The sequence below is a fragment of the Erithacus rubecula genome (genome assembly GCF_903797595.1).
Source record: "Erithacus rubecula genome assembly, chromosome: 1".
Taxonomy (NCBI): domain Eukaryota; kingdom Metazoa; phylum Chordata; class Aves; order Passeriformes; family Muscicapidae; genus Erithacus; species Erithacus rubecula.
This window is the reverse complement of record NC_136658.1, coordinates 25,482,583-26,047,924: the sequence shown is the minus strand read 5'-3', so window position 1 is coordinate 26,047,924 and position 565,342 is coordinate 25,482,583. Positions and strand designations below refer to the sequence as shown.

The window sequence follows — 565,342 nt, the reverse complement described above, 5'->3', positions numbered from 1 at the left end:
AAGACAGCTTGAAAAGATGTTTCAGAAATCCCAGAACAAGCCAGACCTTATCTTCAAATTGCTTTTATTACTGTTTTTATTCCCTACACTGCATACTGGCTGTGTGCCTCCCACCACTAGATGTATCCCTACAACAAAACATGTATTTTGTACTACAAATGCCCTGAGCAATTTCAGCTGTGCCTGCTTTGAGCTTGGGAGGCACCCCCTGCCTTCCACTTCCCCCCTATTGCTGGAAGTTGAAACAGATTGTCCTCCAGAGGTCCTTCCAACCTAAATAATTGTACGGTTCCCTGACCTTGTGTTTTAGACGCTGATCTGTCATCCCAGGCATTTTTTCATTATCTTTGCCTCCCAGAGTTGTTCTTGCTCGGATTACACTTTGCATTCCCTGCTTGCCTTTCAGCCGCAGAGTCCTTGATCCTGTGACTGAGTGCAGCGAAAGCTTCGCATTTTGTGTGTTGCTTTTGAAGCCTTTCTTGCAAGCTGGTGTATTCTGCAGTGCCAACAGCTTCTCGGCAGAGGCCAGGCTGCCGCTGCGCTAATACTGCTGTACATTCTGCTGACCAAAACCGGCTCAGGGTTTCCTTATTGTCTCCCACATTTCCACTGTCTCTGCTCTTACATTCGGAGAGATCTTTGGGTATGAATCGTTATTTTTTTGCTTTTTTTGTTTGGTTTGCGCAGCACCTTGAGCAGCGAGATAGAGATGGGTGAGGGCTCCCAAGCAAAATAAGAAGAATTAGTGTAATATCACTGAAGAACCTGCTATGCTGGTGATTTTGTTTGAGGTTATCGGGAAGTCTGCATGTACTAAAGTCATCATAGCTATGAGTGCTTTTACCTGTTTCAGACAGTGACAGTGATAAGGCTTCCATGGTAGCTGTAAAACCTCCCAGTCCTGCATACGCTGTCCCCTAAAGCACGGGCAGCCAACCCCCCACTGGAACCCCTGAAATACAAAGGAACAAGGAAGAACTTTTCTCCTAAGGAGAGTAAGGGAAAGAGGGAGATGATCAAACTTTTCACCTCGAGGTGATGATAAAAGAGGTTTTCTAACTCCAAGCGAAATTAAAAAAAAATTTAAAAATTAAAAAATAAAAAGGGAGGGGTCGGGGGGCGGGGGAGAGGGAGGAGAGGGGGAAGGGAGGCGGTGCTGAGCCGGCCGGAGGAGGCTCCGCTCCCGCCCCGGTCCCCGCCCGCCCCGCGCTCTCCGCGGCCAACAGCGGCCCCCGGCGGCACTGGGCCGGAGCGGACCGACGGGACCCCGAAGGGGCTCCGGGCACACGGACCCCGCGGCACCGGGCCGGAGCGGACCGACGGGACCCCGAAGGGGCTCCAAGCACATGGACCCCGCGGCACCGGGCCGGACAGGGATGTCCGCTCCCTCAGCACCGAGCCCACCCCGAGATGCACGGGGGCAAAGCAGCTCCTTTCAGCTTTTGGAAGAAAAGCAATTTGTTAAGAAAAAAATATGTTAATAAAGGCAAGAAGCTGTAAAACAGAAGTAAGTAAATGTGTGAGTGCTTCTTCGCTAGGAGCAAGTGGAGAAAAGTTAATTTTGTTGTCCGGATAGGTAAGCCGTAAAGAACAGAACAGCAAAAGCATCTGGAAGTAATTTAGCCCGTGGCACGGGTCAGGGTCTTCCTGAGAGCTTTATCTGATCAGAACGTGGCAAACTCAGGTTGAGCTCAGACATTCAGGGAGCGCTTCGATAAATGAAAGCACATCCCCACAGGTGTCGCAGCCCTCCGCTTTGAGTCGAGAAATGCCGGACTTACTTTTCTCCTCGCGGACTCCTTGTGCATAGGTGCTGCGGTTGTCCCTCGTTAAGCAATGACAGATTGTTTTCCCCTCGAAGCCCCTTCTTTGTTCACCGTGTAGAAGAACATCGGTCAGAGAGAGGGGGGAAAATGGCGTTTTGCTTTTTTTCTGGTTTTTTAAGTTTTTTTTTCTATGCTGTATACAAATCCATCAGCTATGTACTACACATATGTGAACTCCATTCTGCAAACAGGGCTCCTGATCTTCTCCCACTTTTCTGTAGTATTTACTATCCCTGCATCCAATGGCTTCATAAATTTGAATTAACATCATTCTCAGGAGCCCGTTAGCTGATAAAGTATTATTATTATTTTATAGGCAGGAAACTTAATAGCTAAGATGTATGTTCTGAACTACTTCAGATGCACTTTCTGGAGTGCCATATAGCACATATCCATCGTGACACTCCTGTTGATTTAAGTAAAAAATACAAAACCTAAGCGATTCTGTGACTCAAAGATCAAAGCCTCATGATAAGGATTCCTTCCTCTATAGGAAGAACCAAAGGAGTGGTGGATTTGGGCACAGTTTGGTGCATGTGCTCATGCCCACTGTCACCTGGGGGTCCTGGGACAGAAGCAGGAGTTGTGAAGGTGGTGGCAAGGGGTTCACAAACACTGTGTTATGAGGGGATTTATTTTTGCAGATGCTTCTGTATCAGTGTGTGACATCTAGATAATGAGCAAGGGGAATTAGACATTCTCATTGATGAGCATGCATTTGATATAATTAGCATTACAAAAAACCCGGTAGGACGATTTGCATAATTTCAGAGTGCTTGAGTCCCCAGTTACAGCCTATTCAGAGGGGACAGGGAAGTTAAAAAAATAAAAAAATAAAAAAATAAAAAAAACCAGAAAAGAGAAGTGCTGGGGAAGCATGCTGCTACAGCTGAGGGACAGCAGTCCCTGCAGTACAGTGCATGAAAGCATCACTGTGTGCCCAGGATACAGAATCAGGGGGTGGCACACATGCTATGGGAGACCTGGAACTGGGAAACACGTGGGAGATATTTTACAGTAATGATGCCTCATTAGCACTTGCCAAAATTATTGCTGACAATTTGTAGGCAGGGAAAGGACCTGCAATGCCACAAGCCAGCTTGTTTGGGGTCATGTTGCAAAGGGTGGCAAGGCATTTGTTGTTGGCCTGGGAACTGGAGGCTGTCTTCTTGACCAGGTCACCTTATTTGCACATCTGGAATATAACCTGAACCAAGGAGCACGCTTGGTGCTCCAAAAGGACCTGCCTCCAGAGGAGGGAAGTGATATGGGGAATTATTCAGGAAGAAATGAGAGAAAAACATCTCTGGGTCTGGTGGTTGGTTACAAGAAGTTTATTACCTAGTCAAAGAGCCCACAGCTGTAACCAAGGGAAAAGTTGCCATCTTAGCCAGAGGTAATGTGAATGAGAAATTTAGAAAGTAAAAGGGTAAGACAGACAAAAAGTGACCTAGGCCATTCTGTCATTCTGCATTTTGTACTTTCTAATGGTTAGGGAAAGTTATGGCAATGGGTGAAACACCATGACTTACTGGACAAGGAAGAATTAAATATAGGAGAAGCAATAGGAAAATTCTCTGGCTACTTAATTTAGAAATGGTATTTATTGACTTTAGTTTCAGAGTAACTGCCAGTAGCAATATATCGTCAGTCTGGTAAGTGGATCATTGCCACAGGCAGGGTGACATCAGTGCTTCAAAGGGAAATGGTCAGGCTCATCACTTGAGCTATTTTTGAAGCTTTGGAGGGCCCTGTCATAGATATAACTCTCTGTTTCACTTTCTTTCAACCTGACCCTGTGTTCTCTGTTCCCTCCATGCTGTCCTTCCTCATGCCATTTTCTGGACATGCAATCTAAAAGTACTAAGAAAAATTACTCTTGCAAAAACCCAAGGGACTCTGCACCAAAAATGCAATTCAGCTGGGAAAGCAATTTCCCAAGGACATCAAAACATAGGATGAAGCTGAATGTGCCTGCCTTTTTCACCACTTTTAATTCTGTCCTTGGGTTGACTTCCATAGCCCTCTGTAGGGGGTAGCCTTTACCAACTTAAGAAAATAAAAAATAATTTAATAAAAAAGTGTTTCCTACCAGCTTTTGTTTAGCACAGGGCTGGTATTAGCGATCCTGAGAAATAACCTCCTCAGTGCTGATGGCTTGATCTGTCTGAGCTTTGTACTGCTTTTGCTGCTGGGCAGGGTGAGCAGGGTGGTGGGTGTAGATCTCAGAGTCTGACAGACAGCTCTTCCCCATGCCAAGATCCTGGAAGCAGCAGAGTGCTGCAAAGGGTACTTGTCCAGCTTTATGCTTCAAATTGCCAAGGCTGCCTGTGAGACGTCAGGCTGCAACAAAGCCTGAAAGAAACAGGAAGGGCCCTGAGACTCACTGGAGAAGATGCTTGTGCTCTTTACCAGAGGAGTAAAATCGACAGCACAGTGACCCTACCAAGAACACAGTATCTTCATAGCACAGGCTCTGTGCTTGGATGCCACGGAAAATGTCCAGAATGGCCTTTTGTCTCATCTCCTTGGATCCATGCCACAGTGATGGATGCTTTTGGAAGCTGATGGGGCCTTGCTTGTGTCTGAACCTGCAGCCATTTGGAGCTTACAGCTTGCTGATCTTGTGTAGCTCCTGAGTGCAGTTGATAATCCTTGTCCTGCACCAAGCCTGCATCAAATCCATCTCAAGTTCTTTTATCAGATAGATTAGGTAATTATTTCCAGGGTATAATTTTGAAGAGAAAGCTGGTCAAGGCAAGTCAGCATCTCTTATGTTTTGTTGCTCCCACAACTTCTCCAGGGGGAGAGAAGGTGGGGGAGAGGGGAGTGGCAGGGAAAGGGGAAGAAAAAAGCTTGAGGATCCATAAAAGGGGTCAGATTACATAAAGAGAAATTCCACTTGCCTGTACGTGCAACTGCAGCAGGGTAAACTGGAACTTTGTTGGTAAGGTGCAATGTCCTTGTTTTGGGTATCTAGTGGAGTATATTTGGCTGTTGATTAAAGAACTGTTTTTAAAAATATGGTAACACAGGGCTTGAAGATCAACAGCTGGCATTGTCCCTGTGTGCTGCTCTGGGAAGTTTCTCCATGCCATTCTTGTTTCTGCTTCAAGTCTAGGTGACTGCATCTGCCAGCAAACATACCAGGTGTTGTGGAGACAGACAAATGTCTAGGAATGGTACACCTCATAGGGCTCAGACACTCTCAGCCTGTCCCACTTCACCCTCTGTGGCTTCGCAGATTTTGAAAAAGATGGGTAAAGGAAAGAATCACACTGCCTTCAAGAAATTTTGGATGGACTACATCCAGATCTGGTGTTTCTGCCTCCTGCCCATCAGCAACTCTGGTGAAACCCCCTAGAGCCTGGGCAGCAAGCAAGTGTGAAGGGCAGGTGTGCAAACAGGTATGGAAGTGAGCAGAGCACATAGGAATTAGGAAGAGGTAGAGCACAGATACTGGGAGCACCTTATCCCTTTTATATATAAAGAGCTTTCTATCAGGTCTGCTTAATCAACCTCTCCAAAAAAGGAAAAAAAGAAAAAACAAACAAACAAAACCTCAAACAAACAAACAAACAGCAGGATTTGTTAGCCACAGACTTTAAAATAGATAGTCCTCATTCATTTGGTCCAGTCTCTGTGACATTACCAAGGAGCCTAGAAAGGGAGCAAATGAGGATGTTGGGACCACGGGGGATGCTCTGTTGTCCCTAAGAAGGTCTCAGGAGGTCATGTATGAGCTGGTGAAGCAATCAGATCTTTTTTAGGACTAACTGATTTGTGGGGGTTTTTCATGTGGAGAATTACAGCTTGGAAGCTGTTGTAGTCCCCTCCATCTTACTTTTTATTCTTTTTCTTTCTCTCCTTTAACATTTAAGAAAGAAGTGCCGCCAACCCCAGTCATGATTCCTGAATCATGACTCAACAATTATGAAATGAAGGAATCTAAAGGTTTGCTTGTACCCCTAGAACAAGACAGACACTGGAGCTTGCCTGGCCAGCTCCTTGCCCACCCCCTTGCCTCAAGTCTCTATGCTCGATTATCTGAATGCTCTTCCTGCTCTTTAATTCCTTAATGAGTCCAGCACAGCTTGTTCTTTCCTATCTCCACATCCAGTGCTGTTACACCCCTCCTTACCACTCTTAGCTCCTCTTTTGCTCCTCATTTCACTGGCCCAAACATTGCTGCTCTCTCCATAGCTCCCAGGACTAGCTGCTTGCTTTTTCAAATACACTTAAAGACTTTCCGTCTTTATCCTTACAACAGACTTAGTATCATAAAGCTCCTGGCCTCATCTATTCTCCATGATTCCCTTCCCCAAGGGACTTGTTCTCCTTTCACTCAGCTGCTCGTCCTTCCTCCCACCTGGCCCAGAGCAGCCACGGTGTTTGGTCCTTACAGAAGATGGCTGGCATTCACACAACCTTATCCTACCTTTGTCAGACTGTGTTAACAGCCGATCTTGGAAGAACTACATAAGGAAAACCTCAAATGTCCCTACATAGCATGTGTGAAATGGATATTTTTTTAAAGGCTTATCATTTATCAAAATTTGGCATGGATTTTTGTGGGGATAATGAGTAGTGTAGCTCTGACGCAAGGACAGCTCTCCTTCACAGGCTTCAGCTTCCTCCTCCAAAGCATTTGGGCAAAAGATTGTTCTTTTTAACATACACTTCAACACCCAAAACCAAAATGTTTTGCTCTGCCTTTTTTTTTTCTCTGAGTAGATTTAATGTACAAGCTAAAACCATATTTAAAAAGAAAACAAAAATTATTTTAAAAAATCAGATGTAGGCAGACAGTTAGAATGGAAAATTTCATCTCCAATCATAAAAATTACAAGCAACTGAATGGTTTACAGTGGGAATGCCCAGTCAGTCAAATTCTGTCTCTGCTGGTAAATTTCTCCTTGCAAAAACCTGTAGTTTGAACTTGCCACTCTAGGATCAATCACATTGCTGCCCCCAGCAGCTTTAAAATAAGGCAGGAATACAGGACTTGCTTTGCCATAGATCAGGGCTTCTCAGAAGCTTTGTCTGAATTGTGAGGCAGATGGGAAAATGAGGCCTGGTAGCTGGAAACAAATTCACACACAAAGCCTACAATATTTCTGTGGAAAGAGAGAAGGTCAAACTCAAAAGCTGGAGCTTTTCATAACGTGGTTGGTCTGTTAGCAATGTTACCAGTGTAAATCAATCCATTTAAAAACAGTCTTGTCACACCTCTATAAACAGCTAATGTGGACATGTTCAAAGCCTCACCTAAGACAGAACATTTTGAAGTGGTATAATTAAATCTGGTGTATTCTTAAAGGATGAGGCACCTGTTCACTGAGTGCAATCAAACTGATAGCCTGCAGGCTGGCATGGCTCACTGCCCAGGACGCTAATGTCGTTCCTGTGCCTGCTTGCAGCTCACAGACGCTGGGTGGCAACTCTCACTCCCGCAGAAATATGGCTCCTGCTCCCTGGGGCAGCAGCCTGGCTGCAGCAGTCACCCTGCTCGCCTGTGACGTGCAAGACAAGAAACGCTGCATGCTACAGGACCTAACATGGTGGCTGAGGAGAACAGGAGGAGAGGAGGAAATGGATGCTGGCAGGGCAGGCAGGCCCTGACAAGCAGGATGCTCCAGCAGGGTCTGTACACGGTCACTGCAGTCAGACAATCTCTTAGCTCAGCCCTCCTCCTGCAGCTGTTGTGCCATGAAAAGCTGGACTTCCCAATGAAGCAGGCACTGAGCAGGCACATCTGCTCTGTTGCCAGAGCCAAGAGAGGAGCAACATCTACCGCAGAGGTCAGTAGTAAACAGCCAGGGGACAGGAGCACCCAAACTATGACAGATTTCCACTAAGAAAGCGTGTGCCCAAACCACAGATTTATCCAATTAAAGCCAGACTTGGAGCAGTTTAAGTTCGCCCTCTGCATTAGGCATTTTTGATGTTTTACTAAACAGATGTAAAGTTGCTTTAAACACATCACATGCAAAGGTATGGTATGGGAATGGAATGGTCCATACATTGCAAACTAGTATTTAGCTCAAACTGGCACGATCTCACTTGGCCCTTCAGCTACTCTCTAGGTAAAAGAAGAAAAAGACAGGTATCTTCTCAAGGAGGCAGGCTGGAGACCAACTTAGTAGGTGCCTAAATGCACAGAAACCCTAAAAACAGCAAGTGGGAAGAATTGTCAGAAGGACTCAGGACTTCCATTCTCTGAGTCCAGAGCTCCCTCTCCAAGACAGGGGAGTGCTGAGTGTGTTTGCTTGCCTGTTTCTCACTGATGTCAGAGGATCATCTGCAAACAAAACGTATGACAGGCAGAATTAAACGGGCAGCAATTTGCAGACTCCATCCTTGATCGCCTCATGCTCCCCTGCAGACGCTTTCCCTGTAAAACAGATCTGCCACAGGGGAACTCCCTGTAAAACACAGAGTTTGCCAAGGGGACTCCTGCATTTGCTGCCGGGAAGCCAACAGACAAAGGGACCACACCTCACCAGTGCTGCCAGCGCCGTGGCCACTGCTGGGGCTGCCGGTGGGCAGACAGCTCCTGGCAGACCTCTCCTCTGGTTTCACCGGGGTGAGGCCCAATGGAGAGCCTTCCCCACCTGAAGTAGCAGCAGCCGTGGGTTTCTCACAGGGAAAAGAGAATGCTTCCCGCCTTTCCTTGCAGCAGTATCCAAACTTGCTGCTGCTGCTCTAAAACCTCATCCCTTTAAATGTTCTGCCAGGATCTGGCTGAACGGATGCAGGCATCTTTACTGCATCTCATCTAACAAAGAAACGCCTCACCCTCTTGTCGCTGTGCATTACTATTTCCCAGCCCACCTTTTAATCCACAAAGTCTACGGTTCTGAAGGTTCCGTTCAGATATAGGGAATTACAGTTTTTTGGTTCTTTTCTGCGTATCAGACTTTTACACGTCATTATTTCAGCTTCTGGGGCTTACACTTCCTATTCCTCTCTTAGCTATCAGGACACATTTGCTGGCTTTAACAAGAAGTAAATGTTGCAAGTGCTGAGCTGTACTTTTAACGGAAGGTAGTGAAAGAACCCAGGAAAACAACGGAGCAGCTCAGAAACACTCCCTGCAGCCTGTAACGCTAAATCCAGTTGGGGCACAAAAGCAAGGATGGGGATGAAAGTAAAACCCAAAGACAGTGGTAAAAACTGCCTTCAAAAGTAAAATAAATATGCTCAAGTGGATGACAAGATGTGGAGTTATCTTCCATACCAGATGCATGATAATGCGGATGTGAGTGGATAGTGAGCCGACCCCAAGGCGGCACAGTGGCCGTGGGCAAGGAGCGGGAGGTCTTTCCAATGGCAGCACAGCACCTGGCAAACTAGGTCACGGCTCAGTGGTCACAAAGGCCATGCCAGCGCAGCCCCGGGCACCCTGCAGCAGGGGCTCCGTCCGAAACAGACACGCACCCACGGCCTCATGGGTGCCATGGCACGGCACTCGCTCCAGCTTTGTGCTTTTCTGCTGACGATGGTGGCCGGGCAGTGCCTGGGCTGGGGGTGGACACTGAGGCTGAGCAGGGAAGGCACCAGGGCGAGGGGCCCAGCACGGGCTGGGGGCACCCAGGACTAGGCTCCAGGAAGGTGCGCGGTCACGGCGGCAGCTGGGGCAGCAGCGCAGCTGGGCTGCCAGGTGAGGGTGAAGCCGAAGCGAGCTGACGGCGAGGCTGGGGCGAGGCAGCCCGGTGGCGGCAGCGGGCGACACGCGAGGGGAGGTGCAGGGGCGCGGGGGGCCGGGCCGGGCCGAGCCGAGCCGAGCGGGGCCGGGAGGTCCGGCCCTCGGGTCAGGCCTCAGCCGCGGCGCTGTGGCATGGCGAGCGGCGAGTATTATGGGATGGCGAGCCCTTCTGCGGGGGGAAGGGCGAGCCGCGACTATTATGGGATGGCGAGGCCTCCCGCGACCGGAGGGGGGCAGGTGGGTGGCAGGGCATATTATGGGATGGCGGGCGCTCGTGCCGCTGGGGGGAGTATTATGGGATGAGAAGGATGCCCCACAAGGAGCGGGGGGGCGGGGGGTGGGGAAGCGGGCGGCTATTATGGGATGGCAGGGCCCGCCGCAGCCGGCTTGGGGGAAGCGTATTATGGGATGGCACCATTCCCAGCGCGGTGTGACCCGGCCACTATTATGGGATGGCTCTACCTTAGTGCGGGGCTGCCGCCCTGAGAAGTATTATGGGATGCAGCAGGAAGGAGGAGGGGGTGCTGCGGGATGCCGGGGGGAGGCTGCAGCCCCAGCCAGGTTTCCTGGCGGTGCCCGCCGGGACCCCCCCGCGGTGCCCCCGTCCGGCCCCGGCCCCCCCTTGCCCTCCTCAGTCGGGACCAATAAAGCCGGCAGGGTATTATGGGATGGCGCGGGGGTGGGGTGGGGGGGTGGTTGCCATGGTGTGTTTCCCGTGGGTGGCTATTATGGGATGGAGTCGCCTTTGTGAACTATTATGGGATGCGGGGTGGGGCCGCGCGGGCCCCGCCGCCCCCCGGGGCAGAGCGGCGGGAGGATGGGCACGGCGATGCGCCGGGCACGAGTCGGGGCGGGCTCCTGGCTGCACGTGGGCTCCAGAGGAACCCTCGGCCAGGTTCCCAGCATGGCGGGGCTACGGGGTCCTGCCTGCCATCGCAAGCAAATTCTGACCCCAGCGTAGCTGAGATAGGAAAAAAACCCGCAGCCGTTCAGACTGGGGCTGTGGGGCATCTCGGCATCTCACCTGTACATTAGTCCCAAGCGTATCGTTTTTAGGAATAAACCTGCCGTCTAAGTCCAAGTGTCTCAAAACTCTGACTTCTAAGTTCAAGAAGCATGCACAAGGATGGCACAAAGCAAGACATGTCCCTGCGGGGTCCATCCCAGAGCTGAGCCTGTTATGTGATCCTTGCTTTCTGCACCGGGGGCACAGCCCCAAAGTACCTGCTCTGGTTCTTGCCCGAGATGAGAGAAAACCTCCTCCAGACATGTGTGGCTGTGGCAGCTCTGCAAACCCCTGCCCGGACTGGAGCCCATGGTGACTTAGTAGGTATCACCATCGAGATTTGACTCTCCTTCTCTCCAGCCAACCCGAGTCCATCAGCCCTGCTCAGCAGCACTGGCGTTCTCACCCAGCCAAATGGGGAATGCAACCTCCAGGCTAATTAGCACTGTTCCCTGGAGCATAGTTGTTGCTGGGTGCAGCGCTGGAAACACCTCTCCCAGATCCAGCTGGAGGTAGGAGATGAAGGAGAGTTCTGTCCCAGCCTGTTTTTTCAGTATTTCTGCTAAATGAACTCAAGAGATGTGTGTCCGTGTTAGTGATTTTTGCCAGTATGCACCAGCTTTGATACCGGAGGTAAAAATAGGTATGGCAGAACTGCAGTCCAGGCAGCTCAAACCAGTGGGTTGTCGTTGCAGCCCCTTTGAGATCACTGGCTCCTTCTCTGGCTGGATCCAACTATTTGTTTCGTGAGGAGGGGAGGGGTTCAAGGCACCTCTAAGGAACTGTAGGGAAATGGGAACCTAAAAATGGTAACTAATGAGCATTCTTAACTTCCATGTATTGCTTGCAGCTTTTGTTACTCATTATATACATAATTCTATGTTAAAAGACTGGTGTCAAAGTCAAATTTTTATAATTGCAAAATAGCATTTGTTTTTTTACGCCTTACTAAGTGCCTCCATCTTCAGAAAAAAAAAGTGAAAATAAACATGGAAAATTCGAATCTGACTATCTGATGTCTGGCAAAGTTCTGAGTAACTGAAAACAGACTTGTGATGGAAAATATCGAGTAACCTTAGCTATAGGTGTCAGTACCAAGTATGTGATGTTTTTTAAAGCAAACAAACCAGCGAAGCACACAGAGATAGAGATCAGCCGTTCTAATTTCCAGGGGGCTGAGCAACCCCCAATCTTCTCTATCTCTCCCCCACCTCAGTTCTGTGCCGCCAGCACTGCCTTCTGCACCGTGCACGTCTGGCTGCCACGGTGCAGCTCCGGCTGCACGGCCACGCCGCTCTCCCTGCCCCCTCCTTCTCCTGCAAAACAGGAGACGAGGCTCATGACGAGTGCTGAGCGAAGTCTGAAATGCTCTTCCCCTAACGGGAAGTAGATGCAGAGTCACGCTGGCATATGGGCAGCCCTCACCTAGGTGGCTGTTAGAGAGAGACTCGATCCTCCATTGACAGGAGAATGTTCTCAAAAAAGAAGCACACGTGGTCTCGTGAGTGATTCTTGACCTTATTCTGGTTGTACGCTCCAAAATCCTCTGTGTGCAAGTCTCTTTCTGCCTCTTGTTCCAGTGGCATTTGTTTGCTGCAGGAGCAGCTCCTTGGACATGACAGGAAGGGTTCTTGTCTTTTCTTCATGAGACAGGGAGACTTTCCTGTGTAATTTTCTGCCATGTCTGACACCAAAGTAAAGATACTTCCATTGGACTAAACAAATAAGCTCATGTTTTTCTTTGAAAAAAACAAAGACAAAAAAAAGAAAAACAAACCCCACTCAAACTAAATAAGGAAAATAAGTAGAAGGGGATGCATGATGAAGAAAACAACAATGAAAACTGGCCATTTAGATTTTCTTAGCTTGCCATGGAGACTTTATAGAAAGCTGGGAGTGGTGTACCCTGGGCAGAGGAAAAAGCTCGATGGTGTTGAGGGAGACTTGCAGAATCCAGAACAGTTACTTTAGCTAGTGCTGGGGACATAGGATTCTCACAAGATAGTTTAAAATAGAGGCAGGGGGACTTGGGTGTTGAAGACAGTCAGACTCTGGGACAATAACCAGATATTGAGTGAAAGTTCGAACCATTTTCTTGCTAATTCCAAAGTAAATATTACCTATCTCAGAATTTGATACCCCCTCTCTGCTCAAAAGATGATCTAAGGTAAAATTCTCTGCTTTACCAAAGAAAAAACGAAAGGGCAGGGCTTCTCAGGAATCCTGGAATTTTCAGTGTTCCTTAGCAGAAGTGGTAAAACCTTAGTTCAGTCATGGCAAGCATCAGTACGATCTGGAGAGCCTACAGAGCTGCTGAATGGCAAACACGAGGAGTAAGTCCATCACATTAGTTACAAACTGTCAAAACCAGGTTAAAGGGAGAGGTAAAGCGTAGCTGCAGCCTTTGCAGAACAGCATCACGTTCAGGGATACATCAGGAGCTGCCAGTTTTAGGCAGATACTGAAAGATATTTTCCATGTTAAAAGTTGTATGTAACCTGACAGAACTAATATTACAGACTGGCTGGAGCAACCCTCAGTCCAGGAAACAGCAAAACTGGGGAGAACATGAGAAGTATGGCTGTGTCCCAGCACACAAATGAAGCAATACAGTGGCGGCATTGCAGTGCCCAGCGTCTAAACCCATCAGCCCCTTCTGTATCATTGCAGAATGCAAGAGAGCTGACAAAAAATAGCCTGAAAGACCATAACCCAATCTTTCAGATCACATTGTCTGCAGCACCACATGTCAAGCCTGTAGTCTGTTATCTATGCCCCACATATGAACGGTTCATGCTAGGCTGTAGAGTCTTCCCTCTTTCCAAAATGCTCTGGAGTTCCTTCCTCCCACCCTTGCCTTCCACACAGGGCAACGCTGAAACACACAGGACGGAGGCTCCCAGCCCTCGACCCTGAGGTCCAGGGTGAAACAATGTTAAAACAATGTTAAAAGATTTGTTCTTCTTGTTACCTTGGGGAAATATGTTTAAAAGTGAATATAAATTAAAAGTGAAAGTGAGAAAGGGCTGTGGGCCTGATAAAAGCCTGGACAGAGGCAGCTGCCCTCGAGGTGGCAGAAGATGGGGCAGGACTCTCCCGGGTCCCACGCAGGGACCCGAGCCCTGGCTAACTAAGACCACACACAGAACTACAGAAATTATTCAGAGGTCATCTCAGCTTGCAGAGCCTATTTCACCCGGTTGTTCCTGGAAGCTGAGCTGAGCAGGGGTGTGTGGAAGGTCCTCTGGCCAGTTTGGATTTCCCAAAACGGGCGCAGCACCAAAGCAAGATGTTGCAGGCATTTTCCCCATGGGTGCTGTGGGGTTGTTCATGGTGTTGACACCCATCAGCCAGGGTGAAGCAGGAGGGAAGACTGTATTACACAGATCTTGCTGTAATTGTTTCCAACCAGTGCTATAAACTCAAAAGATTCAATTAGACTGGATTAGTAATTGAACCACAATAAGGTACAGCATCTTCCAAGTTTAAAGCATCCAAATAACTGGAAATCTATCTCATGGAAATCTATCCTTTCCTCATCAAAGGAAAATATTTAGCTGCTTTTTTTAAAAATCCATTTAATCTACTTGGCCCTCACAAACAGTAAAAGCACCTTAATCATAATCATGTATGTAGTTTTTGTTTTGAGGGAAAACTAAGATTTCTGCTAAGAAGCATCAAGTTACAAAGGGAAAAATGAGATGGAACTGAGGTGGGGAATCTTGGGCACACTAGTGATAAAAAATGTATTCAGTTCTCATGCAGAGAAAAGTTTCTGGGAGGTGGTGGCTCATTGGGAAACTTTAGCATCGGAGGCACTGTGGCACACATTGCCTAACCAGTAGCAAACAGGCGTCTTCAGACCATAACCATGCTGACAGGAGTGTTGGGAATCTCCTGCAGAGAGAATCCCAGCACCTAATTCCTTTTCAGGATCTTCATCTGCATCTGCATTGCACCTCTCCCCGTGTGGCCAGGCCACTAGGGGAAAGAGGCAAACATGAAGTCGGCGGGCACTGGTTAGGGCTGGGCTGCTCAGCTCAGGAATTTGGTGTGGCTGTCTGCCTGGCTCCTCTTAAGAGGGGATTACAGCTGTCAGCACACAAAAGAAGGAATCCTGCAGAGGTCCATGTGAGTTTGGTGGTGGTGTCATCCACCACATGTTTCTGCATTGCTTTCCTACTACTTTTTCTGCATGGAGCTGAGATAAATGAGAGCATCAACATCGTGTGGACACACGATGTGGTGGTGGAACCTGGTGGTATCTCAGCAGAGGTGCGAGGAGGCAGTCGGAGCCAGCTTGCGCAGGTAAGGGAGAGCTTGCCAATAGCCAGAGCCACTTCGGCACACAGCCGAGGTGAGGGGATGGCATTATGGAACACCTGCGTGCCCGCTGAGCGCGTGGACATGTTTTTGGTGAGCTTTAGCAGACAGAGCCCGGCTTATGTTACAGGATCTGTAAACTACTTGCTGCAGTCTGTAAACAGCCAATCCCCCACCTGCGTTGTGGCGCGTTTCACTGTGGCGGGATGAAACGTGCACATGCGCCAGCAGGCATGGGACAGGGAGCGCAGCTGGTGACACCCACACATTTACTGGGAGAGACCGACAGGACTGCGCCTCTTTGTTGAGATTAATAGTGTTATGAAAATGCTCAACAGAGGATAAGGCAGCATTATGGGATGTGATTTTGTTTAATGGGAAATTAATGATACAGTTACATGTGCATAATTGGAGTATACTTATACCTATGGACCGTTCCCGTCTGTGTAAATCGATGTTGAGTTTCCTGGTGGAGGCTGCAGCAGGTGCTGGGTGACAGGGAGGAATGGACTACGTGGACACACAGAATCAGTTAGGTTGGAAAAGACCTCTGAGATCATCAAGTCCGACCTTTGACCAAGCACCACCATGGCAACTAGACCATGGCACCAAGTGCCACATCCAGCCTTTCCTTAAACAGCTCTGGGGATGGTGACTCCACCATTTCCCTGGCAGTCCATTCATGGAAAGGGTGTCTGATCACCCTTTCAGTGGAGAAACTCCTCCTGATGTCCAACCTAAGTCTCCCTTGGTACTGCTTGAGAATGTGTATCCTGGGGTAGGTAGTTCTGCAGGTACCAGCAGCCAGGAAGCCTCGAGGTGCAGGGGAGGCACCAAAGTCACTGCGGCTCCCCACGCACAGGCCGGCAGTGGCAGTGACCGCGGCGGGCGTGGGCAGCCTTGGAGGGGTCCTGCGGGCGGAGCGTGCGGGATGGGGCACGGCAGGACGGGCAGGGAAGCGAGCGGGGCGCTGAGCCCCGAGGTGGCGGGCGGTCGGCGATGGGAGGGCGGTGCCCGCAGCCTGTGCCCGGGGCCGGTGCCAGCGCGCAGGAGGGCGGGAGGTGCGCGGAGGCCGCGCGGTGCCCGGGGTCGGCCCCGTGCTCCGGGTCGGAGCGGGGCTGGGCCGGTGCGCGCCCCGCGCCCCCGGGCGGGGCGGGCGGGGGGCGGCGGCCAAACCCCGCGGGTGCGGGTGCGGGGCGGGCGGCCGCGAGTATTATGGGATGCCGGGCTGGCCGGTGGCTCCCGGCGACTATTATGGGATGCCTGCCTGGGCGCGGGGGGGGGGGGGGGGGGGGGGGGTGGGGAGGTGTGACTATTATGGGATGTGCGCGCTCGGGGTGTGACTATTATGGGATGTTCCGGGGGTCCTCACAGCGCGCGCTCCCCCCCCCACCGCGCTCTCCCCGAGGGAGGGGGACGGGCATATTATGGGATGGCAGCCCAGGGAGGCGCGGGGGGGCGCCCTGTCCCGGCGCGCGGGGTCCCGCGCGGGGCGCGAGGTGGGGGGGGGGCAGTATTATGGGATGTTTCTTGGTGGGGGTCAGTATTATGGGATGCCGGAGCGAAGGGTGCGAGCGTGAGGGAGTATTATGGGATGTTTCTCGGGGTGAAGGTGCGGGGGGGACAGTATTATGGGATGTTACCGGCGGGAGGGGTGGTTATTATTATGGGATGCCGGGCCGGGCAGTGAGTGGGAAGTTCTGAGGGGAGGGTGAGTATTATGGGATGCCGGGGGGGGGGTAAAGGGGGTGTGTGTTTGCCGGGGAGATGGGGGCGGGGCCTGTTGCCGGGGTCCTGGGGCATATTATGGGATGTAGGCGGGAGAGGGCGGGGCCTAGCCGGGTTTTTTTCCCCTTTAAGAGGCGGTGCCGCGGCCGGAGCCATTTTCCCTTCAGCGGCGGCAGCGGCGAGAGAGGAGCCGGGGTCCGGAGCCGGGTGAGGAGCCGGGAGGGAACGAGGGCGGGCAAGGCCATCTGCCGCCTACCCGGGGCGTCGGGGCCAGCAGAGGCGTCTCTCCGCCGGATGCCCCGTCGGCTCCGGCCGCAGCTCCTCCGGGGACGCGGCGTCCCCCTGCCCGGGCGGCCGCAGGACGGGTCCGGCCCCTCCTCCCCCGGCCCGCAACCGCCGCGCCCGTGCCCGCAGCCCGGGCCTGCCCCGGCCCCCGGGGAGCGGCGGCCCCTCACCGCCCGCCCGCCGGACTTCCCCGGCCCCGCCCCGCGCCCCCGCCCGGGAGACGGTGCCCCCCGCCCCCGCCCTGCGCCGCGCAGCCCCGCTCCGGGCGGGGGCGGCTGAGCGGGGCTGCCGAGCGCCCGGCCTTTTGTGTGCGGCCGGGCAGGGGCAGGGCCGGCGCTGCAGTGCCAGCCCGGGGCGGGCTGGGGCTGCTGGCCAGGGCACCTCGCTGACAGCCGCCCGCTGGCCCCAGGGCTCCCTTGGAGCCCGGCTGCCTCGCTTGCCCCACTGCCTTCTCCCGGCCCAAGGCAGAAATAACCGAGGGCACCTGGCTGCAGAGGACGAGAGAGTTTTCCTTTAGGACAGCTGTTTTGGCTTCCTCGGTAGAGATGAGTTGCTGACTCGGTTTAATATCTGGTGTCTTCAAAGGTTATTTTATCACAACTCTAAACTGATACTTGCTGCCAGTGTTTCTATTATCTAGAGGCTCCAAAGCCAGTAAAGTTGCTGTCTAAGCTTTCTCACAGATCCTCTTAGTAGCACTGTTGCTTGGGAGAACGAAGTTCAGGTTTTCTGTAACTTTCTCTTTTTCTTTTCAATGAAGTGCTGGCCAGACTGGCAAGAAGGCGACAAGCTGTGTAAGCCCAGGCCTCCCCCAGTGTGGAGGACATGGCTTCGGGCATTGGGTCTCCATCACCGTGCTCAGGGGGCAGTGATGATGATGAGATGGAGATCCTGTTGAACAACGCTATCCCCCAGCATCCAGGTATGCCGGGCCTGCAGGGCATGCATGTGGAGTGGGGATAATGTTGGTCTCAAGTTCAATATGTGAAATGCATGATGTGTTGAGGAATGTAATATTTATTTTTTCTATGTGCCGCAAGTCATGCGCATGTTTTTGATATCTGAGTCCCAGGGTTGCCTCGAAGTGAGAGGCTCACAGCTTTGTCAGGTGGAGCTGACTTTATTCCAAGCCACTGCAGGTTGTCAGGGCCTCTGCTTGGAGGAGGTGTAGAGGGTGAAGGCAGTGTCCAATTCTAACAGGATACCGAAATTGTGCGTTTCAATTTTCATGAAAATGAATGAATGGGGAAGGGGAAGAGGGGATAGTATGCAAAAGGACAGGTTGCTTGCTTTCATCTGGGAACTCAGACCGGCTGACGTCCAGAGAAAACTGCCCTGGGCTGTTGCGTGACCCACTTTCCTTCATCACCACACCCAATTATTGAGGTTTCTTGTGGTTCTTGCTCTGTGCTGCTTGCTCACCTTTGGTTTTTTTTTAGTCCTTGTATATTGCTTTTTGCCTTGTATTTGCATCCTCATCATCAACATGAGGCTTGAGTTAGAGCCCTGGTAATTCTTCTGGTGTGCCTTTTTTTTTTGTTGCTGCTGCTGTTCATGACCTGCTCCGTGGACATGCATCTGGATTCTTCACTTTCTTGTGAAAAAGGAGTGATGTATATAGTCAATTGTAGGACAAGTGCAGGATTTCCTATTAACTCGTGCTGGAGTGTTGTAGTGTCATATAGGAGAAATGTAACTGGAGAAGGGACGATGGTGTTGTGGTGTTTTGGATTTTCGTTTGTTTGGCATTTTTTTCTTAAGCCTTGTCTCTGGAGTTTTCTGGCACCTCTGAGATCTTGGGCAGAATGGGACTATCAGTAACCAAAATATTTATGAAAAAAAACCTGGTAAAATCACTGCAAAATGAAAAAGAGGTTTAGGTGATACCTTGAAATGGGTGGGTTATTAGAAACTCTAAATCAGAACTTCGGGGAGAAGATGCATGATCCTTGAAGGACCTGGTGTTGCAGAACCACAGGAGCAAAGAGACATCCATTGTTTTGGAACATGGCAGGGGCCAGGTGTGGGACTCCAGGTTCTGAGACCTCTGTCTCTGCTGTTTCAACCCCGGCTGCGGTAGCTCCTCTGACCTGTGGCTTCCTCCATCCTGCCCAGCTCGGGTGGTCAGGAGGCCATTTTCCCTTGGAGGGAGAAGGAGTGACTCTGTGCAGTGGGCGGGGCAGCAGGGGAGGGCGGGTGGCCGCGCTGCTCCTGCAGCCTGCCACAAAGAGAAGGAAGGGCTGTCTGGCTGCCCCTGCCCCTCGGGCCGAGGGCAGACAGGGAACCAGGGCACACTGATGGAAGTGTGCGCTGGGGAACCTCCTGTATGTTCTGGCCAGGCAGTCAGCTTGCTAGCTGCTGGGGCTGGGGGAAGGTTCTGTCTAATCTGGATCAGAATAGAGTTGCTGAGTAACAACTTTCCTATGGAGGTGGAAAAGTAGCAGCTTACTGGCCTGTAATTTGCATGCAGCTGTAGGGTGTTCTATACTGCTGATGTTTTTTTCCTGGAGATCCATGGACTGAAACAGTATCCTGCACAGGTTCTCAAAATGCATTCGCTGTTTTGCCCCCTTTAGGTGCAGCCATCTGTTCCATGCCCTTTCCTCTTGTTGGGTTATGGCAAACTTCTGGTCCCCAAGTTCTGAGTGCAATTCTGCTTGTAGAAGCAAGATTGTGGAAATTGGTGTTGGGAGGGGGTAAACCATGTTCTGTGGTGTCTGTTGTGAACAGTAAGAATTGTAACCACCTCTATTTGTAAGTGTGTAGCAAGAAGCAGACAAGTTGATCTCTGTGAAGGGGGGCTATACTGTTGTGCACAGATGGGGGTTGAATGAGACATGTCACCTCTTCACATCCAGAACCTGAAGAAGAGCCAGAAGAAGAGCTTCTCTCAGAGGCTGACACTCCCAAAATCAAGAAGAAGAAGAAGCCCAAGAAACTGAAGGAACCTAAAGTGCCCAAGCTCAGCAAGCGTCAGAAGAAGGAGGTAAGAAAAGGGATGCCTAAGGTCACACTCCAAAATATGGATATGTAGGATGAGAATACTTACTGTTGTTAATGGCTGATATCAGCAATCTTTTGAATGAATCCTGTAGAGGCTGGGGAGAGCACAGTGTTTATCCAGGGTAGTTTCTCATGCCTCATCTCTCCCTCTCTTCCCAGCTGGGGGACAGCTCTGGTGAAGGGAATGAGTTTGTGGAGGAAGAAGAAGAGGTTCTGCGCTCTGACAGTGAGGGCAGTGATTACACCCCTGGGAAGAAGAAAAAGAAGAAATTAGGACCCAAGAAGGAAAAGAAAAACAAAGCCAAGCGCAAGGAGGAGGAGGAAGAGGAGGAAGAAGATGATGACTCAAAGGTACCCTCCTGACTGCCTGCTTCTCATTCCCATGTATCTGATTTGAGGGGTCATTGTGCTCTCTCTTTGTGATTGCACAGGGAGTTGGGACAGTGTAGTCTCATCCCTCTTGACTTGCCCTCTCTACTACTTTAAGCACACATGCTATTTATACTGAATCCAAATACTTTTCCCATTTCTGCTGATCTGCTGTTGCAGCTGTGTCCTATGGTAGTGATAAATGGATGAGGGGAAAAAAATTCCCTGGGTTCTGCTCAGAGTTGCCATGATTGTCTTTTCATAGGAACCCAAGTCATCTGCTCAGCTTCTGGAAGATTGGGGCATGGAGGATATTGATCACATTTTCACAGAGGAGGATTACCGCACACTCACCAACTACAAGGCTTTCAGCCAGTTTGTCAGGTGAGCTGCAAGTCTACACTTTAAATTACTTGGAAACAAGAAAAGAGATTGGACAAAAACTAGGTTCCTTGATGGTGGCACCTCAATGTGCACTAGTGTAGTACCTGGAGTGAAAACTGAAGCAACAGTAAAATAATTGATTCCCAGCTTTTTTGTTTCCAGTCACTGAGATGACGCATGTTCTCCCTGTCTCATTTCTTTCCTGTTCTGCTAAATTCCATTTTTTTTCCAAGCCTCTGAATATTTCCATGTTTCACACAGAGTGAAGGATGAGAATGGGGATATTCATTGGCTGTTCAGATCAGAGATTAAAAAGGAATGCAGTTTGAGATAGAGGTGCTGATAGGGGTGGCAGTGGGGAGGAATAATCTAGATTTCAGCGTGGTTCAGTAACCTTTCCTTCCTTCCTTAACTGTGCACAGGCCACTTATCGCAGCCAAGAACCCTAAAATAGCAGTGTCGAAGATGATGATGGTACTGGGAGCCAAATGGAGGGAGTTTAGCACAAACAACCCCTTCAAGGGAAGTTCAGGTGCATCTGTGGCAGCTGCTGCAGCTGCAGCTGTTGCAGTAGTCGAGAGTATGGTGACAAACGTGGATGCTGTCCTGCCGCAGCCCCCCGTAGACGTGCCACTCAGGAAAGCCAAGACAAAGGAGGGCAAAGGTGAGATGAAGAGTCTGGCAGGAGGATAGAACATGAGTGGTGTCAAAGCAGTAGCCCTTCTGACTCTGCCTCCTGTGTTCCAGGACCCAATGCCAGGCGGAAGCCAAAGGCCAGTCCTCGTATCCCTGATATCAAGAAACCTAAAACAAAGAAGGTGGCACCACTGAAAATCAAACTGGGAGGGTTTGGTTCCAAGCGTAAAAGATCATCAGTAAGTGATGCTCCTTTCTTGACCTTGTGAGGAGGAGGTCATGATATGATAGTAATGCTGGGGTGTGTGTCTGCTGCTCAGCATGTGTTTGAGCCTTTTCTCTTACCTACCTCAGAGTGAAGATGATGATCTGGATGTGGAGTCAGACTTTGATGATGCCAGCATCAACAGCTACTCTGTTTCAGATGGATCTACAAGCCGTAGTAGCCGCAGTCGCAAAAAACTCAAGGCTGGGAAGAAGAAAAAGAAAGGTATAGATACTTGTCAGCTGCTGGAGACGAGCACAGCTAAGTGTGTAGAAAGATTAGAGGGATGTCTGTGTGGAGTTTTGATGTTTCACAGCATACTTGAGGGACAATTGATTGTGAAGGAAGAACCTGATATTATTTTGAGTAAGGAAAAGGTTCTCAGAAGTTCTTTCAGGAGTTCTTTGTTAGGGAAACAGGTGCAGTGCTGAGTTTTCCTGGCCTTAACTGTACCTTCTGTTTCATGGGTGGAAGGGGGCACAGAGGGACTTGTTTTGCTCCTGTTTCCAGGTCTTCCTTCTTGCCCTGTTTCCTGATGTAGAGTAAGAGTTTTGTGTTCTGGATCTCTGGATGGCTATGGAAGCTGTTGGGAGAATACCTTCCCTGGCTGACAGAAACCTGTATCTATGGCTTGTACTACAGTAACTCCTCATCACCCTGTGCAGGTGAGGAGGACTCCACAGTGGCTGTGGATGGCTATGAGACTGATCATCAGGACTACTGTGAGGTGTGCCAGCAGGGAGGAGAAATTATATTGTGTGATACCTGCCCTCGTGCCTACCACATGGTTTGCCTGGACCCAGATATGGAGAAAGCTCCAGAGGGCAAATGGAGCTGCCCACACTGTGTGAGTATTGGATTCCCCAAATGGTGCAAAAGATCATGTATGAGGGGTCATATCAAGTGACTTGGGGCTGTTTCTGTAGTAATGTAATAATCATTCTGTTTTTCTTTTATTCCTCTCCCATAGGAAAAAGAGGGCATTCAGTGGGAAGCAAAGGAGGATAACTCTGAAGGTGAGGAAATCCTGGAGGATGTAGTGGGGGATGCTGAGGAAGAGGATGACCACCATATGGAGTTCTGTAGAGTCTGCAAGGATGGAGGAGAGCTGCTGTGCTGTGATGCCTGTCCTTCATCCTATCACATCCACTGTCTGAACCCCCCACTGCCTGAGATTCCCAACGGAGAATGGCTGTGTCCTCGCTGCACTGTGAGTTTCTGCTAGTACCATTGTACTATTACTGCAAGAGGTGATTGATCTAATCCCTTTGGATCATCATATTTCTATGGAAGTACATGGTTCTTTGAAGACTGTCTCCTCATACACTTTTGTCATAAAGCTTAAAGGCCTGGCTTTTTGTGTCTGTATTGTGCCTTGATTGATTGGTTTCTCTGGACAGTGGGAAGCACCAGGCTACAGCCTTTGGGTCTTATGAGATTTGTCTACATACAGGATATTTGGGCAGTTTTTGGTCTAGCATGCCGAGGGGCACTTTTTTGGGTTCCTCTATGTAGGAGCAGGAGAACAAGTGCAAGCTAATTCAGTGCTTAAATTAATTTAAACTGATGCTGAGGTAAACTGATTTTGCACTGTTGTAAGCTTTGTAATGCTAAGACCTTTCATAGTAGATGGTTAGGAGAAATACCATGCTTTTCCAGAAAGTTCTTGAAATAGGTAGGATAAATGGTGTTAATTGCCTTCATTAGGTGATAAAAACCTAAAGGTGATGGACAAAAAAAAGCTGCTTATGTTGGACCCTTAATTCTACAGCAAAATATTTTTTGCACAAACTTTCAATGGAGTTGTAGTTGGGCAGACTACTGGGCTTGTCAAGCCTAGCTAATTCTGTCTGTGTAGTGAAACTATGAAAGTGACTGTTTCTGCTCTTCAGTACTTCTTGTTAAGAGTACATACACTGATGCATCAAGCTCTGTTTAACTTCCCAGTGCCCAGCTTTGAAAGGAAAGGTGCAGAAGATCTTGATCTGGAAATGGGGTCAGCCTCCAGTTGGGCCCACACCACCACGTCCACCTGATGCAGACCCTAATGCTCCACCCCCAAAGCCTCTGGAGGGTCGGCCTGAAAGGCAGTTCTTTGTCAAATGGCAGGGCATGTCCTACTGGCACTGCTCCTGGGTGTCAGAGTTGCAGGTGAGTTGAGGAACCTAACTATGGCATAAGGGTGGACAGTTGAGGCTAAAACACCTATTGACTGCTTGTGTCCTGACTGCAGCTGGAGTTGCACTGCCAGGTGATGTTTCGTAACTACCAACGCAAAAATGATATGGATGAGCCGCCCTCAGGAGACTTTGGAGGGGAAGAGGAGAAAAGCCGAAAGAGAAAAAACAAGGACCCCAAATATGCTGAGATGGAGGAGCGTTTCTATCGATATGGGATCAAGCCAGAGTGGATGATGATCCATAGGATCCTTAATCATAGGTAGGGGGTGTTACAAAGAGGATTTTCAACAAAGACCTTAAGCAGGGCTAAGGGAGAGGGGATGAGTTAAACTGCAGTATGACTGGGAGAAATAGTGGGAGTTCTTTGTTGGTATGACAGACATTGTTGTTCTGTTTCTGCTGCTTCACTGAGAGTCCTTCCCTTCCATTTGAATGGATTGGGGGAATACTGCTATCTCACTGTGCTTGAGGCTTACTGGTTTCTTCTGCAGTGTGGATAAGAAGGGGAATGTCCACTATTTGATTAAGTGGAGAGACCTACCCTATGACCAGGCATCCTGGGAAAGTGAAGATGTGGATATTCAAGATTATGACCTCTACAAGCAAGCCTACTGGAATCACAGGTAGGAGAAGTATATAGAGGTTGTTTGTACGTTCCCTCAGGAGAAAGTACTGCAGTATGTCAGTCTCTGGCATTGGCTGGATTAATACATGGAAATGGACAAGAGGCATCTTCTTGTTGCTGACTCCTTATGCCTTTGGGCAGGGACCTTGTGCCTCTCTAGCACTTCATGAAGGTTCCAGCTCTGTTTTCTTGAGTCTGAGTTGGGTAATTGCCCTCCTATCCTCTGCAATAGTTTTCTCTCGATGTGTTAATAAAGAGCCATTACACTGATGTACTTGGGACCATGTCTACATAGGGAGCTGATGCGAGGTGAAGAGGGCAGGCCTGGTAAGAAGTTAAAGAAAGTGAAGATGCGGAAACTGGAAAGACCGCCTGAGACTCCCACAGTAGACGTAAGTTACTTTTCTTTGTTTTGGAGCCATCTGATAGAGATGCTTATTTGGAGTGCCTGTAGGCAAATTGTAAACTGAAGAGTGACCAGTGTATGGTTTAGAGCTCCCTCATAGCCCAAGAATAAATGGCATTAGAGAGCCTTCAGACAAGGGTCCACCATGTCCATTGGGTCAGACTCCCTAGCTCTTGGTGAAAGGGTTTTACAAAAAAAAAAAAAAACCTTACTGTTCGATGCCTTTGGCTATTTGGAAATTGGGTTTGGTGCTAGTCTGGTTGTCATCTGTGAAGTCTTATCTGTGCTAGTGAATATAAGGGTGGCTAAGAAAGGACTCTTGTCAATTATCTAAGTGAGTAAAAGGATTCCAACTCTTCTTCCTTTCCACTGTAGCCAACAGTGAAGTATGACCGGCAACCAGAGTACCTTGATGTAACAGGGGGAACCTTGCACCCCTACCAACTGGAAGGGCTGAATTGGCTGCGCTTCTCTTGGGCCCAGGGCACAGATACAATCTTGGCTGATGAAATGGGTCTGGGAAAGACTGTGCAGACAGCAGTGTTTCTATATTCCTTATACAAAGAGGTGAGAGCTGGGAGGCAGCTGCCTGGGGAGGCTCTGCCTGTATTAGTGATTGCAGTCATCTGATGCTCTTACTGACTCTATTTGTAGGGCCACTCAAAGGGTCCCTTCTTGGTGAGTGCACCACTGTCCACAATCATCAACTGGGAACGAGAATTTGAGATGTGGGCCCCAGATATGTATGTAGTGACCTATGTTGGGGACAAGGACAGCCGGGCCATCATCCGTGAGAATGAGTTCACTTTTGAGGATAATGCCATACGTGGAGGCAAAAAAGCATCCAGAATGAAGGTACAGAACTCTGCTGTAACACAAGCCTGGGTTGTGATGCGCTCGACTGACTTCCGGCAGCTGAGATTCGGATACTCTGCTGTCCCTGGAAACTGATTATGCTTGTAGTTTCCAAGGGAAAATAAGTGCAAGTTGATGACAAGTGGGCGTTTAGACTCTTGCTGTAGACTGTTTAAATACTCCTGCTAATCTGAAGTGTTTCAGTACTGGAGAAAGATAGTTGACGAAGGTAAAACTTGACCCTAGGCGTGTCCCTCTGTCTTCCCAACTTAACCTGTGAAGCTGTGCATCTTTTCTAGAGATCTAAGTTGATGTCTCAATTGCCACTGTGTGTAAAAGACAAATATACAAAAAAAGTATGAACTTTTTTATCCTGAGGAATTGGCTGACAGGCTGTACCTAGACATGTGAGAAATTGCATTTTGTGCCTGGACAGGAAGGAAGATCCTGACTTAGGTGACAGCTTTTTGTAGAACATAAGTCTTCCTAGTAAAACCAAGATGGAAGCTAAAGCATTTTCAGTGGCAGAGACAGATTCATTTCCTTTCATTAAAATGGGACAGCCTTAAATACTAAGTAGTACTAGTAATTCAAAATTCCATGGTAAACTATTTATCTTTTGAAGTCTTAGCTTTCTGATGAGCCACTCTTCTCCAGATCTCAAAATCTCAATTCTCTAACATGGCTCTACTCATTACTTACTTGTTAAACTGTTAAAGTATTTGGCATCATGTCCAAAAGTAGCAGGCATTGAGGGGGTTGAGGAGACTTACATGTGTTGGGAGCAATAGGGAATTAAAAGGCTAAAATGGTTTGGGCAGCATTTCAAATCTTGTGACAGAAGAAAGTTTTTGATGTGCTGTTGACCAGGACTTATCCTGATAACTTGATGGAGGAACACTGCATCCTCTATCCCATTAAATGTTCATCTGTTTCCTTTGCAGAAGGAGGCTGCTGTCAAGTTCCATGTGCTTCTCACTTCCTATGAATTGATCACAATTGATATGGCCATACTAGGCTCTATTGACTGGGCCTGCCTCATTGTGGATGAAGCTCACAGACTGAAGAACAATCAATCTAAGGTACAGAGAAGCAAGCGTAGGTGGTTCATGGACATGGCATAGGTTGCAGGGGAGAGAGACAGCTCTTAGTCATTTGTTCAGTAGTAAATTTGATGTGTTATTAAAAAGAAAAATCAACAGTCTGCATTTGGAGATCAGTCATCACTGGAAACAACATATACAGATCACTGATACTGAAACAGCTTTCTTTCCAGGTTGCCTTGGTTTGAAAGACAGGTGTCTGCTAAGAAAGACAGGAGCCTCTCTTGAAATAGAAAATGTAAACACCCTCCCTCCAAATTATTACAGTTTTGAAATTAAGGGCCTCTGAGGCAAAGACCTAGAAATAGGATTAACAGTTCTTTACTAGGAAAAATTAAAATAAGTACAGTAATACAAAAGAAAACAAACCCAAAACACTGACAGTGTGGGAATACAGCCTGACCCTGTTAGCCAGGGTATTGTTAGCAGTCTCATTAAATGGTGGCTGCAGTCCTCCTGGAGTGACAGATGTGGTTCAGCTGAAGCAGTGCTCCTGTAGAAGGGTGTAGTTTTCCTCAGAAGGTCCAGTAATGATGTGGAAAGGTTTGGTTTTCCTCTGGAATCCAGTGGAAAAAGGCTGCTGTTATGTTCCAAATCTCTGTTTTTATGTAGGTAGTAAATGTTTGGCTCCTCCCCCTGGGTGGATCATCTCACAATGGGATGATGTAATTTTATAAGTCATGCTATCAGCAGGACTCAATGGCCCATTAACAGAAGATACCTCCCTGGAGGGAGAATTGGTTGTGGAAAACATAAAGAACACTGCCCCACCTGGTTTTAACAGAGATGGTGATGCCAAGACACAGGTGAATGGGCAGTTGGTGTAGACTGAAAAACAGAAAAACCTGGAAGTGGTTGTTGCTCTCAAATACAAAGTGACTTCTCTGAAAGCAGATCACACACCTGCACCACTGCCATTCTGAAAAGGTTTACCATGCTGAGCATAAAACATTCCCCATGAGCAGAATTACCCTGCTTCCAGAGTAGGCTTGCTCTCTGCGTTTGCCTGGTTTTGTAGCAGAACTAATAAGGTGTTCGAGAAATTGAAGGTGGTCAGAGGTGTTAAAAAATGCCTAGGTAGGTGCTGAAAGCCATATAGCTGCTTTAGTGTGAGACTGCACCTTAACTAAGCTTGTCTGAATTGAGTAGACTTGACTGTACTTTCTTAATCCAGCCCTTCCATAGATGTTGTGCCTTAATTCTGGTATTGATTTGTCTTCAGCTGGACTCTGTAGCTCAGTACACAAAAAACAATTATTATTGGAAAGCTGGTTTTAGAGGTTCTTGGAGACTGTAAGACAAAATTGCTGCTTGATTTCTTTTTCTATTTGTTTTGTTTAAATGGCTTTAGTGTTTTGGATCTTGGCATGAGGCATCTTCCTGAGGCATCACAGCTGTGCTTGCAGTTCAGTTTCTAGATCTTATTTTATTGTAGGCACTAAGACTGGATGCCATTCTATGCTTAGCACTGAAACCATTTGAAGTAGGAATGAATGCTTACTATTAATATTCATTAATTGAAAGAGGATGCAAAGGCTCAAGATTACACTATGACACTATGCAGAACCATTAAATCTTTTTCTATAGCAGTTTGCTATCCTGTAAGTACAGCTTTAGAGGTGCTTGGCTGCAAGATAGGTCAGATGCTTCTTAACAGATTTGGATTACTCCTAAAGTTTTGCAAATATAATTAGTAACTTCCACATTTGATTAAAAAAAAATATATTTTTAACTATAACTGTGTAGAAAGATAAATCCCTGTGGAGGCCACTAGAAGTACTCTTCTGCTGCAATAACCAGAACATAAGTGATTTGTTTTTTGTTTGCCATCTAGTACAACTGCTTTCAGTAAGTTTGACCTTGTATCATGCTAAGTGTAAGATAAGCAAAGAAATGGCCAAGATCATAAATTACTGCTTTACTGTCAATTTGTGCAGGTGAACATGTTATATTTGTGCTTTCCAGTGCAGTACTTTGAGTGCTCTGTACATCTGTCTGGAATTACTTCATTGTTTGAAAACCAGTGCAAATTACCTTAAAGACACATTGGCAAACCCTTAGCTCTTTTTCTCCTTGCTCATTCAGAGCTCTGGAACACTGCCAGGAGTGATATGAATAGGAAGAGTGACTTAGTTCTCAAGGCAGAATCGAAGGGATGTGGAACACTAATATAGCAAGAAAAAATACATAGTACAGCAGTCTAGAAATGATTTGTGGTCTGAAAGAGATTGTAACTTACAGGAGCAAAGGAAACCTACTAGCACCTGATGGCTCAGAGGATTTGCTGCAGTCATGGTGTAGCTATGCAGAACAATGATCGAAATAAGATCAGTATAGTAACCCTGATTGGAATGTGAACTACTTGGAACTCTTGTCCAAACAGCTGATGTGATCTAAATTGAACCCTGGATTACTGTTAACTTTTTATCTAGCATTTTTGTAAGCCTATGACTTAATAAGCCTTTGTTGTATCTGTTGTGTGTGTTTTGGTTTATTTTCCCATTTTCTTCCATGTGCTCTCCTTTCCAGTTCTTCCGTGTGCTGAATGGTTACTCCCTCCAGCACAAGCTGCTGCTTACAGGAACGCCCCTGCAGAACAACCTGGAAGAACTGTTCCACCTGCTGAACTTCCTGACGCCCGAGAGATTCCAGTATGTCTTGCAGTGCAAGTCAGCCTTGTCTGTCTTGTCATTCTTTTCCCCTCACTTGCTCTTTTGCTCTTTTTCCTTTGTGCCGTTTGCTGAGTGTCTGTTTCCCTGCAGTAACTTGGAGGGCTTCCTAGAAGAGTTTGCAGATATTGCCAAGGAAGATCAGATCAAGAAACTGCATGACATGCTGGGCCCACATATGCTGAGGCGTCTCAAGGCTGATGTTTTCAAGAATATGCCATCTAAGACTGAACTCATTGTCAGAGTGGAGCTCAGTCCCATGCAGAAGTGAGTGTGGGGATGAAGAGAGCACCTGCTGTTGAACTACTGTTGCTCTGCTCTGTAATTTCAAAGAGGCTGTGCTGCAACAGCCTTATCATTACTCTACAGGGTTTTCTATGGGCTTCACTAAAGCAGAGGAAGGACTAATCCTGTGCTATGGTTTAAGGGATAAAGAGATAGTGAATGCCACTGGCAGAGCCTAGGTAGCTGGCAGGTATGGCAGGAGCTGTGCACAGTTTAGCAAGAGAAGACTAGGTTAGTCATTCTCATGACAACTGTCTGAGTTGTTTAACTTTTTGGGTTTTTTTGTTTTCAGGAAATACTACAAATACATTTTGACAAGAAACTTTGAGGCACTGAATGCACGGGGTGGTGGTAACCAAGTCTCGTTGCTCAATGTTGTCATGGATCTGAAGAAGTGCTGTAACCACCCCTACCTCTTTCCTGTGGCTGCTATGGTATGTCCAGTCACTTACTCTATATAAGCAAATTCCCTGCTGGCTGTTATCACGAAGCCACTTAGTTTCCTAGGTGAGGCATGGAGGGGTTCCCATTTCTCTCTTTGGGCTTCTGTTCTTTTTTCATCCTGTCTTTATTTAGACCAAACATGCTGGAAGGCCATTTCTTTACCAGCACATTTATGTGACAGATAGGAACTATCTTTTGACTTATGTGGAGTGGTGAAAGCTGTAAGAGTAGGATCTAAATAAATAAGAAAAGAGGAGGGTATGTAGGAGTCACATTACAAGACAACAGGCACAGGGTAGCACTGATGTTTCATACAGGCAGTGTATGGAACAACCACAGCCTGTGGTTGTGCCAAGCAAAGCGACCAGGTATAAGCCAACATCATCTAGGGATTAAGAACAAGTTACATTCCTTCAAGCTGGTTTTGTCCCTTGCCCCTTATTCCCTCTCTCATTTTCTTTTTAGGAAGCTCCAAAAATGCCAAATGGCATGTATGATGGTAGTGCACTTATTCGAGCCTCTGGAAAGCTGTTGCTGCTGCAGAAGATGTTGAAGAACTTGAAGGAAGGAGGTCACAGAGTGCTCATATTCTCTCAGGTATATGGAGAAAAACCTTTAGGCCTGGAATACTTTTTCTGAGAAAGAAGTCTGTTGATCTGGTATCCACTTGTCCCTCACTCTTCTGTGGTGGTATTCCTCTGATATGCAGATGACCAAAATGTTGGACCTTCTGGAAGATTTTCTGGAACACGAAGGGTACAAATATGAGCGGATTGATGGAGGAATCACAGGGAACATGCGTCAGGAGGCTATTGATCGCTTCAATGGTATGTAGCCTCCTACTTTTCCTGTAAAATGAAAGCTTGCCTTGTGTGCTTAATGCTCATCATGGGATTGTTGTGTCCCATGCCTTCTATTGCTTTCCTGGAATCTTAAATTAGTAGCAGTTCCCTGTCAGGTGATGTGGGTCAGTTACAAATCCTTCTTTGAGTACAGCACACTCCCTTGATTATTTTTGTTTTTGTTTTTTTTTTTAATCTAAGCTCCTGGAGCTCAGCAATTCTGCTTTCTGCTTTCAACTCGAGCTGGGGGTCTTGGTATTAACTTGGCCACAGCAGATACTGTGATTATCTACGATTCAGACTGGAACCCCCACAATGATATCCAGGTGAGCCTGAATGAGATCACTCATTATGGAGTAATCCTGAGGAAGTGGAGAAATTATATCATCAGAAGGAGTGAAGGAGTGTAAGGCTTCCCTTCTAGAAATATGCAAAATCAGAGAAGTGTGGATGGGTAGAGATGGGAAGTGAAATAGTGAAGGGGCCTTCTAGGGCACAGCCTTCACTAATGCTAAGAGCCAACGTAAAGGCAGGTGGGAAGCTTGTGAGGTAGGTGAGGTATATCAGACTACTGCTTGAGCAGCTCTAGATTGTTCTGAGCACATCTCTTTTCTAGGCCTTCAGCCGTGCACACAGAATTGGACAGAACAAGAAAGTGATGATATACCGCTTTGTGACAAGGGCCTCAGTGGAGGAACGTATCACTCAGGTGGCCAAGAAGAAGATGATGCTAACTCATCTGGTAGTGAGGCCAGGTTTGGGGTCCAAGACAGGCTCCATGTCCAAACAAGAACTTGATGACATTCTCAAATTTGGCACTGAAGAGCTCTTCAAGGATGAGGCTACGGAGGGGGGTGAGTGCCTGAGAGTAGAACTGATGGGGGTGGGTATATCTGGCTCTTTATTTAGTGAGAGGCTGCAGACACAGTGCTGATTATAGCTCTAAAAGAGGGTCTAGAGTGGCATTCCCTTTTGTAGTCCATTGAGATCCATACAGCAATGGTTCCTGTACTCTTCCTTCAGGGGATAACAAAGAAGGTGAGGACAGTAGTGTCATCCACTATGATGACAAAGCAATTGAGCGTCTGTTGGATCGGAACCAGGATGAAACAGAAGATACAGAACTTCAGGGCATGAATGAATATCTCAGTTCCTTCAAGGTGGCCCAGTATGTGGTTCGTGAGGAGGAAATGGGGGTGAGTATGAGGTGGATATCAGCTAATATGTTCTCCTGAGTGATGGAGGATCAATTAAGTTAATTGAGCTCTGCAGCTTTTAAGGCCAAGTAAGCAGGCATATATCTGCTATGACAGGCTGGGACTTGGAGCATAGGGCCCTAAATTTGTTACTTTTCTGGCAGGAGGAAGAGGAGGTTGAACGGGAAATTATTAAGCAGGAGGAATCGGTGGATCCTGATTACTGGGAGAAACTGCTCCGTCACCATTATGAGCAACAACAGGAGGATCTGGCCAGGAATCTGGGCAAGGGCAAACGTATTCGCAAGCAAGTTAACTACAACGATGGCTCGCAGGAGGATAGAGGTACAAATCCACAGGACCCTGAGGGAAAAACGGGTGCAAGTATATGTTGCTGGGAAGTAATGGAGTAGCGTCTCAGGCTCACGTGCTGTTTTTCTTTCAGACTGGCAGGATGACCAGTCAGATAATCAGTCAGACTATTCAGTTGCTTCTGAAGAAGGAGATGAGGACTTTGATGAGAGGTCTGAAGGTAAGTTCTGCTGGAGCCAGAGTTCCTGTGTTACTTTGAGTGTGGAAAGAGTTGGAACTTGATTTGGGCAATTTATAGGTTTTGTGGTGCTCTCCTGCTGGGGCAATATTCGCTCAACAATATGCTTTACATTGTTTCTTTACTTAGCTGCATTTCTTTCTTCAGCAGCTCGTCGGCCTAGCCGCAAGGGCCTGAGAAATGATAAGGATAAGCCTCTGCCTCCCTTACTGGCCCGTGTGGGAGGGAACATTGAGGTAAGTTGTACCAGGGAGGGCATTTGCATCCCAGCTGCTTCTGTATTCCTTTTGCCATATCGGTCTGTTCCTTCGTTCTAGGTGTTGGGTTTCAACGCTCGCCAGCGGAAAGCCTTCCTCAATGCTATCATGCGCTATGGAATGCCGCCTCAGGATGCCTTCACCACTCAGTGGCTTGTTCGGGACCTCCGTGGCAAGTCAGAGAAGGAGTTCAAGTGAGTCTGCATTAGACAGGAATGGAAGACTTGACAGCAACTAGTCTTTGGGGGAAGAATGAAAGTTGGGCCTTTTCTTGGAGACTGTTAGGAAATTCTCCCTGGAAGGAGCCTGGATCCCCAAAACTTGTTACTATGGCATAAGAGTCTTGGGGTAATTTCCCTGATGTGCTGAAAGGGGTCTGACAATGCGTGTCTGCAGATAGTGCAATTTATGGCCTAATTTCTTGTCTCTCAATTGCTTCAGGGCCTATGTCTCACTCTTCATGCGCCATTTATGTGAACCTGGGGCTGATGGTGCAGAGACCTTTGCAGATGGGGTCCCACGGGAAGGTCTTTCTCGACAGCACGTCCTCACTCGCATTGGGGTCATGTCACTTATACGCAAAAAGGTAAGTGCCTAGCAGAGCAACGTGGCCTTTGCTGGCCATACAACTGTAGTCACTGGGGTCTTGAGTCAGAGTTAGCTCTCCTTTCACACCTACTTTTGTTGTGTGCTCAGCAGTCTGCCTCTACAGATCTATCATCTGTGAGGATGAGCATTGTATGACTCCTCCTGTGATATGTCTTTCTCTCCCTCTTCTGCAGGTGCAGGAATTTGAGCATGTGAACGGCCGTTGGAGTATGCCAGAACTGGCAGAGATAGAGGAGAACAAGAAACTTTCACAGCCCAGCTCACCCTCTCCCAAAACTCCAACTCCTTCAACACCAGGGGATACGCAGCCAAATACACCTGCCCCTGTTCCTGCACCTGGTGAGGGCTCCCCTCCTGTACAGCCTTGCGTCCTGACCTTACCCTGGCTGTTCCCCTCACCAGAACTGTGGTGGTGGGGTCTGGGGGTGGACGCAGATCAGCTTACTCTCATGTTAGGAGGGCTGCCAAAGACATGTGCAAGCCCTTAAAGGCAAGAGAGGACACTGGCTTTCCTGGGATGAACTGACATCAGTGAGAAGCCCAGCACTTGTAGTGGGCCGGAAAAGGAGGGTCAAGTTAGTTCCATTTTGATGGGCCTGATCTCTGGGAGTAAAGGAGAAGTGGGCTTGGTAACAGGGAAGACCTTACTGATTTGCTTCTCTTTTGTGTGCTCTGCTGCTCTGGCATGGGGAATACACAGAAGATGGAGTAAAAGTAGAAGAAGGAGCTAGTGCTAAGGAGCAAGGAGAGCCATCTGAACCAGAGAAGGAGCTCAGTGCCTCTGCTACAGAAACAGAGGCCCCTATGGAGGTCAGTTTTGGCTTTTTTGCCTTGTAATTTCTCTTGAGAATTCCTCTATTTCTGCCCCCTCTTTATTTAAGCTGAGGCAGAGATGAGTTTTGATACTTGAAGATAACTCTCTGGTCTTCAGAATTGGTGTCACAAAAAAGCTTTGTGTCTTTGCTTTTCAAATGACTATGACTGTGTTCTGTTGTCATGCACTGGTACTTTGTATCTCACTGATCGCTGTCCTCAGCAGTGTGCTCAACCTGTGGAGACACTGGCCCAGGAAGCAAAATCCCCAGTGAACGCCACAGAAGCAGATGAAAAAAAAGTAGAGGAAACTGAAGTGAAGGAAAGACCGGATGAACCAATGGAAGTAGAAAGCAAAGGTACAAAGCACTTCATCCTAAAGAATTAGGCTTGGATGTAGAAAATCGGTGGGAAGTTACAGAATAGTATTGGGTTTCACTGGTTGAAGAACAAAACTGTGGACTTGCTATGTTCCTGAGCATCTCATGTTCCCTTTCTTTCCTGCAGCTGATGTGGAGAAGGTGGAAGATAGAGCAGCTCCTGAAAATCCCTCTGACCCTCCTATAATCACTCTGGATGAGAAAGGTGAGGCATGATGACCTCCCTTCTTTTCCTTAACCCTTCTTCTGCAAGGATTCGTTGTGGGTCCAACTTGTTGTGGTATCTGCCATGTTTGTTTTAATAATTTCATGTGTGTACAGATGAGAAAAAGGACGATGATAAGAGAGATGTAGTGATGCTGCAGAACGGAGAGATGCTGAAGGAGTCAGCAGATGAAAGGCACAAGAAGGCAGTAAAGCAGCGCTTCATGTTCAACATAGCAGATGGTGGTTTCACTGGTATGAGATCTTTATCTGCTTGAACTTGTTTATAAGCTCCTGCTTATGTTTGTGAAATAACTTCCAACTGTTCTGGTGTCTCTTGCCTTTCCAGAACTACACTCCCTCTGGCAGAATGAAGAGCGGGCTGCGACTGTCACCAAGAAGACCTACGAGATCTGGCATCGGCGTCATGACTACTGGCTCCTAGCTGGGATTATCAAGTATCCTTGACATGACAGATGCATTCTCCCACCTTGTACATAATTTGTCACAGTGAAAGTGACCATTCTGGATCTGACTGGAGTAGGTTAAGTGAGCAAGTGCTGTATCTTCTCCACAAGAGTGAAAGTGATGGTGGGAGGGGGAGCTTCCTGCAGCATAGTTAAGACTTAGCAGAATATAGTTCTCATTCCTCTTCCTTGGCTCCTGTTTGTCCCCTCTCTGTACCTCCTTTCCACACTCCCTCTGGAGAACAGTACAGCCTGGGCTGTTTATTCCCTTGTTTTCACTGCCTTTGTTTGCCTGAGCTCATCCCATCTCAGTCATGGCTATGCCCGTTGGCAGGATATTCAGAATGATCCACGTTACGCCATCCTCAATGAACCCTTCAAGGGTGAGATGAACAGGGGTAACTTCCTCGAAATAAAGAATAAGTTCTTGGCAAGGAGATTTAAGGTAAGGATTTCTCTTTAGTCTGATAACTGCCTGGATCTCTTAAGAAAAAGTTCTTGCAGTTCTGAGTTTCCACCAACGAAGTGAAAGATTTCTGCAGTGCCTTTTGTTTTAGGGGTAATAAAAAAAAGGCAATATATGTCAGGATCATTCAGTTGCTCCATGATAGGAACTCCTTTTTTTTCTGGAAACAATATTGGGGAGCTTGGTTCAGTGCTGTCCAAATGTTTATTGAACAACTGAAAAGCAAGAGGCTTAAGGTTCAAGTGGCTGTTTTCGTCACAGCTTCTGCTTGGTCTGCTACAATGCACTCCATGTGCCTGAACAGAACTCTGGGTTGCTGAAAGTGCTGCCTCCAATCTCTATTTCATCCTCTCTGGGAGTAAACATACCTTAGTTGTGGGAGTGGTTTAAGATTAAGTAAAAGCCTTGTAGGTCTCAGTCTTGGGGCAAAACATTGAATGACTATAAGACTGAATGATCAGTTCTGCATTGACAGGATTCTCCAAATGCTTACAAGATTTTATGCTCTATCTATAAATAGGATGGAATACTTTTCCTTTGGGTTCAAAGAGTAATCTTTGTCCCATTTGTCTCATAAAGAATGTGTAAAAAGAATCAGGAGGAATGAAAATACTAGAAGAGTTGTAATAGTCTATCAAATGCAGTGTACCCTGGTTTTCTTGTGTATCTGACTTTGTTTCATGAAGCCCTAGCTGTTTTGGGCTACTCAGTAAAACCAGCTGCTGAAAGGAGATTCAGCTATGCAGTCTCACTTTTATGAGATGGTGGGGAATTGGATTAGGAGAGACTGGGTGTGCAAACAAGGCTCCTTCTCAGGCAGTTGCTGAAAGACTCATTCCTGCCCCACCTTGCAGCTCCTGGAGCAAGCGCTGGTGATAGAGGAACAGTTGCGGCGAGCTGCCTATCTGAACATGTCTGAAGACCCATCTCACCCATCCATGGCTCTGAACACACGTTTTGCAGAGGTGGAATGCCTGGCTGAGAGCCACCAGCACCTATCCAAGGAGTCAATGGCTGGGAATAAACCAGCCAATGCTGTGCTGCACAAAGGTAATGCGGTGTGTTAACCAAGGGTGGGATAGATGTTCAGCGGTGCTGTCCCCTCTGGGGTGTCCCTCTCCTCTCCGAACAGATGTCCCTTTCTCTTGTAGTTCTGAAGCAGCTGGAGGAGCTTTTGAGTGACATGAAGGCGGATGTGACTCGCCTGCCTGCCACAATTGCCCGCATCCCACCCGTGGCAGTGCGCCTTCAGATGTCGGAGCGCAACATCCTCAGCCGCCTGGCCAACCGCAGCAGTGAGCCCCCGCCGCCGCCCCCTCCCCAGCAAGTACGTACCCTCTCCGGTCAGTAAGGGAGTTCGGGGGGAGGGGGCCACCGTGGGCCAGCCTGGACTCTGGTGACCAGCCTGTGAGTCTCAGGTCCTCCTCTCTCGCCCTACAGGTGGCCCAGCAGCAGTGAATTCCTGGCCCAGTGCTGTTGACCTTTCGGCCAAGCTGAAGTGACCCCCCCTAGCTCACCCCTTCACACTTCTACCCCTCTGCCTGACATTCCTGACTGGGTGCTGTTTCCCTCCATGGAAGCTGCTGCTCAGGTCTCTGGAAGGAGAAGAAACTCCTTCCTCTGCAGCCAGCCCGTTGGAGCAAGGAGTGTGTTTAGGAGAGAGGGGGATGGATATATGATGGACTCTGTATATAGTGACTGGAGGCCCCAGCGCCATGTCTGTTACATGGAGAACCTGGCTGCATTGCTCATTGCCTCCGCCTGGAATTCCAGTTTTCGTTCTTAATTTTATTTTGAGTTTGTTTACTGAGACAAGTGCGCAGGCAAGACCAAGCAAAAGCCAGGACAGAGACAAAGCTACCTCCATCAAAATCCTTTTTAATACAAAAACTGACCGGACTTGTCAACTAATAAGCAGCTTGAAGACAAAAGCAAACAATGAAAAAATACAACAAAAAACAGAGCAAACGTTGATAAAAATGAAAAATAAAGTTTCCTTGTATTTTATTGTGTTGTCTCTATTATCATGAGTGTAGTGGGGTAAGTATGTGGTCTCAACAGTGCAAGAGGTATTCATGTCTTTTGCTGTGTCAGAGCAGCTTTTGGGGTATCCTACACCTCTGAGAAGAGCGGTAGATACCCCAACCCTGCAAGTGTTTAAGGCCTTGAGGAATGTGGTCTCAGGAGTGGTTTCCCTACCTCTGGCATAGATGTTGGACCAGGTGCTCTTTACCCCACCGTGACAGGCTCTTGATTCTGTAATTTCTTTCCCCCTTGCCTTGGCTTCGTGCCTTTCTCTGCTGCCTGCCTTGGGCTGTTTACCCCCTTGCCCGGCTCTTTAGCCCGCCTGTACCTGCGGCCGGAGCCCCGCTCCCGGTGCTGCCGGGGCCGAGGAGCGGCGGCCCCACGCGGCCCGGGGGCGGGCGACACGCGCCGCTGACGATGCCTACCGTCACTGGGCAGGACCAATCAGCGGTCACGGTTGGCGGCGCTGGCCCATGGGCGGCGCGAGGCGGGCTTGCGGTGCGGGGGCGGGCCCGCGGCGGGCGCGTGCGCGCGGCGGGAAGCGCGGCACGCGTGGCGGAGGCGCGCGGGGTCCCGCGGCGCGGCCATGGGGCGGAAGCTCGACCCCACCAGGAAGGAGAAGCGCGGCCCCGGGCGCAAGGCCCGCAAGCAGCGCGGCGCCGAGGTGGAGCTGGCCCGCTTCCTACCGCCAGGTAAGTGCGGCCTGCACCGGCCCGCGCCCGCCCCGCGGTGCCCGCGGCCGTCTGACCGCCGCGTGTCTTCCCGCAGAGCCCGAGACCGGCAGGAAGAAGCTCTCCAGTCACGGCAGGAAGAGGTGAGGGGGCGGTTCGGCGGGCCGGGGGGTGCGGGCCGTGCCGGGGCTGATCGCCGCTCCCCCTCCCGGTGCAGGGCTGCGAAGAGGCGGCTGGCGGCGAGCAGCGGCCCGGCGGGGAGGAGGCCGCTCGCAGGAAGAGGAGGAGGAGAGCGGGAGCCGACAGGTGAGTGGGTGCGAGTGGGTCCGAACCGGGCCGGCGGGCCCCGACCCGCTTCCTTCCCCCCGGGCCCTGCCGCCGCCGTCCTGCTCCGGCGCCGCTTTTAAAGGAGGGAACATTTCATTATTTTAACTCGCAGAATCCTGGGGTTTCCTGAGTTGGAAGGGATCCATGAGGGTAATTGAGTCCAGTTCCTGATCCCGTTCAGGACACCCCAAAGCCACACCATGTGCCTGGAGGTGTTATCCAAACACTTCTTGAACTCAGACGGACTTGGTGCTGCCACCACTTCCTTGGGCACTTGTGCCCAGCCACCCTCTGGGTGGAGAACCTTTTCCTGATGTCCAACCTAAACCTCCTCTAACAGAGTTTTGATTGCTGTTCCCTCAGATCCTGACGCTGGTCACCACAGAGAACAGAGCAGTGCCTGCCCCTCCTCTTCCCCTCAGGGGGAAACTGCAGCCTGCAGTGAGGTCTCCCCTCAGCCTCCTCTTCTCTAGAACAGACCCAGGTGTTCTCAGCTGCTTCTCACAAGACTTCCCCTCCAGACCCTTCATCATCTTGGTTCTCTTTTGGGGTCTCTCTAATAGATTATAACAATGAATTCTATCTGATTTCTGGTGGCTGTCATGCTGGGAGGCTATGTTGTCTGAAGAACTAGTCAAAGGTCTCTCTTCTACATGCTTAATCCATTTTTTAACTAGTCCTTCATTCACACAAGGTTATTGCAGGCTGTTTTTATAGCTGAAGCTTTTAAATCTTTATGTAGCCCCAGAAGCTCTTGAAGTGGAAGGAAGGATAGACAAAGATTTGGGACAGAGGGTATCCTAATATGTCAGAGCAAATACAGTAAGAATTTTGTTTTAATTTGATAATTCTGGTTAGATCTGAAAGGTCTGCTGGGGGAGAGGTGAGGATTATGGCCAGAACCTTATGAGATGTAGAGAGCAAACATTCCCTCCCTCTAGATAGGACTCAGGACTTGTACTAAGACCATTTTGTGGAAGAACTGGAAAAACAGAGTAGCTGATATTGGAAATAATGCCTTTTAACTACTTCTTCTGCCTCTAGTTGAAGGGCAGCTGTCCCCACAGAAGGAGAAACATGCTGTAAAGGCAACAGGACAAACTGCCCGTGGCCGGTCTGGCTTCAGTGATGGCAATTCCAAGTGGCTGACTCCAGCCAAAGCCAAGAAAACCCAGCCTAAAGGAAACCATGTGGAATTATCCAGTGATGGTGAGGTGGAAGAGGGCAGCTGGGAGATGGAGGAGGATGGGAGCAGTGAGGAGATGATGGATGATTATGGTGCCTCGTCATCAGAGGAAGAAGAGGTAGGAACTTCTTACTCTTAATTACACAAGTAATACTTGGTGCTGTTGGCTGAAAGGACCCCTTGGGCCTGGGGGGGAAGGATGGCTGTAATGATAGGGGGTGGTGAGATGGTGGAGAACTTTCCCTTTCCTTCACAAGAACAATTTCAAGTTTAGCAGCTGATTCCAGCATAACATTCAGTGTTTTTGTTTGTTGTCCCTTTTAAGTAGAGCAAGTAAATTTCAGATGATGGAAAATAAGGGGACAACTGTGGATGTTTTTTGATTAATTTTTTGTCTCTATTCAGCTGCTGCCTATTGAAAAAGCTGCCCTGAAGCAGAAGCCTGACAGGTGAGTGTGTAGAGCCTTTCCTGGGTAAGTGAGGAGCCTGTGTTCTTATTATGGTCATTTCTGACATTTAAGAAATGGCAGTTGAAAAGTATTTGTCTGCTCATGTTCTTTGTCCTTAGGGAATGCTTCAGTGAAGATGACAGCGAAGAGGAAGATGAGGAGGAAGAGGAAGATGAGGAGGCAAGCAAGCAGAAAATGGGACAGAAGGAAGAAGAGGGCACGGATCTGCAGCTCAACCTGGATATAGATGAACAATTTAAACTGCCAACTAATGAAGAGATTGAGAAGGAGGATATCCTTTTATCTGTGACATCCATAAACCATGTGCATGGTGCAGCACGGGGCCTGGATACAACCAAAGAGCTTTACTTGGACTTTATCATGCATTTGCTTAGCAAAAGTGTCTGTGCAAGGTATTTTTAGCTGAGCTGTCCTAATAGATAGTGTATAATGCTGTGCTTCTGTATAGCACAGTTAGGAAATCTGTGACACCCTGTATGTGGCTTGGAACCTGCCCTAATTTCCTTTCTAGTCCTAAATACATATGGATGCCTTATTATGTGGCTCCTTATTACACACCTGTTGGTTGTGGAAGCCATTCCCAGAGTTTCTGGTGACAGCAGTTCTAACATCCAAAGTGCTTGCTGCTGGACTTTGGTAGTTTTAATTTCCTGCCTCCCTTCTTACTTTCCTCTGTACTCCTTGGTTGCCCTTGGGGAACTTCTAGTCTCTTTTCTGCTGCAGGTAATGCTTTCAGTATTAAAACAACTTATTGGGGTTTTTTTCCCTATTTTTCTCTGTTTATCTAAAGTTAATCTTTTAAACACCTTCTAGTTCTGCCTTGTGAACATTTTTGTCCAGTTTCATTCTTTGAATCCTGCATCTGCTGAGCTCTGATGGAAGCAGTGTTCCAGCAGAGCCTTTCTGGCACAGGCACTGCTGTGAGTCCAGCACAGCTGATGGCACTGGTAGAGAGCCCCCTGTGCGAGTTCCTTGGCTGTTGGTGATTCCTTGACAGTGTTCCCACCTGCCGAGCCACCTGACCTGCACGTCATCCACCAGCGCATCCAGGGCAACATGGAGGTGCTGCAGGACTTTGGGGTGAAGCGGGAGGAGGGGCGCTCCCGGCAGGAATACCTGGCGCTGCTGCGCCGGGACATGGCCGCCTACTACTCCTACAGCGACTTCCTGCTCACCAAGCTCATGGACATCTTCCCGCTCCCTGAGGTGGGATCCTGCCCTGCCCGTAGCTGTGCAGACCCACGGGGGTCAGCTGCCTCCCTGAGAATTGGTTTTTATCTCTGTCCCTTCTTCCATCCAGCTGATAAACTTCCTGGAGGCTAACGAGGTTCCGCGCCCCGTCACCATTCGCACCAACACGCTGAAGACACGGCGGCGGGACCTGGCCCAGGTGAGCAGGAGGCAGTGGCTGTGTCCTGAGCTGCCTGTCTCACAGAGCAGTGTCTCAGTCCCTTCCCCTTGCCTTGCAGGCTCTGATCAACCGTGGTGTGAATCTTGATCCCCTGGGGAAGTGGTCAAAAACTGGACTTGTTATTTATGACTCCACTGTGCCCATTGGTGAGATCACCTTCACCCTACAGGGCTGAGCTCACCCGCTTCTGCTTCCCTTTCTTTCATATGTCACCTTCCTCTGTTCTGCCTTCCCTGCCCAGGTGCCACCCCAGAGTATCTGGCTGGACACTACATGCTGCAAGGAGCCTCCAGTCTTCTCCCTGTCATGGCGCTGGCTCCACAGGAGAATGAGCACATCCTGGATATGTGCTGTGCCCCAGGAGGCAAGACCAGCTACATAGGTACTACCCTGGAGCCTTGCGAGGGATGCTCTGTCAAGTGAGGAGTTTCCACTGGTCTGCACAGAAAAGGGGAATAGAGAGGAAACTTGAGGAAAGGAGGGGGTGGCGGTCACTGGAGACAAAGGCACAGGAGGTTCTCAACCCCTGGGTGGTGTGTTTTGCCCTCTGGCAGCTCAGCTTATGAAGAACACAGGAATGATCCTGGCTAATGACAGCAGTGCCGAGCGGCTGCGTAGCGTGGTAGGGAATTTGCACCGCCTGGGAGTTACCAATGCTGTCGTGAGCAACTGCGATGGACGCCAGTTCCCCAAGGTATGTTCCTGTTTACAGTGCTTACCCAGAGCTGCTGGGCTGTCCCTTTAGTGAAGCTGTGCTCTCCAAAGTCACCTGCCACAGGAGGATGAGCAGAGCTGCAGGGGAGTGTGTTTGTTACCTGAGGCAGGAAGGTGGACAGGGAAGAGGGAGAAGGAGTATTTCCTACCTTCCCAGTCTTCTGGTTCCCCTTCTAGTCTTGGCCTTGTTTTGACTCTCCTTCTGTGGGTGTAATTCCAAATCTGCCTGTAGGTTCTTGGAGGGTTCGACCGTGTCTTGCTTGATGCTCCTTGTAGTGGAACAGGCGTCATTTCCAAGGATCCTGCTGTCAAAACCAACAAGGTGGGTGACCAGTGCAGTCTTAAGGGTGAGTCACGAGAGGAAGGCCTTTGGGGCAGCTTCATTCTTGAGAGGTACCTACAATACATTTTGCCTCTTCTTTCTGTGTGTAGTGCTACAACTATTTTTTTGAGATTACTTTTGCAGAAGACTCCAGACTATTATATGTGCATTGCTGTCCTGTCATTCCCTCCTCCACAGCAGAGGACAGGGGTGCTTCCCTGTACCTGTGGCATCCTAACCTACCTTTCTCTCTCAGGATGAAAAGGATATCCTGCGTTGTGCCCACCTGCAGAAGGAGCTGCTTCTTAGTGCCATAGATTCAGTCAATGCTGCCTCAGAGACAGGGGGCTACATTGTCTACTGCACTTGCTCCATCATGGTAAGTGCCTTCTATCATCGTCTGCTGTGGTCACCTCCTCCTCAGGAGATGGTGAGTTTTGGATCCTAACGTTTAGTTTTTGGCAGGTGGAGGAGAACGAGTGGGTTGTGGATTACGCCCTGAAGAAGCGCAATGTCCGTTTGGTGGCCACAGGTCTGGACTTCGGCAAGGAAGGCTTCACCAGGTGCGTGCCCGGTCACAAAGCTGCACGTGTGACTGCTCCTCGGAGGCCAGGTTTGAGCAGAAGTGTTCTATCACTTCTTACCCCACTTCCTCCTTCAGGTTTAAGGACCGTCGCTTCCACCCGTCCCTCAAGTGTACGCGGCGTTTCTACCCCCACACGCACAATATGGATGGGTTCTTCATCGCCAAGCTCAAGAAGTTCTCCAATGCCATCCCGCAGACACAGAAGGGTAATGTGGTGCTGCAGCTCAGCTGAGCTGGCTGGGGCTGCCAGGCGGGTTCTTCTCACAGTGCCTTTGTTTCATTCCAGATGAAGAGCCCGCTGTGGAAGCAGCAGCTCCACCCACTGTCCCCGACACTATCGTCACGGAGCCTCTGCCAAAAAAGAAGAAACTTGAGGGATCAAAAGCTGATGAAGAGCAGAAGCTGCCCCAGCCTGCTTTGAAGAAGAAACGTTCATTGCAAGCACAGAGGAGACCCTTGAAGGCTCTCCGGCCTTCTTCCAAAATGATGCGGCCTAAAGTCCCTACCAGGAAGAAGAAGCATAGGGTGAAAGCGAATGGACAGTGAGAGGAACTGCTTTTCCACGTGTTGGTCCCTTGGAGAGCAAAGGCTGCTGCAGCTCTGTGTGTAAGCCCACTTTGCTGCTCTGTGCAGATAATCTCTGCAGCTCTGAGCACCTGGGACAATGACAGCCCCCTTTGCTCCTCTCCCTTTGCATCAAGGACTGATGCACTGACCCATTAAAAGTTTTATACTCTTGCTCAAGTCTTGTTCTTTATCCTTGGAACATGAAATACAGAATTCTGCCATGCCCTGTTATTTCTTTGCAGCAGAAACCCCTTTTACTTCCAGCTTATGCTCTGGCATTTCTGGTGCCTGTCTTTATTCCCTATAACAGGGATATTTGTGAAGAAGCAGTGGGAACTGAAATTCTTGCTGCCTGTATGAAGTCTGTATTGTGTGGAGCTGTCAGCTGAGTGCTTTGTCTGGGCAAAGCTGTAACCCAGTGGTTCCCTAGTTCCCTGTCGTCACTTAGTTCACACTTGTGACTTGTTCCCATTTCACCATTATTCTGTTCCCAGCAGTCTCTTGTTACAAGGGGTTGTTGGTTGGAGACAAAGGACAGAACTCTCTGAGATCCTTGTTACAAATGGCAACTGTTTATCATGGCAGCCTTCTTATATAGGGGGTTTAAAACTCCCGGGCTAGACAGCTGATTGGTCTGGTCTTAACACCGCCCCAGCTCCCTAGTGCTACGTCTGCGTTCTAGAACGAACATGACTGGATGAGGTCTCTGTTTAAGTTCAAATCTAACCTATGATTGCTCACCCAGGGGCTTGTTTTACTTTTCTAGAATGAGCCAGGCCAGCCAACTTGAGTTTTGTGTTACAGCTAGTTTTACCTTGTCCAGCTGCAGACCAGCTGTGCTGTGGCAGTCTCAGTTCTTGGCCTCCCAGACTTGAGCAGGGATTGCTTTTGGTTTGTGGAGCAATACAATGAAATTCTTTTTGCATTTATGTTCACCGAGATGCAGCTGCTTCTCCTTAAGACATAGCAAACAGTGGTCTGGGCTGTTTATATTTAAATGTCCTGGTCTGCTACATGTCAGGCTGTAGCTTTCCCACTCACTATTGATACCACCAGGCCCAGAGTGATCAGCAGAAACCGAGGGAGCCTGCTGTGATGGGTGCCCAGGGAAACACAAAACAGCACTTACAAAACATGAAGAAGGCCTAATCCTGTTCTTGTTCCCTGGCCCATCAGACCTGCACTACACTGGTGGACTGTCTGTGCACAATTTGGTGGATCACTGGCAGATCAGGCTGTGGTGGTCTGTCTGCTGCCTGGCTCTCAGACCTCCTTTCCTGCTTGCAGGCTAGCCCAGCTTGCAGTTAGCTAGCTGATGGACAGCTGTGTGCAAGCGTGCAGGGAAAACGGCTGGGATTAGCTTAATGTGAAGCCAGGACAGATGGTGGTAATTGGGAGCAGGGCTCAGCCACACAGGCACACTGACCAGCAGCCAGTCTCTGTGTGACTGGCTCCAGTTTTTCCTCTCTCCATTTCCTATGCTCAAGTCTCCCTGATTTAACTTGATGCCTCCCTTTTGCCTCATTCAATCTTTCCCCTCAACATCCTATAGTGAATTTTGCTCCCATAATCTTCCTTAAAACAGTGCATGATAAACTACATGGTTCTGCAGTTACCCTCAAACATCACAGATCTGCTCTTTCCCACGAAGCCCATGATAATGCTGATTTTTTTATCAGTTGTGAAGTTTCTGGCTGAAGCTCTTCAAGGTTGCACTTGAGTGGTTTCTGTAATGGTTCAGTGTCTCAGGAGTCCTGGTCTTTGTTACTGACCTTGTTATCTTCTGCTTTTTAGAGCTTATCTATCTGTGTGTTTTATTTACTATAACACTGTTTGCAGTAGGGGGGAGGAGGGGGGACTGACTTTATCATTTTGTGTTGGATAGCCATTAAACAAATATCTTCATAGTTGAAAATTAACGTTTTTTCCCATGCTTTCCCAGTGAATTAGGTCAGGGAGGAGCCTCTGAATGCAACTGTCTCTCTTTGGGCTTCTGTGATACAGAGGACCCAAGGGAAAATTTTCAGTGTCTTTCAAAATAATTAAATAAATGCTAGGTGCAATAGCACCCAGGGAACAGAATTAGTGCTTCAATACTGCATTTCTAGTACCCCCATCTGCACAAAGACTGTAAAACTGGGAAATGTGCAGAGAGGACCTAATGCATCCTAAATTTTGGTGAGAGAAGCAACAAGGGCCTCTGACAGGTCTGGGCCTGTCCTTTTGGAGCGATGCTGATGTGCCCTGTGTTGTTCCTGCTGCCTGCTGAGGTAACCATGTGAGTGTGCTGCCTCAGCCTGTGAACCAGTTTATCCTGATAACCCCAGCAGCAGGGATAGAATTTTCCTGGTTGGGATCCCAAGGTAACTGTCTGATTTCCAGCAATGTCCAAATTATGGAATTTCAGCCCTGAAATGCAGGAATACTGCTGCTTTAACTGTGTCAATCACACTTCTCTCTTACTGAGCATTGTTCCAATCTCGTGGCATGCCTGCGAACCTCTTGTTATGGCCGGGAAGAGATGGGATAAATTTTCATCTCTCTTTGGTGGTTTGATCTCCTGCTCTTGATTTCAGCCATTGCAGTTATCACTGCTCAAAGAGAGAATGTTGAGCATGACATTGAAATGCTGCCATCGAGCTTCAGAGGCAGTACTGGGCAGGCAGCAGCTGGGGACAAAGCTTGGTGGTTTCCTCTGCAGTCTGGTGCAAGGCTGTGGTCACATTTGGCTTGTGCTTGCAGCTGCCTTCTTACTCTTGGAATCTTTTGTTACCTGCAAGCTGAGATTTCTGGAAAATGTGACTGCTGGATCATCTTTCAGTACCTTCCTTTAATGTGTTTTAATATCTGAAAGCTGCTGATAGCGTGGCTTGCAAGAGCTGAGACAGAGCAAAGCAAGAACTGAGGCAGATCAAGGATTGAAAGCAGATCTGAGGGGTAAAAATGCTGACACAGATTAAAAGCTGGTTGAGAGAAGTCGTGATATCTGTTCCACTGTGCTGTGTGCAGTCCTTCTCCCCACACTGGAGCCTGCTGGAGCTGCCATATCAGGGCACAGTGAAGAAGCAGCTGGCAGCTCCCCCCTGCACCCCGGGAGGGAGGGGCAGGTCCTGACTGCTGCACCCTTCGGGTGCTGCAGGAAGGAAAATTAGGATTTCTGGGGACAAGAGTGCATAATGGAAAGGGCAGAGACTCCAGTGGCCACGGGGGCTGGTCACTGACTCCAGTGATGTCATGTGCTGTAATGTCTGTTCTGGGCCAGGTGTGCTGCCTCTGCTTGAATTGCCTCATGTCTGGCTGTATCCTGAGGAAAGGGCTGAAATCCTGCACAGCACATTTCAGAGACTTGAGTATGAAATTTGGATCTTCATGCACTGCACGAACCACCCAGAGATACAGACACTTTTGTAGGGGCTGAACCCACGAATGGCCCAAGTCCCACCAGTGGGTCTTGCTCCCCCAGGCTGTCCATCCCTGCTCGGGAGGCTGTGGACAGCTTCTGAGGAGGATGTCTGCAATCCCCACCTGCCTGAGGGAGGCAGTGGGGAACTGCTGAGAAGGTAAAGTCAGTTAGGTCCCAGACTCTAGTAGTGCCTAGAACGGCCTTCCCATGGAGACCTGGCTCCTAAACTCCCTCCTGGCCTGGTGTTTGTGTATTTTTAGAAGAAAATCCATTCCCTCCTTTGTTGTTAGACAGGAACATTTCTGGGTGTTGTTAAGTGTGGCAATCACCCAGCCACTGGTGCCAGCTGCTCCTCTGCACCAATTTCTCCTCATTTGCACCCAAATCCAGGCAGCTGACTGGGCTGATGACTTTGCTAGGACCAAAAGTTGTGCGTTTGTTGTAACACCTCCCTCTGCTTGTGGACAGAAGCAATTTCATGGGTCAGTTTGAGTGAGGAGTCTTGGAAGTTGGAAGACTTGGAGAGTTTACACAGAAATATTTCAGCAGTATTGTGCAAGGGAGAAGGTACTTGGAGAGAAAGGGGAGCAGGGAGATGGGGCACAAGTACACTGAGGAGACCTGTGCCTTACAAAAAGAGGCTCTGAGAAAGCTGTGGAGCTGAATTGGACAGGTTTCACCTATGAAGTACTTTTGCAAGAAGGATGTGTTAGCTACTGAGAGCTTCTGAGATCTGGGAGACAAGGAGCATCTCAGCCTTGTAATGGATATTACAACAGGGCAAATGCAAAGGAGACAGGTGACTTTAATAGGGCATTGCCAGCTGAGAACCTACCTTGATTTGCCCATGGAGGATAGTGGTAGAGGCTTAATCTCTTTTACTGTGAATTTGCACTGTCTGTTTTGCACAGGGTCAGAAAAAGCAGTGCTTCTTTCCTGGCCTTAAAATCTGTGGAAGTAAGATAAATACCACCATGTTTGCAAAGAAGTGTCTTTTTTCACACAGGTATGATTTACGAGCTGTAATGAGCAGCTCTGCATGTCAGCAGCTGCAGTCCAGCAATGCCACTGTTGACCCTGAGCTGATGAACCGGGGGCAGGAGCAGTCAGAGAAGTGCCAGGTGTTGGGTGAACCAAGAGGGGAAGATGAGGAGAAGGAGCTGTTGTGCTGCAGTGAGACTGAGGCCCAGAGCAGGAGTGCTGTGGTCCCCTGGGTAGCAGGATTGTCTCTAGTTTCTGGGTTTCTGCAGGAATAATGAGAATAAGTTGGCCCTTTGCCCCAGTCATCTTCTGTATCAATAGGAATCCTTTACCCCAGCAAGTATCCTAAGCAAGGGAAGTTAGAGAAAAAAGGAGGCTCCACATTGCCTCCTGTCCAGGAGGTGGGAAGAGGTGCTGGAAGAGGTCTGTAGCTCAGTCTTTGCTGTAAAGCAGGGCTGTCTCAGCACTAGGTCACATCACTGGATTTGCACAGCTGAGCCCCAAGAACCACCACGGATGGAGATCCCACCACCTGCTCCAGTGCTTTGCTGGCCTCCCGGTAAAAAAAGCTTTTCCTGATGGATGGCAATGCCTTCCTCCACTGGCATTCCATTAATCAGCTCCACTTGCTGGGCTTCCCCAACCAGACAGGAGCAGGTCAAGCAGAGCTTAGGAAAGCACTTGCTGCAGTTTGTGGCATTGCTCTTGCCTGTGCTCTCCACTGGCTGCATGCAGCAGCAGATGCCCCCAGTCTGACCTTGCTCGCCCAGGTGCAAGGGTGTGGAGGGGTACAACCAGGAGTATGTGAGTGGGGAGGATGCTGCAGAAAGCACAGGCTGCCAGGAACGCAGGAAGGCTGTGGCAGCAGGAAGGCGGTGGCTAAAGGTCACATGCTGGGAGGTTTCTGAGCTGGAGCTGTCACTGCTGCTTCAAAACAAGCTACTTGACTAGGATCCCTCTTGTCCATTTGTCCTTCCCTTTTCCCTGGCTGTTTATTTGGCAGCATTGCTGCTAGGCACATTGCTTCCTGCCAGCTGCTGTTGCAGCGCTAGCTTTTGGAAGATGGGGATCTCTTCTGCTGTCCATGAGGAAAGCCTTCCTGCCCTCCTCTCCCTGGACAACAGCACTGCTTGCCACTGCTCAGCCTCTCTAGTCAGAGGCAGAGCAAAGAAATATCTGCTTGAGAAGAGGAAAAGCGTTAAAAAGGAGGTGACAGAAGAGGAAAGTTCACTTCTTTCCCAACCTAATCCTATCTCAAAGGGACTGTAATCCAATTGAGTTCCAGGGGTCATGGGTGTCCCAGGGAGGATGCAGACGATTACTGGTGGGAGAGGAAGTATGACAAATGCAGTTGGGAGCTGCTATGGGGAGCCTTGAGTTATGGGCAGGACAGGGGAGATAGGCAGGCCACAGCACATAACTGGTGCTGGACACAGCAAGGCAGGAGAGGGGAACAAATTTGATTTGGCCTGCTCCCAGGCCAGGATGGCAGAAGACTAATGGACGGATGGAGGAGATCTGTAGCCTTGGAGGAGAAGCAGCAGGGAACATGCAATAGGCAGACTCTCAGTCAAGACTCACAAAGCTGGCCATCCTCAGTGGAGCCGGGAAGTTCCTGGCAATGTGGATCAAGCTCTATCTTTGATCCCAAGGGAAGGGCTGTAGCACACTGCCCAAGTGGAGCATGCCCAGCTCCTTCCACAGAGCACAGGGTAGTGTGGCGCTGGGCATCTCCTTAAATCCAAACCCACTGCTCGCTCACCCCTTGCTGGCGGCTCAGCTGAGACATCTGAGGCTGCTTTGCACAAGTGCCACACTCGGCTCAGCTCCCCAGTGGAAGTCCTGGGGGAACAGACCAGGAGCAAGACGGCAAGGGAACACAGGTGTCCACATCCATAAATATTTATGTAACGATCGATTTGTGCACAGTCTCCTCCCACCGGATAATGGGGAGAGGGGCGACGCCAGCCTTTTTGCAAAATTCACCTGGGGTCGGAGCCAGGGGATAAGAGGGAATGACCTAAAATAAGGGTCATGAAACAAGCCCCGAGGCTGCTTTGTGAACAAGGAAGGAGGAAGCCAGTTGCAAGCCGGGCACGGTATCTGAGAGGCTCCTCCACAGCCTCCTCTGCCCGCTGGCTCGCCATTGTCCAGCGGCAGCTCCCCGTGGGCGGCTGCAGGCACAGCAGGGGCAGGGCTGCCCTGGGGAGGCTCCAGAGAGAACGAGAGGCTTTGCGGTGCAGAGGCAAAATCATGCCCTCCTTAAGGGGGGAAGCTCTGGGAAAGCACTAAATTCTGTAAAAAAAAAAAAAAAAAAAAAAAAAAAAAAAAAAAAAAAAAAAAAAAAAGAATAAAATATTCAAAAGGAGGCAGAGGCACACTGTACTGCGGCTGGGTAGTTACGGAAATCGGTACTGGCGGGGCTTCAGCTAGCGGTGCCGGAGAGGGAGTTCTCTGCGGGGAATCCTGCCGGACCGCTCGCGTCCCTTCACCCCGGGGCGCCCCGAACCCTGTGGGGAGGCCGAGCCGCCCCTCGGCGGGGGGAGAGACGGGCCGGCAGAGGGAAGGGAGGCTCTGCCGCGTCCCGTCTGCCGCTCGCTCCGCCCGGGGCCGGGGGGGGAGCGGGGGCGGCTCTCGGAGCCCGCCGCCGCCGCCGCCGCATCCCCGCCGCAGCGGAAGCCGCGCCCCCGCCGCCGGGGCCGGCCGGGCGCATCCCCCCGCCGGCGCTCCCCGCCCCGTCCCGCTGCCGCCATGAACCCTCTCTTCGGCCCCAACCTCTTCCTCCTGCCGCAGGAGCAGCAGGGGCTGGTGGGCCCCGAGCTGCCGCCGCCGCCCGCCGCCGAGCCGCTGGCCGGGGAGCCGCCCGCCGGCCCCTTCCCCGCGCCTCCCGCCGCCATGGCCCTCCGCAACGACCTGGGCTCCAACATCAGCGTCCTCAAGACGCTCAACCTGCGGTTCCGCTGCTTCCTGGCCAAGGTCCACGAGCTCGAGCGGCGCAACCGGCAGCTGGAGAAGCAGCTGCAGCAGGCGCTGGAGGAGGGGGCGGGCGGCCGCGGCCGCGGGCCCCCGCGCCGGGACCAGGCGGTGCAGACCGGCTTCGTGGGTCCCATCCGCACCCTGGGGCTGGGGCTGGGCCCGGGACTGGGGCTGGGGCTGGGCCCGGCCCGGGCGCTGGGCTCCCCCGGCTCCCGCCCCGGCGGTCCCGGCCAGCCCTCCGCCTTCTCCGCCGGCTCCCGCTTCATGCCCGGCACCATCTGGTCCTTCTCGCAAGCCCGACGGCTCGGCCCGGGGCCCGAGACCACCCTGGTGCAGGGACCCGGCGTCTCCTGGGTCCATCCCGACGGCGTGGGCGTGCAGATCGACACCATCACCCCCGAGATCCGAGCCCTCTACAACGTGCTGGCCAAGGTGAAGAGGGAGCGCGATGAGTACAAGCGCAGGTGAGGAGGGGCGGCAGGAGCCACGGGCACCAGCGGCATTCCCGGGGGAGCGGAGCTGTCGCCGGGAGGCTGCAGGGCTCTGCCCGGTGGGCGCTGCGCGGGAGGAGCGGGAGGGAAGGCGACAGTCCTGGCCAGACTTCTCGGGAGCGCGGGCAGCATGAGGAACAACGCGGACCCCTGAAAGCATTTGTTTGTGCCTGGGTCTGCTCCCTTGCCGCCTGGTGTGTGAACCTTCTCGGGATGCTCATTGGGCCTTTTTACATCTTTTCAGCCTGGCATGAGTGACTAGAAATGCTTTTCTAAGCAGGGAAGGAATAACTCCAGGAATGGCTCCAGGAGCTGTGTTTTAAAGCCGGGGGGATCTGGAAATGCTCAGGAGGGAGGAACCGTATGAAAGTAGGTGAGGAAGGTGGGCATGCAGCAGGATTGGAGAGGGCTGGTGGGAAGAGTGCTCTGGATGTGTCGGAAGGTGTCGAGAAGCCCTCAGCAGAGTGACTGGCCTCTCCTGGGCCCTTTCCCTCGCCAGAGCTCTCCAGCTGGCCCCTCAGCAGCAGGGAGCCGAGGCAGGACACCCCACTCCTCGGGGGCTTTCCTGCCAATCCAAAATAGCTGTGGCTTGGCATGTGCATTGGAGAAGGGAGAAGCAGAATGCAAAGCTAATCTCTTGGCCAGTTCTTCCCCGTGCAGGGTGGCCGCTGCCCTCGCCTCTTGCCGGCCGTGCTTTTGTGCCAGGCCAGTTCCCGAGGCCGCTCCCGGCTCCGCACGTAGGATGAGATCAGGCTGGGTCAGAGTGCGGGGCGGGCGAGAGCGTCACACCACCCGAGCCACTGGTTTGGGGTTTTTGCAGAAGTCACATTTCGATGCTTTAGAAGCAGTTGGAAAGTTTGTGATTCCACACCCAACTCCCCACGGGAGCCGTGCGCTGGCCGGTTCTGCACGACCGTGGCCTCCATTGCCAAGATCAAGGCTGGGGTCCAAGATAACACCTTATGCTTTTGGCTTTATAAGGCTTAGGCTGAGCAAACTTGCCTGTCAGATGCTCCGAAGGCACTGAGCGGGGCACATGGAAAAGAGGAGTTGGCATCTTTTTTTTTCCTACCAACTGCTGCATGTACCTAAAGCCTTTTATTACTAAGCCAGTGGTCAGGCTCCTTCTCCAGAGGGGAGCAGCACTCCTTGCATTGCATTTTCAGATCAGAGAGTGGGAAGCTGGAGCCCGTTTTTTTTTTTTGCCAGGAGAGCTTGAGCCTCAAAGTGGGTCAGCCAGGGAGGACCAAGTTGGGTTTGTTGGTGCTGCTGAAACTTTGGGAGAATGGAGAGCTTTTCCGGGTTGTCCTGCTCTGGCAAGTGAGCTTCAGGGAAGGCTGCAGAGGGGGTGACAGAGGGACTGCTGAGGGTGAGATGGGGGGGGGGGCACCACAAACTGCTATGAGCCAGTGTTGTTGGTGGGATCTATTTTTGGAGTGTGTTACCAGGAGCTGGGGGAAAGCAGACCCCACCCCCAGACCCTATCTAGCACTGGGAATTTTCTGACGGCTACAGCCAGGTCCCAAACAGGGGAATGGGACAGAAGGATCCCATTTCCACACCCTTCTCCATGCTGGGGGCTGACACCAACATCCCTTGGGAGTTGAGAGTTCCCTGCCGTGGTGGGCTGTGGTCTGCTATGGGGACAGTGCAGCTAGTGTCATGCCTTTGCCACCTGCCTGCAGACAGATGGAAGAGGCCATAGTAACACAGGACTTCCCAGATCTCTTACCCATGGCTTGGGTGCTGGAACTTGTGCTTTTTTCAGGACAGCGTTGCTGCCGTGCGCCCCACAGCACTTGGAGCAGTACAGCAGAAGCTTCTTTTTGGATACACAGAGCCTGAAATTCAAGTCGTGGATCCAGGAGAGCTGTAGGGGCTGTAGGGAGGGATGAAAATAGTTGCAGCAGCAGGAGAGAGGCTCACAGGAGCTGCACTTGAGGAGCAGGCTGAAATTAGGTGGCCCAGATAGGGGCAAAGGGTGCCTGTGATTATGATATAGACCTGCTAAGTGCTGGGGATCTGGGAGTCTCATCAGGTTGTGCTGCCTGCTACGTCTACTACTTGAATTCACAAGTAGTTCTTACCTTAGATGTTGCAAGGACATGCTGTAGGTGTGGAGTGAGTAGCAGTACAACATGGTTTGTTAGGGTCACAGAATGGTTTGGGTTGGAAAAGACCTTTAGGGATTACCTAGTCCGGTCTTCCTGCTGTGAGGTTTCACTACGTCAGGTTGCTGACCTTGAACATTTCCAGTGATAGACCATCCACAGCTTCTCTGGGCAACCTGCTCCAGTGGCTCACCACCATCATAAAAAATTGTTCCAATCTAAACCCTTTGCCTCTTTGCCTGCCTTTTGCAGGCGAAAGGTCTGGTACAAAGTCTCTCCATCATTCTTATTAACCTCCTTGTATATTGAAATGCTTCAAGAAGGTCTTTTGTTGTTGTAATTGCCCTCTGAGGAGCTGTGCCAGGCTGCAGGGCCCTCCCCATTAAGGTAAGCTCAAACATAGTCCAGTTGTGGCAAGAGGGGGGATAAGTGGAGCTTCAGGTCCTGAGCAGCCCAAAGCCCCGGTGTGCATTGACCCCGCAGGATGCAGTAAAGCACCCCAGTGCCTGTTGCAGTGAGTAAGATTTTTAAAGATGGGGGCATTGTTGATTTTTCTAAGAGAATTTGTTGAAGGGACACACCTGGCAGGGACAGCACTGCATCTTTTCACATCCCTGGCTTTGGGAGAGCCATGGCTGGCAAGGAGATGGTCAGGTCTGCGTGCGGCTGGGACCCTCCTGCCCTCGCTGTCTGCCTTGGGGCAGGCTGTTGCTTTGCAGCAGTGCAGGAAGGACCTCCCCTCTCCCCTTGGCACACACCTTGGTGGCCCTGGGGCAGCCTTGCTTCCAGCTGGCAGCGACCTGGCAGCGGCCGCGCGGGGCTGCAGGCGCAGTGCTGCAGGCAGGTTATTATTAGGAGTGGTGCATTGCAGGAGGGAGCAGGGGAGAAGAAGCCAGGCAGGAGATGAGCAGAAGAGAGGTTTGCAATGGATGGGTGCATGGATTTGTCTCTAGAGGGGTGAATCGCTGTTTTCTTCTGCCTTCTAAGCCGGTGTGTGTGTGAGCTGCACTCGTCTTCCGTAGCATTGGTGTGAAATGAACTCTTACCAGGATTTGCAGCTATGCTTTATGTCCCCAGTGAGTCTGGGCTATATAGAGACCCAGAGGGAGGCGGGGACCAAAAAAGAGGCAGTGCCACATCGAGAAAGATGCTGAAATTTTTTTCTTATGGTAGAAGGCGTTTTTGTCCCTGGGGAGGGAGGCTTTGTTTGAGCAGTTCCCATATAAGGGCAATTCTACCTTTTAACTTTCTCTTTTCTTTTCCCTTCATATCTCTCTCTCCCCAAAGAGATGGGAACATTCTTTGATTCCCCTTCTGGAGCTGTGGTATGGATCGAACACCAACATGACGAATGCACACTTTTGTCCTTGTTTGAGTAAGGAGCAGCGTTGCTAGCTTTAGGAGCTTAGAAATTCACAAGCCAGGGCTCTCCCATGTCGTCAGATTGTCCAGATACTGGGAGATAACAAATGTAAGGGCTTTTCCTATGCTTTCTGGCCTCCTACACCTTAGGATTTATTGTTCAAACTTGGTGTGGGTAAGTGAGAGGAGAGATTTTTCACATCCTTGTTCAGAGTCGCAGTGTCTGTGTTGGTGCTTGCAGGCATTAAATAGAAAACAGACCTCAGAGCACCAGGAAGGGCCCAGCTCTGGTTGCTATCCCAGACTGATCTCGCTTTCTCAAAAAAATCTGGCTCTCCCAGAAGGGCCAGGAGCTGGGTAAGAATGCAGCAGCCCTGTCCCACGCCGCACCTCAGCACATGCCAACCTTCCTGCTCTATGGGATCGTCATTTAGCCAAGAACAGTATGGCTTGATGGCCTCTCAACAGACCATGGGCTGGGCCAACACTGCAGCGTGACCCAAGAGGTTGATGTCATGCAGTGAAATATAATATAATAATTGCTAGGGGATGTGTCTTTGCACAGCAAGGCTGGGCATCTTGCAGCTCTGCTTTTTGCAAAGCTGCAGAGCCTAATACCCAGTGGACAGCCTGGCATAAAGTAGCACAATCCATCCTGCTTCCTTGTGGGATGAAACAGGGTTCTTTAATCCAAGCTGTAATGCAGCAGTGGAGCTAAGGAATTTTATGCCCCTGCCCAGGACAGCTCTCTGCATTGGGACAGGCAGAAGAGCAGCCCTTCACACTCATCGTGGTCACTCACACTGTGAGGCGGTTTGGTCAGGGTCAGGGTTTGTGCTTCTGGACAGCCTGAACTGCAACACTGCAGACACACAAATGTGGTTGCAGGAATGATGGAGACGGGGGCAGCTCTACAGTTCATCTGCAGACCTGTTGCTGAGTGTTGGAGCTGCTGTAGCAGGGCTGTGGGGCTCGGGGGCAGATGGAGAGGCTGGTGGGCTGTGAGGGGCCACGGGCCAGCGCTGGTGTGCAGGGCACGCAGCCCAGCTGCCGTGCAGAGCCTGCGCCCCGTGTCCCCAGCTCCCCCCATCGCAGGGTAGGGCTTGTGGCCGGGGGGGCCCATGGGCTTGGCAGCTGCCATCGCCTGAAAACAAGAGGCCATGCATTCCTGGGCACGTTCTCCTTCCCGCCCTGGTGCTGTCATCCCCCCTCTCGGATAGCTTTGGGGTGAGCAGCTGCCACTCCATCCGCTCCCTTTGGCGGCCAGCAAGGCGAGGATGGGATCTGAGCAGCGTTTGTCTCCCTAGATGGGAAGAGGAGTACACGGTGCGTGTCCAGCTTCAGGACCGGGTGACTGAGCTGCAGGAGGTGAGCACTGCTGTTCCCCCTTCCCCTGCACCCTGGCTGTCCCACACTGGCGCTGATTTGCACATCTCTCTCTCCCTGGCGCAGGAAGCCCAGGAGGCTGAAGCTTGCCAGGAGGAGCTGGCCATGAAGGTGGAGCAGCTCAAGGCAGAGCTTGTTGTCTTCAAGGGACTGATGAGCAATGTGAGTTCCTAATCGCTCTCTAACCCCACAGCAGTGTCCTGCCCAAGTGGTGTGGCTGTGTAGAAAAGCAGTTCCTTGGTGGGGCCCATCCAGCACTGGCAGGGTTATCCTGGTCGCAGTAGGCAAAGCAGGGAAGTGGGAGCAGTGCCGCGTGGGGAGGGAAAGTGGGAGCACTGATTGCCATCTGTCTTGCCTAATATTCCTCCTTTGCCCCTTCCTGCGGTGCCGTGGGTTCAGAACATCACGGAGCTGGACACCAAGATCCAGGAGAAGGCCATGAAGGTGGACATGGACATCTGCCGTCGCATCGACATCACTGCCAAGCTGTGCGATGTGGCACAGCAGCGGAACTGCGAGGACATGATCAAGATGTTTCAGGTGAGAGGCGCCCGCTGCTGCTCCAGGCTCAGCCACCAGCTCTGGGGAGGAGAGATCCCAAAGGAGGTAGAGGAGACAACACTAGCCCCCTGCCAGGGGAGATGCTTGGTCCCCCTCGCCCTTGCTCCCTGTGGTCCCTCGCTTTCTGCCGCTCTTGGGAAGACCAGGCAAAAGGGCGCAGAGTGGAGGTGGAAAGCTCCAGATGTTGCTTTGGACATCAAGAGTCCCCTCAACCTCTTGCTGACCTGTTGTGTTGGGCCCGGGGACCCCACAGTGCTAGGGGAACAGCTGCAGGAGGGAGACAAGTTGCTTGAGCGTCTGTCTCTAACTCCATCTCTCTCCTTTCCCTTCCCCTCTCCGTCATCTTCTCTCTGTCTCTCTTCTCTGTCTCTGTCCCTTTTCTCTTTCTGGATGTTGCTGCATTTCTGTCTCGCTCTTTGTCCCTACAGAAGCAACTGGTTAGTTCCATTCAGTTGAGAAATTTTGCAAATTTTAAACTTTCTTTAAAAAAGGTCGGACTATAAATATTGACATATTTCACCTTTTTCAGACTGTCTCTTTTTTCCTGTTTCTGTCACGTTTTTCCCTGTCTTTGGACTGGGGTGGTGGGTGATTTGAGTTTTTCAGCAGTAAAACCACATTGTTTTTTTCTCATCAGATTCATAGATTTCATCTTTAGTTGCTTAGTTTTAATTTTAGAAAATGCTAAAACCACGTTTTATCCATTGCACCCATCTTTAACCTGATCATAATGAGCCCATCTCTCTCTCTCTCTCTCTCTCTCTCTCTCTTTCTTTTCTTCCTTTCTTTCTGCCTTTCTCTCTTTCCTTGCCTTTCTGTCCCTCCACCATTCCTCTCCCCTCCATCTCCCACCTGCCTGCTCCTGACCTCGGACCCGGCCTCGTTTCTGTAGTCTCTGCACTTGTCTCCCGTTAAGGTCCCAGCCTCGGTGGGGCGGAAGCGGGAGCGCAAGCAGGTGAGCGACGAGGACACCTCGCTGTCAGAGAGCGATGCCTCCCGGAAGCCTGATGAGGAGGAGGAGGATGAGACCACGGCCATGAGTATCAATGAGGAAATGCAGAGGATGCTGAACCAGCTGTGAGTGCAGCTGCTGTGCGCTTCTGCCCATGGTGTCGAGCCAGGCTCCCTGCTGGTCCTGGGATGGGGAGGGCAGAGGTGGTCTGTGGCTTCCCTCCCCAGGTCAGGGCAATATGACAGGTGCTGCTGTTCAGAAGATTCACCCTGTGCTCTGTGGCACAGTGGGACTGACCTCTTGGGAGACCTGAGCCCACCTGCACCAAGAGTGGGAGCTGGTCCAACTCCCCTCCTCTTGCCCCTCTTCCTGCCTTTTGAGAATCTGTTCCTGAAGTTGCTGGGGCTCCTGAGCATAAAGCCAGCCCCTTCCCCATCAGCTCTTGGGTTTGGACACACCTGAGATCACACCTGGCCAGAACCCCAAGGGGTGCAGCCCTGCCTGTGAGCGGTTGCAAGGCTTTGGCACCAGCACAGCCCCCTGCCTGCTGTGGCTCTCCTGCTGGGTGCTGACATGCTGTTCCCTTGTGCCCAGGAGGGAGTATGACTTTGAGGATGACTGTGACAGCCTCACATGGGAGGAGACAGAAGAAACGCTGCTGCTCTGGGAGGACTTCTCTGGATATGCCATTGCAGCCGCAGAGGTGCAGGGGGAGGTAACGGTGGTGTCAGGGCCCTGAGATCTCACTGGGTTGCGACACCTGGTCCTTCCTGAGCCTGGGGAGATGCTCTCTCAAAGAACCAGATTTCAGCCCTTTTCCCTTTGCAGGCTGGTATAAGATGCTTTCCTGCCTATTCTGTATGAATACATTACAGCATCCCTGTCGAGGTCTCCTTCAGAGACATGTCAGGGACCTGTAGCCTGAGGGCTGTGCACACATGGGGAGAGCCACAGCCCATCCAGAAGAGAAGTCTTCCTCTGCCTGGACTGGTCTCTGGTGATCCTTGTTCAAGTTCTCCCCCACCTACCCACTGTGCAGCAAAACTGCACAATGAAAGGCCTTGGTATCTGGCCAAAGCCCTTGTCATCCCATATCTTCTGCCCTTGGCAGTCCCCTGGCAATGTATCATGCTTGGGAACAGTCTGTGCTCACCAAATCTTCAGTGCAATTCTGTGCTTGTTTGGCTTGATGTGGTCACTGCCCAATGTGGCAAATCCTGAATCACTCAAGTCCATGTTGTCAGGACTGACTCCTGTCTTATTTGTACTACACTGTATATATTTCTTCCTTTTTTCCCAGTGTTGCCAGCTCTTTCTCTGATTTGTCTTTCTTTTGCCTTTGGTTCTTCATGTTGGACGCTTCCCTGCCTCTAAACCTGCTGTCTGCTCTCCTCAGCAGCAGGATGACAGCCTGGAAAAGGTGATCAAGGACACGGAGTCGCTGTTCAAGAGCCGTGAGAAGGAGTACCAGGAAACCATCGACCAAATAGAGGTGGGAGAAGGATGAAATGGGGAGGCCATGGCACAGAAGGGTGTGAAATGGGAGAGTGGGTCCCTGGGGGAGGGAGACAATGCTGGAGCAGGTCCCTGGTTATGTGGGTGACAGCCCTCAGTCTGGCCTTGCCCACTCAAAGGGCCTGCACCACATCCCATGGGATCATCTCTGCACTGTTTCCCTTGAGCAGCTGGAACTGGCAACAGCCAAGAACGACATGAACCGGCACCTGCACGAGTACATGGAAATGTGCAGCATGAAGCGAGGCTTGGACGTACAGATGGAGACTTGCCGGCGGCTCATCACCCAGTCTGGGGACAGGTGAGCTGCAGCAGGAGAGCTGGGACATCCGTGCTCTGGGTCTGAGGCCAGGGTGGTGAGAGGGAGCTGAAGGACTGGGTAATACTCCTGCCCTGCCCTCACGTGGTGTGGAGAGAGGGCAGGTCCCAAAGGCTATTGGACTCCTGGCTGGCCTCCACACAGATCAAGGTACCACCTCTGCAGAAGGTAGGAGACACACAGGAGGCACTTTTGACACATGAAGTCAGACCCCCCCGAATGGAGAGAGGAGCTGCCATTGTGCAGGGACATCGTGTAGGTCCCCAAAGGCCTGTGGAGCCAGGGTGGCTCCAGGCTGGGGACCCCTGTGGTCACAGACCCCTAGTCTTACATGCCTTGTCAGGGTCCTACTCTGGGCAGGCCCCTCTAGCATCTTCCCCAGCTCTGCTTCATGATCTTGATTGGTGTCCTCTGGAACACCCTCCTGGCACCCAGGGATTGCTGCAGACCCACACGTGCCCAAAGGGGCATTTCAGCTTCTCTCCTGCTTGCTCTGGTGACCCCTGCCCACACCAAACTGGGTCCTTTCCTTCTCCCTGGGCAATGCTAAGACTGCTGCCCTTTACTGTTCTCTGCAGAAAGTCTCCTGCCTTCACCCCGACCTCCAACAGCGAGTCAGCCCCAAATGAGGAGAGCGAGGAATCTGACCGTGATCCCCCCAGCGATGCTTCCATCAGATAATGAGGGGAGGCCCGGCTCCCTTGGACCCCCTTCCTGGCACGGGGTTGCCTGAATCACACCTGGGAGAGACTGTCAGGGACGTGGAACTGCTGGTAAACGTCTGTCACCCAGGCTCACTCCCGTTTTGGGGTGCTTGACAGATCCCACACACTCCCTCACCGGATACCTTGCAAATGGGAATAGCTAGATAGACCTGAGGGCCCTTGCCCGGGCTGCTCTGCCTTCAGCCCCTTCTCTATTCCCTTTCCCTGCTTTGGTTAAACTGTGGTTCGGCAGGGAGGCTCCAAATCTGCCATGGTGGCCTTCTGCAGGACCTGTTCCCAGGCGCCCCAGACCCACCTCCTCTGGCCTCCGTCCTGGTACACTTGACCTGCCCCTGCCATCCCTGCGCTGCACGGAGCTGAACGAGAGCCGTACCTCCCTGCAAACTGGACCTGACACTGGTGCCAACTGGACCGAGCCCGGGGCTCTCCCTGTCCTTGCTGCTGGCCGGGCGCCTGGCTGGTCCTCACGCCGTGCCAGGCACCCCGAGCCTCCCACGCCTTCTCCGGGCGGGGCCAAGTCCCACTCACTGTGCACTTTGCTTTGCCGCCCGTCGGCGATGCACTCACGTCTGTGTTACGGGGGCAAGGTCATTAAATGGGACAGTTCCCTTTTCTACAGCTTTGCTGGGTGTGGGCTCTCCCTGCGCTGCCGTGGGTGATGCCTGGCTTGAGGCAGCGCTGTCATCTGTCAGACTCCCAGCCCACATCAGTGGGTCTCCCCACAGGACAGTCCCATCCCTTGGGCTTGCCAGGTGAGACTGGCATATGGGACAGTGGTGAGGTCCGTGTTCTGAGAGCCACTGGCCCTCAGCAGGAATTGGTGCTGCATGGGCTGCCTTGTTTTTAACCTGGAGCATAATCAATGCAGAGGCTGAGGGATTGAAAATGAAACTGATCCTGGCTTGTGACTTATGAACCTTCCTCTCCCCATTTCCTGGTCTCCTCTGCCACGCCAGGGCATTCCAGTGCACCTTCCTTCCTGTCCTTAGTCCCATATCCCACCTCAGTGTAACTGCAGTAGGGGATCCCCTGTCCCACCATCTCTTGTAGCATTTTCCTAGCTAGCTGCAACACCTGCTCCTCCTCTGATGATGACAGGAGGCTGGGGCCTGGCTGGGTGTCAGGAGGGAGCAAGCAGCCTCCTGAGAGGCAGTATGATCACCAAGAAGTGGACACAGCCTGCACAGCCAAGGCTGTGAAGCTCTGGAGAAAAAATGCTTCCCACTTAAGGTACTGATGGGAAGAGAAAGTACGTGGCAGTAGAGTTTTTGGATCATCGCTAAGATTAGGTATTGAAGATAAAATCAAGGCTGAGGAGTGCAAGAGTTTCTCTCTGTAGACATGGCCTAGGTGGCTAATGCTGCTGGGTGCTTGAGCTGGGAGCACTGTGGCATCCATGCACCCCCACACAGTGTCTGTGTTTGGGCAGGGTGAGGTGCTCTGCCTGTGCCTGCACGATGTGTTAAGGCATGTGTTGGTATTTCAGCAGGGGCTGAGCTGGCAGGGAGGCAAGTCACTGGCAGAAGAATTGAGCTGGAAACAGGACATCAGGGCTCAGTGGAGCACTGCTGGTGCTGGGAAATGGCAGTTCTTCAGTCTGTCGGCTGAGGTTGGGCTGCTGCAGCTGGGCTGTGACTCCTGACTGCCCTCTTCACTTCTTGCAGGAGGTTGGGAAGGTGTTCCATGGGAGCAGCAGGGTGCTGAGAAGCAGCAGGAGCCCTGGCTGTGTAGATGTACAGGTAGATGGGAGGAGCGTGCCTCAGTGCCTGCCATGGCTCTCACCTCCATGCCACTTTGTTCAACTGTTTCCATTTCTTTCCCTTTTCCCTCTATTTTTCTACCTAAAAGAGCTAAAGTGAGAGGAAATATTTTACTATTTCAGTTTTCTCCTTTCAGTGATGATGCCTCACACAGTAGATCAGGAATCACTTCCTATCCTGCCTAGAGGCTTTCCTGTTTCATGCAAATCCCCTTTCCTGTAGGTGTCTTTGCAGTGTTTTCTGCTCTTTCTCTCCTGTGGAGAGTTCTGTGAGTGGCTGACAACTTGTGGCTTCCCCCGGGTGTGCATACCTTTGCCTTGATACTGCTTAAGAAACAAGACTGCAGAGTACATACCCAGAGAGATTTCAGGCATGAAGCACAGGAAGACTGACATCTCTGCCTTGAGCAGTCATTGCCCAGAGGAGCAGCAAGTGCTGCTAGACACCCATGTCCCAGGACACGTGGTGACCCTGGTCTCACACTGCCTGCCAGGACTCCATTTGCAGTGAAACTGAAATCTCTGCCACCCACATGTGCAAGATGCTGTTCACTGGTGAATTGTATCACCAGCAAGAGGCTTTGTTCCCCCCACAGTCTCACAGCCTCCAAGCTCTCTGACAGGATATGGGACATGGATCTTTTGCCACAGCAATTTCTCAGTGTGGGAAGCACAGGCCAAGGCCTTTGGTGTTAGCTGGGCTACCTACCTGTCCAGCAGTGGTGGCCTGACATCTTGGATGCTGAAATGAGATGTGGTCCCTTCATCTGTTGAGTTCTTCTCTCTGGGCTCCTTTTCATTCTTTGGGGCTTTTCTCCACCACACAAACTACTCAGTGCTGTGCTGTTTCTTGAGTCCCTAATGTCACCTCTTTTCCAGGATGTTCCTCAGCAGTGCCTGCTCAGGAAGCTCAAGTCCTGTCTGGCTCAGTGTCAGTGCATTAATGTGAATCTTTAATGCTCAAGAACAGTCACAGCACAGACTGAATGGTGTTCCATGGCAAGATGTATCTGGGCAGTCCCTCTGTCAGCATTCAGCTCAGGACTGTAGCTGCTGGGGGCTGACCTCTTGAACATTTGTCCAAGACCATCCTTTTAGGATTGTATCTCTGGTCTGGCAATGAGGTCTTCCCATTGAATATTTAGGCAGACTGGTTCATCAGCTTCTTACCCCTCAGAAGTCCATCTTGGCAGAGACTGACTTGGGCAATCTGGAAAGGTGCTGGTGATTGCTCTGCCTTCTCTCACCCAGATTTTGGGCTGTTGTGCCCAGATGAGGACAGGCACAACTTTTACTGTTAGCCACAGGAGTGGCACAAAACCCCTCCTTTGAGGCAAGAGCTGTCTCTGGGTTGGGACAGACCCCAGGGTGCTCCATGAGGCACTGGAGGACACGATCACCCTTTGAGCTGGGGCGAGACACGCAGGTCTCTGCTATGGCAGCTGCACTCCATGCTCCCCATGCTGAGATCAGCCTCTTGGGAAAGGACTTCAGCAGGCAGTGCCAGGCCTGTTCCAGAGGTGAGTCCTGGCTCCCCACTGAATGCATTTCTGATCCTGTGGCATGCAGTCAACTCTTCTACCCCTTCCCTGGTGATATTCCTTAGGATTCCTCTGAAGGGTGAGCTGTCATCCTCAGAGACCTGTCATCAACATGGCTTTGAGCTAACTTTAGCCTCTTCAGGGACCCCCTTGGAAGAATCCCATGGGAAGAGGTTCTGCAGGCAAGAGGATTCCAAGAGTCAGTATTCAAGCACCACTTCCTTCAGGCTCAAGAATGGTGGATCTCTATGAGCAAGAAATCAAGCAAAGTGGGCAGGACAATTCTGTGGGTCAAGGAGAACTCTGTGGATCAACAAGGAATAATACAAACACAAGCAGGAGATACACAGGAGATAGAATCCAGACTACTTGGAAAAAACACTGGGATTTTGTCAGAGTTAGGTCCATCTGGAATTCAGTCTGGCCGAGGAGATGTCAAGGACAGCAAGAAGGGGTCTTTCAAATGTATAAAAACAGAAGGAAAACTAAAGAAAATGTGGACCTGCTACTAAATAGAGCAGGGACCCTGGTGACAGAGGACACAAGAAAGGCACATGTACTTAATGCCTCCTTTGTCTCCACTGACAAGACCAGCCCTCAAGTATCTCTGATCCAGGAGATGAAGGAAAAGAATTGTTGGAAGGAAGATTCTCCTTTGGGCAGGGAGAATTGGGTTAGAGATCACCTAGGGAAATGGGGTATCCACAAATCCATGGTCCTTGCAGGGATGCATCCACAAGTGCTGAGGAGCTGGTGGACACCATAGTGATCATCTTTAAAAGGTCTGGTCATCAGGAGAGGGGCCTGTCACTAGTGGTGTTCCACAAAGTTCAGTACCAGGCCATCCTTGTTTAACTTACTCATCAGTCTTTGATGAAGTGTAGATGCTTCCTCATCAAATTCATTGATGACACTAAGCTGGGAGGAGTGGCCAGTACCCCAGAGGGCTGTGCAGCCCTTCAGAGGCACAGGTTGGAGGGCTGGGCAGAGGGGAGCCTTCTGAAATTCCCTAAAGGCAAATGCAGGGTTGTGCACTTGGGGAGGACTAAGTCCCATGCAGCAGCACAGGCTGTGGACTGACCCACTGGGAAGCAGCTCTTCAGAGAAGGACCTGGGGGTCCTGGTGGACAAGAAACTCCCCATGAGCCAGCAGTGTGTCCTGCTGGCCAAGGCAGTGCTGTCCTGAGGTGCATTAGGGAGAGCATTGCCAGCAGGGTGAGGGACATGAGGCTCCACTCAGTCCTGGGGAGGCAAATCTGCAGTGCTGTGTCCAGTTCTGGGCTCCTCCAAGAGAGACATGGAGCTCCTGGAAGAGGTCTAGCAAAGGGGGTAAAGATCAATCAGGTGAGGAAGTGCCTCATAAGGAAAGGCTGAGGGAGCTGAGCCTGTTCAGCCTTGAGGAGATGTCTGAGAGGGAGCTCATCAATGTCTCTAAGTATCTGCAGGCTGAGTGTCAGAGGAAGGAGCCAGGCTTTTCTTCTTGGTGCCAAGAAGACATGAGACAAGGGGCAAAAACTGGAGCACAGGACTTTCCACCTCAACAAAGGAAGAGCTTCTTTACTGTGCAGGTGTCTGAGCACTGGAACAGATTGCCCACAGAGGCTGTGGAGTCTCCCTCACTGCAGATATTCCAGAACCATCTGGAGGCAATTCTGTGCCGTGTGCTCTGGGATGGCCATGCTCGAGGACAGGGGTTGAGACCAGATTACTCCAGTAGTAGTGCCTTCCAACCCATTCTGGAATTCTGACCAGGCCCACTGAATTTCTTGATGAATACTAGCAGATACTAGCAGAGAGGGTGGGGAGCATCACTTTCCTTGCACCTGACCACAGGAGTGTGGGGTGGTGCTTACTTGCTTCAGAGGGTGAAGGAAACCTAACCACTAAGTAGCCCACGTGTTCTTCCTTGTGTTAAGTGAACCTTCACTCATTCCTGGATTCCATCTCTTTTAGATCATATCACCGAAAGAGGCTGACTTGTCTGTCGAGTCAGTCAAGGTCCTGTATTTTCCACCCAGCATCCTTCTGCTGGAGGCTCTTTGTCACTCATCCCACATGACTTGTGATTGTGTGAGTTAGATTTCCCCGTGTCAGGATTCCTTGGATGGACCTAAATGTGATGCTGACAGCCTTCACTAGAACACCTTTGGATTCCTGCTAACCTGTTTTAATATTTTATTTATCATGTTTCTTAGACAAGAGTTAGGAGAGGACAAAGCTGCATAGAAAGTTGTTCTTTTTACTGTGTGAGCTGGGAGCTTGGCTTTGCTAAACCCTTTACCTTTGGTCATACTCTTTATATGTTTATGGTTGTTGTGTCTCAGATACCTGTGACACATGGTGTCCCTGAACTCATACGTGATGATCAAGTAGGTCAAGTACTCTGGCTACAGGAAAGAAACCTCCTTTCAAGGGAAGAGGTCAGAATTAATGCAGAACACAGTGGCGTGCTGTCTTGTTGGAAATGCACCTGGATGATGCATGGACAGGCTCCTGAAAACACCTGGCAAGCTGCTGCACATGGTTAATCCTAGGAGTGATGGTGAAGCCATCATGATCAAGCTGGACACATGTCAGGACAGATGGGAGGAGGCAGCATTTTCAGCTTTGAGAGCAGACTGCATCTGGGCAAAGTGCAAGAGGAAATAGACATCATCAGGGTAGGAAGAAATGTAGTTAACTGATATTTTTAAGAGTCACCACAGCCATATGGTAAAACTGCTAGACCAGTCTAACCTGTTGTATAAAGGAATAGGTAAGAGCCATTGTGAATTTGGTTTACCAGCTATGTTAAAAGTCACGTTCACTCTAGAGCTGATAGCCAAACATGCTCTGACACACAGTTTCATCAAGGTATTGAAGGGTCTTTTATATATTCCTGAATCCCCCCAAAAAACACGTTGATTGATTTTGTATCTCCCTGCTCTGCTTGACAAGGAAAATTGTGTTGTCAGTGGAGACTTTGGCTTGGGATACCAAAGAATATGCTGTGCCAGGGGGAATTTCTCATCAATTTACAAGTGATGGCATGCCCAAGTAAGGCAATGATTTTAGATGTCCTTATGACAGATGAAGATTGGGTTAAGACTGATGGTCGCCTAAGGACAAGGGATCAATCGAGAAACAAATTGAAACATCAGCCAGGACAAAAAATCACAGCAGAGAGTGGTGTGGTGTTCTGTAGCTTTTCCTTAGAGTGAAATAAGTGAATGTGCAGATCATGGAAAGGAAATTTTTCCAATTTTTAAAAAAGCTGTGATTTAGTAACATAACTTTCAGTGAATGAACTTCCTTGAGTAAGAGGCCATGTGACAAAAGTACTTAGAAATAAGAATAACTAATAGAAATAATAATAAAGCTTGACATTTATTAATAAAAATAATCCTTGTAACAACTCCAGCAACTATGGTTAGGAGAAAAGGAATAGAGGGACAACAGGATAATTCAGCTGTATGAGTAAAGGTCTTCAGCTGCTTATATCACCTCTGAGAAAAATAACAATACTTGAATGTCTAAGGAACTAACATTCTGTTCTGGTTATATTTAAAGAAAAATCAATCCTAACAGCAATATTTTCATTTTATTGGCTGAAATTGGGAAAATAATCAAAACAAGGAAAAGAGAAGTACTCACCAGATAAGTCTGTTCTGTATATGGAAAATGCAGAAGGGAATGATGAAACACTCTCCAGACAATTAGCAATAAGGAGGATCCTTGACAGGATCTCCAGCTGAGCACTGTTGCAGTTCTAGGCACAGATGACCTTGATCACATAATGTATGGGGTGCTGTAGGGATGAACAAGCCTCCACACAAAGCCTGAGGCTGTCTGGGGAGTTGGAGTGAGCAGTGCTGAAAGTAAAGCACAGTGTTGTCACTGCATTCCTGCAAACGGTGTTTGGTGAAGCACAGTAACCTCCACACTGAGAAAAAGGCACTGGCTGCTGAAATCCATGGTTTGCTGAGGTCAGTTTTTAAAAGCAGCAGGGAAGACATTTAAAGAAAAGCCTGGGTGGATGGGCAAGCAAATGACGTCAGTGCTTAGTCTGACAGGGCATGGACAAAAGCCAATGAGAAACCAGTGGAGAGGGGAGGAGGGGAGAAGTCATGAAGGAATGGAAAAAATCTGCAGTTTAAATAATATTTATAGGACAAGGAATTGACAGACAGAACTGATTCCCATTTTTGATACGTAGAAATAATAGAGACTCTCAAAAGGGCTAAATGTCTCAGTCAAAAGTGCCAAGGCATTACAGAATATTTCTGAATAGGATAAAAAGAAAGGTTCTGTTGCTATATATATATATATATAGCCATGCATAGGTGCATTCAAGAGCAAGAAATAGTGACTGACCTTGCCTAGGAGAACAGAAAGGTAGGAAAGACCTATGGAGCAGGGTGCACATGCAATCATGTACAAGTTCTCAGCCAGACTCTGAACATTTCTTTAACCATCTTTTATCCACACGTGACATTGATGTCCTTTGTCCTGCTTTGCATCAGAAAGTGGAATAGATGGACCAAAGACTTCTAACCATGATTCCAGGCTGGATTTTTTTTTTTTTTTTTTTTTTTTTGGAAAGTGAGAAGTTTAGTTACTTTGCTCCTAGAAAGAAAGACAAGTGAGCATTTTTGCACAGTCACTTTATGATGTTGATCTAGGTGGCAGTTTAGTCAGGCTGATAAAGGCATATGAGGATTCTCTGAGGAGATGGAGAAGCTGGAGGCCATGTGAGATTTGCTACTTGGTGTCCAGCACCTGAATCAGCATCCAACCTGGCAGCTAAAGAACTGGAGATTGCAAAGGTTAAAAACCACCTTTTTTTTCCTCCCCCTTCTGTTGCAGGACTCAGCCCAAGGTCAACAAAAGTTTCTCACTTGTTAGAAGTTTGGGCAATGTCAAAAGAGGGCTTTGAGGCCTGCAATGTCAGAGCTGTGTCCCCTACTATATGTAGTATTTCTCACTTAGCAACCTTGAATTTAATCCAGCATTTTAATAACCCAGTTACTTGGTAACAAGATCCTTCCACACCTTTCCACAGGCTCATTCAGGGCTGAATGTTTTGGGTCATTTTGCATAATCAACACACCTTGGCATCCCATGCTCCAAATTGTTCTGAAGGTGTTGATTGGTGGGGCAGATGGCCTCAGATGATAGCCATTCACATCTCTCAGTTGCCACCAGCCTTGCCATGAGTTTTCAGCCTGGAGAGGGTGGTGTTCCCTATCCTCAGGCAGTTCTTTGAAAGGTTTTGCCAGCCTGTTTTTTCCTGAGTTCCACTGCTTTCCATCACGGGTGTGTCGAAGTGAGCGGTGAATAACTTGCAGGACAGTTACCTGTTCATCCATTTCATGCTGGAAACCAGCAGAGTCTTGCATGTGGTTTGCTGCCCTTCATGTCACAGACATGTTCTCAAGTCCTGCTGCTTCAATTTTAAGCAGCAGCTTCATCTCATTGCTGTCAAGGAAAATCTCCTGTCTGGCGACACCCCAAAGCTTCTCTGATGGCAAAACATCAATTTTACTTTTCATTCATGGACTTAAGCTTCCCTAATCACTCCCACGCCATCTTAGGGCTTTTTGGCAGCTTTCTTATCTCCAAGATGCATTTGTAAGAGGTTTTCAGCCTTTCTTTTCTATTTGTCACAAAAATCACCTTTTTTTTTTTTTTTTCCTTTCCCTTTAGGTTACTAAGTTTCATTTACTAGTATTTATGAGTTTCTTTTATTTTAATTTGACTACAGCTTCTGCTTTTTGACAGCTGACTTTTCAAATCTGCTGTGAAGCATAACCCAGCACTACTGTTCCTTCTAGGGAGCACTTAAGTTTAACTCCCTCAAGAAGATGATACTTCTGTAGTAAGGTAATATATGGAGGTAAGTCAGCTGTCCTAGAGTAAGAGATCACACTCAGTTCAGAAGAGTAAGTAACAAATTACTTGTTTTTTCAGCATGTATACATTGTGATTGCCCAAAAGCGGGCAGCTTGGTTTTGGTGAAATGTGAGCATTGCTGAGGCCTGCAGGAGTATTTGCATATCCTAAGTCATGAACCTGCATTTTGTGAATGGCATCAGTTATGAAGGAGGTTGAAGCATTATCCTTTAAGATGTTTGTGTTTTGTAACCGTGTTGTAAGTCTTTCAGAGACCTGTATCTCCTCTTCCTTGCCCTGGTCTTGTCAATTGCTTTGCTCAAAGACCGAGTTGGATGTTTTAAGTGTCCAAGACCTTTCTTCACTGTGCTTACACAGTCTGCATTTTGTTATGTTTAGTGATTTTTCAAGTGAACTTCATTATTTTCCACATCTGCTCAAGCTGGTTTTCACTACATGGCATCCTCCTTAATGCTGAAGTTTCATGCTGACCTCTCAACACGAAGGTGGTCTGAGGACCTTTCTTGGGGAAGTAATGCATGTGTAGTAGCCTGTGCAAATGCCAAGGAAGTATAAAATAACTTCTCTAACTGCTCAAAGCTACCATAAAACCAAATTTTTCTGTAACACCACTGCTAATTACCCTTAGCTGTCTTTGAAAAAGGAGAATAAAACATAGAGCTTACCACCCCTAGAAATGGTTGGCTGCCCATCAGAGAAGCTGTCTCTTGGGTCAGCCAGAGAGCTTTCCCAGGTGCCTCCCTCTCCTACAATGGCTCTGCACACTGAGTCCTGGTGCCTGGCCAGCCAAAAAAGGTGGAGTCTACCCTTTAGCCAGGAGTGTCTTTCTGTACCTTCCCCTTGCAAGGTGCTCATAAAGCAGGATGGATTCTGGCTTGTAGTGGCTGCTCTTATCCCAGCAAAGTGGCACAATCGCATTTCACTCACTTGCTGAACGAGAGGCTCTTTGTCTGCCTCGGCACCTGCCTTGCCTGACTAAGCATTTCTATCTGCTTTCCTTAGAAATGCTGTCAGAACAAACCTAGAGCTCCCCTACTTGGGGGAAAACTCCTCTCCAGAGACAGAAGCAGCTTCCACAGGAGATCTCCCATCTTTATCTCAATGCCATCCACAGTCATCTATGTCAATTTTGCAAACTGATGAAAAAAAATAATTACGTGGGGCTTTTTTAGGTCAGGGTTGCAGTTCTCAGACAGGCTGGCCCCTGAGCTAGTTTTTCCATCTGTCTAGAGGGGCCTTGCTGTGGTGCCATCTGCAGGCACAGTGTCTGGATGCAAAATAAGTATTCGGAAGAGCTGTGTGTTTTAGGGAGGTTATATTAGAGAGTAAACCAAGCCCTCCAGGCAGTCCAAAAGCTGCATGACTAGTTTGCCACACTCACTCTCTCCCTGTTTCCATACAGGGCCAACCATGTTTTCAAGGCCTGGCTTTCCTTGCCTCAGTACCATATAACTTTTTCTAGGAGAGATGAGATTGTAAAACAGTTGAAATAGCATTTTAAAGCAGAGTGGACCTTTATTTAAGACATTCTCAGCAGCTGTTGATCTGAGAGTACATATTCTTCCTCCACCCTGAGACTGTATGACTGTGCTCATTCCCAGAACAATTTGATCTCAGGTTAGATAGAGCTCACCCTCGTTAAATAACAAGATTTCTTTGCTCTACCAATTTTCAGGTAGCCTTATCTCACTTAGGAAACATAAGGCTTTTTAGGAGAAAAAACTGACTCGTAGAAATGTTCCAGCTTTTAACCAGTTCAAAGTATGTTTTACATAGGAAAACAGGACACCCATCATTTCCCCCCTCGAGGTGTTTCCATAGCCTCTGCACTTCCACATTATCAAGTGAGGTGCTGACTGGTGTGCTACACACTATGCAGGCAGCAGCACACAACACAGCCATTCAGAGCACCCAGGCACAGCAATTAAGGGCAGGATGGGACCAACCCAAAACTCATTTGTAATCTTGACAGGTCTCCAAGCCACACAGCTCCCCCCAGCAGAAACCCAGCTCCGTGAGAGGGCTGCTTCCAGCCAGCTCCAGCACCAGGCAGCTCCCACTTGGCGCCAGTTACCTAAAACTCCAATGATGGGGCTATTTGTGGTGTAATCCAAGTATTTCTGCTGTCCCAGGGCTAACAAGCTGCTCACAATCCCAGTTCCTACCCAGAGGCAGGTTATTCAACCTCCTCTTTGCAATATAACTGAGTCATTACCCTCTAGTCCAGCAAACATTTAATTCTTACGCAGCCCAACTGCTGCAGATAAGTGACTCTGGGAAACCATGTCCAGCATACCTTGATCCTGAGAGTTTAAATCCTCCAGTTTGTGTCCTTGCAGCATGCAGATCAGGATCTAAATGCAATTGGGGTCCAGACAACAGCTCCAACTGTGCCTGTCGGGGAAAGAACACATCAGCCATGAGATGCTAAATTAAGCTGCTAAAAATGGAGGGCCACGTGATTTTTTTGTGCAGTGCATCACTTATCTGTCCTAGCGCTCACAGGTCATGGAAGGTTCCGTCCCTGCCCAGCAGCATTCGTGCTTCCAGGACTAATGCAGGGAGGCAGAGGGCTGACACTCACCTTGCAGAGATTTGCTGCTCAGCAGCTTAACTGCAACTGCCCCTCCTTACGCACAGAATTAAGCCAGAATTAAGACTGGCCACCACCATGCTGGCGATGGCCTCTGACACGTCCCTAGGCAGCCATTTCCTCTGGGGCAAAGTCAATTCAGTTTAAAAGGTAAAAGCAAGTGAAATACCCTCCTTGTAACACCAGAAGTATCTTCCTTGTCCCTCACTGAGGCAAGGGAAAGAATTTGTTTCTTGTGTCCCTTTAGCAAACCAAATGCACGAGTCATCTCAGTGCTTTTATTCTGCATACGTCCATCAGACAAGCAAATCCAAAGTTAGGTGGATGGAGACACAGAGCTGCTTTCCATCCTACCACACAGGAGTCCTGCTGTGGACTGCACCACACTGTTTTGGCTCACAGGCTGAAGTCTGGGCTCTCCCATGTGGAACAAGCTCAGTAGGCTGGACTCCCCAGCTGCTCACTGCAGCTGGCAGAGACTGTGCCATAGGCACTTGCAGCTGCTCATTATATTGATGCACCCCATCTCCCCGACAGACACACAAGGCTTTTCAGATGGTGATCACTTTTATTGATGTAAGGTGGTACACAAACAGATCAGTTTCTATCAGCCTCTCCACCTCCCCCAGGTTCGGGGAGAAGTTGGAGGAGTGGGGGAGACAAGGGAACAGAACTGGCCTCTCACTGCAGGATGCAGAGCTAAGCGGTGGTGAACAAGGGCAGGGGCTCCAACAAAGGAGAGTCCTGCTTCCCTAGGCAGCAGGGGGGGCTGTGTGCTCAGCTTACTCCTTGGATGCCATGTGGACCATCAAGTCCACAACACGGTTGCTGTATCCATACTCATTATCATACCTGGGGACAGAAAACAAGTGCTGTCAGGGCTGACCCATTTCTTGCACCCTTCTTCCATGCTTCCTGCTCTTCTGCCCCATCCAATGCAACTGAACTCCCATCTACCCTCCAGGAGAAAGGAGGCAACTAAAGTAATTTTAGGCAAGAAACAATCTCACCCCACAGTTGAGACTGGAGGTCTGTGCATCCACCAGTGGTAACCAAGAGGACACCCAAGTCTGTAACCTGTCTGTGCCAACCCCCCGAGGCTCCCATGGCTGCACCTACCAGGAAACCAGCTTGACAAAATGGTCATTCAGTGCAATGCCAGCACCCGCATCAAAGGTGGAAGAATGGCTGTCACCATTGAAGTCACAGGAGACAACCTGAAACGCAAGAAATTGTAATGCATATGGCTGCTCACAGTCTGTACTCCAAGTACCCCAAACCAGGATCCTGGCAAAGCTGCTGCAAAGTCATTTAGAAAAATGAGGAAAGTGCCAATAACCACAGGCCAAGAGAGCCAGCATTCCCTTACCTGGTCCTCTGTGTATGCCAGGATGCCCTTCAGGGGACCATCAGCAGCAGCCTTCACTACCCTCTTGATGTCATCGTACTTGGCCTGTGGAGAGACACATCCAAGATGCTCAGATCCCAACTGACACAAAATGTCCACTAGGGACAACAGGAGAGGGAGACGACATACGGGAACACCCCAAGAGGAGCTCTTTTCACAAAGATCACATCTTCAGGGAAGGTAGATGCATAGAGGGCAATTCCAAGTGCAATACAGAGCTTAGAGCAAGCGGGGGACCACCTGGAAGCTGTTAGGACCTCATCCACAACACTTACTGGTTTTTCCAGACGGCAGGTCAGGTCCACAACAGAGACATTGGGGGTTGGCACACGGAAAGCCATTCCGGTAAGTTTCCTGGAAGAGATGTGAGTCAGCAAGGAACATCTGGCACTCCTCTGCCAGCCTAGGAATGTTCTGCCTCCTCCTGACACCTGAGAAGCGGCAATACTCACCCATTGAGCTCAGGAATGACTTTTCCCACAGCCTTAGCAGCTCCAGTAGACGCTGGGATAATGTTCTGAGCAGCACCTCTGCCATCTCTCCAGAGTTTCCCAGAGGGCCCATCCACTGTCTTCTGTGTGGCTGTGATGGCATGGACAGTGGTCTGAAGAAAGTGGACAGGAGTAAGAACACAGACAATACTCTCCAAAAAGAGCATCCCAGGTGACACAGGGAGTACAGATGCTTTCCCTCTCACACAAGGGGATCTGTGGTAGGTCACCCTTGCCAGCACCAAACTGCAGACCTACCATGAGACCCTCCACGATGCCGAAGTTGTCATGGATGACCTTGGCCAAGGGTGCCAGGCAGTTAGTAGTGCAGGAAGCATTGCTGGGGTAGAGAGATAAAGGTGCATCAGCCAGAGGCAACACTTCCACTGAGGCAAAGTGAGACCCCTGGCAGCTGGTGAGAGCTCCAGGCCAGAAAGCATGTTCCTCTCTCCTTACCTGACAATTTTCAGAGACTTGTCATACTTCTCATGGTTGACACCCATCACAAACATGGGAGCATCAGCAGAGGGGGCAGAGATGATCACACGCTTGGCACCACCCTTCAGGTGAGCCTGAAGAGAGAGGTAAGAGATTACATAACTTAGGATCCTTCCAAGCTTGCTTCTTCAGATCACCTTCACAGCCCTATTCATGGTGACATGCCCCGCAGGCAGAAGCGGGGCTCTCCCTTTCCTCCTATGCCTCTGTGGCATACTCACCCCAGCCTTCTCCATGGTGGTGAAGACACCAGTGGACTCCACAACATATTCAGCACCAGCATCTGCCCACTTGATGTTGCTGGGGTCACGCCTAAGGAGGGACAAAATTTTAAGAGCTGCTCCATGAGACAACTGCTTTCAATCTTCAGAGGGGCAATAAGGAAAAAGATACTTACTCCTGGAAGATGGTGATAGCATTCCCATTAATCACAAGTTTCCCATTCTCAGCCTTGACAGTGCCCCGGAAGTGGCCATGAGTAGAGTCATATTTGAACATGTAAACCTAATAAAGAGAGTGTAAGGTCAGGCAGGCACCCAGGCTGTCATCATCCTCCAACACCCTGGGAAGTTACTAGAACAGATCCAGAGGAGCCCTACTCAGAAAGGCCCAGAGGGGGCACTGCAAAGCAACTCACCATGTAGTTCAGATCAATGAAGGGATCGTTGATGGCCACCACTTGGACTTTGCCAGAAAGGACAGCAGCCCGGGTGACCAGGCGGCCGATGCGGCCAAATCTGGAGAGAGAAAGGCATGGGTGAGGAGGCACAAGAGGGAATCAGCCCAGCTGGGCATGGGAGGCAGTCCTTGGCAGCCTTCCCTCAGGATCATCCGCTGCTCCCTGCCCGGTGGGTGGGAGGGCGCCCTGCAGCTCGTCCAAAGGCCAAGGCACCGCGGTTAAAGATTAAGAGCGACCCCCGCCCCGGAAAGGTCAATCGCTAAATTTACTGAGAGCCCCAGGGATCCGGTTACTCCTCGGCCCCGCACGAGAAGGTCACATCCCCGGGACCGCCATCGACATACGATCCACCTGGAGACCTTTTGGTGGGGGGCTGCAGGGATCCCCGGGAATGGGGAGGGAAACCGGGGCAGCCGGGCAGCCCCTTCCGGAGTGAATCACCGCGAATCCGAAGAGAAATGAGTCAGCAGCACCGCTCTGCCCCGGGGCGCCGGCGGAGCGGGACCGGCGGGATTCAACCTCTCCCTCCCCCCAAATCTTCCCCCGCGCCCTTGAGGCGACCTTGTCCTCCCTTCCTCCCCCCAATCCCCACCGGACCCGCACTCACCCATTGACTCCGACTTTCACCATCTTTGCCGCTTCGGGATGTTCCTGCGGGCAGAAACCACCGGTAGGGGCATGAGGGGAACCGGCTACAACCGCCCCCGCCCCCGTTAACGTTTCCCCCACGCCGAGGGGGGGCGGGGGCGCGGAGATCGGGCGGGGGGGGGGGGGGGGGCGCACGGTCCAAGCTTGCCCCACCCTCCCCGGCGATCACTCCCCCGCCCCAGGCGACTAACCCGCCTCCCCCCCCCCGCGACAACTATCCGCCCCCTCCTCCTCCTCCGGCGACCATCTCTCCTCAGACCCCCATCCCTCCTCGCCTCACCGCCCCCGCCATTTTGCGGCGCGCCGCCTTTGTGCCCGTGGGCCCCGCCGCCACGCGGCCCCGCTCCGCCCGGGGGCTGCCGCACCCCCTGCCGGCGGGCGGTGTGCCTGTGTGGGGAGAGGGTTCTCATACGCCCACCGCCCGCCGCCTCTCTCTCCCCCGCACATCTCCCCCGCCCCGCCCGTTACCTGCTGCCTCCGAACCGCCCGGCGCGCAGTGAGAAGGTGGCGCAGCGCCTCTCCGCCGCCCTTTATAGCCGCGTGAGGGTAGGGCGGGGGCCCGCCCCGCCGCGTCGCCGTCGAATGGCAGCGCGGGGGCCGGACCGGGCTACGTGCGCCCGTGTTGCGGGTGCGGCAGACGAAGACCCCCCCTGTCTCCCCCGCCTCGCCGCCCCCCGTTAACAAAGGCCCCGCGCCGGGAACGGAGGGTCCGTAGCGATCCCCCTCCCGTCGAGCCACCCCAAGGGGGTTGGTGGTGCTGGTGGCGGTGGTGAAAGGTGCACCGGTCCTTGCGGGGAGGTGTCCCCAGGGCGGGGATGCGCGGCTGCGCCCCTGCCCGAGGAGGCGGGGAGGGGCCCCCGGGTGATAGCCGGTCAGGGGCTGCTCCCGCCGGCCTCGCTGCTTCTCCGTAGGATGGTGTGCGCTGCTTTCATCTGGTAACAAAGGGCAGGTGACCGCCCGCCCCGGCTGCAGCTTGTGTCCCTTTGAATGGAGTAGTATCCAGTATCCGAAGGGACCTACAGGGAAGCCGGAGAGAGACTCTTCGTCAGGAGCTATAGTGATGGGACAAGGCGTAATGGGTACAAATTGAAAGGGGGGAAATTTAGGATGGGTATTAGGAAGAAGCTCTTTACTGTGAGGGTGATTAGACACAGTGCACGTTGCCCAGGGAGGCTGTGGATGCCCCAGCCATGGCAGTGTTCCAAGCCAGCTGAATAAGGCCTTGAGCAACCTGCTCTAGTGGGAGGCCTCCGTGCACGTGGCAAGGGGGTTGGAACTGGATAATCTTTAAGGTCTATTCCAACACCTTAACATTCCACCATCCTAAGGCTGCAAGGGTAAAGGGGACTGCAGGGATGCTGGGGTCATCCCAAGGGAGCAGCGGGCCTCCAGGCGTCCCCCATTCCCCCGCACGGGAGGTACTAGCTGAGAGTAATCCCTCCGCCAGGCTGGGACCCCCCTCTGGGTGGGTTTACCCAGGCGTGCTCTGGACGGGGCCCCTGGCCGGGCCCTGCCCCGGCAGGCCGCGGGCGGCAGCGTGAGCACCATCTTAATGAGCATTGCGGCACTGCTGCCGCTGCCCGCGGGACGTGACGGCGGAAATCCTGCTCGTCTGCCGCCTCGGCCCGCCTTCCCTGGCTGCCTGCGAGGAGGAAGCGCTCCTGGCATGGCCGCTGCCCGGCTCCCCGCCCCCCATGCTCACCGAGCCCTGCCACCTCCATCCCCGGGCTCCGTGCGGGGCAGGTGCGGCGGGACAAACCCGCCTTAGGTACCACGCCCAGAGCACTGACAAATCCCAAATCTCCCATCCCCGAGGAAGGTGTGGGAACAGTGGGGATGCAAATCTGGACTGACAGAGCTGGTGGGGGTGGTGGGAGATGGAATGTCCCTCTGGCTATTCGGCTGAGCAGAGCTTTGAGGATAAGGGAGGGGTTGGGCAGGCTCGGGGAACCACACAGGTACTGGGATGGGGGACCAGAAAGGGGCATGCAGCTCAACCGTAACCCTACTCTCCTTATACCACTGCTATTCCCGGTGCTGCTGAGGGGCTGGTGGCTAAGTTTAGACCCAGCTGAGGTTACAACCTTTTCTTAAAGGCCAGGACATGGTGATGGCTCGCGGGGCACAGCAGCAGGGTTACGAACTCGTGCCGGGGTCGGTGGTGCCCCAGCCGCAGCCCACCGAGGCAGGCTCTCGGGGGAAGCTGCAGCGCAAACAGGAGGCCCCAGTGTTTGCTCTTGCGGGGGCAGAGTGCGGCCGGGGTGAGCCAGCGCGGCCCTTGTGCCCCGTGCCCGGTCGATACCTCACCCGTGTCCGCCCCCCCGGCCGCACCGCGCCGCAGCCGCGCGTGCCGCACGCCCCACGCGGAATGGCGGCGGCGGCGGCAGGGCCCGGCACGGCCCCGCGCGTGGGGCCGGGGGCGCCGGGCGGGCTCTGCCACCGCCTCCCGCCCGCCCCGCGGCCGAGGGCAGCCACCGCCGAGCGCGGACGCGGCAGACTAGTACAGATTGTTTAATGAGCGAGTCCTCATTACGGGCACGGGGAGCGCGGGGTGGGGGGGGGGGCTGCCGGCAGAGCGGGGCTTCAACGACTGCGGGGGCAGCTGCGGAGCCGGGCAGCTCTTCCTCGTACCGCCGCGCCGCTCCCTCGCTGCCGCAGGCTCCTTTTTCGGGGCGGGAGCCTCAGGTGCGCCGTGCTGGTTCCCGGCTCGGTGCCGGTCCCGAGCCGTGCAGGTTCCCGAGGCTGGGTGCCTCCGGCTGCGGAGAAGCGGGCCTGGTGAGCCGCCCAGCGGCGTCCCGCCCGCCTGCTCTCGGCCCGGCCCGGCCCCAGCACCGCGCTGGCAGCACGGGGCGTCCCCGGTGCCGGCCTTTGCCCCGGCGGCTGGCAGGCGGTGGCCCCGCAGCCTGCCGCGCTGCCCCATCCCCTCGCTGTCTGTGCGCTCAGCTCTGCCCTGAACTGCTTCCCTGCCCGCTTGCTCGAGCCCACAGTCTTGGCCCTCTCACCTCGGAGACCCTCCAAAGCTAACACCCCAAACCACTGAAGGTCCCGATTCGGTCCAGTTTCAGCCCGAAGCAACCCCTGGGCATGGCCTTCCAGGCCCAATCTCCAGGCAGTGCCCACTTGCGACTGGCGAGGTTCTTGCGCCAGAGGGATGGACGGACAGCTCTAGCCCCAGATGGGATGAAGGGGAGAGTGGAGGAGAACAGCTGAGGACCAAAGCTGGACCCTTCCTTCGTGTCCTCTTCAGTCAGCGTGGACTCGGGCTTCAGGGGCAGCAATCGTGAAAGGAGCATCTGAGATAAATGGAGGAGAGCGGCATGATGGCTGTACTTCTGGCAATAGCCTTGTACCCCACAGTATCTACTGCCCATTCCCTCCTGAGGGCTCAGGCAGGACATTAAAGTGCTCACAGCACTGTGCCTGTGACATTGCAGAGGGAAGGGCTCGACCAGCAGCTCCCACTGTCTGAAATGACTTTGCTGTCCAAAACAGCAGGCAGACAGCTGCTGTGAGCTCTGCCTGCAGGCAGATTTCCCTGCTCTTGTAAAACCATACACACATCCTGCCCTGCCCCAGATTTGGAAGGATGCTCTTCAGTCCTTGCTCCTTTTGTGGATGCTGAGCACTTTGCGTGCTCAGGCTGCTGTGTTCCTTTCATTTTTTTCTAGAGGGCTGCTGGGAAGGATGGTTCTGCCTCAAATACCTACTGAAAAGAATGAGGGAGAGGCAGGAGCAAAGCAGATGTGAGGAAGAGGTACTCCCTATCTCTTGGAAATCCTCCAGGCTAGCTGTAGTGACTGTAAGCCCTCAGCCCTGCTGGGAGACAAGGGTTGGGGGCTGTGTTAGGTGCAATGGAGGCATTGCTGCGCAGACAACACCCTGTGGGTGTTGTTCCACATCTGTCTCTCACATGGATGCTGAGCTAAGGCTGAGGATGCCTTTGTGCAGCTCTTTGTGGAAGCAAGTTAACTGAAGCGGACACAGCATCCTCAGCGAGGAGTGAAAGTGGTGAGTCATAGTAGGATCAGTCTTGTGATTTTAGTTCATGTCCTGACTGTTTCCCTGTGGCTTTTCCAGGGTGATGTAAAGGCAAGGTGCTGGGGCTTAGGTTAGGGTTTGGGTAAGAGGGATCTGGCTAGATTTGAAAGCAAAAAAATATTGCTGTAGTTGCTGAGGATAAAAGATTTACTCAGGCGAAGAAGCCCTTAGCTGGCATCCTGACAGGCCTCTTGGTCTTAAAGAGGGTCTTTAAGGGGGGTAGTACTGAGCTTAGGAGCAAAACTCCTGGCCTAATAAGATGCATCTTCCCTCTGAAACATCAGAACATAGGAGATGACTGTAATATCTGGTTCCTGCTGACACAGAGTGGGCTTAGGAAAGGCCAGGCTCTTCACTGTTAAAAGCTTTTGCAGAGCACTAAAGAGCTTTTGTCTGTTTCCTGACTTTAAATGCTGGTGCTCCTTAGGGGCTGGGTTATAACGCCACCCTAGAGCTGAGACTGTTGAAGGGGAGAGTGCAACAAGGACAGACAACAGCCTCCTTGTAGTTGGTATTGGAACCACCTCTCATTTAAGGTTCAAACACAATGTTCTGTCCTCCTCCCCTCCTGAAATCAACCTGAGCTTTCTCCCACTCCCTCCTACCTGTAGCCTCTGTCTTGGTAAGGACACAGTCTGAACGTTGGCAGAGAGCAGAACCAAGAAGAGGAGAAATGAGCAAGGCCATGACTGAAGCCCCAGCATCTTCTTTTAGTCCAGGGCTGGTGGAAGGCAAGGCAGGACTCACAGCATCCGTGTTGGATGTGGTCCCTAGCCCCTTTCTGCCTTTATAGCTTTCGTTCTGGCAGGCAACTGGCCCCAGCTCCCTGATGAACCACCCCCTAGAGCTCCCTAACCTTTCAGCCCTTTTGTCCAGGGTGATATATTTCAGGGTGAGCTCAGCAAGACCCCTTCCTCTAAAGAAAAAGGACACAAAGGTGTTTACTGAGTGTCTGGGAAGACATATGTGAGTTGAGCTGCTGCTGGCCAGGACCTGGAGGTATCTTTCAGGGTCAGGGATGGGGTGACACTTTGAAACTCATCCTAAAAGGAGGATATTGAAGGCTGCATTGTGTAGGAGTATTGAACATAGTCATCATAGGCAGACTGCTGTTAATGCTATTTCTCTAATCAGTGTGAGCATGAACTGCAGCTGTTAGAGGCAGGCACACTGCTGGCTGTGCAGAGCGGACACAAATTCAGCTCTGTGACAACACAGGCTTTTGTTTTTAATATTTATATCTTGGTGAGACAGTTGGGCTCTTCATTTGGGAATGAAGTGCTCCTGCTGCAGAAGATGGGTGAATTCCAGTACTAAACAAAATTTGTAGCAGCGACAGGAGCGTGGGTCTAATACTATTTGGCATATAATTTGCAGGTTGTCTGTCCCAAGTCACCATCTGGAGGACTGGGCTGAGTTTCCAGAGGAACCATCACAGAAAAGAGCTTGTCGAGACTCAGCTTGCACTTTCTCAAGCTCAGGCACACAATGGGAGCAGGATAGCAAGGAACAGATTCCTACCTCCTAAATCTTCTGGCCATTAGTTCCCCCCACTTTGTTTACCCCTTTCATTTTACTGTAGTTTCTCACCAGCTGAACAAGGCAATGAGGTCACTGTCTGGAGATCAGGGTGCAGAAGTCAGCCTGGGTGTGAAGACAGAAACTAATCTGCAAAGTTTGTCAGGGGAGAGTAATAGGGGAACTGTACTCCATACAGGATTAGCAGTGGGTGTGCTGGGAGAGTTTAACAACACCCTGAACTTCCCTTTGTTCACTACTGTTGCACAAAACAGTCGGGTCAGAACTTGACAGGATGTGTTCTGCTGCCTGCTTTTGTTTACTTTTTTTAAAAGAAAGAAGAAAATTAGGAAAAAGTCTTCTCCAGAGATAACAAAAATCACAGTTCAGATATTTGTTCTTTCTTTCCCTCCTTCCCTCCCTTTCTTCCTTCCAGGCATTTTGCACTTGCAGATGCAGGTTTGTGGGTCCATTTCTTCTCTGCCCAAAGAGATAGAAAGTTTTATGAGCATTTTGCATCCAGTCCTTGAGGAGTGAGTATGGCCCTTCAGTCTGGACCACTGATGCTGGAAGCAGTGCTTTACACAGCTGTGAGCATCCAGTTTTGTTGGGTTCAGCTGATGGCTGCAAACCATGGCTGGTGCTATGTCCAGAGCAATGTGATGCTCTAGTGATCCTGTCTGGCATTCCTGTCACCCTGTCGCCAGCACATGGAGGTGCTCCCAAGACCCCTCAGAGACATTTTGTGGGAAACATGATTATTTTCATACCAGCCTTGGAATCTACAAAGCACAGGGGATTGACAGCTGGACAGTCATGGGACACACACCCACGTGGGCATTCAGATGGGGTGGGCACAAACGCGGTATGGGATGTGTGCGCACAGCCAGCCCCTCCTTGTGCTGGATGCAGTAATGTAAAGAGCTGTGTGTTATGAAAGTTCCAGAGGGATGGAAAAGAAAGGAAGAACAGGAAGTAAGCACGTGTTCATGCTGCATGCAAGGTGTCCCAGAGGATGCTGTTCTGTACTCCCCAGTCACATGTGGCCATCCAGAAAGAGCTGAGTCAGTGTGCTCGAGCACTCCTGGTGCCGGCAGGAGCAGCTCCGCTGGAGCACAGCAGTTACACAAGTCAGAACCAGTCCTTTCCTGAATGAAAAGCAAGTGTGAAAGCAATGCTTTGCTTTTGATATGAAATGTAGCAGCTGTTTTGATCTGGCATCCCTTGAATGGGGTGGCCCCCATATTGCAAGAAAAATGCCAGAAATGTGTTTGCAACTGCTCCAAAATTCTAGTCCACTTGCATAAAGACTGAGCCCTGCAGGGATGGACAGGCTCTGAGAACTCAAATGACAAGTGCTCTCCTTGGGTTCAGCAAGAACTGGGACTGGCAAGAGGGAAACAGCCATCATTCTCCCATCAAGCAAGAAACTCCAGAGAAGGCAGAAAGTTTGCAAATTTTCTTGCAGATTCTTGTAAGTTCTTGCAAATCCTCCAAAGCCTGGATAAAATGCAGGTGCTCAGTGACTCAGGTGCCGTTTTTGTTTCTCTGCGTCCCAGATCCTTGCTGTGACTGCAGTAGAATTGAATAGTTACTGTGACATGTCCTGGCAATGACTGCAAAGTGAAAAGGCTTTGGCAGACAAGTCCTCGATTGCCCCAGTTTTCTCAGACTCAAATAGGTTATTGTCCTTTCTTTCCTCTCTCATGCTAACAAGTTTCCTTTATAAAAACCCTTCCCTCTTGGATGCTGAGGCACTGACTCTAGAGCTTGCAAGACCAGAAAAGTGGTCTCTTGCTGAATCATAATCAGCCTTCTACAAACAGTTGCTTATATAGGAAAGGGGCAGGACAACTGGAGACTGGGAAATCTGGGAACTGAGCAAAGTACCCTGAGGGAACACCCCTTGTCCCAAGGTGATAGAAAGGAATGATGGTTACTGCAGGCTCTAGAAAGTGTACAATATTGACATTATTCCATCGGTACCATTTGTAGGAGTTCAGAGCAACCATAGTCAGGAATCACTAGGGAATGGAGACACCATTGACCTTAGCACTGAGTAATCCCACTGCCTCAGGAGCAAGGGAGTGGGATTATTCCTTCAGCAGTGATTTATGATCATTGTGATAGCCACCAAATTGTTTGTGAGGAATAGAAGGGCATCAAGTATCTACTTAAGGTAGTAGCCACTGTGTAGCTGCCCAAACCCCTCTTGGGTTTTGCCTCATCTTTCTTCAGGACTTCTTTGTCCATGACACAGGGCTACTAATTCTTCCCCTATCAGGAGAGGACAGTGAGGAGGGTGCCCCACCTGAACAACCTGCAGAAAGGAACCAATCAGAGCTCCCATGCACTGACTTTTCACTCTCATTTGCCCAGGCAGTACAGTGTCTGAGACTGAGCAAAGAACTGACTGCAAAGCAGTAAAGGAGCCAGTGTGTCAATCCAGCCACTGATTGCCAAGCCCTCCTTCCAGAAAGGTGACTGTGTGGATCTCCTGAAAGAAAAAGTTCAACCACTTTTAGTGGAAAACTATGGCCGGAAGGTGAGCCAACACTTGAGTTTTATGGCCATCTCACTTCCTCTATCCACCCATTCATATCTCCCCTACTGCAGCACTGGCAACATATTATCTCACATCTACAAGATTTATTGCTTGTAAAACCTTGAGCCTGGGCAGACATCCATATATGCTGTCCTTTTCTTTTTTTATCCCATATGTGAGTGTCATACCCTGTGGGTGGTGACAGAATCACGCATGGTGTGCATGGCTCTGTTGTACTTACCATCAATGCTGTAGCTGCTACCTTTGCCTCCTGAATACTTTATCAGAAAGGGAGAGGGACAATATCGCTGCAGCTTTCTGATCTTTGTATTTCACCTGATTGTCCTGTGGCTACTGGCGTGCTCTGGAGTTGGAGCAGACCTATATTGGTATTTGGCAATTAGTCTGGTGGCAAGTGGGCAGGTATTTTCACTGAGTCATGGGACTCAAGTGAGCGTCTATAAATACACCTGACACCCCATCATTCCCCCCTCTACTTGTTTCTGGAAGCATTTAACACGATTATATCCATTCGGGTATCAGCATCAAAAACCATATGCTCAGGTTAGTGCAAAGCTATGCATTCCTTAATGACTATTTTTTTTAGTAGGGATCAAAATAAGCTACAGCAGCTACTTGTGCAGGCAGAGCAGAAGGGAACTGAGCAGCATGCTCTGCTTGCTGGGTGAACCCAGGTGACCACAACTGCAGGAAGGTGGTAGAGCCTCAGAGATTGCAGATCTGCAGGAACCAGTGGAGAGGACCACACTTCCCATTCCTGTTCAGCCAGTGACTAGTATGCTTTCTAGGCAGCTGACAAGGTAAGAGGAAATAATTCCATAGTAAGAGCTCTGGGACAAATGCCAGCTTCCCTCTAGACAGAAGGTTAAAGGTTATTTATGTAAATAGCACAAAATCTAATATAGGGCACTTCAAGTTCACAGGGCAATTTAAGGAGTGCCAGGACTGACTTGACAACTGATGTGGCATTTGTGAAAAGAAAAAACCTAAGTGACAATTTTACTTGAAACATAATTGGATTTGCAGCAAATGCATTCCAGAAAGCAGTAAGAAAATCAAGGGTATCAGTATACTTAGTAACTTATCAAATTAGCATTATTACAAGTCACTTCTAAAGTGTTAGTGGTGGATTGGTTTTGCTTTTTTAGCTTTTAAAATATGTATTTTTTCCTATGTATTGTTTATTGAAGTGCTCTAGTCTAAGTTAGCCTTTCTATCTCTCTTTCTCCACTTCACTCCCTGAACATGTCTTTGATGAGATATGCACAAGAAAAAGATGCAGGTACCTTCCCCTCAAAACCCTGCTTGGGTATACAGGACAAGAGCTTCAAAGAGGATGAAATATAAAAGGGCCTAAACCCAGCACAACTGCATTGGTCTTGTGTTAAAAGCTGAATAGTGTAGTGTAAAGCACATACAAAATGAGAAAGGGATGAGAGTTTTGTACCCTGTGGGTAGTTGGACTCTTAGAAAGACTTTCTTCCAAAGATGATTATTCTCATCTATAAAGCCAGGGCAAAATCAGTCCAAGTGGCAACTATGTTCATCATCACTGTCTTTCTTTGTGGAGATATCAGAAGAAAGGGTTGGAATTGCTTTAGCCTGGTGTTAACTTCCATTTTGCCCTCATTTAAAGCACTGTTGTATTATGGGGTAGTTCAGACAAGAAAAGGTGACTGTTGCATACAAGCAGTTTTATTTTTCATTAAACGTGTGGCAGATGGTTCCCTCAGCGCAGCCGTCGGGCTGAAGATCTGGTGATGGGAGTGGTTTTGGTAGGGGTTTCTTCCTCTCTTAATCCTGCTGATAGCTCTAAAGAGAGTAAAACGTGTCAATAATGAGCACTCCATGGCCTTGAGCAGAGAAAACTACAGGCAACCTCCACAGTGGTCTGAAACCCATGATCAAAGGGACATCTTTGTTGGGCCAAATCTGTAGTCCTTGCCCCCTCTGAGCACACATGTGCAGTGCCTTACCATCCTCAGAGTCGTTCTCCTCATCACTGGAGAAGGTAATGATGGCTTTTTTGCGTGGAAGGCGCTTTGGGGCGCGTTTCTGATTTCGAAGGGTGCGGGATGGGGGTGTGACAAAATCGTCATCTGTGTTGGCTGGGCTCAGGGGCTGGCGGCGTGAACCTGTCAGGAAAAAGGGAAAAAATAGAGAAAGGCAGCAAACTTCTGTCTGTAAGGGTGAGGACAAGTCCTTAGGTGTTTCTGCTGGACTGCGGGTTCAAAAGGCTGGAATCTCACAAAAAGGAACATACTTCTCATTGGTTTCTGCTTGGCTGGCCTTGGCATTGGAGTCTGACTGCCATCCTGGCATGTCTCTGTTGAATCCAGTCCTCGGTTATGGGAGGCAGACAGCTTCTGCTCCAGCTCTTCAGCTAGGGCCTGATGGAGATGTAAAACAGCAGTAGAGGGGGAAAAAAAATTAAGAAGGTGAGGGGAAATAAGTACTACCTCCATAGCAGAATTGCTATCAAGTTAAATAAAGAAATTGATAAATTGTTAGGGGTAAGGAATAATCTGCTTGAAATGAAAAACTGACTTTCCAGTCACTGTATGTAAAAAGCAAAAAAAGCAATTGTTTTTCTGGCCTGGACCCTCGTCCCATCCCCTTACTTTAGTCTCAGGTTTGATGCCTGCTCTGCGGAATCGAGCCAGCAGAGTTTGGAAACAATTGTAGACAACTGGATCTTGGAGCTTGTCTGCAAAGCAGTCATAGTTGTCCTGCAGCTTGTGAAGGCCCCGATCTGAGACTGGAAGCAGAGCAAGGCAGTGGGACAGATCCCGATACTGACGCTCAGTCCTGGCAAAGACAAAGATCACCATCAGCTCCTACAAAAAGGGGTGTGTGAGGATGAGCACATCTCACCCAGAACCAGCAGCATTTCCTGCAGGTGCTTCTGCCCTGCAGAAAATGAGACTCAGGTTGTTCAGTTACAGGTCAGTGGCAGGATGCTGTACCATACCACACATAACCACCATGTATTCCATGACACTGACTTAGTGCCTGTCAGAAAAACATGAAGCTTCCTATGCTAAAGAACACAGTCATTTGTTTGAAAAGTCTCAAAAGTTATTGCTGACTGGAGGAAAAGACTCAGTGAGGTCAGGACTCCTCTTGAAGGACCTTTTTTCAGCCACATTACAAATGCCCCCGGCTGTTCATTTTTGCATGCTTGAGATGATCTCAAGCAGAAGCTGTATTTGATGTTCTCTCTCCCTTTCCTGGTTAGTTACATAAAGAAGTTCATATTCATTAAGTTATAAAGTCAACAAATAACAAATGCTGTGTCAGAGAAGGACTACATTCAAATTCCAGCAAAAGTTACTGGAATAAAACCAAAGGGAAAGAAAAACAAAAGCACAAACTAACATCCCTGATGTAGATCACTGTGATAGAATGGGAGGGGAAAAAGCAAGGCCAAAGTCCCTATTTTTAATATACACAAATCAAGGGCCTCAAGTCTGTCCAGTATGTGCTGTCTCCAGATCCTCTGCTCAAACCCAGATAGATGGAGAATAAAGCTACAGCATGCAGGTGTTTCCACCTTTACAGCCTGAATGACACCTGGCAAGTTGGTATGTTTAGAACTCCAGAAAGGCTGAGGAAGGGTGATGGTGGCTGCAAAATCTTTTCTGAAAAATCTCCTTTTTTAGCCTGGAGTGAGAGTTGTGCTCTAGCAGTACCAATAGTGTGCACCAAGCTGATCACCTTTGTGGTACAGAAATATCAGGACATTCTACTGAAGGCCAGACACAACTTACACACAGATGGTTATTTACAAATGTGGTGTGATGAGCTCACCAGTGCTCCTGGGAGGCAACTTTGGAGAGAGGGACCACTATCCACTCTTGCTCAGGAAACAAAATCCAAATATTTTGGGAAATATGCAACTACCTAAGGCAGCTGAGCAGGTCACATGCCCAGGCACTGTACACAACTGGCCAAGATAAGCAGGCAGCTTAAATCTCAAGGGCAAAGCCACAACAATGGAGAAGGAAAACCATGGGAATGGAGGAAAGCAGGGTACACCAAATCCAGTGGAAGTTAAAATGAAGATATCTCACTGGAAGTACATGACAGTGAAGAAGATAAACTTCTATTATTCTTGGAAGGCAACAGAAAGTGTATGCCTGGATCAGTGTATGCCTGGATCAGCTTGCAGAGCAGGGGAAAAGCAGCAAAAAAACCCCCAAACCCAGAAAGCAAAATTATATAGCAGAATCACAGTATGGATCCTACATTCCATACTCTGTAATCAACAATGCAGAAGCAAAGCATGCAGGTCTTGGAGATGGAGATGAGCAAAAGACAAAGTTTTCAGTGGCACAAGCCCTTAGGTAAAATAATAATAATGATGATAATAATAATAATAATAAACCAAAACAGAGTCCCAGGCATAGACCTGGTACTGAGCAGCCCATGCACACAGAACAAGGACAGCCCTACATCAGCTTGATAGCTGAGATCACCACAGACATAACTGCTGGAAAGATCCCAACTTCTCAGCTGAACACACTAATTTCCCAGCTGAGCTGCAAGGGAATACCCCATGGATAAGGATCACAAAGGCAAGTAAAATCCACATGTGGGATGTCTCCTTGCTCAGCTATAATGCAGATCTACACTGTCACAAAACCATTCCCTAAAAAAAGGAAGGAAGAGGGGGTCAGTCACTGCATAATAAAACCAGAAACCTTCATTTATAAGTATTCATTTTTAGGAGAAGGTAAGTATAAAAAAAGGGTACCTAAACCAAGTTATATTGCATTTGTCACTTTGCTACATGAAGAATATAAGGGGAACCTTTTACCACCACCACTTACAAGCTCATTTCTTCTGAAAAACCCTGAGAAGCAGAAGTGCTTGGCAGGAACATTAAGATTACAACCCACCTGGCAGTCCGGAATCTCTGACAAAGTTTCTCCACCAAGCTCTCTGTTTGTTTGTCTTTTGTAATATATGAGAACAGATGTCTGCAAGGGGAAAAAAACCCCAAAAGATTAGAGCCCACAGAGGAATCCCCATTTCAGGTAGGAGGGGTGCTGAAAAAGCAGCAGTGCTGACTTCTTATCTGCTCCTTCCATCCAGTTTTAAGAGCATGCAGCACCTCCAGACAATCTTCTCACTTCACAAGTTGCACTGACTAGTTCATCTGACAAACAAACCCCCCCTCAAAACCATGCTTGTGTCTTTTTCACTACAAATTTGCTGAAAGTGTATTGTTGCATTTAGATCGATGCAAAAGTGAGCACTACTTTGCACTAAAATGGGAACAGAGCTTAACAGAACTTAAATGCTAACCTAATCAATTTTTCCTTAGCTTCTTGGGGAATAGACACCTGGACTTTAGCACAGTTAACTACTTGTGCATTTTGTACTATGTCCTCTTGGAAATCATTGAGTAACTTCTATTTATTAAGAAGGCTCTGCTGCTCTCTCTTTTACTTGTACCAACATTTCTTAACTGTAGCTCACTCAGGTTGCCACTGGCCTTGATATAATTGTTCTAAAGCACTCCCTTGTTCAGTCTTTGTTATGTCTACAACCACCACACCAAGCTGCTTTTCTAAGATACATAACAGAAACAGCATTCTCAAGAGTCCTCCCTTTGCATCAATTCCTCTTTAGCTATTAATTCCCTTCTTTTCTGTTTAAAGGATATGTGGTGTGTTAATTGATGATCAGGTCTTTAAAATGAATTTTTTTACACTAATTTGATACCTGTTTACATTGTTAAATCAATACTACCTCTTCTCTCATTTGCCAGACACCTCCAGTTCTCTCCATGTATGTTGCTGGAAGTCAAAAGTCCATCTTACACCTGTCTTAACCCCACCAATCACACTTCAGTGCAATTGCTACACTTACTCTATGTCTGTGGTAATACCTCCAGTTTGATATTAATTAAAAACAGTACTGAAAAATCCAAAATTATTTGGAATTTTCTACATGCTGCCTCTTGTCTCCCTGTGATGGTTTCCTTCACTTCAGACATTAATTTCCACTTCTACGTGTGCTGTCAGGAGCCACAAGCTATAATTCCCAGTATTTCACATTACCCTCCTTAATTAAAGCTGAAGCAAAATATTCATCTACTTTTGTCACCATCAATTAACTTTAGTCTCAATTACACCTTCACTAATGGACCTTCTCTGTGTCTTGCAATTCCTATCTGTCCAAAGTGCCATCCCTCTTCCTAAATGCACTGGATTCTCATAGATAGAAAGTTGAAAAATCACAGATTTTATTGTTCTTCTCTTCAGCAACAGCAGTACTTTTGTCTAACACCTCCCTTTATAATCCACAGGAATTCAAATTATTCAGAAAAACCCTTATGTAGTTATGTTTCAGAAATGAGAGGAAAATGCCTGTACTTTACCAATAAAGACATTATTAATGCTGTCTATGAGCAATCAATAACCTCAGATTGAAATATTCCAATATCTCTGTACCCCAGAGTCAGGCTTTCTTGAAAAAAAAACTGAAACCAAACAACAAACAAACAAACCAACCCCAAAAACCCCACACAAAACAAACCACCAGAAAACCACCCCAGACCCAAACCAGTTACTGTAACTGCAGCTTAACTAAAACTGCTTACAAAACTCCAGTAGCTACCAAAATGACAACAGCAGCAGTCTTTAAAACCTGTTGTGTTTTCCCAATGTGGAATATCCATGTTCCCATGCACAAAACCAACTATTTTCCTTTTCTAGAGGAAAAGTAATTTTGAGTTAGTGGTTACTCTTTGTAGAGTCTCTCCTCACCCCTAACTGTGTGGCTTTAAAATCAATTACCTTCTGCATGACTCCATTTCCAGTACAGACTGAAAAAGTCAGATCAAAAGAGAACAACTGAAAAAGCATTTTGTACATGTCAGTGTTGTTTTTCTTCCCTTGATATGGCACCCCCTTTGCATAAACACAGTCCTGGCAATTAGAGATTTATTTAACCTCAGAATACCTCATAATAGTGTGGAAGGATTCCTCCTCTATGCCACTGTTAGGATCCGAGAGATGACTGATGATGTCTGGAAGCAGGTTATAGACAGCATTACCCTGTGCAGAACACAAGTTTCTACATGAGATGTAAAGGATAATTTGAGTCAAGCCAAATAAGCTGCTTCCTTAAAACGACCTCCTTTCTCTCCATCCCAAATCTACTGATTGAAAGCATTGGCTTTTTTGAAACAAGCTGTACACAGCCAGCCAAAGCTATCCAACACTATTTGGCTGGGGGGGGAAACTCAGCCAACAAACAAGCTAAACACTGCACCTCAGCTCTGCTCTTTGGCAGACTTGGATGCAGTTTCTTTGCCTTCCAACCTTGCCACAACCCAACAAAAAAGCTTCCTGATAAAGGAAACAGCCCTTCAGTTCATGGAACTGCTTTCTGTCTTGCCTGAAAAAGTCCAATCCATATTGTCTTTCCCACTGCTTTGTTATACACGCTGCAGAAGCAGGAAGTCAGTGCAGTCAAGTGGCCAGCTCTGTTTTAACAAAGCAAACCAAGACAGAAAAGCCCCACTGTCACTGCAGCCTCTCAGGCAGTGAATCTCAAACTCTGAAGGAAGGGCCCATGTCAGGCTGCACACGGAATGAACTGGGGGTAATACTGCTCCTGTTCTTACTTGCTTGGTCAGAAACTGCTACAATTTAAGTATCTTAGTGTCCCACAGCCAAGAACAACTCCAGAAGATTTCAGAGAAGGTGCACTGCCTGAGCCATAAGGTCAGGGAACTCTTCTGTAAGGTCTAAAAGTGAGCTATAGAAAACTGCTCCTAACCCTGGGCTGGGCATACCCAAGAAAGCAAAAAAAAAGGCAGTGGTTTGGAGCCTGCCTTCCGGTGTGAATGGACGAGGTCAAATTCAGCAACATCAGGCAGTGATGAAGCAAAACTTGTATTGCAAAATTTCTTTTAACTACCCTTATTTCGTCCACAGAGAGACAGACCAATGGCTCTACACCATTAAAACAGCTTCTCCAGAACTCATGTAATTGATCCAGCCTCCAACAGCCCTTTCTCACGTTGGTGCAATAAGGTCCCTAAGCATACACTTGCCTTGTTGGCGAGTTCACCGAAGAAGTTCTGAGCCACTCCCACAATTGCCTCCTCTGGGTCTATGAGCAGAGTTGCCATTTCACTCACTTGCCCCTTCACCTTTACCATGTCTTTGAGGATGAGGTGAGTCATCACCAGTGCAGCTGTCTGCCTCACGCTTGGGCAGGGGTCCCGCAACCTGACAGGAGCAAACAGTTACTGCAGAAAGCAGCAAGGGAGCGTCTCTCAGTTATTAGCACTTGTGACAGCCCAAAGCTCTGGTCTCTCTACACAAATTTGCTTTCTTGGGTCATTCTCACCTTCCTGAGGCCCAGTGTTACCCTTCCACAGGGCTTTCATCACATGTACTCTCCCAGCAACGAGTGTAGCATTACCTGGCATAGAGATGTGATGTCCAAGGCTCCACCAGGTTGGGGAAGCGGATGGCTAGATCTCCTGCTGCAATAATGAGGTTGGATCTCACATCAGGTAGGGTGGACTTCTCCATCATTGTGAACAGCAGACGCAAGTGGGAGTCACAGAACTCAGAGCTAACAAGACAGGGTACAGGAAAGAAGGGATAGATAGCAAAATTCTGTCTCTCAGAGAGCAGAGAAAAAAAACAATTAAACCAAACAATTAAAAAACAAATAATAAAAAAAAAAGCCATCTGTGAACACTCTTCTGTGTTTGTTATTTCCTTGGGAAAGGAATTGCAACATTTGCTTTAGTACTAAGAAGGCTGGGAAAAGAACTCTGGCATGGCTCAGCAGTACCTGATCATGCAGAGTTTGCCAAGAGTGAGGGCTGCGGCAGCTGACAGCGCCGAGTCACTGTAGAGCCCAGGGTTGTTGCAGATCTTCAGCACCAGTGGAACAAAAGCAGAGAACAGGTGCTTCCCTAGAAAGTGGGGATAAAGACAGTGAGCATGAGAGCACTGTTCAGGAATTCTGCATTAAGAACAATTACTCCATTTATTCCAGAGCTGCTGCAAACTACAGTTACTGCTTGACTCACTTTCACACTGAACAACCACCTCCAGAAAGGCAGAGCCAAGAAACAGCCTACATGGAAACTGATACCACAGAAAATGACAGTGCTTCCTTCCAAAGGAAACAGCCTTCTGCCTTCAGAACCTATTCCCACTGTACCTGCTCTTTCACACAGCCAGTATTCCTTGGTGGCAGGCACACTTACCATCTAGGAGTTCTGTCTCACAAATGCTGCGGATGAGCTCGGCCTCGGTGTCATCAGCTGTAGCTCCCACAAGGCCCAGCTCCTCCTCCATAGTGCTCTCGTTCCCTGTGCTCTGTGCAGAGAGGAGACTTTAAGAAAGACATCAGGCAACAATAACCTCTTTCTTAACAGGGTTCTCTTCTCTGAGGTGTGAGGTATATGCATGTTACCAGCTGCACAACTAGAATGGAGAACAGACTGACACAGAGTGTAATAACCCACTTTCCCCCAAGAACTGAAGGAAGCTGTGAAGTGCAGTCTGGGATTTGCCAGTCTACATGCTATAGAACACCAATCACAGGATCACATAGTTAGGGTGGAAGGGACCACAGTGGGTCATCAGGTCCAGCATTCTTGCTCCAGCAGGGTTTTCATGTCTTTCTGGAAACCTTCCACATTGCACAGGATTGTGTCCAGATGGTTCTTGAGTACCTCAAGTGAGGGAGACTCTACAACCTCTCTGGGCAACCTGTTCTAGTGTTTGGTCACCCTCACAGTAAAGAAGTTCATCCTCATATTCAGGTGGAACTTGAACTGTGCATAATTTTCTGCCCATTGCCTCATGTTTCTAGTGCTTGGCACCAACAAGAGCAATCTGGCTCCATCCTCTTGGCACTCCTTCTTCAAATATTTACAGACATTGATGAGGTCCCCTTTCAGTCTTGAGGCATATAAGAGGCCCAGCTCCTTCAGCCTTTACTTCCAAGAGAGGTACTCCAGTCCCTTAATCATCTTTATTGCCCTCCACCGGATCTGCTCCAGGAGCTCCATGCCTCTCTTGTAATGAGGAGCCCAGAATATAAAGAAAGCCTGAACTACTAACACTACTAAGATAAAACAGACCTAGGAGACATCCAGCATCGGTGTGTGAGTCCTGCATAAATTAAGGGACATTCAAATAGTAAAAGCAAGAAACTTAAAGCAGCCTTTGAATTGCTGGTTTTGTGAGCAAGATTTTGGGAAGCCTTATAGCAAATAAAAAGCAACACAAGAGAAGAAAGGAGACATGGGCATTGCAATGGGGACCAAATCTGTATACAACTGCTACTTCTTTGAAAATCTCATAATAACCTCCTCTTGTGTGGAAAATGGTAGTGACACTGGAGTGGATGAGGAAATGAACTACAAAGTTCTCTACAGACTTATCAGTATAAGCATCTAATAGAGACTGGATACCTAGATGGACACATTTTTCTTTATTCCTACCCAGGGAAGTCAGCCTCATTAGAATCTGGAAAACATTCCAGGGTAGACCTAACCAAACAGGACATTTGTAGCATCCAAATCACATTAGAAAGACTACTGTTAAAACTTCATCATTACTACCTAACAGAGGATAGCAGTCCCAAATCTTCTGGACTGGGGTTCTAGGAAGCCTTTTCCGGTGCATAAATGGATGCTCTTCACCACTACTGCATCAGTTGCAAAAGACTGCACTAGTAAGAAAGAAGGTGATGAGTGAAAGGGGAATGTTTGCCTGAAGCACAAGAATAAACATGGCCAGGACATCATCCTTCACTACCTCCCCTCTCAAACCTCAAGACCAATGTGGGAGTTTCAGTGGACAGGGTCATTCAAGCACTTCAGCTCTCCCTGTAAATGTGTGTCTGTTTCTATTCCTGAAGTACACATTGCCCTGTACCTCATGCAACCTCAGGACTGCATTCTCCAGAAGTTTGCTATAGCTGGGACACTAGAAGAGCTGCTCATAGGAAAACCTTGGTTCTCACCTGGGGTCTCTGCTTCTTTGTGCTGGTGTCAGATTGCTTCTTGGTCTTCTCCTCTTTGAGGATGCGGCGTCTGCGTAGCTCTGCACTCACAGACACTTCCAAATATGCTACCTGCTGTAGTGCCACCTGTCCCACAAGGGACACCAGGTGCAGCAGCAGGAATGTTGGGAGACTGCCAGCAGCATCAGAGACTCTCTGTGGAGAATCCCCTGCATCTAAAGGGGCAAAATGACCACAGTTCAGTGTTGATCTACACCACTTCCCCATTAGTTAGTTAGTACCAAGTCTCACCATGTAACCCATCTCCAGTCCACAGATTCCTTCACAGCACTCACATCCTCCCATGCCAACACTTACACCAACCCCTCAGCTCTATTCTCCTACACTTACTCAAGGCCACCCAAAGCAGCACTGGAAACCATAGGTACAGGTTTCCTTTATTAGCTTTTTTCCTCACCAGCTTTCTGCTCATCAGCCTCCTGCAGTTTCTCCAGAGCTTGCTGACAGCATACATGCAGGATGTCAGCACAGATCTCCTCTGCCCCTTCTGCCAGCTGGTAGATGAGTGTTATAGCTGCCTCCATGAAGGGGATCCAGTGACTGCTTGGCTGGGCAAACCCTGATGAGAAGAGGGAGCAATGTACCCACACACACCAATGATAACACAGGTGGTCTTGCAGCCCAACCCCATCTCCTCCACACCTCCTGCTGACCTGGTCTCACCTTTACTCACAGTCTCACTCAGGCAACCAAAGAGCATGTGGCTCTGTAGCAGTCGAAAAGGGGCACTGTTCTTCTCCAGTGCTGGCTGCAGAGACAACAGGTGGGTTACTCCCATGGGAGCAGCACATCAGACTCCCCCATGTCCTTCCCAGTACTTAACCTTTCTGTGTGCACAATGTTAATCAAACCCATGCCAGGGACATCCAGTACTGCTCTGCAGCTAAACATGCAGCAGGGACATTACTGTCACTTGTGACAGCATGGAAACTACACTGGGTGGATTTAAAACTTGGCCAATTGATGATCCCAGGCCAATCCAGACAATTCCACCATCTCACCTTAAAACAACTCTTTTGAAATGTTAAAAGGATTCATTTAAAATCTGATATTATTTACTCATTCTCTGCAATGAATGAAGAGGGAAACCTCTGGATCTTAAGAGTCATCAACAGTAAGTCAGCTATCCTTGGGGTACCCCAGAAACTTTGTGTTTGTTTAAAAGCAAAATAACATCAGTGGAAACAACACAGGATATGGCTGGATCCAAGACCACCTCACAGTTAGGTTGTTGCATATATTCTGTATCAGTCACACTAGATTTTAGGTTGGGAGTAAGATAACCTAGAGAACTACTAAACCAAGTGTGACAATACCTGAGGTGTCGCAGCACACCTGTGTCTGCCTGATGAATATATGCTTGAACAAAAGAGAATTTACTTGAGGATTTACCAGCTTTCAGTAGCTTAAAACAAAAACTCCTGATTCACCACAATCCTGTCCTCTGTACTGAATTTCTGGTTGGGAGGATGGGTGGGTGAAGAAGAGCTACTGGCAGTCAGGCACTCAGTCAAACATTTTCAGTTCAGTTCCTTTTCACATACAAACTTAAGACAGAACTACAGACTTAAGTCAATCAAAAATTGAATTATAGCCATCTTTAGAACATTTAAGAATGTTGTGATACATGTTAACTCATGAAGTTCATGCAGCAACATCCCCAGTGGAAGGGGCTGTCACAGAATGATGCTGCTCTGTGAAGGAGGACTGCTTTTGTGATAGAACTCCTGAACCAAAATGCCCCAAATGACTGAGTCAAAAAAAACTGATTTTTTTTTCCAAGTGCATTAAAAAAAAAAGTGTAAATTTTTTCCCAGGGAAAGAAGCCATCAACCATCATGTTGTTCTAAGTACAACATGGACAGGTTTGAAAACCTTTTATGTTTTATATTCTGCTGTACAGCTGACAACTCCTGCATATCAATTAGTAGGGAGGGCAAAAGAATCACACCACCAGAAAATATCAGTAGAGGAAAGGGTTTCATGGTTGAGAAAACACAAATCAGTTTAGAATTGGGAATCTGAAGAAAAGAATTGAAAGGAAAACATATTTTCTTGTGCACTGAACTCTTTACTAATTGAATTCAGCCTGTTGCCTAATGAAAATTCTTTTATTACATGTTCACTGATGTGTGCTAAGCTTTCCAGACAGTGCTGCTGAATGGTCTCAACCTACTTAATTTCAAAATCTGTAAAAATTTAATTACCTCTCTCTCTTCTTCCATATAAACAATTTTCCCCCTTTCTTTGTTTCTGCATGACCTCAAGAACAAACCCCAAGCCTTACCTTGGGGTTACTGGCAAGCTTGGAAATAACATTGCATACTTCTTGAGGCAGCCTATAGTCTTCACATGCCTTCTCAGACAGCCCCATGGTCACCAAGATGTCCAGGTTGCTACCTATGATCTCTGGCTTTCCTCTGTGAATAGAGGGTATGGGGACATCACATGAGATGCTGCTGAAAGTTTACAGAAGCATGGATAACCAAGAGAAATACTCCTTGTGTCTTGTGGAAGAGAGTGGTTTGAATAAGAGGGGGAAAAATGAAACCCATCCAAACATCTCAAGATATAGCTAGAGGAGCAGCAAGCAATATTCCACAGAATCCAGTGTAATTCACTCTCCACTAGGAGATGAATTACTCCAAAGTGATCAACAGTGGGCATAGCCTCTTTGTTAAAGGAATATTCTTGACTGTTCTTTCCAATCAGAAAGGACCAAAACTTACAGAGGTAAGAAAAACAAAAATGTTGGAAAGTAGGAAAGAGTCCAGGAGCTCAGGACTTGTGACATATACCATTACTTCCCTTACTGTGGGAAACAAACCAAACCAAACCAAACCAACATTATCCAAAAAAAGCCAATTCCAAATCCATACTCACTTGTTCCCCTTTCTGCCTGTGAAAGAATTTTAGGATCATCATTATGCAGGCCTGTTTCTGACTAATGAAGGACTGAAGTAAGAACAGCAAGAAGAGCAGGTAAGTTGAATGCCAAAGGGTTACTGGACTGGGAAACTGAGAAAATTAAAATCTTTTAGTGCATTTGCTTTTTTTTTTTTTTCCCCATAAACTGAAACAGATGCATTTTTCTTCATGCTCAAGGCTCCAGACATCTCTACTCAGCAGCTTTTCACTGTTCTTATCCAAACACAGACAAAGCTGCAGAATTGTGACACTGTAAACTCTGGGAAGGGATGGACATTCACATAAGGAAAATAATCTCATCAAAATCATTCAAAGGCCATGCTGGTGGGATCCAGCACAACTATGTTCAGTTCCAGGCTTCATTACCCCATGATAGGGTTACTATTTTTGAAGCTAGAGCCAAAGAGTCAGCTGATGCAGAACCCAGAGTTCTTCAATAAAAATTGACTCCCTGTGCACCCTTCCAGCCCCAGGCTCACCGTGCCATCATCCCCAGCAGCATCACAGCAGCGCGGCGTTCCAGCGACGAGCACGGACATTTTTCCGTGAACCGCTCCCAAAGCAGCTGGGTCACAGCAGGCTTTATTTCATCTTTCTGCACAAACTCTGAGATCTGCAAAAGGAATGGAATGAAAAAATCAGAGAGAGGCAAAGGAGAATGAACTTCAAAGTAAAGATGTAATCTGCAATGACTACCATTTTAATAAAACAGATACACAGTCCAAACCCAGGCAAGGCAAATACTCACTATTTCCTCTAAGCACTGTATCGTTCCCAGTGATGCATCCACCATGATGAGAGAGAGAGAATGCACCAGGACCTGTGCTTTGGCCCTTTGAAAGGGAAAAGATAACAATAAAAAATTAAAAGGTAAAGAAAAAGCAACTGTCACAACTACTGCCCTACTGAAAGAGCTGAAAACATCTGTTGGATAACAGAGATGATTCACAAGATCAGGAAAACTCCCACAACAAACTAGAGTTCTCAAAGTCACCCAACTCAAGTGCCAATTACCATGATGTAGCCTTAAAAGTCCATTGCCTTGTGCACTGGTGCTCCTTCTGGTGCTCAATGATCCAATCAGAGGCACTAAGCAGCCATTTCCCAGTTTATTCTCAACCATAGGTCAAAGTACAATTCCCTAGAAACTGAAAATCTCTCTATGAACAAATGAGGACAGAGCACAAACTGTAGAAGTGCTGTCTCCAGGCAATATTATCAGGAAGGAATAAGAATCAGCAAGTGCTCATTATTGCCCTGATGGTACAAATGAGGATGAGTTATGGTGCATCTCACCAGGGATCACACTTATTGCACAGGAATCCAACAGGATTTACAAGTGGGTAAGCACTAAAAAAGGGCAAGTGCCACATCAGAGAGGAGACAGCTCTTCTCTAGAATGGAAGAAGCAGACTTGCAAGTGGCAGCAAGCTCCCACCACCAAATCCTCATGAAGGATAAGCAACAAAGACCCTTTGACATCCTCCCATCTAAGACATGTAGAAATTGTTAGAAAAAGATTTAAGATTGGTCTGACTGAAATACAAGCAGAATCACGTGTGAAAGCACCCAAATAAGAATTAACCTTGTAGAGTGTGAAGGATAAACAAATGGGGAATGTATTGTGTACATCAGAAGCAGAATGCCTACACGTGACCAAGGCTACAGCATGTATGACTTGTCAGCAAAAAAAACTGAGCTTTGCTAAGAGAAATATAGTTTCAACTTTAGACCACACTGTTCCTCTTATTATCCCAGCAGGATGAACAACTACAGTTATAAAAAACTCAAAATGGGACAACTGACATTGGCTAATAACTTTGACCACAGAGAGTGAAGTATGTAAGACTCCTGGACATGGGATGACTCCATATTGACAGTGGACTCTTAACACACTGAAATTCACTGTTGCCAGTCAAGAACCCTGCTGGCGAGAGAAACACTGATAATTAACACTTCTGTTCCCTATCAGATAGGGACCCTACCCAGACTATTTAGGCAATGCTTTGTATGAAAGTGAAATTTATGAGAACAATAAATATTAGTGCCTGACAACAGTTTAACTTCAAGTAATTCTCAGCATGTGCTTAGCAGGGTCCCACAGAGATTTGCTGCCTGAATTTCCTACATGTGAACTCTATGACAAACCAGGAACAGAAGCTCAGCAGTAGATCCTGCAGGAGGTCTGGGTTACCCAAGTAATAGCCTTATGTTTCAGCTCAGCACCAAGCATGGCAACTCTCAGTTCTCTTCCTGTCCATACACCATTCCCAAAGGCAGAAAGGGGATGGGGGGAGGAAAAGGAAAAAAAAAATCTGATTAGGAAGATCCATACCTCTCTGAATCCTCACTGGGGCTCAGATAGAGCTGTCTGTAGGCATTCAGCACGGCCTCCTTAATTGCAGGCTCCTTTGACCATATGAGGGGCAGCATCCTGCGGACTCCAAGCAGTGCCTGGGGCACACCAAACTGTGAGACTGTCACGAAGAACTCAATGGCTTCCTGCACCACTGCAGAGAGAACAGTTGTGATAATGCAGCTCTTTCCCAGTTCCCATTAGAGAGGCCATTAAAACAAATTCATAGGAGTACTGGTCTCACAGCAAGCTCTACAAGCATCTAGAGATCACTGCCACTGTCTGCAGAGGGCTTGAGTCAGAATGGGATCACTAGTACAAAAATGTAGATGTCCCAGAAAAGAAACACAAATTTACCATATTACAGCTAAATCAAATGTGATATGGTTAGGGAAAGAGCACAGAGACCATCTTTGAGAAAGATGTTGGGGGTTGAGTGCTTTTCTGTTACTGTGTCAATTGAAAGAATTTTTCCCATTATCATGCCAATGGAGCTGGCCGGGTTACACCCAGGGTCCCTGATGGGTCCAGACAAAGGGGGTGGGTGGGGACGGCCCCCGGAGGGGCCTCTGAGGCTTCCAGGAGGGCACTCGCGTTTCCGGCGAGCTGGGAGGAGGATGCCTGGGATCGTTCAGCCACGCAGCCGAGCACAGCAGAGCCAGACCCTCTGTGATCAACTGCCCTGCATCTGCCCCGTTTCCAGCCTCCTGCCTCTGCGGACACAGCTGATCCCCCGGACACACACGGTGAGTGAGGAGCCGCCGCCCTCGGTGAGGGTGAGCCCGTTCCCGCCCGAGACCGGCGTGGCCGCTGCTGCCCCTCCCCGCTCCCTCCTGCCTTCGTTCCCGTCTGCCCTCTGGCAAATCCGGGCTCTGGACTAAGTACAGAGACAGCGTGCTTGCATCTAAAGGGACTGACACCGAGTTATCTATTTCGTTCTGTTAGCAATTTTAACTGTTATTGTTTTCTGTTTGTATAGTTAGATATATTAGTAAAAGAGCTGTTATTCCCACCCCCTCTTATCTCTGCCTCAGAGTCCTTGATTCAAACAATCGTAATACTTGGGGGAGGGGAGTGGAACCAAAGTCTCTATTCCAAAAAGGGAAACTTCTGCCCCTACTGGCAGACACCTGTCCTTTCAAACCAGGACAGATTTTGGCGCCCAACGTGAGGCTCGAGGGCACTGAGTTGAGAGTTAAGACAGGAATAACAGGTCTCTTAACTGGCAATATGTTGTCTGGTTTAATCTGGTTTGTGTTCCATGTGGTCACAGCCATCTCCCTCCCATTTGTAAGCCCTTTTTTGAATTTGGGCCCCCTCACCAAGGTTGCTGTGGCTATTGTCCGATTGGTTTGGTGGATTGATTATGTCAGGAATTCATGGGTTTTTAATTTTTTCTGGGAAGCGGTTGCATGGATCCGGAGCTATCGTACTCTAACTGCGTGTTTCTGGGGCTATTTCAGTAATGGTAATTACTGTGAGATAACGAGTGCAAGGGAAATTTTCTTCCAACCCATCACCCAGTTTTTTGAGGCTACCCCACTGGTTCTCAAGGATTTCAGATCTGTTTTAATTGCCACTGTTATTATACAGTGGCTGGTGTTGCTGGTAGGCTTGTTCTACTTAGCATTCAGAATCAAGGGAATATTGGCTTGGACAACAACTCTGATACCTGCCCCAGGGACTAGGGATGCTGCCCCAGAACCTGCCTCTGCCCCAGGGACTAGGGATGCTGCCCCAGAACCTGCCTCTGCCGCAGGGACTAGGGATGTTGTCCCAGAACCTGCCTCTGCCCCAGAGACTAGGGAGGTTGCCCCAGAACCTGCCTCTGCCCCAGGGACTAGGGATGCTGCCCCAGAGCCTGATGCTGCCCCACAGCCCACTGCAGAAATGAGCCACCCAGAGTGGGTGGGGGCTCTAGTGAAGGATATAGGCCAAATGCTGAAAGAGCAGAATCAGATGTTGAAGGAGCATAGCCAGATGATGAAGGAGTATTTTTCTCCAGCTGGTGAGAAACCCTGCCCTAAAGAAGGAGAGTCAGATGGTGCTGCAGTGGAACCCGTAGATGTTGTATCTGTCCAGGTTCCAGCTGGATCACAGGAGCAGCCACAGCCAGCAGCAGTTGCTCCTGTGGAAACTAGGAAATCTAAGATTAAAACGAGGCACTTAGATAATGGGGATCAGCAAGAAGGGTCCTCACAACCAGCAAGGGAGCCAGAGGTTGAGATTGTCACCGAGTCCCTCTCATACGATAGTCTCCGTAACCTGCGTAAAGACATTGCTCGGCGGGGCCGTGAGCCTTTTACAACTTGGTTACTCCGGGTCTGGGACCTTACGGGAACAGGTGTTCAACTGGATGGAACTGAGGCCAGGAATTTGGGATCCTTGGCCCAGGATTCAGGTGTGGACCAGATATTCGTAAGGGAGCAAGGCCTCCTTTCCCTCTGGGACCGGCTTTTAATGAGTGTGAGAGAGAAGTTTGTCCACAGAGAGAGAATGCAGGAGCACCACCGTAGGATGCGCTGGAAGACCCTTGAGGAAGGGATCCAGCAGCTGAGAGAAGTAGCAGTATTAGAGGTATTCTTTGGGAGGGATGGACAGCATGACAATGACCCTGACAAGGTCAAGTGCACAAGGCAGATGTTATGGAATCTGGCAACCTTGGGTCCATCTCAATATACCACCTACATAGCAGTGATTAATGCCGATAACAGTCCAGAGACAGTGTGTTCTGTTGCCAACAAACTCAGAAATTTTGAGAGCATGATGAATGGCCCAATGCAGGCTAATGTCTCTGCCGTGGCCAGGGACCTCCAACAGGTCGAAGATAGGATGAGGGATATGAGGGAGGAGATGATGGAGGAGATGAGGGAGGTGAGGGAGGAGGTGAGGAAGATCAGCGTAGCAGCAGTACGAGTCACAGGCCCCCAAGTCAGAGCTTCACGTCCCCCAGCTAGGGAGAGAGGGTACACCTCACGAGCTGACCTGTGGTTTTTCCTGCGAGACCATGGGGAAGACATGGGAAAATGGGATGGGAAACCCACTTCTGTCCTGGCAGCACGGGTGCGTCAGCTCAGGGAGGGAAATGCTAACCGAGGGAGCCGCACTAAAATGAAGGTAGCCTCAACCTCCCACAAGCAAGGTGCAGGGTATTACAGCAAGGAGGATGTTCTGTCAGATCCCCTGGAAGGAACCTCCACTATGTATGCCCAGGAAAGAAATAATAACCAGGGCTAGAGGGGCCCTGCCTCTAGCCAGGGAGAGGCATGGGATGACAGGATCTATTGGATAGTGTGGGTGCGATGGCCTGGCACGTCAAAGCCACAGAAACATAAAGTGTTAGTTGATACTGGTTCACAATGCACCCTGATACCATCAGAACATGTGGGGAAGGTACCTGTTTCCATTGTTGGGATGACGGGGGGATCACAGGAATTCACTTTGCTGGAAGCTGAGATTAGCCTGACAGGGAAGGGGTGGCAGAAACATCCAATTGTAACTGGCCCAGGGGCACCGTGCATTCTAGGCATAGACTTCCTCAGGAACGGCTACTACAAAGACCCAAAGGGGTTCAAGTGGGCTTTTGGAATAGCTGCTGTAGAGACAGAGAGCATTAAGCAGTTGAACACCTTGCCTGGACTGTCAGAAAACCCCTCTGCAGTAGGACTCCTGAAAGTGACTGAACAACAGGTGCCAATTGCCACCATGACCGTGCACCGCCGGCAGTACCGGACAAATCGAGATGCTGTGATCCCCATCCACAAAATGATCCGTGATCTAGAGAGCCAAGGGGTGGTCAGCAAGAGCCACTCACCCTTCAACAGTCCTATCTGGCCTGTGCAGAAATCTGATGGAGAATGGAGACTGACTGTGGACTATCGGGCATTGAATGAAGTGACTCCACTGCTGAGCGCTGCCGTGCCGGACATGCTGGAACTCCAGTACGAGCTGGAGTCCAAGGCAGCAAGGTGGTATGCCACCATTGACATTGCAAATGCATTCTTCTCCATTCCTTTGGCAGCAGAGTGCAGGCCTCAGTTTGCTTTCACCTGGAGGGGCGTGCAGTACACCTGGAACCGACTGCCCCAGGGGTGGAAACAGCCCCACCATCTGCCACGGACTGATCCAGGCTGCACTGGAGAAGGGTGAGGCTCCAGAACATTTGCAGTACATCGATGACATCATTGTGTGGGGGAACACAGCAATGGAGGTGTTTGAGAAAGGAGAGAAGATCATCCAGATTTTACTGGGAGCTGGTTTCGCCATTAAAAAGAGCAAAGTCAAAGGACCTGCCCGAGAGATCCAGTTCCTGGGAGTGAAGTGGCAGGATGGACGGCGCCAGATCCCCACTGAAGTCATCAATAAGATCACTGCAATGTCCCCACCAACAAGCAAGAAGGAGACACAAGCTTTTCTAGGTGCTATCGGCTTTTGGAGAATGCACGTCCCTGAGTACAGCCAGATTGTGAGCCCTCTCTACCAGGTCACTCGCAAGAAGAACGATTTCCATTGGGGCCCTGAACAACAGCAAGCTTTTGCCCAGATCAAACAGGAAATCGCTCATGCAGTGGCCCTTGGCCCAGTCAGGACAGGACCAGAGGTAAAGAATGTGCTCTACTCTGCAGCTGGGAACCATGGTCTGTCCTGGAGCCTTTGGCAGAAGGTGCCTGGTGAGACCCGAGGCCGACCCCTGGGATTCTGGAGCAGAAGCTACAAAGGATCTGAAGCCAACTACACTCCCACAGAGAAGGAAATCTTGGCTGCCTATGAGGGAGTTCAAGCTGCCTCAGAGGTGATTGGCACAGAAGCACAACTTCTCCTGGCATCCCGACTGCCAGTGCTGGGGTGGATGTTCAAAGGAAAGGTTCCCTCTACTCACCACGCCACCGACACCACATGGAGCAAGTGGATTGCCCTCATCACGCAGCGCGCCCGTATTGGTAACCCAAATCGCCCTGGGATTTTGGAGATAATTACAAACTGGCCAGAAGGTAAAGATTTTGGTCTCGCTGATGAAGAGGAGCAGAAGCAAGTGACCCGGGCTGAAGAAGCTCCACCGTACAACCAGCTGCCAGCAGATGAAACATGCTACGCCCTTTTCACCGACAGTTCCTGCCGCATTGTGGGGATGAACCGGAAGTGGAAAGCTGCCGTATGGAGCCCCACACGACAGGTTGCACAAGCTACCGAAGGAGAAGGTGGATCGAGTCAACTTGCTGAACTCAAAGCTGTTCAGCTGGCCTTGGACATTGATGAGAGAGAGAAATGGCCAAAGCTCTACCTTTAAACTGATTCGTGGATGGTAGCCAATGCTCTGTGGGGTTGGCTGGAAAGGTGGAAAAAGGCTGACTGGCAACGTAGAGGAAAACCAATCTGGGCTGCTGATGAGTGGAAAGACATTGCCACTCGGGTAGAGAAGCTCCCCGTGAAAGTCCGTCATGTGGATGCCCATGTTCCCAAGAGTCGGGCTAATGAAGAACACAGGCACAACAAGCAGGTAGATCAGGCTGCACAGATAGAGGTCTCAAAGATAGACTTAGATTGGGAACACAAGGGAGAAGTGTTCCTGGCTTGATGGGCCCACGATGCCTCAGGCCATCAGGGCAGAGACGCCACCTATAAGTGGGCACGAGACCGAGGGGTGGATCTAACCATGGACAGCATCTCTCAGGTTATTCATGACTGTAACACGTGCGCTGCCATCAAACAGGCCAAGCGGGTGAAGCCCCTCTGGTATGGGGGGCGATGGTCCAAATATAAGTACGGAGAGGCCTGGCAGATTGACTATATCACACTGCCTCAGACCCGCCGGGGCAAGCGCTACGTGCTGACCATGGTGGAAGCCACCACCGGATGGTTGGAGACCTACGCTGTGCCCCACGCCACTGCTCGGAACACCATCCTGGGCCTGGAAAAACAAGTCCTCTGGAGGCATGGTACCCCTGAAAGAATTGAGTCAGACAATGGGACTCATTTCAAAAATAGCCTTATAAACACCTGGGCTAAAGAACATGGCATCGAGTGGGTGTACCATATTCCCTACCATGCACCAGCGGCTGGGAAAGTCGAACGGTGCAATGGTCTGCTTAAAACCACCTTAAAGGCACTTGGTGGGGGGACTTTCAAGAACTGGGAGATCAATCTACCAAAGGCCACATGGTTAGTGAATACCCGAGGTTCCACTAATCGAGCAGGCCCTGCCCAGTCAGAGCCCTTGGGAGCAGCAGATGGAGATAAGGTTCCAGTGGTACACCTGAGAGGCATGTTAGGGAAAACTGTCTGGGTGAACTCTGCTTCCAGCAAAGACAATCCTGTTCGTGGGGTGGTTTTCGCTCAAGGACCAGGTTGCACTTGGTGGGTGATGCAAAAGGATGGAGAGACCCGATGCATACCCCAAGGGGACCTTGTTCTAGGGTGAACTATATATGATACTGTGCCTGTAGCTACATCTATGTATATAATTTAAAGATTTCAATATGATGTAGCATGTAGCATGGAAAAAATTCGGGGTGGATAATGTTGGGGGTTGAGTGCTTTTCTGTTACTGTGTCAATCGTAAGAATTTTTCCCATTATCATGCCAATGGAGCTGGCCGGGCTACACCCAGGGTCCCTGATGGGTCCAGACAAAGGGGGTGGGTGGGGACGGCCCCCGGAGGGGCCTCTGAGGCTTCCAGGAGGGCACTCGCGTTTCCGGCGAGCTGGGAGGAGGATGCCTGGGATCGTTCAGCCACGCGGTCGAGCACAGCAGAGCCAGACCCTCTGCGATCACCTGCCCTGCATCTGCCCCGTTCCAGCCTCCTGCCTCTGCGGACACAGCTGATCCCCCGGACACACACGGTGAGCGAGGAGCCGCCGCCCTCGGTGAGGGTGAGCCCGTTCCCGCCCGAGACCGGCGTGGCCGCTGCTGCCCCTCCCCCCTCCCTCCTGCCTTCGTTCCCGTCTGCCCTCTGGCAAATCCGGGCTCTGGACTAAGCACAGAGACAGCGTGCTTGCATCTAAAGGGACTGACACCGAGTTATCTATTTCGTTCTGTTAGCAATTTTAACTGTTATTGTTTTCTGTTTGTATAGTTAGATATATTAGTAAAAGAGCTGTTATTCCCACCCCCTCTTATCTCTGCCTCAGAGTCCTTGATTCAAACAATCGTAATACTTGGGGGAGGGGAGTGGAACCAAAGTCTCTATTCCAAAAAGGGAAACTTCTGCCCCTACTGGCAGACACCTGTCCTTTCAAACCAGGACAAAAGAACAAAGTTCTCTTTTGGGAAACAAACTTTGGGAAAAAACATCTCTTAGTCACAGCAGACAGCTGAATATAAGCCCCAGTGCAATGATATAACTAGAGGAACTAAGCTATTTGATATACAAACGGGGTAAGGAATACTGTGTTTGGTTTCAGCTTGACTACTCCTGAAACAGACTGCACAGTGTTCTAATAAGACAAAAAAAAAAACCCAATAAAGTTAGACAGCATCACAAGATATCAACAGCAATGATCAGAGGAGCTGTATAACTAAAAATTCATAGTCTGATCTCTGGTTAAGTAAGAGTTTTTACCAGTGTAAACCCTTACAAATGAGAATTAACATCTAACAGGTGAGCTGGTGTGCTTTCCCTGCCCTCAGTCACACCACAATGCACAAATTTGCAACAGAAAAAAAAAATTAAATCTTCAAATATTAAATCTTTAATTAAAAAAGGCTAAATCTGAGCACAGACATCCCTTAGCATCAGTCCCTTACCCAGCAGCATACTCTCTCCAAACGGAGACAATATCTCAAAACACCCTCACTGTTCAGACATTGGATTTGCCTACCTTATACTACAGTGCAGGACAACAGGAAGATGAAAATGGTTATTAAAATTTGTGCATCCATTAAAAAACACCCCCACAATCGAACCCCAGGTGTTTCAGTACCAGGTAGGGCAATTTCTTGGCCCTGAGCTTCAAAGGTTCAATGTAAAACACAGAACCCAGGAGTTCATTTTCATGCATGCAAATAGCTAATGACACCCAACCTCATTGGGGAAGGCCACGTGCTTATAGCAATTAATGACCCCTCAACACAGATGAAGCCTCAGAAGTATTTGCAGCATCCACACCCATCCATATCCCAGATCTGTGCAAGTGGATGTGCTGGAGAGCATGGGAGAGGGAGTTGTGCCCCTCATCCCTTGGAAATGCCAATTTCTGACACACACTACAAAAAATCTAAGTGATTACATTAGTTCTAATATTAAATATGAACAGCTGAATTAACCCAAAGGCCTTCTGATCACCACCTTTCTCTACAGCACTGAAGAGAACCAGGCCACAGAACCTATTGATCAGGCTCATGTTTAACTAGAGAATAAAGGTTGAGGAAAGGTGAGACCAACTGCTTAGTTCCCCTCTTGTGGCCAGCATAACAGCTGAAGCTGTGTCAGGGCACTGAGCACATAACCAAATCCAGCTCTACTGGCCAGGCTTACTTTGGGAGAACCTCAGCTGAGATAATGAACACCCCTTCCTCCCCACAGGAGACAGGGTAGTTTCTGCAAGTGAACTCACTTTGGTCACCTGGCCAGTTTTTTTAACTTCAAAAAGTTTAAATACATTGTATTTCATATGTTTTTAAAAACATCTTTTAAACATATTAAATTAAACCTTTTCAACCTTGGTATTTAAAAAAATGGATTCCTAAAAAGCCTGCTCATACCCTATTCAACCTTTTTAATGATATTCATTTAGATGGTGCTTGCTTTTCCAATACCCTGGAAGTGTCTATCACATCTGCTCAATGAAAAGCAGCTCCTTCAATCTTTTCTCCTTCGCCTGGAGCTTTACTACTCCAACATCTTCTCTCAAGCAAGAAAAGATCTAGAAATGCTGAATGGGAAAAAAGGACTCCATGGTTATGTCACATACCTGAGACAGAGTTTTCATACATCATCTTGCTTATCAGGTTCAGAGCTTCTGTGATTTTCACTGAGAAGTTGTAAGCATCTTGCAGGTACTGCACCAACATCTCCTGTTTGACCAGCTCTGTTTGAGGCTGCTCTTCCTGCACAACTTCTTCAATCTCATCACTGCTGTTGTCATGTGGAGGATCCTCACTATTCTCACCTAGGCATGAACCTACACAGCACATTTGTTTGTGAGCAGTACTGAAGAGAGAAAACAGGCATGGTTCAGGGCATTTTAACCCTCCTCTCCCCACGCCACAGTGACACCTTCAGAGAGCCAGGATACAAAAATTCATATTCTGCCATCAGACCTAGCTACCAAATTTCAGCATGCTGTGGAGCACGTTCCCATACCACAGTGTGATGCTCCAGAGACATGCCAGCTTGGTACAAAGGCATTTGGGGTAAACTCCATTAAAATGCTGATGGGGGTTAATCTGAATTTGATAATTCCCCAAAGATAGATGAGGGCCCTAAAAGGGAACCAGGGAGAAGGCAAACACTACTACTCCCAAGCAAAGTTTGTGCAAGTGTGGAGAATTCACGAAGTTAAGACTTTTAGACAATAGACTTCCAACAGAAATATGCTCAACATGATTGGGTAAGCAACCTTATGTTGAAACAAACACCAAACATAAAGTATGTGAAGTCTTATAAGTACACCCAGAGGCTCAGGCCCCAAATAACCAAACTTTGCTTGAACCATATACTTGGTCAAGGCTGCTAAGGGTAAGCATTATGTGCCACCACCTGTTCAGGAAGCAGAATTCCTGACATATTCAGACAAGGATGAAGGGTGACAGTGGCAACATTGGCTTCATTCCCCTCAGATATTACATGATTTAAAGCACCAGAAATGCTTTTACTAAGACCATGGAACCGTTCCAACCAGAAATTAAGATCAATATGATCCAGCTAAAATGCCAATGTACTAGATGAACAAATAATGCAGAGATGCTGCAGCCCTGGGAGCTGCCAAGTACACACAGACTGAGCCCCACAGGTCAGAAAGAGAGACAGAGCATACCAGCAGGTTTTAGTCTGGCCCTGGCATTATCTTGAAGTTAGGGAACAGACAGAGGGATACAGTTACCTGTGTAAAGTCTCTTCAGAACACCCAGGATTGTTGCCTCCTCATTTTCCTCCCCAGGACTGATGAAAGGTTCCTTTCCCTGGAATTGACACAGGGCCTTCTGCGTAAGGCGGGCTGCGCTCCTGGACAATGACATTGCCCAAGAGAGTATCAGCAACACATCAGAGCAGAACATAAGGGGAAATATCCAGCTTTGCCCTGAACACCTGAGAAAGCAGCTCCTACCAGCATCTTGTGCTGGGTCCCCATGTCAATCCTTCCTACAGAGTAATGTTACTGGAAATCACCCTTTGGGATAAACAATGTCAAACTGCCGAGCTTTCTTACTTGTATCTCAGCTTCTTCAACAGCCCAGTGATTTGCTCTACTGTCCTCTCCACTGTTTCTTCCATTTCCAGCACCTCCTCTTCCCCTTCCTCCAGTGGCTGAAAGAGCTGCTGTGTGGCAGCCCTAACTTCTGGCAGCATTGCTTCCCACTCTTCCTCTGGGGCAACCACTGGAGCTACTTAAAAATCAGAGGGAATGAACAACACAGACTCAGTTGACACCTTTAACGGGAAGGAAAAACTCATCTGGAACTTAGCATTTCTACTTCTCCTACCCTCTCCCCAGACAAGCACTATTTCCATTGCTTATCCCACTCAGACTACAGTGAGAATAAGACAAAAACTTTGACTAAAAAAACCCAAACCACTGAGGAAAGAAAAAAAAGACAGGTAAGAAAACCATCGTTTCTTTAGCTTTGGACTTTGGTGCTGCCGACAAATCAAGTTTAAATAATATCTGACCAAAATCATGACTCAAGCAGTCCTTGAGTGGTAGAGAAGAGAAACCTGGGAGGGTGTTCATAGGCATTTTCAGTTTCTACCCTGAAAATAGAATATATAGCTATGAGGACTGTTGATTTAGACACGGATATTAATATGATCCTTTTATAACACCACCATAACGAAAATTGTTTTGAGTTTAATCCCAGTTGTCTGGTCTCACCATCTTACACAGGTAAGATCTGAGACAAAAGCTGTCACAACCTGGGAGCAATTTTAATATGAGGAAAAGTAAATTCTGGACTGTCCTAGAAAGTGGAAAGAAGAAGAAAGGTAATTACCTGCTATAGGTCTGCTACGAGCCCTCATTTCTTTCAGTTTCTGCACTTCTTTCTTCAGTGGCTCATCCAAGTCAGCAAAGCTTAGCTGAAGATGTCAGGAAGATAAGAAATATGTTAGTCATCCTCCTTTTCCTGAAATGCCAGAATTCTCTCTCTCTTCCATTCCCTGCTTTCGTTGTCAATCCCCATAGATAAACCCTGTTTTGGGAAATTGGAAGAGTAGACTCTGGCCTTAATCCTAGAATAGGAACTGGTCTAAGCTATCAGTCTAAGTAAGGCTCAGAAACTCAGGGAAGGTGCAGCTAAACACAAAGAGCTGCAGATCCATGAAGAGTATTCTAAAAAACTAATTTTGATTCCAAGGAGAGAAACCTTACAGTGGGCTCAAAACTGCTGCTCTTGACCTTCTGCATAGCTATGAATTTCACCAAGAGAGGGATGAGCCCAAGAAGTCAAAATCTGAACCTGGGAAGACCAGAAAGCTGCCACCCGCAGAGTCAAAGGCTACATTGTTCCTCCCACAAGACACAGAAACACTACTGCCCTGGCTATAGCACACTGCAGATACCTGTTTGCATGTTAGATATCTAACATATCCAGCATATTAATCACTAATACCTTGCTAGAGAAGGGATTGTTGGACAAAAACGCAGCCAGGAGCTGGATGGCATTTTTAACCACTATGACAGATTTGTCTTTGAGCCGCCCAACAGCCAGCGACACCACAGACTGAAACTGAGTCAAAGGCAGGGCCTAGAACACAAGAGCACAGATAAAGTTATCAAGAAGCCTCAGAGACTTCTCCCCCACCCCTGGGATCTTTGGTCTCTTGGAAGAAACTGCAGACACCACAGTACACAGGGATAGCACCTTCCTGTGTTAAAACTTCCATCTCTGCAAACAAAAACCAGGGTGGCAGCAATTCCCTCAGAACACACAAGATGGGAAGAGATGCCCAAAGCAGCACCACGTGCACAAACTTGCCTTGCACTGAACGATGCGGGTGAAGAGCTGCAGCACACGACTGCGAACGAAGCTATGGACGTCACACACGTGGGCCTGCAGAATATCCAGGAACTTGTCCCGAGTGCCACGGGCTGCCTCCTCCAGCTGGTCACCATTCAGCACCTGCACCAGCACTTCTGCCATAGCTGCCAGAACGGCATTTCGCATCATGTAATTCTGACAAGACAGCAGTTGTTTAACTCGGTGCAGACCAAAAGACATTTTTTGATATGCCCAGTTTGGGCCATTCAAATCCCAGGCTCCAGCCCTAAGTGAAATTTTTTCAGTATGGATATTATATTAAGCTTGGGTGAACGTAGCTGTGTCTGGAAGACAAAGTAACCTCTGCTATGAAGAAAGGATGAGAGCTGATCTTGTTTCAGCCTGCAGAAGAGAAGGCTTTGGGGAGGCACCTTCCAGTACCTAAAGGGGGCTATGAGAAAGCTGGAGAGGGACTTTTAACCAGGGCATTCAGTGATGGGGCAAGAGAGAATGGGGTCAAGGTGAAGGTAGGTTTAGATTAGATAGTAGGAAGAAATTATTTACTGTGAGTGTGGTGAGACACTTGAACAGGTTGCCCAGAGAAGCTGTGGATGCCCCATCCCTAGAACTGCTCAAGGCCAGGTTGGATAGGGCTTTGAGCAACCTGGTCTGTGCAGGGTGTCCCTAGCTGTTAAGGCCCTTCCAATCCAAACCTTGCTATCCAGGTAGGTTCATAGAAGCCAAGAACTGACATAAGAAACAATTACAGCAGGTAAAGAAAAGGTAACACAGCGACAAAGTCATTAAGTGCTGAAGAACAAGGGACAACAGCAGGGACCTCACACGAGTAGGCAGTATCCTGTTCTCTGACATCTGATAGTGACAACCAGACAGTGACAACCTGACAGGAAATGTCATGGTTTCTGTTACCTTTGCATCCTTTAGGTAAGGGCAGAACCTATTCCAATAGAGCAGGTTTTGGATACCTGAGCTTTGTGAAAGACATTCTGTTTCCAGACAGAAAAACTGGATAGCTACCATCTGACTTTTCTGGACAGGTGACTTTGCAGAAAACATACCTCCTCATCCAAGTGAGGCAGGAGAACACTCATGTTGGAGAGCACCAGAGCTGGAATCTGCTCAGCCAATTCACTTATAAAAGTAGCATAACCCTTGACTCCAGAAGCCTCACGAGCCAAATCCTGGGGACATTTCTGTCCAATTTCCCTGTACAGAAAGATGAAACAAGGAATGGGGTGCCTCAAGTTGCTTGGGATAGAAGGACAAGCTTCCAGGTATTTCTCTCACCTTAGCAGTTCACCCACCAGGCTTTTCAGACCATACTCTTTAGCCCAGAGGCTCACGGCCCGTGCAAACACTGGGGCTACATGTTCAAAGTGCTGCAGCATCTGTGTGATCTTCAGAGTGGCACCTTTCACATGTGAGAAGGAAGAAAAAGGTCAGGGAAAGTAACTGGCAATGGCTTCAGGAAGAAGGCAGAAGAGCAGGAACTCACTGAACATGTGGTTGCAGTGAACCAGAGCCACAGCAAGCAGATGTGTCACAGCCTCCCGCGTGACCCGGTACCTCTGAAGGCCGATACTTGGATTCTCCAGGATCCGGTAGCAGCTTCCTGTCATTAAGCTAAATCCAGAGAAGACAGACAGCAAACCTCACTATCACAACTTGCACAAACTTCTGTTTGAGAGATTCTCCAGCATTCTCTAAAAAACAGCAAACATTTGAAATTTTTGTGGCCGACTTGAGGAGAGGAAGTATTTCCTATACACATGGCTTTTGCCTTGAGTTGTTCCCAATGATCTGCACCCCACAGAGGGCTGTAATACAATCTCATTGGCAGATCTATCATTTAAGCTTTTAGCCCTCAGTACCAGTCACTCTTTCCACAAACATACCTGCTCCAACTCATACCTGGCAAACTCTTCTTCCACTTTTAAACCACCCCAAAGCTGACAGAGATCCAACTGCAGTAGCTGTGTAAGCAGACGTAGAAGTGGCTCCCTCTCTTCTTCCCACATGGATCCAGAAGTTTTGGCATGGTTCTTCTTGTTCTAGAAGAGATTAAACAGTGAGACACATCAGCAGTTTCACAACAGACAAAACCCCATCACTATCTTTCTTCCTTCAAAATATAAGAATTCTGTTAAATTCTACTGCATTAAGAAAGACACAGTGAGATGTGTGAGATCACAGGGGTTTTTTTTTCCCCCAATCCTTCTCTCTCAGCTCAGGCCAGCATCAATACCTCCTGTGGTTTAAGGATTATACCTGCATCCACTGTCCCATCTCTACCCACAGAAAAGAAATCTTGATAAAATACTGCGACTAAGTTCCAGCCAGAAATTGAAGAATGAAATAGAAAGGCCTGATCATCCAAGTTCCTGCTGATGTTTAGACATATGATTGTCCCATTGGCTGTTTTCCAGGCACAGTTTCAGAGAAGCAGCAGTGCTTCACATTATGCACTGCTGTTGTAGGCATCATGTTTATATAAATTCTGATATAAAATCTGATAGATACTTTGGAGTTCAACAAGCTTAAAATTTTATTTTGACTTTCGTCATCTTTCCCCCAGTCCCCTCACCTACCTTCCTACCAGGATCTACCTCCAAACAACTGTTTTTGCAGGTTTCCATTTCAAAGGCATCCATCAGGCCAGTTAGCAAATAGCAGTTCATCTTAAGAGCATTGAGATGAGCAGCTCGGTCTGCATGGCTCAGCCCAGAGTCACTCAAGATAGCAGGAAGTTCATTGGAATGATGGGTCACCACTGAGGAGAAGCAGAAAAGTCATGAGCACTCCTTGCCAGGTCCCTCAGCCATCCTCTCTTTGGGAGGCTTACAGCAGTCATCAGATTACCAAAGATGTGTGCTCACATCTCACCAGCTGTAACACGGGCTGCCCCCTGCAACCCAGACCTTGGGCATGCTGTCTTGTCCTATCCCAACAGCCCTCCATCAGCTCAGAGGAAAACTCACTCTGAGCTGATACATCCCACAGATGTATTTTCCAGGGACACGGGCAAGAGGATTTTCTGTCGGTCTGCCCTTACAGCGAACATGCACAGCTCAGCATCGTCCACCAAGATTACAGACCCGTATGACAGGAGTGGGCTGAGGGTGCAGCCCAGCTGGCCGAGTCACATTAGCCTTTGTATCATCATTGAGCTGCCAAGGGAAAACAACCTCTCCGTTAGTCCCGTGTCGGTGGGAAACAGCGAGTACCCACCGCGCACCATCAGCTCCAGGGCGTCCTCCTTGACAGCCACGCCCACGGCTCGGAAGTGGCTGCGGGACAAACACAGGGCGTAAAGAGGTGAACAAAGAGCGGCCGCCCCTCCGCCCGTCCCTGTCCCGTACTCACTGCAGCACGCTGTACACGCAGTCGAAGTGCTGCAGCACGGCCAGCGCGCCCCGCGCACGGAAGTCGGCCCGGAAAGCTGCGGCAAAACACGGAGAGGGGCGGGAGATGCACGGCCGTGAGCCGGCGGCAGCACCGTCCCAACAAGGAAGGGGGTGTGGAGACACCTTACCTGCGAGTGCGGGCGGCAGCTCGCGGGCGGACAGCACCTCCCGCACCACGTAGCGCCCGGGGCCGCCATCCCGCAGCAGGTCGGCGGGAGCGAGGGGCAGATGGAACTCCGAGACCGCCGCCATGGCCGTCACAGCCCCGTACGGCCCCGGGCGCTCGAAACAGCGCGCGCGGTCCACGCTCGCCCCGCCCCTTCCCGCCACGGGCCTATCAGCGCCCGGCGACTGCGCTGCGCGCCGGCCCCTCGCCCAATCGCCAGCTCCCCTGCCCTCCCGACCGTTAGCGCTACGTCACCCGCGCGCCCTTGAGCTCCGCGGCGGAAGGGGCGGCCCGGCGGCAGCGCCGCTCTTCCCGTCCCTTCCCGGCCCGTCCCCCGGGCACCGGGGGTCATCCCATGGCAGCGGCGGCGGCAGCGCTGCTGCTGCGAGCGGCGGGCCGGGCCCTGCTGGGCCGTGCCGCTCCCCTGCCCCGCGCCGAGCGGGGCATTAGCGACTGCGGAGGGGCGCTCTGGGCTCCCGTGCGGCCCGGCCTCCCCGTGCCGCTGTCCTCGCCCCTGGCAGGGCTCTCCCGGGCTATCCGCATCAAGGAGCCGCCCAAGCGCAAGCCGGTAGATCGGTGGACGAAGAAGCGGGCCTTGTTCGGGGTGTATGATAACGTGGGGATCCTGGGTAAGACACGCCCGGGCACCTCCCCTGCGCCGTGGCCCCGGGGCAGGAGGGGAGGGAGGCTGGACCCACCTGCGGGCTGGCGCCGCTGCCGGCAGCGAGGAGGGTGTGGGCCGGCCGCCCTGGGAATTGCCTTCTCCAGTGCCCCCTTCATCCGTCTCTGCTCTCCTGCTCTCAGGTGGCTTCCAGATCCACCCGAAGAATCTCATCATGGGGCCCACGTGGTTGCGAGGCTGGCGGGGGAACGAGCTGCAGAGGTGCATCCGCAAGAAGCAGATGGTGGGTGATCGGATGTTTGTAGAGGACTATCACAAACTCAACAAGAGGATTCGGTACTTGTACAAGCGCTTCAATCGCACCGGAAAGCACCGCTAAGGAACAGCAGCGGCTTCAGCTTTGTGAATGCCACAGTTTTGTAGCATTGCAGTCAGAATAAAGCCAGCTGTCACACAACTGAGTTCCATTGCTTTCTACAACCCTTGCTGCATATTTCTACCCTGGTCCCAAGGTCCTGCTTCTGCTACAAGCCTGAGCTCCTCTGTGCCTCCTCAGTCATTTCTGACATACTTCTTGCAGGCATCTGTTCCAATCTGCATCCCTGAACTTGACCCTCTGGTCCTCTGGTTTTTTTTGCCAGGCCTCTAGCATCCTTTCAGTCTCTGAGCCCTAGTTTCATACATCTAGCATGACAATTCCAGTATTCTTCATGGCCAAACTTTTCAAGTTAGTGCCACGAGGTCCTGCTAATACATCTTCCTGCTCATGGCTTTCCCCCTTGCCCTCACTCATCTCTGGTTAAGTGTGAATGATCCAAATGTTAGTTGAAATGCACCAAAACTTGTCTTTAAGAATAGGATTTGTCTCATTGCACACTCATGATGACTTGATCCCCTGCTAATGATACTGAATGACCAAATGGCCTTTTGTTTATAAATTAGGCATGATTTGCAAAAGTAATTCAGGCATTCAAATGTTTTTTGGTTTTTGTTTAAATTCTAGGTTCTAGTTTTCCATAACTATTGCCAGTTCCTTTGGAGGAGAAGTTATGGTGAGTCACAGCTGGTATCCCTCTAGTCCAACATCACACCATTAGATAAGCAGGCATTTGGGTACCAATTCTACCTTGGTCATTCATGCAGCTACTAAGTAACTGGGGAGTTATCTACTGACAGAATGTATCTTGCTACTCAGCACTGCTGCTCTGTCTCCGTAAGCATTTGGTTGGAAGCAGCAGGGAAGTAATGGAAAGAACATTCTTTTGGCCTAAGCCTGAGGAAAGTGAAGGCAAACTCTGTTTAAACAGCTGAAGTCCACATTCTCAGGAGCAGGGTGACAAACCTGTAGGACTTGACAAAAGGTGCTGTGGATTCAGGAAGCTTACACAGGTCCTATACTGAGCAGGTATAGCAAATCCTTGACTGAAAATATCTCGGAAGTTGGAAAAGTATCAGAGAAAGTATCTTGTCATCTTTGTCATCTCTTCATCGTTAAGCACCACCTGGCAAGGGCTCTGTGGCCACTAATTCCATAAGCTCAAACTTATTTTCAGTGGTTATTGGAACGGTCCTCACACTGCAGTGGAAAGGCTGCCAGGCTACAGAAGCTTCTTTCTCAAATTGTCCCTTCCATCTGAAAGCAGAGTGTAAAAATCTGGAGTTCTGAGGTCAGTGGTAGTCTGCAGCTATCTGCAAATCACCTGCCTCTAGTCACAATGCTACATTATTCTTTGCCTTGTAACCACGATCAAGTTACCATGCTGTAATCTGTAACATACCTGTCTTGTGAATCTAATCTGTGAGACCTGACACTAAAAACTGACATGAATCTGCATCACCTTATGGAAGGAAAAGGTGGTGTAGGTGTGAGCCCATGCTTGTCACTTGCTACTCACCACACAGAATTCTGTATGAAGAGTCTTCTTTTTCTAGTACACTCCTGCCCCTTTTTTTTTTTGTCCTGAATCGGAGAATCTCCCCTTCTGATTCAGCAAGCTTCTCCAGACATTTAAAGGGAAGAACGCCAAACACATTGCTGTTCTTGGGGCTGCTGTGGGAGCCTCATTGCTTCCAGCAGGCTGCAGAAGCTCGACTGGGACGTGTTCAGCTTTGCTTTCTGACTTGCCGTATAGTGAAAGCGGGCCAGCGACACCATCTCTTAATTGCAAGGACAGCGGCTTAGCCAGAGCCAACAGGCACACTGCGGAGGTGGGATTTCGGGAGCGCTCCGCAGCCCCCATCACAAGGGCGCCAGCCGGGCTGGGCTCCAAGAGGAACACGGAACGGGGCAGGTAACCACGATCAGGCACCGCGTCACCTACGCGGAGCGCGGCGGACCCGCTCAGGGCTGTCGGGCCGGCGGCTCCAGCGGTAGGCTGTGGATCGGGAGCGGGGCGGCGCAGGGAGCGCCGGGCAGCCGGCGCCTCCGCAGGACGGGGCGGGGCGAGACAGCAGAGCGCTGCTGCCATTGGACAACCGCAAGGCAGGGCGGGGCCAGACCGCGGAGGTCTGGGGGCGGGGCTAGCGTGATGGCCGTCTACGCGGGGCGGGGAGCGCTGATTGGCTGAGGAGGAACCCGGGGCGGTGCCGGGCTGCCGCTCCCGGCGATACAACTTTTGATTGGCTGCTGGTTCGGTGGGCGGGGCCCGCCTGTTATAACTGCGGGTCCCGGGGCTTGGGGGGCTGTTAGTCCGAAGCTCGGTAGCGGGTGTGTCGCGGTCCTGTCTGGCACGGCCATGTGAGTGTCCCCCGACCGGCCGTGGGCGCGCTGCGGTGGGCGCGGCGCGGAAGTGGTGGCTAGAGCGTGAGGGAGGGGGGTCAGTTCAGATCCCGCGTCCCGGCCGGCGGCGGTGGGGTCGGGTGGCGCATTGCAGCAGCCGCAGGCAGGGCTGCCCGCACCGCCCCCGGGCGGTCCTGCTCCCCCGCCGACTGCGTGGGTGAGTGGGTGCATGGGCCGTGCCCTGGTGACGGTGTGCAGGTCTCCAGCTGGGGACAACCTGCCTGTCGGCCCCCCACGGCGCCCAGCCCGGTGGCTGCCTGGTTCCCTCGCGGTGCCCCCGCGCTGCTTCCCGGTCCCTCTTCCCCACCTTCCTTCCTCGTCTCCTGGTCACGTCCGTGCGGCCGGGTCGCTATTCCCCCCAACCCCGGGAGGTCGCAGTGCTTGACGCGACCGCACCCGCCAGCGCCTTCGGCGAGGGTCTGGTTCCACTCCCGCTGCCCTCCTGGTTCCATTCCCCTGGGCTTGCCCCTGCTTTGGGCTCTCCCACGAGCCCGCCTGTTCCCGATACGGCGAGATCTAGCGAGGCTGCAGGCTCCCGAGGCTGCTGCCAGCACTGCTGCACCCTGGGGACACTGGGGTTCGTGTGGATTTGGGAGCGGGGTTCTCTCCTCAGCGGCCGAGTTTTCTCTTGGCTCATGTGCGTGTTACACCCCTTAGGTCTGACCCGGCGCAGCAGCCTGCTCCCGGCGCTCCCGAAGGAGGGGCTCCCGAAGGAGGAGCTCCCGAAGGGGCAGCCCCCGGCGGGGGTCCCCCCGGGGCTCCCCCCAACCTGACCAGTAATCGCCGCCTGCAGCAGACGCAGGCCCAAGTGCAGGAGGTCGGTAGCGCTGCCAGCCCTGGTGGGTGCCTGACTCTTCTCCCGCCGCTCTGCAGCAGCGATGTTCTTCGCCGGTGTCTGTCGCTGAGGGAGTGGCTCCTTCTGTCATGCCAAAGCCAGAATTAGTTAATGCTCAATACTCAAAAATAGGGTGGCAAACCTATTAAAGAGGCTGGAGGAGAGATTGCTTTATGTTTAAAGGCCACTTAATTCCAAATATTACTTCCAAGGAGCAGACTTGCTAGATTTTTTTTTGGTGCCTCCTTGTCGTACATCTCTTATGAAAATAAAGCTATACAGCATCCAGGACAGTTCGTAATCCCTGCGGGCTGCTTCAAGGGAGCCCTGTGTGCAGTGATGTGGGGAATCCTTGCCTGGCATCCCGGGATCGATGTCAGCATCTTGGCTGCTCACATGCAGTAGCGCCGTTGTGCCTCGCCGGGGCAGCAACGTGAAGCTCGCAAAGTAATTTTGCACTTCTTGGAGAGAGAGCTGAGCACGACTCCTCTCGTAAGGAGTGTGGCTTTGGCTTGCTGCTGGAACGTAGAGGTCTTAAAAACAGATGAGGGTGTGAGGCTGGTTGAAGTGTACTTGAACGGATATTTTAACAGTGAGTCTCGTTTTTGTTGGGTTTTTTTTTGGTTTTTTTGTTTGTTTTTGTTTAATTTTGTGGGGTTTTGTTTGTTTTGTTTTGTTTTTTTCATTTCAAAGTAGGCAGTGATTTGAAATTACTTCTTTCTTACCCTTATCATCCCCCTCCATGTGATTTTTATTTGTTAGTATTACAACATCAGTTATTGGCCAAGCTACTCCTCTTAACTTTTTCAGCTGTCTTTACCAATATAACTGCTCCTACTATTCTTCCTTCTGCAGGTGGTTGATATAATGTGTGTAAATGTAGACAAGGTGCTGCAACGAGACGAGAAGCTGTCCGAGCTGGATGACCGCGCAGATGCGCTTCAGGCTGGCGCCTCCGTGTTTGAAAGTAGCGCAGCAAAACTCAAAAGGAAGTACTGGTGGAAGAACTGCAAGGTGAGTTTCCTAGTGCCATGTTCTTCTTGGTCATGAGGGAGTTGGGTTACTCCTCTGCTGCAGGGCTTTGCAAGTATAGCTGGGGTTTCCTAGCAATTTCAGATGCTTAAGATTCTTTCAGTTGGCTGTCATGCCTTCAGAACCTGGCTTAGGTTCTCTGGCTGTCAGGAAGAATGGGAACTTGTCAATCTGTTCTGAATATTGCTCTTGGACAATCTTTTTCTTCAGATGATGATCATAATGGGAGTGATTGGTGCCCTTGTGGTGGTGGTGATTGCACGTGAGTATCAAAAACCTCAGGCTCAAAGGTGAGGAAGCGTCAGCTCTAGAGTACTTCAAACTTTTCCTTTTTGTTTTGAGATCTTGAGGGTCTTAGTTGTGTAAGTGTCAACTCCAGTCTTTAGGAAAGGGAGGTGGTAGTGCTGGAACTCCCTCTCTTGGTGTGAAAATGGTATGCTTCATCTAGTAATATGAGTAATGGGGGATCAGATAAACCTCCTAGTATGAGGAACATTTACCCTGGAGTGGGTGGGTTGGCAAGTCCTTCCCTGGTGGGTGATTGGGAGTTCTGAGGGACCTTTGGTGTAACTTGCCCTTTTGTTCTTTCCTTTTTTCTTTTTTCTATTGCTTTTTCTCAGTCTACTTTTTTACTTAAATGTAGCTCCTTCAGTCTGCAGCCTCCTGTCCCCTGTTATCTTGCCTGTCTCTTCTTGCCTCTGAATTTTCCCTTTCCTTCCCTTTCACCTAGCTTCTTCATTGATTTCTTTATTGGTTTAAATTTATCTCCTGTATAGGACTCTGAGCTGCTTACTAAACATAGGTAGACTTTTCAATAGCTGCTGCAGTTTTAGGGAGTATCCTCTAAGTTTAGAGGAAAGGAAAAGAGGAAGAGTGGGTAGCTATTTGCTCCTGCACTTATGCAGGGAACTTTTTGTGTTTATTTTTGGGTGTAAGCTTGTCAAATAGTGCCTGTGTGAACTCTAGCAAAATAAGAATGCCTTAACACAGTGCCTTTTGGGATGAAGGACTTCAGCACGTGAGAGTCTTTAGTGTTCTGCCTAAAAAGAGTGGCAGCATGACTTGAGCTTTTCATTGAGCTGCTGAAATAAAAGCTAGTTTTGTGTTGGCCAGTGGCTGAGCCATCTAAGCTGCACGTAGTGATGTAGATTTCTCTAGCCATGGAGAGGTGAGCACTTGAAGAACTGATTTATTCTGCCTGTCCTTATTTCCAAGTGACTTGCTGCCTGAACATGGCCATTTCAGGTTTTATAAAGGAGGGCCTACATGATTACCTCAGTCAAGTGCAACAGGCTAAACACAGTTAAGTGAAAGGAGCATTGCTACTGTCTAAAAGGCATGTGTGGGAGTCAAGTCTCTCTCCACAAGGAACAAATGAACAACAATTAGTCTGGTGGGGAGTGTCAAATATGCTTTTCATCTATGCACACCCAAGCCAGGACACTGTAGCTTCCTACTGTCTTGTACCTTTCCAGAAGGAAGACTTCAGAGTAGTGGCAGAATTGGTATTTTGCTTTTGTGTGACAGGGTTGAATGTCAAGGAGACTCACTGCCATAGCAGATAGAGGTGAAGGGCATTTGAGGTATTCCACATGAGACCAAATGAGCTGCACAGCTTTCTGATCAAGACCATCCACTCTGTTTCTGCTGCCACAAAACCCTAACTTTCAGCAGCAGCTACAAAACACTTGAAATGGTTAGCTGGGGATTCAAAGGGAAATGCTGCTCTGAGCATGGATATTGCAAAGTGACATGAGATGTCCCAGTTTGGCAACTTATGTCTGACAGATCTTGCTGATCAAACTGAATCCTACTACTTGCTATGGTTTCTTCTGAATTTAGGTCCAGGGTGATCTCTGGAAATAAATTTGTGGCAGTGGCTTTCTGTGAGCTATTCCCTTGTTCTTGTTCATTGAAGGTAACAAGAGCTGTGTTGTTTGAATGTGTTGTCAGACATGGGTTAAATGAGCTGCCCTGTTTCTGTAGTCTTCTGAGGAATGTGTATCTTGTCTTTTAACTTTTTTTTTAACAAACTGACCTGTAGCCTGTAATCTAGACTGGAAAGAGGGTACTCCTTTAATTTAGAAAGTTCTGCCTCTATTTTAGAATACATTGGGATCTCTTTAGGCTTAAGAGGAGGCAGGGATGACATCGCTGGAGTTCCCAGATAGGAGTGAAGTAGAAAAGATGGGAGGAGCAGACGTGTTTTGTTTCATTGGATGTGCTGGGGAAGTCCCTTCCTGCCTCCCAGGGAACCTGGCAAGGGGCTAAGTTTTGCATGCTCACTTCCATGCCCCAGCATTTCATTTGAGTTCATCTCCCTGCAATTCCATTCCTCTCCACCTCGGGGGAGGGCAGAGATGAAGATCTGGAGTGAAGCAGCCCTCGTCCCCTGAGCAATTCCCTAATTCCCTGTGGAGCTGAGATGGGATGGACGGTCAGAAGTGCATCTACTGAAGAGGAGCCAGGGCCTGCTTGTGCTACTTACTGCTCTCATTTTAGGGGGTAGGCTTACAAGCTTGAGGCCCCCAGACCAGCAACTGTCTTGAACTCTTCTAAACAAGCCTTTGGTGCCCCATTCCTCCTGCTGCTCTGGGAGCTGAGGTCCCCCAGGCTGTCTCTTTAATTTCGTTCTCTTAGATGTGTGTTGCCTCCTCCTGTGCTCCCTTTCCCTTCCTTTGTGTCTCTGTGCAAAACAAATCACCAAGGCCCTCTTAGTAAAAGCAAGGGATTATGCTGCCCATGGCATCACAGCCACCCATGCATGTGCAGTTTATTTACTTCCTCTATAAACACAACTGTAATCTCCTCTGGCATGTTCTGGAAATCAGCTCATGTACTTTTAATGGTCTCTAAGAAACACAGTTCACCACCTTACTGTGTCTGTCTGGTCTGTCAGTGAGTGGGAAGGGGTTGGGATGCCAGACTCTCAGATTTGTTGTTTTTTTTTTTTTTTGGTGTGACTTCCATAGCATACACATACCTGAAGTTCTGTCCCTCAAAGCAGTGGCTGGTTTCCATTGTAAAATGATAGTAGGTCCAGTTATGCTGGACTGACTCTGGTAAGTCTGTAACAAGATGTGAGAACCAGCAGCTCTGGGGGAAGAGGCTGCCCAAGCCAAAATCTACTTTCAGCCACCAAATTTCCAGCCAGTATCCTGTTCAGGGAACTGCCTTTTGTGCACTAGACTTTGATTTCAATAACCTCAGATCCTTAAACTCAGAGAGCAATTCTTCATTGGTGTTGGAATATAAGTTCAGGACCCAAATGAAGACCTCCAAGAGTAGGGTGCTGATCACAACATATCTTGGAGCATGACTGGAATAAAGGTAAGTGCCCCTTTATTTTGCTTCACTGTACATTTGAAACTCATTAAAGGAAATGACAGAGCTTTGTCCAGTGCAAACTTCTTTTAAAATTAGGTAATTTTGTCCTTATCTGCCCTTACTGCTACAAAAGCTAGGTTATGAGTCTTCCCTGTGGCTTCTGGTTCCCTATGATCAATCACTGTTTGGCCTTAAACATCACCAGAATCACACCAGAGCAGTGAACACACCAGAACAACTCTCAAGGGTGAATTTGGAGCAAGGTAGCTAGACTAATTCTTCAAAGATGGAAGCCCTCCTGGGAAAGGAGGGTGTTTGGACTGGCTGGTGGATTAAAGCAGCATGTACAGTGTAAAATTCCACACAGTTCAGGCCTGCACAACCTGAACGAACGAGTTGTGCTACAATTCCTGCCAAGTTTTGTGTTGCCTTCCTGTCAGTTCTCAGCCTCATTCATGTAGGGGGATAGGGAAGATGTTTTCTTAGGACAGATGAATCTTTAGACTGTTGATGATAGTGTCCAAGTCCCTAGCCAAAGCTGGGGATTAAATGCTCATTTTCCAAAGCTGACAGCTGCCCTGGAGCACAAAGCTGGAGGTGAACATACTGCTGAGAGTTGCCCCAGGGTTGAGCTCAGTTCATGAGTAATGTGGATGTTTGCAAAGACTTGCATGTCTAGCCATAAATCCTCTGGTTGGCATTGAAAATACCATGTTCTACTGGAAGCTCTTTTGAGGTGCCATCCTTTACTGCATCAGTGTTTCTGCTGTTCCTGCACTGTCTTATCCCAGACAAAACAGGGTTTAAAATGAGCTCCAAAAGCAAGGCCAAGGCTTTGGGAGAATAGTTCTCTATATGTCTAATTAAAAATTCAAGCTCTGCCTTCAAGCACTGAACTTTGAACTGGAACAGATTATCCAGAGAAGCTGTGGGTGCCCCATCTCTGCAAGTGTTCCAAGCCAGACTGGATGGGGCTTTGAGCAACCTGGCCTAGTGGTAGGTGTCTCCTGTCTGTGGCAGGGAGTTGGCTAATATGGGCTTTAAGGTCACTTCCAACCCAAATGGGTCTGTGCAACATGCAGCTCCCATATCAACTGCTTCATCCTGATGTCTTAAGATGTGGTGGAAGAAAATCCTCAACTGTACTGCTCCTAAATGGGTGTACCCTAAACCTTTCTATTTCTAGATGCCTGAGGCATTGCTCTGGCCTTTCCTGAGGTGTCTCTGCTGGTCAAAGCCAGGTGCAAGTTCTCATCAGTGGTGTGGTTTATTGTCTCAGCTGGAGAGTAACCAAATCATGGGGGGGAATACAGATTTTTTTTCTTCAGAGCTGGAATGCAGCATCAAGACTTTAATTAAGCTGGCTTCCTTAGGAAGTGACAGAGGTCCCTGCTCTGATGTATCCACAGGGGTTGGAAGCCTTAACTTGGTGAAGAGAAATAATAAAGAAGAGGTTTTATCTTTTTTCTGACCTCTAAACAAATGATTGCTCTCAGAGATGTAACAGATAAAGATACGGGTTTTACAAATAGGCAACTCAGCCATGTCTGTTGGATACCTGGGCCTCCATACTCCTGATAATCTTTCACCTATTTTTGGCCTGAGATGGAGTGCAACACTTACTCAGAACACCCTTACTTGATTCCCAGGTTTCAAATATGAACAGCCTCATCATCAGTCTACTGATTTCTGCAGAGGACAAAATGACATCTTTTTAAAATGTTCTTTCCTCAGAATCTTCTTTTTCAAAAGCCTTTGTACTATCTTATAAAACAAATTTTGCCATAAATTTATAAAAAAATAAATAAAGATTATATGCTCTTTTTAGTTTATTGCTTTTAAGCATGCACTTGGAAGTTGAAGGCACTTTGCCCTCTTGTGCTTACAAGCCCTCTTTTAATATTGTGTTTTTTTAAATACAAAGAGCTGTGACTGAATGGCTGTGCCTCTGGTATATTCCTGATCTCTGTGGTTCCCCTGTGTCCTTTCACCAGCAGCACTACTGTCCTTTTCATTTCTTGATGTAGCCTGTAACCTCTTAGATTTTTACTGAACCTTTCCCAAGAACTTGGTGACCCTTTCTTCAAATTCCTTCTTGGTTTGACCAGTCTGCAGCCAAACCTTGACCTATCTGTCCAGCTTCTCTTTAGCCCTCCAGCAAGGAGGGTTTAGTTCTTCTAAATATAATCTTTTCCAAAGTGATAGTTCTTTTTTTTTTTTTTTTCTAGCTTTCCTAGAGACTTATGTTGTACTTCTGTACCTTTCCTCTATTACCTTATTTCTTACAGAAAAACAATAGTTTTAACATCTGTTCTAGTTTAAAAAGATACAACCTTAAGCTGTTCCCTGCATGTTTTCCATGTCCTCAAAAAAAGTTAGCTATGCCTCTAACACACCTGTAACTACTGAACATTTACATCCCCTCAACTTTCCCCTCTTGTACAAATTCACCCCAGCTCAGACCTTTAATTTGCCTTTTGCTGACCTGCAGATCCCCATACATGCATGCTTTCTTCTCCTTTCTCCAATATTTCTCATTCTCAGTGAAATACTCCCATTTTTGTGTTCTTGCTCCAGCACTGCTGGCCTTGCCTCTTGTTTTCAGCCAGGCCAAACTCACTGTACATCTGCTGAGCTTGCTCATTTGTGGTATTGCCAGCCTACAAGAAATGTAGGGATTATTTCTGGAGCAAGCACCTGCTTACTCCCACGATGGCAATTCTTGCACTGATTCAAAGGACAGGGAGGGCAAACCTTTTTACCAACATGTGTAACTGCTGCTTCACATTTGTACAGGCTTTTAAATCTGAATTTACAGCTATCCTGAATGGTGCCATTACTTTCAGTTCATCAATCAAAGCCCTTTTTTTTTTTTTTTTTTGGCATTTTAACACTTCTGTGGAACAGATAGAATATGGTTCAAGCTTCCCCCAGGGAATACATCACCACCTTCTGCAGCTGTATTTCTTTATGATGAAGAGGACTTACTGTTTCAAGCCTCTGATTAAATCTTGCTTTAATCACCCACTTAACTATGCGTGATGCATCAGGTCTCATCAATTTTATGGTTATTCCAAGGTTATTTATGGTTCTGTGATGTGAAGAATCGTGTCTTAATCTCTGGATATTGAGGAAAGATCATGCTTACTGTATGAATCACTGTGTGTTTATGGTATACAAAAACTGTTTTAGGTGTTGCACCTGCTTTTTCTCCTTTCTTGATTTGAAGGTGGCTTTGTGAAGCAAACAGCTTTGTGTCCAGTGTCAGGTTTTTGCTCATTCATGTGCTAGAAAACCCCCAAGGCATCAGTCTGCAGTACTGAATTTGTGGCCAAGAACTGGGTGCAACATCCTAGCTCCTCTGTCTCCCTGTCCTTTGTATTTTAATTGTGGCAAAAGTTACTTTCAGCAACTAAACCTAGCTTTTAGCTCTGCCTCTTGGGCAGTGTTTTTACAGAACCTGAAAGTACCTTCACAGAAGCAATTTTGAGATTTCATTCATTGCTCGCTCTTTTTTACTTCATTTAAAATCACACAGAAAATGGATTTTTTCATGTTTGCAGAAGTTCTGATTTTTTTTTTTTTTTTTCTAATGGGGGCCCCCCAGGGAGGAATAAAGGTTCCTACACTCTTAAGTGCTTGTTGCAGGCCTCTCCCTCCTGCTGGGCTGCACCCTTGCTGAAGGACACCCTCTGAGTTACTTCTATTCCTAGCAGAGAGACATTACTTTCACTTTCAAACAAGAGTTATCAGCTGAGCACTGGGATAAATTTTTGTGCATATAAAATATTTGTGCAATAGAGAATGTAGCATTTGTATCTGTATTTGAAGAAGATTAAAATCACTCTCTGCTGGGAATTGAAAAGTGCATTTAGGTAATCAAGGCAAGAGAAGTACACCCAGTATGTGTTTAGCATCTCAAAAAGAAAAATTAGGCAACAGTTTAGATGCTGCAGTATAAACTCCTCCAACTTCCCAAGGATAGTGCATCTACCTTAATTTTTAAAACAGCTTCAGTTTTTTTTTTTTTGTTATGATTAACTAGTTTTTAAATTCAAAAGTGGCTGTTTGCAGTATGATTGGTTGCAGGCTTCCACAGGTCTTTGCCTAAACTGCTTAAATTTGGTATCTCTATTTGTCCTGTGAAGTGGATAATCCTGTTTTTTAAGGACATCACCCTTGCTGTCTTGATACCCCATAAAGTGCAGTGCAAACACCATTGCAGCAGAAGTCTGAGTATTTGTAAGAAAAGAGTATGGCAAGCTCACTGCAAGAAACACATTCTCTTATACAAAGATCCCCAAGTTAGTTCCTGAGAAGAGGACTATTTTTGCCCATGTGGTCCAAGGCTAAGGCTTTCTTTGGAAGCACTTTTGATTAAAGCCTGCAGTATTTCCTGTGCTTCCCTCAGGAAAAAGAGGCTCAGCAGAGTTTTTGTGGGTGGAATAGACGAGGGCTGGGAGGAGCGGAATAGGCACTGCATGACCTGTGCTGATCCAATCCTCTCTTGCAGGATCCCATGGTAGCAGAAGTACTGCTTGAGATTTTTGGAGGGTGTGCATAATCCTGCCAAACTCTCTTTGTTTCCCTCAGGAAGAAAGCAGGGAGGGTCAAGCAAATGTAGAGATCGATTTGTGCCAGAGCTGCTGGCAAACAATCAAATAGCTGGATGTACACATGTATGGTGTATCCCAAGGAAGGTGGGACACCCAAGATCTACCAATGCCACAAAGGCAGCTTGAAAAGGGAGCATTTACTTTGCCAGGGGTGTTTTGTCTCAGACCTGGGAGTGGCAGCAAGCTTTGAGCACCTCTCCAGAGCATTGTGCGTGACACAGATTGAGATTGTGCCAGTGGCTCTTGTGTCAAGTAGCCTCTCCTTGGGGGGAGGAGAGGGTGGGACACACTCTTGGGATCAGAGCTAGACATGAAGAATGAGGAAAGAGCAACCAGTTTAGGGAAAGCTTAACAAAGCTCATCCTGTTGAGAGCTCTGTACCCCATGTGAGACTCCATTCGTGTTCCTCGTCATACCACAGAGGAGGCCAGTCACACCTGCCAAACCTCTTTAATTAATTAATGACAGACCAGAGCTGTGGCAGCATCCTTGTTGGAGGGAAAAGAAAGCATGCATGCACATGTAGGTGTGCACTTGCACAGAGCATAAGGAAATGGAGAGGACATCTCCCCCATACATACACTAGATCAACTCTCATCCCTGGTGATCCCACAGCAATAGTATTTTATGAGACTGAAGAATTTGCCTACAGAAGTGAAAGCAATGAGCCCAGGCCAACCATGGAGCAGTCCTTTGCTATGGTCCATGTGCAGCACCCCAGAAAGAAGGAAATGCAGGCTCTGCAGACAAAATGTGCAGCCTTTGCTCCAGCTGCCACCCATCTGAAGAGTGGGAGACGTTGCTGCCTCACTCGTGCCCCATCTCACCATCCGTGCTCGGCCCACGTGGTTCCAGGCTGTTGTAGGATGGCAGTGTGGTCACTACAGCCTCCACAGTGAAGCGATGTGGAGCACTGAGGGCTGGTGCCTCATCCTGGAAAGCAGCATTATCCTGACTGTTCAGAGGGGGTCCTGGTGGAGACTGCTTCTGCCGAGCACGGAACCAGCGGAATGCCAGAATGATGGTGATGGCAAGGAAATCCAGAACCAGCTCTGCAAGCTCCATCACAGACAGCACAGAGGATCCAAACCAGAGACTCCACTGGTTCCCAAGCTGGGACAGCAGAGTCACTACCTGCAGGAAATGGAGAAAGACCAGTGACAACAGCCCACATCTGGGACTTTGCCTCCCTGCCTGTTCCCTCTTCCCTGTGGTACTGGGGGTGGGGGGGTTCCCCTCACCCTGCCCAAGGAAAAGAGACTCAGTATCCAGCAGTGCTGCTGGAACAAAACCTTGCCACAGTGGAGGTACATCGTGGGGAAATGGGTGGCCAGAGAATACAAGGTAGTAGAATGTACCGGGAAGGCTGGAGTCTCCCCATTGGTCTTGTAGTTCCACTCCTCAAAAAAGATATTCACTTTGGCAACTCCATTCCTGTGAATGAAAGATGATGCTCAGTAACCCCAACTCCTCAATCCTTGCATTTCTTCACCAAGCCTAATTGTCTCTGTCCCCTTCTGTCTCCAGTCCTCCTCCCACACACACCACCCAGAGGCTTCCTCCCATCCCTGCAGATCTCTCATTCTGCAATAAATACAGTCTTTGGTACTTAGAGTGCACTTCTGACACTGTACTGTAAAACCCACTATTTATGGCAAAAGCTCCTGCACAGCTCTCCTTCCTACTCTTCCATGAGCACTTACTGTGACTCCAGAAGACCTAGCAAGTGTTGGGGCTTACTATTTTCCTATCAGCATCTGACCCCTTTCAAAATTTTTCACTTGGGTCCCCAGCTTTGCTGAAGTCTCAGTATAGATCTACTCTGACTCAAATCCACTGCCCTTGTCCACAGGTCCCATGCCTGATCTCTTCCCATCAGTGATTTAATCTTAACTCTGACATTTCCAACACACACATTCCACTGGGATGGTTTCTGGTTTGGACATAGTCTCTGTTTAGGGGCACTCACCTCTTGGATGTGATATTGTATTTGTTCTGTTGTGAAAGCATGTAGAAAACCCAGTCCTGAAATGAAAGTGCACTCACTTGTGTTACATAATCACAGTCACTTCCTGTAGGTTTAGTACCAGTTCAGGAAGAACTAAATGGGAGGTGAGAGCAGTGCTGAGAAGCCAGGACACCCTCTCCTTACCTCTGAGACAGCAGAAGGCCAGCGGGAGTATCCAGCTGACAGCTGGTATTCTGTCATTCTGTAAGGCAGGAGGAGGCTGTGTGAGCTGTTGGAGCCACAGGGCCAGGTCTCCCCATCCCCAGGTACACCTGGAGATTCCCTCCCATGCTGAAGTTCTACCCACTTCCCACCATGTGGAATGTACAGTCCCTGGGAGTCACCCCTAAGCCAACCCTGATGTTCCTCAGCCATTTCAGCTTCCTGATGGGAGAAATGCCTTTTTAGGTTGGGGCTCAGCTATTGAGCCAAGCTTTTGCCCGGTCAGTGAATGCTTCCCAACACTTCCAGGAATACTTTCCAATCTTCCTGCCTGATCGATGGTCAACTTACTTGCAAGGTTTTCGACATTTGTGGAAACAGCCCAGCACGTCAGCTTTGAATTCAGCCAGGAGTTTGTAATAGCAGTAGCCTGAGCAGCAAAGAAAGTAAATCCAGGTAAGCTCACAGTACCTTTAGACACCACAGCGAGGGGAACCCAGAAGATGTTTCCTACCACAAGGGGCTAATCATCCAAGGCAAGACTGTCTTTTGGATGTCTCACACCAGGAAGCTCATTGAAGACAATGAGACATGCTGGGATGTGGGCTGGAGCAAACAGGTTCAGGTGGGCATGAGCCCTTCTGTCCCTGTTGTCCACTTACCCCAGGCTTTGTGCTTTGTGTAGTCACAGTACTCTGCTCCATCAGGCAATGGATAGAAGTAATATGCACAGCCACAGCGTTCTACCATGTTGAGCTGAAAGCAGGAGCGAATGCAGACCTGGGAGGCACGTAAGGTGGAAAAGGCTGATCAAGGGAACAACCCCACTGCTCCCTGTATTGCATCACACTATTAAGAGAGCTAAAGCAAAGGCATGGCCATTAGGGGGCTGAAGCACATCAGGAAAGTGGAGGAACAAGGTGGCCCAGGAGGGTGAGATACCTGCTCGGTGTAGCGGGATGAGTACAGGTTTTGCACTGGCACATCACTGCCATCCTCTGTGCAGTCACTGTAACTGCCCCCAAGGCGCACGGTCATCTCCTGCAACAGCAAACTCACTGCATAGAACAGCTCCACTTTGCTGTCCTCTTCCCACTCTCCCATGCCACACACTGCTCATCCATCAGTATCTGCTCTTTATGCTTTCCTTGGGATGCCAGCTCCCCCTGCTTGCCTCCATTTCATTGTTCACAGATGTAGCCAAATGCTTCTCATGTAGTCCAGCAAGCTGTTCCTCCTCTCCCTTCACTCCATGTGATTAGTTCCTCCCTTAAACACACACTGTAGGTCCAACCAAGTTAAACCTCCCATCCACAGCTCTCACCCCTTCTGCTTGCTCACCTTTCTCATGCTGATGGAGGTCTCGATGCCAGGACGAACATTGAAACCCCCATCATCCATGAAGGCTGGCTCATTCTGATCATGGACCATGACCCTGGCTCCTGTCACCGTGGACAGCAGAGGGATGAAATCATTCTGCTCAGTGCGCACCACCAGAGAGAGACCTGAGGGAATATCAGAGAGCGAGGGAGGTCATGGCCGGCTGTGGTGCAGCAGAGAAGTGAGAGCAGCATGGTTAGAAGGGAGTCTGAAAGAGAAAGGAAAGGACAGACATCAAACAGAGCTGCACCAAACCTTGGCAGCAATAGGGGGTGGCTGGAAGGAGGCCTCAGAAAAAGCTGCTCCAGAAGAGGCCAGAGAAAACTGGATTTCATCACTGTGGCTTAGAAAAAATAGAACTGGGAATTGAGGCAGATTCCATGAAGAAACTTGGAGCCAAATGGAAGAAAAACCTGAAGATTTGGTCTGAAGAAGTTTCAGGGGGTTTAGGAACACAAACAGGTCAGTTTCTTGAAAGAGGAAAATGGGGAAGGAGAAGGTGAAGACCAGGAGGAGCACAAGCACTATGACTCAGTAGAGGACTTCAGGAAGGGCCAGCACAAGTCCAGAGGGCAGAAAGAGAAAAAGGATCAGGCACTGATGAGGGAGAGAGAGAGTTCAGTAGGCAGTGGTGAGGAACAGTCATGTCCATGAGACAGCTGTCTCCAGATAGGTGAAAACAGCTTGGGCAAGACACAGCAGGGCTGCAATCTGCCACCAGTACTAAGCACAGCAGGATGCCCATGGCTCCTAGGAAAAGCAGAGCTAAGCTGTTCTCCTTACTCACCAAAGAGTGCCTCTCACCCACCATTATTGATCCCAGGCAGCGAGGATGTCCACACGCTGCTGCTGTTGTCATTAAAGGTATAGCAGTTCCCATACAAGGGATGGTGGAAGTGGGTATAGTTCCTGAGAGGGGAACAGAAACATTCAGGCAGTGAGAAGGGCTGTGAAACCAAGGGGAAGGCTTTCTGAAAGGAATAACTCTGTTTTCCATCAGCAGGGAGAGGGGCTTGCAGCAGATGGGCAGTATTTGTTATGTAAGCTCACATGAACAGGGAAAAGCAATTAAAATGTGCTGTAAAAAATGTCCTGGAGCTGAACAGGTTTTTACACAAGGCTTTTCATGCTGCTTTTCAGAGTCCAAATGGATTTTAGCAGTGCTAGCAATTACTGTATTATCTTTCTAATACTGGTGAAACTCTTAGCTTTTCCTACACCTTTTACTCCCTTGCAGATCATTTTCATTCCACTACCTTCTTGGGGCTTTTTGGCCATTAATGGCACGAGAAAAGTGGGATATGTTTTTACTGTCTTTCTGTGTCAACTTTCTCTTCTCTTCTTCCTTTATGTGGACTGATATGTAGCACTTTACCACTGTGGAGAGTAGAATAAAAATTACTTCTACGCTGTACATCTCTGCCCACTCTGGTGTTTGTATCATATAATTATTTCATTTGTGTGAAACCCAGCAAAAGGCAAAATCGTCCTTCGAGGTTCCTAGTTCCAGGCCACAGGACCTGGCACCCACAGGAAAGAATCAAGAAAGATCATTTAGTCTTTCAAATGGGACCTGAACAAGGAATGATCCCACCTTGGAAAAGCGGTTCTCTAATGTGGGCTCCTTGATTCCCCTCGAACCCAGGCACAAAATCTGTGTTTTCAGGGGTGTTGCCACTACTTACGCCTTGTCACACGTTGCCTCATTGAAGCGGCAAGCGTAGATGAAATTCTCAAAGTCAGACTCGTCCAGGTCTTTTGCATCAGGCACCTGTGCCAGGATATTGATGTAGTGAAAGCTGTACCATTCCCGCACCGCATCCACTCCCGAGGAGTACGCCTGGTGGAAACAGTCGTTGTTTTCACTGCACTGTGAAGAAGGAGAAAAGTCGTGTCAGAGAAGTCTTCTTGTCCGGGAAACAAGGCTCTGGATAAACTGTGCTCCCTCAGCACAGGCAGATGACCGAGGAAATGAAGAGTTCCACAGGACTCCTGTGTGTGACCAACAGGTGACCAGCAGGATATGGAAAGAACCCAGGGCAACTCCTCGGTGGAAGGGAAATGCCAGGTGAATAACCAAGGCTGAGTAAAACCTAGGAGGCAGCAAGGTGTGCAGGGTAATCTGCACATAAATTCTACCTGGTATAAAACCAGGACCTTTAAATTCTTGCGTGGGGAGCCCTTCCTTAAGGGTGTGTCCACAACGTTCGTGATCCCGTGGAAAATCCAGTTAACTGCTGAGCGATTAGTTTCAGTTCTCCAGTGCCTTTTAAAATGCAAACGCAGATACCCTAGGGCGAGGAAGCTGCTACCTAGGAGCAACTGCAACCATTATCACATTTCAGGTGGCCCAGGATCATCAAATACTTTCTCCTTTGCTGTTACTGAGCAAAGCAGCAGCTGATGCTGATAAACTGCTCTCAAAAGCAAGGCTGATGTACCCTCAGGAGGGGCAAGGTTCTCCTGCTCTTAGGAAGAGATGTGTACTGACATGGACATGTCCCCTGGGGCCTGCATGAACATGGACAGAATTTGGGGACCAGGACTGTATGGAGCAAAGGATTCAGCTACCTTTATCTGTCATTAGCAAAAGCCAGTGGAGATTAATCAGACTTCTACGTAATGAAAGGCATGGCCAAAGGTCTAACAAGACAAAAGCAGCTAGGCAGAGACTGGAGTGGGTAGGGCACGGGGTATCTAGGGATCTCACCAGAACAAAGCCAATTTTCCAGTCATTCTTGTCCACTGAGGGACTGTTCTCTGGCAAGTTGACCAAGTTATCCCGCTTCTGTCTCTGCAAAGGATGGCGCTGGACATGATGGAGCAGGCTCCTTGTGCTACGCCTTTGTGTGGACGATGTGGACCAATCTCTTTGTGGCAGAGACATGTTGTAGTCATAGAGGTCTAGCAGCGTCTGGTGAGTGATTTGGTCCAACTTATCCAGCTGCTTTCGGATGGCACTGTATCTGTACAGCGGGGAGAGAAGACTAGCAGGTTTAGGGCTGGATGCACACAAACAGCTCTGAAGAAGACATGCAGCAAAGTTTGCTGGGGTGATTCCGGGCATTTCTGCCACCAGATGTAAATCTAACCCCTTGCTGGAGGCTATCTTGCAGGACAGAAGTAAATCTGCTCTAGCCCTGTGGCAGTTTACATCGAAGGCTGCTAAATAACGCCACCAAGACGATCTGCCTAAGCTCACATGCCTCACTGTGAGTGCCCTGCAGCAACAAAGGCCTCTGAAAAGTGTTTTTTCCACCGGAACCGCTACAACAGCGGGCAGTCCAGGACCACGAGGAGAACCAGAGTATGTGCCTTTACGCTGCACCTATCAAAGTCAAGGCAGTCAACATCTCTGCAAGTCTACTTCTTACCTGTACGGATTGAGGGTGCACAGAGTCACGGCAGGGAAAGTCAGCCTGTCGGAGTTCAGGTTGAGGTTGAGGTTGACAGGGTAGCTGAAGTATTCCCTGTAGAGGATCCCGAACTGCCAGTACATTAAGCCGAAGGTGAGAAAGAAGAGAACGGACCAGAAGGCTGTTTTCATCTTATTCTTTTTGGAGCACACCAGGCGGATAGCCCCGTGGATGGTTGTGTTGCTGCAGAAGAACTGGAATAGCTCCTGGTAGGAACTGTAGAATTCGATGAGACCCTCCCGCTCCTCTTCTTTCTGCTGCTGCTGCTGCTCCTCTTCTTGTTTACATTGTCTCATTTTCTCCCCTTCTGGCATCTTCCCTGCCTTCACAGACCCACTCTACAGCACAAACGCAGAATTAGTCGCCCAGCAATTGTGGCTCCGGGAAGCCATGCCCGCTGCACAAACTCGCTCTGCATCACCCTCTTCCCCAAGCCCCGCTGCTTTCCCCGTCTCCTCCCTGACCCCACCCAGGCTGCAGGTTCCCCTGCGAGCCCTCCCGTCCCGCGTGGTGACACGGGTCCATCCTCCCCCCGCAGAGCCCCGTCCCTCCCGCCGGGGCCGCGGCACTGACGGGGGGCGCGGTGCCCATGGCGGGCGGCGGTGCTCGGGCCGGCTCCGGGGCCGGGACCGGGGCCGGTGTGCTCTGCCCAGCGCCGCCGGCTCTCCCGCAGCCTCCCCGGCTGGGCTGGGACCGGTTCCTTTCCAGTTGGAGCCAGCACCCCGCCCGGCTCCTGCCCTGCCAGACTCTCCCCGCCCCTCCCGCCTGTCCCCTCCTGCCTGCCCCCTCCTGCCCCTTCCCCTTCCCTCCGGCGCCGCTGCCGGGGAAGAAAAGCCTCTTTAGACGCTCGAGTGTCGGCGGCGGGAGGGCGGCGGGGGCCGGGGGTGCGGGATCACCGGGGCGGTGACCTTGGCGGGATCAAGGCGCTCCCGGGGCCCCCCGAGGGGAGCCCGGCCCCGGCCAGGTACGGCCGCCGAGCAGCTGAGCCTCCTCCTCCCAGCCCCTCCGGCGGGACGCGGCGTCCCGGCGAGCCCAGGCGATGCAGGAGCACGGCTGGCAGCGCTGGTCCCCGAGCAGTGCTGGTCCCCGAGCAGTGCTGGTCCCCGAGCAGCGCCGCCGCCCGCGAACCCCCGGGCCCGTCCCCCGGGACCTTGCCCCGCCACCGGCGGCGGTGAGCGCCTGGCTTTATCGCCCAACTCTGCTTTCCAAGGGCGAAGCCGCGAGTTTCGGGTGGGACCTGCCAGAGCGATGGAGCTGGGACAGAGGAGGCTAGGAGCGAGTCAGTGATACACACCTCAGTCACCGCATCGCCTTTGCTGGTGCCTTAACTAAAGAAATCTTTTGTGTCCACAGCTGCCTGGCCCAACCATGAGTGGGAACTTGTTTTGATGAGCTGTGTCTGGGAAATCAAGGCCTTCCGGCATTACCCAAAGCCTTCCAGTGTTTCCTTGGACCACGTAAATGAACACCCTTAGCAAAATGTGACTGAAACTCCCAAACACTCTCCTGACATTATAACCGTGAAAATCCTTTACCAATCTTTTCCCCCAATGATTTTCTTTCAAACTAGGTCTCACTGAAGTTTTCACTTATTTCTTCCCTTTCTGGTTACCTCCTTCAGATAAGTCCTTGTTCAGAGTCTTTGGTTACTGAATTTTGATCCTTGTTGAGTTAACTGTGGTTTGGTTAGTGACTCAAAATGCTCAGCCACTTTCACCTCTTCACATTGCAAAATCCCATGCTTGAAAATGGCAAGCAGTACACTTTTGAGGCCAGCAGTTAAGTGTCAGCATGCCAGGAACAGCCTTGTGACAGGTGCTTGTTACAAACCTACAGCCACGACATAGAGTGTTCTGCTAGCTCCATCCCCTGACAAAAAGTAGTGCAAAGCAAAAGCACCATTTCACCTGCAGTTCTAAACTTAATTTATCTCCAGTAAATTAGTTTTGAACGTTCATCAGAGATAAAAGTTGCAAAAAGTGGGTGGTATGAGGTGAATGGACTAATATTGTATCAAAAGCTTATTAAAATGCAGCTTCTTCAGAGCATTACTGGATCAGCTTCAGGGGCCCCCAGCTCAGGAAGGACATGGTCCTTTTGGATGGAGTCCAGAGACAGCCATGACTGTGATCAGAGGGCTGGAGCACCTCTCCTGTGAAGGTAGGCTGGAGGAGAGAGTTGGGGTTATTCAGCTTGGAGAAGCAAGGCCCACAGGGAAACCTTATTGCAGCCTTCCAGTATCAACAGGGCTACAAGAGACCTGGAAGGGACTGTTCATCAGGACATGTAGGGATACGACAAGGTTAAATGGCTTCAAACTGAAAGATATTAGGGAGAAGTTTTTCACAGTGGGATTGGTGAGGCACTGGAACAGGCTTCCCAGAGAAGCTGTAGATGCCACATGCCTGGAAGTGTTCAAGGCCAAGCTGGACAAGGCTTTGAGCAACCTGATCGAGTGGAAAGTGTCCCTGCATATGGCAAGGGGCTGGAACTAGATGACCTTTAAGGTCTCTCCCAACCCAAGCCATTCCATGATTAGAAATATCCTGGGTTGGGTCGACAGTCTGTGCAGCTCTGTACCCTGTCTTGGGCAGTGCCAGTAGGAAACGTCATAAAAAAAAGTTATTTTGCCAAATTTGGTAACCTGTAGGCATTCTCTGATTTCCACAGTATGTAAAAGAATTTTAAATTCTCTTCAACTGACCTTTGCAAATGATTTCACAAATATGGTCCTCTTTGTTGGTGTGAGACAAAGGTAACTTACATTTTTTGTTTTCTTTTGACTTGAGGAATAATTAAAACCTCAAACATCTGGACTGATTTGCTGTATCCAAATGACAATCTAAAGCAAATTTCTCAGCATTTTGTCATAGCTGACAATTTCCATCACCATGTTGTTTGGGAGAACTTTTGGCCTTTGACCAAGTTTGGACAAGAACAGCAGATAATGATAATACACATATATCTGTGTATCTCTCTCTCTACACATATACATCTAAATTTATTTTTCAGAAAACTTTATCCATGTGTTGTTTGGTTTTTTTTTTTTTAAAGAATTGGAAAGCCATTTACGGCCCTTTGATCATTTCCATTGGCTGTGGCAGCTGTGCTGTGAGCAATTCCCCTTTCCTCTTTCTGCCCCAGCGTGCTGCTCGGGCTGCCGTGCGTTATCTGCTGCTGTGGCACACCTCGGAGCACACAGCAGCCCTGGGGTGACTTCCAGCTGCTTCACTCATGCGAATATTACCTTTGGCCGTGGCTCTGTAAATGTGCCTATGTCCCCATGGTCACACAGATGGACTGCCAATGCACAAAGGAACCAAAAAATTGTTTTTAACATTGCTACGAACAAATACCACTTGATTCCTCAAATACTTTAGAGGCAATGCAAACAACAAGTCTCCTGCTGCCAGCTCAGCTGCCAGTCTCAACCTCCATCAGAAAAAGATCAGAATTTGCTAACTCTTCAGGGCTGGGTTTTTTGGTTTTTTTTTTGTTTTTTTTGTTTTTTTTTTAATAGTGTGTATATGAAGTAGATCACTGAAGTGACCATTTTCTGACCCACGTTGTCAGTCATAAATGATACCATTTTCCTTGGGCACACTGCACTGTAATAGAAAAGAGTGATAATGAGTTATGGGTGCAGTTTGCAAAAGCAGCACCTGTTGATCATTTAGGTGATTAGGTTCACTCCTCTCTCAAGCTTTCCTCACACAAGAGTCTTCTGTGCATTTTGCCCATCCACAGCTTTCTGGATATTTCCACTGAGGTATTGACCTATCAAGGTGAGTCACACCTGATGGAACTGGTTTTGACACTGATGGTTATTACCCTCATTGCCATTCAGGCTCAGCAATTATGGGATAATTTGTCTTCTGAAATCCCAAGTCTTGCAATAGAATGAAAGATCTTCCATCAAGCACTACAAATCCTCTTTGGAAGTTTTGGTTCATCTTATTTACTCCACCTCTAAAAACATTTTAAATCCTAGGAGCTTTATGCTGAAAAGATCCTTGTCACTAGTTCCTTCTCTTGTGAAATGGGAAGCACCCTGTTGTTCTGGGCAGTGCTTCTGTATATTACATCTTCACAAGCTCTGAATGCATGATTGCTTTTTATTGCTACTGAACAACTTTGAGTAAACATGAATCATTCTTTATGGCACCAAATTTGAAATGTTTCCTTACCAGCTACGTTGATTATCTGCCCAGGTAGGAATTTGATAATGATCTGTTGTATGCACAAGATTTTAAAATAGAACAAACTTCTTTTCTACACACTGCTACTGTCTCTACTGTCATGGGAAAAAAAAAAGAAAAAAATAAAGAAAAGAAAAATCTCTCCCTGTCTGGTATGGATTCCAAGTGTAAGAAATTATACATATTTTTTAACTACTTGTAAGACCTTTGCTCCATGTAGTTCTTTTGTATATCTGTAAATGCAATTGTACTTTCCTTCTGCTACAAAGCAAAAACCAGTGATTATTTTGGGATTATTTCTGGATTACCTGCAGCTGCTTGTATTTTTCTGCATTTAAACTAGTGACCTGAACAGTCCAGGAATAGCATCATGGATGTTGCTGTAAGAAGAAGCCCCAGCACAGTAGGTGGCAAAGATGGGTGGATGTGAGGCTGGACCTTGAATGGCTGCTGTCTTCAGCAGGGAGGTGTTTCCCCAGGGTGCAGGGCCTCCCTTCAGGCAGAGATGGTGATCTCCCAAGAGGGTCATTATTAAAAAGCCATCAGGGATTTGCAAACCAATGTACTGGGCTGTTGAATGCTTTCTCCCTTGCTACTGATGTAACTTGCCAGGCAGCAGGGGTGTCTGTCCCAAATAACCAGTGAAACCACAGCAGCAAGAGCATGTCCATGTACACATTTCCACTCCTTCGTGTCCCCAGGAGGCTGATTTTCAATGCATGTCTTCATTTGTACTTTTCAGGAGAAGAGTGGCTGCAGAGAGCCACCAGTGAAGCAAAAGGGAGCCCTGGGGGAAAATTGAAGCTGTGTCTGTTATCCATACCTTTCAGCATGAAAGATGGGAGACTACTGGGTAGAATAATGAAAATAAAATACTGTAGGACTGAGAATGTCCTGCTGGAGACTGGGTGGAGGGAACCAAGCCTCTCTTCCTAGGCGAGTGAAGTCAAGGTGAATGGACTCCAGAGGACTCATCTGGCAAACCTGAATTAGCTTCTGAAAAATGTAGTTGACTCCCATCCGTTGTCCATATTTCAGGATAAGGGATATTGCTTCCTGGAAATGGTGTATCAGACAGGGTACTGAAGAAGCCCAGTGACCCAGACCCTTTATCCACACTACTTTGTGTCCTGGCCAGCTGCCATCTTCATTACTTGTGACCCGCTGTCCTGCATGAGAGAATCAGAGCCACCAAGCTCTACCTCTGCTGTGCATTCCCTCATGGAGGATCACTCAGATCCACAGCTCCACAGACACTGATCTCATTCCAGTCCTGCTGCAATGGGACCAAGTGTGGAAATGGCCAGATGAAAATTCCCACCCATTGGCACAGCTAAGCTAACACACATCTGGAAGCTGGGTGGACAGTCCAGGCTGGAACAGCAGCCAGCAAACCTATGGGACTGGTTCTGCATCTGCTTTGTCCTGAGGGGCAATTAATAAGTGGGCAATCAAGATAGAGCCTCTTTGACGTCCCCCCACCCTCCCCTGCTCTCCCCAAGTGAAATCTTCAATTTCCTCATTCCAGCCCTAACAATATAACCATTATCACAGCCACCTGACTCCCTGGCTCTCTGTCTCCACCCCTTTACTGATCTCTCCTGCCTGTTGCTGGAGATTGGAGGCAGAAGCAGCCACCTCAGACCAGTTTCTCCTCCAGCAGCTGCTGCTCCCCAGCCAGCAGTGACGGCAGGGCTGGGCTGGTCCCCTGCGAGCCCAAGGCAGCACCTGCCTGGCACAGCTCAGTGGACACAGGTGCTCCCTGCAGCTTCACCAGAGCTCCTGACAGGACAGCCTTGCTTATGTTTAGTTTGATTTTTGGCACTGCCTCTTTGTGATACTCCAAATGGCCCCCCCCCCCCCACCCCCCAGGTACTCCCACCCCAGTGGTTTCATGTTGCTTCTGCTCCTTGGCTCTGCTCTGCTGATGGTGATCTCTCTTCCTCTACAAGCCAAAACCTATCCCCTTGAAAAAAGAATCCAAATGGAATTAAGCCTTTAAAATGAAAAGTTAATCTATAAATCCCAGTTCTTTTGTGGGCAAGGCTATATTTCATAGCCAAATGGCCCAAGGGAACACCTCCCACCACACCCTTCTCAAAAGGAGAAGCAGAAGACATCACCACCACTTTCCAGTCTCCCTTTTATTTGTTCAAAGCGTTCAATTCATTCTTCTGCTTGAGGGGTTTTATGTCTTTCCTCACAAGGTTTCAGGCTAACAGTCACACAGTGGTCTGGAAATGGCCTGAAAGCTCTGGAATGGTTCAGGAGGCAAATAACCTACATTTTTGTTCAAGCTTCATAAATTCAAGGGAAGCATTAGGTAAAAAGATACTCTTTGGTGATATCTTGGTTTTTATAATAAAATAATCTGTGGTTTGTCCTCTGTAGGATTCAGAATATTTGGATTCATATATTATTTTTTTGTTTCATCCTTTCTTTTAAGCAGAAAAGGTTGGCCAACAAAATGTGAGTCTTAGTTAAACCATGTGACTGCTTCTAGTGATAGTGAGAAGAGTGAGATTTCATTATTATAGTCATTGTCCCATTCTGTTATTTCTTCTTTTAATTCTATATCGATATTTCAGCTGCTTTAGATACATCTCATGTACCTAGAAACTTGTACTCCTGGGTGAAATTCGGGGTCAGGAAGGTGTTTTCATCAAGTGAGACACATAGGTTGTTTTTTTAGAAAAGAATCTTCCTCTCTACCTTGAAAAATGGTCCACTTCAGGGGATCTCGGGCCTCTTGTATCCCTTGCAATAAAGAATCTCAAAGTATTTGCTCCTGGTATGAGGATGTGCATATTTATCAGCTGAGGCAATTGATCTTTCATGCTAAAGACTTAATCAGATGTTGATGGTTTTTCATGGGACGACAGGTCTGTGAGGATGATTTAGGTAGGTACAGAAACATAAAAGAAGGGAAAACCAGCAGTTTGTAAAGAAACCAATACTAAACAAACATGGGATTCAGAACTTTTTTAAAAAGAGGGGAAAGAAAATGATAAAAAGTAGGGTTGGAAACAGGGGAAGGAGAGGGAGCTGAATGGAAAGAACAGTAGTGAACAAACTGAAAAAGAGAAGAAAATTGTGCCCTCCTTCTCCACAAGCTGCACCTGGACAAGTCAGAAGTCAGTGTTAGCACCCCACACAACCCACTGCCACTACCCTTCATTTGCCCCAACCCCTTTTGCCTGCTCTTGTCACCACATCACTGCACCTGCTTGGGCACTGTTGCTGCTCCCCCTTACTCCTCTCTCACCCTCTCTAGATGACATTCCAGTGCCCAGCACTGATGGCCTATAACAGCATCTGCCACAACTGTTTCCTGCTGTGTGTCCAAAGTGTCACCCCTTTCACATTTTCATCACCTGGATTCGTTCCTGTCACACTTTGCCATCCTTAGTGACTGGGCATGCTCATGGGCTGAAAAATGGGCAAACACCTTTCTTGTGGGCTACAGAAGTAATTGTCCAGTGGAGTAAGGGAAGTTCTAAAAAGCATCTGGAGCTGTCTACAACTGGAAAATTAGAGAAACTTTGTAATGCTGCATATAAAAAGGCAGCAAGTCAGGTCAAACAAGGAACAACTAGCAGAAGGAATCAAAACTAACTCTTGAACTGCATCAGGCACCTGCCAGATGCTCTGAAGGGTAGAGAAGTGATCAGGCTGTGCAGGGAGTGCACAGCAGAGATAAGGCCATCACAGACACCTCTGCAGCCTGTGTGAAGCACTGAGTGATGAGATCAGGGTGGCAGAACCCATTCTTCAGCAGGGTGGGGTTTGCCAGCGAACGTGTCTGAAACTGAAGTGGCTGTGGAAAAGGCTGTTCAACACACTGACAAAGCAAACAGTAACAAGTTGCTGGGAGCAATGGCATTTGTCCAAGAGTCTTAAAGGATCTCCGGAGTAAAATAGCTGAAACTGCTCTGATCAGTGTGTAACCCACTGGCTACCCTGGCGTGGTACCTTAGGGGGGGAGAGGGCTGAATGTGATGCCCCAGTTTGCCAGGGGCAGCTGGTGGAAGAGTTTCTGTTTGGGGACCTGCTTGGGCTTCAGATGAAGATAACATGAATAAAAAGATGAGAGATTAGTACAGCTAGAGACTAAGAGGGTCTGGAGCAGCCTGGCACACCTATCCATGGTGCCTGTGCCCCCAGCAGGACATCCATACTGTCCTCTGCTAACCTGGCAGTATGTGTGCTCTGACCCACCCCCTGAAGGTTTGGATGCATGCTTGGATGAATGCTGCCTGTGGTACTGGAGCCAGTCAGGACTTGAGGAGTGGTTGGCTCTTGCTGCAGAAGGGATGTGGTGGTCCAGGTGCTTTGACCCAGCTCCTGGTGAAGGGGACAGCAGCAGTGACAGAAGGATGTGTTTGTGTCCAGCAAACTGCTTCACTGCTGGCCTGACCCTCTCCTTTCTCCCTTCCTGATTTGGGAGGAGCTCCCAGTGCTGCAACCTACCTGGGGACATGCGTGGGGATGCTCCTCAATCCTCTGCTGTCTTCCCTTACCAGGGTCTGCTGCCAGCTGCTGCTGGTCCTGGAGCTTGAAATCAACCCTCTCCACTCCAGATGGGCTTTTTGAACTTCTCAGTTAATTTTTCATCTGGAGAGAATATCTGCCATTTTTCAGCACCTGTTCTCACTCATTGAAGGAAATGCAAGGGAACCCACCTGAGTGTGCTGGGAGAAGTGGAACTGACCTGGTAGGAGGAGCATGTTTTTGGAGTGGGTGGGAGCTGGACTGACTTAATGTTACACATCATGCTCTGGAGGGAAGCATGAGTCCCATGTTTTGTCTGGGACACAATTTAGGGGTGGTTGTAACAGAGCTGTAGATCTGGAGAAAATGAAGACCAATCCTTTTCCCTTCTCTTCTTTTTTTTTTTTTTTTTTTTTTTTTTGTTTTGTTTTTGTTTTTGTTTGTTTTTTTTTTTCTTTTTTCTTTTTTTTTTGTCTATGTGTGGTTTCTGTTTGTGGGTTTTTTGAGAGGTGTTACAGACACTTTGTTGTCCATTGGAGCTTATCCCTGCTCATGTTACTGAAGTCCAGGTGAAGGACACGTCAGAGAAAGTGCTGAAGGCAGAAGATTGGTGCCACTGGGAGAAGCAAACATGCAGCTAGTGAGGATGAGTCTTTGGTCAGCATTTTGTACTCCTCAGGGAGCTGTATCCTGGTAACCCTTCAGACCCAATAAAAGGTTCTTCACAGATCATGAGCTTGGCAATTACGTGTGACAGTGAGCACAGCCCTCAAGGGTTCTGACATTTTCAGAGATTCCACAGAGTCAGAGAAAGGTTTGGGTTGTCAGGGACCTTAAAGATCATCCAGTTCCAACCCATTGGGCAGGGACACCTTTTACTAGAGCAGGTTGCTCAGAGCTCCATCCAGGGTTCTCACATGTTCCTAGAGTGAATCTCTACAGCTTAAAAAGCAATCCTTGGTAAGCCGTGCCTTTCCTGTGGTGCACCTACACTGAATTCCAGTGTCACAGAGGTGGCAGGTGCTTGGCTGGTGGGGGCTCCTGCACTGACCTGGGGGTAGGGAGTGGCCTCTCCTGTTCTTGTGTCTGCCATGTTCCAGAAAAGAGCTTTGACCGAACATGATGCCTGCTCTGCCATACTGTGCTGGAGAAACAATACCCACGGTTGAGTTGGGAGCACTGCAGAATGTGTGATTGTGATAAAAAGTGAGGTTGAAACACACACAATTTATTTAAATGATTTACCTCTGGTTAGTGTTTGCTTTCTTGTAGGCAGCTGAACTTCAGCTTTGTTCATAAAGTGCTTCTGGACCAATGTAGTTAAACTGCTGAATCTATTTTGCTAACTTAAGTTGAATGAGCAGAGGCATAATCAAACAAGTGGAACCTATGGGAAAAAGATAATCTTGAGCTTTGCTTTATTATTTGAAAAATATCTGCTCTTTTAATACCACCTTAGACATTCTGGCTTGTCCATATCCACAAAACAATGCAGCCACAGCCTCCAAGTAATCTTTGTTGGCTCAAGTGCAAAGAACTTAATCTTTTATTTTGCAGGTTGACAAAACATGTATAAAATTTTGTATCTTATATCCAACAATTCTCCTAAAGAGTTAGTTTTAAACACCTAAATTTAGTGTTTATTTGCACCGACACAGTGTACCTTACAATGGGCTGGTGTGCCCAGCAGCTAATCAGATGATGACCAGATTCCTGCTCCTCCATCCACGTGGCCAGGCAGTGATGCCATGTGGCACTTGGCCACAGCACATTTGACCTTGAAGGCAGTGTGGCTGTCTCCCAGAGAAGCAGAATGACTAATATTATTTATCCCTGTCTCCTTAATGCAATCAAGTTTATATTTGATGCACTCTTAGTCTCAGTGACATTTTCTGTAATAAGTGTTTTATATTTAAAATTGAATGAATATTGCTCTTAAGCACAAGGTCACCTTGTTTATCAGTGAGTATTACTTTTTTCTGCTTCAGAGTATCTGCTTCACTTGTTCTTGTGGTTTAAACCCAGCTTGAGACCTTCAGGGACAGAGTAATTGCAGACTCTAGTGGGGAATATCAGAGAGCAGGTAGTCAAAATCAAATGCCATGGTATATTTCTCCTTATGATGAATGCAGGCATTCCTAATGAATTTCTTCCATACCTCCATTATTTTTCCTTCCTTCCAATCAGTTTATGGGCCAAAAAGGCAGACCAACCACCTGCTCTCATTTCTGGTGTAACACAGGCCTTGGAATTTTACCCAGTGTTTCTTTTCACTGGTGTAATTATATTTATTTTTCTTTTTTACTTTTTCTTTTCCCTTTATTTATTTTGAAAGGACAGCTTGAAAAAACTAACCTGACCTTTATTTGAATACCTTGAAAGACACTCTACCCCTTTTATTGACTAATAGCTAGGACAGTCATCGTCACAGGTGAGGATGTGATGGCTTATTCTGCTCAGACCATGCCTAAATATAACCTGCAGTGGTTGATTCTCTGCAGGTGATGGTGCCACCAATGCTGTGTTTTCCGTGGTGTGACTGAGAGACACTTATTTAGCGAGACTGGAGCAGTGGCTCAGTGTCCCCTATCAGGCGTTGTCTGACCTTCCTAATTGTTCCTGTCATTTTGCTCTGGACCCTCTCCAGGCTTTCAGGATGATTAAGAGCCATGTGGGTGGCTGCTCTGTGGGTGGGTGCTGCAGCTCCAGGCTCTGCTGGGCTTTCAGCTCCGCGCCAGCTTGTCACCCGTGATGGTGGCTCCTCCCGTGGCTGCCATGAGGCTCCTGCTCTTGGCAGCTCGTCCTTCCTCTCTGTCTGCACAGGAGCCAGTGTTCACACAGCCCCTGGGGCTGTCCAGGAGTGTCTGGGGCTGCCCATGAAGCTTCCGTGAGCCCTGAGCCAGAACAGCAGCAGCAAGTGAAGAGGAAAGGATATAAGGAAAAACTGCTTCCACCAGCCGTTAGTCACACCAGGCCACTCCTAGGTGTTCCCACACAATTCAGAGGGATTCAAGGATCAACAGCATTGAGGGAGCATGGTGGTCCAGGATGTGAGGAGACTCCACTAACACCATGGAGCATCCTATCTGGTTGAGGATGTTCACCTGGCCAGGTGACTCATGCTCATCTGAAGGACTCCCTCTCCTTTAGCTACTGACCTTGACATCTGCAAATTTTATCTACAATATTTTTTACAGTTGTAACTCCCGGTACAATTATAGCACAGTTCTTGTAGAGACACGCATTTTCAGCAGTGATTGGTGCTTCTTTTTGGACAACAAAGTTTTGGCTGTTAGCTGCTAATTAATCTATGCAATGCAAATTGTGATGTATACAGATGCTATTCTTTTTTCTTCGGAATTTACAAGTTTCTTGATTTGTTTTCACCAGTGTTTTAATCAAACAAATGTTTGTTTCTCACAATACTAAATTATCAAAATTATTGTAATTGTTGGAGCATCTCTTAGCTAACTTTGCAGTAATAACTTCACATTCTCTTACTTATGATTATTACTACAGAACCATCTAACAGTCAGGTGTCATCTTGGATCTCTTTGGATACTGGCACATATTTTTCCAAGACCTTGGGATTTATCTAGCACCAGAATTTTTAAATACCAGACTCCATTGGGCCAGGTACCTCCTCAGTCAATTTTTTGTATGATTCTGAGATGCAAATTTGCTTGGCTACTAATCTGAAAATACTTATGCTTAATAGGTGCTGTTAAAACTTTCCTTAGTTTGCAGGAAGATTAAGGAGTTTTTTACTATCCTCTTGTAGTGTGAATACACAAATCTATTTCCTTCTGTATGCAAACAGTTAACTAACTTTTCTGTATCTAGAAGCCTCCATCAAAAGTCTTCACTATCAACAGTTTTACCTATATCGACCCAGGAAGAGCCTAAGCTCTCACTGCTATTTCTTAGTTCTCAATGTATTTTGAAAAAAACTGCTTCCAAGTGCTGTTAGCACTTGCAGCAATCCAGTTTTTCCAGCTTATTTTGAACGCTCCTTATCACCTTGTAGGCTTCATAAATTCTCACTTTTATTGTGTGCCATATACCTCCTTTCTATACCCTTTCCCTTCTCCTTTTTTCTCCCCCCTGTTGGTTTTATACAAGAGTTCTAAGTGTTCACCTTCAAATTCCTTGTTAGGCCAGGAAAGTGTTGAATTTTGTCTGTCCTTTTTTCATGGAGACACATATCTTCTTCATCTTGTAAACTCCCAGCAGTGAAATGTCTATTAATAAAAATTTTATTGCAGCTTTCTCCTGCAGAGCCCAATTTTTCTGATTGCTTGATTTGCCATCAGTTTAACCCATTGCTTCCCCTGCTTGAGGATTTATATTTTGAAGTACTAATTTTTGCCTACATATACGCTCAGCTTCACACATAAAATACATAAATATCTTGCTTAATGCCTTGTAGGCATTGGCCAAGTGTACTTACATACATTTACATCTACACACGTGTTGTATATCACTTACAACATGTTCACATCCATGCACGTACCTGTATTTCAACATCACATATGTAGTTGTACAAACATACCTACATGCAATGTAATTTTCTCTGAAACCAGAGGTGAGGCATTTCTAAAAGTGTGTGCCTGTTGCCTCTAACACAGCAATGCAGCACAGAGCTGAGGCTGTCCAGGCTGCCCTCCCTGGAAGATGTTTTTTCCTGTGAGTCCATCCCTGAATGTTCACTCAGCTCCTCCACCAAGGCCAGCCCTCCCTCTCCCATACCAACCAAAAACTCTATTAATATTTGGACAGGGCTGGCTTTTCTGAGCAGGATGTGTCAAGGGACAGGAGACAAAGAACTGCAGGTGAGTGGCACAAAGGTGTCCTCTATTCTGAAGCCCTTCGAAGTTACGGAGGCTTTGGTTTATCTGAAAAGGAGAGAGAAACAAAAAAAGAAGTAAAATGCAGTAAGACCCAAGCAGTGCAAAATATCACCTCATGCTGCCTTCCACCAGAAATGAGTGTCCAGCTCATCCACTCCCCTCCTCTCCCTGCAGGATCCTGGGATATCCTGACCTGCATCTCTCTTAAACAGCAGTGCAGGGGAGAGGCAGATGCTCTTCTCTGCATCTCAACCACGAGGGATTTTAATCTCCCACCTGCTCTTCTCCTGAGCACAGTGAAGATGTCAGTGATGAAGATGATAGCAGCAATAACATCCCCCACCTGTCCTTGGGATCTCCCCTTGCTCTGCAGAGGAGGAGAAGGCTCAGTGATGTTGTGTTGCCTGGAGCAGTGGAGCAGCCGGCGAGTTGTCAGAGCTCAGTAACTGTGCTCCCCAGCGTGTGCGTGCTCTTGTCAGGCACACACTTGTGACAGGAAACAAGTGAGCCAAACCCACACAGACCCAGGGCCAGTTGTACTGGCTGCACTGATGTGTCACAACTCGTTAAACCACAGGTATGACTTGCTTTTCCCTGCTGGGTCAGACGGAGACAGGAGCAATCAGACATCAGCCAGGAGAGTGCAAACCCCAACAGCTCCAACAGGGGGAGGCAGTTTTTGCTATAGTTCTCTAGCATCAGCTCCAGCTGAACGTTGGGTCCAGCTGTCTGTCTAGCTCTGTGGGGCATGGTTGTCTTCTTGTCCCTGTCCACTGGGGTCCAGCCCACTTGCTACAGACTTTTGTTCTGTTGCTTCACCTTCAGTCATAAAATCTCTTTTTCCCTGAAGGAAATGAGATGGTTGCTCCCTCAGAACCTCAGGGAGTCAAATAAAAGCTGAAGAAGTGAATAGGTTTTGATCCCCATGGTGGGTAGAGGAGGTGTGAGGAGGTCAGGGCAGGTTAGGATGAAGAACTCGTCCCTCTGCCCCTGATGCCTACCTGGTACTTTGAGAAGGGCACTCACAGAGATGGGCTCTGCCAGGGCAGCTGTAGGTGGCTGTGCCTGCGTTGGGACTGAGCTGATGCTGAGGCAGGAGGTGATGCTGGAGGTGCTGTCTCAGCTTTGCCAGTGGCTGGAGAAATGTGTGTTTGGGATATTGTGGCAGATCAGACTTGTTATCACATATCTCTCAAATTATGCACTGCTGGAATGGCATGAACTCCTGGAAATTCTGGAGGAGGTAAGCAGGGAACTGATTTATTGATAGCATAGTTCAAAAGTCTGTCCACAAGGGAAAGAAAATGGATGAGCAGCCTGTGACAATGGGTGTTGGGAGCAGTGGTGTGAGGGTGCAGGGCCATTTCAGCCCCTGAGGACAAGGGACTCCTGTTGCCCCCAGACACTTCCTCACTGGCCAAACACAGCTGGGTGATTTCTGAGCCTGCTGCTGTGGATGGACACACAAACAAATGCTACATCTCTTGTCTTTCAAGCTCAGTCCTTGCAGCAAAGAGGTGGGTCCCCACTTCCTAGCAGCTTTGATACATCCACATGGACCTTTGGCCACCTGGTCAGCTGTAGTCAGCAATGTTCCCTCCTTGACTGCTGCAGAGGGTTTTTCTGAGCAGCAGGGCAATGCTGACCCTGCTGGAGAGTCACAGAGGGACCATGAGCCAGGACATAAGGCAAGGCCCTCACCAGCCTGCTGAAAGCTGTCTGTGGGAATCTGAGAGTCCACCTCCTTCCCATCCTAGACCATACACAGCAGGAATTCTGTGTGGGGGATGTACACTGGATCCCTCACTGTTTTCCTCTCTGGAAGAGCATTCACCTTAGGAGGACTCTATTTTCACTGGGTGACAGGGGCAGGAGTGCAGAAGAAGCTCCTCACTGGCTATCAGAGCTGCTTCACTTTCACTCTGACAAAGCTACAGGGAAAAAAAACCCCTCTGCATTTAAACCTATTAACTCTTCCCACACCAAGCTTGGGAGCCTAGATGCAGCAGAGAAATGAGGCTCAACCCCTGCAGTAAAGGAGCCCCTCCCAGCCTGCAGTGTTTGAAAGCAGTCACCTCTCTGCATATTTGCTTTTTATACTGTTTTATCTTTGTGAAAGACTTGGAGGCTGAAGTGTTTTTTTATTTTCTTTCTTTTTTTTTTTTTTTTTCCCTGCAAAATCTTCTTCAATCTGGAAAGATGGTTGCTCTGCAGTGGCAGGAGCCAGCTCCAGCTCCCCTTTAGCCCAGTGGGTGTGTAGTGCCATCAGCAGCTGCCAATTCAGCCCTGACTTTGCAGGAAGAAACTCAAACTGAGAAAATATAAATGGATGAGCTCTGATGGTGTTTAACTACTGCCTTTTCTCTGTCTTTCAAACACACAGAGAGAAGTTGGCTGCTTCTCTGCTGCTGTGTTTCCTCACAGTAACAGAACTCAGCCTTGCTGTGGCCAGCTAAAATCATGGATACACACCTGCAGGAAAGCATGATAAACTCAAGCCATAGCTCAGGGCTCTGGATACAGACTTACCCTTTGCATCCCAGTCCCATCCTCACTCACCAGTTCAGTCCTGTTTGGAAAAGCTTCACAGGGAATATTTACTCTTCCTGCAGAAGCTATACTTAGGAGCCATGAGCTGTCAGAAGAGGCCAGCTGCTCTGCCTGGTGCTCCCACTGCTTCTCCAGGGTAAGATCACACACCTACCAGCACATCTTGTGAGTCCCTGCCAGTCTGAGGTGCACTCACCTCTGCTCCCCTGGCCCTACAGGTTATTGTCCAGCATTATCCATATTCCAGCAAAGCACAGCTTTACCATGAAGGCATCGAGTTCTAGAGAGCCATTCAGTGGTGCTAGAGCTGCTGGGAGAGTGCTTTGTGTCTGTTTTCCTACTCAGGGAGACGAAAACCTGTTAAATCACTATGTGATGACAGCTAAGGAGGTATCAGTGAGCAGAGGCCTAGACATCAAGGGGAAAGGATACACTCATTGTGATGAGAGAAGCAGCAGCAGACAGCAGCAGTAACCCAGGGACCATCTAGTCCTGCTAGATGAGGGAAGCAGGTGAGGCAGGAGTGGCAGATGCTGGTGCACTGCAGGGAATCTCATGCAATGCTGTGGAATCAGAGAAATTATGCTATGAGGAGACCTCCAGAAGTCTCTGGTCCAACCTCTGACTCAGTCAGGTCACCATAATTTTGTCCAACCAAATCTGGAAACCCTCCAAGATACTGAGTACAGCTGAGTATGCTGCATGTCAGCATTTTCAGCTCTTACTCATGTTAAATCCTGCTTAAGAGGGAGTTACTGCCACCTTTCTGGGGACCTGTTCCAGTGCTGCATTTTTTAAAAAAGTAGTTCCTGAAGTTCAGTCTGAACCTACCAAGTTTCAGATTGTTGCCTCTGCTTCTTGTTACCTGCTACTCTTGAGAAGACCTTGGCTCCATTACCTTTGTAACCACCTTCTAGACATTGGTAGGAAGCTATATAGGATGTAAACTAGATATCAGGCAAGCACCAGAAACATGGTAGGGTAACAGTCAACCCAGGTATTAAAAATTCTGCTGTTCAGGACTGTAGAAATGAAAATAAAACAAGTTCATTAATATCACATGCATGATGTTGCAGATTGTTTAACTGGAGCTCAGAAAGCTAAAAGAGGCTTTTTTCTGATGCAGCTCAGTGTCAGCCATGAACTGCTTGAGTTCCTGCCAGGTTGTATAGGGAGAGAGCAAATATTAAAAGACATAAACCCCAGTAAGAACTCTGGTGCCATAGGGAAAATAACTTCAGACTTATGGACCAGTGAATCATCTCTCATCATCATAATGGGCCTCAGGCCTATAATTCTCAGCATGACATGACAAATTCCTTCACCAGATCATCACTGAACTTACAAAAGATTCATTAGTTGTAAATAGCAATTCAGTCATAGACCAGGTAGCCATCAAAAATAAATTTGGAGTGTGTGATCATGATTTCCTTACATATAAATTCGGTGGGAAGATAAATAAGAATAAGCCAGCACTGCATATGCATGTTTTGTTTCAAAAGAAATTAAACCCCAAGGAATTTGAGATTCGCTAGTGTGGACTACAGTGGTAAGGAAACTGTGTGAAAGATGCTCAGAATTTCTGAGAGAGATCTGGAAGAGAATTTCTGTGCAGTGTCTCTGGAACATGCAAAGCAAAGAAGCAAAAGCCCCTCTGTAGCTACCTGGATGAACAGCCACAAAAGAAAGGTAAGGAGAAAACTTTTCTGCATATGTTTGTACATATAATGTAGCATCAGTCTGGAAACTGGATTTTTAAAAGAAGAGATAGTTTTTCATTGAAGTAAATAACTGAACCAGGAAGGAAAAAGTGGCTGTGCAAAGAAGATGGGGTCAAACCTAAAAATATTTGTTAAAATGAAATAAATATAAAACATATATAAATAAAAGTCTTCAACCAGGAAAATTATAGTGGGGAGCAGAGCAGTGGACAGGAGCATAATGAATATGAGGGTACAGGAACTGCCACATCTGATTTGAAGGCAAAACATACATTAATGTGATGAAGCCAAAAAACAAGCTAAGACCTGAATTTGAATGGATCTTTTTATACCATAATAATTTTTATTCTTAAGAATGCAACAAGGAGTTACAGAGTTTCACAAAATAACAGGCACTGTTCAGATAAACTTGACCTTATCTGTGCTCACTCAGCTTTGAGAGTTGAAGGTCCATCAAAAAATTCCTTCCTTCAACCCAGACTTAAGATACATGTCAATAGGTCACTTGCCCTTTCACCATTTAAAAATTATTATCTGCCCTATGTTACTTATAGCACCAATTGGGAATTTCCAGAGGCTTTCTCAAGGAAATGCTTTTATCCAGAAAACCTCTGGTTTTGGCAGCACATCCCAAGTCCTCTCATTCCTGTGCCCTTTTACCTGTCTCCTTTTGCCTCTGCTCATACCACCTACAAAGAGGCAGGTCTCTCTATCCAAACCCATTACCTTTTCTGTTCCCTGTCTTCTCTTCTCAGGAGTTTTTTTACCTGCTCTGACTTTTCTGATTTCCACAATGCGTTCATTTCACTTCCAATTTTCCAGGGAGAAGAAACACAGCAAGACATGTCAACCTGGAGTGTGTGGAGTATTGCTCTTGCACTTCACAGGACTTGTGGACAACACAAACAAGATCAAAGTCATGAAGATCCAGAGTGTGAGGGCTGGACTGAGAGCAACCTCAATGCTCTGCTGGAATTGGATCCTCTTTTCCAGTTCAGACCCTGCCAAAGCAATAGACTATTTAAAAAAACACCAAGCAATCAGTTTCTTCTGATCAAATTCCTCAAGCTGAAATTTAGCTGAAGTTTTCTTGGCCAAATTACAAACTTAGACCAGGAGCTAAGGACTTACTGAACCCAAACCAAAGCCTCTCACCTTTTAAATAAGCCAGCATTGTGCTCCCCAAAACACACAGTGCAGGAAAATTTAGTTTCTTCCACCTCCTAAATATTCTGTTGACCCTGCTAACAAGCAGAACCATCAACTCTGAGCTAGCTTGGCATGACCTTTAGATTAATAAACCTGCATCTGACACCAGCCCAGAGCTCTCCACTCGTGATAAGGGTGGGATGAAGTGAGAAGCAGCTCCCTGCTGACATTGGCCAGGTGGGTATGCAGAAATGGAAGGGTGATCTCCTGTTCCCTGTACGGGTTTGTCTCTCCCTGATCTGGTTAACCAGCCTAACTTGAAGATTTTGACTGTGGATTTCCAGCTTTCACTGGATGTGTTGAAGGTTACTTAACCAAATTTACAGTTTGCAGAAGTATACCTGTACATTCACAGGAGCAAATATGTCTCTGTATGAATGAACACTCTGTGTCTCTCCAGCATGCCCTGTATGAATACCAGAAGGGAAATGATCTGATCTCCTGGATGTTCTATGCACACCCTGCCTGATCCCAAGAGGTAGAGGTTGCAATATTCCTAACTCTGACCTGCACCATCAACATCATATTTCCAAAGGCTGCATCCACCTGAAGTCTGACTCAGGCACCTAATGTGGAGGGAAGAAGTGGAATCTATTGTAGTAAGGCTGGAACTGAAATCATGCCATCTCCAGGGGCAGGGAGTGACAAGAACAAAATCCTCTGGAACTGACAGAAGGCAACCAGGAGCAGAATAGCAGTGGTGCTGGTGTCACTGGCACTAAAGATAAAATGAGCCAAATTCACACCTAACATAGGCCAAAATTTCAGGGCAGCCACAGCACTTTACAGCAGCTAAGTGACTGATCATGTGAGAGACTGTTCAGGCTGAAAATTTTCATGGTCTCCTACCAGCCTTGAACATCGACTTACTCTGAGACCTTATTTTTTAAACAACATTTTTTTTCCACCCTCCCCACATTATTCATAAAAGTATGGACCTAGCATAGAATCTGACACCCAATTTTTGGACATGCACTTGCAGATACCGTTTTCTGTAGCTAGAGTTGGGTGCTCAGCATCTTTCAAAACCAGATACATGGCAAGAGAAGAATGAGGCCCTGATATTCTAGGAATTCTAGGTCTCTTAGGAATTCCTAGAGACCTAGGAAGCCTAAGAATTCTGGCTGTATGCTTTCACATCTGTCAATTTTGCTGGGTAAAACAAGGAGACAATTTTGGGCAGATCATGTTATATGGAATATTTTGAGGGCAGGTGGTTTTTTGTAAGCAGCTTTAAAGGACGGACAGTTTGTTTTTGTGCAGTGGCTTAAGCCTCAGGATGAAAGATCAGAATATCTGATTCTAACTGCTCCTGGCCCAGCTTAGGTTCCCTGTGTTCATTTCCTTCAGTTTCCTCTTCATAAACCTGGGATGCTACTTGTGTTTTGGGGAGGATACCTGTGCAGAGAAATTTATTTTCATGTTAAAGCATTATGAGACTTCCCAGAAAGGCTCTCTAGGGGCAGAAAAAGTGCTTTTCCTGTTCCCTGGGACCATTCCACTACCCTCACAGCTCAGACTGTATGCTCCTGAGGGTGTGTGTCTGGAGATGAAAATCCTCCTCATACGGTTAAAAATCTCACAGGAACCACTTAAGTTGCAAGTGTAGAAAAGACTGAGCTGCATTTGGGGTGGTTTGGGTCACCACACAATTCACACCTTTGATTACCAAGCGCTGAGCTCAGGTTCATCAGCAACTTTTCTGGGTAAGAAAGGGCTCCTTCTTGCCAGGCCACCTCATCCCAGATCTGCACTGAGGCTGAGGATGGCCAGTGTGGCACATACCCATCTGCTAAGCCAGTTTGCACCAGGCCAGCCCAGGTGACAAGAGCAGTGGTCCAGGCCAGCAAATATCCTGGTTCCCAGCAGGGTTGTCCTGCCCCAGACAGAGAGATGGAAGCCAGACCTCAGTCCTGAGCTCGCACTTCTGGCTGTGAGCTTAAAAAAGAAAGGGGTGAGTCAGCACCCTGTGGCTGTGCAGTGGCTAGAAACTGTCCTAAGCTGACAAATAAATGTATGGCCATTTCAGAAGAATCTCACCCACCACCACATCCATGGCATTTCTGATCAGCACCACTGAAATGGGTTCAAACTGTGTAATGAGACAGACACTGCTGGTAACATGCCTGTTTTCTCTCATCTGTTGCCTCAGCAAGCCTGTTCTGGTTTAAGTTAGTGTATTTATTAAAAGATAAACCAAATCCTAATCACTTTTATGCTCTGTAAAAAGAGATCTTATGCTCCAGCCCATTTAACTGAAGCAAACATTATCCATTCTGCTACTGAATGGGTTACTGAATTACTTTTCTTTTATGGAAAAGAATATTATTTCTTTGACATTCTGTTTTCAGTTGCTTCCAACTAGAATTTGCAATTTACAACTGTGCAACTGAGTTGGTAAGGCATTTTAAAAATTACTTCAAATATTCTTTCATGGCTTTAATGAGTTATCAGATAAAACACAGAAAGTTGTTACCTTAACATATAAAAAGTCAATTGAATCTCTAAAATTGTTTGCTACTTGGTTACTTCTAACAAAGAGTAAGTTTGTTTGCTTTGGTTTGGTTTGAATGCTCCCACGGGTTTGCGCTCAACTAAGCGTGTCTGCTTTAGTCAGTGTCCTAAGTGATGGTCTGTGGTTGCAAATTCCCAAGTTCTCACTGGAGTCCTAATTAATTCACATAATTTTGGGGTGTTCTTTTCCTTTTCCCACCTCACAGAGCAGGTTAGCAGTCCCTAGGTCTGCCAGGCAGGACGGCATCTACTTGTGCTCCAAGAACTTGGCTTTCCAGATGAAACTAAAGTGTTTCAGATCTATTTGAGCCAAGTACATTACCGCTCCTTCTTCCCTCAGGCACATGGTACAAGACCAGCCTACCTTCAAGGATGTACAAATGCTGTTTTCAAATAAGATCCTCATTGCTTTCTTCAAGGTGCTGTATTAACAAGGAACAGAAACATAAACAGAAAGCATGTGATGTTAGCAAGCAGTGGTTTAAGTTTTAAATTAATGCAGGGGGAAAAAAAAAAGCTGAGGTTTCAAACGCAGCTGGGGAGAAGTCGATTTTGTATGTCCAAAGGAGAGTTGGAAGCAACAATCTTTACACGTGAATCCCCAAATCTTCATCTCAAGACCCCAGGAGGAAGCATGGCAGAGGGGAAGCAAGTTTTTCAGACTCTGTGCTTGAATGTAGAGACCAAAGTCTTCCGAGTCTGCTCCCGAGATTCACTCATGCCCGTCAGCAGCACGGGGTCCGTCCTGCGCTCTGCCTGGTAGAAGGGACAATCCCTCAGGTGCTCCGACATGCTCGGGACGTCGCTGCGCTGCCAGGTGTGAACTCTGGAGAACAGGCTGCTGAACTGCCAGATCTAATGCAAGAGAGGGGACAGGAATTGGGGAGAGGAAACGAGGATTTTGAATACCTGTCTGTGCTTACAATGGGCATACATTACTTTCTCTGGACACTCTAATGAACTTCTGATGGTGCAGGGCTGGCATAGCAAGCAAAAATGGGGTCTGTATTGTTATATACCTCATATTGGCTGGTTTTGTTGCTTTAGTTATCACTTGCCATATTTAATGGGGATGGTGATACATAAATACCAGGAATTCTTAGTTCTCAATGCCTAGAAATGGTGCACTTGCAAAAGGGTTACCCAAGATGAGCTTGGGTGGGGACTTTCAGCTAGTCAGAAAATGTCTAGTTACACCTTCATCATTTTGCTAGATGCACTGCACTCTGCAGCCCTGGTCCCTGACAATGAACCCCTGTGCAAATTCACAACCTCATGAACCTTCCCTGCATTTGCACATTTATATGCAGCTTTTTTTGTCATTTCCATGTTTTATCTGAAGAGAACTCATGACTCTTTTCCCCAGTATCACAGTCACTTGCCTTTTTGCGAGCTCTCCAAGAAGTACCACCATGGGAATATCTTTTTTTCTCCCAGACCAGCAGGACCATTCCCCTCTCTTGAAGAAGAGTGGCACAGATGTCTCTCATGAGCACTGACACTTGTGATAGCTGAGATAAACTGAAGCTGTCCAGGAATCCTGCAATGTACTTGAGCACTTCCACTGGGAGGCTGCTGAGCAAGTCCTTGCTTCTCCCTCGACTATCCACTGTGGAATTGCACTTGCCCGGTTCAGCAAGAAGGGTGTCCACCTCTGGCTTAATAGCAAATGTCTTGAGAGGCTTGCTGTAAATAACCTTGGCCTTAAGTCCCTCGGGGCGGAAGTGATTTTGGACAAAAGGACATCCCAAGTAGGCCAGTGGACAGCGATGCTGGAACCATCCATCCAGGCATGACTGGATATCAGCGTGCACATTCTTGAAGTGGGATGGGAACTCATCCCTCCTAAAGAAATGGCTGCAAGTGAACGTGAAAGCTGAACTGCTTTTGTTGTGTCTTCTGGTTACACATTCAGTGTAGAGCTCCATGTGCAGTTCTGGTGGGCTGTTTTCATCCAGAATATCTGCTAGAACTGCACTGGAGGAGAAAGGCTCCAAAGGAAAGTTGTATGTCTGTGTTGCAAAATCCACAAAGAGTCCATCAATACCTCTTGCTTCAGAGATCTCATGGCCTTTCAGCTCTTTTTCCAGAGCACACAGCAGTGTGGCTTCAACTATGTTTGTCTTAGGTAGTTCATCTACATTTATTCCCAGTTCTGAGGTATCCACTGACTTGTCTGAAGTTGGCATCTTGTGGCCCAGTGCATCTCCTAGTCGTGCTCTTTTGCCACAGTAACTAACTGGGACTTTGAAGGTATAGACAGTCTTCACCTCTTGGGCTTCCAAGTTCCCGTAGACAAAGTCTTTCTCTCTAGGCGTGCAAGCAGCCATCTGGCCAAAGCGGATGAGCATTCCTCCATGATGTACCAGATACATGTTGTAATCAGCTACACTGACTTCCTTCTTCAGCCTCTCCAGGACACCTTCTTGCCAGGGAGCCAGTCCATTCAGTACTCTACTTGGTGTAACTTCTTCAGACTTTTGGCTCTTTCCCTCTTCTGCACCCTCAGGTCCTTCCTTTGCCTTCCCTGTAGAGCTTGCAGCATGAGAGGCTGCTGCTCTTTTCTTGGAAGCCTCCTCCGTCTTTTGTCCTGTGCTGGTTGCTGAGCCTGTTACCTGGCAAGCCAGAAGCTCTTTGCTGAAAATGTTCTCCCAGGTTTTGTAACTCCCCAGGTCCAGTCCCTCTTTGTCCTTTGCCAAATCTTCCCGCTCACGCTGGCTGAGCTCAGACTGGTCATTGCCCTCTTGGGAACCACAGGCAGCTCCTCCCACAGCACCTGCTTCCCCACCCATGGCTTGATCCATTAGTTCTTCCAGTTCATCCTTTTTCCTCCACTCTGGAAATAATTCAGCTATTTTCAGTGTCCTGAAAAGTATCTTCTGGTCTCTGAGTGCCAAAGCTGTGTCCAGACATTCTTCATTCAAGGTTTCTTTCATAATATTCTTGTGCAGGGTTGTGTCTGAATCCACATTTGGCCAGCGGTTCCACTCCATTGAGCAGCAGACAACACTGGCTGGACAGACCTGGAGGTGCTTCCCCAGCTTAAAGCGGGCCATGGAGAAAGGGCAGCCATAGGCTGAGTTGAGGCAGGACACCTGCTCCAAGGGGCAAAGCAATTTGTGCTCCTCCTCCTTGCACATGTGGAAGGTGGCCCCGCAGTGGAGGTGGCAGCTGATCACCATGCAGGACACGGAGATCTCAATGGGCGCGCGGCAGTGCCGGCTGAAGCATCGCTCACAGTGCCTGTGTTGCCCAGGGGGAGCTTTCTGGGCCCGGTGCTGTGTGTGGTGAGGACAAGAAGGTAAGAGTTATTGTCTGAAGGAATGAGGATGGCCACAGACACTCCATGCCCACACTTGGTTTCCACACAGGAAGGGCTCACATGCACTTCTATTGGGAATGAGGCTGTGAGAAAGTGACTGCCAGCTCCATACAGTCACCTACAGAACTAGAGGCTGCTCAGTCAGACTTGGAACTACTTCCCTGGATACCTTCAACTGGTATAAGTAACTTGGACCAAAGAAGACCTGCTGCAAGTAGAAAACTCCCAACTTTTCAATTCCTGTACTTTACTCTTGGAGTGGCATTCCAGCCTGGTTCTGGAATCACTGTGAAACTTTGTGGAAAGAATAAAAGCTGACAATAAGGAGGAACTCGAGTTTTGTTTTCAAACAGGACCTAGGGTGCTTTTCTTTTTTATGTGAAAATAGGAAAACAATTCTGACAAATCTTCCCCCACACATTTCACACAGTAGGAACTATCATAGATCCAATATGCTATCACTTGGCTCTGAGAAAAGACAGATATTGCTAGTAAAATAATTTAGACTTTGTTTTATTTTTCCAGGGTTAAAGAAAACACGTGTTTACCTTAGATGTGTTTTCTTTTGCAAACCTAGAATTAAGTGACCTAGCCCTGAGGAATGGTGTGCTGCAGAGGAAGTGGGCTCAGGCTCTGGGGGAAGAGATTCTATGTGAAGAGCTTCCTTTCTCTTTCTTGAAGGTTTTCTCTTAACTTCGTGTCTTCACACCTTTATACCCTGGCAGTGGAAGTAATGAACAACACTGGAGAAGGAAAGATGTCTGGGAAAGGAAATGCTTGTGAGTCCCTGCACTAAATATCAGCACATACATTTGAAAATTTGATGTGCATTAATTGCACATTTGTTCCATCTTTTGCAATTTTCAATGCTGATCAATACCTGCCTTCACCTCCTAATGAATCAACCCCATTCCCTCTCAGCCCTGCATTGTAAAGGAACACACCCTTGGTGGTCCCTTTACTCAAACTCACACTCTCAAGTATAAGTCCCAGGTACCCACACCTTTGCAGGGAAAGAGCTCAAGACAGCAAGGCAGAAAATAAAATTTTGTGACTTCTCATTATAACATCCCTGCCTTGCCTTGGGAAGCACTGGCTTCTGCACAGAGGTGACACCAGGGTGCTGGCCAGGGTGGCCTCAGCCACACCAGGCCCTTAAATACATGTGGTTTGGGGTGGCACTGCCCTGCTTTAGGTGTTTAGTTACATGTACTTTTATGTAACTCAGAGAAGAAGGAGATACTGATGGATTTATTTCACATTGGCAGCATCCTTGCTGCTCTCATTCTTGTAGCATTTTGCTGCAAATATAATCTCTAAAAATAGTCCCAGCCATGACTTGCATAAGGTCAGAGGAAGGCTGGGTACATTACACTGCAATAAAAACATGACTGTGTGAACAATACTTTCCACTGCAAAAGTAACTCCTGGGGACAAATAGTTGATAAAAAACCCTCATACATTACAGGGATAGGCCTTATTGTTCTCCAAAACACAGACGGGACTGATGGCAAAGTTTCTGGAGAGAAACCTGCCTTCACATTGTCATATACTGAAATAAATCCCATCCAAATCATGCATAGAGAAAGAAAATACATGCTTTGTTTATGAAAAGTGACCATATCATAGCATTCAGATGCAGAACCAGTCTTCCTCATTATTCAAGCATATTTTAGTTTAGTTCACCTCATCTCTAACTCATATATGCTGTTCTTTTCAGACAAAAGATATCTATTCCTCTCCTCTCAATGTCAAATCTGTGAAAATAGAGGACAAGAAGTACAGACAGAGAATTTCTTTCTGATATTTATCAGAGTTTGAATGCTTCTTCTATTCTGACATGCCAGTAATCAGGAGCTCTGTATTTTAATTGATAACTTAGTTGGCCCTGTGGTTTAGTTGATGGTATTATTGCAAGTACAAAAACTACAAACTCAAAACACTCAGCAGAAAATTCATAAATTTTGCCCCAGTAAGTTTGATACATAACATCCAGAGACAGGTGACACACAGATAAATCAGGTGACAAAACATTTCTCTTAACTTGTACACTTCTTGACTCCCTGCAACTAGCAAAATTTCTCAAGGTCTGGGTTAGGAAACAGTAATAACAAAAAAACCAAACCAAAACAAAACAAAAAAAACCCCTTAAATGATTACTCGAATCATGTTTAAGCTACTGTGTAAAGAAAGAATGCACATTACAGTCCACAGTCTGTCCACTTCGGTAAATCTTTATTTTTAGACCATCATGACAGCAAATCAAGTAAGGTTTAAAAATATACAGCTGCTATTTTAACAGCAGTTTTGTCTGTGTCTGGAGTGGACCTGTTCAGTGATAATAACTTACAGTTTATAAACCAATTAAAATTTATTTACAGGAGACGTATATTTAATTAATTTGCAGTCAATGAGACAAAATAATACAAGTGTTTTCTCATTTGGGATGTCACTGACCATTTGACACACTAAGTTTATACATTAGAATCAAGGGACATCTCCCAATTAGAAGAAACTTCAAAAAGGGCCACCAGAAACCCAAATAATGACCCTAAAGAGTGCCTCTGAGATGTGATTACAAATGAACATAATATAATCTTTCTAAATTTTACAACATGATAACAAGCTCCTAAAAAAATCTTGTGAAAGTTCACATCCAAGTGCTGGAGCCAAGAATGCTGAAGTTATATATAATGTTACAACAGAAGGAATGTGAGTACTTTTGTTAAAGTGTATAGGGCAGATAGGCAATGTTCTTTAGTTCTTTAAACCCTTGTTGCCTAGTATATAATGTTTATCTCATCTTTATCATACTGAAATCTTGAGGGGAATACAGTTATTAATTTTCTTACAATATAAGAATTTTCATGTCAGTATATTTACTATCTTAGATCTGATTATGTTCACAATAATGAATTTATCTTTGCAGTATTAGAGGAGCACTTGAGATTGAAAAATATTATTGCTTCTATTTGACAGATGTAGAATTAAAGTTTAGAAATATGAAAATATATAAAATTAAATACGGTATTTTATAAAAATATGTAAATGCTAAGCAAAAATGTCAAGCATAGAGATGCTCAGGTTCTTATGTTTCACTTGCAGTTGCATGCCTACTGCACAAAAACCCTGGCAGAGCCACCTGTAGAATCAGTAAGTCTGATAGAACCAAGTAAGTCTTCTTTAACTAGTAGTTTTCTTTTCCTTTCATGCACTGCATTTCCTCAGTCACTACTTGCTTAACAACCTTGTCAAGAAACCAAGCTTGGGCCTCCTTTTGCTAAAACAGATACCTATTTCTTAGAGGTGAGTGCAAAATCACTATGCCATTGGAAACCACACTGTTCTGCATTTGTACATGAATCCCAGGAGCTCTTAAGTGCTCGCCTTAGACACAAAATAAAAAGCAAATCCAAGAATGCCACCACCTGGAATCATGGGGACCTCTAAACAAGTCAAACTCCACACCTCAACATCCACAGCAGGGACAGCTACAGCTTGAGTGACCCCCTTGGCACTCAGCACAGTGGGTCACTGTCCTATATAGCACTCCTGCTCTGCAGTTGCCACTCGGACTGACCTTGTGCACACAAGTTGACAGCTAAACTTTAAGTGAGGCAAGCAGTGAGCATGGTATGGCTTAAAGCAGGTGGAAAGAGAGAATTAAAGGTGTAGATGAAATCTTAATCAATAACACTAATAGTGAGCATAAGCAGGACCTACTTTTGAGGTGACCTTGAACAAGTTCGCATGGATTTTACAGGGGCACTTTGATTCCAGGGCAATCCTGGGGAATTTCAAACCCTTAGTATAAGACATGAGGAAGAGTAAGATTTTCTGTGAAACAACCAACTTGGATAAACCAAACAATGGAAGGATGAAGCTGTGACAATTAGGGAGCTACTGCCTGTATTTCCTACCTGTGGATCACCTGGATGAGGCTGTGGTGTTTCCTGGCAATAGCCAGTATTTCAGAGTTACTGAACAGGCTGGAATTGCTTTATACTTAAACAAAATAAATCCACAATACGGTGCAACAGTCAGGCAAAGACTCAATCCATGCTTCTTGCCTTTCTTCCGGAGCATGCCTGTCCTCAGGTACTCAGAACAGCACATCAGCTTCTCTTCAGCTCCCTACACCTGACATGCAGGACCAGGGAGATAAAGAGAAGCTGTTCCACCATCAAACCTCCCCCTTCACCGGAATATTTGTGCTGCACACAGGCAGTAAAGTGGCACCAAAATTTGCTTGTGCAATTTCTGTCTGGTGAAATGCACTAAAGGTGTTACAGGAGGAGCAGGGAGACTTCAGAGTAGTGAGGCACAGGTAACACAGGGCATTGCTGGTGGGAATCCTGCTCTGCACTTCCCACTAAAAGACCTGGATCAGCAATGTTTTTTGCTCCTCCCTACCTGGTGCAATGTAGCCACAGCTCATCTGAGAGAAACCCACCCAAAAATTCCAGGTGCTGAAATGGTCTCCTGGGCTGGTGGCATTGTGCAGGATAGCTTAGCATCAGCATCTTGTGCTGGGTATGTTGGGGAGTCCTGTGAGAGACAGGCAGATCAGCAGGCTGTGACACAGAGCTGCTCTGCTCACAGGTCAGGGGTCCCTGTGCTGTCCTTGGTAGACACAGTCAAGCGAACTTCCACTTTGCATTGATAACTAGGAAATGGGTTTGACCTTGGTTTGAGTTCAAAAAGTGCTTTGAAATAATAGGTCCAGTTTCATTGCAGTTTAAGGGAAGAAAAAAGGGGGGAGGGTAATGGTCCAAACTATGTTTTTTTCTCTGTGGGCTCAGGTTCTATTTTATGCCCTGGTAACAATCTCATTAACATACTTTTCTGAAAGGTGCCCAGTGTAAGGAAGCTCAGAACTATTGGTTAATATCTAAGTCATAGAATAAAAACATAAGATATTCATTAATGAAAATTGCTGAGCAGTCACAAGACTAAATGGTGCAGTAGTAGATTTAACTCTTGTAATTCTTACTTCATCATTCATTCAGTCTACATTGCCAACATAAAGTTTGCAGTCTCAATCTACAAAACTTATTTAAGTATAAGCACTTTTGCCATGAGATTGCTCTTGCCTCTTGTCTGACCCATACTATATCTCATTGTCTTCTCTGAGTTTCCTGAAAATAGGAGAAATGGAATTTTTCATTTATCATCTGATCTGCTGAAGCTCCCATCTTACAATCAGCATGTTAGTTTTTTAAAATCCTGCATAGAGTGTTGCAAACTACAGCTAATTCACTGAATATATTATGGAGGGTTTTTTTTAGAGTAGTATGTCACAGAAGTGCTCACAGTTACCAGCTGCGTCTGTTTTAGAGTGTCATTTAAGACATCTCATGATTATTCTATTTTATCTTAATTACTAAGGCTGTTTTGAAGATGTCTTGATTTTCACAGCTAGCTACAGTAACCATGACATTACATCAAGATTTGTCCAAAAAATACTCCAACTGTATTTACAAAGCCTTACCTTGATCATAGAGTCCCTGTGCACGTACCAAACACTTCTCTCCTGATTGTGCTCAGCTGGGCTGAACTGAGGTGGGTGAGGGAGAGCTGCAAGCAAAGAAAAGAGTAGAGAACAGAAGGACACAGAGCAAGCCCAGGCAGAAACATCAAGCAGTTTTGGGATGTTAAAAATAAAACCTGTGCATGTGACCATGTAGCTCAGCTTACAGAGCTGTCTCTTCCACTGTATTTGTTAACTCTGTCACTCCTGGAGTGATACTTCGCAGACAAGTGGAGAGACAGAACCAATAGTACTCTGTGCTCTCTCCATGAGAGGAAAAGATCAAACCCCTTTCCCAGCCCTCTATCAGCTCCCTGCTGATGGAGGATTGCCCTTTACAACTTAACTCACCTTGGTGTGCACACCACTTTGTGTTTTCTGCAGTTGGGATTCTTACCCAGTTCCCACTGTCACTGGATGCAGCAGTTGGCACAGACAGCAGTGGTGGTTTTTGTATCTCTCCAGGTGAGATGTACATAAGGAAAGTGGGAATGAACCAGACTTGAGCAGCTGGGCAAAGGTGCCTGCCCTACTCCTGGGGGCCCCAGGAGACTCCCAAACTTTAATCCCTCCACTGCACAATGAGCAGGTCCCACCAGCCACCAAGAGTAAGCCTGAGAATACAGCTCCCAGCACCTCAGCCAAACCTGGGGAAGCAAAGGAGCAAAGGAAAGCAGTGATGTTTTACTGCAGGCACGGACCCATTTAAGCATTTCACAGTGCCTTCCATGGTGAGCACTTCATACTGATGGTGAGTATGGACAGGTCCATGCCAGTGAGGTTCAGGGGTGCAGATGGGGCAGGCATTGCTTCTCCCTGGTGTGTGCTCACCCCATCTGGCTGCAGACATCCCTCATGACCCTGCTGCCACTTGCAGCCACCTCCTACTGCCTCAGAAACACAGCATAACCTTTTTGGCTGGGGTGGCTTTGAGATCCTAAATCATGATGAACTTGTTACTTTACCTTATCTTTCTCTTTCCCTATCTATGAGTCCCCAGTGGCTCTCATGGCTTGAAACAGTCCAGGCAACTGTTTTCATTTTTAGGGCTGAACAAAATGTCAGTGGGTGACAACCAAGGCTTGCTGGTGCCAATCACAATTTAGTCGAGCTAAATATGGTCAGCAGTCTGGCTCCATAGCCTTTTTTAGAAAGGGCTGCATTATCGTGATACCATTTTCTGGCATCCCATTGCACTGGGGAAAACAAGAGCCAGGGGTATTATGCAAAAACTCAAATTTACCCAATTAAGTGTGATGGGTGATCTGTTTACTCTGTCCACTTCCACTCTTCCTCCCACAGCTCAGGGTCATTCGTCAGCCTTCAATGTTATTGTCATCTTTTCAGGCTGTGTTTAAAAACATGCTGAGGATATGCTTCACTTTTGCATGAAGAAAAATTCTTCTTAAAATTGTGTATTGGTTTAAGAGTAAATTCCCTCCAGCTGAATTAACTCATATTACAAAAACGCTCAGGGCTTCAGAAGCTGTCAGAAATGAAGCTACCTTTTGTCCTAATTTTAACAGCACCTGATGCCAGCCTGGTCTCAGATATCTCTGCTTTCAGACACTTGGAACTCAGGTGGTGCTTTTTTGCTGTTTCCATGCCTTGCTCAGTGACCACACAGACCCAGACAGCTTGGACCTGCCTCTCTCTCTCTCTGGTATGCTGCCTCACAACCTCACCCCAAACAAGGCCCCAAGTTTTGCAAATCCTTGCCTGCAGGTGATGACTGTGATCCAAAAAGGTGTCATCTGTGGTAGCTGTTTAGGGCAGGTTATCACAAGACATACAGAATGAAGATAGTCTACCATGCCTGAAAATATGTACTTGGTGGGGAGAAGGGAGCAGAAGAGCAGAGAGACAGGAAACAGGAATTCATTCTTGTACCTACATTGCATTAGCTCAACTGCACCTGAAACTAGACTTTCATGAAAACCAGGGGAATCTGAAGATCTCTGCTGCCACCCATAACTGTGCTAATTTGATTCAAGGTATATCAGGAATGCCAACCAATACTGTAACCAGACCTCCTGCTGCATTACAGATGTGCTTACGTAGGGTGCAAGAAACATGAAATCCCTGAAAGAAAAACAGAACTGTTTTTTTTTTTTTTTTTTTTGGTGCAAATGTTTTGTGAGAAAGCTGTTGCCTGTCTGCTTTAATCTATCTTATCTCAATTCAATGGGTAGAAATGCCCATATGAAATATACCAATGCGAAATGAAATCATACGAAATACACCAACGCATATATATACACAAATATATGTATCTATTGATGTGGCAAATGTCTGAGAACTGGTAGCCTGAGAGAGGTGAGGCTGCTGCATCCTCATACTCGTGTCCAAGCAATAGCCAGGCAGAGTTTGCATTTCCAATAGGCACATGCACAAATTCACACATGCACCAATTAAGCAAATACACACGGACATGGATTACACATCCAGCCACACAGAGCACTCCCACCCAGCACTTGCAGCCTCATCCCACACCCTGCTCCAGCTGAGCAGGATGGAGGTGCACTAGTGAGTGTCTGTGTATATCTGTGTATTTACAGAAGTGTTTACACACATGTACAGTGTGTCTCCTTCCAGCAGCTGGGCTCAGGCAGTGCCCCTCAATCCCAACCTCTCCAGCCCCCAGTAGCCAGCTCCCTGTTGTGCTCTGGCCACAAGTTTCTCAGAAGGAGTTTAATAAGAAGACAGGACAGGCTGCACTGATCAGGTGCAGGACATGGACAAATCATCTCAAACCATTTACACGTGACTGCCCCTTTTTATTCCTGTATGCCATATTTGTTTCTCTATGTCCCCTAGATCACCCCTGGTTCCTGCCCTAATGAGCCCTGTGCAATCCCCAGACGCTCTCCCCCTGCATCCCATCCTGTGTCCCACATCCCTGAACACAGCTACACCCCCAATCCTAAAGGTGCTCTGGGGCTGAGGCTCCCCTGGGATGGGGCTGGACAGGGTGTTCATTTCTCTGAGTCCTTATTTTGGGTTCCCACCTGCCATTGTGCTCCTGTGCCCCTCAAAATGGTCTTTTAGTGGGCTGATGGCTCCTAGGATGGGCCTGGAGCAGCCTGAGGGGCACTGCTCGGGCTCCCCCTCCTGCCACCATCACCCTCTATCCTCTGTGGGTGTGCAGGCCCGCTTGTGCCACACAAACTAATGTACGTGTCTGTCGCATCCTGCGCCGTGGCTGACCAGCAGCTGTGGTGGCTTTTCGTGCCGACACTCCGGCCCGCGGCTGCCGCGGCCTCGCCCGTGGCACAGCGAAATGGCTCCGCTGCTCGCCGCACCCGCAGTGACGCGGTCGGCAGTGACACCGATCCATCGCTACGGAACCTGCATTAATTAAAGTCGACATATCAGCCCGCTGCGCTATCCTGGACCGTAACAGCCCCGGGAGCATCCCTGCCCCTTTCAGCGACTTCAGGCAGTCAGCTCCCTGGCGGAGGCGCTGGCGCGCTGGGGCCTAACACCGCCGTGACATTGGCGGCTATTGCGCCATCGCCGCCACCGCCTCCGTGTCCAGGCATGAGACTCCCCCGGCCGGCTGCCGCCTCCCCTCAGGCGGGGAAAGGACGCGGCACTTCCTCCCCGCTCCCCAAAACCTCCCGGGCGCGGCGCCGCCGCCCGCCGCACTACAACTCCCGGCGTGCGCCGTGGCGGGAGAGGAGAGCGAGCGCGGGGGCGCGCGCTGCATGCCGGGAGCCGTAGTCTTTCCTTCGGGGCCGCGGCGTCCTGAGGAGGGCGCCGCCGCCGCCGGCCGGTCTCGCCGGAAGGGCTCTCCCTCCCAGAGGGCGCCGCGACGTGCCGCGCGCGTGCGCAGTGCCGCCGCCAGCCAGCGCCGGGCAGGCAGGGAGGGAAGGAGGGAGGCAGGGAGGGAGCGGCGCTCGCGCGCCTCAGGCCCGAGAAGAGACAGCGGCGTGCCGCGCCGGGCCGGCAGCAGGTACGGGGACCTGGCGGGGAGCCCCTTTACCTCGTCCCCGGCGGAGCGAGCGTGACGGCAGCCGGCCGGTGCGCGGGGCCGCGTCCCCGCGGGAGGAGGGACGGGGTGGGGATCGGCTGCCGGTGGCTCGGGTTGTGGAGGGGGGAGGGGAGGGCCTGGGCCTGGGGTGCCGCGCGGCGGGAGCCCTCTCGTGAACCCCCGGCCCGTGCGCGCGCGCGCGCGCAACAGGCGCGCGGGGGCCGCGCGCGGGGCGGGGCGGGGCCGGGGCCGGGGCCGGCGCGGCGGGAGCAGCGCGCGCGTGGGCCGGGATCGGGACCGGGACCCGCAGCTCGAGGGGGAACTGGGGAGAGAAGGACCGGCCCGGCCCTGCCCAGGGAGAGGCTCCTTGTGGCTGGAGGGACTCACTTGGCTTGTGCCGGTGGCGGGGCCGCGCGCTGGCTCTGAAAGTCGCCGTGGTTGGCTGCGTGGAGTCGGACATCTCCGTACCACGGGGACGGGCTGTCCCGGTGCTGCTGCTCCCACGGCGGGACGGGGGGCGAGCAGGGGCAGGGCGTCAACTGGGCGGGAGGTTTAGCTTGGACATCAGGAGGAATTTCTTCACGAGAAGCGTGCTTAAGCATTGGAATGGGCTGCTCAAGGAGATGGTGGAGTCACCGTCCCTGGAGGTGTTTGAGGAAAGACTGGACATGGCAATCAGTGTCGTGGTCTATTTGACGTGGTGGTGTTGGGTCGCAGTTACACTTGGTGATCTGAGAGGTCTTTCCAACCTAAATGATTCTGTGGAGGGGAAGGGAGACTTTCTCCCGGATCTTCCAAGCTTTTTTTTTTTTACATTTTCTTTCCCTAGTGGTTAAAAAAGTTCTGCCATCTCCCTGCAAATATCACCCCGTAGCCTCCCGTTATTTCACAGCGTTATTTCTTTGACTGCCTGTATGCAGTGAAAGGTTTGTGCTGGGTAGCCGTTTCCCCTTTTCCAGAGACTTTATATGCAACCGAAACTTGTTCCATTCATAGTCTCTAAATCTGTGTTGCCCGTAGCGTGGTCCGTGTAACAATGATTTTAAGCTTTGCCTCTTGAGGGCGTTTCATGAAAATGAAACTCCGGGCTGAAAAGATACGTCATGAGCTGTGAAAATACCGGGCTGCTGTTTCTGCAGAATTCCCAAATGGTGCTGAATGGTGGTGTTTTATGGTCCCTTTATCCTTTATTCAAGCTGCTGTTCCTCTGGATTTTTTGTTTGCTGGCGTATTTTCTGCTCTGACTGCTTGATGTAATGAAAGACCTAACAAAGTTGGGATATGTCTGTGAGCTCTCAGGAAATGGGATAGCAACTTTATCTTTAGAAGCTCTTTATTTTAAATCTATTTTGTATGTATCTCTAAGAATTAGTAGTTAGAGTACAATAGTTAATGAAGTGCTGTGTAAATTAATAGGTTGTATCAAGCTGACCTTTTGTGTATTTGGCCTTGTTTTTATTGTAACTTCATTGTGTACTCCTTTCAGTGTTACCAGCTGCATTGACATGTGAACTAGCTCATTCAAAACGAGTTTTAAAGTTTCTAATTGAACTGTGGTTGCACCTTTTAATTACCCTTTAGACCTACCCATAGGCACAGGGGAAATGAATTGTAGCTTGAGGCACGGTAACTTAAGATGACACAAGAGGTTTTTCTCAGCATGGATTTTCCTTTCATGGTCTTTCAAACAGATTCAGTGAGCTTCCCTTCTGAGAGATGTGACTTTTGGGGACTTGGCATCCCCCCATCTGCCCCCCAACTTCAAAACAGAGTCTTTGTTACATCCCATCTCTCATTCTGATACTGCCCTAGGCTGTTCACCTTTGGTGTCAGTGTGCCATGTGTTGATTTTTTTCTGATGTTATATTCTCTGTGTTGATGGCTGCAGAGCTGGCATGCTCATGTGGCCCTGTATATTCAGCTGAGTGCTGGCCTGGAGAAGTCCCAGTTTAGTGCTTTTGGAAAGGGAAAGGCATGCTGCCCATGGCTGCAGCACTGGCCCAAGTCCCCATGAGAACTAAAAAGTCCTGCAGTCACTTGTAGCAGTTTCTGAAAGGTTCTTTATAGAAACTTCTAAGCATAAACGTTTATTTAAGCATGTTATATGGTAGTCCTATTTCAGCTTTGGTATTTCTATACAGTACTCTTTTCCTTTTTTATTTTTTGTTTAATTTTATTTTTTTCTGTTGAATAAGCTAAGGTTAATAGAATGGTGCATTTTGTTTTATGGTCCTGTTTCTGCAGGCTTGCTTCAAAATCTTTCTGTTTGTCCCTCCACAGGGTTATGAATTTTTTCTTCTGAAGTGTTTTACAAGTTCTTGAGGGAGCTTGACTTCTATCTTTAAGAACACAAAAGAAAAGTGCACCTTTAAAGTCCTTACGTTGCACAGTGTAACTTATGGCAAGAAGTTAATGAAAGAAGAACAGTGCCTCCCTGAAAAACTGAGATCGGGTTTTTCCAAAATACCATACAGCAGATAAAAAAACCACAATGTGATTTAGGCCTAGGGGCTTTAATGTTAATTTGAAACATAAGAGAAATAGAAGAGCAGCAGCAAATAGCTAAATTTATTTTATTTGTTTAAATACTTCTGAGTGCCAGAGGGAATGGTGAGTGAGCTTAGTAGGCTGTGAACAAGTCAAGAAAAATAAAAGACATTCAAGGAATTACTTCATGTAATATTCTGCGTGGCTGAAATATCTGCACAGGAGGTTCTGGAATGATGAAATGGACTAACAAGTTAGGAAGACCAGACCACTTTTTTTTCAGAAAAGAAGTGGAAGCTGAACTGATAGAAAAATTATTCAGCTTCATATTAAAACATAATGGATGTACTTGTTTAAATAATATAATAATACAAGTAAAGAAATGCTGATATATATTACAGAGAATAGCGCCTACATTATGATAGCATGTCAGCTTTTTTTCTGCTCTGAATAAAAAAACCCTCATCTGTTACAGTTTTTAAAGTCTCTTAAGCAAATAAGTGGATTAAACTGCTCGATGTTATTTCCAAGAATGAATGTGATGTTTTCAAGATACAAAATGCCAGCAGTAGAATGCAAGGCCTGTAGATATATCAGTACTTTGAAATTATTGTGGACAAGGTAAAGAGACTCTGGAAAAACAGAGGAGGTAATTTGAAGCTAAATACCCTGAAAATCTCTACTGAATATAAAATCTGTAGACCAGTAGGACTAGAAATTATATTATGCCACCTCGTGAATGTCTTGATTTGCATTAAACATTGCACAGACTTAATAATTTATTTTGAGGATAAAAAGTAGAGGCAGTCTAAGACAGGTGACAGTAAATTTCCTTCCACCAGAATTGATTTATAAAGGATGTTAGTAGCAGGAAGGTATGAAAAAGTGTTAGAAAGTAATAGTAGACCGAACATCACAGGATCACTTCTGCTGGTTTGTTCATGTTAGGCAGGAATAAATGGAGTTCAGTGACTTTCAGAAGAAATTTAGTTTGGAATAATGTGAGCACTTTCTTGAAACATAATTATTGCTTAGTGTCATGAGGAGACAGATGCTAAAACGCATTGGAACTGAAAGAAATGTGTCTGTTCCTCGATGTGTGTGGAGAGTTATGGACTCTGAGCTTGCAGAGTGTGACATAAAACTGCTGCTGACAGCATCCTTGTGATCCAGAATATTTATTTCCTCTTTTTTTCTGTTTTTATTTGGTTCAGAGTACTTGTCAGGCTTAGCAGGAGAATTCCTGTATGTTGTGTGAGATACCAACTGGTTTGGCCCACACAGATCTCTATTTTATTTTCTGTAAAGTTGAGATTATTTGTAAGTGATGTGCTGATTCTGTAATAATAAAATAAATACCATGTGACTGAACATCCTGAATGCATCTCCAAAGAAGGCTTTGTAAGCCTACCAAATTTAGTGCTAAGGTAGAAGGCCTTGGAAGCTTGGAACCAAGGTCACCTGTTGAATTATGAAAATGTTATTTTGGCAAACAAGCCACCCATTAATTGATCACAAACTGGATGTGTCTGTAAGTAAAGTCCAATCATAATGTTGTGATTAACATTACGTTATGTTTTTTGACTGAAGTAAAGTGAGATTGCCTCTTAAAAGACAATCTTTTAGAAATTCCACGAGCCTTTCTTCTACTACCTACCTTTTTTTTTTTTTTTACTATTGATAAGTTATCAGAAAAGAGAAGAGGTGTCTCTGTGAATGTGCTGTTTGTTTGATTCAGGAGCTTTTGGTAAGAGGGCTATTAGGTGTCAATGGGATGAGGGAGCAGAATGAACATAACCAAGCTTTAAATTTTCTCTGGGTTTTGGCTTGATGTGGCTGATTCATCAGTACTGTGTGACTCTTTCATTGCTGATGTCCAAAGCTAGGATGAAATCAGTAGAATTTTGACTTACTGCTGTTTTGTGGGTTTGCACACATATCTTCCACAGTGCTGAGTCACAGCAAATAATACAATTGTGGCAGGCAGATTTGCCATCATGGGAAGCATGAGGTTGCTTTGGTTTCAGTGCCTTCTGGTATTCCCAACCCTAACAAAAGCTGCTTGAAACTACAAAGTTAACTTAATTAATAATTTAGTTTATTTTTAACCTAATTTGTTTTAAACTGTCAGAGGTTTCTTCTTTTCATGGTATGAAATTCTGAAAGGTGCACTCTTGTTCACTCATAAAGAATGTTTAGGGCAGGTTAGGGTTTTGGAAATGCTGGGGTGATCTTTTTTTCTGACAGGTGACTGTCAGATGTGGTTTTTCAAGCAGTCCCTCTTTTAGTTATGACCTTAGAGAAAAAACAGTTGGCCAGCCCATTCTGTGAGTGCGGGGAGGATGTGCTGTAATCTTGATCAAAATAGGAATGTATCTCCTCTTTGAAAGAAAAACAGGTTGCATTTTCATTTGGCACACAGGAATAATCACTTCTATTGTTTCGTGTGGAAGGGCACATTAACATAAGGTTATTTTTTTTTAGTGTCAGTATAATCCTGTGTGACTGTGTAGTTTAATTCCCCATCACTTGCTGCTTTGTGTTATGACTTGTGGGACCTTTTGGCTTCACGTTGATTGGGAACTGTGGGGTTACAGAAATGAAGGTGAGGTTTTTTTTAATTTAACCAGATTTATTTCACTGTAGTGTCTTTGACTGCAGTAGAGGAATTTTGTGTTTTTGGCTCAAGTCAGAATGTCTCAGTTAACAAATTTGAAGGTGTTTGCATTTTAAATTGACCTGACTTTGACAGTCTGGGTTTTTTTTGCTTTCTCACTCAAGTTAAAAGCTTTCTGCAACTTTGAAAACTCTATATGCTGCCTGGTTAAGTCAAAATGGACCTTTAAAAAATGGAACTTGAAACATCTTGTAAATATTTTCGTGGTAGTAAATGTACAGTGAAGTGCTAGATACAATGGATATAATCTTTTAGAGTGCATTTCTTCTTGCTAAAACTGTTTCCCAATAAGCCTTGTAAATACATTACTTTTTAATCTGTTCAGCAGTGTTTCTTCAAAAAAGAGCAAAAGAAAAAAAAACCCAAAAGCCACACAATCCTCAAACTTATAAAATTAAGTGTCCTAGTGTCTGTGGCTGTCAGTGGGTTTAAATAGTAATGCAGGCTGAGGTACCAGGTCAGTTTCTGGGATAGCATCGATTCTCAGGTAATTCTGTTTCTGTTAGTGGTTGTTTTTTTTATGCATACAGAAACATGCTTCCTTGATTTTTTTTCCTTCTGTTTGGTTGTTGCAGCTTTCATAAACCACAGAAAATGAAATTCACAGTATTTTTTTTTGTTTCCTTGTTAACACTAGAGTTTGATACATCATCAGCAAAACTTACTTTACAGATCCTTACAAATACTGTAAAGTGATTGAAAGACATGTTTCCTAGTCCTCTTTTATAGCTAGAGAAACGTAAGCAGAAGTCTTGAAAATTTGCTGTACTTTGCTTGAATGATAGCTTTTTGTAGTTGGGATGATTAAATATCCTTTACTGTAGATGTCCTGAGTTTTACAAGAGCCAGAGGACTGAAAAAAAGTAATACCCCTGTGTCTCAGATGATGTGGATGCTTCTACTGATGGGCATTGCCACAAACCTCTATAAGCCAGTATGGTTTGTCAAATAATTTTGCAAAAGAAATAGGTACAATCTCATCAAAGTGTTTATCTGACAGAGCTGATTTTTGAAACAACAGGAGACAGCAGTGGAGAGAGAAGTCAATCTGTCAATTTCCTTTTTCTCTCAGGTAACACTGTCAACAGTATAGAGACTTGGTAGATGTGTTTTCATCTCTGTAGGATGGTGCCAGATGTAGGATTTTGCCCTAGAAGTTTTTCCAGGGAAATAGCATTATTCTCAGGTGATATTTTTATCATTTTAGGTCCTGTATTATTAATGAGGGGTTTTTGTTGTCTGTCCTCTCCAAGAAAGTTGACCATTTACTTCCATAAGAATTAAATACTCCTCTTAGCATCCTGACTTGTTGCCTGTGAATTACCAAAAAGCAAATTGGAAGGACTTTCCAAAATCTACACTTCATAAGGAAAAAAGCCAGACACATATGTGGCCAAAATGTTGGGTTTTTTTGAGAGTGTGTTGATGAGAGCTGTGTATGACCAAGTGCTGCTTTCAGGTTGGCTTTTTGAATTGGATAGGTTTTCTAGTCTCATGCTGAAGAGTGTCAGAAGGTGGTGTATCCTGTAATCAGAGCTCAGGGAATTGGTTAAATATCTGTCCAGGCTGTGCTGTAGGTATTTGGCTTGATGTCAAGAAATGTGATTGTGGGGAAACTTCTTCTCTAGGACGTCTAGAATCTAATGACAGAGCCACTAAACAAACTAAAATCTCCTTGGAAGTAAAGGTTTTGTGCATTTCTTCCCTTGAATGATTCCAGCTTTTCTCACTGCTTGGAGTTCTGTCTCGACAACGCCATTTCTGACATGAGTTGTCCCTTCAGGGCTGACGGTGCCTCTTGCATCCTTTCTGTGTCTCTGGCAGCAGTGTAAAGGAGAGACAGCAATGTGACAGCACAGCAGAGCTCCCAGGTCTGCCTCCAGTGATTCCTTTAATTCTAACAGCTGCCTCAGCTAGGAAATGTACTCTCATAGTATGGCAAATCATGGGTATTTTGATAATTTTTTATCACAGCGTTTCTTTTCAAACTCTTATTCTGCTATAATTTTCAAGTCTTCCCCTTCTGACCTATTTCCATTGTGAGGTATAATGTCCTGTATAGATCTACATTTTTGAAATGCATTTTTTTCCTTATTCTTGCTCCTATTTCCAAAGACAAAAAGTTTATCTCTAGTAGTCTTTAATATCAGGAGTGGATTTGGTAATCTTATTTTCATTATTCATGTGTGGTACTTATATGCTCTTACATGTGTAAAAATCATGGAGTGTGTATATATATGTATATAGTTATGCAGTTTTTGATTTGTAAGGGCCTTATTTTTACATCTCTGACATGTGGAGTATCCAAGAGTATTAGTCACATGGTATTTCTTCTGGCAAAGCCCTTAAGTCTAGTGACAGTGATAGCTGATTTAAGAAGGCAGGGAGTTCATTTTTGTTCTATTTAGATGATTGCTTGGGACAAGGTAGGTCATGGCAGTAAGTGTCTCTGTATTTCCCAGTGGTTCAGAGTTTCTTTGACTTGATGAGCAAGAAGAAATGCAGGACTTCTTATTTCCCCTGGAAACATCTGCTGAGAACACATCCACATTTGGTAGGGTTCATGTCTTAATCAGCAAAAGAATCTGGGATCATGTTTTTCTTATGGAAATACAGATATTCAGGAATAGTTATTGCGTTTAATTTTGCTGATTTTTTTTTTTTTTTTTTAATGGCAGACAAACTGAGAAGGAGCAAGTGTCATATGGGGCTTGAGTAGTGTTGCACAAAAGCCCAAGAAATACACCATGAAAATTCCTTACCTGTCTCCGGAGGTTTTTATCTGTAGCCAGGAGTATCAAAAAATGTGGACAATACTGTGCTATCTTTAGGAAAGAAAAGATGGGTAGAACATTTCCATGACAACCACCACAGATTTTCTCCAGAAGCAGTGTTAATTTTGACAATGCAGAGAAAATCCAGAGTTTGCTCTTTGCTGCAAGGTTGAACTTAAAGTGACCACTGAAAGATTTTCAACTAAGTCACATCAAAGCTGATGAAGACCAGAGAGACAATTTGAAGTTGTTTTGCTTTTGTGGTTTAGTCTGGGGAAGAAGCTACATCCTCGAGAATGGAGGAGGAGGTTTATAGCAAACAGTCCTTGGATGACTGTAACAACTAACATAGAGTTGTTACATTTTTAGTCCTAAAAAGCCATTGTGTGCTCACACTTTTGAATAGGTCCGAAGATGCTGTCAGTATGTGTGGGCTGGCTGGAATCCTTGATGCACTTGCTGAATTTTTCACCAGTAGTCAGGAAGCCAGCGAAAGAATGGTTAAGAAAGAATTAAGATACATGCAGGACATAAGAAGTACTTTTAGAAAATAACTATGGGTTTAAGTTATAGAGGTTGGACAGACAGATGTATAAAACAGGTACGTGGCTATATGCTGGGATTTTGTTTGTTTACTACCAGTGCTGGCCTACTATAAAGTAAGTTATTGAACCCATCTCTAGTTGGATTGGTAACTTCTCAGTGATGAAGGGAGTTTAATCTTTTCACTTTTAATTAAAAAAAAAAAAAAAATCTCTTTCCTGTCATTTGATGGTAGGTGTTTGTAATCCCAGTTAGAAGGCAATACACTGTTTTGAAAGGATTTTTAGTGTATGGTTTACTCATGAAATAGAGGAAGAGGTTAGTCAGCCAAGTGAGCTGTCTTGAAAGTCAGAAATGAGCATAGCTAAAACCTGCAGCTACAGCTTGGAGAGAGTGTAAGAAAGATGATACCTGTGAAGCTGTTGGGTAGAGGACTTGCAGTAAAGTCAGAGAAAGAATTCTAAGTAAATCCTGTATCTGTATTTTCAATAAATTAAAAAATGACTTAAGGTACAACAGGAATGGTTAAGAGAACTCTGAAAGGAAAATGGAAATCATTACCTTAAAGACATAAGCAAAAGGAATTGGAAGAAAATCAATATGCAGATTGGGAGATGGAGGGAAACTAGGTTAATAGGTATAGGTAAGGAAGAATACACTTAAGGAAACTTACTTATGATAAAATTGGTTGTGTCATTGATGCTTAGAAACATTGGAACATTATATGGGGGCTGCATAACAGAAATTAGAGATGAAATTCAGTATTAAGGGATGAAGATGTTCCCTGTCAAGAATTCAATTAAATTAAGAACTTGTAGGTATTGAAAGTGAAAGTGTGAAATGACCACAGGAGTTTATCAAAGGAGTAACCAAATCCTGAAATCCCAAATAAAGTCAAATGCAGTCTTATGAGTTGGAGAAGACAGACTTGGGACACAAATGGAGAATTATTAATCATTATGGAAGGCCTGAGATGTTGTCTGGGCTGTAGTGTATGCCTGTGTTTATTCATGGTCAGGGACAGAATGACCAGAGTGTTTGCAAAGCCATTTTTCTATTTAGGAGTGCCTTAGCTCATGGTTGTCCACCTGGTGTTTGAGTTCAACTTGCTTATTCTAAAGTATATAGAATACTTTGTTCAAAATATTTTAGGAATGGAAGAAATTTTGGGTGTTTACTGACTGAACTTCTTTTTGCAGTTAAAATCCCAGGCTTATTCAGATAATATCTGAGTTTAATATGCAGGTAGTAGTCACTTAAACTAAAAATGTGAAGAACTTAAAATTGCCAAGCATACTGTAAGGAACACAAGCACTTGAAACTCAAACATGTAAACACAGGAAGAGGTCTCAAAGCTGTTAAGAAAGATGTAGGGAACTTCTGGCACTTTGAGATTTATCTTTTTGTTGGCCATAAAGGCCATTTCAGGCGAACCTTTTCAGCAAAATAAGACTGCTGAATTGCTTACTTATATGCTTAGGTTGTTATGTTGCATTCAGTGCAATCTGTGACTGATTGACAATCAGTGTAGTAGTTCTGTGTCCCTGACCAGATGTCCAAAATGTTTTCTGTGAAAGTCAGTTTTCTGATAGTCAGAATTCTTATGAATGTTTGCCAGGTAGCAGCAACTTATAAAGGGACTCTAACAAGAAGTATATTTGAGGATTTTTTTTTTCAAAATTCTCTTACAACTCCCTGTGCTAACTGAAAGAAGAGTAGCTAGAGTAGACTTGATATACATAATTTGATGTATTTTAAGGAGGAAACCTAAGTGGTTCAGAATCTGTATAAACTCATGTTGCTCCATTTTAAAGTAAAACGTGTAGGAGATCATTTATCATCTGGTGATTCTGTGCTTATGGAATTTGAGGTAGGTAGCTTATTTAATACAACACATTAGAACTTTTGAAAGAGGTCTTTAAAAGTCCTGTAGAGTATTTTTTTTGTATAATGCAGCTTCCTAAATTTTATGTTATGGGATTTACAATATGTTGGAGACTCTGCATCTCTGTGAAGATGCATGGAAATACTGACATGTTGAGAACTTGATTCCCAGCCTCTTTTGGATTTAAAGGGGTGATGCAAGGAGAGAAGTAGGAGCAGAATGGAGCACTAAGAGTAGAGACCTGATCCACACCTGTTGCTTTCTGGGGGATGAGTTCTTGCCACACAGTTCTTCACCTACTGCTTTATGCTAAGTGACTCCAAAGTGTGCTAGTGTACATGTGCAAATCATCACAGGCAGCTGTAAATGCTGACCCACTAAGTTATGTAAGACAGATGGTACTTGGAAATCACAGACTGAAAAAAGGCCTTTGCATAAACAGTGGCAGGATTAGGGACTGGGAATGGGGAGGAGGGGAACAATAGCACTGCTTTCTTTGCAGGACTGAGCATTTTCAATGGTTAAACCATCTTCACCTAAAATTTTTCTTTTCATTTCAGTTTCCTTTTAGGCCTTGTCTGGATAGAAGGAACACAGGGTTTCTTAATGTTTTTTCAACAGGGTTGTGTTGAATTAACTTAAAACATTGGATATGAAGTGCAAAAAAAAAAAAAAAAAGGCCCTGTACTCACATGCAAAGTAAATTAAGCTAAAAAGCAGCTAAGACACCTTCATTTCTGAATAAAGACAGGAGTTTGTTAACAGAGAAATGTTAACATTTTTAGTGCAGCTTTCTTTTTAGCCCAGGGTATATTATATTCTCCCTTAAAGACCTTGGTTCTTAATAAAATCCCTTACTTACTCTCTGAAGCCTCAAAAAATAAAGTAAAAGTTTGTTGGACTAATGTAAAGAACTGATATACCAAAGTATCAATTCTGTGAAATTTTGCTTTCCACCTTCTAAATTTTATTGGAAGTTAGGTGATGGAATGTAGAGAACAGTGGCTGAAAGTTCATGGCTACAGAGTTTAAGGAATAGACACAGTATAAAATGATGTGTTGTTGAAGAATAATTTTATCTTCTTCTTTTTTAAATTGCATTGTGAAGGAATCATGACGACTTCAGGAAAAGAGAATTTCCGGCTGAAGAGCTACAAGAACAAATCTCTAAACCCTGACGAGATGCGTCGCAGGCGGGAGGAAGAGGGTCTTCAGCTACGGAAGCAAAAGAGAGAGGAGCAGGTAATGCACAGCAGTTATCTGTGGCCAGTCCTTAAACAGTCCTGTTTTGCAGTGTCTCTGCCTCTCTGCTTCTCCCAAGCCCCTTTTAGTTGTTCCTGCCCTCCAAATTCATACACAGTCAGTCTGAAATCAGAGTCACTTGCACACTTCACTGCCTCTTCTTCAGTCTCTACAACACAGAGTGCTCCTCATTCACTCAGGTGTAATGTTGGCCAGAGCAGATTGAGGGTTTGAACAAAATTGTCTGACCAGTAGCTGTATCCTCTCCAGCTCTTCTCATGACATCTTTAACTGGGTACCTTCTCTTAAGTCAAAGCAACCAAATGCTCATCCAAGTGTGATCATTCTCCAAAGTGCTCTTTGCCACTGTAACTCAACTGTCAGAGCCCCTGCAGGTGTTCTGTGAAGATGTGTAATACACAGGAATTTATCAGGTCTTTGAACCCCAGCATCCTCTGCAAGAAAGCAATGGTGTGGAAGCTAGACAGCTTGTAGCTGGAGGCAGATGGTGAGGAAAAGACGGGGACATTTTCAGAAATGTTAGGAACCTATATTTTAGCACATTGTTGTTTTCATTTACTCCATGGCTAAGCTTTCTCCATGTGCTGTCAGTTGAAGTCCTGTAACCAGTGTACTGCCTATTGCCTTCTCTCAGATGATAGCCTATGTAGTTTCTATAGCAGCCTAATGCAACATGCTGTGTATTTATGTTAAATATTTTCTCTCTTTAGTTGTTTAAACGCCGAAATGTTGCAACAGCTGAGGAAGAAGCAGAGGAGGAAGTGATGTCAGATGGGGGCTTCCATGAGGCTCAGATGAACAACATGGAGATGACTTCTGTAAGTGTTGAAAAAGGAATACAATATTGATTGAAACTGGGCAAGTCTGTCATGCAGTGATGTGATGGGAATGAAATTCCAGAGTGCTGTGAAGAATGCATTTGGAGATGGACAGCTCTGAAACACCTGTCTCAATGCACTGCCCTGAAACAGATTGTATGAGAGAAAAATGCTAGGGATATACAGCAAGTGGTTGTTCAGAGGATGTATGCTTAAGAAAATGAAATAAAATGTCATTGTCCTGGTAGGCTGATCACTTCCTGGATTTAGTGTTCGTTACAGGTGATTCTATCAACTGTTGCCCAGCGTTTTTTTTTTTATCTGAAATTCATACAACTTGAAGCATGAAAAGACAAATTAGGCAGTCTGTTGTTGCAATTTACAACATTGAAAAGTGGCTCAGTGGAAATCTTTTATAGCAGATTTTCAGGTGGCACCATTTTTAACCAAAGTGTTGGAAATGCTGCTGGACCTAGCTTAATTGTCTGCATGAAGCCTTGGAACTCCTTTCTGTGCTAGAATTTAAAAGGACAGAAGAACACTTCTTGTGGGAATTACACTTTTTTGCTTTCTTCTTGGAAAGAAAAATTGGTAGGGGTTTCAGTTCTATAACAGAAAAGTTTAAGCAAAGTGCAATTCTCACTTAAGTGTCATTAATCTTTACAGTGTCTGTGTTAAGAGTATACAAGTGATATTTCCATAGAAATAAGGCTGAGCTCTTGGTGCTTATATGAGCCTTGAAAATTACTGGGAAACAGAGAAATGCTTATAAACAGCATGGTAGGTCAATAATAGAATATATGATTTTACTCTTCAAGATAGTATTCAAATATCAGGCATGTCCTAAATACCATTAATCATTTGTGTGGAAGCTTATATTAAACAAATAGAGAGTAAAAAGGAAGGAAAGGATTCTGCCTAATTGATAGATAGTGTCAATACAGAGTTTGCTGTGTTAAATGCCATAAATGATCTTAACAGGTGGAGCTGTTGGCTGTTACAGACAATGCTTAAGTATTTTCAGCACTGTCATCTGTCTCCCTGTCTGTCTAAGGGTTGGGATCTGATGGATCTGAAGATTTAGATTAGAAGTGGAAGAAAAAAAAAATTGACTTTTCTTATGCTTCTTTACATGGGTATGTGTGTGGTGAACAGAATGTCAGATTTTACCTAGCATAAGAAAGGTTGCTGATTTAATGTAGTCATATTATTGGAATCCATCAGCATTATGGAAAATTTAATACCTCTACTTGATGTTGATAACAAGCATTAGGTTTATCAACTCTTCTAAAAATGACAGGTCCTGTACATTTTGGTGTAAAGACAGTAAGTCAAAATGTACATGTTAGGGAAATCTAAATGCTAATTACTTTTTGTTAAAGCTGACAATTTTACATTTATTTTGGAAGAAGGGAGAGAGCACCAGTGAAAAATTCTGAAGAGTAATTTTCTTGCCATTTCTTGAGGAAAATATGAATTTTGGCTTTCAGTAAAGCAAAGCTGCGCTTGAAAATGATGCTGCCTTATATAGATGTACATATATAATGATTCCGTTGTTGTCCATGATGGTTTTACCAAAGTTTTTATTCAATAAGAAATAAACTTCATACTGTTTTAGCAAATGTAACCTGTTTGTTGCTAATTCCAGGTTTTTTTCTCCTTTTGCTGTCTATCACCCTCATTCTGTTTCCCCACCTAAATGTTAGAGTGCAGTCATCACCGCTGATATGATTGAGATGATTTTCTCCAATAGTCCAGAACAGCAGCTCTCAGCCACCCAGAAGTTCCGAAAGTTGCTTTCTAAAGGTAAGGGCTGAAATTACTTAGAGAAAACTGTAGAAGCCTCCCTACCATGTGGTTTTACTTTGGCAGCAATAAAAATTGAGTTTCATGCTGAAATTTCTGGGTCAAACTCTGCTTGACACAGTGTCAGCTTGATGTATGTAATAGTTGCTTCTTTTCTTGAAATCTGTTCTGAGTATTGCAGATGTGAGATCTCATCTTGGATGCAGGTTTGAATGTTGTAGACAGTGTCTCTGTGTCCCAAACATGCTGATATATCAAAGTTCCTCTGCAGGCGTGCATGCCAGAGTGACTGCACAGAGCTGCTGCTCTGAAATCACTCGGCCTATACTACTGAGTGCATCAGTGCATTGAATCATGTTGTCTTATTGCCTCACACTCTGGAGTTTTCTTATCTTGGCAGATAGGAATCCGTTGCCTTTTAGTGAAGTGTTGTAGAAAAAGAGCAGACTCCAAGAAAAGAGCAGTCAGTATGTCACTGGATATTGTTTTAATGCACTTACTTGAGAATTTCCTTACAAAGAAATGAATTTATCTAATATAACTTCTTGTTTTAAACAGAACCAAATCCTCCAATAGATGAAGTCATAAGCACACAAGGAGTGGTGGCCAGGTTTGTGGAGTTCCTGAAGCGAAAAGAAAACTGTACATTACAGGTATGAAATATGAGTGTATCTGTCTTCCTAGTTCAGACAGACATTTGGTGATGCAAATAGATAGGAAAAAATCAGTGATTTTTCAGTTCAGCTATACTTCCTCTCTTTCTTCACTACATTGCAAAAGCTATTTTCTCATCAGAATTTCTGGCAAGACCTCTGGGTGCAGGACAGGAGAGAGAGGTGTCTGACATGCATTGGGTGATTGATAGGATAGGGTCTTCAGACTTCAATAAAAACAGAGCTTGAAATTTAGAACTCAACAGATAAAAAGCTATTGAACTTTAATGTTTGTCTTCTTTGTACTAACTGAAGACAGTTTAAAATCTTTAGAATTAGAATTTACATTGATTAAAGTAAAAAAAATATTTAGAATTAGAAATACAATCCATAATGATAAACACAGAAAGGTGGAAACCTTACTGTCATTTGAAAAAACTGCATTTTGTGTGCTACAATGATGGTTAATTTTTCTTGGACCTTTGTCTTATTTCCAGCTGTCTTGGCTAATACAAAGTGAAAGAAAAGGAATCATCTGGTTAAGGAAAAAATATGTTAACATGTAACTAATAAATACAACACCTCGATTAGAATCAGTGTTCTTTCAAAATGCATAAGGCAGCAGGTTTGTGAATGCCATGTGAAATCTAAATTTTGTTGACTAGAAATATACAAAAATTATAGAGTTTTTTTTTTGTCAGAACACTGAATACTCACTTCAGAGAAAGTAGAAGTACAGGAAAGCATTTTATGTTGGCCTCTGACATTGTTTTGCTTCTTATTCATTAATGATGAATCTTGCAGTTTTGACTTTGTGTGTTTCTACTTTATTTTGCAGCCCATACTCCTTGTGTTGCAGTGATATATTTTGGAATTGTTTATTCTGATCACATGTTACTAGAATGCTCAGTTAATCAGAAGGGCAGTATTAATTGTATTAAGTAATTGTATTTCCAAAACCAAAGTCTTTAATAACACTTACAAATGAAAAGCCTTAAAAGTCTGGGCTTAGTTCTTGAGTTCTTATTTCAGGCACATTTCAGAATTTGGTGCAACTCCTTAGCAGGAATTGTTTTTGTGATTAAATCCTAAATATAAGTCCTTGCTGCTCTTCAGAGACAGATAGTTTTTGAAGGTATGTCAGTATTTCCACTGGAATACTGCTAGATCAGCATCTTTTGGTAATGTCAAAATCAGTCATTTATAGACCACAAGTTTCCATTTATACTGTTTGTTTGTTTTTACTTTTCATTCATCTTTTAGCAGTCTTGTAATTCTACAGATTCTGAATGTACTTGATACAATGTAAATTTGCTAGTGTAGTGTAATAATCTTTGGGCTGAAAGCATGCAGAAACCTATTCAAATGTGGATTTCAAGAATCTGTATTTTGAGGCCTGGGGTCTCAGGTACAGTTAAATTTACATTTCATTTTAAAAAGTTAATGCTTTTGCAAGTTGAGATTAAAATAATAAATGACAAAAACAGTTAAAAGATGAAAAGTGTTCAGGATCTCACTTTTGCTTGAAGTCGTGAATAAAAGCATCATACACTAATAACATTTGGCATCAGTTGATCACCAGAGTTGGCAGAAATACTTTGAGTTGCTTTTTAGAAATCTGTTTTTGTTTGGTTGGTTTTTTTTAAAATTGCTTTCCGATCTCTCTTTACTTCATATCCATGAAGTTTTGCCAAACTATGTCTTCTCCTGCATCTTCAGCAATATCACTGGTGATTCAGTGAATGGTGAAAGGTGTCATATTGTGGGAAAGCACATTGTTTTGTGTGCCTGTTTTTAGCCAGTGAGAAAGGCAATGGTAACATAAATGCAAAGCAAGAAAAAAAATGTTTGGAAAGCCACAGCAAACCAAATATTCTCATAAGGAACTGCTGAAAATTTTTGTTTCTAGTGATAACTCATAAATACATGATTCTGGTTCTTTGCAAATTGTCTGTTAATTAGTAATATCTCATGTTTTTCCTATGCCAAATCTGCCAGATCTCTCTGGTTTTAAAAGACATTTAGTCTCCATGTTTGGTGTGGCATAGAAAGCTCTTAGTAAACTGACTTGTATTTTGTTTTCCAGTTTGAAGCTGCGTGGGTGCTGACAAATATTGCCTCGGGAAATTCCCTTCAGACTCGAATAGTGATCCAAGCTGGAGCTGTCCCCATCTTCATAGAGCTGCTTAGTTCAGAGTTTGAAGATGTTCAGGAACAGGTAAAGATTGAGAACAGCATTGAATTTTGTGTGTATATTAATTTGTGGAACTAGAGGCTTTTTTGTCTGACTTTTAGTTGTTTTGTTTGTTGGGTGTTTTGTTTGGGTTTTTTCTCCTTCTCTGGAAAGGAACAAGGCTATCCTGTAAGAAAGCCTTTAGAGAAAATGCAGTGTATGGCAATTTTGCACAACAGTTGCTTTGTGTTTAGTATGTGTTAAATTACCTAAGCAAGTATTGTGTTTTTCTCTTTCTGGAAATTATATATTTAACCATAACTAGTGGAGTAATTAATTTTGTTCTCTAGCATGTTAGTATGTTTCTGTTTATTGAGGAATTCAGGGAGCCTTTTTTGAATAGTTGCTTTAAATATGAAAACTTCATGCCTGTTTCTCCTGAAGATAAAGCATGAGTGGAAATTATGGTTTGTTCTCCAAGCTTCTTATAGCATAGATGAATATTCTTCAAGGCCCACAGGGATCACAGACCAAACATTTGATTCAGTAGTTTCCATTTGAGGTCTGTAACTTGTATTTGAACAAAGATGTACTTCAGATGTATAGTCTTGCTTTGAAGACTTAGGGTGTTGAAATTTTAATGATGTTAACAAATTTAGTTCCAGCCAATCTTAATCCTAACTTGAAAGTATGCACCTTTGCTATATACCTTGACTATCTTTGGGTCCAGGTATTGCTTTTGCTACGTTACTAATTAGTTCAGTGTTTTTTTCCTATAGTTATTTGTGGATCATGGTTTAGGCTTTACTTGAATAAATGAAATTAAGCACTGAATTCTCATTTTGAGAACATTTCTGTGGTGGTTGGTTTGTTTTTGGTGACCTTTTTCTGAACATTTCTTAGTTTCAGTATCTTTCTGTGGTGGTGAAATGACAGGCACTGGCTATCCTAGTAGCACTCTTTCAGCATTGTTTTTTGCAGAGACAGTACCTCATTTTCACTTCTACTTGATAGTTTGGTGTGTAAATATCCAGTGTCTTTGCGGATTCCTTGCCACAGAAGCTTCTGAGCTCAGGTTAAGCTGATTATCCAATATGATCCATTGTTCTTTTCAGAGTCACTGACTTCCAGGGTTCAGTTCTCCATCCTGTAAGTGTGACCTCTATTCTGTGTTCCTAGATGTCTGACCTTGCATTTGGCTGTATTGAGATGCATGATTGGAGGAGTCCCAACTCATAAACATTGGACTGCTTTGTGTATTTTGCCTTTCTTTCTTGTAGCTGGCTCAGAATGTACCACCTATACTTAAGGTTGCCTAACATTTTCCACAAGACAGATTTTTTTTTTTCTTAGTTGCTTATAGTTTTCAAGTACTCTATTTTTCAATGTTCTGTGTTAGACTGAATTATTATTGAGAAGGCATTTAAAGAGTGTTTGAAAAAGTATTAAAAAAAGTAAGGAGCATTTTTTTTCTATTGCTTTAGCTTTGAGGAGTTGAGTCTGCTGTTGTTGTAGAAATTAGAAATGTGACAGGGAACTTGCCAAAATGGCAAATAAATGTGAAAATCCGTCCAGGCTTATCTGTATGGAGCCTTTCAGATTCTGTATTTTGGGGTTGAACTTGGTAGCATTGCTTTCCAAATTCAGCCATCACTTGAAGAGTGCTGTTCTTGCAGAATGTTTGGTGCTCTGTATATAGTAAAGGCTGTTCTTTCTCTTTTTTTTCTCCTAATGATTGATATTCTTTGCAAGAGCTAACTTGTTTTTTTTTTTTTTTTTTTTTTGGGTTGTTATCATCCCTGCTGATGTTCAGAGAGCAGGTGTGAAGAGCGAACCTGTTTAGATTAACTTGTGCAGCCTTCAGTCTTATGATGGTGAATTAACAGAAGAGCTTAGGGGCCACAGTTAAGCAGTTTATCTGGCTCCTTCCCCCCTCACTCCCTCCTAATAAACTCCCTCCTGACTTATTCAGATTGCAGGCAGGCAGTGGCTTGGTTGTCATTACTGGAAAATACTTTTCCATGCAGTTCAGGTGCTGCAAAATTCAAAATGTCTCTTGCTGGTAATCTCAAAGTATCAGTTACAAATTGCTCCATAGTAAGCTGTGCTGAAGAAGGAAAATGTACTGTGGCAAAGGGTTACTCACACTGTTTCATAGTGGGTTTCTGTGCTGCAGCTCTGGAGATTGCAGCACTGCTCACAGCTGACATGGTGCCAACAAAGGAGTAATCCTGCTTTTTTCCAAACAGCTTTAAAGAGCCCCAAGCACTTCACCATAGTATCATCTGAAACAAAAATTAGAAGTGTATAAGCACTGAGAAGTTAGCTTGTGTACTTCTGTATTACAGGATAGCATAGTATTTTTCCAGATGACTCTTGTCTCATTCAGTATATGCACAGATTGTTGCCCTGGTAACAGATGAGTGGGTAGTAAAGGCAGCTTTTATTTGTCACATTGTGACCCTGTTTGTTAAAGTTGGAACAAATTACAATGCATGGAGGAGAATAGGGAAGAAATTCTTACAATTAAGCTGATTGTAGAGAAAAAGCCATTTGTGAGAAAAATGTTTCTACTGCTTAGTGTTTGATGCAGGACGGATGACTTCCTTCTCTCAGTTTTCAGTAAGTGGGTACTTGTTCTGGGGTTTTCTAATGCTCAAGGTGAAATAATTCTTTTCACCTTGTAGTTGAGGACAACTCAGCAGTGATTTTTGTAGTTAGCCCTGTGTTTTGAGCACATCTGGTGCTGGAGTTTTCAAGTTGGATTTCTGAAACTGGGTGATATTTAACTACAATTTTCTCCTAAAATGATCACCCTGGTTATATTTCACTGTAGTACTGTGAAGATTATTATTTGCAGGCAACTTCATTTGCAAAAAATTACAAAACCCAGGAAAATATAGAAGATATAACAATGTGTTTGGGGCAGAGAGGCCAGAAGCTAACCCTTTAATCATAAGAGTCAAAGATGAAGAGAGAAAGAAGTATTGAAGGCTGTGTTTAGGAAGTCTTTCTTTGTTCTGATTGGGATAGCAATTCTATAGAAGGAAATGTTAGGTGATAACATTATTTTGAATATGTAGCACAGACAAAAAATATGTATAATGTCTTACTTATTGGCTAGTCATTATCCACTATTTTTTAGTCAGTTTTAAAGACTTAACATGTTTACTTTGTCTTTTATTTCTAACTTCCCTTAGTAGTGGCTAAGGAACAGTTACCAGTGTACCTTATCTTCTGATCATAATGTTCTCAACATGTATTTTTCATTTTTATAAACCAGTATTAATTTTGCACTTTTTTCCTTTGCATATGCTAGTTTCCAAGTAGTGAAGATTCTAATTCAGCTGTTTCATTGAAGTCTGTGAATGAGTTTTTATAGCTATGTTTAATAAGCAATATGTATGTTAATGAAATAATACCTTACATCCTTCAACAAGATCTGTTTCCCAGTGAGCTGTGAAGGCCTCAATTAGCCTACCATCCTTTAACTCTTTCATTACTTGCATTGTGTGTCAGTCTTTCTCTGTGGTCAGTGGTCAAACCATTTAGCATACATTTTTCCCATCAGAGAAATGGAATTTATCACAGAGTCATAAAGAATTTATCACAGCTGCATTATTTATGAAAAACACTTTGGCTATGTCTCCCTACCTCTCCCCATTTCCTTTTTTGGTGTACTGATTTTTAGGTTTAGTCAGTGGCATATATCCTAGCCCTGATCATATTTTTTTTTCTTCCAAAAGACACCTAGAAATTTTGATCTGCCTGCCTGAAATTATTTATATTGAAAGACTCCATCAAAGCCCTTTAGATGTGCTTAAAGTTGATGTGGCTTCAGCAGTGTCTTAGCTGCAGTTCTTTCCTGACTTCCTCTGCTGTGATACTTAAAACCCAGATGTCAGCTTGGGTTTCCTTGATGAACAATGAATTTCCTTCAAATCCCATGCAAGGCATTGTGCTGCCTATTGAGATTGAGATAGTCTCAGTTACATATATGTGCCATTGTGCTCTGCTGGACAGCCTGTGGCATGAGCATCCCCAGCTGCCCTGTTCCCTTTTGGGAAAGCTTGCATTTAGAGCTGAGGCAGCCAGTATATTTCTCCGTCAGTATTTTTCCATTTCTAGTTGTATTGCTATTCCTTTTGGTAACTATAACTTGCTTGGCAGAGATGACCTGTGAATTTGATGTTCAGGCTCTGGCTTTTACATAAACAGTCTTACTAAAAAGCTCTTTGTAATCAAAATCAGGACAAACAGTCAAAGTGTGAGGATGAGCTACTTTCTCTGTTTGTCAGATGAGATATGAGAAGAAGGGCCACTGAAAGAAAGATGTTTTCTATGTTAGGACATAGTAGCAGTCATCATGTGTCCTTCTGGTATCCTTCCTTGTGTTCACTTGGCCAATCATACTTGTATGCAAGTTAATCTTCACCATCTTCATCTTAGCATTGGATCCTTTTCCCAAGTCATCATCCAAATGCTGAGAAATTGTTGATTGTTCATGATATTTCTGCTCCACTGAGAAGCAAACTCTGCACATTGTTGGTGATTGGGTTGATCACTTAATTTAAGTACCTAAAGAAATAATGGCTGAGAATCTTCAGAATGCAGGCGAAAGCGGGGAGTTGTCAATAAGCACATGGATTATTCACAGAAGGCACCATATAGTTCAACTGTACAAGACTTGTACTTTACTTTTACTGACCACTGAAGTTGTCCGGCACTGCAGGAAAAAATGCTGGAGTTGCTGAATAAAATAAATCAAAGATTTACAACAAACCATACTCCACTGCTAGCAATAAATGGAAATGTATACAAGTGCTGTCAATTAACAAGGCAACATTTGCACTTTCAGTTTCCACACAGCTTTCTACCTAAGATGTGGGTTAAAAAATCAGGCTACAATTGTTAAAATTCATGTCATCTTTAAGTTGGGATTTAGACTGTAGAAGGTACTGAAATGGATTTTTTTTTTTTAGTCAAGTATTTTTTTTGCTTGAGTAAGCTCTAAAATTTAATGGAATTAAATATGCTTGTACTTCTACAAGTATCCAGAAATAAAATGAAAATATTTGAGTTGTGTAGAATAAAGCCAAATACTAAATACTGTGGCAAGTATTTGCATCTTGAGGAGTGCACAAAAGAAGAAATGGAAATCATTGAACATTATGCAGACAAACAAACCCTGAAGAAAAATGTCATTTTTCATGTGTTGGTGGAAACTATGAAAGAGCTTTGTATTTATGGAAGTGTTTGATGAGTTTAAATGAGCTTAACTTGCATTCTTTACTTATCTGAAGAGCTGAAATAATTCCCTAAGGAAAGACATCTTCTTTATTGAATGAAAGATTTCATATTTTTCTGAAGGTATTTTCATTTATTGGCATCTTGTGTCCTATCAGTCATGAGCATTACAAGGATTTCTTGCGACATCTTCTCTTACCAGGTCCTGGGAAACAAGACTACTCAATTTCTACTACACTTTCTTTGCCATAAAAAAACCTGAATAATGGGAAAGCAGAGGTGCTATTTGACTTCTCTGGTCAGACTTTTTGATGTGAGATTTGCTGTTGCAAAACCAGTCAATCATTCAGGGTCAGAATGGGTTCTTGGATTAAGTGATTATCACTCTTGTCAACCTTAAAAATAGATATTGCTATAATGGCAGAAACAAAGACCACAGACAAATGAAATTCCTTGGTTTTTACCTCTGTAAGGGTATTCAGGCAAGGAGACTGTGTCTTCATACAAAATTACTCACATTTCAGTGAAAGAGAATTTTTCCAAATTCTAACTTTTTTCCTCCCAAAGTGTTTGCAGAAGATTCACAAGTTTATTTAGAGCTGTCTGAAATCTTTGGTTCATTCCTCAGACTTCTCTTTGCTGTAGCAATGCAAATATTGGGGTGAGTAACAGGTGTGGCTCCTTAAAGTTCTAACATGAGTTACATTTTGCAGGAGGTGGGATGTATTCTGTCTCTTAAGCTAAATTTTTTCTGGTAGCTGTCTTCTGTGCCTTGAGTCAAAGAGGCTGCCAGACCCAAAGTTACACTTTTTAGATAAACTCTTGTCACTACAGTTTTACTGTAGTAAAATAGAATAAGAATTAGAAGGAAAAATTATGATGAAGATCAGTTCTGGAAAACATTGCATAGTAATAGCACAGGTCAGTATAGTCTCGTGCCCTGCCTCTGACTGTGGCTGACAGCAGTACCCTGGAAAACAGTAGAAAACAAAACAAACTAATCCTTCCCCAGAACAGTCGCCTACTCTCTTCACAACTTGCAGTTGAATGGCTCTGATCTATGCTATTGTTGGTAGTACTGGTACAGAGGAGGAGTCTCTTTATTTTGTATCTGGCAAGCTGACATCTGTATCTACATTCTGTATATACTTGTGGTTTTATCTGTCTTCATTTTGCAGGGTTTTCTAGTGGATTTGGGCCTCTGGAGTGGTTGGAATCTTATTTTTTAAAGTAACATCTTTTTGCCACCGTTTGAAAACACGTTAGAGGAGAAACCTAATGCATTAAATTAATTGACACCATATTGAAAATGAACAAATACGTTTATTTCAGGTTATCCAAGAATTTCCTTTAGGTAAAAAGATTGGCAATTCTATCAGTTTTTTGAGGAGCATTTTATTTCAAATAGGTATAGAGGGAGGGAAGAAAATGTTTATTTTGTGTGAGGAACTTGCTTTGTTCAATTGGAGAAATAGTTATGGACTATAACTCATTTTACTGTGGCTAAATACATAGCCTTCAACGGAAGAGAAATTTGGGGAGGACATTCAGCTGCTATCCATGACAAATAGGATTGCTTTTGTCCTCTGTATGCAGAATTGGAAATACTTCCAGTGGTTGTGTAGATGTGTCTGTAAAGCCAAGAGCCAATAAACCAATCAAATAAGCAGATACATGTTATCTATTCGATATGATACTTAAAGTAAATAACTTGAAGTAAATAGTTATAGTAAATAGAACTTCATAACCTTTGTGTGACAAAATACTGCAATTTGAATGGAAAATAAAATTGCTTTTATACTTGACAGAGATTATTTCTACTTTTTAAAGTTATAACTCTCATACTAGTGGACAGTGATACAAAAACCACCACTTAGTAGCTCAAATGTATAAATCAATACCAATTAAATCTTTTATTCTCATCATATTACAGAAGATGGAGTTCATGCTGCTTTAATTCTGGTATATTTGATCTCAAAATGAAGTTAGGGGTAGTACTGATGTCCAAACCATAACATTTTGCCATGCATATTACTTAATCAGCAGCACTGGTGCTATCTCATGTAGTTTTATTTTAAAGAATATGTGTTCAAGCCTATCTGAACTCTTTGATTCTAAATATTGATTTATCTTGATCATCGATTCTCATTTTTAATCTATGACTGTGTAAAAAGTGCATGCTTTTATGGCTTTGTAGTAAATACTAATATGAGCTGTTCCACACAAACATTTATGGATAGATACAGACTTGCTTGACCTGTGCTACAGACGTCTGGTTTTAAATTAGCTGTGAAAAAGGAGTGTAGAATTAGAATGTTCCTAAGCCTGTGGAGGTGAGCTTATCTTTTATGTTGTGGACTGAGCAAGGGTATATCTGCCTGCACAGTCTTTGGAGACATACGTGTTTGCTGTTACAGTGTTCTTCTTAGATCTCAGTAAATATTCCTGAATCTTACAATGAGCTTGAGTGTATACATGTAACATGCAACCAGAATGCATTGCCCTTCTGTACGTTGTCCAGACCTAACAGTGAGAACAGATTATCTCCCAACCTTAATACATATGTTAAACTGGTGGAATTTTGAGAATAAAAGCAATTATTATTCTGTTTTTTATTACAGGCAGTATGGGCTCTTGGCAACATTGCTGGAGACAGCACTATGTGCAGAGATTATGTTTTGGACTGTAATATCTTACCCCCTTTATTGCAGTAAGTGTGTTTTAATATGTTTTCCAGAATTGCGCTTGAGTCTCTGATAAACTGAAAATTGAGTTTTGCCTTGAAGAATAATTATACTGCTTTCTTTTATTGTGGTCTAATCAGAGTTTTTACAGGGGAGTCCTGTACTATGTTTTTAATGGAGCTAAAATGGAAACATATTTTAGAAACAGCTAAGCTGGAACTATTTTATTCTACAGTGTGGGTGGATGTCTGGGCTTATTTTAGAGTCACAGAATAATTTAAGTTGAAAGGCACCTTTGGAGGTCATCTAACCAAAGCCTTTCTTCATAGCAGGTGAGATCAGATTAGATTGCTCAACTGCTTATCCAGTCAAATTTGGAACATCAAAAGTAGATTCCGTAACTACCTGGGGTAACCTGTTGTGGTATTTGACCATGACGTGGTGGAACACAGTGTTTTGATACCTAATCAGAATTTTCTGTGTTTTGCCTTGTGACGGTGCCTCTTTCCTGTCACTGTGCACCTTTGAAAAGGATCTGGTTTACTGTTTTCTGTATCCACCTCTTAAAGTGTTGTTGGCAGCAATTGTATCTTCTCTCTAACCATCTCCTTCTAAGGCTGAACAAATCCAGGTCACTGATGTCCTGTTACGTGTCATTTCTCTATCCTGCTGATTATCTTGATGGTTCTCTGCTTGAAGAGTATATTGTTGCTGAAACAATGACACCATCTTGTGTTGTCATGTCCAAGTTACCATTACTCAGTCTCTGTCCTTTGCAGACTCTGCAGCAGGGGAATTCTCCTCTCTCTCATAAAGACATTGATACAGTGAGAGGTGGCTGTGAGAAAAATAAAGTGAATTGTTACACTTGTGGGGAAAATTAGATCTTGCCTTTCTGCATTTTCCTAGGCCAGAGTGGGACTTATAGTCTGAGACTGACATAAAAATGCAGTGTGGCTATGAAAATCCTCTTCAAAACTACCTGCATGTCCTCCTCCTTTGAGTAATTTTGTCACAATCCCTACAGCTTTTTGACTGTTAATCTGCCACGCCATATCTAAGCATTTGAGTGAAATTTAGTGTAATGTTTACTGTTCTTGTTGGGATACTAGACTCCTGTATCTAGCATGTGTGCTAGTAGACATCAAGGATGATTTTCTTTAGAACCTATTTTTATATTAAAAAAACTATCATGTTTGGCCCTGGTGTGTATTAAAAAGAGTTTAACAGTTCACACAGTTAACGGGGTTGTCTGGCTTTGATTTTTTTTTTTTTTAAAAGCAAGGTTTTTAATTTTTTGGTTTTTTGTTGGTTTGTTTTAGATTGCTTTCAAAACAGAATCGTCTCACTATGACCCGAAATGCTGTATGGGCTCTGTCCAACCTCTGCAGAGGGAAAAATCCTCCTCCTGATTTTGCTAAGGTAAGAGATGCTTGAAAGAAAATATGCGAAGTGGTGATAGCCAAAATACTAGTTTAAGGTGGTGAAATTTAAACAGAAGGAATGTTTCAGAGAAATTCTGAAATATTTGATGGGCTTCTTACAGACAAAGTTTTTTGTTTAGTCCTTCAGGCAAACATTCACAACTGTTTTAACACAGCTGCCTTGTAACTTTTTGTTACTGTTCATGTACTGGAGATGACATTCCCATAGCAGAGCAAAACTCTGCACATCTTGGCTGCTGTAGAGCAGCATGTGGCACCTCTTAGTGGACAGGTCTGAGTTTCATTGGCAGATGTTGCTCTGTAGAGGTTGAAGACTTGCTGTGGTGCTTTTGTGGAGATGTGCTTTTCCATTCTTGTATAGCTACACTCCTGCCCGGAAGTGCTGGCTAGGTCTGAAATTTTCTGAGTATTGAATCTTAAGATGCCAGTGCCTAATCCAATAATGACATACAAAATTAGCAGATGTAATAATAGATCTTCCAGCCCTTTTAATTGTATGTATCTCCTCTTAATGTCTTACAGGTTTCACCTTGTCTTAGTGTGCTTTCCTGGCTGCTCTTTGTCAATGATACAGATGTATTAGCTGATGCCTGCTGGGCTTTGTCCTATTTGTCTGATGGCCCCAATGATAAAATCCAGGCTGTGATTGATGCAGGAGTCTGCAGAAGACTTGTGGAACTGCTGATGTAAGAAATCTGTTGCAAGCAAGCATCACTCTTTTCCCTAACATCAAGATTATAACAATAAGGAGTTTAATTAAATAGGTCTTGAAATGTTATGATTTCCAAAGACCAAGATTGAAGTTTTAATTTTACCTGTCTGTTCAGTGTTCTGTTTGTCATGAGTAACAAAAGCAATGGAACTTTTCTTGTACTAATTTTGCTGTTTCTTAGGAGATTTTTTTCTGCACCTAGGAACTACTTTTTTGTTAAATCCATAGTATACATTGTCATTGTATCATTGAAGTCCATATTGTAGTTAACTAACAAGGAGGTTACCTATAGGTTATCAAAGATAAAAATGTAAGAAATAGTTTTTTACTAATTTTCTAAAATTGACAGTATCAGGGACTTGAAATATAAATAATTTCTTCAACCCTTATTGTAGTAGAGTACATGCACACTTTGGTTAGTAAAGTGTATCTGTGAGAGTTGGGGCGTCACAGAAACTGGCCTTTTTCCTCCCAGAGATGCTTCTTTTAATACTTTATTTTTATGCTTCTGAATGACATCTAAAGGTCTAAATATTTAGAAACCCTAGAGAGGCTTACCATTAGTTTAAAGTCAGACTGTTTATTTAGATAGTGAAAGTCAGATTTATCAGGGAAGCTTTCCCCTGGCTGATAGATGGTCCTTTCTTTAGAATATGAAGCTGGAGATGCTTTGGGAAGGTTAATAGTTATATTTTTCTTTGGTGATTTTAGGCACAATGACTACAAAGTTGTATCTCCTGCCTTACGAGCTGTGGGAAACATCGTTACAGGAGATGATATCCAGACCCAGGTATGGATTAACTTTCTCTCCTGTTGTACTGCAGTTCATCTTTCTGTTAATTGTGGCAACCCGTTCACAAGCACCTCCTCTTGTTCCTTTTGAAGTTTGAAAGTGAAGGTTGTTAATACTAATTGCTTCAAAATGTGGTAGGTTTCAATTTTTCTGTTTGGTCTGGACTGGTGATGGTTATTAGGTAGCTGTGTCTGGGACTTGTGGGCTGTTGTGCAATACCCCTCAAGGGTGGGGTGGTTTTGGTTTATTTAAAGCAAGTCTGTCTCTTAGGCTATATTTTATGCTAAGTGATGTATGCTGGTAGTGCCATCAAAGCCCTGTCACATTCAGTGCTATTACCAATCTGTGATTAATCTATCATATATATGTGATGAAAATATGTCATATTTATGATTGAAAACAAGTGTCTGGTCACATTGGGTGTCTTGTCATAGCTTGGCAAAGCTGTGTCTTTTGTTTGGAGAAGTGTCGGTAGGAGGCAGAGTCTCACCACTGCATTGGAATTAAACTGGAAGGCAGGAAACCTGGTACCTCAGAGGCACTAGTTGTCACTGGGATGCTTCTGTAGTTCTGTGACTCTGAGACCAGAGTTGAAGATCAGTTAAGCACCAGGGCACTGTTTCAATATTGTATGCCTATCAGGAAGATAACGTCATTTTTTGATTGTTACATTATATTTTGTGTAGCTGAATTGAAGAGGCATTGTTGTATTTTTCTCAGTGGCATTTGTTTCACAGATCAGTCATAAAGAATGATTTGAGGTGTGAGTTCATAATTTCCTTAAAGATAAAACCACAAGGGATCACTAATTCACATGCAATGCAGGGTATTAAACACTGCATAAATCTTAGATTTTAATTAAAGCATAGTTTAAACTTTCTTGTTATGCATTATTTTTTCTGAGGAGCATACCATGAGCTTTCCTAAAATTCTAGAAAACTGTAGGATAGTTTGATAGTCCTACCTGCAGATTGTGCTGTATGCTAAAAAGAGATAAAGAATGAATGTAAAAATTAGTAATCAGAAGGAAGAGACCAGATTTGAGAGCTGATACGTTTCTGAACATGAATGCAACATACAAGACAGTTCTTGGAGAGCTTTCTGTAAAACCTTGTGGCACAAACTTTCTTTTGCTTTTTCTCTCATTTTCAGCTATTAACAATTGCCAGTACTTGAACATGGTGAAAACCATGCATGAAGAAAAAAAAAATGTCCCAGTAGATGCCTGATAAAACCCTGAACCATAATCTTTGTTTTTCGGTCTTAGTGGGGAGTACAAAGATTTTTAAGAATGTGGAGGGGGGGGATGCAAGTAAGGTAATTAAGTCCTCAAATTCCATGGTCAAAAGTCATGACCATGATTCAGCTTTTCTGGAGTATTTCTCCTAAAATTCTGTACTGCACTGTTCTTTGCAAGGTGTCTGCATTTGCCACACAAGGCAAAACTACTGTGCTTCTTGGTATACTCTCCCAACTTTTGCCTAAATTGTTAGAATTGAATTTTAAGATAAAAAAGAAAGTTCATTTTTCTTTTTCTGAATCTTCTTATGCCCTTCTAGAGGGTCAAAAGCTCCTTCACTATCACACATCACATCCTCAAGGGTGTTGTCTTGTAACACTCAAGTTCTGAGGCATTTTCTATTGTACTTTAGCCATTTAGGAAATGGAAATTTTGCTGGAATTTTTCTGCACTATAAAATTTGCAGGGTTTTTGCAATTTTTGTAATTTTTAAAATAAGAATTGTCCATTCATAATGTTGCTGGATACAACGCTGGTCACACTCTGCACCACAGTGCCAGCAGGTGTGGAAAACAGTAGTTAGCACTTAATTGTACAAAAATACCATAATTTTATTTTTCTTAGCTCATAATGTGCTTAGTATCTTGTTTTCAAATCACACTAAAATCATTATGAAAGTGTGATCTCTTTCCTGAAAGACTTGGTAATTTTGCACTTTATTTTTCCTGCTCTTTTATTTTCCTTCTTTATTTTTCCCTTATTTTTCTTAATTCTTGCTTTCTTGTGGTTTTTTTTTTTTTTTTTTTTTGGGGATGGGGGTTGTTTGTTTTTGGGTTTTTTTTTTTTTTGGTGGGGGGGTTTTTTGTGTATATTTGGTGGCTTAAAAAAAAGTCTCTGTGATCATCTAATGGGGTATGTTTTTTATATTTTCAGGACATTTTGCTCCTTATACCTGTGATTCTTTATCCTAAATTTCTTCTAAGGTGTGTTTTGTTTTGTTTTTCATGTTGTGTTCAGGTAATTCTGAATTGCTCAGCCCTGCAGAGTTTGCTGCACTTGCTAAGCAGCCCAAAAGAATCTATCAAAAAGGAAGCATGCTGGACAATATCTAATATAACAGCTGGAAACAAAGCCCAGATCCAGGTAACCTTTTCAGCTACGATCAGTAATCTTTGTCTTGCAGACTAGAAGGAGCACAGGTGGTTTTTTGTGTATAAAGTGCATATTTGTGTGTCTGTACCATCACAAATATATAATTACATACAAGAAGCATATTACTGTGTGTAATTAAAATATTTCAATGGCCCAGTCATCTCCAAATTCAAATAATTTAATTTCTAATACTCAATACATTATGGGGGTGAAGACAGTCATGGTTGAAAATTCCAAAATGTGGCTCAAGAAAATTTTGTCTTAAATAATTTACTTTGTGTTTTTGACAATCACTACGATACAGAAATTCCCAAGTATGAAAAGAACAGGCTACAAACTTTGAGAATCTAATAATTTTACATATTTATTGGTTTCACCATCAGACACAGACATACATTTGAAAGTACTGTATTTCTGTTTATATTTTCTTATAATTCCTTTTATAATTTCCATAAATGGGCCTTAGAATGCCCCATCCTAAGCATGTGTGCTTAGCCAAGTCTAAATCTGCTGTTTATAAAACAGAACAGTAATGGAGGCAATCTAACATGTCCTGGGATTTGCCCTTTCTGATTACACAAAATGTTGTAATCCCTTTATATTAAGTGATAGCACACAGAAGCAAATGAGTCCCACTCCCTTATATCACTCATTACAATTAGGCTCCAAAAGATCAAATCATTGTTCTGAGTCTGGACTGAGTGTCAGCCATCAGGAAGAATTCCCAGGAGGAATGAATGAGAGATGGAATATCTTTTGCCCAGAGAAAAATCTTTGGCTAGATGAAGAAGAAATAACTTAATATATTTTGTTTTCCCTGAATATGGAGTTTTGTTCAAGAACAGCTGTACTAGGGAATATTTTGCTTGTTTTTCAGGGATGTGGTTTGACCTGGTGGGGTGTCAGGTGTCCCCCAAAGCTGCTCTGTGACTCTTCTGAACTGGTCAGGGGAGAGAAAGTACAAGGGAAGTTTCATGAGTTGAGGTTAAGGGCAAGGAGAGGTTGCTCACAGATTACTGTCACAGGCAAAACCAGACTCGAGGAATTAATAGAATTTATTGCCAATCAACATCAGAGTGGCTTAATGAGAAGTAAAATTAATCTTAAAAGCACCTTTCCTCCACCCCTCCTTCCTTTCTGGACTTAACTTTTCCCTGATTCTTTTCCTCCTCTCCTTGGCAATGCAGAATACAGTTGTTCATCACAGGTTGTTTCTGCCATTTCTTCCTTCTCAGGGAGGAAAGTCCTTCACCTGCTCCAGCATGGGTTCCCTCCCATGAGACAGTCCTTCAGAAACAGGTTGCTTCAGCATGGGTCTCCTCTGGGGTCACCAGTCACACCAGCAAGCCTGCTCCAGTGTGGGCTTCTCTCTCCACAGGGCCACAAATCCTACCAGAACCCTGGCCCAGTGTGGGTTTCCTGTGGGGTCTCAGACTAGATCAGGGATCTCCCTGCTCTGATTTGGGCTCCTCCATGGGCTGCAGGAGAGTATCCTGCCTCACCATGATCTGCACCATGGGCTGCAGGGAATCTTGCTCTGGCACCTGGAGCACGTCCTGCCCTTCTTCTGCACTGACCTTGGTGTCTGTAGGGCTGATTCTCTCACATATTCTCACTTCTCTATTCTCTGGCTGAATAATTTTTTCACCTTCTTAAATGACTTATCACAGAGCTGCTAACACCATTGCTAATGGGCTCAGCCTTGGCTAGTTGTAGGTCCATGTTGGAGCCAGGTAGCTTTGGCTCTGTCAGATGTGGGTGAAGCTTCTGGTAGCTTCTCTCAGAAGTCAATCCTGTAGCTCCCTCCACTGCTGCCAAAACCTTGCCATGCAAACCCAATGCAAAGAACATTGCCTCCTAACTTCTCTTTTGCAGGAGTGTTGGAAAGAGACTGTAGTGGGTGATAGAATCATGAAGCTTGGCTTGGGAGAGACCTGGAAAGGTCATCTAATTCCTGCCCCCCTGCCATGGACAGGGATGCCATTCACTAGATCAAGTTGCTCATGGCCCCATTGAACCTGGCTCTGAAACCAGTCTTTATGTGATAAATGTCTTTCTATCGAGGCAGTTGAATAACAGTATCATTTAAATTAAGCTTAGTTCTGAAGTTGTATTTTTCAATTATTTTCTCCCTCACTGGATACATAAAGTGTTTTCAGAGGTTGCAGAGGATGCATGAAAGTCTGGCTGGAGACATTTATTCTTTTTTATCTGACCATAAATGTCAGAAATGTTAGACTCTTGAAATATTTCTCTTACTCATTAGTAACCTGGAAGAAGTAATGTTTACAGAGAAAGTGAACCAAGCCGCTTAATATATTGGTAAAAGTAGCCAAGGTGTACTTGTTGTTGCCTCTTTTTCTTGGAAGGCAGCCTGAATACTGCTCTTGTATTGATGAGTCTGGATTACTCATTCTGTATGGTCAGGATTAGCATGAAGTGGTTAAGCCTCTTCACCTATGGGGTGGAGTTATTTCTTTTTTTGCAGAAAGCTTGCACAAAACTATGAAAAGGCTGCATATTTTTCCTGAGGGATAAGTGTGTTACACACTTTGCAGGTGACACTTGGACTCTTTGGTTTACATTTTCCCTTACGAAGAACATTCAGCTGCTGAAGGGACAGCATAAAGCTTCATATACCTTCAATGAGGGCTTCATCTCAGAAAACATAGGAAATAAAGTTAAAACCTTTGTGAAAGATACTTCAGTCTTTGCTAAGATACCTGAAATTCCTGAAAATGAGAGCGAGTGCTCATGTAACATTCAGAGATCCTTCTGTTAGGCAAAACCCAAAAACTTAAGAAGGTGGAAAGCTCCGTAGGTCCTTCTTGTTTGATGTAAGGATGTGACTAAGATGAAAGTGGGACCACTTTGAGGATAGGAGCCCCCCTGCAGTGGTAATTGCTCTGGCTCTCTCAATCAGGATTTTATTTTTACTGCTGGAGGTCATATTTTTAATCAGATACAGAGGATGATATGGTTACTCGATCTAACCTTGGTAGAGCTCCAAGAATTTTGATTCTGCCTTTATTGTGGTTTGTGTGTTAATCTGTGGATTAGCTGAATTTCTAACAAAATATACTCTGTAAAATCAGCAACTATACCACTGCTTTTTTTCCCACATCAGCAAGTGCAATTGCTGTGCAAGTAGCAGTGCAGAGAAGGTAGTTACTGCTGCTTGTACCAAGGTTGAAATGTTTTTGCCTTTGTGTTTCTTGCAGTAAAGAATATTTTTTTGCTCTTTATCTCTTTAACAACCACTTTGGAAACACAGTATTTTCTCTCTAGAAGGGCATTTCTGCTTTTTCTGGAAAGTTTGAGTATTTTCTGAGGAACAGTCCAACCAAAGAGTTTGTCTTAAGTTTTTGTTTTTTCTCAAGTCTTTTGGAGGGTTGCTTCAGGATGTGTAATTGTATAGAGATGTTCCAAACTTAAGAGCTTTAGAAAGCTAAGTAGAAAGTCATTCCATAAAGACAAATCAGAAATCACAATGGAAAATGGTTTGTTGTTAGAGCACTTTTTCTAAACTTTGGGATCTCTATTTTCATATTCTTGATCTACTGAAGATACAGTTATGAAGAGTCCTAGAGGTAACTTGAGCTGTAGTGCACCAGAAGCTATTTCAGTAGATGTATTCACTTTTGTAACTTCTTCATAAGTATTCACTGTAACACATTGTTCTGTTTTTCAATGAAGGAGTAGGTGCCTGTCCTTGTTTGCACAGTACTCTCACATCTGGTATTCACTACTCAGGCACAAATGAAGCTTTACCTGAAGAATCTTATCTGTATCCCTGGTAATCCTTGGTCTTCTAAAGTGCTATCACGTCTTTATTTGAAAATGAGTAAGGATAAAATAGTCTCTCCTTTGTTAAAACAGAATTTGCCTAATCTACCTGAACAAAATCATTAGTCTGTGCATATATGTGTTTAGCAGTTTTTAAATGTTTTGGAGTATTTTATCACAGATCAGCTGCCTTTCTATTGAGAACAGATTAGAATTTAATGGTGACTTGAAAAGGAGGTTAGAAGGGAGAGGAAAATTAATATTATGAACCATTAGTATTGCATCTTCATTTCTAGCAGTGACTCTTTAAAAGAGCAAAAAAAGGCCTTTAACTCTGCATAGAAAAATACTTGTGATTATGTGCATAGAAACTCTCTTTCTCAGTAGTCTTGTATCAGGAAGAAAACAGTGTCAAACAAAGCACCAGAATACATGTGGATTTAAAAGAATCTATCTTAAAAGCAGCTGCCTTAGGATATGTCACAGACAAGATTGCAAGTGTGTTGATTTGTTATGCAAGTCCAGGGAAAAAGAATGTAAGAAGCTTCTTCTCAAAAGTGAAAGCTCTATTTCATTTAAGAGTCCCTCGGGCACCATTCAGAGTAATTGATCTGCCTTCAAACTCCAAGCACAGACTTGCTTTGTAGTGAAAAAATGACTGCCCTAAGTGCATACCCAATTTAATCTATACTGACAGTTACAAAAATTAAATTAAAAACTGATATTTCTGATTGTGGGTGGGATATAACTATCCTGGTAATGGTGACATACTGCAATCATGTCCATCATGAGGGCTTGATTTTTGGAACTGCAGAAAATGGCTCGTTAAAGTTGCGATGTAAAGCACAGTGGAGAATGCTTGCAACATGCTTGATTGGAGAGCTCAAAGTCAGTGTTTCTTGGAAATGAAATCAGTCGTTGCAGGTGTGATTGCAGTGATTGCCTTGTATTGAATGAAAAGTCTCATCACAGATGTGTAACAAGTTCCAGAAAGACCCTGATTCTTTAGTTTCTAGTCTTAACCTAGAGAATGTTGTGTGAGATACAAGGTGTGATGAAACTTCCTTTGATCATGAAACCTCTGGAGCTGATAAGTGTTCATTGCCTAGAAAATGCCTTTGAGATATTACTTCAGACAACTCCTGTTTAATGGCAAAATCATTGTAAACATTTGAGCTGAAAAGCACTTAAAAAAAAGGATTTCTGAAGTTGAAAAATGCTCTTTGGTAAAATGTTTCTTGAATACAGTCATATGCTAAAACGGAAAATAAAAATGTAGTCTGTTGTTAATCACTGTGATGATAAAGGATAATTCCCATCTGGGATGAATACTTGATTTAATTAAGTTCATGGGTGAACCTGTTTCATCTGTGAGTTGAGGTAGGTTTTTTTCTTTTGTTTCTCTACATTAATTTCACATTGTGGTGTATTAAAATGTTACTGCTTGGGAACTGTTCTTCCTTACAGAAGGAATTCTAAGATACTAGGTGCAGCTCTGAATTAAATTATTTATTTTCCTTTCTTCCCAGTCCCTCTGAATTGCTCAGTAGTTGCTACTAGAGGTCATAAACTGGAGCAGATCTGTTCTACTCTCTGTGATGTTTATTGGATTTTGAACATGCACAATCTTTAGCCAGAAATCAGACAAGAATTATTTCAGCACACAAATTTTTTCATGTCTGCCCGGCATTGTAACCCACATTTTTTGCAGGTTACCAGCTGATCTAACTAGTGGATTGTTGCTTCAGAGCAGTTGGGATGTTAAAATTCTATGAAACTTCAGATAGTGCTCAGGCCATAATCTACCAATCCCTTCTGCACACCAAGAAGACATTAAAATATTTTGATCAATCTCATAGGTATTTTACCTAACCAGTATTAACAGACAGAACTATATTTAGTGTTGTCTAAGATTGCATTGGGTTACACTCCCTCCATCCACCCACTGTAAGTATAGAAATATAAAGTCAGAGGGAAGGACTTTTATATTCATCTCCACTTTCATACTGCCTATGATGCTGTTTGGTGGCACACTCCAAAGGCTTTCACTGCCATTTCTAAAAGATAAGGCAGCAGCCTATCACTATTAGATTTGCACTCCAACACAATCAAGTTAACTCTTTCTAGTGTTAAGGCAATGTAAATTAACATGCATGAAAGGTGTGAAAGTGTGTGCTGAACTTTCTTTGGTGGCTCTTACTCTAAAGCACAGAAGGTTTGGGTATTTTTTCCCCACCAAAGGTGGAAGTGAAAGCCTTTCAGAGTGTGTTATCAACAGTGCCTAGGCAACAGAAAAGTGTGGTGGAACACAGCAGTCTTTCCCCTCTTTATTTCTGTGCTTTCAAGGTTTGGGGTGGATGTGTATATCCTGATGCAGTCGTTATTGTCACTAAGTATAGTTTTTGTTTGTTAATTTCCTAGTTTGTATACAGCTTTGCTGTACTTCAGTGGATAGCTTCCCCAGTCAGGGAGAAGGGGAACTACAACTTCCTGGGAGTCAGAAGGAGAACTGCACAACTGAAGCTTAATCCTGACTGTCGACCCTTCTGAAGGGTATGAAAGGCTATCACATACCTCAGAAAATGTTCTGTGTCTTAACTTCGCAACCTGTTGAAAAGCTATGGAGGGCAGTACATCAGACACAGTCTGCCATGTCTGACAGTGAAGACATCATAGGAATTCTCTGCTCTTGACAGGTTAAGAAACTTCTCACTTCTTTTCTAACATACCTCAAGAACATCTGGAAGTCTGAGTATGGACAGGCATGTTAGTAAGAGGATCTGTGCCATATTTTTCCTCATCTAGAGTTTCTTAACTTTGCAGAAGAGTAACATGGGCAAATGTAGCAAATGATATATTATGTGTCAGTTTGAAAAAATCTGGAATGAAGTGCGTTTTTTCAAAATGTTGTGGAAGTTACAAGCCCAGAGTTGTCAGAGGCTCTTCCCCGTAAGGACCACTGAGGACTACTCCAAAACTAGCGTTGGGGACATGGAGAAGGTATTACATGATTCACACAGAGCTGTGGTTTATACAGGCATCAAGTTACCTTAAATATAAAGTGTGTTTAGTTTATGTCATAGTTTGCCTAAGTAACCTAAGAATTTTAACATGGTGGTAATAGAACTTTAAAAAATATATCCATTAAGAGCAAAATACAGCATTGCTGACAAGGTCATATTAGTTTACAGACTAGTGAAAGTCAAAGATTAATCTCTCTCAGGTTTAACTTTGTGTTTTAAGTACAAAATCTGCTTTCAGGCTTTTCCATACCTTATACTACATTGAGGGCAGCAGAGCTAGAATACCTTTAATTTCTTTATTCTGGCTGAAAACCACAGCAGCCAGTGGTTTGTTACTGCCTTTGGGAAGTTGGTTAGTCTGTTTGGTTTTGGTTTTTTCTTTCTTTGTTTTGGTTTTTTTTGGAATTGACTAACCCTAAAAGCAAGAGAGATCTCAACAAGGTGTTGGTCATTATATACTGCAGGTTCTTTCTGATGGCAATAACAGCCTTGTGTAAACTGGCTAGAAGTTTGCTTTATACACAGTTTGGAGGGTATAGGCTTAAGTGTCTGTGTCAACAACATAAAGGTTCACTAAGACTGAGTTCTGAAGTGCTTCCTCTGGCTCTAGGAAGGCAGTGTTCTTTGTACCCATGCCATAGTGTGAAGTAGTTTCGGCTTGCAAATATTTGCTATGTTATTTATAAAGCAGTTGTAAATTGAATAAATAAACAAGGTAACTGGAAAAGAAGTCACTGAGAAGCCTCTGAGCTAAAATTTCCAGCCAGGAGGGGAAGATCATAGCAGTAGGGCTGTATTTGCAGCTGCCAATTGTATGGTGACTGTAATTTTGATTTGTTAAAGGTAATGAGAGAGCTCGCAGGAGCAGGGAAAAAGTTACAGTTTAAGATCTGTTTGCTTTCACATTTCTGTGATGAATGATTTGTAGACATGAGATGCCAGCACGTGCATACTAAATGTGTGCTTGGATATCACAAGTGATTTAGCTGTGGGAACCCAAAGAGGGAGAAACAAATTCTCGCAGGCTGTCGACCAGCTCAGAATATGAATTTAACGTACTATGGCTGAAAACCTCCCTAACAGCGTATTTAAATTAAACATCCATGCAGGTGTGATGATGCTTAGAAAATTCATATGTGTAACCTAGCTTCACTCTTTAAAAATCCAGTACTGTGAAGGGAAGAAGCTTGATTAGAATAAGACAAGGTAGCATGTTTACAACAGAAAGGCATCCTTCCTAGAGGACTACACCACAGGGATACCATCTTGTAAAAAAACCACCCCAAACTAAAACTACATGCACACCTCAAACCAAACATAGAAAAGTTGACTTTAGAAGTGGGGGCCAGATTTGCTGAAGTGCTGAGCATTCCAAATGAAATTTGAAAGTTCATATTTCAATTAAAATTCAATTTCAGTTAAAATTCAGTTTTGTTTTTCCAAAAGACTTGTAGTTACAGCGCAAGAAGGAGTTCAGTTCCAACAAATGCCAATGGATACAGTTGGGCAAAAACTTCACTGTTAGCTTAATGTTTTAAAGGATGGGCTTTGAATTACCTACTGTGCAAAAAAGAGATTTCTAATTTGTAGATGGCACCTCAGTGCCTAGTACTAGCAGCCTAAAACCTTTTTATTTCTTCCATGTTTTTCAAGTTCTTGTTGAACTGAAATCCCTTAACTCTGTTCCTTTTGTTTTAAAGCTATGCTTATCTTGAGGATTTTCTATGTACTACACTTCTTTATGCTTCTGCACAGTTCTTTCACATCAGGCACACACAGTATAGGAATGCTTAAAAAAGTAAAGTAAGTTGAATTAAACTGATCCAAATCCTTAGAAGTTTTAAGTGTCTCATCCTGCCACAGTTCTTTAGGGTTTTGCTCTGCCTGAGGCTTGCTTTTCCTCAAAAAAAAAAAAAAGGAAAAAAAAAAAAAGCAACCTACCCAAAAAACACAAGATCAAATTTTGTTTTAGCATTTACTGCTTTGTCACTTTAAAGAACTTTACCTGAAAGGGAAACATGACCTGTTTCCACAGTAACTGTTGTTCCCACGTAAAATACCGTAGTGATGGCAATCCTTAGGCATTCTAGTGTGCTTTCAAGAGTAACTGCTTTGGGCAGGCTACAAGTCACATGGTGTAAATAATAGATGCTGCCTAGCACTTAGTTTATATTGGTACTTTGTTTCCGCCCTTGCTGAGATTAACTCAATTTTTGAAATCTAGTGAAGATATTAAGGTTAAGGCAGACCATTTTCCTGACCTAGTTAATGTATTTTTTTTCTTAAACCTGTGCTCTGTGGGTTTCAACTGTTGAGAGAGTGCTAGTGGGAAAGCTTGGCTGCATTACCGAGGGACAGTGGAGAACCTTTCACTAAGACTCATGCTAGGGTGAGGTGGCAACTCTTACGTTCCCTGTCAGGCAGTAGAAAACATAAAAAATACACTGACTGGCAGTTACCTCTCTTGAGTCAGTCTCTTTCAGAGAAGTGCCTTATAAGAGGCTGTGATTTATTGTGGTGCTTTAACCTGTTCTGCTTGGGTAAAGATAGCCAATTTCATTGTAGAGCAGAAACAAAGCAAAGTCCCCACAGCCTTTTGTATAATAGAGAAAGCACTCGGCCAAGGGATGTGAGATCTGGATTGAGTTATTTTTGAGAAAGTTGAAGCGTGTATTTCTCCACTGTTGAGAAAAGTAATTTTACCCACAGAAAGTAAGCATCCAGGCACCTGAAAAGAGTTGAAAATTGATTGAAACGGAAGTTACAATCTTTAATTTCTCCCACTTAATTGCCCTTGTCTTGTTAGTTCCCTTTATTCTGGAATTGGCTTGGTATTTTACAAGTTTTAAGTTGAAACATTTTAAGATAACTTTTATTTTTAGTAGTAAGAAGACTCAAGTTTTATTTACTGCCTGTCAAATAAAGTGTGCTGATTTAATTGCACACTGTTACCTAAGGTGCTCTGATTTTAGTACTTTTTATAGAAGTTGGTTTTAAGAAGACACTTTCTAAGGAAATGAATCTCCTATAAAAGGATTGTTTTGGGGAGAGTATTTGAGAAGAGATAATGACATTATTTTTTTTTTTGCTTATTTTTTGCCACAATAGTAAAATCCTAATGCCCTCAAATGTCCCTATCCTAGATCCATATCAGGATCTTTCAGTAGGCAGTGATTGACATCCTATAACACATTGTTCTTCTGAGGGTTTCTGGCTCAACAACACCCTTGTATGGAATTCTCTGGACTCACATAAAGCAAAGTGTAGACTGACAAATCCTGTTTCTCCTCTTCATCTGAAGAGGGCTGAAGTTTGTTGGTGAAAACATTAATGCTCTCAGTCTCTAGGTGCACAGTCACAGTTATCTCAAGTACCAGTGTGGGCTCTCTGCTCAGCTGCTGTCCATGGCTGCAGCAGGAGCTCTCTTAACTCTCTGTGCTTGGGTTCTACTCATTGGCTGGTTCAGCTTGATTCTCACTGGCAAAGAGATGCACACATTTCTCTTGGGCATCTCCACACTTGCAGACCCACTGAATATCAGTACAAACCCTCTGTCTGTACCTAGATCCTGGGCCTCCCAGTTGCTGCCCAGACAGTTTGCTGGCAGTCTTAAGTACACTGTGATCTTCCATACCCACCACTGCTTTTGGGGATAGCATAAATTCCCCCATCACACACAGCAGGTACCCAGAAAAGTGGGTCCTGTGACCTGCAGTCCCATTGCAGCTGGAGTGCTGGGACCTTCATTAATCTTGGCTCCAGTCCCCCTAGTAGCTGGTGTCCAGGCACATGGGCCCTGTGTGCTGTGATACTGCCCCAGTGGTTGATGTTGAGACCTTTACCTGCTCGTTTGCAGGGGCCCTTTCATCCAAGGTCTGACCAGTTGCTGACCTCAAATTCATGTTTTATGGGGGCTTATAGATTTCATGCCTGTTTGAGCTGCTGAGACACCCACCCAATCTTGCTGCTGGCCCCAAGGAGACAAGGGGTCTGAAGTCTGGTCCAAAGTGAGTCGTGCTCAGTTGCTAGCACCTAATCCTTACAGTGCTCAGGTGGGATAGAAGGAGTGGTTACTTGGCAAAATAGTTAAGAAAAGATTCATTATTAAGTTTTGAACAATTGTACTTGTCCCTGTCATCAGTTACAAAGTCCAGGCTGGTTCTCTGCTTGTAGTTTCTTAACTATTAACTAATGACTGGAACCTTTTCTTCTTTGTGATTATTTCCTTATCCCTTGTCTCTCAGGTTTGTGTCACTGTTTCCTGTTACTTGTATCTGCTTTTGAGCTGGAAAGGTCCTTGATCTGATAATCTTAATGAAGTAGATGTGCTCTCATGTTCCACATACCCTTACAGTGATAATTGCACAAATTAATGTAGTTTTTTTTGGTGGTAAAGTATGTGAAGGGGTAAAATGCATCTCATTTTAAGATACTTTTCTGTTTTTCAGTTTTTAAAAATAGCTGGCTCCTGTTTATCCTCCTATCACTTTGAGCAGTCATGTTCTAAAATTTCAGTTAAGGATACTTTTTCAAATATTATTCAAATATTCTTGTACAAATGTGATACAACATGGCATGATGGAAGTAGTAGTTTTCCTTGAGGACCCCAGAATTGCTGATTCAGAAGTGTGGATTCTTTGGTATAGGACAGCATGTTTGTGTTGATACAGCTGATAGGCTGTATGGATTTACAAAGCTGATGCAGTGTGGATGCACAGACAAACAGGAAGGATAAAAGAAATATCAAACAGTAGTTCTATTTTTATCAGGTTAACCATTCACTGTATGAATTGACTGTAGCTTTTTGCTGTATGTAATCTGTTTTCTTCTACAGAGCTCTGTGAAAAGGATCTTTTTGGCTTACTTTGGATTTCCCTTTGTTACTTCTGTGATGATTTATACTTGTAAAGCAGTAGATTAGAAAAGTAATCCTAAGATCTTGTTTGTTTGAGTGATCCTTATCAAAGCGTTTCAAATCCTTGTCATAGGTGTGTAGGAAAACTGGCTTAATTTTTGTCCTATTGCAAGAGGCTGTTTTCAGGAGTTACCAGAAACCTAAAATTGCTGCCCAAATGCTCATTGGCTTGTGTTTCTTTGTTGACCTAAGCAGAGAACCCTACTGCCAAGTCATCAATGCTTTGTCTTTTGTGGTTGCTTGTTTTGAGCAGTTCTTACATTAACAGCTTTGCTCTGTTGTCTCACCTTTGGAAACATATTATGGCACACAGGCCTGTGAAGTTTGGGGGATCTTAATGACTTAATAGTTTACTGACTTAATAGCTGAGAGGTTTACTGCCTGGAAAAATGAGGGAAGTATGACATTCTTTTGCTGTCAGTATAATTAACTAACTCATTAGGTACGACAGTCACTTGAGTATGAATGTGTTTTGAATTAATTTGGAATAAGAACAGACCAATAACTAAGGTGTTGAATGTAAAGGTGGAAACTGATTCATCCATTTTGATGTTTGATAAAGTGACATTCCATGGTTTAATGTGTTATGCTGGGCATGGACATTAACTCAGGACAAAGAAGTTATTTCTAATTTTTATGAGGACCCTGTCATGTCATTTGTTTTTGCAGACAGTCATAGATGCCCATATCTTCCCAGCTCTTATAAATATTTTGCAAACGGCTGAGTTTCGGACGAGGAAGGAAGCTGCATGGGCAATCACAAATGCGACATCGGGAGGCTCTGCCGAACAGATCAAGTACGAAAGTGTTTAAAACTTTCAGTGCAATAGACTGAGTTAGTGTTTGTTCAAAAAAGCAAACTATCAGCCTAGAAACTGAGAAAGCTTTCAGTATGCTTTCAGTGCTGTATCCAGAGAGACTGTGTCCTTGTTATGAATGAGCCTTTCATTCCTTCAGGGAGAAATCATAAAAGTATTTCAGCTGTAATACTTACATAATTGAATCATTTGTCTTATGTGAAAAAAAACTAAATGCAGCTTTTAAACTGTGTGGTGTAGAGTATAACAGAGTGCAGTAACAGTCTGGAGAGAAGTACTCAGCCCCTCAGACAGTGGTGTCATGTGCATTGTTTCTCCTGTTTAGCTTATTCCAGTACATTATGATTATCTGCAGTTTTGTATAAAATAAAAAAAAGACTTTACATGCATGTTAAATTCATAGAATTGCTCTTTATAAAAAATATTTATGAGCTACCATTATATAAATACAGATTATGGCACAAAAAATTCAATATTTCATAGCTATATAGAGTGAGACATAGAAAGGATTTTAAAATTATTTTCATTGTTTCAGCAGAATTGACTAGACAGAAATAGATTTCTGCAATTTCTCTAATTTTCCAGTCAAGTTGATACTTATTTGATTATTTTGATTTGTTTGACCTTTGTACTAAGTGCTTAAATGGCTGCACCAATTATAATTTTGCAGGCAATTTACTGGATTCTGTGTGATGTTTTTCAGGTATTTAGTAGAACTGGGATGCATCAAACCACTCTGTGACCTCCTTACAGTAATGGACTCCAAGATTGTGCAAGTAGCACTGAATGGGCTGGAGAACATCCTGAGGCTTGGAGAGCAGGAATCCAAACGCAGCGACACTGGCATTAATCCTTACTGCGCTCTTATTGAAGAAGCGTATGGTATGAGCAAAACATCTGGGGAAGTCAGGGGGTACAGGAATGGTCACAAACCCATTGAAGTCTCAGTAGGCCCAGTTCTGTTAATTACCTTATCACTGTTACTGAAAATAACCTGTTCTTTGATAAGTCTTCAGAGTATTCCATCTTCTACATTGTCTTTGTCTGTGTATGGATTGGAGACAGAAAGTACAGTTCTTCTTTCTTGATTCATACACAGTTAAAGGTGTTAACAAGAAACCACTACAATTTCCAGTAGTAGAGATTTACTAGAATGGCTAACACTTGGATTTTATTATAGCATCATTCCTTGATGCATTACTTTTCTTTGTATCTGACTTCAAGGTTTGAGTCTGCCTATGTGCTTAATGTCTGCCCAAAAACTGGTTGCCTGAGTTTAACTGCATTGTATACATACATATTATACAGGTTAGGAAATGGAGTCTCCATCCTTGGAAGTTTGGAATACTTGTCCAGACACATCAGATCTAGTCTGTGTTGGTGTTGGTTAGTACTGCTGGGATGGATCCAGTCCAGGTTGGATTAGATGATTATCAGAAGTCTATTTCAGCTTACACATAGGTAATTCTGTAGTCACAGTCTTCATAAAGAAAGCACTGTGAACACACTTTTAGCAAACACAGTCCTAAAAGCCTCTTCAGAATAAGTGTTTGTATCCTTGTTCTTTACCCATTCAAGCTTGTTGATTTAGTTTTTGAGTGAAAGGGACAGAAAGCAAACAGAAGGCAGATGGAAAATACAAAACACATAACACAGAGATCTCTGTAGCTCAAACTGGCTTTCCTTGGTTCTGGAGAGTACAAGTTGGATACAGGTTTCTGTAGAGGGACCTCTCCCTGTTTCTGAAGGCGGGAGAGCATCGTGGAACAGACTGAAAATTATCATGGTCATATCCTTTGACTGAGCTGTAACTTTTTTGTACTGCTTTTCTCTGCAGGCCTGGACAAGATCGAATTCCTGCAGAGCCATGAGAATCAAGAGATTTATCAGAAAGCCTTTGATCTGATTGAGCACTACTTTGGAACAGAGGATGAAGACAGCAGCATTGCCCCACAAGTGGATATCAATCAGCAACAGTACATCTTCCAGCAGTGTGAGGCTCCCATGGAAGGCTTCCAGCTTTGAGGTGCCCCTGTGCTGTGTGCTCCTCTACCTAGCCAATCCTGTTGTCGAGCCACAAGCCACCCGTGGAGTGATTCTCTTAATGTTTTCCATAACCCTGTTTGCGCTCATTCGCTTGCCTTGTGCACATGCTCTTACATACGTCTGGAAAACTTTCGGCTCTTCATGGCAGGATGCCCCCTCCTTGGCGAGGGTCGCCAGAATCACCCTTCTCCTCTAGATTCTGAATCTCTCCACTGTCATCTTTGTGGAGTTGAGGCACCTCTCTATACTTTGAGATATTCCCTGTTCCTATTACAGGAAAGTAATCCCTCCTCCACTTGGCACTCCTGGCCTCCACCCCCACTCCTGGCATCCAAGAGAAAGTTGCATTTCTCTTGTACTTGGTGCAGAGTGTGCCTGCAGTCCAGGGAGACATTCAGCCTTTCTGAGAACGTAGCTGAATTCATCCCTCATGTTCTCCCCTGGATGCCTCTTTGGACGGCTGCAAGAAATGCATCAAACCTTCACATGCGACCTATCTACCTTGCTGTATGTGCCAGCTGGGGTTATTGGCATGAGGAACATGTTACACACAATGGAGTAAGTTCTCTATCCCCTGCAACAACAGGCTGTAATGGACATGTTTTGTGGTTCTTAGAAATACTGAACACATCTGGCCCCATCCCGTCTCAACGCTGAGCTCCCAAGTTGGATTGCAGACCACTGTGGAGATTTGTATACCTTCCCAGTTTTTCCTCTCCATACACAAAAACAGTGACCTGTGGATAGGTCACTCTTAACACCTCCCCAGAAATGACTTTCCAAAACAGCTTCTAGAATGGAGAAACTGGCCCCACTTCTGTTTGCCAGCACAGTTTGATCCAGCCGGGCCTTCCTTAAAGATCAAGCCCTTTCTGGCTCCATGCTCCAGAATCTGGTTCCTGGTATTTTAGTTATGGCTGAAAAGCTCCTGTCTGCCTCTTCACATTTTTACACAGTGTGACTTGAACAGATTTGTCTTCTGAAAAGTTAACTTCTGAATACAGAAATCTTAATTTGTAAAACTTGGCACAAGGAGTGTTAGATCTCCTTTTCATTTTCATGAGACAAGAGCTTCCTCTCCAGTTTATCTGATGGAATATAGTCCTCCTGGTCAAGGCCCTTATTTAACTAAAATGACACTACATTTGCAGGATAGTACTATTACATCTGGATCCACCTGGCCCTCTGATTTCACTTTTCCCTTTCACTGTTTATGAGACTTCAGGTGAATTAGCATGGAACGCATGGTTCCTCCAGGTGACATCTGTAAGGCATCGTTGACTGCATGGCAGCTGCTGCACGCAGCTGGAGACTGCCCTACTGCTAGCAGCATGTTCTTGGCTCTGCAACCTGCTTGGATCACAGACCTTTGATGCAAAGGCCAGCCACTACTCACTGAGTTCAGCTGACACTGACACCAAACTCTTCACACACAACTGGGGAGATGCTGCCTGATTGCAAGCGGCAGTTCCATTTCGGAGAATGCAATGGATTCCCTAGGCCGTCTGCTCTCCCCTGCATCGGGCTATGTTTTTTCGAGCCATTTTGGATGCTTGGAACACACATTTGTTCAGTGTAAACATTTCAAAATCGCCACTGGCAACTGCAGTGTCATGTACCTGTGGTAAATGTTCGTGGCAGAACTGTCTTCAAGATCCTCATAACTCCTCTCGGTGATAGCCACTGCAAAAGCAAAACCAGCCCATTGGATACAGCGTTATAAAAACACATAAGTCACATGTCATACTGCTGAAAGAAGCTAGGCAAAGGCCTGAACATCAGCTCTGTGTGACCATTATATTTAAATAAAGTCTTCTGTCTCTGCTTCAGGATGGAGACCCTGACCTGTGTGGCCACTGCAGAAGCCATCTGCTGCCTCCCTAGCTAAGCCAGTTGGCCTCCACTTCCCTCTCCCAGTTATTTTCTCTAGTGCTGCTTTGTGCTGAAGGAACATTTAGTTTACTGCACTTGATCTGTAAATGGACTTAAATTCTTTGTAATTTTAGGGGGTTAAATTTGGTGGTTAATTTAAAAAAAGCAAAAAAACCCCTCAATGTTGCCTTTACATCACATATAAATAACTGTGTTTCTCTTTTCTTGAAGGGTGATAGAAGCACTGATTAGTAGCAAAATCTTGTTTTAGCTTTTGGATTTTTTTGTGCTGGATTTTTTTACGTGTAAATTTCCAATAACATGTCATTTCTATAAGATTTGTTTAAAACCATGTACCTCTTATTGGATGGTATAAAAATGCTACATATTTTGTAAACAAATCTGAGCAAAGTGTGTGTGCATATATTCTGTATATTCATATATGTATATTCTGTGTATATATACACTAGCGTGTATATATACATGTATACACACACACATATATATACACACATGCATAAAGTGTGTGTATATATATACCAACCTATATATCTATATATATAAGTGTTTTCTCTTCCAGGCTAGTGAAAACAATGTGGTGCATTGGCGTTTCCCTCCCCTGCCCCCCAAGAAAGTAATGACAATTGCCTCTAAATGAGTGAATTAAAAAAGAGTCCATTTAAGCTGACTGGTGTGCCTTCCTGTGTAAGGAGCCTGGCCAGTATTTGTTACTTTTGCCGTGGATATGTGAATTCAGAGCAGATAAGTATAAATCCTTGAACTTGCTATGTTTGTTTGAAGTGACAGGCCTGGTTGATGCAGGTAATATTGTTGTCCTAAATACTTAGACTGTGTAAGGCATTTGACTGGTACTGCATAATATTTTGAGTGAAAACCACACCAATACAAGAATCAACCTGGCACACATTAAATTGTTTAAAATGTGGCTAACTCGTAGGTCTCAATGTAATTTTAAATGGTGCTTAATTGAGTGTATTTCCATCAGGATCTTCCAGCAACCAGTTCTTGGTGTTGCTTTACTTAGCCTTATTAATAGGTTGAAAAAAAACCAAAATCTACTTCTAACAAAGGCTGCAAATTAAGTGAGTACAGAAGGGAGATGAGACTTGTGAATTATAAAAGGAAAAGCTCACTGATACAGACTAATCAGAATTACTTGGTAGAGCCAAACATGTTAGTGAAATGTTACCCATCTAATAAATAACATTCAGGTCACAAACTAAGGACTCTGTTTTGGAGGAAAAGTGCCAGTGAAAGTGTAAGGATCATTATAACATACTGCTTGAACAGTGCTTCCTAACACGGTTCTGTGTGGCTGTGTCCCTTGCTGGAAGCACTGAAACCCATATTCTCTACTCTCCTGAAGGATGTGCTCAGACAGGGACCATCTCAGTGAACACTTCTAGCTGCCACTTTTGTGAAGGTCATTCTGTGTTTTGAATGATGTGTTGTTGGTTTGTGTCTAAGCAAGAGGCAGCATGGTCTCACGCAGAGGGTAGGTGAGGGAGCTGTTAGAATTCTTGTGTTCTTCTCTTAGCTCTGTCAGGCAGCATGTAATGCTAGAAAAGTATCTCATATTTTCTTTGAAATTGAAATACATGCATTGGTTTCTGTCTGCTTGTAGAGATCTGATCTAAGCATCTTCCAAAAGCTCCACAGGCTGGTAATGAGAATTTATTGAATTCTTATTGAGACATAAGGAATGAGGTGGAAGCACTCCATTGAGATTTTAACAATGTCTGTTTTAAACTGGTTATTAGAGAAAGGAAGATGCAGGACTGCCTGAAATTGCTATCTAGCAGTCCAGCATATGGATCTGTAATGCCAATAAAGTTGTGGTTTTGTTTGGGCAGCACACAGGAGCCATCATTTTTTCTGTTGGTAAAGTTCCCAGTGGAACATGTCAGACAAGGTCAGTGTCTTGGATTCAGAAGGATACAAAGGGTGATGGAGCAGGTTATTGAAAGCTCAGTAACTAAGCCAGGGCCAGCACTTGGGGCTCTTGGGAAGGTATCATAATAATTTGAGGGAACTGCTGCCTAGAGACTTCAGCCTCTTCCTAAATTCCTGTGTTTGTTCCTTGATGCCAACCAAATACAGGTGGTTGAAGACCCTTTGCCTAATGTTACAAGAAGAGAGGAAGGCAATGACCCTGGACCTATGTGTTCTTGGAACTGTCTTTCTTTTTTTTTTATTGTCAGCACCCAAGACTATTGAAGAACTAAATTGCAGCAGCCACATGGTCCTACATGTGACAGTACTCCTGGCAATATGCTTCTCTTCTTCTCTAGGGACTTACAGAACAGCTGCTTTACCTCTGTGCACTTGATATCAATACCAGCTTAAAGTAAATCCCCATCTCTTCCAATATGATTTTTTTTTTTTGCTTCTGGAAGTTGGCACAACACATCATTGGTACTCTCTCATGCCAATTTTAGACTTGAAGGTCTTTCTTCTTTAGTAGAAAAAGTTACTAAGACCTCTTTGTGTACTGCTGTGGCTCCTGCTCGTTCTGCTGAGGCAGTGTTGGAGTTGTCAGGTGATTGCTACATTAGGAAGTTTCAGTTGCCTCTGGACCAGGTACAGCAATAAGGTACATGGTATAGGATTGATAAACTAGACTCTTCTGGATAAATGGGAATGGTGTTACAGACCAAGCCAAAGGGGAGAAGGAAAATGAGGTACCTTTTAAGGTTTAATATGTTTCTTCCACTGTACACTGTTGAAAGGCTTTGGGCTGAAGCTGTGAGCTGGACTGGCTGCTTTGGCCAGAAACGTGTCCTGGTTTTGTAACGGCTGTCTGTGTTCAGAAGTGCTTCTTGGAAGCCATTACACCAGGAAAGAGGTGGTTACTTTCACTGCCTTACTGAGAAAGATTTACATCATTTTATAGTAGCCAGCTACTTGCAAAGAAAACAGTACAGTGGTTGGGAGCAAGCTGGAGACCACCCAAAGTTGATTGTCTTGGTATTTGGTTTGGGACTTGAGCCTATGCAGAAGCTGAAAGAAAACAAAATTGGGCAGTGATGCAGAGTCTTTATGGCAGATTCTGAAATGGTGGAAATACCAGGATGACAGAAGGATGCGTGGAGCTTTTGTCAAACCACTGGGCCAGACTTCAGTTTTTGAGTAAATGGCATAAAGCTTACAGGAATTTAAAATAAAAGACTGGTGACTGTTGCTGCTCTGAAGTATTGCTTTTGAAGTGGTGTTTTGAATATTTTTATTTGAAATATTTACCAGCTGGATGGGTCAAAATAGTTTCATTTCCAAAACTAGGAGAGGTACCTGCCAGTTCTGTTTACAGAGTGCACTCTGTGTGTACTGAAAGGATGATATTTTTGAGATGCACAATTTTAAGCTTAGGCATCACCAAGCATAAATCACAAGTTTTTCTTCACAGAAACCTGAAATGCTGTCTGAAATGCACATTCTCTTTTTTGGTGTCGTTTAGTACACATGACCACAGGCATGTAATGGAGTGAGATTTTGTTTTGGTTCCCACCTGTGTGCCACTGGTGTGGCAAAGAACTAGAATTGTCATGGAAAATCTGTTCACGTACCTGCAGTGAAATTAAACATGGCTTGCATTCAGTGGTAATTAAGTGGACAAATGTGTGCAATCCAGCTCTGCTTGATTGACAGTGTACTTATGATGATTTTCATCCAGAGAATCCGATGACAGGTCACTGTATCACCTGAAGGTTGTGACTTCTCTGGTGGAATTGGTGACACAGCTCGAGTGATGGGTTACATCTACTGTGGTACTCGGAAACGAATTCAGAGATGAACTGCAGCACCTAGTAAAGATTTACCCTGCATTTTTGTAAGGCTCTGGATTTTTCAGCAATACTGCTAATTTTTAGGAGTACAATAAAAATAATCTCCCTCTGAGAAGATGATATGACTCTTGTTTGGGAGTCTCCAGGGCCAGTCAGCAGGGCAATAACATAGTTTTGAGCAGACTTGACACTTGCAATCTACATTTCTTTCCAAATGAACTGAAAGGAGGAAGGAAAATACTTCCCCTGGTTGCTGCAGGCTCTTCGATGTCAATAGTGTGTGACTGAGCTCAATGCCAGAAATAGCACTCTTGAGGCAGGTGATCTCTAGGTGGGCCTAGGATGATGAAAGCACAGACAACAATTTAAAAGAGCAGAATATGTATAAATCTAAATGAGATTCATGAAGACAGAAAATTCATAGTAGCAGAGAGCAGGAATACTCATGTGTCTCTCGTAAATCTTACAGTATAGGTTGAAGCTGTTGCTCAGTACTCATCTGTTCCCTCAGCTTGGATGTTCTCTCATCTCACTGCCAGCTCTGCTGCTGTCAGCTGAAACACCATGGTTCTCTGGAATGCTATTTCACCTCTTCATCTCCTTCCCAGTTTCTTGAAGGCAGGCAGTTCTTCACAGGAAGTTACCCCTCACTTAAACACAGACAGAATTACAGGACCTTTCATTTTGCTTATGTTTGTGCAGATCAGACAGTAACTTTTGGCTCAAGGGTGCCCTTAATAATTGTCCTGTCTTGCACAGAGGAACATGTGGATTATTTGAAGTAGCCAGTACCAATACAGAATAAATACTGTTCCGTTCTTGCTGAGGAAACCTGAAATAGTCAGTGATAGTGGATGACTGGCTAGTGAAGGTATTTTGCTTGTAGAAGCATGGATGTGCAAGTGGAAACCAAATGGACCATTCTTTTGTGTTACAGTTACCTTCCAGTAATTGGTAAGTAAGAATATGAGACTTCATGCAGAGGATTAGTACCAAGAATGCAGATACAGGTTCTGCAGTACTTTAAAAAGATGCTTAGTCTGGTGCACAGCACATGGGAAGCAATTACATTGCTTATCCACTGTGCTCATGTGTCCTGTCCCACTAACTGTGAAGAAAAGAGTTTGGAAGAAAGGGGCTGTTATTAGGAAAAGAAAATAGCTATTTTTGGTTTTATTGATTATAGGGCAACTTATTTATTCTTTCTTGAACAGTGTACAGAACTTGTATGAGTGTACAGTACTAACATACAGGAAAGATATGATGGTATCTTGCTGTCAGTGCTGAAATTCTACCCCAGTCATTGATCCCTTAATTTCCTCCTCTACGGTTTAGCAGATGCACCTTCAGCTCTCCACTGGGCTTTCTTCTCCAGGTTTATGCTTGTAAGAGATTCATGTCTTTTCATGGCCTACAATGTAATAAGATCATCAGTTACCACTTGAAGCAATTGAAGCTTGAATCAATAACTTACAAAGTACTTGACCTATCCTTACCAAGTTCTGTCAGCTTTAATGCCAGGAAGCCAAGAGGGTTAAAATAAAATATTGAGAGATTATTTTGGCTGAAAGTAATTACTTTTCTGGGAATAAATTAAACCCTTTTTTCAAGGCACTAGCAGATTCATTCTGTGCTTCTGATCAGTATTTAATTCTGATCTGATTTTCATGAGACAGAGATACTAGAAACAAATCAAAAGTTAATATCAGAGACTCTTAGAATATTTTGATATGGAAGGGACCACATGGATCATCAATTTCAGCTTTTCAGTGAGTGGCCCACTGGGGGATCAAACTTGCAACCTTGGCATTATTAGCACCATTCTCTGGCCAACTGAGCTCATCTCAGGAAACATAAATCATTCCAGCTGCTTTGAAAACAAGGATTCCAAAGTAGCTGTCCTCTCTTTCTGGTATTTGCATTCATACTAGTCCAGTACAGAGGAAAATGTTCTGGGAATCATCAGATCTCTACTGTTAAAACCAGGAAAAATCCTTCCACTGTTTCATTTTGGAGTGCTGCATCCTTTTCATTTTAATTGACAAATCCTGACAGAAATGTCAGGTGACACTCAGTAGCTCACAGTGCTGGGGTTAAGACTGTCACTACTTTTAAGGTTTCTCTAGAACCCAGTAGTCCATAGAAACCAGACCTGAACATTGTCATCAGAAGAAAGGCAGCATAACAAATAAGGTTCTTCTGCCACACAGTTGACGTAATCTTGGAGGTTTTTGTTTGTTTTTAAAGGAAGCATCTTAACAGTGACATCATCCTTTTCTGATGGGAATTAGTCAACAAGGGTCACTTCTGGGGAACCAGGAGGACTTGTTAAAATTTTATTCAGTGATAAAATGACAAAAACTCCCAAAACAAACAAAATACCAAACCCCCAGAGCAAAAATCCATACAGAACTAAGAAGTTTAAATTAAGATTTATTTGCCCTCATCTGTGCTTACCTCCTTCCCTCTGACCACCATGGCAATGCATCCCACTATCGTCAAGGCAATCATGAAATAGCTGAACTTCACACGCAGGGTGGTCTTAGCTGCTCTCACTGTTTCAAGCCTCAAGAAAGAAAAAAAGAACAGACTCAGAGACCCAAATAATTCGCTTGGCTAATTATTTAATTTCTCCTAGTGTGCTGTCTTGGTAGTTTTGAGTAATGCTAACAGCGCTTGACTATTTGCACAGTTTTACAAGAACAGGAAAGGCTGATTTCCTTAAGTACCTTGGTAACAGAGGCATTCCTCTCAAAGCTGGAAACAAACCCACCTTTTTAAACTTTGCTTACTCAATTGTTAAAATGCAGCTTTTGCAGACCACTTGCCGGCAATGCAAAGAAGGAAGGCCGCAAGATTTAAGTATATATGTTCATTATGGAAAGAACAGGAAAAAGAGAGGAATGGTATAACCAATACAACACTTTTCTTACTGTCAGCTCCCTCTGTGCTCACTACCATCTTCAAGTATCTGCAAAGTCAGGGAGAACTCACCTGTATTATAATTGTGATTATTAATTCACCCATATTATAATTGTGTTTTACTATTAACATAGTAAAGCATGCATTTTTCTCTCAACAGCAGAAGTCTGGTAAAACCCAAAATACAGTTTTAGCAGCTGAGAGTTTCTTGGGCAGAGGGAAGCATTAGCACAGCTTTGCAACTTCTTCTGCCTGAACTTCTAAATGGTTTCATTTATGATGCAGTCTTTTTTTCCCAGCAAGGTGCTTCCTCTGCTGCAGGACTTGAAAGGGCAATAAGTGACACACAGGCTGCTGAATGCAACACTCAGAAATTCTGACTTGGTAAAAGACCAGTGGTCCCCACCCTTGCTGGAATAAATAGTCTTAAAGTAAGCTGCTTTCCTGAGAAACAAAGGAGGTGTGGAGGATCATAAGCATTCCAACATCAGCTTTGGACAGAGGAACTCTTTATTTTATTTTTTTTTTTTTTTAATTCTAGGGGGCTTAGCTAGCCACACCAATAGCTATAGCACCCTTTTGGGAAACCTGTTGCTTACTCTGCTGTTATCTTTTAAAAAACCAGAAGTCTTCCACCAGAAGAGTAGCAGTTATTAACACCTTCCAGCTGTACATGTGAGGAGTAAAAACAAAAGATCATTTATTTTGAGTTAGACTCTGGAGATCATTCTACCCAAATGGCATCTTGGTTACAGCAAGTTTTAAGTCTGTGTTAGAGAGAACAATGCAAGAAGGGCCAGTGAAGCATTAATGCTTTTTAGAAGTGCTTTCCACAATAACCAAAGACCTACACCTTGGATATTTAACTCTCCTTGCAGAATTTAGGGCAGATAACTCCCTTCTCAAGGAGGGCTGATATTCTCACTGATGAGATTTGGCACATGACAGAATACCAGAAGACTGGAAAAACACCAACATTGTGTGATAAAAAGAACAAATGCATCAAACTAGGTTAATTATACCCTGAAACTAACATGGAGAAGGATTGAATCAAACTGGAAAATGATTACTGTATATAAATACAAGTGAATATGGAATCTTGACCCTTACATTTGGAAGAAAAAAAAAAAAATACTTAAGGATCCGTTCAGCGTGGTAAATAACACAGGACCTGAGAGCTGAGAAGTTCTGTTCTTGTTTTTGTCAGAGCATTGATTTGAGTACAAGATTTCTGATCATAGGGAACAAACACATCCATTTACAATGAAACTAATGCTTAATTTTAGCATCCAGATTATTTGCTTCTGCTAATAATCTGCAGTGAAAGCCTTGAGTGCAGGCTGCAATTAAGCTGAAATGTACAGTAGTAGGATTTTAAAAAGTTTGCTAGGTAATTTTGGAAATATCTTAGAAGTGTTAAGCATTTACAAGAGCAAAAGGTAGATACCTAAACACAACTCACATTTTAAATCAGTTCAGTGGCTAAGTTTAACATTTGTTTAATAAATAGGTTGCTTCACCACATTTTACAAGATTACCGAGTTATATCTCAAGCTCTTACAATCCACAGTTAATCTCAGATTAATTAATTAATCTCAGAACAGGAAAACAAGTTTTTGTGCTTTTATAGTTCTCAGTTGTCTTCTTGGATTTGGCTGAATTATTTGTCTAAATAAAAATAATTCCCTATGCACTTGCAAAAATGGTCAGCTTTTATCAGAAGTTGGTTTGTCCTTTCAATAAACTACTGAAATCCATCACTCTGTTAACTCTTGTTTTCTTAAAACTCATAACAAATGTTTGGTATGCAAAAATATATGAAGTGATAGTAAGTTTTAATAATATACTTCTCTAGTTTCAAGAAAAATGATTCAATACAAAATGGAAGGATTTCACTTTTAACAAAATTTATTCATTGTGATACATTTAAATACAGGAGTCAATCTTGAATTCCCACACAGTGCATCCAAACCATAGAGAAAATATTTAAGAGGGCAGCTACATCTTAGTGCAAGATTTACTGTTCCTTTTTAATTTAAATATTGTATTTAAAAGCATTATTAGCATGTTTTAAAAGATAATTATTCTACCACTAGGAGTGTTTTTTAAACTAATATTTGCCTATTGTTGATAAGTTTGATCTTTATTTTGGTGTGCAAACCAGAACATCCAGTTTTATTTTCTACTTCACACTGGACAAAGCTTTGACATTTTGACTCGGCAGCAACAGGGAAATTTTGACTATATATAGTTAGAGAGCCTTGAAACTCTTAGTTTAAATTCCAACAGTAAAGGAAGTTGGCCTATGGCCTTTAGATAATCATTAATAAATATTTTATGTGGGTTTCATTTATTTTATAGCTGCATATGAAAGTTTCCCACAGCAAAAGACTGACATATAATGAAAAACACTAGAAAAAGTTCACACTAATGTTTGAAAAAAGCTTTCTAATTGTGAGAGAAGAATAAAAATGAACTGATCTGACATGGTATTTTAGTGAAACAACTGACAAATGCTGGTCAACCCTTTGCAAAAAAGAAGAAAAAAAAATCAAGAGGGATACATTATTTTAGCACAAGAGAATTGCTGAGGCCATTTCATCTACAAGGATGATACACCAAACCCAGCAGGGTAAGATTTTTCAGCTGTGCAAGCTGTCCATTCCTTTTAAGAAAAGTTACCTTGGAGTTGCATTCAAGTACCTTATTTCTGCATAGACAAAGTCTCTTTTACAGCTTTAAAAGTGACACTTACGAGACAGTCTCTGGTATATCCTCTGCCTTTTTGAAATGGCCTGCCCACACCAAAAACCTTTTCTCCCAGTCTGTAGGCTTGTATCCAGGCACCCCTGAAGCAGATCGGCTTGAAAAAACTCCAACAAAACGCACTAAGACAAAAAACAAAACACCCCCAAAATAACAGTCAGAGAGCCTGGATGGGCAGAGCTGTAACAAAACCAGTTAGGGTGAGCTATGCAGAACTCTAAATATGATTGCTAGAGGTGGTTAGAAAATGAAGTGTATCACAGATTAACAAACATGCAAATATGGATTAAACTGAAGTCATGTAAGGAAAGCCAAATCTTTCCCAGAAACCTCTATATCTGCAGGTCTAAATAAGCAGAAGCTGCTCCACCAGGTAAGCTTCCTAAGGTTAAAAAAAAAGAAATCAAATGGAACAGCTATAGAAAAGCCAACATGCTGCACAGTAACAATAAAAGCCTATATAATATCACAGAATAATAACTTCTTCAGGCAGTGTAAGATTTTCTCTTACCTGAAGGTATAAATAAACAGATACAGGTAAAGATTGGACATGTAATTTTCAGGTCAGTTTTTCAAACTCCATTCATATTGTAACGGGAAGCTTTTAATATATAATATACCACACAATCTAAGAAACAAAGTGCAGAAATAGACAGCTTTTTCCTTTTTTCTTTCAAACAACAGGCAGTATCCTGTATGGCCGTGTTCTCCCTCACGGATTCATGCATTATCTCAGAAGTGGGATGGATACAGTTTGCTGACATCATCAGGTTATTCAAAAACATAAAGAAGAGGGCTGATCCCAAAACACCACAAGGCTTCAGAACCCAGAGTCAATGAACTGGCCTGGGAACGCCCTTGTCCACAAACAGGAAGCAATTCCAGTTCACACATGAATGACAGACTCTACCCTCACTTATTAATCATTACATAGACCTGAGCAAAGCCTTGGGCTTCCACAGTGGTTTTGGCAAGTAACATAAAGGAAAACTGTGTAAGTGATCAGGAACTCAGACAAACACAACAGCACTACTGTGCCTCTGTGTAAAACCCTGACTCCAGCTTTTTCAAAAGCATGGGAAATACTTGAGGGAGCTGAAATAGAATGAGCACAGAAAACACTGGGAAGGACAGCCACAGATATGGAATGGTTGCCATGTAAGAAACTGTGCCACAGACTGAGACCCTTTGGTCTGGAAGAGCAGTGACTGAAGCTCTCTTCAGCCCAGCAGAGCTCTGTAAAAGACCCTGGGAGTGTGGGTTATAATGAGGTCTTGGTTTGGAGAGGGTATTGAATAAAGGAAAGTCAGATTATAAAAAAGTGCGCATCAGGTTCAAAAACAAACACAAGACTGTAGCTGAAGAATTTCTTCTTAGAGAAGAAATTGTTAGGGAATTTTAGCATCTACATTCTTAGAGAATGTGGATGCTAAAATATATCCAGCTTCAAGAAACTAGGTAAACTTCTGGGGAAAAAAAAATTCAGTGAAGACTATTAAACACCAAGATGTCTCCTCCTTAGGTTCTTGTGGTAGAACACCATTCCCACTTCACAAAAACATAAGGGACTTCCATTATTGGCCCCTGCTGGAGACATCACACTTTTAAGGAGACCTTTTGTCCTACCCAGTGCAGCTGATTCATGTTTTTAACACACAGTCATGCCAAATGCTTCACATCAGTGTGCTCCTTTTCCCCTGCATGGATGGGCCATAAGGAATCTGTGATAGAGGGGGCACAGAACTGTCCCATATATAGTGAAAAAGTGTTTCATAGCCTGAGCTTTTCCTGACCAGCTCCACCCTTAAACATTAACAATTCAGACACTTCCCTGCAGGGCACGTTCAGTTTTTGGAACAGCTGGAGCTGGCTGCACTCTGGAAAACTGCAAAAGTCTTTTAGCTCACACAACATTCCTAAACATGAATAGTTTACAGTGGGCTGAACAGGCAGTTCCACAGCAGAGCTGAGAAGTCTCAGTGTAGGAGTGTGCACTAGATAAGGCTCTGGTGATCTGCTACAAAGTGAATGCTGTGTGACCCTCACAAGGGGAAATACTCACCCCTGGCTTGTTGTTAGAAAACAAGACTTTACCAAGCTTAATGCTCCATTTTTCAGTCTAGAGACCAGAACTCTCACAAAACCAGATTCCTGTTCAGATAACTGCAGCACGGATATGCAGGTATTCCATGGCATGAAACATTCCACAACTCTATCAAAGACTCTTACTCTTTGACTGAAGGTCTTGCTGGGGTTTAATGCACAGCCTTCTGCTTATCTTCAGGTCCACTCCCTCAGTCATCCTCAGAACTGAGGGAATATTTCTTCCCAGCAGTTTAACAGCCATATCTGGAAGAAAAAGTACAGAAAGCAAAGAGGCCAAATTTAGCTCAGAGCAATAGAAAGTGGGAACCAGCTTTTCAATGGAAGCATTTGAGGGGGGATTTTTAACGCAAGAGGGAAAAAAAGAAATAGGTACAAATGAAGGCAAGAAGTACCAGATTTGATTGTAACAGCCTACCAAAGAAATTAAAACTTGTTTATAAGGTACACCTTGAGCTTGCTCAGTAATCTTACACAGAAAAATGTGAATACAATTAAATTAATTTAGGGGGAAAAAAAAAAAAAGCAAGATAACATCCTACCAGCAATTTCTAGAACACATTACGCATCGCAGTTTCCAGAAACTCATCTATGCTTCAGATACACTTTGGATGGTGTTATTTCAAGGTCTGCACACCAGAATTCTACCAATCTTGTCACATCCCAGAAGTATTGGCAGAGTCAGCTCAAAAAGCAGAATCTTTAGTACTGAGAGGTAACTATAGTGCATTAGAAAAGTCCGAGGCACCTTATACACAAACACATAAAGGGCACCTTTAAAGAAGGCGCTTCTAACGCATTCATTAATACAATGAAAGTTTTGGGGAAAAAATCCCAACCAAACTAACTCAGAAAGGCAAAAAGGGCTCTTTAAAAAAATAAAAAATATAAAATGAGGGGTTTTTTTTCCTTCGTTATTCTGACCGAAGGTGCGTCTCCTAAGGCCCTTTACTTTCGAGGTATACTACACTCCCGCTCCGAAAAATAAGTAATGTACATTTACAAGCGACACCCCCAAGGAAACCTGACCCTTTTCAAGCTCTTTGGAGAAAGCGAGGCACAGACCCACTCCTATCTCTGTTTGAAGCCAGTCCATCCGACAGGGCCCCTCACGCTTGGCTTCGCCCCCGCCACAGCCGCGGCCGCGGCGCTGCGGGCCCGCCCCTCGGGGCCCGGGGAACGGGGCGAACCGGCGGCGGCCCCGGCCCGGCCCTGGGGCTCGGCCCCTCCCCGCTACCCCCTCACTCACCGGCGCGGCCCCACATGGCGCTGCCTCGGGCCGGCTGGGCGCTGCTCAATGTCACCGCTGGGCCCCGCCCCGGGCCCACGATTGGAGGGAGCGGCGCCGCGGGACGCCCGGGCCGCCGGGGGCCGGCACCGCCTCCGCTGGGGGCGGCCGGAGCTCTCCCAAAGGCTGGAGGAGGCGAAGGGGCCGCGGGGCCGCTGCCGGGAGAGATGCCCGGCCGGGGGCCGCTGTGCCGGGGGCCGCGCTCTGGCGGGTCCCGCCCCGCTCCGCCCCGCGCGTCATCCCGGCTCCCCGCCGGATTGGGCGCCGCCGCGCCCTCGGCCGATCCAGGATGGCGGCGCCCAGCGGAGCCGCGAGCTGCGAGGACTTCGCCGAGTTCCAGGTAACCCGCGCGGGGCGGGCAGGGCCGGGCCGGGCGCTGCCGCCGCCGCCGCCGCCTCCTCCCGTGCCCGCGCCCCGCGCGCTCCCGCCGCCTCCCGGCGAGCGGCCCCGCGGGAGCGCGCGCTCCGTGCGCGAGGTCACCCCGCTGCTGGCGGCCGGCGGGATGCGGCGGGACGGAGCGGGATCCGGCCTTCCCCTTCCCTTCCCGCATCCCTCCGGCGGGAGGGGGCCCGGCACCTCTCCTTGCCCGCAGCTCCCTTTCCCGGGACGGAGCGCTCGCGGCGCGGGAGCCGCGCGGGCGGCGGGAGCTCCGCGGGTGCCTCCGCGGCGTTAAGGGAGCGTGAGGTGCCGCCCGTGCCCTCGGCGGCGGGAGCAGGGCCCAGGCCGGCGGGGCCGTGCGAACCGGCCTGCTCCGAGAACACGCAACCCCAGAACATGCTGAGGAGCTGGGGACCCTCAGGAATCACCGAGTCCAGCTCCTGGCCCCGCACAGGAACCCCAGGGGTCACGCCGTGTGCCTGAGAGCGTTGGCCGCACACATCCTGAGCTCTGTCGGGCTTGGTGCTGTGACCCCTGCCCTGAGGAGCCTATTCCAGTGCCCACCTCTCTCTGAGTGTAGAACTTTTTCCTGGGATCTAACCTAAAAACCTTCCCCAGCTCAGCTTCCTGCGGGGTTTTATCCAAAGTTTGCCGTTTTGGTGCAGGTTGCCCCCAGTTTCCTGGGGACTGGGACTTGAGCACAGGCTCTTCAGCCTGTTCATGCTGCTTGCAGGGCCAGAGGACTTCAGGGGACATCAGTTACTCACCCTGCTCTGGCCTTTGCTGCCGAGGAGATTCCATGGTTTGCAGCATATACTTCTGCACGTGGGATTGTTCCTTTGGTGTGCTTCTAACTCTTTGTAAGAAATCCTATTTAATTTTTATTAAAACACTTAACTATGCAATTTTTTTTGTAGTAGGCTTTTCTGTGAAACATAACCAAGTATCTCTCCTTTTTAATACAGGAGCTGCTCAGGGTGATGAGGACAATCGATGATAGAATTGTTCATGAGCTAAATACGACGATTCCAACAGCTTCCTTTGTGGGGAAAGTTGATCCTGGCCAGACGTGCAAAGAGCTGTACGAATCTGTGAGTGTACACGCCTTCCACTTTCAGCTCCCTTCCTTGCTCTGTCATGTGCAATGGTCAGTGAAGCATCCTCAGTGTCTGAGGAAAGCACTGCCTTTGTAGATCCTGCTTTGTATGTTCCTAACTGTCCTGCTTAACATCTCCACACACTGCCCCACTTCAAAACCACGCAGGGAAGTTTGTTTTTTTTTCTGCAATATTGACCCTTTGACGACCTTTTAAAAAGGGTACATGCTTTTCCTCCCGCTCTACAAGACTCCTTGTGTTTACCTTTGACTTTTGATCAGCTTGGAAAGAGCAAGAACGACAGGATAGTCTGAGTTGAAAGCAGCTGCTGCTTAAAGCAGTATTGTTTCCCACATGTGGTTTATGAATTCAGAGGGATTTCTGTAGGAACAGCAATACCATGACTTTAGAAAGTGTCTCTTTAAACTTATAACTAAGTTTGTATTCTCTAATGAATCACTGTGACTTTCTTTCTCTCCCCACTTAGTTGATGGATGCTCACACCAAGAGAGAAAGAATAATCAAAAACTGCATCTCTCAGACTTCTGCTGTAGTGAAAACTCTCAAAGAAGAGAGGGAAAAGGCCCCTGAAGATGCACTATTATTAAAGCAACTCAGGAAAGAGCAGACAAAGGTGAGTGGTGGAGCCTTCTAGAGATCACTTATGGAGGAGGAGGTGGGTGTCTTTCCCAAACAGAAAGATCAGTGTGTGATAGAAGGAACCTGAGGTGGATCCTGAGTCAAGCAGTCTTTTCCAAGATTCTTGTTAGCTCTTGTTGGGTCTTGTGAGAATTATTTTCCCAAGGCCTTAAGGCAGAGAGCTGCTTTTGTCCTCCAAGTGGAGCATTTCCTGAGATTCTTTTACACAAATGCTGTAGAAGAACACACATTCTTTACCATGGTGGATTCCAACCTTCACTGACTGACACCACTGAGTCACAGCTTTTCCTGTTCTCTACAAGATGCTTCCAGGCAACCTTGAATTCCACTTACACAACGTTTTTGCTGTTTGGTGTTTTTTGGATTATTATTTGGAGTACCTTGTGATGGTGGGAGAGAGACTTCCAGGTTTGCATATGGAATTCTAATGTGCAAATGCCCTCTCAACCTTCTGGCCTCTGGGTGGAAAGTGCACTTTACCAGAGGTGACCGTAGGGGATTTAGTATCAGAAGTGGAGAAAGGAATCCCACTGAAGTTCTCATCCCACTTCCAGGGCCCCTTTTGGATAAGGAAAAGGATACTGAGAGAACCATGTGGTAGATGAGCAGTTTTATTCTTAAAGCCTCACTTACTGGACTGCTAACAAGCATGGATATTAGTTAGAAAAACTAGAGTGGTAGCTTAGTATTTTCTGCGAATTTTGTTAACAGAGCCAGTTCTTAGTTGCTGAGCCTGAAATCTCTCAGTGAAAACACTGGGAGGATCACAATGATAATGTTTAATTATTAGAGGTGCTTCAAATGTTAAAAGCAATCCATGATTTAGAAACATCTCAGAAATTTTTTATGAGATCATCCCTGCACTTTTTAGTTTTAAGAGTAGGAATTTCAACTATCTCTTGCTTGCAATACACATTTCTTCTCCCTTGTTATTTGTGTTTCTCTCATTCTGCTAGGTGTACAACTTGGAAGACTTCATGCAAAATTATTATTTCTGGGTCACTGAATGAGAAAACTTGGAGTAATAGTTTCTTTAAAGTGCTAAAGATCCTCTGAGTGTTTATTTTATAGAGACTTATCCTGGTTGTCCAGTCACTCTGGATGCTGGATTGTTATTTCAAACAGATTGAAGTCTTGTTGAGCTGGGGAAAATGCATCCAATGACTGTTAGCAACTCTGTGTCCCTGGATATCTTACTTGGCAAGTTTTTTGTGAGATCGCTGTCTTGGCTTGCACCTGTTCACTAGTCCTCTAATTGGAACCATGTATTGAAAATGGATAGACTCTGACTCAATCTGTTGTGTTAAAGACTCTAACAAGAATGCATCCTAAATTTGGGCAAAAATAGCTGATGGTTCCTAAATCTACTATTGCTTCAGGACCAAATTATCTGAGGTAATTTGCCCTCAGGGTTTCTAATAGGTGTGAAACAAAGAAACTCTTATCCTTATCATGGGTCAAGTGAGTGTTCAAGAACTGTGTATTGGTGGTAGTTCTTGCCAGAGCTTTTGCATCTCTGTAGAGCTGATTTCTCCTTCAGTGATGACATAAAATATTAACTGGTTCAGACAGCATGAACAACACGTGATCAGACTGCAGACCCTTTTTGGTCACTAAGTAGATAGCAAATGAAGCAGAGAGCATCTGTTCATAACCTTAGTTTAAAATCCATGATCCTAGCTGGATTCCTAGCTTCACCAGCTTCATATCTGAGTCTAATAATGCAGGAGTGGCAACTCAGGGCTGCAGAGCTAACCCCAGCCCTGGCATTCCCTGTGCTGAGTGCTTGAATTAGGTGCAGTTATTTGTGCCTATGAAGCCATCAATGTTAATTAGTTAATTATTAGCAAATCTTGATGGGCATTATTTAGGAATAGAGCATGAGTAATCAGGATCTACTGCCAGGCTTGCTTCGTGAATCTGCCTTCACTGTGCCCTTGCAGATTTATGTGTGCCCTGAGCATTGGCTGACTGGAAAGGCCAGGCTCTTGGACTTTGGTTTGCACCATCAGAGCAGGTGTGCACCTGCTGCTGGGACTGGATAGTTGCAATGGTAGTAAATACTGAAGGCTGCAAGGAGACTGTTTGACAATAACCTTTTTATCTGTTATTTTCTGCAGTTGAAATTGATGCAGTCGGAGCTCAATGTTGAAGAAGTGGTAAACGACAGAAGCTGGAAGGTACTCAGTCATTTAATAGTGATGATGTTCTGTCCCAACAGACAGTCCTGCACTGGAGGTGTGGGACTGGTGCCTTATGAAGCAGATTAACTAGAAATAGATGAGGGCAGTGCTGGGGAAATGCTTCAAGTCAGTCATTTTCCCAGTTCTGAATGCAGAGCTCAAAGATTTCAGTTACAATGCCAAGGGAAGAAAAGCATTTGATTTAGTGGTGAGAAAAGACTGTGGATTATTCCGTTTCCCTTTCTCCCACTTGCCAGTGGCCAAGCACTTTGTAGGCTTTTCTGTGGTGACTTCTCTGCAAAGCTTTGCACAACCTCTAACAATGTCAGAGAGATGAATCCTTCACATTTACCTGTATCTGGTGCTGATCACAGCTCTGAGCAGAGCCCAGGGGAGGGTGAAGCTGTAGAAGTTGAACCTTTTCCTGGTGGAGTTTTCTCTGGCCTGTACTCTGGCACTCCTTGGTGCAAAGGGCAGCCTTGCCATTGCACTCCTGTGTCAGCAGAGGGTGCAGATCACCCTCTAGATTGGTGGCCCCAAAGTCTATCTGGTGATTTTAACACTGATATTAAATTCTGAAATGGCTGTGTTGTATCACTGGAGCTTTTCACATCTGGCATCCTTTTCTGGTTTGATGTAGCTTTTCAGAGCTCTCAATACTGCAGAGAGAACCTCTTTCCCTCTCTAAATGTAAAAAGAATTTGTGCAAATAGCTAGTACTAGCTGCACCTTCCTTTTTAATCCCTACTTCTTGATTTTAGTCCCCTAGCTTGCACCAGTGTAAAAGCAATACAGCTTTATGTCTTGGGTGTCTGTCAGTAACCTCAATGCAGGCTGATGAAATGACCATTTACACAGTTTTCTGCATGTTTGGCTATCAGTATATCTCTGTACTGTCCTAGAAAGCTAAGCATGTACCTCAGTTTAGTTTTAAACCCACTCAGATCTGACTAAGCAATGCCACAGCCTTAATAACAACATGCTGCAGGTCACCAGGGACAAATATTTTATGGCAACTCTGCTGTAGGGACAGCCCAGACCCTAATCATCATTTTGAAGCACCAAATTTAGTAATGATCCCAGAGTTTTGTTGTAGCTGCATTAAGTTTTTAGTGGTGACAGAAATGTCTAACTTTTCCCTGAGGATGGAGAGTTTATAAACAGTGAGGTATGCATAGTGCAGGGGTCACCTGCTAGTGTATTGCTTAGCCAGTGTTCAAACTGGGGCTTAAAGAGATAAATATTTATTGGTTTTGTCTTCAGCACTGCTAAACTATGCCCTGAATATACAGATAAATGGCTCCTTTAGCTGCCCATAAAAATGTCACGGATGGAATTAGAACCAGTCATAGTTGCAGACCAAATGCAATTTGTTACATGGAAGTGATTATTGGTGTGCAGGCTGCTGTTTACTGTTGAGGACTTGTGGTTGGGAAGTACACTTGTGTTTTTCCATTAATCCTAAGCAACTGAAACTAATTGGAAAAATGTGATTAGGAGACTTTTTTTTAAAAATATTGGCTGGCTGTGGCAATAGTAGCATACAGAAGGATGCTACTTTAGAGAAATTTATGCAGTAGAATTTGGATGATACCAAACCAGGAATTGACTTTCATACAAGACACTTGCATTAGTCTCTGTCCAGCACCTCCACGTTGGAGTTTATGGTTGGAGTGGTTTATACAAATACATAAAAACCAGCAAAATCAAACTTTTGCATAGTAACATGAATTTTAAGGTTTCTCAGCCATTGATTTTCCTGAAAAATGAGAATAGCACTTCATAGGTACACCAGTGGATTTAAGTGACCTAAGTAACACACTGAGATCTGTGAGCCAATAACCCTAAAAGTAGGAGACACTGTTAGTAAGACTGCAGTGTTGATCTTCCTGCCACAAGTTTTGGAGTTACTGTTGAAGATAGTTAGCTTAAAAGTTAGTATGATAGTAAGCAAACTGGTGTGTTGTTTGCAGTGCTTTAGAGAGTATTTCCAGCACCCTTTTAGACATATCTGCCATTAAAATGTCATTAACAGAAAATGGACAAAAAATGGTGTGATTTATTTAGTAATAAAATGTTTCTGAATTGGACCTGCTGTTGCTCTTAATTTTTACAGTTCCTCTTATCATTGATTTCAAACCTTTACCTCGTCTGAACTCTTCCAGAAGTGTCTATTCCATGTGATAACATAATCTCTGCATGCTTCTATGTGTGAAAGGACCTATATCACAACTTTTGTTTTCTGCAGTATGAAACAGTTGGTAATACATGTCTATTTCTGAAAATAAATAAAATTTGAAAGGTGGTTGAAAATTACTCCAAAATTATTGAGAAGCAATGCTGTAACTAATGTTTGCTCCAGGCTTCACTTTTGGTGAAGTTGCCATAGGTTGTGAACTGTGAATACGAATATCAGCTGTAGAAGATTCTAGGAAGATAGAGCTTGAAAGAATGTATTTATAGGAAGTGTTGGAAATTACAAGTTCACTCATTTGCACATAATGCCAGTGGGAGAGTCCATGAAACTTCGTATCCTGATGATCACAGGCACTTGGGTCTGCCAAATCCCTGGACAGCTTGGCAAAATATGTTCTTGTGGGAATGCTGGTGGGATAACCAACACCTTCCAGAGCCTCAGCTTGGTGTCAGGTGATGCTCGTGTTTCTTTCACGATTTGTGATGGATAAGTTTAGATGAAAACTGATAAATAACTAAATTGCTTGTGAAGAGCACCTGCAGTCTTGGTAGGAGCCTGCATGTTTTGCTTTGTATTCAGACTGCCTTACCTTAAATAGTCACGTTTATTGGCTCTCTTTGGGCAGGCCAGCAGCAGTTCAAGCTAAATATACATGATCCTCAGTATCCAGTTCTGGAGACTGAATTTTACCTAGAGAAGGTGCCAGAGGTGAGTGAGGCAGGAGTGCTGTGCCCTTTGCATTGGCACAGGCAGGCAGATCACTGGAAGTGTGCATGTGGCTTCCAGGGGCCCTTGCCCCTCTTCTTGGCTGTCATGCCAATGTAAAATGTGCCTGCTCAGGAAAGACAGGAATACAGCACCCAAGTTTGAATGCCAGAGTGAACCTGACAGAACACAACTGCTCAGGAGCCTTCCAACGATTCTTTCCCTCCCTTTTAAAAACAACAAGGCATCAGCATTTTTTATGAGAGCAGCCTGCCAGGATTAAGAGTCTGCATTATCTGAGGGAGAACACTTAATGCTGTGCAATCTCCCAACATCAGACAGCAAACTTTGGATTTACTAAAGCCAGGAGAGAAGGTGAATGGAGATGGATGTCTTGGTAAGTGCCATTTATTGATACCTCAGAGCTGGGCAGCTTGAGATGGGTGCTACATGAAGAGGTAGTTGCCTGAACTGTCTGTGAAATTCTGCTCATTTCCTGGATGGGGCTGATTCACTTTTGCTCTTCTGTTTTGTGTCTCAGGTATTTAACGAGAGGTGCCGAATTCACTACAAGCCTCCGAAGAGTCAATGATGATGTGTGGTGTTTTCCATCAAGGTGGTCCATAACTGTGAGAGCCAAACTGGAAAGAGACCTTGGGTGAGCTGAACTGGGACCCTCCAGAACCAGTAGAACCCAGTCTTGTTATGTTTTGGACCTACTTAGCTGAATTCTCAAGCTTGAAATGATTCTCCTGTAATTAAGAGAAAACAACTCATCTTTTGTACAAAATATGTGAACAAATGAGTTTTATAGTATTAAACCAATTTTCAAATGGAATGCAAAACTGGCATCTTTCTTGAACTTCACAGCTTCAGTGATCCCAGAAGGGAAGAAACAATAAAACTCATCCTGAGCAGGGAGGACAAGGCTCTCCCTGAGCTGGTGCTTGCTAAAATATCACTGAACGTGTTTTTTTGTGGAAATAATCTGCTGAAGTCTGAAAGAAAATAAAAATTACAGACTGATCCGCAAGTGTAGTAGGTTCAACATCTCTGAAAGTCAGGAGTTACCAGCCTTGTTCTGAACTGCTCAACATGAGCAGCAGTGGCTCAGTTGTGTGTGGATACAGGTTTGCCATTGCTCCTGCAGTGCTGACAGGCAGCATCTGTTGCTTACTGACCTTCTGTGTTACCAGCTTCTGGAGTTTACATTTATATAGGAAATGTGGCATTGGTTAAAACCACTTTGGGTTGGAGCTGAAGATGTGTCTCATTTGGGAATGAGACTGTTCAGGGACCCTTTTTTGTCCCTCCTTCTGAACCTTTAAGATTAGTTCTCAAGGTGAATTGTGTTTGAGTTGAGGAAATAGTTGTGCATACCTGATCCTGTTAATCCTTTCCCTGGTGTTGTGTTTAGAAAGCTTTAATGCAGCACCCCTGCAGTAACACAGCATTTAAAGGCAGATGAGTAGGAGGAAAGCTGAATTGCTGCAATTACACCTGTATATTTTACTTTATACTTTTTATTTTGTATTTATCTCAGATAGGCTGACAGTCAAGTGACAAGGTCTGTGTGATTGCCAGCTGATATGATCTTAAGAACCACTGAACTTAAACAGAGTCCTAAAAATACAGGCCCTGTCTTGCAAACACTTTGGAATTCAGCAACAACAATGAAATTACTGGATATACTCTCATCCCTAAAGCTTTGCATATATAGGGAGTGGGAAATAAATGAAGGAATGTACCTGTGTTACTGAGAGCTGGCAAAGATCAGTGCAGCAGCATCTGTTTTATAGTTGTGCTGTAGAGACTCAAGCTGCTTAGAGGCCGTTTAATTTTAGGCACCAGGGTCATTTTGTCTCACCTGTTTTTTGAGAATGAGGTAGAAATATATTTTAAGTCTTTGAGGATGCAAATCCTAATGTTCAAACTTCTATTTTTCTCTCTTTTATCCTCAAGGTACTGCAGCTGCTTTATGCAGAACTCATTCTTGAAGATTTCTCATTGTTTTTCTGCAAATCTGAAAGCAGAAAATGTGTTAAATTCTTATAACTGTTTTATCATCAAAGTGTAAATCAAATACTTCACTTTGGGCTGAATTGGCACTAATGAAATTTCAACAGGAGATGATGGTCAATTAATGAGATGATGAGGACAGTAAGTTTAGATTTCAGAGTTGGTGCTTTAATATTGACCTGTACTATAGGTGCCTAAAATATTTGTTCTCTCTGGGGCCTGGATCAACTGCAAAGACAAATTCTCCTTTTAAGCCAATTGTACAATCGAAACTTCTACGAGTGTGTATAGACTTGGATCAATAGTCTTGAAATATATTTTTTTTATTTCTGCATAAACTAGAGACTGTAATGAGAATTAATCATTGTCTTCCTTTATCCATCCAGATGTTTGCTCAGCTGTTCTGGAAAGCTTCTTCATTTAAGCAGATGTTGTGATAAATGACCTGTGAAACGGATGTGATACACACAGTTGGTTTTCTTTTTAATTTTTTTTTTTTTTTTTTTTTTTTGCGTTTGTTATGAGGAAACTATGTTAAAGAACCCCAAAACCCACAATCCCAAAAAATCAGCCCAACATGGAATTATTTTCAGTTTGGATATAAGGCCAAGCAAGTAGTCCTATACAAATCTGAGTATGAAATACCATGAGAAGACTCCCAAATCCCCAACATCCCTTTTTGGGGTGTTTCAGCTTGCATACAGAGGGTTGCACTAAGAAGTTGAATTGCTTTTAGTTTGCTGTGAGCACAGAGGGCTGTCTCTTACAGTAGTCCATGGCAAATCCTGGCTGAGGGGCTGTTTCGTGTGGCTGTTGAGCTGGATGGAAGCCGAAGGTGAGTAAATGGAATTGCATGCCTCACTGCGGGAGCTCTGCGCCTTCCCCGGTGCCTCAGAGCTGTGTGTGGAGTGGGATGTTTTGGCATGTGTGTAAATGGCATCTGTGGGAGCTGAGTGCCACACTGAACAGGCAGGTAAATTTTGTGTCCAGGGTCTCCTGAGGATTCCAGTATCCTGTTTAGTCAGGGATTGAACCTTGCCTCAGTGCTGCCATTGAGGTAGTTACAAAATTACGGGGCTGTTTGCTGTAAGACATATGGGGGTCAAATAGTGGACCCTACAAACAGCAGAATTTCATCCTTTTCCTGGTTTTTACTTCTATTTCTGCAAGTAAAGGCATTTGAGCACAGCTGATGGCTGTGTCCAGAGTCCTGTGGGTGCCTTGCCTCCTCTGCTGGGGCTTTCCCACTGCTTGCAAGTGGTGAATAGAGGTGGGCAGATCGCGCTTGCTTGCAAAGTCCTCTCAAGTTTGCACATCTTTCCTTCTGTGAAGTAGAAAGAGGTGGCATTCTTTTTCTAGCATTCAGTGCTGTTGTCTTCAGCAGCCTGTAGGCATGAAAACTGATGAAACAGGTAATTTCTTTAGAGAATATTTTTAACAGTAGATTTCAGTTGTCTTGAAGCAGACTGAGTGGAAGAGGCTCAGCGTAGGCTGGGCTGTCATAATTTTGTGCTGCTGAAGGTCAGGTTTCAGTGGATCCTTATTCGTATGATGTCAGAAATCTTTCAAAATCAGGATGGGTAGTAGGAGGGGAAATCCTTTTTTGCAGACCAGCGTGTTGAAAATCAAGGCTGTTGTTCCTGTGATGATGAAAACAGATCTTCAGCTGATACAGGGAGGGCTGATTTCTTCTAGAAGCTCTTCTTTCAGACCATGTGTCACGTCCAGTCACAATTACGTGTCTTGTCACTGTGAAACCAGAAGACTGACCTTACTAACTTGGCTTTCACAATCATTTCTACAGAGCTGACTTAATTCCTGGTTTGAAAATGACTTGTAAATACATAACCCTGGGGTTTGGATTTTGGTGGAGGTTTTTTTATATTTTGTTTTGTTTGTTTTGTACTGGTGTTTTTATCAACAATATCTTGTACCTCTTAAAATTGCTTAAACAGGACCAGGGAGTAGTGGCCTGCAAGTGGTAAAGATCTGTTTCTTTTGTGTTGGAATAGTACATGGTGCAAGATGTTACTCAGCTTCAAAAGCTGTACAGAATGTCAGTGGTGGTGTCCCAGCAGAGATTCTCCAAGATAACAGCAGCAACAGTGACGTGAGGGGAAGCTGCCAGCTGTGCTGATGGAAAGTGTAGGCTGGCCTACACTAGATGTGATACCAGCCACATCTCAAACACTGCAGTGGGCAGTCACCTTTGTTGTGCAAGAGATGGCGTGGGGGTGACTGTGCTTTTCATGGCAGTGTTCCAAATCCTGGTTCATTACATCCAAAACTTAGTGTAGAGAGGGGTGGGTGGAAGTGGGGTTGCCAAAGATAAGGCTGATAATTGCCTCTGATCATCTTTGATCACATGTCTGTAAAACATCAGCACTTCAAAGTGGTTCCATGGAATACTTGTGCAGGAGTACTGCATCCCAGTCTTAGAAATATCACTGGATTTTGGAACAGCCATTAGCACTGCTGTGGAATGGAAACAGTCTGATTTGCCTCTGTAAACTTCAGCATCAACTTGTTGACAATATATCTTGATTTTTTTTTTTCCCCTTCTGCACAACTACGCATTCTGGGGAAGAAAACAAAAGTTGTTCCGCTTTAAAGTAAAAAACCAGCAAACCCAGAAATATGGACTCCAGTGAATGATTTCCACACAACGTTAACATCTTTAGTTTCACACCTAGAGTCCTTCCAAGATATAAATGAACCCTCCTAGGCTTTGTAGGCAGTGTATTTGTTGCTAGACAGAATCAAGAGTTCTCCAGGAGTGTACTACTGCCCTGGGGATCTTAACATCATTTCCAAGAAGTCAGCAGGATCTGTATCCTGGTGAGTGGGCAGATTTATAAAATATCCTGTTTTAGCGCTAGTGCTGTGCAGTTGTTGGACACATTCTCTGATTTCTGGCCTCAGTAAGGTGAGCTGGTTCTTCCAGTTCATTATCTGTCCTGCTGTGTAAATAAGGCACAAGTGGTGGAACATGATCAGCATTTGAGTGAATCAGCAGGGTCTTATGCAAAAGGTTTGAGCTGTCATCAGCTCCATGAATAGGGCTCTAAGGAACTTCTCATTTGGAGAGAAGTTGGTGAAAGTGGCAGAATTCCAGTTTTAACAGCTGCCACTCCCTTTATTCCTGAGAATTGGAAGGATTTCTCTCTCTGTTCACAAAAATGTCTCAGAGGGATTTTTCCTCAAATGCTTTTTGTCCACTGCTGCTCAAGTTTGGAAAATTCTGCAATATTTTTTCAGTAACATGCTGTAATACTCATCAATACTGTTGAGTGTATTGTGTACTGTTGGGGCCTGTACAGCCCCAGTTTGTCAGTCTCAGGGACTTTGTACCAAAACCAGGCCTTGAAGTCAGATCTGAAGTACTTTTTACTGTGTCTTGCAGCATCACTTGTTATCTGTGAGGAGGAGGAGGGTCAGTAGTATGGGTAAGACAGATAAGTTTGTTGCTGTGGCTATAAACCCACCTGTTCCTAGCAAATTCCCTAATGCTGATCCCAGCAGAAATGCCCACTGCCTGTGTGCACCACATATTCTCATTTCACATGCTCCCATGTACTTGCCCCTACAGACTAAAAAGTGTCTGATCTATTGCTGTTTCTTTGGTCCTTGTTCTGGAACAATGTTCCTCTTATTTGCTGGTGAGGGGGATGGCAGGAATATTGACAGGGAGTATTTTTTCTGTGGTCTTGAAGTGTTAGTTCTCCCTTACCAGGGAGGACTGCTAGCAGTTCTTAACCTTCCCTCCAGTAGGTTTTGAGCTTTGTACATTCACATTTGTGAATGTGACTGTAACTGCAGAATGAATTCTTCTGACTATGTGTTCTCATGTTATGTGTTTCAGCAGTGTACATTTAAATTGGGACAGCTTTTGTGTTTTTTGATTGTACTTTGTCTTCCAGGAAATTGGCACTAGAGTTAAAAAGCAGATTTTATTGCACATTCAGTTGCTATTGTGATTGCCTGAATGCAGCTCTTGATTTGATGGGAAAGAAACAGAAATGCCTTATTTGCAGTACTTGCCTGAATCTTGGATTGGATTATTTTCTACTTCTGGTGCTGGTGTTTGCCTTGGCCCCTTTTTGGTCAGGCAGAGAGAAGTCAAGTCACTGAACGTAAGATGCCATCTGCTCCTGTTTCCCCACTTCGAAGGATATTGAAAGAATAAAATTTCAAGTTGAGCGGGACCTCTGCTAAGGAAAATGCTGCATCCTTTCCTCTGATCAGGAAAGGTGTTGGAAATAATGGGTGTGTCTTTGATTTGTTTCCCAAGAGCTCAGCCTAGTCATCTGCACATGAGTGGAGAGGCAAGAGTTTCCAGCTGCAGCCCAAACCAACTCTCTTTAAGGTGTGGGTGACTGCAGGCTGATGTTTGCTTTTCTTTTTGATGTGAATACTGTAAACACTTCTTCAAGTGCTTCTTACATTTATTAATAATATTGCCAGTGCTTTACATTTTACAAACCCCCTTTTCCCTGTTTGTCTCCTTCTCCAGTTCAGTAATGGTAGGCTCCTTGTGTTGCAGGTCACATGATTCCATGACACATGTGTGTGTATATATGTGAGGTGTCTGGGGACTTTGCTCAGACTGCTGAACTTCCCTCTTCAGAGCCACTCATCATTTCAGAGAAGTCACTTGCCACCATGATGCCTGGGGGCTTATCTGACACCAAGCCAGCTACTCCAGAAGTTCAGCAGCTTGTTAACCAGGTGAGTTGCACCCTGTCTCTAGATTAAGTTACTTGTGTGCCATTCCTGAAGCTTGTGTAAAGCCTAGGAGACTAAGCTAAGTTTTAAACTGAAGAAGCTCATTCTAAAAGTAGGAATTCTCTTGACTGGCAGTGTTTTCTCAGCATTCTACATAGGAAGTGCCTTGGTATGACTGAGACAAACCACTTCTCTGTTACTCTCCGTTAATGTCTGTGTCAAGTTCCAAGCCCAGCTCTGCTGTGCCAGCAACAAGTGAGGTCACTTGTTTGAAATGAGAGGTGGCATGTTGGAAGGGAAAAGGTTGTGCCTGATAGAATTCATTCCTCAGTGAAGGACTGCATAGGACAAACCACATGCTAGTAGGCAGTAAAGAATTATATATGCAGGACAAAGCTATTTTTAAATTGTGTGTTCCCTGCTGGCTTTAAGTGTTTTCTAGAGTCACAGCTGTGATACAGGGTCTGCTGGTGGGGCGAGGTAAGCTTGGCACAAGGCAGGCCAGTGAGTGTGCCCAGCTGCCAGGTGGTTGGTTACAGGCAGTGATCCTGTCCTGGAGCAGCTGTGTGAGCAGCACCTCTGCAGATCCTCCAATGCCCTGCAGTGCAGCGGCTCTTCTTAAAGAAAGTGTAAAAAGCATCCTGAGTGAGGGCTGTGTGCTCCCGTGTTATTACGTTCTGTGGGGATTCTTTCTTACTCCAAATGAGGCAGAGAGATGGGACTTCTGATTGCTTAGAAAGTGCAGTTTATTTCTCTTATCTTCTACAGAAACTGTGAGTTTTTGTTACAGGTGTTGAGAGCATGATCAGAAGTCACAAGACTTATGGTTACAAGATCTTTTAATGGTTTATTAACCAATAAAACAAGGATATTTATGTTCCTAGTCCAATACTCAGAAAATTCGTCTAATTACAGTATGACCTTTTTCAGCCAATCCTGCTCTAACACAGATTTATTCTTAAGGCTATTCTGTCACCTTTATACCTACTTTATTCTTTCTCTACCTTAAACTTTATAGCTAAGCTTTTTTCTACTTAACATGTCCTGCTTTAAATCTACATTGTTACTTTTAGCACCTAAACTTGGAAGCTTTTCCCAAGGCCTCAGCTCAAATCCTGTCTTCTTTTTCAGGCTTTGATTTACAGGCCCAATGTTTTGAGAATTTCTTGCATTCTGAATTCCAACATCTCCCCCTTCTCCTTGCACCAAAAACACTCCTTTGATGGCTTTGTCAATCATTCTTTGCATGCATTGAAGCAGGCAAGGCACTGTTACAAGTGTAATTATGATGACAGTTAATATATATGTGCCTATTTTAAAAATCTTTCCACCATGGTGGAAGGCTCAATTTATCAAGTAGATCATCCAGCCATGTTCCATTATTAACTTTGATCTTAGCTACACTTTCCTTTCGTTGTATACCTTTATGAATGGATTTTGAATTATATTACATAGGCTTATGCAACACATTCTGTCAAAGTCTTTACATCCATGTTCATGTTTTGTTTAGGCTTAAAAATGCAGACTTTGATGCAAAAATCCACTTTTACAGAACTAATTATTTCCAATTCTTGGGGCTGAACAACACATAATGGAAAACTCCCATCTTATGTTCCCACCCACCCAATCATCTTCCCCCTTCTGACTCTAAAAGATGAGCTCTTGAGATGAGCAGAGTGATACAAAGATACTGGTAACTTGATACACATCTAAGTTACTCTTAGCAAAATGTAGCCACTGCAATACCTGTTCCCTGAGGATATCAGCCTGTTCTCCCAATCTGTACAGTGCCCTGTGTCATGATACTGGGCATCCTCTAACTGGGAAGGGTGATGTAGGTTGAAGTCAGCTCTAGCCAGCAGTTTGCTTCAAAATTCTTTTGTCCAACCGTTTAGTTTTTATACTGAAGATTTGGCAGAGCCAAATCTCCCCTCGTGCTAGTCTGGCTAACTCAAGGGTGTGTTCACTTTCTTCTACTGAACTCGGAGAGTTACACTGCCACATGATCCCCTCCACTGACAGAGCTATTTTTGATAAATCAAAAAGGTTGACCCTGTGGTCAATCTTTGTGTTGAAAGAAAGTCAGCTTATTTGCAAAAGTTGTGGTCAGCCACACCCTGTATTATTCCCTGAGTTTCATGGGTGGCATGTCACCCTCCCCAGCTCCTCTGAGCCTTCCCATTGTAGGGCTTTAGAGGTTTGTCACAGCTGGGGTCACCAGAGCTTGGGAGATGTACATGAGGGAGGGCTGGAATTTGGGTAACAGGTTAGTCAGAGATGATCTACTGCAGAGCAGAAAGAAAAATGGATGATCTACTATTATTTGGGGGGCACTGACTGAATTACTTGAGAGCAGTTATCACTGTTCCTTTTATGCTGGCAGGAATGTTTGAAGGAGCAGCACTTGTAGAGATGAGAAATTCCCTTTTACCTGGAGGGGAGGTAGGGGACTAGGGGGGGTAGGGGAGCTCCCCCCCAGCAAGGGATTTGTAACACTTTTGTGGATTTGCCATTCTTATTTCCTCACATTTAAGATGGGGCCAGCTGAGGACTGTGAAATTTGATTAATGAGTGTGAAATGCCTCAAGCACCATGCCAGATACTGAGCTTCGTTTTCAATGCTGGGCCGTGTTATTTATGGGTCATTGGAAGTCTTGCAGTGTGTTCTGGAGATGAAACCACAGGTCTTGGGTGTCCATGAGCAAACAGGCACTTGAAAATGTGAATGATGGTTTCAGGCAGTACTAATGCTCCCAGAGTACAGGGCACTACAAAATGTGAAGTGTGGAGAGTACAAAGTTTCTGTTTGATTCCAGAGAAGGACTGATCCTAATTTTAGTGTTCTTTTGTTCTCCGTAGCTTCAGGAAAATGAAAACAGATTGTTCTTTACTTTTTATTTTCTGCAGGGTGAAATTTCTGCCCTGTGCTGAGAGCAGGGAGAGAGAACACTTCCTGGTCTTTTCCACCCTTGCATAGGCTTTGGTAATTTTCTTTAAGGAAAATATTCTTATGGAAACCTTATGTTGAGGAAATCCTGCTATTTTATGAAGCAATTCTGTGGGCTTTTATGCTCTGCTGAGCAGAGAAGCAATTCCTATGATTTCAGCAAAGTTGTGAAAAGCATCTGCAGAGCTTGAGATGCTCAAGGTCTGTTTGCTCATGGGATCACATAATTATTTACTTTCACCCATGCCTTGTCTCCAGCCATCATTAGTGAGCTGAGGAATATTATTTATTTGGTTTCCTTGTTTTACAGCTGTTCCCCAAACTGAGGAATACTTTGTATTTAGGATACTGTTAGATAAGAGCTTAGGAATGTTATATTTTTTGACCCAAGGATTAAGAAGCTGGTTGCCTGCTTGATTTTACTTAAGGCTCAGTCTGTAAATAACAAATGGGGGATATAGTGGCCAGAGGAGTGAGAGCAAAACTGGAGAGAAGTGGCTTTGTTTTGTTTTGTTCTGAGAGAGGAATATGATGCACCAAAAGCTGCCACTTAGGAGCATTCTAGGAGGCCCCTGCCCCAGTCAGCTGGAAGGGTGTTGGGAATTAAAATTTCACTGGTTTGCCAGAGTTAGCAGTTCCTCAGCTGAAAGTATAGTTGTTGGTTCCTGGGGATAGAAACCCTTTGGAAGCTGCTCAGCAGAAGAGCAGTGTAGGAGATCATGAGGAAGCTGAATAGGATGATAATTTCTGGCTCTATGGAAACGATCTGGATGTTCCTTGAAGTGCTTTCTGTGGCCTTCCTGCTAGGAAGGAATGTCATGGGAGTGGCAAATTAATTCAGTGCATTCCTGTGAAACAGGTGGGTGGTGAGAAGCACTGAGATGCTGCTGGCCCCACCCAGGGAAGCCTGAGCAGGCTGATGCTGACACTGTTCCTCTGCCCAAACTCAGGAATGCATCCGGTCATCAGTGTGGGTGTCAGGTGCAGAGGGGCACCAAGTCACCCAGCCTAGGAAGGCTCTGCTTTCTGTGTGGTGGTCATGCAGTGATCATGAAATAGGAGAGTTTTTAATTCTTGGAGAAGTAAGGAAGGGCAACGGCAAAACCATTGCTTTGGACTTCTGGAGGGAAGACTTTGGCCTGTTTGGCAGATGGTGGAAAGAGTCCCTTGGAAGGCAGTCCTGAAGGGCAAAGAGATCCAGGAAGGCTGGGCATTCTTCAAGAAGGAAATCCTAAATGTGCAAGAGCAGAGTCTCCCCATGTGCCAAAAGACAAGCTGGTGGGGCGGAAGACTGGACTGGCTGAACAGAGAGTTTTGGCTGAAACCCAGGGTAAAAAAATCAAGTTTATAAGCTTTGGAAGATGGGGCAGGCAATTCAGGAGGATTACAAAGGTGTTGTGAGGTTATGCAGAAAGTCAGGTAAAACCCTTATTAGAACTTAACTCTGGCCACCGTTAAAAGCAGTGACAAAAAGTATTCTTATGAATACATCAGCAATAAAAAGAGGGCTAAGGAGAATCTCCATCATTTGCTGGATATTGGGGAAAGCATTGCCACAAAAAATAAAGAAAAGGCTAAGGTACTTAGAGTCTTCTTAAACTCAATCATTAATAGTCAGACCAGTTGTCCTAAGGGTACAGCTCCGTGAGCTGGAAGACTGAGACAAGGAACATAGTGAAACTCCCACAATCCAGGAGGAAACAGTGACCTGCTTCTCCACTTAAACATGTGTAAATCTATGGGGCTGGATGGATTCCACCTGAGGGTACTGACAGAGCTCATGGAAGAGCTCTCCAAGCCACTGTCCATGATTTACCAGTGGTCCTGGTGAACCAGGGAGGTCTCACACAACTGGAGTTTGGCTAAAAGAAAATCTACAAAAATGGCAGGAAAGAGGATCCAGGGAACTACAGACTGTCAGGCTGACCTCTGTGCCAGGGAAGGTCAAGGAACAGCTCATCCTCAGTGCCATCACACAGCAGGTGCAGGGCAACCAGGGATTCAAGCCCAGCCAGGATGGGTTCATGCAAGGCAAGTTCTGCTTGACCAACCTGATCTCTTTCCATGACCTGCCAAGTGGATGAGGGAAAGGCTGTGGATGTTGTCTCCCTGGACCTTAGTAAAACCTCTGACACCAATTCCTGCAGCATTCTACTGAAGAAACCTGGATAGGTGCACTGCTTACTGGGCAAAAAAAACAGCTGGATGGGTGGGCCCAGGGAGAGGTGGTGAGTGAAGTTACATCTGGATGGTCAGAGGGCTCAGTGTGTTGGGGCAGTCCTGTTTAATATCTTTACTGATGATTTGGAGAAGGGGTTTGAGGGCACCCTCAGTCACTTTTTGGAGTTTCATTAACGGACTATATTTGAAAAGATGAAAATTGGACTGGTATATATGAAAGAAATACCTAAATATCAACCTGCCAATCATTTTTCCCTTTCTTTTTACAGGTGAAGCCACAGTTTGAAAGCCGGGCAAACATGAACTGTGTTGTCTTTACAGCCATAGTATATAAGACTCAAGTGGTTGCTGGGATAATGTACTTCATTAAGGTTTGTATATTTTGTAGGAGGGAATATTTTGGAACTAAATGATGCAGGTGACTTGCACATGTCTGCTGGCTAGTTTTGCATGCAAGCAGGTGTGTTTTGTTTTGGTTCTATGTCAGGTGCTGCAGAGGTACAGCCTGCCTGATGGTTCTTTCTGTATTTGCAAAACCCCCTCTCTGTTGCAGAGGAAAAATGGGTAATGCTTAACTTGGAGCCCTCTGATAGCACCATTCCTCCTGACCGATGGATGTGAGCAGCTTTTTGTGAATTAGCACAGAAGAAATGGCTGGGTATATTTTTCACCTGAAGGCCAGCAAGCACTGCTGAGAAGCAGGCTGGCCTTTTGGAGCACAGCAGGCATGGCCTGTGACTGCTGAAACCCCGTGTGTGTGGACATGTGCCTGGCAAAGTATGCTCCATTGACAAGGGAACTGGAAGAATTCTTTCATTACAGAAATTGGCCTGTAATATTTGGGAGAGAGTAATTCTGCAGAGAGACGCTGTGAGCATTAGCTCCACTCTTCTCATGCTTAGTTGATCCCAAGAAGGACAGATGCTGCCAAATATTCTTCTTTCCCAGGTGCTTCCTTAAAAGAACTCTTAACTCAGAAACAAAGATTGATGTACTACTGAACTTGGAAATCAATTTGTAATGCTGAAAATTGATGATTTGTTTCTTCTTACCCAATTGTACCACTGATGGAAAACAGTTTCTCCTTTTAGCATTAACTGGAACAAACTCTGCCACAAGGTTCATTGTTTTATATTTCTGAATCTTCCACCTTACTGACATTTTACCAGCTGACTTACAGCTGAGAATCAACCTAGCCCAAGCACAGTGCCACACTGCAGCCACCAGAAAGCATGTAAAAACCTCTTGGAGCCTAAGGCATTCAAGTTTCCGTGTCCCTCACCAAGGGACGGTTTAGCACCTGTTGTGCTTGGCTCAGTAAGAATGAAATTTTACAGCTTCCTACCAAGTCTTTATGTGAGGACTTTCTAGGGGAAAAGGTGAATTTCTCTGGAAGAGTATTTATTCCAGGCACTCCCGTGCACTCCTAAAAGCACCAGGATGTGTCAGGGTTCCCTGTTCAGGCCCTGATGTGTTTGGAGTAACTCTACGGACCAGGGATCCTGGCTTTTAGGTTGTCATTGCTTCTCAGGACCATGTGCTGGTCTTTCAGTATGAGATCTTTCTGTATCCTCTGGGAGCTGACATGGTGCCTGCACCGTGTCCCACCCCCAAGTCATGGAGGTTTTCTCATTGTCTCTTGTCTCCTATGAGTGTGCCAGGAAGCTGTGAGCAATTGTGCTGGCATCTTGGTGACTGAAATAGGGCACCATCAAAACCTTTCTCCTGTTGCACTTTCTGGTGCTTCCACACACAAGAAGTTTTGCTCATTTTCCCTTCATCTGAGTTGGAAGGTTTTTAATACAATTTTCTACAGGTGTAGACAGTTTCTGCCACCAGTAACTATCACCAGTTACTATCCAGACTTGGATAAGACCTGTTGAAGTTAAAATGAAGGTCATCTAAAAATAAGATCCTGAGCAAGGATGTTCTTTCAAGAATGTAAAGAACAGCCTTTTGTTTGAACCTGCTTTGAGCCCAGGATCCTCACTTCCCTGCTCTTTTGGTTTCTAGGTCCAAGTTTCTGATGCTGATTATGTCCACTTAAAGGTGTTTCAGAGTCTTCCCTATGAGAACCAAGGTCCCAGCCTTGTAAGTTTTCAGACTGGCAAAACCAGAGATGACCCTCTGACCTACTTCTAAGACATGATGATGTACAGTGCCTCACTCTGCAAATCCTGTGGGGGTTGTCCCCTCTACAATAAATAAAATAAGTTTGGAAAGCTATTGTCCATATTTTCCTTTTGCTGCTGATGTACTTGCATAGGTCTTTCTCGTTATCTTTCATGTCTGTCACAAAATTAAAATAAAATATTTCTAATTAAGACATAGAATAAATATAAGGTTATCTAGAATATAAAAAATAATCAGTAGTGAAAACCAGTGATAAGAACACTAAAGCACCAGTCACAGATGCCATCTCAAGTCAAAAGAAATGTTTATTGTTATAAATGCAGAAATGCTTGTCCAGCTTAAGTTCCTTTCCAGGACTTTTCCATAGGACTGAGAACAAAAGCAGGCTAGTTTGTATTTTAAACTCACACACCCTCTATGGGACATTACATGCTACTGCTGCAAAAGGAAGAGCATGATTACCAAGGGAATGTTTGTTTCAAACTACTGTAAGTAGTTTCTCTTCCTTGCAAAATTGCTTCAGCTCGAGTCTCTCATCAGGTTTTTGCCCATAAAATACAAAGTACAATTTAAATCCACATATATTCACAGTTGCAAAACTGCACAGAAAAGACCGAGGCTTTCCTCTTGTTCCTTGCTGCAAATATATGAGTCCTGGTGTCATTCCCTTTCCAATTTCCAGATCCAGGAAGTCCATAAACAGGACTAAGTTTAAATTGCACTAAAGCCTAAGTTAAGTTGCAACAGAAGCAGGGTTTACATTAGTGCAGGTAATAGGAGAGCCCTATGACTCAGTTTTGGAGATTGCACAGGAAGGGAATGGCATAGAAGAAATTTATTTTTTCCACCATGATGTTAAAAAAAAGACATTTTCTTCCACCTTTGTTGGCACAGGAATCAACATTTTGCAGCCTGTAGAAAATGGACATAAGAACCAGCTAGGGAAACACAGCAGAGATGGTTGTTAGAAATAAGCCAGTTCATCCTTCTTTGTCTTGCTGCCCTGGTAACTGTGGAGGCTTAGCTGCTCATTCTCGTGGGGGAGGCTCTTGAACACCCGCAGGTGCATGAACTCCTCATTCCCAACATGGACCTGCAAAGCATGAAACCCAGTGAGATCCCTGCAGGGGCAGGAGCCTGCAGCAAGAGGGGTGGCAGAGGCTGGGCTGGTTTGAGGATGGAGCAGTAGACAAGCAGTAACAAAACCCACTGGCTTGTTTTAAGCCAGACTAGGAGCCATGACTGTGCAGAAATACCACCTAATCTTACCATGAAAATAGAGAAAAGAGGATCTCTCTATTTAACAGATAGAGAAAGGGGCTGGGAGGTGAATATTTACTTTTTTTAATGCACAATTTTTTTTTCTTATTAAGGTCAAATCGTAAGCATTCTCTTCTATTTAAGAAAGAACCCCACCATTCCAAATACACATTAATATAAAAGAAACAATCCAGTGTCCTCTACCTTGATGAAGTAGTTTGTTCCAGCAACCAACTGAGTTTTAAACTCCACTGCAGTGAAGACATCAAAGGTTTTCCCTTCTTTTTCTTCCAGCTGAGCTTTTACCTTGAGGAAACAATAGGATCTTTAAGACGGATGCAAGCAAGATTCAAGTATTTAGGACTTAAGGCTTACAGTTCACTGCTGCTGAATTCCCAGACAAAGTTTCCGTATTTCCAAAACACTAAAAGATCAAAATGAGTCATGTTAAGTTTTGTGTGAAAGCAGGACCAGCAATCTAGGGAGGTAGCAAAGCTGAGACTGAGGTGGGAGTCAGTCACTACTGACACCTAGTCTAGACAACACTTAACAGTTCTTTCAGGATGTGTGCTGGAATCTGTGTTTTCAAACTGCAAAACAGTGCTCAAGAAGTCAAAATAACTTGTCCAATATCCTAGAGGGAGCCATGAACTCCTGAGATGCAGCTCTTCTCTCCTGCACTGGGCCCTTTAGCATATTGTGCTATATGGAAAATTCTTGGTCAGGAAAGCAGAAGATTTCAGCCTTTGTTTTGCACAGCAAGATTATTTAGTCTTGGGGTCCTTGCTTGCAAGTCCTTGCCTGCTCCAGGCTGCACCTCCTGTACTGCATCATTGCATAGTCCTCCCTTCACTCCCAGGGCAGTAGTACCAGCAGCAGATCCTCCAGCCATATAGTATACTTCTTCCTAAATTCAAGAATAGATACATCTGCACTCCTGCCTAAATCCCGCATGCTTCCTTGGGGAAAAAAGAGTGCCAATTTGCCATTGTTCTGGTGCTGTAGGTGAAGCAGGAACAGAAAATTCCTGCAACAGGGTATGTTCTCCCACCTCTCCAACTCCCAGAAGTCTGATGCCTTTCCAGTGCCCATCCTATCCCTGCAAGCTGTGCCATGCTTTTTATCTTCTCTCAGAGGCCACACCTCTACACTTCCTCCAGGTTATGATCAGTATGCTACAAGCAAGATAATGTTTAGACACTCTGGTTTTTATGCCATATTGAAATCCAAGCTGCATTGTAAGATGCACTGAAGGGCAACAGCCCCAGAAAGCACCATGATTCAGTCCTGCCTCCTCCCCTTCTCCTGAGTCAGAGGTTGGAGCAAGGGATTTCAGTTTTCATCACTTCTACAGATTTTAAGCAGCAGGGCAGACAAGTCTCCCGCTGACCCTACACTGTCCTGTGCTCCTTTAGCAATCCTAGGCACTGTGCAGCTTTGAGGTCTCTAGATCACTCCAGCTCAGCACATTTTTTTATTTCCGCCAGCAAGCTGAACACTGGGCCCTGGGTGCAGACAGCTGAGAGTCCTGCAGCTGCAAGCTTGTCAGGGTGTTACCACTTGTGGCAGTGAGTCACCACAGCATGTGACAAAAGAGCATCCTGAGTCAGTATGGAGAGGGAGATCCCAGACAGAAATACTCTCCCAAAGACCTGGCTCTTGATCTCAGTCTGGATTTGGAGTTCTGGAGGACAGGAGCCAGCACTGTGTCCTGGTGGTACCAAAGTTAATGGCATACTAGGCTGCATCAGCAAGAGCCTAGCCAGAGGACAGGCAAGTGATTATTGCCCTTTCCTCGGCCCTTGTTAGAAAATGTGGAATCCTGTGTCCAGTTCTAGGCCCCCAGTACAAGCCAGACACCAATAAATGAGCTCAGTGAAGGGTCACCAGGAATACTCCACAGGCACACCAGGATGGCTGGAGCACTTACGCTGTGAGGAGAGGAAGAAAATGAGCTAGCTCAGCCCAGGGAAGAGAAGGCTTGGAAGAAAATTTTCCAGTAGCTACAAGAAAACAGGCTCTTTTCAGGAATGAAACTTTCCAGATGGCAGAAAAATGAGACACAATGTTCACAGACTGAAACTGGAGATTCAGACTCGATATAAGGAGAAACATTTCCCCTGAAGACATTCCTGCAGTACAGCAGGAGTGTTCAGAGAAGCTAGGATAAAGCTTTGAGCAGCCCCAGGATGCTGACCCTATGCTCAGGCAGGAGATACAGTCCATTCCCACCCAAACAATCCATGATTCAGTCACAGGGCTGGATCGTGTCCTGAAGGCTCTCCACTGCCCTGCACAGCCTGTTTGCCATGCACTCCCAGGACAGTTAACTAAAAAGCAGATGGTTCAGAATCCCTGAATAAGCTCTGCCACAGTCACCAGTGGGAAGCCAAAGCTGAGCAGGCCTGGGTGGAAATCTGGAAATCCTTGCTGTAAGGAGGCTGTTCCCATGGTGTTCCTAAGCCAGACACTACCAAAGGAAGCCTTCCTGCCCTGTGTGACACTACACCTGCTCTGGGTCACAAAACTCGAGTTTCCATGACAAAAAGAATAACATGTGCTTTGAAAGAATTGCACACTGGCATTTTTAGAGTAAAAGCATGTGCTCCAATAACATGAGTAATCTAAGGTACTGTAAATAGTATCAGGATTTGGAGCTGACTTGGTGCAGCTGAATTCTGTGCTGGGGAAAAGCAGAAGCAGCGAAGCTTTCTTGCTTATCCCACGTTTCATCCCCTCAAAAAAACCAAACAATCCCCCCTTCCCCACGCATCAACTAAAAATCAACCCCCAAACGTACGCACAAGGTTCATATTTTGTAAGAAGCCCTGGAGCGGGTTCCCCGAGCTCACGGCAGTGGCTCTGTCGGGTTTCCCCGCGCACCCAGCGCTGCCCACGGTCCCTCTGGAGTCAACAGGGCCGAGCACAGGGAAGGAGAGCTCCGGCAGCCGGCGATCGCTCCGCGCACTCCCCATTCCTCCCCCCTTTTACACCGGGGGCGGTGTCTCGGCGCTGGGCCGCGCTTGGCCGAGCTCCCCCGGGCCCGGCAGGCCCCGCACGGGCCCTTCCCCGCCTGCGGGGCCCTGCCGGCGCCCCTCACCTGCTCCGCGATCCGCTGCGTCTCGTCGGTGGCGGGCCGGGCCGCCGAGGCACCCCCGCACAGCATGGTGGCAGCTCTGCGGGCCTCCCGCTCCGCTCGGGGCCGGTCCTGCCCCTCGGGCGGTGCCGGGGCGGTGCGGGCCGGGGCTGGCACCGCCCAGCGGGGCGGCCTCAGCGCGGCCCGGGGGCAGCGCGGCCCGGCGGCTGGTGGAAGAGAGAAACAGCCCAAAGCGACACTCGCAGTGAAAGCTGCCGGTAGAATTTATTCCGCGCCTGGACAGAAGGGCTGCCTCCGTGACAGCCCCGCCGGCGGACAGGGCTGCCCTGCCCTCGGCCTCTGTGTTTTCCCTTCCCGTGTGGCGCCTTTCCCAGCAGCGGCACGTTCGCTTCAGCCGCCTGGAACGCCCATCTCCGGACCCCCTCCTTTACCGTGTTCATCGTTCCCTCTCCCAGACTGATTTTGCCGCTCCTCAGCCAGCAAGCTGAAGGCAGTGGTGAATTATCCAGCCTCTCGGAAATGCCTGGGGAGATTTCAGTCTGAATGTTCAGATCTTTACCTAAATTTCCCCACAATTTAAACATCCAGACTCTAGCAAAACCAACAACAAACACCTACCTTCCTCCTCCTGCTTTGCAGCACCGCTTGGTAAAGTTGGTCAATATAAACCTGAATTTAACAATACTAGGTATTGCAAACTGAACAGGGTTCACGGACTTACGAGGAGAACATGGTGAGAAGAATGAAATATAAATGGGGAAGGTTTTCTTTCCTCTGGTATCATTTATAAATAAATTTTCTGCTGGGGCTTTGGGTAGGCAGAACTCTGCCAGGTTTGTGAGGAGACAGGGGGTGAAGAGTTGGGCTCTTCACTGGGATGATTCCCAAGTTTTCCAGTGGAAATCCCACCAGAGAGCTGATACACTGTTGTTGCTTCACTACTGGACAGTTCAGGAAACCTCACACTTGGGCAAACTTTCCAGTGGAATTTTGACCATGGTGGATGGGATGAGGCAGCCATTTAAGTGGGCATCTTCTGGGAGCAAATGTCAGTGGAGGTGCTCAGGCTTGTGCTCTCAGCAGGAGAATGTTCCCAAGTGTGTCTTCATCAGTGTTGTCATGTATAATGCACTGACAGGCTCTTGGACAGTTGCCTGACCAAGCCTTCTCCTCTCCTAGACTTGTCAGGGTGAGAACATATGCCCCTCTCTGTGCATGGGAAAGGGGGTTTGGTTATAGGGCACCTTCCCAAAGGGATCCTTTTTTACTGAACTTCCCTTGTGTCCAGCATGTGTGCCACTGCTGTCAGCTGCAGCAGCAGCTCTCACACAGCATTGGAACTGGAGGCTTAGGGCTCCAGTATGAGAGGGAGAGGGTAGAAGGGGCTTTCCCAGCAAATACAGCACAGTTAGCCATGCTAAAAAATGATTGCAAGCTCTTGGAGACTCATTGCGTTCCAGGGTATAAATTCATTTTAAATAAAGAATGAAAAGCACCCAGATGTCAATATCATCTACTGCATACACAGCTAGTGAATATTGCTGTCCAAACAAGGGAGCTGATGGCGACTTTCTGCTTCTCACATTAGGTGTTCATACACAATCTTTGGTTTGTAAATTGTGTTGTTTTCATTTCACTCACTTAACTCTTACATATTTCAGTGATGTCAGCTTTACTTCAAGGGCTACTGAGCTAGGTTTGCTCCAATAGGAATGATTCACTAGCACTGAAACTACTCGGCTCTTCGAATTTTTGGAAGTGCAGGCCATAACCAAAATGCTTTTTTTTAGCCCTTTCTGCCATCTAGTGCTTATCCCTGCTCATGCAGTTAGACTCAGGAGACCTCGGGGCTCAATTCTGTACCCTAAACTGAGCCCATGGGCCACGGTCAGCAGCCTGGGGAAAAGATCTGGGTTTCAGAAGCAGTAAGCAACTCTTGCTAGGTCCAGGGGTAGAATGTGATTTCCAAAATTTGGCTAGAAGGATTTGTGTTTTCAAACTCACTTTTTTTTTTTACCCCCAACCATCTGAGCCATAATTTTAATCAAATAGTGTCATTTGCAAGCCTTACAATTATGATTGGCTTGGTTCTTATGTGGTGCAGTTAAAATTTGAGCCCATTCCAAGAAAGATGTAACAGATCAACAAAAGGGTTAAAATAACTTGTCTGAATAGTCTGCTTCTTGGGGTTCTGGACTTCTACTTTGCTCCTGTAAGTCAAAACTCTTCTTTCTTGTCAACAAGTGGAGGTGGCAAAACAAAGTTTTTATACAGTAATGTCACCTGTAAGTTTTATTTGCCTGCCCTGGCAGAAGAACAACAAAGCAAAAACAGTAACAAGAGAATTGCAGTGTTTTCCCCAATGCATTCAAACACAATCCTTTTGTCTCTGCTCACACTGAGCTGCAGGCCATCTACCTTTCTATAAGAGGTCTAGACTACCTTTATGCTTAATGAGGGGGGGTACTGACATCTTCCTGACAAATGCTTGTTCTTCCACAGGGAATCTGGGAAGAGGGAATTAAATTCTGCAATGTAACCTGGCCCCTCCTGCCAGGCTGTCCAGGGGTGGTTTTTCTCTCATCAGGCTGCAACAAATCTCTCTGCTAATGACTCTCTTAAAATTTTCCAGCATGAACCAAAAAGAACCAGGCATGTCTTGAAAAACCAAGAGCACTTATGTCTGCTTTAGGAAGAGTAAGTCAAGAGTAATCAGGTTCTGCTATGCTCTCTGCTGAAGTCCTTACTGTTTTTCTTTAGGTACAGTCCACCATACTTGTCCTAGGTGTTCTCTCTTCAAAATGGGAAATAAACTAGTAGGTGGCCTTTAGGAGCAAACAGTATCCAGTTCATCCATTTGCCTCTATGTGTGTCCAAGATCCCAGGCCTGAATGTCTTTCTCACCCAGTCATCTACCAGCAATCACTTTAGATATTCACGCACCCCAGTGACCCTCTTACCTAGGGCTCCTCCTCCATCCCTAACTCCTCCAGGACTGGCACAATGCTCCGTGTAGGTGTGAGGCAGATTAATATGGCAAAGCACAACACTGACTATGTGTGAAAGGGTTAGCCATGTATGCCTTGTGGGATAGTACAGCAGCAACACGTGGTTAAGCACACAACTACTAGCAATGTAATCAGTCAGGGTTACATCTCATTGTGCTTTTGCAGCGTTCTCTGGGAGGGATTTACAAGCTGTTCTCCCCCTCCACCAAAGCAGGCAGGCTGGAGGTAAAGCTATTCCAGCTGGAGGAAACCAGTAGGAACCTAAGTAGCTTGGTCTAGTGCAATGGAGTCTACAGAGAGTATTGTCCAATATTTCCTGTTGGGCAGAAAGGAGTGACTGGGACATTACTAAATATAAATAGCAGGGCGCTCTGTCACATTAAATACTTTACATGTTCACACCCTTGTCTGTACACAGCATGCAGGATGTTGGGGGCTTTTTTATTTTCCCCAAGACTGTGCTTTCCTGAAGTGAAACCGTATACCTTGCTTTTGTAGAGCTGAGAGTCCTGATGCACATGGTTACAGATCACATATACTGGATAAAGAGGGAATATTATACATAGTGGGAAAGAGGAATATTATACATAAATGTAAAAGTGGGATATAGTGGAATTGCCCAGTGCCTCCCATAGTCAGCTGAGTTGCAGTCTGGCAGGAAAAGCTTTTGGAGGCAAGGCAGCATGCAGACTTCTGCTTAAGCCCCACCAGAGGCAATCTTCACTTGTCCTTCTGAGATGTTCTGGTTTCAATAAAGCAAATGCAAATTCAATCCAAGGCTCCCCAGACACAGTCCTTCCTCTGGAGGCGCATGTGTTACCCTGCTGGCGTTAACATTAAGTGGTGTGGCTGTGTCACAGCGGTGTGTCTTTGTTGCCTTTCCCATTCAGAAGCAAGAGGTGAGCAAGTTCCTCTTGGGGGCTGGTGTACTTTTCACAATCTTCTTTTGTTAGGAATGTACCGTGTTCTCTGTGACAGAGCCACCTCCAGTGCCTATAAAATTTCGGGAGTTAACCGATGGCAGGGAAGGCTCTGCTTCAGGGCTTGGTACCTCTTCTTTGTTGTCTCCCACCACCGACTCCTGCGAGCTGGTCTCCGGGCTGGAAGCTGCCTGGAAGCTGGGCTCAGCCCCGAGGGGCTCGTTGATCTGCAGGGGAAGCAGAGCCCGGTGCCGCATCAGGCTGTCGTCGCTGTTCTGGGCCTCCAGCGAGCTGCGGCGCTTGGCGTTCCTGGTGGCCATGGCGTTCTTCTGCGGCTCCTCGAAGCTCAGTGACAGTGTCACCGTCCCACTCCCAAAGCTGACTTTCTGCTTGCACCCGCGCTGCTGCTGGCGCTGCCGCTCGGCGCAGGCCGGTAGAGGGAAAGGGTCCTCGTGGTTGCTCTTGCTGCTGATGGAGGAGGAAGGGGTGGAGCCAGTGGAGCCCCCCAGGCTGTTGGAGCGCTTGCGGGACACGTTGCTCCGTCTCAGTGTGGCCCTGGCTGCCACTTTGAAAGCGTGGGCGGCTGTGCTGCAGCGCACCTCCTCGATTGTGTTGCGGGAGGGCTTGAAGAGGATGATGTAGACTTTGTTGAAGAAGATGCAGGCCAGAAGCCCAAAGCTGGCGGCCAGTATTGCAATCACCTCCACAGCAGACACAAACTTGCCATACGTGCTGGCATAAGCAGGGATGAAGGAGATCCACACAATGAAGAATATCAGCATGCTGAAGGTGATGAACTTGGCCTCGTTAAAATTCTCAGGCAGCTTTCGAGACTTGAAGGCGAAGAAGAAACAGATGGCTGCCAGTAGGCAGGTGTAGCCAATGAGGAAGCCAAGTGCCATCAGGGAGCCTTCGTGGCAGGTGATGAAGATGATCTCATCCTCCAGTTCATGGTTTCGGTAACTGGATGGTGGGGCCGTATAGAGCCAAATCACACAGATAACAATCTGAACAAATGTGCACAAGAAGACCAGGAGAAACTGAAGGTTGAGGCCCCACCACTTTCGGTGGAGGCTCGTGGGGATCTTTGCCTCAAACACAAGAAGGACACGGTTGGTTTTCACCAGGATGCAGGAGATGCAGAGGACAAAGCTGATGCCAAAAGCTGGCTGCCGCAGACGGCAAGTCCAATTCTGGGGCTCACCAATGAAGAACAATGAGCTGGAGAAGCAGCACAGCAAGGAAAAGAGGAGGAGGTAGGATAGCTCCCGGTTTGTGGCCTTGACAATGGGTGTGTTGCGAAATTTGGTGAAGACTCCCAGAACAAAAGAAGTCAGGAAAATTCCAAGCACAGCAAAGAGAGTCAGAGCAATCCCAAAGGGCTCAGTCCAGGCCAGAAACTCTATCTGCTTGGGGATGCAGGACGTGTGGTTCTCATTGGACCAGTAATCCTCGGGGCACTTGTCACAGGCACTTGCATCTGAAAAAGAAGGGATAAGGAGAGGGGAGGTTTGTCAGAATGAGAGGCTGAAGTCTGAGATGACATATATGGCAGCTACACACTGGCCTTGATCTTCAGCACACGGAGTCTTCTGCTCCTGTGTGCAGATCCACAGAGTCATATATTGATGTCTCAGAGTTTCTTACACTGAAACAACCAACCTCTCATGGGCTATATAGCAAAACACAAAGCATGCTTGGTTCTGGCTTAAAAAACAGTCCTGCCTCTGCGCTCATGTTTTTTGTAATCCATTTCTTGGCAAAACTTTGTAAACTTTGATTGCTATCAGCTCCTACACAGGCTCTGTTTTTTCCTCTTCCTTGTTCCTTCACTTTTATCTTCTAATTCTGTCTGTCTTCATACCTCTCACATTTTTATCATAATTTGAATATCCTGCCTTTTTCTATTACAAAGAAAATTAAAATTGTGCCTACCTCCTTAAATGCTTTGAGACCCTATTTCATATTCCATGGAGGCAAGTCTTAGTGTTTAAATTGCTCTTCCCTGAAGGCAGGCAATGCCCTTGACATCTAGCACATTCTCATTTCATGTTGGAATGGCAGGGAAAGATGTGTCTTAACGATATCACTCTACCCAGCAAATGTGCCACAAATACTTGCAAAGGGAAAATTGCTGCCTCCATCTCCTTCGTGAAAGTAGTTGTGCCTGCTGTGATGGCATGCCTATGCCAATGGCTTACATTATCAAAAACCAAGGGCCTGCTGCTTCTGCTCTTCTTCTGTGACTCAAATGGGTCTTGTCCTCTATCAGGGCAGATCACAACTCTTTTGATGGCAGTCGAAAGGGATTGAGAGCAGGGAGTTGGAGGTCTCGACTTACCTCTGCTTTTGGGATCCCAGCAGGATAGCAAGGGGCTGCAGTGAGTCCACCAACTCCTTTAAGAGCAAGCACCCTCTGAGTTTTGCACCTGGGCACAGACACAGGCTCTGACCTTCCAGAGCAGAGATTGATGCTAATGAGAAAGTCAGGAATGCCCAGCTAATGAGGCCAAAGGTTTTCAAACCCTCTTGTTCTTGAGGTGTGGTTGGAGAGACCACCCATGACCTGATATGACACTGCTTTCCTAAGGACTTCTTGCCTCACCTAAAGTGTTGATTTGGAAATCTGGCACTAGATGTGAAAGCTCAGACAGAAGCTGTCATCACCAGGTCATTTTGTTTACATCCATTCAGCCAATAATTCTTATTTTTCCTTTTACCTGGAAGCTCGTTACAAACTGCAAGCTGCAGACATAGCAAAGTTAATTTTGACTGGCAGGGAATCCAGAAGCCTCTGCCAGAGACAGGGGCAGCTATTTAGCATCACACACTCATGACACACTTTCACTGTTGTCTTGTGGTGGCTTAGAGACCGTGCTGCCACTGAAGAGAGTAAACCAGGTGTTCCTGTGTCCCTCCTCCTGCAAGGCTACTCATTCTTTCCCCCTCCCTTGTGCTGTTAACACTAGAGGGCATTCTCATTCTAGTTGGAAACACGCTCCCAAGAGTTTGTTTTTAAGGAAGGCCTGAATCCAACTCACTCCATGGTCACACAAGTACCAGCACTGCTCCCAGACAAAGTGTGGGAGCAAACAGTTGGGAAAGGACAGATTGTTCCCACCAGTAGCATCGCGGTCTCAGCTGGATAAAACTGGTTGTAAAATTGCTTTCTATGCCTATAAAACTGGCAAGCACAAGACATAAAGACTACCACTGTCAGCTGAAATTGCAGCAAAAAAGAAGACAGTCACCACCACCTCAGTACATCTGCACCACAGCCAGCTCCCAAAATTATGTGAAAAACACCAGAAGACCCCTATTACACATGACCAGAATTGCTTCTATTCAATCTGAAAATGCTGCTTCCAAGCATCCTGTAGTACTATATGGTCATGCTAAAAAAATATCATTCCTGTCTGATAGGACACAAATTAGATTCTCCCAAAGGACATTTGTTCAGTTTTGCAAGCAGTTTACTGAATCGCACATCTCCGGCAAAATCCAGCAAGGTCTGCAGTGTTTGCTGGGACCAGTGCACTGGAGAGGGTCTGAGGAGGTCCCGACTGCCTTACAGTGTGGAGAGAACTGATATCCTGAAAGAATTTACTTGTCTTTGTTACCCTGGGCATGCCCAACTGAGGAAGCACTAGTGGTATTGGAAATTCGTAATTTTTCAACCATTTCTAAGCCTGAGTTTACCTTTTCTGTCTCCTCTAGAACCTGAGTGGTTTGATCCAAACTCCCAATGAAACAAACAAAAAAACATATTCATGGGTGCTCAGTAGGATCCAGATTCTGATCTTTTGCAGTGCCAGTGATCAACAGTACCTGTAGCTGGTGAATCCATAAAGGGAAATATTCCTCTCTGCTTGTGAAATCTGGGATGTAATGGATTTTATTTCTTTGTAAAGCATGTAATAAAACCCCAGCATTTTGAGGAAAAGACAGATCACTACAGAATTTAGGATGGGGAATCTCTCTTTCCTCCAGGTTTTTGGAGGAAGAAAAGCTACTGGTACAATGCAATAGAGTTTGCTTGTGGCTGCCTGAGAGGATTTCTATATGGAAGTTGTTTTTCAAGTTCTCCGCCTTAATTTTCTTAATGCAGAGCAGAAGGGACGAGCAGGCTTAGCAGTAGACAAGACTCCTGAGGACCACAGGACTGTAAGCTTTTCAGAAGTCCCTCAGACTTTCTGTGAAGCCTTCTGTCATGGCAGGCACGAGCCCAGCTCTGCAGGGAAGTGATTTCAGCACAGGGCCCGGAGTGGCTCTGCGGGCGTTACCTGTCTCGTCGCTGTACTCCCCGTCGGGGCAGTCCACGCACTCAAAGCAGCAGGTGGGCTCCCCCTCGATGATGCCCTTCCTCGTGCCAGGCAGGCAGTCCCTGCTGCAGTTAGAGAAAGGCACCTGCAAGAAAAGAGCCAGAGAAAGTTAATGGTGCCAGTGCCTCACTATAGCAAGACCTTGGCTTCCTCCAAAGGTATTAATGCTTGGTTGGCGTGCTGGATGAAGAGTCTCAAATGTTCACCTCTTCCTTCCACATTTTGCACAATTGTCCTTCCTCAACCCACTGCTGTGAGATTTCTTTGGAGGAATTCATCAAGGGAGAGTAAGGAAGAGCAGGAGATCTTTGTAATCTCCACTGTGTTGTGGGCATCACAAACTGGAATGTGACCATGATATACATACCCCAAAACAGTCATTTGATGATTAGAAGAAAAGACAATCAATCTCTACTGGCAGGAATTTGAGTCAGCCTTGGAGATGATGGGTCCTGATGTCTGATCCCCAATCTGATATATTGCATATTGTCTGCTAATAATTTATGGGAATTAAAATGGTTTTCTGAAAACTCACTTCTTCTTTAAGAAAACTGAACAGCTAAAAATGCAAATCAGTAGTGCTTTACAGATCCAAAGGTTTCCAGACCTCTGCTGCTGTAAATGGTATCACCTGCTAGCTGTGCATTTACACTGTGCCTGAGCTCACCTGAGCACTGTCGTGTCCCAGAAGCAAGTGGTTGCACGGGCACACTCACTGCATGCCTGAAGTACTGACACAAAGACTTCAGCATGATAAATGGAAGCCTGGGCCTTTGTAACACAGAGTCATGACCTGAGGCTGAGGCTGAAATTTAATTTCCCCAACTAAATTAAGGAAAAAGAGTTGACAGAGAACATAGCTTTCTCATCTCAGGACAGTTAAACCTACACGGCTAAATTTCCACTGCTAGCAAAGTACCATAATCCATACATAGTTAATGGCTGTTCTATTTGGAAGGCTTCATTCACCTTTTTGGAAGTTTGATGCTAGTTTACCCAAGTGCTGCCAACCTGCTGACCTCCAGGAACCTCCTGTGTTGATGCACTTATGCAATGAGCCCTAGCTATGGTTTGGAAGTTGTCTGTGTGCAGCCATCAACCTTAGCCACAGGGGAAGCAAGGTCATCACTAATGACAATTGCTGTGCAGAGCTGACCACTCTGTGGCTCAGGTGAGCACAGTCTCTTTTGCCTGAAGTGCAGCTGAAGCAGTTTGGGAATGCTGGTCCTAAGGTGTTCATCAAGATTACATCATTGATGGGACAGACATTCCCAGCTTGAAGCACTCTCTGCTGTTAGTGCCTATTGCTATAAACACAGTGCTGCTTATTCCTTGGGACAGTCTTTGAGCAGGCAGTGCATCCATCAAGAGGACTTCATCAGTCTAGGCTGTCTTTCCCTAGGCTTCCACCAGTGATTTTGAACAGAGCTGAATCAAAGGCCTGGCTGAAGTCACACACTTCTTCCCCATTATCTACTAAGTTGACTGAGTTTCCAGAGAGGCAAATTAAATTGGTTTGGCATGATTTTATCTTGACAAATACATGTTGGCTTGTTCTTTTAAGTTTATTATCCTCTAAGTGTTTATAAACTGTTTAATTTTTTTATCAAGTCTTTTAAGTTACTGAAGCTCAACTCAATTTTGTGTAATTCCCTTGGTTCTTTTATAACTGCTTTAAAAACAGGTATTACGATTGCTCTCTGATCCTTTGAGACTTCATGCGTCCTCCACATTTCTCAAAGATGAATTGCTAGTACTTTTGTGATTGCTTTGGCTGAATTCTTAAGTATTCTGTGGGGAATTTCATCAAGTTCTGCCAAAATGAATCTATCTATCTTTCCTACTCTTTAACTCAGTCTTTTGCAAGTCTGCCCAATGCCGAAGTTCCTGAATGTTAAAATTTAAACCTACATTTAAACTTTTGTTAGGCATGACAAGAGGCACAGTGAGTGAAGTACTGGCTACTCCTTTTGAACAGGGTCTTTCATCTCAAAGAAATTGGAAGTCTATATACTGGAAAAAAAAAGGCTGCAGCAGACACAGAGATTGCAAACCCCTCCACTGCACAAAATTTACATGCCCTGGCATTACACTCAGCAACATCCTGTCACATTTTTAACAACATCCATAGTTTAGGACAGAGAATGAAGTTAAATATTGCACTGCTGTAAAGATTTAGACCAAAAGAACACAATTACTCAGTTTAAGTAAAAACCAATAAATCATAACTGTTGGGAAAAGTGCATTTAAGTTCCACTTGTAGCTTGTGCTTAGAGACTCCAAGTGGGCTTAGAAAAGCTCTGAGCTCGATATTTCTCTGGTAGTATGCTCTGTGCAATTCATGCCTCCTTCAGAGTGCTCTGGACTTGAACCAGAAGTGAAGTTGGAGTAAAGGCTGAACTCATGCTGTGACTGTTTTGGGTAAGTAGCTAAGGCAGAAGCATTACCTGATCTGTCAGCCAATGTGAATAATCACCTGGATGTGAGTTGCCTTGTTCATTAATCAGATGCTGGTTTAAGACATTGAAACATCGCAGCAGGGCCTGGCAGTGACATTTCTGAGCTAATACTCTACTCTGTGTGTCAATTTGCAGACCAGAAACCACATGCCTGCTCAGTATTCCCTCTGGGTGACAGAGTTTCTGCCTAGCTGGCTGCAGCCAGCTATGACAGCAGCTCATCTGGCTCTGGTCTGGAGATGTCTGCATTAGGTTTCCATCATGTGAGTCAGACACAGCCTGGCTGCTAGTGACAACAATTATGCTGAAAAGATTTCACATTTGCAAGAGAGTAGAGAAGGACTTAGGCCTGACTGAAGTCAATTGATACATCTTGAGGTCACTACTTCTGAGGCTGCAGAAGCATTCTCATGGAGTATACAAAAAAAAAGGTAGCTAGCATCTTCCACTATTTGAGCACCATGTCCAAGTTAACCCAGGCAGATTGACAGGGCTTGTTCTGTTTTCAAGGCAAGGGTGTAAGGAAGTGGGTAAAGCCAGCAGAAAGAGTTGTAAATATAACTAAGAGCAAGAAGAGACACTTCTTGATACAGAAATAATGGGAGTGAAAGAGATGGCTCTTTTCAGCAATGAAACTACTGAGCTCAGGAAAATTTGATTTAGTCAACAACCAGACTTGGGTAATGAACTTCTCATCCCTTTTGAAACACTGCTATAAAATTCTACTCTATCTGCTTGGGCCAGGAAAAAAAAAGACATAATTTAAAACATTAATACCTAGGGTCAAGAAATGTACAGAAGGGGAGGAGACATTGTCTCTTATTTCAGTGTATAAGAAGGGTGTAAAAGACTATGGTGGAGCCTGTGTATACAGAAGGTGAATGGATCCTTTAATGAGACATGAAGCCATAATATGAGGAGTGTGCAGGGCTAGTTCAAGTTTCAGCTTATGGATCTGCAAAACATTGCTGTGAGGATTTAAGCACTTACCTCCTTAGAAAATCCACCCCATAGGATCTTGTTTTCATTGATAAAAAGCCTCTCCCCCTTCTTGGCATAAACGTTGTAGTGCCCAACCTCTTCAAAGACGACTGAGCCATCCTCCGGAGAGAGATGCCAATTGATTATTGAGTAATTTCCTACCAGGTCCCCAAACTCATCAAAATCCACTTGCTCCCCCATGTTATTGGTGAAATTTAAGTGTCGCAGATGCTTGAGAACCTAGAGAGAGACAGAGAAACACTATGAATGCCTGTGTGTTACAACCCTATCACAGCACACATCAGCTATGGAGACAGAGAAGGATCACTTCAATACAGACCTTAATCTCTTCAAATGTTTTAGTCGCAGCAGTAGGAGGTTTTCTATGACACGAACACACAGAGCCTTGTAGACAACACAAGGTATTGTGGCCCTCTGGGTGGCTGGCAACCCATCTGTAACATTTACTGGTGCTATCCCGTCATCCATTTAGCATTCCTCTTTGGTCCTCTGAGTCACCTCTGCAAGCCCAGAGCTCTTCGTTAGGGCCAGGGAAGTGACAGCAGCCTCTCATGTGTTTCAGTCACCCATGCACCACTCTCACCCTGCTCTTGCAACCACTGCATGAATGCTCTCAACTGGTGTCTCTGCTCTCTGAATGACTGATCACTCAGAAGCAGGAATGCTTGAGAACCAACTCACTTTTGACTCTGATTGAAAAAAACCCAAGCCCTGTACTTTAGTAAGAAAACCCCAACAAATCAAGCTTATTTGCCATATTGCAAAACTGGAGATTTCTTACCATATTTTTTTGCTTCTGTCTCATGGTTGCATAGTTGAAAGTAACATGTTCTACCTGTTCCCAGGAGTTGTTTCCTGTAATTTTCACCTCATGCCTTAAAGTGTCATATAGAATTATAAAATCATTAAGGCTAAAAAATACCTCCAAGATCATCAAGTCCAACCATTAACCCAGCACTGCTCTATTCAAAGATATATATGATATATAAATAGAGCACTGCTCTATTCAAACCATGTCCCCAGGTGCCATCATCATGTTTTTTGAACACTTCCAGGAATGGTGATTTCACCACTTTCCTTGACAGCCTATTCTAAAGCCTGACTACCCTTTCAGTGAAGGAATTTTTCCTAATATTCAGTCTAAACCTTCTCAGGCACAACTTAAGGCCATTTCCTCTCATCATGTCATTTGTTACCTCTGAGAAAAGAGTAACCTCCTCCTTGCCACAAGGGAGGAGATATATAAAGAGTGATAAAGGCCCCCTAAACCTCCTTTTCTCCAGCTAAACAGGCCCCTCTTTTCCTCAGCCACTCCTCATCAGACTTCTTTTCCAGACCCTTCACTTGCTGTGTTGCCCTTCTCTGGATGTGCTCCAGCCCCTCCATGTCTTTCTTGCAGTGAGGGGCCCAGAACTGGACACAGCACTCGAGGTGTGGCTCAGCAGGGCCCTACATGGGGGACAATCACTGCCCTGATCTTGCTGGCCACAGCATTGCTGATACAGGCCAGGTGCCAATGGCCTTCTTGGCTACCTGGGCACAGCTGGCTCATGTTCAGCTGGCTCTCAGCCAGTATGCTGTGTGTCTCTAATCCCAGGGACAACTGTGGTTTTAAAGTTCATGATCTAGATAGCCTGACAAGTAGACCTAAGAATCTTCAGCATGAAAGAAAGCCTTTGCTGGCAACTATGATACAATTCATCCACATTGTAGTTCTGTTCAAAAAATAATTGCTGGTTTATGCACTTACCAGATTTCTCCCTAAGTTTACTTATGGAAAGATGAGGTGACTCTGAGGGCACCTGGCTGTCAGCTGCCCTTAGACCCCAGCATCATAGTTGCTGCTGTGGTTCTACTGCCTGTGACAGCTTGTAAGCCCAGTCTCCCTCTCTCTGCATCTCTCTCACCTGTGAGTGCCCAAATGTACAACTCTGAATGGCAAAATGTAAGAGAAACCAAAACTAGATCAATTTGTCTAGGCAGGCAGAGCCCTTTTCACCTCACAGACAGAACAGACAATGTTGTTTTGATGAATTCTTTTCACCTGGAAACACAGGGACAGGGGAACAGAATCACTTCATTAATTCCTGTCAGTTTTGCTAAATTGTCTCATTTTTCTCTGTTTCCTTTTGGGATCCTCCTATCTCAAGCTAAAATCCCCAGAGCCACAGATATCCTCCTCCCACTGCCTGTTTCAATGCCAGCCTGATAGAGTCTGGAAAAATCATTGTAGTACTACAGATGATGTGGCCAACAATACCTTTGCAGCTTGTATGATGTTGATGGAAGGATGTCAAAATATTGCCACAGTATTCAGTCTTTGAATAACAGGTGAGACAGAGAAGACAGGATTTTTTCTGTCTTTCTCATCCCTGTTGCCCTTTTCTGGAGACCAGCTCACCCATAAGGTGTGCAGATGGAATGATCTCACCAAAGAACCACAACCTGTCCCTGGAAGGTCTCACCCTCTGATGGACACAGAGAAAGAACATGCTCTGTGCTGGCACTTTGCTGAGGTGAGCTGGGGCATTGCCTGCTGTGGGTAAGGAAACAGAGACTTCTGCCCTCTCATTCCTCTTATTCCTGAGGGGTACTACTTGCCCAGCTCCATCAGGGGACGGTGAGAACAGAGCAGGAGCAGCTCTGAGGTCAGAATGGGTGACGAGGTCTGCAGACACACAGTGGTGTGCTGTACTGCTTAACCTCACTTTGGCCTCATCTGCACAGGGGCTTTAATCTTGGTCTGCTTGTTACCAGAAACTTTGTCTGTCAGCAGCGCAGGTGCTCAACAGGGCAGCTTGCATTCCTTTGCAGGCTCTGGCACCTACCACAGAGTGACAGCTGCAGCTTTGATGGCCAAATCAGGTTTGTCATTATGCTGAGCCTAATGCCATGTTTCTCCTCACTCCAACTCAGTATAGCACTCTTATGCAGCACTACTGAATGACACCAGGATATCCTGACTGAGTATCACTGCTGGGTTGACTGTTACCTGTACAGATGTGAGACCTTGCCCTTGTTTGGTCTGCAGTTGCTACACACACCAGGAGATAATCTTGCAAAAGCCATATTGAATATTCTTCAGTTCAAGTCCTGCCTCTCTGGGTCAGCTGCAGCAGCAGGAGGCTCACTGGTCTTAAGGTCAGCAAGATGAATGGTGGAGAAACTTCTGGATCCTCTGAATGCAATTTTTTGTTTGTTTAATTTAGTAACATTCATATCAATTCATCTGTTCCTTTGCCTTCCCTCCTGTCATCAGGTTTCTTAAAAAATAATACACACCCCTGGCTTTTAGTGGGATTTTGCAGGATTAATTTGACAGGATCTATCCCTTGGTCATACACACACACTACACCTGAGGATGGCCTGATATGTCCATCTCACAGTTAATTTACATAAAAGCGCTGATCTGCAATTAATGCTGTCTTTCCCCAGGCAGAGTATAACAGTCTCAGCTCTGCAACTGTAGCTAGCAGGTACAAAATGTGTATCAGTTCACTCACAAAAGGCACATGACCCGATTAAAATCCCAAATGAGAGGCAACTGGAACAACAGAAATAACAGAGTCTGGGGTTGGTTTTTTTTTTTTTTTTTTTGTTTTTTTTTTTTTTTTTTTTTTTTTTTTTTTTTTTGTTTTTGTTTTTGTTTTTTTTTAAAAAAAAAAAAACACGAAGTTTTTCTTCAAATCTAAATTTCTGAGGGGTAGCTTGTAAAATGAACTACCAGAACATGTTCCCTTTTTTCAAAAGCAAGAAAGTCCCGGGATCATATCTCTGTATCTCACAAGTTCTGCTCTCTACAGTGTAAAAATACAATTCAAACAGACAAAGAATATATAAGAACTAAACTTTGAAAGAGGAAGTTGTAGACTCTGAATAACCACAGCACTATTTTATAGGCACCAGTTTATCAATGATTAGCTAAAGATTTTACAGTTAAAAATGTGTCAATATGTTTTGTAACTTAGGATAGAAACATGCATAACTCAATCCACAAAGACCTAAAAGACTGTCCTGGTTTGAATGACAGGTGTCTGCCAATAAAGGCAGGAGCTTCTCTTTGAAATGGAGAATGTAAACTCCTTCCCTACCAATTATTATAATTTTAAAATAAGGGGCTTCAGGCAAAGATATGAGAATTAGGAATAACAGTTCTTTACTAGGAAAATTATAATAGAAATACAGTATTACAGAACAGTCCCAAAACACTGACAGAGTCAGAATACAGCCTGACACCCTGTCAGTCAGGGTGTTGGTATCAGTCCCATTAAATGGTGGCTGCAGTCCTCCTGCAGTGGCAGATGTGGTTCAGTTGAAGCCATGGCCCTGTAGAAGGTGCAGCTTTCTTCTGAAGGTCCAAGGATGATTTGGAAAGGTCCAGCTTTCCTCTGGAATCCAGTTGAAAGAAGGTACCTTGGTGTCCAAAATCTCAGTTTTTATCTAGGTAGGAAAGGTTTGGTTCCTCCCCCTGGCTGGAGCATCTCCCAATGGGATGATGTAATTTTATCAGTCATACAATGAGACTTAATGTAGCAGATGATATCTTCCTGGAGAGAGGATGGGTTGTGGAAAAGATACAGATGACTGCCCCATCTGGTTTTAAAGATGGCCCATTAGCAGATGGTATGTGCCATGGAGGTAAGGATCACTGGCCCATCTGGCTTCAACAGATGGTGACAGAATACACATTTCTGATCACATCCTGTATTGTAACCCAAGACAAAGACCCTGCTTCAGCCAGGCCAACAGCATGTGTATCATATCCTGCAACCAGAGTTTTTGAAAGAAGTGCTGACCTTGTGGCTTGGATACACTCTCATCACCTGGTGGAAGCCTGTGGGGAGAGCATTGTGCAAGGTGCTGTCTTCAGATAATTCTGTAATTTTTTCTTTTCTTTTCTCTCTGTCACAGACTTCATGTTGAATTGCACTGGCTTTTAATTAAAACACCTATTATTGCAAAGGACTTGCAACCTGCCCTCAAGTTCACTCTCCCATTATTCCTGGTAAGGCCATTCCTAGCCATGAAGCATCCCATACTTTATCCAGGATAGATATTCTGAGTCATGTGCTTTTATGGAGGGATCATAAAGCTGTGATATAAATACAGTTGTATTATACCAGGCTGGCAGCTTACCTGCCCAGGACCCTGTTGTACTGTGCCAACAGCAAATACCTACAATAGGAGCACAGGGGCTGTGATACTTATGAACACTCTCACCCATTTTGCAGTTCAGTGACTTCCTTGGGCTGGAGGTTTTGTACCCAATAACCTGCCATGACGTTGCACATTTGTGTTCTGCACCTGTGCAAACTTTTCACATCCACAGCCTCCTACAGTACAGAAACCCACATTTTATGAGACAAGCACCTCTTCATCTCTCTTGGAACAGAGCAGCTACGAATCTCTTTTGATGACCTTCATGTTTATATTGGCAAAGAACTGTCATTTGCTGGTCATCTTTTCCATGCCTCTCAGGACTTTATAACCACCTCTCTTCAGACACCTCTTTCTCAGGCTGCTGAGCCCTATCTGATGTTGCTACATCTTCTACAGAAGCTGTTTCACTGACTCTTCTCCAAATATTCCCAGTCTTCTTCATCAATTCTGAGCCTTGCACATGATACTGAAGTGAGATGCACCAAAGGGCTGAGAAAGTGGCCCCAGGACACTCTGTTAATCTCTCAGTCCCTTTTCCACTGTGACTATTCTTAGAAGTGCATTTGCTTTTTTTGACTACTATTCAGACAGACCTGAGAAGTCCACCCATAGATTTGATCAACTTCATTTGTGCTGTCAGGTCTCATAATTTATTTTTATCCTCTGCTGACTCTTTTTCAACCAATACACATGTAAGTTCTGAATTTGCTGACAGACCACCAGAAAATGCCTTCAAGAAGCCTGAGCATACTCTATGAATAGAAGTTCCCTTATCCATACACATCCCAAACCCTTCAAAGCACTTCAGGAGGTTTGTGAGGTAGGGCTTCTCTTTAGAGAAGTCATGGTCTTTCTTCCTCAGTATATTCTATTTTTCCTTCCTATTTTTTGTTAAACCCAATTTCTAATAATGGGCTCAATCAGGCTCTGTTAGTTCCTTGGATCTCCTCCAGAACCTTTTCAGAAAATTCAGTTACTTCATCTGTGAGCTCTGGCAGATCCCTTGGGTAAATATTGTTCGCTTGCCCTGAAGTATCAAGGTTCATTTTTCTCCTGTGTTCCACAGTTTCTTCTATAGTAAGTTCAATTATACAGATCCTCTAAAAGTTCTACATAAATAACTAAACCTTCTAAAGTTTGTCCATGAGGAGCACACTTTTCTTCTGTCATGGCTTTACCTTGTCTTCTGCAGTGATAATCTATGGCTCAACAGACAATCCGACTCCTGAAGTGTTTAAAAGACTATTTATGATCTTTTACCCCATTTCAGGATATTGCACATTCACTTTTCTGGCCTGCCTTATTTTATTTTTACATTTAATCTGCCAGAGTTTATGAATTTTCCAATTTTACTCACTGGACATAACTCAGTTATCTGAAGGATGCTGTGTCCCTTTTGACAAACACCACCTAATATCTTTGTTTTGCCTTGCAAGCTTCCTTCCTCCCCCTTTTCTTGATCTGCAGTATACACTCACTTTCTGTCACTAGTACTGAGGCTGGTGGCAGGCAAAAAAATCCATTTTAAATTTTGGATGGTGTCAGATAGCAGAGAATTTTGTGTGTACATACATGCCCAAAGCTGAACTTTGAGCTGTCCTCTAAAGCACAAGCCAAAGACTAGTTGTACATTTTGATAGTAGCTGGACTAAACAATACTGGCATGACCTAAATACTCCAATCAGTAGCAAGATAGGAGACAGATCCACCATCCAGGAGGCAACCAAAACCTAGGGGTCAGGGCTAGAAACAAGAAGGTGAAGATCATGTTTAGATGAAAAACACTGGAAGTAGGGCAAGATCCTGGAGATGAAGGAGATGTGTGGAGACAAATGTTGGGGACTGCTCAATAACCTTGGCCAGTAATGCTTGAGAAAGGCAACTGAGAGGGGCTGCACAGTACAAACTGAGAACTTTCACCTTGACAGATCTCCACCATGTTCCTACCAGGAAGGGGAGACCTGGTGATGTAACACTGAGGGGAAAGAAGAGTGTGTGAAATACCAAGCAGTTAAAAGCTGTACAAGTTGTAGTCCTGTTAATTCTTAAATAAATGTAAATAAATGTCCATATCCAGGCATGCTATGAGCTAACCTTTACTCTGTCTGAACTGTGACAGGTCCTTAACTAGTCTCCATACTGTCAAAGGATTAATGTCCTTGGCTTCTTTCTGAAGTTCCTTTCTGATGTGTTTCTTCCCTAGGTCAAATGGTCCTGCAATGGAAGAGAACCTGGGCACATTATAGGTGTCTGTCACCATAGAAGACAAACAAATACCCCTCCTAACACACAGTTGCTAGCAATCCTGTCTGACAATTAACATACATTTTCCCACACTTAAGTTTTAATCTCTGTCTACCTATTTCTCTTCAGGCCTATAAAACACTTCTGGACTGATAGGTATCAAATATTTTTCTCTTTGGTTTAGTAGAGTGCCCATGCTGAGAGCAGCCAACACTACCACATCGTGGCTCAGTGTGAATGAAGATGAAAAGCTGGCAACTGTCCTCTAAATGGCAAGCCCTGACTTTCACTTTGAATTGCAGAGGGCCCAATCTCCTCTCTTGTTTCAGGTCTCTCATCAAGCACATGGAGAAGATGCCTCCATAATCCTGTAACAGGCAGAAGGACTTGAGAAACCAGCTATGGCATTAGGCCAGGAGTCATGGTGCTCAGGACCTGCATTTTGCCAGTGGTCAAGTATCATGAGGAAATATGCCCAGGACAGTTCTGGAAGAGCCACTCATAAAATACTTTAGGAGAAATGTTCTCTGAAGTAATAGTTTTTTGGTGTTCTTCCTTTTATCGTTTCACTTTCAATTACCTATGTGATAATCTTTGTTTACAGGCCAGCAAAACACAAGTTTTTACTCTCTGTGCAGGAATGAAAGACTTCTGAACGACAAATCAATCTGATTAATGCAGAAGACACTTTATTGTGTACCTTATACCTTATACATTCTAAAACTACTCTTCACATGATCATGCATTTTTTGATTGGTGCCTTTATTTTGTCTACAAGCTCTGCATGCACTTTGCAGGAAGTATGATTGGTTACAGTCCAGTTCTTCACCACTCACCTTTATCTTGGTTCTGCTAATCTTGGTATTCTGCTTTTCAGCTTCTTTTTTCTTAATTTAGCATAATTTATGTTTCAGTAGCTTTGACAAATTCAAGTGCATTTGACAAAAAGACTGAAAACCAGCTAAAAATGGCTCGGCTGGTACACCTGGTATAGGTTATAGCCTAAACTATTAAAATACATTGGTATCAAATCCTCAATTCCTCCTGCATTCTCTAATTTGAAATATCTTGTTCTGCCTATTTTTTCTGTAGAGCCATCTCTTGGGCTCTCTGGAAGGAAATGCTGTCATCACAGCATCAAGCAGTACTGGCACATAGTAACTGAGCAGGCAGGAGGGTGCTGGCCCTGGCCCCTTGTGTCAGTAATACCTGTTTCCAGAAGCCTGAGGCAGGACAAGATGAATTTCGCCCTTCTGTCCAAAGCATTCTTCTTGCCAGCTGGAGCTGAACTTTTCTTCTCTATAACCTCTCCTCCCTCTCTGCTGCCCTTTGCAGGCCAAGAGGGAGAGCATGTAGTGCTGATGCTGTTTTTAAAACCAAGATGACAGAATATGCCAACACCATTAATCACACCTTTTCCCAAAGGCCATCCAGAAGATAATGGAATTCTTCAGCCAGTGAAGGAAGTGATTCATTGCCTCACACCACTTGCTACATTCACAGAATCATAGAACGTTCTGTGTTGGAAGGGACCCATAAGGAAGGCACTCATCAAGTCCACACCATGTGCCTGAGAGCCTTGTCCAAACACTTCTTGAGCTCTGTCAGGCTTGGTGCTATGACCACTGCCCTGTGGAGCCTGTTCCAGTGCCCAACGACCCTCTGGGTGAAAAACCTTTTCTTAATATCTAATCTGAACCTCCCCTGTCACAGCTTCAGGCCATTCCCTTAGGTCCTAGTTCTGGTGATCAGATTCCACCTAAGCTGCCTGGTTTGTATTGGTTTACTGCTCTGAAGAAGTGACTGTTAATACTGTTTATCACTATAAGGGTAACTTTGGTGGAGAAGCTGAAAGGTACCCAGGAAGAGAGCTGTGATTCTCACTGTAAATACCTCACAGAAAAGTGGATGTCTTCCTGTTACATACATCCAGCTTCATGCACAAGGAGTGCCTGGTGTGTAGTTGGGATACTGAGCACTTCATGCCAAAATAATGAAAACCAGTCAGCACCTACTGTGCAAGGCCTGGGCAGTAGTCCAGGATTGAAACTGTCAGGTTGGTAACAGGGCAGATGAACAAAAGGAGATAGACTCTGCAAGGAAGGCTGGTGTTGAAGAGAATTGATGGTCAGCCAGAGGTACACAGAAAATATTCCTAGGGAAATTTGGCAAGATGGGATGGACATCCCAGCTCTGGTGAAATGCTACATTGAAATTGAATTAAAAATTCAAAAATTCTAAATTGAAAAAAAAAAAGGAAAGCCAGAATTCATTCAATACTCAAGAATAGCTGTGCAAAGCCTGAGAATAACTCCAGAATATTCAATGTTGTTATGGTTTGATAAGAACCAAATTACTTCCTTGTAAAGCTAGGAAGGTCATTGGGTAACACAATTGAATGTGTATGACAGAAAATATGTGCCATATGATAAAAGTAATAATTTAAGGTATTCATAATCTTTACTGAAGAAAATTAACTAACCACTCAAGACAAAGACCTGTTCATTATTGTAGGCAGCTCAGTAAAAACACTCCATGTGCTATACAGCAGAAAGAGCAAACAAAATATTAGGATATGAAAGTAAGAAAGAAAATGATACTGAAAATATAGCATCAATAGTGTAAGTCTCCTCTGGAAAAACCTGTTTGTTCTAGTCATTTGATCAAAAAAGAAGAATGAAATTAAATGAAGATCAGAGAGGTTCAGAAGTGGTGATAATAACTCTTGGGCATTAGTCTTCCATTTCAAGGGAAATGAAAGTATGGACTTATTTAATTGTTTACAGCACACATAGGGATTTGTGGGAAAGAGGTGATACATCCTCCCAAAACCAGAGACCCCTGACCCTGCAAAGCCAGCTGACCTTATTCAGGTCTCCAGAGAAATACAGGACATCCAGCTGACATGCCAAGATGTGCTGATTGCCATATTGTAACTGATAATTGGTTCTGTTTTGCTTCTGCCCAGGATATGATCCCTAGGCAGATGGAGGCTGGATCCCTCTCTGCCCCTTCCATTGACCAGTGCCCTGTCCTTGAGCAGAGGGGCAGCACTGGTGCTGACATGGGGACTCATGCATATATTATGTCCTTTCTTTGTGAGAGTGAACTCTTGGTATTTACAGGTGGTTGAATATGCCTCAATTCCTTTGCAAACCTGATTCTGAAATGTTTCTGAAAGACCTGTCTGATGAGTCACAGGGGTTCCCAAAGGAATCAAGAAATAATCTTGCAACGTCTTGGCATTGCATGGCTGCTTTTCCAGACTGATTTAACCATCATTTAGGAGGTTGTAGGACGCAGTAATGATGGAACCAAGATATTTTGTTTTCCTAAGGTTCTCCACAGCTCCTGCTGGCCTTGTGCATACCTACAGTTCTAAATGCAATTGTCCACAGAGCATCAGTCCTGAGCGTGTGCTTTGTAATGCTTAGTTGATAGTAAACAGCACCTCACATAGGTGTGCAATGGAAAAAAATAATGATTTTGTCCAGTGTAACCGAAGATTTACAAGGAAACATGTGAAATCCTGTCAAGTGAAATTTTTTTAAAGTCAAATTCAAAAGTGTGACCTTCAAATGACAGTTCTTTTTTAAACTGCAATTACCTTTTTTTAGTGGGAAAAGGGGAAACGATTCATTTTGAGTCTGTCAAAATGCTGGTTTGGGCAGTGATGTTTCCATTAACTGCAATTAGTGAATTTGACTAGCTCTAGAGTAGAAAAAAGATGACAGAATACTTTTTAACCTCTATAATTTTCACTTTTTCTGTTTTAAATTAAGTTCTAGCTGTATGACGGTACCCAAACACATTTATATGGCCCAAAGCATGATAGTGTAGTATTAGTACCCTGGAGTCCAAAAAAATCCTTCCTACAAACAACATCAGGACTTAGGGCATCTGGAGTAGCCAGATTCAGTGCCATCTCAAACAGAATTAATCTGATCTACTGAGTCCAGTAGGTTTCTTCTGGGGAGAAATGGCTGAAGGGACAGCATCTCTCCCCTCCTTAAATTCTGTGAGCATTAATTCAGTTCCTAGGAATCAGGACAAAAATCATGGTAGCAAAATGAAAAAACAATGTTTATGGAAAACCCCTAGAGGTAGGATATAATGCTATATAAAATCAAGGAGTCTTCTGACTAGTCTCTGCTCCAGTGGTGTACAAACATAGAAGAGTGATGATGGAGGGTCTCTGAACTCCACAGAATGGAAAAAATCCATGGGCAAGCTAGAGGAAAGGATTGACTGTACCATAGGTATGATAAAGCCATTTGAAATTTGCCTGTGCTCATTAAAATAAAAGCTCATTAATTAGAGAGTAATGATATGTTGCCATCCTCATCATACAAATACAGCTCAAATAGCAGTATTCATTATGGTGGGCTCTAAAAGCACTAATCCAACACAGAATATCCAAACAAGACTGAAAACCACAGGTGTTGTATTGACAGAAAGCAGAACACAAAAAATCCTGGAGAGCAAAGAAGAAAAAATCACTGGGCAATGTATAAAAAGTTCCTTGAACATATTAAAATTGAAAGGTGTCGTGTATGCCAGATCCTCATGACATTAAGGCTGTAAGAGACAGCTAAAGAGGATGGAATGCTAAAGAGAGAGTTAAGGAGGAAAAGGAAAGCTACATGAATGATGTGTTATTACCCTTGCTATCAGAAAAAAATCATAGACATTCTTATCTCAAGGGCACTTGTTTTGGAGCCATAATGTGACATTAACTGAGGTGGAAAGTCCTTAAAGAGAGATTGGAGGGCAGCCTGAGCAATTTAAATTGGATTTTAAAGGCTGACAGAACCAGACAGTTCATCACAGCAGTCCATGAGCAATAAAAAGAGCACTAATACAGTAGGTTTATGATATACACATAAAAATGCCACTGGCTTTGAATGTCAAAGTCAATATGCTATCTAATCTTATTCCACAGCAACCCTAATCCACCTTTCTGCTACACCTGCAAGTGTAATGTATTCCCAACACTGTGTCCAAAGTTCTGCTCAGTGTCAGCCTCTGGTGGGCTGCAACAGCTGCCAAGAAAAGACAATACTGTAAAAGGCAGAAAGAGGTCCTCTGAAGCCAAAGACTGCTTAGCCTGACAGGAATCACAGGAAAAACAATGAAAAACAAGAGTTTAGGGCTGAGAGTAATTAATACAAAACTACAGGACTAAAACATAATTGCTGCATAGCAATTACCTAGTAACATTTGAGGAATACAGATCTTCTTAAATTCAAGTTGGGTTGACTGACATATCCCTTCAGAAGTGAAATAACTGAGCTTTATACTTCACATAACATGGATCAAGAATTGCCCAACAGATATCAATAGAGACAGATCATCAATTCATGGGGAATTCCTCCAGCCCCAGTAAACCACTCACTGTTTTCCAATATGTTCATCAGTACCCTGGCAGCAGCTACAAACACACTGGTGAGAATATCTGCAGAAAATTCACGGATTAAGATAATGATAAATAGTACTCAAGAAAAAGCATTTCCCCTCAGATTGCTTTCAAACATCTGTGTTTAACACAGAGAAACTCAGACTTGTGCATCAAGGCGTAAGGAATTCACGCCAGGCACAGAAAGGGCACCACCTGCTGCAAAGTATTACTGGCAACTAAATGTGACCTTTCCATTGCATGTGGTGGCATGGAAGGCTCAGGTTCCTTGTGCTCCTACAAATGAGGAAATAATAGGAGCATGCAAATGTGGGATTTTTTTTTCACTGTCTGGCTGTGCTGAGTGTGTTGAAGGAATACTGAATACATGCCAAAAAGAGGGATAAGTGAATGGACAACGTACAGAACTAAAGCAGAAAACATACCTTATGAGTCCACTCTATTCAAATTATCAAGCTAAGACTGAGGAATAATTTGACCAACGTGCATAAATATTATATGGAGAAAAATGATGCATACTTCATCTGGACTTTTAAATCTAATAAAGTAAGCCTAAGTATGGACCAATGAAACTAAAGGTCAGTAAATCCCAGCTGGAAATCAGACATGATCTGTGACAAGAGATGTGGCCTGCCATGGATCATACTAATTTAAAAAAAAAAGGTCTACTAGTCAGCATGTCTTTGGGGAAAATAAATCTTGCTAAACACAAGTTTGGCTGTCAGACACAGCCCTTCAGAAGTGAAATACCTAGGCTTTACATATGATGTGAAGCAGCCTTTAGCTGGATCAAGATTACTTACTTTCCTGAACGTGGCATAATTTTACATAATTAATTATACAAAGTATTTCAAGCCACATGATCATCTGTAAAGTGCATTTAGACTCCATTTAAACATGTTTTAGGTTTCTGCTGAGGTTTTGTGGAGAGAGATGGTCTCTGGACAGAAGAAGGCAATTGTACAGGTGCAATGAAACCTAATTGTCAGTGCTGCTAGATGGTATTTTGTACTCCTCTCTTAAACTACAGCCATGGCATGAAAAAAATCAGAGCCACTTAGTCTAGACTTGATGCCATAATTGCTTTGGTTTTCACTTGCAGCAAATATAATATGGAGAAATCCATTGGATACAATAGCCCAGGTTGCTGTGTACTAAGGGTGAAGGATCTACTGGCAGGAGTCCTAGCTGAGTAAATGATGCTTTAATGCCCTTGGGACATCACCATACTGGATAATAACTGTTATGGTGAAGTATCTAACAGCTTAAGATAAGGCTCTTCTTATTAATTAAAGTTTAATATTAATATAAATATTAAAAATAGTCCTATTGTAAATGTACTATTGTTGAAGGATACAAAGGTTCAAATGCTCAGTATAAATCAAGTAGTATAAATCACATATGTTGTCTTGTGTAAACAAAGTCTGACTGAAATGTTTTGTTTTTTTTCCTGGGAGGTGTTTAATGCCATCCCTACCCAGCTGTGCAGAAAACAATTGTGTAGATGTGTCCCTTTCCAGCCCTTTGCTGTTGTTTTCTTCAAACAGCCCTTTATGGATCAGTCTCTGCAAAGCCCCAGTGAGGTCTGAAACTGCATCCTGCACAGTGCACTGCTGAGACTGCTTTGAAGAACTATGCTGCTCTCCAGACCAGAAGAAAGTCACAGCTTTCACTGTAGATTTGTTTCTATTCGGAGCTACAGGATGAATTACTTAATGCTTGGGTAAGCTCTTTGTTAGAATGAGAACCAACAGATACTCCACTCTAGGTGTCATTTCTTTTAACAAAACCATGGTAATTCATGAAATGTGAGTTCAACACTTATTTATAATCTATTCAAGAAGTACTATCCATGGGAAAATAAAAATAGTCACAAAGTTTCCTATAGTCACAGTCTGTTAACTGAACTCATGCAAGTGTTTCAGGCATTCAGAGTGGGCAAGCACAGCCATAGGTCCCATCAATGGTCAACTAATGTTTGAGGGGATTCAGTTACTGTATCTGGGCACATGTTCCACTTGGCTACTGGCATGAATCTGTTTTTTCCATTTCCACTATCAATGTAAGTCTTGCACAACACAGAAATCTCATGTCAAGACTTTGATTTCTTCAGTCGTTCATGTCATTCTTCTTACAGACACTGGTAAAAATCCTGTCAGAGTGAAGTATTGCTTCTAGTCCAGTTGGAAGATCACTCTTATAATTCTACAAGGCAAAAGGGTCATCATAAAAAGTAATTTGTTCTCATTCCTCCTAACTTCTGTGTGGAGCAACAGCCATCCTTCATAGTGGATGAAAGTTCACTTTGGGGATAAAACTCTGTGACTGGTTAGTAAAGTGTTTGTGAAGATAGTTGACTTCACAGAAAGAAATGAAATAATAAACTATGCAATGATTATCATGCCTTTGAAATTAGCTTCAACCCTACCTTGGGATAAATGGACTTTTTTTATATATCCACTTGTTTCCTCATCCCACTTTGTGAGTGCCTTTAGGAAGGTCTCAAGGTGCCTTTTGTCACAAGGTCCACTTGTGAGTAGTATCAGGAAAGGTCAGTCCTGGAAGAAATTTTGCATCCTTTTGTGCAACAAAGACACATTGTGTCTTTGTAACAGATACTGGTGACATCTTGGTGATTCAAGGGATAATTTTTATCTGAAGTTGCTACAGAGAGACATTATGTGAGCATTTCATGAAGCCTTCCCTAAAATTCCCACTATAGGCTGAAAAACTGACTTTTCCCCAGCCGCCAGAAATACTTCACAAATGAGCTTCATAAATATAAAAAACTTATTTTCAAATACAGCCTTTTTTATAAAGCAGCACATAAATGACTATATTAAAAGTGACTTTTATGAAAAATTCAATGTGTTTGTGGGCAGACAAGAATACCGTGGGTTTGGTTATCAGGCAATGTGCACTACCCCAATTCAGAAGAATCTCAGCCATTCTTTACTTAGTAATTAATAATTACTAGTAATTAGTAATTAATTTGTTGTATTTGCTGCATGTAGTTCATTCACCCTTCTTCTAGTAGTGTTGTCAAGGCAATCATTTCGCAGCACATTTTCCACTGGTGAGTCCAGTTAAGTCTTCTTCCTTTTAGCTGTAGAGACATCTAAATAATACTCCATCTATTGTCTGCTAAGGTAATGCTCACAGCTGATGGCAAGTTGTTATCTTCAAACTGATGAATAAGCAATTGTCTGTTAGTGCCCTGGTGGGTAAATATCTGTGTTTGCTCTATTGACCCCCATATTTCTGTGTGTGGCTCAAGCTATGTCCCTCTCAATTCTGTCTCCCACAACACAGGCACACTTCTTGCCTTCTGTTCACAACAAATATATCTCCAGTGCATTTGTAATGCAGAGTAGGCAACATTTTGCAGTTGCCTGACATTCAACAGTTTCCTCTGTTTTCCTTGTGATTCTTCCCAGGTGACTAATTTTTCCACCAGTCATAGCAAATAGCTGTTCTGATACTGTTTAATTCTGTATTCCACAAAGCAGCTGGTTTTGAATGTTCAGACAGGCCTCTAGTTTAATACACACAAAAATTGATTAGATAAGTCATTAGGCTCAAAGGTCTATGTCATCTAAGGCATTATTTACTTCTTTAAATCCTTGCCCAATCAATTTCCAGCCAGGCACACAGGGCTAAATGCAAAGCTGGAGAAGGCACCAATCCATTTTTACCTCTTCACAATGCCTATCACCGGCACTGAGGAAGGAACTGTTAGCTGGGAGGTGCACAAGTGCAATGAAAGACTTTAGGTGTTGCTAGGTGAAGCCAATTTGTATTTGTTTTTATTTTGGGGAGCAGCATATGGCAGCTTTTCACTGAGTCTGAGGTCAGTCATATTTCCAGGCACAGAATGACACACACAAGCATGTCTCTAACCTGTGACTCATTTCTCAGCCCTTGCACTGTGCTTTGCCTTGGCGACTAGAGGAACTTTTATTTTCCACTCATGCCAAAGTTCAAAGCCTCCAGTGTAACAGCAACCTGCAAATTGTCTGGGAGTCAAAGATGCTCTGCTCAATGACCCTGTGACTGCACACCTTTGCCTCCTCAGATCCTTGGGAGCCTGTCTTCCCCATTTAATCACAATGCTTTTACTGTAAGACACAAAGAGAGGTCCAGCAGCTGCTCATCAAGAATCCAAATGAATGGGCAGAAACTGAGTGACCTCAGTCCAAAGTAAAAGATGGGTCTTTCATCTTCTCACACAGTAATAATACGAAGCAGGAAATATTTGGTCTGAAGGACAGACTAGGATTCCCTGTTAGCTTTCTCCCTATTTTTTTGCAGGGCCACATAGTGTTTGTAGTGAGACACCAGAGAGGCTCCTGCAAATGCTCAGAGGGAACCTGAAAAAAGAACAGATGGACTTTTTCCTAGAAGTGACCACAGAAATAGCCTCATGAGCTATTTGACTAAGAAAATGAAAGAACTTGAGGGACTTGAGAAATCTTATTAGAAAATATATTAAGAAAAAAGGGCTTCAAAACCAGTTATGGAGAAACAGGCCAAAAATGAGGGGAATTTTGACAGAGGAAGAACCAATACAGCAGTTCTCAGCCTGTATCCCGTCTCTTGCCATAACTTCCTTTTTTTTCCCTATAATTTCCATTCTGTAGCCTATGGAAGAGACTGTTTTTGGGGTAGGCAAGTACACAAACCAATCAACACACAGAATTAGCTCTACTTGATAGGATCTCCTAAAAAGTCACAACCCCACAGCAGAAGAGCATGGTCTTCTGACAACCAGAGGTATTGGAAACCTTTAGGAGGATTTTTTCTGTTGCTCTGTTTGCACCCATGCACTTTAATTCTTAATTTTTGTAAAATTTTGCCTTGCCCCAAAGTGACAGAATTTATACATTTTGTTTGGGAGTGCCCTGCACCTTTTTGACACCTGAACAGAACAGTGCAAAAAGAAGTAATTGAACTGATCTTGTTCAATATTGTGCAGGACACAACAATGGCACATGCAGACAATACTGTCTGCCCTTTGCAGGCATCTTGCAAAGGTGTGCACCTAGATTATCTTCTGCCTTGCAGCAGTGTAGATTCTTAAAACAAGACAGCTCAGATCACTCAGAATAAGGGCAGCACAGACATCCTAATAAAATCTGCTTTTTCTGTAGAGTTCTGAAGCGCCAGCTGCCCCATTTTTAGATAAAAGATTCTGAATTCCCTGGCCAGCTCTATATGTGGAATGAGTGGCACAGGTTCCTCTGGACACAGCCTGGATGCTGTCCTGCCTGCTTGCCAGATCTGCCTGTGCCTGAATCGCTGCCCATGCTGGACAGCCAGTCCCAGCTCCACTTGGGAATGCACAGAGCCAGCTTCAGAGGCACTGGTAAAACAAAAGGAAGCAAGACTGGATTTGATCTGTCACAGATTACTGACCCAGGTGGAGAAAATGAGAAATGGTTTCTTAAACAAGGAGCTGTAAAAAAGTAAATATGAAAGTTGGTAGTATTTGATATTTCACCTTAGAAGAAAAAAATCTTGCACTCCCCATGCTGAAGCACACCTAGAGCCTTTTCTAAACTATAGATGTAAATTCTTAATAGGAGAACTTCATTCAGTTTAACCAACTCACAGTGATTTGTGCTAGGCTGTCCATTTCAAATGAACTGATCACTGAGGTAAAAATACTGAGTTTATATATGGATCTGCACAAGCACCCTCCACAAATGATACAGAACATCCCCCCAAACTATTTGTGTTATAAGTACATAACATTAGCAATTATCAAATAGCAATAAAAACTCATACGTGTTAATAGGATAATGCCATTGAAAGGAAACAAAATTAAATGGCACATAATTAAATTGTGGAATGAGTGGTTTTTGCTCTCCAGCAAAAACCTGCTGGCAAGGGTGCTCTGGACAGGAGCTCAGGCTAATGGAGCCACAAGTTCAGCAGGTTCACCTTATCTGTACCACACAGCACCTAGCCAGTAATTGCACACTGTGAGCAGCTGCCCTCCACTCACAGGTATGGGAGCCTCCTAACACTGTCCTTGCTCTCTTGGGTCACTTCCCATCAAGAAAACACTGACCTGACTGTGAGAAAGGGAGCAGGCAGTGAACACTGGCAGAAGTACCACTGCAAATGAGATTGACTTTGCTAGAAAGATTTTCTTCTGTGTGGTTGTCAGAAAACCACTCCGGAAATGCTGGAGGCTGCATGTTTGTGAGGTGAACTCATTACTCCCAGGGTTGAGGAAAGCTTCCTGAAGGTAATGAGCCGCAATGCCTGGTATGAAGTAGGTGTGCACACAAATTTGGCATTTACCTGCTATTCATGGGTTTGATTTTGAAACAAAGTAGGCTTGAAAGCCACCATATGATAGTGGCCATTATAAGTATAACCTGTTCCTTTGTAGCAATTTTTGTCCAATGGGCTTATTCTCTACATACTCCTTCTTGATGCTGATTCCCTTCTGTTGGGCAGGTATGTATAACCAAAAGCCTAGATCAGCAAGATGCGTTAAATTTTGATGTGTATATCCTTCAGAACCCGACAAGCAATGCAGAAATGAGAGGTCATTCTTCCCAACCACAGAATCTTTAACAAACACATTATTTTACATAGCAATGACATGAATATCCAGCTTTACTTTCCAAGCTGACAAGGCATAAAGTAATGAATTAACCTACATTTATTCTGGATAATTTTTACTGACAACAGTGAAAACTAAATCTGTCTGTAACTTGCCCATTTCTGCCAGTATTTTCCTGAAAAGTGGAATAGCTTTGAAAGACAGAAACTTTGGAGATAGCCAGCAATTGCAGGATTTCTTTAAATCAGGGTCAAACTTTGCACTCATCAGCTCCTAGTAAAGTGGTTTTGATATACCTATTCAGGCACCTAGAGCAGTGCAAGTGTCTCATAAGAGCCAAGACAAAGCCTTTTACTTTGATCTGATTGATGTTTTTCAATTAACTGAGACTAGACAGGAGCCAAACTGCAGTATCCATGTAAATGTGACCTGACAACTGCAGTTTGTGGCAAGGACAGCCTTTGTTTTGGTAAGACTGCACCAAAGAGAAGAAAATACTCATGCAAATGGGGAGGTGATCCTCCATTTATTCACCTGTGTAGTTCTAATTTCAGGCATGTTTTGGCTCAAGCATTTTGTGACAACCAGAATGAGGCAGACAGGATTTTCTATGTATTTGACATATCATTATTTGATAGTCCATGCTGGTTGTGTTAAGAATGCAGTAGATATTAAAACCACAAAGTGAATACCATACTGGATAGCATGATTAAACATATAGTAAGGTAGAGAGTATTCATGAAGGAGCAGAAAAAAAATGCCAGAATGTGATCCACATGCCAATGGGCAGAATGCATTGAATGAATGGGTAATGGGACTTAGTAATTTGTACAATTTCATCAGTTCACAAATAACACTGCCAAATCAAAGCAGCTATCTATTTTCTGCCCAAGAGCCACACATTATTTTTTCTTCATTACTCAATCTTCTTTAGTTTGATCCTATATAAGCTTAAAACCGTGAGGGAAAAAATACAGCCTGCATGGAAAATTGCTGTGGGATTGCAAAAGATATAAAACTTGCCAAAGAAAATGAACTCTAAAAACTGTTTTCTTTGTTTATGTGTTCTCCCCAGGCCCTCTTGTTTATGAAAGGTTTAATATATGATCAAGTTACCTTGCGTCAGCCAGGCTGTGGTAATTGTCTGTGTGTGCACTTTTGGCCTGCAGCAAATGCAAGAAAATGTAACCTGGTTTAAAGCCCTTTCACTGCAGGCCTAGCCCAACTTACCTTACATTTCCTGTGGGATGAGAGCATGCACCTACCTCAGACACAGTCACACACTGCATTCCAGGAGCCCTATGCTGTGTCTGAGACCAAGGATTATGAAAGGCACCCTAAAGGGCATTTGGGACAGCTTGTTTTTCCTTCTGCAGGTATATTGCACAGGCACACAAATGAAGGGCTTACCTGCCATGCCTCCACCTTCTTTATGTCTGCACAGGACCCATTGGTGAAGAGTCCCTTCCCAGGGGTACAGGTATAAATATCCTGCAAGGCATGTGCGATGGAATACACTGCCAAGTACACGTTGTAGGATATCCGCAAGTGCGTGTAGTCCAGGTACGGCGTCTCCACGCTAGTGATGTTCTCATCCCCTGTGCATGGAGGTCGGAAGGCAGACGTTCCATTTCCAGCTCCCAGCCCCTCTTCATGCCCCTTGTGGAAGGAAGTTGAAGCAGGAGAATTTTTTGACCCATCAGGGAGATAGCAGTTAAATGTTTCCTCCCAAAATTCCTTGGCAAAGCCGTTGTTGGGGGACTTCTTGGGATGCACCTTCTGCAGGAACTCACGAAAGCCTGGGATCTGTCCTGCCTTCAGTGCAAACCCAATGGTGCTGCCGATGACACGGAAGAACTCTGGCATGGCTATTAGGGAAGAGCTGGCCCAGGCCTCACTTGCCAGCCAGATCTTGCCAGTGATGTTTCTCCTGACGATCTCTTTGATGAGAGGCTCCAGATCTGGGCCACTGGAAAAAACAACAATTACTCTTGCTGTGGAGTTCTGGATGACCTCTACCACCTGCTGGATCTCCTCTTCATCTGAATACTGGGAGATGAGCTCACTAAAATCAATGCAGATGTCTCTCTCCTCTGCTTCTTCCCGAAATTTTTCAATCCCTGGTCGGCCATAGTCATCGTCAGCCGCGATTGTTCCCACCCAGTTCCAGCGAAAGTACTCGATGATGTCTGCCATGGCCGTGGCCTGGTGCTCATCGTTGGGGATGGTGCGCAGGAAGGACTTGAACTGGTTCTTATTGCTCAGGAGACGACTGGATGAGGCATAGCTGACCTGTCAGAGCACAGCAAACAAGCAAAAGACACCATAAAGTGAAATGCCTGAAATAAATTGCCTTCATTTAGCATCACTGTCAGCCTGGGAGCCTTATTTTCTTAGCCTGTGTCTGCAGGCGATCCACTCTAAGGGCTTGCACATTCTTCTAGCTGTGCCTGTCCTACAGAGGCACTCACACAGGAGCAGCTGCTCATACCTTAGAGGCTGGAGCCAGCCTGTGCCCACCTGCAAGGTGAAGGATCTGAGGGAGAGAAAAATGGACACTAGATTGGAGGAATGACAAAGATTTCTTCCAAATCCAGAAATAAAAAGAATGTGCCATCTAGATAAATGAGGACAATGCACTGAATTAAGACAAAACACATGATTTCTCTGTCCTGAACCAGACACGAGAGAGCAGGATGATATTGCCATTCCAAAGCTACTCTGTCTTTCTCTCCTTGCCTTTGAATCCATCCCCATCCTTAAACATGATCCATCAGGCACCATGTGCCTTTTATATACAACCCCTGTCAATTCACATAAGAAGAATGTATATCAGTTTCTGTGATCCTGCAGAGTGTTATAGTAACGCTACTTTAGCAGTGTTTCCTGATTGCTGGCCAGAATCAGCAAAGAAACCAGTGGGCAGTCCATCTTCATAAGCCACCATGTTTTATGGTTAAAATTGGATTTTATTTCCTTTGCTAAAACTATCAAGAACTAGTTAATTTTCCTAATCATAATAAGTGACATATGCTCTTAAGATATAATCTGAACTACCTACAAGTAAGAAGAAAACCATAAATCCCAGATAATAACAGTTTAAAGATCTGGAGAACTTCTAAAACACATTTTGAGATTGTTATCTGAATTCTTTATGACTGACTCCCATTTGAAAAAGTCTTCTACAAACAGTTCATTATGTACAAAGTGGAAATTTTCAGAAAACCTTATCTTCTCTTTAAACTCTGTTGTTTAATGTTTCTGCAAGAAGGAAATAAAGTAGGTCTCATAATGCAGTTTCAAGGGCCTCAGAAGTAAATCGTCCTGTCCCAGAGCTGCACTGTCTCCTGGACAGGCTCATGCCCAGTGCTACTCACACTGCATCAAACTTTTGCCAGGAGGAACATGCAATGTGTCCCACTGCCACACATGCTGTAAGGGGACACAGAGGTGAGGTGCTGAGAAACAGAACAGAAGTTGTAACATTTTCAGTGTTTACGTCAACAGAATGAGTAATGAGCTGTACACTAATTGTAAAATACACCTCCAACTCCTGCTGAAATGCAGGGCCTAATAAACCTGGATTTGCTAATGGCCTTGGTATAAATGGCTATGACAATTCCACCCAACATCTACCAGTCTAAAAGCCTGCTTTCAGTTGTCATGCTTCAACTACCTGGCTGAGATTTCGTTCCAGAACTGAACCTCCTGACATCTACCCTTTTCTGCAGCCTCTAGATAAGGCTACTGCCTCACAGGACAAATGTCATTCTCTATTTAAAGAGGAAGTCTGAGAACTGCAAACATCTCTTACATTCAGTTGAACTCACCCACCCTGCTCTGCTGCCCTTGTTCACCTGGTAATGTGATGTGCAAATCAACAGTGCCCCTTAAGATGTCATCAGGGTATTTATTACATGCCAGCTTCCAGTGCCACTCTTGTCACTTCAGAATTAGCTTATTAATTAATTGCCTGATCAATACCCACATAGCATATTAATTAAACCATTCTTGCCATGCTCAGAGATCAAATGTACAGTTTTTCAGACTCCTGCAAAGGAGTCTGACTGAAAAGACAGAACAAACAAGATATATTACTGTGCACAGGGCAATCAAGAATCCTTCCTTCTTCATTCATGGTGCAGATGGGAATTGGAGCCCTGGCTGAAGCAAAGATACATTTCTCAGGACAAATTGAGAGCACATTCTGACACAATCTTGTTATAGGGGCTCTTGTGAGCTCTGGCACCTCTATTAATTTTGGAAGAGGAATGGGAAACATTAGACTGTACAAGGTAACACTTAAATGGTTAAGGCCAAACACTTTTTCCAAAGCTGACTTCAGTGCAGAAATCTCAAACCAAAAGCAACAACATTAAGCCAGCCTTATCCTTTGCTTAAGGTCTTGGCAGATCAACAAGCCCCTTAAATGAAAGGATGGGACCATGGATGATGGTACTGACTCCAGGAGAGTCAGAATGCAGATTGAAAGATGCTGCAACACAGGAATTGGCACAACAACAACACCACACAGGTGACCTCAGGACAAGGGCATATCCACATGATTTCACAAATGTCATTTTGGATGCCCTAGGCAAAAAGAAAGGCAGGTTACCTCAGAAGAAACCTCCACAGCATCTGATCAGCAAAAGCAGCAACTTTACAGGTCACCTACTTGAATGATCAGAGATGCTGAGAGACCTTAAGAGCAGCTGGTGATGATGCTCTGCCTTCAGTGGGCTCTGTGGGAGCTGGACCAGACTAGAGTCCCTACTGTGAAGTAACGACACAACTAAGGTGTCAGAGCTGGCTACTGTCATTGACTGACCTGAAATACCTGTATTCACAGACTAAACCAGTCTAGAGGACTCCAGTCCTCCTAGACTATGCTGTTGTTGACCAAATGTTGTTAAGGCTGCTCAGTAACCTTTGTATTTGGGAACTGCAAAGTGCTAACAAGACACATTTCTATCATAACAATGACACTCATTCCCCTCCCACCTCCCCATTTTATTGTTTCTCTCCTTAAAGTTCTATTGAAAATGGCAAAGATTAAGCAATCTCTGCTTAATCTCTGCAGAACAGAGAAGCAGGCCCCTTCTGTAACCTAAACAAGTGAGGTAGAAGCATACCTGAGGTATGTAGAAGAGTCCCAGCAGATTGGCCACAGCAGTGGAGATGCCAGACCCAGTTGCTCCCACGACGGCAATGGTGGAAGGGATATGTTCTGAGCAGTTACAGAATTCATCCAGGTTCAGTGAGTCTATCTTGTTCTGGGCCACAAAACTCAGTGTGGCCTCCAGGGCTTTTGAGACTGTATTGCAAGTGTCAAATATCCTGTATCCCAGGGTCATGTTGGGAAGCAGAGTTGGGCTACTGTTTATTTCTTCTATGGCAAAGATCATAGCCTGGAGCCAGCGGAAGCCTCGGAAATTATACCTGGGGGAGCAAAAATAAAAACAAAATAGAGTGAGAAGGAGGAAAACAGAGGAGAGGAGACCAGGAACAAGGCAAAGACAGAATAAAAAATTCCAGATACAAAGGCAAAAGCAACTTGTGCTATTTCTTGCATCCCACTAAATTTGGAAAGTTTTGCTTTTGTCTCTGCTGGCTACATAAGAGGCATGTTTATGCTATGAGGTTTACTTCTGGCTTCCAACTTTTCAGTTTGGGTGCTCACTCCAGAGGTGAACTTTTCTAAGTCCCCTGAAATCTGAGAAAGTTGAAAGACAGCATGCCTGGAGTGATGACTCTGGCCTGTCCCTTGTGCTCAGGACCTAAACCTGATCTCATGATCCCTGAGGAAATCAGTGTTGTGATCCTTTGACTGAAAGCTACATCTACCAGGTTTGCTTCCAGGCTCCTCTGACATGTTTCTGAATGCAGATGGCAGTGTCTGCTAAGCCTGTGCTGATGCTGCCCGGGACTTAGGCTCGGGGATACTCCCGGAGTGTGTCAGCTCCTGCTGGCTTTGGGCAGGCAGAGCAGGCTGAGACACAGCACTGGCATGCTGCTGGATGCAGAGGTGCCCAGGAGCTCAGCTCAGGGAAATTCGGCCTCACATGACACCCCTCACTTTGTGAGAGAGAGCACAGTCAGACTGCTCATACCAGAGAACAGAGACATGCTATACATATAAGTCCCATGCAAACTGGTAACTTGTTAATTAGATGCTTCAGTGCCTTCACTGAAGGAACAACTTTTCTCATTATTATGATTCTCTCTTACATTTGCTTTAGACAAGAACTCAGAAGCTGGCCTGTGAAACTGAAACCATTTTTTGAAGCCTCTTTTCTAAGATGGAGAAGCTGAGCCTTCTGATTATCTTGTACCTGTGCATGGAGCTACAGCAGAGCTGCAGGCTGGTGGCAACTGTCCTGCAGGAGCTGGGAGTACCTGTTTGTGGCATCAGTAGCCTGGCAGTGAAATAGCTGAGGCAGAGAAAAAGGAGAGAAACTTCTTCGTGGAAAGCAGCAGCAAGAAAGTGCCTTTGATATTATATTATACTGAAGTTTTACTGTGTTTTCTCCTATGAAGTTGCCCTGGCAACCAGCTGTGTGCCTGTGAGGCTGGCGTGTTTTAGGGCAATGCAGCTGGAATGGCAGAATCTTTCATCAGCTAAAACCTGCCCTTCCTTGGAATGCACTATGGGTCAGGATACCAGTCAGTTTGCAGTTTTGTGCACAGGAAAGTGTCAATGCTGTTATGCTTGAGACCCACTGGGAAAAGTGATGGGCCCCAAAACTGGAAAATCCTGGGGAAACAGCCTGCCCAAGAACAGATGGTATATGAAAGGGTAAACTGTAGGTTTCACATGAGTTACATTTTGAAATGCTTAGAGAAATATTTCCAGTACTAAGCTGAAGATTTCTAAAGACAAGCTTCATGAAATCACAGCCTTTCAGTCTCTGAGATATATGACCTAAACATTTTTAATTACTGGATTAAATTAATTGCTTCCAAAGTTGATGTTAGCTATGTCTGACTTTTTCAAAGCTGAATGAACAAAGCCACATTACTTCCAATCCAGGAGTTTTATCTAATTCATCTGGGGTCAGAATTTCTAAAGATATCATATCTAAGGTTTATCTTGAAGTCTTAAAAACTTCATTTTTTCAACTTGACTTCACCTCTCCAGACATCTTTGGCCAAATTCCAAATGAGCTTCAGCTCTGAGGTTATATCTTGAAACTCAGACGGCACAATTTCAGTGCAGATCTTTTCAGGTCAAAAAGTTTGAGTCCTTAGTTATAACTTATTACCAAAGGGGTAGTTAGCTTTATTAAGCTCAGTCTTTAGAAGCTCGGGAATATGAATTACTGATGGAAGTAATTTGGTAATTTTTTGGTAGAATATTTTTTTGCTCTAGTTCCAAACCATTAAGGAATGAGATGCAACAAGAGAGCTCTGAAATAAAAGGGCAAGGCTCAGAGGGATCGAGTCAGTGAGCACTGTGCACAGGAAGATGATGTGTTGGGCACACCATGTTGCATCATGAGGTCAGTAATGCACACTGGGATAAATGGAAACAAGGAAGGGTTTTGTGACACTTCTTTTTAAAAAGCTACGAGTGTTTACAGATATTTTTAATATCTGTATTAATTTGAAGCAAGGAGCCATATTCAGGCTCCTCATGTAAGAGAAAAAAATCTGATCATATTTTCTATCTTTATTTAAATGGAAGCCTGCTGAGAACCTGGGAAGTTCAAAGATACCACTATGCTACTGGGAAAAGGCTTCACACATTTGAGTATATGCAAAAGCAAATTTAAGCCTGCTCACTTTAAATTATACAGGTGAAGTATGACCTAAAATTGTTTTGCCTGCATGAAAGGAATTTGGCTTTAATTTTTTAAAATGCCACAAGGTGGTATCTTCAGACGGTATCTTCAAAAGCAGTGAACTGGATCATCTTACCCTTCAAAGAAATATTTAGCATTTAATTCAGTAAATGCAGACTAAAGTCTACAATACACAGTTGCATTTGTTTTCCTTTCTGACATATGCTTCTGATTAGTGTATATTTACAGTAAAAGGCCTCTAGTTCAGGTACTTGCATTTGGAATAATTTTATTTTGGAGGGAAAGGAGAGTAGGATTTGTTTTCTGGGAGCTAGACCCCAAAATACTTCAAAATGCTTTCAACAATTCATCTTAAATGAACCTAGGCAAGAGACCTGCAGCTCTCTTCACTTGCACCTTTGCTGACAGCAGCACTGGAAGCTCAGGAGGAGAGCATCAGATGGGATAAAGACAGCACTCTTCACTCTGTCTTCTCTAACACCTGACAGACCTTCAGACAAGCTGACATTTTGTCATCTGAGGCAGTGTTGTATCAGTTCTGTAACACAGATACAGTCAGACAAAGGCAGTGCTGCTACACTGCGCTAAATGAAGCAAGATCCAATTTCTACGAATGGATATTTTGTGGACAATTTCTCTCTCACTGTACTGCAAGATCCCAGCAAGGGACTGCAGATAGGCTCCTCCTGTGTACTTGAGAGACTGCTAAGAGCAGCCTTTGAAGCTGGCAGTAGGTCCCACTGATGCAGCTGACCTTCTGTGCTATGCTGCTGCTGTGATTAATACGATCAGTCACTGGAATGCTCTGTCAACCATGCAGAAATTTGACTGATAATTTCCATAAAGAAACTGTACAGTATTTGCTATCAGAGGCAAGCTTTCATTAGATTTCCAGAATATTTAAATAGCCACTGGTGTTTTCTTGATGGAAAAGAAGCAGCCTCCAAAACTCATTTTCTGCCGTATTACTTTACAGGTATGTTCACACAGTCTTGCATTTTGTGAGATGTGGTGCTATGAAAAGTGGCCATTAAGCTCTAAATGAGAGTTTAATGTAAACAATTCAGAGCCCACAGGTGTAGAGGGGAATTTTTATTTACACTCCTTCCTTATAGGTTTCCCTTCTGATACTTGTTCTCCCACCTCTCAGAGTATTCAACCCACTGATCTTTCTATTCCCAGGGAGAAGAGAGAAATCAGAAACAATATCTGGCTGTAACTGTCACCTCTGCAGAGAACAGCTGTGCAGCAGACCAGTTTGCTGGAAACTAAACATGTCTGTCAAACATTGCTCAGGATGGCTTAAATGTCCCAGTCAGTGTTTCAAAGCAAGGCAATGCAAATTAAGGGACACAAGCTGTCTGCATGGCTTAAGCTCCCCATAGCTCCATCCTGTTTGTTTGTATGGTTTGGTTTGAACAGCTCGTACTGTCTAGATCCAGCAGGGAAATTGGTCCTGATCTTTGCTAGTCTCCATAAAGAAGTAATTCACAGCCTCACGTGTATTCATGACCTTCATTTATCACACTTGGAAGGTACTAAGCAATGGAATATGAAGCATAAAAAGGAGAAAGTGATGTGAAAGTTCTGAATACAGCTTTCACTTACCCTCCCATATCTGATAGGTACTCATACTCAGAAATGGTGACAAAGCCTGCATATACCTTTTGATCACACCAGCACTCCTCTTTCTCTAGTGGTTGCATGCACATACTAATTTCTCTGTCCTCTCTAGATTTTCAGTACATTAATTACATGTTATTGCTGCTAGTACCACTGTTATTTCCAAGGGGGATGACTTTCAGTCATTTTTTGGGTTCCTGCAGTCATAAGTATAATGAGTTGCTTATCATTCTTACAAGCAAGGACTGTGGGTGAGGGGAATGCTGCAGAACAAAGAAAATAAAAAAATTAAAAATTGCAATTCAGAAGGTGAATGGAAGAAAGAGAAAATTATATAATTACATGTTGTGGAAGAGATTCCAAATATCTTGTTATACATTCAGGTCTGCAATGGAATTAGCAAATACATCTGCAAGGACTAGAATTAAAATTCTGTTCTCTCAGATGGACAGAGAAACTCAGTGGGCTGAAGAGTCCTGGAGCCATGCTCTACAAAGTCTTGTGCCATGACATGGGGACAATGTCTCACCACAGTTCCACAGCTTGAAAGCTTTATGTCACAGTGTGGGAGCTCGGCTAGACATGATCAGAATACAGGAAAACTGCTAATCTCCCTGAAATCAGGAAGGGAGAGAGAAATCAGGTTATGAATAGACCTCTGGGGGTGCTGACAGGGACTGAAATGGGGGTCAGGGCTTGCTTGTGCTGTGCTCAGTCTCTGCCTCCACTGCACACATCAGATATGCATCAGCAAATGTTGTAAGGAAAGTTTCTGCAGCAGCACCTGAGGCATACAAAGACAGGAAGTGCATTTATTTCAGATGCAGGATCCTTGACTGCTGAAACAACAAACAGGAAACAAAACTGCTCTCTTTGTGTGTTCCTATCTAACATTTAGTGTGGCAAAATCATGGGTACGTTTTCACTTCAAACTCTACAATTCAGTGTTTAGAGCACAAGGATGCATTTTCAGTATCAACAGCACAAAAAGAATGTGGAACAGATTGTCACTGTTCCCTTTTCCTTTCACTGCTGAGTTATGTAAATAGTTTCTAAATAATCATGTGCCAGGCATGCACAGTAGGTTCAGGCCAGTATGTCTGCTGGGCTAGATAGAAAGATGCTGAGACACAAGAGCATGAAGAACATAAAAACTGAGAAAGTGGAGAGAAAACTGTCCTACTCATTTTAAGAAGCTCGAACTGTCCTGTCCCAGGAAAGCCCAGTTTGGGAGCATAGGTATGGCACTGAACATAGCTAAATGTCCAAGCAGCACTGATCAGGCTGAACAGAAAAGAGAGGAAAACCACATTATCTTAAGTTGTTTGATTCTGAATTCTAAAACAGACCACCTACAGGGTTTCAGTGGGACCCTTAGGTCTTATCATGGAGCTTTTCATATGGTCTGATGACTTGCTGCTACAAAAGAGCGTGAGGAGAGAGAGAGGATACTCATCAACCCAGAGCGACCTGGGTCTAATTTTCTTATGTGGTATGAGACACATTATCCTACGTAGTAAAGAGATTAAAAACTGTATGCCGCCATCTGAAAAGTGGGCAGGCATAAAATTTATTAGCCTCAGCTTTGATAAGATACAGCAGTGCTGAAGAAGGCTCAGAGAAGGGTAAGGCAGGTAAAGGTATGGGACAGATTTAGCACCTTTGGTTTGACCATGTACAGTCACATTTGTGCTTCCCTATGGATTTCTATCTAATTTCCTAACCTATGGATTTCCTGCCCTACAGAAGATTTTTACACAAGACTGGGGAGATTACTTTGTGAAGAAACTAGACCCTAATTTTTTTTCTGCCCCTAAAGATATAAGTGTGATAATTTCAGACCAGTCAGTTGCCTGGAACTTAGGAAACTCACATCCGATAATATAAGATTTTAGCAAACAACTTGAAGAATGTATTGGACTCCTAGAGTCAGCATGCACAACCCTGCCACAGGCTAATGCCTGATCACAGGGTCCAAAACCAAAACTAACCACCATGATTGTGTTGAGAGACTTCTGTACAACTCCAGCAGGAGGTATTTTCTGACTTCGAAATTGCTTAAAACTGAAAATCCTTCCAGGAAAAATATCTGCTCTCAATATGACCGGTACCAATAATCAGGAATACACAAACACATTCCCAGGTATTTATTACCTCTGTCATTAAATTCTGATGACCAATCTCAAAAAGTCTTCTCAATCCAACCTCTTTTGAATTAAACATTTCCTGCAAATGGATATTTTTTGGTAAAGATGTGTGCAATGAACAAATTCCAGTTATTTCAGATCCAATCATCCCCTTGCTCCTTTTGTAGTTCCTACTGTCTCTGCAGCTAGATTTCTGACCTTCATTCTTTCTCCACTTGGATTACACTATCAACTCACAATTTATCCAACTCCCTGAAGGATATGTGCCACAAATCCACAAATGCCTGTCTCTGCAGACACCTTTTTTCTCTTTTGCACTTATATCTCCTTGGTGCAAGGTTAAGAAGAACAGGGATTTTATCCAGGCAAATTTCAGCTGGAGGATACCTTTCAGCAGACTGAATCCCACCATTCTGTCCTTAAAACAGGATTTGCCTGTTGTTGGCAGAGGTACCTCATTAACATGCCTTTTGGCAACCACACACTTGTAGTACTTGTGGTGGAACATTTTCCAGCCATCTCTTCCAACAATATGACCATGTCAAGACAGTCACTGAGGCTGACCCAGAGTCAACAGAAATGAAAGATGTTTAGTTTGCAAATATCTGCATTAGCCTGCCTGCTAGCTGGAGCAGGAGGAGAAGACAATAGTGCTGAAAACATCCACTGCTTTCCAGCATTCCACTTCTATAATGATGCATTTGGAGAGAAAAAAAAAACTGCTGAGAAGCTGGCAGAGATTCTTGCTCCATGAAACAGACATTGCACATACATTTAGTTCAGGACTTTCCTGTGCACACACAGAACAAGCCAAAATAATCTGCTTATTGACACTTGTGTGTGCTCCCTGCTACAGGTACTGGGGATGATCTCATGACCTAGATGGGTGTGTCTTGCTCAGTGCCTCAGTGGGAAACCACATCTGAAATCTGTGAGTGTAACATGAATGCTCTTGGCCACCTTCACTGCCATCTGCAACAAAACCGTACTGGATCTCCAGCTTAGGACAAGAGGTCCAAATAATTCCAGATACATAATTCTTTACATATGATAACAGAAGAAGTCCTGTAGCACTGAGGTATTTTCCCATGCATTGTCATGACAGAAATCCACATGAATTTCTTATATTTTTTTAATATAATGTTCCAGTTGCAATCAGTTTCTGACACACTTTCCACTTGTTCTGTGTATCATGTGCAGGCTTGTAATGTTAAAAATTCCTCACGTTTCATGATAAAAATGTCTACTCTTTAATAATATGAGAAATTGTTTTCATCTGCATTTCTCACTCCAAGGTTAACTCCCAAACACTTAAGACAAAACACAGATGTGTTGTTTACACAAAAGAGAAGAACTCTGGGTGAGAAAAACCTGGGCTCAAGTTTGTGACTTTTACAAAGTCCTAAAGAGACATTTATATGTCATTCACTGGGATTCACTGGGATTTTTCAAAAGCTGTAACCTCTCTTGGTCACGTATCACCTATTTACTTGCTTAGGCAACTTAACAGTTTGTAAAGTCTTGGAAGATGGAAGGCAGAACTGGAATAAAAAAATTGATTTCTAAACTATTTGACCATGCATTACTTAAATCGAATTAACTAAAGGACACTATTGGTAATTTTCTGTCCTGCTAAGGAAGCTAGTTTTCAGATATTATTCAAATGTTCCCTGTGAATGGCCAGATAGATCAGTATATTAATATTTTGGCAGCTTCAGGTTGTACAAAGATTGCTCTCTTTTAGTGTCCAAACAGTATTTATTTTACTGTTTAACATTCAGATTTGTTTTTTCCATTATTTACTTCATACCTTCCAATTGCAAGCATCAGATTACAGATTATATTTACACAATTTAAGTCAAGAAACATGAAGACTTCCCCACCAAAACTTTTTATTTTCCCTTTTACCAGCTTACCTTATACACTCCACTGATTCTGGCCTTGATTTTAGATCCTGGTCTTTAGCAGCCACTCCGAAATGAATGGGGAACAACCCTCCAAGAATAATGTCTCCCTTCTTCTGTGCCCGTTGGTTTGGCCCATAGGCAGCAGTGCTCCAGGTAAACAGCAAAAGAATCAAGTAGCAGCTATATGAAGTCATTGTTCCTCTTTTCACCAGGGAGTTATAGGAAGTAAAATTGGAAAAGATGGTGTAAGAAAGCAGATGTCAAAGCTTTTCCTTTCCTTAATACAGCACAGAGAGGGTTTGGGGCACATGTTGGCAAGGAGATAAGGAACAAGGTGGGAGCCACAGTGCTGGTGTTTCTCCCTCTATCTTCTCCATTGCAAGAAAACAATTCAGCTGCCCTTCTTCCTTCATAACTGAAGTATTATGGCGAGCCCATCTTTGAGAACTGTAAGAGAAAGATTTGAAAAGTGATTCCAGCTATACACCAGGGCCCCACATGGCCATGATAGTTCTACTTCATCAAGCCAAGCCCTCAATATGCCCCTGAAGCTGCACCCACTCAACAACCCACCTGGGACATATCACAAAGTCATCCAGGCACTCTGGTGACACAGCCACACCTCCTCAAACAATGTCAGATGTCTGATTCTCTGCCACATACCTAAGGTGGGTTGCTTAATCCTCATATAGTTCTGTGACTCTGATGCTAGCAGATGCTGTAAAACCTATGATCTGATCAATGCCCATGAAGACAGCACACTGTGAGACCTTGGTGGGCAAGTGGGGAATTAGGAAGCATCAAATGCAGTAAGAATCCAGCCTTTCTCTTAAGCAAATAACCATAGTAATCTTTTGGTGTTGGTCCATCATCTCCTGTCCATGGATCATTCTTAACCCTCTATCTTCGAACTTGCTAAAAACAAAACAAGGTCATCAGAAAAAGTTCTTTTGCATTAAAAGAGAGAACGAATTCCAGGGAAGCATTTGAAACCAAGATACTTTTCCATAATGAGTCATGAAGGCTTGAAAGGTTTGGCAATTATGCCATTGAAAACTTAGCTATAGCAGCCTTTGAAGCCTGTTTCCTGGGGATGAAAAATACTGCAGCTTCTCCATGCTCAATACATTTTCCCTGCAGCATGTCTATAGTCCTCCCAAATGAAGAAGTAACTTAATTTTGAAAATGGCTATGGCTACAGGAGAGGAGATAGCACAGAAAATTCACAATGAACATCTCTGCAGCCTATTCAAAACAGGGACCATTAGTAAGAATCTGAAGTTAGTAAAATTTAGAGTAGAAGCAAGGCATACATTGCTAATCCTGAGGACAATTAATTTCTGAAACAAGTCATCAAGAGTTTTTAATTGCTGAGAACCTTTTATATGAGGCTGACTTACTATCACTAAATGCAGCTATATGGATTTGATTTTCACCTAGGTCAAAAGAAGAGCTGCTGCAGGGAAAAACAGATCATGAGGATTCTTCTGTTAGCCAGTCTGGATAATCATGCATGCTGTACAACCACCAAGCGTGGGGAACTATTTAATACATTTTCAATGAAGGTTTGGGTGCAGCAGTCAATGAGAGGGGAGGGACAAACCTCATGCTGTTCTCATGCCTCTGCGTGCACTGCTCTTAGCTGGGCAGACACTGCAACTCCCTGTGCGGATCCACTCTAAACTATTCTTTGGCCCTGGCTTGAACAAATGCATTTTTATTGGCAAGGCCAATCAAATCTTTGGCTAGATATCAAGGTATGTCTAGCTATTGGCATGTGGTCCTTTGACAGCTGGATGGTAGAATTTTTACCAGAAACCAGGATTAGGAGGGGACAGAGCAATGCAATAAGTGAGTGTCATGAAGTGTTTGGGTTTTGATCTTTTCTGGCAGATGGATGGAGGTTTCAGCTTCTTCAGTGCCCAACAGAATAAATAACAAAACACTTTTCCATATTTCAGTTAGAGAAATGTCATCTTCCTCCCATCACATGTGAATTTAGGAAAGATACAAACACTAGTGGAGTGCTGATGCAGTGTGCTGAGGTGAGAACCAGCACAGGCAGGGCCAGTACTTAGAGGTGAGATGTTTGAGACAGGGCGAGTTATTTCTGAGGAGACATTGCAAAGACATGGGATGCTCTTACTAATGCTCTTTAGCTCAGCTTACACCCTCCCTCAGCTCCCTTAGGATGGCAGGGACCCGGGGGACTGCATGCTCTGATAGATGCAGGGACAGCTCCCCAGAGCAAGGGCAAGGAACCATGTGTGGGACTCATCCAAGGTGGGATGAGTCAGTGACTTCTCCATCTGCTGTGGGACCACAGCCTGCTGATTTACTACTCAATTTTTATGCTTTTACTTTAATAAGTCTTTCTTTTGCCTTTGGGGTTATTGACTTATGAAAAAGGAAACTGTTTCCATCAGCAGCAGACAGACAATATAATTTAGTTTGCTAGGTTGCTGTGGAGGGGTTTGGGCTGATGCTACTGAGTATTTAGGAGCTTTTCACAAGACAATACATGGCTGAAGCATGAAATGTAGAAAAAGTAAATTCTCATTTTTATTTTTCTTTTCTCAAAGTCGACAAAGTCAAAACACCCAAACTGGTCAAATACAGTAAATTTTAAAACAGCATTTACAGGACTTAGTCCAAGTTGTCATTCAAGAGCATGACAATGAGAAAAAAATTATTCATTCATGGTATAGGGCATTAGTTGATATCCCCCTGAATAATCTGGAACTAGCAGTTCTCAGGGACAGGACACAGAACTGAAGTAACATCAGAGGTGCTGTCTGGGAACAAGATGGGCTGTGTATATATAAAGTACACCCCTGTGGCAGCAAACTGAAGGATAAATGTCCAAAGATGAGCTGGCACAGAAAAGCAAAACTAAGTGTATGCTCAGCTCCTCATAAATCTCAGTGTCCAAATTTACAACTCTCCATAACTAAATTTCAGATATGGCTGGAAAACCAAACTCATTTAATGGGAGACAGAGGACTCACAGCTGCTTTCAAGTGCCCTGCATACCTGAAAATGAAAATATTTGAAGATACCAGTTTCCCAATGAACATTCGTGAGCTTGCTGCCAGTGCCCCAGATAATATCCTCTAGTATCAACTTCTGTTGTGGCAAATTTTCCTTCAGTTCTCTTTTCTTTAATTAGATTAAGATTATGAGCCTCTTCCTTATTAAATGAAAGCATTACAGAGCCAATGATTTAATCACCTGATATATGCTTCCAGATATAAAACTTAGCTTACTACAGGTGGAAATTGTACTACTAATAGAACAAATTAATTTTGTCCAGCAGTTTTCAGCTAATAAATAAAAAAAGATTAAATTAACAAACAACTGAATTAAGATGGAAACCATTGCTATTATTTTCCTTTGCAAATGTTTTTACATGTAAAACATTATTTTATATTAGCTCATAAATTCTTTGATTATGAGCTCTTTGATGCAGAACACCTTTTCCATATACATGTACTCAGCCACTAAAATTCCATGATTACTTTTGCAAGAAAAATATTTAAAAAAATTACAAATTTTCTCTCTCTCCTTTTATTTATTTTATTTTTTTTTTTTTTTTTAAGACATGTCCCGATTTTTAATTCCCCTCCTGTTTTAAAAATAATTCTCAATACTTTTCCAATCTGTGTCATTAACTATCAGACATTTTGTTTCTGAACTGTCCTGGAAGAGAGCTTCCATGGAGAAATTTGAACTGGTTCCAGGAATAGAATGAGCTATCAGGCAACCATTGACATGACAGGAACAGTAGCTGAGGTGGGGAGGGATGGTACCCAGGTACAGCTGTAGATATTTGAAAAGCTTGCAGCAATCCATACCATTTAGTCAGTTGAATGAAAGTTTTAGTTGACAGACTAAATCAGGCAGAAAAGCCAGAAATGTTCAATAAATCTTTGTTTTTTGGGATGAAAGGAAGCTGAATGGCACACTCATGGCACGCATTACTTATGAAATAAATATTAATCATACAGTAACTAACCACAATTCTCAACAGCAGCTGCTCAGGTACATCTAAGAGCTGGGAAGCTGCCCCTTAGCCAAAGAGCTCAGCAACAGTAGTGCAGTTCCTGGCATATTTGCTCTAAAACCTTGTCAGGAAGAAAACCAATCAGACACTCAGGGCAGCTTCCTTCAAGGCTTCTCTGCTCTTACCAAAGAAAATGTTTTCTCACATCTAACTTTAGTGTTTTTTGTTACAGCTTAAGCCAGTCTTCTCCCATCTACCACATGAAGGCCAGTGCCTTCCTGCTCATAATCATCTTATTTAGGATTTGATTTACCTCCCCTTTTGCTTTTTTTTTACAACAAGCACCTGAGCTCAGATTATTCTTGTTCCATTCCTCTGGCCTCTGTCCAGCATGTCTCCACATTTAGTGTAGACCAGTGCCCAGAAATGGACACAGTGTCCTTATCTGGCCCTTACAATCACTGAGCAAAGTAGTAGAATTACTTTGTGTGTCTTGCAGGCTACTGCCCTGTTTGTGCATCTCAGCATGGCATTTGTCTTCTTTGGAACAGCATGATATTGTTAACTTATGGTAACTTATCAGCTAAACACAAAGCAAAGTTCATCGTGTTTATATTCATAAGGCCATAAAACTTCACAAGAAACTATCATCTTCCAAAAGCTTTTCCTTCATGCTCAGTTCAAAGGTAGAACCTGCTAAATTCCACGTGATCATCCTGGACACCAATAAGGAACCAGCACGGACAAGTTCAATTAAGTCTCCTGGGCTTTCAGGATCTTTTCACAGCAGAGAGTTGGGGAAAATTCCTGCTTACAGCTGTGGAAAAAGGGCTGTCCCAGACCCAAGAAGACCCTGGCCTCCCACACAGCAGGTTTGTTCTACTTCTGAGAGGTCTGGATACCCCAATGAAGCTAAAGAATGACACTTCAGTAGACAATGGACACAACATAAATCTTCATACTCCTAAAGACCAAAACAGCCTTCCAGTACTTAGGTATCACAACAATAAAATTTAAATTGTTTACATTTGTCACCAGAGCAAGCATTAACTCAACCTTCCTGCACCTTCTGGGTCAAAATGAGGGACTAGTGCATCAAAGATGCAATCAAAACCAGAGTGTTGGGGGCTCAAATGGAGGAGCTGTGCTTGCATTTTGTGGAATTAAAGCTGTTCCATATTTACAAAAGGCAAGTGTTAACTGAAAATTTGCTACAAAGAACTTTTTGCCTATGCAGAAAAATACAATTCTTACACAACACACTGCCTAAAATAAGGAGATTTTTAGCCTGGACAAATAGCATGATTGAGAGATGGAATCTCAGCCTTGGAAAAAATCTGGAGTATTCATTTGAGTGTAGACAAAAATCTAGATCTAGATTAATGATCCTGTTCTAAAAACATTACCCACACACTTGGTTTTGAACTAAATACAGAACATGTAATGAAAAGATTTTGCAAAATTATCAAGACCATCAGGGTCACCAGGACAGTATTTCTATGCCTTGCTATTAGCTTAAGGGCATGTTATCTGTTATATTTTTCTGGCAGAAATCAAGATGGTAATAAACTATTATACTACAGCAAATGCATGTTAAAAGTGATATATTGCACCTGGCACTCACCTGGCATTGCAAATGCTAAGAGGAGGCCAAAACCATGGCACACAAATCAGTCAAAGCTGCTGAAGCTCATACATAATAAGACTTAACCAGTTCAAATGAAGAAAGCCATATACTTAGCACTGGGAGGAAGAGACTGAGGGAGGAAATGCAGGTCTAAAAATCTAGTCTGGTGGAAAATCTGACCACTTGTTCTAGAGTAGCATTCTCAATTCTCCAGGATAAACTAAACATTAAAAACAATACAGTAAAACAGACAACTGTAACATCTAATTCTGCTATGCCTGATATACCCAACATCATCAAGTTTATCTGAAAGTTACCATTTAGGTTTCCAGAGTTTTTGTATTTATTACATTATTTTTATGTAGCGGCCAGATCTTTAGCTTTCCTTTACTCATAAAATGTCCAAATAATGCAGAACCCAGGATAAAAGTGTGGAGTCCCACCCTGATCTGTTTAGCACTACAAAATACCAGAGTGACAAAAATATGCCTAGGATATCACTGCTGATACTCTGCTCAACACAGACATTTGAGATCAAGAAAGCCTAAAATGTTAGAGGCTAATGTCCCAGCCTCTTGGGAACTGCAGATATGGAGAATGGAACTGGGAATAAGCAGAACACTTTGTTTCACAGAGTCTCAAACAAATCTGGTTCTAGCAACAGCAGTTAAAAGAGCATCAGCTCCTGACTGTTGCATAGCCAGGTAAAAATCCAAACCTGTCCACAGGCAGCATTTACCATGTGTGGATTTAACATGGAATTACAAGGCCTCTGATCTCCCTCCCATGCAGCACAGGCTTGCAAAGTGCACACAATTCCACGCCAAGCCATGTAGCTGTGATTGCACAGCTTTGTAGCAACCACCTTTCCATCAGGACTGTACCTGGCTTTGGGATTACATAACATTTCTTAAGTAACTTGCATCAGCATCATGTTCAATATCCCTGATCAGTGCGATTCGGGATGCAATATCCCTTTACGGAAATAATTCTGTTTGCTGATGGCAGGAAGCAAAGCACCAGAAGCAGCAATAGAAAATACCTTAGAGGCACTGGATGCACTCAGCGAACACCATTAGCAAACACATAGCTGTAAGTGCTTTTTGAGTGCTGAGTGCTTGGTGGAAGTGGTGGAAATCCATGTGGAGGGTGACTTATGTCCTTGGAGTAATGTCTTCACAGGTGTGGCTGTAAGTCAGGCTGAGAAGCAGCTCCAGGGACCTCACAGGAATGATTGGTTTTTCTCCTCTGAAGAGTTTGTTTTCTGCAATAAGAGCTAAGGCTCATTTCAACAAACCATATCACAAACCTCTGAAACAAATACTGGAAGGGAGTAATACAATTCTACAACTCCTCTTCATTCCACTCCTGTGCCTTCTTCAGCACAAGTGTGAAAAGTGCATGTGTTTACACATCCAAGGGAACATTGGGATGCGTGAGTTTATCAAGGCATCTTGGACGAGAAACAACCTGTGACAAATTCATTAGAGCTGCTAAGACATGTTAAAGAGCTACAGCACCAAAGAGGATCCATGCAGAACAGATGGGCTTGGAGGAATTTCCAAGTCCTAGGGAGTTCCAGAGCCACAGCAGTCCATCTGCAGCCTTTAGGAAAATTGCCATAAACCCACCAGTTATTTATTAGTCTAATTTATGGTGGGAGCTGCATTGCACCCTTGAGCAATCTTAGTTTAGAGACTACAGCTATCCATCTTGCCTACATCTTAAAGGTGTCCTGTTTTGCCTCTGTGTTCAGATTCTGACCTGTTGCTGTGTCATGGTTTGCTAAATTGGTTGTTTCCTACCTCACCAGTTAAAAAGCACATCACTTTATCAATTGTTTAAAATTGATGAAAACATGCCTTTGATATTATACCAATCTAAAGACTTCCTGATAGTTTAAATAATTTCTGCCTTATATAGGGAGGAGATTAAGGGAGACTCACAAGAGCTGCAATAAAATAGGAAGTGAAATACTTTCCTAAGAGAACATTTTTTATTAAATTGATTTCTCTGACTTTTCTTGCTCCTAAAGAGAGTCTCAACCATTCTAATTATGCTAATGAGTATACCTTTTAGTCAGAGATACTTTACCCCATCCTATATTTTTGGGATGTGACTAGACCCTCCTAAACAGATGGAGAAAGAATGCCTGGGGGATCTGGAGAATGAAGACAATCTACATCCTTGTGGCATTGTCCATATGGAACTGGGATGTGGTTTGTGAAATTTGAGTTGTTCAGACTTTTGCCTGCAGGTGAAACAGCCATGCAGTCACCCTGTGTGCCTTTCAGGGCACCTTACATTCCTGCACATCATCCATACATTCCTGCATCTCACGCAAACCTTTCCTGGACATCCAATGCAGGAGCTTTGCCAGCAAGTGTCACCCATCTGAATTGCTCTTAGCTCCTGATTTGCAGAATTTATATTTTCTGTGTGTCTGGCCTTAGGAAATACAGAAGTGTTAACAGGTGCTGCATTCACAACCCACAGAAGTGAAGTCCACTGCTGCAAAATGACCTTTCCCAGTTTTTAATCTATCTTCTTTATCTCTTACAAGAAACATCTCTGGGCCTGGCAAAAGGACTGAATCCCCCTAGCAAAATCCTTTTTTCTTGCTCACCATGCCCATAAAACAACATGATATGCTCTTTTCAGAAATCCACTTTTTTTAAGATGAACTTTTCTATCAGAAAATGTAGAGTCTTCAGCTCAGTTCCTTAATATAAAAAAATGCCAGTCACAGAACACAGCTTATGAAACTGTGTTGCTGTGGTCTTTCTGGAAAGAATAAGGAGGAACTACCATTGTTATCAACTTCTGGATGCTCTATACCTTACATTTATCTCTAACTTTTGTCTCTCTTCTCTTTAGAAAATAATAGGTTAAAAGGACTGGTCACTAGGATAGGACATCTTCAATGCCTTTTTTTTTCTGTTCTACATTGTGAGGCAGAAAAGAACAGAGAAGGAGTCAGGAGGTGCCAAAGTAGTCAGTCATTTGTAAGTGGTTAGAGTCAAAATTACACAATTTAGTGGAATGTTATTCAAGAGATGTCGCACTTTTTGATTGGCCAGCTGGTTAGCAGACCTTTGTTAGCAAAGTGAAAGGTCAGGGAAGATGAAATAACAGAAAAAGAATATTCAAATAAGGCAATGCTTAATTATCTTTCTGTATTTCGCTCAATTAATCAACCAATTTTTGATCATTCCTCTACAAAACAGCAAGAGCTAATAAGCTCAGATTATGTAAATAAACATGAGAAGAATCTCATTTGTATCAGCAAAATTCTCATTTCCAAAACCTTCTATGATCAATTAGGATTAAGTGCAAGTCCCTAGAAAAGTCAATCTGAAACTGCCCCTGTTAAGTGCAGCTTTTAAATAAACTGGGATAACATGTTTCTGATTACAGTTTGCTATGGGTTTGAGGGTGCTCTCTTACAGGTAGTATGGGGAAGGACCCTTGACATTATACCTGCTTCTTTATCCTCACTGGCTGGGCAGCCATATGTCAATTATTTTGTCTGAGACTTCATTTCTCAACTTGTGATAATGTCCAGAAATAATTTTAGAAATATATTGCAATTATGCTTCGTCCACGTCAACAGACATCAAACTGAGTATCAGCTGAATCAAGACTGATTCAGGCTTTTCTCTAGCAAAAAAATACAGATCTGAGAGCCAACACATTTTCAAGCCCAGCTTTGTCAAATTACTTAAGAGGGGAAAATATTCCTTTTAATTTTACATTATTTTGTTTTTTAAAAACATCTGCGCTTGAAGTAAAATGCCTTACTTGATCAATTTTTTTCCCTCCAGAATCCTCAGTGAACCAAACAATAAGGACAACTGTAATTCTGAGCCAGTTTCAACATAAATGCAATTCAGAAAAAACACTTAAGTATGTGCTCAACTTTCGTGAGACCTGTCTTTAAAGAAATTCATTAGATTCTAAAAGCTTAGCATGTACTTTAGTCGTTTGATGAATAAGAAACTAAAGTAGCTTCTGGCTTGTTGCACCTTTCTCATTTATACTATTATTAAAAACAAATAAACACTTTCTTTGTGTTGGATATTTTTTTCTTGTACTGAGTCCAGCATGATTTATTAATAAATTCTTATGGATTTTTGTGGCCTTTGTTTCCTAATCCCTTTTTTATATTTCTAGTTCTCCACTGTCACAGGCTGCCTTTTCTTTTTCTTCTTTTCTTTTTTAAACATTTGTCCATTGCTTATTTTCTCTTCATTATGATTTTCTGAACAGAATAATTATTGCTCCTTCTCCAGATTTCTTCTCTCTCCTCCTTTTTTTTTAATATGAAAACATTATTTTTTATTTTTGTACTTCTTTTGCCTGTACACGATGTGTAACTTCTTCCTGTTAGGGAAGGCAGGAGTGAATAGGGTCCTCAAGAGAAGAAAACAGATTCAATGTAAAGGGAATATTGGAAAAATCATCAGAAATATTGAACTCCAGTGAGGACAGAAATTCTGCTAAACCCATAAAATCATTAAAATAGATGAGTGAAAGTCAGAGAAGAAATTCAAGAGTAGAACTGCAAGAGTGAGGGAAGGTGAGTTATGGGCACAGACAGGCATATGTCCCACTCTAGTCCTATAGTGAGAGAAAGCAAGTTTTACTGAGTTTTCTTTGCAGAGCTGGCTTGTGCTAGCATGTCCCAAGGAATGGGGCACAGGGACGAATACAATACTGTACACTATACACTGACCCCAGGAATAGCAGCAGTGACCCTCATCTGCCTATGCAACATGCTGAAAGATCAATGTGATACGTAAGAACAAGTTTATCAGTTATGATTATTTACTTTATTCACCCAAGAAATGCTGGCTGGGCCTGTGGGGCTGCACTTTGTGGCTGCAGATATCAGTAAGATGATACCACAGACCCATGACATGCAGCCAGTACCAGCAAGTAGCAACACCAATGCAAGCAGCCAGCACTGCCTTCCCCTATTGCACCACCTGCCTTCTTCAGGGATACATCACTTTATTTACAGGTTTGTAGGAAGCAAACCTTCCACAATGATTTGTAAAAGCTGGAGCGGACAAGCATAAATGCTTTTCTCAATTTTTTACAGAATTCATCTTGAACCCTGCAGATGCATATTATCTGCCCTATAGCATAAGAGGATGCTGGAAATCGCCATCCAGTTTCAAATCACAGTCCATGTACCAGCCTTCAGCAGAATCCAGCGATGCCTGCTTCAAAAATGTTGTGCAAGACAATTATATAGGGCTAGTGTCTAACAAAGGGCATGTCTGGCTCCACTAGCTAGCAATTGATTAATGCCCTAAGAAAAAAGGACAAAATTACATGAAAACCAACCTTAATTTTGTGAAAGGGAAGAAAAGGAAAAATCAAATACTCCCCTGAACAAGATATTCCCCTACTGGAATTTCCATGTCACTCTCCTCAGCTGATACAATCACCAAAGATATCACAACGTCACTGTGATTTTTTATTGCATCACTATTGGAGGTCATCAGGAGCTCCAAAGAGTCATTAAAATAGATCTTGAACCCACACCTTAGCTTTCTCCTGCAATTTCTGGCAGTTCAGGTTAAGCTGCTGTGATGACACAATTAACCAAATCAGCTGGATTTGGCACTGCAGAAGACCAGGAGCATGACACTTGCTGGGGAGACTGCCCAGGTGAAGAGCATGCTCTGTTTAGACTAGCACCTCAAATAACTAAATCCAAAGGAACATGTTTAATAATGATCAAATGTGGGCTTCTTTTGACTACATCTATCTCAAGAGGTCCACTATCAGGCTGTTAAATCAGAAAAAGGCTAGGAATTTTATCTTTAGATACTTCTAGATTTATTTAGTTGGTGAATTTAGTATTACTACTACCACATTCTTCAGGAATTTTCATATGGTTTTAGCTGGTAACTAAGGTTTTGCTCAGTGAGCGTAAAGACAGAAGAACTCTAGTGAAGGTAGGGATAAGCAAAGATCTTTAGCTTCCGAAAGAATCAGTGTTCACAGCAAAGGACTTAATCCATTATCCTCACTGTACAAAAATCAAATTCATAGGAGTGCATGTGTTACTTTTGTATCAGCAGACAACACCTTATGTTCTTGAAACAGCATATGATGGAAAATTATTATATTTTCTGGCAAGGCTTCTCTCTGATACAAAGCAGGGGATCCCAGGCTTTAACAAACTGAACTGTCAGGCTTTTTGTCATCTGCCTTTCTAAACAGGGTCTATTCCCATTGTGTTAGATATCAAAACATGTTTTCTTCAAGTTCATAATTTAAGCATGATTGGTGAGGAATACCAGGACTTCAGGGAAGGAGATACGACCTCCTCCTTTGCATCATTTCCATATCAAACACAGAGCTCACAGCAGCTTGGGAATAGAAGTAAATACAGGGTTTGAGCCACCGAAAGAATGGAAAAGCAGCCTGCTTTATTGCACAAACTGGCATGATAAGAATGATTGAAGGTTCTTAGCTGGAAAGAGAGCCTGGATGCTGGAACATCAGCTGTGTGTCAGGAAAGTGGAATTGCTCACTACAGATCTAAGGGCAGGGAGGGAGTTCTTGACCAGCAAGCAAAACACTAATACCAGAACTACTGGAAGATATGTGAAAGCTTTCATGGTCTTCATGGCCTGTTCTGCCACATGGTCCAGAAATCAGAAGATACCTTGGCCACACCTTCCTCTGTGCATCCCTGAGAAACAAACATGTTAATTGACCACAGTGTGGCCACTTCTCCTTAACACAGCACTTTCAATAATAATATTCTTTTATTGACTTCCCCCCCTCCTTTTTGAAGGTGATCTTTCAGGAGCAGCAAAACACCTGGGGTCACACTCTGGTGAGCCCCAGCCACCTTGCTGCCTACCAGCTCTGCAGCTCTATGCGCTTCATCTCCAGGACGACGGTGTGACTTTTGGAGGCTCTATGCCTCATTTAGCCCTAGTAATGGCCTAATTGGGTTAGCAAAATGCAGAGGCAGGACCAGGGGCATGATAAAGAAACAGCTCTGCTGTGCTTATTTCAGCAGGTGGAAAAAAAGAGAAGGGAGAAGGGAGGAGGGAGAAGGGAGAAGGGAGAAGGGAGAAGGGAAGGGGCAATGGAAAGGCTAATATACCAAACTTATATTTTCTACCTTGACTAGATATTTATGTGTGTAGTTTTATTTATAATGGGGCATTATGCTGACTATTTCTGCTGGTGACAGGATTGATGTGTCAAATGAAAGAGTACCAGACGAGGGCCAGATTTGGATAAGCATTTCCACTTCCAGTAATTTTCTACAATAGTTGGCCCCCTACCCACAGGGCTTCACTCCTTCCCCACTTAGTAAGGGCTGAGATAATGGGTGCTCTCCTTATCTAAATGGGAGGGAAAAGGTGAGTGGGAGAAACGGTGAGAGGAAAGGAAGATGACAAAAATGACTATTTCAGGAACAGCAAAGGAAGCAGCTCGTACCACTAGTCAAATTGCCATTCACCATTCCTCAGCCATAGTTTCTCTCCTGGGAGGAATCTTGCTACCTACCCAAAAAAAACCATCCTACCCTCTTCTGAATTATTCCAATTTTATTTCCTGGCATCCCATAAACCACTCAAAGAATGAAATGCTACCCCTTGCCTCAGAAAATCTCAGAAAAAGAGAAAGAAACAGAGATCCTTTTATAAGTTTCAAAAGGTGAAGAACCTGTTCCTTTAGCGATCTGTTCTTCAGCAACAAGAAGACCAAAAGACCAGGAAATAAACCAGATTCCCCTTCACCTAATGTGACAAACCAAAAAATTTACTTCACAGTGGGAAGGACAGCCTTCCTTCTGAATGGTCTTTTTTTTATGAGCTCTCATCATCCCCAACAAGATCCCAGCTATTTACCTGACTTTGTTGCCTCCCTTTCCTCTCTGAGTGGGAGTCTTATATCATCTCAGATTAGTCTCCTTAAGCTGGAACCAAAATTAGTCATGCAGCATTGAAGTCACAGAAGCACTCTATGCTTGCCACTGTGGAAAGGACACCTATATCTATTTTAGCTCTCTGCCTTCGGGACTGGTACAAAATATGTGCTTTATTCATGTCTCATATTAAAACTTTCAAGAATATATATTTGGCTGATAAAAGTTTCAGAGAGTCCTGCTGTAAATCAGAACACATCCTCACTAGTAACATTTAAAAAATCTGATTGAGTCTTGGTGATCTTATTTACAGCACATTTCCAGCAACACAACAGCAGGGTCAGCAAACAGCATGGAGCAAGTATGAGTAGGCAGTGGAAGGAAAAAAAAACGAAGGATTTTCAACCTCTCATACTTCCTCTGGGAAACTCACTGGAATTGCTCCTAACAACCTTTTACTCACATTTCCTGCCTGCTTTTTATTACAATTTCCTTGCTAACTTGGAAAACGTGTTGAGGGGGAATTGCTGTACCCGACAAGTGGCCAGCAACAAGATGATTTTTAAGTTTCCTGGGGCTCTAGTGGTAACATAAAGATTTCCCTGTGGGAGCTCAATCAGCTCAGCCACAAAATTGTTTTTGATGGACTAGAAATTTTTAGTGCTTGCCTTCATCTGATAATTGCCTGAGTACCAATACTAGTGATGTGGTTACAATTACAATATTCAAGAAGAATGTGGTTTCAGCCAATATGAGGTGGCAGGTTCCAACCTGCCTTTTTAGAGCTTTAAACAGGACAAACTTTAAAGATAATCATTCCCACTGAATGCTAGTGTAAAATCCAATGGGAAGTGTAAATGAAAGTGTTAAGCTTATCCAATTATGGACCAAAAATGCACTTCCAGGCACAAAAATATTTACACTAAACCAGAAGCTGTCTGAAAAAAAAAAAAGTTGGCAATAAAGATGCTAAAAACCAGTTATTGTAGCAGTGAAGGAAGGGGAAAATAAAAACCATTAATAAATCCAGAGATTCTAAATATGCAGAGCATTTATGAGGGAGGTTTATAAGATCAAGGAAATACTAAATAGTTAACAGAGGTAAAGAAGCAAAAATGATATTTTTATAAATAAAAAATGTGCCTGAGACTGGCCATGAGCCCATTGCTAGATGCGGGTGATAAAACCGTAAATGACAATCCAAAAAAGGCGGAAATATTGAATAAACATTTTGTCCTTCGCACATTGTTTTGTCCTTGGAATGAAGCTGTAGAAAGTATCATCCCATATTACGTCAGCCCAACAAAATTCACCGTAGGTAATAAAAGGAGATGTGAGACGAGATCTGCTAAAATTAAATGTTTTCAAATCAACAGGCCTGGAGTGTAACATAAACTAAATATGGAGTTCTCCGAATCACTAGTGTTGATACTGAACAACTCATGGAAAAATGGGAAAATTTCAAAGGGTCAGAGAACTGCAAGTGTATGCAGTTATTAAATAACTACTAAAGAAGGAAGGCCCAGGGAATTATAGGCACCATACACCAATACCAGTCTGGGTACAATAAAGAAATGAGTTAAATCAGCAATCTTTCTAAAAATCAATGAGGATAAAATATTATTAATTTTAACCTTATTTTAAAAAAATCCCCACAGTTCTTTTTATGAAATCATGAACTAGATAAAGACAACTATATAGAGTACAACATGGACATGTCCAAGGCACACGACTGACCAGATTAAAAGTTCCAATTAATAGATTTAAAGCTAGTTTATGGATAGATCTTAAAGCTTTCATTTAAGGGATGGTATCAAGGAGAGACGTATTTTCTAAAGTCACCACTCAGAGATCAACCTCATTCTGAACCTATTCCATATTTTTAAATCAGATTGTAAAATGAAGCCACGTTTGTTAAAAGCTGATACTAACACAAAAGCTAGCAATGAAGAAGACAGTTTTAATGTATGATTGATCACTAATGTTGGTATGTATAAAACTAAACTCTCCCCTGGGCACCAGTGATTTTCTGTGCTGTGCTCGACATACTCATCTTCCTCGTGGCTCTGCATTGAAATAACTCCACAACTCAATCTCATGTTTCAAGGCTTCTGTGGACAGCCTGCAGGAGGGAGAGGACTGCTCTTTTTTCTGATGCCCAATTTACCCGCACGCTCTAGGATGTTTGAAGGAAGACAAAGCTTCACTGATTGGCAGCAGCTAGACTGAGACCCTGAAAAAGTTGCACCAGTGTCCTGCTAGGACACAAAGGATCTATTTTTTCTTAAGTGCGTATGTTGGTCTAACTTGCTCACACGCTGAGGGTCAAATTTAAAGTCAGATATGGAATTAGGAAGGAATTTTCCATCCCACAAAGACTGGCGAGAATCCCAACTGCAACTAACTCACTATTTTCTCTTCTTATCTCCCTAGACTTTTACAGGGAGATGCAAATAACTTAAACCCAGAGATTTAACAGACTTATAAGATATTAAAATAAAAAAGGGACATTTTTTTGGGGGGGATGCAATCACTACATGACTCAGAGGCTTGATTCTCCTGAGTCAATGTGGGGCAGAAGGCACGCACAGTGTTTTGGTAAGGGAAGGATATATGAGATGTATGTTCCACAACAGCTGTATTGAGAGCTCCTCAGGACACAACACAAGCCTCAAGGCATAAGGAGAAACAGTGTGTATAGATGATGCTGTAGATGTGCCACTGTCATAAAATGAGAACAATGTGATACTGAATTCTGCTGCAGATCATCTAAACTTTGGTTGTTGAGGAATTACTCCACTTAGACGCTTCAGCTGTTTATGGCAATCCTCCTAGAGTCCATCTAATCAAAATGACCAGAAAATCAGCTAAAAAGTAGCCACTGGTTAGAACTACTTATGGTGTTGGCAGATCAGCTTACTGACAAGGAAAGTGTTTCCTATAGTGTCAGCACAGTAAAAGTTGAAGTCTAGGTCACATGTATACTTGTCTCAAGCATAAACAGAGGACCCTGATAAATTCCAGATCTGGAGCCTTTTTCCTGCGGGTGCTACTCTAGTGAAGCAGAACAAGCCTGGCTTGATGTTGAGATAGCAGGCTAAACCTGCAGTGTTAGCAGTGGTGTGATGCCTTGTTTTGACTTACACACTGAAGAGAGCAAAGACAAGGCCTCAAAAGGAGGATAAATATAGATGAGCAAGAGGTTATTTCACGGATATCTCACCTTTTAGAGAGCAGCCCATACTTACAAAGAGAAAAGCAAACACTGAACCTGGAAATGCATTCTCAAACCCTCACTAAAGTGATGTCTGACTTTCTCTTGCTTTTAACTGTACAGATTCAATACTTGAAATGTGCCCTTGTTAAGACCAAATCTACCAGATCTGTAGCCATCTAAAGAGCAATATGTGACAAAGTGAAAGGGAATACTCTTCAAATTAACTTATCAATGGTCTCCCTTCCCACAGTTGAAAAGACAGACCTCAGCTGTAACACAGGAATGCACTTCAGCAAATCTGGATTTCTGTAAACTAGAAAACTCTATCAAAACAGCAGGCTGGCAGTAAAAAAGCACCGCCACAACAGTCAAGAAAACAAACATAACAAAGTGATTTTGAGCAGCAAGTTTTAACCAAATCATTCAACTCTTTTGTTGCTTATCTTGATTATGTCAGACAATATTGCTAAAGGGTCTTGCTAGAGATTCCATGATATCACCTTTCCAAATTAAAATGGGACAAGGCAGACTGCTCCTAAAATTTCAGAAGACAGCATCTTCACCTCTTTCTCTATTTACAAAGCTGAAGGCAACAACTTCAAACAAAACAAAGCACCCCCTCTGGGTTCTTCTGCAAGGAATCAAGGAGAGCACAAAGCTACCATTACCATTTGTGATCTCTTTCTGAGCTATGTTAGCTACAGAAACATTGCTAAGAAAACAGTAATAGGAGGAACTTCAGCAAGCAACTACATCAGCAAGATTTCAAGTGTTCAGTGTATACGACTAATTTCTTGCCAGCTTCATTTCTTACTCAGTCATTTACTTCTTGTGCAATGTTGCATGCAGCAAAAGAAATCTCAGCTTTTCTAGCCAATAAATAGACAACAATTAGCTGTGACCACTTTTGTGGAGGGTGGAGGATGTTGGGACTGAATAATTGCTCCTCAGCAAAATGAAAGAAAACAATATTATTGCATATAACATTATGAGAATGATCTGTGTACACCTCTCACAGCTTCTCTCCATGGATCTAAGACTTTCTAACAAACATTAAATTAATCCTTGCCACCACACTCTTGGAAGACAAATTATACTTTGCTACAATTTGTTTGCAAGTAGGAGAATGTAATGAACAGCTAATGCTTACACATCTAATTTAAAAAAATGCTTTCATGATTTTATTTCTGAATGTTTATTTAATTTCCCAAAAGGGAAACTGGGAAAAGTGTACTATTTCATGCCAGTCTCTCTCCACCCCTTCAGCTCTTTGAAGCCTTACAACATCAAGCCTGTAAATTCAATTTCTCTGTCTGGAGGCTCAGATCTAATAGCTCTGTCTGGAACAGCAGTATCAAGGGATCTTGTCTTCAGAGTTTAGAGGAAAACAGCAAAGAACTTACTGGAGAGACAGAAAGAAAAATTCTATTATTTGTTTTAGAGAGAGATTATTAAGAGGTGACAACTACAAGAACATATTACTTTTATTAGTAGCTTCTCAGTATTACCGTGTATACCAAAATTTATGTACAGACCCAGAAAAAAACAATGTACTCTCACCTATGTATAACTTGCCCAGGTTCTCAATCCAGCAGAAATCATCACTGCTCATTTCAGAACAAGACACAACGAGCTGGGATAGTTAACTTCCCACCTCAGGTCCCAGCTGAGGCAAAAGGGCTTAATGTTTCTATCAGTAAGTGCCACCATTAGCAATGAATATTCTTACTGCTAAGAATTACATCATACATTCTTACATCATCACTTTTTAAAAACCCATTTTTGCCTGCTGCATTCTTAGGCCAGTAAATTTTCACTAGTGTTTTAATTTTCTGACATACTTACTAACATACATATCAAGGGTGTTTTTAAAAATCCACAGTGATTTTCTTTCTTCAGGAAGAGTCAATGCTCAAACTGTACTCAGGTGAAAAAAAAAATGAAGACTTCTCTGCTGAGATCCAGGAACTCAAGTTCAACTCTTCCTTTTCTTTTTTCAAAGGTAATTTTTCAACCAATTGTCCTTACCATGGTATTTGTCACCTATCACATTCTATTGAGAGCTATGAATCAGATACCACCATTGCTCATATTTTTGTATTTGGGTGATTAATATTTCTGAACTTAAAACATACATTTATATTCAGGTATTTCAAGGTATTTATATATTTTAATGTTTGTCTGCCTATATGCTATCAGCCTAGCTGTTCTTATTGACTTTGCTGCATCTTCTGGGATCCAGCCATGTTGAATAAAGTTTGCATCATGGCAGCCCAGCAAAACTTGCAGCTTTAAAACAACACAGTTTTTATGCAAAAAATTGCAATGTCTCGTTTGCAAGGGTAGAGGTTCCAAACCAGTACGGCTACATAGGTCTATCACCTCAAGAAATTCAGAATTGAGACAGGTTTCTGTTTAAGCACAATTAACTGTTAATGCATTTGACACATCTTGAAATGGATCAATCATTGCAGTTAGATCAATTTTCCCAAAGCCAGAGTGCCTTATAAAGACCTTTAAATATGTAAACCTTTAAATATATTTCCAGTAGAGCTCCAGAAAAACATATTGCTGATTAAACATAGTTACAATAATTGATAATAGGAAATTAAGAAATTACATGAAAATAAGAAATTCCTTATATAACTTTTATATGCTTCCATGATTTGATTTACATGATTTCAGTTTCTCTGTCAAATCCAGTATAATGCACAACAACCTCAGTCTCCTCTTCCCTATTCACAGAGAACCACAAACATCAGCTGTTTTGTTTGTGAACATGCTGGCAGTCTGCTCAGATGCCTGGCTCAGGTCTCAAAAACGTGTTTTTGCCTAGGCTGAAGAAGACATATCTCACTTGCAGAGCATGGACCTCCAAACATGCCTTGCCAATGATAAAACCACACAGCAAGAGGATAAAATCAAAATTGCAGTGCGGGGAAGATGAGGCAACAGAAAATATAGGGAAAATGCACAACCCCAGAAGCCAGGAGCTGGATTAAAGGAGAACATAGCTTTCAACAAAGGTTCAAACTCGGCTCTAATTTTTGAGTGCAGAAGAGGTGTTCAGACAAACAACATTTGATGAGCTTCCTTTCTCTTGATATTGTGTGATCTTAAAAGGATCAAAGAGTCATGCACATGCTTTCTGATTTCCAAACTAGTAACAATTTAAGACCATGGAATAGCTAATATTACTTGAAGAACTGCAAGCTAAATTGATTCCCAATACAAATTTATAAAAAAATATTAAAATCTGCGTATAGCTAATTAAAATTTCAGAATCTGCTTTCAATTTTACCAATTTCTTCTGTAATTACCTGATTACTTATGCATGATTAAATCACACTGTAGCCAGGGAGAAGGAGTTTTCCTCAAATCACAATTGAACCTGAATGATTATTTTGCTATTTTATATAAATGAGTTGAAATAACTTATGTCATGGAAACACATGACCTAGGACAGAGTTGAAGAAATAACTGGCTCAGCTTCACAACATGAGCTCAAGTTGGTACTGCTTTATTCATCCATTTTTTTCACTTTTCTTCTCAGTAGAGAATGAACGAGAATGACCCTTCCATTTTTCAATTGAGATTCACTTTATCACACAATCTGTGTTTACATAGTCATAGAGTATTCCTGGAATAATATCATGTCAAGCAGCTGTTACTGTAGTTTTATATGTATTGATGTAGAGTCTTGGAGCATGCAGAATATTTCTGCATGAGAAAATGGCCCAAGAAGATAGTATAAGAAGGACAGCTCAGTTATCAATCAGCAGAGGAACCACAAGATCCTCTTTCTTTATTTAGGAAAAACAGAGGTATAGTGAGTAAGAATTGGGATAAGGTTTGCAATTTGATATTGTTATGAATTTTGTTCAGCATGAGGACGTCTGTATATTTTTAAATGGAATTATTACTCTTAATCATTTAAGTTGTAAGTAAACATACACCATGTTAAACAGATGTCAGGCCTGCAGAGGACTTTACAAATGAAATAAACTGTGGGAGAGACATTTATTTTTTGCCTCTTTACAATTTACACAATCCATGAAGATAAGAATTTTATTGCTTTATTAATAAAAATTAAAGATAACAGAAAGCAATTAATCTAAGCATCTGTTACCACCCACAGTTTAAAGAGTTGACTGAGAAGAGACTTTGTGCTGCAGCAACAATTACACAGAAGTAAATGTTGCTGTACAAGTCATGCCAAGGTTCTCCAAGCTGTTCTTGGCATAAGACCAGCAAAGGTGAAACAAAAATAGCTTTATGTCATCCATGCAATAGCCCAAATCTAGTAACACACAGGGAGGCCAGCAAGCCACAGTGTAGCTACAAGACTATGCACTTGCTTGTGGTTCCAGCAGGGTATTTGGTAACTGAGGACCATGGGGAGAAGTTGAACTTTAATTCTCACAGATGTTTTCCTGAGGCACAGGAAACATTAAATGAGCTGGCTGGTACCAAGGCAATAGGTCTCTGCATTTTAGAAGCAGCTCAACCGAAAAACCTCTCCTCTGTGAACTTTTTGGATGAAACAATGCCATAATATTAACTTAGAGTACTTTAATTTAAACTGGGCTAAATACACAGGGGAAGACAGCACAGAGTACAGGCAAGGCAACTGAGAGCAGCTCAAGGAGGCCTTGAAGTATTGGCAGATGGAAAGACTGACATGACCCAGCAATGTGCACTTCCAGCCCAGAAAACCAACCACATCCTGGCTGGCCACCAGGTCAAGGGAGGTGATTCTTTCTCCCTACTCCACTTTCATGAAAGCCCATCTGGAGTGCTCATCCAGCTCTGGCACCTCTGACATAAGAAGCCTGGAAAAGAGAAGTCTGAGGGACACCATATGGCAGCCCTCCAGTAAAAAAGGGCTACAGGACAGAGGGAGAGGAGTTTTTACAAGGGGATGTAGTGACCATACAAGAGGTGATAGTCTTAAACTGAAAGAGGTTTAGATTAGGTATTAGGGAAAAATTCTTTCCTGTGAAGGTGGTGAGACACCAGAACACATATCCCAGAAAAGTTGTGGATGCCCCATCACTGGAAGTGTTTGAGGCCAGACTGGATGGGACTCTGAGAAACCTGGTCTGATGGGTCCATGGCAGGGAGGCTGGAATCAAATGATCTTAAAGCCTTCTTCCAACCCAACCATTCTATGATCCCACAGATCACCGTGTTCAATTTCATCAGCACACAGCATTGAAAGGCAAAGATGAGAGCCATGAGTTATCTAACTCATATACATCTATAACTATATATATATCTATCTATGACATATATATATATATATATATGTAACTCATATATATCTATCTGCCAGCTCTTTTGTTGAAATCATGTTCTCTTAATTAAGAGATATAGGTCTCATAATCCCTATGAGGGATGTGACACCAACAGGTCTCATATCTGACAGGATGTGAGCTCTTGCTCATCTAAAATACTTAACCTAGGAAGGACATACGCATTGTTAGGTACACAGCAGCATTGCTTAACTAAGAATTATGAACTCTCTTTCCTTCCTAGTTCTAAGGTTATTAGATACCTGAATAATTTTTACTGCTTTGCTTCTGAAGAAGGTGGTGTAATATTAGTATGAGCATCAGAGAGATACATTAACTGGCAATTACTGTCTAAAGCCAGAGACAAATCATCAAAAGAAAAGAAGAAAAAATGATGAATACCAGTGAGGAGCAAAATATTTAGGCTTTTACATGTTTCATATGCTCAGCAAAACTTCTTCTTTTCAATCTCCGGGCCTGAAAATCAGATCATTTTTCAAAATTGAATGTAAGTTGCCATCTAAACCTATATTTAGATCAAGGACATGAATATGAATGTAAGTATCCAACAACAGAAATCTGAACCTGAAAATTATAGTTGTGCATTTTTTCTACTTTAATAGTCCTTGATACAAAATGGGAACTTGTTACACTGTAATTAGACATTTTTAAAAGCTCTTTCAGATCTTTGGATGAAACTAAATATCTGGATGCCAAGCTGTTGTCAACATTTTTATTGTCTGGAATTGTATGTTTAAAATTCTATCGAGTCAACCTTTCGTATTTCTGAGACAGCTATTTCAATGTTTTGATTTACTACAAAAACCTTTCAAACAAGGCCATATAATGTAGGGGTGTTTCAAACACTGTCTAGAATAACAAAATCTTAATAGTCCACACATGTTGCATGCAAACGTACTCCTTATAACTTACAAGGTGTTATTGTTGTTAATGGACATCCTTCCAAACCTATCTGCCAGTTTGCAAATTGCTAACAGCAACATGAAATTGTGAGGACAAACTGCACCCTTGGTGTCACCTGCAGTCTTCAGATTCCCCAGCTTGTTGGCAGAACTGTCAACAATTCTCCGCTACACATCAGTAATTCTTTGGGTGAGGTACACAAAGAGAGACGATATAAACCGTGTCAGTTCTGTCCATTTTGCAATGTTAATAGATTTGTTTTAGACTTCAGTAACTGCAGCTATTGCCCTGATAAACATCACAAAACACGTATTGAGTAAGAAAATGAGACTGCTAGAAATCCCCTCCCAGAATAAGATTTTCATTTTAAAAGCAGCAAATATTATATATATATATATATATATATATATATATATATATATAACTATAACAATGCCTCAATTCCCATCCCACTGCTGCCTCTTGTCAGGTCTCCCCGTGTGCTCTATACCCTGTCAATGCTGTTGGTTTCAGTGCCAATCCTGTGGCATCTCTCACTGCACTGTGCCGCCAGCTGTCGTGCTGATGATAAAACATCAGCTAGAGCGATTCCAGTTTGACAGGTAGGGGAAAATGGATGTATCCAGGCCCCCACATTCATGCCTTCAGTTCTATCACTGCACACAAGAAGTCCAATGGCACAGAGAATCACTGCACTTCTCTCCATATTATTCACCTATGACAACAACAAGAATGTATGGATAATTCTGTTTGTACTGAGTTCCTTTCCATTATGAGTATCCAATTGTTACTGTCCTTCATAAAATGCCTCAGTTTACCAACTGAATACTGAAATAGACTCCATGGAAGCAATGAAAATAACTAAAGCAAAACAACTACCAAACACTTAATCTACTTCATTCTGGCTATTCCCAACATATAGCAACTGATCGTGCCTGTGTCAGATTCCAGCTGCAGAGTTCCCTATGCACCCATGGTCAAAGCACAATCTCAGCAAGAATGTACCTGTGACTTTGGTAATCAGACACTATGTGATTTCATTTGAACTTTCATTTGAATTTAATTTTAGTTTTCAATTTAAACTAAACACCTTTGCTTTTCATGGCTGTGAATCAAAACTTCAGTACTTGAGTAAAAACAAATAGAGCAAATGTTGCAGAAGCTTTAGAAGAGGAAGATGTTGCAGTTACTAACACTGAGGAGCTAAAGCTCAGGTCCTTCAAAGTTCTTGAGATACTCATCACCCTCTTTAGGCGCAAAAAATTTTCCACCCCCAGAAGTGTCATCCAGCTGCTACTTAAGCCTGGAGGACTGGGATATCATCTCTGCAAACCAGTACACTGACACTGTGCATCCTGCACCACTTCATGGAGAGACACAGCTCAAATCTCTCAGCTGAAAGCTCCCAGGCAGAGTATTCAAAGTATGTCATCTAACTGTGGAGGAGGGAGGGTAAAGGCCTGTTTAAGATTAAGCTCAGCTTTCTGATTGACTGATGCTTTCAAAGGCTTTGATATGAAAATGGATATGACATGTCAGAGACCATTAACTATGTAAACACTGCTTCCCAAGAAATGAAAGCAGCAGTAATTGTACCCTAGATAGCTGCTAAAATTACTCAACTCAGGACTACCCTGGAAGTAAAAGAAGTACAATACACTATCAATGTGTTTGTTAAAGAAAGAAGTCTAAATGATGTGAATTATTCATGTTTATACATGCATGTATATATTCACACATCACTGATGATATTTATGCTTGTAACCTGATTACAATGCTTTAGACAAGGATATCATATGGAGTAATGTACTGAAAAGACATCACAGCACAAAAAGTGGAACCTGTTTCTGTTGTTTAGAAACCAGAGTTTTATATTCAGTTTGTCACTCACTAACTGGACCCAGCCCTTCAATCTATTATACATAAACCAGGAGAATTAGAGTTGCCTCTCTAAGGTGGGACAAGGATCATAGGCAGGTTTCCTGAAATAATAAACACAGGCAGCAAAAGATTTAGTATTACAGCTTGGTTTATAAATCTATGTGTTTTTCCCATACTGAAGGTCTCCACTAAATGGAGGAAATTCATCAGCAGGGTATAACATTTTATAATTTGTGTAAGAATATGACAGTCTTACAAAATATATGGCTATGAAGGCATAAAATATCTGTGGAATTTATATGCTACATAGATTAGTTGTCCTTTGAGCAGACTGCTCTCTTTCCAACACAAAGTTCCCATAAGGAACTATCTCCACAATTCAAAATACTTACAGAATGCTCATACAGAAAGAATGGCATCTGGTGTAGAGTGTACTGGTTGATGTTGACTGGGCACAGCTTAGTTAAATTTCTTCTCAAAGACTAAATGTCATACATGTTCTGAGAGATATCTGAAAACTGGATCTTTGTTGCAAGTCTTAGACAAAAGGTCTTGGTGACTACCAATTACGATACATTCAAAATAATAAAAATATATAGGGCTAAATTGGTCATCTTGGAAGCAACTACCATAGCAGACTGAGTGTGGTACATGTGGACCCATTCAGCCACGGCTTCCCACACAGGGTTTCAAGCAGTGTCAAAGAACAGCCCATGTGAACACAGCCATGAGGGGATAGTTCCATGGAGCTCTTGAGTTTGGTGGACACTTTGACACTAACAGAGAGTATGAGATTATGTTGCATTCACTAGAACAATCAGTCTGCTCCCAAATCTTATGCTTCCATGTCTATCTGGTACCAGAGGAATCAGGAATAATGGGGCTACAGGAAATCCTCACACATTTACATTCATTCAACAGCTTGTCTTTACTAATGTTCCTTTACACAGGCAATTCTAAAACAAACTTCACAAGTAAAACCTTAATTAATGGTGCCAGGCCATGGGTGAGCTGGAGGATAGAAAAACAGGAATGGGGAATGAATGTCCTTTTCAGGAAGATTAGGGCTACAAGGTAGCAAGAAAGGACAGAGGACAGAAAGCAGAAAACACAGGTTAGATAGTACTTCTTGGAGGAAAGGACAACATTTGTCAAGCTCTGTCTAGAGGAGATGACATGAAATTTAAAGATGAGTCTTTCATCTTCCTAATTTAATCTGCCTAAGACAACTTCAGCACTCTGTTGCAGGGACCAGCTCTCTTTTCTGCTTTGCAGAGCATACTGTAGACTACTATTCTGGTTTATAACATGTTCTCCTAAGTGAAGACAAGTATCAAATCAGGAGTCCCATTGCTTGCCAAACCCAGAAGACTCTGAATAGTGTAATAGTGCTAGAAGGACTTGCTGACTGCAGGCTGAAAGTCAGCAGAGATGCTTACAGCAGGAATGATTTATAGCACCAATTCAATACTAGATTTTACTTTGGCTTGCTCCTAAATGTTGTGCTTCTGATAGTGCATATGTAAAGAACCCCCAAACCCCTGGTTTCTCAATGTTTTAATTCAAGATATCAAGTGTCCAAGAATATCAGCAGCCCAATAGGCAAAGAGAAGCATCAAAGGTCAAATTCTTACAAGTAAAACTGATCTTTTCATAGATTAGCAGACCTATATATACATTGATTATTTACATCAATAATCTGGAAAAAAATCAACAGTCTTTAAGTTTAATGATTTCCTGTGTATTTGGTTTGCTCTAACAAGTTGGTGCATCTGTTATCTATCTTTTAAAACTCCCAATTGCTATTTTCAACTAAAAATTATAATTAGGAAAAATTACTAAACAGATTCCATAATTTAAGAAAGTGTAATGAATTTATTGTTATTCATTAGAGGTCACTTAATGTGTTTCTAACTTATTAAGTTGAAATATCTGGTTGTAGATGCTGAATGCTGTCACAAAAGTCCATCAAGGAATTCCTGTAGATGGACATCAAGACAGCTTTTTCTAAACAGACACCAACAGTTTAGCTGCAGTTATCATAGTATTCACCTAACTTACCTACTATTTTGGTTATGAGATGTCTTTGTGTTGACTGACTTCTATCATTCATTTCAAAACCATGTGTGTACCTTCTGGCTGACTCACAGCTATGTAATAATTTTTTGAGAGGACTGAATTCCATTTCATGACTGGCTACAGGCTGCATCATAAATTCAAGACTCCTCACTCTCCACTGATCTCCCACAGATGCCAAAAGGAAGCTTGTACAGAGATCAAAGGAAGAATTTGGGCTCTGTGTAGTAAAATAAAACTTTCAGTTGTTATTTTTTACATCACATTCAGAACTGCTTACTGGAAAATGTTCCCTTTGCTAGGATCATTGCCACCCTTGCCTCCTGTCTCTTTTCCCTCCCCCATCCTTCTTTCTTTTCTCTCTCTTCCTTCTCTTTGCATGTGTCATTGCAGATTCCCACTCCCTGTGCACTGTGTTTCAATGGTCACTGTAACAGGTACATTAACCACAAGTACTTGCATTCTGGCAACTCCAGAGGAGCACTGTTTCAAATCTGTCTCCAAACTGAGGACACAGTACAATAGCCCTCACTTTCTGCTCAAAAGAATATTGCTTATTTATATCTGCAATGCCACAGCTGGTTTAACACTTCCTTCCCCTTCCTTGCCCCCCAGCATTTTTCAAGAAACAAAAATCATGACCCAGGTACTTACTAACTGCTTTACCCATATCAGAGACTCACCCAGGTGCTGTATATCTCATCCACCAAATTATTCAACACCAAGTAGTCTATATTCCAGGCAATGGAGGCAGAAACAGGTTAATATGCCAGCCCCAAGTGCCCCAAATTAACTATTAATAAATAAAATTAAAAATTCAGCAGCATAAAGTTTTCCCTCCAACTCCAAAATGGATTTACATCAGTAAAGCTGGTTTCAGACACAGGGGTTCTAGTTATAAGGACCACATGAAGGCTGCAGGACACAGAAGAGATCAACCAACCCTATGCACCACAACAGTCAGTGAAATTGTCCTGAAAATGGAGGGGAAAAGGACCAGATACTTTTGAACCCCTCTGCTTTGCCTGTTCTCATATGTCAACTGTACCATAAAACAATGCAAAGCTTTTTGCATGGAAATTCCAATGTGCTTTAAAAACCCCTGTTTCTAACCAAGGTATTTCAAGACCCTGTGAGGTACAGTTCTTATCCTCACTTTTTTGAAACTGGAAAACCGAAAGAAAATGGTTTGTCTGAGATCATTGTGCAAGCCCAGAACAGGTTCTGGAATGATCTTTCCAACTGAGTCACTAGATCATGTTGCTTTCACCATCATTTCATGTAGGCATAAAGAGATTATAATCGCTCATGTTTTGTGATGTGAGCAGTTAATCTCACCTAACTTTATAATCTGAACAAAAAAAAAAAAACAAAAACAAAAAACCCAAAAGTGCTTACATAGAATTAGCCTTGAAACATCAGCAGAGAAGATTTTGGTATTAAAGCTACCTGCTGTCTGTCAATGTCCTCCCTCTACTTGGTGTCAGTAATTTTCTCAAAAATTTGTTGGCACAAATTAGTGCAGGTAAAGAATTCTGCACTCTTGCAGTTAATAAGTGACTGAGAAAGGCTGTCAATTTATGCAGAAGAGGTTGTTTGCAACCAACAATAGATGCAACAACTTGCAACCAACATGCAGATGGAGTGAGACTCATTCCCCTGTCTCACTCAGCATTTTTGATCATAATTCAGAAGACAATCCTAATAATTTTATCAAATACAAAGAAAATATTGAGATTTGAGAATGGTAGAAAGGGTGTCAGGCTGACAGACCTGTGATCTGAATTCTTCCACTGAGCCATAAAGCTTAACACAGGAGGTAGCTGTTCAACCTTTTCTGTCAATATTGGTCTACTGGCACTTTGAAAATGATGTACAAATTTTGCCTGCTTTTTACCCACTCCATCACTGGCCTTTCTGAGAAGTTAAGGTATCAAGTACAGTAATGAGATTTGACACACACTTGAGCACAGAGTTAGATCACCCTAGTAATTTTATAGATGTCTCCAAACATCAGCCACATCATGTCCTAGGACAAATTACTTTGGGATGCTTTGTATGGTTTCTAGTCACTAATCTGTCATAATCAATCCTTTTTAAAAATAATTACATTTCAGCAACTTCAATTACATCAGTTAAGTGTAAACTAGATTTTGGAATAGTATTTCATCTGAACAGCCATCACCACTGCTCAGTTAAACATATTCCTAATAATCATCCAACTAATTTTTCCACTCTCACAGCTAGAAAAGATGTAAGAATTTGGTCACAGCACAGAGGCCAATGGCCAGACCGCAGTGAATGCACAGAGCACAGAAACAGATTTGGTTCTTGGGGCTGCAACTTCGATTTCTCATTGCAAAGACAACTTAGTCCTGCAGCATGGTGAGGGGAGAAGCATAGAGCAGTAAGCAAAAGAAGTGCACAACTGCCCAGCCTCAGACTCAATCAAGGAGTTAAGGGTTCTCATTTCCACAATTAGCATAAGCATTTTCAAGGGGCACTACAGTGCCTGGGAAATAGCCTTAGCAACGCCTCACTGGTACTCCCCTGACCTTGCCCCTCCCAGCACATCTTCTCTGCGTTTACACCGGGTGGTGAAACTCGAGTAGGAGGCAAAATAGCCCCAACTGCGATAGGGACGCTACTCAAAAGGGGAAATCAGAAAAAGCCTGCAAAGTCACTCTTCTCCATGATACATGACCAAACAGGAGAACTGCACGGGCCATGACTGGGAGATGTAGGGCTACTAGTCCCCTCCTCTGCTCCACTGAATCCAGCCCAGAGTGTCCAACAAGGTTAATCTAGTTTGCACCACGGCTGCACAGAAAGGCACACAGAGCTGGTTTTGGGGGGTAGAGCCTGAGAGGGAGCAGGAGGGTGGTCCAAAATGGACCACCTGTTTCAAGTAGGGAAAAAAAAAATCAGTAAAAAAGGGAAACACTTCAAACAAATACGAGAATAATTTTAAGTATCATATCCTATATCGACATACGTAAAAATTAAGATTTTAAGGGCAGTTTCAGGACTTCTCAAAAACTCTCTTCAGATATATGGTGAAATTTGTTTTCAATTGTGTAAGGCTTCAGAAACTTATAATTTCGGTTTTCAAGATACTGCTATTAGCCACTTTCTATCAGGATCAGTGAGATGATTATTTTCCCAGCGTGTGTGATTTCAGTAAAACAACTTGTTGCTCTTTAAAGTTTTGTTATGAATTACTGTTCTTTTTCCCCTCAATATTGTTTCTAGATAACTTCAGCCAGAGAAAACACCTCAGAGCTCTACGGAAATTTCTCCTTTAGCCTGATCCTACATGTATCAGAAACCACCCTGTCCAAGATTTGGGGAGGGGAGGCGGAGGGGTCCCTCCGTGGAATTACGTCTGCATCTGGCATGGCCGACCGGGCTCAGCCTCAAGTGCCCCCGGCTACCTGTGGCTCGCTCCGCACCCCGCCTGGCCGGGGGCTCTGCTTCTCCAGGTTTCTGCCCCCCAAAACCAGACCCGGCGCTGCGCAGCGCTCCCCGCCCGTCAGACCCCGCGGGCTGCGCCCCGTCCGCCGCTCCCCCGCGTACCCCAGCGCGGGCGGGCTGGTCCCGGCGGGAGCGCTGCCCGCCCCGGCCCCGCTCCAGCCCGGGCGCGCACCCACCTGCCCGCGGGCCCGCGCCCCGCTCACCTCGTCCCGCCGCCGGGGCTGCTCCTGCCGCCACCAGCTCCTGCCCTCACTCCGGCGCTGGGCAGGGCGGCGGCAGCAGCATCCCCCGCCGGCCCCCCAGCTGCCGCGGCGGCACTTGCAGCCTCACGGGAACCGGCGGCGAGGGGAGGAGGGGATGGGGGAGAGAGAAACCCCTGGCCAGGGCCCCGTCCCAGCCCTCCCCGCCGCCTCCGGCACCCGGGCCCGCTCCCACGGGCCACGCAAGGCGGGGCGGGCGGCGGCGGCGACCGCGGGGACCCGCCCGGGCGCTGCTCGCTCCGCGCCGCCCCGCGCTGCCCCGCAGGTAGCGGCGGCCCGGGCGGGCACCGCGCGTTCGGCCCGGAGGCGCAGGGGAGTCGGATACCTCTCCATGGGTCTCCCTGCAGCCAGGCTTCGGGGCGCTGACCCCGCGGCTCCCCGTGCAGCGGCACTCGACAGGTTGGCACACGGGTACTTAACCCTGCAGCAGGACGCTACAGTGGGGGGGGAAAAAAACTCCTTGCTCAGTTTTCTTTTCAAGACTGGGGTCTTCTTCCAGCTCATAACGAAAAAGTCTGACCTCCTGGTTTATGCTGTTCTCTGGTACCTGAAGCTCATACAGTAGACACAACGGATCTGTATTTCTTGAAGATGAAAATCCTCATCGTGCTCTGTACAGTTAAATTTTTTTTTTTGTGATTATGCGGATTTTTACAGCTACAGATATGCCAGTTGATTTGGATCTTAAGAATTGAAATGCTGAGAACAAAATGCTTTCATTATTATATGGTAGCACTTATATTATTATGCTGCTTTCCAAGTCCAAAAATCTTTCAACACTGTTTGAGAGCAACAGTCTTTTGGGATCATTATACAGTCTGTATTTGAAAACTCTTAACCTCATAAAATGCCTTTTTTTAAGGAAAAGTGGCATGTAGCCCTAAACACAGACTCTGGTGCCATTCTACAGCCCAGCCTTAGAGGTTTGGATCTGTCCTGAGCATACAGTTTACCTTTGCCAAATAATAACAACAAAAATGTTGCTAGAATTGCAATATACTGGTGAGAGTGACAGAATATATTAAAAGTGTGTTGTATTTTTGCCTTGAAGAAGTGATAGAGACCTTTATTTCTGAAGGAGATTCATGAGACCTAACTTTAGTAAATGTATAGTCCATGTCTTATCATACGTATTATTACAGAATTACCCACAGACCTGAAGTCACTTACGTACCCAAACAGCATTTAATGTATTAGGATACAGCTAATTTTGCTAAATAATTGGTTTTCCTCTCCTACTGCAGTACACTAACTTTTAAAGAAGTAGATCATCATCCTTTTGATAGTAAACACAGTATAATTGCACAACCATAATAAAATGCGAGAAAATGCTTTTCCAAAGGTGAGAGAATAGCTTTCTTAATTCTTAATCATGCTTAACTGGAGATGGTTCCAGATACAAGGTTTACAAATTCAGAGAATTCCCTCATAATGTTGTATTAAACGTTGTTTTATAGCCCCAAGAATACTTAACACTTCCATGCAGCAGTCAAGTGCTAATGTTTCAAATACTAAATCAAAATAAAATCTTGCTTGATGAAACAGTACAGATTTCTTTGTACACCAAGTATTTGGACTCGGGCCCTTCAGGGCTATGCTGTAGCATGGCAATGAAACTTTATTTCTTTTTTTAGGGTTGTTCTCTTGTGAAGAAACTTGAGGAGGACAGTTTATTTTAAATAATCATGTAGTTGTGGGGCAGAGACAGAAAAAATGAAAGAAAAACCTTTAAAATAGCAAACTCCAAACTTCTTTAAAAATTATCTGTAAGTCATCTACTGCTATATTTATTGCTGCACTACCCCCACACAACCAACCATGCTATTTATGCCACAGGGTGTTTTTGTGGCCCAGTACTGCATGCATAGTTCTATCAAATAGAAAACAATGTAACAGAAATGTTTATTTTTTAATTTCTCTCAATATTAATCATAGCTCCCCATTATCTGTGACTTCATCACATTGTGGTGGCTTCTTCCACCATGACAGTAGCAACAGAAGAAAAACTGTTTCCAGCAATAAAAATCGGACAAGGAAGTGGTAGCAGGACAAGCCCACTGGGACAGTCTTTGATCTTGCTGGACAGCTCTTTGGCTTCTAGACCTCAGCAACACAAGCCAAAGTATTAGGATGACATCCATTCAGGGCCCCTTGTGTTTAGGCCTATGCAGCATGGCAGGCATTGTTCCTCTTTCTTACCTACAGAGTTTTAGCAAGAGTATAGCAGAATGCACTTTATCAGGCACCCTCAGATCCCTGTGTTTTGGGGAGCCCAGCCAGATGTAGAATGCTCAGTTCTTTCCATTTCTAAGCAGGTTTGAGCTCGCATCTGTCACTGAGAAAGGAAATAGCCTGAACAGCTGAGTATGGAGCATTCCAGAGGAAGAATTACCTATGCTGCCCTTTTCGAATCCATGCTATCCTTCACTTCGATTACATGGCTTTATTTTATTTTAAATTAGGTGGGAGGAAAGAGTAAGCTACTTACACCAAGGAAATACTAATATTCTGAGTCCTGTGCTAATGACAGCAATTGCGGATTTGCCTCTATTGCCCTTTTCAGATGAAGCTGACATTTTTAGTAAAGACTCTGGACCCAAAGCAGCTTCAGTAGTGACCTGATTTGGATTTCCTTACATCTCAACTTCTCTCTGCCTTTGCCATATACAGTAAACACATAAAATACAGAACAAAAACAACAACTAAAAGCCAAATATATTTTTTTTTAAATTATTTCCTTCTCTATTGCAATACTAAACAGCATCAGTAGCTCAGTGATACAATGCCTGTGAAAGGAGGAAACCAACAAATACTGAGAATCGCTTCTACTTCAAAGGCACATGTGAGAGCAAAAGGAAAAGGAATACACTGAACTACTGAAGCTTAGTTCCTTTGAAACTACAAGTCAAGCCTACCTTTGAATATTTCCTGGAAATACCACAAGCTGTTAAAGAAGGAAAAGCTGGGAAGGGCTGAGATGGAATATCAGATCTAAGGATAAAGGAGAGAAAAGCTGAGGTGGTAAGAGGCTTCTCTGGCTTCCATGATAGCATGGCCACCTCTACTGCACTGTGGCCTTCAGGGTTTGATCTCAAAGGACCAAAGGCTACGTTGTCAGGCCAGTCTGCCAAGGTGCAGCAGGTCCCTTGTGATGGGAAAACACCTTTGGTGCCAGTGGGCATATTCTTCAGGGAGCTACCAAGGGAGTCTCACAGAACAGGGAGAAAGTCCAGAATGAAAGAAGGATGCTCACAAAGGCATGAAAGAAGGATGCTCACCTACTTTCCTCTTGTAAGAGTTTTGTTTGATTGAAAGGCTGTTATGGTTTCCAGCTGCATCTCATCAGATGCCCAGATGCAGTAGCAACTCGATCCGAAACAGACTGGGAGAGGGGAGATCTGGAAAGGACTCATGGAAGAGTTTGTTTGTTGTAGTGGCATCTACCCAGGATTTATGTATATATTGAGCAGAACTAAGGCACATAGTGTCTCATGGACTGTCTTTTAGGCCAGAGTTGGGCAAGTTTTGCTGGCTGATGATTCTTTTGATAATGCCTCTGATGATTCCTGGTCAGGAATAATGTCTTTGTTGGATGGCATTGCATAGCCATCTTACACCAGCTCTGTGAATGGTTTTCTCCATTCCAAGTTTATTTTTAGCTAGAGTAGGAAATGTGCATGTGCCATGAGGTGATGGAGTCTCACAAAGGTGAGGGGAGTGGTGAGGTCCTGTGTTGACATGAGCAGGGCTTGTAAGTCAAAGAACTGAAGCCTCCTCATTGCATACAGGCATTTTGTTAATTGATTGTCTTTAGCTGTGAAGGACAAACTAATTCCAGCAGAAACTCTTCAGAGGGGCAATTCTTCCCATCATCTGGACAAAAATGTAGGCCACGCCCCAAACAGAACTCTTGCAACTCTCAGGTCAAGTCTCTCAAGTCAGGCAGCACTCCAAAAGGGCTTTGACAGTTGCTCAATTCAGCCAGTCCTTGTCAGGTGTATGAACTGGTGTTAGGACAGTCTTCCTATTCTTGTAAGTTAGGCCCTTCCATGCAAATAGTGTTTGTCAGAGACATACTTCATACAATGGATGTGGATATAAGTGCCTTGAGCCAGTTGCTGGGAAGCTGAAGCCCAAATCTGAGCCAAATAACTCATGGCTGAGTCTTTGTATAACTCTCTTTAGCATGCCAGACCTTGGGACAATGAGGCTGAAACCAGGCTCTCCATTGTTTTGTTCTGGAACATAAGTTCAGGGAAGTATGCATCCAGGAGAATGACAATGTCTGCCTCAATTTCTTAAACTACTTTTATTGCAAATAAAAGAAGCTATACTGATAGTTTGAAGACTGACAGCCCAGAAGGCTGAGGTCTTCTTTCTCTTGTACAAACTGAGCATCACAAGCAAGGCATATCCCAGTCTCCCTCTACCTTAGAATGTTCCTCAGCTTCAGCTTGTATTGGAGAAAAGGCTTTATTAAAGCCTTCCTCTCTGCTGTGACTGAATGGTGAGTACTCAGAGGAAACATGCAAGATGAGTTTTTATAGGGATTCAGAGAAAAATTGAGCTGCTAGGTTGTGAAGGAAATGCTGGAGAGAGACTGGGGCTGTTAGAAGGGTGTGCTTTGGCTGTGTAGATGTGGCTATATCACTGTCTAGTGGCTGTCCCATGGAACACAAATCCCCTTGCTGCAGCTAGACTTTGTGGATACACCACGTGCTCAAATAATGAGTTCTATGTTTTTTAAGCCAAAAATTTTTCTCCCCCTGCTGAGGAACATGAAGTTTGTGTATCTGCAACACATGGATCCCTTACAGAGGAGGAGATTTGCTCTTGAAGGGCAGTTTATGTTGTTTTGGTCAGTGCAGGAATGAAGAAAGGAATCAGCTTTTGGTTACAAAATGCGTAAGGATTAGACTGGTAATGCACTACCCAAAATGAAATCTACTGGTCCAGCTAGGAGTGAAACAAAAACAAGGCAAATCTGAATTAAAAGCTGGTAGAGAGAGACAGCACCCAGTGTGCATTGGATAAAACCAGCAGCCCTGTGGACTGAGAACAATCCAACAACAACTTCAGCCCAGCTCCACAAATGTTATTGAACAAGTCTCATGAAGGTGTGTCCTATGTGAATTAGCCTTAAACAAAGAGGACTAAAAATCTCAAGCCTGTTCCTTCTTCCTCCCTGCTGTCTTGGTTTAAAAAGTTGAAAAGTCATGATTAAATTGGCTGCACTTGTTATTTAATATGTTTTATTTAGTTTGTATCTATGATTTTTTAAAATATTTATCATATTGCTAAAGAATGGTGACTGTTTTCAAAGAAACTGGAGATGGAAGAGACCCAATAAGTTCACATCCAGTCCATCCCCCCTGCTGCTGCTGCCCAATTGTTCTGCATGTACATTTTCCAGGACCACCTCCAAACTAATTTTGAAATATTCTACTTTCTTGGCGAGGGTCTGTGCTCCTCCTGTACAGATCTGGAAGTAGCTGGTGATGTCCATTCTCATATATCCTTCCCTCCTTTCCCCCTTCATCTTCTTGATTCTCACATTTTCTTGACTCCTTTCTCTCTTAATCTTATTTGTTCTTGTATTCCTTCTTTGGGCACAGGCATTTCTTATTTGGTTATCCTTAAATATTTCTTCTCCCTCCTTAGATTTTTTAAAAGGATCTGCGCAGTTGGGCAGGGCTACTCTGGCAGATGCAAGCAGCCCAAGCAATATCATTTGAGCAGTTATTTATTGAGCAACCCTACCCCGGAATATCCTGTCCTGGGGAGTATGAAAAACCAAAACAAAATCTCAAAGGTATTTGCTGAATATCAAAGCAGAAGCACACAGAGAACATTGACCCTCTATTAAACACAGCCAAGCACACTCTTCTTAAAAATCCTATTCTGTTATAATTCTTTGGCAAGGAGTTTTCTGCTAAAGATACTATTTATAACTATTGCAGTTTCTTTGTTTATTGCCAAGTCTTTGGCTGGTTTGATCTACAGGTCACATTTGGCCTAATTGGGACAGCTTAGTGAACTGGCTGACAGTCATCTTGTGCTTCAGGAGCTAGCCATGGATAAAAGAACAGTTTAATGTCCACACTTTATGATTGCAAAGAAAACTTTCCAGATGTGAACCAGGCAAAATGGATGTGGTCATATCTGCACCAGAAAGCTTCAAAAAATAATCCAAGAGGTAGAACTTGCTTTCCTCATTTGAGCTCCAGTGTCTGTTAACAACTATTGAAGAATCAGTGTGGTTAACAATGTCTCTGTTTGATCATAAATTAAGAGACAACTAGTGTGAAAAAAACAGGCCACTGGGGTGAAGCTTTCCAGCATGAGCTCAATAACTGAACTGAAGGCAAAATTTGCTAATGGCTGGCTGTCTGCTATACTCAATCAGTCTCCTCCTGTATTCCCTGGTCTTTCTTTGGTTAATTTTGTTTTGCCTTTTTTTTTTTTTTTTTTAATTTTTTTTTTGTGGTTTTGTTTGTTTGTTTTTTTAAATTTTGCTGGTTTTTATTTATTTTTTATTTAATTTTAAACATTTTTTCTTCTGATGTTAGTTCTCTCACTGTCTTCCTTTATTTCTACATCTATATTTCTTCTCTGTATTTCCATCATTTGGTTCAGGTCAGCTACAGAAAAGACTTGCACACATTGCCCTGTCCTTTTTACCTTAGGCTGAAGCACAAAAACAGCACATCAGCCTGAGGCAATAGTGATTATTGAGTCTGCAAGTCTGTAAATGTTATTCCCTTTGTGTTAATCTTCAGTTAGTGAAATGTTGGGATGGAAAACCAACTTCAGAAGAGGCTTCCAAACATCTCTTCAGCACAGGCAACCCAAGCAAAAGTTATATTATTAGATTAAAAACAAACAAAAAAAATCAGAAATACATTTAAATGAGAAGACTTTTTGAAGTTTCAGGAGTGTTTTCCCTTATATAGTTAGAAGGACTTTTGGAGCACCTATATGTACATACTGAAAATTTTCAAGGTGAAAACTGAACTGTAAGGGCTCATTTACTCTTGGGAAGCCTCTTGATCTTCTCTCATGTTTCCCTTGGCTCCTTAGCTCCCATCCTTCCTATTCTGCTGCTCCTCTGTCAAGAGAATGAGTCACAGAAGTGCTGCATTTCAGCCAGATTTCTAGCCATATGTACATATGCTTGCTTTTCAGGTTCCTCTCCCAGCTCCTTTCTCTTGTAATTTCGATTCCATTTTTGAGTTGCATATACTATCTGCCCCAAAATTGTAGCATTCCCAGAGAACTTGCACTTTGAATAATAAGCAGCCTTCTAAGAACAGAAGAATCTTAATTAGCTCACACACTAACTATAATCTTAAAATGTGATTTATTCAAACAGTTCTGTTTCATGTGTTTGCAGATATGAGCAAATTTTGACATATTGGCTGGGTATAGGTTTTGTGTTTGATTTTGGTCAGTTAGGTATTATCTGCCTTGACAAACATTAACTGAGATGAATCTTAAGTTCAGCTGCTGTCATAGTTAATTACTCTTGATGATGAAAGTTAATAACTATTTTTCTCTACAATCTTGGTAAGTCAAGTTTGTCAAGTTTTTACTCCAGTAAAGACTGAATGCTAATGCACTGTTCTACATAAATTACAGGGATATGCCTTTCTGCAAATTAGTTACTGTCTCCTATTATTTTCTAATAACAATAGACATGAAGAACTGGTGGAGTGAGCAGTGATGTAAAGCAGATCCTTTAGGATAACATAACAAGAGGTGTCTGAAGGTATAAGGCCCCATCAGAAGATCTGAACAGACCTCTGAAGACTCTTTACGCAGTAAAGAGTCAGCATGTGGCAATATTTGCTCTTAAACAAGGTATTTCAGACAGGATCTTAAAATTTGAATGAAAAAAAAAATCTTAAAACCAAGATGAATGTAATTCTCTGTATCTTTTCAGATTCACACAAAATGTCATCAGTCTTCCCTCTTCACTTTTACTCATTCACAACGATTTAACCACTTTAGGTGATGTTGAGTGAGAAATGAGATAATAGGAAATTCACACACATTGACATTTGTGCATGTATTCATTAAGGCTTAGGCCTCAACTGCAATAAAAGTACTTGGACATCTCAATGGACATGTAGATGAACACCAGGTTCATCCAAACAATGCTTCCAAGTGTCAGTTTGTAAACTGGGGATCTTCTACCTCTGATTTGCACTACTGTAGCAACATATGAAATGTTGTATCAAGTGCAAGTGTTCTTACTTTAAGACAGATGGCCTTTTAACTGGAGATGAGCAAGAAAAAGGACATAAGAATGATGAAAGACTTGGGGGGAAAAAAAGCCTCAGTGAAAATTTGAAAGAGACAGATTTGTTAAGTTTATGAAAATGAAGATGGAGATGTGAGTTTATCACAGCCATGTAGTACTAACATGGTGGTGGGCAAAGTGTTAAATAGAGTTCAGTTTCAAAGTCAAAGTCAGTTTTCTGGTGCTAAAAGGATAAAAAGTAAATAACCTTTCCTGCTTAGTGTTCCAAGATAGGCAGAAAGGGATGGGTAAGCTCTCAGCTCCTCAGATATGGAGAGACACCCATTTGCCTGCACTTACACCCAGACACCTAGTCCAGCAAGGGACACTTATTGGTATCTCAATTTATGCAAATTCAGACTTGAAATCAAGTAAATTTGGTAATATTGCTGACAAATAGTTGTCAGAACAATTACCAACAATTACTCATGGAAAATCTTTTCTATTAAAAAACTGGGGGTTTTTTAGTAGTCGGACATTAATACCAAATCCAACAGTCTCCATTACAGAGGAAGTCAACTATATGTTCACAATGCTTCTGTTGTTATAGTATCCCAGACTCCGAATTTATGCTTTCATTACTGTATTGTTTGATCATCAGTCTTAATGAAGCTCTCATTAACCACATCTGCTTTCCTGTAGAATGGTCACACATACTATTTAGCCATTACTGAATAAATCTACTCATTATAGAAAGGAAATAATTAATCTCCTCTTGTCTTCTGTGACACAGTTGCTAATGGGATAATATTATATCTAAAATGTAGATTAGAAAGTACATTGTGTTTCTTTTTAAAAGCATAAAAAGTAATTAAAAATGTTGCTATTATATTGTATCTACTTTTTGTTATACCCTTTCCCACACTTACCATGCTTTAGAATGTGCTTCTTGGGTAGAGTGAGTCTTCAAGGCTTTATGGACAATGAGAAATTTTGGGCTGGCTTTTAAATACTCCTGTTTTGATCAATATTGACATTGTGTTTGAAGAGCAAGGGAAAAAGAAGTAATCATGTTTAGCTATATGTCCTACTATATTCTTTTTCTGCATCAGTCTTAATAGTTTCCATGACAAGATGCCTTGACTAAGGAAGTATTTTGCTTCTTGGAAAGCTCTTTGCTCCAAAACTACACTTGTTTATGTATTGCCTCTCCTTTGTACACAAGAATCAGCTCACTTGAATTAATATCCTCATTCAGTATTGCAGAGATAAGTTGCAGATAGTTACAACAATGAGAAACTCTGCAAACAAACAGTCTCTGTCCTGCTGGGCATTGATTTATTCCACAGGCTTTTAGTGCTGGGTATTTGTAAACCTTTCCACCTTACCAGCTGTGATTTGGTCTAATTGTCTGTAACAAGTCTTGGTAAAATCTTGTTTGTCTCATTATCTGACCGTGACTGGCCAGTTTACCTGTCTGATGCCACAAGCACACCCACTCTGCCTGGTGGGTGGTTCAATAACTAAGTCACTTTTGAAATAAAACAAAAGGGCCTGACCCCAATAATTCTGGATTTTTATCAAAAAGAAAGAGCCTAACAAGATACTTAGATGATTCATCACCAGTTGAATCTGAAGTTTTGACTCCAAGGAAATCCTCCTAGCAGAGCCACAAGGTCAAGGGATTCCTGTTTGCCTCCCTGTCTTGGGTTGCAACTTTCAAACCAGGACACCTCCTCAGACCCAAACACTCATTTACCCTTCTTTGTTGTGTGTGGTTGACTGTGCAGGTGGATAGGAAATTGGGGAATAGATCTGATTAAAGAGTCATAATTAAAAATAGATATGTGTTTAATGTGGTCCTGTTTCCTATACAGACCCACAAACATTGGTATCACCATGACTAAAGAGGCTGGGTAGGAGGGAATCTTCCAGAACGAGAGCAATAGCTATAAAAGTGGCCTGAAAGTATCCCTCTATCCCTTAAGGTTTCCTGAAACAATTTTAAGTGTTCCAGAACCAAAATATTAGTATTTCCATTTTCTTTATTGATTATTTGATTATTGCATTGTTCTCCATCAGTAGTTGTCACACTTACTACTTTCACTGTTTTCCTTCTCTTCTAGTCTTTATGCTTACATTGAGTTTGCTTTTCTAGTAGCACTTTCAGCCCTCAGAAAAAATTGCAGTTATTAATTTTTTTACTTTTCCCAGAATCCAATTTATTTTGTTTGGAATTTGAAATAAACCCATCATCCATCTTCTTGGAAGACAGGAGACAACACTTGGCACTGTAACTTGGTATTAGTAACATTTTTCAAACTTATTTTTCGACTGCTGGTTTGTTTCTTGTGATGGCAAAAATTTTGTAATTTGCATTGGCTTTTTTCTTTTTTTTAAATGGTAGTTGGTTTTATTTATTTTACTCTTTGTTTTTAGAAGTACTTATACAGTCCAAGAGGACTTACAGTGATTACAACTGCTTGCATCTCAGCTACTGGCTGTTTACCTTTCAGCTTCTTGTTGAATGTGGTAGGCTAGGAGATGCCATGTGAAGATTAAAAGCCTGTCATATCCACATCCTGAATGTTTGTCCTCAGCTTTGGTCTTTCCCATTGAAAACAGGATATACTGGAACTAGGAGAGCTACAAAAGAATAAAGATTGTCAGTGAACTGGAATACCTCACGTATTACATACAGGCAGAGATTAAATAAGCTGTTCATCTTGAAAATGAGGCAGCTGAAGTATGTTATGGTAGAAGGCTGAAAAATCATGAATGAGTTGGAAAATGTAAAAGATAAATTTTCAGGGAGGACTAGAACTGGTGGATTTTAGAACCTGGGAGACAGTTGAACTACATTTGGACTTAATTTACTCCCTCCCTCAGCATTTGTCACTGGTCTACAGGGGCATATGCTGCCTTCTTAACTGGACCTTTAGTACAACTGAGGATGGCTGCTCTCACCTGCATAGCCAGCCTGGAACCAGGGAAAGGAGAGGTAGAGGGAAGGCCTGGTTGCATTAGGCTGTGAGATCAAGTTATCAGTGAGACAGAGCTGAGTGATGCGATTGCTAGTTGCCTGCTGGATGGGAAAGGCAGATACTAGGAGAGTGGGGCAAGAAACTGCCTTTTCCTCTCCTGCTCTTGCATTTTCAAGTGGCTAAGCTCATAGTTTTTACTGCAAGGCTGCTGTCTTGTTTCTTACCTTCCCCATATTAACATTCTCTTTGTGACCCTTTGACTTGGGCAAGCAGTTTCTTTCTTAAAATCTCTTTCAGCATAGTTTTCATATAAGTAATGTGTTCATGATCATGCCTGTTTGCATTCCTGCCCCTTTCACAGACACAGAACATTCCCTAAATCAAATATTAGAGGCAAGGTATCAGGTAAAAAATACCTGCCCTGAAATAAACCTTACACATTCCATAACATTTCCTTTGTCACCAGAAGCCCTGCAAAAATTGAATTTCTCCTGCAAGCTGCTGCTCCTCTCTTCTAGTCATCACATTTTTCATTCCAGGCCAGCTACTTCAAAGTTGCTGATGGTTTCCCCTTGTTGTGCACCCGATGTATAAACAAAGATCTTTTTGCACAAAACAAAGTCGAGTTATCATCTTTGATCAGATTGCTTGGATCAGGTTCAGCTGACAACTACGGAGTTGTTTTTCCACCCCTATGCATTTTCAACATGCTGCAAATCCCTTATGCTTGTGGGATTTCTGTTTGTTTGCTTGGGTTTCTTCAGAGGTTAACTTCTCCAAAGAGCAGTGTGGAAAAGAGAGGAATGCAGCAAATTTCCCAGATCCTGAGGAGCAAAGAATGTGTGTTGATAGCAGAATATGATTGCTAAGAAGCATCTTGGATGCTATCAAGCTAAAAGCATAAGGGCTGTGAAGTCAAAGAGTGCATCCACAGAAAAAAGGTGAAGCTGAAGCTGTCAGGTCTTTGAGCATATGGTGCACACATGAAATAGATCTTCAAGACCAAAGGTTAAAAGTTATTTTTTAACTCATGTAAACAGTTCTTTGTGCTCCCACAAAGACCTCTCCTTTTGTCTAGGGATGCTAAAGCTTTTTTGTAACTCTGGGGACCATTACCTTATCTAACAATCAGAGACGCTAATGCACAGAGAGTTGAGGTGCAAAGTCAAGTCACGCAATCAGAAAGTAAGGGCTGGCAAAGCAAAGACTGCACCTTTCTCTTTCGACCTTGCTCTTACAGCATCAAGGATTTAATTTTTTAAAAGGCCAAACAAGTTTTAGTAGTGTGTTTATTACCAGGCTAACTCTTTCTGAAGCCAAAAGATTTCTTTGTACTGTGGTTTACCAAATGGAAGACTGATGCAGGTAAATACTAATACTAATACTAATACTAATACTAATACTAATACTAATACTAATACTAATACTAATACTAATACAAATTTTCTGGATACAGAGCTTGACAACAGCAATCTGAGACATGTTTTGTCCATGTTTATGCTAAACATCAGTGCTCCAAGTTCAGTTTTTATTTATGCTTTTGAGTGCTTACATATCTCTTCACTTGCCCTCATCAACCATGAATGAAACTAGAAATAGCAAGTACTGAACAGATAGACCAGATTGCTCTTACAGTACTGTAGATCACAGAATTGAAATATGAAGTAGTTGTTTCTTTGATCTAGAAAGTCCAAATAACACCTAGAGTACCATAGTGATCTACAGGAAAGGGCATGATGGAATGTATTTACGTTGCCAAATATCTGTGATTTTAAATGAACCACACTAAACACAACCAGGTGTTCAGAAAATAGGCAAAGTTATTGGCAAAGTGAGGACTACTTTAGAAGAGTGCCTGATTTGTAGTATCTAGGTAGGCAGTTTACAGAGAAGTTCTGGATTCTGTGAAGGTCTGATTTTAAAGTATCTCTTTTTCCTAAAAGGTAACAAAGACCCTAAGTTTACCAAAAATAGTGAATGTAAATTCAGTGGGGAAAGAGTAATGGGGGATATTTGAAATATTGTTACACTGATTTTGAAAACAGCTTTTCCCATCTAAACTTCTGAATATTTTAAACCTTTTAAAACATTAATTTTGGAAACCTAAAAGTATTCCAGTTGAAAAAAAAAGCCTAATTTTGAAAATATTAAATTCAGATAGCATAACCACATAATTTCTTCCCCAGATTTTGCTGAGTCAATTAATTAAAAGCTGCACTTTATCACCAGCAGGGCCGATTTCAAAGAATTGGCTCTTCCTAATAAACAGTGTTACTTTAGAAAAGCCATAAACATTTTAAGAAGCACTGTGTTCAAAAGAAATGCAAAACTCCTCACATGGGGGCCTGGGAGCCCATGCTGCTTGTCAGTAGCAACATATCACCTGGTAGTAACCATCTTTTTATCAACAGCTGTCAAAAGGTACAGGTCAGCAAGACCAGCACAGAAAAAAAAAAGGTGCTGATGCAAGTATTCTGAGAAGGAGGCCTGACCAAGTAAGATGAGGAGGTGATAATGAGTGGTTTGTGGGGATTTTTGTTTGTTTGTTTGTTTTTGGATTTTTTTGTGGGGTTATTTTTTGTTGGCTTTTTTTTTTGGTTTTTTTTTTTTTTTTTTTGAGGCTGGAATGACTGGAGTCACATGGATAAGCACACAAGTTTGTTCTTTGTGGCCTGCAAATGAGACATGAAATAATTTGCAGGGAAATGTGTCTATTGCTATATGTTCCCCAGCATGCTAAAGCTCAAAAATTCCTTATCAGGTTTGGAAGTTGGTCTCTGCTGCTTGCTGCCAACTTCCTGGCACTTCCCACCAGCTGTCTCTGCATTGTATTGCAGATGTGATGCATTTCCTTGGGTGTCTGGGAAGTGAGCAACTATATAAAGATTATTATGGAAAAGTTCATTAATACTACTGTGTACTGATTGCACATATATAGTATTTTAAGATTTTGGAGCCATGGAAATGCCAATGGCTGATTTGCAACACAAAGTTATTAATAAAAGATTAAGTGTATTTACTTGGATGAATGATATGCAAGAATATTTGTTTTAGACAGTGCAAAAGCATATTCTGACAAAAATATGGGGTTATTCAACCAATAAGCCAATGCTTCCTTTAGTCTACATTTGTCAATCTGTTACTTGCAAGCCTCTGTCTTGAATTGTTTTCTTCATTGTGCTTTTTTTCCCTTGAAGATCAAAGTCTGTCCAAGTTCTAAATATGCTTGTTATCCAACATTTACTCAGAAACAAGCACATCCTTTTTGAACCCAGTTCTTGCAAAGCCCAGAATGTTGATTTCCTGTTGGAAAAGTGGTCTGCACTGACTGAGATCAGTTGTTGAGCATCTGGCTCCACAAGGAAGAATGGCCTTGTGGGTCAGAATGGAGTGATTCTCAGGAGATCAGATTCTGTACCTTGCTTTTTCACAACTTTCCTGAATGACTTTGGTCAAACTGCTTAACTCTGTGCTTTAGTTCTCTTGCAGTGCCATGGTACTTGTCTATTTTTCTTGGGAAATGCTTGTATATTATAGTGATGCTGAGAAATAAAGCACCTAAATGTCTAGATAACTCCATTGCCAGTTTCTGTATTTGCCCTGACATAAACCTCAGTGCTACAAAGATACCAGGACCCTCACAGATGCCTTCTCTCAGTTGACTTTTTCTCAGTTTCAGTGTTTCAAAGTTAGTGTTTTCTCAGTTTTCTTTGGAACTATTTAGCTCCATTGTGTCCAGGCTTTCCTTATTGCTGAAATGTTTCATTTATGCCAGATTATAAAACAGATTGTAGCTAATGGAAACAGCCATTTTAATTTTTTTTGTATCTGCTTTCAAATGCAGGAAATAAGCTTCTTGGAATTTGCAACAAGTCAGCCATCCTTCTAATTTCATTTGAACCATTTCTCTGTAGACAATGTTAAAAATTTGCTGCAGTCCTTGTCAGATATTTCACTAGTGAGTTGGTTCTACACAGAATAAATGTGACACAGATAACTAGAGCCTTGCTATGGCTCCCTCACTAAAGGAAACGATCTCCCAGGTACATTTCCTTGTGTCTGAGACTCCATTGCAGCTCATTCTTGGAATTTATTACTGTAGCAGAGGTCCACAACACCAGTGACTTGGTTTTCACTCGCATCAGGGACATTGTAGGGGATGAGCCTGCAATTCTTTTTCCTATGACTTAAAGTGGCAGATTCCACCTCTAGTTTACTAATCAAGAAAATTTGCTTAGTTTAAAAAAAATTCCCCCTTGTTTAATTAGGCTTGTTAATCAGGCTGGATGACTAACATGGCAACAACCCTCTCTTTTGCTGAAATCAATTGTACGTAGCACTCTGCTGTAGAAATTGCTGAACAGAATGAAGCTTTGAACATCTTTACTCTTTCACGTGTAAAAAAGCACAGAACACCCATATTTCCAAATATGCAAATAGACACAGGTAAGTTCACCTCATTTTATGTGTACTTACCAGAAAGATGAGCCTGTGATGTTTCTCCTAATTCCCAGCCAGCATGGTCCATGTAGAATTGTTTCCAGGGCACATTATATCTTCTAGTTCAAAGTTCCACAATTTTACCTCTTCTCACAGATCTTCTTCAGACTAGTCAAAAGTAGTTCCATCACTCACCTGCTTAATCACATCAGCAGCTCCCTGCTCTCAGTAGGAGGAATAGAGTAAGCTTGTTCCTCTTTATAACAGGCATTTTTAACCACTGGGCACACAAGTCAGAACAATTTGTGTTCTCTATTATGTGTAAAATCTATTTTGTGTAAAATCTATTCTTGAAACTGCACCTCTACCAGCTATATTGGACTACTTGCTTAAAATAAAAGTAGTGTATCTTCCCACTGAATGCTGAGAAACAGTATTGCCATCATACACAAAATATTTTTTTTTTCTGATTTTTTTTTTCTCATTGAACTACTTTAAAGATGCTAATGCACCAAAATCTAGGTTTACCTAACTAATCCTCAGAAGCCTGTGGTGATCTGCTGTCTTCATATTTTCACGCAAATATTTTGGTTGTACTTACATCACCTGGAAGAGAAAGAAAGGCAAAGGGCCAGTGCAGCTGCCTGCTGTCCCATATACTGTATTTGTTGACAGATTAGAGACTTTTTAAGGAGTTCACTTGAATTAGGAGTAGTACTTCTCTGCTTGATTTGCCTGCACATATTTTTGGGCTTCTTATACAATTTGCCTTCAGGTAATGTTTTCTTCATCCACAAAGGCCCCAGTGACTTGTTTCTGAGCTAAAGAGACCTAAGAGCTGGCAAGATCAGCACAGAGATTATTTTACCTTAAATTATTCAGACATTTATAGTGAAAATGAGAAAAAAGATGCTCCTACTGAAATCAAGGTATCACCTACAACAACCCAGGTGATTAACAATGGTTGTCTTTCCAGAATATTATGTATTCTTGGAATGTGCAGAGCTGCTGCCACGACTAGATGGGTGGGACAATCCTTTATTTTTCTTTCTTTTTTTTATTTTTTTCCTCTTTCCTGCACATGTGAGAGGGAGAAAGAGATGAAAAAGGAGTAGGGGTTTTAAGTGTTTTTCAAACCTTATCAAAGCAAAAAATTCTGTTAATATTGCTTGTATAGCCAGAACAGGAATGTACATAAAGTGTCTCAGAGAAGATCAGGAACAGATAAGAAATATTTTTATATAAAGTCAATAAATAATTATGGCAATGTTTCCAAGCCTTTAAGTCCCATGTGCTCCACAGCTTACCTCCAAAAATGCCCAGTGGAAGCAAAAAATTGGCTGCTAAAAATCCACAATCACAGGACTTTTTTTCTTCATCTCCTTTGGTTGTACACTGTAACATTGTGTTATCATGTGAGGACATGATAACACTATCTTGCACCTTAAGGTGCTAAACTCAACAAAAAATGGGGGAAAGAATGCTTTGCAAAATGTCCTTGTGACATCCCTACCCAGTTTAACACTTTTGTCAGCATCACTCCGTATTGCATAGGGGAAGTCACTGTAGGTGTGTAATAATTGTGATGCTGGAGCCTTCCCCTTAGGGTTCATATCCAATTCACTTAAGTGCTTGGGAATTGTCAGGGGCATGTAAAGAATGGATTTCCACGTCTCAGAAGTACACAGTGTTAATGTAAACTGAGAGGATCACCTCTTGGTTTCTCACAGTTCTGTCTGATGGAGATTTTTTGTCTGACATTGTCATTTATTGCCTGGTATTTTTTCTTTTAGTGGCATTACTTTCTTTTCATATTGTTACTTGTTTTTGAAACTGTACTTATTCACACCAATAAAACATTCAGGAAACAGGTGATGGAGAAGAGTATACACAATGGAGTTGTACAATACTATGGAGCTTAAAATCCACCATATACCTATATTGATACATGCCTAATGACATGTGTTTGATAACCAAAATTATCAGGTCTCTTTATTCACTGGTAGATCCATCTCCCAGTGCTTCTCTCTAGATGAATTGAAATCAGCCCATAAAGAAAATTCAGTGCGGGGAAGTCTCTGGTATTAGAACATAAACTTTCAACACATTTTTAAATTTCTGTTGGAAATGCTGAAAACAATTTGCAAAGATTGTCTTTGGAAGTTGAGGGTGGAGGAGCAAATAATTACAAGTGTAAAAGGGTTGTTTTCATATTTTATATGTTCTCATTCTGTTCCCAGTTTTGTTTAGATTATATTGTACTGTCACTATTGAAATTAAATGCTTTGTCTAGATTTTTTTTAAGGTTTTACAAATAAAATTTCATAACTTCCCTTTTAAGAGTATACTTTAAATTCTTAATGATTTATCTGAAAGGAAAATTGCTTTCTATCAGCTGCAATTTTCACCTGCATGGTTTGCAAGTTTCATTTAATAGGAACTTCTCCCCTTAGAGAGTCTCTGTCCCCATCTCTGATGTGTTATCATCCATATTCTCATTTGTCTGGATGAATTCAATTCTTCCTGTTGCATTCAGTTGGCTGAATAGCTTCAGACTTTCAAACACACCTTATAATTAATTTCTCCTCTTTTCTAAACCTCAGTCCTCTTGTCCCACATCGTCTTTGCCTTGACTGCCTCAGGGCTCTGTTCACATGAATTCTCCTTTCCCCTGTATTTTCTTCTAGCTTTACATGGAAATTTCCAAGAATAAAAATGGAGCAAATTGCAAAGAATTTGTTGAAAGTGGCCTAGACTTGTGGGATTGATCATGAGGCAGGCCTGAGTGGAGGGGGAGACGTGACAAGAAAACTACAGTGCAACATTAAACACCAGCAGAGCAAATGCATAGGCTCTCGATACCTCATGTCCCAAAGTGTTGTAGCTGCGCTGGAGAAAGGGTGGAAAGGGGGAGATGCTGGTGAGATGGCTTCTGTCCATCTAGATCATGACAAAAGAATGGCAGCAAACAAAGTTGATGGTAGCTAGGACTATATTGACAGCAGCATTGACAATAAATTGTGTGACAGGAGCAATGCTACTACTTTTTGCTCAGAAATTCTTAGACTACTTCTATAATAGCATGTCCACTCCCGGGCTCCCCAATGCAAGAAAGACATAGATAAATTAGTGTAAGTTTGGTGGTGATGGGACTGGACCACTTGCACTGTGAGAAGAGGACAAGGGAGTCCCTCTGATTGGTCTGGAGAAGAGATACCAAATTGCATCTTTCCAACAGCCAGGCTGTTCACAGCAGTGCACGGCGAGAGGTCAGAGATGGAAGCCAGAAACTGAAAGAAGAGCAGCTCAGGCTTGGTGCAAGGTAAAAAATTTTCTCTAGGATACTCAAGTGGCTGAGCAAGCAAGTATCCCTGGAAGAGTGTAATTTCTGTCCCTGAGTGCAGAGAAGGGCAAAACACCTGTGGAAGGATCAGACAAATAATTCTTATGAGCAGTGCCTAAAGGAACTGAGGGTGTTTAGCCTACAAAAAAGGGGTCTCAGGGGAGACCTTACTGCTCTCCACAACTACTTGAAAAGAGTAGCCAGATGTGGTGTTGGCCTCTTCTCCTATGCAACTAGTGACAGGAGGAGAGGATGTAGTCTCAAGCTGTACCAGGAGCAGTTTAGATTGGACATCAGGAGCAATTTCTTCCCTGAAAGGGTGGTTTAAACATCAGAATGGGGTGCCCAGGGTGGTGGTGGAGTCAGCATCCCTGGAGGTGTTTAAGGAAAGACTGGATGTGGCACACAGTGCTCTGGTCTGGTTGATGTGATGTTGTTCAGTCAGAGGTTGGACCCAGTGATCACAGAGGTCTTTTCCAACCTTATTGATTCCACTATTCCGTGATTCTGTTTACAGGACCAGGCAGGACACGGCCCTGGGCAGCCCAGACTGGCCTCAGCATTGAACCCGCTGGGAGCATGAAGGGGGGAGTGGAGCCCTCCTGGTGCCACTTCCAGTCCTTGAGCCGTGACCCCACAGCTCTCCCCAAGCACGCCCAGATGGCAGCCCTTCCACAGCCCCTCACAGCCCTTCCACAGCCCCTCACAGCCCTTCCACAGCCCCTCACAGTCCCTCACAGCCCCTCACAGCCACTCACAACTACTCACAGTCCCTCACTGCCACCTCACAGACCTTTCACCACCCCCTCACAGCCCCTCACAGTCCCTCACAGCCCCTCATCGTCCCCTCACAGCCCCTTCCAGCCCCCTCACAGCCCCTCACAGTCAGTCCCCTCACAGTCAGTCCCTTCACAGCCCCTTATAGCCCCTCGCAGCCCCTCACAGTCCCTCACAGTCCCCTCACAGCCCCTTCCAGCCCCCCACAGCCCCCTCAGGATCCCGGGCCGCCGGCCCGAGGGAGCGGCCTCCGTAGCCGGCAGGGGGACCTCGCGGCTCAGCCCGCGGCGCTGGCGCCGCAGCCTCGGCTTTAAGGAATAAAATTGATGCGGAATTCAAGTGAAATGGATGTGGAATCCAAAGGGTCCCAGGATGTCAGTTCAAGCCATGTTCCCTGCCTCAGGGAGTCTGGGGAGCGAGGCGGGGAAGGGTCCTGCTGGGAGTCTGTGAGGGCTGCTGGAAGGAAAAAGGAGGAGAAAGACGAAATAGAGACCCTAGTACAACGGCCTGACTGGGGACCGTCATCATAAGACACAACCATGTTTTCCCTCTGTGGTGTACAGCCACTGCAGGCGTTTGTGCTGGGCTTTAGAGTGGGCAGATACAGCCAGCACCCTGAAATTCCTCTGTTGATGGGTGTCAGGGATGGGATCCTCCTGAATCCAGACTTTCACTCACTTTTTACCAGTGAGAGGTAAAACTGATGTGAGAAGATAAGTAAGTGGCATGGTTCCTGACTCTGCTCTGGGATCAAACGGCTGCTTTGCATCACTTTAGGGAAAGCCGGAGTTTGATGTTTCAGTGTGTTATGCTGATCAAGCGTTTTTGTATTTTCATTGATAAAATCATCTATATCCCTGTACTGAGTTGTTTTTATACACTTTCTGCCCTGGGTACATACATAATCTTGAGGGACTTAACCATTGACCCAATTAAAAAAAGAAAACCAACAAAAACTCAAAAAAACCCACCTTCTTTAAAGTCTAATTGAATTTCTGTAAAGGCTTAGGTCTGCAAAATAGTTTTCACTCCTGAGCACTTCTAGCTGCTTTCTCATGATTTCAAAGTTCTGAAGGAATACCTTTGCCTTTTAAGTATAAAGCCTAACTGATTGAATTAATGCAGAAGAAGGAATAAATTGTTACTGAGGATTTCATTATTTTAAAATATCTTTTCCAATACAGCTGGACAAGGATGACTAGTCCTGTGACCTGTTCTTATCCCACAGCATAATTCTGCCAATTTCAACCAATCCAATCCAATCCAATCCAATCCAATCCAATCCAATCCAATCCAATCCAATCCAATCCAATCCAATCCAATCCAATCCTACCTCAGCTGTGTCACTCTTCAAACAGTAATTGGACAGTGGATCTTGCACAGTATTCTCAGGCACAGAAAAAAAAAAAATCTCTGAAGAAAGAAGATCTCACAGTTTTAAGATAATCTTCTGGATATCTGATCTACTAGGAAAGCCTTCTACCTCACTCACAATATGCTCTGTTGCCATAGGCAACTTGAGAAATAGAAGCTCTGGCTACTCATAATTCTTTCAAGAAACTATCTAGTGATAAAGGAATAGGATACCAAGCATCTTTTTTTCTTTCCTTGGCTTTGTCTTGGCTTTTCTTTCCACACAGAATCTCTTGATAGGTGTCAAAATTTGTTTCCCCCTTCATATTTTGTTACACGAATCCCTTCCCATTCCACAGTACAAATATGTTATATGCTGGATCTTTCGTATATGTTCAAGAAACCTGATTATTCTGACTCTTTCAATTCAACTTCTTTGTTTCCCTGCCATGCGGCAGCACATGCTGGGAGATGACAAGCTGGAAAGCAGCTTTGCAGAAATAGTCCTGGTGGACACCAAGCTGAACATAAGTGACAAAGAAAGCTAATGGTATCCTGGGCTGGATTAGGAGGGGTACTCTTCCCCCACTCAGCACTGGTGAGGCCACACTTGTAGTACTGTGTCCAGTTCTGGGCTCCTCAGTAAGAGTCACTTAGTAGGAAGCATCTTTCATACCTTCCTTATTTAATCAGTCATTTCAAGTGTTGGAATACTGGACAGATTCATTAGGTACTTTCCCCATTTTCTTCATCACCTGCCTAGATTGAACTCCATAAACTCCACATTGTAAACCTGCTTTCTAGAGACTTAATAATCTTTTTTTCACTTCTCTAATTCTAATATTTTAACTTTAAAAAAAAAATTACTTATGTTTCTGGGTACTGTAGTGTATTTAACACTCTCCATTGCTCTCCATTGCTTCTGTTGTCATAATGCAATTTTCACACCTGTACAAGTCTAAACCAGAAACATATTTCAGAAGCAGGCAGGCAATATACATGGTGCACATAGGTAAGGAAGCTACTCAACTCATCTTTCCATTTTTTTCCTAGGTCTGTGCCCTTCTGAAATAATAAGAATTACTTATTAGAAACATGTGGCTGGATATGATTTTTATTATTTTCATGAAATTTTTTGAAAAATTTTGTTTTAGAGATTAACAAAAGCAATGGACAAAAGATATGCTGAATATCAAGAACACCGTGAGTGCAGGATAATTTGAGGTTGCATATCTGCCATAAATTTCACAAGTATGTGAGGAGGTTTGCAAATGAATGCCTGTAAGAAAATTCTGAATTTCTGGACCTCTCTGCAGAATCTCTCCTTGCTAGTAGCAAGCTTTGCCCAGCTTTCCTGGAGTCTGGAAGCAGCTCTGCACTTGATGCATGTGCACTTCCTGTTGCAAGCCAGCCTGGTGTGTCACTCATCTTCTTACAATTTCTCAATCCTCAGCCATTTCCCATCTTTCTCAACTTTCACCAGCTTTCCTGTCTAATTGTAGTTTTCCTCTTGAAAACCTTATGGCAGTCCATCCTGAAATCAGAAAACATGTCTTGCTAAAATCCTTCCCTGTGCATCATTATGGTCCTCCTAGTGCAGAAGATGGAAAACCAAGGATAGATCAGTTACGAATCGTGACAGCCCAGCATTCCATGTAGAGAAGTATATCATATATATATATATATATATATATATATATATATATATATATAAAAATAAAATTTTATGTTTTGCCTTCTGAGCTGGGAAAGGAGGAAGAAAGAGAACTTGAAATCAAAACATAAATAGATTTCTTTAATAGAATTACTGTATTTTTGTGGTTGAGTGTAACCCCCAGTATCAAATAATTCACCTGGAAGGGGAAAAGTGCCCTAAGGCAGACTTACCATGGGGTGCTTTGTTAATAGCAATCTCCTCAAAAGTAACTGTAGAACATTCTGGAAATGCTCCACTGCTCCATCACTTGTTAACCATAGGGAAATATTGCTTGTTGCATTAGCACTGGCTGGCATTGAGGAATTTTCAGTAAAACTAACTGACTTTCCTCTTTGGCAATGACTTGTATGCTGGGAGCAAGTGTACACTCAGCAAGTTTTAAGATGATAAAAGGCTTGGAGGAGCAGACCCCAGACAGCTGTGTGTGCAGCCATCCTGAGGGGTCTCAAGAGGCTGGGGAAATGAGCAGAGAGGACCCTCTGAAAAAAATCGAGTGAAATCCAAAGTCCTGCACTTTGGGAGGAATAGCCTCATGCACAGATACAGGCTGGGGCAATCCATGTGAAAGCAGAGTGGAAAAGGACAGGGATGGCCTAGTGGACAAGCTGAAGATGAGGCAGCAGTGCGCCCTCGTGGCAAAGGCAGCCAACAGTGTCTGGGCTGCATCAGGAAAAGCGTTGCCAGCAGGCTGAGGCACATGGTCCTGCCCCTGTAATCAGCACTGGTGAGGCAACATCTGGAGTCCTCTGTCCAGTTCTGGGCTTCCCAGTATGTGAGAGACATGGACATACCGGAGAGAGTCCAGTGAAGGACTCCAAGGATGATTAAAGGATTGGAGCATCTCTCATCTGAGCATAGGCTGAGTACATTTGGGGCTGCTCAGCCTGGAGAAGAGAAGCCTCAGAAAGATCTCCTGTGTATAAATGCCTGTATGTAGGGTGCAAAAGAGGCTGAGCCAGACTCTTTTCAGTGGTGCCTAGTGACAGGCCCAAAGGCAATAGGCACAAATTGAAACACAGGAGATTCTCTTTGAACACCAGGAAATCCTTTTTACTGTGAAGGATCGATGAGCCCTGGAGTCTCCCTCCTTGAAGGTATTCACAAACTGTCTGGACATAGACCTGGGCAACTTGGTCCAGGTGTCCCTGCTTGAGCAGGAGGGTTGAGCTGGACAATCTCCCTAGATCCATTCCAGTCTCAACTACTTGGTGATTCAGTGCTGGTTAATCAGCAAACCTGAAGCAAACCATCACAACTCTGATTTTGATAACAGAATTTTTTGTTAAGGCATTGGATGTGAGTTTGATACACCTTTGCCATTTCTTTGTTAACATTTTCTGAAATTAAATTTTTTTGCATAAAAGTAAAGGGATGGTTTTTTTGAGTGAAGCTGTTCCATGCTGTGGCACGCAGCGGGTGTACACACTTTCATGTGCTTGCCACATTGATAGAGTCACTAACTGAAAGTGCTGAAAGCTGCCAAATAAAGAAATGAAGTGTGTGAGGTGATAGCTTGGAAATCTGAATGCATTTGTATGGAGGACAAAAATGCCAGCACATCAGCCATGCTTTTCCTGTGCCTTGCTACTGTGCTCATTACACCTGCTAGTGCAGAGGAGTAATGTGTTTCCACACACAGAGACAAATTAAGATTTTCCCTGAAGTCCACCTGCTTTTTTTCCCCTTAAATCTTTCCCTGCAGGAAGCAATTAGACTTGATTTAAGGGAAAGAATAGAGGAGGTAGAGGAATTGAGCAGTTAATAGAAGGAGGTTGGCAGCCTAAAGCAGAGGGATGGCAAGGGAGAAAACAAACAACTTCACCAATTATGAACAAATTAAGGATGGAAGTGAGTTGTTAAAGGATAAGCCTAACCCACCATGTTGCTTTTTCCACTAGTTATAGCTGTTGATGCACCTATCATATGTAGATATGTTCATATGAAACCTCCAGTTGTGCCATTCTCAGTCATTACAGCAATACCTTTTTTATTCTTTTGATTTCAAGAAGTAATTCTGGAAGTGTTTCCTCCCTGAGAACCACCAAATGTTGGTGATGATGATTTAATGGAAGGAGAATAAAAACAGCAACAGAGAAAAAGACATATGTTTTAATCCATCATTAAATAAGTTTGCTAGAAAGTATAAACTTTTACAAAAAATTAAAACCTTTACTTTCTGATAACATTTGAATGATATTAATCTGAATGAAAATATTTGGAATGTTAGTGTAATAGCTTAATAAACTAACTCCCAAATAGTTTCGCTAACTCAAAAGGACATGCATTTCTCTCATACAATTGAAAATGGAGTAAAAATTGAAGTTGAATCTAGCAACTCACATAATTTAACAAAAAATAATATTTCTATCCAACAATTGTAGAGAATTTATGTTCCCAGACTGCAACTCTGAGCTGAAATTTGTCTTGAGAATATGATTCTAATGTCCCTGCTCTTTCTGAAAGTGTTAGACCTACAAACACAATCAAGATCTCAGAAGAATTTTGTCTCAGTTCTGCTGCATTCTTCTTCCTGAAAGATGTCAGTGCTGTTGAAGAATATAAAGTGCAGAGATCATTCAAGATTGGAGAACTGATAAATTTTGAGCGAAACAAAGGATCTTTTCTAAAAGATAAAGCTCCTTTCTATGGCTGAACATCCCACAGTGTGTGAATTGCTCTATCATCAAGGTCTGAAGAAAAATTAAGAACGGAGAATATAGTCAACCAAAAGGGAACATGACATATTTTTTCATTATCTGTTCAGCCTAATTTTGTATGGCTAAATATACACACATATGATACCCCATGCTATCATTTTCTATTCCTGCATCCACCTGAACAACTGTCACAGCTCTCAGTCAGAATACAGAGGAACAAAGTGTGGAGGTACTAATGTCTGAGTATATTAAGCTTGGATGATATAAAAAATGAAGGCAATCACAAATTATGTTTAAAGCAAGTATTTCCTTTTGATTATTTCTAGTTACAAATGCTTGATAGGAATTCCATGACTTTCCCCAGAAGGTGGGGAAGTGCCCTGAAGTTCCTCTTTCTGATGTGAAGCTTCACAAGAAAGTCGGGTACAGAGCCACAGTAGCTCTGCCAAAAACCTTGATGGCTCATAGTTAGGCAGGAGGTTTGACACTACATGATGTTCAAGGTCCCTTCCAGCCCAAGTCATTCTATGATTCCATGGTTCTATGATTCTATGGGTAATAGCCTACCTCTGATTGTGTTTGCAGTGATGGTTGTGATTCACAGATTGCACCTTAACTCTTTCTATTTCTGAGACATTCTGTGAGCCATGCAGCTCTGCTTTCTCCATTGACTCTCAGGATTTTACATGGTCACAGTGCATAATAAAATATACAACAACAAGGTCATAATGTAGACAGGCAGAGCATCATATTTACTACCATTCTGGAGCAAAAATAAAAACAGAGAACACCAGGAAGTCAGTTTCAGCCATCACACAGAAGTGTTGCATGTTGTTCTGTAGGGCTTCTGGGGAGGATTCTTGTACTGGCAGAACCTCTAAAAACATGGGAGCTCATGCTTTGCTGTGTGCAGAGGTGTTTCCCAGTCAGCAGTCTGGCTGATGGCCACAGTTTCAAACTGGATAGCTTCTAGACTGCTAGACTGACACCTAGAATAGATCAATATGTGATTTACAGAAATGAGAAAAAATAAAAAATAGTTATAAAAGCATTGATAGTTAATGTCCAGTTATCTTGGAATTTGACAAAAGAATAAGGTGGAGCTCAGGACCCTTGGCGGTACAGGGAAATAGGACTGAGAAATGCATTTCCCTCTTGCTATGAGGAAAATAGATTCTGATGTCAGCATGATTCAGTGCCAAATAAATCCTGGACTGCTGAGAACTAGTCTCAGAACAAAATAGAGAAATTAAATGCCAAGATCAAATTTTGTTCCCAGAACAAGGTGATTCTTTCAGCCCAGTGTGTCGGCAGCTTGTGGTGAAGCAATGCCTTGACTGCTTAACTCTGTGATGATAGAGATATTTCCAGGCACTTCATATAAGTTCATCTCTCCCTGCCCAAACTCCACCTTTCTTATAAATAGTGATAGGCAAGAAAGATTTATATAGTTCAATGATTTTAGGAGTCAAATCTACCCCAAACTCAGAAAAAAAGAAGGATGAAACTACAGGAAAAGTTGATAAGCTGGTGCCATGGCAGTCTCACAAAGTACAAAAGAGAGATAGAAATGCATTCCAGGATGAGACAGGATAAAGACGCTTTGACTTGCATGATGTTACAGGAACTAAATTGTCCTAGGAAGTTCAGCTTAAGTCCAACATGAAACCTAACTTTCTGTCAGCAGCTTGAAAGTAGGTAAAGGGATGATTATGAAGGGTAAAGCTGTGAGCTGAGGGAAGGTAGAGCTGAATGACAGGTAGTAACTTACTCTGGTTGGTAGAAAAGATATTTCTGTTCTTCTTCACTATCACAAAACCCAGAAGAAGTGCAGAAGTGATCACTACAACCACAGCTATAAGTGGGCCAAAGAAATTTATCTCTGCTTGCTTCATTTCATTCCCTTTCATCTCTGAATAAGAAAATAGAGAAGATACACATAGCAAAGATGTCATTTGGTAACAATTGCTTTAAATGCTCAATCCCAAAGTTACATGATACAGAATTTTAGGTTGAGACCCCTTGCATCCTTTTTGCTTTAATACTGTCAATAAATCACTATCCACATTGTTTTATTTCCTTTTCCAATAACTACTGAAACTACCTGGTCTTACTGGTCACTTCAACAAAAGTAAAGCAAAGTGCTCTTTCTGAGGTTTGGATGACATGCGAAAGGTCTGCAGCTTAATTCATACAAGAGCCTATGAGGCAGCTACCATGCCAATGCTGCTCTGTGCTACCAGGCAAGTTGGAAGAGCCTGGAACATGTTACTGCTTGGTGTCTGCTGGAAATGATGGTCAAAGCCTAATGAAATGCTGTAAGGGATGTGAAAGTAGCAGGGAATTCAAAGGACTTTCCCTCTGTTTCTGGTTTTTGTGTTTTTGAGGTTTTGGTTGGCAGGGTTAGCAGCTGATAGAGCTTCAGTTATTGCCAAACAAAACTTATGTTTGTGTGGAGTTCCTGGTTTCTTACCCACTATCACTGTGTGTCAGGTATCTATTTTCATAAGCCAGAGAGAAGAAAAGAATTGAAGAGAGAAGAATCATGAGCAATGTGCAGAGCTGAACAAACATGAGAAGACTTCTGGATTGTATTTTAATAGGATTTAAAAGTCTTAGAATGCTAAGACATCAGAAACAGTTTGTATACCTGGTGTTGATAATTTAACCCTTTAGCTAAATACATATTAAGGAAACTGCACTGTGGAACTTTTTCAGAATAAGTGGCAAATTTATTTTACATCTGAAGTAGAAAGGTGCATGCTTATACTACAGGCTACATTTGCTGCAATGCTACCATTCCCTCTTGGCTCCCTGCTCCTTTTAATTGAAGCACAGCTCTCCATCTTCAGCATTGTCTAAAAGAGACATGTACAAGCCTAAGGGACTTATGAACAAAGTAAGAATTGCCTTTATTTTGATGTTCTTGTGGCATAGCTTACAAACAAAAACATGTGAAAAGCAGTTGTCCTGGTCCAGAAGATAAATAAAATACTGCTTTAGTTTAAAGAAAGGATCAGCCATGTGTAACCTTGAGATAATCTGGCAGTAAAGTCATAATGGAAATCAGGTCCCCAGCTTCTTCTTGCAAGAGGTGTCTGAAAAAAGACACAATCTCAGAGAAGAAAAATCCCCAAACAGTCATTTTGGAATGTGCACTTCATTCTGCCAAATGTTATGAAAACCACCAGGAATGCTTCTAATATTAGTCCAAGTTTCATGGTCTTTACACTTAAACTCAGCACAGTCTATTTGGCAGTTTGTGAGCCAAATATGGTCCATGGGACTCTTCTGGTTAGCCTTCTGCCTCTTTCTAAGGAATGATTAAGAACAGCAGCTCAAGCACTTTAAACTAGCAAAAATTATTTAGTAAAAAACCACCTTTTTTACTACCTGGGTACTCAAACTCTGGAACAGTTTGTTGAGAGAGGTGGAATCTTTATCCTGGGTGGTGCTTAAAATTCAACAGGATAAAGTGCGGTGCTACTTGTTGACCCTACTTTGAACAGAGTGGTTGAACTAGATCATCTCCAGATGTCTCTTCCAACCTCACCAGCTCTCTGATTCTGTGAAGCGACAACCTCTCCCAACAGCTGTCACTTCCAGAGACTGGTTGCTGCCTGATTCAGACTCTTAGGTTGCTTTGTTGCTACTGCAGGGAGTAGCAACAAAGGGAGGGGATCAATAGCGCTGTGTTCAGGATTGTGCAGCAATTCCTTCTCTATGCCCTCTCCTTGCTGTAATAAGATTTCCCATGTGGAAAAGAGAGGAAAATCAGTGGTGAACAGGATGGAGAACATACAACCCTTTAAACCAACTTCTACACCTGGTTGGAGTTTATTTCCTGCCTTGACCATGCTGCTGCCTGTGATCAGCTGTGCTGCAGTACTGCCTGCTCCTACCCATGCAGAAATCAGAATGGGCAAATGAATACTCACCTATGTTCAGTGGGACTGAGACAAGGCTTCCCAGCTGCTCCCTAAGGTGAAGCAAACAGCTGATATTAGTGTGGCTTTTTGTAGGAACCGGGATATTCAGCTTGCTGGTAACGTTGTACAGCTTTGTCACAGCATCCTGCGAGACATCCATGTGAGCTGTACTGCTCTGTGTTATGTTCTCATAGGAAATCAGCCAAGTCATCTCCTTGGGCTCTGGATAACCTCCACTGGAAGAACAGGAAAGATTCAAGTATCCATTGTGCTTTAGCTCCCCAGAGTGCAGTTCTGCTATCTCAGGTTGACTATAGTTGGCTGAAACAGACCAAAGACAAAGCATCATGAGCCAGCCACACCACATTTGTGACAGCCCCTGCCAGTTATTTAAGATTTTCAGGCAGAAACAAGTCTAAACAGTTTTCTTCAGGAAGACAATGAGCATTCCAAGAAGGGATTTGTATTGGCATTTTTTTTGGTGTGTATGTAGGCTTGATACTTCTTGTTCTCAGGGTGTTTCAAGGGTGCAAGTCTGATGGGTCTCTGTCTTTCCCACCTCTTTTAGACACATTAGTACCTCAGAATAATGAAACCTAGCCTGCTCACACATAAGGACTTAAGCAGAAAATGGGAATGGACCACAATGCTCTATATCTTTGGCCTCCTAAATGGGTAAGGGGAAAACAGAAACTTCTAACTGTGAAATGTAAAGAAAGAAGTCATCTGAGAGAATTCAGATGGAGGTAAGTTAAAAGTGCCATGCTGTCTTAAGTAGAAATATTCCTGGTTTATGTCAATATTTTAAGTAAACATCAATTTGTGGTAGGGTCCCTTTAGCTTAGGTTTTCTGATGAACATGACTATAGCATAAGGGCTTTTTATTTAGTGTCATGCATACTCATCACAATCAATTAAAAATACACCTGTACCTCTAAAAAGCCAAGTTTCCCATGAAAGAAGTAGTGAAACAGGATTGGAGAGAACTATTTAAACATAAAATATGAACGATAAATGGAAGCTTTTAACCAATACTCTCTCTTAATTAATCTAGATATTCTCAACGAGGATTTGTTTGGTTAGAACTTCACAATAAAATAGTAGACTATAATGGAAAAAAATATGGAGGGAAAGTTAATATAATATTGACCACAAGTTGGCACATAGCAGGTTAAAAAAACCCCCAACAATCTCCCAAAAATCAGAAACAAATCCTGAGAAATAGATTGAAGATTTCATTGAAAATGCTTTGTTATTTTAGGGCCAATAGGACTAAAGAGAATACGGAGAAATATTGGAGAAGGGAAAAGGGTTCTGAGAAAGATGTGAGTCTTAAGAGGGTCTCAGTCTTCTACACACACACTCAATGTGTTGGAACAAGGATCTAACTCTTGCCCTAGAGAATTCTTAATAGGGATGAAAAAGCATGATGTTGCTTTTATTTTCTCTATCCTAATACACAATGCACAGAATTTACCTTAGTCACTTCAATCCCCTCAAGAGTTGATGGATATGAATTCAAAATGGAAAAGGCCCCACCTTTCTTATACCCCATAATTTAGTTAAGTTGTTCCTCAGGAAAACTCAGGGTCTGACTTGTTTGGCTGACTGCTGTCAGACTTCTCATCTGGAGTATTTATTCTCTCCTTGCTATTTTATAGGGATGGCAGGAACATAATTCATGGCTTTGAAACTTGCCACAATGTCCAAGTGATTTAAGGGCTTCAATCTTATTGACAGTAAGCAAGTGGAAATAGTGGAATGTGCCCTGAACTTCTCTTTTATAGGTTCTGGAACCTCAGTTTACTGAAAACTGATGCTGGATGCATGCAGGGTGTGGGTTACATATATGGGTTTTGTGATTATTAACAGAAAAGCACATTTCAGGAAGTCTTTTGTATTTAATGTCTTCCAAAAAAGCCTTCAGATTAGATTAAATACCTCAAGAGACAGCAGTCCATCAAGCCCTTAATATTTTTCTCAATTGCTTAATCACTTTGTTCTATTTCTTCAAGTGACCATCTGCCTCACTTCCTTCCAGACACTGACTGTCACTGAATTCATTAACTAGCCTTTAAATTATTATTCTTCAAATATCCAGTATTTAACACATATTTTAGGTTCCCACATTCTAGAAACAAAACTCTTCTCATTATAAGGTTATAAAGTAATCAGTTGTTGTTTTAATGTTTCTAGTTGGACTGTATTTTTTCCAACTCTGCTTGAGCTTTTTCCACACTTTTCAGTTTTTCAACGTCCCCTTTAAACAAGCAATCGTAAGCCTCTCTTGTGACATCATTTCAGTCTCAACACTCTGAGTAGTGCATATTTTGAAACAGCTTCCCTAGTCTCACCTACTTCCCTTATTGATCTATCCAGAGGAAGCACTGTGCAGACATGCCACAACACAGACTTTCCAGTTAAGCTGCTTGTCACCATGGTCTGTACTTTGTATTTTTAAGAGACAAAGTTTTCCACTGTGAAGCTTTCCTTTTTCTCTTTTCTTTTTTCCTTTCCTTTCCTTTCCTTTCCTTTCCTTTCCTTTCCTTTCCTTTCCTTTCCTTTCCTTTCCTTTCCTTTCCTTTCCTTTCCTTTCCTTTCCTTTCCTTTCCTTTCCTTTCCCCTTTCTTTTCCTTTTCCTTTCCTTTCCTTTCCTTTCCTTTCCTTTCCTTTCCTTTCCTTTCCTTTCCTTCCTTTCCTTTCCTTTCCTTTCCTTTCCTTTCCTTTCCTTTCCTTTCCTTTCCTTTCCTTTCCTTTCCTTTCCTTTCCTTTCCTTTCCTTTCCTTCCTTTCCTTTTCCTTTCCTTTCCTTTCCTTTCCTTTCCTTTCCTTTCCTTTCCTTTCCTTTCCTTTCCTTTCCTTTCCTTTCCTTTCCTTTCCTTTCCTTTCCTTTCCTCTTCTTTCCTCTTCTTTCCTCTTCTTTCCTCTTCTTTCCTCTTCTTTCCTCTTCTTTCCTCTTCTTTCCTCTTCTTTCCTTTTCTTTCCTTTTCTTTCCTTTTCTTTCCTTTTCTTTTCTTTTCTTTTCTTTTCTTTTCTTTTCTTTCTTTTCTTTTCTTTTCTTTCTTTTCTTTTCTTTTCTTTTCTTTTCTTTTCTCTTCTTTCTCTTCTTTTCTCTTCTTTCTCTTCCTTTTCTCCTTCCTTTCCTTTCCTTTCCTTTCCTTTTCCTTTCCTTTCCTTTCCTTTCCTTTCCTTCCTTTCCTTTCCTTTCCTTTCCTTTCCTTTCCTTTCCTTTTCCTTTCCTTTCCTTTCCTTTCCTTTCCTTTCCTTTCCTTTTCCTTTGCCTTTCCTTCCTTTTCCTTTCCTTTCCTTTCCTTTCCTTTCCTTTCCTTTCCTTCCTTTCCTTTCCTTTCCTTTCCTTTCCTTTCCTTTCCTTTCCTTTCCTTTCCTTTCCTTTCCTTTCCTTTCCTTTCCTTTCCTTTCCTTTCCTTTCCTTTCCTTTTCTTTTCCTGGAGAAGGATCTGAATCTGTTGTTATGTAAGTCATGGTGGCTGTATGAAATACATCTAACATATGTATAGAATCCTAGAATCTCTTGAGTTGGAAGGCACTCACAAAGATCAAGTCCAGACCCTGACCCCACGGAGGACACCCAAGAGTCACAACCATGTGCCTGAGAGTGTTGTCCAAACTGTTCTTGAACTCTGTCAGGCTTGGAGTTGTGATCACTTCCCTGAGTAACCTGCCAGTGCCTGATCACTCATCCCCTGGGTGAAGAACCTTTTTCTGACATCCCGCCTAAACCTCCAACTGGACAGTTTCATGCTATTTTACTAATGTAATTTACTAATTTTACTAATGTATTTTACTAATGTAATACATAAAAATAACATGTTTAAATTGCATTCAAAGGTACTGCAGTATTTCTGAGTGCTTTGTCACCAAGTGATCTCGATATCTTTGTGTGACTGGCCTGTCATTCTTGTACAGCCTTCAGTTTTTCTTACGCCCATTTTAAATGGGACATGCAAAACTACAAAAATCCCTCCATATATGATATGAGATCTAATTAAAAAGCAGCATGTAAACAGAGGTGCATTTCAGTATTTGCAATTTTTGTCTAATTATTTTGAAGAGCTTGACGTTCTTTAAAATATGGTTTTATACTGATCTTTCCTTTGGGAGTTTATTAAATGGAGAGTAATTTGTAAGGAAGACAGCACATTGTTAAAACTGTCATCCTAAACTAAATCCTTAATGGTGTAGGAGACTTTTAGTCCTTAGGGTGAGATATCTGTAACATGTTGCTCAGATTTTGGCTAAGCTGATAACTGATTCAACTATTTGAATTGACTGAGCACTTGATGCTACACATCTTCTTGAACTGAGGCCTTGATACTGAGTGAACATTGTGAGCTTCTGAGCTCCTAAACCTCACTGAAAATGCTTCTCCAGTAGGTCCTGGGAAGACCAAAATTAACAATCTATGTTTTCTATCTGTGGATCAAGGGAACACCTGCTAGTAGCTGGTACCCTGTTTTCTGGCCTGTTCTCTTTCAAAGCAGTATGCTGAAGCCTGAAACACCAGTGCAAGCTAGAAGCTGTTTTATTAATGACTAGCGCCATCACAGTGGAAGACAGAACACAGACATAAGAATAAAGGTTACTAACAGAATAGTTTAAAATAGAGAAATATTAGAACTATGTATTAGGGATTTTGAAAAAATAAGAAAATATGAAGAAAACACTGGGGTCTCACTTCCATTTCCCCGTTAAAAGATTTACTACCTTTTCCCCTGATTACAAAAAATTCACTGATGCAAAAAAATCAGGTAGAGTCTCATCAATGTATGTATGCATTTTTTCTTCAGAGGTATTTTCTGCCTTCCTTTAACTGAACATATGAATTTCTACTCCTCCATGTGAGCTATTTTTTTCTTTATTTTCCCTGTGATTTATATGATCATAAAATAGCTGTGTGTTTGCAGAGATCTTGCTATGTTTCAATTCTAATTTGCCATGAATGTTGATAACTACTGCTACTTTTAAGAGAAGGTAGTTTGTCAGATGCAAATAAACAGGTTTGTTTTCCAGAGTCCTAAAAGCCATAAAACGTGCAGGAAGCAAGTCTCTTACCCATCTTAAGAAATTCTGCTCCAGAGCAGCCACATTTTCAGGGCCTTGGAGACAGGACCCATAGTTGTGGACTGAATAAAATCACAGAGAATCCCACAGACCACATGGCAATTGGAAGAGGTTACTTACCAATGATGTGCAGTGAGCACTCAGATTTGTGTATGACCTCTCTTGATTGTTCAGTTTTTTTTTTGCATAATAATACACTGATAGCGTCCCTCATCCTCAATTCCTGCATTTAACAACTGCAGGGTCCATTTGCCCATGTCCACCTTGGTGCGATTTATATATTCAGGACTAAGGTTCTCATGTTTTTCTTGGCCATAATATACTTCATGCACCACTTTAACAGTGTCTTTTTGCCAAAAAATTATTAAATTGTTTGCGTCAACTTTCTGAGAGTTTGGAAAATGGCAGGATAGGTGTACAGTGTGATGGAGAAATGCCTTCACCGGATGCACACTGGTAGCAAAACCTTAGACAGAGAGAGAGAAAAATTAAGATTTCCACCAGCTACAAAATAATGCCAAGTTGTACTCAGAGACCCAATACTTAACAATAATGGAAACAAACCCACCAGCATTTAGACATAAATTCTCCTACTAGGTATGACAGGACATGTAGTTGTTCAAACTGACTCATTTAGTCTTGCACAATTCAGGTCATAAAACCGTTTCTTATTTTTCTTCCTATATTTTACTTCCCAAAGAAGGCCTACCACACAGAGATCATGAGCATCTGTATTTTACAAGACTTATCTGCAGGCCAAAGATCCAAACAATTCTTGCTTGCAGAATCCTGAGTGTAATGAAATTCTGCCACAAAGAAGACAGTTGCACAATTTCTGTTTAAAACGTTGAATTAATTCTCCTAAGAAAATATCACAGCATGAAATTCTTGAAGAAAGAGTGAAGTACACACTGTGTGGTAAATATGAGTGTCTAGGGAATGCATGACCAGAAGGCCAGAAGCAGGTGAACACTTTCAGTCTCAATGAAGAATTAATCTAAAGTTTAACGACAAATTAAATGTCAGATTTAACTGTTCTGTAATTAATTTAGAATTTAATGACAGAGTAAATGTCAGGTTTAACTGTTCTGTTGCTGATCTTGTTAACAGAAATGGTTAATAAACACAATTATGCCTTCATGCAAAGGAAGGATGAAGTGCACTACACAAGGGATGATTTTTCTCCTGCATTTCCCTATGCATGTGCCCATTATTATGAGTGGTGGTGGTCTGGGGGGACTGTGTTTTCTTGGAGTAAGAAATGCAGTCCTCTGTCCCAGAAGATACAAACATCTCTACTATGTTCTAAAGGAGGATAAGATTTACAGTCTCTCTCCTGGTGCAAAGTTTTGACTGTTCTTCCACAGCACCAGACTGCAAAATTATCTCTGTGGCTGCCTCAAACTCCAGTTGTCCCATATCAAACTGCCAGTTTTCAGTTTAGTACTGCTCTTCTGTATAATGCACACAGGTGATGCACACATTTTAAAGACAGATTTAAATTGAGAATTTAAGAGCAACATAAAATAAGTGTAACATAAAGATGTAATGCCGAAGAGAGAAAGTACTTACTATATATATTTTATAGAGTGCCTGCACACTATTTAAGTACATGTCACATAGGCTATATGACCTTGATTGTGCAATGGAAGTGATTAATACTACTAAGGAATGACGTTCTTAGTGGATGAGAAAGTATCACATAGCAAGACACAAAAAATCTAAACAGTTTTAACAATTAAAAATATGCCTTTTACCTGGGAGAAAGATCATAGCAGAAAGGAAGAGTATGCAGAACTCCATGACACTGTAATAAGGAAAGAAAGAAATATATTAGAGGTTGAAAACACTCCGGTACTCCCAAAGAAGTGGTAAAACAAGAAGTTTTAGCAAGAGAGATGTATTGAGAAAGTTAATCTCACCTTTTTCCATAGATTGGGGCAATGGCTTCTATGTGTTTCCCAGCCTTTAGCAACCACAACTAGCATGCCAAGGCAGATCTCTGGTTTACAGAGAAGGTGATGTGGTGCAAGATTACTGCAGACTGTGTATGCCATGGGAGGAACAGAGTGTCCCTGAGGTCCAAAGGGCAAGACAAGTACCCAAAACGCCTGGAGCAGAGGAAAGAGGAATGAGGAGCATACTTGGCCTGGCAGTGTGGGGAAGAAGATGGGGAATTGAAAGTAGAGGGGGAGGAGAGCGTGACAAAGAAGGAAGAGGTGGGGGAGACGTCTCGGTGGGGGAGGTGGGGAAGATGTCAGCTACCAGAAGTGATGACGTGTGTGATCTTCAGTTTTGTGACAGGAATATATCGTTAACAACAGCAAACGACAGCATAGAGAAATCTGATGTTATATGATACAGACAGCTGATGCTAAACAGCACATAGTTCATGGTAAAAAAAAAAAAAAAAGTTTCTCGTTAGAAAAAAAGAAAAAAAACCCATGTCATGTCTCCTAAGCAAAACTCCTCTCTGGCTGCTTGGGTTCATGTGGTGTAAGGGCCCAAAGTCCTGGCAAATACCCTAACTCCATTCCCATGCACCCTGAGAGCAGTCTTGCATCTGGTCTTTGCTACTTTGCATTTTAGCAGCATCTTTGTGGTTTTTGTGTGCCTTTTCCAGATATTTGAGAGAAGCCTTCATACCACTCTCACCAAAGTTCCTTCACTCTCCTCCTTCAAACAGCTCCAAAGAAACAACTTTTGCAGGAGCAGATGTAAAACTCTCCAGCTCTCATACTAGCTAAAAACAGTGAGATATCTGCCTGCTGTCCTCACTATTAGTTTATTTTCCTGATGGATGGTTTCCCATTTTCTGTCATGTTTTATTTTAAGTTGGTACACTTGGGTCTTTACCTTTACTCCAGGTCTCTGGTGTCTTCTGTTTAATACAGAATGCCACTCAGTCCACATGCAGAATCATGCAGAATCCACTGTCATTGACAGAGGTAATTCTTTTTCTGCTCCAACCACCCAACTACACGGTAAACTTTTATCAAGGGGTTTTCCCCTCCCAGGCTAGGCCCCACTGAACTAAACCAGACAACTGACTGCCTAAGTAAAAATGCCTGTGTCAAGCCACTGAAAACGACAGAAACTACTGTGCAGCAGTCATATTTCCATCCTATAAATAAGAATTTTGGCTTTCAGTCAAGTGAAAAATAAAGGATAGCTCTATTTTTTTGATTCAGTGCAAGTGCGTAAGAGGAGAAATTAAAGCAATTCAGCAACTACTGACAAGTGGAGAGAGTGTACTGCATGTTTTGCAATGATGTCTCACAGAAACAAAGATCAAAACCAGAAATGAAAATGAGAGTGAGATAGAAAAAACCCAGGCAAAAATACCAAATAGCACTGAATGCTTTCCTTAATGATTTGGATTTGGAGCTGTGAGGACAGAAGTCTCAAAGCTTACATGTTTTCCTGGCTGCCATCTTCCAGGAGAAGGCATGTTTCTGGGGGTGGTGGTATGAAGAAGGACCCTGTGAGTCTGCAGAGGGGTGTACACCCACCCTCCCTGCAGAGGGGAATTGCTTGTCACTGAGTGTGAGTGTGACAAGCTGCTTCTCTCATTGGAGCTGCTTTATTGAGAATTGCTGAATCATAAATTGGGCTGCTACATCTTCAGTGCCACAAGCAGCTTTTCTTCTCCTTTTTTATAAAATGCCTTTAACCAACAAATGCAAATCCTTGGAGCTGGTGTCCAGAAGACTGAAGGGAGGAAGGGAAATTACACAGTATCACTGTGGGTTACTTACACCATTCCTTTGGCATATTCAATACAAATCCTGTATAAACTCTTTCTTATATCTGCAGGCCATTGAAAGTCTTTTGTCCCAGAACTGACCAGTAGTCAAAGGGGGCCAGGTAAGAGAGGAAAAGATAGAAACTGTGTATGCATGTGCAGTTTTGCTGTTCATGGGCTGAGTGCATCCATCTGTGGAAGTGGCACTTTTTCACAGTGCCAGTGATAACTGATGAGATGGGAGTGGTTTGAAGACTCAGGGCTTTAAAATTATCTCTGACATACTGAATAATGTGGGGTTAGTCCATGAGGAGGTAAACATTTTGCCTTGCTAAATAAAGCTAGCATACATGGTGTGCCTTCCCTTTTGGTGCTTTTTCAGTCATTCCTGAAGGTGTCTCCATGACTCACAATTACAAATCATGTGTGGATGTCAGAGATGAAAATGGAGAAGTATATTAATTGAAATCGTGTCAGTATGCAGTCAGGAGTCACACTCAACCCTTTATTTACTGTCTCTGCAGTGCAATCACCGAAAGGAGAAGAAGCCATTATGAGCACATGGAACAAATGCACTTTACAGGCCTGATTCATGAGGGCTTTGGTTTGGTCCAAACATGAGCCAGTTCCCACTTGGCTCAGTACAGGGGGGTTCCAGTCCTGAATCATAAAATCATAGAATGTAAAGAGTTGGAAGAAACCTTAGAGAGCACCTAGTCCCAATGCCCCCTGCCATGGGCAGGGACATCTCCCACTAGACTTCTTATGTTGGGGGCACCAGAACTGTGCACAGCACTCTAGGTGGGGTTTCAGGAGAGGAGGGGAGGGAAGGGAAGGAAAAGAGAGGAGAGGAGAGGAGAGGGGAAGGGAGGGGAGGGGAGGGGAGGGGAGGGGAGGGGAGGGGAGGGGAGGGGATGGGAGGGGAGGGGATGGGATGGGATGGGATGGGAGGGGAGGGGAGGGGAGGGGAGGGGAGGGGAGGGGAGGGGAGGGGAGGGGAGGGGAGGGGAGGGGAGGGGAGGGGAGGGGAGGGGAGGGGAGGGGAGGGGAGGGGAGGAGAGGGGAGGGGAGGAGAGGAGAGGAGAGGAGAGGAGAGGAGAGGAGAGGAGAGGAGGAGGAGAGGAGAGGAGGAGAGGAGGAGGAGAGGAGAGGAGGAGGAGAGGAGAGGAGAGGAGAGGAGAGGAGAGGAGGAGAGGAGAGGAGAGGAGAGGAGAGGAGAGGAGAGGAGAGGAGAGGAGAGGAGAGGAGAGGAGAGGAGAGGAGAGGAGAGGAGAGGAGAGGAGAGGAGAGGAGAGGAGAGGAGAGGAGAGGAGAGGAGAGGAGAGGAGAGGAGAGGAGAGGAGAGGAGAGGAGAGGAGAGGAGAGGAGAGGAGAGGATCAGCTCTCTCAGTCTGCTGGCCATGCTGCTTTAGATACATCCCAGGGTATGGCTGGCTTTCTGGGCTGTGAGTGCACATTTCCTGCTCATGTTGATTTTTTCATCAACTATCACACCCAAGTCCTTCTCCACAGGGCTTCTCTCAATCACTTCACCAACATGTTGGTGTCCCTGGGATTGCCACAACCCAGGTGTAGCCCCTTGCACTTTGCTCTGTTGAACTTCATGATGTTTGCATTGACCCACCTCTCAAGTGTGCCAAGGTCCCTCTGGATCACAAAAACTGTAACATCAATATTTAGGGAAAAAGAGGCAGCTTCATTCCCTTTACTTTTGAGGGCAATTGCCAGAAAGCCCTGTGTGACTGACTGACTTTCTGTTGCCTGTTCCTCCCAACCCAGCATGTGAAACCAGCATATAAAATCCCAATATGCATAGTGAAGCATGAAGGTCTTGGAGTAAACAAGAGCTTTATATCAGGTATGCTTGCCTGAGTTTTCATTTGCTCTCTTTTAGGCTGTTTTGGATGTAGTCATTATATTTTGAAAGACACGGTCACATTGTGCTAACATCTCCTAAGTTCCTTCATTTCCCTTAAATTCCTTCCAAGATGTTCTTTTCTTGCATATTCCCACAGGCAATTAGCTGGTTTTTTTACAACAGGTACACATATTCTATGGAAAGACTCTCTTGCCCCATGTTGAACTCAAAACAAAACTAAACACTGAATTAGTAAATTGCTCGTTTTATTTTTCTAATATGGGGAATTTTTCTAAAATTTCCACCCTATGCAACACTGAGCAGCTCCATGAGCAATGCTGTGAGCTTCCTGAAGCCAGGACATCTGTGACAAGGACTTTCCACTGCTATCCCAGGGGCTTGTAAATTAAATTATCCTAAAAATGCCTTTATTAGCCTTTCCCCATGTTATAAATACAGGTTGATTTGTACAAGTCTTATCAAAGGAAATCACACCTTAAGAAAATGTCCTTAACATGGCAAATTCAGAGGCTTCTATGATGCCCTCCACCCTAATACTAAGCCATATAACCATATAACTATCCAACAAGAGACATATTTTGAAAACATGCATTACTCAGGCAACCTGTGTTTCCTACATGCTTTCCCAGACTGAAAAGTGTCTCTGTTTTAATTAATTGCAATTTTTCTATTGCTCATTCTTTCATAACTATCTTTCATTCCAAATTACATTTAAAAATTCTGAGCTTGTTGTTTAATTATTTTTTTATTATATGAAGAAAACCCAACCCTCTGTCTTCCTAATGTTTGATTTCTGAATGTATTTTGTATCCCTTCCCATTCAGCAACATCCTTTTAATGTATCTAAGATCTTCAGGAGAAACATGACTTCCACTATGATTCTGGGATCACTTTGCTCTAACATCTAGAAAGTCCTTTAAAAGTAACAATTAAAAAACAATAATAAAATTGTAATAATTGTAATAATTAAATAGTACCTTTGGTCCAGAGATCATGGAGCATTCCAGTGCCTCTGCAAGCAGAATCCTTCATCCATGACTTGGGGCAGGTATCTCTGAAAGAGGGCACAGCAGCTGCCTAATGACACAGAGTCCTGCTGCACAAATCATAGGACACAAACGTATTCTCCCTGCAAGTGAAACTGTGGGGGAAATTCGGAGGGGAAGAACGTCATCAAACCAGAATTAGACATTCGTTTGGATTAGCTGTGGTATTTGAGTTCCACCTAAAGGACAGGTCAAGTGTACATATTTTTCCACAGTTTAAGCCACTCCTGGCCTTAGAGTTGGCAAGTTGGCTGAACCACTTCTGCATCACAGGTGACGTCTGTCCTCCTTTCCCAGCTTTCACACTTGCATCAAGATTAGTAAAGCAAACTAGTCTGCTGGAAAGTAGCAGTTGCTGGGTTCATGTCTCACAAATCAAAGCAACCTGTTTGACTTTGCAGTGAAACAGAAAGGGAGCACACCCCTCACACAGAACACAATTTAGAGGTGACAGCTGGTTCACAGGCTAGTCAGTTGCTGGAGACTCTTCAAGAGTCATTGCACTGAAGAGGGAATGTAAATTCTCATTCCCAGGCTGTCCCTCTTCCAAGCCTCCTATTTTTGCACAGGACACTTTGGCTGGAAATGACATCATGGCTACACAATGCAGTACAGGCATAACTTCAAATAGCAGTTTGCAGGGCACCTCTAGTGTCAAGGTGTGTACTGTATCCAGAAAGTATACACAACTAACAAGGATTAGCTGCCATGCAATATATTTATTCTATGCTTAGTCCTCAGGTGTTACATTCTTTATTTTCAGTAGGAGTGTTTTAAAATCAGCTGGGGATGTGCATAGTGCTTTTCAAACAGAAGGATCTCTGATCAGGTGCTACTTTTCTTGCAATAAATTAATCTCAATTATTAAATGAAGATGTGATATTCAGTAGCTCAGTTAAATGAGCCAAGCCTCTGTTCGAGTGCAGAAATCACTCTGGGGACACATACTGATTTTCTCACAGTGCTTCTTATGGCACATTAACTTTGCAAAGATAAAGGAAAAGATTCTGCCTTTTGGTTTTGGTTTCTTCCTTCAATCACCAAACTGAGCTGTGAAGCAAGGACCTGATTCTCATATTCACTGATATAAATTAGGACCAGCCTCCCTATAATGTGTATGATCGGACAACACCCGGAGATCCACTTTGGTCATTTCACCCAGGTCCTGATTATAAACATCCTGCTCCAGAAATTCATGAAATGATTGTGCTGATGCCACCACAGGATGGGCTCTGGCTCATTCTGCTATAGCCTGGTCAGCTTGCTCCAGGAATCAAGGGATGTGTGTGAAGCTGCTCTGATAGCAGCTGTGGCTCAAATGGAACAGAGAGCAGCTATGGAGCCACTTCACTAATAGCAATTATGTTTTTATGAAGGTGTGTTCCTACTTGTTTACAGGAGCATTAAAAATGCTTGAGTCTGTAACTATCCAAATCATTATCAGATAAAGAAAAAAAGGCTAAAACACTCAATCAAAAGGATTACTACAATACTACAATACTTTCTCCAGTGTTCCTGTCTCAGAGAGTGCAAAATACTCCAGTATGGATCTTGCTCGATAACTAAAATGTTCATCCTTTCCTCTGTCCTCAGTGCCTGTCTTCCACCATGTGCAAAAAGGCCAGATCACAGAAAATCCACCCTTTCCTATCATAAATACATTTGTGCTTCTTATAGCAAGTACTCTCTGTGCAAAAGAAGCTTCCTCTTTTTAAGATGAAATTCCCCTTTCAAGGCACATTTAATTCTCCCACAAGTGTCAGTGTTATTCACAGCATCCCTGAGCTGCTGTGAAGCCCCAGCCTTCAAGGAAATCTTTGCTTGGATTTTGCCTGAAGGAAATACCCCTTTTTTGAAGACGACTAAGTTCTTGTGACTGGCAAATACCATTCACTTTTCTTTGTTTAAAGAAAAATGGATCTTCAAATATAAAATATAGTTTTTGGGCAAAGACTGAAGTTACTGCACTGAGGTTAAAAAAAGCATCCTGTCCTTCCCCAGTACTCCACTGCTAAAAGTCACCAAGTTAATTTGAAAACACACTAAAAACACATCTGAATGGATTGCTATGTAAGAACAGTGATAGCAGTAGTGATTCCATAATATTTTTGGGAAGTTTAAGAAATTTAAGACCATATCTATGCCACAGCTGCCCTTCTTGCCATACTCTCACTGACTTTTCTACATGACTGAGTAAAGAAGTTGTGATGTGTTTGACTATTTACATGTAAAATTCTTTGATAAATTGGTAACTTCATTTTCTTGTACTGCCAATTTATTTACATGGAATTTGATTTCTCCTGTAACCTCATTATGATTCTGCCAGCTTAGCAAAACTTGTAATTTTATCATCCATTTAGATTTGTTTCAACTTGGCTTATGAGAATGCAGTAAGCCTTATAAAATGCCAGCTTAATGAGTGCAGTTGCTCTTGTCAGCTGTAGATCAAACAATATTCACACCTGAATCTCTTCTGTCTGAATCACATTTCATATATGGCATTCAAAAAGGGGCTGTCTGGGGAGAAAAAAAAAATCCATCCTGTATCCTTTGCCTATTAAGCATCTGTATCTGTTGCCTATTATTAGAAAATAATTCCAAATCAGTTTCTGCATGCACGTTTTTCTTTGCCCAGGACAAACCACTCAACAGCTCTGATTAAAAATAGAGAAGTAGGCTGTTAGGAGTGAAGAAGGGGAAGTTTTTTCTCCAGTCTGTAGCAATCAGAGAACTATAATTTACTTTTAACAGTTTCCTGTGAATGCAGCCAAAGAATAATTTCTTCAACTAGATTGATTGAAGACTAATTGGACCTAATTTAAGTGTTTTCCAAACATGTTCAGCAAAAATCTAAAACCTAGGAGCATTTACAGGCTTCAGATTTTTTCATTGTATGCAACTTAGTCTTGCAGTTAACAAGAAAAACAGGAGAAGTGCATAGAATTTTCAGAGATGATGGAGTATCCTCATCCTACTCTAAGATGCCACCAAAACTAATGATGGATGAGACCTAAACATTACACTGTAAGAAATTAAATTGAAAATGTTAAATATTCTTTGTCTTTCTGCCTACAGAGTCTCACCATTTATACTGAATGTGATACAAATTGATTGAGATCAGTTTTCACCTGAGTCACGCTGGGTGCAGTTGGATTAAAAGGTAGTTCTCTTTGTATAAGCCTAACTTTTGATGAGATGGGATGTGGTTCCTAGTTGATGGCAAAAGTTTTGCTATGCATTTATAGGTTAGCTTTATCTACACTTTTATTGATAATAATATGCATTTAATGGGGATAGCTGTGTTGGCAAGTTATTGCTTGTGATGCTCTCTTAAAAACTTGTTGGGTAACATCTGAAATAGGAAACCAATGTGCCTAAATCAGAAGAGAATCTAAAAAGTTCAAAGCAAGACAGAGACAGTGTGTAGGCAAGGAAAGAGAAACTAGATCAGGCTTTAACTGAAACACATAAAAACTACAGGAAAAGATCATAGAGAGGCAGGGATTTTACAGAATAGAATGAGGAGCTAGCAGCTGATAAGAAGGTTTTTAAGACGAGTTTAGTGAGAACACTTAGTCTTAGGGGGGAAAACATATTTCATGATAGATCATAACTAAAAGGTGAGCAATTATTCAGAAAGACAGACAGAACTTGAAAGCCTAGGCTTAAGAATGAATTTTCATCAGAATTTCATCCACTTCTTTGTCTGTTGCTAAAAGAAAGACCTTGGAGTTGAAATTGAAGAAATAACAAAGATAACAAAGTAAGAATAAAAATAGATTTCCAAGTTGGCACATATAGAAAGAGGAAATGTGTTCTTTGTTGAAACTTGGTCACACAAAACACTGTGTGTATGACTAATACAGCACAACCCTAAAAGCTGACAGGTATTTGGAAAGATGTTTCCTTGTAGCCTAGATTCCAGCTCTGAAAAGGTTTCCCTTGGAGATATGCAGCAGCAAGGACAAGATGATACGGTGTGCACAGAGCCTCACTGAAATTTACAATTGTGCATCAGGGCTGCAGGTTAAGAAAGGCTTGGCGACCTGGAGCTGCTTGTGATATTGCAATACACTTATGTCATGACAGGATTATAGGGTCAAAAGATTGATTGAAGCATATGGGGACATAAGGCTGCCACCCCAGCACAGGTGTGAATGCTGCGAGCAGCCCAGACATGCTCAGCAGACACCCCAAGCTGACAGAGGGCCACAGTGAGGATGCCTGAAGTCTTAAGTTTTGTATGCACAGGCACTGCTTATCAGCTAATTTTGAAAGATTTTACTTATGGTAGGCAGATGTTCTGAGGTACTTAGCAGAGTGGGAAAAGCACAGGATAAAAAGATCAAAGGCAAGCAGAACTGGTGTACTGAATCATGTGAGGATGCAGAGAGTTTTTTTTTTTTTTTTTTTAAGAAAGCTGGTATTGATTGCACTGGCAAGTAGGTAAAGGACATCCTGAAGAAAGGGGTCTTAGTACCCTAGGAAATGGTGTGGCCTGAAAGTCAGTGCTGCCTTCCTTGGGAATTCCAGAAAGATTCCAGAGGAACTGTGTGATCCAGTGCCTAAGGCTGAAGTAGCCACCAGGAAGGCAGGTGAGAAATCATGAGGAGCCCAAAACTACAGTGGTGGCATCAGTGGCAGAGAGCCACCCATTTTACTGTGACAGAACCCCTTTAGCTATATGTAGGATCTGAGTTTTCTGTTAAAGGCATAAGGGATTGCAAAATGTTGTTCACTATCCCCAGAGCATTAAATGCTGATGCAGGAATGATGCCTGAGTGATTAAAAAGCAAGATGAGTTCCATACAAAGGTGTGTTACAGTAAACAACAGGGAAGCACCCAAGGTATTGTTAGGAGGTATCTTGACTCTGGACATAGGATTAGAAAATTGCTTTGGCAAAATTCCCCTAGAGTCTCTGGGTACCACCAAGACCAAAACCTCTGTTAAGTGGCTTGAAGGTACAAAGCACAAATAAGATTGAGAAACCAAGTCTGCTTTGTTTCTGCTTCCACAGTCACAGCTCATTCTGAGAAGTGAAAAGCATGGAATGTTACCAAAATGGGCTGTACTGAACAAATCTTAAAATCTAGGGAAGGTGGTGATGCATTTTTTACCATGAACTGATGAGGCAAGTTTTATAGACAGAGAAATATCTTTTATTTATCCAAATATTGACAGAAAAAAAGGGAGGAGCTTCAAAAGGCTTTAAAAATGGCTGATAGCCTGCTTTCTTTTTCCTGTTGTATGAGTTGCTCTAATAGGAAACATGATCTCTCTACAAATCTTGCTTCATTTAGAGTATCCTGGCTACATCAAGACTACTATTATAATTAAGGCTTTGAATGCCCACATCCAGAAAAATAAGAAATGCTAAACATAGTTCATGAGGAGAATGCAATGCTTCCAAATGGAAATTTCAGCAATTAGCACACTGAAGAGGGAGTCATCCACATGAGTCTACAGGAGAAGCCTGCAGAAATCTGTCTTCAATCTGACCACTTTCTAGGCTATGGCTTTCTCATTCTGTGCTAATAGGTACCTGCTTTCCCTCAGGATTTTCAGTCTAAAAGCTTGTTCTGCTAATAGGTTCCTTGCTCACCTCCTCAAAAAAGAAGGATGCACCACTCTGTCATAAGGACACAAGCAAATCCTTTTCCCCTTCTTTAGGAGGCTCAGGTTCAACAGCAGATTTACTTTTTCACACTGCAGGACTACTTTGCGTACCAGGCTAAAGGCAGTATTAGGACCAAATCACTTCTGAACCAGCTCCACTTTGCACAGAAGAGGTACGAAATCTCTTGGTCAGAAAAAGAAGGAGCATAATGACCTTCATTTACTAGTGCTTCAAGTGGGATGTGGGAGCTCTGGATTCATGTTGCTGCCTCCAGGACTGTATTCAGATTTTTGTGTTAAGTATTATTATGCCAGATGCACAGGCAGTGCTTGGGGCTGTGAAAAGATCAGGAATGACCTCTTCCTTGAGATGACTTGCAAGCAATATTTGCCCTTTATAATTCACAGGTTCAGGAGAGGTTGAAAATTGCCATCTACCAGGGAATAGCTGACTACAGTCCTATTCCATAATGTGAGAGTTGGAAGTATACCAGCATCTGACAGGCAGGACTGGGAACTGGCCTGCACCCTCCTTACTTCTGAATGAGAACTCTAACCACTAAGCAACTGTAAAAATAGTCCCAGTCCAGTCAGCAGAGAGAGACATCATTCCTCTGACCATATTTCCAAAAGAATAGGCACCTGCAATCCAATATAGTGGAGAGACTCATTCAATAAATATGTCCTGAGACAACCAACTACATCAGGTCCATAAAACAAGACAATGAGAGGAAAGGCTGAGACTGGCTTTTAGTAGGGCCTGAATTAGTAAACTGTCTCTAAGCATCTCATGTTTTGTCACCTGGAAACTTGAAATCCTGGAGGCTCAAAGAATTTAGGCTAAATAACAGCTGAAAAGGGGCTTTTATCTTTGTCAGTCTGTGTTTGGACACCTTAAATCCAGTCCGGGAACCACCCTAAGTGCTGAGAGATTTCAGTGGATTTGTTCTAACAGGACAGAGCTTTTCTCTCCCTTCATGGCCAGGGGCAGCTGCAGCTTTTTGTTATGTCTTTGATCACTGGTGAGTACCAATGTCTGCTAAAAATTACATCCCACATCTTCTCAACCCATAGCATGGCAAAAACTCCTGGATATTAAAGGAAATCTCATAGTAGATACCTACTACAGTTTAGGAGCCATGGCCAGCAGGGCCTGGGAAAACCTTCTACCCTTTAGAAAATACTGAGATTTAAAATTCTGTTGGTCCCAGGGCCCATTCTGGCAAGTCCTAACAGTTGTCCAGGAATGAGAACTCTGAGGCACACCCTGCTTAGTTTTGATTCAGAGAAAGAAGGAGTTGCTATTATGAGGCAGGGAAGCTACATTTAAATTTCAGTCTTTATTTAATGGACTGGATCTTACACGATGTTCCAGTTAAACTGGAAACAAAGTTTATTTGATATATAATGCCTTCATTTGGAGAGACAGAGATTAAAGCATCCAGTGCATTTGGAGAGGATTTCATTCTCATGGCATCTGGTTTCACAACTTGTTTAAACAAAATGGGATTCTTTGATGTGGAAGTGATGTTAACATGCAAGGGAATAAAATACATGAAATTTAAACAGAGGGAAGGAGTTTACAAATACTCTACCCTGTATATATGCTGATGTATTGAAGTGCCCTCGTCCCATGCATCCTATATAATTATTCACTCTTTTTATGTATTATGCAGGCTGGAAGAATGATGACATTTGAGACCACAGCAGAGAGAATATCCTTTTCAATTCAAGTTTTCCCCAAGCATAAGGCAATCTGGCAATCCTCCTAATAAAAAATAAAAAACAAAAACTGGCTGAAAATGGAAGAAAATTACTGCAGCCTCTTCTGCAGTGCAAGTCTACCACGTGGAAATATTACCAAAGGAGAAATATAATATTTTACTCTTAAATGTTTTTGAGGGTTTTTTTTATATACCTTAAAATAAATTAAACTCATTGCTGAAAAATGAAAATAATCACATAAGTTGACAACTTATAATCTCTCAATCATTTTTATGCATTTTCTAAAAAATAAATACTGAGAATGGCTAGTTTCTTTTAAGCCATTGCTTGGAGACAGCAGTAAAATAACAAAACTCCTTTGAAAAAGCTTATATATTTAAAGATGTCCTTCCATACTCTCCTATCTAATGTTCTGCTAATGCTGGCTTTACTTACTTAACTAGATTCCTTATTAATGTACCTGCTAAAAATTCTTTTGCCAGGGATAACCTTCCTTTGGCTAGGGTGAATAAAATGACTTAATTCTCCTGACCTTTTAATGCTAATAGGACCAAAAATGATTGAAAAATCATTGAGAGAGTACAAAATATTGGCAGGTGCAATAGAAGTATCAATAAAGTCAGAGAAAATATTGGTGAATTAGATCATCAATGAAGCTAAACAGCCAGGGGAAGTGAGAGAAACTGACAGCATCATCAATTTACCTCTTATCCTATGTGGGATTTGATATAAGAGCTGTGCACTAATCTCCTTATCCTGAAACATTCCTATTTTGAGACCTTTCTACCATGGCTTTAAAAGACGTTGACAACATGCAAACTGCTAGCAGAAGAGTTCAATTTACAGGGGTTGAGATGGGGCTGAATTGAAGATAATCCCCTGAAGTTAAAGTGGACAGACAAAGGAGAGGAAACAGCATGTTTCAGAGATGTGACAGCCCTCAGTATATCTGAGCAGCAGAAGAGAAAGAAGGATCCCATCCATAAAGGGCAAGCAACACAGGAAGTTTCCTCTTGGACCAATAAGATGCAGATTACTGCTGCCCTGGGGCTAGTCCAAAGCAGGTGTCAGCCCAAGGCTCTGCAAACTCGCCCATATATGGCTTCCCTACTGGTGAGTAACATTTGTAACCTTTAGAAACTGTGATTGTGACTGCACGACAACTTGTACACATCCAAATATGCAGAAAGTGCTGTCTTAAATCATATTGCATTGCAAGGGTTGGAGACTGTGTTTGTAGTGTACTAGCTTGCCAAAACTGGAAAGAGAGAGTTTTAAGCCATTTTGAATGAAATAAGGGCAATTAGGTTAAATAATGGAAAATTGTGTAAGTTGCTCAATAAACAGCAATTCTGATAAGCCTAGCAGCTGCCTCAAAGAGGCTGGAAGAAGGTTATGTTTGTTATACTGCCATTATTGCACATTCTTAAGTCTCAGACAGGTAATTTCACAATCTGAATCCCACTTATGCTCCTATAAAGTGGAGCTGTTGACTTCATACTGTATCTTAAAAGTATATTAATTCACTTTATTGCAGTTGTAATTTAATTTGAGATCTATCTTGCTTTATTTTATTTAGCTTAATGGCTAATATTGGGTTTAGGCTTCTTAGTTTATTAATAGGTAATCACCCTTGTTAAAGGCTCTCAGGCATAGGACTTTTCCCTTGCAGAAATGCAGTAAGGTTATAAAAGCCATAATAGTTCTGCTGGTAAATATTTATCCCTATCTCTTGATGTGTATCTGTGTTCTTCAAAGTACATTATACACTTCTATGTAAGACACTTGTTTACCTTAGGTTTTAGGACTTAGATGCCTACATATACTTGTGTGTCAGTGAGTAGTATATTAACAGGTTATGTTAATATAAAAAAATCTAGCTATTTCTAATTAAATATAACTTCAGAAGGTTTAATGGACTGTTTGTGCAATTATGGTCTTCAAAAAATCTATTTGGTCTACACTGCAGTTCCCATTGTATTTTATCATCTGTCATTGCTAGGCTCTACTTTTTTATCTGCCATAACTTTTAGAACTCAAAGTACCTCACCATGAATTTGCATTATATATAACAGTCAATGGATCCTGAAATGCTCTTCAAGGTGATTTGATGTGCTTCTGGTACCTCATAACAGATCTGTCAAACCCAAGTGAAAAGCTGTGGAGTTCCTTACCAATGCTGTAAACATTTAGTCCATCAGAATATGCCAAAAATGATTATATAATTGACAAATATGTTTTTCATACATTCTAGATATACATTTTTATTGCAAAGGCAGGCTCTTCAAAAACTCATAAATTCCTGCATATATTATAACGCTCCACCTACCTTGCCCAGTTCATTCATTCACGTAGGAATGAAGGAAGCAATGTACCAAAACCAGTATTTTGCAAGAATGGCATCATCTTGCCTCATTAATTGAGGCAGATGTATCTGCTTATGTGTAGTACCATTCAAACACCTCCTTCAATACATTATTTTTGTTATGTACCATTTGTTTCCTACAAAAACTCGGGAACAGCATTGGAGTGCCTTACCACGTTTACTACTGACACTTGAAATAAGACAAATTATCAAGGATTTTGTTTTGATGAAGCATAAAGGCTGGGTGCCAGCCTGGTGAGGAAAAGACCTGAAGAAACAGTACAGCCTTAATAAAAAGACATTTTAATTTCACTGACATTATCAATTACATTGACCTGCTCAGTTGTTAATGATGTGAATGTTAACACCTCTGGTTATGATGAGATTAAGACAGATAGACAGGAAGAGTTTCAGAGGTAGGACTGTACAGTGAAGATACAATTACCTTGTTTTAGGTTTATAGCTCATAGAGCCATGAATTATTTAGGTTGGAAGGGACCTCTGGGGGTCATCTGGGGAACTCCCCTGCACAAAGTAAGTATAATTAGATCAGGTTGCTCTGAATCATTTCGAGTTTTGAACACCTCTGGGGAAGGAGATCCTGTAACCTCTCTGGGCAGCCTCTTCCAGTATCTGACCACTCTCAATGTCAAAAAAAGAAACCCAAATGAAACTAAAAAAAGGTGAGCTATAATTGAAATTTTTAATGTTCTAATTTGCATCTTTTGCCTCTCATGTCATTGTTGTGCAGCTGCAGCAAGAGATGAATTAGAAGTGAAGATTCCTGAATGCCTGTAGACTAGTGTGCCAACTAACACTGGACAATACAATGAGGCAGCAGGGTGGAAGGAGAGAACAAGAGAAATATGAAAAGGGCTGACTTATTAGAAGGGTTAAAAAACCTGCAATTACATCGATGAGCTACACCTATCCAAGTTTCTGTAATAAACAGAATTCAAATCTGCAGTGTTATGGGGAAATTAAAAACTGCAAGGTTTGCAGTTACCAATTAAACATCAATAGAGATTAATTTTTGTTCAAAGACTTTCAGACTCTCTGGACAGAAAGGACCTCCCTATTCACCTAGACTGACCCTCCCCGTGTAGAGGCTGGATAAAGTTTTTCAGAACTAGATCAAAGAATGTCTTTTTAAAAGAGATCTAATCTTGTCTTCTGCATTCAAAGGGATGGTGACCTAACCACTTTTCCCAAAAAGTTGGTAAAATGTCACTTACATAACTTAAAAGCCTTACCATCCTAAGATAAATATTTTGGACTTCACTACAAGGAATAAAGATTAAAGTTGCTGAATTGGAAGCTGGTGGTTACCAAGAGACCAGTGTTCAAGGCCTGATTATATTTAGCGTGGCCAATCACATGAGAGTCTCAAACACAGCTTCAAAAGCTTTAATTTATGAAATCTCAGGAAAGTTATAAGGAAAATCTGTTTGGGTAACATATCTGGGCAGAACAATGTACATGGAAGATGATGACTCTTGAGGAGCCTTTATTAGCTGTCCAAAAGTCACTGTCAAAGAAAAGAACATTGGTACTGTTTTCAGTTGTTAAGGGAAAGCCATGATTAGAAATAAAGAAGCAATTTTTAACAAATGAAAAAATTGGATATAGGCCAGAAGAATGCCAAATGGGAATGCCAAATCTTGGGAAATTGATGTGGGATGTTAAAGCTGCCAAAGAAGGTCTCTGACTGGAAAGTCAAAAGAGTCTATAAAGCTAAGAGCACAAATATTAAAAAAAACCAAAAACAACAAACCTCACCATCAAGCCCCACAAATGTTTGGACATAACTAGAAAAAGCTGGTAAAATTGCTTTTAATGGTGCAGAAAAGACAAAATAATAATTTTTTTCAATATTTGGAAGAAAGCAGTGTGATACACTTATACCAAATGAACTGCTTTCTGATCCACTAATTATCGGCATGTTAAGTAGCAGATGTTAACGTTGATGAACCTGGAGGCCCAGCTTATTTACTCCTATAAGTTATAAAAGTATTGGCCAACTTGACTTCTGCATCTTTGATAATTTTAACAAATATGGGAATGATGAAAACAACTCAGAAAATCATGTCTTAGTAATAATATTGTGCCAATATTCAGAGAATGAGAATGACACTGCTAATTATAACTTAGCCTGATTTAGCCATGGTAAAATAAGGGAAAAGCAGTTAAGGGATTAGCTGAGAAAGACCTGAGGGATAAGATTATAATTAATGTCAGCTAGCATGTTTTTAGGGAAATGAGTCAGATCAAACACTTGTGCTGCAAGACAGCAAGATACACCGATAAAGGCAACCCTGTTGATACACAACATTGAGGTGTTTATAAGGCAGTGGATTCACTTCCTCATTACACTGACCAAAACTTTGCACAGGGCAGTGAGAAAGGAGCCCACAAAAACTGCGTTAATAACTGGCCAGACAGGGGTTCCCAGACCTATTTGCAGCGCAGAAGCCGTGGCTGAGCAGCTGTGCTTTGTTCCTGGGAAGTGAGCACCAGCTGGCAGTGGGTTTGTCAGTGCTGTGTGCTGTGGATTCCTCTGAAACTGGGCACACGCTGTGGCTGGGCACATGCTGTGGCTGGGGCTGTGCTCAGCAGGGCCGTGCTGTGGGGCAGATCTCAGTGCCATGGGAGCAACTGGGAAGAGCCCAAGAGGTCTCTCACAGTGATGACTCTGGCACCAAACCATAGGTAAATGGACCATGGCTTCTTCCACAGATGGTTTTGAAAGGAAAGGCCCACTTACTTGGCAAAAGAGTGGAAGACTGGTTCATAGTCCATGCACGTGGACAAATAGCTCAGAGGAACTTGGTGCAAATCAGGTCAGAGGGTCTGATGGCCATGGACTGGCTCTTCTTGGGCAGGAATGCCAACTTGATTCCTCCCTGACTGTGGCAGGAATGCCCTAGAAAGGTATTTTCAAAGTCTCCTTACTAATTAATTTTTTTAATTCATTGTTCAAGTTGGAAACTGTTTGGAGATAAGATTGTAGCAAAACAGGAGTTTCCCCAGCTTTCCTGATGAGAATGGCAGAAATTAGTTTTGCGTAGACTTAACAGAAGAAAATTCAGTAACTGGATAAACTAGGCATGGGAAATTTTTGTCAGAAGGTAAATATGGGCAATTGTAAATAAGAGAGTTGAATTTAAACTTTTATGCACCCTAACCAAAATGAGCATTACTGATTTAATAAAACTACATTTTAGATGATGTATCTTTTGTTTAGCCCAAATTTTTCAACTGTTTTCTTCTTTTTTTTTCTTTATTTTGCCTAAAAAGCAGCTCATATTTCTTTGTGTAGGCATGTATTTTTTTTTGCTTCCCACAGTCTGTGTCTATGAGCACTGAGCAGAGGCAGACTAAAGGGAATTTTGGAATGATTTTTCAGAATGAACCTTGGTGATTTCTCCTTAGGTGCATTTCTCTTTCAGTAATAATAAAGAAGTACCACAGTGGAACATTTATTCTGACCTGTGGGGAATGTGTCATGATTTGTTCCCTGCTTGAAGACTGATGAAGCTGCTTGCATGTGAAACTCTGGTTGTTGGCCATGCTGACAAAAAAGGAATTTGTAGTTTTTAAGAACTGTCATTAATCATACCTCATGTCAGGGAGTGAAGAGTGCAGCAGGGCCAGCACATTTCTAAGGAAAGATGACAAAAAGGGGAGTGGAAAAGAAGCTAAAGAACTGTCTGTGCCTGACTGTGTGGCTGTTTGGTGCTGTGCCATATGGGTGGAGCATGCTGGTGTCCCAGGTAAGGGGGATCCCCAGGGAAATGCAGACAGGAAGCTGAGCTGCTGATTTAGAAGGTAACTTTCACAATGCACATGCCTTTGGGAAAGGTGTGGAAGGTGGAAGCGGGTTGCTTGCCAAACTTTTCACTCCTTTCCTTACCAGGGTCTGTGCCAAGACTATTTTGTACTTGTGTACCTTAAAATTATTTTTAAAGTGCATCAAATTAATTTCCTAATACATTTCAATTGTTAAATAATGTCTGTGAGTGATATGAAGTGTAGCTAATGACAGAGAACATCCAAGATTTATATGCTGTCATTAGCTGTGCATGTAGTTTAGTGCTATAAGCCATACTTAAAAACCTTCTGTCTAATGTAAACAGTACATTTCTTCTACTTTTTGCTAAGTAGGTAAATAGGCATGAAAAAAATGTGAAATAGCATAAACAGAACCATTCCAGGCACAGATTTACACTAAATGTTACAGACATTTGCATTATTTATTATGGAATATCCATGAACAATCTCTGAATTTCTACCATGAGAAAAATTCAGCCACAACTAAGTTTCAAGCTCTTCATGAAAAGAAACCATAAAATCTGAATGGTGGTTCTTTAACAGTAGCATTTCAACAGAAATGAATGGCTAAAAAATTAGTCCAAGCAAATTTAAAACAGATGCTAGAAGATTTTGATCACTGAAGAATGAATTTCTGAAATATTTTTGCACACTGAGATGTAGGTGCAAGCGAGGCTGCATCAAATATAGCACAAAGGAGGCAGAAAATGTGGGTATGGTATGTCATAAACCCATAAAAATGCAGCTCATAAACTGAGAAGCTGATAGACATGATGATGGGAGAATGATGGGCTGGGGAGCATGTCACTTTAGCCACAGGATTTCTGCCAGAATTGCTCCTCTCTGCAAAAACAGACAGAGTAGGAGCAGGCAGGAGGTAGAAACAGGCCTGGCAATATCTAGGCAGGTCCTTGTGTCTGTGCAGAAATGTCACAGCTGCAGAGCATGTTATGAAAGAGTTTTATGAGGCAGTGTCTACCAAACACATGAGAAGAACAAGTCTTTAGTACTGGAAAAAATCTGCAAGTTACAGTGATCCCCTAGGTCTTCTATAAATATTCCTTTGTTTCCAAGAGACATCTCTTTCCTGCAAATAAAACTCAGTGTGATGCAACCGGCTCACTCAGATCTGGGTCAGGTTTGTTAAGGAAGTTGATTTTCTGTAGTTACATGCACCATGTTAAGGCCAAACACGTGTTCCCCCTGAGATTCTGATGGAAACTCACTGGTTGCCTGGGTGTACCCCTGTGCCCTTATCTCACCACTCTGCCTTTTCTCTGAATTGATGCTGCCCAGATACTTGGTTCTGGAATTTCTCCCCCAGTGTGGCATTTTACTCTTAGACATTTCAAGCTTGTTCCATGTATATAATAATTTTGTTTCAGTTATTTCTATTTCTGCTTTCACTTTCCTTGATGGTGTTCTGTCTGTTCTGTCTGTTCGAATATGAAACTTTTGTGCCTGGCTTTATTAGGTATTCTCAGAAATTGCACATTTCCCCTTTATTCTGCTTACAAGGACCTTACCCCCAAATGTTCCATCTTAATCCAAATATTTTCCTGCCTTGTATGTACATCCTTGTGAACTAGTTGCGCTTATCACTACAACTACTGGTATTTTAACATTTTCTGTTATATCTGTTCAAACAATGTCAGCTTTAGTTTTGCTGACATTTTTTGGCATGTTTATTTATTTAGCTTTTTGTTTTCTCTAGCCTTTACTGAAATAGTTTTAAATGGCTGTTGTATCATATAATCTGTGGTTTTTAAAGACTGTTGGGATTTTGATTCAGTTGTCACTCAGATATTTCATTTTCAATGAATCACAAGTTTCTGGTAATTAATAAATAGTTCTGATTAAACCAACTAACCAACCAACCAACCAAACCAAAAACCCCTACAACCTCTACATCCCACAAGAAAACTCTTCATGGGGAGGGGGGAAATCCTACTTCCTCTTGTTATTCCGAACTCTCTCTGGGAAAATGGACATTTCTTCCCATGAACACAATGTTCTTCCTACCTTTGCATTGGTGTTTCATATCAATGTTCTCTTTTATCTCTTCATACAAAAGGCAACCAATACTCCCCAAACCAGTGCCGCTCCTTTAATAGTCATCTCTTTTGCTAGTCTAAATGATTTTCATGTACAACAGGAAGTGCTGATTGAATTTGATATTTTTCAAGATTTCATCAGCATCTCATAATTTTTAAAGCTGCCACATTATTTGAGCAGTGCCACCTCAGAGAGGTTGAAATTCTGCTTTTATTGTAATTTTTCTTTACAAAGGTTAGTGATTTTCTTCTAACATCTTAGAGTTATAAAATCATTTAGGTTGAGAAAGATCCTTAAGATCATCAAGTCCAACCATAAACCTGACACCATCAAGTCCAGCATAGAACTACGTCCCTAAGTGTCACATCTACATGTCCTTTAATTACTTCCAGGGATAGTGACTCAGCCTCTTACCTGGGCAGTCTCTTCCAATGCCTGATCACCCTTTCCATGAAAGAAATCTTACCTAATACCTGGTCTAAACCTCCCCAACAACTTAAGGCCATTTTCTCGTCCTATTGCTTTCTCCATGGGACATGAGACTGACTTCTTCCTGGCTGCAACCTCCTTCCAGGGTGCTCTTGAGAGTGATAACATCCCCCTGACCCTCCTTTTCTCCAGGCTAAACATCCCCAGCTCCCTCAGCTGCTCCTCATCAGACTTGTGCTCCAGACCCTTCACCTGCTGTGTTGCCCTTCTCTGGACTTGCTCCAGCCCCTCCATGTGTTTCTTGCAGTGATGGGCCCAGAACTGGACACAGCACAGGAGGTGTCCTAACCTACCACTGATGAGTACAGGGGGACAATCACTGCCCTGGTCCTGCTGGCCACAGCATTGCTGATACAGGCCAGGTGCCATTGGCCTTCTTGGCTACCTGGGCACACGCTGGCTTATGTTCAGTTGACCAGAACCTCCAAATCCTTTTTTCCAGTCACTCTTTCCCAAGGCTGTAGTGTTGCATGGGGTTGTTATGACTCAAGTTCAGGATCTGGCAACATCTTTCACTGCCTTGATCTTATTTTTGTATTTACTGGGGCTTGTGATTTCCATTTTAAGGACTCTAATGCATTGAAGTCCTATTAGTTACAAATTTTAGATAACAAAACCGCAAACAGCAAGCACAGCATTCATGCTGCTATCTTTTATTCTAGCTTTTCACTTGGCACTGTCACTGAAGGAGTATGTGAATATCTAGCAATGATACAACACAATAACCTGTCAGCAGTTATTTAACTATTGGATGGAACATAAACTTCTATTGCAGCATTTATAGGGAGGCTGGATAGGCTCTCTGAGGCATGGAAGGACTAAATGTAAAGCTCTGAAGATGCACAGGTAAGATCAGCAGATTTTTGTTCATGCTTGAGAGAAGGGATGAAGTTGGTTTCATTCTTCCTGAGGGCAGACAGCTCTGTGTTTTTAGTTTTCGGAATGTGTGCTCACATGTTGGTGTTTCTGGAAGGGGAAAGAAGAGAATGTATAATGATGGTGAAGGTATATAATCACAGATACAGTAGAGCAGAAGTTCCCAGTCTCTTGTCTCTGGGCATTTTTATCAACAGCAGCAGCACTTGTCATCACAACCAGTAGAAGCAGGCACAGAAGCACCTTTTTTCTTCACCCATTGTCCCATGCCTAGATTTCTCCAGAGAAGCTCTGTTTTGGTATCTAAAATTTCAAACTTGCTGGAACAGGAGAATTTCTAAGAGTATCTAGTAGATCCAGGTAGCTGCAAGTTTCCTGCATAGTTGTTCCAGCTGGGGGGGCTGTGTAACTGGAAGTCAGGGTGGTTTCAAACACACACCTCACACAGTTGCTGCATACCTGCCAAGTAGAGCTTGTGACATGCGGATGCACTGGACTCAATTACTTTCCGTTTGCTACTCAGCTAGTGGAGCCTGAACAGCTTTTTAGCAAATTTTGGGTTAATTGTGTATATATGGCTTTGATACATATCTTAATAAATGCATCATGATCAAAAAGGTCAGGTTTCCTACTCACCCATACCTAAGCACGTCTGGGAAATCCGAGACCTGCACTGGGAGACTGCTCAGGCTCACAAGGCACAACTGGAATTCAGGCAGGCATCCCATGGGATTTGTGGCTAGAAAGCCTTATCCAGTGGAAGGGGGGAGGGTATTAGAAGTTCCTAACTAGAAGCACTTTGGAGATGCAATGTAGAGTCTTTGCTAGAGACATTTCCATGCCTTGCAGTGCTAGTCTGATGTTTGGATATGTGTAATTACAGACCCTCGCACAAGCTCAACTACAAGATGGTGGGTAGGAAGAGCAGGGTTCTCCTGAGGGCCAGTTGGCTTTAGATGACTTGGAAGGAATGATGGGAGAGTGGGAGAAAGTGTTAGATAAATGAGGGCAGGATTACTGAATAGTGTAATGTGCAGACTAACAAACCAAGAGGAAGCCCTGTGTTTGGATGAGTAAATCTTCCATTTCCACTGGCTTGACTTTGAATCTGCAGAGAAGCAGATGGAAAAAATCCGTCTTACTGTTACCAGTCCTGATAGGCACCCTGATGGCTTCACAGGGTAGCAAGCACGAGCATAGTTCTTGGGACACAGCACAGCATTTTTCCCAGCTGCACACCATTCAGCAGCTGGCTGGATAAATGCAGGACAGGCAACAGTCTGACAGACATTTGTTGGCTGAGCATTGCATCCATGCAACAAAGTCATGTATTTGCCTACTGTAGCTGGTGATGGTGCTCCTGATCTGGCTTTTTTGATTCATTTGGAACAAAGGAGCATTGGTACATGAACTTCATGGTGTATCCTGTGAATTGACAGCTACTGCATCTGCTCAGTTTGTCTTGATGCCTTCAGCTCCACCCTCAGGCTTGAGTCAGCCTAGGAGAACCCATGTATAAAGCTAATATAGGTAAAGCCTGGAAGAGCTGCAATTTGTGTAGAACCTTTCTTCCCTCCAGATCTGTGGCTGAGCTAACGAAAGGAGATAAAAATGTGAGAGCTGATGCTGTTATTTTTACAAGTGGTATACTCTCCTGTAACAGCAAAATTCTTCACTGCCTGTTCATAGTCCAAGGCTCATTCAGTACCATGAACTGAATGAGAACATTTTACTCAAAGATTAGCCTTGCCAAAGGACCTACTTATCAGCTTGTTGTAGTTCTAAGGCAATTAATTCTTGAATGTCCACCTTTCCTTCATGTTTTTTGTCTTGGTAAAGTGAAACATATTGTAATTTATCTTTAGGCTTTGAATGAAGATAATGCAAAAATATCCGTAATACAATTATGCTTTTCCATCAAACCAACACAAATGACAAAATGTTAAATGGCAATATATGCAGGGGCCCTTCAGTTTTCCACATATTTATGACTGACTTTCTTTTAATAGAAAACATCTTTTTTCTTTCAATGTACAGATATAGAATAAAAACACTTGAAAGCAAAGACTGAAATTTGATCTCATTAAAACATGGAGTTAGTGAAATGGTGACAGATGGGCCCTGCTGGGAAGGAGAAGATTGTTGAACGAGACTGGGATAAGTTAGTGACTTTGCAATTATAAAGCATGTGGCTTTGTAATTTCTAACCCCCAGTTCTGCAAAGTAATCAGTGCAGTTGGACCTGTATGCCTGCAGGGAGGCTCATTGAGACAGGCATGAAGATCTGCATAGAGGAACAGGGGACATGCAGATATTCCAAAACACAGCTGCAAGGCAGAAAATCTCTCTCTTTTCCAGCCAAATTTTAATCTGCCCTCTCCAAAATGGAAGAATGCTTCACTACGAAATATGAAGTTGATTTTCATGCTCTCCTGTAGTGCTCACCAGATTAGGGATGGGATTTTAAGAAAAACATGACCCTTTCAAACACTGATTGATTTGCCACTGTTAAATTTTGTCCATCTCAGTATGCCTGTGGCAATGGGTGACAGGTTTTTCTAATTACGTTTCAAAGAGGACTCTAAATTTTTTTTATAAAGTTGAAAATCTTTTTCTTGACTCATTTCTGTAATAAACTTCTGGCAATGGGAAGCTATAATTTATTTACTTAGAAATTTCTCATCTCTATTATCGTAAAGATGTCTTAGCAATTCTATTTTTAGGGCTGCACAAATGTGGCATGAATCCTGTTTTTCTTTTAAAGCAGATTGTGCTAGGATGTCGAACATCAAATGTGTGAGAATGATCAGCTTGGTTTTATTTTCAAGGACAACCTTAGCCATCAAGTCCCAACATATGCAAACCCAGACCACTACACAGGTGATATATTTAACTTGTTACACAATCTCTTCCATGTGTTAAAAAAGCTACAGTCATTCAGGGGTGGTCTTCCCAAAGCACACTACAGGCAACTTGGTTTCAGGCAAATTTGGTTTCAAGGTCTTGAAGCTGTGCAGGTTTTGGTTCTTTTTTCTGACCATCCCTGGAAAACTTATTTTCACTTCTAAGCCAAAGAATGGCATTACTGCTGCTGATTCAAATACACACTCATAGATACCACATTTTCCTTTAAATCTGATATTTATGTCCATTTTGTGTCTCTGTAGAGAAGTTGCCATGAGTGAGTTCAGTTTTCATAGCTGCAAATTTTCTGGTGTAGTCTAATACCCTTTCATGGTTCCCAAATTTCTTTTTAATGTGCAAGTCCTTTCATGCCTGAGGGAAGCATGGAAGTATTTGAAACATTAATAAATAGGTGCTGCAGGCTGATATTATGGCCCAACTGGGTGCAGGAGGAGCTGGTGTCTAAGTGACAAATCAAAAATGCTAGAAAAGGGGGAACACATATCAGGAATGATTGGAAGGATGCAAAGCTTGAAGTGATACAGGAAGGGCAATCATTCACAAAGAAAATGCCTTTCCAGAAGCACTCTGAATGGACATGAAAGTGCAACACTGCCTTTTTCAGAACCAGAGACAAGGAAGCGTGACAATACCTAGGTGGAATAGTTTGGCTGAGGTGATGGATCAGAAAGTTCATTTCTTTTATATGTTACACAGAAAAAAACTCAGCAAGGTGTGACTCAGAACTGGTATGTGAGGACATAAGAATTCAGAGCAGAAGATGTTGCACAGGATATAGGTCTGAGTTAGGAGAAGAGTGTGTTCTCACCTTGATTGAAAATGGAAGGAGGAGAATGAGATTACGACAGTATTAATCATCCTGCTATTGCCACACTAAGGATGAACAAGGCTAAAGGGTAAAGTCTTTTTCAGAGAAGCTGTGGTTGGGGAAAACATAAAGACAGTCACATGAGCCACTAGTGAGTCTAGAGACTAGATTTCATAAAGAATGTGCTCTTGGGACCCCAGTTACCACTGAGTCCAAAAGAATATGAATATTATTTCAAGCTACATCGGATTTTCCATAGAACCTGGAAAGACTGGACAGTTTTGGAGAGGAAACTGAAGAAGTTTTGCAAATAATGAATCCGGACTGTGTGCCCAAATTGTTATGCTAGAAAGGATCACTGCAGTTTCAAGAAGAAAGAAATAGTAGATTGATATGGATCTGTACTTCTACAAGACTTACTTTGTGTAGCTTTGAAAAATGTGAACTCCCCTAATAGCTTTCCAGAAATGTTGGCTTGTGGAAGTACAGTCACTTTAGTACTATGATCAAGCATTTTTGGACCTCAAGTTCCAAGTTACATTAGCAATTGATCACAGGAAATTCCTGGTTCTTGTGAAGACCTTAAGGTTTCAGTTCAGGACACTTTTGAGAGTCTTCTGGGCATCTGTGATAAAAGACTAATAGATGCAAAATCTATATAGTGTACACAAGCTCACAAAACCCAACTAATTCAATACAGTTCTATATCTAATGCTGTTCAGCTACAGAGCAACACCACTGTAGCATAGAAAATCACTGGCAAACTTACAGGGATATGCATATTATCCAGTATGACAGAACCAATGGATGAAAAATTACTATTAGACTTTGGTAAAAAGTAAAGAAGCCAAAACAAGCACAAAATTGTAGAAATACAAAACATCATGGTTTAGACACAGATGCTTTAGAATTTGCAGAGGTCATCATAAACTAAAAAACCTACAGAAATGTCACTTTCTTCCAATAAGCTAAACACAAAGAAACATTTTAGAAAGAAATTGGAAGCTTCTGCTCAGTCTTTTAAAACAAAGGGAAAACTGGCAGTTGGCAGAGAAGAGTGAAGCAAAGGGCAAAAACACTGAAGAACAAAAGTCTTCCTGGACTGATCTTTGCTTTCCAGACTGTGTGTAAAAGCAATTGAAAAATTGTAAAAGCAAGTGAAGACATGAACATATTCGAAGATAGTTTACTTCACTGGATCAAAACTAGAAGAGAGTTGAAATGGCCAGCAGACCAGTTGAAGCATGTTGCTCCCGTTCTAACAAGATTAAATGTTGGGTTTAGTTGCTATACTGACTGGAGTGCATGGTAGGGTAGTGTCATTGATAATTGGGATATTTTTGTATGTCCTCCCTTTGGTATCTCTGTCCCACACTGGCTTTTTGGGTTTTATCACCTCATGGCAGTTTCTCACTTTATTCTGTTTTTTATTAGAGCAAGATTACTGAGCAGGGCTCAGCTGTCTGCTGCATGGCATTGTCACAGGTCTTCTTTGTAGAAAAGAGAGAAGAGGAAGCAAAATAAATCGATGGAAGAGTTTAGCTGGGAGGAGAGATGGGAAAGGCCAACATTTCCAATATGGTATGCAGCAAGATCCAGCAAGGTGGGATTCATGGCTTGATTGTGAGGACATAAGGAGTGGTCAGAGCAGAGAAGTTAATCTTGTCAAGGTCTCCTTTACCTTGAGCAGTTAACTCCAACTAACTTGATTGGCCCTAAATATTCATTAATCTGGATTTTTTTGACACACCCACATCTGTGCCACTGTATTGACTGTCAAAGTATTTTTTTGTTAGCCCAGCTGCTTTCCTTCCCTGGAAACCTCCCAAAGTAACCTTTCTTGAGGACTTAATTTTCATAGTAAACCATACTCATATGAGAAGCTGAGGACTTACCTTTTTAATTCAGCACATTCAGATGGACTTGGACTTCTTTTTCCACAGGCCAGCATAATTCCACAAATTCAAAACATATAAAGCAAAGTATAAGCCAGATAACAAACCCAAATGCCTGGGATTGCTGTTATCAAACTTGCATTGCTCAGAATCCAGCTGCTGTGACAGGGATAGAGGGCACCCCACTCCAGGGCATCAGCAGCATTTGTCGTACTGGGAATCACTCTTGGCTGTGTGTCTTTGTCTACCTGCAGGACACGTGTCTCCATGTCTCTCCCGTGTCTCTCTCACTTTCTTTGTGTATTTACACCTCTAGATGGGATTCCTCTTCCTTCTGGAACTTGTCTCAGCGGGAAGGTTTCCTGCAGGGAGCTGCTGCCTGCTGCTTCAGTTCTCCTCCTGTCACTCCTACCCGAACCTGGGGTTGCTGCCTTGCACCTGGGAAATCCTCTCCAGCCCAGCTAGCTTTAATTCAGCAAGCTGAACTGAGCTGTTCCCTCCCCTGCCTTTATACTTCCTTGGCTGTGATTCAGATTTGGCTGAATTCAGATAAACTAAACAGACTCTGGTCTCCATAATCTGAGAGTACCTGAGTCTCCAGTGTGGTTGTCAAACTTCTAAAATACGGGAAACACCTTACTCTGAAAAAAGCTGCAGGAGCAACTTGTTTCCCAAACTTATGCACCTGCTTTTGTTCTGTGACCTCCACTGAATCTGGTTCCTTGACTAGACCTTTCCTTCACCTTTTCTTCTGTTTTTGCATGAAACCCTGTGCATGGGGCCCTGTGTTAGGGTGCTCAGGATGACTTTGTGGAGATCCTCCAGTCCAACCCGCCTGCCAAGGCAGGGTCACTTGGAGAAGGCTACCAGGTTCATATAACACAGCAGGAATGCGTCCAGGTGGGCTTTCATTGTCTCCAGAGAGGCAAACTCCGTGGATCTCTGTGAACAGCCTGTTCCAGCGCTCTGTCACCCTCAGTGTAAAGTTCTTCCTCCTGTTGAGTTGAAAGCTCTTGAGTTTTAATTTATGTCCACTGCTCCTCGCCCTGTCACCGGACACCAGAGCAAAGAGTCCGGCACCACGCTCTTGGCACCCACCCTTGAGGTATTTATGTGCATTCATGAGATCCCCACTCAGCCTTCTCTAGCCAAATCAGGCCCAGCTCCCGCAGCTCCCTCGTGAGAGAGGTGCTCCGGTCCCCTCAGTATTTTTGTGGAATACCGTGGGCCTCTCCCGTCGCTCTTGTCCGAGCGCGCTCCCGCACCCCCACGCGCCGCTCCGCAGGCAGGCCCCGCCCCCGCCCCGCCCCCGCGCCCCGCCCGCGCCCCGCGCGCGTGCGCCGCCCGCCGCCGCCGCGCAGGCGCCGTGGGGGCGGGCAGAGGGTCCGGAGCGGGACCCGCGCGGCTGCCGCTCTCGGCGTCGTTGGCAGCGGGGCCCCGGCGCGGCCAGGGGAATGCGCGTCCGCCCGGCCCGGACTAGGGGACGCGGGTGGAGCGACGCTGCGCGCCAGGCCGGGCCCCCGGCTCCCCGCTGCCGCTCGTCCCGCAGCTCCGCGGCCGCGGAGCTCGGGGAGCGCCGCTGACCGGAGTCGCTCGCTCGGGCCCGGCTGGTCCCGCGGCGAGGGAAGGAAGGAGGGAGGGAAGGGGGCGCGCAGGTAGCGGGGCGACCGCGCCCCGGCCCGAGCCCCCGTGGGGGCGGGGGCCGTCGGGGCGGCCCGGCCTCCCCGCCTGCCCTCCCTTCCCCCGGCGCCCGCGGGGAGGATGGTGATGGTGCAGCCGCCCGCAGCCCCCGAGCCGGGCCGGGGCCGCCCTCCGCAGGGGCTGAGGGGATGAGCCGTGCCCCGCCGGGGGGTCGCTAGCGGAAGGATGACCACTCCCGCCCTGCTGCCGCTCTCCGGGCGGAGGCTGCCTCCGCTGAACCTGGGGGCCTCCGCCTTCCCGCACCACAGGGCTACCTTGAGACTCTCCGAAAAATTTATCCTGCTCCTTATTCTTAGTGCCTTCATCACCTTGTGCTTCGGGGCGTTCTTCTTCCTCCCTGACTCCTCGAAGCACAAGCGCTTTGACCTGGGCTTGGAGGATGTGCTCATTCCCCACGTGGACACCAGCAAAGGGGGCAAGAACCTCGGCGGCTTCCTTATCCACGGGCAAGGGCACGACGAGCACCGGCACAGGTGGGTGCCTCGCTCGCCGGGAAGGGAGCGGGACTGGGTGACGGAGAGATCCCTTAAAATAGATCCTTCCCGTACTGCTAACCCTCCTCTCGCCGACATCCTCTTGTCTCCCCTAGGTGTAGCAACTTCGGAGCGCTAGCCTTGTGTCCTCCATATGTAGATGTGGCTCCATGTTGCTTTCCTAGGTGGGAATTTAGCCTTCTGGCGAGCGGGAGCTGGGAAGGGCAAATAAGGGGTGTCCTCCAGCGGCTGATATATTTCCTCACGCAGCCAATTCCGTGCATCAGCCATGGAAAGAAGGGGGTTAAGTTATGGTATTTGTAGAGATAGTATAAGTGGCTGAAAAACTGCCGCATCTCGTCCACAACTATTATGTGCTTACTCAAAACAGCTGCTTGTTGCTGAATAGTGCACAAGAACTTTGATCTGAAAAAGACTTCATGCTGTGATCCAGAGGTTGTCAACCTATGACGTGCAGGGCACAGAACTAGTGCAGATGGCACAATTGCCTTTTTCTGGCCCTTAAAATCACTTGCTCTAATGTTAATCCAATCGATTGAAGATGCCGGTGGCTGAGTTTCCGTAATTGTATTTGCCAGTGTAAAGAAATCGCAGATAAAATAACAGTATCAAGGGTAGATACACTGTATCAACAGCTTTTAGGGGCCACCTAAAGCTTTGTGTGGTGCAAACCTCCAGGACTGGACCATATGAAGTTAAGCATTCAAAACGGAGGTAAAAAACCCCTTAAATTATGATTATACAGTATATATGCTTCTAACATACCTCAGTTGCCTAAATCGTGCCCTGTTGCCTAGATCTTAATGAGGCTGACAGGTCTCTCTTCACTGTCAAAGATGTGTTAACATATGATGATGGGTGATAAAATACCTGCTTTTCCATACTCAAATTAATAATACAGGGGATTTTAAAAAAAGGTTACTTGTGCTGATAGGTGTTCCTTTGAAAACAGCTTTCAATATATCTTACTGGCATAAGAATTATTTAAAGATTGTTTGTATTACATTAAAAGGAGAGGGTTTATTTTACTTCTTGTTATTAATCTGTTATTAGTTATAAAGAATATGTGAATAGTATGGTATTTTTCCTTAAGGCATCTTTGCTGTTGGATGTCTGGGGCCACTTAACATGAACCCGTCCTCCCTATCTGAAAGGGCACGAGTACTTAATATTTAACAAGGACTTATTTTGTCTACGATGTTAATTGCTGGTGTGGTTAAACGCTGCATTAAACATAGCTTTAGACGGTCTCTAATATGCCTTTGAAGTTCTTGTCTTTCACTTTGTGGGCTTTTTTTTTTTTTTTTTTTTTTTTTTTTTGTGTGTGTGTGTGATCTTATTTCTTAGCTTCCCCAGTCCCTATGGCAAAATCAGTTTCTAAAATATAGGACAGATGAAACAAAAAGAAGAGTTCAGAAATGTTTAGAACTCCAGCTGTGGCTGTTGTACCATGTGTTGCCCAGTAGATGGGCTGTAGAAAAAAGGAGTCTGTTGATGTTCATATGAATCCTTTCCAGGTTCCCTCTTTTAGTTACTGAGGCCACAGCTTTAGGAATGAAGTATATTCTGTTTTGTGTGTTATGTGTAGATAAGCAATAGCTTACAACCACTGGAGCTAAATGCATTTTGGTTGTTTGGGATCTGTTCTTGAACAAAGTGGTTATCATGACATCTGTTAACTCTCCTATGGTTCCTGTATTACTATGACTGTACCTCCCACCTGCCCTCCATCCAAAATTTCCCTGTCGTGTTAATTTTTTGAGCAAGAGTAGTTACTATTCCTGTTGTTTTAGCTTTGCAAACCAGGCATATTTTAACTACTTAAAAAGCCTGCCTGCTTAACCTGCTTGTAAGACCCTTGTGTAAATGTCACAAAATATGCCTTGTGAAGCAAGGTTATGTGCTTTACTTTTGAAGCAACTTCTTTGGCTGATTACCACAGTTTTATCAATGGTCTATTTGCCATTATCTTGGGGCTGATGTGGTTGTTTACCATAATGGAAAACACGGAACAGAAAACACATTTTCACGTTGAAGTTCTTGCTCCTGGATTGCAGGGACATTGACAGATGGTATTTTGAGAAAGTGTAGGATCTTCAGTGGTGAGCTCTAGATTACTTATTGTCTCAGTTTGGGATGGAAAAATTTGTTCTGCTTACTATTGAGGGGCAAAGTCAAGCATCAGCTACTTTGTAAGGGGTGTTTTTTGGGTGAGGCAGAGGAGTTAGGGTACAAAAGGTCAAAAGAAATTAACCTAATTCTAATATGAAGGAGGGTGCAGTCTAAGATGTGAAGTGTGAGGATGGATTGACAAGCTGTATTTCCAGAAATCGAGGGGCTTCAGAAATAATTGGATCAAAGGTCATTCATATGAAGTACACACTTGATTATGAAATGACAGATGTTTTGATTTAATCACTAAAAAGGAAAGTGTTTCTTCTGTAACTGCTGGTATTGATGTCTATCAAATGATAAAACATGCATTTTATTATAGTGCTCCCTCGGTATATAGGCTATAATATTTTAATGTTCATTTTGCCTTGTTCAAATTTTTAGTTTTGTAGGCTACTGGAAAATATTTGTATTTCTGTCTTCTAGAAAAATGCAGCAGTGGTGTAGGTAGAAAATCATTGTAACCATACTTTAGTGTTGGGTGTGTTAACAATGGTTCCCACTGGACTTTCTCTGTATTCCTTGCATTGCTTTCCCACCTCTTCCCCTGGGCACCCTTGGCATTCCTGAGTGCTTTTGTTTTTATTGTTACAGTGGTTACCCCTTGCTGACGTTAACTTTACATCTTCCATTAAGTTGTTTTCTTTACTGCTCCTGTCCCTCTTTTAATTTCCCCTTCCAGGCAGAAAAATAGGGGGGGGGGAGGGGGAGCGGAGGGCAGGGGGGACAGGGGGAAAGCCCTACTCCCTTCCTGATAGTCTTAAATATTTATTCAAGAATTACAGTGTTTTTGCTTATCTCCAGAGAAAACCACATTTCTTCTTAGAAGATGGTTAAAATCTGGAGTAAAACTGCAATTTGTGTTTGGGAGATAGATGGACTGTATTGCAAGGTAATACTCACTTTGATTTGTTCATTTCATCTGTAAGCTCCTCCTGCAGGATAGTGTGTGGGGAATAAATGAGTGATGTTGAGAAGGTTTACCACAAATTTTTGCCTTTGAGAGGAGGGAGAGGGGAAAGGATTCGTCCAGGATTTAGGAAGATAATGTGCATACACAAGGTTTTAAAAAATCAGTTTCATTTCCTGAAGATAAATTTCTTTCCATTTCAAATAGGATATTGCAGAGATTCTGGAATGAGATCTGCATGGTTTTGAAGGCATCTTGCCAAACAAACTTGTGTAGCACCCAAAAATTGTTACATGATTTTAGGTAACTGTAATTTTTCCCAAATGGCTACATTTCTTGCAACACAAAGATACTTAAGGTATTTCTTACTACCCAGTTACTTTTCAAGTATCTGTGATATTTCTCAGTATGAGATCTAAAAGATAAGTCTGGAAGTAAACCAAAACACTCTTATAGCTTCTTTGCATCTGATGCAAATGAGTAAGAATGCAAATGCCCTGTAATCGCCTTGGTTTCTCAGATTTTTTAAAACTAAGATTATCTGCAATATGAAAATTGAAAAAGCTTGTTTCTTTAATGATGTGTCAAGCAGCTGCTCTCTGTATTACTTGACAAAAGCCATTTCTGTGGTGAAAGTACATTAATCTTAGAGGCAACAAATAATGTAATTTCATGAGCTCATAGCTACTTTGTAGCAGCACTTGGACTGCTGTTGGGCAAAACATTCAATCCTTCAGAATTTGTGAAGATGTATCTTCAGCTGCTGAATTCCTGTGCATCACTTCAAGTCAAAATTTCTGTGTGTGTTTAAAAAAAAAACAACAACTCACCAACCCTCAAGTCATCAGGTTGACAGCAGCTGCTGCTGCTGCTGCTAATGCAAGTACCCACCTCCATGGCCTTGGCCTCTATGTGGCAGTGGGTGTAGAGCAGTTTAAATAATGCTTTTGACTCTGTTTCTGGAGTGCTGAGGAATACTGACTGTTGTGTTATGCAAAGATGGAAGCTCTGCATTCTGATACGGTGAGTTTGGGTCAGCAGCTGTATGGCAGTAGTCTAAAATCTGCTATTGCTCAGTATGTGGTTGTATTTTTGGTAGTAGCAACAGCTGTCTCTACTCCTAGAAGGTGAAAGTAACAAAAAATTATTCTGAGGTGCTTTTGGTCTTAATTTCTTTTAATTTTTTTAAAGAAATGTAAGAAGCTTAATATGCTTCTTTTGAATCCCTTTATCTTCTCTCATCTATATGACTTAATTAGCTATAGTAAAAGTGGGTAGAGGAGATAATTTAAATTCTATTACTCAGTGGGATCAGTGTCTTCTGTCATCCTCTGCAATGCCATCAAGCATAAAAGTTCATAAAACTCTTTGCTCTTCCTTTCCAACTTTACTTGAGGCACAGTTCGTTAATGAAATTAAGAGTATTTGCTATTGTAATTCTGAGAACCTGTTTTTTTCCCCCTGAAAAATCAGGAGCCACTCTTGTGTCTGCACTCCAGTTCCTTCTCCATTCAGTTTTTCAGTGCATGAGATTAAGCCTGTCTTCAGAGCAGACTCCCCAGTCTCTTTCAAATATGGGCACTCATATTTGATCTAGAAGCAAGGATTTTCTGGAGTGTCACATTCAGGAAATGTAAGTCCTCATGATGACACCTCTGGAGCCAGTGAGGGCAGGATAGCATGTTCCAAGTGTGGCTTCAGAAACATCTTGTATGTCTAGGGTAAAGTTGAAGTGTAACTGCTTGGTGTCAGTCTTCAACTGCTGAAACTTTTGCAAGAGCACTGACCCATTTTATTTGAAGACTTTTCTCAGCTGGTGTTTTTAGTAGCCACATGTTATTCTTGTCTCTGGAGCATGTATTAAAAAGAGACTTGAGAGGTGATGCTGGTACTTAAAGAATTGTGGGAGTTTGACTTCTGGAGTTCCCACTTTATAACCTTAAACTTGATTGGAATTTTTCCTGAAGTTGTACTGGACAGTGGGAAAAGTGCCCTCTTGGATTATTTCTAAGGTTCTGCTGAAATTAGAGATTTATGTTGTAGGCTGAGAAATGCTTTCAACTTTAAAATGCAAAATGCAAACTCTAGACCATCTGTTTAGATGTCCGCCCTCCTCTCCCCCCATCTGCTGAGCAGCCTACATCATATGTAGAGTGCTGCTTTCTTCATGTTCTCTTGCTGTAATCCAGTTAGTCAAAGTATTTCCTGTGTTGTGAAAGAGAGGAGTTGAGTGCTGGTGTTTTCCAGGTCTTACCCTTTCCAGTAAAAAAATAAAAAAAATAAAATAAAGAAAAAAAGCTTGAACTTGTTGGTTTTCTGCATGATCTACACTTTGTCTACATGCTGGAAAACAATCAGGCGTGGGAAAACTGCAAAGCTTGGTGGCTGGATTTAGGCCAGCTAGTGGGTGGGAGGCAGTAGCAATTTGGTTCATTTGGATTTTTGTAGATTAAAATCTCAGAAGAACTTTAGCATAAATGTGGGTTGCTTGATGATGGTAGCAGTACAGGCAGTAGTAAGCAGTAGGCTAGTTGTGGGCATACTGCACTCCAAGAGTGCCCCCATCTTCTTTCTGATCCTTTCAATTTCCTGTAGTAAATAGAAACATCTTGATCCTTCTGGGCTAGTTCTGAGTTACTGTTTTTTTTCTTCCTTACAACACATATTACCAAACTTGTAATTAGTTTGACATACACATGTGGTATGTGTACATGTTTTCATAGCAATTGAACTGAGACTGAATATGGGCAAAGAGGAGAAATTTTGTAATGCCTTGCTTCTTATGTCCATCCCTAAGAAGCCTGTAAAATTCTAAACATGGTCAGTGCTTTTATTCCACCATCCTTCACATTTAATTATTGCAGCTCTTGATGTTGAGAAAAGTCTGGTCTCATGGGTGGGCAGCTGTTTCTCACAGTAGTCATTCAGGCTAACAGAGTAGGAAATTTGGAACTCGTGTTTGGGTATAGCTTGTGGGATTTGTTCTTTTCCCTTCATTTGTCTTAATTCAGTAACTAGATTCTCAATTTTACTGAAATTTAGAGTTCTATTGCAAGTAAACTGTAGGGAGAGGGGTGTTCAGCAGACCAATAAGCCAGTAAGGGACAAGAGAGGGAAAAAGTAAATGCCTTTTTCCCACCCACCTCAAACCTTGAAATAAAAAATCTGAGTGCTCCAAATGTCTCATATGCCTGTAGCTGTTTTATTTAGAGTGAATACATGTACTCATTGGGGGAGATTGGGGAACGTTTTGGTGACTATGTTCTTGTCATATATTTGCTAATAAAATCTGTAGGCTTTTGATTCCTTTTGTCTTTGTTGTCTAATCTAGTGCCCTGTATAGAGCAAATTATGTAACTTCATTCACTCAAGGATGTGGAGGTTCTGTATTATTTTTGAGCTCTACAAATACTGAATGATAAACAATAAGTGAGAACTTTCCCTGGTAACTTCTATTCTTGTTTTCTCTAACCAGGTACACTGGCATAAACTTCTAAATGAAAAAAAGAAAAAAAAAAGCTGAGAAGATAGGTTAATAAGTTACCTGTAATATTCCTTTGTTATCTAGAGACTGCTTTTGAAAAGCCTTTTTGACCTTGTCTCCTAAGCCAACAACGTTTATTTGGATGTGCTGTGGACACTTTGTAGCTCTCACTGATCCTTCACTGTTCTCTATTCCCTCCTTTTCCATTGTCAAACAGTAGCAAAGCATGACCTGCTAGAATAAGCACATTCTGTATCTTGTGTGTGTCCTGGTGTTGAGGGAAAACTTTAACTGGCAGCAGTGCTGAAGGAAGGATCACAGAGCCCAGGAATAGTTTGTGATACTTCTGTTACTGCTAGTCAGTCTGTACAATTGTGATTCTGAGCCAGCCACAGCATGAGTCTTCTGTTCTTCACTGATTGTTAGAGAAGGGTGGTTAGAAATGAATGCTGTGGTAAGGAAAACCTGGATTTTGTGGGATAGCAGTAGCAATGGGGTGTGTTTACTGAAGTAGTAGAAAACATTGGGACAGAAAGCTAAAGGCTATTCACGTTTGAAATACTGGGCTGCCTTAGTTCTGCTTCTCAGAGGATTTATTTGCCAAACATTGAGTCATATTTGCCATTCTGTCTTGCCCCCTTTGTTCTTTTAAATATTCTTATGATGCACACCTATGAACTGGATTACCTTGCATATTGTATTCAGCATCAATTTCATTAATGTTTGATATGCTGTCTTACTTGTTAGTTGACTCTTAACCCACCAGAGGATTTTGGAAGTTCTTCCCCAGCTCCAGTAGTGCTGCCATTGCAACTTCCAGTGGCCAGCTAGCTATTTTCTGTGATTCTATTTGAGAGAACAAGTTTGAGGTTTTTACTTGGCTTAACATTATGTAATCTGATCAGCATGGCATGAGCAAAATTACAGTTAGTGCATGTTATGAAAGTATTTTCTTGCTATATAAAGCTGTAAGATTTCCTCAGTGAGATTACTTTGTCTGTTAATACCAGCATGCAGAACTGTCAATTTTCATAGAATCCTAGAAAGGTTTGGGTTAGAAGGTATCTGAAAGAATATCTGTTATTAACTCCCCTGCCAAAAACAGGGACACATTCCACTATACCAGGTTGCTCAAAGCCCAGTATAGCCTGGTCCTGAGCACTTCCAGGGATGGGGTATCCACAGGTTTTCTGGACAAGTCATTCTAGTGCCTTGTCACCCTCAGTAAAGAATTTTTCTAACATCTAATATAAACCTTTTTCAGCTTAAGGCCATTCTGCCTTGTTCTATCACTACACAACCTTGTAAGAAGTCCCTCTCCAGCTTTTTTGTAGGATTTGTTTTGGTACTAGAAGGCTGGTAGAAGATATCCATGGAGCTCTCTCCAGGCTGAATCAACCCCAACTGTCTCAGCCTGTCTTCATAAAGAGGTGCTCAAGCTTTTTCTGTATACTAGTACCCAGTTGTAAGTCTTTTGCATTTCAGCTGAGTTTTAGTACTGTTTGCAGGCCAGCAAGGCAATTGAAGCTTGCACAGACTAGCTGCATAACTATTTTCTCAGTAATTTGTTATCATATCTCTGTGACCTGCTGGCATGTTTTAAGACTGAAGTGTGCTTCAGGCCACTTAAGAGCAGGTGACCATCAGTGGTAAAGCAAACTAATCCAATATACTTTTTATTGTATCAACCTGAATGTACTCACAAAAGGTGAGAAAAACATATTTGTGGGAGCAGTATATCCCTTAAATCCTTCAGTGGGAATAGGAAGATAACGTCTTCTTGCTCTGACTGTCCTGCTGGATAAACAAACCTGTGGTGAATATAACTGGGTTCTATTCCTGGTTTAGGTTTGTTGACTAGTAAGAATAGCTTACAGCCATGTGCTGTTTCCTCAGCAGGTTTTTCTGGGTATGTTGCTGTCTTTATCAATGTATTGCATTTTGAGGGCTATTTGCTGTTTTCCCAATGCAAGTTAGAGGATCTGCTTTTGCTCCAGAATACTTGCATCCTTTCTGTAGTATGTTTAGAGAGTCATAATCCAGCATTGACTTTCTGGACCACAAACTGCTTTTTGGTTTGTTTTTATTACTTTTATGAAATAAAATTTGCTGTACGCTTTAAAACAAAACTTGAAAAAAGACCTGCCACTGTCTTGGCTTGTTTGAGATGGCAGTAGTGGGAAAGATGCTTACAGAAGAGGGAAGTTATTTTCCTGGTTAAGATACAGTATTTCTCCTCTCTCTTTTTTTTTTTTTCACCTCACAGAAATTATTTTGTCTTGAAAAAATGATAACATGAACTAGCTTGATTCAGAACCGTGTTTCTAGTGACCTTTTAAATCTCTTAATCAGTTTTATTTGGAAACACTGATGACTATTTAATTCTAAACTTAATAATTGCAGATGATGCAAGCATGTATCTGTTTTTCCAGTACTGTAATCACACATCCTTAGTTTCCTAAAGACATCTGTTCTGTTGTCACTGGCTTCTATTTCAGTGGAAAGTGTTCTCCAAGTGATTAAGTAACATATGTAGTGAATTCTGCATTGCAATGTACAGTGTTCTGGAGAAGCAAATATGGCAGAGGTGTAAGAGGCTCTTTGCATCACGGTGTTCTGATGTTCTAAGAAGTATAATGGAAATTCATATTTCTAATTTGTGAATAATTCCACCTTCTGCAGTGGAATCCATGACAATTAGAATATTAATGGGTCTGTAATACAGTCATTTTCCAATCAATAGAAAAAATCAGAACAAGTGTGAAATAATGCAAGCAATTAAACAAAACTTTAACATCAGTTTTATCAGTGTCCTGCATTTATTTTAGCTGATTTTTACTGGGAAGTGTTCTGATTTAGATACTTAAAAACAGTCAAGTCTGATCCGCTAATTGTTGCACTTGTTAAATTGCTTCAGATCCATGCAGTGAAAAGTTCAAAGAGTTTTACCATTGCACTTGTTTTTGCCTGAAACTAGTTACTTTTTAAAATCCTAGATGCTGGAAGGGAACTTAACTGCTCTTCAGTAGCTGTCACACTGATAACTAAGAATTTTTTAAGTTTTATGTCATGGCTGGGCTCTTTGTCATTTTAGGGTCTGATACCTATGATACCAAGGTATCTGTGTATGTGATATCTATAAACTACTTAGTGAGGTGAATAATTACTTGTCACTGCTATCATTGAAGTACTTGAATGTGAAACTTCAAAGCCAGTGGCTAAGGAGATGACTGATACTGTACTGGCAGTTTTTATGAATAGCTTCTGTATGAACTTGGTTTAGAATTTTCTTGAAGTGATGTTGATGAACATGATGATTGAAAATAATTCAGAGTTATATTGGTAACAGAAGAAAGCTCTTTGGTGAAAACGACCAGAATCCACTCAAATTCCTACCCAAAGCCAAACAATAAACCCTGCCATCACTCCATCATTCTTGATATTCCTTAATGTGAAAAAAATTACAGGTTCTCTTCCACCAGTGTTTTTTTTTGTGTGCTTTCTGTCTGGCTTTTACTTAGCCCCATGTTGACATTGCAGTGTTTGACAGTTCCTTACTGGCCAGAGTAGGCAATGGGAACAGTTTATTGACTTGCTAAGCCAAATGCCTAATGGTGACTTTGTTCTTATGTGTGTTGGTGAAACAATGGAATTTTTATGATTGGGTTATAAACACTTCATGTGAACCCCAGGTCCTTGGTTTGGTCTAGGTTTTATACATCTGTGGCCTTTTGGTATGTTTGTTTTGATTTCCATAAATCACTTGAGCACTAATTTTATTCAGATGGATTTGCTATTGCAGTTATGCATCGTCATTTGCTTGACACCCTGTCTCCCCTCTTCAGACATAATTTTCTCAAAATAGTATCTGGCCATCATGCTACAGTGGGACTGGTTCATCCAATCTACTGCTATTACAAAGAAAAATGAGGCTTGACATATTCGTGTCAATTTGGCAAGATGCCTGAATCATTAAGCTCAGTGAAATATGTGACATTTCAAGTGGTAATGTAACCTGCAGGAACATTGCAGGAGAAACTTGAGGCAGCATAGAGAAAATTCCACCCTTACTTGGGCTGGGAGGTTCAGATACTGACACAAACCACCTGGTCAACAACACCTATTACAAGATTGTGGTTTAGTCCATTAAGATATTTAATTTTGTTAAAAAATTTTCCATCTCTAGAATTTGGTGGTGGTGATCCCGGGAAAATTTAGTCCATTTTGAGTTTAAAAGGAAACAAAAAATCCAAGGAAACATCTATGGAGCTTCCTTTCATGCAAGTAAACCAACTAGCCCAACCTCCAAAGCAGTGTGTGTAACTTTTGAGTCAGTTACAATTACTTGCTGTTCTTTGGTTCTCTAGCAAATTTGTTTTGAATCTTCATGGATTCATAGTGTGGAATTTCTAGAAAAAAAGCAAGCTGTGTAATATTCTCTAGTGTTTTAGTAACTAGAAAATATATGGAAGCATAAAAAAATTAAGTACTCCTTAAATATGATACTTGACAAATTCATTTTTCTATATCTGAATTCTTTTAAGAAGAAAAAAATCCTGGATCCTGTACAGACTGTAAGTAGAATTCTTCTCAGCTGTCTTGAAAAAATTGCCTTAAACTTCATCAGCCGTAACCTTGCTCTTTCCAGCTTTAAAGTGTATTCAGTAATGCTTAAAATAGGATGCCTTTGGAGATTTGGAAACTCTTATATTTACATCAAACTGTTCAAACACATTTTTGACAGATGGCTTTTGGTTTTGTATTTTATTTTCAGTTTCTCCTCTACCTTTCCTTTTTATAGAATTGTTCACTTCTTTTTAGCAATTTGACCCTACTGCTTTCAGTTCAGTGCTCAACAGCTGAAATAAAACAGGGCAGTGAAGTGGCAAGGGCTGTGCAAGGGCTCTCTGGTCCATAGTTCTAAAACAGCAGCATCATCTTCTATGCTCTCTAGAGATGGAAAAGCTGGGAAGGGAGGAAAGGATAGGAAGAGTTGGATTGAAGTGTAACCCAGAAATTTTCCTTGTACTGGTACTTATGTACCAGTGTTCTGGGGTGACTTTATGATGCTGAATTTATCTGTTTAGCCCAGAAATAAATTTTGCACCTTTAAAACTAGATCTGAGTGTGGAGGGGAGGAGAAGGAGAAGCTGTGGAATGTCTGAGGAGGCTGTATTCAAAAAACACATAAATAAGAGTTTCAGCTTTCCTGCTGCTGGACTGTTGTCTGCAGCACAGACAGCGGGTGAGAGCTCTCCTTTGCTTTCAGTAAGTTTTTTTGCTAGCTGAGGCAGAGAAGTTCCCTGGACTGTGGCTTTTCTTTTAAATGGAACTGATCAGACTTGCTCTAGACTGAAAATCCAGAAAAACACCAGGAGCTCACACCTGTGGGGCACTGGGGCCCAGGTCGTGGCATTTTCCAGCAGGAGGGACTAAGAGACTGAGCAAGCTGAGCTACACCCCATGAAAAGGACTTTCTGCATTTGTCTTCTGTTCAGAGCAGTGAGAGATTCCATTGTTTAATATTATTAATTTCTTCGTATTTGTGAGTACTTCGCTTGTTAAATAAACAGATTTTTTTCCAGTTTTCTCAAAGGAGATTTTATTCTCTTGAACTGTGTGGGAGAGTGGCCACTTGAATTTGCTTTTTAGAGGGACCTCTTTGGAGATTTCCTCCCTAAATTTGCCCTAAACCAGGACAACCATGCTGATTTTCACATCACAGCCTTTGCCCCAGCCTTTTTCCTGCAAAGTCTAGGTGTGGTCGTGAAAGGTGTTATGGTGATGGGTGGGTAATACTGCCTTTTAACCTGTTGATAATGACTGAACTTTGACATTTGAGAAGAAGGAATAAGTAAAAGCATCCATAAAACTAAAGAAATCCTCAAGAAAGGAATTTAGGCTTTGACAGCCATCTTAAATCCATATTTTGTGTTATTTATTTTGCCCCATATCTTGTTTCTGGAATCCAAAATGGTAATGACTGATGGTGACACAATATTTATAGGGGAGGGAATAAAACTTTCATTTCCTAGTCTGAGTGCTTAATTTTGCACTATCTTTACTTTAGGGTTAGAAAGAATTTCAGCTAATATTATCTCCCATGCAGGACATTGGCTGCAGGGATATGACCTTTTGCCCGACCATTAGTCTTGAGAAATATCATCTATCTTTAAAATTGCAATGGGTGAATGTTTGGCATCTTCTACTATGCACAGAGGTTCTTCAAGCAGGAGATACACAGCAATTGTTTACTGGCTCATGCAGAGAGCCTAGCCAGTTAGGCAATTTTCTGTGCCTTAATGTGCTTACCAGCTCAAGGAGTCCCTGCTGGCCTGGAAGGTATAAGGTAGGAAAATACCAGCCTTCTTTGATCTTGGAGTGGGTTGATTCTTTATCTTGCCAAGTCAGCATATTCTAGCTCCACTTTTTTTCTCAGCTTTTATGCTTCTTTGAGTTAATATTTTTCTCTTGAATTTAATTCTCATCAATTGCACTATTTTTCTTACTTTTTGTGGTTTACAGCAAGGATCCCCTTACAAAGTATCAGTTTATTTTTGAAGGAGCTCACACTGGATTTTTAGGTTGTAAACGGGTAGGATTCTTGGTTTGGTCATCTTGGGACTGTGTGCTTGTTTACTCTGGACCAGTGTATTTGAAACTATAAGATCTGAACTCAAAATAAACATGAGTTTGTTGCCTACAGCCAGTGAAGTGAAGGAAAGGGTTGTGGGTCTTTTTCCATTTCCAAACCTACAGTGTTATTCTGCTGTAGTCATCTCTTTCTTAATTTTGTGCTGTTTTAGTGTAGATGTATTTGTTAATAAAATGAACTATTTTTCATGAAAGAGATAAGCACATTGCCCTAATAGTTTTTAGTAATGTAACAGATTTTAATTTAATCTTCAAGGAATCACACATGTGACTATGACTATCCATGAGCTGCATTTTATTGTTGGGAATTCAGGAAGTTGTATGTGGTGGTGGTAGAGAAGGAAGAAATTAGACTTTACTTGCTGGATGCATATTTTATTGTGCAAATGAATGGAGGAAGACAATGCTGTGTACTGTTTCTAAAGCTTTCTGAAAAACCTGAGATTCTACTGATGAAGACAATTCAAAGATCAAATCACTGAGACATTTTATACCCCTAGCTCTCTCCTTGTTTTAGATTCATAATTTTGGGCTGTGGTACTTCTGTGTGTTTTCTGTTTTGGTCATGTCAAGAGTAGTTTGTGTCCATTTCATCTGCTGCTGCATACATATAAAGCCTGTATATGTAGCTTGTGAAATATATTACTATTAAAGTAATTCACTGATACTGAAAATAGCACTGATAGCTTTAAATCTGCATTTCATTGCATTAGCTTAATCTGTTAATATTATGATAGGCTTGTGCAAAGCACACATGGTAGTTCTAAATGTACATACTGCTGAAACATTGCTCTTTTGCAATGTTTTGTTTTACTTCTTGTGTCCTGACAATATTTTGATTGCAGATATATGTGAACAAAGATTTGCTCAGCAGTTCCTGAAGAATGCCAAGTCATCTTTGGCTGAATTATTTGTAATGTGTTGAGAGTAGTTGTTGTTTCTTCTCTTGTACTTTTTCTTTTTGCATTCAATTATGTTTACTGTCATGATGCTGATATCCTTACCTTGTTTATGGGTCAATGATTCTTTAAACTATATCTTGGATTTTGGTAACAGAGATGGCTGTCAACAGTGTTGTTTACTCAATTGGGAAGACATTTCAGTTGGGAAGATATCTTTTGCAGAGTTAAGCTTATCATTCATGTTTTGTGCACTTTGCTCATGGAATGGAGCAAATGAGCAAACTCCTGCATAACTTGTAGCAATGATATCTGTATTTTTCAAGATGTTCAGAAACTATCTGGATATGATCCTGGGCAACCAGCTCTAGGTGACCCTTCCTGAGCAGTGGAGTTGGATCAGATGACCTCCAGAGACCCCTTTCACCCTCAACCTTTCTGTCATTCTGTGGTGAGGACTGTGTCTCATCTGACATGCAAATACCTGCTTTCCTTATTCATAGATGTACTGAGTCATCTGAGCCTTGCATTATTAGGCTTTTTTGGATGGGGAGTTAGCAATTTAATGTTGCATTTCTGGCCTTTTTGAAAAGGAAAGAAACAACATCCAGTTATCTGTCTCCTGAATCAAAATTGCTGTTTTATTAGCAGTGGGGATTATTGTTGTGGAAACTTATTAAAAGCACCTGGAAGGCTAAATAATTTGTCATATAGTTGTCTCTTATCCTCTGCTTTACTGACAAGATTAAAGAACTTGGGGAGTAATGAGATAGAGCAACAAAATACCTGGAAATCATGACGTACGGTCTAATCTGCACTGTTGCCACAGAGCAAAACTCTATCTTTAGTTACAGTTTTGGCTGATTTGCTAAGTGGAGAGGTATAAAGCTTTGGTCTTCTTCTGATTAGTCCCAGTGGTGCTGAATGGGAGAAGAACTTACTTTCTGTTCTAATTAATGCAGCATTACTGTTAAGTATAGTCACACTGCAATCTGTGTCTGTTTATATGAAAACCTTTTGAATCACAGCATATTATCACGTGCTATATGTATGTATGTGTGTGTATATATTTCCCCCCTGAAACAAGGACAACTGCGTTTAGGAGAATAACATTGCCTGCAGCTCCTGTCAGAGCTTTTCTCACGACATGTCATGTAATATCTTTTGGAGACTATGAATATTGGGAGACTGAGTTCAAACTGTTGTTTTTTTTTTTTTTTTTCCAGTTACTGTTGTTGCCCTGTAATTAATCCAGTTTCTGCAGAGCAGGCTACATTTTAAACTGCTGCCACATAGAAGGAAGAGAGTGATCTTGCCAATCTTGCACTGCAAGGATTGTGTCTTTCAGACAAATCCAGTGTTGCTGTGTTGCCACGGCGAGGCGAATCGAGTAGCACTGATGCTGTGTGAGCCAGGAGGGTTGTGCATATCATAAGTGAGAAAAACAAGTCAGGAGAAATTGTTCTAGGCCTGTGTTTGGACAGAGCTGCACACCCCTAGTAATGTTGATTCCCCATAACAAAGAGCTTTGTCCCACTTTCCTATGGGAGATCCCAGGATAGTCCCCTCCTCTTCAAGTGCTGCCATACAGCATTTCAATGCAGGCCTTATGGCACCATGCATGTTGAGAACTATTCTGATTTTAGACACATTGATTGACCGGTGTCAATTTACCATATAGACATACGGTAACAATTATTGGTACAGGAGGAAGATAAATCTGAGCAGTGTGTGTGAACTTCCAATCAGATATTTAAAGCAGTGTTGCTTCTGGGATGTGCAAGGCAGCTTTGGCTGGATGATTAAAATAGCATTATGGAAATGTAGTAGCTTGAGTTGACAGAACATCTGTGTGAGGGTAGTCACTTCCTTAGAGCACTGTAGGACCTGCCAGAGGGTTTCCCATGCAGAGAAGCCTGCTACCATCTGCTTACCTGAAAGTTTGCCATCTCTGAGTCTGCATTATATGCCACTTGCTATACTTTTAATTTGTAGCAGCCATTCTCACTTCATGTGTTTTTTTGCTGTCAACTGCTCTGGTATTTGAACAATTAAGAACTTTCAGACTAAGACCATACTACTATCATGGCTATTGCTTTAAATTGCTGTCTCCAGCTGCTTTTCTTCTGTTGGTGAGAGTTTTGGTGCTTACTGCTAGAGATCAGGATACCAGGGAGACTCAGTGTAAAAGGAGGGAGCTATCTTTTTTGGTGTGATAGCCCTTTTGAATACAGACATCAGGAAGAGAATATTCCTTCAGTTAATATAGTTCTCATTTTCCCAGTACAGGGGGTTGGAAAAGGGAAGGAAGTAACTGATCAGGAATGGGAACCTGGAGGGGAGGGGTGAGATTGAGCCAGGGCTAGCAGAGGACCTTGCTGGTGGGGAGGAGCGGCAGTTTGCTTCCTTGAAAACCAGAGATGGAAACTGCACTTGGAGCAAAATTAGTGAGGGGAGGATAACTCTGAAATAGTGCTTTTTTGTTTCCTTCTCTTTTTCTCTAAGTAGAGAAAGATTATTGTTGTCTCAGGTGTAAGAAGAGGCAGGCATTGACTTGAGATATCAGAGACTAATCAGATGCTTTGGAGAAAGGAAACATTTGGAGGAAGCTGGTAGTCAGGAAGGCATAAATAAAATTTAGGATAGTAGGGAGTGACTCTTGTTGATGGAAGAAGTGGTATCAGTGGGTTAAACTAGAGAAGAGAAAACCATATGGCTGAGTGATAGAATAGGTAGAAGTGATAGTAGGGAATGGCCATGGATAGTAGTAGTTAATGGGCATGTGAATGTGTGTGCATGAAACTACTTGTACCTTGGGCTTTGGTTTAACACCCCTGAACATGCAGGTTTAAAACACTTTGAAGCTCATTTCCTGTTCTGTGTCCCCAGACATTTAATCATGACTATATTCTAGCCCCAACATCAGTGTTTGGGCAGTCAGCCAGTTAGGAGACCTGATTTGGCCTGAAATGATCTGTAATTTTTCAGCTGGCTCAGCTCACCACTGGCTGAATGGCTTGTTGCCCGGTCTCCTGAGTACTGGCATAAGGAGTAAGTGAGTTTGCTTTTACAGGGCCACTAAAGCCCTGAGAAAAGAATGATTTGCACAGAGATGGTGACCAATATAAAGAATATAGGGTTATAACATCCTTTATCTGTAAACCAATATTTCAGCTGTTACAGTTGATCATTCTAGTGATGCTGCAGTCATACACAATCAGTCTTTAACCTGCTAAATCAGCAGTATGTGTGGACATCCAAGCATCCTTATGTGCCAGTTGACTTGCTTCTACAGAAGTGCTGGTTTTGTAGCCATAGGTGACTGACTGGCTGTGACAAAGCCAGGGAAGTGGTGTTCTGGGCTTTATCTGTATGGTGAACAGCAGAGGGGACCCATGCTGATGGTGTGCAGCTCTTACCCAGGGATATCTTCTTACCACACAGGTTAATTTCTCAATCTCAGGTAAGCAGTGAAGGTAGTATTGCCACTTCTCCAGCTGGAAGTCGAATCTGTAGATGGGTCCCCTCTGAGTTTGTCAGAGAAGAGCTTCCCAGAGTGTAACCTGCCAAGACTTGTGCATGCAGTGGTGATCTGTGCTCTAGGTGTTGTTTTCGTTGTCCAATTATCATTTATCTCATCCTGGTTTTATCTAATAGTCCTCAGTTTCCAGCAGATCCTTGCCTTAATGCTGTTGGCTTTCTCACCTGTCAGGAGCTAGGTATTAATCAGCTTAAATATAACGAGCAACTGTAACTGGAGTCTTTTATTTTTTTTTTTTTTTTTCTGCAAGCTGATACGTGTGAAACCTTGTCAAAGTATTTTCTCTTCCTCTGTTTTTTATATAGATAGAGGATGACAGTCTCCTGCTACTAGCTCAAATGGTGGATTTTCTTAATGATGAAAAGCTCCAGGATTTCAGTTTTGAAAGACAAGAATATCGAAATGATTGTCATAATTCTTAGTGATTTCTGCTTCTTAATTTTCTTAAAAAAACCACACCCTTACCCCCAACCACAATTCTATATGACGTGTTTTGTCAGCCTATTTTCTGTTGTCTCAGGTTCTATTGCTTACGTGATACTTCTAAAAGTCAGGAAGATATTGCTGCTCGCAGTTGGTGCATAACTTTTTTCTGGTTGTTATTTCAAACTTAATAGTTTTCAAACCCTATTCTTAGCAAAATAAAATCGAAAAAGGAGGTTGATGGAGGTTTTTTCTTGTTAACTGTGTTGCTTTAAAAGTTTTCTTGGTCTGTCTTATGGTTTACTTGGTCTTTTATCTGAAACATGAGTAGACCAGGAGTTTTCTTCTTTCTGCTGTTTTTCATCCCAGAATCAGATGTTTAGTGTGGGTTTTTTTGGCCAAATTATTTTAAAGTATGTCCCTTCTTGTTCTTTCATTTTAGAACAAGCTTATAATGTCTGTGTAGTATGTCACAGAAGCATCTGTCCTACCACATGTGGAGAACGAGGATGTCCTTTTCTATTAAGTATTTAAAGTGTTTGTATCAAGTAGTTCTCATGGCAAGGAATTAATGCAGCTTTCACTGTGACATTCTTGCACAGTGACTGCAGCAAGCTTTTGATACTTGCTGAATGAAAGTTTTCAAGCTATAATCTTGCAAAGATAACAGGCAAAATCCTGTTTCTCTTTTGCTTGAAGATTCTCATATATTGCTGTTTCTGTATGTCAGGTGAAACATTCAAAAACTTTTCGTAGCTTATTAGGCAAACAAATATTGTTCTCTTATTGGACTGAACAACCTGAACGAGGACATATGCACTTCAATAGATGTGCTGAAAATTCATTTGTTTTAACATGTGCATATGCAGAAACAAAAGAATTTTTTTCAACTGGCTAATACTCATATGCAGAACTTCAGTTCCTGGAGGCTGTTATTTGGGTCCTTTCCATTATTCCTGAAGTGGGTAAAAGGAGGGATTTATAATTCTGGGATCAAGGAAGATCAGAGGTGGAGGGAGAACAAGATACTGTGTATTGATTGCAGTTTCTTTGTTGTTACTTTCTTGTTCTTGTGTTTGTCCCCATATCCTCCCAAATTTCCTGTACAAATTGGAGGTTTTGAACCCAGCATCCTGTCTTGGCACAACTCTTGGGCAGTGTGGGTGGTACGGAGGGTGAAGGGCTAGCGAGTCAGTTCTGCTGTAGTGCTGAACATGTAATTCAAGCTTCTGTAGAGCATGTGCTGAAACAGTTGCTGGTAGTGTACAAAATGGAGCCCGTGATTGATTTTCCTTAGATAAAAAATGTTTAAAAATTATGTTTCTGAAAAATCAAAACCTTCTCACTCCAATTAATATTAAAATGTTATAAATATGTTATATATAAAATGTTATATATATGTTATATAGAACAGTAATTGCACATGCAGTTTGTGGGTCTGCATGCACTTGAAAAGATGAAAATTAAGTTGTAGCAGAAACCAGTGATATTTTTGGATTCTAGGTGTTTGACTCTATTTTTAAAACCTAAAATTAGCTAAGTAGCTAATTTTAGAATTCTGTTTAATGTTGGGTAGCTAAGTTATCAACTTTTTCTCAAAAAACTATCAAAGCAACTTTGTTTATCATAGTGAAAAACTTGAGTATACAAATACTCAGTTTTGTATAAAACAAAGAAAAATAAGTAGTGCTTGTGAAGATTGTAGCATGGTGACCTCTGCAAAAGATGAACTTTGATTGATGTGGAAAATGCAATAATGTTTCAGACTCTGCAGCAACTTCTGTGTTGTGTGCCAATTCATAGAATGTACTGCTGTTATTTTCCTTTGTGGCTTGTGTTGATGTGTTTAAATCTTTGGGATTTTTTCCTGTTAGAAGCTTAGTTTTGGACAATAGTAATAGACTAGAAATAATATTTAAGAGCTTAGTGCTGTATGTAGGAGTACTCTGGTTCCTTTTAATTCTGCTTGAGTATATGATTCAGTATCTGATCTGTGCCATCAGCATCAGTGGGACTGCCTTGTCCTATATGTAAATGTGCTTATTTATAAAAATTCCTTCTTTAATAGGAAGCAGAGATGATGCATTGGTCTTGCAGGACAGCTCAGTTTATTCCTTCCTCAATGTCACAGGACCAGCTGTGTATTATTCTGCCTTCATCAAACTGTTCTTTGTGTCAATAAATAATACAGTATGCAAGATGTTGGTCCATGCTGTCTTAGACTTGACTGTACTGAGTAGAGTGTAAATGCATTGTTATATACATGTTTAAATTTTTATAACAGCAGTGTTTCCAGTGACTTAGAGTGATTTGTAGTATAAAGTACTGTGATTTGACATTGTTAATTGTAATGGGCTTCTGAAATGAATCCTAAATAAAATAATCCTGGTTTTTGGTGGATTGAAACCCATATCAAAATAAACCTTATCCAAATGGAGAGTTGTTAACTTTTTATCCTACCCAATTTTCTTGTTCAGTATTGATTTCTTTTTCTGCTTCTTACTCCCATAATCTATATGTATTTTTTGCTCCCATTTCTTGTAAAGATCTTTCATCTTTATTACTTTAAAAAAAACAAAGGTCTGTCTCATTTTGGTAGTTGGAAAAGAAGCCCTGATGCTCTAGTCAGTATGATTCTAGGATACAGAAAGCTATTTAAAATAGTTTTACACAGGGCAAAATACCACCATTCTTCTCATTCAGTTTTTTTGAGGAAACAGGAAGAAATCCTAAATTTCCTGAACTTCTAGTGACTTTTCAGAGTCCTTTTTTAGGCGTGAGATTGATTCCTAAAAGATATCTTTCCTTCTGTATTAGCATTGTAAGCGCTCTGGCAGATTTAAGACCTTGTTCTGCAGAGGCTTAATATTTTGCATGGAAGTAATTAGTTGCAGATGTTAACTCAAGTTCCTTTAATCATCAAAAAATCTGAAATAATGCCTATTTTTGATTGTGTTAGTGCCTTGAGGCTAATGTAGTTGTATTCTCTTGTACACTGGAGGAGCACAAGAGATAAAATGATATATGTTTGAGAGGTGTAGTGATTGAAAACACTAAAATTCTTGAACTTTGTGCAGCTATTGTTTTTTTTTCTAATGAAGTGGGTTTGTACCTGAATGACATTAAGTCACAAAAAATTGAATGATCTTGCTTATACCTAGTTGAAAATGAGTATTTTGTTTGCTCACCAGTAGTGAAAATTGCATTCATTGCTGTTGTAGTCCTAAAAAGTATTATTTTTCTTCCTGAAATAGTTGATCTGATTCTTCTGAAAATCGGTTTTAGCTGATACTGTAACCAGTAAACAAAGAAGTTTCACTTAAGCTTAAAATGTTTACACAGTCTCTAGTGACCCTTCTTAGTGTTGACAAATGCCTGGCTGCTCATGTAAGTGCAGGTGTAGGAGTGTTTGTAGAAAACAGCTACTTTTCTTCCCTAGTAAAACTTGGGCTGACTGTACCAGCAGCAGCAGTGCTTCCTGAGCTGGACAGCCTCATCCTTTTTAAAGTTGGTTTTTGGGATTACATGGCTGCTGTAGACAGAGGTGAGGAACAAATGCCTTTGCTAATGGTCACACCACTTGACGGATTCTCAAAATAAGTTTTCCCAATTCTGTTCATGTAAATATTCATAACATAGGAAGCAAATAATTCCCAAATAATGATCACTTACCTGCATATTTTTTTTTCTCCCTTTTTCTTTTAGATGCTATACATGTTCCACATTTGATAATGCTAGCTGTACTGTTTTGTTCTTAATTAGAAGATATGTTTTGTTCTTTTTATTATGGTTGTAAAGAAGCCCTATGAGTTGTCTTTTATGCTAACATTCTTTATAAATAAATTATTAGCATATGAAGATTCATGAAGGTCCTGGCTATATTCCAAAATACTCTACAAGATACCAAGGAATACTCCATTCTTTTTATTTTGTAGAGGACTTCATGCATAAGGGATGCGCTTCAACTCTGCACTTCTTTCTGCAAGTTCTGTGAGCCCATTCAATCTGCATTTTTTAAAATTCTCTCTAAATATATTTCCTCCAGAATTTTTTCTTGTCCTCATTCTAGAGCTGTTTCCAAGGCCCATACCTAATTTACAAGACATAGGAAAACAATTAGTTAGAGACAATAAAGGAGTAACAAGCAGAAGTGGCCTCTAATGACCAGCATAGAAATCTGTGAATTTAACATACTGTACTTCTGAACGTAAACATGTTTTTTGGGTATTTTTAAAAAAAATACATATAATGAATTACAGTTGCAGGGGAAAAATGCAGAAAGACAGGCTAAGGATGTCACTAGTTAAGTGGCTTGTCTTCCTGGTGCTATTGCTGGATGCAAGGAACATGATCAAGTTCTGAGGGCTTCTAATGGTATGGGTTAAGAAAGACTGAATTTAAAATACTTGGAAATTAAGCAGATAAATTAGGTGTAGTCAGGTTCTAAAAAATGGGAAGAATGCCCAGACACTGGCAATCTGGACAATGGAGAAGTTTCCACTGCTAAACAAAAGATATGGAAGGAAGATTAAAAGTTACAGTTATTTGCCTTGAAGGTGATACCCAAGGTGTCTACAGGTGATATCTACGAAGGGGATGGCTACAGAGAAATGTCAAGGGCTAAGGTTTTGGTTTAAACAAGAGACCAGATCTGAAACACTACCTGTGAGCTTCCATCATGGAGATGAGAAGTTTTGAGGGCAGTGATGAAGGTGGCTGAAAGCCAAGATTCTTGGTCTGAGATTTGGGCTGCAAAGAAGATCAATTAGGGGCATCATTTCTTGCAGAGGAGTGGAAGGAAATTTTATTTGGAGAAGGTCTGCATAGACTTTGCAGGAGTATTTAGGATTCAAGGAGAGTGCCTGGGTCAGGGAATTCTCTCTTTTCCCTAGCATTGTCCAAATAAGTTCAATGATTACCGTGAGGAGGACTGGCATCCAGAGTGGTGGCTGTGCCCTTGTTGGAGATCAAGGAAGCAAGTTAGTGAAGCCTAAGTTGCTGCAAATAATAGTAAAAGAAGGTAGGAAGTAGGAAAATGAAGGAGGTCAGGAGGAAGTGTCACAGTAAGAGGAAAAAAAGCTAAAACTGGATGGAGAGGGATAGGAGTTGAATAAGGATTCTGTCTCGTGTTCCTTCTGTTTGAGGAACTGTGCTCATGTCATACACACATCTAGCCACTTGCTAGAAATAAATTCTGCTTGTCATCTATGTCTAAAAGAAACCACTAAACGAATCTGGTTTTTGGGGTAATTTTCTGGGCAATAAATCACAGAACCATAGAGTATCTTGAGTTGTACAGAAGCCCACAAGGATCATCGAGTCCACTTCTGGTACTGAGGGGACAAGCCCAACAGACACACCCTGTCCCTGAAAGCACTGTCCAAATACTTCTTGAACTGTGTCAGGCTTGGGATCCTGTTCCAGTGCCCAACCACCCTCTGGGTGAGGAACATTTTCTTATATCCAGCCTAAATCTCCCCTGACACAGTTTCAGGCCATTCCCTTGGGTCCCATCACTGGTTACCACAGAGAAGAGATCAGTGCCTGTCCCTCCTCTTCCCCTCATGAGGAAGTTGTAGACCACAATGAGGTTTCCCTTCAGTCTCCTCCAGGCTGAACAGACCAAGTGACCTCAGCCACTCCTCATAGAGCTTCTTCTCCTGGCTGTTTATTATCAGAGGATGGCTCTCCTTTGTACACTCTCTATTAGCTCTGTGTCCTTCTTATATTGTAGCACCCAAAACTGCCCCAAGGACTCGAGATGAGGCTCCCCCAGATCAGAGCAGGACAATCCCTTCCCTTGCCCTGCTGGTGATGCTGTGCCTGATGCCTCCCAGGATGATAGCTGGCCCTCCTGGCTGCCAGGGCACTGCTGACTCAGATTCAACTTAGCATTGACCAGGATTCCCAGATTCCTCTCCACAGGTTTTTTGTATATGGAAAAGTTATTTTAAAATAATTTATCAAAATGTATTAGACATGTTGTCTTCTGATGTCATAATGAACTATTACTAACTCCCTTGGAGGAAGCAGGGTTGAAATGGGGAATATTCTGCATTTCAGCATTTCATTCCTAGGCCACTAGATACATGCACAACTGTATAGTATGTGTATATAGTACATTGCTGTTTTGAGTAAAACAGTGAGCAGGTAGGATGCTTACAGATAGCTAAAAGCATAATGTTCTTACAGTAGTTTAGAACATTCACAAAGGACAGTTAGACTTTGTAATTTTTTTTAATAACAAAAACTCTTTCCTAGTAAGTTATCATCTATCTACTCTGCCTGTGCTAGAGTTTTGGGCCATGTCCATCTGCAAGGTTATTTTAAAGGTGAACATATATTTAGAAGCAGCACTTTGGGCAAACACTATCAGATAGATGATTTGGGGACAAAACATTCTGTTAAAAAATGCATAAGATTCCTCTTCAAATCTGTTTGGAAAATCTTTATCACCAATACTCAGTGTTTTTGATATACTAAAGTTACCTTCATGCCTGTAGGATTCATTTATTTTCCAATAAAAATATTCTTTTGTAACCCAGTGATCTTTGACCAAGTTCATTGCCTGAAGAAAAAAGAAAAAATCAGTGAAATAAATATAAGCATAACTTGTCTTTAAAGAGAAAACTCTTGCTAAGTAACAGTCTCCCTGTTAATGGTGGAGCTTCCCTCTTCAGCTGTCACAGACACAAACAGCTGTGGTACTCCTTCATGAGCATACTTCTGTCATCTCAGAGCAGCCCAGCAAACTGGGAGAAAGTGGTAACTTTTGCAGGATGATCATGATAAAAACCAAACATTAGGAAAAAATAATCAAGCCTCTTTCTCTGTACGTGCTTGACAGTAGAGAGTAATGTAGCCGTCCATCCAGGAAGGGTGATCCAGCAAGAGCAAAACCCAGCACAACTGCTCTATTCTTCCAGTTCTTCCTCCTTCAGACTCCAGTCACCTGAGCAGCAGTATATGTATGTCCATGCCTCTTTTATGAATGTATATTCACCATATACTGAGAGAACTGATGGGGTTGTGATATGTGGGGTCATTATAAAACTGTGTATGCTGAGAGACTGGAGTAAAGTCTTGCAGTTAGCATGTGAAATGTTTTTTAGGTACTGACTCTCAAACGTTTCTTTTTTTTTTTTTTTTTCTATTTAGTGCCTGCTTTTTTTTTGTTTCACTGTCTCTGAAAGTAGTGTCTGCTTGGAGATCAAGCTTGACCAAAGAATAAAAGTCCATGATTTCCTCACAGGTTATTTCTGAATGATAGGCTTGCACAAATATTTGTCTCTTAACAGTTATCTATCCATCTGCAGAAAATCCAAATGATAATAAACTGTGTGCCCTTTTGGTATAGTAAGCCAATGGCCTACTTTTTAGTGGTAAGAACAGTTGCTGGTGGCCTGTTAGCTTTTCTTGACTCTATTCTAATTTTTATTTCTATTTTTTTATTCTTGAAGCTCACAAAGAAATTGGAATGAATTTTTAGAGGGTTTTTGCAGTTTGCTTTCTAAAGAGCCTGTTGTGTCACAGCAGATAAGAAAGACTTTTGTTAAAAGTCATTGTGTTGACAAGTGAGGCTTGGTAACTGGTCAGAAGACTCGCTACTGTGTGCATAATTAAAGCACAGTAGGTTCCAGTTGGTGATTTGGGTGTCAAGCATTATAATTTGTGGTCTTCTCTGAATGATATTTAGGTAGTTTGTGGACACTTTGAGAGCATACAGTGTTCCTGCATAGGCAGCTGCAATAGCTGTTTAAAAAACTTGCACCTGTTTCTAGTTTCAGATTTTAATTATTAGATCTATTTATGGGTCTTGGCAAAACCAGTCTAATCTCAGCTTATTTTAATAACATTGCTCATTTAAAAGTAGCTACTGCTGTAGTTTCATGGTACTTGAACCTCTCTTGAGACTTTTGAATAAGCTTTTGGAATGACTAGAAGAAAGTAGCTTTCTGTTAGATAAGATTTTCAAGTTTTACTCAAAATACTTTAAATTCTAAGAGTTTGCTTATGTTGCTTGGAAGCGAAGGTGGAATACGGAAACAGTTTGACAGGTTTTGATATATGTGTTTATGCTGGGAGTCTCTCCAATCTTATATTTTTAAATTGATCCTTCTGAGGTCTCTAATTATAAGTATTTTAGCATAGTTCTCTCTGCGTGTATTAAATTGTTGCTTATTCTTTCTTCTGCTGGCCAGGAAGCATGTTGGTGACTTGAGGGGGTGTCAGCTGCTCACCCATGAATCAGTATGCTCACTCTCTGTTGTATTTTCACTCAATTCTTGTTGCTTAAAAACTCAGAAGAAGCATGTGGTATTGTTATTTAGGGATGTGATTTTTCTTCCATCAGGGTTGTATACTTGAATATATTTGGTAAAATATGTCTTCAGCTGCCACTGGTAGAGTACGACGTCATGTAGCTCATGCTATCAATCATTGGTAATTGCACACAGAGATGTGTCTGTAGAAGAAGCTCTTGTGTTATCTCCTGTAAACTCCCTCAAATACCTGTTGACCTTTCTCTTCAACTTACTGTTTTCTTATGTTTATCTCAAAATGTCACTTCCTGGAAGAAAGCCTTTGAGCTGATCATACACTTAGCATTGGGATTTTTCATCTCTATTGAGTCTATGTATTTTCTTCTGAGTGACTGAAGGAAAGCAGACTGTGCCATTCAAACTTTCTTAATGACTCTAATTGGATTATAGTGCTCTGGAAGTCAACAGCTTTTGTGTGTTTATACAGTGGTTCCTGCAGTAGAAACAGATGTGAATTCAAAACTTGTTTTCCAATTAATGGCTGTTTCATGCAGTCTGAATGTGGAAACAGATGAAGTTTGGAGAATGATGGAGCTTATATTATGGTTGCTGCATGCAGCACCTGAAACTGAAAACTTAAAAAAAGGTGAAAGCAAAATCTTCCTGGCACTTGATGGTGCAAAGTTGTGAAAGTGCACAAAGCACATCAACAGTGGCTCATTTCAGTGAATCTGACTTACTGTAGCTACTCAAACTTCATAATTCTTTTTCACTCAGAGGGATTGTTTTTGGGGACTTGCAAGTTAACCATGTTTTTTACCAAACATATTTCTATTTATCAATAAAGCAATTAGGTTAATGTAAATATACCTTGACCATGAATATACCTTAAGATCTGAGATGCACTGTTACTTTTTCCCTCATAAAAATGCAGTTATTTCAGGGATGGTTGATCCTTTGCAAGAAGAATTTCAATATCTATCAGCAAAATGTTAGTGAATTTAGTCAGAGAGAGTAAAGACTGTCATTTGCCTCCAGATACTGAGTTTTGAATATGAGAAATGTACCTGCAAAATGTATTATTCCTACACTGAAGTATTTTGATTCTTAACCATTCAGTAACATTTCAGATTTCTCATTCTCTGTCAAGCATCTCTTTGGCTCCTTTACATCATGCTGTCTCCTTGGGGAGAACATGACTGTGGGAATGATGTCTTGTTCTGGCGACCTCATTCTCTCCAGTTGCATCTTACACAGAGCCCCTGCTAACCTTGGAAAGCTTTCCAAAGCTTCAAATTCCAGGTGGTAGAAATTTTTGTCTGCTTTTGTTATTGATATTTGAGCGTGATACTGCTGCCACAACAGAGTCTGAGTAGCTTTTGCAGGAATACAAGGAAGTTATTTTCTCACATAAGTGGGTCATACTAGAAGTAAAAATTATCCTAAATGGTATTGCTTATTTTCTCTCTGTAGAATAGTGTTTTGCTGCTTTGAAAGTTTTTTCTTTGCTTCTCAGTTAAGGGAGAGAAGCATTGATACCATTAGACAGTATTAATGATCTTGCACTTGACAGTGAATTTGAGGAGCTCAGTCCTTTGTTTTTTTATTGTTTGGAAGAAATATGGATGTGATGTGACTCCTATTGAGAAAAGTGGCTGAAGAACTTCAGTTTGACAGCATTTTCATCAGTGCATCTATTAAAATGTTGCTTTGTATTTCTAGTACCAATATATTGAAGGTAATAATGCTGCTGTAATTTATTTTAAATGCAAACTTAATAGCACTTTGGAAAAATGTGAGGGCTAATAAAGTACTCTTTGTGTAACAATGCCTTTTTTTAACCTAATGCTTGTTTTAAATGCCTACAATTTTTTTTTTTTTTGCTTACATTAGTCATTGAGCTACTGTGTTTTTTAAAGAAGCTTGAAAAGGTGGTGCTGTATTGAAAATCTGATGTGTTTATTTTGGATGCCTTAAAATGTTTTAGGACTGGAATGGGCCATTTTTGTCTATTGTTAGAATAAGCTCTTTAAGCCAAGGTTTAGAACAGTACTCTTCATTCTATGTGCAAATCTTTAAACCTTTACTGATTGTTAAAGATCACACTGTAAGGTACTGCTTATAACCATGATGATGTTAGTCTTATTGAAAGGGAATTTCAAAATCGTGTTTTATCTTATGGTCCTTAATGGCTTTATAATTAATTCTGCTTTTAGGACTGATTTTTGGGACTGATGGTCTGTACTGATTGGAACAATGAGTTGTGAATTGAAGGGAAACCATGCTGTGGTGGTGGTTGTTAATAAACAAAGTGGCTGTGATTTTTTTTTTTTTTTTTTTTTTTTTTTTTTTTTTTTTTGTAGCGGTTACTTCAGATCTTGTCAAGTTATGTAGGATTTATTTATTATGAAGAAGGTGAAGAAGAGCCCTTCTGATTTCTTAAAAAAAAAAAAAATTGAATTATTGCTAGATGTGCCTTAGCACAAATCCTGTAGTTGAAGTAAAACTCTCTAAATTCTTCAGTGGACAAGCAAAGACAATCTAAAAAATACCTTATAAATTTTTTCTGCAGTAGTGTTGTGGATCTGAGTGGTGTTCTTTTGGGGTTCCTGGCAAAAATAGTGTAGGATTGTGCATGAACATAAATCAATGAACTTGTCTGAATCATTAGAATTTCTTAGAGAAAACCAACTTAGGATGTGGCTTCTGTTGAAGCAGCAGTTTGTTTGTAAGCAATATGATTTTAGTAATGAGATGCTGACTAGAATTTGTGTCTTTAGAGAAGAAGAGGAACGTCTGAGAAATAAGATCCGAGCAGATCATGAAAAGGCTTTGGAAGAGGCTAAGGAGAAATTGAAGAAATCACGAGATGAGATTCAAGCTGAGATTCAGACAGAAAAGAACAAAGTAATGCAAGAATTGAAAAAGAAAGACAGCAAGCCACTGCCCCCTGTTCCTTTACCAAACCTGATAGGGATAAACAGCGGAGAACCAGCAGACCCAGATATCCGAGAGAAGAGGAACAAAGTTAAAGAGGTAAAGATGATGATGATGTGGTCCTACCCATTCTTGTGCCTAACAGCAGTTTTTTATGTTGCTATGATTTATGTTAAAAAAGAAAAACAGATCTACAAACCATTTAGTAAACTAAAAGTGCGCCAGTATTAATCAGCATCAGCATTATTTGCCTGGTGTTGGAGTGTTAGTATTTCACTGGATAACAACTTAAAAATTATTTTAAGGAATTTCTTCAGTTTAGTGGTATGGATTCAAAGTGAGTTTGTCATTAACACATGGAACAGTAACAAGAGTATCCTTAAATTGTGAGTTTCCTTTCAAAGAATGGGATATGTTACTATGTCACAGGATATTCTAAGGTGTTAAAACATTAGATGGAAAAGATAAGGAAAAAGAAGACCTGCTAATATTTGAAAATTACCAAATTATCCCATACATTTAAAATATCACAAAATACATTTTAAATGTGTTTAAAAATGGAGTAAGTTTAAGTGGATTGAATGTTTTAGGTAACTGAGGCAAAGTAAGATCTTTGCTTAGGCTTTTGTTTCTGTGGCAGCTTTTGCTTTGGCAATTGCTGTTTGTGGTCTTATCCTCTCCACTACTGTGAGATTCATCCTGGCAATGCCAATTTCCTTTTACTATTGCCAGACATTTCTCTGTCTGTACTTCTAACTAGTATGGCAGAAACTTTGTACAGCCATATTGTTATTTTTCTTTCCTGCACTCTGATTAGTTTTATGCCAAAAAATTGGTTTAGCAAAGCAGGAATGGTTCAGGCCAGATGCAGACATGCACAGACACTGTTGCTTGCTAAAGAATTACCAGGGCGATAGCACTTAGTATTTACATCAGATAAATCTACTTTAAAATTGAAATCTGAGTTTAATTAGCTTATAAAACCAAATATAAATCAGTCATACACCTGTCCTTGTCATAGGAAGAAGTTGTAGCTGGATTATATGCCATTCTGTGGCTAGATCACTCAAGATGGACTTTTACTTTGAGTATTAATGATGGCTGGATGGAATCCATTCTTATCAAGTAATGAGCAACTGATTATTATTTATTAGTGATGCAGTGTGGAGCTGTGTCACTATTTGTAGCAGTTACTCCATTCAGAGCCCTGTCACAGCCTGAATATTTGAAGTGGCAAATCCTTTCCCAGAGGATGTGCCTGTTAGTAATTACTGCAGAAGCACTTTTGCTTAGGAAGTTGTCTGGAATATTGCACCTCCTTGACCCTGCTTGGTTAGGGCTGCTTCTCAAAGGACAGCATTTAATTGTGGATTTGAAAAGACTACTGACTTTTCTGCAAACATTTTGAGTGAGAATATGCAAAGCATTTTGCTTTTCTAAATGTTTTTGTAGGGTGAACAGTGAACAGCATGGTTGTCAACACTTCTTAATTTATACTACAGATTACTGTAGCAAAATACCTCTGAGATGGAATTAATGCATAAAATAAATTTGAGTTTACCAAGTAATGCAAAATTACTGACCACAGCTAACAAGAACCAGTGGGAAGAAATAATCAACCAAAGTTCTTATAGACCAAGTCTGTAATTGGAGGGGAGGGTTTTGAAAATTAGTATTTGCATTTCTGAGGGTTTTTGTTAGAATGTAGACTGAGAGATAATAAGCTTTAGGTTAGTATAAAATGGAAATTTTCTTGGTCTCGTGAAAAAATAGTAAAATTTGGACCATTCTTGCTGTTCTAAACCTGAAGGTATAGCAGATTGTAAGGAATTCAAGGTAGTTTGTGAGTAAGAATCACCAGGTGGTGATGCTTAGCTGCAGTTGCCACACACCTTGCACTGTAAAAGGCTTACTCCTTTTTTTGATCAGCCTACATGTGAGTCACACTGACAAGCTGTTTTTCTATTGCATAACTTGTTGATGAAACTATTATGGTTTCTGAAGTGCAGCTTTTCATCACCAAACCATGGGTTTTTGTGGGACTATGATTTAAGTGGGTAAGTCCTTCTGTTAGGATAATAATGCCTTTGTCTTGTGCAGTTTTCACTTGTGCTTGTAACAGCCCAGGATCATGGGAACATGCCTGAAAATTATTTGTTATGTGAATTGTCTTCATTGACTCAGTCATGTTATTACTGTAGGTACCAGGTGATCTCCCAAATTTTTAATGTTTGTTTCATGCAGGGTAGGAGACTGTCACTTCTACAGCTAGATGTGTGAAGGCATTGAACACTGGAGTGGGAGGTCTGCTAGGGACAAATGGTAATGCTGAGGAATCATTGATGGAACACTGTGGCTGAGTGTAAACATATGTTAAGTGTGTAAAATGAATACTGTTTTGTTTGAAACCTGTTTTTGACAGCATCAGATGTCTCAGAAGGCTGCAGCAATTTCAGAGATGTGAAGTGCATTGTGAAATATGTTCATCACTGAGGTCCTCCCTCACTGTTTTATGTAACCAGTGTAGATTAATACAAACAGTCTTTGTAGATAGAGACTTAGCAGAAAAAAAGAACCAGTTTCAGGAGACAATATCTCTAATGTAGGCCCACAACTGATATATAAAAAATGCATATATATACTTTTTGACATATAAGACTTTATGATTGTGGATTGACGCCTGAAAATTAGCACAGAGAAGCTACTGTCTCTTTGGAGGCTGCATATCTGGCTTCAAAATTCCTGATGGTCTCAAGAAAGCATTTGACCTGCTTTGGTTTACTGCGAATTGTCCTGATACATATTTGAGGAACTTCACTCTCAAAGAACAGCTTTAGACTGCTCAAATTCACAAAATGAATGCTGTTATACAGCTTATTTCACCTCCTATTAAATGGTAAAAAACTGTATAGAATTGGGAATTGGGTGGAATGATGGCAGCTGTTCATACCCCATGAGTCTTTACTTTTAGGAGAAAGGCTGGAAAATTTTCAAATGAGGATCCAGTTTCTGTTATTTTTGCAGAAAATACATAACCAGTTTTTCTAGCGACTCGATGGAAGCTGGTTTTTAAGCATCTCTGTATAAGGTGTGGTTTGGCAGTAATTTAATATTTTAAAAAGGCATATTTTGATTTTTACCAAGAAGTGCATATAAAAGTAAAAAAGAAGTTGTGTAATGCTCTTAAAAGAGCTCTACAAAACATTTGAAAGCTTTATATAATAGGAATGTTTGCTGAACACAGAGGGAGGCTTCTTAAGGTCGTGGAATACAACTGGGAGCCGAGTCTGCATCTTACTCATTTTGTTTTTGTGTGTCATTTGACTCTGATAATTATATTTAATTTACATTGTATTCTCAAGTTTAGTTTGCACAGCTGTATAATCTGTCTATTTTCTTCTAAGAAGCTATTAATTGTTTCAATGAGAAGCATTTAAGAGTTGGCTGATTATTTTAGATGCACAGTGACAACTCTGAGAAGTAAAGGTTTTCCACTTGCTTACCATACATGCTTTATAGCACTTCTCTGGCATATCAGCTTGCTGTTCAGGCTTTTAAAAGATGCTGTGGTGTTTAATTAACTGGTACTTTAAAAACAAACACATTGAAAATTCTTCTTGCTTCTACACTTTAGCTTTGTATTAATATTTCTGCATTTTCTCCTATGTAAAAGAAAAATATTGGAAATAGAAAATACTTTCTTTTTTAAGATTGTAAGTGCAACTTGTATAATTTTGCAACGAGAGTTTAAGATGTGTCTTTATTGTGATTAATGAAGAGAAATTAAGAACAAATCCTGTCTTTTGAAAGTCATTGGTTTCTTTTTGAAGTTAAATTAGCTATAAATTGCTTGAGCATTTGGAATTTTGGCATTTAATTTCCTTTATTTTATTCTTTAAAGGTATTCAGAGTATTTTTTTTTTCTTTCAGTTTAAAGGTAGTTATTTCTAGTGCTCTGTGGTCTATAGTGAGTTTTATTTCCATGGGAAGGTAAATTTTACCCAGTCAAATAAGGAAAATTTTGTAATTCTTTTCACTCTATTCAGGGTTCATGTTTTCTTTCATTTCAGCCTGTGATGTCCCAGTATTATCTTACTGCCAGCACTCATTTAGGATACTTGTTAAAATAGTATATTTCATCCAATATTTCATCCTAATCCTATGCAGGTGATCCTTCCTCTCTACTCAGGACTGGTGAGGCCACACCTGGAGTTGTTTTGTTCAGTTTTGGACTCCCCAGTATGAAAGAGACATAAGCTTATTGGCAAGGGTCCAGTGAGAGACCACAGAGATGCTCAAGAGGGACTTCAGCATCTCTCATCTGAGCAGAAGATAAGGCAGCTGGGCTTGACAAGAGAGGGAATCTTAAAAAATTCCTGGAGGGAGGATGAGAGGAAGACAGAGCCAGGCTCTTCTCAGTGACTCCCAGTGGCAGTCACAAAGGCAGTGGGCACAAACTAAAACACAGGAAGCTGCATCTGAACATAGAACACTGTTTATTGTGAGGGTGACCAAGCACTGGAGCTCATTGCCTACCAGCCCAGTAGAGATTGCGAGTCTCCCTCTTTGGAAATACTCATAAAATGACTGGGAATGCACATGGACAGCTTGTTTCAAATTACCCTACTTGAATGGGGAGGTGGGACCAGATACCCTCCAGAGGTTTCTTCTAATCCCAGCTGTTCTGAGGCAGGATAATGTTTGTTGACTAAGCCTGTCAGTTGGAAGACAGCTTCTCCAGAATGCTACATGAGTGCACATGGCAAAATTAACAGCTAAATAATAATGCTGTAGGTTTCAGATAGATTGGGAAATCTTAGTTCTCTGGAGCTTCCGTTCTATTACTTGTTCTGTATTTGTTGTGATATGTAGTTGTGTAATTACACAGTGCTAATTGTAAATATACTCTTTTAAATTGAGCTCAAAGGAGGTGTGGTGTCCACAGAAGTAAGGTAGAGTTATGAAGTGACAGAAGCTGCTGGCTCTTCCATTCTTGTTTGTGCAGTTTAAAAGTTCTTATGTTTAATAGTATGGGATGGCAAGGTGATCTGATAAGCTGTTCTCAACACAGCAAAATTCCGGTTCTGTTCCTGTGTTGTCACAGCTTTCTGGAAAAAAAAAAAAAGTGAAGAAGACATTTAAGCAAAAGTTGTTGTGAAATGGACATCCAGGAAGTAGAGGCGCCAGAATTAAAGATCATTGGATAATAAAATAGTTTGGGTTGGAAGGGACCTTTAAAGGTCATCTTGTCAAACTTGAAGTTCATTTGTGACATACGACACCTGTAGAAAGAGTTACATTTGGACGCTTTGCACAAGTGAGGAACAAGTCTGTCTGGGAAGCTGGGAGTGTTCTGGCTTGAGTTCTTTTGCCAGAGAACTTCCCTCAGCAAAACTTTCCATTTATCCTCTTTTAAAATTAGAGTTGTAATATATTGGTTCTTTGAAGGGAAGGTAGGAAATTAATTTATTCAATATTAGTGGAGGCAATGTCAGAAGTATTTACAGATATGTGCCAAGAAGAAAAGTGATTAAAATGTATTTTTGTCATGGTCTCTGGCTGATACTCAAGAGGCTGCTAATACTGTTGAGAAGTAACAGGCTGTTTTATAAGCAGTAAAACTAATGGTTTCCTGTAGATTTTTCACCTACATCTCCTTATAGTACCCTCTGCTCATCATGCACTTGTTGCTTTGAATATCCTCTTACTTCCCGTTTGACTGCATGAATTGCAGCGTGTTCTCGGCCTTCTTTAGAGCTACTGGTGTGCTAAATGCTGCCCCTGAATGAATAAAGGGTTGAATTATAACTGTCTTTGTCTCAGTCAGGTTACCAATTTGTGTCTGTCTGCCTTATCTAGCCGCAGGTATTTTTTCTTTTCCTCAGCACAAAAAGTAGAATATCTGGTTCCTCCAGCTCTTTAAAATCAAGTGTGAAATTAGAGAATGGATTAAAAGGCTACTCTAAATGTATGTGTCAAATGATGGATGTACAGACAGCAAGATTGCATAAGCTTCATTGTTTTAAGAAATTGGGCTGTGTCCTTTACCTGAGTTCTATTTTGTGTGCTTATTGAGAAAAGAGCTGCGTAGAAGAATTACTTGATCATCCAGAGATCTTTTCATGCTGCCCAAGTTGTCTTTTCATAGTTACTTTTCATAGAACTTTCAATGCTAATCTCATTGTTTCTAATTGCAATGTTTCTGATCTAGCTAAATAGGCTGCCTTCTCTGACTGGGAAAACTTTTTTCAATGTCTAAAACCAATTTAGAACAATTTCATTATTGCTGACACTTCACAGTCTTGGTTTCCTTGGTCAAATTTACTTGGACTTCTAGTTGGTTGCAGCATCAGTTTGTAATAATCCATGCCTGTTAAGGCTTTTGCATTGTATTTTGCAGCTCACTGTTCCTGACTTACATTCCTTCAGTTAGTTACTTCCTGAAACTGAAGAACATAAGTATCATGACCCAACTTTTTCAGTATTTAAGGTAACACTCCCTGTAGTGTGAATGTTTTTATAAAATCCTTGCACACACATTTTATATGTAAGTGTGTGTATATAAAAATCTCTTTGTATCTATACGTGTGTATGCACACACATTGTTTGTTAGTTGGTTTTGTTTGCTCACTATTTGGATTCTCTTTGTTCTGGGTTTTTCAATCTGATTTGACAAGTTGAGAACAGGTTAAGTTGGCTTTCAGTTAGTTTCACTACACTCTTTTAAAGCTTATCTCAATTTTTCTTAATTAGTGAAATCTGTAAATTAAGGATAAAGTCTTTTTGATTGAGCCTGTTGGTAAACTAATTTTACACTTGTATATTAGAATAAATATTGTTCAATTGACACTTTGGCCAGTGCAGGCATGTTAGGAGTGGCCTTGAACAAAGTTGTGCCCCAGTTTGTTGGAATGATTTAATAAATAACTCATTTTACATTTGTTAAATCAGTTATATATGTCTCTGAGAAGCTTTGCAGCTCAGTATATTTATTTTACTGGAATAGAAGAATGGAAATAAAACTCCTAGTATGGGGCTTCATTTGCAATATTTCAGCTGCACATCCTGGATATGTTGATTTGATTTGTAACTTAAAATGTGTTATGCATGAAGAATGCAAGTGGTTTTTTTTGAGGGTATTTTAAAAATGAAACAATTTAGTCAAGTTGTAGAAATTGCAGAATTCTCCAGTGCTCATGCAGTATTGGACGCATGTTAAAAATTCATGAAGTTGTTCATTATTAAAGATCAAAGGTCTCTTTTCTAGACCATTGTGAGAACCACCTGTATTTCAACAATGAATTAGCACATTTGCAGTATTTAAAACTCATAAATGCAAATTAAAATTAAAGAAATAGAGAAATAGTTCACTTACTTGATATTATCAGTCAAACAAAAATGAACAAAACTCCAGGTAAATTTCTTATCTTCAGAACTGGGTAAATCAAAAGGCTCCATGAAATCTAATTGACAGTACTGTTTTAATTTTTTTAAGTTTTTTTTTTTTTAATATGCCATTTATTCATGTAAAACAGAGATGCTGGTAGCAAAAATCATGCATTACAGCTAGATTGAAGAGATCTCTCTTTTAAATTACACATTATCTATTATACAAGTGACAATAGGTGTATTTTCACCTGTGGAGTCTTTAATTGGAAAGCTAGAGCATCCTGTTATGTTCTTGTTAGTCATCTTGACATATTTTCTCCTGTAGTCTCCTCTGTTTGCTGGAGCAGCTCTATAGAATATATGCCAACATGTTCTTAACATGCAGTTTTCGTGATGGTGGTACTGCTCAGGTATCAATAGTAAAGATGTCACTGATACACAGTGTGAGCTACTGTTAGTTGATGAGTCACCTCTCACAGTGCATTCCATTAAGACAGAGACTATCTGCATAAAATACTGAACTATCTGAAACTCCCCACAGTTCAATTAGTTTGCTCTGAGATTTGGATTCCTGATTTGCATCGCTGGCATCACTTTTCTTCTTTGGTACCAGAGGAATAGTGGCTAACAAGGCATCAATTTTTTAAAGGGATTCAAGGGGAAAGCAAAGGACTGCAGAACCCTGTGCCTGCTGGGTGAATTGCAGATTACCAAAAACCAGAACAGGGAGTAGAATCACCGAGCATACAGATATGTAAGATGTCCTACTCTGTTTTTATTAATACAATTGTCTCCAAGGCCATAGACGATCCCCAGAAGAGTCAACAAACAAATGAACAAGGGAGAAATGGTTGGATACATAGTTTTTCAAACCTTGTCAAGGTTCAGTACTACTAGGTGTTGAACTAAGCAGCCATGGGATGGAGCATAGTTTCTGTGTTTGCCTGGAGAAATTGGTTAGAAGGCAGGAAATTGATAGTACAGATAAATAGTGCTGGAGGCCACAGAGGACATATGCTGGGGATCCATGCTCTAAATTATACAAATGAATTATTTAGAGCTTGAAAATGGATGAGTAGTGGTATCACAGCTTTGCTGCCAACATGAAGAATTGTAGAAAAACCTTATGGGACTGAGTGATAATCTCCTTTTTTTTTATTTCTCAGCTAAATGTGAAATGGTGCACATTGGGGTTGGAGATGGAGAGATTCCAACTTCATGTTAAGTACGAAAAGCTGTGAGGTGACTTAGTGCACTTGAGAATGAGAAATTGTGTTTTTTATAGTTCCTTGGAGATGTCACTGTAGTGCTCAACAGCAGACAGTGAGCAGATATTCAGTATTTCAGAGAAGAGAACAGATGAAGTTCTTATGGTAGCTTGTGAAGCTCAAGTGCCCCTGCATCTTGTAAGCTTCACTTAGTTCTAGTCTTTCAGCTTCAAAAAGGATAGGGTATAACTGGCAGAGGTGCAGGGCTGAGCTGATGGACATGTTTAGACTGATGCCTAAAAGGACAAGACTGGAAGGAAGGAATTATAGGAACTTCTCTCTCCTGGCTGATGTGCAGTTGTGGTTGCTTACAAAGATGGTCCGAGAAGCTCTACTTTTCTGAACAACACAGCACTAGTCAATCTTGTGAATACCATATCCTCTTGAAATTATGATGCACAAGGTCAAAAATACCTGCATCACCTTGGATTAAAAATATTTGGCTTTCTTGAACATTTTTGAGCAAGGTTCACTGCTGCAAGCTCTCCAAATTTAGGCTCTTTACATCTGCTGTTCCAGTTCTCACCAATCTGAAGGATTTTCCAATGCAATTTCATCAGGCATCTAAGACTTCAAGTATTTAATGCCAGCAAAAGTTTCCCACTTTTCATCCATTTGATAAGCATTTTTGGTTTAGTAATGGATTTGTTACCAGATTTGACAGTAAAAGAAAACACAGTGTTCTGTATGTGTTAAGAACTTATTCCAAACAGACTTTTTCAGTGACAGTGTTCGAAAAGGCATGAACTGACACCTGAACTACTTTCTCTTGAGATAGAGCTCCTAGAAAAATAAAAAAAAGGTATGAGTTTTCTAAATTTCATCCAAAATCTGCATATACAAGGAAAATATAATTTTTAAAATGAACATCCAGAAAGTATTCTTTGCAGCAGTAAGAAAATGGTTATTAATTTTTAATCTGCAAATTGAGCAGTAATTTTGTCTAGCAAGTCCTTGGTTAATTTTAAAACAGAATTTGAAGGTGGTTTATATAAATGTCTCAAAATTGTACCCTTAAGCAGAATACATTGCTTTGAAAGCAAAAACTTGCTGTCTGTTATGCATGTTCCTGATGGAATGGCAGGAACCAGTAAATGCAGCAATTTGTCAGAAAATGGGTTCTTTTGCTTATTTCTCAGGACTCCTTTCCATTTGCTAGTTGCCTGTCCTGTTTTTAAGACTGGAAAGAGGTTTTTGAACCAATTCTTAGCTTGAATTACTGTTTCTGACATGCTGCTGTAGTGGTAGAACTTCCTTCCAAATCTTTTTCCAGTAATTGTAACCTCCTTTTATTGTTTGTTGTCCAAGTTTAGGACAAATTTTAGGAAAAAGACCTCCAAAGGGCCCCCTCCCCCCCTTACAATTCCTTCCTTCACCAAGCTCGGAAAGAATTTTCTTCAGGGGAAAGTGGAAAAAACTTTTTATTAACAAAATACAAAAGAAACACTTCCCAGCACAGACCCAGATTGAGATGAACTCGGCAGATCTTCTCCGGGAAGGGCAGCAGAGCTTCTTTGGCAGACTGCCAGAGGTGGTCTCCGAAGTTCAGATCCGTTTCCTCTGGAGCCGGTGCAAATCTTAGGGATGGGGGGGGGGGAGAGGGAGAGGGGCAGTTTAGGCAGCCGGGGGGGAAAGCAGCTGAAGCAGCGGGGGGGGGGGGGGGGAGGGGGGGGCAGGGGGGGCAGCAGAAGCAGCGGCCAAAGCAGCGAGCAGCTAGCAGCAAAAAGCCCCAAAAGCCGAAAAACACCCGACTAGATAAAACAGCCTGGGGGAGGGGCAGGCAGCTCCATGGTGGGGGGTAGGGAGAGGAGCTAGTCAAAACATAACCCATAACATTTGTCAAAAGGCATCATTGCCACTCTGTCTTTATAAAAATTCTTTATTGAAATCTGATGTCCCGGTGACTGTAGAGAATTAGATCCCATGAACATTTTCTGAAGTCAGAAAACCCAAATAGATGCTTTTGTACCTACAAAAGCAGTTTAATTAGGCATTTTCTGCTTCTTGGACATGTCTTCTTCTTCTGTCTTGGAGCAGAGTCCAAATCAGTCTTTCTGTAGAATTACCAAGTTGTATTTTCAGCAGCATCTTGCTGGTTGTTATTTCCATTGCATCCCATAATAAACATTTTCAAGATTAGTATGGAACAGACCGATACCCTATGAATGATTTTGCTTTCAAAAACAAGATCTGTCATTAATGGTGTTAGTAGAAAGTCCATTGCCAAAAACTGCTTGTTCTCTGGTGGACAGATTGCAAGATCTATATATGATGGACAGATTGCAATATCTAGATATGATATGCCCAAGCTCCAGTCCTTTCCTGTGATAAACTGCTATCAGATATGGAAATTTCAACTATGGAGATGTGTGTCTTGCATTTTTCGCAGTTATTGATTCATGCTTGTCATTTTCATTATACTGAGCCTCTCTTGAGTTCTTTAAGGGCATTTTTTTTTGCAAATAGTTTTACCTTCTTGCTATTATCTGTAGTGCTGATGTTCCAGTCAGTTCTGAGACTTTTCTCTCCTCTTAAAGACAGAGCTTTGATTTAGGAAAAGCCTGTCTATCCCTGCAGCTATTCTTCAGTATTTCCAACTTTACTACGCAAACACTTCTAGCATACCTATAGAAATAATTTTTTTTTTCCAATCAGGAGTTCATGTTGTTTGTACTTTCTGAGCCAAAATGCCATCCTCAGTTAAATTTTGTAGCTGTCAGAGGCATCTGTCTTCTCATGTTTCTCCAAAGCTTTTGTGTGCACAACTGTTCCCAATAGTATAGATGTTCTGTCTCTAGTATAACATGCTACCTGTTCTGGCAGTAACAGAAATCTCCATGTTGTTACAAGATCACTTGACATATCACCCTTACAAAACTTAATACTCAATGCAAGAGCTGTGGGGATTCTCACTTGCATATAATGTGCAGTTCTCTGCTAACATATCATGAAGTTTACTTGCCTTGTGGTGGACGAAGGCAGCGAATTGTGTACTGGAGTAATGGTCAGCATTCATCTGGAAAAAAATCAGTTGATTACTTAGTGTCATAAATGATTCTTGAGGACTTAAACCACCATATTCTTAGTGTTTGGGGTATGCAGAAGGGCAGGACAGATGTGTTTGTGGTTATCAAAGTAGTTTAGTCTCCTCAAAATATCATTTCTTACCTTAATCTTAGTTGATGTAGTCAACTGTGGCTTAGTCACTTGTGTTCAAGAGATTTGCAGGTCTCACTAGTGTTTTCTTAAGTTACTTCTGCATTAATTCATGCATCCATTGAAGTGTCCTCCTTTGCAGTTTCTATCCTAATAAAATTTTCTTAGGATAAATTATATGTATGGAAACATCTTGCATTGCATGTATTCTGTTTTAGCCCTTTGTGATTTGCATACTTTTGGGGGGTTTCTTCAGAACTGAATATTCTGTAAAAAAATATGTACCTTCCCCCCAGAAGCATAACAAATTAGGACAGTGAAATATTCCACAATTAACATTCTGCTGTCAGGAAACAAATTGTTCTTCTCCTGGACTTAGCTAGTTTTGATCTGTTCTAGTATTTGCCTATATCATCAGAGTTTTACAAAGCTAGAATGTCAATGGCTATTTCATTCTCCTTCATGAAGTATTTATTTGGAGCATCCAAAGATCTCAGAAGCCAAATTTCCTTAAGTGCGAGCCAGTTGGTTAGGTCTGCCATGTCATGGTCGTTTTGTTGTTTAATCATCTGTTTTCAAACACAGAGAACGCACTGATCAGTCTTTAGTTTCATCCTCTAGTTCTTTCTAAACCTTTAAGTCTGTTTTCCCAAGTAGAGTTTTTCGGACTGGCAGGCTGCAGATTAGAGCAGGACCCTTCACAGAAACCTGGACTATCCCCAACCCTTAAGTCTACCTTGACTGGATAAAGCCTTGAGTAGCCTAGTCTGATCCCATAAGTGATCATGCTTTGAGCAGGAGGTTGAACAGGAGAGGCATCCTGAATGATGCCTTTCCATCTGAATGATGCTGTGAGTCTCAGTTTTGTGATAGTAAGTTAATGAACAATTTTATATGGAAATTTGTAGGTTTGTACTGGATAACATTGGTGGGAGCTCTCAGAGGAACTTCTGTGCTTGCTGCCTGTGAGTGGGTTGCAGTTTTCTTACCTGTCAAGAGAGGATCCCTTTACTTGACTCAATGTTCCAATTGCTATGAATTGGAACATTTGGAAAAATTGCTGTTTGATACGTGCTGTGTAAACACTATGGAGTTCCTGAATGCTAGGGAAATGGCTTTTCTCTCCTATTTTAATATAGTTGCATCCACTTTTTCTTACACTGCTAGTTCATGACAGTAAAATAAGTTCTAGAGTATTATGACCTAATCAGGTGTCGAAATTAGTGGGAATACTAAAAGCAGCATGTGAGGTGACTTTGAATGACAAGCTGTAGGAGTGGGGCTTTGGCATCTTGTGAGGGGCAGCTGTGCAGTTTGATGCCAGTTTAACACAGAAGTGATCCCCAGCTTCTTGGTCCTGTGTGTGGGGTTCAAATTTATTGTCTAGGGATGAGTTAACTACCATGAGCCATGGTAAATTTGGAGGGAGTTTACATTTGTAGGAATTACAGCTTTGTAATTTGGATAGGGATCTCTTGATGGTTGCAGGGAGAACAGAGACTTTGTGTTCCATGTCTCGGCAGGCAGTTTAGCTGCAGTTTGAAAGATCTGGGATTCTTGGATGCTGACTCCCACCAGATCTTGAATTTGGTAGGAGGAGGAATCTGAGAGGTAATAAGAGGAGAGATGTGAGGTAGTGCTGGTAAGGCAGCTGGCTGCACCTCATTTTTTAGCCAGCATCTGCTTGGTCCCTCCCATTTTCTGTGAGTGCAGTGACTCTCTGATTAAAATAAGAAAATTGCAGTCATGTAAATTGTAGTGAAAACAGATTGCCTTACCTCAGTTTCTTAAAGGGTTAATATTGTGCTGTTGGTACACTTACATAGTTTCTTCTTTTAAAAAGCATTCATCAAACTTTTGAAAATTATTATTTTAAGTCCTATACATTTTCTTTGGGATTTTGTTTATATTAACACTATTTAATACCAATTTAAAAATGAAATTTGAAAATAAAATATGTATAATGTTGTGGATAAAGACACATGGCTGTTGTTCTAAGGGCTTTTCCTTACTGTTCTTGTGTCTGGGTCAGTCAGTGTCTTTTGATATCTAATTTCTTGCTATTACTTGCTTTTATCTGTTTAGGTACTGATAATATTTATTTATTTAAAACTGCATTCACTTTGCAATTTGGTGGCTGCTAAATTCCCAACAAGTAAGGAGTTTGAAGAGTTTTAGGAAATCCATAAAAGCATTGCTTAGTAGCTGATATGCACAACTAGTCACCAAGACCTTTTGGGTTTTTAGATGTAATTTTCTTACTAGGTGGTGAAGATATCTACTAAAAAGCTAAATGTCTTGTGTAGTAAATATTAATAACATTATCCTGCTTTGTTCCTTATGCTTTCAAAAAAGCAAAGCTTTTGGCATTTCTTTTGGTAGAGGCTATATGAGGGTACATCTTTGTCAAGTAGGTGTTGCTAATGAGAAATCTGTTATGCCTTTTGCAAAATTGTTGAGTACTTGGATGTACCAGTGTAAATAAATCCTTTTTGTGCTTCAGGTATCAGTAGATATATTTTTCTTTTGGTTAGCATCTTAAGACATTACCAGTATTTCACAGCAATTCCTTACACTTAAATGCACTCCTTATGCTTACATTTTTAAATGTCTGTGCATATATTAAAGGAAAAGGAAGAACAAGAAAATGACCTAATGCAGAGCATTAGGCTCCACAGCTCAAGTCAAATAGACTTTAATTTTTTTTCAAATTTATTCATGCTGTAAAATCTGATTTCTGTAACAGATAGAAGCAGTGACAAAGTAATTAGTATGCTGGGATGCCTGTGAAAGATGAAGTCTCAAATAAGGAGTAAAATATTGTATTCATAGAGAGTAGTTTTATAATGTAATCAAATCCTATTTTTTTTCTGTTTCTTAGATGATGAAGCATGCCTGGGACAATTATAGGCAATATGGATGGGGACATAATGAGCTCAAACCAATTGCCCGGAAAGGACATTCCACCAACATATTTGGTAGGCTATATTTTCTGGTTTGTTCGTGGTTTTTTCTTTTTTTTTTTTTTTTTTGGTTAATATTTCTCTCCAAGTATCTTCTTTAAAAGTCTATCCAAACTTTCTAGCAAACTCTGTTTTAATAAAAAAATCTTTTGAAGTCTGAGTGACAGAAATGTATTATTTCAGTGATATTACTTTATAACCTTTCTCTTTGGAAGTAGGATGTTCTTATTGTTGCAGAGGCAACAATATCTCTGATGCTTCATGTGTGTGTGTATAAATGAAAGTCCTGATGCAATTGTGGTTATTTTTTGGTTATATTTAGATATTCAATGAATATAAATGTTGGGGGTGTGTGTGCATATTTTTAAAACCCATCTTGTCTAGATCTTCGTGTTTAAGTTTGAGTCAGAGGGAACCTTTTAAAGTTGATCTAGTCCAACCCCCTGTCATGGGCTGGGACTCTTCCATGAGACCAGGTTGCTCAGAGCCTCGTCCAGCACTGCTAGGGATGGGGCACCCACAGCTTCTCTGGGCAACCTGTGCCAGTGCCTCCCCAGTGGTACTTAGCACAGTGCAAGGAGAGAGTGTGAGCTGAAGGGAACACTGGAGCAAAAGGCTTCTTCCATGACAGAAGGGCATTTCTTAGATACCAGGACAGCATTGTGTAGTATTCTTAGGTATTTTGTTATTTCATACATAGGCACTGCCTTAGGTTTTGTTAAGAAAAATCTCTTCTAAAGCTTATTGTGATTTAGTTTTATGTTATGATTAATGGATGGCTTTCCTTTATATTTTTCCAGCTGATGCAATTTGATTTGACAGGGAAAAATCTTTAATGTTCACCTCTATGATCATGTAGTCTTTGCTGCTTGCAATTCTGTTGCATGATTTGCCATGTGTAATTTTAGATTAGCCTTGGTTTGTAACTCAAACTATATGAAGTAAGTTTTTTTCCTTCATGTGGCAGGAAGACATTTTTATGATATTTGTTTTTAATGTGATTGATACAATATTTTGAAGCAGTTATGAATTTCAATTTCACTGTATTCTTTTCTTTCCATTCCTCCTCTGCTTACTTCTAACGTCTGCTAATGAGTCTGCAAGATTTATGCTTTTTTTCCTTGGAATGATTATTCTTTGGAATGCTTATTCTTTGAAATTTTGGCATTGCTTTCTGAAAGAAATTGCAGGCCTTGTCTGTGTTAAAGTTTCTGTTCCTCTTGTTCTAGCTAGCTCCAGCAGCCAATGCCCTACATGTTTGTCCTTTAAAAATCGAGATGCTATTTTGTGCCATTTAGTTTCCAGCCAAATCATGTAATGATTGCTCTAATCAGGGCTATTTCATATGAAAAAGTTTTCTGAAACACATAATCTTCAGCATATATCACGTCTAAAATAGAATCAGCCATTGTTCATTTGGTGGATGGTTGATGGGGGAATGTGTGTGTGGGGAAATTGGTCTTTGTACCAAGCACTGTCTAGGCTGTATTGTTATTCCTAGCTCTTTACCAATCTCTATTATCCCTATTGACATGATTCCCAGCAGTATTTGCCTTTATAGAAGAGTTACTTAATTTTTTTTGAAACCTCATGCTAGTTTTAATAAAAAGATGTTCAGCAAAATCTGTTTTTATTATTCATCTCAAAGATGATTTGATCCAAACTATTTTCAGCTATTACTGCAATCTACTGTGCTTCCATTTCAATTCCTAGCACGTCTGTGAGATCCTGCAAGGAGATGGTATCGCTGGTTGAACGGCACCTCTTTGCATGAATCTTTGGGAAATCAGGTTTGCTGATAACTCCCAAGTGAGGTAAACACGATTCAATTTAGAAGACAAATAAGTCATTAGTCTTCCCCGTTGGACTCCACTTTTGTCTAAAGCAGTGTTTATCTATCTCTATGCCAAGGAGAACACCAATGTTTCTAACATTGCAAGATTTAGCAGGTTTCAGTCTGGGGTCAGAGAAGGGCAGAGGAGGTGGCCTGCTCTGCTCTTATAAATCTTAGTGTTGAGTAATTAAAAATATAAGGAAGGATAAACTTCATAAACTTTAAAGCAAGATGCTCTATGCCTCACTGAAGCATTGCAGCAAGAATGTTTATGGGTTTCCTCAATTATTAGTTTGACTTTTACAACAAAACATTCTAGGTTTGCTTTAGTTGGCCTGCAGCAAGAAATTCTTGCCAGTCTTTTTGAGATGTCTGACTGTAAATTGTAAAGGAGAGTGTGCTGAAATACTGTCTTTCAAAATGTGTAGTTGGGCAGTAGTTGTAATCTTAATTAGCACTTCTTTAACAGCTGGGTCACAGCATCAGTAGTGTGGTACTGCTTTGGGAAAGTATAACTAGGAGTAGGTGAGCTTCTAAAGATACTTAGACTTAGATGATATATGAAACAAACCTTAATAGGTTCTCTATTGGTGAAATGGGGTGAAAACTGCTTTTGAAAAGCCTAGCATTTATTCCCACCTTGTAAAATGAAATAAGAAAGTCAAGGAGAAAGTGCGGTGGAAATGTGTATTCTTTCCAGCTTAAATTTTTATTTGCAGCTCTGCTGAAGGTTGTAGCAGCTAAGCTAAAAAAAAAAAAATAAACATTGACCTTTTTTTCTTGGACTGCTAAATTTGGTGAATAAATTTGATGGCAGCTGCAGGGCTTTCTTGCAGAGAGGGTTTGTGTGGGACCTCAGTCAAGTTCCCGTTAGAACACAAAGGATGAAGAGAAAAGGCTGATGGAAAATGATCCATGTAAAATAATGAGCAAGCACAACAAACACTGAGCTTGCTTCAGAAGGGTTTCTGACTATAGCACAAACCAGAATAGTTGATGGCATTGTTGGATGCTCTTCATGTAATGAAATTTGGATTTGCATTTGAGGATTAGTGACCACCTGAAACATGCTGTTTGAAGATGATTTGTCTCTGCACTTGTTTGATGATCCGTAGGTGCACATCTCCTGAAAACACAATTAAAATTATTCAGTCCAAATATGCTTCAGAGTTTTCAACTATTATGTGTTTGTGCTGTATCTTTTACTCCAGTATCATATGAACTTACTACCCTAGCATAAACTGTAAAGGATACTTTATTGTGAGTTAAATTGAGAAATTAGTACTAGTTAGTTTGCACCAGTCTTCAATCTCTGTTTTTCTAAAACAATGTTTATTTGAGAACCTGTATTACATTAAGGAAAAGGTAAAGAAAATAGACAGTCATTGGACAATTTGGAACATTGTCCTCAACAAAACTAAAAATTGTGGGCATCTAAATTGATGCTTTCTGAAATGAAAGTTCTGAACTTAGTGGTGTGCTTTATTTTGTTGTTTTGTGGTTGTTTTTTGGTTTGTTTTGCTAATTTTAATTACCTAAAAATAAAGTGAAGATGTGGTTTGTCAAGTAATAAGTACATGGCAAAGTACTGATACTGCAAAAATGAAGATTTCCCATATTACTAGCAGAGCATTTCTAAACCTTGCATTTGCATGTATTCTGTCTAGAGATGAGCTGATTTATATGAAGACCATCTGGTAATGTACATACTCCATAAACAGTTATATGTCTAGATATGTTTTGAATGGTGTGGACAGATCTTCATAATATGAAGTTTCAAAGCTGTAGATTTTTGCATACAGACATACCCATTCTCAAGCACAAAGACTTAATAAAGTCATTATTTTGCATTTTGTCACACTAGAGTTGTCTAGAGTTGCACAACTAGAGTTGTGCTTTCATGCCACTCCTGTTCTCTCATCTCACATGCCATGCAAGCAGTCAATTTAACCAGAGCTGCCTGCCAGCTCTCTCTTGGGATCCTGTCTTCTGGGGGGAAGAGAGAATTGTCAGTGAAGTCACACTGTGGTTGCATTTGTGGTACGTGGTAGAGCCCCAAGGCTGCAATGCAGTACCTTATCTCTTCCTTGCAACTTGACCAAATAAATCTGTCCTCTCTTTTATGAGGAATTTTTATCTGGCATTTTAAGTGTCACTGGTGAGCAAGATATGTCCAAGGGAATAACTGTAGGATTCAGGTGTGCTGAATATTTCCAATATAGCAGTGGAGTGCTCGGTTTGTACCCATCATTGAGTGTGGCTGGCTTGCACACAGGCAGCCTCAGCCTTTTGCTGCCAGTGGCACTGAGGAAAGTTGCTGAGGTGAGTGCCCAGTGCCAGCAGTGTAGGAAGCTCCTGCGGCAGCTCTCGTGTTGCTAAGCAATGGAGATCTGACAGTGCATTTCTCCCAGAGCAAAACTCCCAAAGAAAATGCATCTGTTGGACTGCAAGGATGGAGGCTGCTGCAAGGAGCTGAGTCAGGCACAGGAGCCTCTGACAAATACAGTACAGCTTGGGAGAGCAATGCGATTTCTTTGTCCACTTTGTGGTTCCTTAAGTGAAAGGTGGAATATTTCTTGTAAGCACTACAAGAAAACACTTACATTTTTTTTATTATTACTTACACTTGGAAATGCTTGTTAGTTTATAAGACATTTTTGTTATCTCTCCTTGTAGCAGTTATTGGGCCACTTGAGCCGCTCTGACACTATCATCTGTTGTCACCTAATTAGGTGTAATTTACTTTTGAAGTTCACATTAATTGAGTCTTAAAGGTGTCTGGTTTAGTAAGCCTTTTGTATTATCTGGTTTGTCTGGTTGGTTTTTAGCTGGCAAAATACCTGTTTATAAACAGTATAAAGACAAACACTTTTAATGGAAAGAAGATACATTATACACTTTAAAAACTATGAGATGATCATTTAAAAATATGACAGTAAAGTTCTGGTCTCTTCTCACTGTAAAATCCTAATAAAAAGACAGATGGAAAACACAGCTTCTGCTCAACATCCTTTTTCCGTGCATGTGTTCAGCCTTTGAATCTATGTAGAGGGTAAATGAGAATGAAAACGGAATATGAGATATATATGTAAAGAAAAATGTTCTTGACTATATGTTATCTTGATAAAAAAACCTCCTTAGTTAGCAATAGTTCTTATCTTTTAACTGTACATGCACTAGTAATCTACTCATCATTGCCTTTTTCTGTGGCAAATGGAAGGGGAAAGAAAATCCATTCATGCAAACTAGGAAAGAGAGGTAATTTCACAATGCAAATTTGAGCCTAATCTCTGTATTTCAGGTTCAAGTCAATTTTAAAATAAATGGAAATTGCCTTAAGACAGGCCTATGCATCTGTGTCCTCTGCAAACTCAGTAATGAGTGACTACAGCGAGATAATGTTGAATATTATATGTACATTGAATGTGTATTTTTTTTTGACCAGTAACACAAATTCTGGAGAGATAAAATTTTGAGAAAGAGCATAACTCTTGAGTTGCCGGCTTTATTTGAAACTAGAACAGTGTTCTAATATCACAAGTTTCTTCAAGTCAGATGACAGCTCAAACATGATAGTTACTCGGTCTTCAAAAACTGCTCACAGCAGTTATCTAGAGAAGACATGTAAGAGCATGGAAAGCTCATAGTGAGCTTGTCTCAGAAACTCCACAGCCTTACAGAAGTTTGTGTAGTGTTAGTGCTTCTGTGGTCAGAGGCAGCAAGCTTTATTTAATCACTTCTAGTTTATTTTTCCTTGATTTTGTCCAAACTGCTTTGGAGTCTGAACAACCTAAAGAGCAACATAACCCATTAGGAGTGGTTCCATAGTTTGATTTGATATAATGTAGAAAACTTTTTTAGTTTTGAAGTCTGCTTGCTGTCTTGAATTGCTAGTTTTGGTGTTGCGGGGGGGGGGGGGGGGGTTGGAATAAATCTAGTATTAATTTCTTCTTTGCCATTAATGAGTTTTTAGAGCTGCATATGCCCTCAGTAGTGCTGCTTTTCTGCATGGAGGGTCTTGGCTTGTAAACTAATTTCTTTTACTTACATTCTTTCCTACCTGATATGTTATCTTCTTTCTTTGTATATTTTCAAGGTGGTGGTTTTGGGGTCTTCTTTGGTCTTTGTGAGGAAGACTAAAACTTTGTTCCATTTTCTGTTTTGTTTGCTGTTCCTTTCCTAATAATTGCATTCTCTGTCTTTTAGGCTCCTTGTTGAGTCTACAAACACAGTGCACGGTAGCTTTTCTGCAGTAGCATTCCTTTTAGGAATCCTCATGCACTGTATCCAGTTACATATTTTATAAATCTAATATTATAATTATTTTCAGCTATTTCATATTTAAGCTTTTGCCCAAGCAATCATCTCAGTAGGATCCCTCTGGTGATTTTGCCTCACACTGATGGTTGTTTTCATTTATCCCATTTCCTATCTTTTAAACTATTATTCATCTGCATGAGAACAATTTTCATTTACCATGTAGCAGGTCAGTTTTCTTCAAAGATTTTTGTTAAGGGGTGGTCTCACATCCCTTCTGTGTATGCTTCCTGGCCATATGCAAGTTCTCTTCTTAAAAAGACTTTAACATTGATGCTAGGACAAGATTTCCCTCTACAAAATTTCTTTTTTTTTCTTATCTTGTTTAAAGCTGTCTTCTGATTGATGCTGCCAGTTGGGCAAATAGTGATTTGTTAACACTGTTTTGCTTCATTGCAATGTGTGTCATGCTTATTCAGAATATAGTTGTTCTCTGAAACTTGCAAATTTGTGCAGACAGGACACAATCTGTCTGTGTGTTTCCTCTGAAGTGTTTTACAATACTGGTGCTGTAGATAAAAACAACTGCTTAGCTAAGAATGTTTTTTGAATGTCACTGATATTTCATTGAACAGTCACAAGTGTGCCTATGCATATCAGGAAAGTTCACCATGAGCAGCTGTTATTTTGTTCTTTTTAATAATATAATATTCGTACAAAATTCTTCTCACAGTTTGTATTAGTTCATGTACAACACATATAGGGTAGTTGTACTCAGCGACTTTTTAAAGTGTCTGAAGCAATTATGTAAAATCCTGTTCAGAAGATTGAAAATTCTATTTTAACCAGAAAATCCCACAAAACAAACAAAAGATGCAGAAATGCAAAGTGGAATTAGATATACATCTCATTTCTGTAACCTGCGTTGTAGGATAGTGAGGTAAACATCTGCGTGAAATGGTAATGAAAAAATTGAGTTGTACTAGAGTTCAGGGCTGAGGCTCAGCCTGAGAATTTTGATTTTTTTCCAATAGCATTCTCTCCTGTTCTTCTTGTATTAACCAGATGGTTTGCTCTGAGGAGAAAAAACAATTGTTTCCTGTTGGAAATCTTTGGGCTTAATGTTTCTTTTGACTTGTGAATTATTTAGGTGGGAATGCTATTCATGAATTTAAACTTTTTTCCTGTCCATTGGAATTGAGAGCAGAGGGTATAATAAGGAAATGAAGTTAAGGCTATGCATCTTGTTTTGGACTGTGTTAAAATATGAACAGGCATGACAGCTGAGTAAGAATTAGCATTCTGTGCTCTAAATCTGCTGAGGACAGCTCCATGGGCACGTGCACAGAGAGGCAGTCAGGTGTGGGTACACTTCACTGCCATCTGAAGCCAGCAGATGTACGAGGCAGCTGGAATTTAGGAGCAGTTCAACCACGTGAGTGGAACACTGTGCTTGTGCCTAATACATTGATACTGTTCACTCAAGTTTTTCACCCTTCTGGTGAAGTTCTTCAACTATCCCACTGAAAATCTGCTCCTCTTATGCTATCCCAAAGAGCATTTAGAATGTGGATTGGACCAAAATGTGTGGAAGTGGCCCAGATATAAAAATGGAAAAGGTGTGCCATGATGGCTCTTAGGTGTTTGGTTTTTTTAATATGCTTTTCCTACTGCCTAGCTGACAAAGTAATTTAGCATACAGTTATCTTTGAGAGATTGTATCTTGTCTTGGAAGATCTGTACTTAGCTTGCTTCATACATCAGGTCACACAACTGTACTCAAGTCCAGATAATATCTTGTTCTCTTATTTACTCTCAAATACTAATCTTGCTTTGCTTGCCACTGTGTGTAACTGATTTCTGCTAGTGTTTGATTCTTCTTACTTCCAGGCCATCATTCACAGATACTTTTCCCTTCAGTCTTCCACTTCCTGTTTTCTCGAAAAGGAGTTAGTTCAGATCTGTATTTTCAGTTAGTTTTGATTGACTGCATCGTGTGTACAGCAAATTTTGCTATCACCATTCACTTTTCACACTTTACTCTTGCTTCCTTTCTGATATGTTTCCATGGCCTCCTTGGTACTCAGTGCCATGTTCTCTCCTTCGTTTCCTACTCTGAGATTCATGCTAACCTTTCTCTCCTGACATTGTAGCTTTACAGTTATCATCAGGTCTTAACTGTCCATTAACTCAGATCATAGTTCCAGCACTAATATTTATACTGCACACAGTCCTGTACAGTAATTCAGTTTGGTCTTTGTGCTTAAAAATAAAAGAACAAAAAATATGGAGGAAGTTGGATAGAAATGTAGAAAATTGAAATATCTGAGGATATTCAGGCTTTGTACTAAGGGGACTGCATTCCACTCTTGCTTGCATGAATTTTAAATTAATTTGAAGGACTGTATAAGATTTAGTTAGGGAGCAAAGTAAAGTAATCAAGTGAACAGCAGTCAGGAGGAAGATTCATTGCAGTATAGATTCTTAGATGAAGTTTTAAAATTCAAGTCTTAAGAGCATAGGTATTTAAGCAGCAGTTTGTTGATTATTAACAAATACCAGCAGGTCCAGTTTTTAATAGGTTCAAAGTCTAGCATACAGTTCAGTGTTCTACTCCTATTACTTCCTCAGTTATGAAATTAAGGAAAGCAATGCAATCAATCATTTAATGTTATTTATATGCTAAAGTACTCTATTGTCTGGTACAAAACATTAAGACCTCCTTTTCATCTTGTCTATTATCAGCAATTTAACAGAACTAAGCAATCAACATGCTTAGTTTTTTGTTCTGCTTTTTTAATTAGTCTAAAATGTTAAAGGCAATTGGTTTCTTTATGGATGCTTACAGGCTTATTCATTGCATTTTATGACTGAGCTGAAATCATACACAACACATAGCAGTTTTGTATGAAATGTATAGTTTCATTGACTAATTTTGAAACTTGTTTTCTCAGTGAAATTAAATTCTCTTGTTCAAAAGTTTAATTAATTTTCTTAAACATTATCTTGTTCCTTTTGAGTCATTAAGATATTTTGCAAGTGGTATGTTTCAGCACTGGCAGCTTTATTGCCAGACCCTTATTAGACATACAGAAAACTGTTGCTAATTGTTCGCTTTTAATTTTTACGTATTTTCATACCATGTCTCTAATTGTCTGTCACATCAAGAAATCCTGTTGCTACAGTCTGAAAACTTGAATTATTTAAAACTTTTGGAGTAAAAATTGGTTTATTTTCCAATATATAGTGCAGTCTTGCCCAGCATGTATTTTTCAGCCATTATGAATCTGGGCAGACAGGAATATCGATAACAAGAATATTTGTTTTCTTTAAGATTGTAATAACTCTAATGTCAGGCTGAGTTTATCAGGGAAGCATTTTCACTCAGTTGCTAGGAATTAAAGCGACTGCCTATAGGAAAAATGAATAAACTTTCAGCTTCAGAGTGTGAGGGAGTATGTATTCCTCCTTGGGGAGGCTTTACTTCTCTTTTGTTTCTGAAATCAGTGTGGTGCAAAAAGGGAAGACCTGCTCTGTGCTTGTGTACACCCCAGTGGTTGGGCTGCTCTGTAAGTAGTGCTGAACTAGTCTGAAGCTGAGGTTGCCTGCTTTAGTGGAAATTTATCTTAGAAATTACAATTATAGTTGAGGTTTTGGTCCTTTTACATTCCTTTTGCAAGCTGATCCCGCCTCCATCCCCAAGTAGCTACTCCAGTAATCAAACATGTTCCGCACCAGTAGAAATAGGTTCAGTTTACACTAAGTGATGTCTGTCCAGGGCTCTGCAAAAAACCAAATCAGATATGAGACAGGCTGAGACCAATACTCTTTCTGGCACTATTTCCATTTGTATTTTATGGTTCTGTCAATCAGTATGATCATCCCATTGGCCATGGGAAGCTGTTTTGAGAGTGAAAGCTATTTTCTTGCATCTAGACCTCTAGTCTTTGCATGTAACTAACTATGGATTCCAGCTTTTTATTGCTTAGAAAGATAAGTCTTCTTTCTAGAGTATAAAATAAATTATTTTGATTGCAGGGATGTCTTAACACAGGGATACTTGCCCTTTGTGTGATGTAGAGACAGTTGTCTTCAGTAATGGCCCAAATGCTTTTACTGTACCCAAATTATTGTTCTTCCTCAATCTTGCCAATTCCCTTAGCTTTCTTCAAAATGTAGTTGCTGATGATGTCTGCAGGCTGTCCTTGCATAAGAGAGTAAGAGTCTTTATTAGATTCTTGTGTGATTTTGTCACTCGTTTAGGAAATATGAAAACCCTACCTTGATTTTAAATGGACTGATGAGCATCCTGCTTTTGGACGTGTCATCTGCTGTCTTTTCTGAGGAAAAATAAAATGCTTCCTTCTCAGTCACTAGTCGAGGTAGAAGAGTAGGAATTGTTACATGCACCTATTGGGCCTGTTTATATGACTTCCTTGGAAGCAGAGTGGCCTCGGTAAGCTTTCCACTTAGGCTGGTTTCCTTCATAGCAGCAGCGTACATTTTGGTGATGAGAGATCCATTTGAGTAAGCTGGATTTCCTTCAAGTTTTGTTACTCCTTTAGCAAGTCTCTGGGTAAATGCCACGTGTGTTGTAGGACACACACTTGTGGCACAGAAGTCTTGGAGCACAGGCAGAGGGAGAAAGGATAAGAAGGAAATTCTCTCTCCAGCCTTTTGCCTTCCCCTGGCTTATTCACTGTGGGGGTGCAGGGGAAAGAGAAAGCCTTGATGCTGTGCAAGCACTGCTCAGCAATAGTCAAAATTCTGGTAACTTTCCAACACTGGTTTAGTCACATATCCAAACCCCACAGCACCATACAAGCTGCTGTGAAGAAAATTAACTCACTCCCATGCAGACTCAGTATCCCTGCCCTCCACTTAGGCCAATGAAAGCCCCTATGGAAGAGTTTTTCAGGAGAGGTAATGAGATTTGTGCATGGTGTATGCATGTTAAAATAAGGAGGACATATGGGCGAGATGTTAAATAGTTAGAGTTTCTGTGAATCACCTATTTGATGATAACCTTTCAGTTTAGTGCATGACTTTCAGTTTTCTGGTGCAGAGTTTTAATTTGCTGTCTTGTTCCTTATTTAACTTGTCTGTGTCTCATGCCTCTTTAGTCTTTGCTGTTCATATTTGATCTATGCATAGTTGATCTATTCACATATTTTCTCTAGTACCTCACTGCTTATAGTCTCTTTTGCTTCCACATAATAAATACACTGAACAACCCTGAACTGATAGCAGATATTGTAAATCTCTACACTTTTTCTTATGGTATAATGAAAATGAGCTATTTATTTTCTTCATATTCCTTTTGTCATGGAGCATTTGACAATGATCTGTCTCCCTTGTATTTTGATAGTCTCTTGGGAGACTTTCAAATGGTACTAATAAACCAGTTCTTCATCTAGTGCTTTGGCATACTAGAAGGATTCTAGATAAGAAGACCATTTTTCTTTTAGAGGTGCTGATATTTATACTTAGTCATATGATTTGCTAGAAATTTCAAACTGTAGATTTATGTGTTATCAAGTGAAAGAAAGAATTATTTGGCTTATCTCAGGAAACTAGTCTACCTAAATACAAATCTGAGTTACTATTTTGCAGTCCTTTGGAATAATACTCTTGCTTAATGACAGTGTGTATGATTTTCTTAATAGTTCAGCTATTTCACTGTTAAATTCTTTCCATTAGCTCATGATGGATGTTCTGTTTTATTTAGAAGAATGAGCATTGCATTCATTAGGCAAACTTCATTAAATTTGGAGCTCAATCAACTAGAACTATAATTATATGGAGAGGAAACTTCCTAATCTGACGTTTGTTAAACTGAGCCTTTTTGGAATTAGTTATTATCTTATGCGACATAACTAGCTGAGCCTTTGTATTGAACAGAGGCAGACCCTGGGAGGAATGCCTTCACCTAGCAGAAGTGTTATTTTCTATTATAGTTTAATTGTTTTATAGCCTTTTTTTTTACCATGAGACATCTGCTCCCTCTGTATGTGGAGCAATAATAGACTGCTTGAGGTGGTAACAAGAAGTGTATACTTTAAACTGTTATCTCATTATTTAGGGTTACTTTATGGCGCTTCAGATGAACCTTCTGCAGTTTAATTCCAGGAAGGTTATCCCCTTGTCCTTTAAGGCAAAATTTATGGGTCTTGACATGGTTGTGAAAGGAAAAAATAGAACATTCTCTATCATGAATGGAAAATTATTTCACTTTGTGACTTTAGATCAATGGTTTCTATCAGCATCAGTAGGGGGAAGTACCTCTGCCATTTTTGCTTTACCTATAACAGTACACGTGACCTTAATGTGGGGTAGTGGTTGGAACACTTGCTGTTTCTTCCTTCTTTAGTTCTCAGTGGATGCCTTGCTGGAAGTGCAGTACATTTTAAGATGAAGACAGCTATTACAATATCACTGTTTGTTTTGGTCAAGCCATAGATACAGGAGAATTCAGTGGAAGAACAAATTAAGAATGACATCCTTTCTACATTGTCATTGAAAAAAGAAGCTGAGAGCAATTAATTAATTTTACTCTCTGACTAATCATTATGTAGCCCACGAATGGTTTTAAGTTGTAGTTATCTTGCAGTACGGAGCAGCCAAGCTGTTCATATATATTGTATTCAGTGTTGCATTATGTTCAGTTCTGCCCTGTGTTCATGTAGGTACAAGACTGCTGAGTGTGAATTCTGCATTTTGGCCTTTTCTACCTCAATGCCGCTGAGGAGGGAATTAGCTTGTTTCCTGCTGCCTGATTGACACTAAAGGAAGAAGACTGGGCAAACAATCTGTTGCAAAATTTTGGCGTGTCATCTCTTGCCCTTTTGGAAACGTGTTAAGCTAAAAGGATTTGAAAATGCAAACATTATTCCTCCAAGTCTTCCTCAAGGAAGAAGTACTCATGTGTAGAAAAAAGAAAAATAACTCAAATTTGGTTGAAATAGCCTGGTTATATGAAAAAAAGCAAAACTAATAATTTATTATAGTTTGGGATGCATATGCTGTCCGTTGCAGATTGGGATAAAAAATAGTTGGGTTCTCACATGGAGTCTAGAAACTATAACCGTACTGATCTGTGCCTCAGGAACAGGTGCCCATTGCTGCTTAGAGAAGAGGCACATGAGAGTAGAAGGGGCTTTTCTCATAATGTTTTGTTGGACATTCATGGTTCTAGGAAAGATAAACATAAAAGGTGAAAGAAAGGAGTGTAAAGGCAGCCAGAGGAAGGGCTTGAACAAAAATCATTAGGGTATGGGCCAGACAAAAATCTCAGAGTGTGAGCCTGTGCATTTAATTGACTCGTAGGGACAAAAAGATGCTGATCAAGCTGGTTTGATTGGGCTGCATTTGTTTCTGTGGCTGCAAACAGCACCGAAGGATCTGGTGTGAAACAGGTTGTAGGCAATCCCCTTTGGGCGCCACTGGTTTAGGGCTCGCTTTTAACACAGTGATAGCAAATTTCTTGTCTGTATTTGGCACAGTCATATTGTTCAATCATTATGGGGTGCACTGGGGAAACTATGAACCCTTTAGATCAGCTCTGGACAGAGCTCTGTTCTGTTCTCTCTGAATTCATACATTGGATTTGTGAGATGGCAAAAGTTATGTGCTTTTTTTCCATGGCCCTTCTTTCATGGTTCTGTGCTGAGAGAACTCAATGAAAAAGGTTGTCTAAGTTTGTGGTTTTGAAGACATTTTCTTGAGGTCTGGCAAGTAGGTATTCTTGCTCTCACCGTACTGCTCTCCATGTTGTGGACACTGAAATGTAGTTCTGAGATCTAGAAAACTGTGGAAGATTGTACAGTGGTGTCTGAAGTTCTTTGCAGTAGGTGTGGGGAGCTAGGGTGGCACACAATGACACACCAGTCCATTTCCATTCAATGTGTTCTCTGTATCCCATGCCAGCTGAAGAGTACAAGAGCTTGCTGATGTGATTACCACTGTGCTTAAGCTGGAAAGGTTTTACTTTTTGAAACTATTGCAAGAGGAACTTCCAGGATTTCCCAAGACTTATGTATCTCTATTTGTTCAAACGGTGTATTTGAAAATTTTATCATTGTAGTTTAAATAAAGAAAAAAATAACTTTGAGCATGTTGTGGAAGCAGTATAACATGTTTTATGTTAAAAATTACTTTGTCAGCTGGTACTGAAAGTAGTCCTTGTGTTATGGTCTGATTTGCATTTTTTTTAAGTGTTAAATTAGTTAACTATCACATGATGCTTTTGAGAAGGTGCTAAGTTAAGTGCAGTACTGTGGCTTTGCTCAAAACAACCTCCACTTTAACACAAGCAGTGGAATTTGCCATTTGGCTGAAGGCATTGAACCTTACAGTACTTAAGCACCACAGTGAATTCATTTCCTGAGAATTATAGATATGGCTGGTGGACAATTTGTCAAAAGATTTGTCTTTAATCTTGCAAAAGGTAGTGTGTCCCAATCTGTACTTGATTTTTCTTAACAAACACCTCCAACTTTAGGCATTCCAAATCAAACTGAAATTAATTAAAACCAATGCATGGCTATTCTTTAAAAATTAGTTGGTGATTACTTTGTCATGGATACTGTTGTGTTTAATTTTTATTATCTGGGGAAAGTAGTCCCTGAAAATGGAATTAAGTTTACATGTCAGTCATTTGGGTGTGAGAAAGAAACAGTGGGGGTGATGGCTTCATTCAGTTACTGTTATGTTTGAGGACAAAAATATAGCTCTAACCGTGTGAAAGTCAGAAATGGATGAATAAAAACTATCAAGCAGGAACACTGTGCTGTAGAGATTCCCATTATGGGTGGAAAACACATTAAAAGAATCCTAAAATTGACTTGTTAGGAAATTGCTAATCGGAGTTACTGCACTGGTTTATAGTTTGGTTACAGGTATAAACAGTGAAATTTGGCTATTTTGTTGGTGCACATGAAGTTTTTTACACTCCATGAAAACAGAGAACCCATGATAATTTTGATTTCCTTTAGAAACTAAGATCTGTGCCTACTGAGAGCAGCAGCTTGGGTTGGGACGGCCTGGGGAGGCCAGGGCTATCATGGGCCATGGCTCACCACATTGTCTTCCCTTGCACAGCCCGATGAGTCACTCATCAATCAGCTCTAAATTGCTACTGTTTCAAGTGAATGGCATTTTAGCTTAAAGCACCATTGATTTTTATTTGGCTTTCAGTGCTGCTCTTGAAGTGGTGACAGTTGAGAAATCCATTAGCAGCTCACAGCCTGGGTCCCTGCAGACGCCAGCGCAGAATCTTGGGACTGCGCTTTGGCAGTCCAGCGCTTCCCTGCTCATCAGTCCGTGCTTTTCAATCATTAGGTGGCATCCATAATTGCAAAACTTTGAATATTTCAGAAGTAAATGTTGAGAAATGCGAGGCATTTGTGCAAGTACTGATTGCTTTGTCTTGCATATGCATTTTTTCCCCTAGTGTTTCTGTCTTAGAATTTCTAGTAGCTTTTTGAAGCTGAATGCCTTTCTGTCCTTTAGTTTTCTTATGAGTTTTTTGGGGGTTTTTTTGGTGTAAAATACAGTTGCTCTAGTTCATGTTAGGAAAGCAGATGAGAAGGGCTCTTCTTTCAATCTTTAGTTGTTTTTCTTTCTCCAGAAGCCAAACTGTACCAGAGGACTGATATTTTGAAAGAGAAGTGGGAATCCTCTTATGTACCTCATAATTCCTTACTCATTTTGATTATTCTTTGTGCTGATACCTTTGTAGTAATTTTACTGCTGCTTGGGTTATTTCCTCATGTTTGTGATGTTTAAGAAAAGTAGTGAAATAGTCACTTGTAATAGAAACCATTCTTTTTTGCATGTAGGAAACTCACAAATGGGTGCTACCATAGTAGATGCATTGGATACTCTTTATATCATGGGCCTTCACGATGAATTCAGAGAAGGACAAGAATGGATTGACAAAAATCTTGATTTCAGTGTGGTGAGTAGAGCCTGTCCTAATGTTTCTCTAGTCTTTATTGTGGTGTTTGTCCTGGGGGGAGACAGAAGAGGTCTTTCAGGTGAAACTTAAAAAAACTTACAGATCAAAGTGTCAGATGTAAACTTTAGTAATATTATAAATTACTCACTGTGATAGGGTAGGTCAGTCAATAAGGCAATTTACTGGTTTGTTGATAAGGAACAGGCAAAACAGTCCTGGGTATGTGGGGAGTCTGTGCTCTGCCAACACATCCATCTCACCTTTGGTCACTGCCCCTTTTATAGGCAGTTTCTTGGTGGGCTGTGACATGCCCACTGTGCTGGGGTACAAGTCTGAACAAGCTTGAACATTGGCTAGGACTCGGGCAGCAATGGCCACAAGCCCTCACCAGGTCTGGACAAGCCTCAAACATGTTGTCAGGTTACACTTCTAGCAAGCAGGTAACAGCAGGGACCAGCCTGCTCATGTCCAAGCAAGTCCACGTTTTCCTGATACATAAGAGTGGATACAATTCATGATAATAGTGACAAAATAATAAAAATACATAAAAAAACAAAACAAAACAAAATCAACAATTTTAAACCATGTGATTTAAACAAATATAATAAAATTAGATTTTCCTGTGTCTCATATCTATGCTTTACTTTGGATTTAGTATTTTTTTATGACACAAATTACTATGTAACATCTCACAGTAACATTCTCTGTGTAACTTTGTTTTAGGAAAAAAAAAAAGTATAGCCCAAGCCTTAAGATATATATCCATATATTGTATTTTCAAAGTGCAAATTATAATTGGCTAATGGAAGCAAGGAGAGGTGTTTTGTGAGAAACAACCAGGCCTCAGAAATGAAGACAGAAAGATGAGGTTTTACTGGCTGATAGTTGTTGCAAATAACTGATCTATGAAAGACAATTTCCCCCCAAACCACAGTGTTTAAATTACTTAAGAGTACAATCTCTTCCCTTCTTCCATTTCTCAGGAGTTTTAGCATAAAATATGCCACTTGAATTCTTGGGTTTTCCTGCAGACTCTTAATGTATCACAAGAATTTCCCAGTTGGTCATACAGCATCTGACATTCTTGAGAGTTTGGAAGCATTAAATGGAAGAAATAGCTCTATTTTAGTCTTATTGATTAGTGTTCTTTGTACTAATTTTGGGACTGTCACAGACTCTGTGATGGAATTTGTATTTCAGTCCTTGGATTTGCCCTGTGGTTCCAAAAACAGTTTTTCATTCAGTAAATGCACATAATGAAATATAGTTGTACATCCCAAATTCAGCAAATGCTTACTGTTGTTTCTACATTTTAACATACTTTTCAAAAATTATTTGTTTGGGCTTTTTCCTTTTGATTTATACCTTGACTGGCAAACATCTAAGAAATTTTACTCTGCTTTTTCAGTTAGTGCCAGATAATTATTCAGTCTAAAACTGAAGATCCTAAGTATATCATAGACAGTGTAGACATAATGATACCATTATGAGTGTGAACTAAATTGCTTTTGTAACTTTTGTCTGATCTAAGGCAATTTCAATATAAATTTGCAATATTAATCTAGAATTTGGATGGAAGAACTTTACATCACCCTCTGGGGTTCAGTTACATCTTCCTATGTATCAAAAACCATTTCTGAAGGCTGATGAGTTGTCTTGTGTGTACATCAAACTTGAGTAATTTCCTTATATGGTTTGGAGTTTATAAATAAATACATAAATATGATCTGCTTGGATTCTTCTACTGGGAAATGGAAATTGTTGGTTTCACTTGACACTGTTCCACTGCGTGTGTGAACTTTAATAGGTATTAAGTGGAATCATGCTGCATTGATGTTATTTTTCTTGTATATCACCTCTATGTGAAAAGAGAAAGCCTTTTACTAAAAACATTAGAGCTTCCAAGTTTTAATCAGTGCTGTTTGAAGAAATCTTTATTCAAGAAATCTTTCTGAAATATGTAATTATGCACCAAATGCATTTAGTTTTGATCCAAAACTCTGCAGGTGCCATAGAAATGATAGAAAAGGAAAGATGTACCTGTAAATGTCATTTCAAAACTGAAATTGGTGAGGGAGCTTGTTCAGTGCACATTGTAGTGACTTTTCTGGATAAAAGGAAGAGTCTTGCCTATCTCGAAATCTCTTAATAAAACTACATTCTGTGTCTAATAGGTTGAAGAGAAGTTTATGGGGGAGACAGATGGAGTGTATGTGGAAAATTAAGTGAATGGGGCACAGAGGGAGTCAGTTGTTAAAACTATCTGGTTCCTCTTAATTTTTTTGTGGGTTAAATGAGTCAAAAGATACTGTTGAATTTAACCTAAGGATAATAATGTGGAAGAAGGCGATAAAATGGTTTATTCTATTGAGATTCTCAGTGGTCCTGCAGTATTACTTGTCATAATATAAAGGCTATTCTGAGACAAAGATTGTGTTAAAATAGAGCTCTGAATTTGAGCTTAGTAATTCAGGCTAAAAATGTGTATTACGGGAATTGTCTAATTTTTATTTTGCTTTATCTTTTAAACCTAGAAGGTTTGGTGTTATGCTGAAATGTAAGAGAGAAGATGCTGAATTATAGAAATGTGCAGTCCTTGCCTTCTTTCCCACCAGCCCCAAATTACTGTAATTGCACTTTGTGGTGATAAAATGGTTAGAGGGCAGGAGAAAAACTTAATTTTATTTTAATAAAATTGGTTGAAGCTATAACTAGAATTGTCATTTGGTGTCACAAAGATGCACATGAGAATTTCAGTTTAAATCTAGAGACTCCAGCGTGGAGTTGCGTGTGCGTTGCCTTAGGATACGTACTTTCTTCTTGACAATTTTTTTTCTTCCTTGATTAAGGAGTTGGTTAATTATTTATTAATGCTTTCTTTCTTTTCTAGAATTCTGAAGTGTCTGTTTTTGAGGTCAATATTCGCTTCATTGGTGGTCTTCTAGCGGCATACTACCTTTCAGGACAAGAGGTAAGGAGATTGGAAGGTGCCTGAAATTCAGTGTGTTCTAGCAAATGTGGCATGTAGAGACTTTTCTAGAATCTTGATTTCTCAGTAGTTTGGAAACTAATTTTGCAGCAGTCAGTTGTCCAAAATGTGAAAATTCTTAAGAGTATGGAATCTTTAAAGTTTGTTTCTGAATAGATCTCATGCCATTTAGGACTTGGTTACAATTCTGAAAAGCTTCTTTTATCAAGATGTTTTCAGAAGATATCCACTCAAATAAGCCTCAGCTTGAAATGTCAAGTGAAATGTCAACCTTCTCATGCCAACAATAACTTGTTTTGATATTCTGTAACTCCATGAAGGTAGAAATAATAGCTTTGTCACTTGTCTTGCAAGTCTGTAGGTTTGCTTCATCAAAGTGCTACTCAATCTTACCATTTCTCAGTGACAAGGAGAAATAACAAGCCAATTTTATACAACTTCTGAAACTTCTGTTAAAAAAGATGTAGAAACATGCTTAGATTGACAGGATGCAAGTCCCCAACAACTTGAGGCAATGGACTTCCTTAGTCCAGCAGTCACAGTACTGTGACTTACTTAACATACTTTAACAAGAGTAGAGCTTGTCCCCTAGCTCTTCCTATGTCTTAGGAGCTACCTGTCTTTAACCTCTTGCCTCTGTCTTTGATTCTTTGGTTTGTCCTTTATTTTTCATGACTCTTCTGTAGCCCACACATTTCATGGCTTAAGGCTTTCATGCGTTCTTAGGTATCTTCTTTGTTTAGGGAAGCCTAAACATCCATATCAACAAGTTCTCAGGGATTTTAAGAATGCAACTCTGAAAGTAACGAAGTGAAAGCTCATAATTTGTTATCTCTTAAGTCTTTGGCATCTTCCTGGGATCTGTGAATTTCCTCTTTTATGAGTATCTTCTCTTAGGAAGAAGAGCTCAGTGGCAAAGCAAAAATCCTGTTGAATCCTGTTGAATCCATTGAAAGAAATGGGTGGTTTACTTTTCATCCAGTGCTCTTGCTTCACCTTCTTCAAACTGGAACATGTTCCTTGGAGGCATCTACATATGAAAATGAATATGAAAAACCTCTGAGAAAAAAGCAAGGATCACACATTCATAGCTTGATTATTTGTACAGATTGATACTGTGTTTCTTCACAAGCCCCTTAAAAAGAACTGTTTTGTCCAGTATGCAGATGGGTACAGTCAAGCATTGCCAAAACATAAGCTTTTCCTGCATTTGTAAAGCATAGTATTCCTTCTTAAATTTGCTTCTAACCTCTTGATAGAGTCAAAACAAGCTCCTTTGCTTAAATAGCTTTAATTTCTTTCCTTCTTAGAAAGCATCTACCCTTTCTTTTCTAAATGTTGGCTGGGCTGAGTCTTTTGTTTTTGAGATTTTTATGGCATCATTCTCTCCAAAAGACTTCAAATACTTCATGACTTGTGATACAAGATTATTCTCATCAAATGTCCATATGTATAATCTTTATAAAACTGCTAAAAAAAAAGTGCTCAGACTGTATTTCTTGCAAAATAGTATGGTGGCTAGGATTGCTTTGAGTATCTGAGAGTCTGCTTCATTTGCCAAGTTGGATGGGGTTTCACTGCAATTTAGTGTTATGGATATGACAAGCAAGGGATTTTAGGCTCTTCAGCAACCGAGCACAGGACACCTCTGTCTGGAAACTCCTTGGAGCTGGAAACAGGTTGCTTGAGATGTGATTTCCAATCTGGTCCTCTCTCTTCCCCAAGAGGGGGAACATATTCCTTAGCTCAGGATTGGGGCATGCTTGATTTCTTTATTCACTGCATTCAGACATGTGAGGAGACACTTTCTAGCATTGCTAAGACAGATAAACCTGTTCCCAGCTGTTTAGGTGTTTTGCCTGATCAGTTTGTGAACGTGCATATGGCCTTAAACCTTTAAGGCAGTCTCTGTCTCCTGGTAGGTATCCTTTCTTTGTTCATCAAGCCATTATTTACTTGATCATATTCACTTACCACACCCTGTTGATATTCCAGTCACCATCTTCTTACCTCCATGCCTCTACTTCTGCAAGATTGTTGCTAGACTAGTTTTAGAAGGTTTTCATACTGATTTCCATACTTTTGTATGTCTTGCTTGATTTATTTAAAGTAAGATCCAGTACAATGAACTCCTACTTTGAATTAATTCAGTTTTTCTCCTTTTTCTCCTTTTAAGCTGTTCTTACTTCATTTTGACTCCATTTTGTCACTTAGTGTTGATAAAGGTTCTGTAGGAACAGCCATAAAACGGTGTTCAAGACTCAACATCAGCTGTGGAACTTAATCATTTGTAAATGGCCACATCTGGAGAATTTACAGTCATCATGGTTTATCTTCAGTGCCCTTTGTAGGAAGAGGGTAACTGTCCTTGATAAGATGTTATCCGATTGATTCATAATGATAGCTATTGACCATAGTTTTCAAGTACAGCTGATCATTAATTTAGATTAGTAATTTTTAATGCTTTTATTAAAGACATGTTAGTTTTTAAAGTTTATTTAGCATGTCTAGTGGCTTGACTGTGGCTTGCATGCTGTATTTAAACTCTGGTGTTACTGCTATAACTTAGAGAAGCATTAACTGAGATCATGGCTTTAATAATGCTGCTTATAGGTAATGGTAGAATTTTAAGCCTTTTGTGTTAAGATTGTGAGTATTGCTGTCTTTTTATCAGTAAAAGTTCCCTCTTACTCACTGCAGTGAATGTGTGAATAATGAAATGTATCTCCCATACAACCAAAAAGAAAGTTGCTGTTTTTAGCATCTGACAGCTTGGCTGAAAATGCTGTGGGGCTTGTCCTGTCCGGTGTTGAGTCACAGGCCTTTCTTTGTGAAACATGGCATGTGTAAATTTTTTAACAGCTCAGCCTTTTGCATTTGGGAATTTCTGCTGGACTTTCATGAGTGATGAGGATGTAAAGCTGAAGCTTGAGAAGGGTGCATTTTGGTGCAAATGTCGTGGTTGTCTTGCCTCACTGTACCTTTCTGCTAAAGTAGGGAGACAGAATTGTTTCCATGTCTAACAGGCAGTTCTCCAGATTTGTGGAAGATCACCATCTTTCTCTGTTTTTCCATCTCAGCATGGCTGTTGAAGAGAAGATAATCAAGATACAACTGCAAACCTTGGCACAGTGGAAAATTTGCCCATGCATTCTATTTCAGTCTTCTGAAGTTGAAACAACACTGATACCTCTCTAGTGGCAGAGGTTGTAGGTCTGCAGTCTGGGGGGGGCCCATGTTTAAATCCTGTGCACAGTATTTTTTTTGTGGCTGATTGTGGACAGGCCATCTGGTGTCTGGCTAGGTGTATGTTATCAAATATAAAGGTGTGCTTTTTTTGTCTGAGCTCCCACAGAGAAAGGAGGTCTCAATCTGTCACTGATTTTGAAATTCTTCGAGGCAGTGACTTTTCTGCAGCGTCCATTATTGAGGTGTATAATGAATATATGCGAAAAGTGGAATATGTGCTAAAAGTTGAATATAGAAGCATAGAATGGTTTGGGTTGGAAAGGACCTTTAAAGATGATCTGGTGCAACCCCCCCTGCCACAATCAGGGACAGCTTTCAACAGACATGTTACTCTGACCTGACCTGGCCTTGAATACTGCCAGGGATGGTGTGTCCACAGCTTCCCTGAGCAGTACAGCCTCATTGTGACAAATGCCTTCCTAATAGGGCCCTAAGAGGGCTTTGAGCAGCCTCATCTGGTGGAAGATGTCCCTGTGTAGGGATCTGTATGGGTTCCTGTCTCCAAAGAGCAGAGCAGTTGTTGGTTCCTGTGAAGCTGTTTATTGTAAAGGCTCATCAGTCTCCAAAGGCAAGGAGTCCGAGTCTGTAAAGTCTGTGTTAAAGCTTTCTGACATGAAGTTCCAATTAAAGCAGAAGCAGCTCTCGGTGCAAGGGATACAGAGTCTTGTGAGGCAGATGCTCCCTGGCCTGCCTTCTTCCGTTCTTCTCTTCTTGCTCTTCCTCCTCTTCTTCTTTCATGTGGTGGTAGTGATGATGATGATGGTGGAGGAAGAGAGAGTGAGAGAAAGACAAGAGAGCTCTCACTCCAGTACACAGATTTTTATTTACAAATTACCCAATGAGTTAAAAACACAAACCTGAAGCATTTCTTTTAAACCTATTAGATTCTGGCTCTTTAATACAAAAGTTTATGTATAATTTGCACATATAGCCTATCTGTTCTATCTGAAGAATGTAAGCAATATTCTTACTATAATTGTATCATGTCTAGAACTATGTTTTTGAGCTCTCACTGCATCTTGTTTTTTACACTTGATTCTAAGGCTTTTGCTCTTTAAAGCACTTAAAACATATTCTTACTTACTTAAACTTACTTAAAACTTAAGCTTACACCTCTATTTTATGTATGAGTGACTTAATATACTTTTGTTTCTCAAAACTCCTGCATTCTGTTCTCTCTCTGAGGGACTCAGAGAGGCTTCTGTTTCACACACTCCAATATCCCTGCCCATAGCAGTGGCTGAAACTAGATGATCTTTAAGAGTCTCTTTCAACCCAAACAGTGTTGTGATAATATCCACTCTAAACCTACCATCTGTCAGTTTTATAGCAGTTGTCCCTTCTCCTGTCATTAGAGGCCATGGTAGAAAGTCCTCTTCATTTTTCTTGGAAGCCAGGCTCCCTTCAGGTGCTTGAAGGTACTGTAGGGTCCCTCTGGAGCCTTCTCTTCTCTGGGCTGAACAACCTAAACTCTTAGCCTGCCTTCAAAAGAGATTTGCTTCAGCCCTTGGATCATTTTTGTGACCATCCTCTGGACCTGCTCCAACAGGTTTGCATTCCTCTTTTTTTGGGACTCCAGAGCTGCAAACAGTATTAGGGTGCTCGGTATAAATCGGGGGCTTAGTACATTTCTTTTGAAATCATACTGCCAAATTAAAGAAAGAGGGGGTTGGACCAGATAATCCCCTGCAGTCTGTTCCAACCTGACCAATTCTGTGGAAGAAAAGAGGCTCAATAAAAAATGAAGGAAAAAAGCATGATCTCTCCTGGGAGTGCTGTGTGTTATAAAATAATAGAATCATCTAGGTTGGCAAAGACCTTGACAATAGAGTTCAGCCTCTCCAGGCAGACTCCCTTGTATTTTATTGTATGCCAGAGATTTCTTCCCAGTTCCAGTAAGCAGTCATTCAAAGTGTTCACTCATTGTTATTCTTTATTAAATTGTGTGCTAATAGGTATAATCTCTATGTACCTAAATAGCTAAATAAGAAATGCAAAATTCATTGTGCCTCTATTCAATAAGAAGCCCCTAATCAAGTATTTTTGAGGTATAGGGTTTATGAGAGTTAGTAGAATTGTGAGTGACTGGGAGACACACTGTGAAAACTAGACACTCCTATTTTCTACCCCAGGTTATGATAGAATGGATAACAAGTTCATATTTTTACATTTTCATCAAATGAGATTGTAGTTAAAGTGTGCAAACTGCAAGTTTTCCACCTTGTGAATTCTGAGGCACCATTGTGCTGCTTCTTTTGCATCTGTCAAACAGAGTTAATAGTCAAAAATAACATATTGATGGTAATATATATTGGCTTCTTATCTAAATTGAGCCAGACTGTTTCTCAGTAATCCCTGCAGCAATCCTTTAATTTCTATAAGAAATACACACATACTTCATAATGCTTGTGGGGGGGGGGGCAACACTATGATACAGCTGACAATGTAATAGAAATAAGTGGAAAATAAATTTTCCATATGCCTAGTTTGGAGTAAACATTGGGTATGGCACCTTAGGATGAAAACTAGCCTTACATAATTTTAAAAACAAACAAACAAAAACCATCCATAAAATCCCAAACCAAAACAACAAAAAGAGCAACTTTTTTCTTTTCATGTGGCTGCATTAAGAGATTTTCTTTCTTCTGTGCATCATACTGGCACAAATACAATTTTTGTCTTTAGTTATGAATCCATGTGATTTTTATAGTTTTCATTGACACTTAGTGAGGCACTATTTAGCATTTTCCCCAGAATAGTAGGCTTCTTTGTTTATTCCAAGTTAATTCCTTAGACTTACTGTACAAGAATGTTTTGTGTTCTTTATGATTTTCTTTAACTTAGTATCCAGCACTAATAAAATGAAATACCTTGATATCACTCTATTGTGATAACAGCATCAGGATAGAAATGCTTAATGAAGGAGTATCATGTTTACAAGGAGATTAGAGCAAGATAAAGCTACTTGTATTTCAGAAAAAAAAAAAGAGTGGTATTGCAAGTTGTATTCTTATTAGATTGGATGTATTTGTTTGTACAGTCTCCTAAAGTCATTTTATAGGGAGGTTACCTGGAAATGAGCCCATAGTGTATGTGCCTCTGGAATTCTTTGATCTCCTGTGGTGTCTATCTAGTTCTGCAGTTCAAGATTTTATTCAAGATCAATCATGTTTGGTGTTTGATTTTTCTCTGGGTAACATGGGACTTCTCTCTCCAATATGGATGTTGGTATTGGTAAATTCTTTTTTTCAAGGCAAATTATCTTATTGATCTTTATTTGGTATATGATTGATTATATGTTCTTCCACTTCTTTCAGTTACACCTGTGGATCTGGGTCTTTTTGGGCATCAGGGTAGCCTGATACTGATTTCTGAGGGAGGATAGGAGCACTGCTTTGTAAAATCATTGCCTCTCCACACCACTTTCAGCTCCTGGTGCAAAAGAGCAACAAGCAGGCAAGCAGTAAGTAATGGCACAAAGCAGAAATGAGTTGGCTGATCTCTCTGTGTTAATGCTGAAAGAACAAAGCTTGCCAACAGCCCACAGTGATAAGCTGCAGGAGAATTTAAAAAATAGATCCATGATGATTGTGTCTGAATGTAGAATTTGTGACAGCAGGCTACCAGGAGACCAGGAGTTATCACTGTTTTAGTTTCAGTAAAACAGTGAAAGGTCTGTTGCAACCTGATGTAGGGTATCACACTGGAATCTTCAACAGAAGTTAGATTTTCTTGTGGTGTGCTTGGTTGAGTGGTCCAAGAGTTGTAATTTCTTCTGTGCTCTCCCAGACCTGGCTAGTGGAGGAGTAATCAGTACAAGGAAGACTTTGCAGGTGACAATGCCAGAAGAAACCAGCTTTGATCCTTCGATATTGGATGATTCTTCAATATTGAGCTCATAAATGCCCATGGAGATTCCTGGAGCATTTTGCAGGATCTATTGTTCCTCATTTCTGAAACCCATCCAAAAGACAGCAGTGAAGATACTGAACCCTGCTTTGAGCAATATTTTCACTTCCAAGTCTTTGTGATCACACTGCAAATGAACTTTGTGCTGTCCAAATGGGAATTTGTTCAAGGAGGGAGGGACAGACATCTGTAGAGCCCAAGTGTTGCGTACACGCAGAATCATCCTGTAATTAAACACAGGGAATGATCATTGGAGCAATACAGGCTAAGATAAAGAATAATCTTGTACCAGAGATTATTGCTCTGTGTCCAAAATCCGATTTTTTTTACAGTTGTATTTGATGAATTGCTGTCACTGCTCCTCTATGGCTCCTGCCCAACAGCCTCCAGCATTGATGATACCCACTGTTAGAATGAACATGGTTGCCTGCCAAATGTCTGTCCAACTTCTTGAAAAATAGATGAAGTCCAATTTTTTGAGAAAATATACAAGAATACTAATCTCTTCACAGTGATCCCAGTCACAGGCATGTCTGCTGTCTCTGAATACTGTGACATCTTCCCTAAAGGTTAATAATCCTTGAGTACTATTTCTTCTCCATGCTGTGGGACCACTTCTTGATTTAAAAAATTTCTTTCCAGAGTGGCTTGGCATACTGACTTTGTACACAGCAAGGCCTAGCCAAGCATAAAAGGGTGTCATCCACTGATACTTACAGAATTATCAGCATCTCTCCAAGAGGGTAGGGAGTCTTTTACCTTCTATATATTAAGTCTGTCCCTTCTCCATGGCTCCAGCCCAGCCCAGGTCTGTGACACTGCATGGCTAAGTGGTGGCTAGCTGCAGTGGCAAGCCCTCATGACCATGGACCCCTTCTGGGGCTTGGCATCGCCTGTGGGAGTTGGTAAACTCCTTCAATTAGCAGTTTCAGCCTGGGTTAGGGAATTTGGTACTTCCCCTATTTGTTTCCAACATGCATTGTTTTCTCTTTTCCCATAATATATGTTAGGATATGTGTTAAGTGAGCTACTGTTTATATGGAGAGCAGGAAATAAAGTCTTCTAACACTGAAAGGGAATACCTGGAGTAAACATACCCAGGCTCTTGCTGGAGCTATGTTTCCAAGTAGGAGAAGGCAGGATGCAAATGCATGTCATTGTCAGGAGGCTGAGGAAGTGTAGTTATCTGAGCATAAGAGAGTCAGAGGAGCATGAAGTTACATGGATCTGTTTTGTTTCACTGCAGACTTACTTTCAGGTACCTAGATTTTATCCAAGTCAGTATGGATCCTTTAGATGTGTGTATTTCCCCTGTCTTTCTGAACATTCATGAAGAAATAGTGCACAAACATGTAAATAGATTATACACATCTATACAGACAAAAAAAATCTTCAATGGTCGTTTCAGTGAGTAAGCCTGTTTAATTTTCTGAATCCTTAAGAAGTCATTGCTTGTTTGGATGTGCTTACTCTGTGATTTTTTTTTAAAAAATTGTATCACAGGCTCTAGAATGCATCTGCCAAGCTGGTTGCTTTGAGCGAGGGCTTTCCCCAAAGCAGTGTGTGTGCTGGCTAGTATTGTGCTACCAACAATCCTCTGTTCCATGTCTGAGATGGTCACTACATTCCAGGACACTTGGGAAGTAGAGCTCTGTCCTGCAAATACATGAAATGCAATCTCAGCCAGAGGAGTGGTCACAGAGGAAGAGCTAGTTAGTCATCACCCACACGTGCTGTACAGGAGAGTTGGCAGGTGTGTGTGTGTGTAATGCCTGTTTTTATGAGCACCCAGCGTGAACTTCCTGTTCTCGATCTTTTCTGTGCAATTGTATTGGATATATGTTCCATTATTGTTCATGAAGGTTTGCAGTGTTGTGAGAGTATGTGTTGTCATGCTCATTTCAGGCATTAGTAATTGCAGAGTGAATAGACTTGAGGATAAAAAATACTGGAGATAGTTACCTGGATTTGGGGTGTTTCAGTGATGGAGAGAGTATGATGTTACCTTTTCTCAGCAATTAGCACTCTAAGTGCCTGTGGCCCTCAGAGATTAGAGTCCTTAATGCTTCTGACAATTCAGCACATTTTCTGAAGCAAGAAGAACCAGAAAAAGGAGTGCGACAGTAATCTCTTAAGACTTTGATTTAACTCTTCTTACTAGTATCTGATAGAAAATCTGTAACAAAACCAAACATTGAGCCCCATGGCTTTGGAATTGCTCCCCACAAAAGTTCATCTGCAGCTGTTTGCAGCAGAATTTGAAGGTTGATTCCAGTTCTTGCATGTGTTCTGGTTTGTAGGAAAAGTGACTGAGAATTGGGCTAAGTGACTTAGATGCTCTGCCAAGAGCTGCTTTGTTATCAGTCCCTAAGAGATTTGTAGGGTATGCAGTGGTGACCCCATCTTGCCTTTAGGGTAACTAAGTGTTCTCTGGTATGAGCAGCATTGGTCTGAGGAGAGAGTGCACAAATGACCCATTGACTGCTTGCTTTTTTTCATGAAGTGAAGCTTCACAAGTCATTACAACTTGTGGCATGACTGGTGGCTGGAAATAAAATATTCCTGCTAGCAGTACTCTGTGGAATGACAAAAGCCCAGAGATGGATAGAGGGTTGCTTGTTGCACAGTGTTGTTACACCGCTGTGCTTGAGGAACAGCGTCAAGTAAGGAAAACAAAGTGAATATTATTCTAATGTCTCTTGTGTGATAGCAGGAGGAGGACACTTACACCATTATAACAAAATGTTCATGTCTGCTGATGATTTATTAATACAATAGAAAGGGTAACTTAGTGTTTTATTTTTGTTGAACAAAGTTGTTTATGGTATTTGCAATAGAAACAAAAAATACTAATAGTTGACTGTGTTTACCTTTGCCAGGTTTAGATATAAAGCAGTTAATTTATATGACTGTCTTTTTCATCCTTTTAAACACCATCAAAATGACATATCTTTCTGGGCAAAAGAGTAATATCATTTGTGTGGATAAATCCAGCTTCAAATCTCATTTAAAGTAGAGCACGAGGGGTGTTAAGTACCTGGTACTCTATTAACACATAATCAAACTAATTCTTTCCAGGAATCTGACAGACAGCATCTTCTCTGTTCAGGGAAACTCATTAGTCAGATTATGTTGTATATGTCAATGGATATCCCCAACAACAAACCAAAATATATAAAATATAGGTCTTCGATAAGTAAGACAATGCTGTGTGTACTGTATTTCACAGAGTTCTTAGATGAACTGATATAATTTCCTAAATTAAAACTTTAAGACTTATCTAAATTAAGTTTTCAAAGGGTGAAAATCTCAGCAAAGTTAACAGCATTGTGTACATCCTGTTCAATGAAGATGAGATTTGAGCTTGTTGCCAGGGGATGAGCTGCTTATTCATAGGTAGTTGTGACAGCTCACTGGTCTCTTAAAAGGACAGCCTGAAAAAAACCCTCAATTTTTCTGTGACTTTTAAAGCATTGTCTCATATTGGGTGCTGTCACTGCTCACTGCAGTGCAGATTGCAATGCTTGTGCAGTTTCTGTTTACCAGGCTTGTTGTAAACATTTTCTTCACTGGCAAAGGACACTTAGCCCAGTTTTTTGCTCCATCTGGGTGCTGCACAACACCTGAAGCAGAGAAAACTGACTTCATTGCAAATTTGATTCCACTCTGATTGGAATAGGTTTTTCCTGTTAGTGCAATATACTTTAAACTGGTGGAAATAAAGGACAATCTCTTTTAGCACTAGAAAATACAGTATCTGTGCAGTAATAGCTACTCTTAAAAGTCATTCTTTGGTCATGTTCCTATAGATGGCTGTAAAAAACTAAGAAGGAATAGGTAATTGGTTACTATTCTTCACATGTCATGCATCTCCTCTTGACCAGGTCTGTTAGTTTTTATGTCCTTCTTGGGTAGTTTAAGAAACATTGATGTTGATGGGTACCAGTGACAACAAGCACAGTATCCTTCCTGTTTTTCCCGACATTCATTTATTGGCATTACTCTTGACGCAGTAACACATTAGTATCTACCATGGAGTTTTCCTCTTCTTTCCTCCTGAGGGTTTTCATGCTTTATCTGATCCAGAAAGGGTGTATGGCATTGTCTTTTGTCAACTGAAAACACAGTTCTTCCAGCAGGATTTTTTACACTTTGAAACAGAACTAAAATACAATTCTGGACATGATACTGCTTTTAAATCAAGTATCTTTGACTGCCTTTGCCTTTTGGAACTTGTTCTCATTCAGTACTAACTCTCATGTTTTTGTCTTGAAAAGGAATTAGCGTGCTAGATGAGAGCAGACATGGTAAGAGAAAAATAAATGCCAGGAATGCTTCCATAACTGCTAAGCAAACCCACTAGAGTCTAGGAAGAATATTAACAAAAAAAGAAAGCTGCCTCTAATGATATGTGTACCTACCACATGATAAAGATGGTGTTAAGATCTGTTAGGAATCGAGAGGATGCTGTCTGCAGTAACGTTCTGTTACTATTTATGAATTGGATAATCAAGAAACAGGTTTTTAAAGGAATTACCAAAAGGTCTGTAGCCTTCCAATTGAGCATATTCTGTGATTCTGTGATTTTTTGTTAATTTAATTCAAAACATGAGATTGAAAATAAGTGGCTATATCAAAATAATGCAACTATGTGCATTTTAAGAAAAGGTCTTTTGAGATGATCTAGGTAATTGTGAGACAGATAGTCCTGATTTCACTTCCTTCTACCCATCCCAGAAATTTACATAAGGGAAAATAAGAGATTTTCAGTACAGTAGTGACTTGATGATATAAGTCTTAACTTAAGAATTTGTATCTGACTGTAGGTTTGCTGTTGATGAGATGGCAGATAAGTAGAAAACTGAGAAATTTAATTGAATATTCAATCGACCTGTGTAAATTAAATCCATTTTAGTGTTGCCATTTTAGTTAATGCCATTTTAGTCAGTGCAGACTGGAAATTACAAGAAAAATGAATGACCCAGGTTGGACAGACTAACATGGGAACAGAAAAAGTGATTGTGTTTTGAGTAGTTGTGGCTTTGGAAGAGTGTGTGAAACTCAAAATAGGCAAGATGCTCAGAACCTCTGGTATGAAATCTTGTGGCAAAAGACCTATGAACATTTGGGTTTATAAACAGGAACTTCAAATATGAGGAGGAATTTATATCTGTTGAAATCATTAATAAGACTTATAAGACTGCTTTTGGTATGCTGCAAGCTTCCTAGTAAACATGTTCTTAGAAGGATTTGTAGGAACAGTAGAAAGTTGTGAAAAATTAGGGGACTGGTAGTTGTGTCTCCTGGACACATGAATAGTCAGGATATGGTACAGGATGCAGTCCAGATATCTCTCTGAAAGGATTCTTACCACTTAAGTCTTGCTTATTAATGTAACTATAAAGGTATATTGACACTCCTTATTTTATGCAGATGATCAGATTGTTGCTCCTGAACCTTTTTAATTTTAGTTTGTGTGACATAAAAGACCAATATTTTTATCTTATAGTTATGATCCTGAGAACTATAAATTATGTTGCAGAAATCTGGATATTTATCTCACCATTTTGTCAAAACAAATGTCTAGTTTTAAAGTGCCTTGCAAAATTTATGCAACTATGAAGATTCAGTGCTTACTAAGTCATTGCTCATAGGTTTTCTTTGCCAACTATTTTCTGTCAGAACTCAGTCCACATATATGTATGTGTGTGTGTATATATATATATATATATATATATATATATATATATACACACACTGTAGATAAGCAACATATCTGTTGATTGGGGAAAAACAAGGCAGTTCATTAAAAAAAACCAACAAAACCAAAAAACAATAACTAAACACTATTTACGTTAATCAGGAGCAATGTAATGGGCTTTGCATCTGTCATCGTATCAGGGATATGTTTTTGAAGATGTAAAAGCTGTAAGATTTTTACTTTTTTTTCCCCCCTAGACTGGGATTTTTGCATTGTAACCTGTCACATTATACCAGTGGGAGAAGGAAGGCTTTGTGTATAATGACTGCACACAGTGTAAACAATATGTAATTTAATCTCTGTTTAACTTTTCTTTGTAAAGGCAAATACAGTCTAAAGGGGACTGAGTCATTTCTGGCAAAGACTAAAGAGGAAATCAAGATGAAATTTAAAATGGAAAGCTTGGCAGCACATTCAAGAGAAATGAGAGATAGAGGTATAACTGAGAAAGAAAGTAGAAATTGAGACAATCTAAGCACAGAGCTGAAAGACAAAAAAGAAATATATATGGAAAATATATTTCCTGGCATAGAAAAATATATGAGAAATAAAGGAGGTACTTGTCATGAATGGAGAAGATTCTAGGAAAAGATGTTACCAAAAAGAAAACCAATGTCAAGAGACGTAATCACAGAAGTAGATAATTTCTATTGCACAAAAATAATTCTGATAGAACTTGTTAGCTTAGTACAAGCAGCTTAATTATATGACTTCAGAACCATTTCTTAAGGTTTCTAACACAGATTTTTCTTCTTAAAACTCACAGAGTGACTAATCATCAGTTTGGTTGTGAACTTAGGGCACATAATGCAGTTTGGTAGTACCAAAATTCCAAAGATCATTGATTAATAGAAAAAACTCAGAAAAACAAAAAGTAACGCCCCCAAGATTCATTGATACCATTTGCTTTGCCTGGATGTGTTTGCTATGAAGGCATGTTGAAAGACTGATATGTTACAGTCAATTCTAGTTCCTAGGAATATGTTTTGGAGAGAAAAGTGTTATTCCTTTGGCAGATTCCCCAAGATGTTTCTCATAATCCTGTTCCTTACAGCTGTACATTTGGCAGTCCATCTGTTTTATGTCTTACCTTTTTTAGATCTCCATTTGTTCCCTGCTTGATGCCTTTGTTTCTTCCCTTCATTGCCTATTTATGCTCCCTTCTTTTACCAATTTCTCACTGACACTTCACCTTGTAGGAGGTGGGGGACTGGAAGTCCTGTCCTTTATCACTTCTGCTTCCCCACTGGCAAAACTGCATGCTGATCTTCTGTCCCATGATGGCTCTTTTCTTCAACTTCCTGATGGCCATTCAGATTCATTTGTCTCCTTTTTCTTTCTGGATTCCCTTTTTCCACAGCTTAAATCAGTTTTTCTCTGTGCCAGCTACTAGGGGGGGAACATATAAGCCAGAAGCCAGACATTGTCCATGGTCTCACATGTGATTCCCTCTGCTACTGTAGTAACTTCCACAGAAAGAAGAGATTATGCTTAGGCATGAGTGGTTGTGGTTGGTGTGTTGTGTAAATTTAAGATTGTTGTTCTTACTTCAGGGACCATTTTTTACAGAGATAACAAAACTACTGCTTGTGCAGGTAAGCTTAGAGTGAAGAAACCAGAGATATGAAAAGCAGGAAAGATGAAGCACAAAAATTGCCTACTACTCTAATAATAATAGCAGAAGAGAAAATTAACTCAAGACTGCCATGGTTTTTGGCTCAGTTAGACAGGATGTGAAGCACTGTGCTATATCATCTGGAATTATCAGATTTAGGAGGCATTTACAGGCCAGATTTTCATCACATTTATTATGAATTTTAAGTCATCTTGATTTTGACTGACTGGTGTAAAGTGCCTTAGATTTGAAGGCCCTTTAAAAATTGACAACATGTAACATTTCTGCTCAGAAATGCATGAAACCTGTGCCAAGGAAGCTAATACAGCTATTGAAGTAAGTGGAAATTATGCTGTTTAATTGAAGTATTATGAGGCAGTGCCAGGTAGTTCAAATATGATTAGCTGGTTGTCCAGTGCATGCCAAATTCTTATGTTCAGATCTTCTAAGGAAAAAATGGTGGGTATTTCTAATAAGCTAATATATGCACAGACTTTCTCATATGAGTTTTTCAAAAATATCAGTAGTGTGAAACCAATGAATATTTCATTACATCCTGAGATGCCTCAGTCAGCACTAACTGGATTCCTCGTGTCTCTTGTCCAGGAAACCAGCTTTGGAAAACTTTTGAAGAAGATAAAGATAGTATCACTTAAAAATTCTGTTTGCAGATCTTTCCCTGCTGATGGTAGAGAATCACCAGAGTATTTATCTTCTATCTAAGAAGCAGCATTTGAATATAGAATTGCTAATTTGTAAAATGTAAATAGGGGAAGTTGTAGTCAACCAGTCAATATCAGTCTTATCTGCAGTTAACTGGTGGAGTTGAAGTATTTTTGTGTATTTGTCTTTCAGCTCATTTGTAGATTGTAGCTCAACAACATGACCAAATAGGCATTTTAATGCTTTTCAGTACAACTATTAACTCTAAAACCATCATTAGGGTAGTTCTCCTAGATTGTTATGATGGGATAGTTTCTTTCCATCTCTTTTGATAGTCTTTGTTCGTGTACTCATTATTCCAGAAATCATGACCTGTGTTTTAATCTCAAAGCATCCTAGAGCTCTAGGAAAGAAGCAGTTTGGATGTATGAATGGACTTGTCCAGTCCTGTGGGCTTTACTGAGCTTTTGTTTCAGAAGTAGAGTACAGAGCACAGTTGCAGCTTTTACCTTGGAAGTCATGACAATTGTGATACACTGTATTAGAAAAATTTTACAATCTGAATCTCTGGATCCTTAAGCAGAGAAACTAAGGAGAGCCAAGCTTGTGTAGCCATGAAGTTTAGTTTAGGTGTTACATCACCTGATTTAATGTGTCATCTGAAACTGGACAGCCTTTCTTGCCTTTCCTACTGTTCTTTAAAATTGCCAGCAAAAGTGTATCCTTCAGGGAGGAATCCAGTGTGACTTTCTTAAATAAAAGTGTAGAAGTCTTGTTTGTGATTTTTCTGGTTAAAGAAAAAGTCAGCCTAGTCTACATGTTTTGAAAACTAAGATAGTTTCTTTTTTCTACAAAGAAGGAGCATTCCATGAAGCATTTATTGCCTTGTAAAATGAGAAAGTAATCAAGTTATGTAATATTTGTGGCTGAAGCAGTATCTGCTTTACCCTCTAGCTCTTGAAAGACTACAATTCTCATAGCACAGGACTGGTTGCATTTGCAGCAGCAGATGCAACCAGTCCTGGACTTCCATGAGGGTGAATATGGCATTGTTTTAAAATTAGAATTAAGCAGAGTTTCTTTCCCTCTGTGTAAGCTGCCTGTGTGTAACAGCTGAATGCCTTGCAGAAGTGTAGTAGCTTTGCAGCCAAAGGTTTGAGTGTGTGTTGTTGGGCACCAAAGCTAATGCACAAGATGAGTGTGATGGCATTGCCACTAGATCACTCCTACCCTCAAAAAGGGCAAGCAGGAGGGTCCAGGGAACTACAGCCTGGCCAGTCTTACCTCTATCCATGAAAAGATGATGGAGCAACTAATTTATAAAACTATTCCCCAGCCCATGAACAACAAGGCAACCCTGATGATGTATGATGAACTGACTGTATTTAATAAGATTCTCATAAAGAAACTGGTGAAATATGGGCTGGATGTGCAGATAGTGAGGAGGATTGAGAGCTCTGTGAGCAGACAAGTTCAGAGGGTGGTAATCAGCTGTGCAAAATAGAGTTTGAGGACAGTAATTCATGGTGTGCCCCAGGTCCAATCCTGTTCAATGTTTTCACAAATGATCTGGGTGATGAGGCAAGGGGCACTCTCAGCAAATTTGCTAATGACACCAAACCAGGAAGAGCAACTGATATGCAGGAACCTCAGTAGGATGGAGAAATGAGCTGGACAGGAATGTCATTCAGTTCAGTGAGGACAAGGGCAAAGTCCCACACTGGGGAGGGACAAACCCATGCACCATTACATGTGAGGACTACCCAGCTCTGCAGAAAAGTGGTGGACACCAAGTTGACCATGTACAGGAATGTGCCCTTGCAGTAAAGAAGGTGAATGGTACCCTGCATTAGGAAATTTGCTGGCAGGTCAAGGGAGGTGGTTCTTGCCCTTTGCTATATTCAGTTCTAGGCTCCATAGTACAAGAGACATGAACAGTCTGGAGAGAGTCCAGCAAAGGACTGACAAAGATTGTTAAGGTACTGGATTATCTCTCATTAGAGGGAATGCTTAAAGAGCTGGGACTGTTCAGCCTGGAGAAAAAGGAGAGACCCCATCATTGTGCAAATACCTGAAGGGAGTAAGTAAAGAAAGTAGAGCAAATTGTCATCATAGCCATATTAATTTGTCACCAAAGTCCAGATTCAAGTTGATTCTTGGTTTTTTGACTCTGATCTTAGACTGCTGGATGGATTTAGATTTTTCATTTCCATATTGATTTTGTTCTGTCACAAAGTAATATAAATTCATAGAGCATTCCCTTTGCAGAATATCCCTTTAAAGAGTTTCAGTCTTTTGGAAATGCTAAATGTTGTTCATCAAGTACTTTAGTAATCATTGCAGCTCACCAAGGACAGCAATAGTACCTCAGCTATGGCATTGTCTTTATAGTATCTGCAAATTTTCCCTCTCTGAACATCTGCTACAGCTCAAAAAACCTGCAGTGCTGATGAGGTGCTGTTGAATTTATGTATTTCTACATCATTTCACCTCTATAGGTAGTATAGTTTGTAACTGCCTTGCTAAACTTCACATGAACATGATTTACATTCTCCAATGTAGAGGGACCAATTCTAGATGTGGCATATGTCTTCAATCATCACTAACAAACATCTATGAAATATACCTCAAGTGTTCTCCCACTCTTATTTCATACTATGATAGCTGAAATGTTACCAGAATCTTATTACATCTCCCTCATCTCACAAGATGACTTTGTAATTACATCCATGAAGATTACTAGGAGCAGATGGGTAAAGAGGGAGCTGTTTCTCCATTGCTTGGTAGCAAGATGGCCCTCACTTGCAGGGGAGAATGCCCTAGGAACAGGGTAAAACCCAGGAGCCCCAAACTTTCTTTACAGGGGCAAAATGAGATGGGAGTTAACAGCCATTCATCCAGGAGCTATTAATCTAGCATCTTTTTCCTGTGCATAAGACTTATGTATAAACAGTCATCATAAACCTGCAATCCTTATTAAGATACTTCTGGTTTTCTTCTTTTTTTTTTTTTTTTTTTTTTTTTTTTGTGATAATGCTGCTTGGTTTTCACCATGAGCCTTTATCTCTACTCATGCAGAAAGTCCTCTCTAAGAAGCTGACCTATAAATGAGTGTTTAGCCACTAAAAGGCAGTGAGGGGCTGACTGCTGCAGATTGAAGTCTGAAGGTAGAAAGATAACTGCTCTTCTTTGGGCCAAGGAGGACCACACGGTTTCCTCAAGGGTCTGAGTCTGGTGTTGCTGTCAAGGGCTCTGGTTTTTCAATCTACAATTAGTAATTAGATAGGTCTCCCCCATCATCTTCATCCTTAGTGTTCAAAGGAAGTATGTTCAGGATTTGATACCAATAGTAGCACAGATGGTGAAGCAAGTACTACATTTCTGTGAACTTGTGCAGTATGTGTTTTGTCTGATGTTTTTTTCAGCAATCCGGGGCCATCAAGCCTACAGATCCAGCCACTTTGCATGGCCATAGGTTCTCACTAGTTGATAACCATCAGATTAGAGAGAAGTCTGGCATATATTACTTTTTAATAAGAATGATTCAAAGGCTGTTCTGTGCACATAAATGAAGGAGATTCCTTATTTGTAGAAAACATCTATCATCACTCTCAGAGTCAGGAACAGAGGCCATTTGGTGCTGTTTGCCATCCATAGTGTTAGAAGGGAACACCTAACATCAGTATTAGCATAATACAGTCTTCTGAGAGCAGCAGCCATGCATCTAGGCAGTCACTGGATACATCAATAAGGCTTTTGAAGAATCGTTGACATCTTTAAGGCCTTTTCTACTGATTGTTTTAAAGGCCTTGCTTGGATTAATAGGCTCAGGAGCAAGCTTTCATATTGTGGGGTGGGTGGCAGGTTTGATATGTTAAGCATCAATTTAATGGATGAAGATTATTCAGGCCCTCACAGCTGGTCTGCTGTACATACCAGTTTGTAAATACTGATTGCTGTTTTCATCTTAATGAGGGATCCACTTATCCGATTTGGGGTTTAGATTTAGCTTTTTCTGCCAATTTTCACTCTCTCTACTTCTAGCTGTAAACAGCTTGATTTGTTTTTGAAAGGGGGGAAAATCCTTCCATTGCTTTACAGTATTTGCAGAAAAAAGCATTAGCCTAGTAAAGGCCACGTAAATGGATGGCTTTAATGTATTATATTTTACCATGTAAAATAGAAACACTTTTCCAAGTCTACAGTGACTTCTAAAACTTTTCTGAAGAATGTCCATGTTTTGAGAGTGGACAGAACGGCTACCTTGAAATTAATACCCATTTACCTAGAACAGTATTTTTGCATCTTCAAAGCAGGATGTCTTGTTACTGCTGTTATGGCGTATTTAAAAATATTCTGATCAGTCCTATACTTGTAGCTTTGTGCTAGCAAAGAAACTTGGGGTAGATGTCTTCCATTATCCATGAAAGGTGCTATGTGTGTCTACAGAGTAGATAGCTACCTGAGAGGCAAAGCACTTTCCTCTTACATGTACAGAGTGTGCACAAGCCATCTCATACTTGGCACCTGTGGTGGGTTGACCCTGGCTAGATGCGAGGTGCCCACCACAACTGCTCTGCCACTCCCTTTCTCAGCTGGACAGGGGAGAGACAAAAAAAATGCAATGAATCACTCATGGGTCAAGATAAGGGGAGGGAGAGATCACCTGCCGAGTACTGTCATGGGCAAAAGAGACTTGACTAGGAGTAATTAATTGATAATGAAAAATAAAAATTAAATCTTGAAACACCTTCCCCCCACACCTCCCTTCTGCACAGGCTCAATTTCACCAATGATCTTCTCTACGTCCTCCCCTCAGTAGCACAGGGGGTCAGGGCATGGGGTTCCATCATGTGTTATCTCTGCCTCTCTTTCCTCTTCAGGGGGAGGACTCCCCACGTTCTCCCCTGCTCCAACATGGGATCCCTCTCTCAGGAGAGAGCCCTCCATGAACTTCTTCAGCATGAGTTCTTCCCACAAACCACAAACTGCTCCAGTGGATGTCCCCCAAGGGGTTGTCAATCCCACCAGCAAACCTGCTCCAGTGTGGGTTCCTCTCTCCACAGTGCCACAGGTCTGCCAGGACCCTGCTCCAGTGTGGGCTTCCCATGGGGTTACTGTCTCCTTTGGGATCCCCCTGCTCTGATTTGGGCTCCTGCATGGGCTACAGGTCTGGACCTCTGCTCCCCCACACACCTCCGTGGGCTGCAGAGGAATCTCTTCTCTGATGCCTGGAGCACCTTTCCCTCCTGCACTGACCTTGGTGTCTACAGGGTTGATTCTATGACATATTCTCACTCCTCTGGCTGCAGTTGCTGTTCTATGGTTTGAGTTTTTACCATTCTTGACTATGTTATCCCAGAGGCTCTACCACAATCACTGAGGGTCTCTGCCTTGACCTATGGTCAGTCTGTCTTAGAGCCAGATGTGGCAGCTTCTCACAGAAGCCATCCTTGTGGCCCCATGCCACCAAAACCTTGCCATGCAAACAAAATGCAGCCGCATGATTGGAAGTGGTAAGACAGCTGAGTGATTCTTCTGTTCCTTGGCAAAGTTAAATCATCCAAGTCTTTGTATGTGTTATATGGAGCATTTTTAAAAGCTGTAATGATGACTTTTCAGCAATCACAGTCATGCTGCATTAGTAGTTATTCTTATCACCAAGTTTTTCCTAATAACTAACTTACTTTTCCTTGGTCCATTTTGGTGTTATTTTCTGTTCTCCATGTCCATGGAAAAATATTATTTCCTTTTACTTCTATTAGCCTTTTTAGACTGAAAAGTCATTATCTTGTCCTCTCTTTAACATCTTTTCTCTACACTAAATAACCCAATTTCTTCTACTGTTTCCTAATGAGCTCTATTTTTAAGGCAGCCATTCATTTTTTGTTCTTTTCTGTTCTTCTTGCCTATGTATTTTTTTAAATGCATAGCTTGTAAACAGGGAATAGCCAGAGCTGAAGTAGAATTTATGAGTTAACCCATTAAAAAAAAAAATTAAAGTAAAAATATTACATGATAAGTAACCATGTTTTCTGATACCAGCACATTATTTATAAGCTAGAGCCTGAGGCTTTTACTCTTGTTCTTATGGTAAGTTTGAAACTTGCTAAAGAAGGCACTTTAATGAGCTCAGCAGAACTCTCTGGACACATCTGCAGTTTCCCATAAACAGCACCTCACTCACCACTGCTTGCTATATTTCTTTTCCCTCCCTCTCTCCAAAAATGCTCCTGTGGTCACTTGGCTCTGATAAAATCCTCTGCAGCAGTCTCCCAGTTCTTACTCCAGCCTGTGTAGGTAAATGCTGTGCCAAGCACTCGGTGGTTTTTATGTAGAAGTAGCAGTGAGATCAGACTGAGATAGCAGTAATAGAAAGTAAAGGCATGCCTTTAACCAATTTTTTGTTTCTGTACATTCAGTTTTGGATGAGAGGCATATAGAGAGGGAGTGTTGTCTGAATTAGCAGTTCCTACTGGTGCCGTGATGCTGAAATGGCTCAGTGATTGCCTTGCTTTAGCTTATTTAACATATTTAGATCAGCTCAACCTTTACTTCATACACTCTAACTAAAAACACCTACCTCAGATACCATGCATTTCAAATTGATTAAAAGCTGGATAGCAGTGTAAATACTTAGCCATTAAGGATATTCTTGAGCAAGGATATTTCTTAGGATGTTCTTCCATTGAATATTCTTACCCTAATGTTTCAGTATCTTTTATTAATGAACAATATGATAGTGCATAGCACTCTCAGAGGGTGCAAGATACAAAAGCTGAAGATAAACAAGTTCATGTTACAAATGTCTTTCTAAACTATTTGGCATTTAACTGGAAGTCATCATTCTGTTCTTGATTAGGTGTTGAAGCTTATCTGCACTGTAGAGGGAATCTCTCCAGGTGACTCCCTCTAGATAGTTCTGTCTGGTCTTGACCCATCTACTACTTAAAATTCTAAAAGTTCAAACTGAATTTTTGACGCTTATTTATAGATGCAAATGAGGTAGTTCTTATGCAACTGGGCCAAGACTGAGGTTTTAGTTCTCTTAAGGGTTTCTTTTTTCCCAATTACCATAGATTCTACCTGTATTATACCTCTTCCTTATACTATGCTTTCCTATTCTGAATTGGTCCTTTATTCAGGTCAGAGTGTTATATGAATTTTACTGTTAAATTTCTGCATGCTTTCTCAAACTCTGTCTCTTGTCAGTTTCTTTGCTAAAAATCATTCGAGCTGTATTACCTCTATCTCTTCACAGCTCTATCAAATCATATTCTCAGGTATATCCTTTTTCAGTTTAGACATATCTCATCTTACAGTTCATGTGGAGAACCTCTTTAAAAGTTTTTTATCCTGGTTCATTGCTTTCAGATTCACCTCCATCTCTCCATACTCCACTGCACCAAATACAATTAGATGTCATCTTTAATATTTTTTCTGGTTTATTTCACGTCTCACTAGCCATCTCCTCAAACATTAAGATATTGATTTTTGCCCACCTTCATATGAAAAATAAGAATATTCTTGATTGCTTATTTTTCAGGTTCTCTAGTGAGCATCTCTTCAGTTTCTTCCCATGGGCTTTACAAATCAACCTTTGCAGTCCTTCTGAAAGATTTTATTCATTTTGATTACAGATTATTGGTCAGGTAGTTGACAATAGAATTGTAGAATATCTCAAGTTAGAAGGACTTTAAGGATTGGGGAATTCAACCCCCAACTTCTCTCAGGTCTAGCTAAAACTGAACCATATGGCTAAGAGCATCATCCACACATTCCTTGAGCTCTGATGTGCTTGGTGCTGTGACCAGTCTCTTATTGAAGAACATTTTCCCTCTCTGAAATTGCCTTTATGCATCTTCATTAGATTCCTTCGTGTCTTGTTGCTGGTCACCAAAGAGATGATATTTCTGTACTATGTTTGTGTTGTGTAAGCTGTTTTAGGATGTGGAAGCTCTTTTTCCAACTGGTTTGCATGGTGCATCAAACTGGTAGATAATGTTATCTCCAGATTAAGGAGATACTTGTCCAGAAATGTAGTGAATACTGAGAGTGCATTAATGAAAATGTATGGTAGCAGCTAATTGGTAAAAGCAGATTCATACCGTGGGGATATACCAAATATGCCTTTGGAAAACATCATGCAGGTAGACTTAGAAGGAACTTTCTCCCAATTGCTTGTCTGTCTAATAAATGTTGGGCTCTGAGTAAGCCATTACAGGTTTATGTTCTAAAAGTAAGTAGAAATAACACTAGAAATGACTGAGATTTTGTCCTGTCAGTGATTTCTGTGAAGGATCAGACTACAGAGGGAAGATTATCCCTGTAATTATTTTTCATATGCCTTATCAGTGAAGGAAAAACTAGAGGAAACTGTATATCTGATTTTGCATGGACAGTGTTCATAAAAGAATAGGAATTCTGTCTGCACTAATCTCATTAAAAAGAGATTGGATATCTGTAAAAGTTAAAATACTTGGATAGGAGAGTTGTATCTTGGTTTTTAACTGAAAGATACAAGGTATGATTTAAAGACTGTTTTTAAAAGTACTTGAAATTCCTAGTACTGGTGGAGGGAGGTGGGAGGAGACTTGTTATTCTTCTGTAATAGGAATCTAAGAACTGTTTTGGAGAGCTTGGAAGGAAAGAAATCAAAATGACAAGTTTGCTTTTCATGTTAAAATCTAACTGAAAGTTATAAAGTGAACAAGTGGCAAAAAATTATAAGTTAATATGTTTTTTACAATGTAAAGCTGTTTTAATAAAAGGAGGTAGGTAGGGCAAGGAAATTTCAGTCTTTACAGTTCTTGGAGATAAATCAGACTTTGTAACTATTTGCAATTGATCCTACTATCTTAGGTTTTCAAGATCAAAGCAGTGCAACTGGCAGGAAAACTTCTTCCAGCCTTCAACACACCTACAGGTATACCATGGGCAATGGTGAATCTGAAAAGGTAATGAGTTTTCTTTTGTGAAGAGTGTTCCTCCCCCTCCCTCCAACTTAAAATTAATAATGGCATATATCAGTTTTTCTTAGTAGTGGAACTGTATAAAATGCAGACGAATTGTCATTCCCGGCATGTTAGAATAATTTTGATAGAGTTCAGCACATTCTAACTCATTAACTGCAATCAATTTTGATTCTGGATTTTAAATGATTCTGCAATAAGCATTAAATTTGCCAGTGGACCACACTGAGTGTATTATTTCTAGGGCTTAATAATTATTTAAGTCATTACAAAATCTATTAAAAAACAAAATTGTTTGCAGAACATGGTTCAACTTTCTGGGTTTTCTGTACTGTGTGAGCTCTATGTTACCTTTAGAAGATTTCTAGTGTTTGAGAAGATGATGGGACTCTGAAGTTATTTCATTTTACATTTTATCTTGGGTGTAAAGTCTGACATGCTGAAGCCAACTGTGGTCTGTCCAGATGGAGAGGCTCCTTTAGGTGACTCTTCAGATCAGACTGAGCTTAGATGGTCTGCATTGCCTCATGGAAGACAACTGCCTTGCCTAATACCTGTTGTATTGCTTGCTCAGTGCTAGGATTTCCCTCAGATTTTGAGAGAGCATTTTTGTTACAAAGCATTCTTTACATTTTTACTACGTCCTTAAACAGTAGCTGAATTGGGATGTATCTCTAGATTGTATGTATATTTACTCATAACTGAAATATTTTTTGAGACGAAGTAGAAGTAATCTTCAGAAATAAAATACAGTAAAAGAAAGTAATCTACAGAAATTAAAATACCCAATCCTGAAAGGAGATGAAAACTCCCAGATTAGACTAAATCAGAGGTAATTTAGGATTTAGCAAGATGGTATCACTTAGAGGGCAAAAGGTAGGAGGTATGGGAGACTTTTTGCTGATTCTTTAGGTGACCCTGAGGAACTAATGTATTGTGCCAACAGTAAACATCCTGTGTTCCTATGTAGACACAAGATAGGGAAGCACATCCCACACAAGTAAAGGGAATGCAGCAGATTGGACAAGGCAGCAAACGCTGCCACCTTCAGAACTTGTCTTAGCTTGATTCTTGTTCTTAGGAACATGCAGTGAATAAAGAACATCTGTGATTGAGCCCAATATTAAGTCATCATATTTCTGTGGCTTCATGGTATTACATTATTTAAACATAAGACTTTTTGTTGATGAGGTTATGGTATCTTTATTCCAAAAAGACCCAGCCAATGAACCAACTCATCAATCAAATCACAACTTCTGTAATCTTAAATGTGGGTTAAAATGTTTTTGTTACTTGTTTAATTGGCTGTGGTAGTTACGCTGTGCACAGTAATTCTGAATTTTCTGTTGTTTTCTCTCTTTCTTTATCCATATTTGTTGAAATTCAGTGGTGTTGGTCGAAACTGGGGTTGGGCTTCTGCTGGCAGCAGCATCCTTGCTGAGTTTGGTACTCTGCACATGGAATTTGTCCACCTCAGCTATTTGACAGGGGACCCTGTATATTACAACAAGGTGAGTCTCAAAAATCAATATTTTTATCATATTTCTTATAATAAATTGCATTAAAGGGGAAGTACTTTCTATGCTGAATTCTGCTTCCATTCTTGGTAGCAGGTAAATATTTCTGTGCTTGTATTTCTGTTACCAAATAGATGTCTTTTTCAAGAAGAAATATATGACAACACAGGTTTTCTTATCTGTTTCAGAATACATTTATAAATCATGGTTTTTAAGCATGTTTATGTGAGAGTCCTTTAAAACAAAAAACATATAAATCTGAGGAAAGCCCTCAGGAAAACTTGTGGTTCAGATTAATAAAATTGGTATAAAAAATGAAAAAAAATTAGATTTAACTATGTGCAGAGGGCAGAGGAATGTTGTTAGCAATGAACCTGATTCTTTATTTGATTTAGGTCATGCACATTCGGAAATTACTTCAAAAAATGGATCGTCCTAATGGACTTTATCCAAATTATTTGAATCCAAGAACGGGCCGGTGGGGTCAGCGTAAGTATTCTTATTTTATTAATTCTTAATTAGAAGCCTACTTCTTACTTTTTTGCTGAATATTTATTCTGTAGGGCACATTGCTTGAAAACATAAAACACAGAAGGGTTGCTTGAACTTGATATATCTTGAATTTAATCTTTGCCTGTCACTGTCTGAAGTCACAGAGCTCACTTTTTAGGCTACTTTCTGAAAACACTTCCTACTTAATCTGATGCCTATCCTTATGTTTATCAGTCAATAAAATCTTCAGTAAAAAAGAATAAGGCGGAAAGTATTTCCTCATTTTGATTCTGTTCCTGGTTTTGTTCTGCAAACCATCTGGTAAGTGGATTATTGTAAGGTGACGTGCTTTAATGCATGTTTGTGGTGGTTAAATTGGGTTAGGCACTGGCATCTACAAACATAATGCATCTACTTAGTGGCATGTGAAATGGCATGATGAACCTCCTTATAGATATTTAAAAAAAAAAGCTCTGGGTTGAAAAGTAAAAGCAGGTATTGTTGCTGACAATGTAAGAAGAGAGATAAAACATCAAGAGAGACACAAGCGTGATTCCTTTCTTGAAGTGGTTCTTTCAGAAAAGGTTGAGTGGTTTTATGCTTTGATAGTGGTGCTGATAAAAGAGAATTTTTTCTTCAAGGGTTCTATTTCTATTTCATTTAAAAATACAGGTCTATTTAGGAAAACCGAGCAAGATGATCTATTTCTGTCCTGTTTGACAACATTGATAGGTTTTGGGGATTTCTGAGGTTGGCTGTAAATATCCAGCAGAACATGTTCTGGCTTGCAAATTGAGAATCTGCATCTGACTTTGAATCTGATATGTGAGGGAGATGAATACAGCTGTCTTGTCTAATTCCATCTTTAAAGTCCAAATTCTCTCCAAAGCATTTTATGTCTTTGAGTGAATCATGACACCATCTGAGCTGGGCAAATGGATTGATGGGATAAATTCTCCTGATAAATTTAAGTTTAACAACACATTCAGAAATAAGAAAATAGGCAAATACAAATACTCAGGCATTATTTATTCAAAAGACAATTTTATATTGTTGCTTTGAAACAATTTTTGTATTGATTTTTTTTTTTTTAATTCCTAACCATCTGTTTGTGCTGGTTTTATCAAAAGTATTCTCTTGAGATGTAACATCAGGATTCTTTAGAGGCTGTTTCATAGAATTGTGGAACGGTTTGGGTTGGAAGAGATGGTAAAGATCATCTAGTTCCAATCCCCCTGCTGTGGGCAGGGATGCCTTCCACTGGATCAGGTTGCTCAAAGCCTCTAGCCTGGCCTTGAGCACTTCCAGCAATTGGGCATATTCAACTTCTCTGGGCAACCTGTTCCAGTGCCTCACTCACCCCCACAGTTAAGAATTTCTTTCTAGTATCTAATTTAAACTTAGTCTCTTTCAGTTTGAATCCATCTCCCCTTGTCCTGTCACTACATGTCCTTGTAAAAAGTCCCTCTCCAGCATTCTTGTAATAACAATGCACAGAATTAGTATCTCTTGGGAATAAAATTCTTCTCATCACTAAAAGTAAACATACAGTGAAAAGTTTAACTTTGCATAAGTTTGGTGGAGCTCAAACATACTATTAAATTAATTTTGCAAGATAATACATTTAGGATTCAAAATTAGGCTTACAAACTGAGATTTAAATTCTGAGGATAAAAAGAAATCTAAATTTATAGAGCCTTTAGTTTTTTTATGCTGATCATGAGTCATAAATTTATTTCCTGGAATTTGGTGGTTGGAGTTTGGGGTTTTTTTTTTGGTTTTTTTTTTTTTTTTTTTTAGCAAATAAGGTTCCAAATGCATATTCAGATGTTCTGGTAATATTTCTGGGATTTTCCCAGGGCAACAATATCATGGCTTGGGATGGTAATCTCCAATTTAGTAGTCCTCTAAAACCTGCTGCTCACTTGCCCTCTGCTTGCCTCCTTTTGGGAGCACAAAAGGCAAAGATCACTGGTTGAGATAACAACAATTTACTGGAAACAACAATGAGATAAAGAAAATTAACATTAATTTCGACAATATCTATAAGAAAATCTATAAGACAAAGAAATTATTTACATAGAAGACTTGTTCTTTCCAACCGCTTTCTTCTCCCTGACCAGAAAAGATGCCCTTCTCCTGAGAGGAGTCATTTTCCCTGCCTCTGGCAATGACCTGAGATGGTATTGAATAACATCAGGGTCTGGCCATGCCCCCTCCCAGCTACTGTAAAAAATTAATGCTGTCCCAGCTGAAACTAGGACAAACAGCAGTTGTAAACCTTATACTGATTTTGTGGGGACTAGATAACAATAATCCGTAATTCTGCATTTCCTTTCACAAACCTGGATGGAGAGATGAGAAAATGTCTATGTTGTATCCCTGGTAGATCACTCTTCAGTGCATCTACTCGCAAAAATTTAAGAAGTTACAGTAAAGGAGAGTGTGATCTGAAACACTGAACAGATGAGATGGAGTAGCTGAGGCTTAGGCAGGAATTTTTTTCTCCCTTGCAGAGGTTGTGTCCTGTTATGCATAAGTGAGTCGAGTAAGGATGATGCCTTCCCACACAACATCCCAATTCACTAGAGGACTTGTGTCTAAGTTTCCTACACCTTTACTGGCTTGAGTCTTATGGTTGGTATTAGGGGCAGGCAAGGCTTTTATGTTCCCCTCAGAAGGTAATTTCAAAGAGCATTGTATTTGGATTGTTATATACCTTTGTGGTGGAAAGACTGAGACAATGGAAAGAGTATCAAAGCATAACTTTACTTTTTCCAGCTTCTGAGAAAGCTGCCCTTTTCATCTTTGCTGTGACCTTTAGTTTGATGCATCTTATCTTGTACAAAGTACTTTCTGCAGATAGTTTCTGAGAATTATTTTGGAGCACTTTATTTGCCTAGATACAAGTAACTCTTCATTCTGACCTTTTTAGTGTTGCTTTCCTTTATTTTTTTTTTCTTTCTTCCTTTCAACAGTTTTTTTTCTCTGCTCAGACTTCTTTTTTTTGGGTTCAATTCTAATTAGTTTTTTTGTTAATCTGTACAGTATTGCAACTAAGTCATGAAGGGTGTGAAATATAAAATAAATTGGCATAAATACATACCTAAATGCACTACTGAAGAACTGTGGGATATAGCTGCAATATAGCATCTTTCTAGTGGTGGGTTTATTTTCTATTTCTGTACCCTTCGTTCTAGTGGTGAGTACCTTTATTTGAAGTAATAAAAACATCAGTGGTGAGGTGAACTTAGCAGTCAGACCAATTAATGCTATTACTGCCAGTTGATTATTAGTATTGGACAAAATATATAGTGGAAGAATAATTTAGGTCAAGTTTTCTCAGCAGTTATATTTTGTCTTTGCCTTTTAATTTATTTTTTTAAGGAAAAAATACACATGAGTTGAGTAGAAGAAAAATTGCAGCTCTTTAGAAGTATTGCTGGTTTTTTTTAAATTTTGTTCCAACAAATTGATAGGTAAACTTGAATATTTAAAAGAAATCCATGTTGCAAGATTATGGAAGAATGAGGAAGCATCATTTTCTGTGGCTTTGATGTGGCCCTATAGGGCTGTAAACAGGATCCATCTCTATTTGCAAAAAGAACCTTATGGAAAATTCTTGATACCTTCTACCTTGATACTTGATAGAGTAATTCGATATCTTCTCAGAGTTGTTTGCCCTAGGAGCCTAGGCTCACCCTAATTTTGTGTGTTTTAACCAAAGGTACATTGGCCTCCCAGTCCTCTTTGCATATCCAGGCTTCTTGAATGGTGATGAGCTAACTTTTGTAAAGGTCTTTCAGGCCTTTTGGGGATCAGCAGTTGTTATGGGGTTTTTCTGTGCCTCAGAATATTTCTGTCTTAGCCTCCCTAGATCTTTGGCCATGTTACTGTGTCTTGTCTGGTTTGCCTTGTTTTAAGTGTATGCTCAAAAATATGGTCTGTGCTCTTCTTGGGTTAGGAGAAGAGGAATGGTGTCTGTGATATGCTGCAGTTGTGTTGACATCCTTCTGATGTGAGGGTGCAGGGTCCAGTGAGTCATTTCAGCTGGGGTTTGATTTATCAGAGTGCAGGCCTTTTGATCTCAGTATAAATAACATGTTGTGCAGTTTCACTGCTGGGAATGATGTGCTGGGGACACTGCCCTGAGATGTGCAGACAGTCTTTTTCACTTGTTCATCTGGAGCTCACAGAGACATGCACTTTCATTCAAACCAGTCAATATTTCTGTTACAAATGCCTGAAAAGTTATAATCAGTGAAGCAACTTACCAGTCAATTAGAAATAATGATTTCATCAAGAAGGATGTGACCACTGCTTCAGGTTCTTAACAAGTTGTAGAGATGAGTCAAATCATTATGTCAGTGTGGCATTAATCTATAGCCATGTCTTTGAAGTGATTACGATTTAATTAATATAAATTTTCATTTACATTTAATGCACTTGACATAGCCCTTGAAGAAGAGTTCTTCATCTGGTGACAGATGACTGCTTTCTTTTTCTGCCTGCCTCAATGAAGCAGCAGTTGCCAGGGTCTGAAGCCACAGCAGGCAGGACTGAGCAGGGACTACTGCTTCATCCCGTTATTTCTTTCCACTTGAATGCTGTGAACCCCAACCCTGAAACCTGCTGGGTGAATGGCTTACTGGTCATTGCTAAATCCCTGTCTTTTCCAATGCAAATGCTGTGTAATACAACTGGGCACTAAATGCTGTGTAGCAGCAAAGGAGTTCATTATACCCAGGAGGAGAAAAATGATGGTTAAATATTTGTGTTTAAGCTTATAATGTGAAGGTATTATTACAGCATGGGGGTCATGACAGACAGCTTTTGAATGGGTTCAGCTCAGGATTTGTCAGCTCACTGGGGCACTTGCTAGAAGGCAGAGGTATAATGCACACAGGAATGTTGACAGATTCCATTTTTACTTATGGGCTATGGTGATGGTCCAGTAGGAACTAATTATTTGCAATACTTCTACTTTGGAGGTTCAGTGTCTGTAAGACTGAAAGGAAAATAGCTGGCAGGAAGGATTTTCTAACCTCTCATGTTAACCTTCAGTTGACTTTGTCAGCTTTTTGTTTACACATGGTGAGTAGTTGGATTGGTGTGAGCATCAGAACTTTGAATTTAGATTATTTTCAAAAGCAGTAACAGTGCTTTCTAGAGAAGCCTCCTAAGATATAACATAAAGTTGATTAAAAGGCAGGGATTTCAAAATTATGGAAATTGATTTGTATTGAAGAAAAGTAATTTCTTAAAAAATTAAAATATGTTGAAAAAATTTAATTTGCATTTGCAAACATGTTAGATGAGAATACCAACTAGAAGAGCAATAACAAAAGGAATGCCAAATCTGCATGTTATTGCAAAGTCAGGGCACGCATGTCACATTTTCACATTTCTGCAGATTGGGCATTCTTCCTTTTTGCTTTCCAACACTGAAAATAAACTACTTAATTTCTTCTTGTTCCAACATCTCTTGCAAGTAATAATATTATTGAAGGGGAATTCTAATTGCTCTTAACTTCAGTTCTCATTTCCTGCATTTGGGCTACATATGGAGTTACCCAGATTGGTTACTAAGAGAGTTTCAGTTTAACTAAAATTGGGGTTTAGGCCAAATATGGCTTCCACATGCAAGAAAATAAGCAGAAATGTCATTCTGTGTTAATCTGATATGTTTATTACACCTTAGTGATACGTGGGCACATTAACAGGTTGCTGTGAAGTAAGCTAGCATGTGAATTTACAATGCATGAGCTGAGCATTGCTATTAGCCATGTAGCAGCAAACACTGAATTTGTCACCACTGAATGCTGATGTGATGAACACTCAGGCTGCAGTCTATTCTCTGCTGCTTTATTCATGTCTCTTTACAGAAAACAAACCTCTTACTCAGACTTGAAAGCAGTCCCAGTTAAAAGCCCAGTGGGGGACTGTGTCACCATCTTTATAGGGACTCACTGGCAGTGTGATACTGATCATGTGTGATTAAGAGTATTAAATTCACTGAATTTAAATGGTGTCTTCCTTGTCAAAGTGATAGGTATCCTTTCAAGACAGTAAGAAGATTTGTGCAGGTATTTAGCCTGTTACACTATCTTAGCCCCTTCTGGTGGTGATCTCATTTTCTTGCAGCTTCATGTATCTGTTACTACAGAGTAGGTAGAGGCACAACCCAAGAGAGGGAGAAGCTTATATCCTCAATTTCCCAGTTGGTTGTGCTGTAGATTGGCCTTTAAATAAACTTAAGCAAATATCTTTATGGATGTGCACATTGCATTTTCTTCTGGTGGTCTTTAGTTTTCAACAATAACTGCTTAAACCAAACACTTTTAATTTTAAAATGCCATTTGGAGAAGGCATCTGTGGATTTAATTTATTTGTGTTAGATTTACACTTCTTTAAAAATGGTGCCATTTTCATACATTGGAAAAAAAAAATCTAAATTACTGTCATTAAACTAGTGGAATTACTGGGTGAATATTCCAGGTTTTTTTATGCCTGCCTGTACAGCTGGTTTGAGGCTAATGCCCTTGGGCTGAGCTAGGTAATTAACCAAACTGCTTAATTTAAACTGTTGCAGGTAATAGACAAACTATCAACAATGCATCCTATCTATTTTCATTTGTGATATGATATTATATCAAATACATAGCACCATCTGTCTATATTTATTTTTCAGAATTTAAAGGAACAGTGAAAATAAATTTGATGCATATGTATATAACATGGTTAGAGATAGTAGAGATACTGGATTCAGTAGACTCCCAAAACCCAGGAGTTCCTCCTTCTCAGCTCTTGAAGCCCAGCCAGGTCCAAATGTCTCCATCCCTGTCTGATGGATGTGACTGCTGAAGTTCCCATTTGCAGTCAGGACATATTCCAGAGGTCCCCATATGCATTAAGAGGATACTGATCCAGCTGCCCATACAGAGAGCCACCAACAGTCCTGCCCTTTGCAGCACCCCTTGTAATCTTCCACAATTCACCTGCAACCTACCCACAGGTAGTCAGGTTTTAATCCTCCTCAGGTTCACTGTCAAATAGATGCATGAGCTTGCACCCTTCACAAGTGTCCTCATGCTCATGGACCCTTCAATATTAGCAGAGGCTCTCAGTCCACTGCCTGTGCTTGCACTCTGGGCCTGTGCAGCCATCAGCACAGTTTGGGTCTTTTCAGATACAGCTCTCCTGCTGTCCAGCTGGAAGTTTGCTGATGAGCTGCACATACACTCAGGATTAAACTCACTGGGAAAAACAAACACACAGGTGCTTTCAGTTGCTGGCATGTAAACCTAGGGCTCTGTGACCCACCATCAGCCTCTGAGATCTGCCAGCCAGCTCTCCCAGCCTCTATGATCTCCAGACCCTTTTTGATGAAGAAGGTGCTGATGAACGTCACACTCTGTGTATCCCCTTGTGAGAATGCAAACATTGAGAAAATCAGCATGTCAGCTGTACAGTATTGCCCTGACAGTGTGGGCTCTATCTGATCCATTGGGAAAGCGGCTCTCTTGAATGCAAGCTTTCAAGGATGCTGCAGAGATAGAAATTCAGATCCTGACTTATTTATCAGTTATTGGGCCTTTCATTTTTAAAATTAAGCAAGAAACCCCTTCAGTTTTTACACCTGTCTCTGGGAGATGAAGACCCTTGCAAATGGCAAGGTGAAGTGAATAATTCTGAAGAATGAAGTAGTCATTCAAAAGATTAAAGAAATACTGCAGATATATATTTCAGATAAAAATGTAATTGCAGCATAAATTAACAGGTTGATAATGTAGTTAGAGATAGTGAAATTATGCTAGTATTGCAAAAGTCTTTGCCAGCTGAAGCTGCTCATAATCTCCTTTAATTATGAAGGTATTATACATTCTCTCTCCTACCCTTATTTATTTACTACAACCCTTTCTTAGCACAAGGAGTATCTTCAGTTATGTCTATTAATGAAGAAACTAGCAATGCCATGAGTCAGGAAAAGTAAAACTGAAATGTAATCTTAAGTTCTGGCAAAATATCTATAACCTAAAAGGAAACAAAGGGAATTGGGTCAAGTAAGCCTGCATGTTGCAAAGTATTTTCCAAAACTCATCAAATAACTGCTTTCTATTTAGACTTGTGAATAATACATTCTAATACTTTAACTCACAGATGATTATTTTTCCCCTTCAGCATGAGGAAAAAATTTTCTCTCTTAAATAGAAATGGTACAGAATTAAAATAATTGCCTGTAGAATAGTTACCAACCTGACAAAATGTGCATTTTTGCACATTTATTTGATTTAGCAAGTAAATATCTTTTTTAAATTCATGTTTGAAATATCATTTAGAGAACTGGAGATATGTGATCTATGTCATAATTAGTTTGGACATTGGTGTAAGCATTTATTTGTGTATGTTTTTCTATTTGAAATCTGCTTTCAGTTTATTACATTATGAACAAAAAAATTTACAGCATTATTTCTAGACTTCCAGCAGTAGACCTGCTGTTGCATATGAGGAGGTGGGGGTGGTTTTTGCAGTTAAATTTTTTTTTGCTATCTTGGCAGGTGTCTTTAATTTTACTCTCCAATTTATTTTGTGTTGCTCTGTCCTTAGGAACATGCATGTGTTTTGAATAGAAAATAACCTGTGTAATCTCTGCTGGGGAATTCCCCTTGCCCTTTTGCTTTACAACGTTGTACAAATGTAATTAGCTGTGTTCTAAGAAAAAACTGCATTCAAATTTGTTTATTCATTAGAAGCCAGGAGCAAGATAAACTTAAAACTTTAATTTAAGGAAATACAACAACTGTGCATTACAGGGAATATGCTTTTATAAGACTACAAGGTGAAGACATTTTGCTGGTCTGCTAAGCAAGATGCTGGAAAAGGTGAACAAATAAAAACTTTGTTTTGTATGTTAGAGATTCTAGTGTTATTGGAAGGTTAAACATGTATATGAATTATGCATTTGAAAAGGAGTGCCTATAAATAATTGCTAAAGAAAGGATTTGGATATGGTATAACTTTGGGTTATGAGAATGCTTGCATACACTGCTAGGCAAAGAGATGAATATTTCATTTTGCTGTACCACCAAGCTATACTTTTAGATCATGGTCTTGGTGAGGAGTTCATCAATATCTAGAATTTGTGATTTGTCCCACAGCAGATTTTCCATTTATCTTTATCACTGTGAATTCACTAAATTCATCTGTATTAATGAAGTCTGGCATGTTTAGGGTACAGCCTGATATTTTTGAGAGTTTACACTGATGGCTTTGAAGACATTAACTTAAAATGGCTGGGGAGTAAAAGTTATCCTTTGACAGATGCTCTGTGTGTTTTGAGGGTTTGATTCCCTGTGGAATCTCATTATTTCTTTGGTAATTTTATGCTTAAAGCTGTATTTTTGAACCATTCTTGACTTGCTAGTTTCTTATGAAAGGTAAGCCTATCAAAGTCCAGTGACAAACTTTTTACAGCCTTATTAAACTTCCTTGGTTTTATTTTATTCCTTCTCTGTAACATCTTGGAGGCTGTGCACTTAAGAGTTTCTGTTGATGCCCTCTAGATGATTGGTAAATTTGAATGACACATCTGTTGTCACATGTGATATCTGTTTCTTTTTGTTCTGTCTTCAGTATGTGAGATTTCATATTCTGAGTTCTGTATGGAGCTGTACCTGCTGGTGGTCATGTGGGAAACATTTCCAGTTTGGTGACATTGAGCAAAAGGGTCTGTAGTTCTGTTCAGTGAACATTGAATGTATCTTACCTATAGCTTCTTTTAATCCTGAAGTTCCCCTGGGACTGTCCTTGTAGCAGTAAGCTAAAATACCATCTCGACTTGAAGATCTGTGTGATCTTGCAGATATGGTCCCATATGACATATATAGTGAAGTAAGAGAGGAGTAGTAAGTAAATGAATGCAGTCCACATATGGTGTGGTAGCTCATTCTCAGTCACAGAGCATGGGCTGAACAAGCCTTACAATCAGCACAATTTCCCAGCACTTACAGAGTGATCAAAACTTTGGGTGACTGCATGTGCCATTTCAGGCATCTGTCATGAGAAGAAAAATAAGAGCTACACAGACTGAAGTTTAGAAGAAAGAAACAGAGTAGCCTGGATTTATATTGCATGTGGTGTAATCCAAAAGTATGTCAAAAACAGGAAGTGCCTTTCCTTGCTTCTCGGAATCACTTTTGACTGTCAGCTGCCATGTGAGATATATATACACATATATATGTAAATTTATAGTCTGCCATGTCTTGATACAACTTGAAGAGTGAAGTTTTTGACAGTGGTTTTGCCAGCTTATTTGGTACAGATGAGTATTAGACTAGATTTAATCTGATAAAGGTTTAACTCTCCTATGTTCTTGTTTATAGTCTTCAAGAGGAGAATTGAGATTTTCAAGGAAGATTAAGCTGAATAAACGGAAGGGTGTAAAGACCTTAAGAGCTTGTCAATCCCCCTATATATGAACTCTTATTCAAAATGGACTCTGGGTTTTGGACACATACCTACAACAGTATTGTTTGCATCATCTGATGTTACCCCTTTTAGCTGCTTTTCACAGCCACCTTGTAAAGTTAAAAAAAGTCATCAGAGACAAACATGCACATGACTTCCCATCAATCCACTGTCAATCCCAGCAGCTTCATTAAGGCTGCCCACGCAGCTGGAATTTACAGACTCCAAACTTGGCTGAGAGGCAGGTGTGCTTTGGGTGGCTCTGTGGGTGAGTGTAATAACCTTGAAAAGACAACTTCAGGTAGTAAAAGGCCACTTCTCAGTAAACACACCGACATAAGGACTTAATTTCTAATTTTAGCATGTGGACTTGATGTATTTTGTTGATTGGTGTTTAATTCTCGAACATGTCTTCTGAGAGATGACCTAAATCTTTCCAGAATTATAAATAATAGCTGGAATGTTTTGATGTTTCAGGAAAGTTTGAATGCAAAAAAAAAAAAAAAAAAAAAAAAAGAAAATATTTGTTCCAGCTGTGAATTCCTGAGAGTGGAAGTACAGTCTGGTGTAAGATACCAAATTAGGATATTCCTTTGATATTACAGAATCATAAATTAATTCAGTCTGAATAAGTGTTTTGATTCTAAGAACATTAGTTACCTAAATATGTGTATTAGTTGGCTAGTTATACTCATAGTTATACTATGGCTAGTTATACTCATCTGTTTCAATGTTTTTCTCTTGTCTTTGGACACACAAATTTAACTGTTTTTAATCTTTAGTTTGATACAGTTCTAGGAAGTAATTTTGCTTGATTTATTGTATAAGAAACTGGTAGCACTTATAATTAAGATTGCTTAATACTTTCCATTAAGTGATTGTGTTTTCAGTTTCTTGTAGCTGCCAGACTTTAGTTCTTCCAGCTGGAATATTGTGTCTGTCTCAAGCTGTTCTGTTGGGGTTTCTTTAAACAACTTTGACAAAAATGCTTTAGCCATCTCTAAATGAAACTATGAATGGAATGTGATTCTACTCAGATTAAAGTTTGTTTTTTCATGGAGTACAGTTAAAGAACTCAAGAACCATCCATATTTTTCCAAGTTTTGTTAAAGTATTCGTATCCAGTTTCTCCATCTGGAGTATTTAGAGTTCAGCTACTCCATTCTCCAGAGCTGTCTGTGATGAGCAGGCACCCCCAAGCTGGGAGGAGCTGAGTGAGGATGCTGGATTCTGTTGTGGCACCAGACACTAGAATGGGAAGCAGTGTCTGTTCAGCTACCTCCCAGCTGGTAAATGCTTAAGTTATATTCTTCAAATGTGGCTCTCTTATATGCGTGTTTTCAGAAAAACTTCAGAAAAATTATGGTGCTGGTAATGTGTTTCTTAGTGATATATAGTTTATATTTGACTGAAAATTGCACCTTCACCTCCTTTTATCAGGGCTGCCTCTGCTGCAGTTAATTTACAAGTGTTTGCACTTTTAAGCCAACCACTATGGCTTATGACATCCTTAGGTTGAATTTCTGCTGTGAACTGCAGCAACTGCAATTTCCAGGGCCTCAGCTTTCTGGATTAAAGGATTAGAAGGGGAGTTTGCACCTATTTAGAGCAGCTGAGGAGCAGTAAGTCCAACTACATGAAGGAAAGATTGAACTGAAATTTAATCAGAGCCAGCCTGAAGACAAACAGAAAAACAATTCTTTGAAAGTTTCCTGCACAGAGAAAGAGGGCTCCTGCAGTGTAAGGCTGGTTGGGGCAGGCCAGAACAACTAATGGTGGTGGAGTATGCAGGTTTCTTAATGAAAGTCAGTATTAGCTTAATCACTTTCCTACCCCCTCCTGGTCACTTAACTTTTCCACTCTTGAGTTCGTCTGACATATTACAATAGCACTTTGTCAGTTTGTGATCCTTGAGGAAGATCAGCCTCCCTTTTTGTTGCTTCCTTTCTTTTGTTGCAAATTAGTTCTGTGCTACTTCTCTTGGTTGAAATGAATCAATGGTTTGTTTATCTTGGCATTTCCAGTCTACTGAGTATAGCACAGGTTTTAGTGAATTTTGCTTTATTTTAAAGTCAAAAGTAACAGTTACAGTTCCAATATTTGAGTTTACAAATTGCCAATTTTTTTGCTTGATTCTCTCTCTGTCTCTAGCTTAAAATGTTGAATCAGTGTTCTAGTAAATTAAAAATACTGTGGGCATAGTCGATCCTCATCTCCACCTGCTTGTGCTTCTTCAGTGCTCCAGTGTTATCTCACCATCTTGCTTTCCAGCAGGGCAGCCTGTGCATGCTAAACATATCTCTGCTCAGTATTGTATTTCATCTTTTTTATTCCGTGTGCAGTAAGCGATGCAGAAGCTGATGTGCCCTGGGGTCAGGGAGGGGCAGTGGCTCACTCCCCCTCTGCTCCAGGCTAGCAGGAAGCCTCACCCTCAGGTGTTGGGATTACAGCATCAGTTCTGGCATGACGTGCTGCCATTAATACAATGCCTGGCTTCTTTCTTTATTCTTGCTCCTTGCCAAGAAATGACAATTGAACAATTAATGCACAAAGCAGAGAGGGTTTAACAAATCATGAACTGTTTTTAATTTGCCTCATTAAGCTGCTGTTAACTACTTAAAGCCATCTGCTTAAAAATAATTTGCACATCTCAAGTTTGCTCTAGAGAGAAGGTAGACCTTCATTAGAACAGGCTTCATTATTAATGGTATCTTTAGGGAGCTGTCAGTTGTTGTGGGAAACATGCTATTGCTCACTGAACCAAACTTTCCCTGTAAACAAAAAGAAGTGGCACATGTCAGTAACTTGTGGTCTGTGGCCATAACTGTATGCTTGGGACCCACTGCCATTCATGTGGAAATTGGCTTGCTGTGGAGGAACTTATTTACAGATATTAGGTATGTCTGGGTATGACAAATGAGAATGAGCTGTGTCAATGCATAGTATCCCTGTTATCCACAGTCATCCCCAAAAAGTAGTTCTGAAGAGAAAGAACAGCCAGATCCATCTCAGTGCGTCACCTGTCTTTGAGGAGGGAGACCCTTGTTGCCTATGCCTTGAGGAGCTGTTTGCAGAGAAAAAAAGTTTGTCTCTCCAGATTTGTAAAGAAACAATTTCACTTACAGAGAACAAATTACCAGAGCTCTGCAGACCCTCCTTCCTCTCTGAGGCTGAGATCCACTAGTATTTCAGCAAGACTGTGTGCTCCCTGTCTGACCTCCTGCCTGGTGCTGTGGTTTAATGCTGTCCTGCTTCATGTCTGGGGAGATTGTGTCAGCAATGAGCTCATGGTGTCATTGCTGATACCAATAAGATCATTTGGAATGAAACTGTCTTTAGGAATATTAGACAATGATGGTGTGAGTTTTTAAAAGAAGGTCCTTCTCAGTCTGTGGGAAAGGGGTAGATCTGTTTTTTGGCATATTAGCTGAGACACAGTATGTTATTAAGTATAGATCTTTTATTAATACATTAAAAAGTCATTAAAGTATTGCTCTGAGATTGATTGGTTTGTTGCTCATTGAGGGTTTTTTGTTTACAGTTGAGTGCTGTTTATTAAGAAGAAAAATGCCAGTATTTAAGAGGACTGTTTAGTAGCTGAGGTAAAATGTTGTTATGAACTTGAAATATCATTGTGCTTCTATTCAGGTTTTATTTGTCTCTTTTTGGCAAGAAGAATCCTTACAAACAGACTAACTGCACAGGTTTGCACACAATATGCTTTCAAGTGTGGCAACCAGAACAAATACAGGGTTCCTCATAATTGCTTTTGGTTGCAAAAGTTGAAGGTATTCTTTCCAACTGCAGCTACTGTGTCTTTCAGTTTGAAAAGAATTCCAAAGCAATCCTTGACTGGAATCCTTTTATGTTTGCCCAGTCATCTGGGCCTACATTTGAAAAAATGTGGAATGAAGAAATTATCCAAATTTGTCTTGATGTGGAGGAATGAATGTTCTAAAAATACATACATTGAACAGAACATGTGGCTTCAGCTACATTTAATGTGCTATCGTACTTCTTTCTGCTATATTTGTCTTAATCTGGAATGAATTCTGCTTCAAGATTTTACTGTGAAACAGCTCTTCAAAATAAAAACCTTTCCATGACAAAGAGCTAATTAAATTATTCTTGTAGATCAAATATGTGAAATAATGAATCCATTTTAAAATTTTCAAAATGCTTGTGCTTAATGCTTATTTTCTCAGTTGTTTACTTAGAAGTACTCAGTGTCCAGATGCTACTGTAAGCTCAGATATTCAAATCACATGTTATTCCTTTCTGACTCTGGATTGATATGAAAGGTTAGAGCCAGTGTGAAAACGTCAGTAAGTTTTATGTGAAAAACATTTTTCTGAGCAAAACATTTTGAGTTGAGCTGACTTAAATTTTTGAATTCATCTGAGCTATAGCTCAAATAGCAGGAGAAAGTGATAACCACCATGGACCTTCAGATAAATTTGGATAGGGAACTTTGTTTTTAGGAGAGAATAATATGTGATGACCCAAATCTACAGTTTTCACCAGTTATATATTTGCCAAGGAATCTTGGAAAACATTTCTTTAGCATTTCCACTCTAGGTGAGAGCAAATGATCAAAGACCCACAGTCTGTCACAAACTATGTTTTAAGTAATTTCTACTTAAAGTTCCTATAAAATGCAGCAACACCTTTAGACACTAACAAAAAATCTGCAGAAGACCTTGCCAGGGTACAGTTAATGCAGCTGCAGAAGTTGGAAAACTCACTATGTTTAAACCTCAGTTCAGCTGCTGTGTTGGCCTCCTTTTCACTTCGATCCTCTTTTGGCTATTTTTGTGGGTGGGGAGGAGACAGGGACAGCTGCATCTTAATGCAGTCAGCTCCCCTGAAATACCATCATATGTTCCCACCAGAAATATTTCATATGTCCCTCTCCTGCACTGAAGAGAAGGAACAGGATTCGTTTACCTTTTTTGACAGGTCTTCCCTCTGGTCCAGCTGTGAAAGGCATCAGCTGGGGAGTGGAGTAGCCCACTGCTGAATGAGAGAGGAGCTTTGAAAACTCTGGGCTGGTCAGAGCTGGAGTGAGGTATGCATAAAAGGAGCAGGAAAATGCTGCTGGGAGTTGCAAGGCCCTTGAAAGGCCCTAGTTTCTTACCATGTGCTTCTCTACTTGCTGAATGGGAGGACCTGAATCTGAGAACTTGAACAGCCCTATTCTGCACAAAGAACGTGGAAAAAAAGTCTGTCTAAGGGATGGCTCTGAGTCCTGTATCCCCTGGTACTTCTGGTGCCTGTTTTCCCTGTACTCTTGTCTAAGATGAGAAGCAACATGAAGGAGAAGAACTGCTGAGAAGAGAAGGACACTTCTCAAATGACTACCTGGAGAAGTAGACATGAGATTGGATATGTTGCTGATAATTCATTTTTGAAACACACCTGGAGTGTGGATTTCTCTGTTTAGGAAATAAACTTTTTCCACTCCTCTTCCTGCTCTTTCCTGTCCCAAATCCAGCTGGAGCTACCACAAGAGTGCTACTGGGGGTTCAACAGCCTGTCCTTGTTGGGACCTGAGTGCATCTGTCAAGGACATCTAGCTGAGGATCATCCCTGACTCAAGTGACAGAGATTAGCTGGGAATGAGGCAGCAGCTTAACAGAAGTAGTTTTTAACTGTCTCTTGTAAAGTCAGTACCTGAGCAGTGCTGGCATGAGTTGTAGCTTTGAAATCCTGAGTAATTTCTGGTTTGTTTATTTGTTTTTTTCCTGGAAACCACACACCCATGTTTCTTGTGTCTACTTAAGAATGTAGTTGTAAATTGAAGGAGTAATTTCTAGCCCTTGCGTTTGTGTAAGAAAGTGACTCATGACCTGAATGCCCTCTTACAGCTCAGAGTGAGAAAGCTTATGAAAACTCATAACCATTGAGTAACTGGGTGTGAAAAGGCAGTCGAGGAGATTGTGAGGTATAAGAGAAGGGCATGAAGTAATTTGCTTCAAATTCACAACTTGAAACTAAGTGGGAAAGCTACAAGGTCTCTACTTACTCCTTCCTTTGTTTAGGAATCCATTTTTAAGTAGCAGAGAAGCCAAGAGGAAGCTGGAAGAGTTAGGATAGCAGCATCTACCAGCTCTAACCTCCTACTCATATCTTCAGAGACAAGCAGACATGCTGTGGTAAGGTGGTGCTTGGAGGAAAAAGGAACAGAAGGAGAGTTCAACCCCTTTTGCACCTTTATCCCAGAAAAACTGTGAATAATACCACTTTTTTGAGGTATTTTATAAAAGGAAGTGTTATATCTTTTCTTCACCCAGTAAAAGGGTGCTTGCATGACTCAACCAGCCATGCTTAGGGCAGTGAATTTCTGGCATTGTGACAATGTTGGTGTTAAACATTTCTCTCGCCTAGCTTCAGAAGTCTAAGACTCTTCTGGTGCCACTCTTGAGAGCTGTAACATTAGGAAAGAGAAGGTTATGTGTATTCTGGTTGGAGTCACTTGTTAAGTCTCACAGAATGCTGCTTTTTGAATGAAGAATGTACTGAGTGAGTGCTTACCCTGGTTGGAACAGGAGTTCCAAGGCTTCCAGACCGTCAGTAGGCTTTTTGTGGGGAAGTTTGATAGTTCAGCCAACAAGAAACATAGATAGTTCTCAAGTGGTCTGTCAGCACTGAATAGCAGTGACACTATTTGTGACAGGCAACCTCTACAGGGGGGAAAAGAAAAGGGAAAAAGAGGACAAAAAATACAAGTGTGTGTTAGGAGGTTCAGTTTATGTGCAGATGGATTCTAATAGTGAAGCAGCGTTACCCTGTGGCACATGGCACAGCTCTGCATTGCTGCTCAGGCAGGGTGGAGCAGAGCAGGGCTTGTGTTGTACACTTGAAAAGCAACTTGCTTCCCTTTTGACTAAACTAATTTCAATAACATTTAGTTTGAGGAATTTGTTAGTCTGTCAAGTAACTACCCTGTTAGAAAGTAAAATCTGCTGGAAAGATTGGGTTCTGTGTAGTTCATGGATGGCAGTTTGTAGCGACATGGCCTGATACATCCTGGATACAGAGGTCTTAGGAGGTTTTCTACATGCTTTTTTCACATATACCTTAAAAAAACCTAAAACCCCCAAACCCTAGCAGCAAAACAGTTAGGTTCTTTGGAATGAAGTAAAAACAGAGGTTAAAGTACATTTTTATATGAGGGATAGCCTGCGCAGAATGACAAATAGAGATCATATACAGAAGGTTCTATGCCTGTGATGTAAGTTTGGAGGGGAAAGAGTGCAGTGCAGCTTTGTCCTGATAAATAGGCTAAAATTATTTGTAATTCTACAGCAGTAGGCCTTAGAAACATAAGTTTATGTTTTGAATAAATTTAAGGTGCTATTACATAACAACTTCAACCTTTTTTTGTTTTCTTCCCTCTTTCCCTTCTACAGATCACACATCCGTAGGCGGGCTGGGAGACAGTTTTTATGAATATTTATTGAAAGCCTGGCTTATGTCAGACAAGATGGACACGGAGGCAAGGAAAATGTACGACGATGCAATTGAGGTGATTATAATTCATTGAGTTTTCCAATACAGTGGAACCATCTTTAATGATTTTAAGGAAATAAAATTAAATTAACAAAAAAAAAACCAACAAAAAAAACCTAGGCAAAAAAACCACAACCAACCACAGGACTTGTTTTGATTATGTAAGTTATAAGAAATCAAGTGATGAATAATACTAGCTTTCACTCTGAGTAGTTTAAAAAGTATTCTTGTGGAATACATGTGATGCAGATTATTGTGCTAAAAATAATCAGCTTGTCCCAAATGATGCAATGTAAAAGCCCAAACTCTAATCTAATAGAAGGAGATCTAGCAACCTTGAGATGTGTGCAGAACATCCAAGTCACTTTTTTTCCAGTGTTGAGAATTCATCATTCTAGGACCTGTAGTCCCAAATTGTTTTTTGCATTATTTTCTAAGGCATTTACATATTATATTCCATATTTACCTTGTAAAATGTAATTCATATCTATTCCTGTTTTTATAGTTCTTTTGTGCTCTGGTCTTATTCCCTGTCACAGACCAAGAAGCTCTTGCCGAGGTGGGGCAGTACTGCAGGATGGTTCAGTGGGATTTGGGGTGAGGGCCTTTGTGTGGTGGCTCTTTTTGCTGCCCGGCTCTTACTTTCCCAGTTTCCCCATCCTCTCTCACCAGCCTCTCATAGTGGTGCCTGCTGTGCCACCATTCCTCTGCTACAGTTTGGACATACTGAGAGTAGCTGAGCTGGTTTGAGTCACGTGAGCTGTGATAGCAGCAGCAACTGTGTAGTCTTGTCCCAGTGCTGGTGTGTGGTTGGTGTCTGATGTGTTCCAGGCTCTGTGCATGCTCTGTTGCTTTCAACCTAAGTTTTGAAAGCTTGGTTTTAGTGTGGTTGGTCTTCTAAAGCAAAACACCTGTTCTTGGAGTTCTCAAAATTCACATTTTAAAAGATATATAATGAAAGTTCTAGTACAAAATTGCTTTGAAGCTGTAATATGTCTTATTCCTGACCTGAATTTGATTATGTTGTACTTCCAGCTGCTTTGACATTTTTCATCTCTACATTGTTTTAAATGGTTATCTGCACCATATAGCTGGTTACTATCAAATGTACAATAGACATTCTCTCCTGAAGGAAAAGTGCTTTTTTTTTTTTTTTGGTCTTGCAACATAAGACAGATTTTGAATTATTTCTTAAGCTTTTAAAATGTATTTTCCAGTGTCTTCAGTATGGAGGCAGCAATGTAATGGTTCTTCTAATGTGATTCATCTAACTGATTCCTTCTTGGTTTTTGTCCTCTTCATCCAGCCAGGAGCTCTGTTTGCACTCTTAACCTTTGCCTCAAACCATCATCCACTTTCCAGTTGCTTTATTCTGAAGCTGGTTATAATCTTTTTGATTTACTGCTTTCCTTCCACTGTGATTTACATTCCTGATTCCTCAGTGTTTGACCTTACACTTATCTCTGTTGCAACACATTGTTCAGGCAAAGCCCATTCTGTCACCTGCTCTCAGTTATTTTATAGAAATGACTTTTTCTTTATCACTATCTATAGTTCCATCATTTTTTGTGTCATCTGCAGTTTTTTTCTGGCATTTTTCTTGGAGATCATTGTTAGAAATACTGCCCAGTGTTGAATAAAGTATCTATGCAGAATCTTCATGTGATAAGTATTTTTTATTTTTTCACCATTTTTTTCTTTTTTACTTTGAACTGTTCTAGCAAGCCAACTTGTAATCCACTTCATATGTGCCGTCCTGAATTTGTTTAGGACTAATATTTTGTAAAATGCCAAGAAATTCTTGAAATCCCATGTATTCCTTGTATCTGCATACACATATCAATCAACCATTTATTTTTTAAACCACATTATTCATTTTATATAATTTTATTTACTTTTTAAACTACTGATAAAGCATTGGCTGTTTCCTAGTCCTTTTGAACTTCCTTAGCTTTCCAGGTTTGTTAAATTCTACATTACTGTCCTGGTTTGGAGGACAGGTGTCTGCCAGTAAAGGCAGGAGCCTCTCTTTGAAATGGAGAATGTAAACCCCCTCCCTCAAAATTATTATAATTTTGAAATTAAGGGGCTCTCAGGCAAAGATTTGGGAATTAGGAATAACAGTTCTTTACTAGGAAAATTAAAATACAAATGCAGTATTACAAGAACAATCCCAACCCTGACAGAGTCAGAATACAACCTGACACCCTGTCAATCAGGGTGCTGGTATCAGTCCCATTAAATGGTGGCTGCAGTCCTGCAGTGGCAGATGTGGTTCAGCTGAAGCAGTGGTGCTGTAGAAGGTGCAGCTTTCCTCCGAAAGTCCAGGAATCATGTGGATAGGTCCAGCTTTCCTCTGGAATCCAGTGGAAAGAAGGTTGCCTTGGTGTTCAAAATCTCAGTTTTTATCTAGGTAGGAAAAGCTTGGCTCCTCCCCCTGGCTGGAGCATCTCCCAGTGGGATGATGTAATTTTATCAGTCATACAGTGGGACTTAATGGGCCATGAGCAGATGATACCTTCCTGGAGAGAGGATGGGTTGTGGAAAAGATGAAGATGACTGCCCCACCTGGTTTTAAAGATGGCCCATTAGCAGATAATATGTGCCACAGAGCTAAAGATCACTGCCCCATCTGGCTTCAACAGATAGTGATAGAATACACATTTCTGGTTATATCCTGTATTGCAACCCAAGACAATTACTAGTTCAAAGCAGTACTTGTGTATTTTTAGTAGGTTGAAATACAGTTTATGGGGTCCTGTGGGTTTAAAGATGTTTAGCAGTTGATATCTAGCTTCCATTGTGGTTACTGGCAAAATATTTTACTCTGATACTTAAACTGTGAACACTTCAAAATTAGAGGAAATAAACTCTCCTATCCATCTTCTTCACTGTAAACCATCTCGCAAACATTTTGTATGGTCACATCTCTGAATGGAGACAGCGCAAAGCAAATTTGGGGCCAGGTGAAAACACTCTGTGTAAAGGAGGGAGGAAAGCCAAGCTGCTCCTGCTTCATGTGTGATATGTCCTGCAGTCCAAGCATCAGAGGGTTCCTGTAACTTTTTCTCAGCTAAACCCACCCTGTACATTTGAGTCTGCATGAACTGTACTGATTTATTTGCTGTGGAACCTACTCTTTTTAAGGGTTTGTGTCTCTCCCAGGTTCTACTTGATATTGAAAGACATAGGCAAAGAATTACTAAGTAGGATTTGCTTTGCATAACTGCAATTCAAATTTTTGTTTAAAAATTTTTGAGAGGCCATTCCCTTACCATTCTTTTGTTCATTCTTTTTTTTCAAAATGTGGAGTAGAAGCTCTTTGCATCATTTGTGCAAGCAGAAGGGGAAAGGTGTAGCATGTGTTCCTCCCACTCACAGCACAGAGTTGGAAATGTTCTCAGCCCACACCAGTCTAAAAGAATGTCTCTGTCCAGCCACACTTCACTCCCTTATCTCATTGCAGCAGGGTGAGTGGAAGATGGACAACATAACCTCATTCTAAGTCTTTCAGTAGGCGGTGGTATCTCATTCCTTGGAGCTATCATGGGGAAGAAAAATGCAGCATCTGTTCTTCAGATGTCATGGTTTTTGAACCATTGCATATGACGTCTTATCCAGGTCACCACATACTTCCTAACTTGAATACAAACAAGTTGTATATCCATAACACCTCTGAATATAACATGGGTGCAGTGTTCTACTGTAAAGGACACTTCATTGCCATGTCCTATTATGGAAAGTCACAGCTATGATAATTGTGAAACCTGTTGGGAATTTTTTGTGGTGATAAAAATTGAGGATGGGCCTCTTAATTTTGCTTTCAACATCATTATGTGGGCCTCCCAGCTACTCTGATTTCAGGTGTCTTTTTTTCCTTCTCAAATCAGCTGGAGGATAGGTAAGCTTCCTTTGGTAAGCTGCCTTGAGTAGTCTAATCTGTTAGGCTTATAAATTTGATCCTCGCTCTTTCCTACTGCACATCATTAGGTAGCTAAAGAAGGATTCAGCAGTGTGCTTGACTGTCACAACATAGGAAATACTGCTGCATGACAGCTCAGAAAATGCTGGGTTTTTTTGCAGACATAAAAAGCACATGAACTTCAGAGAACATGCAGGTTTTGCATGTTCAAGAGTCACACCATGTGCCTGAGAGTGTTGTCAAAACACATCCTGAATTCTGTCAGGCTTGGTGCTGTGACCACTGCCCTGGGGATCCTGTTCCAGTGCCCAACCATCTGCTGGGTGAAGAACCTTTTCCTGCTATCCAACCTAAACCTCCCCTGACACAGCTTCAGGCCATTCCCTGGGGTCCTGTCACTGGTCTAGAGAGTGAAGAGATGTGTACCTTTCCCTCTACTGCCCTTTCTGAGTTGAAGACTGCAGTGAGGTCTCCCCTCAATCTCTTCTCCAGGCTAAACAAACGAAGTGACCTCAACCATGCCTATTTTTCAGGCATTTCACAGACTAAGGAAGCTCCTTCCATAAGTTAATCTTTTAGTTGATGTGGACTAAATATTCTCTTTGGGTTTGGGTATACACGTCCACCCTGTGTATACTTCTTGAAGTCTAGCTGGATGCCATTGCTTTGCAGTTTCTGTTGGGGTGCTCTGTGGCCTCAGCCATCCAGCCGAGAAATATTTCTATATTTCTATATTCCATAGAAATACCACATCTATCCCAATCTGCACAAACTTTTCTTATCTACTGGGCAGTAATCCCAACAATGCCCAGCTGTCCTGTGTTAATTACTATAAATATTAATTGTCATTTTTCTGCAGTTGGCAGGCAGCAAGTTGTTGAATGAAGTGTTTTGGGAGAGTTGCCTTTATGTTCTTGAGATGCTTCCTTTGTGACTCTCAGGATGTAACCAAGTTATTAAGTAACTGATACAAACTTGATTTTCAGACTTCAGAAATTGCCCCTTCTAACAGGTGGTTATTTTCAAGTTCAGAAGATGTGTTTTCTGCTCAGAAGAGGAGCATGTTGCACCTAGAACATGCTCTTCAGAGAAACCATGAAAGCAAGTCTGGATTAGAGGAGTAGCTCATGGAGAAGTATATAGATTTGGCCTTTGTTGGCTATCCTGGTGCTAACCACAGCAATTTTGTCCCACTGGAAATGCTTCTGCAACCATTTACTCCTCAGTAGTTATGAAATTATGGGAAGATACAGTTTGAAAGGAAATATCACTTAACATTTAGAAAAAAAATGCTTTCCTCTAGGAAATAAATAATCCATATGCTTTAGTGCCTTTCTGCTCTTCATTGTTAAAGTGACTTTCCTTCAAAGAGAACTCAACTTTTATGTACCATATGGTTGAAAAACGTCTGTTTTGTGAGTCTAGAATAATGGAATCAACAGAGTTAATGCTCCAGATCTTAATATCCTTTCCAGTGGCAGTTTTCAGCAAATCCAGTATTTCTGGTACCAGTACTTTCAGACAAATGAGGCTTGTACAGTTTGCCACATCAAGCTCCTTAGCAGCAGAAGGCAGTCGACAGTGCCAATTTGCATGATGGTTAGACAACCACCCTGGCAGCTGTCAGAGACTTACTGGTTTCTGCTCTGTCAGTTATTTCTGCCTTCTCTCTGGATCCTGCTATGAGCACAAACTTCAGATCTGTAAGTGGTATTAGTGAAGGAATTAACCCAACAGGAGTGCAGACCAGCACTTCTCTTTCATTACTTTCTGGTTCTGAAATACTAGACATAGTAAATAGTGCAGTAGGTTGGCAGGAATTGTGATCCCCTCTGAAGGAGGCTTAAGCAAATGTTGTTCCATCTAGTTTGCAAATTTTAGGAAGCTAGGTCAGCTATTCTTCTAAGAGAAGGATACCATTTATAAGTCGCAAGCAACAACATATATTGGTACAAATGTGCAAAAAGAAAGCAGTAGTTGCCTTGCGTATAAAATAATCAAGTTTTTTGTGAACAGCTAACACCCTTCATTTGAGAATGTGCAATCAGAAAGCTGCCATGGAGAAGCTAGAAGGTGGCTGGAGCATTCCTGTCACTTCCTATTAAAGACTGACTGAGGCTACAGGTTTGCATATGTTGCCGACCAAAAGTTTCCAACATGGATGTGTACTCGCAGAGTGCACAGAGCAACAAATAGGTACTTCACAGAGTTAACAGTTAGATACTGTTTGAGCCACAAAATAAGTGCTGAATTCTCAAGTAAAATTACAGTTGTCTATGTTGTGATTTTCCTGTTAGATATAATTTGAAAAAAAGAAAATTATTTTTGTTTTGAAAACTGGACTTTGCTCAATAAATGAATGTTAATAAGTAAAACTTGCATGTGAAACAGCATTTGAAAGTTCTCTTAATCTCTTGTAGGCCATAGAAAAACATCTCATCAGGAAGTCCAATGGAGGACTGACCTTCATTGGGGAGTGGAAGAACGGGCATCTTGAAAGAAAGATGGGCCATTTGACCTGTTTTGCAGGTGGAATGTTTGCCCTTGGAGCAGATGGTTCCAGAGATGATAAAGCTGGACATTACTTGCAGCTCGGAGCTGAAATTGCACATACATGTCATGAGTCATATGACAGGACAAGTAAGACCTATTGTTAATCTGATTATTTCAATAGATGGAATACAGCAACTGTTGTAATTGTTTTTAGGATTTGTTACGGACCTTGTCTGACATGCACTGGTTTTATACCAGCATGAATTTTTAACATCTGTGTATTTGCTTCTCTTTACTTCTATTTTTGCTATTTTCTATTTTTACTATTTTCACTTCTTCTTTACTTCTATTCTTCCTCGTCTGCATCATGATGACTAAATATAAACCCAGACTTTATGGTTCCTTCATGCATGTTTATCCTTTTTTTTTTAATCAGTCACCTAAGATAGGTCATATGGGTATGGGGAGGAAGGAATGTGTGTGAACTCTTGTTCTCACAGATACATAGGGAAGTTTTTTATTTCATATATACTGTTGTTACAGTAAAGTAAAGGGAAAAATTTGCAAATAGACTTTTTACTGGTTTTAGTAATAGTGCATTCTAAGTAGAATTAAGCAAGAGAGGATAAATACTACTGTGCTGACTGTAGAAGGCCAAAGGCCTGACAGGTGAGGAGGCAGCATCAGACTTCATTGTTGGGCTAGAAGTTTCTCAAGGTCAGTCTTTTGGACCAAGGTTATTTTATAGTGATGTTGATGCTTGAAGTGTACTGATTATGCTTAGGGTGGCCATACAGTTACAAAACATAACTAAAATGGAAGAATTTAGGAATAGTAATCAGGGACATCTTGAGAACTGAACTGTCAGAAGTAAGAAGTTCACTAGAAAAAGTCAGGAGCTCTTTGACTGAACTGGTAGTTGAAAAATGTCCTAGTCTGTATCAGATGAAGAATTTTCAGCAGAGATTAGATTATATTAAGACTGCCTTAGAAGACATGTGTAATTTGTCACCCAGAATACTCTGTATAAATCTGAATTTCAAACAGAGCAAATGCAGAGAAGGACCAGCTGAATGAAGTGGCAGAGCTTTTATCTTACAGTGGGGAAAATATGAGAGATTGGCTTCCTCAGGCTAGAAAAATAGTACTGAAGAAAGGAACAAATTTATTTATCTATATATTTATTTATCTCAAGGGGCAAACACTGAAGAGAAATAGTTATTTTAAGATATAGAAGAACACAGCTGTAGCAAAGGCAGGATTTTTAAGCTCGCTGTGAATAAATGTAGATTGAAAATTGGAAATGGTTTTACATAGCTATCAGAGAAGTGACCTTCTGAAATACTTCCACAATAGAAATAATGCTGGCTAAAACTTAAGCACTTTTAAGATGAGAATGCATGTATTTATTCACAGGATTACATCATATCATTGTATAGTTGCCTGTCTATTTAAATAATTCAGTCATGCAAGTAATAATTTTATTTGGATAGCAACAGCTTTAAAAAAAGAAAAGAAAAAAAATATGAGTATGCTTAAGAGAAAAAGGTAGGACATAGCAGCTATTGTTGTATTCTGAAAAATTGCATTTAAATGTTTAATTTGACATTTAAAAATAAACAATGTTAAATTTACAGCTGTTTAAGCAGACCTAATTTTATTCCTTCAGATGTTTATTCTGTACCCTAAATAAGTCAAAAGATGGAGGAGATAAAAGTTTTCATTGCATATTTAATGACTGCACAAGAACACATGAGCAAGAAAGACTGAAAGCTGTACAGACAGCTATAAATTTGAATGGTCTTGTTTTCTTTTGTTCAGTCATGCAGTTCCTGGAATGTGGATTGTTTGGATGTCTTAGTCTTAATTTTCTGGACTCATTTTTCAATGAAAATTAAGAACTTATATGTGTGAAATGTCAACTTCCTCATTATGTTTTAACAGCAGAATTTGAGCATCACTGTATACTTTAATGGCAGAACTGGCTGATGGCAGAAAAAGCATCATTAATAGGGCAGATAGTCATCCTGGTTCAGCTAATAGGTTTATAGTTCAGCAGGTAAAGAGGATTGCCTGATTTCTCTCACCTATGGACTTGGGAGAGAACTTGCTCCATTTGGCATCCTCAGAAGAGTTCATGCAGGATGCAGAGACTGTGTGGAGGCGATATGCAGCTCCTTGTTTAGATAAACCATCAGAGCTGCCCTTTCCTGTGTCATCCCACAGCTGCTCATAAAAAAACTACAGTATGTGCCTGGTGCTGTAATACTTTAGTATGAAAATGCTACTTTATGAAGCAACCCAGATTTCCATAGCAGAGCTTGAGTCTCAGCAAAATTGAAAAAGAATTTCACAGAATAAAAGCATTTCTGGAAAATGAGGACATTATATTGCCAACTGTCATCAACCTGTTGCACATATTGCAGGTTTGAAAGCCTGTTGAAAAAAAATGGGTATTTCAGTGCAGACTAGTACAGAGAACCTGTAGAGTGCTTGAAACTATTCCTGATGTATTTTCTTGGGGATTATGTCCCAGTGGCAGCTGGCATCACTGCCATGTAATTGCGAAGTTTATGCAGGGGCATAGTCTCGCTAATAATCTGAGTCACCTATCAATGTTCCCCAGGAATATCTGAGAGAAGATCTTAGACTCCAGAGTCAGAGGCTGGAGAAGTGACTAGGTATGCTGTGAGAAGCTTGGGCCCTTGCCATGGCTCTGTGAAAATCCTTGTAGATTCTGCTTAAACTGAGGATCAATCTACAGCACTCCTCAAAGGATGTCTTTCTAATTCAGCATCTGGAGGAAGCTGGTGATCTTTGGAAGGTGAAGGCAGGGGGTGTAGTCATGGCTCTGGTCTGCCTCTGAGCAAGGGATTTGTGTCTCCAGGATCTGTTGAATATGTCAGCATGAGAGCCCCCTCCAAGGCTCTTCCCCTCTTCAGGAAATTGTGAATGCATGTGGCACCCCTTAGAAACACTGAGGGTTTGAAAAGACTTATTGATGGTTAATGAGAGAACTTAACTGTAACCAGAATATTGTTACGATTAAGTCCACACATGCCTCTGCTTCCTATGAACTTTACTATTTTTTGTACCATAAACTATCAATAGATTAATGCTACAGCCATCCTAAATCTCCCATCCTGTGACAGGAGATTTCAGGATTTTCCTGTAGTCTCTTGTGCTCTCAGTTTGGAGAGAATATTGAGAAAAACGAAGATAAGGAGGGATGTTCTGGTCTGTGTGCCCACTTACCAGCAGAAGAAATCGTAATGCTGTCCGTGGGCACTGGTAAGACTACAAAAATACAGCTCATGGCACTAGGTTTCTTGATGTTTGAGCTTATGTGAGTATTGCACATCTTGAGGTATTCCAGTTTCTGGGGATTAGTTCTTTGTTTTTCATGCTTAATGTGCACCACTGTGAAACATGGCATAGGCATAAAATAATTGGCAATGCAAAATCTGTAGGCGGCAACAAAAAAGAAGTCAAATTAAATAATAGAAAGATCACTAACAGATCAGTCTGGATAATCAGTTTTCATAGGTATTGCAGAGGTTAAATAAATAAGCAAAATGATCTGTATAGACAGCATTGTGTGCTAATCTATAGCACGCAGTGGTTTTAGTGCACTGTACCATCCCTTATGCACAAGAATTTTCCTAGTTATAAGCTGATAGTGTGTAAAGAAGTATTGACTGGCTACAGGGAGCTTATTTTAGGATGAAATTTTTTGCACTTCTTTAAAGTTTCTTGACAAGAGCTGTCCTCAGAATCGTGGTACAGCTTTAGCTGGTTTTTTTGAGAATTCTAGTGCAGGCTAAGACAGATGACTGAAATTTCAGTTGAGACATATGCAAGGGTATAAATTGATGCTGTCTCTGTCCCAAGATTCTCAGTTAGCAACTAAACAGACAAGGCTGAAGAAATGAGAATAATAACATGTTTTTGTGAGACGTATGAAATAGCAATGAGTGTTGATGGAATCATTCAGAGTCTCAAACAGAAGTACTTTGGATGTTCTCTTCCTCCAATTTTGTATGTTAGAACCTAGCAAGTATTATAATTATGAATCCTTTCTTTCTTTCAGGAAATTTATTGCTAGATTGATTGTAGACTTAAAGCACCATGCAAAACATACAATAATATTTGCAAAAGTATTTCTAAAATTAGAAATACATTTATGTAAAAGTATAAGATTTGCTTTTTTTTTTTTTTGGCAGCTCTCATTGAATTAATTTTATATCAGTTAAAATCTTTTAAAATGGTGCTTGTTTAGCATTGCAGGTTTGCACAGTTGAGAAATTATTTCTCAACTGCTCTCCCTGCCTAAACTATAGTCTACCAGTGCTGTTAATATGAAAATATTTCGATTATTCTGTGACCACTACAGCATTATAAAATGGCCTTAGATTGTTCTTGGCTTAGAAGAATGGCCCCTGAAAGGTACCCATAATAGCTTCTTTTCTTTTGTCAGCTATTAGCAGAAGTGCTGTGATTAACTTTGCATCCTTTGTTTCGGATAAGAATTCCGTGAAATCATCACAATATGCAGAAGTCACCCATCCTTGGGTGGTTTAATTTCTTGTAGTGCCCAATAGCATTAGAAGTAGGTATGAGCAAATAATTAGAGATTTAATGCATGAGCAGGCTCCAAAGCAAGAGAAGACATCACAGTTTCTGTAGGTGGTGGATCACCAGAACTGCCTGAAATCCAGCTTTTTTGGTGGATAAAACTAACATAGCTGTCATGCATGTTTCCCCAGTTTCCTGAAGACTTTTTAACAAGTGTTTTGCTAAGGCCCATTAGGGACATTAAGCAGTTACAATCTAAGCAGCAAGTACCTGCATGTTGGAAGAAAATGGGCATAATATAGAAAATAGGATAGAGGTAAATAATCCACTCTTGCAGTGGATGAATGCTGGTTAACCACCAGTACTCTGGTATATTTGATATATTTACACATGTGTGTATAGGTGTGTGAATGTATACTGTATTTATACAAATTGTAAGTGTATAGTATATTTACATTTCATACATTAATATGTATTATGTATAAATAAAACATGCACATATATAAATGTTCAGAAAAGGACAGGAGCAGTAAGGTAAGTGTGCTGATAATAGGAAAAAAAAAACCACTACATAAGAACCTTATGAGGTTGAATAACTGTATAATAAATTGCCAAATTAAATCCAGTGTAGTTAAATGTAAAGTGATGCACCTATGAAAAAATTATTTCTAACCTCACATATTAAATGATGACTGTTAACTGACCATTGGAATTCAGGAAATTGCTGTTGAGATTCTAAAAATGTCAACTCAGTAGCACTCAGGAAAAACAAAATGAGAGCAAAATAGAAAATGTCATTATGTCACTGTGTTTATCTCATCTGCACTTTTTTTTTTTTTCTGTATTTGCTGGCCCTCTCTCATTTTACAAGGGATGTAGTAGAATTGGAAGAGTTGCAGAGAAGGGCAAGAAGATTAACTGAAGGCATGGAACAGTTTCCATTCAAGCCACAACTCAATTGGATAGTATTATTCAGGGTGGAAAAGGGGCCTTCTAGGTAGGATTGAGCAGATTTGCAAAATCACATTGGAAAGTGGTTCTGCATCAAATAGATATTAGAGATATGAAACTCCTTAGCAGATGTTGTTTTGGATGTTCAAGGCTTATACAGATTTAAGGAAGCACCAGATAACTATTTGGGAAATAAATCTATTAAGAATTACTAACACCTAAAAAAGTATGTCTCATTTGGGAGAAGTCTTGAGCTCAAAAACAGTAGAGGTTGGTGAGAAAGGTAGGACATGGCATCTCATATACTTGATGGGTGCTTCCATTCCCTGCTGGTGTCTGATTTTGACTATTGTTGTAGATGTAATACTGGAGCAGACAGAATTCCATTTGGTTCAATATGACCATTCTTGTATTCAGAATTTTGAATAAGTAGAACTTTGTATCTTATCTCCTCCATTATATAGTAAGATTTATTTAAATTTTTAAAGTGAAACCAATAAAGTGGTCCATTTGGAAAGAAGTGCAATAAACATTTCTCGATGCAGTTTCCCTCATTGTTCATGTGGCTGAAGGAGAGTGATGTTTTTTCTTTTGGCATCCGGAGCCATAATCCCTTGAAACAAAAAGATTAAGAAACTTATTTTGAAGGTTTTCTGCTGGGGCATGCACTGAGACTTGCTCGCATTTTTCATTATAGTATTCTAAGGTTCCCCTTTCAGACCCATGAAACCATGGTTCATTTGAATCTCTGGCCCATAGGAATTACATGATTAATTGCTTTGATAAATTTTAAAGCTTGAGTGCAACTTCAGAGTTCTGTGCCTTAAAAATTCTCTGCCCAAACAAATGGTGGAGTGCAGCTGTAGATAACAATACATTATGAATGTTAAATTTGAGGACCAGTGTGCAGCTGTCTAATACATAATATGTCTAATTGCAACTTCGTATTATAGACAGTATTTTCACAGGTGTGTCGTTCATATATGAGTAGTCTTCCAAGTGCTGGCACAGGACTTTTACAAGTTCCTTTAAGGGCTTAAATAATGAATCTCTTAGTTCAGAGATTTAGTTTCAGGTGTGCTTAAGACTTCATTGCCCAGTTGTAAACCCTTTACTTGAAGATCACAGCACATCAGTTACAGTGGCCTGAGAGCATGTCCTTAAACCAGCAGTTTGGATGAAGATACATATTGTTTGGCATGATGCTACTTGGTTTATTTCCAAGATGTTTTCCTGCTGTGCTGGGGAGGATCAAAGGACTTCAAAACCTGTGTTGACCCTTTTTTTCTTTTTTGTTTTTTCTGTAAAGAACTGATGTTGGTCACTTCAATTTTATGCTATAGTTGAATGTGTTAGTGTGTTTATATTCTTAGTGTTTCATTAATTTTCAAGAGGATTACTGTAGTCCTGTCAAAATAGTTAGTTTTCTCACAGGAATTGGATACATTATTCATATGAAAAATTACAGGCCTCAACAGTAGGAAATATTTATGCGACTGCTTAAAGACTAGCTAGGTTCTGCTTTTTTTCACAAATTTGGTATATAGCAGTTTCCTGCCCATCCTTCCTGCGGAGACTGGTATGGAACAAATTTTTTCTTACTAATACTTTTTTTTTTGTTTCCTCTGCAGCACTAAAGCTGGGCCCAGAAGCATTCAAATTTGATGGTGGCGTGGAGGCGGTGGCAGTACGGCAGAATGAGAAGTATTACATCCTAAGGCCAGAGGTGATTGAGACCTATTGGTATATGTGGAGATTCACCCACGATCCCAAGTACAGACAGTGGGGCTGGGAGGCAACACAGGTAACTGTATTAATTATCTGTTAGTAATTTAATTTTGTCTATATTTCCTTTGAAGCCACTTTGGTCTCATGGTACTGAAACACTTTGAGTGGTAATTGATTTTCACAGGTTCCTGCAAACCAGGGTATATGTGAGGGTGCACACAGTTATTGCTGTTTTGCATCTGATGAGTCAGATGCTCAGGTGAGAGGTGCATTCAGCATTATAGAGCTCATGAGTTTTAGGCGTGGAAATAGAAGCCCCTAGTCATGACTCCTACTGTTGTCAATAGTGCACAGCCCCCAAGAGTTTCTCTACTTCCCTACTGTCACTCCAGTAGTCTTTGGAAACAGCTCAAAGTCACTTTCAGAGATGAGAATAAACATTAAAGATAACAAGTTAGTACTGAAATATTTTGCCAAAGAAAGTGAGGGAAGAGCAAAGGAAGAGACAAACCAGGAGACTGGATATTTTTATTCTGTGGCTGAAACCCAGTTTTGCTCCAGAAGCAAGAGATCAAGAAAAGGTGGGAAGATATCTGTTGAGATGCCTATATTCAGAATATTTAGCCAAGCTCATTACTATCCATCCCTCAGCACAGCTGCAACACCTAGAAAAGGTCAGGTATTTTACAGTTGTGTTTTAGTGTGGTTTTGCCTTTTAGTCTATTTTGTTCCAACTTGGACTATGTTATTCTAGAGACAGGTTCCACATTTTGTAGCATTTGTATTCCAGAATAGCCTGTTACTGTCTCTGAAACATCAAACGTTGAGTCTCATCATCTCTGCTGCCTAAACTAGCATATTTCTAATATGACCAAGTTAATAACCTACTCCTTGCCTGTGTAGATGCAAAAATTCTTGCTGGTTTAACACGCGCTCCTTTCAGAAGCTATGGCTGGATGATCCAAGCTAAGGAGAGGTCCTTTGTAATAGGTTAAAGGATTTACAGATTTAAAGATTTTCAGTCCAGGATCAGTCTCTTAAGCACACTGCAAAGCGTGTATTTTAATTGCATTTTGTTCAGTTTTTTCCATTTGCTTTCTCCATTATATTGGTCACCATTAATGCTTTCAAAGCAAACCCTCCCTTCTTCCTCCCCTGCCTCAAATTTTCTCTGTGTGCAGGATAGGATTTTATTTTATCTTTCTGTCAGCCTCCATCAAAGTTGTAAATCAAGCAGACTATGTGTTTAATTGCCTCTGTGCTTACAGACTTCCTTCTTCTTCTTGTTTCCTTGATAAATATTTCTTTATCGAACATAGCCATAAAATATCTTTGACTTCTTCATAAATGGTTTTGCAAACCCCTCCTTCCCACAATTAGGAATTTTTTTACCCCACTATCATACTGACACAGAAGCTTGAAGCTTTTTGTTCCCCAGGATTTTCTGTTCATTGCATATAGATAATAAGTTCTTGTGTTTATTCCTCACACCTACTCACTACTTTTTCTTCTTCTCTATCACACACAGCTCTGGCTGTTTATTCCATCGTTTATAAATAGCAAAGAATGTGGTGTGACACACAGAGCAGTTGGCTTACTGCTATTGTGCAGCACTGTCTGGATTTGTCTTCCTTTTGCCTTCCAACCTCTGAAGCATACTTTGATTTATTATCTCTATTTTTTGACAAAACTTATGATCTTTAGTTCAAATCATATGCTTTGTCTGTTTTGTTACATTTTTCCAAATCCAGTGTCTGTAGGGGAAAAACCAGGAAGTTCAATTTCACATTTCCTCAGTGACCATAAATCCCTGTGATAGGGTCTCTATCTCTTTCCTGATTAAAAAAAGGCTAATTCTCCCTAATACTGTACTTAGCACTGGAGACAATATACATCTCAATTGTATTGGACCAGTCAAATTGGATGATGGTATGCTGGGGGGCTGGCTGAAGTATTACACAAATATGCGTGCAGGATACTCAGGGTAAGTGCAGAAAATTACTAAAATCCTTTTCAGGCTAATTGTTTGAAAGCAATAAGAACCACCACTTCACAATAGGCATGTAAAGCCAATTACTAATCTGAGCTGTGTGAATGAAGGGTTCAATTAAGAGTTGTGGACTTGTGTGTCTCACTAAGTATGATTGCACCACAGAGGCTGCTGACTTTGTCAGAGCTTCTACTAACAGTGAAAATAAATAGACAAGATCTGAAGCTCAGGCTAACTTCAGGCAAATTGAGGATTGATAATAAGATGGAATGGAAGGACCTATAGCTCTCTGCCCTCATGAGACCTCAGTTGCACCCCGATCTGGGGCCCTCAGCAGAAGAAAGACATGGACCAGTCAGAGCAGGTTCCAGGAAGGGACATGGATATGATCCAAGGGTGGGAGCACCTCTCCTACAAAGACAGACTGAGAGAGCTGAGGTTGTTCAGCCTGGGGAAGGGAAGGCTCCAAGCACACCTCATTGTAGCCCCTTAGTACCTAAAGGGGGCTTATTAAAAGAAGCAAGATGGTATTTTTATATGGGGAGATAGTGACAGGACAAAAGGTAATGGTTTTTAACTGAGAGAGACAGATTTATATTAGATGTTGGAAGGAAATTCTTTACCGAGAGGGTGGTGAGGCACTGGAACAAGTTGCCCAGAGAAGCTGGGGATATAAGTGTTCAAGATCAGGTTGGATGGAGCCCTGAGCATCCTGTTCTGGTGAGTGGCATCCCTACCACCCATGGCAGTGAGGTTGGAACTAGATGATCTTTGAGGTCCTTTCTAGCCCAAGCCATTCTGTGATTCTACTTAGTGAAGAAGAGTAGACAGGAAAGAGCCAGACATAGGTTGGAGGTAAAAGAAATATGGTTTCACAGTTTCATGGGTTAGAAGCTGTCAGTATGACAGCTTGTGAAGAAACTGGCACATTTTTATTTTGGCACAGTCAAGAAAAGTCACATATGCCACCAAAAACACCCTCAGAGAAACTGAGGGAGCTGGGGTCCAATCTAGAAGCACGTCAAATTTTATTTCCAAAGAACTTAGGTTCACGTTGACCTCCTGTATGTTACAGGCACTGAAACTTCACTTTGTGTTACTTTTGAGTCAAGATATGTGTATTTGGCAGGAGTGTGCTGCTGAATATTCTCCTGTTCTATTCTGCATTTGAATAAAAGAAACTAGAAAATCCACTACTTCTGGTAGTTTGTTCCATTATTTATTTATTCTTGCTGTTAAAAAAAAACATGTTTTATTTCCCATTTGAATTTGCCTAGTTTCAGCTCTCAGTCACTGAGTTTTCTTATGACTTCCTAAGCCATTTAAAAATTTCCTTTCTCCCCTGTTTTCTTTCCAAAGAATTTTCTTAGAATATAATAAGCTTAGTGCTGACTCTACTGAAGATGCTAAACAAATTGCATTGCCTCTCACTGTAAAACATTTTCTCTGAATGCCTGCACCTACATAAGTTCATCATCCTTCTGTAAAAATGAATTTTAGAATTGCATATTCCAGTGTTGACTTCAGTGGAAAAAAGTTTAGCCTGTGCAAAAATAACACTATGTCCATGCTGCTGTCTCCCTGTTTACTGTCCTTGTGTACATCTGCCACAATGTCCTAGCAGGAAATCAGACTGAATTGTCTTACATGACCATGGAAGTCTTTGAAGTGTTTCTGCATTCCAAAGGTTGTCTCTACCTTCCAGGCTAGCCTGGGTTTGCAGTTACACAGTCTTGATGACTGGATTTAGATTATGTGCCTGGTTTTATGAAACTCATTTTGTTTGGCACCCAGTTACCAGCAGGTTACACTGTCTGTTGTTATTTACTTACGTCATTTTAGCCAGCTGCAGTGTTGCAGTGATTGATAAAACTTCAGATTGCTCCTTGTGGATCTCGGTGAGAAGCAGCTCTATTTTGTGATGATTTTGCATTGCCAGTTCTTTCTTAGAGTGCTGCCAGTCAGTTTTAAATTGAATTATATTGATATAGTGTAATGCTTCTTTGTCTTCCCATAACATCTTAAAGTACCATGTCAATTGCCTCAGAACCTTTAAGTTTATTACAGTTCTGCATTTACCTTTATTTGTCAAATTTTTAGCTTTAAAGAAAGAGATCAAGCTTTTGACCAAGATAGTTTTTTTATAAAACCATGCTGATTGGTACCAGTTATCCTCTATTTCTTATTTATTTATTTATATATATATATATATATATATATATATATATATATATATATATATATCCCTGTGTCTCTGTAAGTGATTGGAACTAACATCAGGTATGCCATCCTAAAGTTATTGAGTCTGCCAATGCCTTGTAATGGTAGCAGTATTACCTTAATACCCTTCCAGTCATTTTGGAACTTCTCTGTATTCTAGGGTGCAAAAAATTAAGCACTGTTTTATTGGGGAGACTGGTCTTCAGCTCTGGAGTGAAAGCATATCTGGGTGACAAATCAGATGCCATGACACCAACTACTCTGAGGTCTGTGTGCAGACAGAACACTGAAAATTGCAAGTATTTAAGCAGCTTGTCTGTGGCACCAGGCTTTTCAGCTACTGTCCTGCAGTTCTATACAGCTCTGAATCAAGGACAAATTATTTGTTAATGTTTTAAAATTTTCTGTTTGGATGGCTGTAAAGCAATCTTTCAGAGGCTTTTTCCCTGTAGAGTTCACTACTACCTGTATTATATAGAGCTGTGATCAGCTAGGGTAAATCCTTTGACTATTCTGAACATGTCTCCCTTCCCAAGGAGAAATTTCTGAAGATACAAGGTTACTTGGTAACCATAAGGGAAAAAGAAAAATGATATCGTTAAAACATTTTATTTCTCCAGGCTTGTAGGCCTGCTGATTGCACCAGTGTTGTGCTTAGTTACCCAAGTATAAGCTGTCTGCAGCACAGAGCAGGATCTCAGTGCTATCCATTAGCTACAGTTTCCAAAATAAGAAAATTTTGTCTGGTCCACTCACTTGGGGATTTAATTCCTCTGGAGGATGGAGATGGTGTCCTAACAGTGGTACTATGTATTCCTTGTTTTCATTTTGCCACAGTCACTAGCAGGTTTCTCCTGTACAGGCTGTGGTACACAGCATCAGGGTTGCTAACTGACTGACCAGAGAAACTCTGTCCTGATCAGACAATGTGCTGGGAATTCTGGCAGAGTTTTTACCACTGGGGCTTCTTCCTCCATCTTGCCATGCTTCAGAGCAGGCACAAGGTGTTATTATGAAAGGGGATAGTGGCAAGAGCAGGCACTTCATTTTCTGCCTAAAAAGCAAAAGTGCTTTGGCCCGTGTTCATTCATGTAACACCTGCCTAGTGACTGTAAGAGTTCTGGGGAGGAATATGCAAATGGTTCTGTAAACAGCATGTGCATTATTTCTTCAGAAGCTAAGCAATTAGTTTTTTTCTTTCCTTTTTGTTAGTTGGTTGATTGGTCTGGTTTGATTTTGTGTGGAGAGAGTGGTGTTGGGTGTTTTTGTTTTGTTCATGTTGGTTTTTGGCCGCCATGTGGTAGCTAGCATCCCTTTGGTTGTGCAAGAGCGTGCAGATGAAGAGATTGCCCTGCATTTGGTACAGTAGGGCTAGATGTGTCACATAGACCTAAACCTTTTTCTTCACTGTAGAGAAAATCTGATCAACCAGGATGTTAGCATGTGACTAGTCTCAATGTAGCCCTAGCCTGCACCAGTAACCAAATCTGAAAACAATTCACCCAGACATTTTCTCCTTTTAGACTCCAGTTCCAACAAAAAATGGAGAGTTTTCATCCAAACTTGGAGAAAGCTGTGCTTGAGATAAGGAATTACAGCAAGGATTAGATTTTGCCAAGAAAAATTGTACCTTTCTTGGCATAAGTTCAGGCTCTAGAGCCACAGCCATTCCAATAACATCCTTTTGCTAGTCTCTCCACTTGCTTTTCTAAAAGCCTTGCTCTTCAGAAATGTAAAAGAACTTTGTGCAGTCTGGATTATTCTTTGGTCCATGAACAGTCTGATTTCCAGAGGGTAAGAGTGTATTCTAGGAGGAGGTCTAGGAGTACCTTCTGTGCTGTGGGTTACTGCCCTGGGTATCCTGCTCAACTTTTCGCTTTTCCATCTGATTTCAGTGACAGCACCTGCTGACATTCTTTGGTCAGTGGAAAATTCCTCTTTGTCTCCCAGTATTTCTGGTATGCAAAGGCAATACTGAGATCCTTGAAGAGTTAGTTTTGATTGAATCTGTTTTCTCTGCATAAAGAGGGCATCATTCAAAACTTATTTGCTCCCCTGCCTTGGCTCCCCTCAGCTTCTGCTGAGTATATCTAGCAAAAATCAGAATTAACAAAAATGTGGGCCTAAAGCACCATGTGGAGAGGAGCTTCACACAAGGCTATCGGGCTGAATCACAGATTACTGATCTACAGGTAGCTATGCTCAGTCATTGGTAATGACAGACAGCCCGAGACAAACATTTTCCTTCATCCCTGCTTCTTTTCTGTCCCTGCATGAATCTATTAAAAGAGTTGGTGTCTGCTGAGGAAGCACAGTCAAAGCAGCAGGGAAGCACAAATAACCTGTGAATCTTTTCAGTCGTTTCTTCTGAGCCAGTTTTAATGGCTGATATCCTTGTGTGCTGTAAGGTCGTGCGTGCAAATGGAATAATGAAAGTGTAGGTGAGAGGTGCTCCAAGCTACTGGCGCCTTCTTTCCAGTCTCCTCCTCTTCCATTGTGCTTTTCACAGTGCTGTGTTGGAGCTGGGGGGTAGGGGGGAAACCATTGGCCCCTTCCTTCATGGAATGTATATGGATTTGAACTCCATGCGTTAAAGAGCTCTGCTGCAGTCCAGCACACAAACTGACTTGAGTTTCAATTGTATAATGGGGGAAACAGAGAATATCGTATTTAGGAGAAGAAGATGAGGGGCAAAAGCATCAGCTAGAAGAGTTTACAGGATGAAATCAACAGTCCATAAAGATGAGTACAGTATTTTATTTCTACTTTCAGTAAGTCTCCATGACTAGCTACCAGTCAAAGAATTCCCACAATGCTTCAGATTCTTTCAGTTCCAAAATCCAGGAATATTTGTTACCTTCCTGTGCACTTCACAACACTTATTGCATTGATTTAACTAATGGATATTCTACCCAGTGTCACCAATGAGGACCTGCATGAGCTCAGAGAAAAAGTCTACAGAGTCCTTGTCTTGTCAATATCAGCCAACAGTAAATACATAGGAAAGAAAATGTTCTTCCCCAGAATACTTTCTTATCATGTAGCAGTTTGCCAAATGTGGTGTCATTAATAACCCTGGATGGATGGTACTTCTGTATGTGTCCAGTTTCTTTTTCTTGTTTTTCAGCATAAACTGTTGATGTCCATAGCATCCTTCAACAGAGATTCACAGCAGAAAAATGCAGCACAAAAAGAACCACCTTCTTTGCTGATCAAGCTTGATGCTTTAAAGTTTCCAAATTTTATTCTACAGTTAAATGTTCTGTATCTTTTCCCTTTCTTTTTGCAGGCAATTGACAAGTATTGCCGAGTTAGTGGTGGCTTTTCTGGTGTCAAGGATGTCTATTCCTCATCTCCTACATATGATGATGTACAGCAGAGCTTTTTCCTTGCTGAAACTTTGAAGTAAGTCCTTTTAATTCCTGCATCTTTCTGTAAAAGCTCACATCTGAATTCTAGAAGAATGTAGTGGCTCCACAGGTAGAGTCAGTCTTTGACTGACTTTGAATATTAGGAGCTCAAAATGAAACAGGGAGAAAGAAGGTCCTGAAAATGGCAGTTCTTGTGCCTAATTCAGGCATCACAGCATGTTTCACTGGGAAAAAGGGGCTCCAAGTTCATCCTGTGTAAGGGGACACTGTGGTTATTCTATCTTTCTGCTGGCTCCTTACCGAATTCCTCTACCTAATCACAATACTTTGTTGCCTCGTGTTACCATTATAAAAAGAAAGTCAGTCACTGCTACCTCTTCTGTTGCCTTATTTAATTTTATTTCACTTACTCCTTCAAGTTCATTTTCTGGAGACTAAAAGTAGTGGTCCCAAAGAGAGAGGCAGCAGTTTCAAACAGGTCAGGTCAGAGAAACAGTACCTCTTCAGGAGCTGATGGTGTAAGATTGATCTGCCTATAAAAGCCAAATGAGAAAATGAAATCTGCTCCTAAGGGACTTCTGTGGTGGCAAGGCTGACTATTGATGTATCACCATGCATAATGGTGCAGAATCCTGTCTGCATCTTAAATAATCACAAGGAGATCTGAAAATACACTGATGCATCATTCAGTAACTGCATATACTACAATGCAAGTATTACAGACGGTGGCATTTCTTTCTTTCTAGGAAAAAACTCAGAAATTTTTACTGACTTTAGGTTTGGAGCATTTTCTGCTTGTGGAACAAAACAAAGGTTTATTGAAGAGCTCGATGTTTTATGTTTTTGACATTGATGCAATTGGCATAAGCCAAACCAGAAACTGGTTTCACTTTGAGATAAAGCAGAGAACATTAGGTCAAGCAAGATATCCTGAATGAAAATAAAGACAGAGGGGTTGGGTGTGATGTCATGAGGAAAATGAAGATGTTCCTTAGAAGAGGGACATAGAATATGTCTAAAGCAATACCTGCTGTAATATTTTCTGCTATTTATGATTACTTCTGCATATTCATTCCTCTCAAATTCTGATTTGGTAACTGTCCCAAATATGCTTTGTTGCTGCTTAGTTACTTCAGTTCATTGGAGATACACAGCAAATTTGAGAGTTTTGAGTGGTACCTGGCCTGAAGGTACCTGTTGAGTGGGAAGGACCAAGATGGAGAAATAGGTTGCTGAAGTTATTCAAAGGAAAAGTGTGAATCAAATGAGGACGGTGAGTTTGAGTAAGATGAAATATTGCTGCTGTGCTGAGAAAGCTTGGAGAACTGCAGCAGGAGAGAGCAAGGAAGAAGTATTAGGAAAGGAAGGGCCTGATGCTTTAAAGACAAATGAAAAGCATGGTGGAGACGAGATGTGTGACAAAACTGAATCATCTCTGCAAGAATTTTTTATCTGTAAACAGATGAGGAAGGAAAGAAAAAGTAGGGCTCCACTGACTGGATCGTGGATAGAGCTGGCAAATAAAGGCAGCAGAAGAATTGATCAGGCAGTGACACAAGGCTGAAAGCAGCACACTCCCGGTCTCTGATGCAGAGAGAGCAAAGGAGCAGCAGAACAAGTGTGCACATTCTGGATGTGGCAGAGTCCACCAATGGGAATGACACCCTTGTCAAGTGCAGCAAGAGCTGTCTTTTTCTGGATGGCAGGAAAACAAGCAGGAGCTGGGAGATCCTATGCACCCCGCTGTCGTGCTTGCACTCAGCCAGGTTTTCTGTAACAATGGAAATGTCCTTTGAGTTTTAGCAGTTGTGTTAGGAAGCTGTGACAGTTCCCTATTATCAGTTTGTCCTACAGAGTTACAGCACAGCCACATTCAAAAGTGTGCATTAAGAAAAAAGGAACAACAAATACTTTTTTTCTGCATATGCTCAGTAATCCTTATTTTGTTACATGCTTCATGTCCTCTGCATTGTATTATAATGTACAGCATCTGTGAAAACCTCTGTACAGTCTATTGAGCCATTTCTCACAAGAAGCTGAACCATCTTCCAGAACGGTGATGACAAATCAGATACCTGGCATGGTTTAGTAGCTTCTGTTGTGCTGCCATGAAATCTTTGGTTTGGATTAAAGAGGATTAGAATTTTCAAGTGGGTTTGCTCCATTAAGAAAAGCTTTCTGACTTCTCTGCTCTCCTGCCCCCCAAATACTTGTGGTTGGTGTCTTGATGTTTGTTGTACATTGCAAGTCTTTCAAGGGAGACTCAAAAAACAAAAATTTACTGGAAAGATTAAAGTCCTGTCTTTATAATTACTTTTCAGTGAAGTGCTTGATCTGAACTGCTCTGCCTGTTGCTCCTGCCTGCCCATGCTCTGCTTTAATACTAATGTTTTTTATCTCTGTCTTGGTATTTAGGTATTTGTATCTGCTTTTCTCCAATGATGATCTCCTACCATTAGACAACTGGGTTTTTAACACAGAAGCTCATCCTCTGCCTGTTCTACATTTAGCCAACACCACACTGTCAGGAAATCCTGCATATCGATAAAAACAGCTCTATGAAGAGGAAGAGAGACTGTTTTCAGCTCTGTTTTGTTTACATGGACCACTTGAGACTTTAGCAGGAGGGGAGACAGACAGACACTTTGTAAACCTAGACCCCCGAGTCAAGCAAGTATTGGCATGGGAAACGAAGCTCTTCAGCATATAAATAAGTTTAAAGTTCTGTTTTATACATGACCAAAACACGTGAGTGTGTATTTTGCAGGATGGAGACTTCACACGCTTTGAACCCTGGCAAGACATGGAATCTACAGATAATATAAATGCAGCAGCACAAGGAAGAAGAGGCTTTCCCATCCAGGGAGAGGAACTTGCTGCTTGCTGTTGCAAGAAACAACACACAGTCACCTCTTCAGACTGGGTGGGCTCCAAATACCTAGGTTTTCTTTTTCTTTCTTTCTTTTTTTTTCTTTCTTCTTTGTTTTTTTTTTTTTTTTTTTTTTTTTTGTGATGGCATGAACAAAGCAACAGCAAAAAGCAACACCACTGCACCAGCAGCATCAGGATTTCAATTTCTTTCTGTACCTGTTTGAATTTTCTAAGGAGCATTTGTTTGTCCAGACTGGCAGCCATTCTCAGAGCCTCTAATCTGTTAGAGCTAAACTCTGAATACAAAAAGTGTTGCCTCCTCATTTTCCCTTTTCAAAATAATGCTTATATCCAAAAAGAAAAAACAATTAGTAAGCATTTCATTTGTAGTTCACTGTCATCAGCGTGGGCTTAGTTCATTTGGCAAGCTCAGTCAGAGTCTGGAGCATATCACAGGAGTAGAAAGTAGGAGTAGGAAGGAGCCTGAGTTCCCCTTCCTCACAAATTATGTCACATGAAAAAAACCATTCTCTTTTTAGTGCTGGTTCTTTTAGCTAAATAAACAGCGATGACAACATGAGCATAACTGTTTCGTGATTTATGTAGGTGGATACAGTATATGGAACTAAAAGAAGCTCCCCTTGAGCTAAGCAGTGAGAGTTTGCTGCTCTGTATTTTTGTACACAATCTGTTAATTTTCATTCTTTGGATTCTATTCACAGAACCTTATTTGCAGGTATATATGTGTCTGACAGAAGCCTAAAACTTAATTTTATTTGCTTTACAAAATTTGCATTTTTTCTGGGTGCTCCAGTACAAATCCAACATGATCTTTGGAAACAGCTTAACATCTCTTACATGTGACTGGGAAAAGAAACTGAAGAGTCTCTTCTTTCATTAATTTATGATGCTGCTACCTGCATGGGATTTTTTCAAGTACTTCATGGCTGGGCTGGATAGTATCACTTATGGAGTCTTTTTCAGTCTTCATTTATTTGCTAGAAAAAATTTCATCTTTCCAGATTTTTCATCTTTTCAATTTTGTCTTTCTCAATCTCTTTTTACTGTTCTTCAGAACCCTTACAGCTCAAATTATTTTTTTTATTCCACTATATATATAGCTCTCAAATCTTTTTGCCATGGTGACTGGCCCCTTTGCTGAAAAGCAGACTTTAGGTGCTGCTTTCCCTCCTAATTAGCACACAGATTGAGTCTTTAAAAAATCTTGATGATGTTTTTGTACTGAAGCTAGTGGAAGAACTCTTCCATGAACTACAGTGGTACAGCATCAGATTTAAAGGGAATGCTATTTTCCGTCCTCAAAAAAGTTTTTATATGATGTTTTATATAAAAAATCTTTTCTCTTTATCACATTATAATATATCTGACTGTAAAATTTCCCCCCAAAATTATTCTTCCTTAGTCTGTGTTACCAACTTAGACATAGATATCATCATATGATCTAAGTAAAAATGCTATCAGATGCTTTTTTTCCAGACAGGTACTTCAGTTTAAGAGGAAGAAAACACAGAGCTTGGGAAAAGTTTCAGTCTCGATGTTTGTACGTTAATACCAGTTACTTTGTTGCTGTAATTTGCAGCAGTATCCTGAAAATAATTTGAGAACTTATAAAGTAATTGATATAGTAAATAATACTGATTTCAGTAATTGTTTATTTAAAATTAGAAGTATCCTAATAAATGGATTATTCTTACTGGCCCAACATTAATTTATTTTTCTAATTATTATTCAGTGACTTACTGAAGAACTAGCAATTTTTCATTTTCCCAAGTTCACATATGTTGTGTTTTCAAATTGTTTTTCTGATCCTATGAGAACTGTTATTAGTTTAAAGCTGCACTCAATTGCCTTGTTCTCCTACATGTCTCTGGGTATATAGGAGAAAGAGGAAAGGCAGACCCTTCTGTTAAAAAAAAAAAGAAAGAAGAAAAAATAATAAAAGCACTTTCTGCCCCCTAGACCCATCCCTGTACTCCTCCTGATAAATGCAGGTGTAGAATGGCTGCCAGTCTGTTCAGAGAAAGGTCAAGGACAGAATTCTGGAGTCCCAGAAACAGCAAACTTCTTATCATTGCTTCTCCTCCTCCATCCCCTTCTTGTGAATTAAAGAGGAACCCTTGAAATTTAATTTCTCTGTGCATCCCAGTGTGTTAACTTACTGGCACAAGAATGCCTGAATTGAGGACTAAGCCATTTCACATTATGGGATGGTGTTCTTCTTAAAGCAGATGTACAGTGCTGCTGTTTCTTTGTGTAGATAAGCGGCAGGTACCAAATTAAGGATACTTGTTTCTTGTTTTCCAGTTACCCCAACAACAGTCGGTTTATTCTCCATCACTCTTAAAAATACCAACTGTTCTTTTCCTCCAGAAGCTAATGGTATGCAGAGTCTATCCAAAATAGGGCATTTTAAGGACTAATTGCTGTGTCTTTCATAAATTTTGTCCTGAGATTTCCTAGATCAAGCAGAGTTTGAAGGCAATGGGTTCTGTCCAAGGTACATGCTTTAATTACCAAGCACCACAGATACTGGAACTTCTGACTGAAGTCATGTACCCTGGTTCTGAGTCCTTCACAGAGAAGTAGGTTCTGATCTGCAAAATGGCATTACCTGCAACCCAAAGTTCAGACTGTTTTCCCTCTGGGTATATAAGGTACAGTAGAATGCTGCCATTTTCATTCTGTTGCTGCTGTCTGTCTTTCTTGAAGATAGGAGTGTAAGTTTAAGCACAAAAATGACTTTTTAGTCCTAGCTGTTTCTGAGTCTTGCACTGTATTCTCTAACAAAAAAAATCCTCATTTTCTCTAGGTAGCTGTCCCATTTTACAATTTCTACAATACCCTCTCCCCTTACAGAATGAAATAAAAAACAAAAAATCATATTTTTGGCATACTGGGTTTGGGCAATAGCCTGGAAATCCCAGAATTGTCTATTTCCTGTTTGCATGCAGTCAAAACTTTTCCTAGTCCAAGCCTCTAACTTGCCTGTTGATCAGGATGTGCCAGCAGTAATTTTTTTTTCTAACAATTAGAGCTTGACTTTTCAAAGGGGCCAGATTTCTGCAGCTTCCATTAACAACCCTGGAGCTGTGCATGTCCTGCAGTCAAGAAGTCAACTTCTTAGTTTTGTCCTCTAAATAAAACAAAACCCTTGAATGCTATAATGAATGTTAATTTTTCTGCACAATCTAGTCCTTCAAACTGAAAGTTCAAGGAAAGTGTGAAAAATAGCAAGTGTCCTAGAGTAGAAGGAAGACCAAGTAGTTCCATGTGCCAGTCACTCCTTTGCTGTTCCTTCAGCTTCCTGCTCCAAATTTGTGAATCACTGTGTTCTGGCTGCTAGACAATGACATATCCCCCCACAGGATTTTACAAGATTTGAATGTTCCCTGGGTTCTGAAAGGTAACAATAATTAAATGTAATGCCATCCTTCAAGGTTAGAGGTGCATCCCCTAGGCAAGCCCTGTTGGTATTTACACTACAAAGCCCAGCCCATGTTTATAAGGGAAGGACAAACAAGAAACAGGCTTCTTGATACCAGAGAAAAATGAAAGCAAGCTCTTGACCCATACTGTAGTTCACCCTGAGTAAGACATCCCTCTTTCACTCCTTGAATTTTGAGATAACAGTCTTCTGACTCAAGAGTTTGAGTTGCCATACAAAGAGGAAACCCAGGCTCTTTTGCAAGTTGTGTGCATAAATCTGTAGCAGAGATGATAAGCTCGAGCTGCTTCAGCTGTCAGCGCCTTCTAACAAACTGCTCTGTAATTGCCCAGGAAAGTTGGGAACCACCAAAGTCGGAGGAGACAGCCTGACCTGTTACAGTGAATTGTTGCCTTTAATCCTAATCGCTTGGTGGAAGTTGGATTTGCATTCTGCCTTTATTCTTGCTTTGTCTAAAACTGAGAGATTATTTTTTTCCTCCAAAATAATAAAAGGGCAAAAGTCTATCTTCTGATGTGGAAACCTTCTGCCTCTGACCTGGAATCCTGCATATGTACTTTTTACAGATTAAAAAATAATATTGTATATAAAAAAAAGATTGAATAAAGAATGTCTTTAAGTGAAAAGGGTGTTGTTTTAGTGATTTTCCTCCAAAAGCAGCATTGTGTAGCACTGGACTGTGAAGCTGACCCTATTCCAAAGGCTTGGTGGTGCTGCAACTTTTCTTTCCCCTGCAGCCCTACTAAGGATTTTGTCAACCTAAGCATTTATCAAGACCCCCCTGTTGCAAAATTAAACCCCTATACCCCGTACTTGCTTCTAAAAGGTCCCTGTAGGTGCTCAGTTCATGCACAACACTTTGAAGCTGTTCCTGGGTGAAATGGGTGACCATTGTGAAAGCCACCAAACCTCACAGAAGTTTGAGATTTCTCCCCATTTGTCAAATTGTGTGAAAGTGGCTAAAAGGTTCAAAGATCCTTTCAGATGAGGGTAAAGAGACAGGCAGGGTAGCAATAGTACTAAATAATTAAGCCAGCAGGTTAAACCTCCAGCTTTTCTTGAGACTTAAGTAGCCAGTGAGTTGGGCAATAAAGTCTGTCTGTCCATTCCTCTGCTGTCTGGGAAATTGAAAAAGTTCCCAATTGTTTAAGTGTTATTCACAGGGAAGCTGGTATGAGGAAATGCCTTCAACTGAGCTTGTTTCCCCCCTGCACCTTGAAATTCCCTGGAATTGCTGCTACAGCTCTGTTTTTTGCAGTACAGCTTTTGAATAATCAGATTTGCTTTCTGATTCACATTACTGTAGATAATTCTTTCTGTCTGACGTCACTCATGTTGCTCATATGCGGTTATCTTGTTTTTGTGATGTGCCATGACTGCCAGCCCTTGTGTCCTGCTTTATATCCAATGCCCAACCTTCCCAGGGTGCTTCAACCTTAAGATGTAACTACCATTAAGAGGAAATTGCCTCCAAAGTGCCATAACTGAGTGCAACACAAGGGTGCTGTACTGCCATGCTATCCACCTTGAGATCCAGGTTTTCATCCAGCTGTTGCTCCACAGCTTTTTGCATGGACACATTTGTCCCAGTCTGGGGTTTCTTCTTTGCCTTGAGATCACTCCAGAGGGACACGAAGGTGGTTCAAACTTTGTTTTTCTCTGAGGCAGCCGAAGAGAGATTGCTGGAGACAGTTTTTTTCTTTTTTTAAGAATTGTTTATTATTTCTTTTCTCAGGGACTTTTTGCCTGGCCAGCAGCAGTCTGCTCAGCCTGGCATCCATGGTGGAATCTGCCTGGTGAAGGCAGGGCTTATCTTATATAGTTTGTATTACATATTACATGTTTACAAAATTTTCCCAATACAATACAATTTTATTAAATGGTCCAGCCCTGACCCCATCCAATCCAAGAGTGCCAACGTGTCACCCAACATGGATGACATGGAGAAGAAGGAGGAAAAGGTGTCCACCCCCCAAATTCTCCATCTTAGCCACGTGTTCCTTATCATAAACATTCCTAAAAGTCTATTTATTTACGTTCTAACAATCTAATTTACACTTCACTAATTTTGGTGGCTTGTTTCCATTCTTTTTGTGCTGACAACTTCCCCCAGGGGTCAGAACTCAGCACCTGTGACACCAGGGTCTCACTCAGAGGTCTTTGAGACCTTTGTCAGGGGGGTTTTGAGACCCCCAAGGAGGCCAGGGGTACGCCCTGGGCTCCCACACACATCACACTGCACCCAGCTTCCAAGTGCAGCATCTCTTCCAAAGCAGCAGCTTTTGCATCCATTGATGTCCCTGTGGTGTCCTCAGTCCCTGAGCCACCTCACTGGAATTCACTCGGTGTAGCAAGGTGTGTCCTGTCCTTTGTGGTTGCACTGCATTGTCTCTGCCTCTTCAACAGTGAAGTGCTTCACCCCTCTGCTTCCACCTCGTCTGAAACAGACATTCTTTTTCATGTTCTCTGCCCAAGGGATATATTTAGGGAATATCCTCTTTTATCCCTGTTGGCTCTCTGCCTACATGTCACCCGCCCCCCCTTCCCTTGCAGACAGTGATTGTGTGCGCTCCTTCCTGGAGACCATGTGCCTTTCCTATGCATATTAATTAGCTGTATTTAAAAATCCTGAAATTAATACTTTAATGGGTTATTTTTAGCCTTTGTCTTGTAGCTCTGGGAGCTGGCTTCTCTCAGTGCAAAGTCATAGGCTTTCTGTGGGCTGTGGAAAGGAAGCATAGCTCTCTGTGCTGGTTCACGTGTGGGATGTGTGAAGGCTGGTGGTAGCGTGCTTTTTTGGTTTTTAATATGAAGAGCAAGAGTCTTTTTGACAATATTTCAGGCTGAGCCAAGTCCCATGAGAAATGGTTTGAGAAAGAGAAGTCACTCATATAGCCAAACTTACTTGCATGTAAAAATTCTGGGAAGAATTTGGGGAGGAAGGGAAAATAATGTGTGTTCTTGTGTACCAACAGTGTTACTGTTTTCTTTCTTAGATTGTTTCCAATATAGGAGTAGGCACAGGTGACGGGTATGACATCTGTCTGTAGTAAGAAGAATTTGTAGAAAAATCTAGAAAGAATTGTCAGTACAGAGCATAAAGAATCAGATAATGCTGAAGCCTGGAACAGCAGAAGACAAAATTTAAAAAGTCAAAATGCAAAGTTGTTCCTCCTGGGATGAGGAGCAAAACCTTTCACTATAATCTGGGATGAAATCAGTAACAGAGAAAATGGAGCATGCAGTCAGCCATAATACATAAATCACCAATGCAGGGTGAAAAAGCAAGTGAAAATAAAAATATTGTGCTGAGTCTAAGGTCTCTCTGACCTCATATCTTGACTCAACTCTGATCAAGAGCAAATTCCAACAGAAGAGCAAGAAAGAGAATTTTGATACTTCACAAGTGTACCCTGAAGTGATCTGCAGCTTCCTGAGTCATAGGTGGTTATCTTGGTATTTAATAGGCCTTGACATCCATGGCAGGGTGGGGGGCATTCTTTGGAATTGATCCAGTCACTCATTGAATCAACAGCAGCTGTCAGGGAGCAGAGCAAGCTCTGCCAGAGAGCCTCATGGTGCTGGCAAGGCATCCATGCACTGAGAGGGTGTTTCTGATGGAACAAAAAGCATGTCAGTGCCCTGCAGAGATGGGTGACCAGCTCTGAGATCTGGTGTGTGGTTTTGGTCACCTGTATTCAGGAGGGCTTATCTCAGGGGAGACAGGAGTGTTGAGACTTACCAGGCAATGGAGAGCTGACCTCGGGAGAGGTAAGAGGAGTTCAGCCTGGCAAAGTGGAAGGTTGAAAGAGGTGATAACTGCTGTCCACAACCCATCAAGTGCTTGGTCAGCCTGGGAGAGAAAAAAGCAATTTTTACCTGGAGGACAAACCTTGCACTAAAGCCCCACACAAAGTGGTACCTGCAATGCCTGAACCATTTCAGACCATGAGGTCCTAGGAGTAGAAAAGGTGTTTATCTGCTGAATAAATGGATGATGTTTTGTGCTTGCCTGCAGTTTCATGTACCTGAATCAGGGATGTAGGAGGTCCTTTCTTGTGATGCATTCCAGAGCTCCTGTGGGATCTCTAAGTCTAGGGTTGAATTTACAAAAACTCTTTCCTTTTCTCTGTTATCTGTTTCTAGGGCAGGACAAGTGTAAAATGTCATTAAATCAGGAAGTAAAAAGCCTTTCATAACTTTATGGATGGGAGCTATTCATTCACATTTGCTATGCTGTTTGAGTAATGATGGATAGAAATTCACCAAAACACTTCCTATTAAGTTTTCTAACACGGTTATCCAATGACCTTTGTAAGGGAAATTAATCCACAAACACCAGAGGTTTATGTCCAAAAAGGAGACAGAGGAGTACTTTTTGCTTTATTCGAATAAAGGGAGAGGCCATGGGGCACTCCCCTGGGATCTCTCAAATTTTGGAGGACGCAGCCTCCCTTTTTATTCTAACTTCCCGGCCGCTTTTCCCTCTCTCTTTCCCCATTGGCTGAGGTACTCGAGAGGCACAGACTTCCCGGAACGCCTGACACCTGACATTCCCCTCTAATGTATAACCCTCCCTTTTAATTTTTAATTCTTGTAGAATTCAGTTTTCCCCCTCCCCGTTGCTTCTTTCATCTTCTGTTACCCAATTTTATTTACCAGCAAACCTACAGTTTGTTTGTAAAGGCAAATCTCTTTTTCCATTCATCAATCAGTGTAATCCCTCCCATTGTTTCTTTTATCTCTAGGTGCTAACTTTACCTACCAACAGATCTACAATTTGTTTGTAAAGACAAATGTAACATTCCTCTCACCTTTCACCACTGGATTTGCTGTGGAGAAATCAGAAACCGATTGCAGCGTGCTGGAGCACAGTGTTAACACAGGGACACCAATCTCTTTTGATCTAAAGACTGTTACTGAACAAAACCCAGGTAACTAAGAATATTACTTTAAAACAAAGTAGTCGTACAGTCTGCAAATAGAGTTCTTTGTGCAGTGATTCTTACACAGCAAAATAAGTGAAGATCATCAGTACCCTCAAGAAAGAATCGCTGAAGATACCCTCTGTTGCATGCATTTAAATTTCTTTTGCCCCCAGTTCTAGATGGCTCATTTTGTCCTTTATTTGGGTACACATCCCATTATTCCGTGAGGTCTTTATGCCTGTGGGCTATTTATACACTAATTAATGTTCACATCAAGTCTTTGAATACCCACCAGCCATCAACTTGTGGAATTAATTGCTTCACTGCGAAGCAGGCTTTGATGAGTTCAGTGACAACAGTGAAAAATTCACTGCCACATCCAGGTGACATTGTTACATTGATTTTTTATTAGCTTAAATAATACACAAATGCTGCTTTTTCCAGTGTATCCCCTAAGAAAACCTTTCAGTACAGTGCCTTAAATTTCCTCTGGATTCTGCTCATGTTATTTCTTAATAGAAGTCTGTGGGTAGAGCACATCCATCCCTTCACAGAACACAGTGTGTAGCCCTGGAGTTGTTCTCTCTGAACAGGTCATGTTCAGTGCCAGACGCTGGTTAGCTGCATCAGGAAGATGCTCTGCCCACACCTTGTCCTTTTTTTAGCCCAGCAGTAGAAACATCTCGCCAGCTCGAGCTGTTGGGTACGGGCAAGGGTGTGGCTGGGTGTGCTCTGGTTGTGGTCAGCTCAGAATCCATAAGCCATTTGTTTTCAATAATAGTATCAGACTGACTTCCAGAATGGTGACATTGAACTCTAAGATTCAAATGTCAGACACTCACAGTGTCTCCCAAATGCTGAGCAGCCCTTGCCCACCTCTGTGTGTGACTTGCCAGGATGTGCGAAGTTCCCGCTCTGATGAGTCCGTGGGGCTGAGCAGAGCCAGCCAGGCACAGGGGGCACAGCAGTCTGCCCTGAACAAATCAGAAAATCAATACAAAGGATGAAAGTGCATTTGTGATGTGGGGCATGAACTGTGACTGTGAGGAGCCTTCCCTGTGGAGGGAAAAAAATCGCCTGATGTGGAGGGTCTGTAGCCTCTGTGGGCTCCGAAAGATTTTAACTGGCTCCTGTTGAGAAAAGGCTGTACTTCAGCTGCTTGACAAGTCTGATGAGTCCAGCTGCAAGAATTATGAGATTGCTTCTAAATAATGAGTTTGAGGATCTTTTCCCATGTCTGAAGTTGTGGGATTTTTTTTTTAATCTCAAGCTTTTGTGTCACTCATAGTTTATTATTTCCAAGTTCTGGCCCTTTTTTTTTTTTTTTTTTTTTTTTTTTTTTTTTTTTTTTTTTTTTCCCCAGAATGGTGACAACCACCTTTAAAAAAAAAAAAAAAAAAAAAAAAAAAAAGAAAGAAAAAAAAAAAAAAAGGAAAAGTAAAACTTGGCTTTTCTTCCAATCTGGCAGAAGTTCTAGCATCATGAAATTATCAAGAGTGGGCACTGCTGCATTAAGCTCACCCTGAGCATTGCTAAAAATACTTAAGGACAACTTGCTTTTCAGAAAACACCGTTTTAAAAAATTTTTGCAACTTAAATGTGAAGCAGACATAGATCTTCATTCTGTAGACATACCACACAATTTACCTGTTGACTGCTCTGGTTCAAACAGTTGGTGACATCCTGGTTTTAGTGTGATAGTTCACAGTAACCAAGTACAAATCATAACACTCAAAACCAGGACATCCAAGTAAAATGTCCCTGTGATATAAAAGTGAGCCCCACAATTACTTTTGGATTCTTGCACTGATCTTTAGAGGGACAGAATAATTTTTCTACGCCAAAGTGAATAATGAATGGGGTTCATACACTTGACCTTGACTCTATCATCTGTGGTTCTTCCATCACTTCATGCAGGAGTGCTGGAGGGAGGAAGCAAGGGAGAAACTCGAGGGATTTTTTAATCCTGTGCTATTTATCTGCTTGTACAGAGACTCAGCAGACTTCCAGTGTATTAACCAATTTGTCCTCAGACAGGAATAAAAAGGTAGACAGTGACACTTTGTTTTGGAAGCTTCTTCCAGACACTATCTCAGCTGTGCTGTAGTTCTTGTATTGTCACAGCCAAGCGTGGCATCACTCCCACTGGGGCAGTGTTCAGAGGATGAACCTGAGACCTTTTCTTGAAATACACGTATCAAGTCATTCCCTTAAAGTGACATTTTGAAATTTTGACTTGTAATAGAAGTTTTCTTGTGTTGCAAAGCACCCAAAAATGTTAGCAGAAGAGGAGGTGGGGTTGATATTTAACTTCTGTGATGTATTGGGGTTGATCATTTGTCTCTGTTTGGATCCCCCGTATCCAGCAGCGGGTAGCCTGCACCAGAACTTTGCACTGTGTTTTTTATGATAGAAGTGCAGACTTTGTGAAGACAAAATCTCTGCAGTCGGAATATTAAGCTGGGCTTTGCAGAGCGAGGGGAAACAATCGCTGAAGATACCATCTTGTGGCAGTAAGAGGCACAGACCAACAGAGCCAGCAGATCTAACCTGTGAGAAGCAAAGCGTCAGTCCTACCGAACAGCTGATCATCCACTCCTCCCTTCCCAAGAAAAAGGTGCCATCGAGGACCAAGTCCTGGCTCCGGGCTCCGATCCCGCTCCGCCCGCGGTGTCCTTGCCCCGGAGCTGCGGGGAGGGGACACGCAGGGAAGTCCCAGGTTTGCTCTGCGCTCACCCCACCCAGCGGCCGCTCCAGGACATCCCTCGCCCGAAACCCCTTTCCCTGGGAACGGATGGCGAGATCCGAGTGCGGGTCTGGTCCTTACTCTAGGATCTCTCCCAGACGTGTCCGTGGCAACTTCCCACCTACCTTTCCAGTGAATCAGGGGCTTTGCCCTCTGGCACCAGCACCCCGATGTCCAGTTTAGCTTCCAGAGCTCCCGGGGGCTCCCACAGCCCAAGAGGAGGCACAGACGGGCAGGAGATTCCAGCTGGGATCTGTATCCTGCAGGGGACCCGGTCAGTTTGCAGTTAATCACAGAGCTTGTTGCGAGAGGTGATCCAGCTCCTGGTGTGAAGTTGTCCTGGTTCCTTTCCCTCGTTTATTGCAATATCGGGAACAGAGAGGTCAGATTAAATGAGACCATTGTATAAGTAACTACTCTGTAAATACATTGCCAGTGCGTTTAAGGGGGCTGAGGCAAAGTTCCTTGAGCAGCAGGAAAAGTTGAACGCTGCAGAACGACCACCTCAGCCACTTTGTACAGGCAGAACCTGCCGTGCCATGGTCGGGATCACACAGTTTCCATCTGCGGATTATTCCTCGAGGCTGGTCAGAGACACCATTTCTGTGTGCTAGAGTTTATTTCAAGAGCCCTATAAACAAGAGATATCAATTCCAAGACGGACCAAAAGAAACCCCCCCCCCCACCACCACCACTGAAAGTGAACATTCTTGGCTTGATGGGGAGTGCAGCATTCCTTATGTCATCAGCACTTGCAAATAAAGCATGTAGAAAGCCCAAGTGCATATAAAAATCCAGTGTGCTTTTGGTCTAGGTAAATTAAACCTAAATATATAACTTAAATTACATGGGATTATCAGACAAATATATCTCTGGCTTCTGATGAAATCACCACACTGAAAATTTTGAGGTGCAAGAATATTTGAAAAAGAAAATAGAGAAGCTGAAGATGCTTCATTCCTGTAATTTATTTTCTTAAAAAAAAAAAAAAAGATAATTACCTAGTATATCAGTTCCTTCAAAGCAGTTTTTATCCATATGTATTTTGTTTTTTCTTTAACTTTCTAGGTTGTATTTCCACATTTTAGGCAGCAAAAAACCTTAGTCTTTTTTCCATCTCAATGGTCTTCCACAATGCATGTTAAGCATTTTGAGTGGCACCTGTTATAGGATCAAGGTGGAGATTTAATAAATCTTTTTTAAATTTTTATTAATGTTCTTTTCCCTTTTGCAGATTAGTCCTTAACTACTTGATATTCAGTGCCTGCTGCCAGTGCTGGAGAGAGATGTCTTATTTAAGAAATGAGACAGGTTTAGTTATGTGAATGAGGAATGTCTAGAAACAGAAATCACTGGTCTGAGTAAGAAATCCATTGCACAGCCATACATGAATTCCAGTTATCCAGTGATTTTTGAACTGAGATGGAGATGTAGATAGAGAGCTTGCAGGAGGGAGAAGGACTACAGAGGACTCCAGGGGTCATGGCAAGGAGTGGAGAAATTGTTCTTCTGTAATATACATGACTGTACTCCCACTTCCCAAGTTAGCTCCACAGCCACTATAATCTATTATATCTACATGTATAAGTGAGGGATTTTTCAAGTCAAAAAGCAATTGTTACTTTTGGTTTCCTACATAACTTTTCACATTGTTATTCTGCACAAAGCCTGTGAATTGAGCCAAAGCTTAAAAAAATACAATTTTAAAGATGATAATTAAGAAAGTTAACATTAATTTTGTGATTTTTTCATTTAGTCTGTATTAATTCATTTAACTTTATAATGAAAAAAAAATTGCTGTTATTTGAAGTCTGTGTCATGCTTGTCTGATAAATGGATTTTTCACAAAAATGTGCTCATTGGCATCAACTATCCATCTGTCCTTCACTGATTGTATCCTATATTAATGATACCATTTCCAGGCATGCATTTTTGGTATTGACATGATAGCCACTTTTGCTTCTGTTCCTTTGGAGTTTCTTCCTTATTCCTAAATCTATTCAAAATGTGCATTATTGTAGTTCTTGGTCCCTTTAAACATGCAAAATTCTGCTCCTCTCTAGTGACAAAATATTTGTCAGCAAACAGTGGTTTTTATAAACACAGGTTTTGTACCTGCTGGAACCAGAAGTAATTTATTTGCCTGTAGCATGTAAGTATCACTGGTATATATTTGCTATTTCTTCCTTTTCTGTATGTTTGAAGGGTAAATTTACACCTTACCAGCAAAGCAGCCTTAATGTTTTGGGTTTTTTTCTTATCCATTGTTTATACAGAGGTAAAGTTCTTCTTTCTGACTATGATCCTGTTGACAGTGAAGCTTCATTGATAACCAATAGTTTGCTTTATTGATTGCCAGACAAGCTAATTAAATCAGAAGAATGGTCCTGGTCAGCTGATGTAAAAACAATAAGGCTTGTCCTGATCAAGTACATTTTGTAGCCATTATGCTGACCTGCCAAGAGTACAGAAACAAGCTACTGCAAAATAGACTGGAGTACAAACTTGCAGAAAACCAACCCTCTGCAGTAAGTCTGCCCTTGGTAGACTCACTTCTCCCTCTTGGTAGCCTTGGAATATCCTTATTGGCTTGTGTTTGTTCCTGGGTAGCAGCACACCATACCTCTGCTGCCTCTCAGCTGCAGGATAAGTATCTCAGATGGCCACTCCCTTGGACTTCCAGTGTGTTTTATTGCAGCCAGCTGAAGCAAAAGACATCACAGAGTCCAACCCAAGGGTGCTCAGAGAGGGGCAGAAGCGAGGAATAAGCTTCCTGTAAGCAGGAATGGCTTGTCATGGGAATTGAAGGAAGAAATGTGGACATAGGGAGGATTTAAACAAAGGAGGAGTTTGGCACTTGGAAATCTGACTGCTGGGGAGCAAGGCTCTTGGAGAAATGAAAATATCCCACTGTCTTCCTGTGAAGGCAAAAATGGCAAAGAAAGCTCTGGCAATGGGAGCTTGCACTTGGGAAACAAGTCACTGAACTGTGGAAGAAAAGGTGTCCTTTATTCTCTCTGGCAGCATCTGTGGATATTTTAGGACTGCTGTTAAAGCTGTGGAAAGATGTCCCAGTTTTCTGGAATATGTTTTAGTACCTCAGCCCTTTGACGTGTGAAGTGTCTCCCCCTATTAAACAGCGTCTCTGCTGCTGTTCTCTGTCTTCCTTTCCTGCTCTAATTTCCCTGTGCCTGGATTGCCCTTCCTACTCCTACTTCAGTGACAGAGCAGCTGTGGCTGTACTCATTGCTTGGCACTCACTGAGCATTAGGATGAAATACCATTAGCCTAGAAAAACTACGGGTGTTACTGTGTTAAACACATTTTTGCTTTTCTAAGGGTGTGCAGAGAGTGGAATAAATAAAATAAGACTGTGTGTGCAGGGGAGGCAAGAGGAGCAGTGTCCATGGAGGGGGATGGAGAAGAAGAAAGCTATCTAATGTCTAGGGCACTGAATAATTAAACTCAGCACAGACTTCAAGCTGTAAACATCCCTGAAAATGTGATTCACTTACATTAGTACAGTGTCACATAAAATGTTTCTGTTCACACCATCCATAACAGAACAGAAAAATCCCCATCTTTTAGAGTTATTTCCAGCATGTGAGATGTATGCTTAAGAAACAGAGACTGGATCACATCAGTTTGTTCAGACAAGATCTGTATTTTTGCCCACAAGTCCAGTTGCACATTCTGCAGAAGCTCATGTGGCCATCAGAGAAGCACAGGGGCAGCACCTGTGTATCTATGTATTTCTGATTTCATGATGCTTGCAGTGCTCAAAGTTTGACTGTCATGTGAGTATGAAATGCACAGCACCCTTGAAAAAATGAAGAAGATTTGGTACAGCTTTTGCCATCAGGTGGCTTCTGCCTGCTGCCAGTTTGGTGAGGCTGGCAAACACTGAGTGAGTAGGGTGTAGCTGAGTGACATACATTTGTAAAAGTGTAATCATACTTCTAGGACAAGTAGTGTTTTACAAAAGCCTTGGAGGTGGCATGGAGTGAAGTAAGGGCTGAAGTGTTCATAGCAGGGATTGTGTGGAGTCTTACTAAAATAAGTCTTTGTGCTACAGGGTTGTAGGAGTGGGCGTGGACTATGCAGTACAGTTACCTTCATTAGCCTGTACTCAACAAACAAATGAGCATTTCACTTTTATTTATTCTGAGGTCGGGGGTGAGGGGTTTCAGTTGGCTCTTACACAAAGAATTCATTTAAGTGCTTTGTCGTTTGCTGCTGCTGCTGCTCACCCAGCTCTGCTCTGCCTCAAGGCCCTTTTCTTAGCTGGCTTTCGGCTCCTCTTCGGGCTTAGGCAGTGCTGCTCTGCAAGTACAGCCTTCTCTGGGGGATCACAGAGGCAATCCACTCACCAGTGCCCTGCTTGGCCTCTTCCCACGAGTAGCGGGGCACGTAGCCAAAATCCTGCTGAGCTTTTCTGTAAGAGAAGGTGAAGGGGGTGTTCAGCAGCGTGACCAGGTGTCGGTTGGTGGAGGGGATGTACCTGACAAAGGGCCGCAGCAAGAAGCTCACGATCTCCAGCAGCAGTGAGAAGTAGTAGAGCACTGTCAGAGGCATGGGGAGCTGGGGCTCAATCCCAAACCCCAGGTCCTTGGTCAGCTCGTAATTCAGGTCGGCATAGCTCATGTGAGGAGTGTCATCCGAGATGTAGTAGAACTTGCCCCTTACGTGCTTGGCTCTCTGGGGGGCTCGCAGGGCTTTGGCTGCTTGCACATGAGCCCAGGCGATGTTACCCACGTACACAGGGTTCACCAGAGCCTCCTTCCTGGAGAAGCGCAGGTACACATTCTTGTTCAACAGGCACTTATCCAGATGGCCTTGGAGAAAAGGGCAGCCTTCCCCAAAAATGTACATGGATCTCAGGGCACAGGTCATCAGCGTGCCACCATCCTTCAGCACCTGACCATCCGCTTTCAGCACAGAATCCTCTGCCTGTCTCTTGCTTTGGGCATAAGGAAATTTGGCTGTGCTCTCATAAGCTGTATCTTCATCACCGTTGAAAATGGGGTCACCCTTGCAGTTTGGGCCTGTCACTTCTATGGTGCTGGTGTATATGAAGTGCTGGACGTTGCAGCGGACACATGCCTCCAGCAGCAACTGAGTACCTTCAGAAAAGAGAACATGAAAGGCAGTCTAGGCCCCCCTAGCCAGGAAAAAGGGGTGGTTTCAGATCAGAAACAGCATCTCTAGCCTGAGCTTAGCCTTATCTCCCTCCCTGCAGCTGGAAGAATGCTGTCCTGAACAGGGAAGTGTATTCAATTACACTGAACCTGCTCTGAATCTGTATTTAATAGTATCAGTGCACCTTCCAGAGTTGAACAAGGGTGAATATTTGGTCCTAAGTGTATGTTGTGGGTTGTTTCTTATGCCAATAATCAAATTTTTGCCTTCCTTAACTTAGCATGGGTCCTAACAACAGAGTCAGGTACTTATGCCTCTTGGTTGGATTTAGTTGGCTTAAGGCAGAGAACCTTGAGGACCTGCCCCTCTCCTTAGGTATCATCCATGTTTTTCAGACTTGAGGGTGCTCTTGGGTGGCTTGCTAAGGATGGACATAATTAGTATGGGACCTGAAAGTTTGCTCCAAAATCTGTGCAAACACACCCAGTGCAAATCTATCCAGTATTTGATTGATTAAGGAGAAGGACTTGAAGAGAAACATGGTGAAGCAAAGCACGATAACACACACTCAAAGATCATAGAGTGCAACGAGAAAAGAGAGGCTTGTGTATGTATGCATCCTTTTCTGGCATATTCTGGCTTTTCCTTGCAGTAGAGGATTTCTTACATTTCAAATCCTTTAATGCTTTCATCGGGGGCAGCAGAGGTCAGCTGTTCAAAGTCTTTTAAATAGCCAAGAAAGTTTAATGAGAAAAGCACACTGAAGGGGGAAATACTTTAATAAGTTATGTTGTTATGGTTGCAATTAGAATTTTCTTCTTCTTCCCAGCTTTGAGGCAGATATTGCCTTATTTGTTGTAATGGTGTAATGAGAGAAATTAAGTGTAAAAAGGCCAGTGACTTCAGAAGAGAAGGCACAGCTCAAAGACATTTAGAAACACCTTTGGCAAAGGAACATTAAACTAAAACGACTGATACGATATCAGAAGAGGGTAGCCTAAAACCCAGGGATACAATCAAACACCAGCAGTGGGGCACATTAAAGATCTTCCAAGCCTGCTCAGTCTATTACAGCAATAACTAAAGGCAGCACAATGCAGACCAGACTAGTGTGACTGAAGCTAATATAATGCATTAAAGAGGTTCAGAAGAGCCAGGAATATTGGCAGCAAAATATGAACTCGTTAATGAGTGAAAAATAGGAAGAATTATTGAACTGAATATTGTTAGGGCACCAACATTCCTCTTTTCAAGCTTAAACAAGAAAAAGAAATAAATTGAAACAAATGGAAAGTAAATCTGGATGAAACTTTCAGAAACATTAAGGAACTGCACTGAAAAAGGTTATGCAGACAGAAATAAATTAATGAGAAAAATTATTTCATGCAAGTCACCCTGTTTAGATGACATAAAAACCACGGTCATCTGGAAAAAAATAATTTATTATATTATTTTTTAAAATAAAGCTTAATTTCTGCTGTCAGTACTGTTTAGAAAATAAGAGAAAGTAATCAAATGCAGAAGGTCTTGATGAAACCAAATTAGATAGCAAGTTTTAGAAAAAAGCAAACAAAATTATCTTGACAGTTGGTATCTCTTCAAGATGAATTTAACCCAAATAAAATGTGGTCTATTTGCAAATTAGAATTGTGTGCAAAAGTTTAAAGATTCCTGCAGTAATGAGAATCTGAATCTCCTTCATATAGCATGTAATAAAGTAAAATATTACTGTATTACATGCTTTATTTAGTGAATGGGTTCCTGTGATTTGCTTGCCCTTCTGTCTGAGGATGTGGTTCACAGAAGGTGTTTTATTTAAATTATAAGTAGTTATTTTCTCAATTCCCATACTTTTAAAACTTTGCTTCCCTTCCTTCCTAACAGGATAGTTTTGCTCTGAGATATTGTGTGGCAACGGAGGAAAGCTCTGCATCAGGGCAAGTTTAACCTGTTTGCTTCTGTCCTGGTTCATGAACAACCACATCTGATTCTGGAAACCTTTATATTGCACAAGTTCTGTTCTCTAGGAGAAACAAACCTTTCATCCTGCAAGCCTATGAAGTGATAGCAGTGCCCTGATGGTCAGAAAACCAGAAGAGCATGAGAATGGAAATGGAAGGAAGCAGGGAAGAGAGAACAGCAGTATTCACTGACTGACCTTATGGCCCAGTTGGCTCTGGGGGCAGGACTATGGATGCTATTTCATTCTAGCAAATGTTATCAGCTAATCCTCACCAGCCAGTGGGCTTTTTTAGGCAGACATTGCTGGCAGGGGAGTGAGTACTGGCGAGTCAGAGATAAAGAGCTTTCTGAGTTTGGGACATTTTAATAGTTTGGGTTTTTTTAGTTTGGTTTGCTTTGGGGTTTTTTGTTTTGTTTTTTTGTTTTGTGGGATATTTTTCAAATTATTATTTTTCCACATGGAAAAAATGTGTTTAAGCAGCACATTCTGCTGTGAAAAACCAGATTGTAGTGGGAGTACAGTCATAGACAGAGCTTTGGAAATCTTCTTTCTGAACTACCAGCCATGTATGTTTTGATGTTACCCAATGCACAGGTTGCCAGGAACTTGCCTTTATGCTCTTTCCTCCTGACAGTGGCCCAAGAGGTTGCCCACTGAGGATCATGTTTTGATCACTGGCAGTTTGTGGCTTTGATTGAGCAGAAATGGAAGGGTCTGGTAGCTAATGCTACAGGCAATGAGCCACGCTAAAACAATTAAAATGCCATCCCACTGTGTTTTAAGGTACATGTGAAAACAACTCAGCTGCCAAGAATTCTCTTTTTCTCTGAACACTGGTGAGCAGCCAATATTTGTGAAAGTCATGCCTGTACAGGTATATTCCTTATTTTTCTGTGAAGAAGCCTTTCTGTGGCAGAAAGGAACAAAGAACTGGGTGAGCTGTTCATGTAAATAAGAACATCTTCCCCAAATCTCCTCCAGTTTGTTGAAACAACACAGCCAGGGAGGCCAGTGTGCATGCAGGCTAGGCAGCACCAGTTCTCTGAATGGCACTGAGGGGTTTGGCATCACAGACAGGGGGTGAAGTTGTTCTTTCAGGAAATACATTTAAACTTAGTGGTAGGTGATGCTACATGGACCATTCCTAAGTCCAAACCTTCTCCCTTCATCTGATCTTTCATGAAGAGTGGGGGTTCCTTAGTGGAAGGGGAAATCCCATCACTGAGTCCATCCAAAGTCTGCAGTATTTGTAAAAATTGAAAAATGTACAAGACAGGGATGCCATGTAGGGTGGGAGATTCAGAATCAGTTTCTGGAATTGGGATTTCAGAGGGGAATTGCTTTCAGAAAGTTCCACTGAGCATGGGTTTATGACTCAAGACTGAAGGCAGAGTCTGTGCAGATCTCAGCATGAGCATACACAAGTGTTGACAAGAATGAGTGATCCTGCACTGCCCTGAAGTGAAAGACTGGGTGTGGAGAGGCTCAGAACTTCTTGGGGCTGCACAGACATGGGATTTGCACCCAGGTACGTCTGTGCAAGGTGCAGAACAACTCAGTTAACCTGGCTCAAAAAAACACAGCTCAGGTGCTCCCCTTCCTGAGCAGACTGTGATCAGGGCAGAAATGTGGGTTTGAGAGAGGTGCTTCACCTACTCACCTGTTACATTGACTTCCCAGAGCAGCTTCTTCTGGATGAGGCCCAGGGTGTCAATGAGGGAAGCCGTGTGGATGACGAGGGAGACCCCCTGGCAGGCACGGTGCAGGAATGTCACATCTCGGATGTCCCCTTCCAGGATTTTCACCTCAGTCTTACCCTTGAAATCTGCAGGGGCAGCAGAAAAAAAGAGCACAAGATGTTTCAGGCACCCTAAGAAGAGCACTGGAAGGAGTGGTGAAGGGCTGACCCTTCCTGGCAGGTGCTGACTGTCCAGGAGCAGCAGGGATATGTTAAGGCTGTGAAACAGAAGGCATTTCTCCAGGACTCCATTGTCAAATGCTAACTACAGTGCTGTAGAGGTTTCTTTTGCATTACCTACCATAGACCTGGAGCCATTATCCAATATGTTTCTATTTTATTTTTTAAAGAGAAATCTTTTCCACTGCTAGCAAGCTTCCTTGAGTTGTGGCTGTGTTAAAGTTCAGAGAGGAGTAGCTTTAGCCATGCATGTTCTGGTGCCTGGCTGGCTGTAGATGTGTTAACCCAAGTGTACTGAACAGGCACTGAATGCTCCTGTCTCCAAGCTGATAAATGATCTCTCTCCACCCAGTGCATGTGAGCATAGGATGTGTTCATACCTACCTTCTGCTCCTTTACCTTGCCTGTACTGCAGCTCTTCTAATAAATTACATACCATTCTGACATCTTTTCCTTGTACCTTGGCCAGGATTTACAGTGCCTCTTCCAACTCCTGCTCTGGCTCCATTTCAGTGTCAGTGCTGTGGGGTCGTTTTTAGCCTGCACATCTTTCTGGTTCATATCTGACCTCTCAAGACTGTTCTCCTGAGCTACCTCAGCCCAGCTTGATTAAATCCTGCTTTTTAAGCCCCCTCCCTCCACAACAGCTGCAGTGTGTGACCCCAGAGGAGCTCTAGGTCTCAGAGCCATCCTTCCCTAAGATGTGCTGGCCAGAAGGATTCTTTCTGCAGCCCAAATCTACACCAGCATGAGCCAGCCCCAGATGATCACTTGGGAAAATGTGCAGTCCAAGGCAATGCTGCTCTTCAGGGAAATGAGCTGTCCTGGCTGCAGCCATGTCACAGGAGAGGAGGGCACTTTCTCAGCATCACCCACAGCCTGTAATGAAGTGGTGCTGTGCTCAAGTCCTCTGGGAGCCTCTGCTGTGGCTGCACTAGATGGCTCCCCAGGCACAGCTACTGGGCAGGGACTCTGCAGCACAGGCAGAGCCTCTGTCTTCTTCCAGCATAATCAAATGCCCCTTTTAGATAAGAGAAGAACCTGATTAATTTATACAGCACTTATCTTCAGCCATGACTGAAATCTTGTGTATCCTCATGCTCTGTCACCAGCTTCAAGGCACAGAGTATTTCATCCCATGACTTTAATATAAAACACTGAGAGAGACAGCTCTCTCAGTGGATCTGGAAATGAATGGGAATATATTTTAAAATGGTTTTATCTCATTTTCTCTACAGTACACTAAGAATGTAACCCTGTATCATTTTAACAATTACTCTGATGCAACAGCCTTAAGGGTTTTTTATTTCCACTACAGACAGTTGGTCTGAGATTTAAGATTCATGAAACATTTGCAAAACTGTCACTAAACCTAGAGCTGCTTCTCTCCCAGCACAGTCATTGCTCTCTTCTGCTCCTTTATTTTACAGACTGCATTCATTTCCTCAGACTCCATCTGCAGAAGCTTCACTCTGACCTCTATTGCACAGTTGCAAAAGCATCAGGCTGGAGCTGGGCTTTTTGTTAAGCACCTGGTAGTTAGATTTGCCCTAATAAACACTAGTCTTTGTACTGCCCTTAGGTTGATGTTCTCCATGAATAAGGCTTTGTGGGTTTGTAATAATCCCAAGAACAGATAGAAATAGATCTCATAACATAAATTTTGATATATGACCCCTTCAAAGTCATCACAGTGCCCTGGAGAGGGTTAGGAAAATGGAAGTTTCACACATGCAAATCAAAGCTTTTGGGAAAAGTGCAGAAGAAGCCTGTCCCTTTTAAAGCTGATCACAAGAAATCTGCTGTCTAGGTGCTTTGTGCCTTGTTTGGCCTTGCAGTTTGTGCATGTGTGATATGAGTCAGGAAATGTGCTCCTCTATCCCATTTTATTCAGCAGAAGTTGCCATGGTAAGTACAATATGGGCCTTGCTCTCTTTAGTAGCATCAGCTGCATGTCAGGAATCAGCAAATTGATCTTGTTTTGCTCTGGGTGAAGAGGAAAACTACAGGTCATCTTGGGAAAAAAGAGAGGAAAGAAATGACTGACAGACTGTTTTCAGTCTGAGATGGCCAGCAGAAACTTGATTTCCATCTACAAACCATTGCTCAAGCATCAAAAGAACACATATATGGGTAGGTCAGAGGGGAAGAAACAATGAATTCAAGTCAGCTCTCCATCTTTGCACAAAGTGATTTTGACAAAGTACCTACTCACTGGGAAAGCTTGTTCTTCTTCACCAGTGGTTTCTGTGTCCTCTGAGTTGTAAGGAAACTCCCCACTTGCTATGGGGTAGTTTTTGATTGAAAATACAATGATTTCTCAATAAATTCCAGTGTCCTGTTGTGAGCAGTTTTTGACTCAGCAGTACAGTCAGACTATTTGCCCTAAACTTGAGAACAACACAGGAGTTTTGATTTCTCCTGAAGTGCCAATGCAATAGTGAATGACAAAAGAAGAATTATGTAAGTGGAAGCACAGGAAAGGCAGAAAGATAAATTTGACATGGATATGGGAGGTAAAAAACCCAGGGCACTAAAGTACCATGTTCAACATGACATCCATTCTTGACCACACAATGCAACTGGGTAAACTCCACTTCACAGCATGCAACATTGATTGGATCATCCTGGACTCCCTGGGGCTGTGGAAGACCACAAATGCCACTGTCCTATGCAGACTGAGTGAGATGGTCAAGCTCTCAGAAGGAAAGTTCCTTGGATGAAAGAGGGGCTCCCCTGAGTGTCTTCTGCCACAAAGACCTGTGGCGTGCACAAATTTTTCTGTCTTACTACCCACAGCCCTGACTCTGCAAAGATATTGCAAGTGCAAGATGCTCACTTTGCTAGTGAGGAAAAAACTCACTCAGCTCTGCTCCTGACTGTTCCAGAAATCCAGATAATATCTGCTAGCAAGTAAAAATTCCTGTAGCAAAAATAATGCAGAAGACTCCAGCCCCACCCACAGGTTTTGTAGCAGCCCCACACTTGGAATAGGAGTCGCTGTGGTAGAGAAGGGCCTGAAAGAGATCAGTGGGGAAATATTTTGGGTAGTCCTGAGCACAGGGACTGGAAGGACAATAGAAGAGATGTAGACACAAGGGCTGATACAGCCAGAGGAGCTGCCAGTCAAAGTGCAGGGGTTCAAATCTGTTTAAACACATCTGGAATGTCAGCCTATGGTCCCTACTACCTGTTTATGGGGAAGAAAAGGCTTTGGTAGCTGATTTTTCCCTCCCTCCTGTGCTGCCCAGATAGGCAGAAGGAATGTTAAAAGAATAGGAGAAAGGGTGTGTAGGCAGTGCTCCAGGGAGGATAAGCAAAGAGGGCATAGAGCTTGCCTATTAACAAAAAAAAAAAACCAAACATCAAAACGTTTTATGCAGCTCAGCCAAGACTGTGCCCACACAAACAATTGTTTTCACTCCCCAGGATGCCCCATTATCCCCACAAAGCTCCCCTGGCCCAAAGCAGTATAGATGCCTCTGCACTGCTGCATGAGTGCTAAACCACACACACTCTTGCTGCTTCAGCCTCTACTGCAGCTGCAGGTTTTGAGCTTGTTTCTGTGGAAATTCTCTGGAAACCAGAGCAGGAAGGGCTGCTGCAAAGCTCAGGGGCATTTAGAAATCCTCAGTGAAATGCTGAGTCAGATTTAATGGAGAAGTTTGAGTAGTGTAAAACCATGATAAAGGGTTCTGCAATTTGTACTAGGTTTATTGTGAACTGTTGCTATTGGTTGATGTCACTTTAATGCTCTGTGGAGTGATTGAGGCTCTTCAGCAAATCACATGGAGGTATTCCTTAAGGGTTCCCACATAGTTTCTGCATAGAGGAAGGGGAGTCTTGCAGTGAAGATGTGATGGAGGAAGTTATTGTTAAGTAAATGTAATGTAAGGACTTATAAATCTGACTGAATTTAGGAACCCAATGTGCCTTTTTATAGATGTGCTCAATATCTCAATAAATAGGACATTTAAAATAAAACACTCTGAGCTGCTTTCCCTGCCACAGACTGTTTCTGACACTGGGCACATCACTCACTTGCACTGTCTCCAATCCATTCAAGAAGCCAGAGTTCTGCCTTGCACTTTGCAAATGGTTCTGTGTTTTCTGATTAGCATTTGCTTAAACAGGAAACTGCAATAATGTTATTAACAAAAGGAGTTTTAAAAGTACCTCACCACAGCTTTAAGCCAGATGATCACTATTAATCAAATTAATCACAGGTTGAAGAAAACCACTAGAATTTGCAGTCACTTTGTCACTGCCTTCACTGTCTTGCATACTAGAAGCCCAGCACAGCATGCTCTTATATCTCTGCCCTCCCACCAGTAGAGCAATGCCTGAGTTTTCTTTTCCCCAAGAAGAAGTGTGAGATTTTTGCACAAATTTTGCTCTATGCATTTTGTTTGTCTTCGAGTTGGCTTGAAGTCAGTCTATTTACTGCATGAACAGTATACAGGAGCCTCAGGGACCAACAAAAAATTCCTTTTTTCACATTTCACATCGGATTTCTGTGCTGGAGGGAGAGGGAGGGATAAAGCAAGGCTTCCTTGAGATAAAACCTCTATCTGCAAAGCTGGATGGGATGAGAGGTAAAGGCTTCCAAGCTACCCATGTGGGACAAGAGCACCTATAGCTGCAAGACCCATTGCTCATGGCACTCACGTTCCCATCTCTGGAGCGCGTCCTGGCTGAAGGCTTTGTCCAGCAGCCGCAGCTCTGCCAGCGCCTCCTCCTCCTCCAGCAGCAAGCGCACGATCCTCTGGCCAAGGAACCCTCCTGCTCCGGTCACCAGGCAGCTTACCCCAGCCAGAGACATTGCTCTGGGCTGCTCCTCGCTGTCTCTCGAGCTTGGTTCTCCTTCTGCCTGAGGGAATGAACATATGACATCAACCTCTGGAGGCTTTACAAATCAAAGGGTGTTACCAAAAGGAGAGACTTCTGGAAAACAAACTTTAATCCCTACATCAAATAATTTTTTAAGCATGTCTTACTTTTGCTAGCTATTCCTATTCAGAAGTAGTCTACATTTTTTTTTCATGCAAAGAAAACATTCTTATAAATCATTACAAATCAATTCAATTAGCAAATCTGAAAATGCTCAAAATCAAGTTCAATGCCAAACAAACCCCACAGAAGTTTGCCTCGAGCCTCGGTTCCACCTCTCTCAGCAGACTGTGGGGGAGATTTGCCTATATTTATATCCTGCAGGGCACCACCTCGGTCATTTTGCTCCCCTCCCTCTTGACTGCCTCCTCTGCTGTAAAGGAATGTAATGTTTCTACACCACTCCCACCAAAGAGGAAGGCTCTGGATGCAGTGAGGTATGAGCCTAGATGTCATCCTGCATCCCTAAATCCTCAGAGAAGAAGCCCTCATATTCATAATTCTTTCTAGCTGTACTTGCTTGTGTAATACAGTGTCAATATTGTGCCAGTATTGAAGGTAGGGAGCATTTAAATTAAATATAAATAGCAGGACAAGCTATTTAGAGTGGTTTGAGGAGTGGACTCCACTGCTGTATATTTTCTGGATACTGGGCTCCCCCATTATGATGTGCCTTTCTCACTCTCCCTGTGCAAGATCAGAAACTAACCCCACGGATTTTGTGTTTGTTCAGTATGCTACAGGCATTTGAAGTGACGAAATTGTTTAATGTACCATCAAAGTTAAATTCAAGCTGCAGGAGGGAAAGACTCATCCCTGGAAATGTCTTGTTCAAGAGTACCTATTTAAAGTAATAAATGTGTTTGTGCCTCTGCAGTGACCTGTGTCGTTACTGCTTCCATCTCCAACATGCAGGGAAAATACCCAGCTGTTTCTCCCCAGAATTTCACTCCAGTTCTAGCAAAACTGTTTTGTAGTGTGAGACCAGGGCAGGGCATTAGCCTGAACCTCCTGATGCCAGCACTGCCCTCCTGGATCTGGTAGGACATGCTGCATGAAGCTGTATTTTCTCTCTCTCATACAGGGATAGGCTGACATTTCTATGAAGCAGGATCATAAATAGGGAGCTGCTTTGAGAAAAAAGGAGGTTACAAAGAAGTCCAGCAACACAATTAATTAGGATGAAATCACTGGAAAAGGGATCCCTGATTTGGGGCACAGCTGGAATGGATCTTTAAAAATGCTTTGTTTTCATTCATGCAACTAACTGCTAAGCTCTCTCTTTTAAAATTTATTTTATCATGGGTTTTGTTCACTCATTAAAGAGAGCCCTGGAGAAAAGTTGCAGAAGAGGCATCCCCACACTGTTTTTTTGTCGGGTTTTTTTTTTTTTTTTTGAGCAAAACTGGGCTTGCATGAGACAGGAGGAAAGCAAAACCATTTCTCTTGGAGGAGAAAGGTTACTAGCTGACACAGATGACAAAGCTTTGGCAACTGTTTCAAACCCAGCATCCTTGAAAATTTGTTCCTCACCCCAACAAAGCTTTAAAAAAATTGTTATCAGTGCTTCTTTCCTTGGCTTTTCACAGTCAGGACCTTGACATTGTATATTCTTATCAGAAGTTGATGCAAATTAATTTTGTACACTTTGCAAGAAAAAATAACTGGCCAAATCCTGCTGCTCCAAGTGGCATTCTCCATAACAGGGCTTTCTTTTTGCATTCAAAAAGGAAATAAAATGCTTTAAAGAGGCATTATAGAACCAGATATATATGGTTCTATATATGCCATACCATCACATTGCCTCTTAGGATAAAAAACTCTTGTACAACAAGCTTGTCTATCAGAATGACCAGGCTTAGCAGGGGTAGTGCTTATATGATAATATGAATGCTTCACAGGGGACTGCAGGGACATTTACTGCTTCTGAGCTTTGTCCTCTTAGGCATTGCTCAGACAAATGTTTGGCTTAGTTTGAGGGAATTTTATACATGACTGCATATCAGCCTTCATCTGAACTGCTCTGTGTGAATGTCAGTCATAAGACAGCAGCAATTGTCTCAATTCCAGCTTGTACCTACTGGGGCTTCCTGCAGTCTCTCCTAGAAACAACATTTTCACCTCTTGTTTCTTGTTGACATTGCTGCTGGGGGTGCTGAGTGGCATGACAGATCCCCCTGTGCAGACAAGACCAGCTCTGGTGTTCCCCAAAGGTCATGGAGGCAGAAGCTGGAATGGGCTGTACACCCCAGAACGGTGCCAAAGTCAACCAGACCCCTGACCACCAGGAACAGCTCAATGAAATTCAGTCATTGCACAGACAGGGGATTTGCAGACTAAAACATAATTGAGCAGCATTTGAAAAGTTTACCAAGTGTGCATTCTGTGTTAAAGCACAGACATTTTTAACTATGTTGATATCTTCCTTCTCTTCAACATCATTGTAAAATGAAGTGACCAATATCTGATATTTTGCTGTAGAATGGACTGCATGACTAAGAGCATCCTTTCAGAAAATCAGAGCTTGTACATTTCGGTGAGTGTTGGAGAAATGCTATACATGGGCTAAGTGGATAGCTTAATATATGTGCAATGCACCATGTCCCATTCCAGCCATGTCCCTGATTTGCTGGCCCAGGAATAGCTGCTCCTCAGATTTTACTGGTGTTTACTGTGACAGATACTTTGAGGCAATGACTGGCATGTATTAGAGAATGTATTTTCTTAGCCTTGTCACAAGAGGAAAAATGGATTGGGAGGGAATGTAGTGGAGATGAGAATACAGAAAGAAAAGCAGTGAAAGGGAAATTCCCAGCAGCATTAGGAAAAAACTGTGTCATGGTACTGGAATGATTATGCACAATAACATTGCAGGGCATAGAAGTTTTATAGGTTAAAATGTACTTTTGCGGTAGGCAATACTGTTTAACTACGGAATCAGATAAACTGATTTTGTTATCAATCAGGGTATCCAAAATTAAGAAAGGAAGAACAGATCTTTTCAGAAAGAATTTTAATTCAGGAAAAGGGTTTCTGAAGTCTGGCCTCTTGCCCAGACCTATGAGAACTGAAGCAAGGAAAAGAAAAAGCATACTCATTATTTAGCTGGACCTTTTGATTTCTAAATATAGAGCAATTGTGGCAAAAATCACACACACATACACACACACACACACACACACACACACAAACATTCCATGTTTCTTCCCATGTAAAAAATTAGTGGGTTTTCTCAAAATGCCTACATGCTGGCAGCTCTGGGAAAGAGGCTGGACGTTGAGATGTAAATTTACTCAAGAAACACTTCTTCCCTTCAGAGTGGGAGGCACTGTTCCCTCCTGGAAACATTCACCTTTCTCCTAGTTACACATTGACAAGAGTGAAAAAAAAATTTAAATAATTAACTTCTGGACAACTATCCTGTATTGGACTCTGCATAAATGCAACTTGAAGAAAACCACTTTAAGAGGCCTCAGTGTTTCTGTGTCTTCAAACCTGACAAAGAAAATATCTCCTGTTTCAGTAATACCAAAATTCTTCCAGTAGAACAGAGAAAGTGATTGTAAACATTTCTGAAATTACCTCCAAGATCAAAAAGGCCTGTTTGTAGCAGTCTTTGCTATGTTAGACAGCACATGATTTTGGCAATTAACTAGTAACATAATAGAAACATTTAGTCTCCTTTTCCCTTTAGTTTTAGGAAGAACTCTATTTCCTTAGATGAAATTGATGACCAACTCATACATTTAAAGGCTGGAGAAATTTGCATCATATGCCAAATAAAATGTTTATGTTTGGATCCATTTTGTGGATAAGCTACCCTTGTAAGTAGACTGATTTTCTGTCCCATCCTCCAGGGATGCTGGGAAGCAGGAGGGTTTGGTTAGTCCTTAACCTACATGCTTACAATCTTCGAGGACAGTTTTTTTGTAAGATTTAACCTTGCCTGAATGTGTATCAGAGATATAACAAGCAAGTACATAGCACAGAACTGGGTGCAGACAATGGGGCATGAAACTTTGGTATGCCCTGGCTTAGGCCTAATCTAGATCATAGAAAACTTTCAATGTCTTGGAAAACTGGGCTTGATAGACTCTCATCCTGATTGAACCCTATGACCTCTCAGTTTAGGTTCACTGACCAAATATTTTTGTTCTTCACTCAGATAATGCTTTCTTGCAGCTTTCACAGATATGCACGTTCTGCCTCTGCAGCTCCATGCAGTTGGCCATGGCAGCACAGTGGTATGGCGGGGTAGAGATCTCTTGTACGGTTCTTATTTTATGATTCTGTGATATCCTCCTACAATTCAAATTAAAGGCAGCCTCTGGAGAGCTCTGTGCCAACCTCTTCCTACAGCAGTGCCAGAGAGGTTGCTCTGGACCTTACCCAGGCAAGCTCTGAATATCTCTAACAATGGAGGTTTCACAAATCCTGTGTTGCATTGTCTGACTGCCCTCACAGTGATTTTTTTCCCCCCACTGATTTCTACTCACAATTTTCCTCATTGCAACTTGTGCCTGTTGACTTTCACCCTTTTACAGCACACTTCCAAGAAGCTGGCCTGGATCTCCTCCAAATGAGTAGTAAAAGGCAGCAATGCTATCTCCCCTCCCCCTGCCTTTAGCCTTTGTGGGACAGAGCTCTCCCAGTTGCCTTATTTGCTTCTTGTGCATCCTTGAAATGCTTCAAGATGGGTGATGTGGTGTCATTCCCAAATCTTATCTGCCAGGCTATCAGTCTGCTGACAAGGTTTATTGTTGCTGGAACAGAGAGGAAGGTCTCGGTGTGAAGGCCTCTGGAAGATCACTGCAGACACTGTTATCTCTGAGAGAAATTAAAGTCTAAACAGACTGAGCTTCTAAACTGGGTTAGTTTCTTCCTTCTGCCTCCTTTGCGCTGATTTAAAGTAGGCTTTATACAAAAGGTCACCTTTTGGTAGCATGTACCTGAACCTGCCAGGGAAATGGTATCCTGCTGTCTGCTCCAAAGCAGAGTGAGGCAGGGGCTGTGCACCACTGAGAGGTGGCTCTTTGCCCCGCTCCTTCACTGCTTTACATTTAAAAGCAGTGGGCAAGAACTTCCCCCACCTTCAAAGGGTAGCTGATTCATCTTGTTTCTATATGTATAATGAATACATCCAGGAAAAGCCAAATCTGTGGAAGACAGCAGCCACAACCCTTATTGTCCCAGAGCAGGAGAGGTGTGTGGATTGGGTTGCAGTGGGACTTGGAAGGACAGGTGGAAAAGCAAGGCATGTGCTGGCTGTCCACTGTAGCAGAACTTTGGAGGAAGACCCAACACAGGTAATGCTGTGGAACAGCCAGCTTAAAGCAAATGTATTTAGGCAAGTAACAATTAACCAAAATGTTAAGGAATTAATTGGTCTCAATAAAAGCACAGTGCAGCCCCTGCTAATACAGAGACTTTCCTAATCTCTTCAGAAGTTTCCAGAAGGCCTTATGAGATACTTATTTCACTTCCTTTTCCATCTTCAGTCTAGCTGGGACCTGAGCTTCACCTGCCTCTGTTTGGGGGGCACGGCACATCACAGGCTGATCACAGCTTTGAGAACTGAACCAGGTGTTGGCCAATCTCTGAGACACTGGCACAGCCTGCAATAAATGAAAGATTGGTGAGAGAGAAAGGTCTGTGGATGAAGCTTGGAAGCTCCCCTGCTCAGGACCACAGTCTTGTACGAGCCAGGCTGGGATAGCTTGGTACTTCAGTATCTCCACTCCCCAGTGGCATCTTCAGCTTCCAGGTTCAGCACCAGAGTCCCCCCACAAAAATAGTAAGAAATGTGAAAAAAAAAAAAAAAAAATAGCAAGCTGAACAGGGTGCAACCAGATCCAGTCAAGTCAGCAAAAGAACACAGAAAAAAGACAGGGGTTGCTCTGTGCCAAATGGCCAGAGAAGAATATTTGCATTGCCATTTCGTTTGGACAAATATGGGTAGAATGGAGCTGCTGCTTGACAGCTGGCTGAACATGAGCCAGATGTGTACCCAGGTGTGATAGAGCATCCTGGCCTGTGTCAACAATGGTGTGGGCAGCAGGACCAGGCCAGTGATTGTCCCCTGTACTGGGCACTGGTGGGGCTGCACCTTGAATCCTCTGTTCAGGCAATGTTCCGATTGGATATTAGGAGAAATTCCTTCACAGAAATTGTTACCAAACATTAGAATAGGCAGCCAAGGAAGTGATTGAGTCACCAGCTCTGAATGTGTTTAAAAGAAGTGTAGATATGGCACCGTGGTTTCATGGTGGAATTGGCAGTGCTGGGTTAACAGTTGGATTTGATGATCTTAAAGGTCTCTTCCAACCTAAAAGATTGTATGATTCAATGAATTTCACAGCCTCAGCAAAAGGATCCAAATTTTCTAGTGTTGCTAAATCCTGGGCCCTTCTGCATGTAAAGAACTGTAAATCTGATTGGGAAAAGACCCAGGAATCTTTTCTGGTTGAAAAAATAACCCATGAAAATCTAACTATGGCCAGTTCATAGTCAGGATTTCACCTCCAGTCTCCCAGGCAGTGCTGCTATCCACTTGAGTTCTACATGTCATAATGTATAGAATATCCTGCATTGGAAGGAACCCACAAGGATCATCAAGTCCAACTCCTGGCCCTGCACAGGACACCCCAAGAATCACACTCTGTGCCTGAAATCATTGTCCAAATACTTCTGGAACTCTATCAGGCTTGGTGCTTTGACCACTGCCCTAGAGACCCTGTTTCAGTGCCCATAAATCTCTTGTTCAAGAGTAAAACTGGAGCTTGCCGTCACCTACAGACTGTATTCTCTAACACACAGAGAAAAAAAAAATCTACATCCACTTTTAATGAACTCTTCATGCAGAAAAAAAATCAGTTGCATTTTACCTTGATAAACTCTAATTAAATACTGAAAAAACATTCTGCCATTCCCAGGAGAATAGACATTCCAAGTTTTGCTTGGCTGTACTTAGCAGTTTTGCATCTCTTTACTTGGGTCACAAAGCTGCTCTAACCTACTCCCTGCATGCAAACTTCATCGCTGTGATGCCTGGAATGCCAGGTGGTTTCACAGGAAGCAGAGAATCTCAACTACAGCAACTAGAACTATCACAGCTCCTGTGGACTCCCTTTTTGTGACCCATCCATCACACTCTTGATTTTATAGGGCTTGCATGCAGAAACATCTGTAACACCCATTGCAAACAAAATACTCACCAGCTAAGGCCATAGACAAGCGAAACTCATCTTGCAGAATTCTCAGGACATCTTGAAGACCTTCTTCACCCTGCACCAACAGAGAAAGGGTAAAAGGAGCACTGGCACAGAGCAGAGCTGCAGTATGCCTGTACCCTGAGAGCTGTGCCAATTCCATCTCTCATACAGATGAACGATTAAATGATATGATGGATGTGCTCAGTTCATCACAGATTAATTTAGATGCTTTTCCTTTTGGGATACATCAGAACAGGGAAAGAAAACAAAGCTGTTTTTCACTTCTGACATTTTGTAGCTTTTTTTTTTTTTTTTAGCTTTCAGTTTTTCCCCACCAATGGGCTTGCTATTTAAAATGTCAAGCCTTTCAATGCTGACAGGTTTTAATGAAGTAACAAGAGTTTTATATATGTTACTACTCCACAAACTGTAGTTGACTCAAATACAGGACTGAATCTTTACAAATAATAGACTATGTGTTTTTCTCTGTGTTATTGACACTGAGCAGCCCAAAAACCAATAAAATGTATAGAAGATTTTGATCTTCCTATAAAATAGGAAGAGGAGGATTTAAATATTTTTTTCTCCTAAATTTTCTTTTTATGTCTTGCAATAATGAATGCTTTGGGTGCAAACAATATTAGCACTTGTTTATGCCCTTCCTCTATTGTATGCTTTGGTAATGCCACTGAGATACATCCTTAGGAATACTCTCTGGAATATAATACCAAAGCACAATCGAACCCCCCAAAATCCCATCTCCTTTCTGTTTCCATCGTGGAAAAATTGTAGGCAAATCACAGGAACACCTTTGTCATCTTAGGTTCTTTTTTGAAGTTTACTGGCAAAAGAAACAATACTGCCAACTCTGACAGGTTTTTTCAGGAGATTCAGGTGATTTCTTGCTGAGAGCCTTGCTACTGGAATCCACAACAATCACACCACTGGACAAGAATGCTATTTAAGAGATAGGAAATATGTCTGGACCATTAAAAATTGCATCTTTTCTGCTAGAGAAAAGTTTTGAAATATTCCATCCGTAAAAAGCAAAAAAAATTAACAAAAAATCTCAAACTGGCATAATAATATTTTAATTTTAATTATATTCTGTTTATGTCCTGCATCAGAGGCCTAATTCATGGCTCTGGATCATAGAAATATGCCCAGAGTTCAGAAGCACCAAAGCTGGAACTGAAATAGCAGTGGAAAGCCCAGGCACCTCCAGGACACAGTTTTGCCCAGTCTTGTCCAAAATGTTTCAGCCATCTGTGAAATGGAATTCTATATGTATTTCTGAAGAACTCACAGCACAGCTGTGGAAGTGTTCTACCAAAACCATGTATTGTTCCCAAGTATTTGCTGAAAGCAAATGTAATTTTAAGACTCATCTTCCTGGTAAATAAGTCCAGCTCCAGTTTTCAAAAGCACTGATGGTACTGAGTCCTAAAATATTTTAGCACCAAACTGCAACAACAAGAAATCAGGTCCCACAAAACAATCCTGTTACCTTCAAAATCCCATTGTTCAAAATCACAAGAAATTGTAAAATCCAGCTGTATTTTTAAATCAGATGAAATGTCAGGGTTTCATTCAATCTGGGGTGATTCCACTTCAAATTCAGCAAAATAGAATTTAAAAATATAATCTCCACCCGTGAAAACTCTGTCACTTCAGTGGCAGGACTGCTGGAGAGTGTCAGAAGCAGCCACATGAGTGCAGAGCTCCTTACTCACCCTGTAAGCCAGGCCCCATAAAGCTGGTCTTCCAATAAAGACACATTTTGCCCCCAATGCCAGAGCTTTTAACACGTCGCTTCCTTTTCGTATTCCACCATCTACATAAACTTCGACTCTGCCTCGTACTGCCTCCACAACCTCAGCCAGAGCATCAATCTGCAAAGAAGAAGAAGCCAGTCTCACCTTGGGGGCAGCTTTTGATTCCAAGAGAAGGAGGATTTATTCCAAAGAGACAGGCAGGGATGCAGTGCTTTAGTAGGACACCTCGAAACTAAACGTGACAATGCATCAGAAATAGCTCAGCACCAGGAGCTGCAGAATTATGTGCAACTCCCTGTTCTGTTTTCCAGATACTTAATGCCATGTTCCAGTGGTTTGCTTATACTGGTATTCTTTACTATCACTTTTTATCAGTGAAAAACTAACATTTTCACTAGATTTAGGAAAGATTTCAGATATAAACTTAAATGGGAATAACTGTCATCAATATTTTACTTTCATTTGGGACAGTGATGAATCATACAGCTGTTTGCTAAAAAGGCTGATGTCAAACTTCTACTTCTTAAACTACCTAACCTTGCATTTCAACTTAATCCTGGTGACCATTTGTTGAGGGCCTCTCTCTACAGCATCTGTGAAGGGTTTAATTTGCTCTGCAGTACAGTCCATCACTTCCTCCATGTTAAGCCTTCTGATTCCCTAAGGTCTTACTCAGCATGGAGTAGAGCCTCAGATGTCATTGCAGGGCAGCACCACACAGAGATGCTGGCTCTGGCCCTAAGGCAGTACAACCAGGGCCAGGACATTGCACTGGACATAATTAACTCTCCTTCAGAACAAAACCCAAAGGCACTTTTCTGCAGTGTCTTATAACTTTCTGCCTTTAATTTTTTTTTTTTTTTCCTGAATTTCAAACTGAAAAAAACCTGAAAACCTTTCTAGGACTAGGTCAGCAAGAGCCAGGTTTGGCACCAGAAGAATAGTAGAGCCCAACTAGGTATCTACTGCCCTGTCTGTGTATGTAAAACAATTTTTAAGGTAGAAGAAGAGTTAAAGGTGGATGCCATTTCTTAGCATTTAGTTTATTAACTTTTTTTATTCATTATTGTCAGCCTTGACGTAGAATAGTAAAGAATTCCCTGGTACCTATTTTTATTTAACAAAATAGAACCGAGAAAAGAAAGTTCATAAGATACTGTGCAATGCAGAGCTGTAAAATAAGAGTAATTGGAAAAACTGACAGGAGCCAAATTAAGCCAGTGAAATACACACATGTCCAAACAATGCATGATTTCTTTGTGCAAATTTAAAAGCAGGGGAATTTTTCTGCAGATAAGTTATTCTTTTTCTGGCTCATGTAAGTCAATAAATTCCCGTTTAGACTTGAGCCTGTAAATACGCAAGCAGACCTCTCACTAAATCTAGCTGCATTGTTTTGCATGTTTTGACAGATGTGAACAATGAGAATACATTATGCTCTCATTTGTACAATTTTGGTTCCAGAGCTTTGTTTTCTTTTTGCTGCAGTGCGCAAAGAGTTTGATGTGCTGCAACAGCTAATGGAGGCACAGGCAGAAATTCTTCCTGTCTTAGGCCAGTAGTTTATCTGCACTTATGTGGGTTCTGTGGTACTTACAGAGCCCTCCCTAGAAGCTGAGTAAATACTTCAGTTGGTATGGATCATACCAAGGCATGGATCTCACCAGTTTAAAGCTAAAGTATATCTGCACACATCCTGGCCACTGGACAAACTCAAGTCCACCAGAAGTGTACACACAAACCTGGGCATAGAGATACTAAGGTTAATGCAAACATGCAGACTGTAAACATGGAAAATGTGGGACATCCATTTCCTCACTTACAGTGGCAGGTCCTTCATCCAGTTGCCTTCCACCGTGATTGGACACAATAATTGCCTGAACTCCATGTCTCACTGCCAGCTCTGCATCTTCTCTTGTCAAGATGCCTTTGATGATTATGGGCAGGCGTGTCAGGCTCCGCAGCCAGTAGATGTCATTCCAGGTGACCGAAGGATCCAAGCTGTTGGGTGGCAGTCCATACTCAGACCTGTCATCTCCCTAAAGCCAAAATGAAACAGCAAAAGGAAAACTCATCCAAGCTGCAACAATACACAGGTCCCTTGGTGTCTTTCCTTGCCCTAGAACAGATTAATCAAACTTGCCAACAGACATGTTCCAGAAATGTCACATGTCTCTGGAGGAGAATAATTACAATGAGGGTGGAGATCAGTGTCTCTAAGGCAGCTGGATGGGG

General features: G+C 42.6%; 20 protein-coding genes and 2 long non-coding RNA genes across 50 annotated transcripts in view; 11 read left to right on the top strand and 11 right to left on the bottom strand.

The window, feature by feature from the left end:
* Positions 1 to 16,704: 16,704 nt before the first annotated feature.
* On the top strand, positions 16,705 to 37,891 carry CHD4 (chromodomain helicase DNA binding protein 4). Of its 14 annotated transcripts, none has more exons than XM_079309942.1 (40): positions 16,705 to 16,798; positions 17,637 to 17,798; positions 19,735 to 19,862; positions 20,039 to 20,230; positions 20,514 to 20,632; positions 21,055 to 21,296; positions 21,380 to 21,507; positions 21,623 to 21,758; positions 22,199 to 22,380; positions 22,504 to 22,743; positions 23,481 to 23,684; positions 23,767 to 23,972; positions 24,205 to 24,336; positions 24,634 to 24,730; positions 25,120 to 25,311; positions 25,399 to 25,599; positions 26,544 to 26,681; positions 29,232 to 29,353; positions 29,465 to 29,638; positions 29,949 to 30,090; positions 30,566 to 30,697; positions 30,810 to 30,927; positions 31,144 to 31,268; positions 31,559 to 31,796; positions 31,966 to 32,138; positions 32,303 to 32,483; positions 32,584 to 32,670; positions 32,839 to 32,924; positions 33,006 to 33,139; positions 33,387 to 33,531; positions 33,728 to 33,893; positions 34,255 to 34,364; positions 34,594 to 34,726; positions 34,875 to 34,952; positions 35,069 to 35,206; positions 35,301 to 35,409; positions 35,731 to 35,863; positions 36,739 to 36,934; positions 37,036 to 37,211; positions 37,325 to 37,891. In XM_079309942.1, exons 2-40 carry the CDS (start codon positions 17,702 to 17,704, stop codon positions 37,340 to 37,342), a joined length of 5,748 nt encoding a protein of 1,915 aa, XP_079166068.1. In that variant the 5' UTR covers positions 16,705 to 16,798; positions 17,637 to 17,701; the 3' UTR covers positions 37,343 to 37,891. The 14 variants fall into 14 exon arrangements, with proteins under 14 accessions (XP_079166068.1, XP_079166067.1, XP_079166075.1 ...); XM_079309941.1 differs by having other exon boundaries at positions 34,591 to 34,726; XM_079309949.1 differs by having other exon boundaries at positions 34,591 to 34,726; positions 37,036 to 37,227.
* A 526-nt stretch (positions 37,892 to 38,417) lies between these two features.
* On the top strand, positions 38,418 to 44,334 carry NOP2 (NOP2 nucleolar protein). The gene is made up of 16 exons (XM_079310194.1): positions 38,418 to 38,601; positions 38,678 to 38,723; positions 38,798 to 38,886; positions 39,952 to 40,211; positions 40,499 to 40,542; positions 40,662 to 40,834; positions 41,570 to 41,769; positions 41,864 to 41,953; positions 42,033 to 42,120; positions 42,216 to 42,356; positions 42,529 to 42,668; positions 42,921 to 43,010; positions 43,267 to 43,389; positions 43,476 to 43,573; positions 43,672 to 43,802; positions 43,883 to 44,334. The coding sequence occupies exons 1-16, from the start codon at positions 38,496 to 38,498 to the stop codon at positions 44,140 to 44,142; spliced, it is 2,079 nt and encodes a 692-aa protein (XP_079166320.1). The 5' UTR covers positions 38,418 to 38,495; the 3' UTR covers positions 44,143 to 44,334.
* A 6,847-nt stretch (positions 44,335 to 51,181) lies between these two features.
* Positions 51,182 to 61,563, top strand: IFFO1 (intermediate filament family orphan 1). Of its 6 annotated transcripts, none has more exons than XM_079306366.1 (9): positions 51,182 to 51,987; positions 56,795 to 56,855; positions 56,940 to 57,035; positions 57,273 to 57,413; positions 58,327 to 58,511; positions 58,981 to 59,089; positions 59,786 to 59,878; positions 60,072 to 60,202; positions 60,799 to 61,563. In XM_079306366.1, exons 1-9 carry the CDS (start codon positions 51,299 to 51,301, stop codon positions 60,899 to 60,901), a joined length of 1,608 nt encoding a protein of 535 aa, XP_079162492.1. In that variant the 5' UTR covers positions 51,182 to 51,298; the 3' UTR covers positions 60,902 to 61,563. The 6 variants fall into 6 exon arrangements, with proteins under 6 accessions (XP_079162492.1, XP_079162494.1, XP_079162491.1 ...); XM_079306368.1 differs by having other exon boundaries at positions 51,183 to 51,987; positions 58,351 to 58,511; positions 58,981 to 59,101; XM_079306365.1 differs by having other exon boundaries at positions 51,183 to 51,987; positions 59,783 to 59,878.
* An 11,715-nt stretch (positions 61,564 to 73,278) lies between these two features.
* Positions 73,279 to 78,831, bottom strand: GAPDH (glyceraldehyde-3-phosphate dehydrogenase). The gene is made up of 13 exons (XM_079306413.1): positions 78,539 to 78,831; positions 76,923 to 77,470; positions 76,414 to 76,457; positions 75,765 to 75,864; positions 75,525 to 75,631; positions 75,349 to 75,439; positions 75,086 to 75,201; positions 74,888 to 74,969; positions 74,591 to 74,742; positions 74,414 to 74,492; positions 74,100 to 74,183; positions 73,850 to 73,947; positions 73,279 to 73,582 (listed from the first exon to the last, which is right to left on the bottom strand). Exons 1-13 carry the CDS (start codon positions 78,558 to 78,560, stop codon positions 73,513 to 73,515), a joined length of 1,593 nt encoding a protein of 530 aa, XP_079162539.1. The 5' UTR covers positions 78,561 to 78,831; the 3' UTR covers positions 73,279 to 73,512.
* A 117-nt stretch (positions 78,832 to 78,948) lies between these two features.
* Positions 78,949 to 81,816, bottom strand: LOC306802418 (C-type natriuretic peptide 2-like; the record flags this gene model as incomplete). 2 transcript variants are annotated; one of them, XM_079306641.1, is made up of 3 exons in its annotated part: positions 78,949 to 79,210; positions 79,457 to 79,747; positions 81,098 to 81,816. In XM_079306641.1, 2 exons carry the CDS (start codon positions 81,194 to 81,196, stop codon positions 79,475 to 79,477), a joined length of 372 nt encoding a protein of 123 aa, XP_079162767.1. In that variant the 3' UTR covers positions 78,949 to 79,210; positions 79,457 to 79,474. The 2 variants fall into 2 exon arrangements, with proteins under 2 accessions (XP_079162767.1, XP_079162766.1); XM_079306640.1 differs by lacking the exon at positions 81,098 to 81,816 and having other exon boundaries at positions 79,457 to 79,852.
* Positions 80,330 to 86,109, top strand: LOC306802450. Its single transcript, XR_013774369.1, has 4 exons — positions 80,330 to 80,462; positions 82,447 to 82,543; positions 84,390 to 84,555; positions 85,166 to 86,109. It is a non-coding gene; the product is annotated as an uncharacterized lncRNA (long non-coding RNA).
* A 144-nt stretch (positions 86,110 to 86,253) lies between these two features.
* On the bottom strand, positions 86,254 to 116,900 carry NCAPD2 (non-SMC condensin I complex subunit D2). Of its 2 annotated transcripts, none has more exons than XM_079306205.1 (31): positions 116,625 to 116,900; positions 116,456 to 116,531; positions 116,321 to 116,379; positions 115,681 to 115,862; positions 115,004 to 115,143; positions 114,588 to 114,715; positions 114,380 to 114,503; positions 114,151 to 114,298; positions 113,069 to 113,266; positions 112,703 to 112,837; positions 112,085 to 112,169; positions 111,304 to 111,481; positions 110,977 to 111,098; positions 109,846 to 110,055; positions 100,916 to 101,090; positions 99,329 to 99,413; positions 99,060 to 99,193; positions 97,940 to 98,072; positions 96,316 to 96,400; positions 96,050 to 96,211; positions 95,593 to 95,807; positions 93,824 to 93,935; positions 93,403 to 93,526; positions 93,022 to 93,177; positions 92,648 to 92,825; positions 91,549 to 91,643; positions 89,478 to 89,558; positions 87,198 to 87,384; positions 86,840 to 86,966; positions 86,553 to 86,711; positions 86,254 to 86,388 (listed from the first exon to the last, which is right to left on the bottom strand). In XM_079306205.1, exons 1-31 carry the CDS (start codon positions 116,746 to 116,748, stop codon positions 86,306 to 86,308), a joined length of 4,200 nt encoding a protein of 1,399 aa, XP_079162331.1. In that variant the 5' UTR covers positions 116,749 to 116,900; the 3' UTR covers positions 86,254 to 86,305. The 2 variants fall into 2 exon arrangements, with proteins under 2 accessions (XP_079162331.1, XP_079162332.1); XM_079306206.1 differs by having other exon boundaries at positions 111,304 to 111,478.
* A 14-nt stretch (positions 116,901 to 116,914) lies between these two features.
* MRPL51 (mitochondrial ribosomal protein L51) lies at positions 116,915 to 117,741 on the top strand. The gene is made up of 2 exons (XM_079306574.1): positions 116,915 to 117,291; positions 117,467 to 117,741. The coding sequence occupies exons 1-2, from the start codon at positions 117,018 to 117,020 to the stop codon at positions 117,661 to 117,663; spliced, it is 471 nt and encodes a 156-aa protein (XP_079162700.1). The 5' UTR covers positions 116,915 to 117,017; the 3' UTR covers positions 117,664 to 117,741.
* A 2,213-nt stretch (positions 117,742 to 119,954) lies between these two features.
* On the top strand, positions 119,955 to 148,083 carry VAMP1 (vesicle associated membrane protein 1). 4 transcript variants are annotated; one of them, XM_079306542.1, is made up of 5 exons: positions 119,955 to 120,021; positions 120,721 to 120,880; positions 121,754 to 121,912; positions 122,141 to 122,192; positions 148,031 to 148,083. In XM_079306542.1, coding segments are annotated over exons 1-5 (411 nt in total). In that variant the 5' UTR covers positions 119,955 to 120,019; the 3' UTR covers positions 148,069 to 148,083. The 4 variants fall into 4 exon arrangements, with proteins under 4 accessions (XP_079162668.1, XP_079162666.1, XP_079162667.1 ...); XM_079306540.1 differs by lacking the exon at positions 148,031 to 148,083 and adding an exon at positions 128,487 to 130,163; XM_079306541.1 differs by lacking the exon at positions 148,031 to 148,083 and adding an exon at positions 124,903 to 125,451.
* On the bottom strand, positions 130,308 to 137,830 carry SCNN1A (sodium channel epithelial 1 subunit alpha). Of its 2 annotated transcripts, none has more exons than XM_079306327.1 (13): positions 137,748 to 137,830; positions 136,798 to 137,177; positions 136,134 to 136,389; positions 135,109 to 135,293; positions 134,232 to 134,332; positions 133,385 to 133,548; positions 132,986 to 133,084; positions 132,706 to 132,823; positions 132,395 to 132,473; positions 132,026 to 132,083; positions 131,843 to 131,898; positions 131,232 to 131,307; positions 130,308 to 131,007 (listed from the first exon to the last, which is right to left on the bottom strand). In XM_079306327.1, exons 2-13 carry the CDS (start codon positions 137,151 to 137,153, stop codon positions 130,681 to 130,683), a joined length of 1,875 nt encoding a protein of 624 aa, XP_079162453.1. In that variant the 5' UTR covers positions 137,154 to 137,177; positions 137,748 to 137,830; the 3' UTR covers positions 130,308 to 130,680. The 2 variants fall into 2 exon arrangements, with proteins under 2 accessions (XP_079162453.1, XP_079162452.1); XM_079306326.1 differs by lacking the exon at positions 137,748 to 137,830 and adding an exon at positions 137,413 to 137,602.
* On the top strand, positions 132,095 to 138,408 carry LOC306802462. Its single transcript, XR_013774373.1, has 2 exons — positions 132,095 to 132,499; positions 138,193 to 138,408. It is a non-coding gene; the product is annotated as an uncharacterized lncRNA (long non-coding RNA).
* A 9,752-nt stretch (positions 148,084 to 157,835) lies between the features above and the next one.
* FBXO40 (F-box protein 40) lies at positions 157,836 to 435,721 on the bottom strand. The gene is made up of 4 exons (XM_079306671.1): positions 435,715 to 435,721; positions 167,187 to 167,287; positions 159,756 to 161,651; positions 157,836 to 159,228 (listed from the first exon to the last, which is right to left on the bottom strand). The coding sequence occupies exons 2-4, from the start codon at positions 167,193 to 167,195 to the stop codon at positions 159,031 to 159,033; spliced, it is 2,103 nt and encodes a 700-aa protein (XP_079162797.1). The 5' UTR covers positions 167,196 to 167,287; positions 435,715 to 435,721; the 3' UTR covers positions 157,836 to 159,030.
* Positions 171,028 to 217,982, top strand: KPNA1 (karyopherin subunit alpha 1). Its single transcript, XM_079306458.1, has 14 exons — positions 171,028 to 171,180; positions 182,673 to 182,806; positions 183,538 to 183,645; positions 185,352 to 185,451; positions 186,010 to 186,104; positions 188,191 to 188,322; positions 196,146 to 196,234; positions 197,531 to 197,630; positions 198,176 to 198,339; positions 199,077 to 199,155; positions 201,416 to 201,541; positions 213,944 to 214,071; positions 214,796 to 214,974; positions 215,930 to 217,982. The coding sequence occupies exons 2-14, from the start codon at positions 182,678 to 182,680 to the stop codon at positions 216,115 to 216,117; spliced, it is 1,617 nt and encodes a 538-aa protein (XP_079162584.1). The 5' UTR covers positions 171,028 to 171,180; positions 182,673 to 182,677; the 3' UTR covers positions 216,118 to 217,982.
* FAM162A (family with sequence similarity 162 member A) lies at positions 223,103 to 231,109 on the bottom strand. 2 transcript variants are annotated; one of them, XM_079306588.1, is made up of 5 exons: positions 230,854 to 231,109; positions 229,731 to 229,850; positions 227,491 to 227,623; positions 224,271 to 224,379; positions 223,103 to 223,224 (listed from the first exon to the last, which is right to left on the bottom strand). In XM_079306588.1, exons 1-5 carry the CDS (start codon positions 230,867 to 230,869, stop codon positions 223,138 to 223,140), a joined length of 465 nt encoding a protein of 154 aa, XP_079162714.1. In that variant the 5' UTR covers positions 230,870 to 231,109; the 3' UTR covers positions 223,103 to 223,137. The 2 variants fall into 2 exon arrangements, with proteins under 2 accessions (XP_079162714.1, XP_079162713.1); XM_079306587.1 differs by having other exon boundaries at positions 227,491 to 227,608.
* MIX23 (mitochondrial matrix import factor 23) lies at positions 231,127 to 238,957 on the top strand. Its single transcript, XM_079306521.1, has 5 exons — positions 231,127 to 231,232; positions 232,236 to 232,361; positions 232,855 to 233,001; positions 235,148 to 235,207; positions 238,654 to 238,957. The coding sequence occupies exons 1-5, from the start codon at positions 231,182 to 231,184 to the stop codon at positions 238,702 to 238,704; spliced, it is 435 nt and encodes a 144-aa protein (XP_079162647.1). The 5' UTR covers positions 231,127 to 231,181; the 3' UTR covers positions 238,705 to 238,957.
* On the top strand, positions 239,098 to 252,322 carry LOC306802411 (cystatin-A-like). 2 transcript variants are annotated; one of them, XM_079306618.1, is made up of 4 exons: positions 239,098 to 240,966; positions 244,675 to 244,859; positions 250,254 to 250,355; positions 251,998 to 252,322. In XM_079306618.1, exons 2-4 carry the CDS (start codon positions 244,695 to 244,697, stop codon positions 252,124 to 252,126), a joined length of 396 nt encoding a protein of 131 aa, XP_079162744.1. In that variant the 5' UTR covers positions 239,098 to 240,966; positions 244,675 to 244,694; the 3' UTR covers positions 252,127 to 252,322. The 2 variants fall into 2 exon arrangements, with proteins under 2 accessions (XP_079162744.1, XP_079162743.1); XM_079306617.1 differs by lacking the exon at positions 239,098 to 240,966 and adding an exon at positions 242,719 to 242,969.
* LOC306802426 (cystatin-B-like) lies at positions 252,405 to 256,620 on the bottom strand. Its single transcript, XM_079306658.1, has 3 exons — positions 256,478 to 256,620; positions 253,582 to 253,683; positions 252,405 to 253,210 (listed from the first exon to the last, which is right to left on the bottom strand). Exons 1-3 carry the CDS (start codon positions 256,541 to 256,543, stop codon positions 253,082 to 253,084), a joined length of 297 nt encoding a protein of 98 aa, XP_079162784.1. The 5' UTR covers positions 256,544 to 256,620; the 3' UTR covers positions 252,405 to 253,081.
* Positions 258,749 to 331,902, bottom strand: CASR (calcium sensing receptor). Of its 2 annotated transcripts, none has more exons than XM_079321445.1 (7): positions 331,667 to 331,902; positions 301,071 to 301,508; positions 292,715 to 293,021; positions 288,993 to 289,874; positions 268,174 to 268,404; positions 264,686 to 264,809; positions 258,749 to 261,882 (listed from the first exon to the last, which is right to left on the bottom strand). In XM_079321445.1, exons 2-7 carry the CDS (start codon positions 301,253 to 301,255, stop codon positions 260,432 to 260,434), a joined length of 3,180 nt encoding a protein of 1,059 aa, XP_079177571.1. In that variant the 5' UTR covers positions 301,256 to 301,508; positions 331,667 to 331,902; the 3' UTR covers positions 258,749 to 260,431. The 2 variants fall into 2 exon arrangements, with proteins under 2 accessions (XP_079177571.1, XP_079177572.1); XM_079321446.1 differs by lacking the exon at positions 331,667 to 331,902 and adding an exon at positions 307,734 to 307,753.
* CD86 (CD86 molecule) lies at positions 357,701 to 396,727 on the bottom strand. The gene is given in 7 exon segments (XM_079306498.1): positions 357,701 to 358,225; positions 359,008 to 359,148; positions 361,175 to 361,486; positions 366,367 to 366,430; positions 366,432 to 366,712; positions 368,004 to 368,053; positions 395,504 to 396,727. Coding segments are annotated over 7 exon segments (924 nt in total). The 5' UTR covers positions 395,560 to 396,727; the 3' UTR covers positions 357,701 to 358,205.
* MAN1A2 (mannosidase alpha class 1A member 2) lies at positions 396,851 to 533,163 on the top strand. Its single transcript, XM_079306315.1, has 13 exons — positions 396,851 to 397,677; positions 426,823 to 427,078; positions 441,674 to 441,770; positions 457,686 to 457,804; positions 460,695 to 460,775; positions 484,853 to 484,947; positions 486,350 to 486,473; positions 486,875 to 486,968; positions 504,851 to 504,966; positions 511,293 to 511,512; positions 518,523 to 518,695; positions 526,119 to 526,234; positions 528,616 to 533,163. Exons 1-13 carry the CDS (start codon positions 397,370 to 397,372, stop codon positions 528,746 to 528,748), a joined length of 1,932 nt encoding a protein of 643 aa, XP_079162441.1. The 5' UTR covers positions 396,851 to 397,369; the 3' UTR covers positions 528,749 to 533,163.
* Positions 533,164 to 543,855: 10,692 nt separating this feature from the next.
* On the bottom strand, positions 543,856 to 554,401 carry LOC306802373 (3 beta-hydroxysteroid dehydrogenase/Delta 5-->4-isomerase-like). The gene is made up of 4 exons (XM_079306470.1): positions 554,364 to 554,401; positions 553,900 to 554,101; positions 548,974 to 549,138; positions 543,856 to 545,334 (listed from the first exon to the last, which is right to left on the bottom strand). Exons 2-4 carry the CDS (start codon positions 554,051 to 554,053, stop codon positions 544,520 to 544,522), a joined length of 1,134 nt encoding a protein of 377 aa, XP_079162596.1. The 5' UTR covers positions 554,054 to 554,101; positions 554,364 to 554,401; the 3' UTR covers positions 543,856 to 544,519.
* A 4,824-nt stretch (positions 554,402 to 559,225) lies between these two features.
* Positions 559,226 to 565,342, bottom strand: part of HAO2 (hydroxyacid oxidase 2) — a 10,211-nt gene continuing 4,094 nt past the window's right edge. For both annotated transcript variants that reach the window (XM_079317825.1, XM_079317826.1), the window contains exons 5-8: positions 564,931 to 565,146; positions 563,066 to 563,224; positions 561,336 to 561,405; positions 559,226 to 559,736 (exon numbers count right to left, since the gene is read on the bottom strand). In XM_079317825.1, coding sequence (XP_079173951.1) covers positions 559,681 to 559,736; positions 561,336 to 561,405; positions 563,066 to 563,224; positions 564,931 to 565,146 — 501 coding nt within the window. In that variant the 3' untranslated portion in view covers positions 559,226 to 559,680. The remainder of the gene's footprint in view (positions 559,737 to 561,335; positions 561,406 to 563,065; positions 563,225 to 564,930; positions 565,147 to 565,342) is intronic.

Bases quoted from the DNA above. Each gene is read 5' to 3' on its own strand.
- CHD4 (XM_079309937.1), top strand. From the start codon at position 17,702: ATGGCTTCGGGCATTGGGTCTCCATCACCGTGCTCAGGGGGCAGTGAT. The intron at 26,682-29,231 runs GTACAGAGAAGC...TCTCCTTTCCAG, and splicing joins TGAAGAACAATCAATCTAAG to TTCTTCCGTGTGCTGAATGG. The intron at 36,935-37,035 runs GTAATGCGGTGT...TTTCTCTTGTAG, and splicing joins CAATGCTGTGCTGCACAAAG to TTCTGAAGCAGCTGGAGGAG.
- NOP2 (XM_079310194.1), top strand. From the start codon at position 38,496: ATGGGGCGGAAGCTCGACCCCACCAGGAAGGAGAAGCGCGGCCCCGGG. The intron at 43,011-43,266 runs GTGGGTGACCAG...TTTCTCTCTCAG, and splicing joins CTGCTGTCAAAACCAACAAG to GATGAAAAGGATATCCTGCG. The intron at 43,574-43,671 runs GTGCGTGCCCGG...TTCCTCCTTCAG, and splicing joins GGCAAGGAAGGCTTCACCAG to GTTTAAGGACCGTCGCTTCC.
- IFFO1 (XM_079306363.1), top strand. From the start codon at position 51,299: ATGAACCCTCTCTTCGGCCCCAACCTCTTCCTCCTGCCGCAGGAGCAG. The intron at 56,856-56,939 runs GTGAGCACTGCT...TCCCTGGCGCAG, and splicing joins GGGTGACTGAGCTGCAGGAG to GAAGCCCAGGAGGCTGAAGC. The intron at 59,879-60,071 runs GTGGGAGAAGGA...TCCCTTGAGCAG, and splicing joins AAACCATCGACCAAATAGAG to CTGGAACTGGCAACAGCCAA.
- GAPDH (XM_079306413.1), bottom strand. From the start codon at position 78,560: ATGTCCTGGCCTTTAAGAAAAG. The intron at 75,202-75,348 runs GTGAGTATGCCA...CTCTCTCTTCAG, and splicing joins CCACCATGGAGAAGGCTGGG to GCTCACCTGAAGGGTGGTGC. The intron at 73,583-73,849 runs GTAGGTGCAGCC...TTCTGTCCCCAG, and splicing joins TTTGTCAAGCTGGTTTCCTG to GTATGATAATGAGTATGGAT.
- NCAPD2 (XM_079306205.1), bottom strand. From the start codon at position 116,748: ATGGCGGCGGTCTCGGAGTTCCATCTGCCCCTCGCTCCCGCCGACCTG. The intron at 96,212-96,315 runs GTGAGACCAGGT...TCTTCTCATCAG, and splicing joins GAGTGAGACTGTGAGTAAAG to GGTTTGCCCAGCCAAGCAGT. The intron at 92,826-93,021 runs GTAATGCTACAC...TGCTCCTGTCAG, and splicing joins ACATCACATCTCTATGCCAG to GTTGCGGGACCCCTGCCCAA.
- MRPL51 (XM_079306574.1), top strand. From the start codon at position 117,018: ATGGCAGCGGCGGCGGCAGCGCTGCTGCTGCGAGCGGCGGGCCGGGCC. The intron at 117,292-117,466 runs GTAAGACACGCC...TCCTGCTCTCAG, and splicing joins TGATAACGTGGGGATCCTGG to GTGGCTTCCAGATCCACCCG.
- VAMP1 (XM_079306540.1), top strand. The intron at 121,913-122,140 runs GTGAGTTTCCTA...CTTTTTCTTCAG, and splicing joins ACTGGTGGAAGAACTGCAAG to ATGATGATCATAATGGGAGT. The intron at 122,193-128,486 runs GTGAGTATCAAA...CTTGATTTGAAG, and splicing joins TGTGGTGGTGGTGATTGCAC to GTGGCTTTGTGAAGCAAACA.
- SCNN1A (XM_079306326.1), bottom strand. The intron at 133,085-133,384 runs GTGAGCAAGCAG...TTGCTGTTGCAG, and splicing joins CCTCCATCAGCATGAGAAAG to GAGATGACCGTGCGCCTTGG. The intron at 132,474-132,705 runs GTAAGTGGACAA...TTTGCTGCTCAG, and splicing joins CACAAAGCACAAAGCCTGGG to GCTACTGCTATTACAAACTC.
- FBXO40 (XM_079306671.1), bottom strand. The intron at 159,229-159,755 runs GCAAGTGACTGT...CTCTTGCATTAG, and splicing joins CTTGGAGAGCTCGCAAAAAG to ATCTGGCAGTTCAGCAGCCT.
- KPNA1 (XM_079306458.1), top strand. From the start codon at position 182,678: ATGACGACTTCAGGAAAAGAGAATTTCCGGCTGAAGAGCTACAAGAAC. The intron at 188,323-196,145 runs GTAAAGATTGAG...TTTTTATTACAG, and splicing joins TTGAAGATGTTCAGGAACAG to GCAGTATGGGCTCTTGGCAA. The intron at 201,542-213,943 runs GTAACCTTTTCA...TTGTTTTTGCAG, and splicing joins GAAACAAAGCCCAGATCCAG to ACAGTCATAGATGCCCATAT.
- FAM162A (XM_079306588.1), bottom strand. The intron at 227,624-229,730 runs GTAAGAGTCTTT...TTTTTGTCTTAG, and splicing joins GCAAGACCTTCAGTCAAAGA to TGCGTTTTGTTGGAGTTTTT. The intron at 224,380-227,490 runs GTAAGTGTCACT...TTCTTTCTTGAG, and splicing joins GATATACCAGAGACTGTCTC to GCTTGAAACAGTGAGAGCAG.
- MIX23 (XM_079306521.1), top strand. From the start codon at position 231,182: ATGGCGGCGCCCAGCGGAGCCGCGAGCTGCGAGGACTTCGCCGAGTTC. The intron at 232,362-232,854 runs GTGAGTGTACAC...CTCCCCACTTAG, and splicing joins GCAAAGAGCTGTACGAATCT to TTGATGGATGCTCACACCAA. The intron at 235,208-238,653 runs GTACTCAGTCAT...TTTGTGTCTCAG, and splicing joins TAAACGACAGAAGCTGGAAG to GTATTTAACGAGAGGTGCCG.
- LOC306802411 (XM_079306618.1), top strand. From the start codon at position 244,695: ATGTGTGTGTATATATGTGAGGTGTCTGGGGACTTTGCTCAGACTGCT. The intron at 244,860-250,253 runs GTGAGTTGCACC...TTCTTTTTACAG, and splicing joins TTCAGCAGCTTGTTAACCAG to GTGAAGCCACAGTTTGAAAG. The intron at 250,356-251,997 runs GTTTGTATATTT...TTTGGTTTCTAG, and splicing joins GGATAATGTACTTCATTAAG to GTCCAAGTTTCTGATGCTGA.
- LOC306802426 (XM_079306658.1), bottom strand. From the start codon at position 256,543: ATGCTGTGCGGGGGTGCCTCGGCGGCCCGGCCCGCCACCGACGAGACG. The intron at 253,684-256,477 runs GTGAGGGGCGCC...TGTTTCCTCAAG, and splicing joins CGCAGCGGATCGCGGAGCAG to GTAAAAGCTCAGCTGGAAGA. The intron at 253,211-253,581 runs GTAGAGGACACT...CATGCTTTGCAG, and splicing joins GAACAAACTACTTCATCAAG to GTCCATGTTGGGAATGAGGA.
- CASR (XM_079321445.1), bottom strand. From the start codon at position 301,255: ATGACTTCATATAGCTGCTACTTGATTCTTTTGCTGTTTACCTGGAGC. The intron at 293,022-301,070 runs GTAAGCTGGTAA...TTGCTCCCCCAG, and splicing joins GAATCAGTGGAGTGTATAAG to GTATAATTTCCGAGGCTTCC. The intron at 264,810-268,173 runs GTAAGTGCTTAA...CTTTTCTTGCAG, and splicing joins GGGGTGGATTTTCTAAGGAG to GTGCCTTTCTCTAACTGCAG.
- MAN1A2 (XM_079306315.1), top strand. From the start codon at position 397,370: ATGACCACTCCCGCCCTGCTGCCGCTCTCCGGGCGGAGGCTGCCTCCG. The intron at 518,696-526,118 runs GTAACTGTATTA...TTCTTTTTGCAG, and splicing joins GGGGCTGGGAGGCAACACAG to GCAATTGACAAGTATTGCCG. The intron at 526,235-528,615 runs GTAAGTCCTTTT...CTTGGTATTTAG, and splicing joins TTCCTTGCTGAAACTTTGAA to GTATTTGTATCTGCTTTTCT.
- LOC306802373 (XM_079306470.1), bottom strand. From the start codon at position 554,053: ATGTCTCTGGCTGGGGTAAGCTGCCTGGTGACCGGAGCAGGAGGGTTC. The intron at 549,139-553,899 runs GTGAGTGCCATG...CTGCCCCTGCAG, and splicing joins CGCGCTCCAGAGATGGGAAC to ATTTCAAGGGTAAGACTGAG. The intron at 545,335-548,973 runs GTGAGTAGGTGA...TCTTTTCTGAAG, and splicing joins CTGGGAAGTCAATGTAACAG to GTACTCAGTTGCTGCTGGAG.